A 576,716-nucleotide genomic window follows, 5' to 3' on the forward strand; every position below is an offset into this window, starting at 1 on the left:
GTGGTCATTTATTTATTTGCTGTCTTTTTTTTCTATATTTCGGGAGTCTGGTTTGATATTTAGGGCCCAGGATTTCTGACTTCCCACTATTCCAGCTGGAATCAATGGAAGCCCTTGGTAAGAATCAGGATCCCTTTCAGATGTCTCAAGTGGAATACCCAAAATCAGTAGTCATCTTTGGAAATTTGGGCTCTTGATCAAAGAACCCAGCATGTGCCTCGGCTTACTTCTTTGGGGCTGTTAGGATGGATTTAATGAATCTTAGCAGCAAAGATATGAACCTCATGCCTGGTCTTTTTGAAAACAAGATTGTTCTGGTGAGATGGATAATATGCGTAAGTCCCAACCCCGAGACAATGGGTTTGACAAAATAGCAAAAATACTGTCAATCGCCAGGCTGTTTTCCTAAAATTAGCCAATAAGAACATAATTAAAAACATGTGGTTGGATGGGAGCCGGGACCTTTTTGCTATTAATAATTTATAAGGCAGTGATCCAAATACAGATGTAGTAGGCAGAAGATGTAAGAAGGCTGGCCAAGTACGTCAATACGTTTTTCTGATTTTTCCAAAAGCAAGGAATCATGGGAGTCCAAGGCCTGAGAGGTTAGTCCATGACATGGAAAAAAAAGTTTAGGAGTAGATCCTTGATGATCTCAGCCAAAGGGAGTAAGACCAAGAGGGGTCGGGTGAAAACTCCATTGCTGCCTGGGTATCATAAAAAGGCTGGGTTTAGTGTGCGGAAGAAACAACACAGTTCCTAAGAAGGGTCTACATCTGGCATTGGGTGGACACCAGCCACCAGAGCAGGAGAGAAGATTCCAGGATGATGTGTTGGGATTTTGAATGTCAGTTAACCTTTTGTTATCTCCAAAGGGGTCTGAACTAGACTCTTCTGAGCCAGGGGGCTGGAGTGCATTCATAGACTACCTGCAGGGGAGCTCCTGGGAAGAACTCCTATAACTCCACTCTAGCAAGACGGTGAGCTCTGGTGACGAGTGACCCCCACAATACACCCTCATGGTTGGCTTTTGATTGTTCATTATGGTGGGTTGAGGGCCGGATCCAGGAATGCGTGTAGGCATGCGCTTTCCTGAATTGGGGCCTTATTCATCCCCATTTCAAAGCGAAGGGATTTTGAATGAATGACAACTTGAGGAGCTGCAGAAGAAAGGCAGAAGGAACTAACTGGGCTGAGGCTGGCCAAACAAGCGCATGGGAAATAATCCTCCCAGCAGAACCCCAATCTCCTATTCCAGCCCAGGGCCAGAATCACAAGACCAGCCTTAGTCTCAGTGGGCCCAATTCTGATAGCTTAAGCCCCATGGCATGCCTTGCTGCAGGAGTAGCATTAGTGAAACAGATAGGCTTATATGTGGAGTAAGCTGCTACGAGCATGAGTAATGAGACAGGAATCTGTCCCAATATGTACAGGCAGTCCCCGGGTTACATGGATCCGACTTACATCGGTTCCCTACTTACAAACGGGGTGAGGCAACCCCGCACTAGCTGCTTCCCCCCAGCAGACCAGGGAGACGCGAAGCTAATGCCTCTCCAGCAGACCAGGGAGACGCAAAGCTAATGCCTCCCCAGCAGACCAGGGAGACGCAAAGCTAACGCCTCTCCAGCAGACCAGGGAGACGCAAAGCTAACGCCTCCCCAGCAGACCAGGGAGACGCAAAGCTAACGCCTCCCCAGCAGACCAGGGAGACGCAAAGCTAACGCCTCCCCAGCAGACCAGGGAGACGCAAAGCTAACGCCTCCCCAGCAGACCAGGGAGACGCAAAGCTAACGCCTCCCCAGCAGACCAGGGAGACGCAAAGCTAACGCCTCTCCAGCAGACCAGGGAGACGCAAAGCTAACGCCTCTCCAGCAGACCAGGGAGACGCAGACCAGGGAGACGCAAAGCGGCTTTTCTCAGCAGACCACCTCAGCTTGAGAATAAAGGACTGAGGGAAGTGAGGTGTGGGAGAATAAAACTGAGCTCTGGAGAAATGTTTGGCTAGAGTTTCCCCTACAATATGTACCTGTTCCGACTTGCATACAAATTCAACTTAAGAACAAACCTACAGTCCCTATCTTGTACGTAACCCGGGGACTGCCTGTATTATGCCAAATTGTCTTTGGAAGTTCTATGAACCATAAGGGGAGGAGGGAATTGTTTGTGTTGCTCTGTGCATAGCTAGGATCCAGGACTATGAAACACTACTGGTCTGTGTCTAGACTGGCCAGTTTTTCTGGAAAATCAGCCAGTTTTCCGGAAAAACTTGCCAGCTGTCTACACTGGCCGCTTGAATTTCCGCAAAAGCACTGACGATCTCATGTAAGATTGTCAGTGTTCTTGCGGAAATACTATGCTGCTCCCGTTCGGGCAAAAGTCCCTTTGTGCAAAACTTTTGAGTGAAAGGGCCAGTGTAGACAGCTCAGATTTGGTTTCTGCAAAAAAGCCCCGATCGCGAAAATGGCGATCGGGGCTTTTTGGCGGAAAAGTGCGTCTAGATTGGCATGGGCACTTTTCCGCAAAAAGTGCTTTTGCGGAAAAGCGTCCGTGCCAATCTAGACGTTCTGTTCCGAAAATGTTTTTAATGGAAAACTTTTCCGTTAAAAGCATTTCCGGAAAATCATGCCAGTCTAGACGTAGCCCTGGTGACAGACTTGCATCTGTGGTAGAACAGCCTCCTGAGGGAATGGAGGAAAATCCATTGCTGGGGCCATTTAAAAGTAGGTTTAATTAAATACTAAGGAGAACTTTCCTACCGTGAAAAGGCATGTTCAGCTCAACTAGCTGGTCTTCCCATCTCTCATTTCCGCACTGGGGATCTGGGTTAGACTGTGTCTCTGTGAGCTGATGCCTGCCGGATGAAACAGGAGCAATCTCTTTAAAACAGTCATCCAGACGGGAGTTCTGTGGGAGCAGTTAAGTGACAGCTTTGCGAATGACACTGTCAATGGAGTTTGGATAGGCAATTAGTATTTCTGACATATTACCCACTTTTCTCTTTCCTCTGCAACTCAAGTTCTTGGGCCAGATCCTCAACTGGTATAAATCAGTGTCGCTGCATTGCCTCCAATAGAGCTAAGCTAATACACACCAGTGCAGGATCTGGCCCTCAGTGTCTAGTGTAATCTCTTTAACTTAGTATAACACCAAAGGATCCACTTGTAGGCTCTTCTCTGGGTGTGGGATTAGCTCTTTTTGCCACCGTACTGCACTGGGACCTCACGTTCGGTTGATTGTTGACCAGAGCCCGTCAATCCCTTGGAATCCCTTATTTCCAGGATACAGTATCCCATGCTGCAGTTATGGCCTGTGTTTCTTATTCCTGGATCTATAACTTAGCTTTTGGCTTATTAAAATGTATTTTGTGTGAATAGGCACAGCTAACCAAGCTTGCTCTGTAGGAGGAATACTGGCCTAACAATTGCAAAGCAACGTACACTACTGCCTTTTTGTGTTGGAGAGGTAACCATATAGCCACAGCTGTATCCTGGGTGGCTGCCTGGGAGTTCACAGATTTTAAGGCCAGAAGGAACCATTTAATCAGTTAGTCTGACCCTCTGCACAACACAGGCCATGGGACCGACCCCAGGGATTCTTTCATCATACTCAAATCTTCATATTGAGACAGAGTGTAACTTTTTGAAGGATCTCTAGCCTTGATTTAAAGACTTCAGATGATGGAGAATACACCACACCCTAGGTAAATTGCTGTAACTAAGTATAATTGTTATCCTGTGTGTGTGTGTATGTGCGCGCAACAAAATACCACCAAAAATGTTCCCTCTAAATGTTTTCATGTGTGTAATAATTTTTTATGTGCACCAAGGCACGTGCAGGTGTGCCCCACCAATAGAAACACATGTTGCCTGCTGTGGGTGCTCTGCCAATCAGCTGGGCAGCACCTGAATTTCTCCCAGATGGCTGCCCAAGTGCTCAGCTTACAGAGAATACTGCCCGCAGCATCTTGTATCTTGTCTGAATTTGGCTAGCCTTGGCTCCAGCCACTGGCTTTTGTAATGCATGTCTCTTATAAAGCAAACAGAACAAACTCTGTTTTTATCTGCATTTCATAAAACCATAGAAATGTAGAGCTGGAAGGGACCCCAAGAAATCACCAATGCCATTCCCCTGCATTGAGGCTGGACCAAATAAACCAAAACTATCACTGATACGTTTGCCCAGCCTTTTTTAAAAAATGTTCTGGGGAACTCCACACACTCCCTCATTCTGTTCCAAAACTTGATCACCATCACGAAGTTTTCACACTGGTTCTTTATGTACCTGTGGTGAATGTCATCAGGCCCTGCCAAACTGACTATATTTAACATATCTAAATATTCTCTAACCTGCTTTTTTCCCTATTTTGGCTGGTCTTCCTGCCCCATTGCTGTTAATATGAATTGTAGTGAGTATCTGGCCACAATTAACCTTTTTAGTGAAGACTCCCAATATACATTAAACCTTTGCATTTTTGAGGTCATCAGTTATTAGCTGCCCTTCCCTGCTAATTGGAGGGCTTCCTCTTGCTTTCATTTCTCTCTGTGGTTTCTAAGGTATTTAGAGAACCTTTTTTGTCCTGTGTCAGATGTAACTTATATTGTGCCTTAGCCTTTCTGATTTTATTCCTACGGACTTGTGCTGTTCTTTTGTGCTCCTCCTTAGCAGTGTGGCCATGTTTTGCACGTTTGTAGCATTCCTTTTTTATTTCAAGGTCATTGACGAGCTCCTGATAGAGCTTTATTGGCCTCTTGCTATTTTTATTTTTTCCTTTGCATCAGAATAGTTTGCATTTGTACCTTCAGTACTGTCTCCTTGAAAAACTTTATGCTCTCCTGAATTCCTTTAGATTTTTTTTCCCCCATAGGACCTTACTTAGCAGTTCTCTGAGTTTGTTAACATCTGCTTTTTTTAAAGTCAATTGTCCTTAGTCTGCTGCCCTGACTTCTTTCTTTCCACCCACCTTCAGATTCATTTAATTCCTCCTGATTAGTCAGAATCAAGTCTAAACTGGCTTTCCCCCCAGTTACTTCCTCTACATTCAGGAAAAAGTTGTCTCCCAGACATTCCAAGAACTTAATGAAAATTGTGTATTGCTGTATTTAAGTTCCCCATTATTATGATATCTTGTGCATCTGATATTTCTGTTCCATACATGCCACCTCTTCCTTTTTTGTGATCTATAATAGACCCCTATCATGATGAAATTACTATTTTTATCCTTTTTATATTTATCCAGACACAGTCAACTGGTTTGCCTCCCACCTCCTTCTGGAGCTCAGAACAAGTGCATATATTTTTGCCATAGAATGTGACACCACCTCCCTTTTTGCTCTGCCTGTCCCTCCTGAACAACTATACCCCTTTGTACCAATATCCCAGCCAGGTGATTCATGCCCCAACCCAAGTCTCTGTGATGCCAGTTCAGTCCTAACATAGCAGATATACTAAAACTTCCACTTCTTTCTGTTTACTCCCTATATGTCAGTGTATAGCTGCCTAAGATATTGAGCAAATTCTACTGTTGATTTCCCTCTTGTTACTCTTATGACCCAATTGTAATTTTCCATGTTCCCCTCCAACCTGTTGTTAAGGTTCCCTGTTTTAACCACTTGCCTATGAGCTTTTCACTTGCTCCCTTTGAACCTACTTTAAGGTCCTCCTCACTAAGTTGGCAACAGGAGGGAGATGAAGCTTCCTGCTATATTGTCTTGAGCTTCTCCACTAGCCAGGAGAGAGAGCAATGCAGGCAGCTTTCTTTGCTCATTCCCCTCCACCTGCCCTTCAGGCACACCTGAGTGAAAGGAATACCAGCTCATCAGGCACAACAAACCACCCCATCAATTGGCTTCTGGATGCAATCAGGTGTGGCTGGGTTAGAGCCAGAGCTCCTGAGATCCTGGTTCCATGTTGGCGAGAACAGAACTGCAGCAGCAAATGCAGAACACAAAGGGGAGCAGTCAATTCCCTTGGCTCCCTCTTCTCCCCTCTCCAGCCAGCCCAAATGCAGAACTCCTCCTCTCCCCAAGTACACTGAAACAAGCAGGCTCTGGGACGGGTGGGTGGGGAAGGAAGCTCAGAAGATGATTGCTGCAGATTTCATCCTGATCTGCCTCATTCTCTCAGGGTATGTCTACACTACCCTCCTAGTTCGAACTAGGAGGGTAATGTAGGCATACCGCACTTGCAAATGAAGCCCGGGATTTGAATTTCCCGGGCTTCATTTGCATAAGCGGGGAGCTGCCATTTTTAAATCCCCGCTGGTTCGAACCCCGTGCAGCGCGGCTACACGGGGCTCGAACTAGGTAGTTCGGACTAGGTTCCTATTCCGAACTACCGTTACTCCTCGTGAAACGAGGTGTACCGGTAGTTCGGAATAGGCACCCTATTCCGAACTACCTAGTTCGAGCCCCGTGTAGTCGCGTGGCACGGGGTTCGAACCAGCGGGGATTTAATAATGGCGGCTCCCCGCTTATGCAAATGAAGCCCGGGAAATTCAAATCCCGGGCTTCATATGCAAGTGCGGTATGCCTACATTACCCCGCTAGTTGGAACTAGCGGGGTAGTGTAGACATACCCTCAGGGTGCTACCTTACAAGCCCCGCCTGACTTCAGTAGCCACAGGCCTGCTCAGGTAGGGGAGGGGGCTGCAGCTCCAGACACATTCAAGTTAGCCCAGCTTTGGATGCTTCACTGCAAGAACAACTTACCTAAAGAATGACCAGCTGGGAGGTCATTGCTCCCCTGCTGGCTGCCCTCTCTGGGGCTCCCTGCCCTGCCACTGGCCCTGTTAATGCTGGCCTGGAAGGGGCGCCCGATGGGGTTCCCAGCTGGGACCTTCCGGCCACTGAGTCCCCGCTGCTTCAGGGTGTTTCCCAGGATTCTCTGTCAGGGACTGCCCAACCACCCCACCCCACTGTTAGGATTGGCCCCGCTGCTGCTGGTGATTCCCAGGGGTTCTCCAACCAGGGCTGCCCACCTCTGCCAGCCCCACTTCAGCTGGGCAGTTCCCAGTCGGTGCCGTGCAGACGTCTGGGCCCTGATGCCACCGGGGGTGTCTGGCCGGGGTGGCCTGGCCGCCACTGGCCCTGCTGCTGCCAGAGGTTCCCTAGCCAGGCCTCCCATCGCCAACAGCCCTGCTGCAGCTGGGGTTCCCCGGTCACTTGGCCTAGCTGATGCAAGAGTTCCCCAGCCAGGTCAGGTCGCCATGTTCTCTCAGCTGTCTCCCACTCCCATCTCCAGTGCTCTTTGGTCAAGCAACATCCACCAGACCAGAAAATCCCAGATTTGGGAGGTTCAAGCTATATAAAAATTAGGACCATTGTTCCTGTCAGTTAATTTCCAAGTTATCACCTGCAAAAACTCCAGGGCTATGTCTAGACTGGCCCCTTCTCCGGAAAAGTCATGCAAAGCAGGTAAGTCAGAATAGGGAAATCCGCGGGGAATTTAAATATCCCCCGTGGGATTTAAATAAACATGTCCGCCGCTTTTTTTCCGGCTTGGGGAAAAGCCGGAAAAAAGCATCCAGACTGGTGCGATCCTCCAGAATAAAGCCCTTTTCCGGAGGATCTCTTATTCCTACTTTCAGGTAAGTAGGAATAAGAGATCCTCTGGAAAAGGGCTTTATTCCGGAGGATCGCGCCAGTCTGGATGCTTTTTTCTGGCTTTTCCCCAAGCCGGAAAAAAAGCGGCGGACATGTTTGTTTAAATCCCGCGGAGGATATTTAAATTCCCCGCGGATTTCCCTATTCTGACTTACCTGCTTTGCATGACTTTTCCGGAGAAGGGGCCAGTCTAGACGTAGCCCAGAAGTTTTCAGGTGCCTAAGTAGCCTCTGGAATGGAGTCATGGTTGAAGCTGCCCTAGACCCTCCACCCCCCCAAAAAAATCTGAAACAGTGTCCCTGGTTGGCAAGTCAGTGTATAATAATGCTCTTCTCTTTCTTTGCATGGTAGCTCACTGGCAGATTTTCTTCTTCTGTATAAAAAGATGCAGCTACCTGCTCTAATTAATGTTTTTGTCTGAGACCTAGTATTTCATCTCTTCCCCAAATCGAATGAGATTTACCCTTATCTACAGCAAGCTGGCTAGAAATCCTCTAATCAGCCTCTGCCTATCTTCTTTAAAGCCTTTAAATCTGTCAGCTATGAGCTGCCTTCCACATCCTTAATCTCCTTTAATAATTTTTAAGTCTACATATGCAAGACTGTTACCAATTAGGGATCTCACGCAGTTATATATTTAATAGTATCTTTTGCAGTGTTTAAATAAAGCTTCCCCATTCACCTTTCATGTAAAAGATACGTGTGATTCCTGTAGCTTACAGCATCGCAGGGAAATGAGATCTCTGTCCGGGAGGAATTGCTGCTGCCAATTGTGAGTGATGTATGACATTCAAAATGCCAAGCCCTCTGCTTAGGGAATGCAGACAGTGCTGCTGTGTAATCATTGCTCTGCTCAGCTGTGTACATCTCTGCACAGACAATGCTTAGGCAGAAATGGCTGAGAAGCCCAGCTATCAATGGAAAATCAAAATAATGTAACACGTCCATTGTCACCTTAGACATCACAGTAGTCCTCGTTCTGCACCGCACGGCCATTTAGAACTCTGTGATGACAAAAGAGATAAAATTCAGATCCTTTCCCACAGCACAGCTGCCTGCTTCTTGAACTACAAGAGAATCTCCATCACTTGTCAACTTGATAGGGCTCATGATACACAGTTGAACATTCCGGATTTCAGTGGAGGACAGTTGTTCACAAACTGCCAGAGGAAAAAAATTCCTATACATGTATTTGGGAAATAAGGAATTATTGAAAAGATGGGATCTTTGCAGGCTATGACTAAAAGAGATTGGCATCTTAACTAGGAAAAAGCAGCTCCCAGCTCCTGGGGAGAAATCCTGTAATATGCAAATGAGTTTTACTCTGACCAAGGTTTATGCTAAGAAAGCTTATAAATGATTGCCTGACACTATGCAAGATCAAATGCACTTTGGTAATGCTGGAGAGTGACTGGGAAAATAACTACACTCTAGTGAAGGGGGCTTTCATAAAATATGGTACCCAGTAGCTATGGTAATGGAGAGATTGCTTTAGCTCCCTGAATATTGCACCTAAGCAAATATCATGTGAATATAAGTTGTTTCCTCACGGCAGAGGGAGCCTTTGAATTTAAAAGATCTCTAAGCTTAAGAAGCCAATCTCCTCAAGCCTTCCTACCAAATCCACTTCAAACATTTAGGCCAAGTCTACGCTACAGCCAACAGTTGGCTTAAGGAATGCAATTCCAGCTACATAAAAAACATAGCTGGAGTTGATGTATTTTAAACCTAGCTTTGGCCCAGTCCTCACAGTGGGAGGTCGATGAGAGACCTCTTATGTTCTTATGACTTCCCTTACTCCTCACTAGGAGTAGGAGTTCTGGCGTTGACTGGGGTACCTTCAGCATTTGATTTAGTAGGTCTTTACTAGACCCGCTAAATCGAATACCAGAAGATCAACTGCCGCATCACTGATTTTCTCCATAGCCTAAATGTGGCCTTAGAGAATTAGTAGTACCTGGAATTGTTGATCGTTTTTAGTTATTTTATATGCATATTGCATTAACACGCACAGGAAATCACACCCAGGCACAAAACAAGATGGAGGCTCCATTGTGTGTGGCACCGTAGAAACACTTGTGGATGTGACCCAGGCCCAGAAGAACCCCACTGATACAAAAGGGCATTCTTCACACTTGTCGACTGATGTGGCTGCTAGTACAGATGGGCTCCAGTAGATGTCACTCTTCGCTCTGAGTCAGAATTCCAAGTCTTCAGTGAGTTCTCCAGTCCCGGGTGGCGTGGATTGCTCTGGTGGAGGGGGCTGTCTTTTGGGAGAGACTTAAAACTGAGGTTCCTGTCTACCTTTGTATTTATAACATGGTATCTGGGGACTGAGTTCTCCAGATTATTAAAGAGCTTGTCATATTTGCTGGGCAAATTTCAATGAACAGTTATGTTCTGTCTCCCTAAATGATCCATGTAGATTCAACTGGGCACAACGGCATTCTTCAATTCCTGTCCTATTCTGCCATGCCAGTTCAATAGGTGTCATATTCTCCTATTGAGAACTGCATTTCAGAGGTACAGAAAATGATTTTTAGGATCATAGAATACTAGAACTGAAAGGGACCTTGAAAGGTCATCGAGTCCAGTCCCCTGCCCTCATAGCAGGACCAAACACCATCTAGATCATCCCTAGCCAGCCTTTAAGTATCTCCAGAGATGGAGATTCCACACATCCGTAGGCAATTTATTCCAGTGTTTAACCACCCTGACAGTTAGGAACTTTTTCCTAATGTCCAACTGAAACCTCACTTGCTGCAGTGTAAACCCATTGCTTCTTGTCTTATCATCAGAGGCCAAGGAGAACAATTTTTCTCCCTCCTCCTTGTAACACCCTTGTAGGTATTTGTGTTGGGTATTTGTCTTCTGTGTTTTGGGCTGAATTCTAATCTGTTATTCTGGTAAGTATTTGGAAAGATTCCTTTAATAGTTTCTGGCTTTCTTGGCCACTGGATCCCATTTTCCTCTCTAACTAATGTTCAATGTGGAGCTGAAGGAAATAAATCCAGAGTAACTCATAGTTACGTTGGTAAATCTGAGAAGAGAATTTGGCAAACAGCTTGCTCTCAAGTTTCTAGCCTCTATCTAGCTGAAAGGCACTATATGTATGTAAGGGTATGTCTACACTACCCTCCTAGTTCGAACTAGGAGGGTAATGTAGGCATACCGCACTTGCAAATGAAGCCCGGGATTTGAATTTCCCGGGCTTCATTTGCATAAACTGGGCGCCGCCATTTTTAAATCCCTGCTCGTTTGAACCTCTTGCCGCGCGGCTACACGTGGCATGAACTAGGTAGTTCGGACTAGGCTTCCTAGTCCGAACTACTGTTACTCCTCATTCCACGAGGAGTAACGGTAGTTCGGACTAGGAAGCCTAGTCCGAACTACCTAGTTCGTGCCGCGTGTAGCCGCACGGCACGGGGTTCGAACAAGCAGGGATTTAAAAATGGCGGCGCCCAGTTTATGCAAATGAAGCCCGGAAAATTCAAATCCCGGGCTTCATTTGCAAGTGCGGTATGCCTACATTACCCCGCTAGTTCGAACTAGCGGGGTAGTGTAGACATACCCTAAGTTACTATCATAATTTATAGTAACTTTCACAGGCCTTAGGAGGCAGGCCAGTCCTTACCCACAGACAACCCACCAACCTGAAGCATATTCTCACCAGCAACTACACACCGCACCATAATAACTCTAACTCAGGAACCAATCCATGCAACAAACCTCGGTGCCAACTCTGCCCACATATATACACCAGCAACACCATCACAGGACCTAACCAGATCAGCCATACTGTCACTGGTTCATTCTCCTGCACATCTACCAACGTAATATATGCCATCATGTGCCAACAATGCCCCACTGCTATATACATCGGCCAAACTGGACAGTCCCTACGTAAAAGAATCAGTGGACACAAATCAGATATTAGGACTGGCAATATACAAAAACCTGTAGGGGAACACTTCTATCTCCCTGGACACACAATTGCAGATCTAAAGGTAGCCATCCTGCAGCAAAAAAACTTCAGGACCAGACTTCAAAGAGAAACTGCTACAGTTCATCTTCAAGTTTGATGAGCTACAGTTCATCTTCAAGTTTGACACAATCAATTCAGGATTAAACAAAGACTGTGAATGGCTTGCTAACTACAAAAGCAGCTTCTCCTCTCTTGGAATTCACACCTCCAGATCAGCTACTAGAAGTGGACCTCATCCTCCCTGATTGGATCCACCTCGTCATCTCCAGCCTGATTCTGGCCTGCATATTTATACCTGCCTTGGGAAATTTCCACTACATGTATCTGACGAAGTGGGTCTTTGCCCACGAAAGCTTATGCTCCTACACTTCAGTTAGTCTATAAGGTGCCACAGGACTCCTCGCCGCTTTTGCAGATTCGGTCTAACACGGCTACCCCTCTGATACTTATCATAATTGAAAGTACTATAAAGAACTCCCATCACCAAGGGAGGGAAGGGTAAACCTTTAATAAAAAGTTAACCAGCTTGTAACAAGGGCAGTTCAGGAAGATGGGTAATTCAAAGTATTTTTGTAGGCAGTGGTGATTTGGTACATGGTGCAAATACTGAGTCTCAAATAAAAGCATTAACTGGAGCAGAAAGGAGCATTTTGTTATACACAGAAAGAAAAATTGCCAATGAGCTCACTTAAAAAAGGGGACGATGCATTTGTGGCTTCATTTTATAGTAGGAAGGGGCAGACTGTTTTTGAAAGTGCTGAATTTTAAAGCAAATAGAAAGCTAAGGTCTAATGTGCTTGAAGTCCCTTAAAGACTTCATTTTCTTTTCATAAAAAGTGGGTGTTCACTTGGGGCATGTCTACACAGCAGCATTATTTCAAAATAACAAAGTGCATGTCTAGACAACAAGCCATTATTTCAAAATAATGTTGAGATGTAGAACTTCTTACTTTAATTCCTGTAACCTCATTTGACGAGGAGTAAGGGAAGTCGGAGGAAAAGTGTTCTTCCTTCAACTTCCTGCTGTGCAGACAGCGCCAAAAGCCAAATTAAGCTATTTCGACTTCAGCTACGCAATTGACGTAGCTGAAATTGTGTATCTTAATTCAACTTTTTCCCTGCTGTGTAGATGTACCCTTGGTATCCTAGACAAAATCTAGCTTTACTTATTACGTTAGCCCTCTTTCAATTCCACTGCAGCTTCAGTTGGACATGAGATGTTCACTTCCTGTCTTATTTCGTCTCAGAGGGGAATGCTGATTTAGTGGAGAAGACACCGGCCTGGGACTCAAGGGATTTTTGATTAGGGCTGGCTAGAAAATGATCTTTCCATGCCATGGGAATTTTTAAATTTATGTTTCCTATCCCAAACTGGGATGAAAAGTCAACTTTAATTTTTTTGTCAACAGAACATCTGAAAACTATTTCAATAAGTGTCAGTTGGAACGTTTTCTTTCACTGCAGACCTTTTTAGTCCATGTGCAGGTGCACAAATTTACTATAATTTTACAACAAAGATGTTTAGACTTAAACACAAGATTTCCCAGTTTGACAATGTCAAAATGTTTTTGTTTACCAAAAATGTTTTGATCTGAATGTTTCACTCCAGTGTCTGACTGCGCGCAAACCGTTTTGGTTTCAATGAATTGGCATTCTGGGGCAAAAATAAGTTAAGTTCAAAAAATCCCACTCAGCCCCAGGCTAAGGTGTAAGATGGGGGGAGAATATTTGTTGGTGGGGGCCACTCCAAGATTTTGGAAAGTGGTCAAGGGCTGCACTTTTCTGTGAAGGAGGTGTGGGGTCTAGGATGGAGTCTGGGTACAGAAGGGTGCACGGGGTAAGGGACTGAGGTGCACAAGAGGGTGTGAGATTTGAGAGGGAGTTTGGGTGAAGGAGGAGGTTGTGACCGGGTGCCAAGGAGTGGGGGTGCAGAGTCTGGGAGGGTGTTTTGGTGCAGGAGAGGATTCTGGCCTGGGGGAAGGACGTAGGAGGGGGATCAGCAGGAGTTGTGACCTGGGGCAGGGGAGTGCAAAGGATTTGGACAGTGACCTGGTGGAGGGAATTGGGGTGTGGGAGGGGCAGGGGTTCCAGAGGCAGGCTTTGGCTGGGAGGTGCTTATTTAAATGTCTCCTGGACAGCAGCCCTGCAGCACCCCCAAGGCAGGCTGGGCTCTCTGCCTGCTGCAACACCAGACTGCTTGAAACCGCCGGCTTGTACCCTATATGTGGCTCTCTAGGAGGGGGAAGAGGCTTGTGCTGCCCCCATTCCCCAGGCCAATCTCTCAACTCCAATTGGCTGGTTGTTTCCAGCCTATAGGAGCTGAGAGATTGACTGGGGTCAATTCCTATTGGCTGGTTGTTTCCAGCCTTTAGGAGCTGAGGCTTGGGCTGGGGCAGGAAGATCACATGAAGCCTCCCCCTCCCTCCAGAACAGAGAGCTGCCGGACTGAGCTTTAAACCTGCAGCTGCTGAGTGCCTGCGGGTCCAGCGAGATGGTCCGTGGACCAGATCTGGTGGCTTGAAGCGCTGGATCTGGCCCCTGGGCTGTATTTTGCCTAGCCCTGGTGTAAGCTCTGTGTGACCTGGGGTACATTGCTCAAGGCCAAATTATGATTCTGACTCTTTCTGATGCTATGACTACACTATCAGGTTATCATATATATGGTACCCAGTGTCTGTGAGTCTGTAATGCTGAGGTACACGGCCACGCCCCCTGGCCATGTGCATCACCACCCCGCCCCCCTTCCCCTCCCTCCGTGGCGGCTCAGCTGGGCCCCTGTGGGGAAGCAAGCAACTCAAATGTCTAATTCTCCAGTGGCCGCTGTGTCCTGTTCAACAGCTTCTGTGTTTTGCTCCAGAGGTAGAAGCATTTCAGTGGTGGGGCATGTGAACCCTCTGTTTTTCAGTTTGTGCAGTGCTTTACAATCCTTTGAGATGAAAGGTACTACAAACAAATAAGGTAATTAGTAGTAGTAAAGTCTCACTTTGGCCATTCTAATGGAGTTCCTGTCCTACTTGAAATGTGAATTGGGAGTGGGCCAATATGGAATCCAAAGCACCATGTGTCACTTCCTGGCTGTTAAGGATTAACCATTCCACTTTTTTGTGGAGCTGAGAGAACCTTCTGTAAAATAAATAAAATAAACTTTAAATAAACCCTTTATGACAATTTGTGAAGCTCTTTCAAAACTAGAGATCCCTAGAGCAAGAATGTACGGTATGTATCCTGTCACTGAGGATGCGTTGGTTCTCCATCTTGCCCACCTATGCTCCTTTAAAGCCTTTTGTTATTGTACTAATGGAAAAGCAATGTAGGGGGAAATTTGATAGAATAATGCGCATTGTTGCTAATAAACAAACTCAAGATGAGTAAAGGGAACATTTAGAGTTCAGAAAAACGGGAACAAGAATCTATTTTCATGTTCATTACCAAAACCCGGGTAATGTTGCAATGTTATTGCCTGTTTGGGTCCTTGAAATATTAAGCAGTGGAATATATCCGTAAGAATTATCATGCAGATTCGGACACACACACAAGCCCTCCACCCCGAGCTCTCTGACACAGCCTTAGTGAAATGTGTATTACTGCAAACAAAACCTGCTAGAAAAGGCATCAGTCAATGGTCTACTTCCTTAACCCACAGGAAAGCAACATATATTTTTTCACGAATTATTTCCTGCTGTATGTTTGCTGGTGTGAGAATAAACATCCAAATAACAGGTTGGAAATTGATTCTTTATGCAGTGATTGCGAAAATAGTTTATTTTTGTCACAAGGGCAGTCCACAGCTAGTGGAAGTGTTTTGGAAATATTGCTAAATTCATCCTGAGAACAAATATTTCATGAGACTGTAGATTGACTTCATATTTGAAGTGACAGTCCACTGAAATCCACTGTCTCGGGGATAACGAGAAGTCCTGTTGCACCTTATAGATTAACAGATTTATTGGAGCATAAGTTTTGGTGGGCAAAGACCCACTTCGTCAGATGCATCAGACAAAGTGGGTCTTTGCCCACCAAAGCTTATACTCCAATAAATCTGTTAGGGTATGTCTACACTACCCCGCTAGTTCGAACTAGCGGGGGTAATGTAGTCATCCGCAGTTGCAAATGAAGCCCGGGATTTGAATTTCCCGGGCTACATTTGCATGAAGCCGGCCGGCGCCATTTTTAAATGCCGGCTAGTTTGAACCCCGTGCCGCGCGGCTACATGCGGCACGGAGTAGCTAGTTTGGATTAGGCTTCCTAATCCGAACTAGCTGTACTCCTCATTCCGAACTAGCGGGGTAGTGTAGACATACCCTTAGTCTATAAGGTGCCGCAGGACTTCTAGTTTTTACAGATCCAGACTAACATGGCTACTCCTCTGATATGTGTCTCAGGGATGAATTTGTCCCAATATATTTAATGTACTGAAATATGGCTTTTGAAATATATATTTATATTACAACACACAAAGCCTACTGGCTGTATTTGACTTAGCTCACACACAAATCGAGTGTTGCTGCTCTAAAGAGGCAAGAAACACAATGGTGGGGGAAAGGAAGTATTATTTTTATTCCCGTGGTAAAGGTGGGGAACTGAGCACAAAGAGAGGTTAGTTACCACCAGACGGGATGTTTCTGACACAGCTGGTAATTGAGGCAAAATATCCTGAGTTTCAACCCAGGGGTTTAACCATAAAATCCTGCTTTCATCATTTCAGTATAACTTAATCACTGCTTCCTTTATGTTCCCATGCTGACTGCAGCCCATGCTTCAGGACCCCGATCACTTGCATGTAAAACAATACAACTTCCACCCTTTATTTGGATTATGGTTAAGGTGTAGGTATTTTGGATTAATTGAACCAGTAGCCATAGAAAATTGCCGTATATGAAAAGAATGAACACTCAAATTGTAACTGAAATGGAAGAAGATAGGGTCCATGGTAGATCCAGGGAAACATTAGGACACAGCTACAGCAAGGAATGAAGGGAACAACCCTCAAAAAGAGAGGAAGAGCATCTTTGTGGCTTAAACGATGGACAGGGAGAAGTGGGAGAATATGTTTATCACACCAGGGTGTCGTCCTGATCTCTAATAATCAAAGGCTGCCCCAGGGCAGAAACCAAAAGGTTTCAGTTTTTGCTGTCATGATCCAGACAATTCTGGATCCCCTTGATATCTAGATATCTACTCACTTAATGAATCTTAAATTCTTGGCCTCAATGAATTTCTGGGGCAACAATTTCCACAGTTAATTACACATTGTGTGAAAAAGAATTAATTCCCCACATTTTATTCATAGAGTTTAAGTCTGGTAGGGACCATCAGATCACCTAGCCTGATTTCTTTTATATCCATTACCCCTGCACTCAGTTCAATAACTTGGTGTGGTGCATAAGGTCTTATGTTTCAACCCTGCTGACTGTCCAGTTAGCAAATGCTATACAAGGCTGTCAGTTGAGATAGAATTATAGAACACTAGATCTGGAAGGGACCTCGAGATGTCATGAAGTCCAGGCCTCTGCCCTCACGGCAGGACCAAGCACTGTCTAGACCATCCCTGATAGATGTCTATCCAACCTGCTCTTAAATATCTCCAGTGATGCAGATTCCACAACCTCCCTAGGCAATTTATTCCAGTGTTTAACCACCTTGACCATTAGGAACCAATATTCCAATCGTGTGTATTATCCCACCAAGTCTCTGTGATACCAACGGTGCCATAGTTGTGTTTATTTATTAGCACTTCAGGTTCTTCCTGCTTATTCCCCATACTACTTATATTTGTATACAGGCATCTCAGATACTGATTTGATTTTGCCCTCCCAGTTCTGCCTTGTCCTTCCTTTATCTCTGCTATTTTAGCCCATGATCCCTCCCATTTCTGAGCCATCTTCTAGGTCTCCATGTTTTTCACTTACTGGTGGACTTTGGTCACCTGCACATAGCATGAGGAAGAGGAAGCATGTGTCTCTACAGAAGAGAAGAATAGGGGACTAAGGTAGTGAAGGTCTCTTAGGAGTCCATTCTCCAGACGAGAGATGATTGACTAGTGCCAAAGAAAAAATATAGGAGGAAAACTGGCACAGATACATCAACTCATATATGAGTACGTTTATGAATAGAGCTGTGCTCTTCTTACAAAAATGCCCTTCATGCGCCAGACAATCCATCTGTGTCCAGGAAATCAAGGAGCGGACAGTGATCCAGAGTGATAACAGTATCTCATAAATCAAGAGGGATCAGACTGGAAGTGAAACCTTTTGATTCAGCTACAAGCCGGTCATTAATAACTCCAGAGCTGAGAGCCACGATGGAATGTAATGAGGCTTCCAGACGCTGCTAAGGAAGAGCCTGTCCGAAAGGAGAAAGAAATACTATGCCATTCAAGGCTGGAAATCAAATAGATCAAAGTTTTGCCCCCAGTCAGTGGTTCTTCAGCCTCTTATTCATGCTATAATCAAGTACAAACAATCTGGTTTAAGGCTCAGACTATAAGGACACCCCAACTCTGCCTCCGCAATGCAGTAAATATAGAGTGCATGCCACTTTGGTCTTTCTGCACTCTTGGAACAGGTGCCAACATTATGGGCTAGAACTCTTTTAAGGAACTCAGTCTGGTGTGGGTTGACCAGAAGTCTGGGATTATCGACCTCTCTCCCCCTTCTCCCACATCTGCCTTTGTCAGACAGAATAAATTCCTCATAGAGAAGCCTTCCATTCACCAAAGAAATGCTTGTGACAGCTCATGATGGTGGGTTGCTTTCTGAGTGGACAGGGGGCTGCGATGGGGTGTGCATACCCTGCTCTGAGACATGAGGGATTAAAACACTGTGGGCAAAGGAAGTCCCGCCCCTCCACCCAGACTGGGCATGCTCCAAACACGGGAGCAGTATAAAAGGAAGTAACGCAGCTCAGTCTGGGCTGGATACCAGAGGAGAAGGACCTTCTACAGGAGCTCCAGAGACACTCCAGCTAGAGGGCTGGCTGACGGGATCCCTAGACCAGGGAGAACAACCTGGGCTCTCAACACTGGAAGAGCCCAAGGGAGAGGCTGTTGCGGGGGAACCAGAGGACTTAGAGACGATGTGGATGTCCCCACACCAACTATGGTAAGAAGTGACCCAGGGAGGATGCGGAAGTGATCTCTCTCACCCAGGTGAGCTCGGTGTGTTGCTTTTGGATTCCCCACTAAGCGAGTGGTGGAGCCCTCTGCCACCCACAGTGCCCTGGGTCGGAGCCCAGCGGAGCATTCTAAGAGGAGTAACAGCTAATTCAAGTTAGGGGTTTACTTCGAACTCTCGTTTCACTGCCGCATGTAGACATGGGCAGTTATTCCGGGCTAGTCAGTTTCCAAAATGGCAACCGGCCGGGAACATGCTAAGGAAGCGCAGGATATTTAAATCCTGCACTCCATTTGCAATTTTGGTCACCTTCATTAGCCTCCCTAGTTCGAACTAGGGGGCTAGTGTAGACGTACCCTATCACTGAGGATGTTTAAGAACAGGTTAGACAAACACTTTTGAGGGATGGTCTGTAACAGTGTTTCTCAACCTGTGGTACGTGTACCCTTAGGGGTACACAAGAGATGTCTGGGGGGTACCTCAACACACATGCCTGTAAAATTGAAAGTTCAAGCCCGGACATTAACACTGGCTCTGCACGAGTGCCCCAGTGCCTGGAGGGAGAAGCACGTGGCTGCAGCAGTAACAGCTCTGGTGAGACCCAGGTATTGCGGGTGTCCTGGGGGAGCCTGGCTCTGTGGCAGTGGCGTAGCGAGGAGGGTTGGGGGGGCAGTTGCCCCCAGGTGCCATGCTGGGGGGGCGCCGGGCTGTGGTGGGAGTGCACAGCCCCATGCAGGGGGCCCAGCGTTGGCGGCCGCCTGCTCCTTAGAGCCAGGCAGCAGGAGTGGGCTCTTCAAAGGCCTGCCAGAAGCCCAGCACCCCTGGCTTGGGAGCTGCTGCTGCCCCCGCTGTGCAGTTCGGTGCCTGGACTGGACAGGACTGGGCCCAAGAGTTGGCAAAGCAGAGGCCGGATTGTGCCTCCCCCACGGCCTGGGTCCCAAGGGGTGGGGGGCAGGGTGAGGGCTGGCTGGCTGCTGCCCCATGTGGCACCAGCAGTGCCCCCAGTGGGATCCCCATGCTCCTCTATCACTCATGCGCTTTGGGACACTACGCCCAGCTGCTGCCCTCGCCGCTCACTGGAGCGGGGCTGAGCAGCTCCGTGGAACAGCAGGCCGCAGGCTTGAACCAGGGACCCCAGCTCCAGCCAGCATGGTGGGAAACAGCCCGCGAAGCACTGACCACCACCTGGGACTAGTTCCTCCGGCACCCAGAGCCCCCACCAGTCTGCAGAGCTCCTCCGTGCACCCCACTGCTCCGCTCCTTCCCCGCAGGTGGCTCTGGGGTTACTTATAATTTTTTTTTTTACAAAGGGGTACATCATTTTAAAAAAAAAAGGTTGAGAAACACTGTCCTATACTCTGTCTCCACTAGCACTTCCTAGAGGTATAACTTATGTCTACTGGGCTTGTAGAAAAGACACCCCCCAAGTGACATAAGTTACACTGACCAAATTTCCAGTGTGGGCAGCCTAACCTTGGGGGCAGAGCTTCTCCTGCCGACATAGCTAACACCGCTCACAGGGCTGAAGTAGCTAAATAGCGCTCGCTCTCTCTCTCTCTCTCTCGTGTCAGCTTAGAGCAGTCGCATTAGAGAGCTTATAGTGACACAGCTTCATGGCTGCAACTTTACGGCTGTAAACTTTCTAGTCTTGCCCTCCCTCTACAAGGGATCATATCCTAACAGAGATTGTCCTGTGGAACACTTATGCCTGACTACACAGGCAACCAGCTATTAAAGTAAGAGAAAGGGAGAAAAAAAGGAGAGAGAGGTGTGGGAGGAGGCATTGCTGTCGGTCAAAGACTTATTTTAAAATAATAACAAAATTGAACTGGATTGTTGAGAGGTGCAGGATCTTACCAGAATATGATAGCAGCTCCCTTCTTTAACAATAACAACAAAAAAATCATCACCTCATTTTAAGTGCTGCAGACAACACATAACATCCCTTTAGGGACAGGCTCATTGTTGACTAGGGAAATTACTATTAGTGAATTATTTGTGTATTTTTAGCTTGTGATTAGTCAATTTAGCAGGTGGAAACAATGAAGAATAAGCAGACAGTTCTCTCCAGGCCTTGAGCAAATGCTCCAGGGTTCATATTTGAAAGTCAGTGATTTACTCATTGTGCTTTGTTGTAATTGACATTGGTTTGTCTGATTCTTTCTAGAGATTACTTGTTTTTCCATTTCTCCCAGCCCCAGAAAGAAAAAAAAAACCCCGTAATTTTAAATGAAAAATCTTGAGGAAAATCTTCGTCTGAAATTCTGTTTTGAGGAAAACCAAAAAAAGACTCCATTGTTTCTGTAAAACCACAAATGATTTAATGAAAAACTTTAGACTTCTTTTGGGTTTAGTAAAAATTAGTAGAAAATTTGTCTTGAAAAACTATATTTTTGCCTTCCATTTTTTTTCTTGGAAATTAGGGTGCATCTATAGAGCATCATAACCTCAAAATAAGCTATGCAATTTGAGCTTCGCAAATTGTGTAGGTTATTTTGAAATAAGCTATTTTGACAAATACCTTAACCTTCGTGGAACAGCGTTACGGGGATGCTGGAATAACATACCCATTATTTCAAAATATATTTAGTCATACTTAGCACTTCCCAAACAATTCTAATGGCCCAGATTATCAAACTACATAGACACTAAAGATTCAGATAAGAACCCAGTGGAACTTTCAAACATATCTAGGCATGTAACCCCTATTGAAATCAGTGGGAGTTAGGCACCAATATTTATCTTTAGGTGCCTAAATATCCCTGAAAAACTGGCCCTATATATTTTTGCTTGTCTTTCTAAGTAATTGGAGGTAATATTGTGATTAAATGATCTTCTATTACAATGGACATCTAATTTTCACAGCAGTATATACATATAGAACTGGACCCTACTCTCATAAACTCTTAAGCATGCAACTATCTTTTTTCTGTGGATATAAGTGAAAGGATTATTGTAGCAAATAAAGCCGGTGGCTGCGTCTAGACTGGCAAATTTTTCAGCTGCTTTTGCGGAAAAACTTGCCAGCTGTCTACACTGGCCGCTTGAAATTCCGCAAGAACACTGACGATCTCATGTAAGAAATCAGTGCTTCTAGCAGAAATACTATGCTGCTCCTGTTCAGGCAAAAGTCCTTTTGTGCAAAAACTTTTGCACAAAAGGGCCAGTGTAGACAGCTCAGATTTGTTTTGCGCAAAAAAGCCCCGATTGCGAAAATGGCGATCGGGGCTTTTTTGTGCAAAAGCACATCTAGATTGGCACGGACGCTTTTGTGCAAAAGTGCTTTTGTGGAAAAGCGTCCGTGCCAATCTAGACGTTCTTTTCCACGAATGCTTTTAACGGAAAACTTTTCCGTTAAAAGCAGTTGTGGAAAATCATGCCAGTCTAGACGTAGCCCATGTGTAAGTGACCAAAGGTGTGAGACCCAGCTTAATGCCTGTAGCAGACATTGGGGTCCATGGCTTGTTTCTGTTGCCAAATAAAGCTTGTTGTGACATAGTCTAGCAGCTGCTGTATTTATGTCCTTATCTTCATACTGCATAGAGCCAATGAAGCAGAATCTGTCCCTTCCTTAAACCCATCTCTATTTTTTATTCCTTTGTTCCTTTTGGAGGTGTCACTTCCAAAGTGTTGTCATTGTAACCACATATTTCAGATGACACTTTAGTTCTGGTCCTTGAAGCCAAGATGGCTAGCAGCGTTTGCTTCTTCAGGAAAAAAAATCAAAAGTAGCTGAGGGGGTGGTGGCATAAAAACGGACAAATACTTCCTTGAATGTTCAATATATTTGCTTTGTATGTCGGCATTTTACATTGCCCAAAAATTCACATTTGCAAGTAATCATAGAAGGTGATTTTTAAATCCACAAGCAGGAATGTTTGTTCTTATACTATGTTGTTTCTTTTCCATGATTGGAAAGTTTCTATGACCACGTGCAACCAAAGCCAAATTGCATTTTGAATATCAACTAAAAGTTCTGTTTGAAATGAAACCACCAATTTAAAAAAATATTATTTGGGATGGAAAATCAGTTGAATAAATTCAATTGAAACCAGAGGAGAGATACTCCAGAGCTAAATAAAACGGATCCATTATTTTTGCAACATATTTGCATATATGTTACAAATTGAGAACCTTACGTAATGCTCATTAATTGAAGATCCTTTTATCTTTGGTAATAATGTCTTCAATCTACATACAACTTTTTACCCCAAAGCACTGCACAAATGACAGCACCAGTGGGCATGAATACAACCAATTGTTATACAACACTGAACACAATGGCTGAGAGAAAAGAAACCTAAACAAAGGAAAGTGGACTCCACACTTGCAAAATGTGTTGTGATCTTTGATAGTCATATAGAACCTGAGAGTAGAAGATTTCATCCAAACCATAAGAACATAAGAGCTTCCCTACTGGGTCAGAGCATGGTTCATTGTGCCCAGACCTCCAGCTTTAGCACAGTCTCCAACGGGAACCCTGAAGTATGTCAGACCACCAAGATGTCACACTCTTCATGCACAGAGTAGGTCCCACAGCCTCACCACCTCCTTAGACTGAATCTCTGGGGCTGTAGCACTCCTGTGCTACATCATTAGTTCTCCTCAGTGAGTCCAACTGAGACTCCTGGTAGAAACTGGATAACCCTTCAGGGATGAATGCACCTCACCAAGCATTTACAGGGCAGATCAAACAGCATTGTCCAAACAATAGGATTTATTGGTCAGCTCCACTGGAACACAGCATAGGAAGTCCTTAGGTTAGCATAGTGAAATGCAAATTAAAGCATACACCATCCTGGTTAGCTCAGACCAGCCAAGCTGTAATGAACTTCACTGCTGAAGCTCTGTCTGGCTCTTCGTGGCTGTGGTTAAATCTCTCTTCAGGTGTAGCAACCGTGACACATTTTCCAGGGGAAGGGTCTCAAACTCTATTGCACCATCCTCTCCTTAAAAACATGAAAACGACCATGGGGAGAGTGGGGAAGAGGGGTTGAAAGGTCAACCTATCACACTAGCCTGTCTTCCAACGTGGCTATTTCAGGCGGAATGAACAGAACAGGGAATCATCAAGTGATCCCATTCCCTGTCACCCATCCCCACCTTCTGGCAAACAGGGGTTAGGGACCCAGTCCATCTTGGCTAATAACCATCGATGAACCCATCTTCCATGAACTCAGCCACTTATTTTTGAGCCCTGGAATAGTCTTGGCCTTCACAACATCCTCTGGCAAGGAGTTCCACAGGTTCACTGTGAGTTGTGTGAAAAAATACTTCTTTTCATTTGTTTTAAATCTGCTACCTATTGATTTCATTTAGTAACCCTTCATTCTTGTCTAACGAGCAGGAGTCAAATAATATTTCCTTATTTACTTTCTACACACCAGCCATGATTTTGCAGACCTCTATCAGAATCTCTCCTTAGTCCTCTCTTTTCCAATCTGAAAAGTCTTAGCTTTATTAATCTCTCTCTCTTCATATGGCAGCCATTCCATATTCCTCATCATTTTTGTTGCCCTCTTCTGAATCTTTTCCAGTTAGGGTGATCCTATCTGCATGCAATATCCAAGATGTTGGCATAACACAGATTTTGAATACTGCATGCAGATGTGGTTGTCTCATCTCAGAAAAAGATATATTGAAACTGGAAAAGATTCCCAAGAGGGCAACAAAAATTATTAGGGGTATGGAACTGCTTCCGTATGAGGAAACATTAGTAACAGTGGGACTTTTTAGTTGGGAAAAGAGACACTGGGGGGGGGGGGAGAAATATGATAGAAGTCTAAAATGACTAGCGTGGAGAAAGTAAATAAGGAAATATTACTTATTTTTCTTATAGCACAAGACTATCTGACAAAATAAAATATTACACAGCCTGGTATGGGAGGGGGGAGGGGGAAAAAATGGAAGCTGGAGGTGAATGGAAGCCAAAGCTGAGGCTTTGACTTCAGCCCTAGGCCCCAACAAATCTAATACCAGCCCCGGCATCTCCATGAAAAATGGGGAGCCAACCCACTTTGGGGTCCAAACTACAGTTTGGGAAATGCTATGCTAACACACAAACCAGGCTGCGTCTGATATTTTGCATTCCCCAAATTAGTTGACAGCCAATATATGCACAGCTCTTGTAAAAACATGCGTTTCCCTTTGTTTTGAATTCTCTAGTGGGAATGGGCTGTTTCATAAACCATGTTTCTCTGAGATATAAAGTATGCATCAAACATAGCCAGATCCTTTATTAAATCATCTTCGTAATTGTCTTCAGTAAATTCAAAGGGTTTAAATATATGCTCTGCTTGCTTCCCCACAGCATACATTAAAGATAGATACCCATATATTATCAGCTTCCTTGTGGAGTTCAGTAGCCATGAGAAATCTTGCAAAATATTGTTTTCAATCAGTCCATCGTAAAGATTCGTGAACGTTGAAGTGCTCTTGAGGTAAAACAACCACACCTTTTCTTAGGAATAAATGCAAGGCCTAAAAGTGAATGTAGCTGATTTATATCAGAAGGGCAATGGGCTGGGCCTTCTCTCCTGAGACTCACATTTGTGTTTCTGGAAGATCTTTCAAAAGTGGGGTGAAATCCTTGACCTCAGTGACTTCACTTTTGCCACAAATCTGAGGCCAGGATTTTCTGCCTGATATTTATCCCCTTCAGAGATTGAAGGAATGAATGTCACCATCTACGTGTCATCTGAACCCTACCTTGTTTTATCAGTGGTCTTCAAAGGCTTAAGCCGAATCCTGCTTCCTTTGAAACCAGTGGGGATATTGCCATTAGCATCAATGGGATTAGTTCACAAGACTGAGGAGCTGACTACCTTTTTCATTGACCCTTCTCATTGCTTCCTATAGGCAGGGGAGTCCTCAGGTTGCTGGGCCTGTAGGCAATGTGTGTGGGGGGAGCCCAGCTCTATGCTTCCAGGTGGGGTGGGGCCTCAGGTGGAAGGGGCAGAGCTGGGTCAGCCAGGTCCCTGTGGCCCCGCTCCCTCCCAGCCTTCAGAGGTGGCCAGAGCACGTAGTATGGGGCTCTGCAGCGCACTGCGCAATGTTCCCATAGGCTGTGTCCAGACTCACGTTTTTTTTCGAAAAAAGTAGCCTTTTTTCGAAAAAACTCCACCTGCGTCTAGACTGCAGCTGCGGTCTTTCGAAATTAAATCGAAAGAACGCGGCTTTTCTTTCGACGGCGGTTAACCTCATTTCACGAGGAAGAACGACTTTTTTCGAAAGTGCTCTTTCGAAAAAAGGCGTTCTTGAATGCAAACAGAGGTTTTTCAAAAGAGAGCATCCAGACTGCATGTGTGGGCCCTGCCTTCTGGTATAACCTTCTGATCAAATCACTTCTTTAACCAAAAGATTCAAAGTCTGTTTAGAGAGAAGCAAAAAATAGACAAGGCAGATATTTGCAGCATCTTTTTACTGGGCCCACATAATCTGTGCAGCCTGTTGATTTTTCTCTCCCTGCAGAGCTATGTGCTTGTCAACATAATTGAGTAAGGGTATATGTAGAAAGGCGCTGACAATCTAATAGTCTTTTATTCCAATCCACATAGTTCAATAAAGAAATCAAAGCATTATGCTTTTTTCCCCTCTTTTCATTATCCTCATTGTTGGGACAGACTGTGTAAGTAGCACCTTTCATTTTCAGTTTTTATTTTATTTTTTTCCTGGGACTTTATTGTGTTTATTACTACAATAACAAAATCAGCTGAAAATTGGTGCAAAAACTATTAATAATTGTTATGAGTATATATATCAGAGTTTATTTCAGTGAATGGAAAGACAGATTTTTATTTTCCTTCCCATTTTACTGTGTCAAATCCTTAAACCATTATCTGCCAGCTGCTTGAAATATTTACGTGGTAGGTGTGAGATTCATCAGTATGTTCAGATGGGCACCCACTTCAGAGCTTGCATGCATGCCTGTTTATTCTGTGAATCCGTTAGGCTAATGCATGGTCTTAATTCAACAGGCAGCTTCGCAAATACATGCAGATTAATGTATTGTTGTAAAACATATCTCCTGTATTGTATTGCATTTTCTTACTAAAACAAGTTATTTTTATATATTTGAATGAGGGTGACAATTGAAATTAAAATGAATATATTTTTGTAAAACCCAGATTTTTTGTCAAAATTGGTTTAAACTGGAAACAAAGGGGCTTTTGTGAAAGATACATACTCTCCCATAAGGCCTTCCCTAGAGAGTTGTTCATTATTATTACTAGCACTTGTTACTATTTATTTTATCATTACTATTCTTAGAGCTAGTTGTAAGAAGGGGAACATTTTCTTTGGCAAAACACTTGCATAATCTTAACATTTTTAAACACTTCAACCAACTGTAATAATCCTGATTATTTTAATATTTATGGTGCCCTAGGTGGGCGTCTAGGCATTTTTAGAAAGTAGGAAGGGTAGGTCCTGCCCCTAAAATACCTACAATCTAAAGTTTGCAAACAATTATTTAACCCACTGATCAGTGTCCCCTTCTGCATCTGATACATCCAGGAAGAGAGATTGCTACAGCCCCCCGTTTGCAGAGCCTGGTTCTTTAGCTGAAGGAGTTCATGCTTTTAGTTCTGGAAGCCCCTCTTCAATTTCTAGTATATGCCAAAATGAGAGCTTTTGCATGTGCTTAATTTCTGTATGTGAGAAGATCCATGCACAGGTAATCCCATATATGACAGGGGATGGCTCACTTGGCCCTGGTCTACACTGGGGAGTTATTTTGAAATAACAAGGCAAGCATCCATACTACCCAACCCATTGTTATGCCCATGAAAGCTTATGATATCACCAACATTTTTGTTAGTCTCTCAGGTACTGCAGGACCATTTGTTGTTTTTATTCAAGTTTTTTCAGTTACAGACTAACACTGATACCACTCTGAGACTAATATTTTATTATTATTTTAAAATAATATCTCCTGCTTTCCTTGGGGAATAAGCTTATTTTGAAATAGTTATTTCAGGAGTTATTATTTTGAAATAAGTTATTTCAAAATAATTTCCTAGTGTAGAGAAGCCCTTGATGATTACTGGTTCTGTTCATTACCTCTGAAGCACCTGGCAGCGGTCACTGTCAGAAGACAGGATACTAGATGAGAGGGACCTGTGATGTGACCCAGTATGGCCATTCGTATGGTCATGTGCATAAATTTAAGCACATGATGTGTAATTATTTGCATAATTTGGTCCTAACCATTTTTTTTTTAAGAAAAATGTCTTCTCTGAGGACATTTGGCTTCTAAGTCTGACCTGCAGCCTATTACGTTAAGAAAACTCTACAGTGATATTTAACCAAGATAAGCTATGAAGCCCAGAGGTCTGTATATCCTAGATCTGTATATCCAGAGGCCAGATTTTCCCAGTGAAAGTCATTCTGCTCTGGAATTCCCTCTCCCTTGATCCATCAGGGCATGAGTCTCTTGGTTTCCTGGACTCACTAAGGGTATGTCTACTCTAGCACCCTAGTTCGAACTAGGGAGGCTAATGAGAGCGACCAAAATTACAAATGAAGTGCGGGATTTAAATATCCCACGCTTCATTAGCACGTTCCCATGCGGTTGCCATTTTGGAAAATGACTAGCCCGGTAAAACTGCCCGTGTCTACACACGGCAGTGAATCGGGAGTTCAAAGTAAAGCCCTTAATTGGAATTAGCTGTTAAACCTCATTCCAGGAGGAATAACAGCTAATTCAAGTTAGGGCTTTACTTCGAACTCCTGTTTCACTGCCGCGGGCAGTTATTCCAGGCTACTCAATTTCCAAAATGGTGACTGCCCGGGAACATGCTAATGAAGCAAAGGATATTTAAATCCCGTGCTTCATTTGCAATTTTGGTCACCCTCATTAGCCTCCCTAGTTCGAACTAGCGGGCTAGTGTAGACGTACCCTAAAATGGTTAAGCCTATCTGATTTACAGAATACCTTTTCTGATTAAGTGGAAGAGGTGAAGTAGAATGCCAGGGGCTGGTAAAACTTGTGAATACAGGTCTGATTCTCTGCTCTATTACCTGGGAGTAAAATGCGTGTATCTCCATTAATGAAGCTTTTTTTCTGACGAGCTATAACAACATACCAGTAAATGGACATGTGGGATGAATGTGATACTTGGTTACAGGTTTTGTACCTGGTTTGGCTTATATATTTGTCCAGTTAGAAGCACTAAGTGGAGTGCCAGGAGTGGGTTTGTTGAGATGAATAGGGCAAGGGTTGGGGGTGAACACTGGGCAATGGGAGCGAGGCTAAGGGTATGTCTACACAGCAAAGTTATTTCGAAATAACAGCCGTTATTTCAAAATAACTTTCCTAGCATCTACACAAGCCAACTGCTATTTTGAAATTAATTTGAAATAGTGGAAGGCTTATTTTGAAATTGGTAAACCTCATTCCACGAGGAATAGAGCAAATTTTGAAATTGCTATTTTGAAATAAGCGCTGTGTAGACGCTTATTTCAAAATAGGGGGCCTCCAGCCCTTCCCAGGGTGCCCTGCTGGCCACCCTGGCCACAAGGTAACTTCTGACCTGATGCCCTGCCGGAACCAGTTCCAGCTGGCCTTAAATGCGATTCAGAGTCCAATCAGTGTGGATGCGCTATTTCAAAATGCATTTTGTGTGTAGACATTAAGATATTTCAAAATAATGCTGTAGTGTAGACATACCCTGAGTGTAAAGGAGAGAACTGGGCAAACAAGGCAGGCTAAAAACATATGAAATTCTGATTAGGGAGGGAGAGTCTAATGCCAGCACTGGTGTCCAAGGGACTGCGAAGTTCTGGGGTGATAGAATAGGCACCCCAGCTGCAGGGCTGGACTTACCATGAGGCGAACTGAGGCAGCCACCTCAGGTGCCAGACTGGGAAGGGAGGGGGGCGGCCACTAGGTCCCAGAGAAGTTTTGGCCCAAGCGAGAGTGCATGGGGGCATCATTTGAGCTCCCCACCTCAGATGCCAAAATGTTGTGGGCGGCCCTGCCCAGCTGGACCTCCCCACTCCTCTTGTGTTCATGCTGTGGAAGCTCCTGGCTTGTGAGGGGCCAAGTCGCTGTCCCCTGGAGATCCCTCCTGTATTGAGTGTGAGGGGTCCACACGGGGGTATTTCTTGGCTCTCCCCAGTTCCTAAGGGGTGCACTTCCATCCCTCCTGAAGGGGAGCTGCTTCTTTATGGGAGCCAGCATAGGAATTGTGGCAAGAGCTTGGAGGGCCCTCTCCCCAGGCTGCCGGCCAGCTGCTCTGGCAGTGGGAAAGGCTTTCTCCCCTGAACCCAGGGGGGCGAGAGGAGCAGCCTGGTGCAAAGTCCCGGCTGTAGCTGAGCAAGCCCCCCCGGGAACAGCACCAGAGGCTCCCGCTGCTTCCCCGGCCCCGCCCAGCCCCCAGAAGAAGCTGCAGTCACCTCCGAGAGAGATTCCCGCCAGGGGACCAGAGGCTCCGGGAGCCCGGCAGCCTTTGGGGAAGGGCCTTGGCCAGGCTCTGCTCCCCAGATGAAACCCCCAGCAGAGCCCTGAGCAAGGCAACCCCCACCCCCCTTTGCTCCTCTGCCCGCCCCATTCCCAGTCACGCCAGCGCCTTGCTCCTGGAGCATCCGCGGGGCAGCAGAGAGAGGCCCGGGGAGACTCGAGAAGGGAGTTTGATTTAAGGATCCGAATTTAGATAAGCCCCGCCCACCCCGCTTCCTCATTCGCCCCCTCCTGTCTCCATGTTAATGAGGCTTAGCCAAAGGGAGGGGATTGGCTCCTGGCCCCCCTCCCCTTCTCGGGCACTTGTGTGGCGCGGGGAGGGGGAGAGGGAAGCGTGTTTGCATTTCTCCGCAGGACCGGCTCTCTGTGCAGCGCATTGTCTGGCCAGGAGACTCGCCCGCCCACCTACCCCGGGGAGCGCGCGCTGGCTTGGACTCGGGGGTCGGGCATCCGAGCCCGCCTCCTCCCCCCCCCCCCACCCCAGCTCTTCCAACGTTAATTACTAGGGTGTTTTTTTAAAAATAAAGTTTGCAACCCCCTCCCCCCCAGGCGAGCGAGCAATGGGACATTCCTTCACGGCACGGACCTCGCCAATGCCTTGTGCAAGGGCAGCCCACAGGCTGGAGGCGGCGAGGGAGGGAAGGGGGCTTTGATTCCTTTGCAGCGCTCAGCCCGTGGGTGGCTGCAGGGGCAGTCGTGCTGCCTCGGGGCCATCGCCTCTCCCGGATTCCTCAGCGCCTCCTGGACTCTAGCAGATCGCGGCTGCAGGTGCGCCCTCCTCCTCCCCTCCCAGTGGCAGGTGGCCTGGCTCACCTGGGCAGGTGAAGAATGCATTTCCACGCCTCGCTGCAATGGTAAGCCCGGCTCCCTCTCCCTCCGGCGCGTAACGGGCTGGGCTTGCGGTGCATGGCACTCGCTCCGAGGCTCCTTGCTCAGCTGGAAGGTGGCTGGGATGGAGCGGGGCTTTATTTGACAAAGTGCCTTGATTGTAGCGCGGGGAAGGAAGCAGGAACTGCCCCGGGGTGTTGTAGTAAAAGTAACAGGGGTTGCCGCTTTCCCAGTCGGTGCCTGGGAGTCACCCCCAGCCTCTCTCTGCAGGCAGCAGTGTGTGTGTGTGTGTATGTGTTTTCTTTCCAAACCAAACAAGTCGGGGCCAGGCCAGCGTGTTGGTATGTGGCTCACGTCTGGTTTTTAATACAATATGGCTGGTAAATCAAACCTGATTGCTAACAGATCCAGGGCTGCGATGGGCATTTTCCGGCTCAACACTTCCCCGCGCGGTTCTGCCTCTTCGATCACCTGCCGCAGGAACTCGGATTCGCCCTTCGCTCAATGCACCAAAAGGGTGAGCGAGACTTCTGGGGTTTCACTGTGAAGTAGGAGCTAAAATCTCGGGTCCTCTAGCATAGCCTGTATGTGTGTGTGTGTGCGGGCTTTCCCTTCTCAGCCTTCCCACAGCTTGTTTCACTATTTCCATCCCTATGCAGAGGGCATTAAGGTGAGAGCTAACAACCAGGACTTTTTCTCCTCTTGCTGCTGTGCATTGAATCGGCATGTGCAGGGTTGCGGGCTGAGATTGCATTGGCCTCTTATCTTTTCCTATTCACAGCAGAACACACTTGATACTGTCTAGCTACAGGAGTGGGAGAGATGTGTCATTTTCTTGTTTAGGTCCATGTTGATATAAGGGGCCAAATTCTTATCTCAGTGGGGTGGACTTGCGGAGGAACTCCTGGGAAAACAGTGGATTTCCTATGGGTGGAAGCTGGGGTGAAAACAAAATCTGGCGCTTCACTTGCAAAACGTGGGGGTACCACTGCAGATATAATCACTGGACAAAAAAATCAAACTAGAGTCAAAAGGCAAATACCTTTAGAATATGTTAATAACTGTGGTTATTTAGACAAGGCATAGGTTGTACAGTTATCACCTTGATTGAAGCACGTTATTTAAAATCTAACAGAGTACACATAAATGGCTTGTGTGTGTGTGTGTTACTCAGTTTAGATGTCTCTGTCCCTCTTCTGTATTGTTATACCTCACAGGGTGGACAAAATTGGGGAAATGATGGGGACATGCTTTTAAAAAAAATTAAGTAAAGGTTGACTACAGATTGTTACACTCAGCTAGATCAGGAGGGTGAACTCCTTAGCCTGGTATAGCTATAAATACATAGACTATTTTTGACCGACTTTGGAGTTCATACAATGTGAAATGTCACCCTCTGGAATCTCTGTTTTCAAAGAAGCTTCCCAGTGGATGAGTGTAACAAACCAGTTACATTCTGATGAAGAATGGAAGAATGTCATTTGGTGTGATGATTCCAAGCCCATAAGGGACTGTTGTGATCATCTAATCTGACCGCTTGTATAACACAGGCTGTGGAACTTCCCCAAAATATTCCAAGAGCAGCTCTTCTAGAAAATCACCCCATCTGGATTTGAAATTGACCAGTGATGGAGAGACTTGTTAAATTATTGGTAAATTATTTTCACCATTATAACTTATTTCAGATTGAATTTGTCTAGCTTCATCTTCCCGCCGCTGGACAGTGTTCTACTCTTGTGTGCTAGTCGGAAGAGCCCATTATTAAATATTTGTTCCCTGTGTACGGTCTTACAGGTTATCTTCAAATCATCCCTTCAATTTCTCTTTGTTAAGCTAAATAGATTGAGCAATTCGGAGTTTATCATTATAAGGGCATTTTTTTCTGATCATATAATCATTCTCATGGCTCTTCTCTGAACCCTATCTGATTGATCAGCATCCTTCTTGAATTGGGGGAACAATGGCAAGACAGGGATTGAAGTTATTCTGTCTGTATCTTAGCTACGGTTCTGTGTTTTATCTTTGGCTGATGGCTGCACTTGTTGTATTGAAACTGAAGCTTAAATAGAATTGATCTGTTTGCACTGGCAATCATTTGTGAGGATGTGGCCTGAGTTGCTTTTTGTTTTATTAATGTGAAAATGTGCGTGCTTTATGTGTGTGCAGCAAGTGGCAGGATGGCCGCTTGAACTGAAGGCATGGTTAGATCACTGGTCAGTTCTCTCTTGGCTAAGCAGAAGGAAAGCCTGCTGGTTCAACTGATTTCTTTTTGAAGAGGGCTGCACTGTGAATAATGGAGTACACAATGGCTAATCAGGCTCTGATAGTCCATCCTTAATTGGTGGCAACACAACACCTAGACTGCACCTCCTCGCCCCCCCATGCATTTAGTGCACATCAATTCCCAGTCTCTCACAGCTCTGTAGAAGTACTCTATTCTGCAGAAAGCTGCAAGGTGTAAACAGCAAGGCAGGAGAGGAATTGTTTAGGATGTGACCACAAGGGAGGAGGGTATTTACATTGGGAAAAATTACTTGAAAAATGAGGGGAACATTCCAAAGGGCAAGATCTCTTAGGTTGCGGAATACTCCACTCGCCACTTTCAACCTATTCAGGCTTTTCTAGTCCCAGCTCATCAGCCAGCATTCTGAGGACAGTTTTTCTTTTCTTTTTCTTTTTATTTTGGGGGGCGGGGGTGGAGGGAGGGTTGTGTGACTCTGCCTTTGACCCATTTGTTCCAGCGGGGGACCTGATACCGCCTCATCTGAATAGAGAGGATTGTTGTTTTTTAATTCCCTCTGGGCACTTAGCACAAGGTAAATCTTAACGCCAACATTATCTTTTAATAAAACCTGGTTCTTCAAGTTAAGGAACAGAGAAAAGTCAAAATGAATCCAAAGTAGGAAGTACATTGTAATTCTTCCCCAATCTAAGGTTTAGAGGAATAGGTCAGATCTTACGCTTACTACTGATTGTAGCCAAAATGCATCCAGAGGGCTAGATCCTCAGGCGGTGTAAATCAGTGTAGCTCCATGGATGTCAGCTGGTAGAAATCCAAGTGAAGCTTTGGTCCTTGGAGTTCATATGTGATCAGTCATTTCTGTTAGCATATTAGCCTGACCTTGAAGTCCGCAAGGAGTATTCTCTTAGTGGTTTATGCCCTCTTGTTTGTCCTGCCTATGTCCCTTATGATGTTTACATCTGAACATCCTGTGCTACCATTTTAGGCATGAAGGGTTTGATTCTCCTCTCAGTTAGGGCCTGATCCAATGCCCATTGAGGTCTCACTAGGAGTGGAGTGACCTTTACTCTAGGATAGATCTGGGGCAACACCATTGAAGTCAATGACATCATTCCAATGTCGGTCTGTTTCTCCTCGTCCTTACCCTACTTTTAAAGTCATCATCCAGGCATTCGTGCTGGCACTAGGGATGTTGGGGGTGCTGTGACTTGAAATTATAATAATAAATCACATATATGGTTTCCAACGCCAACACCCCCCACTATAATAATTGCTCCAGAAGCCTTTCATACAGGCAAGAACAGTCACCACACCACTAAGTAAGTTTATGACTCTGAGTTGCTTAATTCCACCTGACCTTTATTCCTGATATTTAACGAAGCAACGCATCCTCAGAGAAAGCTTTCCAAGTCCCTCTTAGATTAGCATGCAGCACTTCAAACGAATTCTTTGAACCTGAGTGTGTTTGGTAGCCGTACGCAATGCATACTAGACATGGGAATTCACTCATCTGCCATGGCTGGCTGCAGAGGTGTGTGTCTGTTTGGATGCCAGTTATTAGAACTGATTGGAAAACTGAGGGGGGTGAGACATTCATACATTTTTGGCAGATTTTCTTCCTTCTTTATTTTCCTGATTGTGTTTTGTTTGGTCATTATCTGATTAGCTCTAATAAATTATGCTGTCTCGCTTTAAGAGCTGTTCCAGCTGTCCTTGCTGGAATATTTACATAATGACACAATTTAAACCCTCAAGAAACACTTCTAAAGTTATTAGTTACAAGCCCTTATTCATGTGCTGCAATACTCTAAACATGTACATGGCTAGGGCTACTTTTAGAGAGAAGTGATCTGAATCAGTACCATATGTTTTTCATAATTCCAATGTATATTTCACAATCAGGGGTTGGATTGCATCTCCCAAAGGAGGGTGTTGGAAGTCTTTTGTTCAAGACAGTCAAAACTAGAATGGATAATGTGCTGGAGAATATAACATAAGAAACAATCATGCAGTGATACAGGGATGGAGCTAATCGCTCTCTTCCAGTGTTTTGCCGAGATAATAGTACCATCCATCTGAGTTATTCTAATACAGTTGCCTTATCAGGGTGAGCTATTTTGCCTTTAGCATCTTAGTTTCTTCACTCAGAAGTCATATCATTGCTTTGTAAATCAATGTGACAACCATCTTGCCACCTAATTTCGGTGATACCATTTGCACCATGGTGCAAATGGTAAGTGTGTGCCAATTTTTCCATTATTATTATTCTTTTTAGGGCACATAGTGAAACTCAGTTGAAACTAGTCAGTCGTGATATTACTTTACAATACATTTTTTAAAATGTTGTACGTGATATTACTTGAGGGAGCATTTGAAAAAAAACAGTCACTTTACAAAGTATAAAAAACATCTATTTGAAATGGGTGATTTTATGTTTGCTTTAAAAAAATCCTAACATATCTTAGATTGTTTGTGTAACTCTTAATTTTTTTTCTACACAGCAGAAATGACATGAAATGGGATTAATGCATAACATTGCTTAATTATTTTTGATACGTATATAAATTAATCACTTTGGAAATGTTAAGGTTTAAAAGTTTTCCTGTGCATGATGTTACTTGTGAGACGCTGTCTGTTTTTGTTGACAATATCAGGCTCTTCTATGGGGCTTTTGATCATTAGATCTGTAAGGACTTAGCAAAAGAGGTCAATAATATTATCCATGTGTTACAAATGGGGAAACTGAGGCCAAACGAGGTGAAGTGACTTACCCAAGGTTACACAGTTGGTCAGTGACAGAGCTGGGACTAAAACAGAGGTCTCCTGAGCCCCAGTCCCGTGCTCTTATTGTTATAAAATGACAATCACAGTAGGGTTTTGGTACCATTTTGAGATTTTTGGATGAAAGGTGCTCAGTCACTAGAAATTCACTGATCATTATAACTTGCTGAGTGTTTGTTATTTATAGGCCCTAGTGAATGTTGAATGGGACTGATGGATAGTGGGGAAAGTCCTCCTGAGTTATATACATACTGTCCAGTGACTGAAAAATAAAATACCTAATGGATTTTTATTTTCCAGTCCTCTGATACAAGGCCCTCTTCTGCCACCCATTCTCCTTCGCAGAAGCATCAAACTCTGCAAGCTGCATTGATGATATCAATAGGAATTCTCATGGAAGAAGCTATCGCTCAGTCTGAGTAAGACTGCTGGAATAGGGTCCCATTCAGCCATTCGGAGCTATGTTATGTTAATCACAGCCATGAGCAAGAGGAGGTGCTTATGTTGACCCAGTCCAGAGGTGAAATCTTGGCTACATTGACTTCAGTGGGGTCTTGATTTCAGCACAAGTCACAGCGGAGGTATTGTGCCTTGGAGACACCCCTTTGGTATGCAGTTCTTCCATTGCTTTCCTTTTGCCCCAGAGTGGGGGTAGCAATTTGCACATCACAAGCCATCCTTAGCCCAGCTGAGTTGAGTTTAGCCACTGCAGTGGTTGAGGGAGATCTCTGCCCCTCCCCATACTTCACCTTAGACTATCCAATCAGAAGCAGAATAAATCCCCATTTTTTGCAGAAGGTCTAGTGTCCTTTCTGTTAAACTTAAGTATTTTTAATTGTTGCTTGCATTGGTTTATAAGAGTTGGGATTTTGGCATTGATGGTGCTGGACTTTGGTCAATAGCATTCATGGAGCCTCAAGGCCTTTCTGATCAGGTGTCCACTTCCGGTCCAGAAACGTGTCTAGCCAGAATGATAGATTTGCTAGCTGGAATTTGTGTGTATTCTGCGACTGGATGAGCATGTGTTACTATTTTTAGCATGGGAGCACATTTGTGTCCTCTTTTAGGACTGACACACTGGAGTGGCCACAGCCCCTGAATCTGGTGTAGTTGGTCCATCCTCTTCCCTTGCCAGGTTGTTGTCCACTCTGTTAGAAATCTAAAATTCTTTCCTATCCCTAGCTGGTGGTAACTATGACATTGCTTCTGTAGTATTCCTTGTGTTTTATCTTTTCTGGCATTCATTTTGTAAGCAAATGCTTCAGGTTTAGTTTCAGAGCTTGTTAAATATTGGACAAGTATTTATCAATTCATAGCAACGGTCATAAAAATTGGTTGGCCTATCTGCTCCTAACCCAAATGCAAAATGATTATTACTTATATTGCTGTAGTACCCAGGAACCTTAGTCACAGGCTAAGTGCTGTACAAACACAGAACAAAAAGACAGCCTCTACCCCAAACAGCTTTGAATCCAATTGCCAATTTTTGTAACCTGAAGGTGGCACAGTGTGAGTATAAAGCATGATTGCTAGCCAAACATTTTTATTTCTGGTGTGGTCCCTCAGGCACAGTGATGTTCAGTGATTTGGTTGGCAGGTAAGTTTTTCCTACTGTTCTAGACAAAGGTTACAGAACCATATGACTGAAATTCTAGTCTTGAGCCTGATTTTTAATTTGCACATTAATATGACTTCTTGCCATGTTTCTGTCAGTGTTTGGACTGGAGGTAGGCTGTGTTATGCAGGCATGGGTATCATGATGGCGTAGGGAACATGCAGGTTGTGTTAGGTATGCATTGAATGAGAGAGAGCTCCACAGGAGCCATTATTAGCTTTTTATAAATAATTGGAGACTTAACAGCATTTATTTAAGATTTTAGCACTTTTCCTACATAAAAGGGAAGAAAAATTAACAAAACCTGGGAAATTCCAAAACCAAAAAATCTTCATGTAGTAAAATATAAGGTTGGGAGGTGACGACAATGTAAATATCTTATCTACTGACAAATAGGGTTTTTTATGGGTTGGATTTGGTAATTTCAAAATTCAACCAGAACACACAATTGTCATATTTTGTCGTTATTCGTTGTCATATTTTTCAGTATATGCACCTTGGACAGCTTCTAGTGCAAACCTGTGCCTATACGATTAATATCCTGAGGTTAAATCAATAGTTGTACACATTCTTATAAAATGCATTCAGCATCTAGAGTACTATGCAAATACAATGTTGTTGTCAGTGGATAGATTTAACTAATAATATTTCCAATTTAACACATTATCCCTTGAAAAAATATTTCCCAAAATCAAAATAATAAAAATACATAAAGCCTCCTCGACAATTTATATGTAAGACTTGAAGTTATTGTGTTGTGATGGGAAAATGCATTTCTTTATACTAGATCAGAATGATGGATGTTTGTTTTTACTTGGGCAGTGTCAGACTTGCAATGTCTTTAACAGTTAGCTTGCTTTCTTTAAACATTTGTGTTTTGCAAATGTGATAAATAACAACTGTTGTCACTCAGCAACCTTAATTGTTTGACTTTTTTATTTTTAGACAAAGTTTCAAATTTAGGAACACATAAAATGAGGCATTCAAGTTTGTAGTTAAATGCATATCTTATTTTTTATTGTCCTTTACTAAACCAAAACTAAGAGAATACTTACAGAATGTATTGTGTTAAGTGTTTACAGCTTCTGCGAAATGAACCAGATGAAGATCTAGCTATAGTAGTTGCTGTGTTTTTTCTCTTGCACACCAGAAAACTGACCTCTCTCTACTTTGGCCTAGAGAAGACGTTTATAATGAATCTAAAACTAGAACATTATGTAAAGGCCTGGGTTAAAGTAAGTGGAAATTACTCATTTCCTGTGTGGGGAGAATTGGACCATTGGAATCTTACCAGGAGTTTTGTGGTTAGCTAAAGATGGAGACAAGAGGAGATGAGAGAGTATCAGAAATATCTCAGAGACTTAAGAGCCTAATGACTAATGAATATGCCAAAGATTCACGGGAGCCTGAACGTCCACTGTTTGGATTCATTTACTTAGGTGCATTAAGTTTGGCATGCGGGGAGTACTTTATTCTAGTGGAGATGCTTTTATACCAAGGGTGAGCAGCTGGAGGAAAACTCATTGGAGGGAACCACACGGATTAACTGCAGAGGTGAGAGCAGGATGGAAGGTCATCATTAACTGTGCGGAAGATGCTGCTGTACGCCATTGGCCCTGTATAGCTCTGGCCCACCTATAGCTGCCTTCCCCCTCTTATTTCTAGTTTTGCTCCACACTTTTCCTTAGCTTATCCCTGTCCACTCACTTTGTACTCTTCTACCCAGTTGCACAGAAGGCTGTATATCACAGGTGCCGATTCCAAGGGTGTTCTAGGGCTCACCAAAAAAGTAGGGGGTGCTCAGCACATGTAGGGCTGGATTCATCTTTTTGTGGGCCCCAGCGACTGGCCTGTGGTCCTGCCCACCTCTCCACCAACACCTCCAGTCTGAGGCTCTCTCGGCCTTTCCCCACCACAGCTCCTCCCTCCCTCAGCCTGTTCCCACCAGGTCCCGCCTACACTCTTCCCTGATGCTCTGACCCCTGCTTGGACTTTTCCTCCCTCCCCCTCACCCCAATCTCCTAGACCCCCACCTGCTGCTCATACAGAGGAGGGAGGAGGCAGAGAGGAGAAAAAAACAAAAGTCAGTGCCTGTGCCATGAACTATTTTCCTTCTATCAATACCATCACTGTGAAAAATGGCAGTTTCAAAAGGGGGTGGCTTTAGCAAAACAAAAGTATGATCATCATTTTTATTGTGGTAGTACCTAGCCAGCCCCCAGTGAGATCTTGTGCTAAGCAGTGTACATACACACATGTGAAGAAACAGCTTCTGCTCCAAAGTCTTGATGTTCTAAATGGACAAAGCAAACGAATGGGCAGGAAAAAAAAAAAAGGAATGTGAGACAGGGCATCTGCCCTGCACTGGCCCTTTAAGGGCAAAAACCCAGCTGAGGCAATTATTGCTAATTAGGTCCCAGATGGGGGCTATATAAAGATGAGCTTGGGGAGGGAGAGAAGAGGACTTACTCTTGCTCTGGCTGGAGAGCAGGGGGGGACCTGGCTGCCTGGGGGGCAGGAGGCTTCCTGGAGGTAGAGCATTTCTGGGGAGCTCTGGCCTCACCCCGAGGATACAGGGCCTAAGGCAAGGCCTGAGAGCACTAGGGCTGCAGGGGGGCAGCTGGGATAGGAAAAGGCAGCAGGTCCACACCCCCTCGCCAATGCTGAGTGGCCATTCCAGACTGCAGTTTGCCCCTGAGGCAGGGGCTAGATGAAGACTGGCAGTGGGTCACTGAGGCAAGGAGGCTTCAAGGGAACTGGATGTAGAGACCGATCAACACCCCACCGCGGAAGAGAGACACTGACGTGGGCACTGCCGCAGGGCAGTGTCCTGAAGAGAACACTATGGTCCAAGCGTAACGCGGGTCCGGACTGAAGGGAAGTGAGGACCTGTGGAGACACCAGCCAGAGGGAGGCATCCAGCGAGCAGACAAGCTAATTCCCAGTGCTACTGTCAGGGGGCACCGTGGCGTGAAGTCGTCTCTGGGACAGAATGAGCACTATGTCCATTTTACGTATGAGGAACTGATGCTGAGAGAATGTACTCAGCTCGTCCCAGGTTGTATAGGGAATCTGTGGGTGTGCAAGGCTCTCTTCAGGCCCAGTTCCATGCATTGCTCACAAGACTGTCCTTCCGCTCACTCTTATTTCTTCCCCCGTGTTTGTTGTGTGCTATCTGTGTTTTTGAATGGATTTGGGCCTGACTTCTGGCACATAAGTGGCCGCTAACTTTTGCAGGCCTCATTTGTGGGCCTCAGCTTTCTAGGACATAGAGTCGATGTTCAACTAATAGCAAACTGATCTGCCATTATCCTCCAGCTATCTTTTAAGTGAGGATTGCTCTGCGTTTGAGGCATGAGCTCAGAAATCATCCATGCCTCTTCTCTTCGGACCGTTTTATTCTGTAACGTAATGGTTTATCTGACCGTGCATGGACCCAGCCCAAGCACACGATCCACTGGAAATTTCCTTCTGATCAATATCTATTACTTACCCACATAGAGATAAATAGTATGAGAATATAGGCAGCCATAAAATTTCAAGTCTGTCCATTTGATAATACATGGATATTCCATTTAGAGGCAAAAAGGGAGCTCTTGTGAGCTATCTTGACAATTTCTAAGGCATCTATTGTTTTGCTGTCTAAGCAGGAAGGCTTTCAGATACCATCCATTTGATCCACTGATGTGCTCAGCTAAATCTTGTCCATAGTCCATACACAACAAGGAAAACAAGGGCACCGTTTTTGTAACAGAAGAGTCTAATTCCAGATTTTTCAGGTGATTCTAATACTGCATATGAATGTTTATATACCTCTGCACCTTTTTGTCCAATAATTTTGCTTTGCAATATAACTGATCCTATGTTTGGGTTCTCTTTTCTAGACTGAATACATCCACAGAATACCAAGACGGGTGTCTGTTTTCAGTGCCTATGCTGCCCTCGTTATCATAGTGTCCGAGCACCTTACAAGCTTTAATGTGTTTGTTCTCTCAGCACCCCATGGTGATTATTCTCATCTTACCTGTAGGGAATTGGCACACAGATACAGTGACTTATCCCAGTCTATCTGGGGCAGAACAGGGGCTTAAAGTATATCTTTGGAGTCACAAGCTAGCACCTTCATCAGTGGCTGGGAAGGGGGAGGGAGTAATTATTTTTCATATGAAGAATGTATAAAGCTTACATTTAAAAAAAAAAAAAACCTATACCTGTCTAGTGACATCATTTGGGAATGCAACACTTTGTAAAATGGTTTCGTTTTTTGAAAGCACCCCAGAACCACTCCAAAAGACCAAGCCCTGTTATCCTGCTATACGTTGAGTATCATAAATCACTAAACCATTCAGGACTATGTAGCACTTTAAAGACTAACAAGATGGTTTATTAGATGATGAGCTTTCGTGGGACAGACCCACTTCCTCAGATCAAATAATGGAAGAAAATAGTCACAACCATATATACCAAAGGATATATGGTATATATGGTTGTGACTATTTTCTTCCATTATTTGATCTGAGGAAGTGGGTCTGTCCCACGAAAGCTCATCATCTAATAAACCATCTTGTTAGTCTTTAAAGTGCTACATAGTCCTGTATTTTGTTTCAGCTACACCAGACTAACACGGCTACATCTCTATCACTAAACCATTCAGGAGACTTAGATGAGAGCCTATCCCACAGATTTGTAATGGATGAGCAGAATGCCACTTGCATTGGAATGGACAAGGATGAAGCAGCAAGGTTCATACAGGGCCACACTAGTGTTGGTATGAATGTTCTCTGTGACAGTATAAAGTATCAGAGGGGGAGCCGTGTTAGTCTGGACCTGCAAAAGCGACGAGGAGTCCTGTGGCACCTTATAGACTAACTGAAGTGTTGGAGCATAAGCTTTCGTGGGCAAAGACCCACTTCATCCGATACATGTAGTGGAAATATCCAGAGGCAGGTATAAATATGCAGGCCAGAATCAGGCTAGAGATAATTAGGTTAATTCAGTCAGGGAGGATGAGGCCTACTTCTAGCAGCTGATCTGGAGGTGTGAATACCAAGAGAGGAGAAGCTGCTTTTGTAGTTAGCTAGTCATTCACAGTCTTTGTTTAATCCTGAGCTGATGGTGTCAAACTTGCAGATGAACTGTAGCTCAGCAGTTTCTCTTTGAAGTCTGGTCTTGAAGTTTTTTTGCTGCAGAATGGCTACCTTTAGATCTGCTATTGTGTGTCCAGGGAGACTGAAGTGTTCTCCTACATGTTTTTGTATGTTGCCATTCCTAATATTTGATTTGTGTTCCTTTATTCTTTTACGTAGGGACTGTCCAGTTTGGCCGATGTATATAGCAGAGGGGCATTGTTGGCCCATGATGGCGTATATTACATTGGTAGATGTGCAGGTGAATGAACTAGTGACGGTGTGGCTGATCTGGTTAGTCCTGTGATGGTGTTGCTGGTGTAGATATGTGGGCAGAGTTGTTACTGAGGTCTGTTGCATGGATTGGTTCCTGAGTTAGAGTTATTATGGTGCGGTGTGTAGTTGCTGGTGAGAATATGCTTCAGGTTGGCGGGTTGTCTGTAGGCGAGGATTGGCCTGCCTCCCAAGACCCGTGAAAGTGAGGGATCATTGTCCAGGATAGGTTGTAGATCACTGATGATACGTTGGAGAGGTTTTAGCTGAGGACTGTAGGTGATGGCCAGTGGTGTTCTGTTGGTTTCCATAATAACTCTAACTCAGGAACCAATCCATGCAACAGACCTCGGTGCCAACTCTGCCCACATATCTACACCAGCAACACCATCACAGGACCTAACCAGATGAGCCACACCATCACTAGTTCATTCACCTGCACATCTACCAATGTAATATACGCCATCATGGGCCAACAATGCCCCTCTGCTATATACATGGGCCAAACTGGACAGTCCCTATGTAAAAGAATAAAGGAACACAAATCAGATATTAGGAGTGGCAATACAGGCAGTCCCCGACTTACGCGGATCCAACTTATGTCGGATCCGCACTTACGAATGGGGCTTTTCTCGCCCCGGAGCTCACGGGCGGCGGGTTGCCGCCTGTGTCCTCCGGGGCAAGAAAAGCTTCTCCCGGTCTCCCTGGTCTGCTGGGGGGGGGGGGTCCAGCAAAGCCGCTGGACCCCCCCAGCAGACCAGGGACACCTGAGCAAAGCCGCCGCCTGGCAGCGCCCCATTGATGGAGCCATGTAGTCTAGACACAGCCTAAGGTGCTACAGGACTCCTTGTCGCTGTGACAGTGTAGTTCTTATCTGACTTGGTATGCCTCTCTCCTCTCAGTAGATGCCTTTGAGGCTTTGTCTCCACTGTGATTTGTGGCTATAAAATGGAAGTGATGCTGCTGAGCAGGAAGAATGACCGTCACCCCCTTTATATCTTCATTTGACCTTCCCCATTTGTAACCATGATCTTGTTCTGACCTCAGACTCTCCCTCTCTGAGATCAAGAAGTTGGAGGCAAATGAATTAACAGAGGCCAAAACATGAAATTGTCTGAACTGATCAAAATCCGATTAGTATTAGCAACGTCCTCTGAAGCTGTATGGTTCTGCCCCCTGACTTGTGTGTTAACGTATACAGCAGTTCCCCCCTCAGACATAGTAACTTCCTCTGCTGGTTCTCTGTTACTCTTTCATTCTTTTCACCTATCAGTATTCATTGTTGGATGTGAAGGGGAGGGGAGGAAGAGGAGCCTGGCTTTCTCTCTTCACAGCGGGAATGAGAAACTAGGATCATAAAAATGTTTCCTTTCTGAAATGTCACCTGCTTTTGTGCAATTTTCAGATTTGCCAGCGATCAGTGAGCATTGCAAATCGTTTTCAGCTTTGCTTCTGAAAACTCCCTACCAGAGCCACCCTACCACTACTCAGCAAAGTATGTTTCTGTCCTATTTTCATTTCAGGAACCAAGCTTGCTGCACTTGATTCGGCACTGTCCCCAAATAACCTTCCAGCATTTCTTGTTCGCATGCATTTTTCTGTAGCTTTTTTAATTTGTATTCTCTTCGCTCAGTGAAATTCAGCACATTTATTTTTTCCAGCAGCGTGGTGTTGGCCAACCTTGAGATGAACAGCTGCATGGTTGACTGGTATCTGTGTTCATCCCTCGGTTTACAAAAGGCTCATTAAGGTTCCACAACCATTTCTTCATCTTTTAAGCCATTTAATGTGGGTAAGGGTGAAATGATCGTCGATGAGCTCCACTAATTAGTGTAGCTCATGCTTGCTAAATACTATTGCTTCAATTCGAGCTGGGCTTTTGTTCTTGCGTTCTATCCAAGGCCTTAGATTTTTTATGCAATATTTTTGATAGACCTGTCCATATAACTCATGATTTTTATTCACAGTAGCACTTAGAGGCTCCAGTTGACATGTGGTGGGTACCGTCCACACGTGGTTAGACAGGTAGAAAGCTTACAGGCTAACTCAATGGTTCCCCCACTGCCCACACACACTTTTTACATTGCACCCTCCCTTACTCTTGTCTGCTCCCTACATTTCCGGCACCAGGGCTGGGAGCAGGGATGTGGCTCGGGGAGGGGAAACATGGACAGGGGTGAGGGCACAAGGCTGGGGCCACAGCTGGAGTTGGGGACAGACCTGGGAGTGAAGTCTTGTCCAGGAGCCAAGACCAGCAGCCGGAGTCCTGGATGTACAGCCAGCAGCCGGGACCAGGAGAAGAGCGGATAGTGCTTTCTTTCTGCCTCCATTGGGGCTATCATGGGCCCAAGCCCCACTTCCCCAAATGATACTTTCTGTTCCCCCAGGGAGTGCACCCCATAGTATGGAGACATCTGGTCTAAACAGACAAGGCTGACTGTCTGTGTGGGCAGGGGTGCAGGGAATGAAGGATAAGCATCTCCATTTTACAGAGGGGTAAGTGAGACACTGAGGCTACATCTACACGGCCTCTTTTTTGCGGAAGAGGCAATGCAAATGAAGCACTCATTAGCAACTTCTCATGCTCATTTGCATAATCTCTTCCGATGCTTTTTGCACTAGAGGTTTTTGAACCAAAACTAGCCGTGTAGACGGGTCTGTTTTGCGCAAAAACCCACTTTTGCACAAGATCCTTACACCTCAGAAAAGGAGATATACGGGATCTTGCGCAAAAGGGTTTTTTTGTGCAAAATGGACCCGTCTAGATGGCTTGTTTTTGCGCAAAAACCTCTTGCGCAAAAAGCATCAAAAGAGATTATGCAAATGAAGCGTGAGAAGTTGCTAATGAGCTTAATTTGCATTGCCTCTTCCACAAAACAGAGGCGGTGTAGATGTAGCCAGAGCGATTAAAAGGCGTGTCCAAGGATACTCCTCTGACCTGAGAATTAAGCACAGGTCCAGTCCAGAGTCTCTCAGAAAGTCCACCCTCACATGTAGATCCTTATCAAAAATATATTCTTAACCTCCCGGGTAGGTGTTACATCTTAGGAAAACTAAACAGATATTTTGACTTTTTTTTATTGAAATTTATGAAGCAATTAGCGAATACTGAAGGTTCTCCTACCCCAAGAGGCATTGTCATTGCCATCTTGATGAAATGAATATAAAGTTTAGCAGCTGAACCCTCTCTCACACTCAGAGCTCTTGGGTGCAGTGCAGAACAGGGTTTCACTTGGAGTGCATCTACACAGCAGGGCTTAACTTGAAATAAGCTACACAAATTGAGCTACATCAATTGCAGAGCTTATTTCAAAATAGGGAGCGTCTACACAGCACTTATCTCGAAACTAGCCAATTAGCTCGTCATAAGACGGGATTTTCAGGTCTCTCCTCCACGTCATTCTCCTCCCCTGAGCCTCCGGTCTCTCGTTCTGTCTCTCTCTCTCTTCTCCTCCTACTGCCTCCCCCTCTCTCTCTTTTAGCTCTCCTAAGCCTCCTGCCTCTCTCTTTCTCTTCTCCTCCCCCTCCTGCCTCTCACTCAGGGAACCACGGAGCCCAAACGGCCGTTTGGGCTCCGCACTCCCTGTGCAGCATGGGGAACGCGGAGCCCAAATCGTCGCTTGTGCTACTTGCTCCCACACGGCAGCCCAGCTGAGCGGCGCAGAAGTCAGCCGAGCACCACGGCGGGAGGCGAAGAGGGGCGGGGCGGTGCTCGGCTGACTTCTCCGCCACTCAGCCAGGCCACCACAAGGGAGCCCAAACAGCCGCTTGCTCCCTCGTGGTGGGGGATGTACATCACCGCTCCACCACTTTTCCCCTCCCGCCATGATGCTCCGCTGACTTCTGCGCTGCTCAGCCGGGCTGCCGCGAGGGAGTAAGCGACGCAAGTGGCCATTTGGGCCCTGTGCTCCTAGTGCAGCACAGGCCGCCCAGAGGGAACAGTCAGCATTTCAGGCAACAGCACCGTCCAGAGGGAACAGCCAGCATTTCAGCGTTACAGACTCTCAGACACAGGGCTACTATATTTCGAAATAGAGTGCTCTTCCTCCGACTTCCCTTATTTCTCGTACAATGAGGGTTACAGGAGTTGTTGGAGTAAGAAGTCCTCCAGCTGGACAGTATTTTGACAAGTATTTTGACAGTATTTTGACAATTATTTCAAAATAATTTCCCATTGTGTAGACGCAGACTAAGGGTACATCTAGACTACAGGCTTTTGTTGACAGAGGCTTTGTTGACAGATACTGTCGACAAAGCTTCTGTTGACAAAGAGCATCTAGACTACATCCAGTTCTGTCGACAAAGCAAGCCACGTCGTTGACATGAGAGTGTAGATGCAAAGGACAGTGTAGATGCAATAACGCCTTCTGTTGACAGAACTCTGTCGACAAAAGGCGTTATTCCTCGTAGAATGAGGTTTATAGCTGTCGACAAAACTGCCGAGTCCTGTCGACGTTATGTTGACAGAACTTGGCAGTAGTGTAGATGCAGGTATAGTTTTGTTGACAAAAGTCCTCTTTTGTTGACAAAGCCCTGTAGTCTAGGCACACCCTACGTTATTTCGGAATAGTGCTAATTATTTTGCAGTGTATACGTACCCTTGGAAACCTTTGTCCTTTGCTCATGTTTGTGTAACGCCAACAGGCAAAACCAAACCTGGAGTTTAATGCATGAGTCTCTACAGCTCGAGCTAAAATGCAGCTGGCTCACAGTTAAGGCTGTAGAGCAAACTCACTCTTTCTCTCTGTAAGTGGTCTAAGTACCACTACATGGGACAGAGCACCACAACCAGTAGGCATGGGTTACATATGCAATGTGCTTGTCTGTTGTTCCTCACTGCATATGCTGTAATTAAAAAAAAAAAAAAAACAATTATGCTGGTTCCAAACCCAGTGGCAACAGCATTTCAGCAGTGGCTCAAAGTATTTGCCCGTGACTGTGGTAAGTCCTGTCTTGGCCCCTGCCTTGCCTCAGTGCATGTAACACCATTCTAACGCTTGACTCTGATTCCTTGACCTCTGACCCTGGATCCTAGCATCTGACCTCAGACTCTGTTGTAACTCTGGGCTCCAACTCCTGGCTCCTAACTTGGGTTGCAGCACTTGGCTTTGGTACCTGGCCACTGTCTTCTGCTCTGACCACTAGACCTAACTGCCCACATGACACTTCCTATCTGGGTTGGCTTCAAGATGGCTACAGAGAGAGGAAAATTGAGTTCTACATATGATTCTACTTTACATAAACGGTTGGCCCCGAGCATACTGCCACTAGAGTCAAGGAGCATTGTAGCTTTAATTAGAATGAAAATAGGATTGTGACCCAAACAAGCATGCAAATGGGCCATTTGAAAGATGCATTTTAGGAAGTCCTGAGAATATGAGGAAGGATGAAATGGGCATATAAGACATGTAAGGAAGAATGGATAAGAAGTGAAACCATGGAGAGAGATTGAGGCTCAACATGAGATTCACAGGAGATCTTGCCTGTCTCCTATAATGAAAAACAATGAGTTTCAGTCTGTCTCTCCATGGGCCAATGGGTTACTTCTCAGTTCTCTCTGCAATATCTGCCCTGTGACTGCACTGTTGCTACAGATTTGCTGCCAATAAAAACTGGGAGTTGCCTGTGAGCTCTGCACATCCCTGTATTGGCCATTAACAGCACTTATGCTGATAAAATTAATCTCTGTGCTGTTCAATCCTGAGAACTGACATTGCCAGCCCTATGGTACAGAAGTTAAAATCATGAGTAGCTTTCCAGCAGGCCAGGTCCTAATTCAGTTTCTATTGAAATCATTATATGTTATTTGACAAGCCAATACGGAAAGTTATTTACTTCACAAATTAAGTGAGGAAAAATCCTAAGGTTTGCTGATTAAACCATTCAAAATGTATAACTTATCTCATTGTAGTCATTGAGACTTGGTTGGAGTGAGAGACACCAGACCTGATTCAAAAGGGCGGGGATACGCCTCAAAATACAGCCTGCTTGCTATGTGAATCTTTGATCTCTGGCTAACAAGGCAACCATATTTGGTCTCATATCTTATAAACTGAAATCATATCATTGTACTGCTTCTGTTGAAATATAAACCATAGAACTGGAAGGGCCCTCAAGGGGTCTTCTAGTCCAGTCCTGCACTCAAGGCAGGACTAAATATTATCTAGACCATTCCTGGCAAGTGTTTGTCTAACCTGCTCTTAAATATCTCCAATGATGAAAATTCCACAATCTTCCTAAGCAATTTATTCCAGAGCTTAACCACCCTGACAGAGTTTTTCCTAATGTCCAACCTAAACCTCCCTTGCTGCAATTTAAGCCCATTGCTTCTTGTCCTTTCTTCAGAGGTTAGCTAAGAATAATTCTTCTCTTGCCTCCTTGTAACAGTCTTTTAGGGTATGTCTACACTACAGCGCTAGTTCGAACTAACTTAGTTCGAATTAGTTAATTCGAACTAAGCTAGTTCGAACTAACGCGTCTAGAACTAAAAACTAGTTCGAACTAGCGTTTTGCTAGTTCGAACTAGCAAGCCCACATTGAGTGGACTCTGAACAGGGCTTAAGGATGGCCGGAAGCAGTGCCGGCAGGGCATAAAAGGAGGACTTAGAGCATGGAGATGCTGTCTCAGGCTAGCCGAGGGCTGCGCTTAAAGGGTCCCGACCCCCACCCCGGACACACAGTTCTAAGGGGTGCCCCGCTTGCAAAGAAGTTCTGGCTTGGAGTGCCCTGAGTGCCCACACTGGGCACATCACACCACTCGGCCATCAGCCCAGCTGCACTTGCCGCAGGCTGCCATCTGGGGAGAGGGAGTAATTGGGGGGCTGCAGGAGAGCTTCCACCCCCAGAAGCCCGCAGAGCCAGCCCAGTCCTCCCCATCGGGGGCTCGTACCCCATTCCTCCCTCACCTCCTTCCACTTACCCTTCCCTAGCCCCCCTTCTTATTGATGTACAAAATAAAGATAACGTTTCTTCCAACATTGACTCTGTCTTTATTGAACAAAAACTGGGGGAGACTGGGAAAAGGAGGTGGGAGAGGGGAAGAGAAAGGCTGGGAGAGGGGAGGGCAACTAACATGATCAGGGGTTGGGAACAGGTCCCAGATGAAGAGAGGCTACAGAGACTGGGACTGTTCAGCTTAGAAAAGAGGAGACGGAGGGGGGACAGGATAGAGGTCTCTAAAAGCAGGGGTTGGGTGGAGAGGGTGCATTCATAAAAGTTCTTCCTGAGTTCCCATAAAGAAGGACTAGAGGACACCAAAGGAAAGGAATGGGTAGCAGGCTTGAAACTAGTAAGAGAAAGTTGTTGTTCTTCAGAAAGCAAATAGTTAACCTGTGGAACTCCTTGCTGCAGGAGGCTGTGAAGGCTACAACTAGAACAGAGTTGAAAGGGAAGTGAGATCAAGTCATGGAGGTTGGGTCCATGGAGTCCTATTAGCCAGAGGGTAGGAGTGGTGTCCCTGCCCAAAGTTTGTGGAAGGCTGGAGAGGGATGGCACGAGACAAATGGCTTGGTCATTGTCTTCGGTCCATCCCCTCCAGGGTCCCTAGGGTTGGCCGCTGTTGGCAGACAGGCTACTGGGCTAGATGGACCTTTGGTCTGACCCAGGACGGCCATTGTAAGCTCAGGGCTCAGTGTCGGGGGTCTCAGTGGACCCCCTTGATTTTCATGCACACCTGCTCCTGGGTGGCCAGGCTGGCAGCTCTCCTGCCCTAGACGGCCACTTTCCTGTGCCTAGTGCGGAGACCGTGGACGAGGTCCACGATGTCCGCACTAGCCCAGGAAGGTGCCCGCCTCTTGCGGTCCAGGGCAAACTCCCGGGAGCCGCCAGCCTGGTCCCGGCAAGAGGGGGTGGACTGGGGGGCATCGGGTGGGTGGCTCTGTGCCGTGCCAGGTGCAGGGTCTGCTAGCTGGGTGCTGGCAGGCTTGCACCTGGCACGGGCACCGTAGCCAGCCCGTGCCCCTTTAAGGGGTCCGGGGCTGGGAGGGGGGCATAGAGTTTCCCTGGTGTTGGCCAGAGTGGCCACCAGGGAAACCTGGGGAGGGCTAGCCTCCCACTAGTTCGAACTAAAGGGCTACACAGCCCTTAGTTCGAACTAGCTAGTTCGAACTAGGCGTTAGTCCTCGTAAAATGAGGTTTACCTAGTTCGAACTAAGCGCTCCGCTAGTTCGATTCAAATTCGAACTAGCGGAGCGCTAGTGTAGCACCTATTAAAGTTAGTTCGAACTAACGTCCGTTAGTTCGAACTAACTTTGTAGTGTAGACATACCCTTAGGTACTTGAAAATGGTTATCCTGTCTCCTCTGTCTTCTCTTTTCCAGACTAAACATATGTGGTTTTTTTTTCAATCTTCCCACATAAGTCATGCTCTCTAGATCTTTATTTTTGTTGCTCCTCTCGGCACTTTCTACAGTTTGTCCATCTTTTCTGAAATGTGGCATCAGAAATTGGTCACATTTATTTCTATTCAGACCCTATCAGTGCGGAATAGAATGGAAGAATTACTTTTCATGTCTGTCTTACAATGCACCTGCTAATACCTCCCAGAATGCTTACTTTTTTTTACAACAGTGTTACTCTTTGACTCTTATTAACGTATAACTCTCAGATCCCTTTCCACAGTACTCCTTCCTAGGCAGTCATTTTCCATTTGTATGTGTGCCATCAACTGTTCCTTCCTAAATGGAGAACTTAGTAAATTTCATCCTATTTACTTCAGACCATTTCTCCAATTTGTTCAGATCATTTTGAATTTTAATCATATCCTCCAACACACTTGTAACCTCTGTAATCCACACATTTTTATATGTCAAGTATCAGAGGGGTAGCCATGTTAATCTGAATCTGCAAAAGCGATGAGGAGTCCTGTGGCACCTTATAGACAAATTTATTGGAGCATAAGCTTTTGTGGGCAAAGACTCATTTCTTCAGATGTATGATACCTGCCTCTGGAATTTCCACTACATGCATCTGATGAAGTGGGTCTTTGCCCACCAAAGCTTATGCTCCAATAAATCTGTTAGTCTATAAGGTTCCATAGAACTCCTCATCACAGTTTTATGTAGGCTCTATGCCATTTTTCTAAATCATTGATGAAGATTTTGAACAGAACCAGAACCAGAACTGATTCCTGAGTGACCCCATTCATTCTGTTCTTCCAACATGATTGTGAATCTTCTATAACTACTTTCCTGGAATCTTTTTCCAACCAGTTCTGCACCCACCTTATAGCAGCTCCATCAAGATTGCATTTCAGTTCGTTTATGAGAAGGTAATCTGAAACAGTTGTAAAAGATTTGCAGAAATCAGGTGTATTATACCTCCTCTACCACATCCCTGCTATCCATAAGGCTAGTTACCCTGTCAAAGAAAGTTCTCAGATTGGTTTGACATGATTTGTTCTTGACAAATCCATGCTGACTGTTACTTATTGTTGCATTATCTTGTAGATGTTTGCAAATGGATTCCTTAATTATTTGTAGCATTATCTTTCCAGTTACAGATGTTAAGATGACTGATCTGTAATTTCCTGGTCTTTGAAAATGTCAGAACAACAGTTTAAGAGAGGGTTATTCACCTTGGGCAGTTACTGAGGTTCTTCAAGATGTGTGTACCTCTGGATGCTCCACCACCCTCCTTCTTCCCGTCTATTTTGCAATTTCTTAATCAGTTGGGCTGTGTCTACACTGGCCACTTATTCCGGAAAATCAGCCGCTTTTCCGGAATAACTTGCCAGCTGTCTACACTGGCCCCTTGAATTTCTGGAAAAGCACAGACGATCTAATGTAAAATTGTCAGTGTTTTTCCAGAAAAACTATGCTGCTCCCGTTCGGGCAAAAGTCCTTTTCCAGAAAACTGTTCCGGAAAAGGGCCAGTGTAGACAGCACAGTAGTGTTTTCCGCAAAAAGCCCCGATCGTGAAAATGACGATTGGGGCTTTTTTGCGGAAAAGCGCGTCTACATTTGCACGGACACTTTTTCTGGAAAACTGCTTTTCCGGAAAAGCATCCTGCCAATGTAGACACGCTTTTTCCGGAAATACTTATAACGGAAAACTGTTCCGTTTTAAGCATTTTCGGAAAAGGGTGCCAGTGTAGAAGTTGCCTTGCAGTAGAGAAGGAATGGGGGTAGGAGTGGGGAATCGGCCGCACAGTGTCAGTTAACCGTCTGGAACATCACAAGGCAGGGACCACGCGTGTGTGACCCCAATGGGCACTGCTACCAAAAGTCTCCGACTACGAGCACAAAGGGGCACTAGAAGAAGGACCAGATCCAGAATTCGGTCACACTGGTGAGCAGTTACTCCTGTAAATTGGATTATTCCTGTTACTCATACATGTGAGCAGTGATTAAGTGGCTCCCAGTCTGGCACATCATCTTTATCCTCACATCAGAAAGCCGGTCCAGAGAAGATCAGTTAAACCCTGAGATCAATGGATGATAAAACTCAGGGTCACAGACCATGCAGATCATGTAGCTTACATTTAAACTATTACACAATGTACATGAAAATGATATTTTTTTCTTAGCTTCAGCCTTTCAAATTCATCATGGATGAATGTATCAGCGCTGAATATAAGATTAGGAATTAAATGCTTTACCAGATTATAGAAGAGAAATCCTCCATGGGATGTCAAATGATATGTTGATTATGTATGGAAGAGAAGTAGAAAAGTCTGTTTTATTTTAGAGTGGAATGAACTGTCAATAAACATGATAAAATATCTAGAAGAACTCATAATTGAAACAGAAAGAGGATGTATTGCATGTTCCGTTACCTGAAAATTTGGGTTCCCAGTATAAATATTGTGTGTTCTAGCCACTAACAACTGAATTATCGTGCGCTTGCCATCCATGGTAGAATAATCCAGCAGTTGATGGCTAGAACAATAAGCAGCTATAACAAGGAATATTTTTAACAAAAAAGTAGCATGTCCTATTGAGATTTCTTGCAAGTCTGCTCAAAGCTACAGTAAACGTAAACAATGCCAGTCTTTTCCTTAAGGTCATTAGTTGCCAGCTATATTAATACAGAATATTAATGATGGTGGCAATTGTTGGAATGTTAGAACATAAGAACGGCCGTACTGGGTCAGACCAAAGGTCCTTCTAGCCCAGTATCCTGTCTACCGACAGTGGCCAGCACCAGTGCCCCAAAGAGGCTGGACCGAAGACAATGATCAAGCGATTTGTCTCTTGCCATCTCTCTCCAGCCTCTGAAAAACAGAGGCCAAGGACACCATTTTATCCCTTGGCTAATAGCCTTTTATGGACCTAACCTCCATGAAATTATCTAGCTTCTATTTAAACTCTATTATAGTCCTAGCCTTCACAGCCTCCTCTGGCAAGGAGTTCCACAGGTTGACTACACGCTGTGTGAAGAAGAACTTTCTTTTATTCGTTTTAAACCTGCTACCCATTAATTTCATTTGGTGTCCTCTAGTTCTTCTATTCAGGGAACTAATAAATAACTTTTCTTTATCGGCCCTCTCCACACCACTCATGATTTTATATACCTCTATCATATACCCCCTCAGTCTCCTCTTTTCTAAACTGAAAAGTCCCAGTCGCTTTAACCTCTCCTCATATGGGACCCATTCCAAACCCCTAATAATTTTAGTTGCCCTTTTCTGAACCCTTTTCAAGGCCAAAATATCTTTTTTGAGGTGAGGAGACCACATCTGTACACAGTATTCAAGATGTGGGCGTACCATAGTTTTATACAGGGGCAGTAAGATATTCTGTGTCTTATTTTCTATCCCTTTCCTAATATTTCCTAGCATCCTATTTGCTTTTTTGACCGCCGCTGCACACTGCGTGGAAGTTTTCAGAGAACTGTCCACGATAACTCCAAGATCCCTTTCCTGAATTGTCGTAGCCAAATTAGCCCCCATCATACTGTACATATAGTTGGGGTTATTTTTCCCAGTGTGCATTACTTTACACTTATCCACATTAAATTTCATTTGCCATTTTGCTGCCCAATCACTGAGTTTGGTGAGATCTTCTTGGAGTCCCTCACAGTCTGCTTCTGTCTTGACTACCCTAAACAGTTTGGTATCATCCGCAAACTTTACTACCTCACTGCTTACCCCTTTCTCCAGATCATTTATGAATAAGTTGAAAAGGATTGGTCCCAGGACTGACCCTTAGGGTACCCCACTAGTTACCCCTCTCCAATCTGAAAATTTACCATTTATTCCTACCCTTTGTTTCCTGTCTTTTAACCAGTTCTCAATCCAAGAAAGGACCTTCCCGCTTATCCCATGGCCATGTAATTTACACAAGAGCCTTTGGTGAGGGACCTTGTCAAAGGCTTTCTGAAAATCCAAGTATACTATATCTACTGGATCCCCCTTATCTGCATGCTTGTTAACCCCTTCAAAGAACTCTAATAGATTAGTAAGACAGGATTTCCCTTTACAGAAACCATGTTGACTTTTGTCCAAGAAATTATGTTCTTCTACATGCTTCACAATTTTATTCTTTACTATTGTTTCGACTAATTTGCCCGGTACTGAAGTTTGACTTACCGGTCTGTAATTGCCAGGATCGCCTCTAGAGCCCTTTTTAAATATTGGTGTTCCGATGGAATGTTGGGCATATAATTTGTAGAGCAGGTTGTGGGGGGGACATGCAACACTTACTTTTTAATGCAACAAAATCTCATTGATTTGTTCAAAATTCAAAAACAAAATGTTGGTTAGCCCTATATGAGAAACAAACAAAAATATCCCTGTAGGTTTTTTTTAAATAGTGACAAAAATGTTGCTGACATTAAAGGAATTTTATTCTCGTCCATACATTGGAAACTTGACGGAACAAATGTTATTCAATGGGCAGCGGGGACATCTGGCCAAATTAAACTCCTGACACTGGACATGTTCAACTCCTTTGACTTCAAAAGGGTTATACCCACAGGTGTTAGTGCTAAATTAGACTGAGTAATACTAAAGTAAATCACATGCAGGATTAATTATCAGAAAGGCCAAGTGTTCTCAACTCTCAAAGCTCTACACATTGACCTGCCAAAAGTGAGCAGAATCCCAAGGGAAAAAGTGGATGGCCTCATGAGTGTTATGAACATAAAAACATAAGAATGGCCATACTGGATCAGACCAAAGGTCCATCCATCTCAGTACCCTGTCTGCCAACAGTGGCCAATGCCAGGTGCCCCAGAGGTAATGATAAAGCATTCTTTCTCCTGTCATCCATCTCTACCCTCTGACAAACAGGCTGGGGACACCATTCCTTACCCATCCTGGCTAATAGCCATTAATGGACTTAACCTCCATGAATTTATCTAGTTCTCTTTGAAACCCTCTTTTAAATCCTGTTCTAGTCCTAGCCTTCACAACCTCGTCAGGGAAGGAGTTCCATAGGTTGACTATTTTTATGTCTTCATACAAGGCAGTCCTTAGGATTTATGGGACTCCACCCAGTACTGTTAAACTGTTCATGCCGCTATGCCCAACAGCAACCCGGGATGAGGGGGATGATGATTTTGTAGAGATGTGATTTTATAATCTTCAGCAACACACTAATGAAAACATTTAAATCAAATTTTGAACTAAGGTCTGGTCAACTAACACACTAGATTCAGAAACTGTCAGCTTCATTGCCACTTGAATAGCACTTTCCCAGAGTTGATGTTATGCTAATAGGTGTGGCCGGCTTTTTCACTTGTAAATTAACTAGATCCTCTCCAGAAGAAATGGAGCAAAAGAACAGAGATAGAGATAGGTGGGTGGACATTAAGACCCAGTTGTGCCCCAAATTTTCAGGTGCCTAGAATTCTGCATATACATAAGGAATGCTCTGGCTTTACACTTGAAAAAATTCACTGACATATTCGGTGTGTGTGTTTACTTGTAAACTTAGCGGCTACGTCTACACTGGCCCCTTTTCCAGAAGGGGCATGTAAATTTCATGAGTCGTCGTAGGGAAATCCGCGGGGGATTTAAATATCCCCCGCGGCATTTAAATAAAAATGTCCGCCGCTTTTTTCCGGCTTTTAAAAAAGCCGGAAAAGAGCATCTAGACTGGCCCCGATCCTCCGGAAAAAGCGCTTTTGAAGTAGGAATAAGAGCCTCCGGAAAAGGGCGCTTTTTCCGGAGGATCGGGGCCAGTCTAGACGCTCTTTTCCGGCTTTTTTAAAAGCCGGAAAAAAGCGGCGGACATTTTTATTTAAATGCCGCGGGGGATATTTAAATCCCCCGCGGATTTCCCTACGACGACTCATGAAATTTACATGCCCCTTCCGGAAAAGGGGCCAGTGTAGACGAGCCCAGCTTGTTTTGAAGAACCGTTACAAAAATGCTTTCCAATTTTGGAGAAATGCAAGGCTATTTCAACTACATTTGAATAAAAGGCTGATTAAAGCTGAATGGTTTGAGTTAGATGATAGGCTGTTGTATAACAGATTAGTGGGTTGGGGATTCAGAAACAATAATTTTGTGACTAATCACAACCAACCCACCCTAGAGGGGAAAAGTAATTAAAATGTGTCACAAAATTCTAGCTTTGCATTAATATCGTATGTGGTGGAGGGAAGTATGAAAAATGTTCTCAGAAAACTTTTTTTCTAATTGCCTGGCTTTTTGGTCCATGGCTGTTCCCTGAACAGGCAATCTCTGATAAATCTTTTGTGATGGGTCACAAAATTATTGTTTCTGGATCCTTGATCAGCTGCGATCAGGGAATTTGTTAGAAGTGATTGGCTCATTTTCCTCTAAGGAAGCAAGCCAGTCAGAAAAAAAATAGAGTAGTACAATAAAATAACAATAACTTAATTATTTGGGCAGATCTAATTACATCCAACCTATATGCAAGGCAGAATCCTGTTGTTCCTTCTACAATGTACGTTCACTATCATATCAAATATTTACCACACCGATTACTCCATGTGCCTCAGAGAGCAGCATGGCATTTCTCCGTGGGGCCACTAGATGTTCATTTTCATCTACTGAAACAAAGGGTTTATTTTCCCCCATGAGTGACAACATTGCAAGATGGTCTCATGCCTCATTTACTCCAGCTGGCTATAGACACTTGGGACAGAGGTGAACCCTAGACTCTGTGTAAAAGAGACTGTAAATATGCACCCGCGACTCATAGTATGTTTTTTGTTTGCTGGCTGGCCACAAAAAGCTGCTGATTAACTTGTGGCGATGAACACTGCCAACTGTGCATTCTGTGCTAGCTGCTCATCAGACCCCCTGCCGAGCCGGGGGACTGCAGGCAAAGAGCTTGTCACAGGCTTTCTGTGTAGCAGTGTGTTTCATGAAGTGCCGTTGGCTCTTGGAATTGCAATCGGATATGCCTCAAAGGTGCTTTGGTGCTGACATATAAACAGGTCCGCCTTTGGAACCTGTTTTGGCAGCTAAGTATTCACAGTGAATCAGTGATTTCCTCCTCCTTGGAGATGGGTGAAGTCCCAGATTCCCATCCCTGGTGTTACCCGGGTGATGGGGGACTCTTAGCTGAGCTTTTTGCTATCTGCAGGCTATGAGAGCCATTAATAATGGAGAAAGTGGAAATGAGGGCTTTGGGACTTGTATATTTCTCATCTTAATAAATTGCATCCTTTGGAGAGGGCTGAAATAGATTGCCTAATGCTGGCGATCGATAATGTTTTGCTTTGCATTCAGGTTTTTTTTTTCCTCTGCCTTTCGTGCACTGAATAGGGCTGGTTGTTCCTCTGTCCTGTGAGAACAGTCACTGCCCCATGGAAACCTGCACGGTGACATTTCCCCTAGTAAATGCGTTCTGAGGACACTGAAAGAAATCTCGTTTTGGAGAAGATAGATAGCAAGGGGGCGGAAAGGAGTTGTTGCTGTACAACTAATAACGAGGCTATCTCTACGCTACAGTTTCCCTAGCAGAGCTATGACGCTGTAGCTGGGCGACTGTAGTGCCACAGCGTAGGCGCTTCCTGTGTTGGAAGGAAGTGCTTTTTCCTTCAAGGTGGTTAATCCAGCTCTGAGAGACAGTAGCTAGGTGGATGGAAGAACGTTTCTGTCAGCCTAGCTGCATCTACGCTGGGGGTCATGTTGACCTACCTGCAGCCCTCAGGGTGTAAATTTTTTCACGGCCCTGTGTGATGTAGCAATGTCAATCTAATTCCTAAGGGTAGACCAGGCTTCCTCCAGATGAGATCCTGGCCCCCTGACGGTCACTGGGAGTTTTGCCATTGATTTCAATGGCACCAGGATTTTATCCCAAGTGTATTTCACAGATGCAGAGCAAGGCACCACCTGTTCATGCTAATTTTTCTTCAGCTATTCAAAACCCGGAAGAACCAGGTGGTCTCTGCATAGTAACAAAAATATATAGGAATTGCCAGACTGGATCAGATGCAGTGTATGTCTGGTCCAGTATCTTGACTCCAAAGCCATGTCTACATTAGGAAACTGTTTTGAAATTACTAACTTCAACTTAACTCCCGATTTAACAAATTTGAAATAGTGTCTCCACTACAGGGAAGCCTCAAAATGAGTCCGAGGCAGGCTCTGTTAATGTGGATACGCAACCTTGGCTTAGAGCCCCAAGAAGCACTGGGGAGTAATTAGTTCGAATTACTCTGGGGAGTAGTTACTTCCAAATAGCAGTACCTGAGCGTCCACACTACCTGCTATTTCAAAATAACTATTTCAGAATTAGCGTTATTGCTTATGAGAAACAGCAGTTCAGATTTCAAATTAAGCATCCCATTATTTTGAAGTAACAGGCGTGGCACTGTGGATGCTCTACTTATAAATTTGACCAATGGGGGATTATTTTGAAATAAAGTCCTAGTGTAGACCAGGACCAACAGTAGCCAGTGCCAGATGCTTCAGAGGAAAGTGCAAGAAACTCTGCTGCATGCAGATGTGGGATAATCCAGCCCCCTTCCTCCCCCCGCCAATGTCCCTAGTAATGAGAGATTACTTTAAACCTTTGTTTTATATCCCTGTTTTAAGGTCTGCCCAATGCCTTATTCCAGCTCTTCTCCAGCTGTGGTCCACAGAGGCATTTCTAGCTGATCATAGAATCATAGGACTGGAAGGGACCTCGAGAGGTCATCGAGTCCAGCCCCCCGCCCTCAAGGCAGGACCAAGCTCCATCTACACCATCCCTGACAGATGTCTATCTAACCTGTTCTTAAATATCTCCAGAGAGGGAGATTCCACCACCTCCCTTGGCAATTTATTCCAATATTTGACCACCCTGACAGTTAGGATTTTTTTCCTAATGTCCAATCTAAACCTCCCTTGCTGCACTTTAAGCCCATTACTCCTTGTCCTGTCCTCAGAAACCAAGAGGAACAAATTTTCTCCTTCCTCCTTGTGACACCCTTTTAGATATTTGAAAACCGCTATCATGTCCCCCCTTAATCTTCTTTTTTCCAAACTAAACAAGCCCAGTTCATGAAGCCTGGCTTCATAGGTCATGTTCTCTAAACCTTTAATCATTCTTGTCGCTCTTCTCTGTACCCTTTCCAATTTCTCCACATCTTTCTTGAAATGTGGCGCCCAGAACTGGACACAGTACTCCAGCTGAGGCCTAACTAGTGCAGAGTAGAGCGGCAGAATGACTTCCCGAGTTTTGCTTACAACACACCTGTTGATACAACCTAGAATCATATTTGCTTTTTTTGCAACAGCATCACACTGTTGACTCATGATGCAGAAGCATTTATCCATCTGCACGCAGCAGTGCTACCCGGCCAAAAGCTGGGAATCGACGATGAAAAATATCCCTGTTCTGTTCAATCCTTCTGGCTCTAGCCACTGTCTGAAGACAGGATACTGGGCTAGATGGCCTATTGATCCATCCTGGTCTGACCGTTCTTGTATTCTTCTGCTGTGGCCAACCTGCAAGATCGATCCATGCCACGACTCTTGGGTTTATATGGGCTCTTTTGACCAACTAAACTAAATAATCTCTCTGCACCTGGCATAGATGCTGCATACCCTCCTCTGTCGGATGACAGGTGGTGAGGAGGCCTTTGTTGCCCGTGGAAGTGAAAACACACACACTGTTCTGGCTTCCTCTAGATTTGGTTTCATTTCTCACTGTGTCAGTCTGCAGAAGGAAGCTCGTCCTGTAGTTCATGAAGCTGGGGGTTCAGTCCTGTGAGAGATTGAATGCCTCCTCTCTGTCTAACCCTCCAAGTTATTATATTGTATTCATCATCGAGGTGATGGGCAGCTGCGGCTCCCATTGAAGTCATGCATGGCTCTGGGGAAGGTACCTAACAGGGAAGAGAAGGAATTGTTGTTCCAACAAGCACTTGATGCCACAAGTTAATGGTGCCTTCCCTACCCGCAGTGAGGTCAAAGACCTGATCAGAGGGATCTGCACTTCAAAGATTTGCGGTCCTGGCTTTCAGAAACCAGGGACTTCCTTTGCGGTCTTCTCATACTGCCTCACTTTCACAGCTGTAGGGAGGTGGAGGAGGCTGAGTTGCCACTCTCCCTGAGGCCTAGCATCCAGTGTTCTCTGTAAACTGTGCACTGGTGCAGTCACTCGAGAGAATCAAATGATTAACAGCCTGTCCATTCGTAGGGGTATTTGTTTCTACTAGTGGTGCACATTCACACATGCTTTGGTGCACATAGAAACCTTTATTCCGCACATGGGTAGGAAAAAACATTTGCCTGTGGATGGAAAAGATTAATGGGAACATTGCTTCCGTCTGGATCTGAAGCAGCTGGATTTGTCTCCTGGAATGCAGGAGGCTGCGTTTGAACAAGAATTGATCTTCCAAACTGTATTCCAGGTATCACAGCTCTGTCGGTTGATGGCCCCGTGGACTAGGCCAAGTGGTAGTGAACGCTAACAGCTCTTAGGGTAAAGCTAAATTACACCCCTCTGTCGGCAGAGGGATGTAAATTAGATGTATTGAAAGCGCAAATGAAGCGGGGATTTAAATATCCCGGGCTTTATTTGCATAATGGCTGCTGCTGCTTTTTTCCAAAACGGGGCTTTTCGAAAAAAACCTGGCAGTTTAGACAGGGCATTTTCGACAGAAATGCCCCATTTTGAAAGATCCTGTACTCCTCAGGCTCTTGTACTCCTCAGGAGGAGTACAGGATCTTTTGAAACGGGGCATTTGTCGAAAATGCCCCATCTAAACTGCTGGGTTTTTTTCGAAAAGCCCTGTTTCGAAAAAGGCGGTGGTGGCCATTATGCAAATGAAGCCTGGGATATTTAAATCCCCGCTTCATTTGCACTTTCGATACATCTAATTTACATCCCTCTGCCGACAGAGGGGTGTAGTTTAGACACACTGTAAGAGTGCCGGGGACTCCGCATGCTACTGCAGGTAGCACAGCCATTCCTGCTGACTTGAATATTTCAGCAAGCCCGGGTCCCTTCCTTTGCTACGTATCTATGGGCTTGATTAACCCCCACGGGTGCAAAGAGTGCAGCTTGTACCCCATGGGGAATTTCACGCCTAGAGAAGAGAAGGGGGCAAAACCACTATTGTCCTACACTAGAAGTCATGCCAAGACAGCACTAAGTTCTGCCCATGGGTTCCTAGGAACCAATCATAGGGATAAGTAATGAGACTGAATATCTCCTGAATAGCCCCTCTCTCTACCCTTCTCTGGCCAGTCTGGTGCCCTTTCTGAGCTTCCCTAACTAGTTGCAATCCTCTACTGGGGTAGAGGTTGCACGGAGCATGTGCTGCTATGTCCCCTTATCTCCATCAAATGTGGGCAATTTCTGTTGCTGATGAAAAGTGGTTGTAATCAGGGGTTCTCCCAGTGAAAGTGATACAAACTGCATGAATCTATGGACTTCTGGGCTGGATTCTCTGGCCCTGCACATGTCAATGGTGTTACACCTGAAGAAGAGAAGACTGTGTTGTGTGTGTGTGTGTGTGTGTGTGTGTGTGTGTGGGAGGGGAGGGGAGGGGAGGGGCGGGACACATGAATGCAGTGTTCAGGTATATAAAAGGCTGTTGCAAAGAGAGGGAGGTAGATTGTTCTTGTTAACCTCTGAGGATGGGACAAGAAGCAATGGGCTTAAATTGCAGCAAGGAAGGTTGAGGTTGGACATTAGGAAAAAATTCCTACCAGTCAGAATGAGTAAGCACTGGAATAAATTGCCCAGGATTGTTGTGGAATCTCCATCACCAGAGATTTTTAAGAACAGATTAGACAAGTACCTGTCAGGGATGGCCTAGATAAAAATTTGTCCCACCTTGAATGCAGAGGACTGGGCTAGATGACCTCTCGAGGTGCCTTCCAGTCTTAAAACTCTCACATTCTGTATAATTAATCCTGATTTACACCTGGGCAGGCAAAAGAAGAACCAGGCCCACGTGCGTCTCCTTCCTAGTGAGACATGAGGGAACTAGTATTTAAGACTAGAGATGTGGAAGGTGCAAGTTGGTTTTGTGGAATTCTGTAGGAAACAGTTTGCTTACCATTTTTTGCTCTCTTCTTTGTTTCACTGGCTGTCTGTTTATATCATTTGTGTAACAGTGACATGTGGGGATCCCATTGAAATCTGGCTGTTGTTCTAGGCCCTACATAGCCTAAGCAATGGGCCTTCCCCCACAGAACTAGTAATCTGGATGCAGATGAGAGGAAGGGAATGTTATTATACCCATTTTCCAGATGGGGAAGTGAGGCAAAAATATTGTGACTTACCCAAGGACATACATGTAGTCAGTGTCAAAGCTGGGAATTGAACCTATAAACGATAGTTAAAAACTGAGGTAATATTAATCCTGGTGTGGTAGTGCTAATGGGGGGCTCCATTGTGTAAGGTGCTGCACAAAGAACAAAAAAGTGACCCTGCCCCCAAAGCTGACAATCTGAGCCTCTTTTCTCACCAATGTGTTTTGTGACTGGAGTCTTACTGGTTTTCCAAGCATCTTTGGTGTGTGGCTTGTCTCCTCCTCTCCCCATGCTCTCCCTCTTTAAAAGAACTGAGCACATCTCAGAAAAATGGAAGCAGCTGAGTTGCAGCACCAGATCCGTTCTGAGATGCATCTCCCTGATGAGACAGGCCTCACAGACGATAGTGATTTTCTTTTACCAAGCAAGGTAACAGAAAAGGGAATATTTTCCAAAGTCTGGCAAGTTTCAACCCATGCCAGCTTCTTTTTTGTGCCACAGATTTACTGAAGAGACTCACGTATCCTCATCGGAGACATCACAGTAGACTTGCTGAGTCAGTATTCCCTGAAAAAACAGGCAATTAGATTCCAAAAGGCAGTGGAGCTTGCACAGGAAAATAACAAGCAATCCAAACAAATGCTTAGCAAAATCACTTGGCTCATTCAGTCTGCATCTCTCTGCACTTTTGCTGGAGTTCTGACCCCCTCTCCTGCTGGGGCCAGAGTTACATGACACTGTTTTTCCTTCATATTGAATTCGTGTCTTTCCCCCTTTTGCTTCAGGCAAGTATCGATTGATTTTCCACCTTCAAAGACCATAAATAACTCTCTTCCTTTGTTCATTCACCTTGATTTTATTGAGAGGGGGAGCCCTGCGAAATACACGGTCATTTGTTTCTACCAGGCGGTGGTGGAAGCTTGCTGCCTGAGGTCCCGCCTCTTCTGCCTGAGGCCCCGCCTCTTCTGCCTGAGGCCCCGCCTCTTCTGGAAGCATAGACTTGGGTCCCCACATACATTGTCCAGGGGCCTAGCAATCCGGTCAGCTCTCCTGACCAAAATTGCCTGTAGATTCATATATCTCTGCCCCACGCCTAGCATAGGTCAGTGTGAGATTTGAAACAAAAGGGATCTCCGCTCTGGAGCAAGCTTATGCACTGGTCAGAAATAACTTTGCTCTGTTGATCTTCAGGTTACACATCTATTTGCATGGGCTGCTGAGGAGAGCAGGATGTGGTAGGGTTTAGACCTGTGGAAGGCTGTGTGTCTTGTAGAGGGCTCTGCTTTGTTGGGTATGGGATATAACTGGCTGGAAAACGTATATATCTTTTCATCAACATTTTGAATTTTCACAATGTTTATGAAGAATTTGATCTTTTTCCAGCATTTCTACTGTCTGAGGGCATGAACATGGGCTTTCTAGAATCTTGCTCCTTCTTATAGATACAAAAAATAGGCGCACTGCAGCCCTAAGGAGAAATCCAGACAAGGAAAAGAAATTCAGTCAAATAGCAGTCGCCAACTATGCATGTATCAACTGTAGAACACACTCTACTGGTTGGAAAAGAGTCCTTTACAATTTCCTTTTGTACATGCTCCTACCACAGTACAGCAACGGAGTGTATTCTTACCTTTGTGATCTCATCAGGCATATTAGTTAGAAAACGACAACATACATCAGAGACTGTAAAAGGGTAATTAATCCATCTGCGAGAACAAAAGGAAAAGCCTCATTCTATTTTTACTTGGCCTACTAATGTGCCTTAAATACAGTTTATAAATATTTCCTTGCAATTGACTATTCATGTGCATTAGTTAAGAAAGTCGTGTCATTTCAACTGACTGAAGTTCTTTGAGAGTTGACAAAATAAAGGCATAAAAGAGAATGGATAGATTATGTATTGGAATAATTTCTGGGATGGCAGGAGTTACTGAGTATATTCTTTGGCCTATGTTATGCAGGAAATCAGATTAGACTACTGTTTTCCCAGGTGTAGAGTGCATCCCCTGAGGGCAGGGCATACAGATTTAATTCTTCTCCTGAGTCTTAGCTTTCATAAATTGCTAGATATTCTGGTGGTGAAGAAACACATGAAAACCCGACTTGTGTGTAACCAATGCATCTATAAGTTTGCAGAGTACCTGAAGCAATGGCTCTGAGAATTGTGCACTGCCCCATTGAATATAATGGGTCCTATCTCAGATGTCAGTGATGATACTCTGGAAGTCAACATTTAGATATTTTACTGCTCATCTAAGCAGGTAAGAAGGCAGAGGAAGTATATTCTAAGGATCTATAGCCTCCACTCATCTTAGGTAGACTTTTAACAAGAGATGAGTGGGGATGATGGAATTGGTTATATCTATTTTTTAAGGGGAATACACTTTTTAAAAAATTGGGAAATGCTCATCATGGTCTCTGCAGGCCTTAAAGGGCTATTAGGATTCAGATTTCATAAAAGCTTTGGATAAAATGCTTCTTGAGTCTTCTAAGGAATTTTGGCATGAGATGAGATTTTTTTTTTATCAGTTGGAAGTTATTTTTCAAACAAAGTGTCAGGAATAAATGGGGAATGCTGAGCCTGACAGCAGGTTAATTAAGAAGCCAAGCTACGACTGCTATTGTTTATCCTGAAGATTTGAACGAGTGGGTGGATGATCAGAAATTGAGCCATTTCAGCTGATGGAAATCTGTGTAACTTCCTTGAAGTCAGCAGTGCTGGGCTGATTAACATCATTTCAACATCTGGCGCATTTAGAATAGTCATGTTTAGAAAGGATTTCTTGGACTAAGAGGCACAAGTGCCTTTGTACAGAGGTGCTAGATAATGCACATTTTCAAGGTACACTTTGGACTACCTCTGCACTTGATGGGTTCCTTAATAAGAGTAACTGCTCAGGAAAAAGATCGACAATAAGCATAATTGCAAACAGTTGAGTAAAAATGCATGATAATGACCTTGTATAAAATTGAATGCACCATTCAGTTTTTTGTCACTCTATCTCATGAAAAGATGTAGCACAGAACCTTCCATTTGTCTGCACAAAATACCTCCCAACGGTCATCCTAAAGCACCTATAGGAGTGCAAGTCCTAGTGAAAGTCAATTGCATTTGTGCTCCTAACTCACTAGGAAGCTGTTGAAAACCTCACCTTTTATCTGCATTTCCATATCATAGCCATTACAAGCACAAATTAGGCTTGCAATTGGGCATGCATTTTTGCATGTACAACTGCACAATAGGTTGTGGGGCTTTTTAAAACAAGGCTTCTAGTAAGATTCATAAATATTTATTACATGCAATATACTTGGATCAAAAATGTTCAACTAACAGTAACACCGAGGTGCTAAAATCATACAAATTAGGAGCACTGAAGAACATTCCTGCCACTTCCTTTTTACCATAGAAATGCCTAAGCCAGAAAACTCAACAGATGGCTGTATGTGCAGACTGGTTTCAATTATTCTCAGATCAAATGACTTTCAACATTGCATGAACTTCTGGCCTCAATTGCATCTACTTGGAATGGAAAGTAGCCAGGATCCCAAATTCCAAAAGCAACAGATGTAATCTGTCCTTCCGGCATAGCTGTATTCATCAATTATGGATGCTTGGACTATTTCACCAAAACATGTCAATCAGAATCTTAGAAGTAAACCCAAAAGTTAGTTCCACAGGCTGCCATATTGCCTGGGCCTTTTCAGTAGCCATGTTTCCATGTTACAGTCTAATTCATCCTATTCCTTTCTGAGGCTATGTCTACACTACACGCTTATTTTGAAATAACTCGTGATTTTGAAATAACAGAGTGTGTGTCTCCACAGCAAGCTTGCTATTTTGAAATAATTTCAAAATAACAGGCTTCTTACTCAGACTTCCTTTACTCCTCATGAAATGAGAGTTACAGAAGTTGAGGGAAGAACACTCTCCCTTCAACTTCCTGATGTATAGACAGCACCAAAAGTCAAGTTAAGCTACTTCAAGTTTAGTTACGCAACTTCAACGACGTTAATTGCATATCTTAAGTTGACTTTGTCCCTGAGATTCCCATAAAAGTCATAAATGGCCTTTGACACTAGTAGCATGTCAACCCCCTTCAAGAAAAAAAATACCTGCTGATCCTGAACCTGTTTGACTAAAACTCCCATGCAGGAACCCTTCCATTCGTGTGCTTTTGTAGTAAACAGAGGTCGCAATCAGAAAATTGCACTCAAGGGCTTTGCCATTGAGGTGTAGAATAAACAAAGGTGAATAAACAAACTATATTTGTTTCATAAAAAGGCTCAGGTATAAATCCTTCACTAGTGTAAATCAGTTTTATTGATTTTAATGGATCCCAGCTGAGACTATGGTCTCAAACTTCCAAGCCTCAAGTAACAATTATAAAGAAAAACTTAAACGACGAATAGTCTTGCAGCACCTTAAAACATGTAGATGGTATCATGCACTTTCACGGGCACAACCCATGAATCAGATGAATGATAAAGAAGATAGGGATGGAAAAGCCTATTTTGTTGTCCTCTGCTGCCCTTCAGGATTGTTTCTTAATGTATATTTTCTAGAGTCCCATGTAGTTTACTAAGCAATTCGGCATCTACCACTTTCCTACTGGAAGGGCATTTTATAGTCCATCTGATCTTGCTGTCAGGAAGGTTTATTTAATGTTCATACACCAACCATTGGTGGAATAAGGTTCTTGCATAGCCATCTAGTGGTGGGAATGGAGGTAAACAACCGAAACAGTTTTAATGGCGCTTAATACATTGTTTAATGGGATTATGTGAGAGAGTTGCCCGAAAGAGCAACAGGAGGACCCTTCACACTAGGGAGTTATTTTGAAATAACCCCCCTTATTTCAAAATAATAAGTAGGGTGTCCATATTACCAAGCCCGTTATTTCGAAATAACAGGCTGGTTATTTCAAAATCTGTACTCCTGCCTTTCTCAGGGAATAACGCAGATTTTGAAATAGTTATTTTCAAATAGCAGCAGTGTGGATGCTCCAGTGATGCTATTTCGATGCTGCTATTCTGCTTGTTCACAGTAATGACTAAGTTCTGCATGTTCACAATAATGGAGCCTGCCTTGGCCTAATTTCAAGGCTTCTCCATAGTGGAGACACATGATTTTGTTATTTTGGGAGTTATTATTCTGATTTTAGTTATTTAGAAATAATTTCCTAGTGTAGACATACCCTTTCTGTCCTATATTCCTAAATACTCTTGTACTGCATTATAGTCACTCTAACCAATAGTCTTTCTTTCATAGACTTGTAGGTGGTTTCTGTAGATATTTTTAGTTGGTGCTTAGCCAAGCTGTACATATTTGGATGCTTTTTCTTCTCACCACAAAAGAGTTCCTGCAGCCCTCACCTGACTAAAGCACTGAGTGTTGCACTGAAGGTGTGAGAGAGAATCTGAGTGAAATTTTAGATCCTCCATCCATCCTGGGCATTCCTGAAGCTGCAGGTGACATTAATTTGTGCTATGAATTAGGAACCCCATCTGCTAGTGCTTGTGATGGAATTGATGTGGTTATATCCAGTGGCTGTGTCTAGACTGGCAAGTTTTTCCACAAAATCATGATTTTGTGGAAAAACTTGCCAGCTGTCTACACTGTCCGCTTGAATTTCCGGAAAAGCACTGATGATCTCCTGTAAAATCATCAGTGCTTTTCCGGAAACACTATGCTGCTCCCGTTCGGGCAAAAGTCTTTTCCCGAAAGACTTTTGCGCAAAAAGGCCAGTATAGATAGCATAGTACTGTTTTCCGCAAAAAAGCCCCAATTGCGAAAATGGCGATCGGGGCTTTTTTGCGGAAAACCGCGTCTAGATTGGCCACGGACGCTTTTCTGCAAGAAGTGCTTTTGCGGAAAAGCATCCTGCCAATCTAGATGCGATTTTTCCGAAAATGCTTTTAACAGAAAGCTTTTCTGTTAAAAGCATTTTCGGAAAATCATGCCAGTGTAGACATAGCCAGTGTGTTTTCCTGAGGAACTACTAAACCCCATTGGCTCTCCCATGTATATGGATAATGTGTGTGTTGAAATTGAAACACAGTCTATAACACATGCAGTCTTGACTACCTCTTATAGTACAAGCCATAACAAAGGAGACTGAAATACTTAAATAATTAGGAACCATGGGTTTACATCTCAGCAACTTTCAAAGTAAATAAACTGAGAGCCAGGAAGTTGAATGCATTTGCTTTTGTTACCTGGATGAGTCCTCGATAAGAATTTGTCTGCTATACACACACATGGGAAAAAATCCCATTAACACATACTTGTGACAGAGTAGGCTTGTTCCAGGAAGTATATTTGAATCCTTCCCCCCCTATTGTTTTTGTCCAGTGCAGTTTTGACTGGTTTAAGCAGTAGTCATTTCACAGGTTATCTCGGAGGAAATTGTTTTAATCTCAACAGACTTCACTTGGAATTTTTTTCCTCGTATGCAAACTCATTTTTCTTTTAGCATCTTCATCACATTCTTTTAGCTAAACAATTTCTCTGTGGGCTTAGTTTTTACACCCAGTGCATACTTGTGGACTCTCTCCCCCATAGGAACCCCTCTCATCATCATTTGGCCAAACTAAGCTTTCATTAGTAGCTCTTCAATAATTAGTCACGCCACCCTCTGAATCATCTTTTGTTGTTGCTCTTTCATGAATTTCTTCTACTTCATCAATATCTTTCTGAGACTGAGATGCCTAGACATTCATATAGTCACCTGTCCTCTCAGCTTCCTTGAAAAGTAATGTTCTCTTTCTGTCTCCTATTTCTAATGTAACACTATTTGCTGCTCTGCTATTTTAGTTCTTATCTGTTTGTGTTATAGTAGAAACTAGATCCTCCAACTGAGGTCAGAGACTAGTTGTGCCTGGTACCATGCATGAACACAGCAAGGTTATGTCTACTCTTTGTAGCTGCTAGCAACTCAGTTGTGTCACTACAGGCGAGTTGCTAAAAGGCATGCAGTGTAGCTGCCGTTGTGTTGGCTATCCTGCTGACAAAAAACTTCCATCTGCAATGAGCAGTGTTAGCTTTGTCTGAAGAAGAGTGGTCCGGCTGACTAAGTTCTGCTTGTTGTTGGCAAAAGCTTTGTCTTTTGAGGAGTGGTTTTTAAACATCTTTGAAAGACAAAAGTTTTCTCATTCAGTTGCCAGTGTAGATTCCCTGTCTTGAAGAGTTTACAAGAGCAGGCAAGAAAGACAAATGGCGGGAGAAAGATGGGGCACCGAAGCAGAGAGAGTTTAAGTGACACAGGAAATTTGCAGCAAAACTGAGAATTGAATTCATATGGCCTGATGCTGTTTTGTGTCTTAACCACAAGACCATCCTCCTCTCTCTGATCTTGTTTGCCCCAATCCTACCAAGAAAAGCAAATTATTGCTTTGGTATTCATGCAAAAGTCTGTCCACCCTAAAAAATGACATTCCCAACACTGATATCCCTTCTACTTCTCATAAAATCCTTTAAATAAAACAACCTCCCAAATCCTACTCCACGTAGAGTTCTGACCTGTAAAGGGAGAAGTTCCGGGGGTTCATAATCTCTACCAAGGCCTTCACTATTTCTAGGGTTTTTACGTGAAGCATGCTTCGGTGCTATGGTAATAGTGTCATTAGTAAACCCTAAAGTAAACAGATGGATCTCTATATGTGTATGATGTTGCCCATCGGTGTAATATCTGAGCACCAGTCTAAGTGCTGATCCTGGTCACCATTGGTAGGGTGTTGTTGTCACTCCTATATTTTTCTGCATAATGGTTTTAAAGAGAAGCTAGATAATTTCATGGAGGTTAGGTCCATAAAAGGCTATTAGCCAGGGGATAAAATGGTGTCCTTGGCCTCTGTTTGTCAGAGGCTGGAGAGGGATGGCAGGAGACAAATCGCTTGAGCATTTTCTTCGGTCCACCCTCTCTGGGGCACCTGGTGCTGGCCACTGTCGGTAGACAGGATACTGGGCTAGATGGACCTTTGGTCTGACCCAGTACGGCCGTTCTTATGTTCTTATATGTTCTTCCTTCCATCATATAAGTTTCTTGTTTTTTAAATAGAGATGTTTGGAAAATATTACAAGGAAAGGGAATGAAAATATCCATCTACTAGATGGTTGAGAGTTTGTGCACCTGTCTGTCTGCCTCTCTGTCTGCGTGTGTGTGGCCGTCTGTCGGGTCCATTTGTTCAGGAGCTTCTCCTAAATAGTAAGAGACACGACCACCACATTTGGTAGGCAGCTTCCTCTTATCATGAATTAAAGCAAGCTAAGGACAGTGGGATGTGCATGGAATGGGATTTGTTTCTCATCAACTGGAAAGGCAGGGTTGCGATAGCAGGAACAGGTCTACTCCCAAATTACCCCAGCAGGGCAGCAAGCATTGGGGGATAGTTTATACTCCTGAATGACCGCAGGGGGGAATCAAGCACCCCAGCCGGGGGGAGCTGCAGGTGGGCTGCATTGCTTTGCTTCCTACTCCCTGCACCCCCATTCCCTGCCCTGAGCCTCTCCTCCCCCCAACACTGACTCCCCAGACGCCTGCTCTGGGTCCTCCACATCTCCAGCCCCCTGCCCTGACTCCTGTACTCCGCACACCTCTAGCCCCCTGCTCTGAAGGAACCAAGCAACACCAAGTGCATCTTCTAGCTTCTCTTATAAATGGAGTGTACATTAGGGAAATGTTTGAGCTGAGATGAATTTCAGCTTGTGCTGCTTTGTTGTTTTTTCTTCCTACTGTGGGTTCCCTATGGGGAAAAAAAAGTTAGCAGAGGTCCATACTAGCTGTTAACCAGGGTTGCACCCAGGAGGCCTGTACATAGAGAGACTGCTGTGTAGTTTTTCTGCTTGTCTTGTTGTAGACTCCTGCCACATGTTAAACAATAAATAAGTCAAAAGCAGGAAAAATAGAGTAAATAAACTGAAAGATGGTTATGTGTAGAGATGTGCAAATAATAGGGTTTTTTGTTTTGGCTGACTGGCTGAATTAAAAAAAAAAACAGAATACATATTTTCAAGTCATTGACCAAAACACTCCATTTATTGTTTCATTTAGCTTTAGAGCTTTAAAAATAAATAAATAAAACCAAAGAAAATTTGGGGGAGGAGGAGAAATCATTTCAAATAAAAGAAAAGTTTTATACTGAAAAAGTCAAAAGGAAGCATGTCAGTTCTGGAATTTTTTAATGGCTCTTTGGATCAAAAGAATGCAATGAATTTTACACCAAATTTCAAAGAATTTCAATCAATGCAAATTTGCATTTTCAGTGGAAATAAAGAGTTTAATGAGAGTGAGAGAGAGCAAGAGAGAGAGAGAGAGAGAAGATCAGCTTCAAAATCTGGTTGAAGAAATTCTGACAAATCACGTATTTATTTTAAAAGCAGGCTTGATATGGAAAGGTAACGGGGATGTCCTTGGTTCACTAAGGGCCATTCTGTTTTTTTTTAAGTGCTGTACAAACGTGGATTGCTTCAGAACACTGGAGAACAGTGTGAATGGATGGCTAGGGTTGTACTGGGGAAGACGCAGCCCTTAACTCTAGGTTGTTCTTAGCTTTCCATTATCCCATGGTGGAGGCTGGCAATCACCTAAAGCCTTGTTGCATTGAACATATGCAAGTAGCCACCCCTGTGGTTTCCATTGCAGAATAGGACCTCTAGGTCATGGGAAACTAAACGTTGTCCTTTTCTAATGCCCGGGTGCTAAGATTTGGAAGCCTCGGTCCAGTTTGCAGTGAACAAGTTTCCCTGTTTTGATTGCACGGAAACCAAGCTACTTTGTTGGCCTTCTCCATGGAGAAGGCCAAGGAATACAGGAGAATGGGGACAGAGAGCTAACACTCCTCTCATCTCTAGAAGAGAGCTGAAGGGAAATCTTCCAGTGTCTGTAAGAAACCTGTCATGGAGCTACACAGAGGTCTCCAGCCTCTAACAGTGGTTCAGCATATCTTTAAAATAAATACAATACGAGAACCCTGATGGCCACTGTTTTAACACAGAGCATCCGTCCATCCATCCATCACAGAACTAGTCTACTTCTAATACATGGATTACCAGGCTCGCTAAATGCCCATGCAGAATAGTAAGTCAGCAGCAGCTCTTCAGTCTTCTCCCCAACCTTCTTCCCAGTATCCCTAATGCTTGCAGTGAGAGGGTAGAGATCAGTCTCCATACTTCTCTCTGGGTTTCTCTGCCAAGGCTGCCTACAGGAAAGCCAATTACCAGCTAACAATTTGAAATCCAATCTGAGCTGTTGCCTGTGCCTGGCTCCCATGTACACCGGCTCGTTGAATGGAGTGACTCTTATGTTCCGCCTCCTCACCGCTAAATGTCAGGATGGACTTTTTCTGTCCTCCTCGACTAAGGTCTTCTCTCTCTCTCTCGTTATTTGATAAAATATCAGGAAGACAGTGGAGAAGTAATTAAATTCAGTACCTGAGCAGAGAGTGAGGGAAGGCAGGAGAGAAGAGAAGGAGGAGGGTGAGTATGGAGAGGTTTTTGTGAATCACTTTCCTCCTCCATTTAGTTGAGGCCTGGTCTCAGATGACTAATGTAGAAGGAGAGGGCTATTTCTTTTAAATGAAAGACACTCTACTTCCTGAATGTTGATATCTTGCCAGCAAGCTGCAGTCAAGGCTGACATTGTAAGGAATATTGAACAGCTCTCGATTGGAGAGTTATTTCGTATTCATCTTTGTCATTTATTTATTTATTGTGTTGCCTGCAACCTGTTTCCTTCCCCCCTCTTCTTTTTATTTCTCCTTTTACTAGACTTAGCCCACACTTTTTCTGCATTTTTTTCTTTTGTAAGAATAACAGTTTGTTCCACAACATGAACAAATCTAGTATTCATTTTTGTATCAGAGGGGTAGCCGTTTAGTCTGAATCTGCAAAAGCGACGAGGAGTCCTGTGGCACCTTATAGACAACTGAAGTGTAGGAGCATAAGCTTTCATGGGCAAAGACCCACTTGCATCTGACGAAGTGGGTCTTTGCCCACGAAAGCTTATGCTCCTACACTTCAGTTAGTATATAAGGTGCCACAGGACTCCTCGTCGCTTATTCATTTTTGAGTTCTCTACTTTTTTCCCTCCCTGTATATACATTGTTTTTGTGATACCTTTGATCTTTCTCTTATATTTTCCCCTTTTCTCTCTCTTTTTGTCATGTTGGTGACCACTATGCCAAACTGAGGGCCCAGGGAAATTGTGTCTTCTATATATCTCTAGAGCAGGGGTCTCCAAACTACGGCCCGCGGGCCGGATGCGGCCCGCGAGGCCCTCTCATCCGGCCTGTGGAGACCTTTTTGTCTGGCCCCGCCTTCTTCCGCGTGCACCAACCGGAGCCAATCAGGCGGAGGGTGGCTGCGGCGGTGGAAGGAGAGAGCTTGAGTCCGAGCATTGGTGTCAGCGGGAGAAACGGATTCGCAGGCGGCTGCGCGAGGCCCCAGCGCGCGCATGGGACAGCAGGTAGCCCAGGTCAGGGACAGCTCCGCGTGCCGCTTGGCCGGGCGGGCGAAAAAGGGGGGTCTCGAAGGCGGGCTCCGGATCAGACCCGGCGGCAGAGGATCGCGGGAGGCTGGACGGAGGGGAGGAAACCCGACAGTGGTTTCTCAGGGGCTAGGAGCGAGGGGCTACTTCTCCGGGGGCGGGGCTGAGGAGCTGGTGCCCATTGCAGGAGGCGGTCTGGTTGCTGTGGCACAGCCTCTGGGTGACGCTGTGCCGTGCCTAGTGCGCTGCCCTGGTCCCTGCAGTGCGCCCTGAAGAAACATCCCTCTCCCTTCCACGTCTGGTCTCTCTCATCCACAGCCCAGAGCAGCACCGCCCTGCCGGGTATCAGTCTGTGGGAGCGTTGGGCACTGCTTTCCAACTTCCTTTACCAAGTGATAACGTGTCTGCTTTCAAACCAGCTTTTCCCATTAAAATGCATGCCCCTTGTTCCATGGGGCTATGTTACAAATTGTCACCTCATTCCCTGCATGATAGGAGAGCGATCACATCTCTTCAAGTGTGAGTGTCTTAGGCTGAACATATTGCCAGGATTATGTTGCTTACAATTTTCATCACATTGCGCAGGTGGAAATGAGTTCTCAGCAGTTTCCCCGTTCTGGAGCCCCTCCTGCAGGACTAGGACAAGCACCACCCCCAATTTCAAACAGTGATTTCTAAAGCCAGAAATGTCTGCTATTTTGGCATCCCGGAAACAATTTCACCATTCACACTAATACAGGTGTTCATGTGTAGTGTATCAATGTGTTATTAAATAATAACTGAATAAAATAATATTAAATAAATAATTAAAAACAACATCCATGTTTTGATTGTTTTTTATTTGGACCTCAAGTGTGTAGTCGGCCCCCGAACTGCTGTTTGATAGTTAATGCGGCCCTCGGGCAGAAAAGTTTGGAGACCCCTGCTCTAGAGAACTAGGGCCAGATTCTCAGCTGCTCTCAATTGACATAGCTCCAAGAAAGAAGTCTCCACCAGAAGCCTTAGCCTCTTGATTCGGCCCAGGATATCAAAGTGAAAATTCCCAGTGGTCAGTTCACTCCTTGAGTACTTCAGTGTCCATAGAATTATGGAATCAAAGAATACTAGAATTAGAAGGGACTTTGAGAGGTCATCAGGTCCAGTCCCCTGCTGCCCTCATGGCAGGACAAAGCACCATCTAGATAATCCCTGAGAGATGTTTGTCCAACCTGCTCTTAGTATCTCCAGTGATGGAGATTCCACAATTTCCCTAGACAATTTATTCCACTGTTTAACAACCCTGACAGTTAGGAAGTTTTTCCTAATATCCAACCTAAACCTCCCCTGCTGCAATTTAAGCCCATTGCTTCTTGTCCTATCGTCAGAGGCCAAGGAGAACAATTTTCCCTCTCCTCCCCATGGTGCCCTTTTAGATACCTGAAAAACGCTATCAAGTCCTCTCTGTCTTCTCCTTTCCAAATTAAACATGCCCAATTCCCCCAGCCTTCCCTCATAGCTCATATTTTCTAGACCTTTAATCATTTTTGTTGCTCTGCTCTGGACCTTCTCCAATTTCTCCACATCTTTCTTGAAATGTGGCGCCCAGAATTGGACACAATACTCCAACTGAGGCCTAATCAGCACAGAGTAGAGCAGAAAAATGACTTATCATGTCTTACATTACAAGGAGTGTTGTGAGCATCCCAGAATCATGTTTTCTTTTTTTTGTAACAGTGTCACACTGTTGACTCTTAGTTAGCTTGTGGTCCACTAGACCCCTAGATCCCTTTCTGCAGTACTCCTTCCTAGACAGTCACTTCCCATTCTGTATGTGTGAATGAATTGTTCCTTCCTGAGTACTTTGCATTTGTCCTTATGCCCCTTCATTCCTTCGTCTTACCCGATGAGCCTAGATGACATATTTTGAATATGGGGACTTCTGGAGGTGGATCTCTTTATCCCAGCCACAAAGAGGAATTGTTTTGTTGCTCCATGAAGGGCCAAGTCTTAAGTCTTTAGGAGATGACTTTCTTCTTCCTTGAACAAAGGGTCTGTGTTACATATTTCCCCAACACCTCATTCTAAGAGCAATGAAAAAGATCAGACAAGCCTAATGATTCTCCAGCTCAGGGCATAGTTCCTCAGTGGTACATGGGCGTAGAGTAGAGGTACAGCAGGAAGGAACCTATCCATGATACTTCAAACGCGGAATGGATTTAGCTGTTGATGTGAATTGCATTTGAATCTTCTTTAACGTTCACTTATCCTGGATTGCTTCCTACAACTGAAGAAAGAAAACTAGTTTAACAAGTAATTCAGTTAAGATTCATCTATGTGCAATATTGGTCTTCCTTTCTCTAGTGGAAGGGTTGACCATTATATGGTCTTCAATACATACATTCTCCAAACACTATACCATGCCTCTATATCTTGTTACATTCAGTCGCTTTACTTTTCTTTTGATAGGTTTAGTTTTTGTCATGCATGTTGTTTGAGTAGTGTCCTTGTTCCAAATTACTGTTAGCACAACAGTGTCTGTGGGCCCCCCAGTCAAGAATAAGGATCCAGTTGTACTAGGAGCTATATGCGCAAGTAACAAGCCTTTGGGCTGCACAGCTCATAATTTCAGTATTGTGACCTCTGGTCCAGGCCTTTTCATCTTACCTGCACCTTTCCTTATTTCCAGCAAGAAGTCCTGTGGCACCATATAGACTAACAGAAGTATAGGAGCATAAACTTTCGTGGGCAAAGACCCACTTCGTCAGATGCATGTAGTGGGTCTTTGCCCACGAAAGCTTATGCTCCTACACTTCAGTTAGTCTATAAGGTGCCACAGGACTCCTCACCGCTTTTCCAGATTCAGACTAACACAGCTATCCCTCTGATACTTTCCTTATTTCCATTACTATAATTCTCATATTGTTTTGTTTCAGAGGCCTGAGCTGAGTCTTGAAGACAGTGACACAGGGATCAGCAGAAGCTGTGTGTTTGAGCCACAACAACTGTTCTAAGTTGATACAGATTGGCTACATATCCATTGGGAGAAGATGGCCCTCGCCTTGAAGATCTGCTGCTTCACTCTTACGCTGCTTCCTCTGGTATGGAATCCCAGGGACAATGCATGCATCTCTTTACAGTGGCATTCTGTGGGTGCATGGTTTTTAAATGCGTGGTATGGGCCGTTGCAGACAGTGGGTGAGGGCTTTTCGGATTCCAGCTTAGCTACTAGTAAACCACTTTCAGTGTGTAGGACAGAGGGGGTAGAACAATGCTCACCACCATTTTTGTAAATGTGAAGGAGGCAGGATCATAAAGGAGCACTGTCAGGGTTCATTCAGCAGCCAAGATTGCCAAGAAGGACTTGTAATTTTGGAGGGGCTGCATTTTGGGGTGTCCAACGTAAAAAGGGGCCTGCTTGGTAGGCTTCACGGTGTGTCATGCTGGGTATCTCAACATGGTGGCCCTCAAAGGCACCAGTAGCTTTATTGAGACTCTGGAGCTAAATTCAAGAATTGAAGGTATCCCGAGATCCAGGGGTTTGGTAAGGATGTAGTGGTAGCAAGTTACTTTACAGCTATTGCTAACTGCTGCTTCCTGGGTTTCACTTCAGCTCTTTACTGCAGCCCAGGCCAAAGTAGGGACATCTAAGTATTTCTTAGAAAACATAACATAGACTGAGTCTCTGAAGGTATGTCTACACTGAGGTGCTATTTGGAGATACTTCCGGTGTCCCAAAATAGCTATTCCACATCTTTTGAACAAGCCCGTTATTTTGAAATATCTTTCGAAATAATGGGCGTGCTATTCTGATGTCCCTCTAAACTTCGTTCCATGAAGATGAAAGGACATTTCGGAATAGCGCTCTATTTCTAAATTTGGCTCTGTGTAGATAGCACCAAATTTCTAAATAAGCTATTTCAAAATACACTCAAAATAAGCTACGCAATTTGTATAGCTCAAATTATGTAGCTTATTTTGGGCTATGGGTTCGGTGTAGACTCACTATGACACACATTGGCTGTGTCTAGACTGGCAAGTTTTTCCACAAAATCATCTGATTTTGCGAAAAAACTTGCCAGCTGTCTACACCGGCCGCTTGAATTTCCGCAAGAACACTGACGATCTCATGTAAGATCGTTAGTGTTCTTGCGGAAATACTATGATGCTCCAGTTCGGACAAGTCTTTTTCCGAAAGACTTTTACGCAAAAGGGCCAGTGTAGACAGTGTAGTACTGTTTTCCACAAAAAAGCCCCGATCGCGAAAATGGCGATCGGTGCTTTTTTGCAGAAAACCGCGTCTAGATTGGCCACGGACGCTTTTCCGCAAAAAGTGCTTTTGTGGAAAAGCATCCTGCCAATCTAGATGTGCTTTTCTGAAAATGCTTTTAACGGAAAACTTTTCCGTTAAAAGCATTTCCGGAAAATCATGCCAGTGTAGACGTAGCCTTTGTGTTTAAATGCTGAAATCCAGTCTTATTAGCAGCTCCCAGTATATTTCAACAATTGCTTTGATATTTATATTTTCATGTACCCAGGCAATCTGAGCATTTAAAAAAGATACTTAAAATAATATATTAAACTATTATTAGATCCAAGTGTTTGACTGCTTTTCCTATAGACATTCACACAGATTTTTGCTGCTATGCGATGGATTTATAACATCTGTGTCACAAGGTAAAGCACTGAGGGTAGCATTTATACTCCTTTATTTAAACGCATGTAGATGTACATTCTTTCTCCTCAAGTCTTCTTCAGAGATTGTTTTTACTGCTCTGGCTAAAATGTAGCATTTATTAGCTGGATTCTTCAGGTCAGAATTAGAACTGTAGCATACTTCAAAAATTGGCATAGTCAGCAAACACAAAAGTTTAACCTGTGAATTCTAGCTATGAGCCCTTCACTGTTGGTTAGTTTGTCTGGTCAGCTAAGAAGTCTTCCTTGTAGACCAAATGCTACAGTTTTGAAATCCAGATATGACAACCGTCATGTTCTCTTGGTTGATAGAATCATAGAATCATAGAATAATAGGACTGGAAGGGACCTCGAGAGGTCATCGAGTCCAGCCCCCCGCCCTCAAGGCAGGACCAAGCTCCGTCTACACCATCCCTGACAGATGTCTATCTAACCTGTTCTTAAATATCTCCAGAGAGGGAGATTCCACCACCTCCCTTGGCAATTTATTCCAATATTTGACCACCCTGACAGTTAGGAATTTTTTCCTAATGTCCAATCTAAACCTCCCCTGCTGCACTTTAAGCCCATTACTCCTTGTCCTGTCCTCAGAAACCAAGAGGAACAAATTTTCTCCTTCCTCCTTGTGACACCCTTTTAGATATTTGAAAACCGCTATCATTTCCCCCTTAATCTTCTTTTTTCCAAACTAAACAAGCCCAGTTCATGAAGCCTGGCTTCATAGGTCATGTTCTCTAAACCTTTAATCATTCTTGTCGCTCTTCTCTGTACCCTTTCCAATTTCTCCACATCTTTCTTGAAATGTGGCGCCCAGAACTGGACACAGTACTCCAGCTGAGGCCTAACTAGTGCAGAGTAGAGCGGCAGAATGACTTCACGAGTTTTGCTTACAACACACCTGTTGATACAACCTAGAATCATATTTGCTTTTTTTGCAACAGCATCACACTGTTGACTCATATTCAACTTGTGGTCCACTATGACCCCTAGATCCCTTTCCGCCATGCTCCTTCCTAGACAGTCGCTTCCCATGTTGTATGTATGGAACTGATTGTTCCTTCCTAAGTGGAGCACTTTGCATTTCTCTTTATTAAACCTCATCCTGTTTACCTCTGACCATTTCTCTAACTTGCTAAGGTCATTTTGAATTATGTCCCTATCCTCCAAAGAAGTTGCAACCTCACCCAGTTTGGTATCATCTGCAAACTTAATAAGCGTACTCTCTATCCCAATATCTACATCATTGATGAAGATATTGAACACTACGGGTCCCAAAACAGACCCTTGAGGAACTCCACTTGTTATCCCTTTCCAGCAGGATTTAGAACCGTTAACAACAACTCTCTGACTACGGTTATCCAGCCAATTATGCACCCACCTTATCGTGGCCCTATCTAAGTTATATTTGCCTAGTTTATCAATAAGAATATCATGCGAGACCGTATCAAATGCCTTAGTAAAGTCTAGGTATATGACATCCACCGCTTCTCCCTTATCCACAAGGCTCGTTATCCTATCAAAGAAAGCTATCAGATTAGTTTGGCATGACTTGTTCTTCACAAACCCATGCTGGCTATTCCCTATCACTTTATAAAGTGATATATTGATAAATTGACCTTTACCAGCAGAGCTTGCTGGGACTGCTCAGTGTTTCCCCTTCTCACTCTAATTTTCTGCTCTCTGAGCTCTCATTAACTCAGCTCTGAGGTTAATGTTGTGCGAGATATGTAGAGCTGCCTGCCTTTAATGCAGGTTTATATGCTGGCTTCCAGTAGAATCCGAGCCTGTTCTGTTCTATGATTCTATGATTATCTATCAGCTCTTTTTTTTCTGGATCCTCCTGTTCACTTGTCGCTTTGCTATTTTGCTTCTTCACGGATTGCGATAGGGCTCTTCCTCTTTCCCACTGCTGCTCTCTGGACTTAAAGCCAAAATGATCTGTTTGAAAATCAAGTGGATTATATGTGCAACATATATTTGTATTATAGCCCATGTAGCATTGTAACTGGGGAGAGAGAAGGCATTCCTTCACTGAATTCCTAAGATCAGCTTGGACACTGCGCTTAGACAACAGGAGTTGTTGGTAGTACAAGTTGTTTTCTCACATGAGCAGTAAGGTAAAGGTGACTAGTAAATATAAGATGTTAACACAACTAGATATGGGTCATGGTCCTTCAGGGATCTAGTATTCAGCTTCTTCTTATCCCCTTGGTTCAGCGGCAGGCAATAACCGGCCTGCAGGTTGGACGTGTTTCACCAGAGTTTGCCCCGGCAAGGCTGCCAGACACTTTATTTACTTGTGTCAGCAGGTATGGCTGCTCACAGCTCCTGTTGGCCACAGCTCATGTTCCCAGCTAATGGGAGCTGCGAGAAACAGTGAGCTGGCCAGTGCCACTCCCCACAGTTCCCATTGGCCGGGAATGACAAAGGGTGGCCAATGGAAGCTGTGAACAACGGTACTTGTGGACACTCAGAAGACTCAGGTAAATAAAGCTTCTGGTGGCCCACTAGGGTATAACCCTGGTGAATACGTCTAGCCCACGGACCACCTATTGCCTAACCCTGCCTTAGTGTCCATGGGAATTCATATCTGGGTTTAAATTGAAACTGTCGGAGACAGGCATCATGTGGTCAATCCTGGTTTCTGATCAAGGAAACTCCTGCCAGGGGCATCCATCAAATATTGGAACAACGTGTCTCACTTTCTGTTCCAATATAAATTAACTTGGATGCTACAAAGTCCAGCAGACCGTATATGAGCTAATATGTGGTGAAGGCTAGGACTTCAACAGAGTTCAAAAAAGAGCTAGATAGATTCATGGAGATTAGGTCCATCAGTGGCTGTTAGCCAGGATGGGTAGGAATGGTGTCCCTAGCCTCTGTTTGTCTGGAAATGGATATCAGGAGAGGGATCATGTGTGGATTGCCTATTGTGTTCCTTCCTTCTGGGGTATCTGGTATTGGCCACTGTTGGCAGATAGGATACTGGGCTAGATGGACCTTTGGTCTGACCCAGTATGGCCGTTCTTATGTTCCTAGAATCATAGAGCTGGAAGAGACCTCAGGAGGTCATCAAGTCCAGCTCCCTGCCCAAGGCAGGGCCAATCCCAACTAAATCAACCCAGGCAGGGCTTTGTCAAGCCGAGACTTAGCAACCTCTAGGGATGGAGATTCCACCACCTCCCTAGGGAACCCATTCCGGTGCTTCACCACCCTCCTAGTGAAATAGTTTTTCCTAATATCCAACCTAGACCTCCCCCACTGTAACTTGAGATCATTGCTCCTTGTTCTGCCATCTGTCACTACTGTTAACAGCCTTTCTCCATCAATCTCTTCCCTTCAGGATGTTGAAGGCTTCTATCAAATTTCCCCTCACTCTTCTCTTATTCAGACTAAACAAATCTAAATCCCTCAGCCTCTCCTCAGAGGTCATGTTCTCCAGCCCCCTAATCATTTTGGTCACCCTATACTGGACTCTCTCCATTGCATTCACATCCTATCTCTAGTGGGGGGGCCAGAACTGGACACAATACTCCAGATGTGGCCTCACCAATGCCGAATAAAGGGAATAATCACTTCTCTAGATCTGCTGGCAATGCTCCTCCTAATGCAACCTAATGTGCCATTAGCCTTCTTGGCTACAAGGGCACACTGTTGATTCGTATCCAGCTTCTCATCCACTATAATCCCCAGGTCCTTTTCTGTAGAACGGCTACTTAGCCAGTTGGTCCCCAGCCTGTAACAATGCTTGGGATTCTTCCATCCAAAGTGCAGGATTCTGCACTTGTCCTTGTTGAATCTCATCAGATTTCTTTTGGCCCAATCCTCTAATCTGTCTAGGTCACTCTGGACCCTATCCCTGCCCTCCAGGGTATCTACCTCTCTCCCAGCTTAGTGTCATCTGCAAACTTGCTGAGGGTGCAATCCATCCCCTTGTCCAGGTCATTAAGAAAGATGTTGACCAAAACCAGTCCTAGAACCGATCCTTGGGGCACTCCACTAGAAACTGACTGCCAACCTGACATCAAGCCATTGATCACTACCCATTGGGCCCAACAGTCTAGCCATCTTTCTATCCATCTTACCGTCCATTTATCCAGTCCATATTCCCTTAACTTGCTGGCAAGAATATTGTGGGAGACCATATCAAAAGCTTTGCTAAAGTCAGGGTATATATCACCCACTGACTTTCCCATATGCACAGAGCCAGTTACCTCATCATAGATGCTAATCAGATTGGTCAGGCATGACTTGCCCTTTGTGAATCCATGTTGACTATTCCTGATCACTTTCCCCTCTTCCAAGTGCTTCAAAATGGATTCCTTGAGGATCCCCTCCATGATTTTTCTGAGGACTGAGTTAAGTCTTCTATGTGAAGACAGTCTGGTAGCAGAACATCTGATTACGTGGTTTGGAAAGGATATTGTTAATGTCGAATGAGACTATCGAAAGAGCAGAAGACAGTGAAAAAGAAAGCTACACTGATATAGAAACCCACCTCTCTCTCCTCCCAGCCTGCATCCTGGGCATGGATGTGATATAAATCACCGTTCTAAAGATGAAAGGTTCTATAGGCCATGGGAAGCCCTCTAAGCAAAGCAAATTTCACATTGGTTCCTTGTTAGTAGTTAAAACCTGAAGGTACAGGAATCAAGGCCCTGAAGGTTTGAAATAGGAATCAAATGCTGAGCTTGTTCTTATCTCTTAATGTTCTTTTACTCCTTCTCTAGCTTTCTAAAGGAAACCAGGGTCAATTCCCATTGACTTCAGTGGAAGTCAGGATTTATCCCCATGGGTGTTCAAAACCTGTGCAGTAATAACTTTTTGAACTCTGTCCCAGGAATGGTGGCATTTTTTAAATGAAAAACATTGAAGGGCTTGTCTGCCCCTGTGTGCAACCTTTTGTCATTTGCAGTCCCCGAAACGATTTCAAATGGTGGCATAGTCTCCTTAGGAAATCTCAGACGTAGTTTGAGGATCCCAGTGGTTTGCAGACCACAGGTGGAAACCCGCAGTTCTATGGTCATGATGACCTTTCACGGACCTCTTAGACATAGACCTCTGAAGACCCCCAGGGATCCAAGGACTACAGGTTGCAAATCACTTGTCTCCCCAGTATTTTAGTGTTTACTAGTTAGGATGTGAATTCAGGAACACACCAATAAGTCATGCACTTAAGGGTCCATGTGGACCCTACTGGCATGGGCTAACATTTTCCTACTGCAGGGTTGCAGGGGCAGGCCAAATGCATCCTACCAAGTCTTTGGATCTGGCCCACGGCCCGCTGGGACCCTAGGCAGGCTCCCTGCCTGCCCTAGCACCAGGCTACTCGATGCAGCTAGCAGGGGCCATGAGCCTGTAGGTGCTTAGAGAACACTTTGGGTATATCTACACTGGTGCGATCTTGCGCCAGAGCTATGCAAATGAGGCTAAGCATGGAATATCGGTGAGCCTCACTTGCATATATAATGAGCCGCCATTTTGTGGAAGAGGCTCTTGTACAAGAAGGAGCTGTCTACACTGCCCCTTCTTGCACAAGAAAAAACCTCTTGTGCAATGCCACTATGCTGATTATTTTCAGGAATAACGGCATTGCGGAAGAGGGTTTTTCTTGCATAAGAAGGGGCAGTGTAGACAGCTCCTTCTTGCGCAAGAGCCTCTTCCGCAAAAATGGTGGCTCATTATGTATGCAAATGAGGCTCGGCGATATTCTACGCTTAGCTTCATTTGCATAGCTCTGGCGCAAGATCGTGCTTGTGTAGACATAGCCTTTGTGTGGTTTTTTGGCAAGCTGTGGTGATTGTGCTTTGCCTATATGATGTGTTGGGTGCTGATGTGAGGTTCTCTTTTGCCAAAGGCATTTTGGGTGAAATCTTGGTTCCAAGGAAGTTAATGGGAGTTCTGCCATTCATGTAGTACCCGCAATGAGGCCAAGATTTCACACCAGTCCGACACAACCCTGAAACTGCTCTCCTGGCTAGGCACTCACCAATCTGCTCTGTTTGCTTCCCAGTGCATTTGACCTATGTGCTCTTAAGCATTCCTTTTACTCAGCAGGCAGCAGCCTTGTATTTCCCCTTGGCCTGTGTGGTGTGGAAGGGGCTCTGCAGCTCAGCTGTGCCATGCCTCTCAGACCAGTGCCAAAGCCCCAAGATACGCCAGTCATTTTCCCAGAGTTTCAATCTTGTGGGAACTCTGGGTTTGACGTTCCTCTTTTAGGACGCATAATGGTGAAAAAGCACAAACGAACCGGTTTTGTCAGGGTTTCCAAACACAAATACTTTTCATGTAGATGGCCTGAGAAATGCACATTCTAGGCCAGGGCTACTCAACTTTGGAAGCTCTGGGGGCCACAATGATACTCGCAGCACATGCCGAGGGCCCCCTCTTAGGTGTGGTTGCATATACATGCAAATATATATGCAAATAGCTTGTTTCACACTGACGGGAATGATTACAAAGATTACGGCAAGGCTACAGAGCACCCAGGCCCCATTTAAGTCAATTCTGCAGATACTAATAAAATGCAATATTTACCCAATTTCCACTCGTATGACAGCACTTCTAATGAGCAATGACAGTCCAGGAATTTAACTACTAAAATGCATATCAACAGAAGAGCATTATATTGACTACTTTTTTGTTTTGTCTCCCACCTGCGGGCTGCATGTTGAACCCCGAGTAAACCCAAACTGCACCACAGGCCACAAACAAACAGGCTGTGGGCTGCATGTGGCCCGTGGGCCATGTGTTGAGTAGCCCTGTTCTAGGCAAAACAACCAGTCACGTTTCCCAGCATTCCTTAGTGCTTTAGCTCAGAGTCCTTTGGAGTGTCTTTTGGTGTATCCTGGGTCCTTCTTCTCTTCTTTCACATTGCTTCCTCTTCGGTCATGGAGTCTTTCTGATCCCTTCTCTCAAATATTCACTGCAAGACTATCTCTTTGTCTGTTGATCCCCACTCAGCCTTATCTGGTCACCAGAGCCCCTCACCTAGTGATCCAGTGCTTACATATTTCCTCACTTGAATTCAGGCTTGGTGGTTTGACCTATATATGTATTTATTTATTTAAATATTTTACCCCACCTTTCTATTTAAAATATTCAAGGCGGCTTACAAACAAAAAAAATACAAATATATATAACAGTTTAATAAAATATATATGTGGCAGCTCTCTCTTTGTCCTGGGATGCTCCCTTTAAAAAGGACAATCATCAATATTTAGTGGCCCTCAGTTAGCCCTGTGCCACCACTTGAGATGTTAGTCCCAGGCACGGATAAGAAAAAAATGTATCAGGAAAGCAAAGGGCAGCCTTACAATCAAAGTGGAATCTCACAGGCTGAGACTGATAGAGTCCTTATGGTGAAACAGAATCCAAAAGCATAGTGCTCTAACCCATCCCTTCACACTGGAGGAATTCAAGAGATAGAGGGGATGTTCAAGGTGTCAGGAAAAGCCTCTTGCAATTGTGCTCATGAGGCAGTGAGTGGAGGCTGATGCTAGATAAAATGAGGAACTGGACAGGGACTGACGAGCTGAATATGACTAATAGACTCATACGTTTATAAGGCAATAAGGGACCACTATGATCATCTAATCCAAGGGTGGCCAACCTGCGACCCGAGGTCCTCATGTGGTCCATTGGGGTTCTGTGTGGCCCACGAGACATTTTGTTCATTTTTGCCCATGTGCAGGGTTGCCGGATTCTGCTGGTTTTCATCAGTGTCTTTTTTTTCCTACCTATTACAAAAGTGACACAAGTACTACTGACACACACTGAAAGCAAAGGCTCGTGAAGTGAGGTGCATGCTGATTGCACGCATTGTGAGAGTCATGTGTTCCCTTTGTATCCAATCAAAGGCTGCTATGATTCAGTTGCCGCACCCTGAAAATTCTAGGTTTGCAAGTGCAGTGAGCCAAACTACCCTATCCTTCGAGACCATGGTTCTAACAATCTTGCAGCCCACTGAGATGAAGGGGGGCCACTCATGTGGGCCACTCATTAGCCTTGGTTGCCCTTCACTGATTTAATCCGACCTCCGCAACATCGATTATATCACAGCAGTTCCCAAACATTTTGTCCACATGCCCCCATTTTAATGAATTATTTCTTTCTGGCACCCCAGATAGCATGGGGGGGGGGGATGTCATTTTGTAGAACAACAAGGTGGTCCTCCACACAGCGTGACATTGGACTCACAGTATATGAGGTCACTCTGCACAGAAGACACCATTTTGCTCTACAAAATGGCGTCCTTTGCCCAGAATGAACCCCTGTGTGGTGCAGGGGTGGTTACGCTGTGCAGAAGATGCCATTTTGTAGAGCAACAAGGCATCCCCCGTGTAACCTTTCCCACACTGTGCATGCAGCTCATGCATTGCAGAGCAAAATGGTGTCCTTAGCACACTAGGGATTGGTGCAACCCCATCTACTGATGCCACGATCCCATTCAGAGTTGCAACCCACAGTTTGGGAACTGCTGCCATCGCATTTCACCCAGCAATGCCTGCAGCCAGCAAAATAACTTGTGTTTGAATTAGACCTTATCTTCATTAAAACATTCAATTTTCATGTAAAACTTCCAGTGCTTAGAGGAATTCTCCACAGACTTTGCTACAGACGCGGGTCTGGAGGAATTTCATAAAAGGTTTTAGGAAGGAGCCATCCGAGGGCCTCCAAAGTAGGAATTTGCTGCCAAGATTTCCAAAAAATTGGCTTATCATTTTGAACGTCCAGTAAAGCACGCAATTAAAGCGGCCTGATTTCCAGATGACTGCTCAAAAATTGAGGCCCGTTTTCAGGTGTCTCAGATCAGGTGCCTGCAGGTTAAAACACCTCAAATCACTAGTCAGTTTAAAACAAAAATCTTGTCCTTCGTTTCTCAAGGTAAATGTTGTTGCTATTGTAAATAGAACACATCTCTTGAGCTTCCAGATGCATGGACTTCCTGGAAAGTGTCAAAAGACAGCAGCTGCTGTTTACTCTCTGCTGCATTTCCGTAAGTCGCTATGATCGCTATTATGGATAATTAATGATTGGCTATGGCTTCTGTAACGAGCGGCACTCATTTGGGCCTAATGAATGGCCAGAAGGCAAACCAGGGTTAATACGGTGGAATACTTGCCTTTTATTCATATCATTTTTCAGTGGCTTTGTGCTTGCAGACAGTGCAAGATTTTGCTATAGTTTCTTGCAGGGTTCCAGAGAGTAACAGCACTGATTTTTCTCTCCCTCTCATTATTGAAAAGATTTATGCCCACGGTGGAGTTTTTATTATTATTTCTTTGCGTGGCAATTATTCATTCATTTTTCCTCCTGCGACTTTCCTTTCTTAAGCTGGTGCTTGTGCATCTCTCTCTCATGTTATTTACACCATGTGCCTTGTTGTAGCTGCAGATTGCTTTGCAATATCTGTGCAAGAGGGGGTGCTCTCTGCTTTTATCCACTGATGAAACATGACATAGGCTCCCTCCACAGCAGGATGTCTCTCCTCTGTACAAGTCTCGGGACCAGCAGTATTCTCTGGCTGAATTGTACCAGGCTCCTTTCTTAGGTCAGTTGCAAATACCAAGGCAAAGTTTTAGGCCAAACTAATTTCCTTCTTAAATGCTTCAGACTAATTTGTGCAGCTCAAATTGCGTAGCTTATTTCAAGCTACGGGTGCAGTGCAGATGCAACCTTAGTGTCCTCAACAAACTGGACTCTTGTTCTGGGACTGAGCTGATGAGGTATCATGATTGCTGTCACTTCATCAGGTTTCTGTTCGACCTCTCATTCTTTTCTCTGTCCTGCCGGCATGTTCCTTGTCTTCATTTGTCCAGCTGTTCTCTCCACCCTTCGCTCCTTTTCTCTCTGCTGTCACTTTGCCTGTCATTGTATTGGATTTATTTCAAAACACATCTGCAACAGTAATAAGGGTGTTTTTACTGGAAATGTTAACAAAAGTCATCATAAAATTATTGAGAAAATGGGGGCTTAACGCACGGTTCCTTTGTCTGGTACAAAAAAGCACTTGAGAAACAATGAAATTCATGAGTCACAAAGTTGGCTTTGGATTGGAACTGAATTTTAAATGTGACTGCAATGCAGGTGTTTTAACTGTCTGTAATAATTCAATCAGGTGTATATCTGGAGCGAATACTTGGAGTTTTGCGTGGATATACTTTGAATGCTGCACAGCTTGATACTCCAGGTGGTGAAATATTCCATCCAGTGGTTGATTAGTTGGCTAACCAAGATGTGCCTTGGTGTCCCTGCACGAAGGTGTAACTGATGATCTTGTGTCTTGCATGCCTCATTCTTCGTATACAAGGTAAATATAAGCTGTGGGAGGCAGGGAACCTCTATGAGATCAGAGGTCTGTAGCTGTATCTAGTTGCTTCAAGCCTCAGTGCACTGAGATGAGGAAAGGATCTAGACGTGTTTTCTCCAATCCTATTTGCTGAGTGGAGATAGATTTCTTTATCTTTTTAAGGGCATATTGTCCCATAATGTTCCTGCTGCTCTCTGTAACCCACTCACCCTTTTGCTACATCTTTTTATAACACTGGGATAAGTTCAAGTAGGATCATGTAAACTCAGGCTTCTTGTGTTTGAGGATGAGAGAGTTCTTTCTAGAGGCATTCCTGGTTGCTCCATTTCTGTAGTCCCTCTTCTTCCCCGCTGATGCCTCTTTGAGTATATTCTGTTTTCTCATCTTCCCTGCCGTGATGGGCACAAATAAAAGCACTTGTCCTCTTTCCCTCCTCTCTGACCACCTTCATTTCCTTGCTTGGGCTATTACCAACTAGCCTCAAACCAGTCCTTCTAGCTTTACTCCATCTAAGTGCTTTTGGCCTTAAGATATTTGTATCCCCATTGGAAGGGATGTAGACTCCAAGTGAGGTGGGATGTTTTCTGACATAGGAATCCCTACCACACATGTTCCTAGGATCCAACCATTTCCTGTAAATATACTTAGATACCTTCAATTTCCCTCTGCTCACATCAGAACCGGGATCGTTCCAGAAATGTAGGTATTGCACAGGGATCCAAGTATTATAACTGCTGCTACTTACTGTTATTAGCACTGTCATTTTATTTAACACTTATAGATAGTGCCCTAGGAGTACTGAGGCAATCAACCACAGACACAGGCTGAGCCCAGAGACAGGCACATAACGCAGAAAAGGTGGGTCACAGGAAGAATTCTGAGCAATTTCTGATGAGACCTGTTCTGATCTGAGAATCCGGCTCAAGAGTCTAGAATAACAGGAGCTGAGCTATGTCCATGCTCACTGAAGGCTTGTGACTAATTACAGAGAAAAAGCAGGTTGCCTAGAAGAGGCCAGTGTGTAAATAAAGGTTAAACAAAACCATGCTAGAAATCACATGGGATTACTTTGCAGAGGTTGCATAGAGCAGGTTAGATTCTTACCAACCACCACAGGACATACCACACTAATACCAACCCTGGTACCTTCCCTTGCAACAAACCCCGTTGCCAGCTTTGTCCACATATTCATTCTGCTGATACCATTATTGGACCTAACCAAGTGAGTTATAAGATCAAGAACACATATTCCTGCGCATCCAGAAATATAATCTATGCTATCATGTGCCGAAAGTGTCCGTCTGCTATGTACATTGGACAAACATCTCAGACACTTCGCCAAAGGATTAATGCCCACAAAACAGATATCAGACAAGATCACAAAGAGAAAACAGTTTCTTGCCACTTTAACCAGAAAGGACACTCTCTCAATGACTTAGCCACCTGCATTCTGCTACATAGACCTTTTACATCTGCACTTGAAAGGGAATCCTCTGAACTGTCATTTATGTTAAAATTCGACACTTGCCAACAAGGACTTAACAAGACTTTGAACTTTCTCACCCATTACCAAGACAGTTTCCCCAATTATCACCTGTAATTCCATTAACTCACAAACATCCCACTCTCCCTACCTTTAATATCAGCAATTCACAGACACTTACCTTCCTTCCTCCCCCTTCCCACCTCCCCGCATCCCCCTTCTGTTCTGCAATGTGATTTGTCCTTTTCATATTTGTTCATTTTTTTAATTGTATCCTTTGGTATATATGGTTGTGACTACTTTCTTCCACTATTTGATCTGAGGAAGTGGGTCTGGCCCACGAAAGCTCATCATCTAATAAAACCATCTTGTTAGTCTTTAAAGTGCTACATTGTCCTGCATTTTGCTTCAACTACCCCAGACTAACACGGCTACATTTCTATCACTATTCTGGATTTATACAGCAACTAGCATGTTGGGGACTGCAGGTGACGGAGATACCAGCCAATGGAACCAATAGCAACACAAACAAAGATAGAATATTTCACATTATTAAGATATCATATCCATACAATAGATTAATTGCAAATCATCTAGCTACGAACACATTTGGAGATTACAAAGCACAAGATGGTTGCCGTACATTAAAACCGTCTCTCTCTTTCTTTCTCTCTCAACCTTATTACTTTATAGTAGCTATAATAATATCCGTAGCAAGCAAACAGTGTGGAGACCATAGAGATTTTGGGTCTTTTAATATGATTTTCTCCCTCTTGATGTTGTATTTGTTAATTTGGAGAAGTATTGGACAAACAGTTTCAAATAGCTAGAAAGAAAATATTTGATCCTACTGGACAAAAGCATGTCAAATAAAATGTCAGATTCAATGATTTCCCCACCCTCTCATGTTGCTCCACTATTAATATCCAGCACCTGAAGGGAAATTATTCAAGTCTGTAATAAAGTGTTGCCGGACATTTCTTCCTTTCTATTGCTGAGCAAGCAGTCTGTGCAGATTTACTGTGGAGTCAGCTCTTGGTGAAACAGTCTCAGTGCAGACCTCAAACTGTGTTAATAAGGAGATAGGAATGAAAGTCAAAGCATAGGAAAAGAGGGTAAGAGCAAAAAAAAAAAAAAAAAAAAAAAAGCTGACACATGAAATAGTATTAACTTCTCAGTTATCTGCTGCAAGACTATTACAGCAAAACATAGTGGCTGCATCTAGACTGGCAAGTCTTGCCAGCTGTCTACACTGGTCGCTTGAATTTGCACAAGAGCACTGACTTTCTAATGTACAAAATCAGTGCTTCTTGCGCAAATATTTTCACGCTCCCGCTTGGGAAAAAGCCCTCTTGCGCAAGAATACTGTAGACAGGGAAGAACTGTTTTGCACAAAAAAGCCCTGATGGCTAAAATGGCAATCGGGGCTTTCTTGCGCAAAATCGCATCTAGACTGGCCACGGATGCTTTTGCTCAAAAGCACTTTTTGCGCAAAAGCATCCGTGCCAATCTAGACGCGCTTTTGCGGAAATACTTTTAATGGAAAAACTTTTCCGTTAAATGTATTTCCGCAAAATCATGCCAGTCTAGACGCAGCCAGTATGTCCTGCAAGTTCTTAACACGAGTAGGAGACAATATTTCAAGTTAGCATGTTGAGGAAACAATTTGTGGGGAGAGTCATTGATTTTGGGATCTGATTTTGACAAGAGGGATGAATTAGTTGTGAACATGACGAGGTGGGGAATTTGGAAGATGGTGATCATTATCTGATAGAATTCAAGATCCTGTGGCAAGAAGGACTTGAACTGAAAAAAAAAACAAGGCCTCTTCAGAAATGCAGGTTTTAAATCAACTCTGAAATAGGCAAAGAACCATGAAAACCAATTGGGAAGAAAAGAAGTTGAAGGGGGCTGGTTGTTCCAACCCCCCACCCCCCAGTGTAATACTAAAGTCTCAATATCAAGCTATTCTGATGCTGACGAAAGATAAGGAGAGCCACAAGAGCCCAGTGTGGCTGCAGAAGAAGCTTTTTAGCTATCTAAAAACCAAAAGAGATACACAGAATGAGAGGTGCATGTTTACGGAGAAAGTAAAGAGGGTGAGCATTTAGGGACAACCTTAGGAAAGTCAAGGAAAAGAATGATTTGCACCTGGCAGAAAATGTTACAGGCAACAGGAAGGGCACTTCAAATAAGTACAGGCAGTCCCCGACTTACGTGGATCCGACTTACGTCAGATCCCTAGATACGAACGGGGTGAGGCACATGCGCAGCAGCATTCCCGGGGCTCGCTCACCTGGGTCCTAGGATCCTCCTCCTCCTCGGGCCGGCTCCGACTGGGGTCCCGCAGAGCTGCCGGGCAGAGGAAAAGTGCCTCCCCACGCCCGCTGCCCCCCCCCCCCCCGCGGCCTCGCATCCTGCACGCCTCCCCCCTCCCCCCCTGCCAGCAACAGGCTGCCCCCTCCCCTGAGCAACAGGCTGCCGAACAACAGACAAAAGCAGCCTCTCCGCCCCTCCTCCCCCTATACATGCTGGGCTCCCTGGGCAAACAAAGACTCCACCAAAACAAACAAAGTGCTGGCCTCATTGTGTTAGCAAAAAAAGGACCCTCCTCCTAGAACCCTGGGTGGCGTGTGGAAATAAAGCTATTAGCTCAAAGCATGGTGCAGAGCTGTTTGGTATTTGATGAGTTACTCCTTTAGTCCTGAGTTTGTCACAGGGACAGAAATAGATGTGAAATCTTCTGAACAGGGGAACAGACAGCAAAACAAACATTAGAGGGGAGTTAACCTTTCCCTATGCTATCCAAAACTAAAAAAAATGTTTGGCTAGAGTTTCCCCTACAATATGTACCAGTTCCGACTTACATACAAATTTAACTTAAGAACAAACCTACAGTCCCTATCTTGTACGTAACCCGGGGACTGCCTGTACAGCCATAGTGGGTCAGACCAGAAGTCCATCTAGCCCAATATCCCATCTGCCGATAGTAGCCAATACCAGATGCCCCAGAGGGAAGGGAACACAACAGATAATCCTCACATGATGCCTCTCCTGTCACCCAGACAAACAGAGGCTAGGGACACCATTCCTACCCATCCTGGCTAATAGCCATTGATGGACCTAACATCCATGAATCTGTCTCACTCTTTTTGGAACGCTGTTAAAGTCCTAGTCTTCACAATATCCTCTGGCAAGGAGTTCCACAGGTTGACTTATGCACTGAATGAAGAAAAACTTCCTTTTGCTTGTTTTAAACCTGCTGCCTATTAATTTCATTTGGTGACCACTAGTTCTTATATTGTGGGAACAAGTAAGTAACTTTTTCTTATTCACTTTTTCCACACCAGTCATAATTTTATAGACCTCTGACATATCCTTAGTTTCCTCTTTCCTAAATTGAAAAGCCCAAGTCTTTTTAATCTTCCTTCACATGGCACCCATTCCAAACCCCTAATCATTTTTGTTGCCCTTTTCTGATCCTTTTCCAGTGCTGATATGGAAATATGTTAAACAAAAAAGAAACATGGAGGACGAGGGGGTCCCCCTCTCTGTGGAGAAGGTGAGCTGGTAATGGGAGACGATAGTGCCTGCTTTGCTTCAGTCGTCTCACAAAAGTTAGCATGTGACCAGACAACTAGCAAAGGACAATAAAGGGGAAGGGATGCAGATCAGAGTACAAGTCAGAGATTTTTCTGGCCAAGTTGAATGAATTCAAGTCAGAGGGTTCGAATAGGGCTAGATAGCCCATTGGTCTGAGGTAGTGTGGCTGTTCTGAGGCTAATACCATCAAAGCTATGGTAGCACACCATGAAGGAACAACTGCCTCAGAATTTTCCTAACGTCATGATGTAGGCCAAAATATCTGCCCCTCATCGTCATGGTTACCTACCCTTTCCCTTCTCCGTGCAGTTCAGCTCACTTGTTCTGTGCACCCAGTTTCTTTTGCAACTACCCTGGCACCCGTGGCGTAAGGGGAGGCTCAGCATGTAGGGAGGTTGGGGGGCTCCTCCAGTGCCACAGTGGATAAGGTACATGCCTCCGGAGCCAGACATTGAGGGCTCGATCTCCACCCACACTGTGGACAGCCACCACCAGCTTCCCGAGGGACGGAGCTGGCACCCGTGGTACAAAGGAAGGATAAGGGGGGCCCTGAAGGTAGGGAGGAGATTTCTGTGGGATGTTTTGGGGAATAAAATGTCTAGATGGAGACCCATCTCTCCTGGGAGTATCCATGTTGCTCCTGACAAGTCTACACTACCCCTTAAGTTGATCTAACTTGCGTTGCAACAGCGGGTGGAAAAAGACACGCACTTGAGTGACGCAAGTTACAGCGACCTATGCGCTCTCCACACTGGTGTTATGTTGGAGGATCCGAAAGATCCCCGTCTAGACTGGCGCTTTTTTCCGGCAAAGTGCCGAGCCGGAAAAAAGCGGCAGCCATGTTTATGCAAATGAAGCGGGGGAGAATTAAAATCCCCGCTTCATTTGCAATTGCGATGTGTCTAATTTGCATCCCTTTTACGGAAAAGGGTTGCAGTCTAGACACAGCCCAGGAGTACTACAGCAGCACAACTGTGCTGTTGTTATAGTGCTTTTAGTATAGACTTACCCTATTAGCTCGTGTTGTTTTTGCTGTAGCCTACTACCTGCTCCTTCAATCCCCTTATGCTGACGCTTTCAATATGCAGATAAAAACAATACATGAAGACCAATTCCCACTGATATATTTAACCAGAAGGAGCAAGGACTGATCCTGGCCCAGAGTCCATGAATGCTCCTCATACCCTGGCTAGAACTAGGGACAATCTGGATCTGTTTATTTGATACCGTGGTGATGAGCTATAAGGATAGCTATAAATAACGATTAATGTAATGAAATCTCTATCTTCAGTGTTATTGCTTCATTTCTTATTTTTGTACAATGGTTACTTTTATATACCGGCTTGTTTTGATGTTCTGGTTTTATTATACATAGAAATTGCACTGGTAAAGGCATGCTGTGCATCATGTAAATATAATCACCTTGCAAATTGGATAGAAAGCAGTCAAAAATATATTAAAATCTCCCAGACCAACCAGGAGGGTTAATGTAAACTGTTCTGCACCCAGCTGAGGCTTTCAGTTCTTTCTTTTTCTGCAATATTATCCCTCCCAGAACAGAGGGATCCATCTCCTTTATCTCCAGAACTTATTTGGCATTCAGGCGGCTGCCTGTGCATTGTTGTTAATTTATTATCGTGGCACCTGGGAGCCTCAAGTGTGCAGCAGGACCTTTGTGGGCGAGGAACGGCCCAAAAAGAGAAGGAAAAGACAGTCCCTGCTCCAAGGTTCTTGCAATCTAAGTAGAAGAGACGAGACAACAGATGGTGATAGGCAGGCAGGGGAGTACAAGCAAAGGGTGTTGAGGATGAGAGCACAGCAGATAACCCATTAGCAAGTGTGTAGGCTTCAGAGCAGAGGAAATTTAAAAGGAGGGAGGGAGAGATGGTCACTGAGATGACTTCAGGGGAATTGGAACAATTTGTGCCGTGGAGACGCTGAGAGCTGTTGAATCACACTGCATATGGTGAAAACCACTTCAAGATAGTGGGTGCTGCAGCACCCCCAGTTTCAGTACCTGGGCATGGCTTTATAAATGTTTACAGGCATGAAGTGCAGCATGGAAGAAAGCACTTAAATGGAACATATAGCAAGTGGATGATGGAAGCTGGCCCTCTGGGCTGTTTGGAGGGGCGAGTCGGCATCTCAACAGGGAATGAGAGATGACAGGTAAGATCGGGACATCTTGCACAGCTGGAGTAAGGAATGAGTGAACCAAGCATATTAAAATACATGCTCCTTTCTGTCCCTTCCCATGGTGCATCTCCCTGCTGTAGGACTAAGCTGCAACTTGGAGAGGGCTGAATGGAAGATAGTGACTGTTGCTCTAATCTTGTAAGTTGTGTAGTCACACAACAGTTGCAGGAGAAGATAAAGGTCTTGGGTCTGCCCCTAGAAGCGTTGTTATTATCTGGAGGAAGGAAAAAGATCTTAGGCTGCTCCACCCGGAGTGAGGAGAACGTTTTATACCTCTTCATCCCCTTTCTACCGCAAAGCTGAGGGAGGGGCAGAAAAGTGTGGTAGCAGGCAACTGGCCACACATCCAAGCAGACAAAATAAGCGGAAGTGAACCGGGTCATCTGGAAGGAAGGGATATGAATAAAGAGCTGAAGAGGGATATGGCATCTCAGATGTTTGGGATAATTCAGGTTCTTGGCAAGCACCTGAGGTTCTTTCATTCCTAACTGACACCTCCAAGAGGAAAGGCTATGCATTAATTCCCGCAAAGAAAGATTGGCCTGGCTGAGCATATTCCATGATGCCAATGCAGCGACTGCCAAGTTTAAATATAGAGACAACACTTGGCTTGCCCTGCTGAGATTTGTAATGCAGCAGGACTGCGGAGATCTTGGACTGCAGCAGATGTCAGAAGCTGAGCCTCTGTGAAGATACAATGTCACCAGTGACATTTATAGGAAGCCAGAGCAAACTTTTCAGATCTAGGGACCTAAAGTTAGGCTCTTGGATCTATATTTATCCACTGCAATAAAATGTGGCCTGCTTTTTTTTTCAATCTTGCTAAGCCACTGCAGTTTCAGGAGCCCAAACTTAAGAAGTGAAGTTGACAATTTTGGCCTAAGTCTGCTACCTTTAGGGTAGCTCAATGGTTTTGCGTATTTGGGCTGGTGGTGATTCCCCCCCACCCATCCCTGACACAGAGACTTTGTATATTGTGCAGACAATCATCACAAATGTCTGGGTGACAGCAATGTGCAGACATCTGCTTGGCAAACGGTACCAGCTGCAGTGTCTGCTCCCTTTGGAGAGATCCTCCCGCTGCGATAGTCTGTCGTGAGTGCTTCCAGTTTTCATGGCAGGCTTAACACTTAGATGGATGTTGCATTTGGTTTTCATGAACACTTAACACAGCAGAGGAGCCTAACACAGGAAAAAATGGATTTATTGTGAAACTCTTCCGTCTGGGTCAGACCTTCACTCCTCCAACGGAGCAGATGCCCTTGTGCAAGAGAGTGCCTGACTGTGTGCATTGCGGGCTCCATAAAATGAAATCCGGGACTTGGTCCTCAGGAACTCACGGCGTAACCAAAACAATTGCACGTCACTACATTGTAGGAAGTCTTCAGGTTGTGTAAGACCCAGCGCTACCATGGAAGCACAGTCAGGGATCTGAACTTTGGAGATCGAGCTGTTGTAAGAACTTGTTATAACGTGAGTGTAATCTTCTATTGATCTACAGAATGAGAGAGGCTGGAGAAGAAGGGAGGGATATCGAGGCTAAAATTTTCAGCCATGAATGCCTGATGGTAGATGCTTACCTCCATATTCCAGCAACTTTCTAAGTTTGGGCTGGATTATTGAGATGCCATGAGGGCCCACATCTCTCGTGACTGCAATAAGAGCTGTGTCTGAAAATCAAGACATACAGCAGGTGCCTAAATATGGAGATAGATGCTCCTATGGAAAGGGGGTGGGGTGGCGTATAAGCATATTTAATAGAAAATGTTCATCCCAAATCAGGAGAAAATGTCAAAAATTTTCACAAATTGAAACAGTCCCTAAAATTTCAGCTCTGAAATGGCGAAATCTTGACTAGCAGGATTATTGATCCAAATAAAGCAAATATTCCCCACTTAACATGAATCATTTTGGTTTGTTTGAATTCACCCAAAACACTGTTTTGAGTCAGTACAGTACTTCCTTTTGTGTACTTCATGGGATCCAAGTACTTTCCCCTCGCTCCCTGATAGGGGAACGGGAAGAAAAGCAAGCTGCATCCTGGTACGCATGGCGGCTTCCACACGCTGCCCTCCCGAAATGGTGCCATTGGTACATGTTCAAGTGCTCAGAGGTCTTCCAAAGGCTACATCAGCTCATCTAGATCAGTGGTCTCCAACCTTTTTACACCCAAGATCACTTTTTAAATCTCAGAACAGGTGAAGATCTACCGCCCCTCCCCTTCCTTGAAGCCCCTCCCCTTCCTTGAAGCCCCGCCCTCTCTATTCTCCTCCTGTCCATCACTTGCTATCCCCAGCCCTTACTTACACACTCTGATAAACAGTTTATTTTTAAATTATGCGATACATACAATTAAAATCATGTGTTTATAGTTATGAAATAAATGGTCTGTTTTTTATTCATGCTATTTAAATCTAAAATGAAGCATTTATAATTATACGTTTTGTGGGGACAGAGTACTGTGGCTGGGGGCAGGGGAGAGGGAACAGGGTGCTGGGGGGCAGAGGACAGGATTCTGCAGCAGGGGACAGAGTGCCAATGGGGACAGAGTTCGGGGAGTGGGGACGCAAATGGGGACAGAGTTCTGTAGTTGAGGACAGGGGAGTGGGGACAGGGGAGTGGAATGCCAGTGGAGGAAGAGAGTCCCCTGCATCTCCCTCCTCCCAGCATTCCCCCCGGAAACCAGCATGTGCCTGTCCCGGGGCCAAACCCCCCTGCGCAGGGAAGCCCTGGGGCCAACTCCCCCCCTCCACACAGGGAAGCCCCACGCGCACTCACCTGCCCCAGGGCCAACCCTCCCCGTACAGGAAAGCCTCACGCGCGCGCCTGGCCAGGGGGCCGAGCCCCCCTCCCGCGCAGGGAAGCCCCGCGCGCACGCACCTGCCCCGGGGCCAACTCCCCCCTCCACGCAAGGAAGCCCCGTGCGCACTTGTCCCGGCGCCAACCCCCTCCCCGTGCCGGGAAGCCCCGGGGCCAAACCCCCGCGCGCCGGAAGCCGACACTACCTCCGTCTTCTCTCGAGGTAAGTAGTGGCGCTTCTAGGGGGTGGGAGGGAAATGGGGGCGGGGCTGACAGGACGCCTTGCGAGCGACTGGTCGAGGCCTCGAGATCGACCAGTCGCTCGCGAGCGACTGGTTGGTGACCACGGATCTAGATAGTTGCCTAGTTTTACAACAGGCTACATTAAAACACTAGCAAAGTCAGTACCAGCAAAAATTTCACACAAGTTGTTTACACTGTTCCATAAGGACAATATTTATATTCCAGTTGATTTATTTCATAATGATGTGGTAAAAGTGTGAGAGAGCTGTTTTTCAGTAATTGTGGGCTGTGATGCTTTTGCATTTTTTCTGTCTGATTTTGCAAGCACGTCAGGTTAAACTTGGGGATATATGTGACAAATCAGACTCCTAAAACAGGAACAATAATGTAGAAAATTTGACAGCTCCTGACCTCATTAAATGGTGAGTTTTTGCTGAGATTCTAAGCAAAGGACATTTCCTGCCTGAAATATTTCCACTGGGGTTTTATTTAAGTTTAATTAAGTGTAAATGGTTGAATGCATGATGGGTAAGAATAGTACTTTGCTTTGCAAACAAATGAACAATCCAGCAAAGCCCCAAACACAAAGTCTCAGGAGTCACGTTATTTCCAAATTTCCCTCTGGAGAATTCAGTTTTGCACGAGCATGGATTTGCTCAGCTTTAGAATGCTAAAATCCTTCAAGCTTGTTTTGGCATGGTACCTGCATTCAGCTGCCCCTGTGGCCCTGATCGTGTACTGGCTCAGGGGTTACACAGCCAGAAAAACTGATCACTTGGAAATCTGAAACAGGATCTTGGGCAATGTTCCCTCTTATCTTTCCATACATGAGTGAAGGGGGAGGGATTTGAGCTCCACCATGCCCTCCATCTTAGGCCACCCCAGAACCCACCAGAACCCACCCCACCTCCAGAGGGTCCCTTGTGCTGCGTTTGTAAGGCTGGAGCCAGCTCTATCCCTGGGGCAGCCTGTGTTGGCTATCCAGATGCTCCGAGGGCAGGCAGGCAGGGGAGGAGAATAGGACTTGAACCTATCACCCTGCGCGCTCCCCAGGAAAATGCCTGCTCCCCTAGTCCACTCCAGAACCCATGACCCCACCTCTCTACCTTCAGGACATCCTTTATCCAGCCTTCCTAATGCTGGAGCCAGCTCCAGCAGGCCTAGGGGATAGGGCATCAACATCCAGGAGCAACAGGGGGTGATGATGTGGTTGGTGTCTGCTATAGACCATCAGATCAGGTGAACGAGACTTTCTTCAGACAAGTGAGAGACACTTCCAGATCACCTGGTGCGTTGCACCACCAGGTGAAACACAAACATAGCAGTGAGAGCTCTGCTAATCAGCTGGGCAGCATTGGAATCTGTCCCAACGGGCCACACAAGCGCACAGCCCACAGGGAATGCTGATCTCCAGTCGTGCTGCACAGCTTCATTGCTCTAGTACCTGAGCTCTCTCTCTGGACACGTGAGTTGTAATCACATCTGTGATTGCAGTATAGACATACCCCCAGCAGCACTCACTCAGAACTTGCAGACCATGGGGAGGAAGACCTAGAGGGGCTTTAAACCACCTTTCTGTCTCCTCCCTGACCCCAGGCTGCCGCATCCTCCTTGTCTTCAGCTTATTCCAGCTCCAGTCCTGGGGAAACTGTTGGTGGCGGTCTGGCTGTTCTCGGTGCGATGGTGGGACTCGAACTCACAATCCCAGGCTCTGGGGAAGCAGCTACTGGGCTAATTTAAACAGCCCTTGTGGCCTAACTGCATTACAATAGCTTCCCTGGGCTTCCCTACTAGTGGAAGCACCTCCCAGATTTTCCATAGCTCTGTGGCCCAACCTTTCCCCCATTTCCCAGTGTAACCCCCTACAATAAGGCTTGCAAGGGCTTTTTGGAAGGCAGCCTGCAGCTGTCTGTATAATTCAGTGAGGGGCAACCTAGGCTAGTGAGTAAGCTGCATGAGTGTCTCCCCCCTCCTATCAATGGGCCGCAAGATTGTCGAAACCAAGACAGTCTCCTGGAATAGGGTGGTTCTGCTAACTGCGCTCGCGTACTTAACATTTGCAGGGTGTGCCAGTTGAACTGTAGCAGTGCCTTGATCAGATGCAGAGGGTGCGCACGGCTCTCCCAATACTGGGTGCAGTCAACATGCTTCTCACTTCCCGTGCCCTGGCTTTAAGTGCATGTCACTTTAGCAATACTGGCAGGGGAAAAATGATACGGACGAAAACCAGCAGAATATGTCAACCCTGCGCGTGGTCAACAATAAACAAAATGTCTCGTGGGCCACACATAGAATCCCGATATAATGTGTGTGGTCCACGGGCCACACACTGCCCACCACTGCTATAGTGCCTCTGCTGGAAGAATCTTCCCCCCAGCCCACTGTGATGGACACCTCACTCCCCATGCTTTCTGATATGGCCGTATGGACACAGATATCCTTAACTCGAAGATGCTTGGGTCAAATTGCCTCATGTATCCTATCAATCTTCATGTCATAATCCGCTGCATCTATGTATCTTATTTTGGTGGATGTATCATTCTTGTGTGTAAAATTCGACATAGGGAGTATGGAATGCTCTGTGGTTTTAAATGTGCGAAGGAAAGCCATCAAGGGTGTTTCCAATATGGGGATACCCCCGTGTCTGGGCAATCCCATGTAAATTGCCTTTTTGTCTTTAAGTCTTAGCAATGGTTGGTCTTAGGAAGTCACATGACCTCCCTAACTGGCTAGGTAATGTCTCATGCAAAAGTGGGAATCTTTAAAACAGGGAACTTGCAGGTCTTTGGCTGGTTGGCATGGCACACGCCAGGGAATGAACCAAAGACCCCAGGGAGAGGGAGACCCGGGTCTGAAGGCTTAACTGGAAAAGGAAGAGTTTTAGGGTAAGTTTGTAATGAGTGTGTAAAAAGATTGTACTGAGATTTTAGTGTTAGAATTAGCTAAGCATTTTCTGTTATTTTAAGTTTGTACTCTACTTTGCTCTGCCTGTTCGCAGTTACTACCACCTAAATCCTACTGCTTGTACTTCATAAAGTCACTTTTATTTACTATGAAGCCCAGTGTAAATAATTGTTACCTTGGGGAGCAATCTGTCTGCACATCCCCCCTTTCATTGCTAAAGGGGGCTTGCCTATATAATTCATGTGGGGTTCTGATCCCATTTGAGGAGTGGTATCCCGGGAAGCTGGGCTCAAAACTGCATTTTCCTTGGACCTGAAGAGTTTCAGTGTCTGTACTGTTTGCGGGGAGAGGGGCGGTGATCTCAGCATGGTGCCTTGGCTGGGGGAGAGCAGGGAGCTGGCCCAGCAGGACAGAGCGGCGAGAAGCCCCTTGTCAGCACTCCAGGAGGCACCGCCAAGGGGTCGTCTGTGACTGCCCCGTCACACCCACGTCGAGGGTCTTAGCAATCGTTTACCTGGTACAAAACACCAGAGCAAGAGGTGAGGGTCACACCAGAATGGGCATAGCTGGATTTAGGAAGGGCTACAGATTGAAATGGATAATGAAGTCCATTGTTATACTGAGTGAGATTAAAAATGAGAGAGTTGAGTAGATGGCCTCAAGTTTCCGGACATTCATCACAACCTCGAAGAGCCAAGGTTCGTAAAACACATCATAGAATAACAGAGCACTAGAACTGGAAGGGACCTTGAGAGGTCATGTCCAGTCCCCTGCCCTCATGGCAGGGCCCATCACCATCTAGATCATTCCTGATAGATGCCTATCTAACCTGCTCTTAAATATCTCCAGTGATTTAAATTAAAAATTAATGGAGATTGCCTATCTCCTAGAAATGGAAGGGACCTTGAAAGGTCATTGAGTCTAGTCCCCTGCCTTCTCAGCTGGACCAAGTACCATCCCTGACAAATTTTTGCCCCAAATGGCCTCTGCAAGGATTGAACTCATAACCCTGGGTTCAGCAGGCCAATGCTCAAACCACTAAACTATCCCTCTCCTGATAGCAGGTCATTGCACAGCTATTGAAGACAAAGATTCAAGAAGCTTCTTCTCAAGCAGCTGGTATTGCTGCTACTGGAGTCAGGGTACCGCCAAAGATGTAACACGGGTCTCATTTGGAATGGTGATTCCTGGGTACTCTAGAGATTGCATTGGAAATACCTGCCTTGTGTTGCTTGCGTTCACAGACAGATTTGATAGTCTTCTCCAGAAAACGAAAGGCCACCTCTGCCAAACTCAAGAAATAGAAGGTACCACTGGATACATAATATGTCTTTTTATCCAGAGCTACCACTTCAGAAGGCATCCATTAAGTGAATGATGCGTGATTATACTGCGGCTGTTTTCTAGAGTGCAGGGAGACATGCATCTCCCAGGGAGTCATTCAGCTCAAGAAGGTAACTGCCTCTTACCTACACATAAACCCATTGAAAGGGATCAACAATCTGTCTTGCTGGCTGGTTCTGTCAGTTTAGGTGCAATTTGTTTAAAACAGAGTGTCAAAAAATATCACATTGATTGTGTTCTTGTGACTGGCTTTGAATCGCTTTCTAACGACTTTCCTCTTTAACTTGGTCTGAAGTGTTTGGAAATTACAGTCGTTTGGTCTCCATTTAGGCTAGCAGACAAAAGCACAATCAAGTGACGAAGTGAGGCCTTTATGGAACAAACAGTGTGTTCGATTGATGGCCAATGTTGTAGGGAGCAGAAATGGCATAAATCAGCACCAAGAAAATCCATCTCATCAGAGATCATTCCTGAGCTTTTAATGCAGCCAAGCTGAGAAATTATTAACAATTCCAGGTCCTGATCTGACCCATTGCTGCTGGTTAGAAATGGAGATGAAAGCTAATACAAATGTTTCCATTGCAAACATGCTTCCTTTCTGTATTTTGTGTTGTGGCGAGATAGCTTTTTTAAAAATGAGAATCACAATAGAGTTAGTAAAATAGGTAATTAGTGTGAAGTCAATGATAAAATAAACCCAATGGATTAAGCTCGTTCCTAGTGTAACATCAGTGAAGACAATGGACTTGCCCCCAGAGTGAATCAGACTCCATTTCATCTCTATAGTTTGTTGATGTAGATAACTTTGTTTCAGGACAGCTCACTTATATTCAGATATACAGTCTCTCTCTCTCTCTTTTCTCTCTCTCTCCCACCACCCCTCCACTGCTTGATCTAAGGAGGTACCAAGAATATTGTACCAATTCTTGTTACATTAGGATTTTGTTTTCACTCATGTAAGGCCTGATCCTGCAAACTCTTAAGCACATGACTAACTTTTAATTGCTTAAGTGGTCACATTCAGTTTACTCAGGTGAATAACCTTCTTAAGCGTTTGCAGGATTGACCCATAGATAGGCCATTGAAAGGAACAGTTTACCAGTGCTTTCATGCCAGCATTTTAACCAAAAATTCTAAATTCTGAGAGAAAATCCTCATTGTTTTTGTCTCTAAACCAGTTCTTCAGTGGTGATACTCTGAGACTTCTGAAATCCATTCATTCACTGAGAAGAGCTTTTCTGATTCCACAACCACTCTAGGCAATTTATTCCAGTGTTTAACCACCCTCACAGTTAGGAAGTTTTTCCTGATGTCCAACCTAAACCTCCCTTGCCTGCAGTTTAAGCCCATTGCTTCTTGTTCTATCCTCAGAGGCCAAGGAAGAACAATTTTTCTCCCTTCCTCCTTGTGACACCCTTTTAGATACTTGAACACCGCTATTATGTCCCATCTCAATCTTCTCTTTTCTAAACTAAACAAGCTCAGTTCTTTCAGTCTTGCCTCATAGCTCATGTTTTCTAGACCTTTCATAATTTTTGTTGCTTTTCTCTGGACCTTCTCCAATTTCTCCACATCTTTCTTGAAATTTGGTGCCCTGAACTGGAGACAATACTCCAGGTGAGGCTGAATCATCACAGAGTAGAGCAGAAGAATGACTTCTCGTGTCTTGCTCACAACACTCCTATTAATGCAGTTGATGATGGAATTCGTAATGGCAAGAGCTCTATGAGGCAGAGGGCCTCATTGTGTGACGCATTATACAAATGTAGAGGAGTAGGCAGAATACCGTATTTTCTGGTGTATAAGACTACTTTTTATACTAAAAAACATCCCCCAAAAATCAGGGGTCGTCTTATACGCAGGGTATAAACATACAGGCAGTCCCAGACTTGCAGGTACGAATGGGGCTTTTCTCGCTCTGGAGGACACGGACTGCAGGACCTCGCGGTCCCGCCGCCCGTGTACTCCGGGGTGAGAAAAGCTGCTCCGCGTCTCCCTGGTCTGCAGGGAGGCGGAGCAAAGCCGCGGAGGGCTGCCCCGCTGCCTGGGCTGCCCCGCTGCCCGAGCCCCTCCACGGCTTTGCAAAGCCTCGGGGGAAGCCGGCAGCGGGACAGCCCAGACGCGCCGCGGCTGTCCCGCTGCCGGTGTTCTCAGAGGCTTTGCTCCCGGTGTCCCTGGTCTGCTGGAGACGGTCCCCAGCAGACCAGGGACACCGGGAGCAAAGCCGGGGAGGCGGAGGGGTCCCGCGCCTCTGAGGCTTTGCCAGAGCAAAGCCTCAGAGGCGCGGCACCCTGCTGCCGCTGCGGCTTTGCTCCCCTGTCCCTGGTCTGCTGGGGGGGGGGGGCGCAGCTAGTGCGCCCTCCCCCCCCAGCAGACCAGGCTTTTGTTGTGGACCCTGGGGCAGAGCAGTTGAGGTGCTGCTGGTTGGCCTCTTAAGGGGGGGAAGTCTTATACGGCGAGTATAGGCGAAAACCTATGTTTTAACTAGAAAATTAGGGGGTCGTCTTATACGCCCAGTCACCTTATACGCCGGAAAATACGGTATATAAATTATCGTTACAGTTGCAGGCTCGAAAGTAACACGAATTTGTTCCTTGTCTCAAAGGTGCTTTATTGATAATTCCTGTACCTCACTGTTCTTTAAGAAGGGAAGGTAATTTGGCCATCTTTCAGGTGTGGAAACTGAGGCAGAGATACAAAGTGGCTTATGATAGGTTACCCAGTATGCTACCAGAAGAGCTGGGACTAGAACCCAGGTCACTAGAATCACCCTTTAATCAGCTACCCACTAGGTCACTGTAGCAGCATTTGTCTTTTATTAATTGCTAGAAGATGTACCTGGTGTTGCTCAGCTCCTTAACTCAAGTAAGTTTTTATTTTCTTCATTTAAATCATTACTCTTGGGTGGGGCTAGGATGAGGGGATCAGTATACAGGCTGCTCAGGTAAGAGAGGACAGCCCTCTCTTACTGCAGCAGCTTGGAGCCAGGGCTCCATGTCCCCTGGCTGGGGGACAGATCGACAAACAGACACACAAGCAGACAAACTCTCTGAAATATGTAGTCCCTTTCTTCACCCCTGTTCCTTTCTCTACCTCTGCCCTCTGTAGGCCCAATGAGATTATACCTGTCCCGGTCCCCATCTCTGGCCCTTTGCTGCCCTCTCTGGTCATTCTATGGTATAACTTCCCTCCTACCAGACCTTTCACACATTTCCATTTTAGGAGAAACAATCAAATTCCAGGCATCTTGCTTTAAATTATGATAAGAGGAAGCTGCATATCAAATTTACTGGTCCCAACTCTTACCGTTTAAGAGGAGTTCTTGGACAAAGAGACTCACAGACAGATGAACAGACACACGGACAGATGAACAAACTCTCCAAAATATAGAGTAGATGATTTATTATTATTTTATTATATTATTCCTTCAGCATTTGTTTTTAAAGCCATCTGTTTAAATTTGTTTTTTCTTCAGCATCTTAAGTTCAGGTCTCAGCCTCTTTTTGCTTGCTTGATTTTTAGTTCATTGCCTATTAAATAGAAAGATGCCTGCCTTCTGAGAAGTTCTAGGAGTCCTGTACCTTGGTTCCCTGAGATTTTTGAGTTTTGGCTCTACAAAATGCATTTGTTTTTCTCATGCTCCTCACCTGACTTCTTTGTTTTGTGATATCTGTCAGCAGGTGCTGAAACTGTAGGTATCACTAGTGTTTTGGAGGGAAATGCAACCAGTCTGTCTAGGAGCAGCAAATATCCTCAAGGCAAAAGAAACAAGATTGGAATGCTGTAACCTTTATGTCCTGGCTTGCGCTCGGCTTTCTGCGGGCCTTGTTCAGAACTCTGACCCCCGCAGCCTGCCGACAACACAGAACCTCACCCTGGTCTCCACCAACCTCGGTTACTACCCTGATACACTCTCCACCCTGAGTTTTTCCCAAGCGATCTGCTCTGACATGCCCAGCCCTCTCCTAGAATGCTCAGAAAATTAAATCGGTTTGTTGCAGCTTTATAGAGACAAAAGTCACACCTGGGGAATTCATGCTGAGCTGATCACTTGCATTTTCTGCTGCAGTTTGGTCATAGAAGGGAGGCGAGGGATGCAGCATTACTAGGCACGAGTGGGAGGCAGTGAACTGAGAAGTGGGCTTCATCTGTGATTTCCAGAGTCCTTCTGGGAAATTCTGAGCCTGGAAAGAGCTTGAGGAGACAGCTCACCTCAGTGTAATTCTCATTTAAACATGGAAACCTCTTTTGCAGTGCACCGAAATGTTGTTTTATTTTCTTAAGGGGAAGGCAGTGCTCCTTAGAAAGGTTGTGTGTCCTAGTGGCTACTGCACTGCACGCAGACTCAACAGGCCTGGGTTCTCTACTCAGCTCGGTCCTGGGCACACCGTGTGACTTTGGCTAGTCACCTCTTGGTAACGTAGCACTATGGGTACATCTAAACTACATCCCTTGTTTGATAAAGGGATGTAAATTAGACATGTCGAAATTGTAAATGAAGCCGGGATTTGAATTTCCCGCACTTCATTTGCATAATAGCAGCTGTGGCTTTTTTTCGAAAAGATGCTTTTTGAAAAAAATAACTGTGGTCAAGACGGGGATCTTTCGACAGAAATGCCCCGTTTCAAAAGATCCTGTAACCCTCATTTTTTGAAAATGTGAAAATCCAGTAGGAGACTTTTACTTGACACCAGTGGGGTCTACATGGACCAATGAATACTCTACACATGAATGTGCATTAGAAATCACTCCTTTGTGGGCTGCACACTGCCATGCATATACAAGCCCCTGGTGAGTCCCTTTTCTCGCCTCCTTTGCAGCGTCTCCTACCCTGGACTTCCATAGAGATATACAGACTAGTGCCAGGAGACACTTTGATCCACCCAGCTCAAGGACTGTGTTTCATTTTGTCCGTAAAACCATCTCATAGTCAGGGGAGATGAGAGGAAAGGAGGAAATCGGGCTGCACAGCCACAGATGTATTTGCCTGGCCGAAGACTCAACGAAAGAGTTTTCAATTTAGTATTGAGACACCAGACAGATTCAGTGACATGCCCAAGGCTAAACAAGAGTAAATGGCAGGGCTAGGATGTCCCAGGGCTTCTCAGTCCCCATTCAGTGATTTAAACCACTAGAGGATCCTTCCCCTATGGCTTCAGACTCCATAAAAGCAACGTATTCGAAGTGGGTATCAGGAAAAATAAAATAGAAGACATTTCTGTCAATAATCTCCATTGTAATCCATTGTAAAGCTTCGTTTAGCTTTAAGTCAGTTGGCCTGGGCAGTGAGTTAAGTGTCTTTATTTCACCTTCCAGAGTTGTTTTTTCCTCCAGAAGAGGCTCACGAGATGTATTGGTTTCCTCATGAGCGCGGAATAGCTTAGTGTCTTTGTAATTGTTCTGCTTCTGCCTTTCAGGTTGTAGCAACGCACTCAGACTGCATCATCCGAAAGGAGCAGGAAGCCTGTCTGGAGAAAATCAGGAGAGCAAATGCCCTCAGCCCGCTGAATGAGTCCTCCCCAGGTGAGTTCCAAGATGGAGACATACGGTGAACTCTCACTTTCAGAGTTTTCCTCTCGTTTACGTATGTGACACACAGGATATTGACGCCAATGGCTTACTAGAATACAATTCAGTAATTAATTATCCTTGGGTAAACTAGCAAAGATAAACGGTATAAGAGCAATTAATTGTCATGCTTCAGGGCAAATGCTGATGATCAGCCGAGGTCAGGAATATATTTCCTTCCATAGAACAATATGACACAATTGGCTACATCTACACTGGCATGATTTTCTGGAAATGCTTGTAACGGAAAAGTTTTCTGTTAAAAGAATTTTCGGAAAAGCACGTCTAGATTGGCAGGACGCTTTTCCGAAAAAGCACTTTTTGTGGAAAAGTGTCCATGGCCAATGTAGACGCGCTTTTCCACAAAAAAGCCCCGATCGTCATTTTCGCGATCGGGACTTTTTTGCGGAAAACATTATTGTGCTATCTACACTGGCCCTTTTCCGGAACAGTTTTCCAGAAAAAGACTTTTGCCCGAATGGGAGGAGCGTAGTATTTCCGGAAAAGCACTGATGATTTTACATTAGATCGTCAGTGCTTTCCAGAAATTCAAGCGGCCAGTGTAGACAGCTGGCAAGTTTTTCCAGAAAAGCGGCTGATTTTACGGAATAACTTGCCAGTGTAGACACAGCCAATGCTACTCTTGTAGTTGGTCTGGAGTCACCCTGTGGTGCCCTGTGATGAGTGCCAGATTGCTAGATTCCACCCACTACTTCAGAGCCACAGACAGGAAAACTGAGGCAAGAGATGCAGACCCTGCTATGCAGAGGCTCCATCTCCCTCTCATTGACTTCATTAGGAACTGTGGATGCTCAGCACCCTTCAGAGTCAGGCCCCAAATGACTCCTCTGAAGCTGCAGAGCAAGTCACTGGCAAAGCCAGTTCCTTGAAGCCCGGCGGCAATTCTAGGGCTCCAGCCAAACTTTCCATGGTGCAGTTTGCGGTGAAGGGGTGCAAAGGGGGCCCAGAAGTGGCCGACATGGGGACATCCTGACTATGTTCCCTTTTCCTGGTCATGTTTCCTACCTTGGATGCAGCGGGGGAACATTCAGGAACCTCTAAGCAAACTCTGCTCTACCAGAGCATGCCTGGATGTGGGGTGCTCCTCTGTCCAGATGGCTTTGTGGGCAGAGATCGGCAGGGGCACAATGCAAAGTGTCCACACGAGATGTTTGCAGCAGCAGCCGGACCCTGGTGCCACAAACAAATCAAACGGTTTGCTGGAACCCGGGAGAGTGCACGGGCCAGGCCTTCCACGTTAGCCACAGGCCTCTCCAGGTGCATCCAGAGCCCCAAGTCGTAAACGTGGGCAAGGTGAGAACCCTCCTCTGCCCTGCAGAGCTATGTCGGCCGCTGACTGCGACTCCTGTTACGTGTTAGTAACGATAGGCCAAGTGGCTGGGGTTTGGAGTCCGAGCCTTCCGGGGTCGTTGGATCAGCTGGTTCCACACGCTGCACAGGCTGGAAAAATTTCACCCAGTTGCTCCTGGTTCCTGACCCTGGGGGGAACACTCGGAGCCATGAATGCACGGATCAGCGTATCCAGCCATGCCCCTACGCAGAGTTACAGAGGAACCACTGTCATGAATGCTGCTGCTCCTGGGCCTCTGCGTGTGGTGAATCCACTGGAGGTCCTTCTGCCCTACCAGCAGTGCCTCTACAATGGGGCCTGGTTCCCCCCTTTTTCCTTCCTTAAGCGACCTGCACAGAAATCACCACAGGCGCAATGCTCCCAGCTCTTCTGCGGCAGCACCGGGGAGATGAGGTTCCTTGTAGCTCCCTGGTTGGTCTTGCTGGGTTAGTGACTCTGATTAGGGGCCACGAGGAGAGCTTGGGTGACTCACCCGAACTCCCTGAGAGCAGGCGGGAGAAGGAAGGCAGTGAAAGGGAGGGGCGGCTAGGCAGCCGGTGTGGAGTAAGCTGCTCCATTAACTGTCTGGCAAGGGGACATAGCTTTCTCTGTCACCTTTCATTTTCCCCACTTAGGGAAAGGGTCTGTGGGTGTGACTCCCAACCCATGTAGAGATGCTCATGCGGACACTCTACGGACAGCAATACAGCTGGGGTAGCCACCTGGGTACACCCATATGGCCCCAGCTCCGCTACTGTTTTGAGACTTGCTCAAGGAGTGCTACCGTGGGCACGTCTACACAAGCCTGGCATCACATCCCCAATTACAAATGTAGATGTAAATTGTGGGTCTGTCTACTCCTCAGATGCCGCTATGATTGCTTCGTGGGTTGGCATAATTGTGCTTGCTCCCGTCTAGCTGAGGCAGGTGACATTAGCAGAGAAGGCGAGGTGGCGTGGACCCTGGGGGTGGCTGGCAACCTGCATAATCTGATGACATGGATCTGGGGGTGGCTAGCAACCAGAATCCGTGGTGGACTTGTACTTGGGTGGTTAGCCCACCACTGTTACCTGCACCGGCTCAATTACTGCTTGAGTGGGTCTGCTTAAGAACATAAGAATGGCCATACTAGGGTCAGACCAAAGGCCTGTCTAGCCCATTATCCCGTCTTCCAAAAGTGGCCAATGCCAGATACCCCAGAAGGAGTGATCAGAACAGGTAACCAACAAGTGATCCCTCTCCTGTCACCCATGTCCAGCCTCTGAAAAATAGAGGCTAGGGACACCATTTCTTCCCATCCTGGCTAATATCTATTAATAGATCTATCCTCCATGAATTTATCTAGCTCTTTTTTGAACCCTGTTAAAGTCCTGGTCTTCACAACATCCTCTGGCAAGGAGTTCCACAGGTTGACTGTGGACTGCATGCAGTGTAGATGTGCCCTACACAGGTTTGTTCCCTACTTAGCTCCTGAGCCATGCAGCTGCCTGGTAGCCCTCACTCAGGGCAGATTGTAAAGCTGTAATCCAGGCCTATATGCTCTATCCAGCCATATATCGGATATATTTCAGACTAGGCTCTGCCATCCTTACTCATACTGTGTAGTTAGTCCACAGTGACTCCTATTACAATCAGAGGGGCCCTGGGCAGAGTCAGGTTATATTCAGCATCGCCGAACCTGGCCTTTCATTAAGAGTGATCGAGAGCACCATCTAAAAGATGGGCCCATTTCAGTTCTTACTGCTCTGAACGCCTCCCCCCCCCCCCCCACGGGGTTACCTGCCTGCAGTTGAAAGCAGCCAGAGGCATTTGCAGTACGTTTTCTTCTTTGGTTGGTTCCTCTCCCTTCCCCCTCCCTCAGCCAGGCTGTCCTTCAGCTGGGAGAATGCGCCGGGCTCTCATTAGTGGGTTAAAAAAATAAGGCTTATTAAAAGCGACAGCTAGTGGAGAAATGAACTGTTAGCTTGTTTCCTTTGGAAAACCGAGCAGCATAGAAAACACCTATGTCTGAGCTTGTCAGAAGCAGATGGGGGAAGGAAGAAATGCATTCCAACTGGGTAATAAACAGACAGGGAGGCGAGGGGTAGAAACCTTGGTAGATCCTTTGTGTTTCCATCCAAACAAAGCCGGGGAACAAAATCTATTTCATGAGTAATCGTCCATTGAAGGGAAGGTGCCAAGAGTAGAAGAGCAAGGACTGAGGGGGGGACAGGGCAGTTTATTTAATGGCTGTTTTGTTCAGTGTTTGTACAGCACCAAGCACAATAGGGTCCTGTTCTACGACAGGGGCTGCTAGGCGCTACCATGACTCAAATAAATAATGAGAGGTACTTTATCTTCATTCTCCCCAAGCTTTAAATCCTTACCCCAAGGGAAGTCAATGGGAGCTCTTTCTGCATGCTCCAGCCCTCTCAGATTAGCTCAGCCCTCTGTCATTTTGCCTCCTGCTGTGTTTGGCTCCTGCTTCCAGATTTGCAGAAGGGATGGCTCCCCAGCCGATGCTTCCAGCTCCCCACGACGAGCTGCAGTATGTGCAAAGCGCTCGTGCTGCAGCTGTAGCCATGGAGCCTTCAGATGAATGCGAGCAATATTCTGCAGAAGCAGCCAGCCTCCAGACACGTTCCTGCCTCGGCAGAGTAGATTTCCGCAGATGTCCTTCTGCACTGTGCTTGCTGTTGTTTTATCCTCTGCCGTGGTGCGGTTTTCCTCCCTCTGCTGCTTTGTGGGGTCTATACGTGCTTGAGAAACAATGGTTTATTTTACAGCCCCTCCCTGATCACTGCTTCCTCTGAAGCGTGTTCAGTCTCTCTGGGGCTTTCATAAGGAAGGAAATAAGGGTGAAATACCGACCCCAAGCCCCACCCCCGCCATCCCAGCCACCCACATGCCAAGCCTGAATAAAAGGAGATGTGTACACAGAGTTTGAGCAAGGGCCAGGATCCTTCTGTTGTGGGCTAGGAAGGGAGAGAACATGTTGCAGAGAAAGACAAAGTAGGAGAATGAAGAGGATGAGGCAGGAGGGAAAGAAGGGTGAGTTGTTCAAGGCAATTCAATCCAATTCTCTCCTACATTGACATCTCCCCAATTTTCTGGCTTGTTCCAGCCTCAGTTCTAGAATAGATCAGAGCAGCTCCTGGGCTGATCTAACTTATGATAGCTGGGAACGGTCCCCAAAGGACTGCCCGCTAGTTGAGAATTGGCAATGCACATCGATACTCTGGCTATGCCCTCTGCTGCTCCCATCATTCTCTGTCCTATCCCCGACACCCAGGGATTAGTGGGGATGGTGCAGGAGTTGCTTAGATCAACTGTTCAGCAATTGACATGTTCCCCTTGCTGAGGAAATGCTCATCGGGCCAGGTGCAGTAAGCATCTGGCCCCTGTGCACTGCCAGCATTGGAACAAGTGAGCTGGAGCACATGAGAGAGGCTGGCCCATGACTCTGGGACAGGACATTTTATAATCTAAGGTAGTGGTGCGCAACCTTTTCCCCGGTGGGACCCCTAGGAAAATTTTGGTTGAGAGAAAAAAAAAAGCGTGGCCCCTTTAAATGGCACTTTGCTCATTTGCCACTCCCTCCACCCCCACCACGTGTATGCCGAGCTGGGAAAAAAAAGGCAACCCCCCCGAAGACAGTTGCGACCCCCAAGGGGGTCACGACCCACAGGTTGTGCACTACCGATCTAAGGGCCAGACCCTGCTTTTTTTACTCACATCATTGGTCAATTAACTGCAATGGAAACACTCATGTGAGCATGGGTTTTGTGACTTAGGAGGTGATTTCAACAGGAGATGCTGCTGCTCAGCGTATTACTGGTCTGGTCCCTTGGTTTAATCATCACAGTTTCTGAAATACAGTTCCATGGTCTATCATGTCAATAATGCAGGTGTGTGCTGGCCGCACAATGCATTGGATTGCATCTTTGCAGGGCTCTGCCCTGTCTCCATGGACCTGCCATTCCAGGCAGGGAGCTCCGTAGTATAATCATCATGCTACTTGTGCCTCTGTAATGTCCTTCGTGCCACGATCTCAAGGGTTTTGTGACCATGAGACTTACAGCCAATAGCAAGTTTTTCCATCAGTCACTCTCACAGCTCTTTACAAAGAAGCCCAGTATTGATATCCCCATTTCACGTCTGGGACAACTGAGGCACTGCATGGGGAAGTAACTTGACCAAGGTCATGCAACAGGCCCATGGAAGAGCTGAGAATAGAATCCAGGCCTGTAATCCAGTGCTTCATCCTGCAGGGCATAGTGCCTCCCCACAAACTCAGAACTCCCCTCTGAGAGGTGTACATTGAGGAACGGCAGGATCACCCCCCTACTGCCTGTCACAAACAACCCTGAGCACAGCAGGTGTGCAACAGTGCACAGCAACACTCCAGAACCATTTAGGACAGGAAGTGACCAGGAATATTCTAGCCAATTGAAAGTGCATAGTGGATTTTGGTCACCGTATCATTTAGGGGACATACCAGGACTTCTATTTCTTCCCTTACCTCAAGTGCCATGGGGTGACCACAAAAAAGCGGCACATGAGACAGATGTTGAATGCACCTCTGGAATGCATCCAAACACCATGGTGACGGGTACGGTATTCGAAGCTGAATGGAACAGGAAGTGAGCAGGGCTCTGGGTTTTCATCTCCTTGTAAAATCACTCTTTAATTTTGGCTGCCCCAATGAACTGGATTAGCTTGTGGCATGCTTTCCAGCTCCCCATCGCAGTGCCCAGGGCAAAGGTACAGCCGCACATTTCCAGCCCCTTTCGGTTTCAAAAACGGCTCTTTATGGAGCGAAACGAGCAGCACTCATCCCCGGCGAGCCAGAGCCCTTTGTCCTTAGAACAGGATTGAGAAGAATGAAAGTTTGGAGGAGGAGAGAGAGTTGATTCGGTTTCGCTTTCCCAAATGCAGAGGGGCAGAGAGTTTCGCAGATGTGTGTTTTGAAAAGGAGCCCATCTGGATGGGAAGATGGAGCCAGATTGCTGTGTTGTGCCAGAGAGTTTGCTGTAGTTTTTTTTTCTCCTTGAATTGCCTCATCAATCTGCCTTTCCTGTTGCCCTCGCCAGCACTGGGGAGAAATTATTTCAGTGTGCATGCGCTTCCCTCCTGGTCGCAGCTGTGTATGGGAGTAATGTGGCTGTGGCTGTCCTCTGGGCAATTAGCTCCTAAAAGGTGCTTTGTTGTCATTGGATTTCTCTCCATAGCAGGGCAGAGGATCCACTAATAGTCTAACAGCAGATTCAGAAGCATGAGGCAGGAGATTTGGGGTCAGAATATGCGCTACACGACGCCAGAAGTGGCACATTCAGCTGTACGATTCATACTGGAAGGGGTATCCACTTGTGTGCTTCAGGCATAAGGCAAGGGCTAGGCAGTGGGGCTAGGAAGAAATTTCCATACAGACAGGTGTGATGACACAGTCGGGGTTCCCCCGATCCTGCGCCCCTGTAGCAGCAAGAACAGACTCCGCCAGTCAATAGAATAGAGGGGGGGTGTTGCTTCTCCAGGATACAGCACAGCATAGACGTGATGTGTTACAGGAGTCTGGGCCAGGATACCTCAGACCCCTTGAGATGGGGTCCCTAGGCCCCTGGATTCCAGCCCTCTCCTTAGACTGGTTTCTCCATGATTCCAGCCCAAGCCTGCCCCTTCCCCCAACACACACTTCCTTTGTCCCCTCTCTTCCCTTAACGAGTAGAACCGGTTTGGCCACTGTCCTGAGGCCCCTCTTGTTGGGCCGTGCTTACAGACAACCGCCAGCGTCCACAGCCCACCGCCCACCGCCCAAGCACAGCAACCAGCAAGGTACTGACACTACACCACAACATGTGGGCAAGTCAGTGGGAATCACACATCACAACACAGGGGGACCCCGGGATACAGAGCAGACAGCCCCCCCACTACGCCACAACAGGTTAGCCCATAATTGCCTGCTGGGGCTTTGCTGCACCTTCCTCTGATGCGGGCCTCTGCTGGAGAGAGGACGCTGGGCTAGATGCGTCTGAATGGATGTGGCAAATCCTAAATTCTGACCTATTGCATTAACACCTACTGGCCCCACCTGCTGTCAGAGCCCCATTTTGAAATGGATTGTAAGCTCACGCTTGTGCCAAATCGCCTACAGTCCCAAATAGACAAGATGTGCAATATTATTCTCCCCATTTCACAGCTGGAGGACTGAGGCGTAGAATGATTACGTGACTGGCCCAATGTGTCTGGCAGTGAATGGAACTAAACTCAGGTCTCCTGAGTCCCAGGCCTTCACCACAGGATGGTCATTCCTCTCGATTTCACTAACGCCTTTGCTGATCGTCTTCCACAGGCTGCAGAGCCACTGTAGTCTTAGCAAGATGCCATTACAAAGCAGTGGAATGTACTGACATGTGAGTACATACCGGACACAAGAGGAACATTCCACCTGTAAATATTTAGCATGATCAGTAGCCAAGCAGATGTACTCCACATGGATGCACTAGGCATGTTCCACTGTTCCATAGAGGTCAAAGCTCTTCCCCACTTGCGCATGTTGAGTGCGGGGGAGGGGAGAACACAAGATACTTGAAAAATACCGTGTCACTAAAGGCTCATGTTAAAACTCCCCACTGTCACAGATGCCTTGGATTTGTATCGGTGCCACTACCTAATTTCAAAACCCTTTTGGCTACGTCTACACTGGCAGCTTCTTGCACAAGAACTCTTTTGCGGAAGAGTTCTTGTGCAAACACTCTTCCAGAAGAGAGCGTCTACACTGGCATGTGCTTTTGTGCAAGAGCATCCATGGCAGTGCAGACGCTCTCTTGCGCAAGAAAGCTCTGATGGCCATTTTAACCATAGGGAATCTTGTGCAAGAAATTCATGTTGCCTGGATATTCAGTGTCTCCATCACTGGCAATTTTCTCACACTCCTGAAGCTTTTGGAGACCATGTGATTGCTGTCCATGTGATCACCAGCCCTGAAGTACGTCCCTTGGTAAAGATGCTTTATAATTCATTGTTTCTTGAGAATACAAGCCCAGACAAACCCTGGATTTTACTTGTAACTGGAACCCTTTGGATGAAGAGTCCGGAAACAGTAAGCTCTTCAGAAGGGAGACTTGTCTTTTTGGTTGGGGTTCATACTGCACCTACGACAACGTGGTGCCCTTCAGTGCTACAGGTTGGACCTCTATGGTCCAACACCCTCAATACCTGACTGGTTCCGGATGAGGGGTTTTAATGTTAAGGGGAGGTCATTTCTCACCCCCCTGCGGCCGGCCCCTACCCGGCCATCCCATCAGGCTTCCCGACTCCTCCGGGCAGCCCAGCTGAGCCATGTGCTGGTCTTCCCTTCCCCCCTCCCAGCAGCCCAGCTGGGCCATGTGCCGGGCTTCTTGCCCCTTCTGCCCCGGCAGCCCAGCTGTAGCATGTCTGCTCCTGCCCCACTCCCTGCTGTGTGCTGGGACTCTCTGATCCTGAACCATCCATGGTCCTGGCCTTGTTGATAGAAGTGCAACCTTTACTGCAATGCAAGTGATTAATGATAATGTAATTAAGTGATTAGTGATAAAGTAATTAAGGTGCCACTGGTCTCCTCGTGGTTTTTGTAAAATAACATTGGGGCCTGGTGGGAAGGCCCCAATGTTATTTTACAAAAACCATGAGGAGTCCAATGGCACCTTAAAGACTAAGGGTATGTCTACACAGCCACCCTAGTTCGAACTAAGGTGGCTAATGTAGGCATTCAAACGTGCAAATGAAGCCCGGGATTTAAATATTTAAACCTCCTAATTCGAACTACCTAGTCCGTGTCGCATGTAGCCGCGGGAAGGTAGTTTGAATTACGGGCATTTAAAAATGGCGGCACCTGGGAACATGCAAATGAAGCCCGGGATATTTAAATCCTGGGCTTCATTTGGAAGTTCGAAAGCCTACATTAGCAACCCTAGTTTGAACTAGGGTGGCAGTGTAGACATACCCTAACAGATTTATTTCGGCATAAGCTTTTGTGGGCAAAAATCCACTTCCCCCGATGCAGGTAATAACAATGTTATTTCACTGTCTCCTTTGAGATGCTTTCAGAGGCACTGGCAATGAATAACGGTGGCTTGGGGCGGCTTTTAGCAAGGAAGGTCCACGGTTACTCCAAGCCAAAATATAGTATTAGCTATTTTTTTTATCTCACGAAGGATGCACAAGGGCAAGGAGGGGACTGTACATTATTTCAAACGTTATTTATTATCTTTGAGCACGCAACAGCCTAAGGGCTAAGGAAACAGAAGGCACCAATGTATATGCTAATAATTCATGAGGGTGGTGACCTTTTCAGCAATATCTTGGGCTTTTTCTTTTGTTCGGTTTGCACAGGGTGGTGGTACTGAGTGCAATGGAATTGCATAGATACAAGCGAAAGATACGGAGAGTCCTAGCAGACAGTGAGGAGCTGTGTCATAATGGCTTTGGATTCTTGGAAGGTTCTTAGATAGGGCCGGATTCCTTATTGTATTATGGCCCTTTGTGCCGCGCTGGGGGCATGAAGTTGCTGCTCTCTGGCTGCAGATTTCCAGCTGAAAATTCCCGGTGTAAAAAAGTTCCCTGCTGATTGTTAGAGCCCTGCATTTCCACAGATAGTGGAGCGGATACCTGCACAGGGTGTTACTCCTCACTAGGGGGCACCAGTGCAGGTCTCTGCAGTGCCGGCTCGGAAAGGATGCAAGAAGCTGTGTCCTAAATCCCCTTGCAGGAGGGGCTGAGTACAGGCCCTACCCGCCCCCCCCCCCCCCCTTCGCCCCCCGCCTCTCTGGTGAGCGCTGATCTGCACAGCCTTAGCATGCTGCCTGCCTCTGCTCTGCCTGACCCTGCCCTCTCCTTGTTCATCTGTGCTTAGGGTTGCCAGGTGTTCGGTTTTTGCTGGGACTGTCCGTTATTTGGGTCCCCGGTAAAAAACAAACAAACAGAAAATACAGAAAACTCCTGTTTCCCGCAGATGGAAGCCTGGTGGGGACAATTTCCCCCCGTCTTGTCTGGCGGGGGCAGGAGAGTAAGGAGTGCAGGGCCATTGATTTTTTGCTCAACAACTTTGGTTCTCACCCTTTTTTTTTTCCTCAACAGAGTTTTTCCCAGTGTTTTTTTTTGGGGGGGGGGGGGTTGGGTTCGGGGGGGTTCGGTATTTTTTTGTTAAAGCGTCTGGCAACCCTATCTGTGCTCCCCCCATTCCAGATTTGTTGTGCCGATACAAGTGAAATCTGGATCGCAGATTGCAAGAGGAGTTGAGCCCAACAGATGTAGATCCATATTTTTGTATCCCTGCAGGGCTCTATGGATTGGGACTGTGCTGTATATCTGTCCCTTTCCCCCACAACATAGGGACTGCGTTGGGGGTAGGCATGGCTGTGGAGGAGGAATGCCTGTGCTCCTACATCAAGAAATGTAGATCCATCACTAGATAGTTCGAAGTAGGCTCGGGGCTAGCCTGAGCCCTGAGGATGAAGGAAGTGCAGTCCGCTGCCTGTGCTGGCTTTCTGGATCAGGAGAGGAGTCAATTAATCAAGTTCAGAGTGAATAGAAAATGGTGTAAATTAGCAAACTGAGCTCAAGACTGGAACCTGGAATAGAAGAAATGGGTTTTACCATCTTAAATCTGGGGTGGATGGCCAAGTGAATTATGGCATGTGGGTTCTCCTAACATTATTGGCTGGATCACACTGCACCATGAGACCCTGGCCTCAGGTGGTGTAAATGGGCATAGCTCTGAAGTCAATAAATCAGCTCTGATTTATACTATCTGAGGGTCTGCCGTGTGTATCCTACATATGCCACGTGCTACAGAAAAAGAAATTGGGTAGGACTGGTTTTGTGAAATTCCTCTACTGTCAAAGCAAGGAAAGGTAGTGTGTGTGTTTCTTTGTGTGTGTGTGTTGTGTTAAAAACATTTCTAAAGCTGTATTTCTGTAACATTACTAGCACCTACAGCAGGGGTGGGCAATAATTTTCACTGGGGGGCTACTTAATGAATTTTAGTATGTGGTCATGGGCCAGGTCCACCCCCTGGAAGGGGTGGGGCTAGGGGAAGGGGGCAGGCCTGGGGACTAGCCTCCCTCCAGAGTTGCTTGGGGCTGGAGGCTTTGAATTAAAAATATAGCAAAGGGCTAGTGGCTCCCTGCCCTACCACTAACACATTGTCCAGCAACCGCCCAGGGTTGCTGCAGCTATTTAAATGACTTGCAGCATTAGCCCTGCCAGGGTAGTGCCGTAACCAGGAGCCATGAGACATTTAAATAGGATCCTGCTATCTGAGCCATCACCTGGCGATTCGGTGGTACGGGCAGCCAGATAAAAATAGAATGCAGCCAGATGCCATCTGTGGACCGGATCCAACTCCTGGGCTGAAACTTGCCCAGCCCTGATCCACAAAGACTATTTTATAAACATCTCTTCCAAGACTAATATCATCAAGCCTTGAAAGTCAGACCGGTGGAATTGTAAACCCCTGTTCTTCACTGATCCAACGTTGGGAAGAAATAAGAAAACATTTATGCGATCTCAGCTTTTCAGTGTCAGACTGGCAGCTGTGAATTGCTTCTGTTTGAACTACTAGAAGTCATTTTTGTGAAGGTAGATTTGTGGCCGAGTGTGTGATTGCAGGATCAATCTGGAATCCGTTCAGTGAGCAAGAGTTTCTCTTGCCTGCACTGGGGACTCAGAACAGGAAGGATCAAGTCCTAAAACTGCGCGCAAAAAAAAAAAAGCAATTTGTTGCTTGCTGAAAACATTCTAGTTCATCATTCTGAAACATTCCACATTTGCATAAATAAAGCCACTTATCCATTGGTGTTATCAGTGGATTAATGGCGCATGTTCATGGGGCTGTGCATATAACCTGTAAGTTCTTGATAAAGAAGCTGACTTACTATGCACTATCTTGTCCATTTAAAAAGACACATGGGTTTGCATTCATTCTGCTCCTTTATTTCAATACCAGGTGACAAACCCTCATCTTAATTGGCAGAGATATAAGGCCCCAGCTCAGCAACATAGTTAATCATGTGGTTCGTTTAACGCAGGTGTGTAAGCTTCACCAATTTCCATGCCATTTAAGCGTGTTTAAACCTCCAGTGAAGCCAGGGAGACTTAAGCACATTCTGGAGTTGAACTGTGGGATTAGAGGCTTTCCTGAAACCAGACAAAAGCACCTGCCTCCCTGTATATCAAGAGAAGTGACTTACTCCTGCCACTTTGTAGGGGGGCATTCCTTGTGATTCAATAAGGCTACGTCTAGACTGCAAGCCTCTTTCGAAAGAGGCTTTTTCGAAAGATACTTTTGAAAAGCCTGTTTAGAAAAAGAGCATCTAGACTACAACGAGCACTTTTGAAAAAGCAAGACGCTTTTTTGAAAGAGAGCACCCAGGCAGTCTGGATGCTCTCTTTCGAAAGAGCACTTTCGAAAAAAAGGCGTTATTCCTCATAAAATGAGGTTTTTCATGGTCGAAAAACTGCTGCGTTCTTTCAATTTACTTTTGAAAGAACATGGCAGCAGTCTAGATGCAGGTGAAATTTTTTCGAAAAAAGGCTACTTTTTTCGAAAAAACCCTGAATTCTACACAAACCCAGCTGTTTAAATTTGACCTTTGAAGAAATGTTTCAGTGAGTGGACAGCACTTCGCTTGTCTGTCCTTCTTTTGGAGAGCCTGGGGATAAAACCTCATTATTAAACTCTCTCTCTCTCACTGTGTGAGGGTATGTCTACACTACAGCGCTAATTCAAACTAACTTAATTGGAATTAGTTAATTCGAACTAAGCTAATTCGAATTAGTGCATCTAGACCTAAAAACTAGTTCGAATTAGCATTTTGCTAATTTGAACTAGCATGTTCACATTGAGTGGACCCTGAACCGGGGTTAAGGATGGCTGGAAGCAGTGCCGGCAGGGCATCAGATTAGGACTTAGCGCGTGGAGCTGCTGTCTCAGGCTAGCCGAGGGCTGTGCTTACAGGGTCCCGACCCCCACCCCGGACAGACAGTTCTCAGGCACATCACAGCACTCGGCCATCAGCCCGGCTGCACTTGCCGCAGCTGCCATCTGGAGGGGGGGTCAATCGAGGGGCTTCAGGAGAGCTTCCACCCCAAGGAGCCCACAGAGCCACCCCAGTCCTCCCCATCGGGGGCTCGTACCCCATTCCTCCCTCACCTCCTTCCATTTACTCCTCCCTAGCCCCCCTTCCTGATGTACAAAATAAAGGACACGTGTGTTCAAAAATAGAAACTCTCTTTATTGAACAAAACTGGGGGAGACTGAGAAAAGGAAGTGGGAAAGGGGAAGAGAGAGGGTGGGAGAGGGGAAGGCAACTAAAATGATCAGGGGTTTGGAACAGGTCCCATATGAAGAGAGGCTAAAGAGACTGGGACTTTTCAGCTTAGAAAAGAGACGGAGGGGGGATATGATAGAGGTCTATAAAAGCACGAGTGGTGTGGAGAGAGTGCATAAAGAAAAGGTCTTCATTAGTTCCCATAATAGAAGGACTAAAGGACACCAAATGAAATGAATGGGTAGCAGGCTTCAAACTAACAACAGAAAGTTCTTCTTCACAAAGCAAATAGTCAACCTGTGGAACTCCTTGCTGCAGGAGGCTGTGAAGGCTAGAATTATAACAGTGTTTAAAGAGAAGTGAGATAAATTCATGGAGGTTGGGTCCATGGAGTGGTATTAGCTAGGGGGAAGAAATGGTGTCCCTGGTCTCTGTTTGTGGAAGGCTGGAGATGGATGGCACGAGACAAATGGCTTGGTCATTGTTTCGGTCCATCCCCTCCACCCTAGTTTTGGCCACTGTCGGCAGACAGGCTACTGGGCTAGATGGACCTTTGGTCTGACCCAGTACGGCCATTTTAAGCTCAGGTCTCAGGGTCGGGGTCTCACTGGACCACCCTGATTTTCATGCAGACCTGCTCCTGGGTGGCCAGGCTGGCAGCTAGCCTGCCCTAGACGGCCACTTTCCTGTGCCTAGTGCGGAGGTCGTGGATGAGGTCCACGATGTCCGCACTAAACCAGGTGGGCGCCCGCCTCTTGCAGTCCTGGGCAAGGTCCCGGGAGCCGCCAGCCTTGTCCTGGGAAGAGGCGGAGGGCTGGGGGGCAGCGGGTGACTGGCTCGAGCCGTGCCAGGTGCAGGGTCTTTAAGGGCTCCGGGGCCGGGTGGGGGGGCAGACGAGTTTCCCTGGTGGTGCCCAGAGTGGCCACCAGGGAAAGCTGGGGAGGACTAGCCTCCCACTAGTTCGAATTAAGTGGGTACACAGCCCTTAATTCGAACTAGTTAATTTGAACTAGGCATTAGTCCTCGTGGAATGAGGTTTACCTAGTTCGAATTAAGCGCACCACTAGTTCGAATTAAGTTCGAACTAGCGGTTTGCATGTGTAGCGCCTATCAAAGTTAATTCTAACTAACGTCTGTTAGTTCGAATTAACTTTGTAGTGTAGACATACCCTGAGTGTGTGTGTGAGAGAGAGAGAGAGAGAGAAAGAGAGAGAACTATAACCCAGGACAATACAAGCAAAGCTGGTATGGCCCTATTTTGGAAGTTGAAGTTGGACTTAGAAGATCTTGTCCTGGCTCTCTGTACAGGGCTGCATTTCCCCCGGGGTAAACACAGATAATGAAAGAGCAAACTCACTGCATCACCAAATGCATGGTGTGAATCTATTTAGATCATTTCAGTTAACTTTTAATTCTGTCTGCTGATTGCAGCATGGTAGTAGACATTCAGTAGCATTATCACTGTGTAATTCCAAAAAAAAAAAAAGGACTTTGATAAATTGAAAATTGGGTTGATAATTTCACTCGTCAACTTCATTATATCTCTTGTTTTGATGGGCTCTGATTAAAACTGACTTATTTTATAGTTTTGTTGTTCGTAGCTGCAGCCACTGCTTCTTAATGTAACTCTCATAAAATGTTGAGCCAATATCTTCACTATATTCAGTTTCATAATTGGTAATAGTATATGTAATTGACTACATGTAATAATTTGGACTCATGGCAGACTTTGCATATTGATTTTTCTTCAGCCAAATTGACTTATCCAAGCAAGAGCTATGTTAAAGATTTTTTTTTTTTTTAACATTCTGCCTTCTTGTTTTGATCTCTCTCCTTCATTGGAGTGTTAAGCCATCATTTTTTCCTGCTCAAAATAAATAAGGGCATGTCTACACAGCAGGGCTAAATTCAAAATAAGCTAGGCAAATTGAGCTACACTAATGGTGTAGCTTACATTGAAATAGCTTATTTTGACTTTTGGTGTTGTCTACACAGCACTTCAAAATAGAGCACTCTTCCCCCGACGTCCCTTACTCCTCATACAAGGAGGTTTACAGAAGACAGAGTCAGAAGCCCGTTATTTCGACTTATATTTTGAAATAACGGGCTTGTTGTGTAGCTGACGTCATTCCGTAATAATGCTGATGTGTAGACTTATCTTATGGGTCAAATTGTGGGTGTGTCTCTTTGGTTGTACAGGCACCTGAAAAGAGAGCATCTCCGTGCCTCTGTGGAGGATGGGATGGACAGGGGAGCAGAGATTGCATGCCTATTACTCATGCTCCTTCTCCCCACCTCAACTCCAGCAGGAAGGCAGAGGAGGCTGGGGAGCTGCGGCATCCTTGGCTCTGCCCACAGATTGCTAGCTAGCACAGCTGAGCCAACACAGTGGGGGAAATGGGCTTCTTTTTAACCCTGTAGAATGTGCCTAGATGCCATGATTGATACTTAACTTGATGGCTTGATAAATAGATTGGTGCCTTCGATATTTAATGGTAGAGCAAGGCAATTACCTGCATCTTGTATTGTAATTAAGATATGTGGCTGAAGGGCAAATCAAAAGCACAGACACTTTGCTTCCAAGGCAAGTATGTGGGAGGCTCAGGCAATATATAAGAATTCAAACAGACTCTCCATCTTTTAGTTCATTCCAGCTGATAACACACTCAAAGTTATAGCTCACTTGGTTCCCCCCAGAGCTTTGTAATAAATTATCTCTTTTAAATGGATTAAAACATTTAAACATACAGAGAACATTTATGAAAAACATTTCAGGAAAAGAGAAACACATTCTGGGAGGGCTTCCCCGTCAGTACCATGAACAGCACCAGACATATTTCATGCTTGATTTCACCGCTTACACACACCAAAGACTCATTGATTCAGCAGGCAGCATGTGTGTGTAAGGATCGGTGGATCTGGTTCTGTTGGTAAGACAGGAATGGATTCTTCTGGGTCAGATTGTTTAACCCTGGAAGGTTGTCAGAATGAAGTGTTTGGCCAGTTCCACTCTGTCTGGAGATGGTCTCCCGCTTTGTGGGTGACAGGCCTGATGTGGCTTTTCAGAAGTGCTAAATGTCTCCAGTGCCAATTTAATGAAGAACACTAGTCAGCTCCTTTGAAAATCAAGCTCAGCATCTGTTCTTACATGGTCCTTAGACTTGCAGGAATGGATTGTTCAGCTTCTTTCTCTGAAGAGCAGAGCAAAGCGAACACAGACCACCAGCCAATCAAATTGCAAGGAAAGAACAAGTCTCAGTTTGGAAAATGGGGTGGGGAAACCTGGAATGCTTATAATGACTTTCCCCGTCGAATCAACCACTCAAGTGTTAACAAGAGCAGTAGGCCAAGGTCCGTACTGACTTGAGGGATGTGTAATAAGTGACCAATAATACAAGTGCCCAAAGCATATGCCAACAGTACAGCTATTATAGGAATAACAGCAAACAAATAATTAAAAAGACAATGGGGAATTATTTGCATATATTTGGAGAATAAGCACCATCTTTGGGCCTTAGTCTTTAATGTTCTTGAACTAGCTCCCTCTTTCTGGTTCTATAGCCACAAGACTAACATAATTCAACTCTTTCTCTGTTAACCTGCAAATTACTTTAAAAAAAACAAGTTATCATATATATAGTAGCCCAATGTCTGTGCGTCTATAACGCTGACATACACGGCCACGCCCCCTGGCCATGAACATCAGTGCCCCGGCGGGGGAGCAAGCGGTGGCGAACAGCTTACATGGGGAGCATGGACCCCAAATGGCCGCTTGCTGCCACTTGCTCCCCAGCCGAGGCCCAACTGAGCGGCGCTCGCGCTGCGCCACTCAGCTGGGCCCCGGCAGGAGGGGAAGGGGGGCAGGGTGGTGACGTACACGGCCAGGGGGGCATGACCGTGTACGTCACTGCCCTTCCTTCCCCTCCCGCTGTGGTGCTAAGTGCTGTGCCCCTCAGCCGGGCCGCCGCGGGAGAGGGAAAGGTGTGGGCGATGACATACACAGCCCCGCCCCTGGCTGTGCATGTCACCGCCTTGCCCCTCCTCCCCCGCAGCGATCCGGCTGAGCGCGCAACAGTCAGCCGAGCTGCCACGGAGGGAGAGGAAGGGGGCGGGGTGGTGACTTACATGGCCAGGGGGCAGGGCCATGTACGTCACCGCCCCCCCTTCCCCTTCCGCTGTGGTGCTCAGCTGAGTGCTGCGCCCCTCAGCCGGGCCGCCGGGGGAGCCAGCAGCCCAAGGGGCCATTTGGGCTCCCCCTCGGCGGGAGGGGAAGGGGGGCGGGATGGTGACGTTCATGGCCCCGCCCCCTGGCCGTGTACATCACCGCCTCTCCCCCCTCCCTCGCGGCAGCCTGGGTGAGCAGGCAGCACTCAGCCAAGTGGCACAGAGGGAGCGGAAGCGGAAGGGGAAGGGGAGCAGGGAGAGTCAGAGGAGAGAGAGAGGCAGGAGGAGGAGGAGAAGAGAAAGAAAGAGACGGAGAAAGAGGCAGGAGGCGGAGGAGAGCAAGGGGGAGGCAGTAGGAGGAGAAAGAGAAAGAGAGAGAGAGAGAGCTCAGGAGAGAAGACCTGAAAATCCCATCTATCAGGGATGGTCTATATGGTGCTTAGTCCTGCCATGAAGGCAGGAGACAGGACTCGATGATCTCTCGAGGTTGCTTCCTGTTCTAGTGTTCTATGATTCTATGGTATTTGGCACAACTTGAATTTGACTATGAGGAGTGCGAGGATGAGCAGGCCAAGATGTTGCAAGTCAGAATGTCAGCAAATGAACACCGAAGTTACCAGTGGATAAGAAATACTCAGCCATTTGCTCCATCCAATGCCAATGGAAGATTGTTCCCAATTTTTCTAGCACCTTGTCTGATACATTTTTACATGTTTCAGTTAATGAGGCTTTCATCATTTCTTATCTGTAGTCTCATAGGGTGTGTCTAGACTACAGGGTTTTGTCGACAAAAGTGGACTTTTGTCGACAAAACTATACCTGCGTCCACACTGCCTTTGAGTTATGTCGACATAACGTCGACAAAACTCAGCAGTTTTGTCGACGTATGTAAACCTCATTCTACGAGGAATAACGCCTTTTGTCGACAGAGTTCTGTCGATAGAAGGCATTATTGCATCTACACTGTCCTTTGCGTCCACACTGTTATGTCGACAAAGTGGCTTGCTTTGTCGACAGACCTGGATGTAGTCTAGACGCTCTTTGTCGACAGAAGCTTTGTTGATAGTATGGGTGTGTCTAGACTACATGCCTCCGTCGACGGAGGCATGTAGATTAGCCAGATCGGCAGAGGGAAATGAAGCCGCGATTAAAATAATCGCGGCTTCATTTATATTTAAATGGCTGCCCCGCTCTGCCGATCAGCTGTTTGTTGGCAGATCGGGGCAGTCTGGACGCGACGCGCCGACAAAGAAGCCTTTCCTGATCGGCACAGGTATGCCTCGTGAAACCAGGTTTACCTGTGCCGATCAAGAAAGGCTTCTTTGTCGGTGCGTCGCATCCAGACTGCCCCGATCTGCCGACAAACAGCTGATCGGCAGAGTGGGGCAGCCATTTAAATTTAAATGAAGCCGCGATTATTTTAATCGCGGCTTCATTTCCCTCTGCCGATCTGGCTAATCTACATGCCTCCGTCGACGGAGGCATGTAGTTTAGACGTACCCTATCTGTTGACAAAACTTCTGTCAACAAAACTCTGTAGTCTAGACATACCCATAGATCTCACCAGTTGGAGGTATTGATAGTATTCAGCCTAAATGTCATACCCCTATTCTTAGTTATACCCACTTTTGCCAGCACCAAGCAATTTCTCTCCCTTCTGGATGTCTACGTCCTTCAAATGAGTGTGGTCCCATAGCATGTTGAGCCATCCTGATCTCCTTTCAGTTTTCCATGTCAGTCTGCCTCTGCAGCATTGTCACTGGGTTTTTTTCTTACTCTTCTCTAAATTCTCTGAGCTTGAATCTGCTCTCTTTTACACTAGCTCGAAATGCCCTGGCTTCAGTGGAGCGACTCCTGAATTAGTAGGGGTAGATATCAGACCCTCTGAATTTGTCTCTGGCAGAGTGTAAAATATACCCCCCACACACCATTCCAGAAAAGAGAACAATTCTCTCGGCAGCTTTATGCATACCTGGGTGCTTGGAAACCACAAATACTATTTCCTGAGCACTGCACTTTCTCCCCTATGTGTTCCACGCATGAGGCCAGCATGGGTGACCCTTGACAGGGGAAAAAGGTGTTCACTTTTCCCACCTTCCATGCTAATACCATGCAACCACCAAACTTGTTCACCAAAGACCTGATCCATACCCATTGCCTCCAGTGGCTCTGGCTCTAAGTCTCACCTCATTCAACTGCCTTCTAAAAGACGCCTTCTCCCTTGTTGCCTATGAAACATGAAATTAAAATGGAAACCAAACCCAGTGTCCCCCCACATTAGTGATGCCATTAAGATGCATGCATACTTATTGCATTGACGTGTGACTTTATTACACGTGTGACCGTTCTTGTCTTTCACCCCCACCTCAGTTTATTAGGAAAACTAGAGTTTTTACTAATCAAATTCCCCTGGGCAGGTACATATCCATGTAGATCTGGATTGTTTGTTTGTTCCCTGAATAGCCCAATGTGGGCTGAGTCAGGGAAGTTCAATTCAAAACAGAATGCACAGGCTCTGTAATTTTAACTGAATCAACCCTTTGTCCTCAGGTTTCTTACTCCATCACTGGCAGCTTTTTCAATGGTTAGAACGTAACAATGCTTCTGCCTTCCTGTTCAGGTATATGAGATGGATAGTGTTAAAAAGCCTATTATCAGACAGTACGAACTGGGTTTTTAAATGTGATGATATCTTTTGTCTTCCTGGACTGGAACATTCTGTCCCGAGGGTTCTGATAAGAAATTGCTTGACTCACTGGTAAATCAATTATGAAGTTTACTCAGAGAAAAAAAAATCACTCATTTCTCAGTCTTGGAATATCTGGAGGAGTAAACACAATGGTGTTACATGCATCCTTAGTGTCACTGTTTTTATATCAGTGAAGGTCACATCAAGGAGAAACTTGATCAAGATCTACTAATAATTCTCTTCAGCTCATACATGCCTGTTTTTACAGTATGGATAATTGTATTTTAAAACAAAAGAGTAGAAGAACAGAGGAAGAGATGGCCTTATGCTTGGTGGAATCATGGTGGAACTTAGGAGTCCAGCTATTATTAAAACATCTCTTTTAGAAATATAACACTGACCTGCCATCTCCACACCCAGGGTTAGTCTTGATGTCCTTCCGTGAGGGCCACCCTTTTAATATGGTTTCCCAGCAGACTGACCTGTTTGGCTAACAGAGGGCCCAATCTTATAGTCCTTAGTCACGTTTATGGTAAATATTTGCTTCAGATAAAGTTAAGTGGTAGAAGTTCTGCCTGCATTAGGTCTGCCAAAAAATGAGCCAATATTTTATGAGGAAGGAAATGATGATGCGCAGATGAATGTCTTTCTGTATCTCTCTCTGCTTTGTCTGGCTCTCTTTCTGTTACCTCTGGGCTGTGTCTAGACTGGCAAGTTTTTCTGCAAAAGCAGTTGCTTTTGCGGAAAAACTTGCCAGCTGTCTACACTGGCCGCTTGAATTTCCGCAAGAGCACTGACGATCTCATGTAAGAGCTTCAGTGTTCTTGCGGAAATACTGTGCTGCTCCCATTCGGGCAAAAGCCCTCTTGCGCAAATCATTTGCGCAAGAGGGCCAGTATAGATAGCACAGTGCTGTTTTGCACAAAAAAGCCCCGATAGCTAAAATGGCGATCGGGGCTTTTTTGCGCAAAAGCGTGTCTAGATTGGCACGGACGCTTTTCGCAAAAAGTGCTTTTGCGGAAAAGCGTCCGTGCCAATACAGATGCTCTTTTCCAAAAATGCTTTTAATGGAAAACTTTTCCGTTAAAAGCATTTCCGGAGAATCATGCCAGTGTAGACGTAGCCCTGCTGTCTGTATGATTGCCTCCAGTTAATTTTTAACCAGGCTGTTTACTATAGATTCTGAGGTAGACTAAGCCCTAAAGGGTGCATCTACACTGCACTGTTATTTTGAGATAACTAGCATTATTTCGAAATAACAATGCGAGCCTCTGCACAGCCCTTCTGTTATTTTGAAATAATATCGAAATAACAGGCAGCTTATTCTGAAATCTGTAAACCTCATTCTACTAGGAATAACGCCTATTCCGAAATAGCTATTTCAAAATAAGGCGTGTGTAGATGCTCCACTGCTGCTATTTAGAAATAGCCCCTCACCAGGGCCATTCTAAGTTATTCCTCACCAGTGCCTCCTGTGGCTCTAAATTGAGATAGCACGTCTACATTAGGGAAGCCTGCCTCAGACTAATTTTGAGGCTTCCCTGCAGTGTAGATGTACTATTTCAAAATAAGTATCAGAGGGGTAGCCGTGTTAGTCTGAATCTGAAAAAGCGGCAAGGAGTCCTGTGGCACCTTATAGACTAACCAAAGTGTTGGAGCATAAGCTTTCATGGGCAAAGACCCACTTCGTCAGATGCATGCCTCATGCATCTGGCAAAGTGGGCCTTTTCCCATGAAAGCTTATGCTCCAACACTTTGGTTAGTCTATAAGGTGCCACAGGACTCCTCGCCGCTATTTCAAAATAAGCTATTTCAGAATAACTATTCTTATTCTTATAGCTTATTTCAAAATAACTTATAGCTTATTTCAAAATAAGTGTGCAGTGTAGACATACCCAAAATGAATACTCCTTCTGCTACTCATATTACTTCTAGAATACTCAAGGAACTGGCCAAGATCTCTGAAATGTCATGGAAGCTGGGAGAAATTGCAGAGGACTGGACAATGGCAAATATGGTGCCCATCTATAAAAAGGGAAATAACAGCCCTATGAATTGCAGACCGGTTAGATTAACTTCAGTACCCAGAATGATAATGGACCCAATAGTTAAGCAATCAGTTTGAAAACGACTAGAAGATAAGGTGATAAGTAACAGTCAATATGGATTTGTCAAGTACAAATCGTGTCAAACCAACCTGAGAGATTTCCTTGGCAGGATAATAAGCCTTGTGGATGAGGGGAAGTGGTTGATGTGGAGTAGCTTAACTTTAGAAAGGTTTTTGATGCTGTCTTGCATGACCTCTTAATGAACAAACTAGGGAAATGCAATCTAGATGGAGCTCCTATAAAGTAAGTGTTGGTTGGAAAACCATTCCCAGAGAGTAGTTATCAGTAGTTCAGTCAAGCTGAGAGGGCTTATCCAGTGGGGTATTTCAGGGTGAATTGGAGTGGTTTTACCCATGAAAGCTCATGATCCTATGTATTTTTACTAGTTTCTAAGGGCTTGTCTACACTACAGAGAAGATCGAAGCTGCCACATTCGAACTTCCAGAGTTTGAATTAGCAGGTCTAGTGAAGACACACTAATTTGAACTGAGAGGGCGCTCATATTGGTGCTGGTAGTCCTGCTCCTACCAGGAGTAAGGCAAGTTGACAAGACCTCCCAACAGGTGGATGGCACCAAAATGCAATTTCAGATACTTCGACTCCAACTGCATAATTAATGTAGCTGGAGTTGCTTATCTTAAGTCGACTTTCTCCTTTAGTGTAAATCAGGCCTAAGGGCTTGTGTACACTACAGAGAAAATTGAAGCTACCGTAGTTGATCTTCCGGGGTTCAAATTAGCGGGTCTAGTGAAGACACACTCATTTGAACTGAGAGGGTGCTTGTATCAGTGCTGGTAGTCCTGCTTCTACAAGGAGTAAGGGAAGTTGATGGGAGCATGTGCTTCGATTGACCTTCTGCTGTGGGGACAGCGCCAAAATGCGTTTAAGATATTTCTACTTCAACTACCTAATTAACATAGCTGGAGTTGTGTACCTTAAGTCAACTTTCTTCTTTAGTGCAGAGCATGCCTAAGATGTCATGGGACTATTCATTGTTTTGAAAGGGCTACCCCTCTGAGACTTTTGCCTAGGGAGGTTGTAGAACCTCCATCAAGTGAGATTTCTGAGAACAGGTCAGACAAACACTAGTCAGGAATAATTTAGTCATTACATGGTTTTGCCTTGAGTGCAGGGGACTGGACTAGATGACCTACTGAGATCCCTTCCCAACCTACACATCTATGATTCTAAGAAGAGGAGCAGCAAATGTGAGAGAAAGCTCTCAGGAACCAGCTCTGTGTCACCAAACTGGCAATAGCTGACCTTCTCTGACACGAATAATTATTCAACTTTTATTATATTTAAAAACGGCGCTACCAAGATTTATTAGCGTCTTATGCTTCTGTGTAATTAGATGAAGACACGGTTCCAGAATCTTTGTCCAAATTGCACTTTCCCTTTTAAGCTCTCCAAAGTTCACCGAGTGCCAATTGGTTGGCAGCACTGATGGGATTCCAGAGCTGTTCTTGGACAAGGTTTTCTTGGCAGGTAAAAATGGGACTGCAGCGCTGAGCGTGAACTCAGAATACAAACCAGCATTTGTAAAGAATTTAAATAATGTTAAAAGAATATAAGGTTTGTGCCAATCCCCTTACCAATAACAGTCCCCATTCCTTACATGCATTACCCATGTGCAAAATAGTGTGACCAAAAAAAAAAAGTTACCTCTCTTTTGTTTGGTGGTTTTGGTTATCATTTCTAGGAGATTAACATGATAAACAAGCAAGAGATGAAACCCAAGCCTTTCAGCCTGTTGAGGAAGGGTGCTGCTATGGTGAATGGTAGATAAAAGACCTGCAAATGAAAGGTCTAATATTAAGGGAGAAGGTTGCTGATTTATTAATAATTAGGTATTAAATGTTGTGTGCTGAGAATTTTTGACCCTTTGTATGCATGGGTTTAGATATTTTTTGCTTTAGTTTCCCCATATTTCAAATGGGAATAATGACACATTCCTACTTCACAGAGAGATGTTGTGAAGTGAAATCTCTAACTAGTAGCTGGGTACTATGATGGTGGGGAGCCATATAAGAATTTGGAGAACTTAATTCCCTTGGAGGTATGGTTTAGTGGTCTGTGCCTTTTTTGATATCCTTATATTGCCGGGACATAGAGGTTCAAATCCTACCTCAGCCATCTTTAAATCAATTGGAAGATGAGGGATTATCTTGTGAATGAAGTATTGAATTGTGACGCAGGATACCTGCATTCAGTCCCCAGCCCTGCCCAACTTCCTTTGTGACCCTATGTTAGGTAGGCTGAGGAATCTCCATCATAGGAGATATTTAAGAGCAGACACCTGTCAGGGATGGTCTAGATGGTGCTCTGTCCTGCCATGAGTTCAGGGGACTAGACTAGATGACCTCTTGAGGTCCCTTCCATTCCTGATTCTATGAAATATTCCATGAACAGGACCCTGCTCTGAAATAGATGTTGTTCAGATCTGAAAAAAAAAAAAAACCCAAACCTCCCACCTCCAGATCTTTTCCAAAGGATACACTTTTTTATTTCATGTCTCTTAAAATAGGCTTCCACAAAATAGTGAGTCAAACTCCGGTTTGTCCTTTTCTCTCCACCTCAAACTTCTTCAGATAGTCAAGTGTTAATGATCCCACATATTTCAGATAACAAATGAATACCTAGAGCCATATTTTCTCAGGTTCTATTTTCTACTCAAACAACATTGTTTATTATAATTGTTTTGTTAAAAAAAACAACCCTCTGTGCTTAGCTTAGTAAAAATGTCCTTTGCATTTTAACCCACTCCCTCATAAAAAAAGATTGACTTAAAACTACTTCACTTAACTATAATTGCAAAAATGATATATTTAATATCATTATAATGTGATCACCACCACCAGGCAGATTTGAACCTGGGACCTTTAGTAGCCAAGTATAGGAGCCTCCACCTTCTGAGCTAAAAGCCAACTGCCTCCCAGCCTGTGCTGTAGAGGTCTCTTGAACTTAACTATTGCTGTGGACTAGGTATCACTTGCATTGCTCAGTAACCACACTAGGGCTATGTCTACACAGGCGGATTCTTGCACCAGAAATATGCAAATGAGGCTAAGCGTGGAATATTGCTGAGCCTCATTTGCATATCTAATGAGCTGCCATTTTTGCGGAAGGGGCTCTTGCACCAGAAGGAGCGTCTACACTGCCCCTTCTTGCGCAAGAAAAACCCTCTTGAGCAATGCCGCTACGCTGATTATTGTCAGGAATAACCGCATTGTGCAAGGTGGTTTTTCTTGCGCAAGAAGGGACAGTGTAGACCCTCCTTCTGGCACAAGACCCTCTTCCACAAAAATGGCAGTTCATTAGCTATGCAAATGAGGCTCAGCGATATTCCACACTTAGCCTCATTTGCATATTTCTGGCGCAAGAACCTGCCAGTGTAGACATAGCCTAGGTGTGTGGGTTGCAATAATATATGTTAGATGGCCTGTTTCCATAGCAGTAGAAAGCAAGAGTATGAAGACATGCAGTGGAAAGTGATAGTGAGGATTACATTCGGATCCCTTTGCTCATGTTTTATATGAGCTAACTTCACCAAGGGTACATTTACACTGCAGTTAAATGCCTGTGGCTGGCTCAGGCTTACGAGGCTGTTTAGTTGTGTTGTGGACATTCAGGCTGGGGCTGGAAACCCCCATGATGGGGGAGAATCCCAGAGCCTGGGCGTTAGCTCCAGTCTGAATGTCCACACTGCAATTTTCTGCCCCACAGTCCAGGTCTGGAAGGGTGATCTGGGATCTGCCATGACTGTGCTGTATGCCTCTTAGTCTCGGGTAGATGTATCCATAAGAGTATAACGCAAATCAGGGGAAATAAGGATGGCAGAATCTAGACATAAGGGGTCAGATCACTGGCTGGTACATTCTATGTAACTCCTCATTTCTACATTGATTTCTGGTGTGGAGAAATTGAATACGGAAATGTTATTTACGTATTCCCTTAGCTTAAGAACTAGGGGTCACCAAATGAAATTAATAGGTAACAGGTTTAAAACAAACAAAAATAAGTTTTTCTTCATGCAGTGGACATTCAACCAGTGGAACTCCTTGCCAGAGGATGTTGTAAAGACCAGGACCTTAACAGTGTTCAAAAGAAAACCAGATACATTCAAGGAGGATAGGTCCATCAATACTTATTAGCCAGAATGGGTAGGAAATTGATGTAGCTGAAGCTGCATAGCTTAATTTGCCTTTTGCCACTCTGTGTAGATGTGCCCTGAGAGAAGAGTTTGGAAGTAAACTGCCTAAAACTCAGCCCAGATGAGACTGAACTAGTAGAATGAGGCGGCGTCATTTCAGGTCCTTCAGCTCAGGCTCACATTTAGGAGATGGGTGTGTGTAGTTGGATTAGTGGTGCTACTGGCTACCTAGGTAGCATCAGTGCTAACCACTATTTTTTTCCCACCTGCCCATGGCAAGACGTTACCTTACCATTTTTCTGCTGCATGTGACCTCTCAATTCTTATCCACACGTTTGTCACATTCCATGTTAGATTATTGCAATGCATTTGAAAAGGACAATCTAGAGGCCTTGTAGAAACTCAGCTAGTGCAGAAGATGCGTTAGGTATGGATTGTCTGCTGGAGGTGGCCCTTAGTACAGGGTTATTATATTAATGATAAACTGATGCAACCTGGTGAACATCCTAGATTGTTCATGTTTTCTTCTTTAGCTTTCTGTTTCTAAAGGACATTGGCACGATGGAGATATGCATGCATTTGCACTTCCTGATCTAACGGCTCAACAGGTCAGCTGATACTGGTTTTTTGTCCCTCAATTCATAATCTCCCTTCTTCTCAAAACTTATTTCCATCTCTTTTCACTAGGATGTCCCTCAAAGAGGACTGGTTTGGGAATAAAGTAATTCCTAATAAATAGTGATACCCTTTCTTTTCATTTGCTCATGAAGATATGTGGAATGATCTAAACTTTCTGGCCCACCAACCTGTCATCATTCAAATCCAGCCAAAAGATTCACATTTTCCTGAGTGCCCCCATGATGTAAATAAAAAAAAATATGATAAATTCAAGAACAATGTCCCAGTCATTCTCCTCCGGTCTTCCCATTGTGCCCTGCTGCCTATTGCTATCTTGCACATGCCATAAGCCATTTGAAGAGCAGCTTTCTGTATTTTGCTTCTTGCAAAAGATCAAACAATTTTTTGTGTACATTTAAAATACATAATGATTAACAAATCAGCAGTCATCTCCCTTACTAGACAGTCTACCACTAGCAAGCTGTTCTTCTACAATGTATTCTGGAATTTATTTGATGATAAATTCCTTTTCTTTTTCTTTTTACTATTCTCCAGTTTTCAAAATTGACAAGTGATTTTTTTTGGATGCTTAGAATTGTGGGTTCCCAACTCGGAAGACTGTAAAGGGGCCTCATTTTCAGAAAGTGTGGATCTCTGTGAATCAAATCCTTTTAAGGTGTCTCAGTTTGACCCTCCAAACTCACTAAGCGCTTTTAAAAATGTAGCCTCCCTGCCCACACACCTGTGTATGTCTTTGAATCCTGAAATAAATAATAATGCGATTGATAATTCAGTGGGAAGCCCTTGGATCACATTCACTTTACCTCTAAAAAAGCTTTATTCTAAGGATGCCCTTTAAAAATTATTGTGCATGCCTGAATTTAGTTTAAATGTGCAGGCTTTCAGCATTCCATTTCCTTGGATATTACTCTTCTGAAGCAACTTGACCTTGAAGGTGATATTTTAAAGCAATGAAAGAGGAGATTAGTAAAATCACAGTATTGGAGAACAAACTAGATGGGTTTTATCTCTGGTCCGTAATGTAAGTGTATTTTTCATTTAATGAAATAGTACGGTTATTGTTACTGGCGAAAAATGATAGGCCAGATCCTTCTTGTAGCTCTGGGGAAGTTGGTGGAGTTATGCTGATTTTCACCAGTTGACAATCTGGGTCTATCTTTGCTAAGTATCAGCATGTAGAATTGTGGGGCAGCCACTGGAAAAACGACATGGTTGTTTCCCTGGCCTGCGCTTGCATGGACGGCAGGGTTAACAGTTTGTCGCTGCTGTTCACCCTGAGTTCTGATCCCTTTTCTCTTGAGGACTGGTTCTGATATGGAGTCTTTTGGCTGCCAGGAATGACAGTCAAAAGAAAGCAAATCATTCGGAGAGAGGCTGCATTCAGAGCTAAACACAGGAACAAAGCTTGTGTGAACCTGGAAGGCGGGGAAGGGGGGACTAGAAGGCTTTTGGTGCTGTCTCCTTGGCTTGAATTTCTTCTTCTGACAGAAGACATTAAAAAAGATAAATGTCCATCACTTTCAGTTCATAGTGAAGTCTTGCATCTCCAGACACGTTGGCTCTTTGTTCAGCACTTTACAAGCCAATTTCATCGTTGGTGTAACCCACCCCCCACCTTGACTTTACTGGAGTTGAATTCAGCTCTCATTGTTTTTGGGGTCAGGACTCCATTATTCTAGGCACTGTACACAGACACACATACACTGAAGAGCTTGTAAGCAAGGAAAGGATGGAAAACGGGGAGTGTTATTCTCTCAGTTTTACAAGATGGGAAGAGAGGAAGAGAGAAATTCTTGGTAGGTCTACACTGCTGTCCCAGAGTGTTATTCGTTGCAGCTTGTGCAGATGTACCAAAGATAGCTTTAATCCAGCTCACTCACACCTGGTCTATATTAAACCAGGAAGGTCAGCTTAAGGTATGCAAAATGCAGAGCTGGAGTCAGTTTACCTTAAGATGAGCTGAGGTGGTGTCCACACAGCAGGAGGCCAACAGCAGCAATAACAAACGATCCCATTGGCTTCCTTTATTCCTCACAGAAGGAGTATCAGACACTGACCGGAGCTGTCCTCAGGCTTTGATTTACGAGTCTATACTAAATAGAACATTAGAAAATCTATCGATGGAGCGTTGATCTTCTCACAAGTATAGACATGCCCTCCCGTACTAGAGCAGTGAGACAATTAGAGCATGCGTTGTACAAACTGCCCCAAACTCTGGGTTATTATTCAGGCAGCTAGCCCATGCTGCCATGTCTTCACTGCTCTGCTGTTCAAGCTAGCTAGATTAAAGCTAGCCTAGGTATGTCTACAGGAGCTGCAAATCACAGCCTGTAATAGCAGTGTGGACATAACCTAAGTGCACTGCTTGAAGTCATTCTAGAAGTCTTCAGCAGAGCTGGGAAAAGAGCCCAGATTTCCCAAGACCATGCAGTGCCTTTAACCGCAAGAACATTCTTCTGAACATAGCATATTCTCTTCTTTGACCTTGGCCATGCCTCTGTTGTTGTTAACACTTTCTTTTTGATTCATGGACAGATCTTGCAGCACTGACAATAGCCAGTGTCAAACAAATAATAATAATCGGAATTTCAAGTGTAGGACCTTTCTGTAAAACACACAAGCTGTGGTTAAATAATACACATCCTAGCTGCTCATAATCAGGAAGTAGAGGTTCTTGGATGCAGCACTTGTCAAGAATGTTTCATCCCATGATTTCCAGAAACATAAACACTTTTTTGTTTAACATTTCCTTTGTACGATGCACATCTGGCCTTCTTTCGGTTTTTCAGAAATGCTGGATTTAAAACTTGCCCAGTTGCCTCTGGGATCCCCAAGGAAGTTGTTTTGTTTGACTTGTCACATGGAGGAGCCATATGGAGTCCCAAAAATCTGCCACAATGTGCAGCACAAAGGCATGTGGGTCTAGGATCCTGACAGTGGTGGGCCATTTAAAGAGGTAGATTTGAGAAGAGACCCTGCGTTTGTCATTGGAATGCGAAAAGGCTGTTGTAGGCCCTCTGCTGACGGAAGTACTGGAAGGTGCTCACACAAAGACTACCACGCTGAACCTGACTGTACACAATTCAGCTCCAGCTGTGTAGCATTCTATGTGACAGTTCTTGGGTTCAGTTCCCAAATGAGTTGCCACTTCTGTGACAGCTGCCATTTTGGCCAATAGAGCAGGAATTGAATTAGAGACTTCCAGGACTCAAAGGATGAGCTAAAGCTAAAACCCCAAGCTTCCCCATCTGGGACTTTGACATACCCTCAACCCACAGGCTGAAGAGGCCTTTCACTGTACACCCTGAACTGCTCAGCTCTTTGAAGGTAAGCACACATATAAATATTTGCTGGATCGGGGCCTTCAGTAGTAAGTACTTCAGGACAAGGACAGTATCTTTCTCCGTGCTTAGATAGCACCTAGCACAGAGGATCCCCAGACTCGATTGGACCCTTTCAATGATACTGTAATACAATCCTTCACTGGCAGAGAACGCCTGGATGAGGGTAACTGAGAATCCAGGGTTATTTTTGAGAGGCTGTTGTAGCTGTTACTGAGTTTATTTGCCTCCAGCCCAATGACTCACTTAGGAACTAAAGTGGTAAAAGAATCCGAACTAAACACCCGTGTTGCCAAAACCACAGGTTGGGACAAGAGAAGCTAATCGGCTTGTAGGAGATGACAGAGTGGTGGGGAGATAAATCAAATACAGCTACTTTTACAAGGCTATGTTGGGCATTCCCTTGAGGAAGGCCTGACCTCTACCCTATCAATGATAGGACGAGACTTCATTTGGCAAGAATCAGCATCGGTTCATTGACTTCAGTGGAGCAGTGCCAAAGTGTACCTGCTGTGGATCTAGCCCTAAATCTTCTACCCAAGAGCTTTTTTGCTCATCAGATGAGACTGCCAATAGCAAGTGGGGAGTGGCATTTTGCTCCTTTTATATCCTATAGGCCTCTGGTCTACATGTCAGTAGTAATCTGATTATTTTAGTGTAGTGGACCTAGGTAACTCCAGCTGGCCACATGCATCTTTCCCAACACCAGGGGTGGGCAGATCCTTCCCATGGCTTGCCCCACTGAGACCCTGAGGCAGTTCAAAATGGCTGGCGGTTCCCCTCTGCCAAGGGCACACAGCACCTAGAGGGAGCCGCCAGCCATTTTGAACCTGGCAGGCGGGCCAGGGGGAGAGAGACTTCACGCACTCCCCTGCAGCTAGGGCTTGACTGGCTTGGGGCGGGGAAGTGTGCAAAGTCTTCTTCCCCACTCCACCAGTGGGGTGTGGCGTGTAGAGGGAGCTGCCAGCAAGAGAGGAGTTTCACGAGGGTAAGAGGGCAGCAGCCGTGTGCTCTGGGATGCAGCTTGCTTTTCATCCCGTTCCCCAGGGAGGGAGGGGAAAGTACATGCATGCGATGATTTATTCCTCTGCCCTCCCTTTACCAGCCAGGTGTGAGAGGCATCCAAGTTCTTACTCCTCCCTCCCTGACATTCCGGGGAACGGGATGAAAAACAAGCCGCGTCCCGGTACACATGGCTGCTGCCCCTCCCTGCCCTCGCAAAACTCCGCCCTTGGCTGCCAGCTATTCAAAATGGCTGGTGGTTCCTTTATGCCCTCTCTGGCTTATGCCATGGTTCAGGAAAGTGATCCCAACCCATCAGGGTTTTGACTTGGATCACAGAGTCTGAACCTATTGCAGAGAGCATCGGTGAACAACGCTTTTCTGCCTCTCAGCCTACAGGGCATCTGAGAGTGTCAGCCCGTGCCTTGTCTTAGAGCCAGATTGTGAACCCCTTACTTGCCCTGATGAGCAGTTGTTCACCCAGAGTTAAATGGGCAGCTCTGGCTGAAGTTGATGGAATTACTGGGGTGAGTGACAGCTCGTTAATGAGAGTCAAAGGGTCGCATCATCTGACCCTTAGTGATGTGCGGGTCTTCGCTCTGCCGCTTCCTTTTTCTTCTTCTTTTACCCCACATCCTGCATCAGGAGGCAGTGAGGTTTAGGGGTACATTGGAGAAGATGCAGGAGACCCGTTAGCCATTGGTAGCTCTCACTCATCTGCTGTGTCAGCTTAAGCCAATCACTTTACCTCTGGCTCTGTTTTCCCTTTCTCTGTCTTTGTCCCTGCCTGGAAGCTATATAGACATTTCCTGCTGTGTGTTTGTGCACACAATTGTGCACAATTTGGTCGGGGGGGGGGTCTGTTGTGCTAAGTGCTTTCATAGTATAAATAATAACGGTGGACCTTCGTTAGCATTAAATTTCAAACAGTATTACAGGGCATTTCTCCCCCTTTTTCCCCTTAAACATGGGTTTCTCACATCTATTATTGTTCCAGTATTTGCAAGAATACTAATTAAAAGAGGAACAAAAAGTTTACCCTACATCCACCAAAGGAATTTATTTCATTTAGAGGCAAAAACCCAGCAGGTGGTGCGCATAAAATCTCATTAGTATCTTTGATTATTTCAGACACATCTTGGAAGAAAATGTCTCATTACTGGGCATATCTACATAAGCCCTGCTTTGGAACAGTCATATAGCACAGCAAGACACAGCACATTATTTACTGCCTTAAGAGTTACATGGCAGGTATTCCTAGTAAGTGAGAGGACAGTGGGCCTCAGAGTCTACCTAAAATATCCATCTGTAATTTGATTTGGATTTCCATCCTCGCCATCCTGTTTATATATTTAACCTTTGTGAGTCAAAGTCTTTCAGCCTTCTGGGGAGTCAGGTTTGTGTTTCTCCAGAGCAGACATCTAGACTCTGTGGCAAAGCTCTGGCTGTTTCCATGGGTTCTATGCTACTGGCCAGGGCCGGCCCACAACATTTTGGCACCTGAGGCGGGGAGCACAAACGACACCCCCAGACCTGCTTTTCTCCTGCCTGTTATGTCTCTTGTGCCTTCCTTCCTCCAGCACAGCTCTCCCCTATCTCTGTGCATCTAGAGAAGAGAGAATATGCACCAGCAGCAGACACAATTTTCTACACTCCAGGGGTGTGTCTAGACTACAGGGTTTTGTTGACAAAAATGGACTTTTGTCGACAAAACTATACCTGCGTCTACACTGCCACTGAGTTCTGTTGACATAACGTCGACAGAACTCAGCAGTTTTGTTGACAGCTGTAAACCTCATTCTACGAGGAATAACGCCATTTGTCGACAGAGTTCTGTCGACAGAAGGCGTTATTGCATCTACACTCTCCTTTGCGGCTTGCTTTGTCGACAAAAGTGGATGTAGTCTAGACACTTTTTGTCGACAGAAGCTTTGTCAACATTATCTGCGACAAAACTTCCGTCGACAAAAGCCTATAGTCTAGATGTACCCTGGGTCTTAGTGGTGCCTCCTCCTCCCCCGCCCACGGTCTGGCATCTTAGGTGGCTGCCTCAGTTCGCCTCATGGTAAGGCTGGCCCTGCTACTGGCGGATAGTGTTCAGCCCCAGAGGCTCGCTGTGACCCTCCGCACAGTTTTTTCCTAATATCCAACCTATACTTCTTCCACTGCAACTTGAGACCATTGCTTCTCTTTCTGTCATCTGCCACCACTGACAACAACCTCTCTCCATCCTCCTTGGAAACCCCCTTCAGGTAGCTGAAGGCTGCTCTCACATCCCCCCCCTCTCTTCTCTTCTGTGACTAAAAAAGCCCAGTTCCCTCAGGCTCTCCTCCTAAGTCATGTGCCTCAGCCCCCTCATCATTTTCATTGCCCTTTGCTGAATGGTCTCCAATTTGTCCACTTTCTTTCTGTAGTGGGGAGCCCAAAACTGAATGCTGTACTCCAGATATGACCTCACCAGTGTACTTTGATCTATATTAATACTCAAGTGAATTGTCCTGGTTTTGGCATGAGATGGCACTCGGTCTGCCAGTGTCAATCATACATCCTAGGAACAACGTGTGCAGGCTATGCTGATAGAATGAGGGACTCTACCCTGTGAGGACTCAGAAAATGATTTGGGGACTAGGATGGGTACTCAGCTGAACATGAGCTTGTTGTTGTGGCCAAAAGAGCTAATCTGACCCATAGATATATAAACAGGAATCCTAAGCAGGAGTAAGTGGTGATATAATCTCTATTGCTACCAGTGTCTAGTTCTAATGTCCAGAAGCCAAGAAGGATATTGGTAAATTGGAGAGGGTTCAGAGAAGGGCCACAAAAATGGTTTAAAGAATTGGATAACACGTAATATAGCGATGGACTCAAGCAGTTTGATCTCTGCATCTTAACAAAGGAATTAGTAAGGGGTGACAATTGCAGTTTAGAAGTATTTTTAATGGACTCGTAAGAACATAAGAATGGCCGTACTGGGTCAGACCAAAGGTCCATCTAGCCCAGTAGCCTGTCTGCTGACAGTGGCCAGCTCCAAGTGCCCCGGATGGGGTGGACTGAAGACAATGATCAAGCGATTTGTCTCATGCCATCCCTTTCCAGCCTCTGACAAACAGAGGCCCAGGACAGAATTCCTACCCCCTGGCTAATAGCCTTTTATGGACCTAACCTCCATGAATTTATCTAGCTTCTCTTTAAACTCTGTTATAGTTCTAGCCTTCACAGCCTCCTCTGGCAAGGAGTTCCACAGGTTGACTATGTGCTGTGTGAAGAAGAACTTTCGCTTATTAGTTTTAAACCTGCTGCCCATTAATTTAATTTGGTGTCCTCTAGTTCTTCTATTATGGGAACTAATAAATAACTTTTCTTTATCCGCCCTCTCCACACCACTCATGATTTTATATACCTCTATCATATCCCCCCTCAGTCTCCTCTTTTCTAAACTGAAAAGTCCCAGTCGCTTTAACCTCTCTTCATATGGAATTTCATTTGGTGTCCTCTAGTCCTTATATTATGGGAACTAATGAATAACTTTTCTTTATTCACCTTCTCCACTTCTTTATTCACCCTCTCCACTCTTTGATCTAGCAAACAAAGGCCTAATGCAATCCAGTGGCTGGAAGTTGAAACTTGACTATTTCAGAGTAGAAATAACCACACACAATTCCTCTCAATTAATAAACGGATGGAATAACATGCCAATATTCTGCATCACTGGCAATTTTAAAATCAAAACTGGATTTTTTTTTCTAAAAGATGAGCTCTAGTTCCAACAGCAATTAATTCGGGGAGAGTCTGATGGGGGGTGCTATGCAGGAGGTTGCAGAGCAACTCCAGTCCGATGGACATATTTTTTCAGCTGTTGCGAATTGGCATAGGGTTACTTAAGACAATTTGTTTATTTACTCCAACCAATCACCTGCCCCGTATTGTATCCCTACCCAAACAGCCACAATGGCATGCTAAAGAATTATCTCCTTTCACTGAAGGACTTTCTTTCACTCTCAGTGAGAGAGGGAATTTAGCAGCAGAGCCATTCAGACAAGAATAGTGCTCTCTTTAAAATTTGATAAGATTATGTACTCAGTCTCAACATCAAATGCAAAGAACCAGGAAGCAATCTGGTGGTAACAGAGAGGATAAGATTTTCTGTCAATCTCTTTCAAAGCAGAGACAGAACATGGTTCCAATTTGAGGTCCTTTTGCAAAATTATTTGGTGGATGTTAATGGGGGACTTGCAGGATTTCTCTGAACCCTTCCGCAAACTGGCAAGCCTTCTAGGTTTTTGACCCTGAATGTTGAGGACTTTAGATATAAAGAATTACATTACAGGTCATCCTAAAGAATTTCCTTGACTGTGCGATGCTTCTTGAAAGACGTTCAGAGCTTGTCATGTTTCCGACAGCTGTGCTCTGAAAGAAACAGGATCTGAGCTGTTTTATTTCCAGCAGCAGATAAGAATGAGCTTTTTTTCTGTTTTCTTACGGGTTTATGTTGGTGTCCATCATCCTAAGCAAACAAGCAAACAAAGTTTTGGGTTAGGTGAATAAGAAGAAAAAGATTCTTGCTTAGATGGTCCTCTGCATGTGATGGGGCAGATTGATTGAAATCAATGGCATTACAATGCATTACACAAGTTGGGGATCTAACCTTGTAGGTGCTAAGCAGAGTTGAAGATGGTGGGCAGAAATAATTGGCTCTGGCATTCCAGTTCGGTAGCTAATTTTCTGCTTGCCCAATCCCCTTCATAGTTTAGAGTGACCTCTAAGTTGCTCTAAATTACAGGGACTGGTTCTGGCTCTGAGACACTAGCTAAGGACAGCCCAAACAGGTGGGTTATGGCTGGAGCACCTGCCAATTTAAAATCAGGGGAATGTTTCAGAGTAGAAGTGGGGTGGTTTATACAGCATTAGGGAGACCACTGCCAGACTCCCATGTCTAGGTCTGATGTTAACACTTAAAAAGGATTTTGACAAACTGAAAATGCATTCAGAAAAAGTCCAAGTTTGAATTGAAATCTGGGGCGTATGCATTGCAGTGATTGATTTCTGAAGCTCAGTCAGTATAGATTATCATAGAATCATCATAGAATACTAGGACTGGAAGGGACCTCGAGAGGTCATCAAGTCCAGTCCCCTGCCCTCATGGCAGGACCCAGTACTGTCTAGACAATCCCCAATAGACATTTATCTAACCTGCTCTTAAATATCTCCAGAGATGGAGATTCCACAACCTCCCTAGGTAATTTATTCCAGGGTTTAACCACCCTGACAGTTAGGAACTTTATCCTAACGTCCAGCCTAAACCTCCCTTGCTGCAGTTTAAGCCCATTGCTTCTTGTTCTATCCTCAGAGGCCAGGAAGAACAAGTTTTCTCCCTCCTCCTTGTGACACCCTTTTAGATACCTGAAAACCGCTATCATGTCCCGTCTCAGTCTTCTCTTTTCCAAACTAAACAAGCCCAATTCTTTCAGTCTTCCTTCTTAGGTTATGTTCTCTAGACCTTTAATCATTCTTATTGCTCTTCTCAGGACCTTCTCCTATTTCTCCACATCTTTCTTCAAATGCGGTGCCCAGAACTGGACACAATACTCCAACTGAGGCCTAATCAGTGCAGAGTAGAGTGGAAGAATGACTTTTCGTGTCTTGCTCACAACACACCTGTTAATACATCCTAGAATCATGTTTGCTTTTTTTGCAACAACGTCACACTGTTGACTCATATTTTGCTTGTGGTCCACTATAACCCCTAGATCCCTTTCTGCCGTACTCCTTCCTAATCTATCTGAGAGAAGATTAAATGGTGACTTGATCAACATCTAGAAGGCCTCCATTTTGAAGATATTCAGGCATTGTGGCATTCAGTGTAGCCAGACCTACATGATTAGATGGTGAGTCCCATTTTCATAAGTGACTTAGGTGCTTTTTCTTATTGAAAGTCAATGGGATTTAGTCTTCTAAATACCTTTGAGCATTTGAGTGTGAGGAATCAATCTCGTATTGAAATCCATTGGCGTGAAGCAGCTAAATGCCTTTAAAGATCTGTCCCCATATCACTTTTGAAATTAGGATTTAGCCATCTAAATCTATGTCTTACAGTGCTGAGCAGAGCGATGGCTAAATGCCTTAAAAAAGCTAAATATCTACACTGGGAGATTGCTGATTGGTCACGTCTTCACTATGCGGAAGATCAGCACTGTCATGGTTGATCTTCTGGGGTTCAATTAGCAGGTCCAGTGAAGACCCACTAAGTTGAACTCAGAGGGTGCCCCCATCAGCACCAGTACTCTTGCTCCTCACGTAAAATAAGGGAAGCCGATGGGAGCGTTTGGTCCCGTCAACCTCCCTCCGTGTGGACAGCGCACAAACTCAATTTAAGATATGTCGTCTCCTGCTACGTAATGTCATAGTTGGAGTTGCATATCTTAATTTGACCTTCTGCTGTAGCGTAGACTAGGTCCTTGGGAGTAATCTTTTTGTCTAGCAAATGAAGGTATAATAAGATCCATTGAGTGGTTGGAAGTTGAAACTAGACAAACTCAGTTTGGGAATAAGGTTTCTGTTTCTAACAGTGCAACACTTTACCCGGGAAGGGGGTAGATTCTCCATCACTAAAAGCTATCTACCTATACCAGAATGTGCTTCATGCAGGAATTATCAGGGGGAGGTTCTTTGGTTTATGCTATGCAGGAGATTGGATTAGATGAATGTAATGGTCCCTTCTGGCCTTAGTATTTATGAATCATTATGGACTATTCTCAGGTTTACCACCTCGCCAATATTTGACTGGCCTATTTCATTTTTTTTTTTATGGATTTGTCAGTTGCCAGAAAAGCTATTTAATCTGCCGAGGGATTTTTAACATGGGCCTAAGGATTTGCATTATTGCCACGACACATTGGGATATTAAACACTAAATGTTTCTGTGCCCAGCTAAAGGTGCTGCATTGTTCCCACTTCTGCAGTTTAAGTGATAACAGAGTCACGGGAGAATGGGGAGAAGTGCGGTGTTACCAATCTTATCTATGTGTGTTATCTCTTGAGATTCTGTAAATGGCTGTTCACGGTGGGGAGAAGTTGCAGAGTTCTCTTGTGACTCTGGGTTGTGGTTGTGGTGGGCTTGTCTTGTGCAGGGAAGGGGCTGGAATTTTTTTTCGTTTCAAAGGCGGTAACCCTGTTTCAGCCGGGGACTGTTCCACACATGATCGGTGCCTTGCCCTTACGTCCAGAGAGGAAAATATCTTCGGCCTAGACCAGGGGTCTCCAAACTACGGCCCGGGGGCCGGATGCGGCCCGCGAGGCCCTCTCATCCGGCCCGTGGAGACCTTTTTGGATTCAAAGGCAGAAGAAGTGAGATTGTTTCAAAACCCATTTGAAGCAGATGTGGCCAGTTGCCCAGATGAACTGCAGCTGGAAGTCATTGAGTTGCAAGCAAATGACCTCCTTAGGGACAAGTTCAAAATAGGACTGATGGGTTTTTACCAGTTTTTGCCCAAGGAAGACTTTCCTAATGTCAAAACTTTTGCATCAAGGTACCTTTCAATCTTTGGAACAACATACCTGTGTGAACAAACATTTTCAAGAATGAAATACGTGAAGAACAATTTGAGAACAAACTTGTCCGATGATAATCTCAGGTCACTGTTGATGTTAGGGACAACAAATCTAAAGCCAGAAATGTCTGCTATTTTGGCATCCAGGAAACAATTTCACCATTCACACTAATACAGGTGTTCATGTGTAGTGTATGAATGTGTTATTAAATAATAACTGAATAAAATAATATTAAATAAATAATTAAAAACAACATCCATGTTTTGATTGTTTTTTATTTGGACCTCAAGTGTGTAGTCGGCCCCCGAACTGCTGTTTGATAGTTAATGCGGCCCTCGGGCTGAAAAGTTTGGAGACCCCTGGCCTAGACCATCAAAACAGTATTGAGGCTTCTACATCCCTTGTAATCAGTGGGAGCTAGGATAGGGTTGCCAGCTTTCTACTTGCACAAAACCGAACAGCCCTTCTCTGAGGCCTGCCCCATTCAGAGGCCCTTTTCCCACTCAGTCCATCCCCCCTTACCTCCGTTGCTCATTCTCTCCACCCTCACTCACTTGCTTATGTTCACGGGGCTCGGTCAGAGGACTAGGGTGCCAGGAATGTGAAGGTTCTGGCTGGGGGTACAGATTCTGGGCTGGCTCTAGGGATGAAGAATTCGGGGTGTAGGAGGCTGCTCCGGGCTGGGATCAAGGATTTGGAGGGTGAGAGGGGGATTAGAACATAAGAACATAAGAACGGCCATACTGGATCAGACCAAAGGTCCATCTAGCCCAGTAGCCTGTCTGCCGACAGTGGCCAGCACCAGGTACCCCAGAAAGGGTAGACCAAAGACAACGATCAAGCGATTTGTCTCCTGCCATCCCTCTCCAGCCTCTGACAAACAGAGGCCAAGGAAACCATTTTATCCCCTAGCTAATAGCCTTGTATGGACCTAACCTCCATGAATTTATCCAGCTTCTCTTTAAACTCTATTATAGTCCTAGCCTTCACAGCCTCCTCTGGCAAGGAGTTCCACAGGTTGACTACACGCTGTGTGAAGAAGAACTTTCTTTTCTTAGTTTTAAACCTGCTACCCATTAATTTCATTTGGTGTCCTCTAGTTCTTCTATTTAGGGAACTAATAAATAACTTCTCTTTATTGGCCCTCTCCACACCACTCATGATTTTATATACCTCTATCATATCCTCCCTTAGTCTCCTCTTTTCTAAACTGAAAAGTCCCAGTTGCTTTAACCTCTCCTCATATGGGACCCGTTCCAAACCCCTAATCATTTTAGTTTCCCTTTTTTGAACCCTTTCCAAGGCCAAATATCTTTTTTGAGGTGAGGAGACCACATCTGTACACAGTATTCAAGATGTGGGCGTACCAGAGTTTTATACAGGGGCAGTAAAATATTCTGGGTCTTATTTTCTATCCCTTTCCTAATAATTCCTAGCATCCTATTTGCCTTTTTGACCGCCGCTGCACACTGTGTGGAAGTTTTCAGAGAACTGTTCACGATAACTCCAAGATCTCTTTCCTGATTTGTCATAGCCAAATTAGCCCCCATCATACTGTATGTATAGTTGGGGTTATTTTTCCTGATATCCATTACTTAACACTTATCCACATTAAATTTCATTTGCCATTTTGTTACCCAATCACTCAGTTTGGTGAGATCTTCTTGGAGTCCCTCACAGTCTGCTTCTGTCTTGACTATCCTAAACAGTTTGGTATCATCTGCAAACTTTTCTACCTCACTGCTTACCCCTTTCTCCAGATCATTTATGAATTAGTTGAAAAGGATTGGTCCCAGGACTGACCCTTGGGGGACACCACTATTTACCCCTCTCCAATCTGAAAATTTACCGTTTATTCCTACCCTTTGTTTCCTGTCTTTTAACCAGTTCTCAGTCCAAGAAAGGACCTTCCCTCTTATCCCATGGCCATGTAATTTACACAAGAGCCTTTGGTGAGGGACCTTGTCAAAGGCTTTCTGAAAATCCAAGTATACTATATCTACTGGATCCCCCTTGTCCTCATGTTTGTTAACCCCTTCAAAGAACTCTAAGGGTATGTCTACACTACCACCCTAGTTCGAACTAGGGTGGTTAATGTAGGCAATCGGAGTTTCAAATGAAGCCCGTGCTTTGAATTTCCCGGGCTTCATTTGTATGTTGCCGGGCGCCGCCATTTTTAAATGTCCGCAAGTTCAGACTCCGTGCCCGCGGCTACACGCGGCGCGAACTAGGTAGTTCGGATTAGGCTTCCTATTCCGAACTACCGTTACTCCTCGTGAGCTACAGAGCAGGCGGTTAGGGTGGGGACAGTATGTGGAGTCCCCAGGCTGCCCTTATGCATAGGAGCCAGAAGGGGGGACGTGCTTCTGCTTCTGGGAGCTGCACAGAGCCAAAGCCGAGAGCCTGCCAGCCGTGTTGCGCCACTGACTGAATTTTTGATGGGCTGATCAGTGGTGCTGACTGGACCACCAGGGTCCCTTTTCAACTGGGCATTCCAGTCAAACACCAGGCACCAGGCAACCCTAACTAGGTGCCTAAATACATCTAGGGATCTGGGCTTTAGTGCTCTCCTATCCCCTGCACACTCCAATGGCAAGGGCCTACCCTCGCTTTCCACATAGTCCATAAACAAACTCCCACTGAGGTGACTGGACCGAATCCTGAGAGTTTGCTCACCTCCTCGGGGAGGTGTTGATAGTTTCATGACCTCTCAGCTCTTACCCCAGAGACTTGCTTGTCTGAGGGAAAAACTGACGAAAGCCCTCAGGACTTGGCCCATTGTGTGCCCAGATAACTATGTTAGAGCAGAAGGCCAGGTTCTCAGTTGGAGTAAATTGATGCAGCTCCATTGACACTGCTTAATTGCGTTCAGTTTCTGCCCTCAGAAAATCTGGCTCCATTATCCCCGTTCCTGTATCATAGTGATGCCTCTGGTACAAAACTATTGCAGTCAGTACCAAATAATTCCACCTGATCTGGCCGACATGAAAGTGCAACACTCCTTTAGAATAATGGACGGTATGTTTATGACTGGGAGAGGGAGGTGACTATAAAGCACTACAGCAAAAAGCAAGGGAATTGGATTTGATTTCAAACTCTTTCTCTAATTTCTCTCTTTCTCTTCTACAGGATGCCCTGGGATGTGGGATAATATTACATGCTGGAAGTCGGCGAACGTGGGTGAAATCGTCTTTGTCAAGTGTCCCGCTTTGTTCAGAATTATTAGCTCTGAGGACGGTAAAGTACCCTTCTCCTGTCTTCTTTTGTCCCATGTGGTTGCTAGATTCAGCAGCCTCTTGCTGCTTGCATTCATGCTCATCATACGGCCAGGCAGTTGGTGCTATTAAAGGGGGTCAGAAGCTCCGGGGTGAATTGGGACTGCTTGAGACATAGTGTGTAAACAGTACGTCAGGCTGGGTTCGGGGTGGGTGGGAGTGGCTATGTGTAGGAAAACATCACAGGATCACTACCCTATGGCGAATCGAAAAATAAAAAGCGGTGCCTTAGATACCCACTGAAGTGAACGGGAATTGTGGTGGCTGTCTGAGTGCTTTGGATTTTTAATACAACTTCAAAGAGAAAGAGAGCCAGGTCCTGACATCAAAACTCAGGGTCAGATTCTGGTTGGCCTCATGGTGGGGAGGGGACGCAGGATGAAAGGCACCTGTGAGATCTTGTGTGGCCCATGTAAAGGTCAGGACAAATTCTGGGCCCTTTATTCACCTGAGGGCAGGGTGCCTCTATTTATGTTCCCTATAAGGGGTGGAAATGGGTCGGACCATCGACCTACCACACCATACATCTGTAGCCTGATGTAAGGCTGGCAAATGTTATTAATTTGGATAGTTTGGGTTGTGGGCTGTCCAACTGAACTAATCAGAAGATAGCAAGTTTCTTGTCCCAGAATCAGGCTTCACAGATTATACCAAGGACCTTTGGGGGAGGGGGGTCTGACAAGATGTTCACACTGAGACAAAATAATTTTAAAACTTATTAAAATATATGGAATCAAAATCAAATAGCAATTAAAGCAGTAAAATAAGTCAGAGTTACAAGTACAGTGTTATTAGTCTAAGGTATGTATGGGATTATTTCTGTAAATGGGAGTTAATATACTCACACCTGTTCTTGATAACTTGGTGACAAGAGACAAAGGAGGAGCCTTGCCTTTGGTATGCAATGACACCTTAGGTCCAGATTTCTCTGTCCTTCAATACTAAGTGCTTATTGAAGCTAACTTAATTTATTTAACTAACTGACCTAAATCTAGAATAAACAAGGAGGCTGTGTCTACACTGGCATGAATTTCCGGAAATGCTTAAAACGGAATACTATTCCGTTTTCAGTTTTTCCGGAAAAGGAGCGTCTATATTGGCAGGCTGCTTTTCCGGAAAAGCCCTTTTTCCGGAAAAGCATCTGTGGCCAATGTAGACGCGCTTTTCTGGAAAAGACTACTGGGCTGTCTACACTGGCCCTTTTCCGGAACAGTGTTCCGGAATAAGGACTTATGCCCGAGCGGGAGCAGAATAGTTTTTCCGGAATAGCGGCTGATTTTGTACAGTAGAGCATCGTTGCTTTTCCGGAAATTCAAGGGCCAGTGTAGACAGCTCGCAGCTTATTCCGGAAAAGCGGCTGATTTTCCGGAATAAGTGGCCCAGTGTAGACACAGCCCTCGAGTATTAGAAAAACCAAGTTTAAATAACATTTAACATTCCTGTGGTGGGAAGAACACCTCAGCAGTCCAGCACTCTGGCATTTAATTTCAAAAAGGGGAATTACACAAAAAGGAGGAGGTTAGTTAAACAGAAATTGAAAGGCACAATGACTAGAGCCAAATCCCTGAAAGCTGCATGGAAACTTTTTAAAGACACCATAATAGAGGCCCAACTTAAATGTATATCCCAAATTAAAAAAAATAGCAAGAGACCTAAAAAAGAGTCACTTTGGCTTAACCACCATGTAAAATAAGCAGTGAGGGACAAAAAGGCATCTTTTAAGAAGTAGAAGTCCAATCCTAATGAGATAAATAGAAAGGAACATTTTTTAATTAATGGAGATTGCCTATCTCCTACAGCTAGGAGGGATGTTGAAAGATCATCAAGTCCAATCCCCTGCCTTCACAGCAGGCTCAAGTACCATCCCTGGCAAATTTTTGCTCCAAATGGCCTCCATAAAGATTGAACTCACAACCCTGGGTTTAGTGGGCTAATGCTCAAACCACTTATCTATCCCTCTCCCCTAACATAAATGCTGTCAAATCAAGTGTAAAAATGTAATAAGAAAAGAAAAAAAAGATTTGAGGAACAGCTAACCAAAAACTCAAAAAGAAATAACAAAATGTTTTTAAAGTACATTAGAAGCAGAAAGCCTGCTAAAAAACCTGTGGGTCCCCTAGATGATCGAGATATAAAAGGAGCAATCAAGGACGATAAAGCCATTGTGGAGAAACTAAATGGTTTCTTTGCTTCAGTCTTCACGGCTGAGGACGTTAGGAAGATTCCCAAATCTGCACCATCCTTTGTGGGTGATGAATCTGAGGAACTGTCCCAGATTGAAGTGTCATTAGAGGAGGTTTTGGAACAAATAGAAAAACTTAATGTTGACAAATCTCAGGGACCTGATGGCATTAATCCAAGGGTTCTAAAAGAACTCAAATGGGAAATGGCTGAACTATTATCTGTGGTTTGTAACCTATCCTTTAAATCGGCTTCCGTACCTAATGACTAGAAGGTAACCAACGTGACACCAATATTTAAAAAGGGCTCTAGAGGAGATCCTGGCAACTACAAGGCCAGTAAATCTAACTTCAGTACTAGGCAAATTAGTCGAAACAATAGTAAAGAATAAAATTGTGAGGCGTGTAGAAGAACATAATTTGTTGGACAAAAGTCAACATGGTTTCTGTAAAAGGAAGTCATGTCTTACTAATCTATTAGAGTTCTTTGAAGGGGTTAACAAACATGCAGACAAGGGGGATCCAGTAGATATAGTATACTTAGATTTTCAGAAAGCCTTTGACAAGGTCCCTTACCAAAGGCTCTTGTGTAAATTCCATGGCCATGGGATAAAAGGGAAGGTCCTTTCTTGGACTGAGAACTGGTTAAAAGACAGGAAACAAAGGGTAGGAATAAATGGTAAATTTTCAGATTGGAGAGGGGTATCTAGTGGACTCCCCCAAGGGTCAGTCCTGGGACCAATCCTTTTCAATTTATTCATAAATGATCTGGAGAAAGGGGTAAGCAGTGAGGTGGTAAAGTTTGTGGGTGATATCAAACTGTTTACGATAGTCAAGACAGAAGCTGACTGTGAGGGACTCAAAGAAGATCTCACCAAAGTGAGTGATTGGGTAACAAAATGGCAAATGAAATTTAATGTGGATATGTGTAAAGTAATGCACATCGGGAAAAATAACCCCAACTATACGTACAGTATGATGGGGCTAATATAGCTATGACAAATCAGGAAAGAGATCTTGGAGTTATTATGGATAGCTCTCTGAAAACATCCACACAGTGTGCAGCAGTGGTCAAAAAGGCAAATAGGATGCTGGGAATTATTAAGAAAGGGATAGAAAATAGGACACAGAATATTTTACTGCACCTGTATAAAACTACGGTATGCCCACATCTTGAATACTGTGTATAGATGTGGTCTCCCCACCTCAAAAAAAGATATTTTGGCCTTGGAAAGGGTTCAAAAAAGGGCAACTAAAATGATTGGGGGTTTGGAATGGGTCCCATACGAAGAGAGGTTAAAGCGACTGGGACTTTCAGTTTAGAAAGGAGGAGACTGAGGGGGGATATGATAGAGGTATATAAAGTCATGAGTGGTGTGAAGAGGGCGGATAAAGAAAAGTTATTTATTTATTTATATTTATTAGTTCCCATAATAGAAGAACTAGAGGATTCCAAATGAAGTTAATGGGTAGCAGGTTTAAAACTAATAAAAGAGAGTTCTTCTTCACACAGCGTGTAGTCAACCTGTGGAACTCCTTGCTAGAGGAGGCTGTGAAGGCTAGGACTATAACAGAGTTTAAAGAGAAGCTAATTTCATGGAGGCTATTAGCCAGGGGATAGAAATGGTGTCCCTGTCCTCTGTTTGTCAGAGGCTGGAAAGGGATGGCAAGAGACAAATCGCTTGATCATTTTCTTCAGTCCACCCTCTCTGGGGCACCTGGTGCTGGCCACTGTCAGCAGACAGGCTACTGGGCTAGTTGGACCTTTGGTCTGACCCAGTACGGCCGTTCTTATGTTCTTATGTTCTTATGTTCTAAAGACAAAGTTTAGGGACTAATTCTTACTCCTTCTGCTCTTCTTTCTTTCTTTCTTTCTTTCTTTCTTTCTTTCTTTCTTTCTTTCTTTCTTTCTTTCTTTCTTTCTTTCTTTCTTTATCTTCTCCTGTGGCAGCTTATCTTCCTCTTATCTTATTCTCTCTTATTGCAGAAAGCTTCGGGTATCCTGTTTTTGAAGCATACGGGCTTGGATCCACCTTCTATGTCCTAATTTTAACTTTTGAGCCCACAAATTATTAGGGTACACTTACTCCATAAAATGAACACATGTAACATGTTTGTACATATTGATGACTGGTATATACATATTCATGATATTACATCATTCTCACCTACGTTATTTCTGTGATATTTTTTGGTCTTATTGTGCCATGCTTGTTAAATTTGTGGGTATTCTTGGAAGTCCCCATGAAAAGTCCCTCTATATTATCACCAGCTATTCAGGTGAAAGGTCTTGAACATATGCAAGTCATCTTTGCTCTCTGAGTGAAAGGTCCCAGACAAAAACACTAACTTTGCCTTCAGAATACAGCCTATAGGTCTCTTGTGTTACAGCCACATTACTTTAATATAAACCTATAAACCTTCTAAAACAAAACAATTAATTAAGTCATAAGAAAATATATAGCTAGCTATAGAGGCAAACAAGCAGGTTAGGCCTATAGGCTACACATCTGTCATGTAGCTGGCGGGCTGGGTAGTGGACGAATGTAGGGTAGCAGTAGTAGTGAGTATGCAGCCTGAGATATTTAGGAGGCTAATTGCTCTGGGCGTTCCCTCTGGGACAGTACAGCTGTACGTGATTTTCAATGCAGGATTGTGCCTAATTATCCCAGTAAAGTCTTCACTGCATCCGCATGCAAAACTCCCCATGAAATCAATGGGCATTTTGCCTGAGTAAAATCTTCAGTACTTGAGCAAGTTAAAATTAATTCTTAAACTACTGATTCTGATTTGGGACATTAAGACATGGGAAGTGAGCTTCCTGGAGAAATACATGTAAGAGAGAAAACAACAAATGGTCTGGTAGCACTTTATAGACTAACAAAACATGTAGATGGCATAAAGGGCTACCAGACCATTTGTTGTTTTTTCTGTAACAGACTAACTCGGCTACGCCCTGAAGCTCATGTAAGAGAGAGACTTTCAAATTTGTTTGGCAAATTTTGTTTTTTAATACTAACCCATTAGCCACCCTTTTGCAGCTGTTAAATTTTGTGCAATTCCTCCCAGTGCCAATCCCAGCCCAACAACACATCAGTTAAATGGCAGCTCCCATCGAGAGGGATACTAACAAAATTCAATCCTGATCTCTAAACTTACCATGCAAAGTCCACATTTGTTCTGGCAAAGACTGTACAGAAGAATCTTTGTACATTCGAGCAAATAAGGAATTTATGCACTAATACATGTGTGTGTTCAAAAAATCCCCATTACACTGTTCACCGGGACATTGAAGGAAGCACATTTATTCTTGTGAAAATGCTATGTAGGATATGATATGACTAAATGTCATCACAAAGACCTTGTTAATGTCCCATAACATATAAGACCGGCTGGCTGCAGCAGCCTTAATATGCTGAGGCATTGCTTCTGTAGTGACTCAGATAGGGACTTAGTAAATCATCAGAAACTAGTGATGATAGCAAAACAACATGCCGGTATTTTCTGGAGTTCAAAGATAGCACAGGCAAGCAAATTCTTGCCCTCTCCATGGATTTCTGACCAGTGTGAGACACAGATACCCATCTGCATCAGTCACACACACAGAGCCACTCACTAAATCCAATAGCTAAACTAATTCAGGTCATCGCCAGAGCAGCAGGTACATTCAATCAAAAGTTTTCCCAGTTTAATCAGCATGGGTGCTCATACACTCAAGGCAGAATGCTTTTATAAGGCTTATTGTGCACCAACTGGCAGCTGATTTATCATTTCCTTCTGATATAATTATAGCAGCCTGGCTTTCAATACAGGGCTTGTTGGATGATGTTCCATTAGAAGTCCCTACCTTGGAGAAGTTGGTAATCACATTCTTTAAGTAGCCTTGAGTTGAAGCTTGGCAACATAGAAGATCTTTTCTTTTTCTTCTTCTTTTGTTTATTCCACTGCAATGCTCGTGGATGTTGCTGGTTTGGCAATGCAGAGAGTATCGTCCCACAGCAGACGTGAGATTTCTGTATACTCAACATGCCTTAACACCAAACCTACCAACTGTCCCACACCACAAGGGATGTCAGGACTACATTTATTGACATTCCACCGACATTTTGTGTTCTCTCTTCGGCAGAAATAAACACCTTCTGAACCACACTTACAGATGGAACTATGTACCCCAGCAATATTTTACATGTTCTGCATGAACACGTTTGTCGCCCGCATTTCCAATTTTTGTCACATGTTGCATTCCACAGATGGCGCTTTCTCTGGTTGAGCTCTCAACCTTCACCAGAAGGGTTGAGAAGCAGCATCATGTAAATCCCCATTTAGTTCCCTTGGCCTCCAATGCCAAGACTGAGCCAGCAGCATGGGGTGGCAGCCGGCTCCCTGGGAGCCAAGTGGGAGCCTGTGTGTAACCGTTCATGGTAGCCTATAACACCAGACTTTTTGACCGTGTAATTTAACTGTGTAAACGGTTATCGTGTTCCATCCCTAGTTTGTTTTTCCATGCAGTGAAAATGCTCTTTGAAAAGAAGTATATTTAAGTCCAGGGTGATTAATTATACTAGGGTGATTAATTCCATCAGTCCAGATTAGCAGATCAGAGCATGAGTAAATACTAATACAGATGACAGAATGCAGCGTTCAGGGATTGCCGTCTGCTTGACATCGTGAAATGACCTTCATTGACAACCCAAAAGGTAGATATGGCTGGTTCTTGCTGGTTCCTCTCTAGACAGAATGAATTCTCCCCTGCAAGGGCTCATCTTAGGAAGCTATTCATTGAATTAAAAAGAGCATGATTATGATACGTATTTATTTATTTTACGTTAAAACAGAAAATGGTTTATATATAGTGTGTGTAACCACCCACATGAAACTTTCTAACTAGAAGTCAGAGTTCTATAACAATTATTCTAAAATACTATGGAATTTAATGGCAAATGAGGTCTCTTTCATTGATGTTTTGAACCATCATACAGGGTTCCATGGCTGGGATAAAACTAATTATATTATATGGCTAAAATACTATTTGGGAACAATTTCATTCACTATTAAATTCTTTAAGGCTTTTCATCAGGGAAGGCCAATTCCACCCTATGAATTGGTTGAGGAAAGAAGTATGGGTAATCTACTTGAGGCTCTCTTCTTCCACCATCCCATGTAACCCCAAGTTTATCTTCTCGGTGTCCTACCCAAGGTTTACTATCTTGGCGAGTAATTAACCATTGAGACTCTGCCCTCCCACTGCTGTGTGTGAATAATTCACTATTAAAAACAATGGAAATATTCCTGTTAATATTCGTGGAATATTCTTCCATAAGAAAACCAGGCAACATATTGTTCCCGTGTTTGCTGCATTGCCATGACAACAGGCATTGCTGCTTCTCAGGCACTGGGATTAACTGTGGCAACTAAATCTGTTGGCTTCAGGAAACCTTCTGTGGTCTTCTTCATGTTGAAATATTTCATTCCTTTGACAAAACCAAAGATGGAGAGAGAAAGACTGTAAACAGAAGGTGTGTGTGAGAGAGATGGGCCTGTCTATATCTTGTATGTCTGTATCTTTCCTCAGGACAACTCGTGTATGGAAAAGGGCCCAATAAAACCACTAGCTTTTTCAGATATTGCTGACAGATACCTGTGGTGAACAGATAGATCTTAATATTCTTTGTCTTGCCCAAGATGAAAGTTGCTCAGATTATTTGCCCACCACAGAATCTCTTACTTTGGCTGCTTTATTATTGCACTACTAGATGATGAACGTCCGTCATGTCACAAGGCCATGGCAGCTGGATCACGTAATCCGCCACATGTGCATTCTCCTGCATGCAACCAATTAAACTACTGCATGTAAATTAGTTGTAGAAGTAAAGTGATGGGCTCAATTACCTCTGAGGCAACATCTATAATATTGCAGAAGGTCGAGCTTCTGAGGGTGAGTTACCACTGGGTCTAAACCATGGGGGTGGATGGGAGAAACTCTCTGATTGACTTCTCTTACTCTTCTCTGTGGGGTAAAAGTAACAGGATTGAGTGGAGAACAATCTGTGGTTGATTTAGCAGGTCTTCACTAGACCCATTAAATTGACTGCTAGTGGATCAATTTCAGAGTATCAATCCCTGCGGTAGTGTAGATGTGTCATTAGATTCCAGTGTTCTAGGACCTTGGCATTATATATTCCTTGGTGGTTCACAGTGTAATGTATACAGTCAAAATGGCAGAAAATGTAACACTTGCATGGTAACAAACAAACCACACATCTCAGTGGTGAACCTGGTGATATTCTGAACAAAATATTTGTAGCTGAATTCCACTGAATCGAGAGACATTCTAGGATTCCAGGTGATGTGGACTGTTGACAATCCTGGTATCTCATTGTATGGATATTGATAGAGACAGTAAAGATGGCTATTTACTGCAAGCAATAAAATGTAGCTAGAGAATATATGCTTTTCTTCTAAGCCTGGAGAAGCAAGCTTTCTCTATTTCTAGCCTAAATGAATGTCAGCATTGCAGCAGTCATGCACTGCTGGCAAATAAGTGTGGCTAAAGAATCAGGCAGTTGGGGATCTACCTTTTCAGTCCAACTTTCTTTCTTGGTGAATTTTTCAGACACCTGTGTGGGAAACTGACAAGGGAAGCAAACTCCAGAAAAAAAGTACTGTCCAGTGAAGGAAAAGAGGGGCCCAGTCCGCTAGATTTCAAATATACAGACCACTTGTAAATACTCCAGCTGAACAAAACTAGCATCAGTTAAAATAGGGAAAGAGGCAGCTTCTTTAGCTATTCAGAATGTAGGTTACATAGGACTTCATACTGAGTTGACATCAGTATCTTGCATGACACTTAGAAGCAGAGTCCAGAGTAAAAATAAGTTGTTCCCTGTTACTGAAACTTTTGGATGTCTTTAAAGGTAATCCCAGGGGGAATGCCCTTTAGTAATCCTGTCTAGCATTGATCAGATGCTGAAAAGCCATGTGGGATGGGCTGTACTAGGCCCTTTGATGCCCCCTTCTGGAGGCCTCGCAGTCCTACCACACTCTTCCCCTAGAAAAGGAGCAGCGAATTGGGTCCTCCAGGCCTCCCTAGAGGAGCTTCATGGAAGCAGCCTATCAGAACTCAGCAAGCTCAATTAAAAGGAGCTGCAGGAGTTGAGAAGTTCAGTTGCTGACTGAGACCAGAAGGTTGAAAATGGAAGGACTAGGAAGCTGTGAAATTTTCCAGGTGAAGAGGCCTGGAAGAGACCTTGCCCAAGCAGAGAACAGACCAAGCATGCTGAGGGGAGGATGAAGAGGAAGGGAATATGTGGGAAGTGGCCTAGGAAATAGCAGCAGTGATGGAGTTAACAGAAGCGCTATTTGGATGGTCCCTGGGTTGGGTTCCAGAATATAGGGAGAATACGGTCTACTCTCTTGCTGCTGCCAGGGAATCTAAGCCCCAAAAAGTGAAAGAAAGCTTGTTTAGAAGCCCAAGTTTAGAGGGACAGGAGTCTCTGGGAGAAAACCCTGGCAATAATGCACTGTACCAGGCAGATGTGGACGTAAAGCTACCCAGAGGGGGTAGAGGACTGAGCCCAGAGACAGGACTGCAGATACCAACCAGGGCACAGTGATAGATCCCGTTGGACTTTTGTTACTCCAGAAGGGGCTTGTTTTCTCATACATGGAGACTATCATCCTGAGGGTTGGCCACTTAAGATGTTAACAGACCACAGGAGGGCCCAGTGGGGGATGGAAGAGAGAGAGAGAACAACAGAGAAAGAATGAGTGCAGGTTTGCACATGACCAACAGGAGAGGTCACGTTCCCAGTCACACTAGCCTTACCTGAGAAAGAAGCTTACAAATTCCTGGCCATGTGGAAGTATTAAAATATATATTTGGTCAATGCAAACTGTGGGTAGGTCCACATAGCAGTGTTATTTTGGAATAACTGACATTACTCTGAAATAACACAGTCTGCATCTACACTACAAGCAGTTATTTTGACATAATGTCAAAATAATGTCAAGCTGGAGGACTTCTTACTCCGACTCCTGTATCCCTCATTTTACGAGGAGTAAGGGAAGTTGGAGGAAGAGTGCTCTAACTCAGACTTCCTGCTGTGTAGACAGCACCGAAAGCTATTTCCACTTGAACTACGCAATTGACGTAGCTCAAGTTGGGTAGCTTATTTTGGCGCTAGCCCTGCTGCGTAGACGTACCCTGTGAGATTCCAGAGTTTCCATGTAAACGCAAAAGCTGGTTTCTTCCACCAACAGAAGTTGGTCCAAAAAGTCAGATTATCTCACTCGCCTTATCCCTCTGAGATTCCTGAAGCCAGGCTCCTGCATTTTTGCAGAGGACATCAACAATTGTTATTAAGTGGGGAACACCTCTCTCTGGTGGGCTTTCATTACCAGTCAGTTCCTAGATGGAGGCCATAACTCTCCCAGCTCATCTAAACAAGCAAGAGGGATTGAAATTCAGCATGACCCCGATCTCGCTGCGCCAGGCAGTCCAGTCTGCAAGGCTGGAAAGGGAAAATGCACAGCAAAGAAAGGTCATCTCTGTATCTAAGTAAAGACTATCCCAACATCTGCACAATGCCCTTGGTCCAGTCTTGGCAGATGCTGTTAGATAACAAGAATATTTTGCTGATCTTCCCCATAGCCCCGGCAAGGGAGTGTGTGAGGTCCCTGCTTCCGCCGATCAAACAGAAAGTGTGATGTACTCCTGGCTCTTCTCACGGCTTCGTTAGTAAGCCAGCATGTGAAAGGTGATCTCATCTCACACAGTACCCTGAGGACAAAAGACAATTGTCATGTGCTGCCAGGTTCTCAAGAAAATTGTCCCCACCACTGAATGGTGTCTGGCCTTGGAAAACTCCAGGCAGAAAGAGCTCTGCTTTAAACCAATGCCCCCTGTAACCTTGCTAAGCTGCTGCTTTGTATAGAAACTGTAAATGACATAACAAGGGATCGGATTCTGGAGTAGGGGGATGGACTAGTGGCAATAGGCACAGCAAGGAGAGGGGTTTGGGCAGTGCACAAGTAGGTGACTTTAGCAGTAGGAAAAGTTCAAGAATAGGAGCTCAGAAAAGCTCCTGTCTAACTGGACTGCTGTTCCCTGATGCAGCTTCCCAGGCTGGCTGAACAGCTTGCGTAGTACATGAGATCATGCAACATTAGATGGGGGAGGAAAACAGCATCTCGTAGCAGAAGCTGCAGAGCCAATCAAGACAGCTAGTGCTGTTATTCATTAGCTATATATTAAGTGTTAACAATGCGATCTGTGCTGTGCAAGATGCAGAAGACATGGTCCCTCTCCAAGGAACTCACAGCCTAACTTGGTGGAGAACACAATAGAGACCATCTAGATGTTATTCTTCTGCCCCTTTCTCTCTCTCTTTCAATCTTCTTTATCCTGCACCCATTAAGGGCACATCTACACTACAGCGTTATTTCAATATTAAGATGAGTGCCACACTGCAAGCCCATTATTTTGAAATTATTTCAAAATAACAGGCTTCTTATTTTGGAATAATAAATCCTCATTTCACAAGGAAGAACGCCTATTTCAAAATAGTTATTTCGGGAGTTATTATTCCGAAATAGCTTATTTTGAAATAAGCATGTAGTGTAGACATACCCTATGGGATCAGGATACTATCCATTCAAGGGTTTACCTTTTGTGGGTTGACCCTGCAACAGGCACTCAATGACGGAGAATGAGAAAAAGAAAAATGGATATTAAGGTCCTTTGGAATAACATGAGCCCCAAATTCCTCCGTTCTCTCCAGCTGTACCACTGAACTTTGGGTTAAATAGAAGTTATCCCAAGATAATTATATACCTGAGGTAAGTCAATCCACACACCAGCCAACACTGAGACAGGGACAGAGGGAGATAGCAGATTGGTAGAAGACAATGTAAAAGAATGTACTAAGTCTTAACTGCTTATTATATACTATTTCTTGGCCTTATCTTTAACGCTTCCATTCCATTCAACTAGAGGGGCAATTAGAAGTTGCTTGAGAATAAATATTCACATACATCAGTGGGGTAGTTATGATTGTCTAACTTCATTAGGTAAATGACATTTTTCTTTTGTGAAAACTCTATTATATTAATAACCAACATAGAGGAAAGATGGTCCTGGGATTGATACTAAGGGTGCATCTACATTGCAGGGCTTAAGTCAAAATAAGCTACGCAAATTGAGCTATGTCAACTGTGTATCTTATTTCAAAATAACTTATTTCAAAATAGGGAGTGTCTACAGAACACTTATTTTGAAATAGAGCACTCTTCCTCCAACTTCCCTTACTCCTTGTACAATGAGAGTTTGACAGTATTTCAACACTCTTTCAAAATAACTGGCTGTTGTGTAGACACGGACTAAGTTATTTTGGGATAGTGCTAGTGATTTCGAAATAGTATTGCAGTGTAGACATATCCTAAGTCTTAAGAGGTCTGAGTGCATTTCCCATCTCTGCTGTACACTGCCAGGTACCTTGAGCGAGTCAATAAAATGATGACAAGCAATGCTTCCTTTTCTGTCTTGTCCATTTAGACTATAAGTCTTTGCCTTGAAGTGTTATCTCTTACCAAGTGTTTGTACAGCTCTTGCACAATCAGAATCTGGAGTGGGTGTAGGGCCTCTAGGTGGTAATTATCTATATATGGCCCATTCGTCTCGAGAGACGGTGGTAAGCAGCGGCAGTGACAATCTATGAGTTGTGCCTAGATCTGCAACTTCTTTCATGGCTTGTGTCCAATATTGGATTTGCACAGTCGATTAAAATAGCTACATGCCAGTCTACTTCCATTTTCATGAGTCTGAGAATTTTTCCTTCTGAGGTGGAGTTCTTTTGCATGACTTGCACAGGTCCTATCGAAAAATGACATGCCCTGTTGTAATAATTGTCCCCAGGTGTTGCGATCTGATGACGTAGATTCCCAAGAGCATGGATTGATGATAAACCTTTTCATAGTGTTTTTACATATATCCTTGAATCTTAACTTTGGCCTTCCTCTTGCCCTTGCTCCACTTGTTAGTTCACCAAAGAGGATTTCTTTGGGAAGGTGTTTATCATTCATTCTCCTCACATGGCCAAGCCACCAGAGTCTTCTGTTGTTAAGGATTGCTGTGAGACTGGGTATGCCAGCTCGATAGGACATCTACATTTGAAACTTTATTTTGCCACTTAATATTCATGATTCTGCAGAGGCAGCGAAGATGGAAACTGCTCAATTTTTTCTTTTGGCACAAGTAGGTAGTCCAGGTCTCAGAGCCATAAAGGAAGACACTTAATACGCACGCTTGGTATATCAGTATCTTTGTTTTCAATGTCAGTTTGGGATTGTTCCATGCTCGTTTTGTAAGTCTGCCAAATGTTGTGGCTGCCTTCCCAATTCTGATGTTCAGTTCTTTGCCCATGGAGAGATTTGTGGTGACAGTAGACCCAAGGTAACAGAATTGTTGAACCACCTCTAATGGACTGTCATTCAGAATGACCTTGGGTGGCTGAGATACACCTTGAGCAAACACAACAGTTTTCTTCACGCTTATATCGAGAGAGAACAGTTTACTAACTCGAGACAGAAAATCCATGAGTGCCTGTAGCGTGTCTTCATTATGTGCAACAAGCACTGAATCATTTGTGAATAGGAGTTCTCTAATGAGGACTTTCTTGACCTTAGTTTTAGCCTTGAGTTGTGTTAGGTTGTAAAGAGAACCATCTAACCTTGTGTGGAGAAATACATCACTGTGTAGGTTTAGAAATGCACAATTTAATAGGACTGAGAAGAATATACCAAAGAGGGTAGGAGCAAGGACACATCCCTGTTTGATTCCACTCTTCACCACAAAGGGTTCAGATGTAGATCCATCATAGTATACTGTTGCTTTCATATTTCCATGAAAAGATATTATGAGCTTGAGTAGGGATGGTGGACAGCCAATCTTAGTTAACACTTTGTACAGTCCTGATCTACTGACTGTATCAAACACCTTTGCTAAGTCCACAAATACTATAAACAGCAGCTTTCCTTGCTCTCTATATTTTTCTTGTAGCTGTCGAAGAGAAAAAATTATGTCCATTGTTGACCTGAGAGCCCTGAAGTCACACTGTGTTTCTGGATAGATTCAATCTGCGAGTTTTTGCAGGCGATTAACATAACACGGGCAAATGCTTTATCAGTAATGCTTAGCAAAGAGATGCCTCTGTAGTTGCTACAGTCCCCCTTATCACCTTTGTTTTTATAGATAGTAATGATGTTTGCGTCCCTCATATCATGAGAGACCTCTCCCACTCGCCAACATTTTATAAGCCATGGAGGAAGGGGATGAGAACAGCCTGGTTAGCCTTCAGGACTTCAGCTGGAATCCCATCGTTACCTGGTGCTTTTCCACTGGAGAGAGCATCAAGTATTTGGGAAAGCTCTTCCACCATAGGCTCTACATCTAGCTCTAACATTTCTGGAAGAGTTGGAATGAGGTTATCAATTTAAGGATGTATTGTATGCTCATGGGAGTAAAGACTTGAGTAGTGTTCCACCCATTGGGACATCTGTTGGTTTTTATCTGTGATCACCTGTCCATTCATATGTTCCAGTGGAGCAACTTTGGTAACATTTGGTCCAAGTGCTTTCTTCAGTCCATCATACATGGTTTTCAGGTTGCCCATATTGAATGCTTTTTGAATTCCAGAACATAGATCGGCCCAATATTTGTTTGCACACTGCCTGGATTCTCTTTGAAGAACAGATCTTGTATGGTGAAGCTGATCTCTTTAACTTTATAGTCGATTCTTTATGTTGTTCAGAAAAGTCTTGCTTTTTTCTTCAAGAAGAGGCCTAAAAATGTCAACGTTTTCATCAATCCAGTCTTTGTTGGAAAATCTCTGTGTTCCAAAGGCAGATGTGGCATATTCATATATTGCAGCACTCGTCATGGACCATGTCTTGTCAACAGACTGCTGGACAGGTTTGTCTTCCATTTTGCGAGTGAATTCTTCGGCAAAGAGAGAGCATTTCAATGCATCTCTAGTACTGAGGGTGTTAACCTTTGGTTTTCTGCAATCCTTTGATGTATGGAGTTTCTTTGGAGCAATTTTCACTTCACTGATAATCAATGAGTGGTCAGTGTCACAATCTGCACTGTGATATGCGCGTGTAAATTTAACGAAGTTGAGATGTTTTCTGTGGACCAGTACAAGGTCGAGTTGATACCAGTGACCAGATCTGGGGTGGCACCATGAGACCTTGTGGCAGTCTTTTAAGTTGAAAAAAGTATTAGTTATGGAGAGATGATTCTGAGAACTGAATTCAAGAAGCCTTTGACAACTTTCATTCATTTCCCCAATGCCGTGATGACCTAGGCAAGTGGGCCAGGACAGGTGATCACGTCCTACTCTTGCATTAAAATCACCAAGGATGTACAGTTGTTCACCGGATGAACAGGAATCGATAACTTTCTGAAGATTACCATAAAAGCAGTCCTTGTCTTCAGTGCATGATGTTAGTGTTGGTGCATAAGTACTTATGATGTTAACATATCCTGACTTGGTGCTGAGCTTTAGGGATATAACACATCCTGATTCAGCTATGGGTATATTGATAAAATTAATCAGATTGTTTCAAACAGCAAAGCCAACTCCGTAAAGATGGTGTTTCTCCGATTTCAAACCCTTCCAGAAGAAGGTGTAGTTGGTTTCTTTTACTAATCCAGCATCTGCCAGTCTGGTCTCCTCGAGAGCAGCAATGTTAACATTCAATTTATGTAACTGTTGGTCTATGGCTGCTGTTTCATGTATTGAATCCGTGTTTGAAAGATCATGATCAGGTTCAAGTCCAGGACACATTGTCCACACATTCCAGCTACCAAGCCGGAGGCAAGTTGGTTTATTGTATCGACTGTAGTAGCTGTGTATACCTGTGTGTGAGTAAGTGTCTCCTCCTGTGCACTGCATTGCCTGGGCTAGTGTTTGAGGAAACTGCATTGCGCAAGCGGCACTATCCTCCTCTCAGTCTCCCCTGTTAGATCCAAAGGAAAGACAAAAGCCAGTACGTTAGGAACTGAGGTGACTGCAGGAGATGCCAGAAAAGCAGATTGGATGAAACCTCACTGTTAACCGCCTTAGGGTCTCCACTCCGAGTTAACTGTCTGGGTTTCTTCCTATGGCCTTTGGCTCTCCCGAACCTACCCACAAGGCAGTGGGGAATTTTCTGTCAGGGTTCTCTTCCCTGGGGTGACGTAAGGAGTCACTATCTCTTGGATGCTGGTGACCAATCATGGTTCATATGCCAATCGGATTATCCAAAGTAATCCAGGGACCCAAGTATCCCAGACCCTTAACCAGCACAGTGAGGGGGTAGAGCAGCCTTATTTGATGGTGGGCTGCACTCACCATGTCACAAGATCATCAGGCACTTGTGACTTTTAGTTAGAGCATCGGATACCATCCAATGTCCCATCACACCCTGGTAATGTTGCCATTGCTGGTCCGCGGCTGCATATTCGCACGACAAAGCGCACCTATTCTGCCACCTGGAGACGTGCCGGGTAGCATGCAGCTCTGCGGGGTACTGATCTATCTATCTAGATATCTATCAGGGTATGTCTACACTACCCTGCTAGTTCGAAGGAGTAACGGTAGTTCGGAATAGGACCCTAGTCCAAACTACCTAGTTCGAGCCCCGTGTAGCCGCGCTACACGGGGTTCGAAGCAGCGGGGATTTAAAAATGGTGGCTCCCCGCTTTTGCTAATGAAGCCCGGGAAATTCAAATCCCGGGCTTCATTAGCAAGTGCGGTATGCATACATTACCCTCCTAGTTCGAACTAGCAGGGTAGTGTAGACATACCCTCAGGGATGATGTAGATGGTGCTTGGTCCTGCTGTGAGGGCAGGGGACTGGACTTGATGATCTCTTGAGGTCCCTTCCAGTTCTATGATTCTATGATACCATGATACTAGTAAGTAACAATAGTTATAGAGCTGATGAAAGATTTTTCTCTGATTTTGAAAAAGTGACACTTCATAAGGATCAGAGATGGCCATAGATTATTAGGCCAATGCTACTGATGTGTTGTCTTCCACTCTGATCAATATTGACTCAGTGGTTCCTCGTACTCCCCCAATGATCTGCCAGTATTCACCTGTGGTTGTTTGTCTTATGCTTGGTTTGTAAACCCCATGGAACAGGGACTGTCTTTTTTGTTGTTTGTACAGTACCTAACACAACGGTCTGTGACTGGGATTCTGGTGAGCTACAGTACTAGAAGTAATAGTAATAATAACAGAGGGACCAAATGGTCATTTAGTCTGAGTAGATGCACATAGCAGGCAACGAAGCCCAACCCAGTTATCCCTGCATGGATTAGACTTGAATATCACAGCCCTCTGCAGATTATAAATTATTGTGTCAAACGCTGGACAAAATTGTCCATCCAATAATATGTTGGACAAATAACACTTTGCTGAATGTCTGATTAGAGGGAGATTATTAGACCCACTATTGCACTCATTGGCATGTAGAAGCAATTACTGATTGAATAGTTAATGTTCAAATACATTGTTTGATGGATACTATTCATCTAGCCTGTGCTCTGACTTACTACACATATAGTGCAGACTTCAATATAAACCGTGAATGCCAGACTTTAATTGAAATCCCTAATGAAGAGGAAGTGCTATTTATTCACTGATTTCTTTTTTGAAAATGTGTTTTCTCTGTAGCGCCTTTGATGAATCTAGCCCATTTTAATCATCTCTGTGTGCTTCCTTTGATTTATTTGAAAAGCCTAGTGCACCAGAGCCCTCATTCTCCATGTGCTGAGAATAATGTAACAGGAGGACTCGGGGTGGGAGGCAGGAGAGCAAAATGTTCTACAGAAAGGCACCACATCCGCCGCAGAATGGTCATTGCCAGGGTCTTCAATGCAGTTCTTCTTTTTTTAGCCAGTTTCAATGCCAAGCAGTGCTTCATTGGAACATGGCATGGATGCTTTGGGACTAATTCTGCCCTACCTTACACCATTAAACCCCGGTCTCAATCCATTGATTTCCCTGGCGTTCCCAAGGCCTACAGCTGTAGCATAGCCATGGTGAATGGCTCCCTGTGAATGCTTCCTGGGACATGGAGTACTACACCCATTCTTTGTGTCCTCTGCAGCCAGGAGGAGCAGAAAGCCAAAGAATGTTCTGGCTGGGCTGTAACTCTGGGTTTCTTGTTGCAAAGGGAAGTCCGTTCTTCTTTTAACAGGGCTTTGAGAATTTGAGTCAGATTGCAAGTGCTCTACCGACAAAGCGATGAGAATTCATACAAGTACATACCATTGCAAGCATCCATATTCGGAGCAAACCTCTGCCCTGTTTGAAAGCTCAGAAGATCACACAGCATCCACTCATCCATTCCAGACCTCATCTCCAAATTCAGATTTAGGCTCCAACCCTGCTTAACTGTAAGAATGGAAGTCACCCAACTAAACTAATGTAAATAAGATCAGGGATTGTCTTCACGTACAGTACAAATAAGGAACATTTTCGCTAAAGTGCTAATGAGAGAATGTCTCCCTGCGATGTCGTTAATCCAACTTCACGAGAGGGAGGTTAGGTTGATATAACTACATCTCTCCCCTAAGTGACATAGTTTTACTGAAATAGGTATGTAGCATAGACCTGGCCTTAGCTTTTGTAGGATTAAAGCCATAGGATCATATTCTGGGTTTGCATATGTATCCCACACACCTAGTAGGTGTACTTCACTGTCCCATGTAGTGGCTCTTAGACCACTTACAGCAAGAGATAAGAACAAGTGAGCTCTACAGACTAAGTTGAGCATCAGCTGGTTTTGTAGCTCACGTTGTAGAGGCTCCTAAACTAAGCTCCTGAGGTCTCAGGTTCTGTTCTGCCTGCAGGTGGTGACACATACATGCATACTTGGGCCTGGTCTACACTAGAAGGTTGACTTAAGATATGTAACTCCGGGTATGTTAATTATGTAACTAGGGTTGATGTATCTTAAATTGAGGTACACACAACAGGAGGTCGATGGGAGCAAATGCTCCCATTGGCTTCTCTTGTGCCTCATGAAGAACAGGAATATCCATACTGATGGGGGCGCCCTCTGAGTTCATTTTAGCAGGTCTTCACTAGATCCGCTAAATCAAACCCCGGAAGATAACCGCATAGTGTAGACATGGCCCTGGATGCCATAGACTTCCATGAGGGTGGCACCCAGGGATGGAAAGCCATACTGTGGACCCTAGCTTCCCTGCAACAATTTTAACAGCATGTTTTTTATCTTCATGCTCATGTGATTGGCTTTGACTTCTTGTGGTAATGCAGAGCATAAAGTAAAATGTAAATCTAATTGACTTTCCAGAGGCTTAACATATTAGTGAAAATTAGGTTGATGGATAAAGTCTAAAAGCTCCTGTTAGTAAAAGCTTCTCCTGGAACTTTTTCAACTGCATTAGCAAAATCTGGGCTGCAGAAAAATATGTTAATGAAATAGAAATTTGCTATTAGGACAGTAAGAAAATTATCATAATAGAAAATATGAATCCATTACCTATGTCCAGCACGGGTAAAAATGCAATAATAATTTGGCTAGATGGGGATTTTTTTCAATATAAAAAGGCTATTCATTGCACAAAGTTACATTAGTGTAATGCTGTGGCTGGGACTGCAAATGTCATGAAGTTCAAAATGAAACAAAATCCTGTTTTCTGTCACCACCATATCCGAGCGCCATACTCAGAAACAGTCAGAAATAAACACAACTAATAGCAATCTACCTCTTTTTCTTCCCTGTTAGCTTCTGGCTTTTTTCTTCTTCTTGTCTATGTGTGTGTATGTGTGAGAGAGAGACAGATAGACAGACATTACTCCCAGTCATTAATACAAGGAGAAAAATACCATTAGACTAAAAAACCTGATGCTTTAGAATGTAAACCAATCTTTAATACAGATTAAGATGAGACATTCACGTGGGCCAGGTTATCTCAGATCTGCCTACTGTGGGGATTCTCACAACTCCTGAAAGATGTGTTGCAGTAGACAGAATACTGGACTAGATGGATCATGAATCTACTTCTGTCCGGCAATTCCAGTGTATGCTTTATCATTGATTTCTGTCAGACTAGATTTGAGACCTTATTGAGGGACAGCAGTCAAAGAACCCCTAACGTTGCATACAATCCTGCTTTAGCAGTCAGTGGCAAAATTCCCATTGACACTGATGCAATATGGATTGTGCATTTGACTTTCTAAGATACATCTGGGCTACGTCTAGACTGGCATGATTTTCCGCAAATGCTTTTAACGGAAAAGTTTGTCCGTTAAAAGCATTTGTGGAAAAGAGCGTCTAGATTGGCACAGACGCTTTTCCGCAAAAAAAGCGTCCGTGCCAATCTAGACATGGTTTTGCGCAAGAAAGCCCCGATCGCCATTTTCGCCATTGGGGCTTTTTTGCGCAAAACGGTTCTCAGCTGTCTACACTGGCCCTCTTGCGCAAAAGCATTTGCTCAAGAGGGCTTTTTCCCAAACAGGAGAGTCATTGTATTTGCGGAAGAACACTGACAATGTTATATTAGATCGTCAGTGTTCTTGTACAAATTCAAAGTGGCCAATGTTTTGCGGAAAAACTTGCCAGTCTATATGCAGCCCTAGTCTTTGTGCTCATGGAGCTGGTCTGACACCATTTGACAAGTACACTGCTCAGTAAATTTTGATAATGCAAAATGTTGACCAGTTAGCCCAAATTTCTTCAGATCTAACCAATGTGTGACAATGGCTGTGTCTAAACTACACCTCTCAGTCGACTGAAAGATATAGATTAGGCACGTCAAAATTGCTAATGAAGTGGGGATTTAAATAGCTCACGCTTCATTAGCATAAACATGGCCACTGCTTTTTTTTCAAAACGTAGCTTTTTCGAAAAAAAAAAGGCAGTCTAGATGCAGATCTTTCGAAAATCCTTTTTCGAAATATCCTGTAACCTCATTTTATGAGGGATAAGGGATCTTTTGAAAAAGGGCTGTATTTTTGAAAGATCTGCATCTACAATGCTGGTTTTTTTTTTGAAAAAGCTCTGTTTAGAACAAAGAGGTGGCCATGTTTATGCTAATGAAGTGCCAGATATTTAAATCCCCGCTTCATTAGCAATTTCAATGTGCCTAATCTACATCTCTCTGTCGACAGAAAGGTGTAGTCTAGACGTACCCAATATGACCAATGACGGAATAGGGGTTGATGGATTTTTTTGCAATGGTATTGGCATTCTGTTCACAAGCTTTGAGAGTAGTCATTGAAAATGACTAGTGAGTTGAATACACACAGTTGATGTTGAATACATGTATTAAAGCAAACTTGGCAGCCCAGTTCACCTCAGAGGGATCTGAATAGAAGGATGTTGATGCTGATGTAAGAGACTTGGATGTATAAGCTTGTTCATTTGTTTTGCTGCCCTACCGCCACTCAGACCATTATCCCTGTGGGTACGTCTACACTACGGAGAAGATCGAAGCTGCTGCTTTCGATCTTCCAGGGTCCAAATTAGCGGGTCTAGTTAAGACAGCTAATTCAGTGGCAAAGTGAGGAGGTACAGGGGGAGGGGCAGTTGCCCCCGGGCACCACGCTAAGGGGGCCACAATTTAGTCCCCTTCTGTTCCCCCATCATCCCTCGGCTTGCCTGCTCCTCCTCCTCCTGCTGCCATTGGCCGAAGCCTCTTCCCCACCTCTCGACCCACAGCCCAACCCTCTTTCATCTCCGCCAGCGGGTTAGTGCGTGCAGGTGCCCGGCCCAAACTCAAGGAGGTGAGGGAAGACGCGGTACAAACTCCCCCCTCCTCCTCTCATGGTTGGGCTCAGCCATGTGCCAGGTTCGGGGGCCTGCCATGTGGTGGTGGGGGAAGAGGCACAAATTTTGCCTTTGCCCCCGGGCACATAACACCCTTGCTATTCCTCTGAGCTAATTCGAACTGAAAGGGGCATTCCAGTCAGTGCTGGTGGTCTTACTTCCACGAAGAGTAAGGGAAGTCGAAGGAAGAGTGTTCTTTCTTTGACTTCCTGCCCTGAGGTTAGCTCCAGAAGTCAACTTAAAGAACTTCAACTTCAGCTACGCAGTTAACGTAGCGCAAGTTGCATATTTTAATTCGATCTTAGCCCGTAGTATAGACATATCCTGTAATATTCACAGTGAAGTCTTTCATTTTCCATTTTATCACTCCAAAGTGACATTTCAGTTTATTTTAAGAGCAAACGCATGTGAAATAAAAATTATTTCATGAGGCTTTTGAAAAAAAGCATAAAATACAAGTTCCTCATACATTGTGGTGACAAGAGTCCATTCATTATTCCTGCTCTGTACTCTGTCCCTTTTCAGCAGGACCTAGACAAGTCTCTCTGCATTTTATGCAATTTCTTTTTATAAAAGACCTCCATATTGGACAAATGCATGGCTATTCCAATCCCCAGTTAATAGCTGCATGCCACATTCGGAGTTAGTGTCGGATAATTTGGGGCATAGGAGTACTTCAAGTTAATCTAAATATTTTGCTTGCAAAAGGCAGATAAAATATTGTCAAAGTCGTTTCACTAACTGTGTTTGTTCAGTGGAGCGTTGACAGAACTAGTCTGGACCTCATGAAGATCAGTTCGTTTTCCACCATGGCTCGTCTTCTCTGCGGAAACACTGCCATCTGGTGGCTGTACTCTTTTATCTGGCTGGGCTGCTCAGTTCACTGACACAGCCTAATTCAAAACCCATCACTGACTACAGCAGACTTTGGGTCAGGCCTTTTAGCTTCAAAAAGGCAGCAAGTAAGGTTGAAGGGAGGCAGACAAAAGTAATTCCAACCTGATGGCAGAAAATCAGCATGTTTGAGCTCTACCCACACACTCCTCTGATCTGTGTATCTTTGCAACATCATCATAGATTCCAGGCACCAAAACTGTGCAGTATCTTGGAACTTTTTTTCCCCCCACTATGGTGTAGTCACATAATAAATGAAGTCATGCAGCTGGGAAACTTTTCTAACCATTCCTGAACCCTCCCCCATCTCCCACAAACACTCCACACACACGCACACAGTATGTTGAATTCTATTAAGCAATAGATGAAATCCCTAGCCCTTGGCTCAGTAGGTTGATCTGTCTGGTGGAATATGAACTAACCTGACTGGATGTTCAGATTGCTGGAAAATATGCCAGATCTTCAGATGGCATAAATCCCTGTAGCTCTAGTGACTACAATGGAGTGACATTGATTTACATAAGGTGACTGCTGGGCCCAATGCGCATGTCATAGCAGATGTGTCCAGCACTGCACAGGAATGTATAATTCCAGCTTCCAGGGAGTGTGGACGTGTTGTTTTAGACCAGCCTCAATTGGCAGTACGGCTCTATTGGCCATCCACTCTTCTCTGCTGTTTGTAGATGTCCAGATGAATAACACCTAGGGAGATTGAGTGGGGAAGTAGAGTTTAAAGAGACTTCCCTTCCATCCTTACTCCAAAGGCTGAAGGGTGTGAACCGTGGTTTATTGCCTAGTATCTTGAAGTGGGGTTTGCCAATCTGCAAACAGCAGAAGCTCTTCTGTGTATAAATTAAATTAGAGAATTTAGTTCCAGAGACAGGCTTCTCTGCCAGCTTAACCCAAATACCCCCAACCAGAGGTATATGTGAGGGCAGAATGTGGTCCTCAATCTGAAAGGTAGCTTCATTCTTAATTCAAGAAAAGTGAGTAACAGACTGGATAAGTACCCAAGGTGGCACAGCAACTCAATGTAGGAGACCTGCATAAAATTAGATGTTCTTGTCATGATATAGAGAATCTATGACTTTCTTAAACAAGGAACTGCTTATTATGAAAATCAACTACAGATAATCAGTCTCCCAGGTTTCCACACAACTTGAGTACTTGCTTTGTCTCTAGTTTTCTTGGAGCTTCACTCTGCCTGGAACACGGCATAGCACATAGAGATATTTAGTGACTGAGAAAAGAAGGCTGATGAGGTGCTGATAACAGACACTAAATATGTTAAAGGTTCTTATTAAGAAAATGGTAAGGTTAATGTGAACAGATAATCAACAAAATTAATAGTAATGACAAGTGGGAAGGATCACAAATCAAAATTGGGAAAGAACAGATTAAAGAATATTTAGATAAGTTAGTAGGGTCTAATGAAATTTGTTCTAGCATACTCAGAGAACTAGCTGAAGCAATCTTAGACCCATTCTCAGTTATCTTTGAGAACTCATATACAATAGGTGACAAAAGAAGGGCAATAGATATTATGTCTATTTAAAAAGAGAAACAAAAGGAGCCAGGGAATTATGAATCAGTCAGGCTAATGGTGATACCTGGAAAGATACTGGAACATATTATTGAACTCAGTTTGTAAGACCATAGAATTATAAGGAATAGCCAGTATAGTTTTGTCGAGAGCAAATCATGCCAAAATAATTTAATTTTCTTCTTTGTCGAGGTTAATGGCCTAGGGGATGGGGGAGAAACACAAGACATGATATATCTTGGTTTTTGTAAGGTTTTCGACACAGCTCCAGATTACATCTGCATAAGCAAATGACAGAAAATGTGGTCTAGATAAAATTACTGCCAAATACACACGCAACTGGTTGAACGATTGCTTAAAGAACAGTTATCAGTGGTTTGCAATCAAACTGGGTAGGCATATCTAGAGGGATCAGTCCTGAAGCTAGTTCTAGGCAATATTTTCATTAATAAGTTGGATAACAGACTTTAGAGTGCACTTATACATTTTACAGGTGACCCCAAGATGGAAGGAATTGCAGGCACGTTGTAGGACTAGAATCAAAACAACCTTGACAAATTGAAGAATTGGCCTGAAACGAGTTAGGTTAACTTCAAAAAAGACAAATTAAAAGTACTTCGCTTTGGAAAGAAAATTCAAGTACATACATAGAAAATGGGGCATAAGTGAATATGATCCAAGAATATGCTGCTACTGTAAAAATGGCTACTTTTCTGGGGTATATTAACAGGAATATTGTATGTAAAACATGGGAGATAATTGCTGTGATCTAATTGATGCTGGTGAGGCCTCAGCTGGAGTACCGTGTCCAGTTCAGCATGTTGCTCTTTAGGAAATATGTGGAAAAATTGGAGAGGACAGAGGAGAGCAACAAAAACTGATAAAAGCTTTTGAAAACTTGACCATGAGGGAAGCTTAAAAGAACTGGGCTGTTTAATCTCGAGAAAAGAAGGCTAAGAGGGATTTGATAACAGTCTTTAAGTATAATAAGAGGTGTTATAAAAGGTCAGTGATCAATGGTTCTCCAGTTACCAAGGTAGGACAAGAAGCAGTTACCTTAATCTGCAGCAAGGGAGATTTACCTGAAATATTAGGAAATCTTTCTAACTATAAAGAGGTTGTGAAACCCCCATCATTTGAGGTCTTTAAGAGCAGGTTAGACCTGTCAGAGATAATCTAGGTATATGTGGTTCTGCTTCAGAGCAGCGGGCTAGACTAGATGACGTCTCAAGGTCTCTTGCAGCCTCCTCTAGGATTCTGTATCTTGTATCCTATTCATTTTTTTCATTTTTAATAGATTTTTCCCATTCTTTTCATAACTTGTATGGCAAAGGGGCTAATTGTGACCACTGACATTTCCTAAACTTTGCAATAACATTTGGTTATTGTCGCAAACCACTAAAGAAAATAAATTAATCATCTGTGTTAACCTGATATAATTTCCTTCCAGGTTGGGAAGTGGATAACATGGGGCAAACTCATCCAGGTAGGAAGCAGTTCTGTTGACTTCCTAATTTGTATATATCTTCCCCCGGAACTCATCTTTCTAAATCATTCTGGGTTATGATGTGTCTCCGGTGAAAAATGTAGATAGACACCGGCTATTTTTGCACTTAGTAAATATTGTTATCACAGCAGCTCTCCTGAAGGGAAATTAAAAAAATGTGATGTCTTTTAAAATCATTTTAATCTAAATGTTAAAATGGCTTACTCAAACTCATACGGCTGTTTTATAATATAGGGAAGAACCATACCTTAAGATGCTTTGATTTCCTTTAAATTGTATCTTACTTTTTAATGTCTTTGATTTATAGCACATGATTTTGGGATATATTTCAGGGATGTAGTGGGTTTTTATCCTAAATTACTGATATGTACTCTCAATCTTAACTCTAATTTACTGTAGATTTAAAAATATTTATGCTTATGCATGTGTGTAAACTTTAGCATAAGTACATCCAGCATTCAAACGAGAGGGTGAACCCATATTTTGCCTTTTCATCTTTCCCATAGTCAAAACAAAAACAGGCTGTTTATTTAGGACCTGATCCAAAGATGCTGGAAATCAGTAGGAGTCTTTCCATTGACTTTCCCGGACATTGGATCAAACCCATATTGTAGCAGCTATAAACAAACTGTCCTCACTGTATTTCTGGTTTTGTAGGTGATTTTGACCTATTGGATAGCACAGGCCAAACTCCCTTAGGTAAGGAAAAGAAACAAGGATGTTTTATTTATTTAATTTTGCTCTGTTCTCAAGGAATAACCAAGCTTTCTCTCCTGCCAGCTAGAAATTATATTTCAGACCAATTCTAATTATAGTGCCACACTAATAGTGTGTTACTTTTAGTGGCATTAAGAAGAGTTATTCATCAACTGAATGCTACAATCTAGCAATTTATATAATTATAAATTATATTTACTACTGTACCAATAATTATTGAATGGTGTTGAAGAAACCCAGCCCTGTGATTTATTAGATATTGCTGCAGAGAAATGGGAACTGGTGTGTTCCCATTACTGACAATAACCAAGTCACTTACTGACAGTCACCGAGTACTGGAATACTCACAAATAATGCACTGACTGAATAGGTGTGTTCTGTTCTGTTTATGGATGAACAATATGACACAAAAAAGGCCAATGCCATTGACATGAGATGCTGCCTCACAGAATTGCTCTAAAAATTAAAAGGAATGTGCAGCAGAAAATCTTACTGCAAAAGCTGAAATTGTCATCCATTCTGATTAAGGCTCAATCCAAACAGAAGAAACTGCCATCACTCAATATATAGAAAACATTTTACAGTTCGAGCTCACAAGGCATTCAGAAAAGAATTTGGCACACCCACAAGCAATGGTATAATGTGTCAGGGTGCTTGCGAGAGCTACGGTTTTGCAACAGTCAAGTTTTGGTGGAGTGTTCTGGGTAACTGGGGACGTGAATGAGCATGTTAACCACGTTGGGCTTTAGAATCCTCCTCTTAAACACTTCCACAACTGCAGCCTTCGGACTGTAGCTAAGGTTTATGTTACAAAGGTGTCAAGCCACAAATTGTGTGATAATGCACCAGTTGGTAAAGAAAAATGTATCCGGTGGTTAGATTTGGCAATGGCATTTCCCCAGCAACCTATTGCACATGTATCCTTTCCAGATGTTGGGGACATCAGCAGAAACTGCACAGAGGATGGCTGGTCTGAACCTTTCCCTCATTATTATGATGCCTGTGGATTTGATGAAAATGAAACAGAGAGTGGAAACCAGGTAGGAGCCACTTTGAAAGTAGGTACAAGTTAAGAGCAATGCACATGTGTTAACTGTGTGGTTCAGGGTTCATCAAGGTGAAATTAATGGTTGTTCATGTCCAAAAATATGAGTTTAAAAGAAGCTGGGCTTTTCTTCTATTCTAGTGTTATGCTGCATATTTCCATAATATTGATATGTACAATTTATGTGATGCTAATTAATTAATAATTTTGAACAGGGTTAAAAAAAGAACTACTGTATATATTTGATCATAAGCCCGTTGGTTCATAAGCCAACTCCCCCCCCCCCCCATTTAAAATAAATGTAAAAAACACAATGACCTGTTCATAAGTGGACTCTCATATCAGCGGTTTGCAAACTTCTGGTACCAGCTTGTTAGCATAAGCTGCTGGCATGTTGGGATGTTTTGTTTACTTGGACCATCTGCAGGAATGGACTCCTGCATTTTCCAGTGTCTGTGATTCACAGTTTCTGGCCAACAATGGTGGCAGGAAGTGACAGCCAGCACATCCCTCAGCCTGCAGCACTTTCCACAGCTCCCATTGGCTGGGAACATTGAACAGCAGCCAATAGGAGCTGAGGAGCTCTGGGAGCAAGCAAACAAACTTCCTTACACACCAGTGGCTTACCCTAAAAGGCGAGGAACCAAAGTTTGCCGAACCATATTGTAGATGCATTTCAGGACTCGCTTCTTTAAAAAAAAAAGTACTAACATTTTATTATTATTTAAATTGTATCTGCATGGAATTTGACCCTTCCACTTCACAAAACTCTAGACCTTACAGGACAATCAGAAAAATACAATGAATAATAGTACTATGTCACTGGGGTCAGTCTGCTACTGTGCAATTTGATCTCTTCATGAATGTTGACCACTGGACCTCCTAAATCTCTAGGGAACCTGAAAATATAATATGCAGAATCAATGACATCTTTAATAAAATATCCTGTTATCACCCCAGACATGCCAATCTGCAGGGCTTCTTTGAAAGAAACAAAGAACAATTATAATTTAACAGCGATAAAGCAGGTGACATTCCTCTATAAAGTTCTACAAAATCTATAAATTATTTCTAAGATTTTCATACTAGCATTTCAACTGAACAACGGTGAAATCAAAAGAAAATGGTCTGCTTAAGATGCAGCATTTAAAACTTGAGTTGTTGAATATGCAGAAGCAAACAGTAATTATGCTGCTGCTTGGGAAATTCTGTATCAATGAGAAGCAGGTAAGAGAATGATGGGGGGAAAAGCAACACTAAAAGACATGCCAAGAAGCAAGAAAAAACGTCCACCAAGGTGTGCTTCATTTCCTGGGCCAGAGAAAGTGGGTGGTTGAATGTCGATAAAACGAGTACCTTGTCACTAGAATTGGAATTTGCGTGCTCTGCAAATATTAAAAGATGGCAAATACAAGTCAGAAAAGTCATCAGTGTTTGTCGCATCAGCTGGTTGGTGTACTCGCTTCTTGAACTGTCCTGGTCACTATCTTCAGCAGCGAACAAGGATAGCGCAAAAGCTGGTGAGAGGCCTGGAATAAAAAATGAAATCTTTCCTAAGGTTTATTACAAAAAATCAAAAGGAAAATGTGCATTTCAGCTGTCACAAATAGGTAATCTGGATGAAACACCAATGACATATGATCTCCCAAGCAACAGAACAGTAACTGGTGTTGGTTGAAAAATTGAAACCACTGGCCATGAAAAAAATCCATTTTACAGTGGGTATATCATGTTTGGCCAATGGATCAAAGCTCTATCCTGTTCTTATTTTTGAAAGAAAAACCTTGCCTAAAACCATGAAATTTCCTGTGAATGTCAACCGACATGCACATGAAAAGGGATGCATGGATGAAAGTGGGACTATTGAATGGCTGGAAAAAGTGTGGAATAAGAGACCAGGAGAACTTCTCAAGAAACCTTCTATGCTTGTTTGGAACATGTTCAGGGCACACAGGAGGGATGTGGTGAAACATGTGGCCAAAAAATTGAAAACTGCTTTGGCTGTGATACCTGGAGGCTTAACTTCTATTCTACAGCCACTTGATGTCAACCGAACAAACCTTTTAAAGATAGGCTATGCACAATGTGGTCTGACTGGGAATCTTCTGAAGCCCAAAGTCTATCTAGTTGCCCAGGGGGTCAAGGATGTGTGGGAGTCCATCTCTTTGGAAGTGAATGCGCTTGATGGGTCAGAAGACGACATCATATTTGCTGATGACACAACGGAGGCTGATGATAAGGAATCCGAGTCCGAATATGACATTGCAGACATCTATGATGTCAATGCAGGAGCAGCTGTGACTGAAGCTCACTTTAATGACCTGTGGTGAATTGGAGACTGATTCAGAGTTTGAAGGGTTTTAAGACTTTAAATAAGTGCATTAGAATGATATGCGATGTTCAAACAGGCACTGTAGTTTTGAAAGTATATGAATACATAGTTGTTCAGTTAAAAGGTGTCTTTCCTAGAGTGCATTAAAATTAATCTACTAAAATGTGTGTGTTTCTTCTGACGCCAACTTTTAAAATACAGCAGAGTCCACAGCATGGTCAGTTCCCACCCAAGCAGTGCAAATTGCTGGTGTGCCTGGATGTTTGTGTCTTGGAGTGTCCGCAGGCACAGAGCTTCTCAGCTCCCATTGGCTACTCTTCACTGTTTCCAGCCAATGGGAGCTGTGGGAAGCAGCGTGGGCCAAGGGGCATGCTGGCTACCACTTCCCACCACTCCCGTTGATCCGGAATGGGGCTCCAGGTACATAAAACATCCTGGTGCACCAGCAGTTTGCCCTGCTGGGCTGGGAACTGAAGTTTGCCCCCCCCCCCCTCCGCAAGATTTAAAAAAAAAGGGTAAAATGCAATGACCAGTTCATAAGCTGACCCCCCACTCTTTACAGTGTCATTTTTTACCAAAAAAAATTGGCTTATGATTGAGTATATATGGTAGATAAATTCATGGATGATAGATCCATCCATTTTTATTAGCCAGCATGGGTAGGAATGGTGTCTTTAGCCTCTGTGTGTCAGAGACTTGGAATAGATTACAGGAGAGGAAGCAACTGTTCATTCCTTCCGGAGCACCTGGCATTTCCTCCTGTCAGAAGACCAAATAGTGGGCAAGATTGACCTTTGGTCTGACCCACTATGGCCATTCTTATGTTCTTATATTTGAGAATAGAGTACAGTCTACCCTAAAGTAAGCTGCTGTGCTTTTGAACAATGCAGGAAGTACCCATTGTACTTGCAAACATTTAGGTTTTTCCCCTCACGCTGTCAGTCACTTCTGTAATGCAGTATGTCACAGGCAGTTGAATCTATGCTAACCCCGGTCATTGTATATGGTCATGGTACATGTTCATGAAGTCACCATGTATGAACCCAGTCACATTCGTGTTTCTCACGCAAGCTATTCCATTAAGGCGTGAGGTAACTGGAATTACTCTCATGAGTGAAGTGAGCGAGATCTGGCCCCTATGTGACAGTTCTATTGGTGACCACGTGCTCTTTGTTTCTCAAGGATTACTACTACCTCTCTGTGAAGGCTCTGTACACAGTGGGATACAGCACTTCCCTGGTATCGCTCACCACCGCAATGGTTATCCTGTGTCGTTTCAGGTGAGTCCCCAATGAGTTGTTGCTTATCTCTGTTTAGGAAGGACAGAAGATCAGGTCCCATGGGACCAAAAAACCTCCCAGAAAACAAATCAAATGCTTGGCCTCAGCAGTTACAAAAATAAGATGCCAGCAATCTCTTAAAAATCAGGGGTCAATTGAATCTTTGTTTTGTTCATAGTTTACTGCACATGGGATTGGAATTTCCAAAGCACTCAGTATTAGGTGCTTATCTGGCCCCCATTACCACAGAAACCAAACATTTCATGATCTTTTAACATATTTATCTTCAGAATAACCTTGGGAAATAGGATAGTGCTATCATACCCCCTTTGCAGATGGGAAAACGAGGCACAGAGAAACTTAATGACTTATCTAAGGTCACCATCTTTTCTCCCTAAGGGTATGTCTACACTAGCCCCCTAGTTCGAACTAGGGAGGCTAATGTAGGCATTCAAACTTGCAAATGAAGCCTGGGATTTAAATATCCCAGGCTTTATTTGCACGTTCCCATCCGGGCGCCATTTTTAAATCCCCTTAGTCCAAACTAACTGCCCGTGGCTACGCGCGGCAGTCAAACGTTAACTCGAACTAAGTCCTTAGTTCGAGTTAACTGTTACACCTCGTGGTTGTAACAGTTGGAATGAGGTCTACCTAGTTCGAATTAAGCACTCCGCTAGTTCGATTTAAATTCGAACTAGTGGTTTGTATATAAAGCCACTTTTAAAGTTAATTTGAACTTACGGCTGTTAGTTCAAATTAAATTTGTAGTGTAGACATACCCTAAGAGATTAATGAAATCTTTAGGTCATCGGTGAAATGACCCATTTCCAGTCCTACTCAGGTAAATGGGACTATTGCCATCGACTTCAATGTGAGCAGAGTTATGATGGGCACTTCTGAAGGTACCGTCCATGATGTCTTCATGGAAAGTTCTACAGGAACTCTCATACCTGTGTGCTCACTGGCCAGGAAAATTAACCACAGACATTGTCTAATGGATATCACCTCTTATGCCAGGAAAGCAAAGTTCCCCTCCATCTCAAAACCTAAACCTCCCATGCAAAGACACAAACTGAATCAAACATTTTGGCTGTAATTCATTAAGCGATGCTAACATATAAGCAAATGCATTTAAAATCTTCCATAGAAAATATTTTTTCATGCAATGCAGTTGGCCAGTAGAATCATAATATCCTCAAGGCTACAAGGTCAGTTAGTTAAAAAAAATGCTCAGGTGTCCCAGGCCTTGAGCAGTGCCGTGGAAAGCACAGAATACTCTTTCCTGAGTTTCTGGATTAGCTGGGGTCACAAATGTTCCAACTCCATGGATTCAGGCATGAAACAAACAGTCTTCATTTATTCTTGAGAGAGAAATCAGTCATGGCCCCTTCCCACCCCTTTTCTTCTCTCCTTTTCCTTTTCCTAGGAAGCTTCACTGCACTCGGAACTTTATTCACATGAACCTCTTTGTTTCGTTTATTCTACGAGCAATATCGGTCTTCATCAAGGACGGGATTCTGTACGCTGAACAGGACAGCAACCATTGTTTCATATCCACCGTGAGTAGAAGTAAAGCTGGAGCCACCTGCTTTTCTAGAGGAAGAGGATGGTGATGAACTATTTGTATTGCAGTTGCTTCTGGAGGCCTTCACTGGAGATCTGTCCTCCATTGTGTTTGACTCATACAAATGCATAGTAAGAGAGAATCCAAACCTGCATCATGATCAGCTTGCAACAGGCCAACCAACAGCAATTCTGGGCTCCAGGGCAGAAATCAATGGGCCCTCGCCCCCCCCCCCCTTAGCCGGAGCTATAAGCCTCTCCCTCCCCCCACAGTTTGGAGATGTCCTCCCACCAGAGGAGCCCGCCAAGCCCAGCACCGGCCCCAACTTGCTTAGATGGGTCCCAGGGCAGCTTCACCACACCTCCCCCCCCTTCCCCAGCCTCAGCCTGCCTGCTCTGGGGAAAGCTATCGCAGCATCTCTTGACTCAAAGATGATTTTGATATGCCCCATTCAGGTTCCAGAGCGGGGTTACTGGGCCCTGGAAGCTGCATGGGAACTATCGAAAGCAGCTTTGAATCAAGAGACTCTTTCCCTGGAGCAGGCAGAGGTACAGCAGCAGCAACCCTGTCCCCAGGCCCTGTTAAATCACCCAGGCCCCAGGTCAATTGCCCCGTTTGCCCTTCCACCATGCCCCCACTGGCAGGCCTGGCTGGTGGTGTAATTTTCAGCTCGAAAAGTCATTCCTGCACTGGCTCAGTTCAAATTCAACAAATGCTTTTGGCTGAATTGTTTTTAGAGCGACTAAATATTCTGTAGTGACCATTTTTATTTTGGAAAATGTTGCTTTAAATTGTTGACTCAGAATGGGATTTCAAATTAACTTTTGGCCAGCTGTTTAAAAAAAAAAGAAGCAAAAACAAAGGGAGAAAACCACCATAGATCACTAATTAAAAATGAAGCAACTGATTTTTAAAGAAACCACACATAGGTTTCAAGCCACCAAAACCATTCTAAGAGTAGCTCCATTCAAGTTGTACCAATTTACACTGGCTGAGGATGTGTGCAGGGGGATGGAGTGCAAAGGGAGACAACCAGATGGCTCCTTCTCCTCATACTTCACGGATGATCGTCCCGTTTTCAGGGCTATTCTGTGGCATCATTTTGAGTGGCTGATGTTCAGGCCCACTGACGGGTGGCAAAGGGGGTAATTGTCCTGGGCCTGGTGATTCAAAGGGGCCCAGAGCCATGTTCCCACTAAAGTGCACATCTGCGCGGCCATGCACAAAAATTTCTTCCCCCGCCCACCTCCTCTGGAGAGCCATGCAGCAGCACTTGCGCGGCAGGTGGCTGCACTGGTGGGCGGGGCCGGCTTAGATGGCATGGTGAGGGAGCCACTGGGACAGGAGGGCTGTGGGAGGGAGGTTGGGGAAGGAGGTCTGCTCTGGTGGCCGGAGCTGCTACGTGGAGGTGGGGGCCAGGGCCAGTTCTAGCAACTGGGGCTGGGAGGGACCTGCCACATGGTGGAGGGGGGAGTGTTTGCTCCAGCGACTGGGAATGCATGTGTGCTAATAAATTGGGTGCCACAGAGGCGCACATCCAAACCAGCGCACATGACCTCAATGCTGGTGCACAAGCCAAAACTCACTCTGCTCATGGTTGGAAAACCTTAGAGAGAACACTGCCACCACTACTACTACCCTTTGAATTGCTGCTTTGAGGACGGGGGCATGGGAGAGGAGAGGAGTTCGCCGTAATCTGGGTGGTACTAAAAGCTGGTCCTGGCTCTGCCTCTTCCTCCCGAGGCCCCGCCCCCTCCACGGGAGCGGAACCAGGCCCCCAACAGCTTACCCCAATGCCCACAGTGGCCGTTGTCCCTGCTGATGATGCCGCAGAGTCAGTGTCATCCTGCTGATTTGCAACATTGCAAAGACAAGTCTCCCCACACAAACTCTGTATAGGGCTCAGCAGACTCCACCAGAGCTTGGTAGATTTGTAGCTTTGTTTAAAACTTTTTCCCATTTGCTTTTCATGTAAATCACTCGGCTTTCTTCACACTTATGCCCACTCTTCATTTTCCGGCGCTGAGTGACCGCCCTCCCCCTAATTACAGTGAAGAACATTTCGGAACTTTGCACACAGTAGGGTGCATCCTTTATGGACCATTCCACAATCTCAGGCCTTTATTTCTACTTAAAACCCTTTTTTAGATTTATTTACAACACTGGATTCTTTTCTTACTTGTATTTAAGGGAAGGAGGACTCTAATCTAGCAATTAGCTGCTATTGTTGACATGCACCTTAAGTAGTTCTTAAGCTGCCTGAAAGCAATTACAAAATACCATCTAAGGGCTAAAATTGATTTTCTGCCCTTTAGAGCTGCACTTTCTAAATGGCTTTGAATAGTTTCCATAAACTCTTTAGATGTTCGTATAATAAAATAAAAGGCCAGATGGTTTTACTTGTTGTTTGAGGATTTGGGGATTTGTGTCTAGTTGTCATATCCCTGTCAAATTTTGGGGGGAACAGAAAAATAACTTTATTTGTGCTTGGTTTTGTAGGTGGAATGCAAAGCAGTGATGGTCTTTTTCCATTATTGTGTCATGTCCAATTATTTCTGGCTGTTCATCGAGGGACTGTACCTTTTCACTTTACTGGTTGAGACCTTTTTCCCAGAAAGGAGATATTTTTATTGGTACACCATCATTGGCTGGGGTAGGTGGCATATCTTACATGGGCTTTGTAGCCTTAGTGCATGCAAAATGCTTTACTTCTTCACACAATACATAGTCAATCTGTGGAACTCCTTGCCAGGGGATGTTGTGATGTCCAAGATTATAATAGGGTTCAGAAAAGAGCTAGATAGATTCATGGAGAATATGTCCACTAATGGCTATTAGCCAGGATGGGCAGGAATGGTGTCCCTAGCTTCTGTTTGTCAGAAGCTGGGAAAGGGATGGATCACTTGATGATTCTCTGTTCTGTTCATTCCCTCTGACCACTTGGCATTGATCACTGTTGGAAGACAGGATACTGCCCTATATGGATCTTTGATCTGACCTAGTATGTACTCACCCTACTTTTTTCTTGAAATGAGGAGTTAATGGAGAACAAGAGAATGAGCGTAATCAAAGTAGAAATCACTTGGTGTTTTCAGTCACCAACTCCGGGGACTTGCATTTCCTTGCTCCTCATGTGTTTGTATGTACAAGTGCGTGTGGCATGAAACGTACCAGGAGGGCATCCTTATTTGCCACCTGTGACAAAGCTCCTCCTTAATTTTAGTGGGTCCTGCCCTTTCAGACACATGACTTGCCTCAGAGGCTCACAACAGCCTTGATTTAGACACCAGCTTGCTGTTTGTTGAGCTACTGTCATCATTGGCCAGCATGGGGAAAAGAGGGGAACCAAACTTCACGGTCTCTCCCAGCGGGACAGAGTAGGACAGACCCTTGTACCAAAGCCAGTCTCTGTCTAAAACTGTAATGGGGAATTGGTGGAGGAACCCGGGCCTGCCCTCTACTCTGGGTTCCAGCCCAGAGACCCTGTGACAACAGCTGTCTGTAATGTCTCTGGTAACAGCTGCATGATAGCTACAAATTCCTGGGCCACTTCTCCATGGCCTTCCTGAGCCCCTTCCTTACTGGAGGCGTCAATCATGTCTGGTAGCTGATGAATGAGTGGAAGGCATGTCCAAGCATCACCTGCTTAGGAACCCAGGGATGGATAGGTAAGAGCTAGCTGTCTTGGAAAGAAACACATCGTGCTGTAAAGAGCTGACTCCTGTGATGACATGTAATGTGATTATTTGCAATGTGAAACTTCTGGGACCAATCCTTCCCTCAGGCGTGTTAATCGGATAGTCTGTCGTTGAAATGTTGGCTAAGACTCCAAGATACCAGACACAAGAGAAACTGTTGATTGTAACTGCTGGTCTCAGGTTTCAAGGGTAGGCCCAGTGTTACATTTTGCATGACAACCGTTACCTTCAAAACTGATCCTGAATAGAAATAACCTCTGAGAGTAATTTAAAAAACCCAAAGAAACTTGACAACGTGTGCAGCTCTTCTTCTTCTGCTTGTTGTCTTCTTTTAGTGCCCACAGGCCCCAAGAGGGTTGAGGACCCCACTGTGCTAAGTGCCATACACACGCATGCGAGGCAGCTCCTGACATGACAATCATACACTCTACACAGTGGAAGGGGAAACAGAGGCACAGAAAGATGAACTGAGAAAGCCAGGCATAGAGCTTTGGTCTTTGAGTCCCAAGCCAGAGTCTAAGCTTACTCAGTGACGCTGCCTCTCATCTGATCTAAGAGTATGCCTACACTACAGTTTTTTTGGAAAAACAGCCTTTTTCCCGAAAAAACGTCACTTATGTCCACACTGCAATCGCATTCTTTCTAAAAAAAAATCGAAAGACAAGAGGGGTTTTTTCAACATTGGTAAACCTCTTTCTAGAAGTGTTGCAACTTGGTTCGGAGATGTGGTGGGGGCCCCAAAGAGTAAAGCTGATTACCCAGTGAAAACTACTGGATGATGGTAAAACAAATGATTTTTATTAAATGCAATGATTCTTTTATCAAAACCAAATAACTTTCAAATGATTTTGAAAACAAGCAATTACCTAATGCTTATACAGGATGGAAAAACCTAAACTTATCTATACTTAATTAATTACAAACTTCTTTGATTACAATTCAACTATACCAAATCACTGTCTCTAATTCGCGTAAGGCAGCGCAACAGACAAACAAAAAGTACAAAAAACAAAGCCAAAATAATAATAATAAAAACTCCGCCCACAGTCAATCCTTCTAGTGTTATTTTTGGACAGCTGGTGGAGTTAGTCATTGATCTACTGTTATAACTTGACAACTCCTGGGTTTTTACTTCTATCACTTGCACCTGGCCTAAAAATATAACACTACTACACAACACAGAATTACACAATCTATACAGTGCGATTAATATGATTCATTTACACTCTACAAAATTACACTGTGTAATTAACACAATTCAACTATTAACTAAACTAATGATTAATATGTTTTAAGCAATACTTACAAATCCAGCAATGATAACAGCTTAAAGACACACAAGAACTCGGAGCATGCTCAGAACTCGCGCGCCCCTATCTTTGACTCAAAGGGCGGGGAGGCAGCCTCAGGGTGATCAATCCTTCAGCCAGGCAAAAAGACACGTGCCCTCAATACACGGAACTTCCTCGAACAAAGGGGTAGAGGGTCTTTATACCATAACCAGATATCTGATACCATATTAGGATTTGAACTAACCTGATAGGCTAAATTGCTCTTACAATGGGACAGTATGACGTAGTTGCTTTGTATGATTTGTGCAGCACCTGGCCAAATGTCTATGTTTTATTTTTCTGTTTTGGTGCCAGTAAGATAAGTTATTTTTTACTGGACTGATGTGTGAGACAGTTCAGTTTTTCTGTTCCCAGGGACAGCTAAATGAGGCTATTCTGGTCAAAGTGATATATATGTTAACAGTTTGCCTCCTATTCCTTGGGCCAGCTAAATTAAGTTTCTGCAGCTGCGTCTTATCTCTTTATGCTCACTCCCTGCTTCTGCCTGTTCTTTGATGCCTGCAAGGCCAAATTCCATTTACTGAAACTGCATCTTGCGCTTACAAGTTATGCTTTGAATCAGAATGCCTTAGCGGCCTACCTTCGCTGTGAGTGGTTTTATTATGGCAGCTTTGGACAATATGCACGAGGCCAAGATCAAAAGGACCTGCTCTGTGACACAAGGAAGAAGCCTTTTTCCAAAAGAGCTCTTTCGGAAAAAGGCATGTGTGGACGGGGAAGAGAGAGTTCTTTCACAAGAAGAGGAAAAAGGAAAAAGCACAGGTGTCTGGTGGCCACTCCGGCCACTTGTAATCACAGCTTAAATACAAGATAGTGTCCATTCAGTGTGGATGCTATCTTTGGAAAAAGCGGATCACTTTTTCGATGTGCTTTTGCTGTGTAGACACTCTCTTTTAGAAGAAGTTTTTTCGGAAGATATCTTCCGGAAAAGCTTCATCCAAAAGAAGCCCACAGTCTAGACAAGCTGCACCCCCAAAGATCTGATGGAAGGAGCTTGGCCTGTGTCTGTTAGTGCATCTGAATAGAGGATTAAATAATAAGACAATGTATAGACATGCCGACCAAGGGACTGTCAATCTAGCTAGTTAAAGAACCAGTCCATAGTGCAACCCCATCTCAGCTGAATATCAGTACAGGTAAATGTTAATAAATATGATCCCATCAAACACCAGTATTTGTCATTAATATTTAGTGAACATCCAAAAAAAAAAAGCATATCCTGAGACAGACTCAGGACTACTTAATGCTTTTCCAAAACAATCCTATTGTAGAGTTTGGGGTCATTCCTGGCACCGTTTTGTTTGTTTCTCCATCACTAAAACATAAAATCACAGGGGAAGATGACTGTGTGTCAACTGGAACTGGTGTGTTATGTGCAAAGAGGAGCTATAAATAACAATAAGCAATTAATGATTTCTCCATCTTATCTTTTGTAGGCACCCCGACAATTTGTGTCACTGTCTGGGCTGTGCTGAGACTTCACTTTGATGACACTGGGTAGGTACCATTGGGTGAGAAACTCTCCAATGACCTTATTTTCACATTTCAACTCACTGTTAAGTGAAGTACAGAAGAGAAGAGGTCTGGAGACTAGAACAGGGAAATGGGCTTCAGGAGCCTGGCTTCTATTCCCAGCTCTGCCACTAACTTATTGTGTGACTTTGGGAAATTTGCTTAGACTAAACCACTCTGCGCCTCAGAATGGACCCTAAATACCCTTATAGGCACAGCAGTAGACATGATAAAATATTCCAAGTTACTGCCCTTTGGAATCAATGAGAATTGGGGGTGAATCCCTGAATATTAGATCCCAGTTCACCAGAGACTGGAGATGTTTTGATGTGATGTTCTGGGTCAAGCCCACCTCTCTCAAATCCTCTTCTTAGGCTTTGTCTAAGCTGACAATTGAGCGGCAAAACTTTTGTTGTTCACAGGTGCTTACATCCACCCTCCCCTGAACAACAAAAGCTTTGCCTCGGCAAGTACTAGTGTAAACAGCGCTTTGTTGGCAGGAGCAGTCTTCCAACAAAGCAGATGCTGCTTATAGGGGGTAGAATTTTTTGGTCAGTAAAAGTGCCGGCAAACTGTGTTTACACTACCCGACTTTCAGCAGCACGGCTGTGTCGGCAGCCACGTTGCTAACAGCTGTGTAGTGTAGACAAAGCCTCTGGCTACGTCTACACTGGCCCCAAATTCCGGAAAAGCGATGCAAATCAGGTAAGTCAGCATAGGGAAATCCGCGGGGGATTTAAATATCCCCCGCGGATTTAAATAAACATGTCCGCCGCTTTTTTTCCGGCTTGGGGAAAAGCCGGAATAAAAGCGTCTAGACTGGCGCGATCCTCCGGAATAAAGCCCTTTTCACCTGAGGTAGGAATAAGAGATCCTCCGGAAAAGGGCTTTATTCCGGAGGATCGCGCCAGTCTAGACGCTTTTTTTCCGGCTTTTCCCCAAGCCGGAAAAAAAGCGGCGGACATGTTTATTTAAATCCGCGGGGGATATTTAAATCCCCTGCGGATTTCCCTATGCTGACTTTCCTGATTTGCATCGCTTTTCCGGAATTTGGGGCCAGTGTAGACGTAGCCTTAGTGTTTCAGTGACCCGCTACACATAAAAACCTCTCTCCATGGACCATTTATGTTCTGTTTTGAGGTGAAGACCAATGAAATCACCTATTTCCAGGCCAAACAAGCCACAGACCCCTGTTGTGTCATTATGATAATTAAAGAACTGGTCCTAAATGCATTAATTTCTTTTAGCAGCCCAGATGGCCCTTGCTTTGAGGGAGTAAATATCTCCGGGGAACGTCTTTGCTGCCTTCTGTCTTAAAAGTTGATTAAGAGGAAGCACATTTAGATGGAGTCTTGCTGAGTCTGTCAGAGGCTATTTTCTTTTATGAAAGATCAACGAGGTTTCTTCGGGGAGGGAGGAAGAGCCAGTGTGAGTCTGAAAACACTTAAGAAACTACAAGCTGGGGAATCCGCAGACAGATAGGGAAAGAGCTGAACTATAAAGACTTCAACTCCTGATTCACCCCAGGATGAGTGAGAAGGGAATTGGGCCTCTAGGATTAGATGGTCTGTCAATCCTGCATAATACACTGATGGGAACGGTGTCACACCAGAGATTAGAATTTGGCATCTTAAAATGGGAAGGGGCCTTCCCCCCCTGCAGAAGTCATGTGGTTCTGGTCTCCACAGCAGTAAGCCACTTAGACCTGGAACACAACCCGTCTGGGGAGTGCAGTCTCTCAGTCGATATTTACATGCCTTCCTGTTTCCTCCTTGTTTTTCATATTCCAATGTGACTCATACAAAAGGGGAAAATGGCTGCTGATTCCACTCCTTCTATCCAGTGGAAGGCTCATGGGTTGGTTTTGGGAAACCCGCAGTTGGCCGTTGTAATTGCTTTGTTAGAAACCAGGCCATGGGCAGTCCGGTTCATCGGACAGTGCAGGAGTCATGCCCAGTGACCTAATGGCCGGGTCTCTCTACCAGGACTGATGGAGAAATTGCAGATCTGTGCATCACTGTATTGGGCCTGTGTTTTGCAACAAGCACCCAGAAGATGGGATTTGGCTTATAAACATTTCCTCTATCCCCACACACCTTCACCCAACAAAAAGACCACAGGTTTTAATTGATAGGTTTCTACTTTTCCTTGCAGAGTTTGTAGGCAGGCATTTGAAATGTGTAAAAAGTAAAAAATAAACTTTTATAATAATAATATTTCCTTTTTACTGTTGGTTAGCATCTGACAATACATCACTCGCACCAGTTTTTGCAGTTGTTATTCCAATGGTTACGGCAGAGGTGGGCAATAAGACGGTGGCAGTTCACCAGAGTTAGCCTCTGTTGGCCCGCCACTGCCATATTTACCTGCACCTCCACAAATACTGGCAATTGCAGCTCCTATTGGCTGCAGATTGCCGTTCCCAGCCAATGGGAGCTACAGGAAACAGCGCGGACTGGGACAGCACTTCCCCCAGCTCCCATTGGCCCAGAAAAGTGATCCGCAGCAAATGGGAGCTGCATTCACCCATATCTGCAGAGGCTCAGGTAAATATAGTGGTGGTGGTCTTCCAGGAGCTAACCCTGGTGGACTGTATTTGGCCTGCAGGCAAGAATTTGCCCATTGCTGCATTGGGTTTAGCTCACAACTTTAAGTGCAAAGCATTTTGTGATGTCTGATGGTGTTAGGAAAATAAACCTCAATGAGTAACCATGTTTGGTTTGTTATAAATTAGAAATGTAGACCGAAAGCTGTGCAGGGTGAGGATGGGAATGGGAGGGAAGGTCCCGTACAAAAGATATGTAGGCATGTACAAAAGAAAAACATTTGCACTATTTTCCCAATTCTGGAAACCCGTCCAAGGCCCAAAATCCCAAACAATTGGATGACCTAGTTAGCCTTCACATGAGTATTTGCATGGAGTGCTCATGCCGTTTCATAGGAGTCATTTGTGCATATGAAGGCAGAATGCAGAACAATGGGCAGAAAGGCCTTTTACTGTAATGATAGACTGCTACAGAGGATGTTAAGGAGTGAGTAAAAAGGGACCTAACCCTTTGCCCAAAACTCAGTCTGAACCTTTTAAAATGAAACTTTGCTCTTCTGTACAGTCAACTTCAAAACACCCTTTTAAGCTAGTTATGTGCTGAGATCCCCATTTGCACATAGGCACTTAGGGCTAGATTTTCAAAGGTGCCTAAAGAGGGAGCTAGGTGGCTAGCAGGACTTTTGGCAGTGCCTAGCAGGGGAGGGCACCTCACAGACTTCAAGGTCAGAAGGGACCACCATGATCATCCAGTCTGACCCCCTGCACAGTGCAGGCCACAGAATCTCACCCACCCCCTCCCAGAATAATCCTCTCACCTATATCTCAGATATTGAAGCCTTCAAATACTTTGAAGACCCCAAGATGCAGAGAATCCTCCAGCTGTGATCTGTACCCCATGCTACAGAAGAAGGCAAAAAACCTCCAGAGCCTCTGCCAATCTACCCCAGAGGAAAATTCCTTCCTGACTCCAAATATGGCGATCAGCTAAACCCTGAGCATGTGGGCAAGACTCACCAGCCAGACACCCAGAAAGTTCTCACCTAACTTGGATTGATTTCAATAGGAGTTAGGGAAGTCAGTCTCAGAGACAGGAGTGGGCACCCTTCTTTCTTGAGTCCAAGTCTTGTGCTGTAGTCACTAGCCCTTCCCTTTCCCTCTTGTGGCAAAGTTCCAGGAGAAGAAAAGATCAGTTTACTGCAGTGCCCCGTGGTGTCTTTATCTTTCCCTCTTTCTTCCCCTGAATGCCCCTTTCTTATTTAATTATTTTAGTTGCTGGGACATGAATGATAACACCGCCCTGTGGTGGGTCATCAAGGGGCCCGTGGTTGGATCAATAATGGTAAGTCCCATACGGGAGAGAGAGCTCTTCGGGCTGTCCATGTGAGCTAAAACTGAGGTAAAACCAATTGCTCTGCAGGTGGCCAGGTTGGAAAATATCCAGGTATTACTGCTCCCATTGGAGCTGACGGGATTTCCGGGTCCCTGGGCAAAGTGGAGGGGCCCCAGCTCCCTGCTCATGGAAAGGGCGGGGCCTCAGTTAGCCTGACCTCTGGACTTTTAGAATTGCCAGGTTCCAGGGCAACAGCCCGCTTTGCCCTCCCTGTTGGTGGGCCTGACTGCTCCCAGATTCCTGGACTCCACTAGCATGCAGAGCCGCTCTCTGGCTCTTAATAGCAAGTCATGCAAATCTCTTCTTCAAGTGATTAATGAATGGAACAAACTACGGAGGGAAGTGGTGGATTCTCTGTCTGCTGGATGAATTTTTGGAAGACATGCTTTACTCAAACACAAGTTCTATTGGGTTGAGTACAGGAGAGCTACATGGAGGGAATAGCCAGCCATTCTGAGCAGCCAGGGGCTGTGGCAGTCAGAGAACCTGCCTCAGTTCCCTGCAGGGCTGCTGACTGGGAACTGCCTAGCTAAGTGCCACGTGGCCAGAATTTGCTTCTGGCACACCCACTCCGACCCTTCCCTGAATTCCCTGCCCTAGGGCACTACCCCTTCCTGCCCCAGGGCACCACCCAAACTCTCTGCATCCCTTTCCCCCTCTCTGCCAGGTCACAACTCCCTCCCAGACCCTGCACTCTCTCTTACATTCCTTCCACAGGCCAGAATCCTCTCCTGCATCCATATCCCTGCCCGGACCCTGTATTCTACTCCCCAGCACGAGATCACAATCCACTCCTTTACCTAAACTCTCTCTCTCAGACCCCACACCCTCTTCTGCACTCCCATCCCCTACTCTGAGCTCCCTTCTGCACCCATCCTCCATCCCAGACCCTATACTCCCTCCAAAGAAAAGTGTGAACCTCCTTGGCCACTTACCAAAATGTTGAAGTGACCCTCCCCTTCAAAAATATTTCCCACCCCTGCCCTAGAGGATACGCAGGTGACAGAACTTCCACCCCTCTCCCTTGGGGTTTTCAGTGAAGGGAAATTGCAAAATGATGTCTGGGGCTGCGTTAGTGGATGCTGCTAAGGCGTTGTACTGAAGCTGGTTGCAATTTTTTTACTATATTTTTAATAAGAAATCATTAGCATGAACATAAAAATGTATCTGTAGGAACAAAATATTTGATTTTTTTCTGAAAAAAAAAAAGAATTTTAGAGCCTGGTGGCCATGTTTGAGTTTACTTGTGAGGCTTTTTTAATCAAAAAATTCAATTTTTTTCACAGACACAGAAATGGGATTTTTTTCTCCCATTCTAGTGTTCATTTGGGGCATCTCCCAGCTGCCACAGCTAGCCCCTCACTAGCCAGTACTGCTTGCAAACCCTCTTTCTGTCTGTCCTTCTGAAGAAGAGGTTGCAACTGTTTTATACCACCACACCTGCTCCATTTGATGGACAGTCTACCAAGAGGTCCCCCCCCCCCCCACTCACACACTTCCACTTGCTTGGATCTGAGAGCTGAATCTGACCTCATGGCTCCAAGAGCAATAGAGAAAAACCACATGCATTACCCTAGCTCAGTAAAGCCTGGTCTACACTAGGAAACTATTTCAAAGTAACAAAAGTCAATTTAATAACTCCTGAAATAACAAGTGGGTTGTGCCCATGAAAGCTCATGATACCATCTACATGTTTTGTTAGTCTATAAGGCTATGTCTAGACTGCAGGCTTCTTTCGAAAGAGGCTCTTTCGAAAGCATCTTTCGAAAGAGCCTCTTTCGAAAGAGAGCGTCTAGACTGCACGGAGAAATTTCGAAAAAGCGGCTTGCTTTTTCGAAAGAAAGCATCCAGTGAGTCTAGATGCTCTCTTTCGAAGAAGCCCTATTTACATTGAAGAACTCCTTCTTTCGAAAGAGGAACTTTCGAAAGAAGGCGTTCTTCCTCGTAAATTGAGGTTTACCGCCATCGAAAGAAAAGCCGCGTTCTTTCGAATTAATTTCGAAAGAACGCGGCTTGAGTCTGGACGCAGGGGAAGTTTTTTCGAAAAAAGGCTACTTTTTTCGAAAAAAACCCTGAGTCTGGACATAGCCTAAGGTGCTACTAGACCATTTGTTGTTTTTCAAATTTAACATTAAAATAGTGTGTCCTCACTACGGGGAAACTTTGTAATTAGTCTGAGGCAGACTCTGTTAATGTGAATGAGCTACCTATACTTAAAGCCCTAGGAAGCACTGGGGAGTAATTAGTTCGAATTACTCCGGGGAGTAGTTATTTCAAAATAGCGGCACCGGAACGTCCACGCTACCACTATTTTGAAATAACTATTACAAAATTAGCGCTCTTCCTTGAGGAATAAAATAATGCTACTCAGCGGCCCCCGATTTTGAAATAACGGGCTTGGTCGTATGGACGTTCTGCTTGTAAATTCGACCTAAGCGGGGTTATTTTGAAATAAAGCCCTCGGCTGTGTCTAGACTAGCCAGTTTTTCTGGAAAATCATCCGCTTTTCCAGAAAAACTTGCCAGCTGTGTACACTGGCCTCTTGAATTTCCGCAAAAGCACTGACTTCCTACTGTAAGAAATCAGTGTTTTTTGCAGAAATACTGTTCTGCTCCCGTTCGGGCAAAAGTCCGTTTTGCGCAAAACTTTTGCGTAAAAGGGCCAGTGTAGACAGCTGAGATTTGTTTTGCGCAAAAAAGCCCCGATCGCGAAAAGGGCGGTCGGGGCTTTTTTGCGGAAAAGCGCGTCTAGAATGGCCACGGACGCTTTTCCGCAAAAAGTGCTTTTGCGGAAAAGTGTCCGTGCCAATCTAGACACTCTGTTCCAAAAATGCTTTTAACGGAAAACTTTTCCATTAAAAGCATTTGTGGAAAATCATGCCAGTCTAGACATAGTCCTCGTGTAGACCATGGCCAAGAGAACCAATCAGCTCTTCCTTCATGCACAGCCTGATTCTGACGGTTGCTGAGTGCATTGTCAATGGGATTGGAAGGTGCTCAGGACGGAGTTTTGGCCAGCCAAGCACAGGCATTCAAGGTCTGTTTCCATTGCAGTGTTTGAGAATGACAAATGCTGATAAAGTTGACTTAAGCCTCCCATCGATGGTTGCTGGTAAAAGCATGCTCAGGCATGCTAGGGAGTCTGTGCCCACAACACCTTACGGCAGTTGTGAAAGTGGGAAGACTGCCTTCCCGGCATACTACCCCACTACCACTCATGAGCCTGCAAGGTGCCCTCTCCACAGAAGTTCTGCAGTTTCAGCTCCGCAGGTTTTGGAGGAGAGAGGCAATGGGGCCAGCGAAGCAGACTGCCCCTGTCATATTAGCAGAAATATGACAGTGCTAGTAGCATTCTCCCCCTATGCCCGGATTGCTTTTCAGGTCTGTTTCCTCCTTCTCTTCCCAGATCAATTTTGTTCTTTTCATTGGCATCATCGTTATCCTTGTGCAGAAACTCCAGTCACCTGATATTGGGGGCAACGAATCCAGCATTTACTTGTAAGTACAACAGCTGTCAAAGGAGCAGTAATTAATTCCAATCTCTAATATACACATAGGAAAAACACCCTCAATAGAACTCAATTGATTTGTTTGGCTTTGTCATAGAATCTATTGATTTTTTTGTCTTAATGCAAAGGCCACTAAAATACTGTTTTAGTGCCACCATTGAGCTTTTTTGAAAGCTCTTAGAAAAGAATTCTAAATATATTTCAAAACTGGATTATGCACAGACCAGTTGTTTGGACATACAGTTCAGGCTTTGAGTAGAGCTGTATCCATGGGACAGTTGCTGTGCTTCATATGTTCCAAGGACCTGATTCAGAGTGCCCTGAATTCAGTAAGAGTCATTCTGTTAACTTTAGTGGATTTTATCCGATTCTAAGTCATAGAATTCCTGGGAAGTGACATTTGCTCCCATTTCCAGAAAGCAATTTTTGAATCCATTCCACTCAACATTCATTTTTGCTCTCTAAATTGCTTCAAAGCTCCCAATGAATCTTAGAAGTTTCCATGTGAGATTTCAAATCGAGGCTTGCTTTCATTTTGCCCTTTTATATTTTTGTCCAAATTATAAACCTATCCATTAGCTCCCACTTCCTCCTCCTCCTAGAGTCATCATCAACATTGATTTGGTCATAAATCCGCATGTCCAGTTTGTGTCTCCCATTAGAATAATTGTTGTTTTTCTTTTAGATATTCATGGAATGTTGAAAGAAAAAAAAATAAGCAGCATATTTGATACTTCTCTGGGTTTCCTACTTAAGGATTAAGCAGGTTTCCCCTGCACCTTCCAAAAGACACAGCATTTTGTGCAAACTAAAACCATCATTATTATTAGTCTGGTTTTCCTGCTTAGCATGGAAAAATCCATTGCAAAAATGCAATGTTCACCAGAGAATAAAATGTAACAGGTTGCAGGAGATTTCTTAGCATGTAGGATTATGTTTAAAATTTCTCTCTAATGCCCTCTATTGCCCCTTTTGATAGCTACAACTGCAACACATTTGCACAGTCCAACCAAAAAGCCCTTATTTATGCAAAAATCTCATCAAGATCTATAGTGTAGTAAGCAGCTCATTTTGTTGCTCTTAAATCCCGGACAGAGCAAAGACAGAGCCTGTATAGTGGTTGTATTTAAACTAATTTAGAAGATAGACAACACTTCAGGTTCTTTGGCTCTGTCCCATACCCTGAATAAATTCTGTTTGTATTCTTTGATATGGAGACTTATGTCTCATGAGAAAACACTGCAAAATCAAGATTTGTCTGAGAAAGCATTTCAGGTCTGGTCACTACAAAAACCCATAGTTCATTGTGTGAATTGCATTGATTTCTTGATGAAGAACAATATTTTTCACCTATCCTTTCCTCTAGTATTTGTTTTTCTGGGGCGGGGAGGGAGGAGTTGCATGAAATGGTGGCATTTCTAGAGATGACTTTCTCCTTTAGGCCTTCCCTAAATAGAGCATCCATTTAATTAAGGTTTTTCACTCAAGTTGTAAGCTTTATACCCACAGACCTAAAGAATGCTTTAAATAATTGATACAGATTTACACTGCTCACACTTACAACTCAGAAGAGATAGTAGTGGCTAGGTTAGCCATCATCCCCACATGGTTTGCCCATCCCAGTGCATGAAGACTTTCCATGTAATCCCTTGCAGGAAATCCCCACGACATCTTAAATGTCAATCTAGATGTGCAGAGCCATTTCTTCCTGTGAATAGCTAAGTACATGTTTGCTGCACATCTATTACATATGAGGCAAAGCATGCCATAAATTCAAATGATTAGAATAGGCTTATGAAGCACCCTTGACATCTTTAGTCAACATGGTGACTGGGTTTCACTTCTATTTTTCCTATGTGTATAGTTGGCAACCAAAAAAAGTAAACATCATATTTTCTGTTTCATTCGCTGCCATTATTTTTTTCATATTTGTTTGCAACTTTATAAATGGACATGTATATATATATATACTTCATGTATGCATGTTATGAAGTGGAGTGTTGTTTATCCAAACAGAAAATCTGTGAAGTATAGAAGTGTAGAAGAATATATGCATAGATACACACAGGAAGATGTAGTATATATGCACACATAGGCTGTGTCAAGACTGGCCAGTTTTTCTGAAAAATCAGATGCTTTTCCGGAAAAACTTTCCAGCTGTCTACACTGGCCTCTTGAATTTCTGCAAAAGCACTTACTTCCTACTGTAAGAAATCAGTGCTTTTTGCAGAAATACTATGCTGCTCCCGTTTGGGCAAAAGTCCCTTTTTGGGCAAAACGGCTAGTGTAGACAGCTGAGATTTGTTTTCCTCAAAAAAGCCCCAATCGCGAAAATGGCAATCGGGGCTTTCTTTCAGAAAAGGATCCATGCCAATCTAGATGCTCTGTTCCGAAAATGCATTTAACGGAAAACTTTTCCGTTAAAAGTATTTCCGGAAAATCATACCAGTCTAGACATAGCCACAATGTGTAAAAATCTGTTTCATCAGAGGAATGCATGATTATGCCACCATATTGAAACTTCCATGGAGTTTAACCTAGAGTCCGTAATGAGTATCCACTTGCCCCATTCTCTTTTCTCAGACTAACACATCCTTAGTATGCTTATTCCTTTCACTAGACGAAAAATGAAACACTTCCAGCCAAGTCTGCAGTAGCTTTGAACACGCCTCCTATCAATAAACACGCTTAAAGCAATTTGTTTGGGTTTTATCTTTTTGTTCTAATGTAACTTTTTAAAAAGTGCATGGTGGACTTCAGTTCCGCCTGGCTAAATGAGAATGAAAGACACACGGATGCTTGTTCTGTATCCCAGCTGTGAATGCACAGATACGAGTCTCGTGGAAGAAAAAAAGAAATGTTCAGATTTTGGAATACTAGTTGAGAGAACCATTTTGGGTGAAATCCTGCCCCATTGATCTCAATAGGAGTTTTGGTGTAGACTGTAGTGGGGCCAGAATTTCATCCTGTATTATAAAAATGAGACAAGCCATCAAAATTCCCACTCAGACAGCTCAGTTTGGATCAGCTCAGTTCTCAAGACCAAGTTCAGCAAAACACTTAAGTACAGGTTAATGTGATCAGCAAAGGAGTTAAACATGTGGCTGAGTCCCATTGACTTCAATGGGATATAAGCACATGCTTAAAGTTAAGCACCTGATCAAGTGTTTTCTTAAATCATGCATTAATAAACTGGAGTTTTACAAGCATATCTACGGACAGAATTTGCCTCATTAACTTCCGTGGAACTACTTATGTTACTGCTCTTGCTCATGTGAATAAAGCAAATATGATTTAGCTTCTGCATTACCTTAAAAAGACTACTGTGAATATGTTCTCACACACACGGGCAGAGAAAAAGAGAAAGAAAGAAATGTCATAAGTACTTACGTTTACATTTATTCACACACTCCCATATTAAAGAGCATGCATATCTTTTTTTGAAAAGGCAAATACTCTTTTCACCCATATGGGACAAAAAAATGTAGCTTTATATCCATATGTTAGAATAATTGTATATGTTGGACTTACTTGATGTTACAGTATATGACCGTATGTAAACTAATATGTACATGGTTCCTTATGTATTAAAGTCCACACCATGAAATATGATATGCTATCTGCATATATGGAACACATACACCCTTTCCGCATAGGTAAACTTGTCTGTAACTCAAGGGCTGTGTCTAGACTGGCCACTTTTTCTGGAAAAGCAGCTGTCTACACTGGCCGCTTGAATTTCCGCAAAAGCACTGACGATCTCATGTAAGATTGTCAGTGCTTTTGCGGAAATACTATGCTGCTCCCGTTTGGGCAAAAGTCTTTTTCTGAAAAACTTTTGTGCAAAAGGGCCAGTGTAGACAGCAGAGATTTGTTTTCCGCAAAAAAGCCCCAATCGCGAAAATGGCGATCGGGGCTTTTTTGCGGAAAAGCGCGTCTAGATTGGCCACGGACGCTTTTCCGCAAAACGTGCTTTTGCGGAAAAGCGTCCTGCCAATCTAGACGCGCTTTTCCGAAAATGCTTTTAACGGAAAACATTTCTGTTAAAAGCATTTCCGGAAAATCATGCCAGTGTAAACGTAGCCAAGAATTCTAAAAAGCTGATTACTGGCTTAGGGTGCATCTACCCAGCAAAGTTATTTCAGAATAATGGCTGTTATTCCGAAATAACTATGTGAGCATCTACACAGCAATAGCATTATTTCGAAATAATTTTGAAATAACGGGAGACTTATTCCGACTTCTGTAAACCTCATTCTACAAAGAATAACACCTATTCGAAATAGTTATTTTGGAATAGGGGCAATGTAGATGCTCCACTTCTGATATTTCAAAATAGCCCCTCATCAGGGCTATTCTAAGTTATTCCTTCCCAGTACCTTTTGGGGCTCTAAATCAAAATAGCATGTCTACATTAGGGAATCCTGCCTCGGACTAATTTTGAGGTTTCCCTGCAGTGTAGACGTGCTATTTTGAAATAAGCTATTTCAGAATAGCGATTCCAGGATAGCTTATTTCAAAATAAATATGCAGTATAGACATAGCCTTAGAGAGGACATTTTCTTTTCCTATTATCTATATTGTGCCATGGCACACAAAGGTAATTTTATCAACCAGCTCACAAATTTGCTTTTGAATTTGTTTGAAAATCCTGCTTCATAGACACTGTGGGATAAACTGACAAAAGGATGTAGGTGCCTCAATCCAAAATTCAGGCTCTGCTGGGGTTCTAAGCCACCCCATTCAGCTGCTGCCTGTCGATGCCTAAAATCACTCAGCACCCACATTTTTGCAATAGATATTCCTTAGGTGCCTATGTTGCTGCCTCTGAGCATGCATGTTGCAGCCTTGTGCCAGTTATCTAGATACCTAAGCCCCAGGCTGATTCATGAACTGGGAACAATAGTTCCTTTGCTTACTTTGCCTGTGGGGCCCAATTCGGTAAGGGTGCCTACAGAAGACTTCAAAATGGTGGTGATGGGGGGAGCACAAGAACCTCCCTTATAACTTTACTACCAGAGTTAGAGCACTCATTTAGGATGCTAGAGACCTACCATTCAAGTCCCCTCACTGCATTGCTTGGAGAAGGGTTTCAACTGGCATTTGCCCCCTCCCAGTTGGATGCCCTGGGGAGGTATTTTGATTCATGGCTGCCTTAGTCTCAACTGTAGAAGCTGTTGCACAGTGGAGAAGTAATCGCTGAAAGTAATTGGCACAGGATCCTGGATGTCTTTGTTCTGGATGATTCCACCAGCTACCAGGCTACAGAGTCATTCACATACTTTTGCACACTCTCTCTTTGGGCCAGTGATTCTTTCATTAGTTATCCCCAATGAAACAGCTATCAAAAGAGAGGCTGAGGGAGCTCCACCTCAGAATATCCTATAGGCCAGTGACTGGGCCACTCACCTGAGATGACAGATGCCTGTGTCCCCCTGAGGTGGAAGGGAAACTTGAAACCACGTCCCAGAAACGTGCTGGGCTAAAAGTTATAAGGGTCCGCTCTATGCTCCAGCCGGTAAGCCGTCTCCTGGGAGTGACTCTAAGGACCCACAAAATTCTACCAGGGCAAAATTCCTGGCCTTCAAGCCTGGCCCGTCCACACCAGAGATCCCTGTCTCCCTCCAAGGCTACCTGCAGTGAATCCAGCCATGACACATTTCTGAGGGAGGCTTGAACTGGGTCACTCGAAGGCACATTGCTCTCAGGGCATGAATACAGTGAATAAGGCACCTTATTTCAAAGCAATGTAACCCTTTACTGGTCACCTGGCCCCCAGAACAAGAAATTCCTTTGGTTACCATAGAGAAATGAAGATTAAAGCATAGTCCATGCTGGCTGGCCAAGCTGTAATGAACCCCAAGTTTAGGCTCTGCCTCCCTCACTCTCTCAATCTGTCTCCTATAGTCAGTTCCCAGGTGCTTTCTAGAAGCCAACCCTTTATTTCCCCTGCCACACCTCATTCCTTCTAGTCCTTTACTCACAAGCTGAGTCTTTGCCCAGCTTCCCTGCTCAGAACTGGGGAAACCCCATCTCCCTCGCAGTTCTTGGTTGCTAGGCATCGGTGACAGGATTCTGCATTGTTGTCTTGGATTTTCCACTGATGTGGGGTTGGCGTTAGCCATTTTTGAATGACCCTTCATGGTGAGGAAGCTAGGGGGCGCACTCTGCTATGCACTCTGAGAGCAAACTTACTCATTTCCCCCTCTAGTGGGTAGCCATGCAAAATGTCGGGGGGAAACTGAGGCACACAGAGGCTCCATAAAGATATTGCAGCAAATTCTTATTCTGTCACAGTGCCTTACCTCGGAGCAACACTTGCAGCTGAGAATCACAAGTAGAGAGAGGTGCCTCACTGCTGCCTGGACCTAACCCCAAAAGTGGGCCGACTTGTCACCTCCCAGTGTACACCTACCCTGCATGCTATGCTTACGCCCTGACAGAGGTTTGAACACACACACACACCTCCCCCTTCTGTCCACTTGGATCATCCACCACCCGGGATCAGGATCCTAGGACCCTGCTGGGGGGAACGATCAGAGCCCAAGTACTGCTGTGACTCAGGCCCAAGCTCTGCCGTTTTGCAGTGTGGCCGCAGCTCGCTCCACAGACCCATGGCAGAAGGTCTGCAGGGAGCATGGGGCTTGCAAGCCCCTGCCCCCCACTCCCCAGCTGGAGCATTGGAGGAGGACGAGCGCCCTTGTCCTGACTCTGTTCCCCAGCTGGAGTGCTAGGCAGGGGGAGGGGGGCAAGTCCTCATGTCCCAACCCCATTCCCCAACGGGAACACTGGGCAGGTGAGCGTGCTTGTTAGCACAGCTGTGAGACCTTTGGACAGCAACTGGACAGCACAGTGCGGATGCTCCAGCCTGCACTGGGTAACTCTGAGTCCATGAGCCTGGGTCGCACAGACCCAGCTTTACCATGCAGACTAGGCATGCATCAGGTGGCTAGCTTAGGCAAGGAGCCATCTAGCATGCTGGATTTCTGCAGCCCAGTCTGCAGCCCCATTTGTTCTATGTCTATCCCAGGGTCTGTGAATGCCCGTGACTTTTTAGGCACCTAAAAGTGACAGACAGTGGTGCTCAGTAACACCACGCCAAACTTTCTTTGTGACTCTAGACTGGGGAAAAGCCACAGGTGGCCCTGAGGTGGCCACCCACTTATCAACCAGGCCCACCCTCCCACCGACTTCCAGCTCTGCTTCTGCCCCCCACTCCACCTTCCCGGCACTCCAGCCCTGGTTGGGGATCGGGGCTTGCCTTGCTCTGTCCACCCAGCGCTCCTGCTGGCTGGGGTCAGGGTGTGGGCCTTCCAGTGCTCCTGCCTCGGTGCTGGTCAGGGACATGCCCTGCACCGCCAGCCAGTGCTCTTGCTGGGGAGCAGAATTGGAGCATGGGGCTTGCACGCCCCTGCCCCCCACTCCCCAGCTGGAGCATTGGAGGAGGACGAGCCCCCATGTCCTGACTCTGTTCCCCAGCTGGAGTGCTAGCCAGGGGGGAGGGGGGCAAGTCCTCATGCCCCAACCCCATTCCCCAACGGGAACACTGGGCAGGTGAGCATGCTTGTTTTTTAAGCCCCCCACCACCATTTTTCCAGGGCCCCTGGCCAAAGCATCCATCGCCCCCTAAGCCAGTGGTTTTTCAAACTTTTTTTCTTATGACCCAGTTGAAGAAAATTGTTAATGCTTCAACCCAGCATAATTTGACTTGAGTCTGGGCTCCAGGGTGGGGCTGAGGATGAGAGCTTTGGAGTGTAGGAAGGGGCTCTGACTTTGGGGGGGTCAGGGCTGGGGCAGGAGGGGTTTACCTTAAGCGGTTCCCAGCCAGCGGTGCAGCGGTGGTGCTAAGGCAGTTTCCTACCTCTCCTAGCACCACAGACCACGCTGCACCCCAGAAGCAGCCAGCAGTAGGTTCCTGGCCAATGGGAGTGCGGAGCTAGTGCTTGGGGCAGGAGCAGTGGGCGGAGCCCTGTGTGCTCTCCCCTGACTCCCTGGTCTCAGGAGCCAGACCTTCTGCCGGCTGCTTCCATGTCGCAGCACAGTCTGCAGTGCCAGGACTGTCAGGTAGCTGCCTTAGCATCCCACTGGTCACCTGATCCCCCTGCAGCAACGAGACACCGTGCCCGACATTCCATGACTCATTACTGGGTCACAACTCATAGATTGAAAACAACTTCCCTAAGGAGCTGGTGGGGGAAATGTGGCTGCCGTGGCTCCTACCTCCGCCCTCCAAATTGGGGCCCACCCAGGTACCACGGTCTGCTCACCATGCCCCTGCTCTAGACCTGTGGATCCAATTCTGCTAACACTTCAGCACGTGCTTAAGTGCTTTCTTGACTCAGGGATTAGGGGATCTAATTTCCCCTTTGGGACCTTGGGCTGCCTGTGCGAAGTGGGCCCAAGTCTCTGCTGTCATGATTCTTTTCCATGGTGCTCTAAACATTGTGGCTGTGTCTACACTGGCCGCCTATTACGAAATAGGCATGCTAATGTAGAACTTTGGAAGAGGCAAATGCCGCGGGGGATATTTAAATCCCCCGCGCATTTGCCTCTTCCAAAGTTCTACATTTGCATCCCTATTCCGTAATAGGGGCCAATGTAGACGTAGCCTGTGGTTTCCCAGACACCTCCTAGAAACATTTCACAGCACGTTCATTTCATTTCCTCTGCTGAGCACATCTGAATACGGGGTGGCCAATTCTTTATTCCTCGGGCACCCCCCTGAAGTAAATGGAAGCTGAGAGTGCACCCAGAATGCAGGGTCCAGTCCCTGCATATCAGTCATCAGTGAATAGGTACCAGTATGGTTCTTACATCATATTAACTAGTTTTACGAACATGCCAGAAAGTCACATGTCTGGTCACAGTCCAACCATTTCACGATAAAATGATGTCATAATGCATTCACCTATGATTGACCTATAAAATTAAAATAAATTAATGGAGATTGCCTATCTCCTAGAACTGGAAGGGACCTTGAAAGGTCATCAAGTCCAGTCCCCTACCTTCCCAGCAGGACCAAATACATCCCTGACAAATTTTTGCCCCAAATCCCTAAATGGCCTCCACAAGGATTGAACTCACAACCCTGGGTTTAGCAGACCAATACTCAACTATTTGGTTTCCAGGAGGTTGGTGGATGTTAGCCCACCCACATCTAAAGGACCTCCCCCCAGCCTGTGGGGAGGGTCCACAGAACCCGGAAAAACCAACTAATTACTGGGGACAAATAATGGAAAAACAGGAACGGGTGTGAGGGTCAAAGGGTTAAAACGAGGGAACTGGATGGGGATACTGAGCAGAGAACACCAGACAGCGCCCACTGCAGGCCAATACTCAAACCACTGAGCTATCCTTCCCCAAGGGCCTCTTTGTTAGCTGCATGGTGCATTATAGAGACATTGCAGTACTACAGGTTGGACCTCCTTTGTCCAGCACCCTCAAGACCTGACCGGTCCTGGAAGAGGGATTTCGTTGGACCAGGGAAGGTCATTTCTGGCACCCCAGCCACTGCTCCCACCAGCATTTGCCTCCGAGCCAGCTCTCCTATCGCCACCAACTGCCCTGCTGGCCCCACTAGGCTTCCCAGCCCTGCCTGAGCAACCCCGCTACCACACACCAGGCTCCCAGCCCCTTTGGCAGCTTGCTACCTGCAGCCCGCTGCTCTGCCAGCCTTCACAGCTCCTAGCTGCCAGCCCTCCCCCAGGACACTTTGGTTCTGGAACATCTGTGGTCTCCTGGACCATGAATGTTGCCAGACCTGGGAGTGCCAGTTTAGAGAGCGTTGACCTATAGTGACCCGAAAGTGAATGTAGTGTAGCCACTATGACTGTGGGACTTGATTCACGCACATTAAAATATATTCAGCACTGCAAATAAGAGTGGTGTTCATTAGCCTCAGAATTAGACATTCACTCTAAATAACCTTCCCAATGACCAGGATAAGTAATTACCTGTGTTTTCAAGTTGAAAAGAAAATTTAGAAACATTGCGCTAATTCCCAGTGTTCTTCATTTTATTTCTAACGATTAATTAAATGCTTTAGCGAGTGTGATAGCTCCAATTTTATCCATTTGTACATCCACCCGTGCATTACCAGCCTTGTGCTGTTTGTGATCTTCCATTTGGTTTGGGCTCAATGTTACCTGCATGCCGCTCATTCCATTTTAGATTGAGTTGCTCTAAATGTGACAGGCCCGTGACAGAACAATGACTCAGTCTTTATTTTAAGGATGTTTAACACCCCACATTTTCTTTCCATTTTACTTGAGTGACAGCTGGATTCATGGGAAAAAATAGCCCAATCATTGGGGGTGCGTGCTGAGGGGAGATTACAGGTTCATTGTCAATGCCCTTTAAAATTTCAGAATTCTTTTTTTTTTCTGAGTTCTCTCTTTGTTTTGCTAGTTTATTAGACCATATTTTCTCCCGGTAATTATCCTTACCTCCTACAAGCAGGCAATAGCAATCAAAGGCACATTCCATTTTCTGTTATTCTGGTGTCCATGCTCAGTAGTTCCTCAGACTTCACTAGGGTTGTTCTGAGTTGACACTGATATAAATTAAACCAGGATTTATCCTGGTGGGAGTGTTGTAATCCTCAGATAAAAAACATTCTCAAAGGGTGAAGTGTCGATTGTGTATTAACATTCATAGTATTATTGATCTTTTTTTTTTTTTTGGTATAACTGCCCATGTAGCACACAAGAACCCAGTGTGCGTTGATATTCCCTTCTAGTGGCTGAACTATGTAAAATAATTGTCTCCAATTGGCTCCAACCTAAAAAAGCTGGTCATATATTTCAGGTAATAGCCACTTAGGCCTTTATATCCAGTGCTCCCAGGTAGAGCTCCAACAGATGACTTATGCAGGCACAGTGTAACACTGTATATTGAAAGCCATGCACCAGGCCATAAATGGGCATCTAAATTCTGACCATTTCTTTTAATTCTCCTTTTATGGACTAGAGATAAATATTTACTATTTCAAACCCTGCTTTGACTGGCACGGTCCATGGCTGATCAGTTGGTGCCTTTGTCGTCCATATATTTTTTCATGAATCAGCTGTGGACCAGGAAGCCCAAAAAAAAAAATGCTTAACAAGAGGAAGTTTTTATCCATCGCATGGCAAACTAAAGTAATATGGTGAAGATAGTGGGCCAGATTCTGCACTCAGTTGCCGTGGTGTAACTGAACACAGAATTGGAGATATTTAAGAACAGGTTAGATAGACATCTGTCAGGGATGGTGTAGACGAAGCTTGGTCCTGCCTTGAGGGCGGGGGGCTGGACTCGATGACCTCTCGAGGTCCCTTCCAGTCCTATGATTCTATGATTCTGTGATTCTATGGAGTTAGCAAAAAAGCCAATAAAAGGCCCTATCGGGCAGAAATAACTACATCGAGGTGTCTAAGTAAGATTCACTTCACTGTATGCATGCCCAAAGTTACTATTGATGTGAGGTTTGTTTGTATATGAAATTAAATGTAATTATATCAGTAAAATAGGTTAAAAAACAGAAGATGCATAAATCACTCGTATGCTGGATTGTAGCCATAATACTAAAATAGCACAAGCATTTCTATGAAACTTTTGCTTTGCGCATCACAAAGGGCTAAAGCACATTTGATTGACACTTTTTATATTTTTGGCGCATGGATGAGTAGTATCATTTTTTGTTCATTTCTCCTTTTGCTTTTTTTTTAACCACCTCTTCATCCTAATTTTGTATCATGCCTGTTGAAAACTCAAAGAAAATAAAAACCCACACAACTATCTAGCTAATTCAGGTCTACGTCATTCCTCCAATCAGCATCTTGCTGGAAAGAAAGGAGAAACATGGCATATACCATAGGTAGGTATGATTTTACATACGGTCCAATCTAAAGGGCTTAAGTTAGCAGAATCAATGTCCTAAATCACATATTTTGGTAAACAACGCTCCTCTGCACTTTACCGACAAAGCCACTGGAAATTCAATTACTCATTTTGCTACTTGCTTTTTCTTGCTGCAAGCACTCACATTAGCAAGGACAGTTATTTCCAACAGAAGCTTCTAACAGGAACTTTTGACAGGAAACTGTAGCTTCTTTGCTGAGTGGTCTTTCCATTCACATAGCTCTTTAATTGCTTATCCCCAAGACAATATAAAATCGGTGGGTGGAATTCTCATTAACACCAAGAATGCAGAGGTCTCTTAAACAAATATTTATACCTCACTCACAACACTAGAACATTATGGAAACAATGAACATGACGTAATGGGGTCTTAGTTCTCATTTCTAGAAGAGTGAATAAATATGTTGAAAATGGTTTGAAAGTTTTATTTAAGACTAAATCTTATAAAATTGCCTGTGTGTGCAAGGGTAAATGGCCTCTTTCACAAACAATGTACTTTTTGTTTACATTCCCCAGGACAAATTCCCGTCTTCTAGCCTTGTTTTTAATTTGAGTCGTATCTGCTTTATATAGCATTAAACACTGTGGAAAGTTGATGTAATGAAACTTATATATACCACACAAGAATGTAATTAAGGTGAACCTTCCTTCTCAAAAACTATCTACAGAAAGACCCGTAAGGCTCCTGCCTACCGTGGAGCTATCTGTGTATGGTACTTGGATGCTTCCACTCCAGCTCATCTGATGAAGTGGGTTTTACCCATGAAAGCTCATGCTCTTTTAGTTAGTCTCTAAGGCTGTGTCTAGACTACATGCCTCTGTCGGCAGAGGCATGTAGATTAGACAGATCAGCAAAGGCAAATGAAGCCGCGATTTAAATGATCGCGGCTTCATTTACATTTACATGGCTGCCGCGCTGAGCTGACAAACAGCTGATCAGCTGTTTGTCGGCTCGCGCGCTAGTCTGGACGTTCCTCCTGTCGACATCAAAGCCCTTTGTCGGCAGCCCCGTTATTCCTCATGGAATGAGGTTTACCGGGGCTGCCGACAAAGGGCTTTGATGTCGACAGGGGGAACGTCCAGACTAGCGGCAAGCCGACAAACAGCTAATCAGCTGTTTGTCAGCTCAGCGCGGCAGTCATGTAAATGTAAATGAAGCCGCGATCATTTAAATCGCGGCTTCATTTACCTTTGCTGAACAAACAAATCTACATGCCTCTGCCGACAGAGGCATGTAGTGTAGACGTACCCTAAGGTGCCACAGGACTACTCATTGTATAAAGTTACAGACTAACATGGTTATCCCTTTGAGACCCATTACTATAGTGTCTGAAGCCTTACAATGTATAATGCATTTATCTCCACAACATTCCTTTGACCTATACCCCATTTGGCACGCAAGGAATTGCAAGATTTAAGAGTCTTGCTCAAGGTCACACAGGGAGTCTGTTATAGCAGATAATTTCAATTTCAGTTATCTGCCGTATGACCTTGGGTTGGTTTCCTCCCTAACCACTCCTCCATCCTTCTTTACATATCATGCTTGAGTGCACCTCACCCAATAAGTGTGTGGGTTACACTTACATTATTTTAATATAGGGTTGCCAGATGGTTTAACCAAAAATACTGAACAACCTCTCCCTCCCCCCCCAAAAAAAATTGGGGGGAAATTCTGTTCAGAAATAAAAAGTGGGGGAGACCAAAGTTGTTGAACAAAGAAAAAAAAAGAGCCCCAAGGCTTTGAGCAGAACCAGAGGCTTTTGGGCCCTAACAGGGTGCTGGTGACCATCTGATATCTTGTCTTCCTGCTCCAAGCCATACAGCTCCCCTGCAGAACCAGGTAAGCACTCAGGATTTTCGCCTCCTGGCTGGGAAAAAATCAGAAAATTCCAGATATGTTAGGTGTCTGGTATTTTCTGAATTTTTTTACCGGACAGGAGGCAAAAATACCAGACTGTCCAGGTCAATACCAGACACCTGGCAAACCTATTTTAATAGTGATGGGAGAAGTAGGCTTAAAGCCACATCCATCTTGGATTTGGTGTTGCCATGTTATCAGTTTCTTCCCTGTGCAGCATTCCATATGAAGCATTTATCTCATGCTTTGTAGTTGTTTGTGCAGTCAGTTTAAAGAAAATCCCATTAATTTCCAGTGAAACGCAAATGCTTTCCTGTGGCTACATACCACACTGGTATCCTCTGGGTCTGATATTATAAATCACAGCTGCACAGCCCACATGTCGGTAATGTTGTCTGCAGTGCATGACATTTTAAAATATTGTTCTGCTTGGCGTTTGTTTTTTGCATAATTAGAGGCATGTCTTTTAGAACTCACCCAGCTCCAGCGACAGCCATATCCTTTAGGCCAATAGGGCTTTGTTTTCTATTCTGAAGTAGCAATGGAAAATAAACAAATACTTTTCTTCTCTAAACATTGCTAGATGTGCACATTGCTGCAATGTGCTTGTATCAACAGTTCCAACAGGAAGAGGTATAATCACAATATCTACTGTAGGCAGGCTTTGTTTATGAATGTGTTGGCTATGTTTAATATATATATATATTCTGATACTGTATATCTTTGTTAGCCTCTAAGGTGCCACAGGACTAAGCATTTTTTTTAAAGTCACGGATAAACACAACTGCCCCTCTGTGACTTTTTGGCTATTTTTGAAATATTTACCAGCTGCAAAATTAAGAGAGCCCTGATGATTCCCCAATAGGTTCCACTTGAAGCTATTACATTCTGTTAGGTCATTTGATACTCACCTTGTTACTGACTAGCCCCGTCCTTTTTATGTGTCGCTGTTTTCTGAGTTGCTATTTTGATGTGGATTTAGTGCAGCAGTAGTGCAAGCTTCCTTATTCACTTGCTGTCCCATCTCTGCAGTGCTAGTGCTTTAAACCACGTACTGAAGGACCTAGTGGCTAGGATAAATTAGCACGGTTATTCTTGGATTTTTGGGGGTGGAGAGAGGGAGGGATTTTGAGTTTTACTTTTTTTAATTGATCCCCACTCCTTTTTTCCTTGGACTTGCTTGCTTAATGTCAAGGCATAATGAGGGCTGAATTAATTGGGTCTTCACACTGCAGTTGTTCACTGACTGCGGATCATGGGGAATAATTCTGGGCTCTCTTTGATCTACGATGTGGTTTTAATTCCTTTCAAAGCTTGCAGCACAACATGCTATGTTATCAGACTTCTGCCACCATTCCTGTTTAAGTATCTATCATATGGAAAACAAAAACAGCACTAATGGCCAACAGTAGCTCTTCTTTTTTCTTATTCTTGATGTCTGGTGGCCTCTGTTTTGCAACTGATGCTCTTTGTGTGGAGCATCTTTAGGACTGCTCTTAGGTATGCCGGACAAGCATGCATGCACTTCCCCATGATGTATGAGCGTGTTAAGTAAGATTATGCAGTGGTGGCATGGGAAGGTGTTGGTGATCCTGTCTCTTAGGAAACTAACCCATCTCACTGTGTGCATGAAAGAAACAGTGTTCTGGTTATGAACTCCGTTAAGTTCTCTAGGGCCAGATTCTTCCCTCTCATTGGAAGGGAACCTGTAAATCGCAATGCAAATAAGTAGTTCCACTTAAGTGAATGGGACAGTTCATATGAACAAGAGCCTGCATTTGCAGGCCTATAGGCACCATGCAGCAGCCCCCGTAAGGCCACATTCTCCTTGTTTCCACTCAAATAACAGTACTGGGTTGAAGAGTAGCAAAGATCATTTGCCCCATTGACTGCAGTGGCATTTCACAAAGCATAAACAAGCATAGAATTTGACCACATGCTTATGTCTCAGTCAATCTGATCATTATCAATAATGCCTATGAAGGTTGATTCTCTCATATGTACCACCATAAATCAAGAGTAACTCGGTGATGGAGTTGCACCAGGGTACAACCAGCATGAAGAAAAGGATAATTGATCCCAAAGAAGCAGCCGTGACTCTGTGTAAATTTGGCATGTCTGCAGCGAGGTCAGAGCAATTTTGCCAATTTACACCAACTCTGCATCTGGCCCTCAGTGTCAAATGCCTGCATGCACTCAGAGCTTCCTGCTCTACAATTTGTGCATTCAAAACAAGAGTCTGCGCACACCGATCAGAGAATGTAAAACCTTGCTGGCATGTGCAAATGTTTGATTTTGTAAGAATGTTAACTTTATAGTCCAAGTTTTCGGGACTCTTTAGGGCTATGTCTACACGGCAGTGTTATTTTGGAAAAACTGACGTTATTCCGAAATAACACAGTCCACGTCTACACACAAGCAATTAGTTTGACATAATGTTGAAATAATGTCAAGCTGGAGGACTGCTTACTCTGACTCCTCTAACCCTCATTGTTGGAAGAGTAAGGGAAGTTGGGGGAAGAGTGCTCTATCTCAAAATAACTGCTGTGTAGACAGCACCAAAAGTCGAAATAAGCTATTTCCACTTAAGCTACACAATTAGTGTAGCTCAAGTAGCATAGTTTATTTCGAGGTTAGCCCTGCTGTGTAGACGTGCCCTAGAAAATGTAGCCACAAAGTAGCCATAAAGTTTGTTTAGAGCCACCAGTCCTAGCTCTCAGTGTTCTGTGCTCTAATTTACTCCTAACTGTCCTCTAACAGCCCAGTCAGCAGTGGAAGTGTTGGTAATGCTGCTAGACAATATTGACCTCCCATGGTCTGGAAAATTCTCTGGGTTCAAAACTGATCAGTTCCTGAGGGTGCCACACTAGAGAGGTTCAACCTGTATTACCTGTCTCTTCCTAATAATTCTGGTCCTTGCCCCTAGATCAGTGTTTCTTAAACTACTAGTCAATTAGCCCGTCATAAGACGGGATTTTAAGGTCTCTCCTCCATGACGGTCTTCTCTCCTGAGCCTCTGGTCTCTCGCTCCATCTCTCTCTCTCTCTGTCTCTCTCTCTTCTCCTCCCCCTCTTGCTTCTCACTCAGGGGACAACGGAGTCCAAAAGGAGTCCAAACATTTTGAAGAAAATGTTCATAGATATTCTGCATAAAAAAATATTTTTGTTTGGTGTTCCGTGGTCTCAAAAAGTTTAAGAAACACTGCCCTAAATGGATCTCCCCTGTGCGAAAGAATATCATAGCATCATCTGAAAGGTGGGCTCCAACTATGGGATTGTTTCCCTTTGCTCCACTTTTATACTGTCCTTCCCTGAGAATTTCATCCTCCCTCCATACCACAGGGGTTTTCAGGAGTTGGGTCTGCTCTACTATGCCCCTAAAAAGCTCCATTATGTACTTCTGTCTCCCTTCGTTCATCCAATTCTGCTACTCTATCCTCGAGAGCCTGTAGTTGGTCTCATAGGCTATGTCTACACTATGAGTTTTTTTGGCAGGAAATATGCTAATGAGGGACTCATTAGCATAAGTTGCAATCTCATTTGCATATTTTCTGCCATTCCATTTTTTTGCTAAGGGGTTTTGCGTAAAAACAAGCAGTGCTGACATTTCATTTTTGTGCAAAAAGCCCTTTTGCGCAAGAGCCTTATGCCCAAAAAATATTGACCTTTCATGGTCTGGAAAATTTGGCAGAAAATATGCAAATAAGAGTGTGACTTATGCTAATGAGTCCCTCATTAGCATATTTTCTGCCAAAAAAAACTTGTAGTGTAGATGTAGCCTATGAGACCAACTACAGGCTCTCGAGGATAGAGTAGCAGAATTGGATGAACGAAGGGAGACAGAAGTACATAATGGAGCTTTTTAGGGGCATAGTAGAGCAGACCAACTCCTGAAAACCCCTGTGGTATGGAGGGACGTAGCCTGAGAGCTGTGAGTTGCTTGCACCACATGCCCATGAGGCAGGTAGTCATACATATTGCACTCAGTGCCATAAACTGGGGAACCCCCAACCTGCTAGTGATCTTTTTCATGTTTTTTCTCGTGTAGCCCTTTTTTATGTAGCTTAAATTTAGGGTCTGTGTGTTAGGGGCATTGCTTAATTTGGCTTTGTAGTATCTCAACTCACTATGGTGGCGCCCCCTGCTGGCTTCTCAGGGAATTAGCTTTCACAGTTCCAGGGTGCCTGCTTCTGGGTGGTGTCTCACTGCCATTACCTGCCCCTCCTATCCCTCACAGACCATGGTGCTCTTATTCCTAGGTACTGGCCTGCAGCAGTACCCATGTTCTGGGATCCTCCCTTCCCAGGGAATCTAGTTATCTCTAAATCCACCATTTGCCTCAGTGACCCACAGCCATTCTTCATCTAGCCTCTTCCCTCAGGGGCAAACTGCAGCCTGAGCTACCCATTCATCGCTGGCAAGGGGAGGGGTAGAACACCTACCTAGTCCTACCTCTGCAGCCCCAGTAACCTTTCAGGCCCCCGTAACAGCTAGGCCCTGATAGGCTATCTCAAGCTCTCTCCTGATTGGTAGCTGTCTCCAAGGTCTGTTTAACCCTATATTACTCAGGATGGGGCTGCTGCCCTATTACAGGCTCTTTTTTATTACTTTTCTTGCGGACTTGGAGCCTTTTGGATTGTTATAATCCCTGAGCCTCCTCCCACAGCAGCCAAAATCTCTTTATCTTGGTAGCTCACTTAGCCGTATTTCCCTCACACTTTGGCACAGATTATCTCTATCAAATAGCCAGCATCAGTAGCCATGGTCATCTGCGTAGGACCAGCAAGTCTAAGCCTGTAGACCAGTGGTGCTGGCTTCCCACAAGCAGCCAAAGCTCATGTGTCAGCTTCTGCTCTTGGTTACCATCAGGTAAATCTGGAGCAACTTCTGCTTTTACTTACCCTGCTGTAAACTCCTTTAACTTCAGTGGGGCTAATCAGGGTTTACACACATGTAGCTTTAAGCAGCACTGGGGCTTCACGTCATTGATACCATGCAAGCAGTGGAAACAAAAATAGCCTAACTACAGGTATCTGGTCCCATTATCTGCCTTCTAGCCAGAAAATGCTTGGCAGCTCCATGGTTCTGCATTGATTTTGACTTTCCAAGCCCATATAGACATACCTGCACCTCTCCACACACCCCAACTCTCTGTCCTGAGCCCCTCCTCACACACCCCAATCCTTACACCTGTAGCCCCATACCCTCAGACCCCTGCCCTGAGACCCCACACCCCCAAGCTCCTGCCCTGACTCCTGCAGCCCCCCAAATCTCCACCCACTGCTCTGAACTCCCCCCTCCCCTCACCACCACAACCATCTAAGCTGAGCTCCTCACACTCCACCTCCACACTTAAAAATCTTAGAGGCACTGTTGTAACACAACCCTGCAACACCTAACCTTGAGAGGATGCAATGCAACAGTGCCTGTATGAAATTTAAGTTACTTTCATCCTCTGCCAGGGATTCTTAATAGCATTATTCTTAACTTATGTAAAGTTTCCTCCCTTTACAACCAATTCTTCCTCGCTTACATCTGTGCAACTCTACTGAGCTAAGTTCTACATCTTAATTTCTATCTACACTGCCTTGATGACAATCCTAGTTCCCGTTTTAGTGAACTAATCTGATCTATCAGCATTTCTAAATCCACTATGAGTGTATTATCCAAGTGCTGATGCTATTCAAAATAAACTGTCATAAAACATTAAGAAATGATTCGACATCATGAGCTTTTTGCTCTGTTTAGAAGGGGAATAGGTCAAATTAAATCAGGTGTAAGTATGTTTTAAGAGGGGAAAAAACTGGGATTTTGAGAACTTTTATGGGGAAAACATTTTTTCTGATTTTAAGAAAACACTCCCCCCCTTTTTTTAAGTGTTTGTCTCCCTGTCTTTTCTTTCTGCTGTTTTTCAGTGACTAAAGAGGGGAAAAGGCAATGGATTCTGATATAACTATTGTTTGGCAAAGAAAATAATCAAACACTAGTGGGTATAAAAGATTCTAGCAGATTCACATTCTACATATTTTTGGTTGATCTTGTAGAATACAAGGGATGTCATTCTCTGTTAAGTTCAATAGGATAGTAGGGGGGGAAACATGGAAAGGTTTAGTTGTTTTTTATTAAGTTTTACAGACCTTTTCCATAATTATCCAAAAACAACATGTGTACTGCTCTTTCCTGGCTTTGCAGCAGCAGTAGTATCTCAAATATTGTTTCCAGGACTGTGTTTTTTTTTTCTGGTGATAATGATAGTTTAGCAAACAAGCAGAATCTTTTTCATTTCTTATCCGCTAGAATTTTATGTATATACACACACTGGAAAATTAATCTGACAACTAGAAAAGGAGTGTTGCTGTAGCCATGTCAGTCCTAGGATATGAGAGGCAGTTGGTCCAATGAAAGATGTTATCTCTAAGTAGAAAAGGAGTCGATGTGATCAGGGGAGCCATTTCTCAACCTTCAAAGAAGATGCTGCATGGAAACGTGTCAGGAATAAATAAATCTCGGATTAAGATTTTCAAAAGCAGTAAGCAGTTTGGGGTGGGTCCATTTTTGCATGCCCATTTTGAGACACTGTAAAAAGGGCCTGATTTCAGAAACTGCTGAGCACTGGCCTTCTGAAAACCAGTGAGGCACTGCAGATTGCTAGTCACTTTTAAAAATGTCAGGACTCATCAAAAGAATCTTTTAAAACATTTTCCTAAGATCTCCTTATGATTTCAGTTGCCAAACAATGCCAAAATAGCAGCAAAACTTGGGATGGGATTGACGGGAGTGTGTGTGGCTGGGTTGCCTCGTGGTCCGTCCCCCCCGGAATTTCTTCATGCACGCCCCCCCCCCCCCCAGTTTGGAAACCCATGAGCTACAGGATGCAATAAGTAAGTTATATTCTTGAGAAGTGATTTTCCAACAGTAAGACCAGGCAATCCTATATTTACTCTCAGCATCAAGCACCGTAAATTATCTCTGCTTACAAGTCAAAGCATCATTATCTTTTCCTATCTGCTAGAACTGTATGTGCCCCAAGAGACCTAAAACTCCTGCTCTGTTCTGTCTGGCTCTTACATCACTAACAGTAAACATTCTGCAATTGGAATGCAGTTGTCGAGGTTTGTGAAGGTACAGAGTGGTATCTTTAATAAGTGACTCAGTCGTTCTTACCGTAGTAATGAATATGATTTAGCTGCACCATATTTATTCTACTTTATTGTTCAATTCATAAAATGCACCTTCTGCCCCACAATCAGCTTAGCTTTGACTTGGCCACCAGGAGGCAGATGCACAAAACCATGAAATAATGTATTAACACAACTGGAGAAGGACATGGTGTCAAGTGCAAAAATGTCCCCAAATTTTTCATCAAAACTGCTTCCTGCTAATGCCACCTCTCTGGGCAACGGCCTGAGTAAAGAAATAAACTTTGAAATTAAAACAATGAACTAACATCTGTGAGATAAGGTTGGGAAGCAAACTGCAGTCGTGAGTCTCTCCAGGAAATTCTTTGCCATCTGACCCAAGAATTACAAATCTGTGAGCTGCTCGCTGGAGCCCCTCAGATGGTCTTACCCACCAGAGGGGAAGAGAACAGATGGAAGGACTGGAAGAGCATAAGGGAGTGCCAAAAGTCTTGGATCCAGCAAGGGCAGAACTCCCCTGATTCAGGAAATGAGAAAGCCAGCTTCTGCTGTTGTCTGAGGACTTCCTCTTAAATTTAGGAGGCATGCTGGGGGAGGGAGGAGCCTGTTTGGGGAGGGAGTTGCAGCGCTGCAGCACAGCAAAGATTTTGGACAAGGAGGCTACCATAGTTTAGCCTTCTAGATTTGGGTAATTCATACTGTGAGTTGCTCTGGACCCCCCAGTACGCAGAAAGTACCAGAGTGGCTTACAGCCACCTCCTTAGCCCTTCACCTCTTGGTTTACAATTTCTGTGCTGCATCTCTTAGACATGCAGCATGGGCCGCACAGGATGGAATATTAGGGGTCAGCCTTTCCACTTCAGGGGACCTATATTTACCTACACCAGTGGAGAATGTGGTCTGTAGACCAACCATACCCAAAATAATATATTGTTTATACATTAAAACTGAGCCTTTGATTTTGTACTCAGAAGCAGAGAGCAGGATCCATGGGGGAAGCTATCTCATTGGACTTCTGAGGGTCTCATTCCTACCAGATTTGTGCCACCAGTGTAATCTAGGGCAAAGTGAAAAGTCCACCTGTGGGTGGGTTGCTGCAATACAAAGCATCCATAAGCTCTGCTCCTGCCACACGCTTGTTCCCCAGATTGGGCCAGGCTTGCAGGGACAAGGCATTTGATGCCAGGGCTACCCCAGGGTGACCTTTCACTGATGAGGTTCCCAAAGAGTCTCAGACCCATGTGAACACTGTCTCCCTTGCTAGAATTCCAAGGCTACGTCGACACAACGAGTTTTCTCGGCAAACGTATGCTAATGAGGGACTCATTTGCATGAGTTATGATCTGCTGATCCGTTTTGCGCAAAAACAAGCAGCGTGGATGTTTTCTTTTTGCGCAAAGCACCCTTTTTCTGCAAGATCCTTATGCCCCCCAAAAAGGAGGTATACCGATCTTGCGGAAAAAGAAAACGTCCACCCTGCTTGTTTTTGAGCAAAAACGGATCAGCAGAAAATATATAAATGAGATTGAGACTCATTCAAATGAGTCCCTCATTAGCATATTTTTGGCCGAGAAAACTCATCGTGTAGACATAGTCCCGGGGGGAAACAGTGAGGCAGAAGCCACATGCATGTGCTATATAAAGGTTGTTGGCCACAAGGTTCCCCCAACTTGTCCCAATGCTACCTTTCTTGCTAGCACCAAGGATATCTTCCTGACATGCAGAGAGTGCATGGAGGCCTCCCCTACCCCCCGGCTTAGCAGGAGTCTCAAGGAAAAGGTGTGGTACTGCTGATTGAATAAAGTTGTTCTTACTTGTATAAAGTTGGTATACTTGTACACTCTTCTGAGCATAAGCACACTGACAAAGCATTCTAATGAACAGAGCCAGCCACACACACAGGAATGTCCATGGTTTAGGGGAAGCTAAAGTAAAAAGAAAGAAAAAAACACATTGGTGTCCATGGCCACTTTCCACTGATGAACCAATCACACAAGTTGCAGAGTTACACATGCCTTTCATTTGGGGCTGGTCAGATAACAGCACAGACTTACAGCAATTTCTGTTTTATAAATTGGTGTTACTATTTAATTGTTTTCCATATTACCCATGAGCTGTTTCAGTTAAGCATATTGTTCTTTTACTCTCTGTGCAGTATCCGACAGCAGCAAAGTCACATGTATTTTTTTAATGCTGAATGTTCTAATCACCAGCAGCCAGGTGGTTCCTTCTTTAACTTGTCTGTGAAGCAAAACCCTGCAATTGCCAGCAGCTGCTCATGCCTCTGATTTATGTTTTCGCTTTGATTGAAGAGCTGGTTTGCGCTGCATTCTCGTTGAGTTGCATCCATTTTCCATCTTTGTGCCATGTCTCGTGAAATGTGTTGAAACTGACCGACTTTGGCCTTTTCGTGGTATTCTGAAAAAAATGCTAATCTTGTCATATTTAGCAGCTGCGTTCAGAAATGCTACTGTAAGCCCAAGAGGGCTAACCAGCACTCTTGCAAGATGTCAGAACTATCCACCATTACCCTGTAAGTGTACACAATCCCGTGACATTATTGTGTTTTTGTGAGGCATGTTGCAAATAAAGGGTTTCTATTAGCCTCAGAGCAGAAGGGGAAGTGTTCATTATTTCTTGTTGCATGCGGATGTTTTCTTTATCTTTTTTTTTTTTTTTGGTTGTTGTTGTGTGCTTCTGCTGATACATCGCAATCAAGGACGTTAAGCTTGTTTCTTTGAAATGTGTCAGTATATTGGCCAATGCTATTTATGATTATGAACAGCAGAAATAGTGCCTAATCCAAAACCTAATGAAGTCAGTGGGAGTGTTTCTATTGAGTTCAGTTGAGTTTTAAATCATATACCTACAAAGCCTCCATGAAAAGTTTGAACAAAGCTGCCCATTTTTAAAAACAAATTATTATTCGTGATGGAGCAAGGAAGTGCTATGCATGTTGGAAACAAAGTGCTTTGCCTGAAACTTTGCTAGGAAAATATAAATATAAAAACATGGACCAGATTCAGAGCTGGTATTGGTAAACTTCGACTGACGTCAATAGAGCTACAGCAGTTTATGCCCGCTGAGGATCTGGCCTAAAATGTATTTATGTATATTTGCTATATTGTATGATATGCAGCCCTGCTTTCACTGGAATTTCATGGTAAAGTCTTGTGATTTGAACCCAACTCGCTCAAAGATGGCTTGCAAAACTAATCTCAACCTTTTGTCCAGATCAAGGAAATGTCCCTTCTTAATGGTTGCAGCATTTTTTCACTTTGCTTTCTAATCTACCCCATTGTAAGCCTAATATATATATATATTTTTAGTTTAGAGACTGGATCTTTTCTCAGGATACTTGCAGAAAGATAGTAGAGGAGCTCCCCCAAAAAGATTCAGCTCAGGATTTGCTTTCCAAATAAGAACAAACAAAGGAAATACAAAGTAGGAAAATTTTTTAAAAAAATAAAGTCAGCTAAAGGTATTTGCTCAGTCCAGAGAAAGACGTGATCTGAGAACACCGTTGACACTGGCATCCACATTTCTGAGCTCAAATAATTTTTAAGGATGAAATTCACTATTTAATTTACACTGAAACAGTGGTCAGGCCTCATACAGACCCTCTTAATAGGGCTGAATTTCACTCTTGAATTCAGGGCTGTTTAAAGGTGGCAAAATGATAGATGAAGCCTTCTAGCTTCCACAATATAAACCCAGCACCAGCAGTGAGCAATGTTAGCTCTCCATAAGCATCCTAGCAACATATCTCCAGCTTGTTTATGAGGGTTGTTATCCTGATATAACTGGGCTAGTTAAGTATCCCTGCCCAGTTATCTATTAGGCTGAAGTCATTAAATGCTAGCATTCTTATTGGTGTACCAACCAAGAGAGCTGTAAGCAATTGCCCTGCTCAGTTTCTACACAAGCTTTTCAGAAGAGGCCCTGCAGGTCTAAACTTGTGGGTTTCCAGTCACGGAGAGAGATGCTGGCCACTGACTAAATCCTCTACCTTCCAAAGCTGCAGAGATAACAGAAAATGTTTCCTTCCAGGAGACTGCCATGTTCTCAAGCAACTACACCCTCTCCATGTCCACCCATCCCAGATTTTGACCTCATCGCTTGTTTTTATTATAACTTGCCAACATCTCCAATAAGTAGCTGCTGACCCCCCCTGCCTGCCTCATCCCTCCTCTCTTTCACCCTCTCCCCTGTGACACACACTCCCTCCCCACCTGTTGCTCATCACTTCCCTCCTCTGCTCCAGCCTTGCTCCTTTGAGGTCCTCCTCAGTGAGCCATTTTCCACATTCCTCCTCCCCCCTGCTCCATGATACACCCACCACTCACTGTGTTCCCATCACCCTCAAGGCCCCCCACACCCACTGCATTCCTCCTCACCCTCAACCCTGTGAGACAGCCCCCACCCCCTGCTTACGGCGTCCCTCCTTGCACTTGCTGTGTCCTGTCGGTGTAGCTGAGGGGATGAGGAGGGATGCGGCACATAGCAGGGATCTTAGGAGAGGCTGGTGGAGTGGAGGAGAGGAGGGACTCATTCAAGAGGCAGTGGCAAGCGGTGGGTGAGGGTCTCAGGAAAGGGGCAGAGCAAGGAGGAAAAGATGTGAAGGGCAGGGCCCAGGATTGCAACAGCATGTTGGCGTGCTAGGGGAAACTCAGCATCCTCTGACTTATTGTAGCCACTGCCCATAACTATCCACAATGACTCCAAGATGTCTCTCTCGAGTCCTAACAGCTATTTTAGACCCATCATTTTATACGTACAGTTGGGATTACGTTTTCCAAATGTGCATGTGCACTGCTCTGCATGGATCAACGTTGAATGACAGCCGCCCTTTAGTGGCCCAGCCGCCCACTTCTTTGAGCTGCCATTGTAACTCCTGGCAATCAGCTATGAGACTGAGCTATTTTGAGGAGTAACATTAGTTCGGACTAAGGGCTTTAGTCCGAACTAACGCGTCCCGGCACGCACTTCCTGGTTCGAATCAGCTGTGATTCGAACTAGCGCGCCGGCGAGATCATGTTAATGGAGCGCGGGATATTGAAATCCCCGCTTCATTAACTACTTCGATTGTCTCCATTTGCATCCCTAGTTCGAACTAGGGATGCAGTGTAGACATACCCATAATTTCTGATTATGCTGAACGGCCCTAGCCTCAGTACAGGTCTTGGGGGGACCCCGTAAGTTTTATGTGAAAGGCATCAAGGGAAGAGAACCATGGACTCAACAGTAGGCCTCCCTCAGACTGTTCGTAAATTGGAAGAGTTGTCAATGTTTACTAGGCATAGAGCAGCATTGCCTTAATCATGCATGGCAAGGCAGTAGTTCTGATCGGTGGCCTCATGACCAAAGAGCATAAGCAGGGACAGTCCTGGGAACAGTAACACAGACATGACCTCAGTAAGCAAGAGAGAGACGCAGCTCTAAGGCTGTTTTTCATGTTTCCTGTGTCCCAGAAGCCGGGAGAACAGATAAACCTCTGAGCATCCTCTCAGAATCCCTACCTGAGTCACGGGCCACCACCCATTAAAAGCTGTCCATGTGCCTGGCAAGGAACACTCACCTCACCAAACCTTCACCCTCTCTCTCACTGTTCTATCTGCCAGGATTTCTGAGTCACAAGATGTGTCTGTGTAGCATCCTTTCAATTAAAGAGGGAAGAAATCTTTTGGGACATCTAGTTCTTCCCCACTGGCAGTGTGATTCACTGGAGCTTTACCTATAATGGGTTTTTATTAAATCACAAATTTGGCTACGTCTAGACTGGCATGATTTTCCACAAATGCTTTTAACGGAAAAGTTTTTGCGTTAAAAGCATTTGCGGAAAAGAGCGTCTAGATTGACACGGATGCTTTTCCGCAAAGCACTTTTTGCAGAAAAGCATCCGTGCCAATCTAGACGCGGTTTTGTGCAAGAAAGCCCCGATCACCATTTTCGCCATCAGGGCTTTTTTGCGCAAAACAGTTTTTAGCTATCTACACTGGCCCTCTTGTGCAAAAACATTTCCGGAAAAGGGCTTTTGCCTGAACGGGAACGTCAAAGCATTTGCGTACTGATTTTGGACAGTAGAATGTCAGTGCTTTTGCACAAAATCAAGTGGCCAGTGTAGACAGCTGGCAAGTTTTTGCGCAAAAGCAATTGCTTTTGCGGAAAAACTTGCCAGTCTAGCCGCAGCCAAAGACTGGGATTTTCAACAGTGTCTAAGGGGATGGGAATTGGCAGCCTATCTGCCTTAAGTGCTTTTGAAATATTCCAATATCATTTCATTGGTGATGATTGTTCTGTGGGTCTATTTTGTACCTAACCAAGTATTTCAGTCAGGGGGGAACAACTCTTAGAAAGCTTCTCAAGACAAACTTTTCTGGAGTTATGCTCTGTTTCCTAGAAGAATTGCCCCACTACCATGAAGCATTTCTCCAAGTTCTACCTACCTATACATTCAATTATGACTATCTGTAATAGTGCCAACTTGTGACTTCCAAGAATGTAATTGTCCAACCCAGTTTTTAATGCCCTACGCAATGGTGAGACTATTCTGTGTTGTGTTAATACTCAATATGGTCAATTATGTTTTTCTTATTTATATCCTGCCTTCATTATCATATTACTAATTTCAGTTTTTTACTCTTAGTTCTTACCATCTTGTACACTCTGCATAATTCCTCTATGTCCATGTTTTTTCATACTTCATATATTTGTAGACATTCTCCATTCATCCAATACTCCTTAGTCATTGGCATACATTGTTATTCATATATGGTTATTTTGAATGGAATTTTCAAAGCCACATACGGCATTTCCTTTAGAAATTAATGGGGAGTAGTCATCTAAATATTTTGGTAGTGTTGGAGACACTTATCTTTATTATTTTATTAGAAATCAGCCTCAGAATTCCAGATTAGAGCACACAACACAAAAAACCTCTGGTTTTCTCAACTTAAGGTGTTTATTTTTCCAACAATACATATTTAGTTTTGATTAAAATGAAGACCAATCTGGTATTTTAAAATCTTGTTTAAAATGTAAAATATTAATAGGGTAGAATATTTAATACAAATCAGTGGACTAATGAATAAGTATCTAACACATCTGACCTTTGCCATCTTGGATTCATGCAGACTTACACCCACCCCCCTGCATGAGAAATAGATTTCAGCAACCTCTCTCCAAACAAGCCCATTAATGAAAATGAAAAGTTCTTTATGGAGGACAAGCAAAGTTATGAGACTTTTCTCTCTGTTATTTCTTCCCTTCTACTGTAAACTTTTCTTGCTTAGGCCATTAAAATTCAGGTTGGCCGAGCCAACCGCATCAATCAGGCGATGAAGAAAAAGAAAAGGAAAATCTGAATCCATGTCTTTTTACCATAAAACTTGACTGCTACTTTAACTTCTGGTCATGCTATAAAAGAAAGAGGGGAACCCACCCCTCAAAGTATGATAACAAAAGATGTTCTATCAGAGGTATGTCTACACTAGCTCGTTAATTCGAGCTAGGTAGGCAAATGAGGTGACCAGAGTTGCAAATGAAGCCTGGGATTTAAATATCCCGGGCTTTATTTGCATGTTCCCGTCCGGTCACCATTTTGAAATTTCACTAGCCCAAACTCACTGCTGCGTGGCTACACGTGGCAGTGAAACGTTAATTCGAATTAAGTCCTCGTGGAATGAGGAGTAACTGTTAATTCGAACTAAGGAGTTAGTTTGAATTAACATTTCACTGCCGCGTGTAGCTGCGCGGCAGTGAGTTCGGACTAGTGAAATTTCAAAATGGCGACCGGACAGGAACATGCAAATAAAGCCCGGGATATTTAAATCCCAGGCTTCATTTGCAACTCTGGTCACCTCATTTGCCTACCTAGCTTGAATTAACGAGCCAGAGTAGACACACCCTTCGTGTCTTTGCGGGGAACTGATCTACCCTGCCCTTTTAGCTAGCTATGGTGTTTTTAGAAGTGTTGGACTGTAGCCAGGAGTTTAGTTGCATTTCTTAGAGGCGGTGTCCCTTCAAAACAGCCAAGTAATGTTTAGTTGGCAAGCTAGTGTTTCTGCAACTTCAGCAGGATGTCTATTAAGTTCTGTAGCCAAGAACGGAAATGGAGGCAGCTTTCTGTAACCGTCTTGCTTCTATGCTTCTGCTTTCATTTTTCTGTCTTGTTGATGCTCCTGTTAAAATAGCAGGAACCACCACTTTATCGTCAACAAATTGCTGCTGCCCAGTTCAGAGTGACTACCTATCCTGGTGCCACCAAACATTCTCATTCAGAAAGACCTAGAAAGAGCTGCAAAAATTTCATCTGGATACAAATGTCTCCTTGATCCAGGGGATGATCAGAACTGCTTTTGGTTTAGCTTATTTTAGCTATAGGGCCAGCTGTGAAGTGGATATGCTTCCCCAGATTCAAGGGTCCTGAGATCCTAGTTTTGGCTGTGACCCATCGGCAGATGTGCTAATTAGCTGGATAACATCTACAGATAGGTTTTGTTTGATCAGTTGTTGTAACTTTGAGTTTTTTGGCTTTTGGTTTCCTTAGCAGGAGCTTTGTTGCATAGCTGCCTTGTGTTCAAGTTTGAGGGATCTCCGTTAATTAAAGAGAGATGTTGTTAATGCCCTTGTCCGATGTCCTTTTGTGACATAGCTAGACTAGCTACAGCAAATATTTCAAAGCATCTTTCAACTTAAGGCTTGCTCTTTCATCCATTTCTGTTTGTTTTCTTTGCCTGCATGTGATACGAAGCATCAGATTGCAAAGTTCATTTGTTAGTCCATGTGTTTTCTCCATATCGGTAGTGCAAGCACTGGGATGAGAGCACATGGCCTTTCTTTTATACGAGAAAAGAAACATGTTCTGTTTAAAGCATGATATTCAGTATTTCAAAGAGTCTCGCCAACCAGCTTAGTTTCTTTTTTTCGACATCTTGGGTCAGGAAGAGCAGGCCTCAGTGAGAAGAGTAGATTCTTTAATATCTAACTCTTGTATTATACCTATTACAAACTCTGTTTCCTCCTTATTGTGAGTCAGTTTTTGATCATCTGTGAATTTTTGTGTGTATAAAATACTTCTTGCTGAGTGTTCATTTTGCATGTATCTCACCATTTTCACAGGGTTAATTAAAGCAGTATCCGCTAATCCTGAGATACCACTACAGTTATAATGTCCAAGATTTTAAATCCCATAGGGACCATTTTGATCAGCTAAACAAATTTCCTGCTTATGTAATAGCCAGTAGGCAGATTTGAACCTGGGACCTTTGTATAGGAGCATCTACAGCTTGAGTTATAAAGCCCACTGACTCTCAGCTCAGGCTTGCTATTGCTTGTTATTGCTTGCTGTGAGTGGTCCAAGTGCCACAACATGGGACATTGAACCACACTAGGGCTACGTCTACACTGCACCATTGTTGTGCAAAAGCTATGCAAATGAAGCGTGGATTAGCATATTTCCACACTTCATTTGCATAATTAATTAGGGGCCGTTTTTGCGAAAAAGGCTTTTGTACAAAAAGGATCTGTGTAGGCATCTCCACTGCTCCACTGCTGCTATTTTGAAATATCTACTCCCTAGGCTATGTCTACACTACAGAGTTTTTATGGGATACCTGCAGTATCCCAGAAAAACTCTGCCGTGTCCAGGGAACACATCTGCTTTTTTGGATCAGTTTCCGAAAAAGTGGGCGTATTCTTCCTCTTTTTATGAGGAATAAGGGCTCTTCCAAAAGAGGAGGTTTTTCCAAAATTTGTGAAGACGGGCCAAATGTCATAAAGGCCTCTTCTGAAAAAAGAATCAGAAAAAGGTATGCAAATTGCATTTCCCTCCCTCCCCCACAGCGTAGACATAGTCTCTGTTATTCAAAGTAATTACTCACCAACGCTTCCTGGGGCTCTAAGTCGAGGTAGCGGGTCAACATTAAGGGAAGCTGCCTTACACTAATTTCAAAGCTTCCCTGTAGTGTGGACATGCTATTTTGAAATAGTTATTTTGGGAGTTATTTCGAAATAAGTTATTTTGAATTCATTTCCTAGTGTAGACATGCCACAGGTCATAGAAATTCTAGGCATTCCTGCCTTAAATCCCATAAATTGTGGCTGATTTAGAGCATGCCATTTCAATACACTGTGAAACAATGTACTTCCCATTCAAGCTGGGTTTTCAAAAAAAAGATATTGTCTCTAAAAATGATGGATTTTGGAGAGAGGGTTTCTCCTCAATCCATGCCTGCCTTGATCTCTTTTCATTCCATGGCTAGCATAAATAGTGTAGTGTCAAATGGGTTTTAATATTCTTTTAGCCTCCTGTCTCTTCTTCCATGGCTTCTGACACTCGTCCTATCTACTATGATATTTTCATAGGCCATAAAAACTGTGCACTGTGGATTATGATGTTCAGCAGCCTCATTAACTTGATCCATTGCAGTGAATTGACCGAGGAATCCTGCAGGCTCTTGCAAGTTGTACATGCTTTGGCCCCCTCCAGCTGTGTCAGAGAAAGGGGGAAACTGCAGAAGAGGGGGAGGGGCCTCTCTCTTAGCAGTCATTCGATATTGAGTAGGACATCTTCCGGGCACCCTCTTAATTGAAATAATGACGGCAAGTTCTTCCAAAGCTTGAGGGCCTCTCTCTTTCTCTAGTCCCACTCCCACCCCCGCTCACGGGAAGGGAAATGGCCGTGTCTGCCCATCAGGTGTGTCTCAGCCACTCATCTTTCTACTGGAAGCAATTCATCTTTGCAGTCCAGAAGTGAGTCTTTGTGACCACTCCTCCCGCTTGGTTTGCAGGTTCAGTTGGTTTGTGCCTGTTGAACGCTTGCCCATAAAAAGCCAGCACCTAGTGTAGGAGACACCCAGAGGAGGTTTCTCATGGTGGCAAGATACCTCACCTACCATAGGTTTGTTTCATTAGGGCATGTGTGATGCATAGACATTGTGACCGATCCTTACGTAGCGTGAATTTCATCCATCTAAAATTAATTGCTTACTAGTGCTTGTTAGTACAAACATTTAACTCCCAGTAATCTTGATTTTCCTCTAACATTGTTTTACATTGATTCACCCCGGTTAACATTAATAGCACTAGATATGATTGCCACCAATGGAGATTTGCCCCAGTGTAAACGAAAGCAGAATCTGGCCTCGGCAGGAGTATCATGATTGCGTAATACCATGGAGACCTTTTCTTTTCGAGAAGAGGTGAACTCACAGATAGGAGATTCTGGGAGCTGCATATAAAGAAGTCAACTAGGTGGTGCTGCTGTTTATTTAATTTGTATTATGGTAGCACTCAGAGAAAACTGCTCAGATCAGAGCCCTTCTGCACTTGGTACTTACATACCCCTAGGAAGAGACACTCCCTGCCCAGAAGAACATGCTATCAAAATAAGAGTTTATGACAATCAACCGTGCTAAACTATTAATACCTATTCACACTCAGATTGTGCCTAGTGTCAGAAAATGGAGGTAGAACACAATGTGGGTGAAATCAGGGGGTGAGAGAAAATGGGAACGATAGCTAGCTAGCTAGATAGATAGATAGATAATTTTTATTATGACTTTAATAATACTATGTCTATACTACAGAGTTTGTAGTATTATTATACAATGTTAATCCAAGTTTCCGCTGTCTGCAGCAATGATATAGTAACATTCTTTCAATTTGTCATAACAGGAGGCTGGCCCGTTCCACTCTGCTGCTTATCCCCTTATTTGGAATTCACTACACTGTGTTTGCCTTTTCTCCTGAAAATGTCAGTAAACGGGAGAGACTAGTGTTTGAATTGGGACTGGGATCATTCCAGGTGATTATACCTTGAATTCTGCTTTGGGAAAAAAAAATCGGTATTTGGTAGGACTGTAGTGCATAGTGTGTCCTACTGTCAAGTTTCAGTCAAAAAGGCACCCGGCTGGCTCTGGTGAGTACCGCCGACTGGGTCAATAAAAATCCAGTTGGCAGTGCTACGGAGCCAAGACAGGCCAGTCCCCGCCTGTCCTGGGGCACCTTGCTGTACCTCAAGGGCAGGCAGCACCAGTGTTCCCACTAATTTTCCCCATGCCTGAGCAGCATGAATTTTGTTGTGTGGCCCAATACAGACGTGGTGTGCGACACATCATATTGGTGCACATAACAAAATGTGTGTGGCGAGGTGCGGCCAAAGGGTTCTGAGGATGGGAGGGGGCTCACACAGCCAGGAAAGGGGTGCCTGTCCCCCAGCCAGGGCAGGCCCAGGCTAGTCCGAGTGGGGTTCACAAAGGGCACTTGTCACCCAGCAGTGGCAACTGTGGGGCACCTCTGAGTTGGGAGCTATGGCCTGTGAGGAGGCACCCCTCCTCATGCACCACCACAGAGCAGCTGCAGCTGAAGGGAGGAACCCCATCCCCAGAACAGAGCTGTCATGGCTTCAGGGACAGTCACCTCCACCATCTCCCCAGCACAGAATTACCGCAGCCAGGAGGCCCTTCCCTCAGTCCCTGGCAGGGGGAGACACCCCTTCCCCACCAACCCAACATAGAGTCCATGTATCTCCCCAGAGCCCGTGTGAGGGGTCTGTTAGGCAGCTGTGTGGCCTCTCAGCCACGCTGCTTAGAGGGAACTTAGGGCAGCAGATCTGGCTCCTAGACAGGGAAGGGGAAGCAAAGGGTTCCATGCGCTTCCCCCTCCCTGAGCTGGGGGGGCAGTCTTACAGGACAGAGCCTTCTCCCGTACCCCAAACTCCTCATCCCTGGACACCCCACAGCCCACACACCCCCAGCTTACATGCCAACCCCTAGCCCAGAGTTTGTAAACCCTACTGACCCTCCTGTCCAGCCTCTCCAGGCCTGAGTGCCTCCTCAAACCTAAACCCCCATCATGCATCCCAAGCCCTTCCTAACCTAGACCCAGCCCAAAGCCTGCACTCCACCCCATCTCCCTTGGAGCCCTCAACCACTGCTACATCCCAACCCCTGCCTCAATCTGCAGCCCCCCCTTGTATTCTGGAGCCCCCTCCTGCAACCCAAACTCCTCACTTCCAACCCCATTCCAGAGCCCTCACCCCCTCCTAGACCTCAGCTACCTGCCTCCCCTCAGACCTCCTCTGCACCCAGAGCCCTCATCCCAACTCCTCACCCCAGCCCAGCGCAAATGAGGGTGGGAGAGCGTGAGCCACTAAGGGAGGAGGAATATCGTGAGTGATGGGCTGGGTCTCAGGGGAGTGGCAGGGCTTGGGAGCTCGGTTTTGTGCCAATAAAATGTTGGCAGCCCTAGCTGTGCATAGCTCCCTCTGGGTATGTCTACACTACCCCGCTAGTTCGAACTAGCGGGGTAATGTATGCATACCGCACTTGCTAATGAAGCCCGGGATTTGAATTTCCCGGGCTTCATTAGCATAAGCGGGGAGCCGCCATTTTTAAATCCCCGCTGCTTCGAACCCCGTGTAGCGCGGCTACACGGGGCTCGAACTAGGTAGTTCGGACTAGGGTCCTATTCCGAACTACCGTTACTCCTCGTGAAACGAGGTGTACCGGTAGTTCGGAATAGGCACCCTAGTCCGAACTACCTAGTTCGAGCCCCGTGTAGCCGCGCTACACGGGGTTCGAAGCAGCGGGGATTTAAAAATGGCGGCTCCCCGCTTATGCTAATGAAGCCCGGGAAATTCAAATCCCGGGCTTCATTAGCAAGTGCGGTATGCATACATTACCCTCCTAGTTCGAACTAGAAGGGTAGTGTAGACATACCCTCTTTTACTTCATATTCATTCACTTATCCCAGGTGCTTTGTAGACTACCCCCTTCAGATATTATGTGTCATTTCCTAGTAGATTTAAATTGACAGCCTTTTATCTCCTGTTTATCCAGGGCTTTGTGGTTGCTGTTCTCTATTGTTTCTTGAATGGGGAGGTAAGATCTTTCTTTTTACTTGTTTTCCCTCCGCCACCCTCTGTTTAGCACAATATTTGCTTGTGCCCACACCTTCTATCCCATCTCTCAGCTGTAATTCATTAGCACCCTATTCCCTGACTGCATCCAAATTTCAGAATGCCTTCAGCAAAGCAAGAAGGAAATCCCATCTTTTAATCCAAACAGCAGGTTCGCAGTCAGATAATTCTGTGTTATATTCCGGCCTTTGCCACTGATTTACCATGTAAATGCTCAGAATATCACTTCAGATTCCTCCTCTCAATGAAGGATTAGGTTCTTAATATTTTTAATTTACAATGTAGTTGTGTAATGGAAATAATAATACTTCCATACTTCACAAGGTGATCTAGGGCTATTGTTATGACTGCTTGTAAAAACCTTTGAGATCCTTGGATGGAAGGTGTCAGTAGAGAGCAAAATATTACTAAATATGGGATCATGCTATTTTGGGGACTTATTCCTTCATATTTGTAAGGGATTTTACCTCTAAAGATGCAGTACAATGTTTAATATTATTTCGAACATTTTGCTGTGGGCAGTTGTTGCTGGTTCTTTACATTTTGTTAAGTAATTTAGTCCTGTTGTAAAGAGCACTTTCTTAGTTTTGGCCTTTGGCACAGTGAGTGGAGAAGTATGAATTATATTCATGGCCATGGCATTGATAAGTCTAACCTTTCAGATACAGTAGATTTTATCCTATTTTTGATAGTAATTGTGTTCATTATTAATATACATTACTCTCTGGGATTCATAGTCATTGTGGATTTTCCATAAGAGTGACATTTACTATGAAGGGGAGGGATCTTCAGACATTGTAAATCAGCCTTTCTTAGTGGAAAGCTGCAGATTTACATGATCTGATCTGTCTCTATGATGAGGGCAGCTTGGGGGATATATATAATGTATACCTGGGTGTATCCTATAGCATACATGTCACATATACGCCTGCAAGTTCAGTAGGGGTCAAGTGGTTAACAAAGAGGAGTTACACCTAACCTAGTTCATCCTCCAACTGGCATAGCATGTCCCGTTATTGTGACTTTTAGGTGACATATCAGGTCAATGGTAGAAAGGTTAGCATGTACCCCTATATCTGACTGCTGTTACCCCTTGGAGGGGAATAGAGGTGAATGCAGAGTTTTCACTAGCCATACATCCACAAAAGGCACCTAGAAGTCCTGGGGACAAGATGGGGATGGGACATATATCTTCCATCTTGCATGGCTCTCTTGCATGGCTCTCCACAGGCTCAGGGAGAGCCAAAAGAGAAGCTCTTTCCACTGATTTCACTGGGTGTGGTAGTCCATGCCCAAGAATGATTAACTACCTGCCACAGAGAGCCGAAAATGCAAGCACTGTAGGGAAGTTTATTTCCACTCATCCAGGAAAGACTCAGATCTGATTTGAGGACAGTGTACCCACAAAGTTGCAGCCCATTGTTTCAGAACTGAAAAAAAAATCATTAGCCGTATCAACCCTCTGCTCTTGATATGAAGGGCACATTTACACTGCAGAGGAAGATTGAAGCTGCTGCTGTTGATCATCCAGGATTCAAATCAGCCGTCTAGTAAAGACAGCTAATTCAAAGTGAGGAGGTGTGCTGGTCAATATGATAGCCCTGTTTTCACGAGGAGTAAGGGGAGTCAAAGGAAGAGTGTTCTTCCCTCTGCTTCTTGCAGTGTAGCCAGGGCCAAAAACCAATTTAAGCTACTTCGACTTCAGCTACGCAATTAATGTAGCTGAAGTTGAGGTGCTTAATTCGACTTTGTCCCGAAGTGTAGACATACCCAAAGGATGAAATCCTCACCACACTGAAATCAATGTCAAAGCTCTCATTGACTTCAACAAGGCCAGAATTTCACCTGGAGTATCCAGGGTAACCACTAACTGCTGCAGATAGGAAGAAACTACCCCTAAGGGCAGATGAGTCCATAAATGTCCATTACAGGACTTCATGGCTATGTTTCTAAAGCAGTGTTTCCCAATTGGTGCTCTGCGGAACCCTGGGGTTCCGCAGAGCACAAGAGGGTTTCCGCGAGGAGCTGGCGCTCCCCCGCCCCCTCTGAAAAAGAGAGAGAGAGAGCCGGCTAGCCAGCATGGAGCTGGTCCCGACCCCGCGTGCGCGTCCTCCCAGCCGGACCCCAGAGTGTCTCTCCCCCGGACCCGTCCCTGCCGTGCGCGACCTTCCCTGAAGGTGAGCGCCGGCCCCGGGAGCGCCGCAGATTGGCTGCCCATGCTCTGGGGGGGGGCGCCGGCCCCGGGCTCGCGGCACTGGGAGGGGGCGCCGGCCTCGGGATCGCAGCACTTGGGGGGGGGGGACAGGGGGGGACCAGGAGCCCTGAAATGACCTCCCCTCATCCAAAAATTCCTCACCTGGGACCAGTCAGGTCTAGAGGGTGCCAGATCAGGGAGGTCCAACTCCTACCCATGTCCCCTCTTCGCACCCTCCCTCGTAGCCAGACACCATACATCCAGCCTGCTTCTGCACCCTACCTATCTGGTCTGCACCCTACCCAGACCTTGTCCCCTTCCGCCCCCTAGCTCCCTCCCAGATCCTGCACCCCATCCCTATCCCGCTCCTTGGCAGCCCTGCCATCCACCCTAGCACTGCCCTGGCCCCAGTACCTTGCCTCACACCCCAGGACTCAGTACCACCCTGGCCTTGGCCCTGGCCCCAGCCCCAGCACCCTGCCATCCACGCTAGCACCCAGCAGCACCCTGTTCCTTGTCCCAGCACCCTGCCAGTCACCCTAGTGCCCAGCAGGACCATGTCCCTGACCCCAGCACCCTGCCACCTGCCTGTCCCAGCACCTTGCCCCAGCACCCTGCCACCTGGGCCAGCATCCTTCCACCCAGCAGCACCTTCTCCCCAGCACCCACTAGCACTCTGTCCCCTACCCCCGCCAGCACATTTGGGACCACATTAGTGAGGCTTGGGGGTTTTTGGAGGAGCTTTTTTTGGTTTTTTGCATCTCACTTGTGTGGCCCCAACTGACTTTTCTGTGGGTCAGTGACCTTTGACTCAAAACAGGTTCCTCACCCCTCTCACATATAAAGACAATGCTAAACCTTTTGAGTTTGACATAATATTTTATTTAAAAATGAAGCCAGGCTAACAAGCCCCCAATTGGGACCAAACCCCCATTTCACTGCAACATCATAACACTCCTGCACCAACTGACCCCAAATCTGAGCCTATCATACACTGGAACCCCCGTCCTGAGCCTCTTACATCCCCACACTCCTGCATCCCCACATCCTCAGCCTTCTGCCACAACATTCCTCCACCATCCACACATCACAAATCTGTGTCCTGAGCCCATCATACTCACAACCTCATTGCCCTGAGTCCCTCACATATCCAGCCCAAACTCCAGCACCCTCACATCCACAAGCCCTGGCTTGCTCAGCACCCCAACCTTCCTCCTGAACCCAACACTCCCCAGCCTAGAGCCCCCTCCCTGAGTCAACAGCCCTTTCTCCTGCATCCAAATTCCCTCCCAGAGCTTGTACTTCTCACCCCTTCCCACACCCAAATCCCTCATTCCCACCCCACATCTCACTCACTAGGTTGAGACAAGTATAAGGGCTGGGTATAGCAAGTGATGGAGAGGAGGGGAACAGAGCGGATGAGGCCTCACAGAAAGGAGATGGGGGGGTCTTGGGTCATGAATTGGTGGGTCCCTCTCTCCTCCCCCACCCCCCCTCTTTTTTTTTGCTTGACAAACCTTGAAATTTTGAAAAGCTGAAAAGGGTTCCTCAGCCAAATAAAATTGGGAAACACTGTTCTAAAGTATCCACTATTAGCCGCTATTGTAGACAGGATACTGAACAAAGGCCTGGATTCAAAGACTAAATCAGTGGGTTTAGGAATTATTATTATTATTATTATTTACATGATCATAATGCCAAGGAGTCCTAGCCATGCACCGGAACCCCATTGTGCTAGGCGCTGTACAAAAACAGAAAAATAAGATCATCCCTTCCCCAAAGAACATACAGTCTAAGGCTACATCTACACTGAGGGTTTTTTGAGGAAGAGGATATGCAAATGACATGCTCATTTGCATATTGTGCATGCTCATTTGCATATCTTCTTCCAATCCTCTTTGAGGAAGAGGTTTTGCCGTTAAAAATCCCCGTGTAGACGGGGCCATTTGTCGGAAAAAAACCCTTTTGTGCAAGAGCCCTTATGCCTCAAAAATTGAGGTTTACAGGATCTTGTGCAAAAGGGTTTTTTTCCAGCAAATAACCCCATCTACCTGGAGCTTATTAATGGCAAAACCTCTTCCGCAAAAATAATTGGAATATATGCAAAGGCGCATGCACGATATGCAAATGAGTGCACCATTTCCATAGCCTCTTCCGCAAAAAAAACGCAGTGTAGACATATTCTAAGTGTAAGACAAGAGACAACAGATGGGTAAACACAGATGGGGAAGTACAAGAAATCAGTCAGACAGAATTCAGCATGATAGGCAGTGGCATAAATGTGCGTGGATTCCCCACTGATCTACTTAATGGTAGCAGCTCATGTTCCCTGATGTCGGTGAGCGTTCTTTGGCATATCTACTGAGTGTACAGTGGGTCTGCATTCCATTTCCCTGCTGTCTCCACCCCTGCCCATGTAGCATTCTCCCTAGAGTTCCCTGAGGTGAGAAGTTCAAGACTGGTCTTAAACGTTTATGTTTGAAACTTGATTGTCTGTCAGCATGTAGCCGAACGGCTCAGTACATAAAAAAATGACCTTTTAAAGTTTCTCCCTAAAGGTGCAATCAGAAATAAAGAGAAAATGGAGGAGCTGGAAAGTCAACCGGTACTTTGCTGTGGATTTCAAACATCGCCATCCCTCTCTGGCGAGCAGCGGAGTGAACGGGGGGACACAACTCTCCATTCTGAGCAAGAGCAGCTCTCAGATTCGGATGTCCAGCATAAATGCGGAGAATCTAGCGACATGAGCAACTAAATAGCCAGCCTCCCCCACTAAAACCCAAACACCCCTATAAAAAGAAAAAAAATCATAATTTTGGTGGAGTGGGGTTTCTTTTTTAATGATGATGATTATGATTTTTTTTAAATGTGAAATGTGTCCAAAAGCATGAAACAAAACATCCCTGGCATTTTGCAGAGAAGAAAAAAAAAAGGATATTTTTTTAACGATCATTGTAAATATAGCACTGAGATCCATTCCATTGACAAAAAAATTAATAAAACACTAGGTCCACCCCAAACACACGGTTTGAGCACCTGCGAGTCATCCATCGTCAGCCAAGTGTCTCCAGTGATTGCTGTGCAGTTGTGAACATTGGTTGCCGAACTGATATTAATCTGTCTGTGCATGGACTTCATTGTTGTTGGGTTTTGGGTCTGGATTTCCCCCACTCCCCATTCCCGAATCCAACGCATCCTCTCCATTCCTCATTCCCATCTTTGGTGTCTCAATATTCTTAGTCTCTTTTGAGTCTTAGGATATAGTTGTAACATTTGGGTTAATCAGGCTGGCCGGCTCCTGGAGGACTCCGGAATTGGATTTTATGGCTGGATTTGGTCAGAAGAACCCAGTGGACTTAGAACATCTGCTGTGATTGTGTGAGACAGCCTACCTGTTACCGTTCAGGAGAAAGGAATCCTTTCAATGGAGATGGGGTCAGCTATTTTATATTCTAGCTAAGCTGTGAATTTTCTAAGAGGGCCATCCATGTGAGAGAGATGTATATTTTTGGGGCTAAAAGGTTGGTGTTTTGAATACTGTGAATGAAGATTTCTTTTTCCCACGATGTTAAGAAGCAAAGATCAGTTCCGGGATTCTTGTTTCCTCTGGATCACACTGAAACTCCTGCATTGATGTCTGGTCATTGCACTGTGATTGATAGTGTCATGACACACGTGTGGCCTTTGTGACCAGGCTGGCACAAGTTTGTTCTCAGTGTCTGTGGAGTACCTAAGATGAACAGTAAGACACTACAGAAGGGAATGATAAAGACTTTGGGTGATTGACTATACCTGGCAGTTTCTACTGTCCCTGAATATTTAGTTTGTTCAGCCACAGATGTCATTAATGGTAATGTCTGAGAGACAAAAAAAAAGTCCTTTCCAACTTTGCCTTGTTAGAGCCACGCCTGGTACATATCTACTTCAGTCAAATGTCAATGATGTCAATTATTTCTTGAGAGGTTTTATGTTGTGCATAAAGGCTTTAAGGACTGTATTTGCTCTTATTTCTTTGTGGATTTATGTATGTGTGTGTGTGTGTGTATTAAAAACAAAATGACATTTTAAATATAATGGTCTGGATTCAAACTAACAGCAAACAGGAAATTCAAAATTATGGCTAGCTCTTTGTTCTTAATTGAAAAGAAAAAGGAAGTGGCAGGAAGAGGGGAAGAAACAGACACAAAATTTTGCTGTTGTCAGAGATTTTGATTTCACTGGATTTTGTTAGTTTAGGCCAAAACTTAGAATGTCATTTTAAGTATAGATTTTTTTAAAAAAAATAGTTTCCTTGTTTTTAAAAGGAAAAAAATTATGAAAAGTCATGAAAGAAGTATTAATTATAATACTTAACACTTAGTGCTTTATGGGACGTGTTCTGCTCTCAATTACAAGGGGGTAACTCCAAAATAATCCCTGTAGAGTTAGGAGTAAATCCTGCAATGCACTGAAATGGATGGATCACTTGAAGATTATCTGTTCTGTTCGTTCCCTCTGGGGCACCTGGCATTGGCCTCTGTTGAAAGACATGCTACTTGGCTAGATAGACCCAGTATGGACATTTTTTGTTATTTTGAAGAAAACGGGAGTGCTGCCTTCATTCAGTGTGTGCAGGAGAAGATATTTATTCCAGATTAACACCACTATAAGGGTGAATTTGATTCCTGTACACAGAGACCAGAAAAAGGGCTATGTACCACTTAAATATACTTTCAGGTCCTAAATAGAACTGATGTGATGCATAGGCTTTTAGCCAGTCCTCTGCCCAGGTTTGATGCTAACCGAGACTAGAATTTGTCCCCCTGTATTCCAGACATTGTGCAAAAATTACATAAGTACTTTTTAACTGATAGATTGGAAACTTTGCTCTCATCAGAAGCTGTAAATAGCTATTTTAGCAAATTTCCCAATGAATTGTGTTCTTAGTGGACCAGAAAGGCATTGAAGAGGGAGAAGGGTAAAGTCAGATCTATCCGGTAAATATATACTTATAATTTTTTAAACAAAACTAATATTAAATGAACAGATGAAATTTAGTTTTGTATTTGCTGCAGTATGGACTTTTATGAGGCTAATACTGACAATACTGTATGTGTATTTTAAAAAGAAATTATGGACAAAGCATATTTTGCATGAATGCTCACTAGCTAATTTTCAGTCATTTTAAAATTTGTCTCTGATTGGAGAATCTTTTTGTGCCATATTCAATCCAGAGCAAGAGGGGTTTTTTGCTCTAACACTTCTAAAATCCTCTCCGAATTGAGTTGGTGGATCTCAGCCCAGTCCCTTGTGGTCAAGTGTCCACCACACAAAACCACACTCACAATTGGCACACAAGGGAGGCCAGCTCATAGACTGATGTAAATTAGTGCAACACCACTGGCATCCATGTCACTATGCCATTTTACCTCAGCTAAGGATCTGGCAATGGTATATTATTAATTTTGGCAATCTTAACAAGTGAGACCAAGGACTGAATGGTCCAGAAGACTAAATTCACCTCTTGATTCCTTGAGCCCATTGTGTTAGAAGCTTCCACACTATATGCTGAACATGTTCAGCAAGCCAGCGGAATGTGACCCATGTAACATGCAGAGAGCTGCATACATGGCACACAATGATAAACATGTTGAAAACCACTGTGACAGATCAATAAAGGACTTCAGTCTTTGAGAAGGTCCATCCAGTACTGTGCACCAACAATGAATTTACTGGAAGTTGTATCTCTCTATATACTTAAATAGTCTCTAAAGTGCATACAAATCTCTTCTATTGGGATTTTTTGCTGGAAGTGCTGACCATGCTTACAGCCGTGGCATTCCCATGGCCACACTAACGCTCAGTGTAACTTGAAAGATCATACTTCAGGTGTATATAGAGAAACCAGTAGTTACATCAACAAAGATTCTAATGCCATTGCACAAAGTATGCTCTTGGGTATCTTTATGTTGAATGTAAATTGAAGACCCTAGATGTGCATGTTCCCACTTCTGGTGACCATCATTACTAAGCATCAAGATAGAAGGAACCAAAAGAAAGCATTGCTTCAAAGCGGGTGTAAATATCGATTCATGTGTAACAGTGTTTGTTTTATTTCTCACTGTGAAATATGTTTTGGAGTTAGAAAGTACATGTTATTAAAAATGTAGTTTAAAAAAATGTGTGCTTATGCTCCTTGAGCCATTTTTATAATGTGCCAATTATACATTTCTTGTCTAATATTCCTCTTTTGTTTTTGTACATGTACAACGTCTTCTGTACTGCAGCTTTTGTGGGTTTGTAGCCCATAGAGCTACTGTTTGATTGTCGACTGTGGAATGGGAAGTTCTGCTAAGAGATGTATTTTAATATTCTGAAGCAAATACTAAGTCAGAGCTGTGTGATATTTCAGTGGTGTTGCGCACTCTGATCTCTCTGGGGCATTTTTTGGATTTGGGGGTGTTCAGCACTTCTGAAAATCAGACCTTGGGTGTCAAAATGTATGCAGCTCAATAAAAGCAGTCTGAATTCCAAAGGCACTAAGGGTGAAAAATCCAGCTGCTTTGTCTAACTTATATACCCATGTTTGAAAAAAACTGGTTTTAAGATTTTAAAGGCACGATCTCAGTGGTGTTGAAGACAGACTTTCCCTTTTCTTTTTAAACTGTGCCAGACATTTCCCATGGATATACAGGTCTAATGCAAGTTACCTAGTTACAGTAGTAGGCTTAGAGAAGAACAACCCACACAGAATAATCCAGAAGTTGTTTCTATGATATAGTGAGTGAGAAATAGTGTGTTACAGGATTGGTGCAAAGAACTAAACGTGTGGAACACTGTTACTATAATGTTATGAGCCATTATTTTCTAAGGCACCAGTCTTCAGATATGCGGCATGGTATTCAGCAGCTTGCAGGATCCTAATATTTATTGTTTTCTACAAGGGCTTTTCCAGAATCCTAAAACCAATGGGCAACATGAAATAGGCCAGGGTTTGCTTAGAAGATCCATGCCATGAGTCTCACTGCACATGGACTTCTTCTAGGCGAAAAACTCATAATTTAAACTGTCTGTATTCCCAAGGTGACAAGTTATGCCTAGATTGCTTACATTGCTATCCGTTACACTAACAGGGCTAGAAAAATTATATTTTTGTGGGAGTTATCAGAGGTAGTGGTTCCTGAAGTGCCTTTTAGGACTAGAGAGCTGTTGGAGAGGTGAAATCAATTTCAGATTATTGGTTTTAACTTCAGCAAGCAGGTAGCATTTTTTAATATATAAATTAGTGATCAGTATAATCATATGCTACAATATGGTAAATGGTAATGGGCTGAAATTAGAAGCACAACCGTACCTGGACTGGCATGATATGCTTGTGCCTGACATCTGTGAGAGTTTTGCCATTGAAATGGAAGGAAATTAGGCTCTTCAATTGTGAAAATAGATCCAAAGTTCATTGACATCAGTTGGGAATTTTGACACCAACTCCAAAGAACTGTCGACAAGCCCGTAATATAGGCTCAAATCTGGCTTCTGGTCTCAGCACCACTAGTGTAAATCAGACATAACTCCATGAACTTTACTTCAACTGATGTAAATGAGATCAGAGCTGGAACATGGCTGCCTTGAAACCATGTCACAGGATAGTGGGAACGCATTAGTTCAGCAGGGCTCATGAAACTTCCACCTTTTGTGTCAGAAGAAATATTACACGATTAATTGGAAAGATTTCCACAGTGGTGCATCTAAAGTTGCCGCTCAGCCACGATTTAGATTCCAAAGGGAACTTCAAAATCTGGCCCGTGACTGGTATGCTTCTATATCTTAACATTATCTCCCTAGCCCATATGTAATGGCGAGAGGGTAGGGATTCCAGGAAAGAGAAGCCACCCACAATGATTTAATGTCTCGGTAATAGCAAAGATAACGAAGAAAACTAGAGAGAGTCACATCTACACAGAGTCTAATCTCAGAATGGATAAAAACAGTTCCTTGTTTAACTCGCATCAAAACAATGCACGCTTTACTGTCTCTTGTTTCTCTGGGAAAAATTTAATATTCAAAATGTTCACCCTTTGGGAAGCTTTGAACTGCCATTTCTGCTGAGAATCTCTCACATATTCAGCTTTTTTTTCTTCGCTGCTTAAAAAACTAATTTCTAAGGGTATGACTACACTGCAGAGGGTTTTTTTTGGAAAAATGACCGTTTTTCTGAAAAAACTTCACTTACGTCCACACTGCAACTGTGTTCTTTCGAAAGAAAATTGAAAGAGCAGAGGGGTTTTTCTGACATTGGTAAACATCTTTCTGCGAGGAAGAAGCCTTTTTCCAAAAGAGCTCTTTCGGAAAAAGGCGTGGGTGAATGGGGAAGAGGGAGTTCTTTCGAAAGAAGAGGAAAGAGGAAAAAGCACAGGTGCCCTGGTGGCTACTCTGTCCGTAGTAATCACAGTTTAAATGCGAGATAGCGTCCATTCAGTGTGGACTATCTTTCAAAAAAACAGATGGCTTTTTCGATGCGCTTTTGCTGTGTAGATGCTTTATTTTGGAAGAAGTTTTTTCGGAAGATCTCTTCCAAAATATCTTCTTTCGAAAGAAGCCTGCAGTCTAGATGGTAGCCTAAGAGATCTGAGATAATGTCTCAAAGCTGACAAAGTCAGATTGGAACTGCAGTCCTGGTTAATGCCGTCACCATGAAGTCCTTGAAACAGCAAAACTGTCTCCTTATGGAACTTCTGGTGAAGTTTTCCTTGGTTTTAGATTACCTTTACTGAACACAACAGAACATTCTGAAAGGGCCGAATGTGCATTATGGTGGCAACCTCTGAGGATAGGGAAGATCTATCTAACTAGATTCTTCATCAGGATCAGGACAAAGTACATTTTGTGTGTTTGAAATGTCAAGCATTTGTGCACATATGGCTCCGAAGCTTGTTTAACACTGTTTATACATCATACAGAAGAGTCTTATCAGGAGACCCAACACATGTCATAAAGCTCCATACTTTGCTTACTACATTAATAAGAGAGGAACCTTTCCCTCAGTAATATTTTTGGAAGCCTTAAAAATCTTGTCCACACTAATTAAATGTGGTCCAGGGCTTTAGAAACATTTGGAAGTTGCAATGTTCCCTGATTGTAATTCCAGGGCTTTTTTTTTCTCTGTCTAGTTGAATACACACTTCCTTACATTGCTAAATATGAACTCTGGCCTGTCACACAGCTGCTGTTACCAGCAGTTCTCTGTTCTTATCATCTCTTTGGAGGATGGTCTTCTCATTGCCAATGCCTACAGTGAAAAAGTCTCATTTAGCAATGCCAGACCTCCACCTGGGGACCATGTTCTTGGTTTCCAAACCTTGTGACTCTCCAGTTCTGAGGCCTAGAAGCCCTGTTGGTAGTAACGTAGGCAGACCGTGTGATCTGACTCTTCCTGTGTAGGGTATTGCTCAATAGTGGTCCACATTTTCCAAAATTTGATTTGTCCATGAAAATTTTGACCACCAGAAGAAATGTAGATGCTTTTATAAAACATTCAAATGCCTCACCTAATAGCCATCACTTCCTGTACTCTAAAACCCCACGTCCTTTGAAATGTTGCTTTTCTAGTCATAGGACTATTTACTCTGCTCACAGTAGATTTTCACCACAGCAGAGGTTTCTGGATGCAGTGCTAAAATTAGTCAACCATTCTGAAGGTATGCAGCTCACTTACACATCATGCTTTTTTTCTGTAGGTAGTTCATGCTGTTGTTCCCATTTATTATTATTTTAGTTGTATTAATAATAATGATCAGAGGCCATTAATGAGATCACAGCTCCATTGGGCTGTTTTAGGTAGACTAGATTCCTTCACAAAGAAAACACGAGAAGTTACAATTCCTCGATTTCTCCAGTTGCTCAATCAGAAATGACAGCATTTGTCTTTTGTTAGGTAAGTCTTTCAAGCCAACAATTATACTGTGGCTGCTTTGTCTTCCTTCAGATCACTCTGTGACTAGAAGCGGGTTATTGCATGCAGACAACATTTGAAATGAGAAAGTTCGCAAGGTGATTAATCCAAAGGTATGAGAAGAATGATATTCTGAATGAGAGGGTGTCAGAAAGGAGGGCTTTGCAGTTGTTGTTGGACTGCCATATAGCAACGACAAGTGTTGCTATTAGGGCTATTGACATTGTTTCTGGAAAACACCTGACCCTCTGTGATCTTTTGCTCATTTCTAGAACCAAACCCAATTGCACTTTCTTCAGGACCTGGATTTGAAACATTTAATTAGCTGGGGTGGGGAGGGTTCCTGCCCATCTTCCTTTTAATTTTGCTGGCCTTACCTTGCCTGCTCCCAACAAAAAGCACATGATGCCAAAACACCCCAGGAAATGATGTTCTTATGGTATTTCTAGCCATGGCTGGGAGTATCGGAAATGTGTTGACATAGTGTTTTCCTGTGAGATTCACAGCTCTGCTTGTAGACTGCAGAAGCTGGGACAGTTCAGAGACACTTCTGGACATTTGAGTGTTTGCTGGGCTCCAACGGCCAATTATTTTTAAAGGTACCCATCCCTAGTTAGGCCAGGTCTACACTGTTGGGCGGGTATAGGGGGAAGTTGGTTTAAGGTACACAGCTCCAGCTACATTAACTCCAACTATGTAAATAAAGTAGCTGGAGTTGACGTCACTTACACCGAGCTTGGCGCCATCTCCACAGCAGGAGGTCAATGGGAGAAATGCTGATCCTCTTGTAAATGGAGACATGGCCTTGTTGTGAGCAAAATCCTGCCTTGTCTTGCATGGGTGCTTGGAGGAGGGGAAGTAACACAAGAGCCTGTAACTCACCAAGGGTATTGGTAAAACAGCTCAAGAGAATCCCAGCCACTTGCTCTCTTGAGGAGCTTCTGATCCACTGGTGAACTGTTCCAAGAGACAGAGTTATATCCCCCAGTCCTTTCTGAGTGGAGGATATTTTCATCTGTAGACACTATGGGTGTGTCTAGACTACAGAGTTTTGTCGACAAAAGTCCACTTTTGTTGACAAAACTATACCTGCATCTACACTGCCGCTGAATTTTGTCGACATAACATCGACAGAAATCAGCAATTTTTTCGACAGCTGTAAACCTCATTCTATGAAGAATAATGCCTTTTGTCGACAGAGTTCTGTCGACAGAAGGTGTTATTGCATCTACACTGTCCTTTGCATCTACACTGTCATGTCGACAAAGCGGCTTGCTTTGTCGACAGAACTGGATGTAGTCTAAACGCGCTTTGTCGACAGTATCTGTCAACAAAACTTCAGTCAACAAAAGCCTGTAGTCTAGATGTATCCTAAGGCTCACAGTGACTCCCCTAGTAGCAGAATCATATAGCACATTAAACATGGAATTCATCCATGTTTACTGTGGCATAGGAACCTCACAGTGTCTCTGTCAGTAGCTGAAATAACTTAGGCCTCTGCATACCCTGCTTCGGTGAACATTATCACTGTACAGGATCCTCCAAAGGTATCAATGTGCCTGCATAATCCGTAAAAACACGTTAGTATCTCCACTTTCTCTCCCAACTTCTACCATTGTAGTAGCAATGCCACATGCGATAGCTCCCGAGAAGAGATGTGCCAAATTAATGTACATAAAGCCATATTTCGGCTTTTGAAGGTATCAAGGAATGAACTTACTGGCCCTCTGGCTCAAATGCTGACTTTCTTTTATCGTCAGAAACAGGATTTGGGGTTATTATTTTTTGTTCAGGGGAACCACACAGATGTTAACTGCTGCTTACTAGACGAAATCTTTTTGTGTGTTCTGAGAAACCGTACTAGATTTTAACATGTGTACCACTGTAGATGACAATAAATGTATTATCCTTTTTGAATGTCTGTTCTTCTCTGAAACTGAACTCCCGGGCTGATCCAGTCTCATCAGAGGTTGGTGCAAGGTTACCCTTCTGGGAGCTAGCAGGATGTGCTCAGTAACGAAGATGGTTTGTTTGCGAGGAATCACAGTGTTTAAGGCTGGAGGGGACTACTGGATCTTCTAATCTGACTTCCTATATATTACAGGCCACTGAAGCCATCCAGTTACCTCTGGGCTGAGCCAAATTACCTGGACTAAAAGATTACAGCTTTCAGGCACCTAAACCAGTGTGTGCCACCCTAGGTGACGATTAGGAATCATTGAGATGCATCAGTGTTTGAGGACCTGCAATGGCAGAAAATGACTTGGGGAGATATCCAAGCTGGGATCCATGTTCCATGCTGCAGGGGGAAACAAAAAACCCACCACAACCCCTCAGTCCCTGCCAAACAGATCAGAGGGAAAATTCCTTCCCAGTCCTGAAAATGATGACAAGTACAACCGTGGGCAAGCCCCACCTTCCAAAATGCTGAGAAAGGAATTCTCTGTACTGCCTCTGAGTGATGCTTCCCAGGAGATTGTGAGGTACCTGGCTATTGCCTGCCCTTGGCAAGAGGTCCTGGTCTTTGCCTGGTGGGGGTCAGCTTCCCTACCCCATTGACAATACAAATATTCCCCTCTAGGTTTCTCTTCCCTTCTGTCTCTCCACGGTTAACCATAAGCCAGGGGTGGGCAAATACCAGTCTGCAGGCTGAATCCGGTCTGCCAGTTAGCCTCCAGCAGGTACGAGACAACACAGTTCCCATTAGCTATGGATTGCCATTCCCAGTCAATGGGAGCTGTGATTGCCTGTACCTGCAGAGGTTCAGATAAATACGTTGGCAGTGGCATACCAGGGGCTAACTGGTGAACTGCTGTAAGCTCACTCCAATCTGAAGTCTTCCCAGCATTCCCTTGGAGTGTCAAGCCCCTAGGACTCTGGCCATACCTAGGATTCACAGAGTCACTGCTTCCAGAGGACTGTGAACCCCAGTGTACCAATTCCTCCTCAGATCACCTCCCGGCTTAATACATAGAACTCAGACGTGTTTATAGTGAAATCAAGTGTTAGTTTCTCTAACAAAGCACAGAGGTTCAAGTGAGAGCCAGTAGACCTGTTGTCTAAAAACACAAAATCATAGCATGCATTCTACAGCCAAAGGGTGTATCTAGACTACATAGCTCCGTCGACAGAACCATGTAGATGAGTTTACTAGGCAAAGGGAAATGAAGCAGCGATTTAAATAATTGCTGCTTCATTTACATCAAAATGGCCGTCGCGCTGTGCTGATCAGCTGTTTGTCGGCACAGCGCGGCAGTCTAGATGGGGATCTGCCCTCCCCAGAACCCTTTGTCAGAAGATCCTTTATGCCTCGTGAAAGGATCAGCAGCTCCCCGTCTAGACTGCCACGCTGTGCTGACAAACTTGCCAGCTGTCTACACTGGCCGCTTGAATTTCTGCAAAAGCACTGACTTCCTACTGTAAGAAATCAGTGCTTCTTGCGGAAATACTATGCTGCTCCCGTTTGGGCAAAAGTCCCTTTTGCACAAAGCTTTTGTGCAAAAGGGCCAGTGTAAACAGCTCAGATTTGTTTTGCGCAAAAAAGCCCCGATCGCGAAAATGGCGATCGGGGCTTTTTTGCAGAAAAGCGCGCCTAGATTGGCACGGACGCTTTTCCGCAAAAAGTGCTTTTGCGGAAAAGCGTCCTTGCCAATCTAGATGCTCTGTTCCAAAAATGCTTTTAACAGAAAACTGTTAAAAGCATTTCTGGAAAATCATGCCAATCTAGATGCAGCCTTAATGTAAAGCGCTTGCTATTCTCGTGTCTTGCAGAGAAAGATCTGCCCAAATTCTTGCAGCCTTTTGCAGCCCAATTCTAGGGTGATCCTCCTTTCATGAGACAGACACGCTCTCAGCTTGTCACCTAGGTGAAGGGCCTAGGGTATTTCTTTGACCCTCTCAAGCTAGCCCAGGCTGTAAATTAAATCAAAGCAGCTAGGTGAAGGTGCAGAGGTGCAGACTGCAAAACAGGATAGTGGCCCAGGCATAGCGGGTGACGCGGAGCAATGTGATTGACAGATGTGGCTTTGGGCAAGCCATCTTGCCAAGCTCGAAATCTGCTTCCCAGTGGGATTTAGGTGCTAGCGGGGCCCGAGTACAGGGTGAATGTCTCCTGACTCAACAGCTAGACAAGAGCATGACTAGCAGCAAGCTTTGCCGATGCTCTGAGCACCACAGAGAAATCCCATGATGGGCCAGGCACCTATTTATCCGTCGCCCTGTGGGAGACCTGAAGAGTGCAGCTCCATGGAATCAGATCTGCCTGAGGCCAGGCTGAACTACTGTATCATTTCAGGAAATTAATGCCCAGTGACCCTTTAATGTTCTCTTGACATTTAGGAGGCTTCTGTATTTCTGCACACCAGATGTGGCTGCTACCTGGCTTAGTGTATTGTTCTCTGGGATTGACAATTATGTCAGAAATACTCACAAATATACACCACTAGATGGTAGCATGTCCCCACTTACAGGAACCTTTCAGTGTTTGCTTCTGTTAAAACAAACAAAACAAAAACCCCAGAACAACCAAAACAAAAAACCCTTCACCTGTTTGGATTGTTCCGGTGCCGATTTGAAGCTGTTTCTCCCTGCACCTCCAAAATATATATATTCATGTCTGTAGCGAAGAAGGGACCAGCAGCCATTCAAATCATGGCCTAGTCTCTGCCCCAGATATGTTTTGTGCTGATCCAGGTGTGATATTTGATGCAAATTATAAATTTCCAAAAAAAATGTATATAACCCTAAGCTTATGGTCAATGAAACCTAACCTGAAGTGGTAGCAGGGGTAGGATCTACAGGTGCACAAAACTTGACAGCTTGGATGAGGCTGGAGGGGTGTTGGAAAGTGCCTGGAAGAACTAGGTGGAAGTACTAGGTGAAGAGGAAGTGCACTGCTGGATGTTTCTAGGGTGTCTGGAGGGTGTTTTGAGGGGCTGGCTGGGGAAGTGTGTTGGGGTGGCTGGCTGGGTGTCTGGGGCAGTGCCTTGGAGGAAGCAGGATGGGAGACTGGGGAACTGGTGGGAAGGGTGGGCAGTCTCCTGAAGGCAGCTGGGTGAGGGATGTTGGTGTGAATGGCTGTGGGGGGTGGGAGGGAGGTAGGGCTCCAGCAGTGTATAGAGGTTGCCAAAGGCACTGTAGGAAGTGTTTGACAACAGCAGTGCTGGAAAAGTACCTCTTCATCTTCTCCCAATGGCCACCACCGCAGTTTGTCACCTTTGCCCCTTCTATATTTGGCTCCAACAGGAAAGCCTTCTGTTCTGTGGACACGACGTGATTTGTGGGAAGCTGTGCATGTCTCACAAGATGGCTGACACTTGGCAGCCCTGTGCCATAGGGCATGGATGGCTGGGTGGGACAAGAGGGGAAAGACCAGGAAACAAGGGAGAATACTGCTCTTGGGAGAATATTACCCCCAAAATCTCACTTATTACTGTAGCGCCCATTCCCGGTCCACATGAAATGTGGGCCACAGCTTGACTTGCATGGCCATTAGGCTCCAATCTGGCAAATACTTGGGCACACAGGTAATTTGACTCATCTTATCAACCCTATAAGAATGAATGCAACAATTTACTTGAGTTACCTTTTCTGTATTGGGCTACAGACTGAGTCTCACTTTGGGTCTACCTGGACCTCTGTTCAGCTCTCAGAGGAACACTTTAGAACAAATGGGGATAAACCAGCCATACATTTAGCATGAAACTTGAAGGTTTCTACCCATCAGAAGAGCAAGGTTCTGGAGTGTCCTCCTAATAACAGTAGTGAGGGCAAGAAATCGAGGTAGTTTTAAACAGACACTTAATCAAGTCTATGACTGAGATTATATGAGGGTGTTGCTTGTAGTAGCACTAGTAGAGGATTAGTCTAGACCCAAGAGGTCCCTTTGAGTCCTATGTAGTGTGTAGGCTCTGCCCTATGGTCCCAGTCCTAGAGCTGTTTACATGTGGGTGCACCTTGGAGTTTGCAGATGATACCAAATAAGTTTGCAGATGATACCAAACTGGGTGGGGTTGCAACTTCTTTGGAGGATAGGGACATAATTCAAAATGACCTTAGCAAGTTAGAGAAATGGTCAGAGGTAAACAGGATGAGGTTTAATAAAGAGAAATGCAAAGTGCTCCACTTAGGAAGGAACAATCAGTTCCATACATACAAGATGGGAAGCGACTGTCTAGGAAGGAGCATGGCGGAAAGGGATCTAGGGGTCATAGTGGACCACAAGTTGAATATGAGTCAACAGTGTGATGCTGTTGCAAAAAAAGCAAATATGATTCTAGGTTGTATCAACAGGTGTGTTGTAAGCAAAACTCGTGAAGTCATTCTGCCGCTCTACTCTGCACTAGTTAGGCCTCAGCTGGAATACTGTGTCCAGTTCTGGGCGCCACATTTCAAGAAAGATGTGGAGAAATTGGAAAGGGTACAGAGAAGAGCGACAAGAATGATTAAAGGTTTAGAGAACATGACCTTTGAAGCCAGGCTTCATGAACTGGGTTTGTTTAGTTTGGAAAAAAGAAGATTAAGGGGGGACATGATAGCGGTTTTCAAATATCTAAAAGGGTGTCACAAGGAGGAAGGAGAAAATTTGTTCCTCTTGGTTTCTGAGGACAGGACAAGGAGTAATGGGCTTAAAGTGCAGCAGGGGAGGTTTAGATTGGACATTAGGAAAAAATTCCTAACTGTCAGGGTGGTCAAATATTGGAATAAATTGCCAAGGGAGGTGGTGGAATCTCCCTCTCTGGAGATATTTAAGAACAAGTTAGATAGACATCTGTCAGGGATGGTGTAGATGGAGCTTGGTCCTGCCTTGAGGGCGGGGGGCTGGACTCGATGACCTCTCGAGGTCCCTTCCAGTCCTATGATTCTATGATTCTATGATGGCACATCATTGCATTCACTTCAGCTGCAGGAAGGGGCCTTTTGTCAGAAAATCTTGTCTAGAGTGAGGCTGTCATCGCTGTAAATCTTTATTTCCCTGACTTCAAATGACCCACAGTAGAAAATATACTTCTGTCATATTTAATTTTCCACCTGCTGTGTAATGCCATGAAGATGTAAATATTACTATATCACACCAGCCATTCTTATTTTTATTGCATGTGTTTAACATCAGCCAGCTAAAGAAACCACAAATCTGTCTGCTCACATTAAGCAAGGAGAATTTTAAACAAAGGATAAAAATGATGCTTCTTTTACAAGAAGCGCTGACATGGAGCCCGGAACAGACGTAATGTAAGGCGATGACTCTTTACAGAAGACACTAGGGTTGCAGGAGCTGAAAGGTAAGATCCTAAGTAACAACTGGATGATGTGAAGTGTTTGGTTTAGCGTCTAGCTAGGTACTGCCTAGTTTTCAGTGAGAGAACTAGAGATACAAGGCTTGAAGTCAATAGAAAGGCTCTGGCTGATTCCAATGGGCTATGGGGCAGAGTTGTAATAATGGTATCTTCCAACAGAGTTAAAAATGTTTTGCAGCTCTAGATCATTGGACTCAAGGCAAAGCACGACAAAGGCCCAAACCCTGAGACACGCACTTTGCTCTAGTGCACTCCCAGGCATTGCAATAGGAAGTCAACTGAATACAATCTGAGTGTTGACTTGTGCCCAAAGACTTAGAGGGGAACCTATGGCCAAGGAGTCCCCAACTACTTGGAAACAGGAGACAGCGCCCTCCCATGCTGCCACCATGGATTCTGAACAAGGCCTCTCTGTGAGTCAGCATCTGTGGGGAGGAGGAGAGGGGATGGGGACAGGACTGGTTGGGGTTAGGCACTGGGAGGCCCTGCAGGTGGGGAGGGGTTGTTCATGGTCAACCTTGCCTAGTCTGGGAAGCTGATTTGGGCCTGTGTGACCTTACTTACACAGCCGACTCCATGGTGTGGTCCTTTCTAAGGGGGTCAAAGTGGAACTACCAGGAATGGGGGGAGGAAGGGATGCCAGAGGGACATTATTGCATCTGAGATATGTTTGGGCTCCCCCATTATCCTGGTCTGTGAAAGCCTCACGCCCTGTAATGCATTGGTCTTCACCACCCCCTGGGGGGGGGGGCAAGGCAGTACTATTGGCTCTGCTTTACAGATGGGGAACTGAGACATTGAGGGGTGCAAATGTCACCCGCACTCTGTCCTGTATAGTGGCACTTAGACCACTCACAGTGAGAGATAAGAACAAGAGAGTGCTACCGCTTAAGCTGAGCACCAGCTGGCTTTATAGCTCCAGCTGTAGCGGCTCCTACACCAAACTCCAGAGATCCTGGGTTCAAGTGCACCTGGTGGTAGTTATATAAAGTAATAAATAAAGTGGGGTTTTCAGGGTTTACCTGACAAAGGCAGTTTCACTCTGAGTGAAGCACCTCTGAGGTGCTTCTGAAATCCCTATCTGGCACCTCAATCACCTTCAAAAGCTCAGGCAAACTCCTTAAGGCCAGCTCACACAGGAAGGTTATGGTGACCAAAGCTTGATCCACTAGAGTCCTAATTAGGCAACCATCCTTCACTCCATGGTCCTGGCTTCCTGCAGCTAGGTTTGGGGGCAGGTCTTGTGTCCTATTATTCCTGAAAATAAAACCCTTCCCTCAACTGGACAATGGGAGGGAGCTTTCCAGGGCAAATCCTGACACAGGCTGCCTTCCCCTTAGCTTAATCCCAGGAGTTTCTCCTTGGAAGGGGCCAACCCAGCCTTGAATAAAGGCCTCAAGCTTTGGCGCACAGCTCCACCCTCCTGTTCGCAGAGAGGACTATTGAAGCAAAGAAGTTGTGAGTGCTCCATTGCCACCCAGCAAAGCTGTCCCCACGCCGTGGTTTGCTGGCTCCCAGTCCTCTGCTCTACCCATTAGCTCATAGCGCTTTGTTGCCAACGCCGACAACATGAGGGACACTGACCCCGGAAGCCATCTTTAGCTGAAATCCAGCAAAGCGAGAGAACACCAGCCTTGAACATCAGAATTGCCAGGAGAGATCAAACTAATGATCCATCCTCTATGCCCACTCTCCCCGAATCAGAACCGCCTAGGGCCAAGATTTGTAAATGGTACTAAAAATCATGAGACATGTTAAAGGGGACTGGTATTCAGAAGACAGATGCTCTGTACGTTCTGAAATGTAGTCCTCTTTCAAGTTCTCTCAAGTTGGGCAACCAAAATCACGGATTTGGTAGGGCCAGCTCCCCTTCTGGTGTAAATTGGTGCAGTTTCACTGACTTCCAAGGCCCTGCGTGGAACTACAGTAATTTAGCATTGGGGTCAGTGTACCCAAGGGAGTGAATTCTCCAGGAACGAAGGTTCAGGCCCCTAATTCTCTCTGCACCAGCAGTGAAGAGTGGAAGATGTTTGGGACAAGAAGGTCCGCCATGAGGAGCTTCATAGAATCCATATTGTCAATCTTTCCATTCATTTTGCAGGCGACAAAACCGCAACATCTCATAGGCTCACACGAAGGAGGTGCCATTCTGGGAGATGGATCTTTTCCTCTTAGGACTAATTTTTTCAAGCAGTGATAACTGAGTGACATAGTTGATGGGGCTGTTTTCTCTGGACATGGCCCGATGTTTGCGTGTGAAGTTCAGGTACTCTTGATATTGCCACTTGCGCAGTCGCTTCTTTAATTCAGCCTGAACCTAAGGAAAAGGGGGTGGGGAGAAGGCAGAGAGTGGGGGAGGGGGAGAGAAGACGAGCCAAAGGATTTGACACAGAATGAATGTGGCTACACCAACTTCATAGGCAGTTAGGCTACGGTTTTGAGAAATACTTGCACATTGTTACGTTTCTAAATCCAAATCAAGGAGCCTAAACAAATGGCCTGATTTTCGGAAGCCTTGAGGACTGAGCAACTCTCATGGATTTTTAGTTTCTACCACCCACCCACCTCCACCCATTGTCCTTCTGTATGTCAGGTCCCAGCACAATGTTGTTTGTGCTTTTGTCTGTATGGCCTCCAGTTTGAATCGCTGGCCCTGAGGTAAGCAACTGCCCTCTTTGCCCCACCCCCATCGGCAGGCCTGCTTCTGGCCTAACAGAGGAGAGCTCATTGGCTGTGGGTGGCATCAAGACCATGGCAGCTTCTCATGTGCCCACTGTTGGGAATTTAAGACACTTGAAGGCTTAGGTGGTAACTGAATGGTGGTTTTGAGAATGTGAAAGAAGCAGCCAGATAGTGCGAACCTTTGTAAAGCTGACCCCTTGTGACCTAGGAACACCAACCACACTGAAAGACCATGAGCCTGTGCACCCATGTGATTGTGGTGCTTTTGAAAATCCCACCTGAAACTTCCAAACTTGCGTACAGCCCAACTTGGCTTTTTAATGATTTTTTTATTGGGCAAATTCAGGTAAGTTCTGGCAAATCACAAGGCAAACCCCATATAGCACATGTGGAATATAAAAAAGCCTGCACCTTCCCTTGGCAAATACGCTCTTTTTAAAACCGGTGGCACTTCGTGACACGCCTTGGAAAATCTATCCAAGAGTCTTAACAATAATCAGAGAACACGGAGCATAAGCCTGAACAAGTGTCTCTGAAACCACTCGGGGTGCCCTGGAGAAGAAAAAAGCTTGCTAGAGGAAATAAAATCTAAACAGAGATTCAATATGTATCTAGAGGGCATGTCTAGACTATGCTTTAATTTCAAAAGAGGATATGCAAATTCCATGGGAATTTACATATCTTCTTCCGATCACTTATTCAAAAGCAGGTCTTTCAAAAGTGAAAGTAGTCTGGACGTAGTTTTTTTGGAAAAAACCCAACCTTTTTTGAAAAAAACGCTCTTCCTGAAAAAAGGAAGTTTACGCGGTTTTTTGAAAACGGGTTTTTTTTCTGAAAAAAATGCATCCTGAGTACTCTCACTTTCGAAAGACCTCTCACTTTCGAAAGCGATCGGAAGAAGATATGCAAATTCCCATGGAATTTGCATATCCTCTTTCGAAATTAAAACGTAGTCTAGATGTGCCTAGAGACACTAAGGGTACATCTACACTGCGGGACAAAGTCGAGTTAAGATATGCAATTTCAGCTACATTAATTGCGTAGCTTGAGTCAAAGTAGCAGAACTCAACTTTTGGAGATGTCAACACAGCAGGAAGTCGAAAGAGGAACACTCTTCCTTCGACTTCCCTTACTCCTCGTGCAATGAGGAACACCGAAGTCAGAGTAAGAAGCCTGTTATTTCTAAATTATTCCAAAATAACTGGCTTGCTGTGTAGACTATTTTGAAATAACCTAACAAAACAAACTCTCTCATGAAAGGAGAACCCCTAACCAAGGAATTGTCAAGGGGTTGCTACTTCAAAACTGATGTTGTAACTCTTCTGTAGTAGACCAGAATGGTAGGAATTTAGATAAAGCAAAGCAACACAGGCAGGAAGACAGAAAATGGCTATTTCATGCTTTCAGGAGGAGATCAAAGGAAAACATGATAGCCTAGCCTGGAAATTGGCACTCAAGCAAAACAATGGAAGCCTATCAGTTTGAAAGGTGCTTTTCAATCTCACGTCTTGCTACTTACCTCTCCATTTAAGAAGCAATATAGAAGGGCAACCACAAAACCCTAGGAAAATAAGAAAAAAAATGGTCATTTCTGGGGGAAAAAAAGATGAATTTCAGCACCACAGGCCTTGGAGCACAGGTACAGCCGTTCCCCGAGTTATGACTACCTCCACTTATGACCATCCGCACTTATGACCAAAGCGGTCGTAAATGCAGATCCGAGTTACGAACGGCGATCCACGTTTATGAACAACGCGGTCGCCATGTAACTCTATGGGATCCGAGTTATGAACATTTCGATTTATGGACCAAACGTTGGTCCATAACTTATTCATAACTTGGGATGCAGCTGTAATTGTAGAATGACATCAGCCTATTTAATAGCTGGATTAGGACACACAATAATATAATTTTTCCTGTCAGTATTTTGGTCGTGTGGCACAACTTATATGGCTTTCCTATTGAAACTAAACACTGTAATGGACTTGATATTGTATATGTGCAATGCTGCCTGTAATGGATATAATCAAAACACCTCCCATGTGTGCAAGGGGCCCTACACTGCTCGCAGTTACCCCCAGTTCTCCTTTCGCACAAGTAGAAGAGGCCTGTGGGTTTTGGAGCTGGGCTCTTGTGCTGCTGTTAGCAGTGCAGTCCTGCCTGTGGGGCACACGGTCCTAAACAGCCAATGGTTTTGTTAAAATATGTAACAGCGAAGTAGAAGGCTGAGGTTCTACTTCAGGGTTTTGACAGCTTCTTTATAAATATCAAGGCAAAAGCTGCCCTCAGTGAGATCATCAGAGACCAGACAAGTACTCACACCGAAGTTACAAAACTATGTGTTTTAAATATATGGGTGTGCTATTTTCCAAAATAGAGCAGACTGTTGTTTCTACACCCCTACATATCATATGCCCCAAATATTCTCCTCAAAGCCTGAAAATATCTTTCTGTAACCAACAGGCCATCCCCTGACCTCTGGTTCCTCCCTCGGATTAGTCTTTCCCGGGGCCTGTCACTGAGAGCATTGAAGTAGACAGCCAAGGGATAAGGGCAGCTACAGTCTGGGCTCAAAATTTCCACCCCAGGCTTTCTCCTAAGCACTGCAGCTTTGCCAGAAAGTCCTTGTGCCCAGCATATGTCTTTAATTTGATTGTAAAGAGGTCAATGGTGCTGGAACAGTTTTCAGAGTGGTGGGGGAGATGGAGATTTTACTCCTGCTCATGCTAAGGCCAGCAGCCGGGCCCCCCAATATGGGGACAGTAGCCAGGACCCCAGGAGTAGCAGACAGGTTGCACCCTGCATGTGGGGTCCCGCAGCATGCCCACAGCAAGACCCATGGCCAGCAGAGAACACCCAAGTGGCAGTGGGCCCAGCAAGTAGGACCTCAGGCAGTAAGACATGAGGCCGGTGGCACATCTGGAGTATTGTGTCCAGTTTTGGGCCCCCCACTACAGAAAGGATGTGGACGCACTAGAGAGGGTCCAGCGGAGGGAAACCAAAATGATTAGGGGGCTAGAGCGCATGACCTATAGGGAGAAGCTGAGGGATTTGGGTTTGTTTAGTCTGCAGAAGAGAAGAGTGAGGGGGGATTTGATAGAAGCCTTCAACTTCCTGAAGGGGGGTTCCAAAGAGGATGGAGAGAGGCTGTTCTCAGTGGTGATGGATGGCAGAACAAGGAACAATGGTCTCAAGTTGCAGAGGGGGAGGTCTAGGTTGGAAATGTGGAAAAACTATTTCACTAGCAGGGGGGTGAAGCACTTGAATGGGTTACCTAGGGAGGTGGTGGAATCTCCATCCCTAGAGGCTGGGTTGATGTAGTTGGGATTGGTCCTGCCTTGGACAGGGGACTAGACTTGATGACCTCCTGAGGTCTCTTCCAGCTCTATGATTCTCTGACCCCTGGCAGCAGGGGCGAAGGGCTGGGACCCTGATCCTGGCCAGCTGCAGTTGTTGGTTTAACCAGACCCACCAATTAAGAACTCAAGTAGTGAATGATGGATGGACCCGCAATGCAAGGAGAGGGGCTGATGTTATTTCTCCTCCCCAGCACCCAGCACCTCTCTTTTATCCGGTTCGAACTTCCGCCAGCTCCCTCTGACCCACATCCCAGCCTGCACTAGACCCAGGCAAAGTGCTCCAGTTCCCCTCAGTGGATTGGTCAAGCTTGGGACAGTTATTAAATTCTGTCTTTGTTCGTCCTACCTGAAAGGAGCCCAAGCCCAGCTCAATAAAAAGTCTAGCTTCCAACCCCGTGCTTTCTGGACAAAACGCAAATACGATGTAGTGCACTCCAAAGAGGGGGATCAGGAGCAACGTGGATTTAGCTAGTCTCCTGGGAAATGGAAAAGAAAATACCATGAACATGGAAGATTTTTCAACATTTCAATTAATTTAATGGGAGGCATGAAGCTAACAGACGGAAGACGAAGGGCACCTGTGCATGGGGTGGCAATGCACACCATGGGGGTGTGATTTCTAAAGCACGCTAGCATGTTGCACATTGATTGATCTGGGTGGACCCCGTGGGTGTGGAATGGTGAACATGCACATGGGAATGTTTAGCGTGCACCATCAGGATTTACAAGGACCAGTGCAACACACTAATGCACTTTTAGCAATCACACCGCTGAAGGGCAACTAACAGCGCCAGGTAGACAAGACCTAAGTCCTCACTTTATCTCCAGGTGAGCTGAAGGGCAAAGCTGATGTGTGTGAACAGAGGCACCACGGCTAATGGTGGCAGGGTCACTCATTCTCTGTGCCAGGGCAATCTTTTTCCTCTCTCCTGGGTCAGTGGGCCTGGATGCTGGTCAATGGTACTCCTGATGGTGGTTCTTCTGATGGGGCCATCTGTCCATTATGAAATGGATGCCGGCCACCAATTCATTGCCCATAGATCATCCAACATCATTTGGGGGCTGGATTGGACTGGCAACCCAGTACTGAAATTCTCCAGCCTTACCAACCCCATGAGCTGGCTAGTCCCCAGAAAGGTTCTAAGAGACCATTACAGAAGTTGCCAGAAGGGCCTGATTTCCTGGGGGTATGGAGCCAGAAAGAAGGGTTAAATAGCTGGGAACCAGATGCCTCTGAAGCTCATTAAACTACAGGGCATAGGTGATGTGCATAAAAAAAAAAAGAATGGTGGGGGGAGAGGAACCAAGTGTGGGGCAAAGCATGGACCCAGCCTATGCAGAGCGTGTTAACTTCATTACAGCTTGTTAGATGTAGGCTTTCCAGCTGCACCTTTTGGATGGTCTTGCACAGAGAGTTTTTTATCTGGGGCCTCTAGAAAGATGACGGATTTTTACCTTAGAAGGCAACTCTATTTTATATCTTTGCTTTGGGAGCTACTCTCCCTAGTAGTGACCAAGATGCCCCAGTGGGACACCCCCCCATAAGCAATAACTTACCACAGATCCCATGGGAGATAGTGGAAAACAGGTATCGTCACTTACACAAAATGGCTCGAATGGCTGCCGCCGACCTCTGGAGATTTCAATTTCTGCACCAGAATTCTGATGACATTGAGAAATATAATGAAGTTAATCTGCAAAGAGAAGACAGGGTTTCTAAACTCCCTCAGACACAGAGCCAGATCGTTAGTCGGTACAAAACAATAGCGATCCGCTCAAGTCAAAGCAGCTTTATACCCACTGAGAATCTGGCTCTCAATCTTTACACAATCCAATAAATAAGAAGCACAAAACTTTCTCTCTAGCTGCCTACGGTGACACCCCCAAATCCTTATTTAGGTACCTAAGGAAACAGCCTGGGTTTCAATTATAATGTGCTTCCATAATGATACTGAACAATAGGGTTCCCTGCTCAGAGATGGAAAATGAGGCCACTTTTTGTGAGATGCCTCAGTATGGATGTTGATGCTAATCTTTAGGCATTTCTACAATGTTCCACAAAACAGATGTTGCAATACAACTTAAGCCAGTAAGCATCTTCCCTGCATATACAGTGACCCAATTTTGTCCTAAAAGCTCGATTGCAAAATCCACTGGCATAAAGTTGGAGCAAAGACTGATGAGCGTCTGGGTAGAGCACAATAGTGTTCATGGTTTGAAGAGAAAACCGAAAAATGAAACCAAGGGAAAGATAAATGACTAGGTACAGGCACATCCCAAGCTCTTTATTATTAGCATTCATTTGTATTGTGGTAGCTCTGAGGAGCCTCAGTTATGTGGTACTAGGTGCTGTACAAACACAGCGCAAATAGCTACCTCATGCTCCATGGAGTTTGCAATCTAAGTACCTCCACACATTTAGGGGATGGATTCTGAGGCCAGATACATGAGTGCATGATAGATGACTTTACAGGTTACTGTACACACTGACTATGTCTAGACTGGCATGATTTTCCGGAAATGCTTTTAACGGAAAAGTTTTCCGTTAAAAGCATTTTCGGAACAGAGCGTCTAGATTGGCACGGACGCTTTTCCGCAAACGCACTTTTCGCAATCGGGGCTTTTTTGCGCAAAACAAATCTGAGCTGTCTACACTGGCCCTTTTGCACAAAAGTTTTGCGCAAAAGAGACTTTTGCCCAAACGGGAGCAGCATAGTATTTCTGCAGAAAGCACTGATTTCTTACAGTAGGAAGTCACTGCTTTTGCTGAAATTCAAGCGGCCAGTGTAGACAGATGGCAAGTTTTTCCGGAAAAGCAGCTGATTTTCCAGAAAAACTGGCCAGTCTAGACACAGCCACTGAGTTTAATCTGAATGAGCCTTTGAGGCTAAATTTTCCTTGTGGGTAATTAGCCTTGTGGGTGCTCTTGCACTGTGGCCAGCTTCAGCTGCCTTTGCACACACATAGCTTACATCGGCTTAAATGGAGCTTTATAAAAACATACCAGGGCGGCATTTCGCCCTTCCTTTGTAATTTTCATGCATTTCACTGCTGCTTGTCTCCGTCTTCCACTCACGCTATAGCAAGCGTTACGCAACAATTCCCAGCTTCCTAAATTCAACACAAATTAACTGCGACATGCAGCACTGTCTCCCTGGCTTACTGAACAGAGAGACGTGCTTAGCTTTCAGTTCTTCAAAGGATGCCGCAGATCAAAGGCAAAACTCACTAATACAGATAGCAGTATGGGTCCCTTGATGATCCATAACACCGCTGCATTCTCATCATCATCATCCCAGCATCTGAAAGAGGAAACTAATTAATTACCTGAGCTGATTTGTGCTGAATATTAAATGACTCAAGTCTTCGTACAGAAAAGTGGCTGTCATTAACTCTTGTTGGAAGCAGGTTAAAAGCATCTCCCCAAAGTTCTTGCAGCTTTTCGCTTGGCAGAAGTTTTCTCTATAGCAGGGGTGGGCAATCATTTTTGAGGGAGGAGAGTACGCCAAGAACTTGGAAAGCAGTTAAAGGTCACACTCTTCCATGATATTAATGGAGGAAGTGTGAGGTCTGGGATGGAGATATAGGACAGTTACAATACACGGCATAATCATTCAAATGCAGGAGTTCATATATACACTATTGCTAACCCCGAATGTTCCAAAATGGAGCAGAATGCCCCAAAATCATGTGATTGGCTTAAAACCCATGCCTTGTAGAAATACAATGATCATTTGCTTCTTTTTATTTGTCTTCTGGCTTCAGAGTGCACGTGCTTCATATTGTCAAGTTTTCCTCGCAACTGCAAAGGCTAGAAATATATTTTAAAATGAAAGGCAAGAGTCTCCTAAAATCTCATGAATGCAGCAGCTGGGGAGATAAGAAAACTATTTCAACATTGTGAGATTTGTGATCCAATCATGAGCGACCAGTGCTGATGTAATTTGGGAGATCGTTCTCAAAATTCCTTCCTCATTTGCCTATTTCTGAATTTGAAGAAGCTCAGAAATGCTAATTCTTGTGATTCAAACCTTTTGTTACTTTTTAAACCCCCCTTGTTGATGAATCTTTTTAAACCCCCCTTGTTGATGAATCACATTTATAGTGCACAATGTAAGGCTTAACCCCACTGTGATTTCGATTTACCCTGTATTCTGTCTGTAGATTCTGGTAAGGATCCAAGCAGACATCACAACAACAGGCGTTCCTGGAAAAGTCAATGTGGAATACAACATGGTATTATTTGGAACAGCAAAACCCATGCAAACTTTATCCTCAATTTCACAGATTCCAAGGTCAGAAGGGGCTAATGGGACCATCTAACCTGACCTAACCTCCCTAAAATAATTCCTAGAACAAATATTTTGCAAAAACATCCAATAGTGAGCTAAAAGTTGTTGGTGATGGGAAATCCACCACAACCCTTCATAAATTGTTCCAATGATTAATTATTCTCACCATGAAACATTTACATCTTATTTCCAGGCTGAATATTTTATAGGGTTACAAAACTTCAGATAGGTTACAGTATAAATGCCAAACAATTGGTATGAAGCAATCTTGCAAGGAAAGCATTTAGGGTACGTCTACACAGCAGTGTTATTTCAGAATAACTGATGTTATTGAAAATAACATATAGCATGTCTAGACTACAATCCTTTATTTCAAAATAACGTTGAGATGGCGGACTTCTTACTCCAACTCCTGGTAACCCTCATTTCATGAGGGCTACGTCTAGCCTGGCATGAATTTCCGAAAATGCTTTTAACGGAAAAGTTTTCCGTTAAAAGCATTTTCGGAAAAGTTCGTCGAGATTGGCAAGATGCTTTTCCACAAAAGCACTTTTTGCGGAAAAGCATTCTTGGCCAATCGAGACGCGGTTTTCCGCAAAAAACCCTGATCGCCATTTTCGCCGTCAGGGCTTTTTTGCGGAAAACAATACTATGCTGTCTACATTGGCCCTTTCACGCAAAAGTCTTTCGGAAAAAGACTTTTGCCCGAACGGGAGCAGCATAGTATTTCCGGAAAAGCACTGATCATTTTACAGGAGATCGTCAGTGCTTTTCCGGAAATTCAAGCAGCCAGTGTAGACAGCTGGCAAGTTTTTCCGCAAAATCAGATGATTTTGCGGAAGAACTTGCCAGTCTAGACACAGCCGAGGAGTAAGGAAAGTCAAAGGAAGAATGCTCTTCCTTCAACTTCTTGTGGTGTAGATACTGCCAAAAGTTGAATGAAGCTATTTTAACTTAAGCTATACAATTGATGTAGCTGAAGTTGCGTTTCTTTAGCCCTGCTGTGTGCATGTGCCCTTAGACTCCAGTTCAAGACCAGTGAAGACAAGATACACAAGCAAGAGAAAGAAAATATATTTTAAGAGGGGATTAGAAAAGGCTGGTGACTCACTGAGGCAGAGCGCAAGCCAAAGGCCTGAGTATGAATTCTAAGCTTTTTTATGTTAGGAAAATTCACCTATAGTTACTCCAATTCTGAACTACTCTGGGCAGAGGAGTCTAGTCCACCACCAATGTAACTCTCTGAATGCAAGGGAAATTGTATATTTCCATCATGACCAGTATAAGAATCACCACACCAGACTAGTTAATGTCATTCTAATAGTCTCCTGACAGGTATCTAGGAATCTGTGAGGTCTATTCCGGCTTTTGCTCTTTCCTGGCCTTAATTAGTGTTTGCAATTAGATGACTGTTTAGAAGTCTTATTCATCTGAGCATCACAACACCCATTTGAGACAGGTAACTAAGCTTGCTCTCATTTTCTAGATCAGGAAATTGAAGCTCACAAAGACCGAGGGCCACCTTTTCAAAAGTGGTCTTTAATTTTCAGTGCTTCAAACTTTGAGTGCCCAGCATTAAATACCTAATGGCTGTGTCTAGACTGCATCCCTTTTCTGTAAAAGGGATGCAAATTAGACACATCGCAATTGCAAATGAAGCGGGGATTTAAATCCCCCCCGCTTCATGAGCATAAAAATGGCTGCCGCTTTTTCCGGCTCGGAGCTTTTCTGGAAAAAAGCAACAGTCTAGACGCAGATCTTTCGGAAAATAAAGCCTTTAAAATAAGGAATAAGGGATCTTTCGGAAAAGGCTTTATTTTCTGAAAGATCCACGTCTAGATAGGCGCTTTTTTCCGGCAAAGGTCCGAGCCGGAAAAAAGCGGCAGCCATTTTTATGCTAATGAAGCGGGGGGGATTTAAATCCCCGCTTCATTTGCAATTGCGATGTGTCTAATTTGCATCCCTTTTACGAAAAAGGGATGCAGTCTAGACATAGCCAATGAGAAATGCTCTCTTCAGTCAAGTCTGTGGCAAAACTCCTCATTTCGATGGGGCCAAGATTTCAACTTTCGGACAGATGTTTCAAAAGTGTCCACTAATTTTGGGTGCCTCCATTTTTGGAACACCCAGTCTGACATGTGGCATCCCAGTCACTGCAAGTGTGCAATATATAGAATTACATTTATCTACCCCACGGGGACATTATGTGGCCTGATGAAAATAATTCTGGTAAAGTTGTGTCTTAGTCCAGTGCATTATGAAGGCAAAAATCAGACTAGAAGTCATTAGTTCTGGTTCCCAGACCCACCTACGGGGGGGTGCAAAGGGAACGGTTGTCCCAGGGCTGGGTGATTCTAATGGGCTATTGCTACGGCGGCAGGAGCATCAGCTGGAGCCACAGACCCTTTAGAATCGCCACTGAAGCATTGGGCGGTGTGCTCCAGAGCACCCTACCGCATTCTCCAGCTGGCTCTGATGGGGCACTAGCCCCACCCCTTCTGCCTGAGGCTCCGCCTCTTCCATTCTGTCAGGCACCTTGCCAGCTCCTCAGATCCATATAGCCACACTACCGAGTGCATTACTCTCTCACCACTGGACACTCCACAATGCATCCAGAAATTGACTGCCCTCTCCAAAATTTCCAGGTGGGATTTTTTGTAGCAAAAATAAACAAACTGCTGTAGTTTCATTAAACATATCTGTCTCACAAATAGACGATGATCACTGAAAACACATCTCCTGGCACACGATTTTCAGCACCCTGGACATAGCTGCAAGAAGGCAAATATGCAGAAGGAGAAAACAAGACAGTATACTAACCCCAGCCAATCAAAATGAACCACCACACATACTGTTTGCCAGAAACAAAGGTCAACAGCAGCAGTGTTTGCAAGTACATCCCTTCTACCAGGAGCCAGAAGAAGTTGGCTAGAATGCTGAACTGAAAAAACACCATTGCAACCTTACATCCAACCTGGAGACACATAGGAAAAGGAGAATATTAGCTGCAGTCTCTGAAATCAGTCACCTTGCAGGCCCTGGGGAAAAGCTGGAAAACTTTGAACCAAGAGCAGTATGCCTTTACACAAGGTCTGATCCAAAACCTACTGAAGTCAGTAGAGCATTTATCATTGATACCCATGGGGTTTGGATTATACCCATAGATTAAATCATGAAAGTGAAAATTTGCGCTCTATTGTGGCCCAAACTCACTGCTGATGTAAGCGGATGCAATTCCACTAAAGTGAACAGAGTTGCGCTCTTGTACACCAGAGCTGAGTTTGGTCCTTGGCATTTCTTTCTGTGTCTGTGATGTGATTTGCGACTTTGGTAGACTGAGGGTTGTGTAAGAATTGCAAGCTATCGCTTTAAAAGTTTGAAGGTTTTCCTGATTCTGCTTACAGACTAGGGGGTCTTTGAAGGAAAACATGCAATCTGGGCCTATCGGGGTCAGTCTGAGGCGAGACAGCCTTCAGCAGTGGCTCCTAACCTTTTCGAGCATACGGACCCCTTTTCAATCTATTAACATTTTATGGACACCACCCTCCCCCCCCAAAAAGAATATAGCTGTTTTCAAACAATCCATTACTCGATAATCATTTGATGTATTCACGTCACGTGATGCACTCTTGTACACCAGAGCTGAGTTTGGTCCTTGGCATTTCTTTCTGTGTCTACCCTACGGGGACATTGTGTGGCCTGATGAAAATAATTCTGGTAAAGTTGTGTCTTAGTCCAGTGCATTATTCAGGCAAAAAATCAGACTAGAACTCATTAGTTCTGGTTCCCAGACTCATTAGTTCCAGTTCCCAGACTATAACAGAGTTTAAAGAGAAGCTAGATAATTTAATGGAGGTTAGGTCCATAAAAGGCTATTAGCCAGGGGATAGAAATGGTGTCCCTGGCCTCTGTTTGTTAGAGGCTGGAGAAGGATGGCAGAAGACAAATCACTTGATCATTGTCTTTGGTCCACCCCCTCTGGGGCACTTGGTGCTGGCCGCTGTCGGCAGACAGGCTACTGGGCTACATGGACCTTTGGTCTGACTCAGTATGGCCGTTCTTATGTTCTTATGTATGTTCTTATGTGATCATGGAACTAAATATTTATTTATAATTACACAATATACAAATATTTATGAATTAAAATGCATAATTGTTTTAAACACTGTACATTCATTTTAATTTCTACATTAAACTTTCCACGGACCCCCTAGACTACTGTCATGGACCACCAGGGTCCTGCAGACCACAGGTTGGGAGCCGCTGGCCTACAGTAAAGTAGTGTGAGATGTGCCTCTCTGTTTTAGGGAGCGTTCCATTTGGTCTCTGGGTTTTTTTTGGTGTGTCAATTATTTAAATTCTATTCAGTAAACTAGTGCCACCTTGCAACCCTCCAGAAAGACAAAAACATAAATACTCTAACTTCTCTGTGCAATACCATGAGCATAACAGTATCTGGAAGGATGATGATTTCGGATCTATTTTTTCCCATAAAACAAACAAACAAAAACCCAGACAGAACCAGGAAATCTCAGTGTCACCTCTGTAACAAGGATTAGCCAGCTACACCAAATACTGCGGGTGCGGGGGAAGGATATTGATACCGTTGACATTAAGCAGTGGTCCATATTTTCATCAGCAAACAAAACAGCATCTTTAATGAAAACAGCCACGGCTCTGAGGATGAAAGAGACAAACAGGTGCATGTGGATGTAATTCCGTGTACAGTGGAATTTTCTGAAATGAGAAAATAGAAAGGAAAAGCCTTCTTCAAAGAGCAGTCCTCCCCATTTAAACAGCCCAAACAGGAAGACCTTCTGTCTTTAGACATCACGCAGCGAGTCAAAACTAGCACAGTCGTTCCCTGTCAGCCTGGAACCTAAGACGCCATCTTTAGAAGCAAAGCAATAGATTGGCTCATTCTCTCTGTTGTTGGGCCCTTACCCCTATCACTATGGAGACTGACAGTTGTGGTGACAGTTTTATGCCTATCCACTGGGAAACCGGCTGAGGCAATTATGGCTTGATTCAGTGCTTATTGTAGATGCCTCCTTTTGATTCCAATGGCTATTGGATTGGCTTCTCATTGCATAGGACACTGTGTTGATGTTAAATAACAATAACTTCCGTTCATGAATACCCAGAGATGGATTGGTACTAGTGGCCTAAAGCAAAAGGTTCTGTTTCCTATCATTCCAAATCAGCACATATAAGACCACAACAATGTCCATACTAGATAAGACCAATGGCCCATCTAATCCAGTTTCCTATCTTCCAACAATGTCAAATGCCATCAGTGAAAATGAGCAGAACAGAGCAATTATCAAGTGATCCATCCCCAGTTTTCCAGTTCCAGCACTTGGCAGTCAGAAGTTTAGGGACAGCCAGAGCATGGGTTTGCACCCTTGACCATGTTGGCAAAGAGCCAGTGCTTGACCTATTAACGTATCTAATTCTTTTTTGGATGTGCAGTTTCTTTTCCCCCAATCTCTATGTATAGCTCCCGTAATCGGCAGTGGATGGTACGGGCACAGCTGAGGGGAATTTATGGAAATAATGTCTTTGCCAAACATGGGAAAAGTAGTATCAGAAGGGTAGCCATGTTAATCTGTAATTTTAAAAACAACTAGTGGGCTGTGCCCCGTGACCGCTACACTCACCTACCCCCCTCTCTCTGGCCACTTTTTCAGCCAGAGAGCATGAGAACATGATAACATCATTCTGTTGCACGACAGGAAAAACTTTTATATATAGAGAGAGATAAGACGAGCAGTCCTGTGTTGCCTTAGGGTATGTCTTCACTTGCACCCTCTTTTGAAAGAGGGATGCAAACGAAGACATTCGAAATTGCAAATAAAGACAGGATTTAAATATCCCATGCTTCATTTGCATATTCACGTTATGGTGCTATTTTGAAATAGCGCTATTTCACAATATCAGACACTGTTAAGACGTGGTTATTTCAAGAGAAAACCCTTCTCTCGAAATAACCCTTATTCCTCATACAATGAGGTTTACCAGTTATTTCAAGAGAAAGGGTTTCTCTCGAAATAACCACGTGTTAACAGCGTCTGTTATTTCGAAATAGCGCTATTTCGACATAGTGCCATCATGAGAATATGCAAATAAAGCACGGGATATTTAAATCCCGGCTTCATTTGCAAGTTTGAATGTCTTAAGTTGCATCCCTCTCTCGAAAGAGGGTGCAAGTGTAGACGTACTCTTAGGGTATGTCTACACTACCCCGCTAGTTCGAACTAGCGGGGTAATGTAGGCATACCGCAATTGCAAATGAAGCCCGGGATTTGAATTTCCCGGGCTTCATTTGCATAAGCGGGGCGCCGCCATTTTTAAATCCCCGCTCGTTCGAACCCCGTGCCGCGTGTAGCGGGGTAGTGTAGACATACACTTAGAGACTAACAAATGTATTATAACATGAGCTTTTGTGGGTAAAACCCGCTTCATCAGATGAGTTGGAATAGAACCGTATGAGAACTGTGAGACCATTGTGAGGTGATTATGACACAAGCCATTGTCTCATTAAAAAAAAGAACAATTCTAGGAGGAAGAACGAGTGGGGACACATTCAGATCTTATGTTTTAAAGTCTTCTGGGAAATACCACATAATAAGTAAAGGAGAATAAGTTGCCATGTCTGTGATAAAATGCAAAAACTGGAAAAAAAAGAATCATGGGGGTGACAAATAAAAAATGAGAGAATTAGGATGAAGATGAACATTGTTTCTAAATACCTCAAAGGCCACGGTGAGCGTTTACCTGAAGATGGCAAAGATAACAAGAGCTGTAATGAGCGAAGTCAAAGATGTCGCATAGCCAGCGGTGTAGACATGCCAAAATGCTGAATAATATGATTTCTACGAGAAGAAAAGACACAGAAATATCGATCAACGTGCAGCATTCATCCCAGTGTGCTTGTTTTACTAAGATACAATTTCTTTTGGCAGATAGTTAGAAAAGAAGCAGTATTGTCTTTTGTTGCTTACCCCACTTCTCTTCACAGCCATCTCAGCCATATAATATACATTACGATGGATAGCTCCAAAGTTCTTTACAGTGGATTGGGCTTTACACAAGGATATGGGGAGACATAAGTTCTAGCGTTGGCTCTGCAAGTGATCTTCTGGGTGACCTTGGGCAAAGCAGTGCCCCCTCCTCTGTGCCTCAGTTTCCTCACCAGGAAAGTGCAGATAATTATTCGGGCTGGCTAGAAACTTTCCCTTGAAACTAGTTTCAGCAACAAAGTGGGGGAGGGGGCTTGATACTTTCTTATGAAGTGTCTATACTCCAGGGATTTTTTCTTTCCAGTTCAAAAACCAAACAACTTTCCAACCAAAATGAGAAAAAAAATCAGGCTGAAAAATATCAGTATTTTGACAAACATTCAAATTTGCCCCACTTATTTCCCGACGAGACTTACCTTCTGCCTCCCCCGTGGTGTAAAGTGCTTTGATGTGCATCCATGTGCTACATGGGCCCAATACAAAGCCCTTTGACGCTACCGGAAGGACTCTGGGTTTTGAAACAGTCACTCAAAGAGCTAAGTATGGTTAAGGAAGGTCTTGGTTCCAGGGTTTATAGTTGCAACACAAACCAAGGGATGTCTGGCAGTTGCACTTCATTGATTTGAAGCACCAGTGTTTGGAAGCATGTGGATAAAAGCACCTCACTCTGGCCTGTTCCAAGTCCTCAGTGAAAATCTAATGGTTCAAGGGTCTGAACTTTTCCAGCTCCCATTGAAGCAGATGGGAGGTGCAGTTATCAGCATGTCACAAGGGTTCAGTGCCTTGCAAATAGGGTTGCCAGATGGTTTAACCAAAAATACCAAACATTCCTTTCCCCCCCCCCCAAAAAAACCTCACTGGGGAAAAAATTCTGGTGTGAAAAAAATATATTTTTTCTTAAAAAAAGCCATTAAGAAATGCTTTTGAGGCTTTTTGGCCCTAACAGGCTGCCAGTAGCTGTCTGCCATCTTGTCTCCCTTCTCTGGGCCAGACAGCACCCCTGCGGAACCTGGTAAGCACACGGGATTTTTTCCTTCTGGCCGGGAAAAAATCAAAAAATTCCGGACATTTTAGGTGTTCGGTATTTTCAATTTTTTTTACTGGAGAGGAGGCAAAAATACGAGACTGTCTGGGTCGATACTGGACACCTGGCAACCCTACTTGCAAATTCCATCACTGATAATCATCTCCATAGCTAGGACCAGATGAAGGGTCCATCTGACCTAATGGGAGTCTAATGAACTGGAAAGGGCTTTGGATAAAGCCTCTAGAGAGTAGGTAGAAGCAAAAAGTAAAGCGCCCATTTTACAGATGAGGGAACTGAGACATAAGTGACTGATCCAACACCACACAATGAGTTGCTTTTCTGAGCGCTGACACAGATTCCTTAATTCCTAGTTTCAAACTCAACCTACGAAGGGTATTTCTGTATTGCAATCAGAGCCTTGACGGCAACATCCCTATGTATACCTCAGCTAGCCTGGATTATCAATAGCAGTGAAACCATGGCTGCACAGACTAGCTGCTCAAGAATGTAACCAAGGTCCTGGGTGGACTGGTTGAGCCTGTAGCTTCACTGCTGTTGTTCAAACTAGCAAGATCACAGCTAGCCCTCTGTTGGTCTAGATGTGCTGAGGTCGCACCTCGGACGGCTGTGCAGAGGACCGCACGTGATAGTGCAATACTACTACGTTCAGTTCGACGTGTTGATTACTGAGGTTTCCTACATTCTAAGGATGCATCATTGAGCTTGGCCTGTGCAAATGGTTTTGAGTGTCACTACAAGACCAGCTGATTATTCCAAATACCAAGTAACCAAAATCCATGCAAGTGCCAATTCACTCTAACCTTGTATATCAAGAGAGTATGGAGCTGCCAGCAACTCAAGGCTGAGATTTAGTGGGTCTAGTAAACTGACCAATGATGGTGCCCCATCAACCAACCCTGGTTCTCCACGGAGTCACAAGGAGAGGAGGAGTTGATGGGAGAGATTGACTTCCTGCAAAGGGAACACTGCAGCAATTCGACTTAAGGTACGTCGACTCCAGCTACGCTATTCTTGTCGCTGGAGTTCCGAATCTTAAGTCAACTTTCTCCCCCAGTGTAAATCTGGCCTGAGTAACTTGCTCCAAGCCACACAAGAAGTCCATGGCAGAGTAATGACCTGCTGCCAGGTTTCCTACAGACCCAAATCTCAGGACCTTCCTTTCTATCTTCAGAGTCTCTGGATCTGTAATTTAAAAGGAAGCCATATAAGCTTCCCCTGTAGAAGCAAAGGGTTAGAAGATCTTCTCCAGCCAGATGGATACAGAACACGGCAAGCCAGACCTCCCTCTGTGAAGATCCTTTCAGCACAGGATGAGGGCCCCATAACTGAGTCCTCAAATTGCCACCCTGCATGGTATCACCCCCAGCCCCCATATGGCTTAGACAAAGGGACCATATGACAAAGGAGTGCAAAACCCCTGCTAACCCTAGTACCCTCCTTATTCCTGACACCCCCATCTATGCTGAGGCTGGGTTGCGGTACTGTAGGGGTCACCTCAACTGGCTTCCTCTCCAGCACTCAGGGAAGTCTCGGCTAGACAGTACAGTCAATATCCAGCCCTTTGCAGCACCTTTGTAGCGTCAGATTGAGGGAGAGAGTCTGGCTTATGTATACCCAGCATTCCTCAAGTTCTTTTCATGGGGGTAGTTCTGGGTTTGCTTTTACTCATGCATCGGCAATCCGAAACTGACCTGATCTTCGGGGCCTTTACTGGAACCTTCATCAAATCCGCAGGCAACAGAATACGGTGGGTACGGTTCTGACCAATGTGCCTCTTGTGTACAGTTTCTTTGCAGGAACCCTGAAACAGTGACACACCTCAGCAAGCAACCCATGTAGTTTAGCACTGACAAGAAACAGCCTATTTTTATTCCTAAAATCCTCAGATTGATTTTGTTGATTCTTGTGGATGTGCTCATGACTCTTGGCAAGATTAGGGACAGAATTAAAGCTATCTTGTGCAAGGGTGAGATAAGTAACCAAATGAACAGGAAATTAACAAAGTCGCTTCCTAGGCTATAGGAAATGCATACTGTGAGCTCAATTTTTATACAACGGCACCATAGTCATGCATCCAAATGGTGCATGTAAGACTCAGCTTAAATATTTAGACATAGGGTCCTACCAAATTCCTGGCCATGAAAAATGTGTCGTACTGTGAAATATGGTTTTGCTCCATGAAATCTGGTCTTTTGTGTGCTTTTATCCTATTCTATACAGATTGCGTGGGGAGACTGGTATTTGTCCAACTGGGGGTCCAGACCCAAAAGGGAGTTGCCTGTGGGTCACAAGGTTATTTTAGAGGGGTTGCGGTATTGCCATCCTTACTTTTACACTACTGCCTGCAGAGCTGGGCAGCTGGAGAGTGGAGCTGTTGGCTGAGTACTCAGCTTTGCAGGCAGCAGCACAGAAGTAAGGGTGACAATACAATTCCATCCTTACTTCTCCATTGCTGCTGCTGGTGACTTTGTCTTGAGAACTGGGACACCAGCCGCTGCTCTCTAAGGGTACGTCTAGACTACCGCGTTTTGTCGACGGAAGTTTTGTCAACAGATACTGTCGACAAAACTTCCGTCGACAATTTGCGTCCAGACACATGGAGTTCTGTCGACAAAGCAAGCCGCTTTGTCGACAGAACTCCGTAGTCTGGACGCAGTGTTACAGGCAATAACACCTTCTGTCGACAGAGTTCTGTCGACAGAAAGTGTTATGCCTCATAAAATGAGGTATACCAGCGTCGACAAAACCGCGGAGTTCTGTCGACGTTATGTCGACAGAACTCCGCGGTAGTGTAGACGCTGGTATTGTTTTGTCGACAAAAGTCCACTTTTGTCGACAAAACTAGGTAGTCTAGACACACCCTAAGGCTACAGCTACACTGCCGTTTTTTTGCCAGAAGAAGATATGCAAATTGTGTTTACATTTGCATATTTTCTCCTGATTCTTTTTGCGGAAGAGGTTTTGCTGCTATTTGGCCCCATGTTGACAGGGCCAAATGTCGGGGGAAAAGCCCTCTTTCTCAAGACCCCTGATTCCTCGTAAATTGAGGTTTACAGGGTCTTGCAAAAGAGGGGAGGTTTCCGATATTTGGCCCTGTCTTCCAACCTCTTCCACAAAAAGAATCAGAAGACGATATGCAAATGTGAGCGCAATTTACAAATCTTCTTCTGAAAAAAATGGCACTGTAGTCGTAGCCTAACTGCACAGCTCTGAAGGCAGTACTGTCGCCTGCAACAGTGCAGAATTAAAGGTAGCAGCACTGCAACCTCCCCTGCAATAGCCATGCAATGTCTCCGCAACTCCTTTGTGGGTCAGGACCCCTAAAATTACAACACTGTGAAATTTCAGATTTAAATAGCCGAAATCATGAAATGTATGATTATTAAAATCCTAGGACTGTGAATTGACCAAAATGGACCATGAATTTGGTAGGGCTCTAGATGTAGAACGAACCAGTTTATTAGACACAGACAGTGGGACCAACATGACTATAACAACACTTCATACCCACTATGTGGCAATAATAATGTAACTCCCTTTTTCCTCCCTGGGTTACTGGGGAGCAGATCACATTCACATGTATGCCTAGGTGCCTGATGTTTTTAACAAAAAAGGAGATCCTGAGTACCCCAGTGGTGATGTTGTTTAGTTGGGGATTTCCTATCCAACCCCTTGCTGCAGTCCCTTGCTCCTAAAGGAATATTCATTGGCAGTGCCTCCACCTGGCCGGCCCTGTACACACTTAGGGTATGTCTAGACTGCAGGCTTCTTTCGAAAGAGACTCTTTCGAAAGCATCTTTCGAAAGAGCCTCTTTCGAAAAATCGCGTCTAGACTGCAGGCGGATCTTTCGAAAGAGAAATCCGCTTTTTCGAAAGAGAGCACCCAGCGAGTCTGGATGCTCTCTTTCGAAGACGGCCTCTTTACATTGAAGAACGCCTTCCTTCGAAAGAGGAACTTTCGAAGGAAGGCGTTCTTCCTCGTGAAACGAGGTTTACCGCCATCGAAAGAAAAGCCGCGTTCTTTCGAAATAATTTCGAAAGAACGCGGCTTGAGTCTGGACGCAGGGGAAGTTTTTTCGGGAAAAGGCTACTTTTCCCGAAAAAACCCCTGAGTCTGGACACGGCCTTAATGGTGAGCCTTGAGAGCCTCCAGGAATAAACTTATTCCAGTAATAATCTGGATCTAACTTCAAAACAATAATGATAAATAATACATACATGTAATTGATTAAATTAGAATTAACACACCTTTACATAACATAAAGGAATAGGGTACAACAGATTAAAAGTGAATAAAATCAATTAAAGTTCACAGAAAGAAAGGAAACTTATCTATCTACACTGCCACCATTTATCCCACCCCAGAGTGTGTACTCCTCAGGATTCGGAGTCCCAGACACTTGTTTGCATGGGCAGCTGGAGTGGAGACAGCACTGTGCAGGTTCTGCGTGTGTCAGTCCAAGCTAAGCAGTAAGCTACAAAATTCCTCTGCCACTGGAGCAGGCTCCACCAAATACCAGCAGCTCTGGTTCTCTGAGCTGGTCACTCTGCCTCTCTTTGGACCCACAGTCTTCTGTGTTCCTCCCACGCAGCACTTTTCCAAACAGCCACAATTACTCACAGTATCTTCTATGCAGAGTGATGTAGGCCCTTCTCAGCCACAAGCACAGTAAGGATCTATCCCGTCTAGGGACAATCAACAGTCCCTGAAGCAGCCTGCTGGATCCAGGCGGCAGCAGGCTCTCAGAAACAGGCTCTAGCTGCAACACAACAGCTCCTGGCCTGGAAAAGTCTCTCCACCAGCAGCCTGACTCCTGGCTGCAAAATGGAGCTCACCTATCTGTCTGCATAGCCTGGAAAAACCACCATTCCCTCCTTTTTTCCCAAGGACTCTTGGGAGTTGTAGTCTCTAGGCTAGATTGCAGCACAAAGGATCCTCCCAGTAAAAGTCAGAGGCTTCTTTAGTAAAGGGACTACATTAACAATATTTTTGAATTTCTATAGTTTGTTTTAATCAGTATCTCAAAGCTCCTATAATTTTTGATCACTTCCAAGACTGAAAAACTTAGCTCCTCTTAGCACCTCGAGAAGTTAGGGTAGTATTAATCTCTCCATTTTACAGAGGGAGACACTGGGGCTGTGTCTACACTGGGCCACTTATTCCGGAAAAGCAGCTGCTTTTCCGGAATAAGCTGCGAGCTGTCTACACTGGCCCCTTGAATTTCCGGAAAAGCACTGATGACCTACTGTAAGAAATCAGCTGCTTTTCCGGAAAAACTATGCTGCTCCCACTCGGGCAAAAGTCCTTATTCCGGAAAACTCTTCCAGAAAAGGGCCAGTGTTGACAGCACAGTAGTCTTTTCCGGAAAAAAGCCCCGATCGCGAAAATGACGATCGGGACTTTTTTCCGGAAAAGCGTGTCTACATTGGCCACGGACGCTTTTCCGGAAAAAGGGCTTTTCCGGAAAAGCATCCTGCCAATGTAGACGCTCTTTTTCCGGAAATACTTATAACAGAAAAGTGTTCCATTTTAAGCATTTCCGGAAAATCATGCCAGTGTAGACGTAGCCTAAGGCTATGCCTGCACTGCCCCACAGTTTGGACTACTGGGGTAAGAATAGCCGGGTGCTCCAAAGTGCAACACTGTAACTCCCCCATGTGGATGCTGCAGACTAACAGGTTCCTAGTTTACAATAATGTAATTCAGTTTGAAGAGGACTAGGCTAAAGAAGTCGTTAGTGGCTTGCTCAAGGTCACAGAGGACCTGCAGCAAAGTTAGGACAAGAAACCAGGAATCCTGACTTAAAGAATCCAACCATAAGACCATCCTTCCTCTCTTTTACACCAGGGCTGTGTCTACACTGGCATGAATTTCCGGAAATGCTTAAAACGGAATACTATTCCATTTTCAGTTTTTCCGGAAAAGGAGCGTCTACATTGGCAGGCTGCTTTTCCGGAAGAGCCCTTTTTCCAGAAAAGCGTCAGTGGCCAATGTAGATGCGCTTTTCCGGAAAAGAGCCCCGATCGCCATTTTCGCAATCGGGGCTTTTGTCCGGAAAAGACTACTGGGCTGTCTACACTGGCCCTTTTCTGGAACAGTGTTCCGGAATAAGGACTTATGCCCAAGCGGGAGCAGAATAGTTTTTCCAGAATAGCGGCTGATTTTGTACAGTACAGCATCGTTGCTTTTCCGGAATTTCAAGGGCCAGTTTAGATAGCTCGCAGCTTATTCCGGAAAAGCTGCTGATTTTCTGGAATAAGTGGCCCAGTGTAGACACAGCCCAAGATAGAAAAATGTGTGTGGTCACTGATATTTTGTCTCCCACCCTTTCAGTGACACAAATGATGTCACTAGTTTAGCATGCTACACCCCACTGATTGTCACAGCATTTGTCTTTTATTTTTAAATGGTGAGAGCTGCCCACATTTTTTTTCCAGTGGAATGTTTCACTTTTGGAAAATGCCATTTCATCTCTATGGAAACAGTGCAGGAATCTGTTGATTTGGATGAAATTTCTTTTAAGAAAAAAAACCATTAAAAAGAAACATTTAAATCTTGTTAGAATGGAACATTTCAATTTTTCGATTCAAAATGACAATCAATTTTCAAATATGTATTTAAAATATGAATTATAATAGAAAATTTAAAGAGTCCAGATGTGAGTGAAACATTTCAAGTTCCTCAAAGTGGAACATTTCCCATGACCCACAAGTACTTTTTGACTCAAAACTTATTTTCATGAGAAATTTCAATCTCTCTTTTTTTTTTCCAACTTGAAACAAAAATAACATTCAAACGACCAGAATTTTCCATGGAACACAAATTATTACTTTCCACCAGTTCTAATTATAACTTGATCTGCTTTCAGATTTGGTTCATTAAGTATGGAATTCTTTTAAAAGGGACTATTCCTTTGAGTATGCTTGGGGCCTTTTATTTTTCACATAAATTCAAACAAAACCTTTTCAGATGCAGTTATAATCTACAGCATGTTCATGCTGGAAATGGTTTCGGTATTCCAAATTTTGAATACTACTAAAATGGGCAAAATTATGCCCATAGTTTTCTTTTTGTTTAGCTACTGTGCATAAGGGCCAAATATGTTATGTGTATTTGTGAATGTAGTGCCTGTTACTTTTAATACCATTACAAGAACCAGAGCATGGACAAAATAATGGCAAAAATCACTCTTTCCTGACTTTTCCTCATCACCTCACACATGACTGTGATCGGAGCAGAGCAGAATGGGTGAAGGAATTGTGAAGGTATCGCTATCCAGGTGGAGGTATTCATGTACTGAAGGAGAGCAAGGCTCATTTACTCCACTATCTGGCCATGGACATTGGTGCATGTGGGATGCATGAAAAACGCCCATCCTCCCCTTCATCCCCGCAAAAAAATGTGCCTAATGAAGGTATGTAACCATAAAAAAAAAATTCTTCCTGACACTGATAGTCTTATGATGCATCAGTGTGGATTGCCTTAGTATCTTAGCCATTATATATATTTTAAACAGTGAGGAATATTAATAATAGGAAAAACAATTCTTGCCATGTATGTTGGTGATTTCTTCAAAAAAAACCGGACATGCAACTTTTACCACTTCTTCAAAAGCGGCTTTGGGCCAGCAGCTCAGTCCGTCCCAAAATACTGGGCATCCTAGAAAGACAAAAAATCTGAAGTCAAGGAGATGCCTTCAGAATGAGACATTTCAAACATCTTGCAATTGCATATAAAAAGATTTCCCGGGTCTTTATCAGCAGATCATGTACAACACTCAGCTACAATTTTTACTTAGCCCAGATTCACAATGGCCAGGTCTGAGGTTGGCAGACCAGGTGCCAGCACTTGCTAAGGCTTTACATGTGTGCAGGGATGGGTATTGGGGTTATAATAATGTCTTTAGTGTTTAAACTTTATGAAATGCTTGCACGTTGCTGCATGCATTCATGATAGAGGTCTATAAAATCATGAGTGGTGTGGAGAAAGTGAATAAAGAAAAGTAATCTACTTGTTCCCAAAATATAAGAACTAGGGGCCACCAAATGAAACTAATGGGCAGCAGGTTTAAAACAAATAAAAGGAAGTTCTTCTTCACACAGCGCATAGTCAACCTGTGGAACTCCTTGCCTGAGGAGGTTGTGAAGGCTAGGACTATAATAGGGTTTAAAAGAGAACTAGATAAATTCATGGAGGTTAAGTGCATTAATGACTAGTAGCCAGTAGGGGTAAGGAATGGTGTCCCTGGCCTCTGTTTGTCAGAACGTGGAGATGGATGGCAGAAGAGAGATTGCTTATGTTCCTATCTCTCTTTTAATTTCTTTATTACCATCTGTAAGGAAATATTTAAGTTTTTGCATTATCTCTATATATGAAAACGTTTCTTCTGCGGGACAACAGAGTGACATCATCACGTCACTCTGCGTCCTGCCTGCCTCCTCCCTCCCTTCTCTTTCTCCAATGTTTAGCTGCCATGAGAGGTCTGGGGAGGCCCCAGAGTGGCCCCTCCTCCCCCCCCAGGTGCTCCGGGAGGCAGGGAGGCTGAAGCCACGAGTCGCATAGCCCGGGACCCACCCAGTCTTTCCTCTCCCCGTCTTCCCTAGTACTCAGAGGGCAGGGGGGAGGCAAAGCTGCAAGGAACCTTGAGAGGTCAAGTTCAGTCCCCTGCCCACACGGCAGGACCAAGTACCATTTAGAATGATCATCCCTGATAGATGTCTGTCTAACCTGCTCTTAAATATGCTCTCAAATATTTGCATCCACTGATGCATTTCCCACAACCTCCACGGGCAATTCATTTCAGTGTTTAACCACCCTGACAGCTAAGAAGTTTTTCTAAATGTCCAACCTCAACCTTCCTTGCTGGAATTTAAGCCCATTGCTTCTTGTCCTCTCCTCAGAGGTGAAAGAGAACAATTTTTCTCCCTCCTCTTAGTTACTCCCTTTTCGGTACTGTCATGTCCCCCTTCCGTCTTCTCTTTTCTAAACTAAACAAGCCCAGTTCTTTCAGTCTTCCCTCATAGCTCATGTTCTCTAGACCTTGAATCATTTTTGTTGCTCTTCTCTGGACCCTCTCCAATTTCTCCTCAATTTAAAACCTCGGTTGTGTATATACACTTGCCTGCTTTAACATTGTAATGACTCGCTGATTTCTTAGTTAATAAATCCTTACGTAGTTTACTACAGAATGGGCTACAACTATTGTCTTTGGTGTGAGATCAAAGGGACACATGTATCTAGGGTGAGGGACTGGTCCTTTGGGACTGAGAGGCATTGGATATTTTGTGATCTTTGGTACATAGAAACTGTCTAGTGGGAAGCCCAGCTTGCCCGGGTGCAGAGTAGAGTGGATTGCTTGAGAGGCCTGCCTGTGCCTCCAAGGTAACTAGGCCAGAGTGCTTTGGGAAACTCCACTCCCTGCTGCTGCGATCCAGTTATGGAACATAGAACAAGTTTGGGGGTCTCTGCCCTGCGTCTTCACAGTCATGAGCTGGCCCGCCAACAGCAATTGAGGGCTCCAGGGCAGCACAATGGAGCCCTCACAAGCTGTGCCCATGTGGACGTGGTCTGCCTGACATTTGGGTGATGCTGCATCAGCACTGGCTGGTGCCCAGCGAAATGATGGCTACACTGTTGGGCGCTCTCTTCCGCCATGGCCCGACTTCCACAGTCCCGCCCAGCAAGGTTGCCAACTGTCTAACTGTGCAAAGCCGAAGACCCCACTTCCTGCCCCACTTTTTCCCTGAAACCATGCCCCACCGCCTCTCTGAGGCCCCGACTTCTGCTCACTTCATCCCTCCTCCCTCCGTTGCTCTCTCCCCCCCATCTTCACTCACTTTCACCAGGCTGGGGCAGTGGATTGGGGTTTAGGAGGAGGTGCAAGGTGCAAGCTCTTGGAGGAAGTTTGGATGTGGGGTGCAGGCTCTGGGCTGGGGTAGGGGGTTGGGTACAGGAGGGGCTAGAGTGGGTGGTGCTTACCTCATGTAGTTCACAAAAGCGACCGGCACACCACTCTGGCAGTGGCTTCCGGGGTGGGGGGCAGGGGTCTCTTTGTACCACTGTCTGCAGTCACTGCCCCCACAACTCCCATTGGCCGAGAACTATGGTCAATGGGAGCTGCAGAGTTGGCACCTTGGGCGGGGGCAACAAATGGAGACACGTTCCTAGCAGCTGCAGGGACATGCCAGCCACTTCCAGGAGTGGTGAAGAGCAAGGGCAAGCAGAAAGCCTGCCTTAGACCTGCTGCCCTGGATCCTTGTAAGTGACCCAGGCTCCTGGGCAATTGCCTCTTTTGCTCCCTTGGCAACAGTCCTGGTCATGAGCTGCCCCAGACAGCATGAGACATGGTGGTGCTAAATTCCATGCAGTTCTACAAATGTCGGGAGATGATTTTTTTTCTGCTTTACAGTTATGGACACAGTGTCTCATAGATATATTTCTCATTGCATCTGCATCTGTATCTTGGGCATAAGAAACAAGCAAATACACTCCTGCACCTGTTAACTCATCTTGAAAAAGGGGGCTGTTAGTCAGTAAAACAAAAGTGGCCAATAAGAAAAAATCACTAATAGGTTTAGCCTCACATTACATCTGTAAGGTCAGGAACTACTATTATTCCCATTTTACAGATGGGAAGCTGAAGCATAGAATGACTAAATGACTTTCCTATGGTATTACAAGGACCTGAACCCAGGTCTCTTATGTCTCAGGATAGTTCCCTGGATTCAGTTCATATCCAAGCTCCATCTCAGATTTCCTGTAGACTTTCTGTGCCTCAGTTTCCTTTTCACAGAATTGGAATAACAGTAATGATCTACCTTACATGGGTGATGTGAGCATAGCACAACTAGCATAAATTCTCATAGCTCCACTGAAGCTAATACGCATGTGACAAATCATTAGAGCCCTACATAAGATCTCAAGAACAGCCATATTGGCTCAGACCAAAGGTTCATCTAGCCTAGTATCCTGTCTTCCAATGCCAATGCCAGATGTCTCAGAAGGAGTGAACAGACCAGGTGATCATCGAGTGATCCCTCTCCCATCATCCATTTCCAGCCTCTGACAAACAGAGGCTAAGGACACCATTCCTGCCCATTCAGGTTAATAGCCATTCATGGACCTATCCCTCATGAATTTATCTAGCTCTTTTTTGTACCCTGTTAAAGTCCTGGTCTTCACAACATCCTCTGGCAAGGAGTTCCACAAGTTGACTGTGCGCTGCATGAAGAAAAAACTTCCTTTTGTTTATTTTAAACTTGCTACCTATTAATTTCATTTGGTGACCTCTAGTTCTTATGTTATCCTTCAAATATGTGGATATCCACTTTATATCTGGATGTGGATGCAGATATACACAGCTCATTTTTGCAGATACAGTTGCAGATACAAATTTTGTATCTAGAATCCTGCAAATTTGTGCCTATCTGCTTTATATCCCTCTGGCTCATTTTTGTGGCTACTGATGCAGATGTGGATACCGACACAGGTGCAGGTACAAAATTTTGTATCCACACAGGGATCTAGAAATCATCCCCTCTGAGAATGTGCCCCACCTAAGGTTACAATACTGACTATGAGCATAAGCAATGCTTCAATAAAGTGTATTAGCAACTTAAAACACTGCCATGAAGCAAAAAGAAACATTGATGGTGCAAGACACAAATTCTTTGCAGAGCACAAGTGATGAGAAAAATCAAGCCAAACCTTCCTAATCTTTACTCAAGAGAGCAGTCCTTGCTTATGTAGCTAGGCTCACTGAAGTCCAATAAAGGTTAATTAAGTCAGGGTTCACCACATGAAGCCTACATCTCTTACCTTTGGAGCTGGATAAAGTAGCTTTGTTTTTTTCTAAGCACAGAGCCTCATCTTTCACCACCTGTTGGAATATTTTGCATTCTGGATGGATAGAAGCAACCTGGGCAAGACACAGATAGAAGGAGTGGATGCAATTTAACAGGGACCATTGTGAAGAAGGCTTGACCACATTCCTAACTACACATGGGTGGCTTTAAAATCATTAATGCAAATATTGGAGGAATATTTCTGGAGCATGATGTTAGCTTTTAAATTAGACTGGGAATCTTTGGGGCACTGAGTGTCCTGCTCTGCGTTTGGGTCCCCATCCCACCTGGGCCCAGGGGGCCCCAAATGATCGACAATAGCCATTCTATCTGGGGGAAGCCAGGGTGTGAAGTTGTGGAGTCCGAATGTATGTGTTCGTATTCATGTCCACACTGCGACTTACACAGAAGATGGGCAATGGTAAGTAAAGTAGCAGAAGAGTTTTCATTATGGTGTGAATTCTAATATACATTTTACATTAATATAATAGAGCATAAACAGGTGTGGCCCTGCGTTTCTTGGGAACCTGCACATTCCTACAGCCCCCTGGTATCCAGAGTAGGTGGAGGGGTCAGGGCTCCCCTGGGCAGCTCTGATGCAGGACTCTCTGGGCATCTATTATTACTCCCAGCTGTGATTTCTAGCCTGGTTAGGGAGTGGGGCTTCAAGAGAGAGGAAGAGCAGGGATGGTGCCCCATAGCAAGGTATGGTACTAATGTTCACCTTAGCTCCCCAACTGGGGAGAGGCAGGCACTGCCCCCAGAAGGCACAGAATGGTGCTGCAGGGACTCTGGGACAAATTCAGCCCGGGTCCTGGGCTTGAACTCTGCATTTTGGGACTGTTCTGTCCAATTCAGTACCTATCTGAGGTACTCCTCCCATTTCACAGACAGGGACTAAGCCATAACGTACACTGGTTTGCCCCAGGTCACACAGAAAAGCTATTGGAAAACCAGGCTCTGAGCTAAGAACTTTTGAGTCCCATTCTACTACCCTACCCATTAAACCAGATTCCTTGCCAGCACCCACGTGATGTACACCACTGCACAAGGAGGTTGGGAACTCAGTGGAGTTACACAGCGTAAAACCAGTATAAGTAAGAGGCTTATGTACTGGAGATGGAGTATCTAGTTCTCAGTGTTGACAGCAACAAAATTTCATTCAGCTGAAGCTCCTGAGACCATATGAATAAGGCAGGAGGATATGGCCTTTAGCCAGCTGGCCTAGCTGGCCGATTTAAAACGCACCCAGAGGCACTGAAAATACTGATTTAACCTAAGCGATAGGTTGCAAAGTTACAGAGACATTTCTAAAGAACACTGAAAGCCACCTTAAGCCCCCAAAGACATTGAGAGAACAGTACGGTCTTGTCTTTTATTATACCAATCCTGACATTACCATGACACCATTGCTCTCTCTCTCTTTTTTTCTTTCAGTTACAGGAAGTTGATTTATAGACTTATGGAATGCTCTCAACAAACAATGCAGTTTAATGGGAAACCGGGGCTCTGTTTTTACCCTGAATGGAAACTTTATTGCCCACATGAACTGTTCAGACTGCACAATAATATCCACCTAGAAAAAAGGACAAGACTTCATCTTTAGATTTGGAGACGTAAAGTACTATGTGCCTTTTAAATGTGCAGCATCTGAGAATTGACTCACACGTCCTAATATTAGAAGGGAAAGAGGATTAGAGAGGAAACGTGAAAAGAAAATGAAGACAAGCTGTAAGCCATGGTTATTTTTCACCCCCTGCCCTTTGACAATGGGTAACCTTAAATATTTTTTTAGAAACCAGCATAATCATCTCCTAAAATAGCATTTTTATTATTATACATTAGGAACACGCCTCTGAATTGCTATAATTCAGAATTCTACACAATGCTTCTTTATATTGTTACATTTTCAGCTAAATCACATTTTGCACCACATTGGCATAACAAACAAATTTAGAAGCGGTAATAATGTCATTACTATGAAAATTGACAGCAATTTACGTTAAAAAAAATACATTCATTTGTTTGGCTGGAAACAAGCTACTGTTTCAGCCACTAAGGTGTTTATAACTGGTTGTTGATAATGGAAAACTGCTTATAGTTAGGATTTTTTTTAAGCTGGGTGTTCAAAATCCATAGGCAAGCAATTTGGTGCAATGCAATTCAATTTGTGTAGAAATCCTTTCACTGTCATATCACAAAATGAAACCAGTAGGCAGCCAATGTCTTCAGTACATAGGGCTAGCTTCCCTTGCATAGAGTAGAACCTAATTCTGAAATGGTCCCACTGACATGAATGGGACTACTTGCAGAATACGGAGCTGTACAACATGAGAGTGAATCAGGTTCTTAGCATGTCATGTTTATATGAAACCATAAGCTTGTATGGAGGTAAAAGACACAGTCACAGTACAGATGTGCAGAACATGAGCACTATACGACCAAATTGCATTGTTCCATCTGCATATGAGTTGTGTGCATCTCATATGAAGGCACTGCCAGTATCTCCTTCACCCCACATTCCTATCACTCTCAGACCTTGTCTACACTAAACAGAAGGTCGCCACTGCTGCGATTGATCTTCCGGAGTTTGATTTAGTGAGTCTAGTTAAGACTCACTAAATCAAACTCAGAGGATGCCCCTACCAGCTGTCAGTATTCCTGCTTGTGTGAGGAGTAAGAGAAAATGATGGGAGTATTTGCTCCTGTCAGTCTCCTGCTGTTGGGACAGTGGGGAAACGTGAACCAAGGTATGTCAACTCCAGTTTCATAATTAACAGAGCTGGAGTTGCATATCTTGCCTCGACATTCCCTATGAGTGTAGACCTGGCCTGAGCATTAATCTGAGGTCAAGTGGGCTTGCTGGGCATTTTAACACTTGATCCCTTTCCTGAAAGAGAGACTTCCTTTCCTGTGGATGCCGCATGTCCCTGCATTACCATATTAATCGGGTTGGACCTGTTGGAATTCTAAACTCAGTGGTCCAATGACTTCCCCCATGGAGGAACGTAAAAGGTCTCTCTCAGCATTGTTATTGTGCAAGTCTAACCTCAGGTCTATTTGTGTCTCTTGGAGCTTTGAGAATTAAGATGCTGTATATTCCATTACCTATCCAATTCATCCATGGTATTCTAAGGCAGCTGTCACTAAGCAATCCCTAACTTGATTATGCTTCAGGCTTCTGTTGCTTCCCCTTTCCATCACCCCATTCCACTGCTACTAAGACCAGGTGCATTATGGGAGATGTACTTAGGCTGTTAAGTGCAGCCTATAGACTGGAAAAATGGAGGCATGATGCATTAGAACTGCAATTCTCAGAAGGTGCCAGGGCAGTTGCTCAGCAGCAGAGCTATCCTTACCCATCTGCAGAATTTACAGCTGCATAGGGCACCTGAAAATTTGGGGCACCACTGGGTCTTAATGTACATCCACCACCCCTTCCTGCCTGTCTTCCAATCCCTTCTCTGTGGCTCTGCTTCCTCCAGAGAGGAGCTAGTTAATTTAAAACTGATAAAGCCTGCCAGACTTATGAGCAGACCACTGAGCCCGCAAAAGAGCCATTCAAGTAATAATGAAGCCATTTAACAAGCATTTGCCAATCCTAGTTATGTCCTGTCCATTTCTGAATTGACTGTGTTACTCGACAGGATCGTAGTTTAAAATGTGCTTTAAGACTTGAGGCATCTGACGAAGTGGGTCTTTGCCCACGAAAGCTTATGCTCCAATACATCTGTTAGTCTATGACCGTGGTCACCAACCAGTAGATCACGATCTACTGGTAGATCTCAGGGGCTCTAAGAGTAGCTCTTGAGCCCTCTGAACTGCGCGCCTGTGCAGTACATTTACATTAGATTTCCTCATTTGAGGAGCAGCTACTCACCGAGCAATAACACAGGTGTAGCTGCGAGGAATGGTGGGAGCTGGGAGGTCAGGAGGGCTGAAACACCCCAGCCAGCTGACTGTGGCTTTCAGCTGAAAGAGGCTGCCCCGCGCTCCAGCTGATTGGCGGCTTCTCCTCTGTGCCTGCCCACGTGGAGCTTGGTGCACCCTGTCTGAGCACCATGGCCAGCTGGCCGGGCAGCCACTTCTCTTTCCTTCAGCCTGGCTGCCCTGCGCTCAGCTCAGAGAGGCTGCGTTTAGCTCCAGCTGTGCTTCCCAGGCTGAGCGCAGGATCACAGATGCCCATCTGATGGACTATATACAACTAGCAATCTCAGACTACAACCCAGATTTCAAGACACTGGCAGATACTGTTCAGTCACAGGTGTCACACTGAGACTTTGTTATTGGAAGAAAAAATATATAATTCTCAATACTGGATTTTAGATTTACAAAATAGCACAGAACAGAATTTATAATTGTAAATGCTTCATTTGACATTTAAATAGCATGAATTAAAAACAGACCATTTATTTCATAACTATAAACGTGATTTTAATTTTATATATTGCATAATTAAAAATAAACTGTTTAACAGAGTGTATAAGAGCAGGGGATAGCAAGTGATGGACAGGAGAATAGAGAGGGCGGGGCTTCAAGGAAGGGGCGTGGCTTCAAGGAAGGGGCGGGGCGGTAGATCTTTGCCTGTTCTGAGACTTAAAAAGTGATCTTGGGTGTAAAAAGGTTGGCGACCACTGGTCTATGAGGTGCCACAGGACTCCTCGTTGTTTATGCTTTAAAACTATTTCATTAGTGTGTTGCTGAAAATTATAAAATCGCATCGGGCTGTCGTTGGGCGTAGTGGCACCAGTTTAATAGTACTGCCGAGGGCCCCATAAATCCTAAGGATGGCCCTGTTCAGCAGGATGTGCTTTAATGCCAAACTGAGCCCAAAATGAACCATTTCAATTCAGGAACACCAAAACATTCAATTTTGATAGAAAAAATGAAAACAAAGTTTTGACATGTATGAATTTAAATGTTGGGGTTTTGGTGAAACATGTTGGGCTGATGGAGTTTGGTTGAAAACTTTTCAGTTTTCAGGTGCTTGGTATTTTTTCAGTAACAAGCCAAAGATTTCCTTGGAAAGCAGACACTTTTTACAATAAATAAAAGAAATAAAGGGGTCTTGAAAGTGCCATTTTCCACTGAAAACTTTTTTCAGCAGGAAATAGTCAACCTGCTCTCATGTTAATTTCCCTTCTCTTACCAAAAGAGAATTCTTTAATAGCTACACATTTCCTTTCAAAGAAACACCCTCAAAACAATATTGCCCTTGCACCATGCTGAGATGGCTCACACGGTCTTTCGAGGAAGTATGTCACCTTGTGCTTCTTCATCCCAAATTCTTTCTGTGTCTACAATTTCTCTTAGGAGCCACCTATCCAACCATTTGACTAAGATTAACCAGGCTATGATTATGAGCAATTAGAACATCAACATTTTAACAAGGGGTCTCTTGCCATATAATATCATTTTGGAAATAAACTGGTAAACGTCTTTTTTTTTGTTAAGATGCCCAGAGGCCTTTGGCATGGACCATCCCATATGTTAATGATCATCACTGACTCTCATCAGTGCTGGCAAATCATCATAAGTCCAAAAGCAGTCTTGTGTAAGGCCTGCCTAGCAAGAAACAAAAACAGTGCTGGTGCTGGGTGCGAATGAGCGTGTAGCCTCACTGAAAACAAACACAGTTATAAAAGAAGAGATGGAAACTTCCCTTAGAAATACAGCACCCCAGGCTATGTCTACTCTGCAGGTATTTGTAGGCAGAGAGTATGCTAATGAAGTGCTCATTAGCATTTGTCACACTGTCATTTGCATATCTCTGCCAATGCTTTTTGCTCAAGAGGTTTTTGCACAAAAACAAGCCATGTAGACGAGTCCGTTTTGCACAAAAAACCTTTTTGTGCAAGATCCTGTATATCTCCTTTTTTGAGGCATAAGGGATCTTGTGCAAAAGGTTTTTTTCACAAAATGCACCCGTCTACACGACAAAACCTCTTGCACAAAAAGCATGGGCAGAGAATATGCAAATGACAGCATGACAAATGCTAATGAGCACTTAATTAGCATACTCTCTGCCGACAAATACCTGCAGTGTAGACATAGCCCCAGTGAGAAATTAATGATCAGAGATGATGTTAAACTAGTTGGCCTTCCTCAAGCGAAAAGAAAAGAAAAGAAAAGAAAAGAAAAGAAAAGAAAAGAAAAGAAAAGAAAAGAAAAGAAAAGAAAAGAAAAGAAAAAGAAAAGAAAAAGTTATTTTGCACTCCGTGAAAACCCTTCTGGCCAGAACATCATCTGCTGTTGCTGACTGTCTCTCACTTGTTCTTTACACAATCCTTGGTTATTCATCTTAAATGATGAACAGGAACAATTCAGGGCTGAGGGCAGCAAGCTGCTGCATGTCCTCAATTCACATTGGTCTCAATCCATCTAAGGTACTTACATGGCCCCTGCAATCATTGAATCTGAAACCTCAGAAGCTTTTCAGCATTTATCCTCACAATACCCCTGTGTCCTACTTTACAGCTGGGGAACCAAGGCACAAATTTGCAGAGGCACCTAGCTTCTGAAACCCAAGAGGAGTGAAGCACCTAAGTACCATGTGAACCTTTGACTATCTAGTCCCTAAGGTCATGTTTACACTATGTGAAAGATTGACGCAGAAAATCGATCATGTCTACACTATGTTGAAGATTGATCTTCCGAGGTTCGATTTAGCGTGTCTAGTATAGACCTGCTAAATCAAACTCAGAGGGTACCCCAATTTAAGTATGACAATTCAAGAGGACCATTTGTTCCTGTCAACCTCCTGCTGTGTGGACAGCACAGAAATGTAATTTAAGACACATTAATTCCAGCTATCTAATCAACATAGCAGGAGTTGTGTATCTTAAGTCAACCTTCTGCTGTATTGTAGACCAGGCTTAAGTGACTTGCCTGTGTTACACAAGAAGCTTATGTCAGTGCAGGGACTTGAACTCCTACTGGCCTAACTACTGGATCATTCTTCCATCTTCCTTTAGAAAGCTCAGCATTGAACAAAGGATGTCTTTCTATGCTAGGGAGGAGTTTGATAGAAAACCTTCCGCCAGAGCCTTGCAGAACTAGGGTCCAACCTTGTGTCATATTCCTAACATCAAAAAGTTTAGAGCACTGCAAACTGCAGCATTATGCAAATAGGGTTGGACATGATACTCTATTTTGTTTGCTTTGTGACATGCCAGCTTGTCTGTAAAAAAAGAGCAAAATCACAAGCTGTATCTCCTTGGGCTGTGATCCTCTCAGGTCTCATCAACTGAACAACGTCAAGTCTGGCCAGAGTTTGGGTGGGAGACTTCCAAGAAACACCTGCCTGCTCCAGGAGGCTTTCTGAACCTTTTCTCTCAGCCCAGCCCAGCCCAACATAATTATGCATTATAATGCATTGACAGGTGTGTTCTGAGCGAGGTACGAGAAGTCATTCTTCTGCTCTACTCTGCACTGGTTAGGCCTCAGTTGGAGTATTGTGTCCAGTTCTGGGCACCACATTTCAAGAAAGATGTGAAGAGGGTCCAGAGAAGAGCAACAAGAATGATTAAAGGTCTAGAGAACATGACCTATGAAGGAAGGTTGAAAGAATTGGGTTTTAGTTTGGAAAAGAGAAGACTGAGGGTATGTCTACACTACCACCCTAGTTTGAACTAGGGTGGTAATGTAGGCAACCGAAGTTGCAAATGAAGCCCGGAATTTGAATTTCCTGGGCTTCATTTGCATAAAGCCGGGCGCCGCCATTTTTAAATGTCCGCTAGTGCGGACTCCGTGCCGCGTGTAACATGATTCTGCCCCAGGTAACCAGCCAGGTTCATTGTCCATTCATTCCCGGAGCTTAGAAATGGAAGGGAGGTGTTCTATTAGCTTGCTGTCCATCTTCTAGTCTCTGTCCTACCATGTGGAGGTCAGTCTGACTGGGTTTGAAGTTTAGTTCTTTCACCAGATCATCACCACCCTTGCTCACCCACCTGGCAGGGCACTGCAGTTTCCTCACTAGAGTTTCCAGCCATCTGCAGTGGCTTGTGACTCAGCCTTGTGGCCAGGTCCTTGTGAAAGTTCAACACCCCCTCTCCCTGCTCCGGGTAGAAGAGTCCACAGTGCATCCCAATATGGAACTGCTGGGCTTAGTTCTCTGCCCCTCTGGTGTTATTCAGCCAGCTGCTCAGCTCTCAGACTTCGCCTCAAGTGGGGCATTCCCTGCCTGGGTTTTTCTTTACCACCATCAGCATGTCCCTGTGAAATCCAAAGAATGCCTTGTAGGGCCTTCCTTCACTCTAAGGAGCAGTGTTGTCTTCAAATCGTCATTGTCAAGTCCAAGTCGAGTCTCAAGTCACTACAGTTCAAGTCTCAAGTCAAGTCTCGAGTCCCTAAAGTCACTTTCGAGTCAAGTCCCAAGTCTTAATTTAAAAACTGTCAAGTCATTTTTGTACAAGCCATTAATATCGGCATTTTCGGACCATTTTTTCACCAAGTCGATTTAACAAAATTAGCAAGTCTTAAGTTGAGTCTCAAGTCACAAACAATGAACCCGAGTTGAGTCTCAAGTGGAGTCACCTCGGCGACTTAAGTCGGACTCGAGTTCAAGTCGTGGGACTTGAGTCAACAACTCTGTTAAGGAGGTTCTGATCAGTTACAGTCCTCCTGAGATTCCAAGCCAAGCCAGCTTCTCTCCCCAAGCACAAGCATCTGATCTGCTCTCCTTTTGAACCAGCTGCAGCTGAGTCCATCTTGCCCCCTTTTCATAGGCCCTAGAGTCATTACAAGTGTGGCAGGCCAGGCTGAAAATGGACTGTGGTGAACTTAAACCCTTTGCAGCCAAGGGGGGTTTGTTTACCCCATCACAGAACCTGGCAGGGCCTGTTTAAAGAATCTAATATAAACACAGACTTGACTTTGGGCAAAACAGAAATGTACACTTGTAAGTGACGCTGATGGTGTTTGCTTAGTGCGCTATTTGCTGCATGAGTCAGGAATCTGCGCTTTTTCCAGAATTGCTGTAAGGAGCTATTTCCAAACCTGCAGCTGCTTTGCTTTCTGAGCTACAAGACCTTTTTCCCAGCTTAGCCTAGTAACTATAAAAGGCAGCACATCCCAGTGGTTAAAGCCCTAGAATGTTAAAACTATGCACATTGGCCAAACATTTCTAAAGCAGCAGCAGGGGTACATCCCAGGAGATGTGGTTCTAAAAATGGGTAAAGGTCCATTGTGGTTCTCTCTTATTCAACCCGTTCTGCCTCTGGGTTCTGAGTAGCATTAAACATCATGATCTCAGCCTCCCTTTTTAAAGTAACTTTTACTGACTCCCCTTTGGGTTACGATCCAAAGACCTTCCTGTCTGTTGCTTGCTAGGTCTTGATCCACAATGCTCACTATGTAACCACATGTGTCCGGTCATTCTCTCCAGTCTGTTAATTAGATTATTTCAAGAGTCATTTGCAAGTGAACACGACAGGCTAGGGGGCATTTTCCATGTATCTTTCCTCTTTCTGGAGTTGATTACCTATGGAGGAAGACAAGCTGATCCACTGTCTGCCTTATAGGCTCCATTTAAGCAATAACTTTTTGAGATTGTTTTTAAAAGGTTGGCACAAAGCTTGAATGTGTCAATTGTATCAGATTATATCTAGTTATCTGCCTATATCTAAACTGCATAGATCTATGCATATAGATACAAGTGTACATAGGTTTGCAGCTATATATGTGCAGAAACATTGTAGATATCGATATATGGCTGTAGTTTGTATGTAAATATATATAACACCGTTGTCCCTGTAAGCCATGTGCGTGTGGGGCTGCTCAAGAGAGATTCAAATGTTGCCCAGCTGATTAACAGAGATCCCACGGGTAGGTGTTTTGTTTCTAGTGGTGGTGCACAATTTGCACATGCCTTAGTGCACATAAACATTTATTCTTCACATGGATGGAAAAAATTATACATGGCTGGAAGAGATTAGAGGGAACATTGCAACACACCTTTTTTAACTATAACCTGGAGGAAGGAAGGAAAATGAAGTGCAATAACTTGAATGTATACCAAAGTAGGTCACATTTAATAACCATTGGTGCTTTAAAAAAGAAATCATTAGCATTCCAAGATCCATATTACCTGTCACTGCCCCGTTTCCCCTCTCGGCATGCGTATGTGTAACACCTAGTGCCATTACAGGCCCAATCTGATATTCACTGCATACCCACAGTTCTTTGGAGAGGGGATGCACAAGGAAGGGAGGAGAAGACCCTAGAGAGAGTTAAGCATGTCCTACCAGCAGGGATTGCGTTAGTCAGTAGAAGCTCTGTTTCTATTTTTCCACTGAATGCTTGATTAAGATATCTCTGTGCCTCAGGAGCAACCCCTCCTTGTTTACAATAATTATCTTCATTCAGCTGATTCAAAGGGAGAGCTGTTTATTCTGTAAATTTGCTTTTTGACTGAAGAGGCCTGTGTAGTCCTGCAGATGGGGCATTCAACTGGTCTGTGACCTTGTGCAAGTCAAATCCCTTTTTTGTAACTGTTTCCCCTACTGCTCCTTATGGCAGACAGTGCCACTTGCTAGCCATCTGTACAGTGCCTATACACTGGGGACCTTATCTCACTTGAGTGTCTGGGTGATACTCTCATATGCAGGGCTCGCCGAGCCACGGCGAGCCCTGCTTGCCAGCCGCACTGTCTGGCGATCTGCACGTGCGCAGATCGTTCTGTGCATGTGAAGATTGCCCGAACCCGGCTCTTCCGGGTTGTAATCTACTCGCCCCGGGCAAGTAGATTACATAGTTTGTCGAGCCCTGCTCATATGCATAAAGAACAGTGTTAGCATTGATATTGGCCTGACTGCAAGCTGGTGAGCATCTTCTGTGAAGCACTCAACACTTACCCCTGGTTTACACTAGGGAATTATTTTGAAATAGCAAGTGAAGCATCCACATGACTAATCCCATTATTTCGAATTAACAGGTTGGTTATTTTGAAATAATAACTCCTGCTTTCCTCGGGGAATAACATTTATTTTGAAATAGTCATTTCAAAATAATGGTAGCATGGATGCTCCGGTGCCGATATTTCAAAATAACTACTCCCCAGAGTCATTCAAACTAATTACTCCCCAGTACTTCCTGAGGCTCTAAGTCAAGGTAGCGCGTCCACATGAATGGAGCCTGCCTCCGACTAATTTCAGAGCTTCCCTGTAGTGTGGACTCGCTATTTTGAAATAGTTATTCTGGGAGTTATTATTTCCAAATCAGTTATTTTGAAATAATTTCCTAGTGGAGACATGCAATTATTGATGTGGATGGGAATTGAGGGTGATCAGTGTCACAAAGGAAGTTTTCATCATCTTGCATGATTGGGCCTCTGGTTTATTTTCATGCCTGGACAAATCTTTGTTCCAAGGATCCTTGTTGAAATTATTCTTCCATTCTAACTTGATCTTCTGGCACAGGAAGGAAACATTAACTTTCTGTAAACACCTTCTAGATTTGGGGTTTTTGTGCACTTCCTATTTAGAAGCTAAAATTTCTCCTAAAAAATGGCTGATTCTTAGCGCAATGATTCCCCTCACAGATGTGTCAGAGGCCCAGATGTGAGTGACAAAATTATTCTAACGGCGACGCTGTACCTACAAGCTGTCAAGCAGGAATTTCTACCGTTTAATCCCAGGTGACAGGTGTGTTTACGGCTCACACTGTCTGTTACAATACTTTGGAAAGATAACAACCAGCACTGCACAGATGTGTAAAGCACATTCATCCCAGCCATGACGGACCCCAAACAGAAAAGTCGTAATACCAATAGTGGGGAACCAAGACTTGTCACAGCGTTTATGAACACAGATTCAAATCCAGAAGTCACTCTGCACAGGCGTTATTGCTCGCTGTGCGGGCACATGGAGAGTGATGCCAACACCTCTCTGAATTTAACAGTTACACAACCTGGTGCTTAATATCGCTATAGGTATTCAGCAGAACAGGGTCAGAGCTCAGTGGAACTGCATGTGTTCTGCGCCTCTGGAGGGGTGAAGGAAATACACCCCTCTAGAAGGGAAAGTAAGCCGGTGTGCCCTGGTGTGCAGCTCTGGCAAGAGATGACTAAGCTCCAGCTAAAGCCAGCAGGGAGCTATTTAAAGAGCTAGCAGGGACCCAGGTTGCAATAGGACAGTAGTCCTGTGGCACCTTATAGACTAACTGAAGTGTAGGAGCATAAGCTTTCGTGGGCAAAGACGTCAGATGCGAAGTGGGTCTTTGCCCACGAAAGCTTATGCTCCTACACTTCAGTAAGTCTATAAGGTGCCACAGGACTCCTCGCCGCTTTTGCAGATTTAGACTAACAGGGCTACCTCTCTGATAATAGGATAGTACCTGCAAGAAATGTTCAGTTACTTTCACCACTGCACACCTTCTGCATCCGCAGCAAAGTTCTCCTCCCCCTGCTCACCACTGGGGTCTCCACTTGAATTTGGGAATTGGATGCCCTGCCTATTTCTAGGGGGTCTCTTTAAAATACTTATTGGACAATCTACGGCTAATCAAAGGCTCTGCCGGCCCTAAATTGCACGCAAAGCTTCCACCCGCGGAAGAGGAGTCCTGACTCGCTCTAACTTGTGCAAATTCTTTAGCATTTGACGGATGATGTTCATCAGCCCTTTTTGGCTGTTCCCCAGCAGCATGGCAAGGTGTGTGCGTGTGGGGGGAGAGGGGGAGAGGTTCTCAGCCCCACAGGCGGGTGTGAGATCCGGAGCAGCAGGGAAGAGGGAAAGCTACAGGGCAGGTGCCCCCGGTCCGGATGGGAGCGCAAGTGCGGGAGAGACAGAGGCGGGGGGCGCGGAGCGACTGTCCCGTCCCGATGTGAGATGCACCCGCCGCGGCAGCCCCCTGCGCCCTCCCTGCCCCGCGGAGCGCAGCGCAGCGCGCCCGGACTCACCAGCGGGAGCAACACCCAGCAGAAACTCCGCATCCTCGGCCGCTGCCGGCGCCTCCTCCGAGCTCTGCCTGCCGGAGCCGGGGCTCAGCCCGTCCCCACCTCCCGAGTCCCGCCCCTGCCTCCTCCGGATCGCGCTGCAGCTCCCTCCCCAAGGGTGCAGGCGCGCCCCCTCCAAACCCCCTCTCGCCTTCCCCCGGGGGGGCGGGGAGCGCTGGGTCGCCTCCCGCCGAGGAGCGACCCCCGATCTCCCCAAAACACGGAGCTCTTCCCCTGCCCCCCCCAAACCGCCTGCCCCCCAGAGCAGCGGCGCTGCCTGGCCCCAGACCCAGCCTCTCACAGCCCCGCTGGCTCCCTGGTCTGGTGGCCTCTTGGCGGGGTGTGTTTGAGGCCCAAGCGTGGCAGGAGCCATACTTATTCCGAAATAGCTTATAGCACGTCTACAGGGCAGAGAAGCCTCAAAATTAATCCAAGGCAGGCTTCTCTAATGTAGACGTGCTATCTCGATTTAGAGCCCCAGGAGAAATAACAGAACAGCCCTGGCGAGGGGCTATTTTGAAAGAGCAGATGTGGAGCATCTACACATGCCTTATTTCAAAATAGCTATTTCAGAATGGCTACGTCTACACTGGCTCCTTTTCTGAAAGGGGCATGTTAATTTCACAGGTCGTAATAGGGAAATCTGCGGGGGATTTAAATATCCCCCGCGGCATTTAAATAAAAATGTCCGCCGCTTTTTTCCGGCTTTTAGAAAAGCCGGAAAAGAGCATCTACACTGGCCCCGATCCTCCGGAAAAAAAGCCCTTTTGAAGTAGGAATAAGATCCTCCGGAAAAGGGCTTTTTTTCCGGAGGATCGGGGCCAGTGTAGATGCTCTTTTCCGGCTTTTCTAAAAGCCGGAAAAAAGCGGCGGACATTTTTATTTAAATGCCGGGGGGGATATTTAAATCCCCGCGGATTTCCCTATTACGACCTGTGAAATTAACATGCCCCTTTCGGAAAAGGAGCCAGTGTAGACGAGCCCACCAGGGGTGTGTCTAGACTACATGCCTCCTTCGACGGAGGCATGTAGATTAGCCAGATCGGAAGAGGGAAATGAAGCCGCGATTAAAATAATCGCGGCTTCATTTAAATTTAAATAGCTGCCCCGATCTGCCGATCAGCTGTTTGTCGGCAGATCGGGGCAGTCTGGACGCGATGCGCCGACAAAGAAGCCTTTCTTCATCGGCACAGGTAAACCTGGTTTCACGAGGCTTACCTGTGCCGATGAAGAAAGGCTTCTTTGTCGGCGCGTCGCGTCCAGACTGCCCCGATCTGCCGACAAACAGCTGATCGGCAGATCGGGGCAGCCATTTAAATTTAAATGAAGCCGCGATTATTTTAATCGCGGCTTCATTTCCCTCTTCTGATCTGGCTAATCTACATGCCTCCGTCGAAGGAGGCATGTAGTCTAGACACACCCCAGGTGTTATTCTTTGTAGAATGAGGCTTACAGGAGTCGGAATAAGCCATCCATTATTTTGAAATTATTTCTAAATAACAGAATTGCTGTGTAGACACTCTCATAGTTATTTCTGGATAACAGCCATTATCCTGAGATAACTTTGCTGTGCAGACACACCCTCACAGAGCTAGAGAGTCGTCTTTGATAAGACAATGTGGGCACCTGGGTACAAAATATGGCAGGATTCCCACAGGCCTCATCCTTCCTCGTCCAACTCCCCCAAAATTCTCCCTATCCCTCGGATCTCCTCGAGCCCACACGTTTTTGCCTTCTGTTCATTTTCCTGGGGCCTACATCCTACCCCTCTCAATATCTCCCTAAGCCCCAAAATCTCCCAGGGAAACTCATCCAGCTGCCTCTCTTCCCCCTACCCCCCACCCCCCATAGCATCCCAAGTTCCGGAATCATCCTTCCTCTGCAGACTGCCCAGGATCCTTCTACCCTCTTGCTTCATAAGATCCCCCATATGCCTTCAGGATAATTGTGGTGGGACTCAGCACATGAGCACACTAAGCCACACTCTGCTGCACTGCATGGGGCCCTTTAAGATCAAATGGATGGAAGTGTTAATTTGCATGTCATTAATCATCCATCCTCATCCTCATTGTTCTGGGCTAGTGCAGAATTCGCCATCTGAGTGAATAAACTGATGCTGAAATGCTGCCCCCCCCCCACTCAAAGGAGGAGGGGGGCTTGCCTCCATGATGTATGTATCAGAGGGTCATTATGTAAGAGTGCTCGGGGACGGAGTCTGTCTCTCGATGCCAAAAAAAAAAGATGGGGGGGGGGAGAGCTACCTGAAAAGAGAAGACCCAGACTGTACCCTGTCCTCCGTTCCAAATGAGGGGAATTTGCAGTCAGCTCAGACCGCACAGGTGAGGTCAGGGGCGGGGTGTTTTCTGCTAGTCCATCTTCATGCACTGACTCTGGGAGTAGGAGTCCCAGGAAGAGGGCAAGAGTAGGCAAGACAGGAAGAAAAGAAAAAGTGGAAAGAAGAAATCAAGGCAGGGGGCTTGCAGGATAGTAGAGCAACCCCTGGGATCCAGCATTAGTCAGCCATCTTCTCCAGCCCACCTGCCAGTCCGGAGTGATTACTGCTCACCAGCTCATGGGGTTCCACCATCTGGCCAACACTACTCATTCAGAGGGCTGAATCAGATACTCCCTTTCCTCCCCCCAGAGCTCAGCTGAAAAAAGCAAAAGACTCAAGCCTTTAAGTCTGATTTCAGAACTCCCCTTCCTCATCCCCCAGTGGGTGTGTCCATTATTCCACTGCCCACTCTCAGAAATGTACAGCCAACCAGGCGGCCTTGGTCCATGCTGCAGGAGCAATTGCTAACAGGTCCAATCGCCATTTGGTTTCCCTTCTGCTGGACACTACAAACATGGAGTAAGAGACGGTCTTGCCCCAGAGAGTGAACTCATCTCAGTACTTCCACTCCAAGACATCTGATGAAGTGGGTTTTACCCACAAAATCTCCTGATCCTGTGTATTTTGGTTAGTCTCTGCGGTGCCACAGGAGTGCTTGTAGTTTTTAAAGGTACAGACTAACATGGTTTCCCCTCTGAGACTTTTCATTTCAGTGGGGACCACCAAATATCCATTAGATGGGAATGTCTAATCCCTTTTAAGGTGGTAGGATTGAAGTAATGACCTATACATGGAAGATTCTCTGGCTAATTAGCAATGCCTCCCTGCATCAAACTTCCTCCTCAGCATGTTGTTGCACCTTTAAGAATGAGGCTGCTTTATGGACATATAAATGTATCAGAGCAAATTCTGATTCTTTCTCAGCCTGTGTAGGCCAGATGTTCCACTTTCTGGCCACACAGGCTACGTCTAGACTGGCATGATTTTCCGGAAATGCTTTTAACTGAAAAGTTTTTCGTTAAAAGCATTTTCGGAAAAGAGCGTCTAGATTGGCACGGACGCTTTTCCGCAAAAGCACTTTTTGCGGAAAAGCATCTGTGCCAATCTAGACGCGCTTTTGCGCAAAAAAGCCCTGATCGCCATTTTCGTGATCGGGGCTTTTTTGCGGAAAACAAATCTGAGCTGTCTACACTGGCCCTTTTGCGCAAAAGTTTTGTGCAAAAGGACTTTTGCCCGAACGGGAGCAGCATAGTATTTCCGCAAGAAGCACTGATTTCTTACAATAGGAAGTCAGTGCTTTTGCGGAAATTCAAGCAGCCAGTGTAGACAGCTGGCAAGTTTTTCCGGAAAAGCGGCTGATTTTCCGGAAAAACTGGCCAGTCTAGACACAGACACAGAAGCATAGTCCCCCACATGGACTCAGTCTCAAACCAGAAGATACAGTAAAGTGTCCCACTCACTGATCAACCCATCAATGAAAATATTAACACTAAAATGTAACGGCTAATATCAACACCAAATTCTCTTCCAAACACAGGGTTCTGCCACAGAAATTCATGCCAGTAGCTCCAATTATTCCAGGGTCTTCTGTTCAATCCAATGAGCTTTTATTGGCACAAATGATTCAAACTTTTGCCATGCAGATACCGTTGCTCCTCTGCCCAACATTAACAGATTTTGAGGGCCTTGCAGGTCATTTTTTTACCATTTGGAGAGGAAAGGGGGGAGGCAGTCAGGAATTGCTTAGTGCACAGTTACAAAATGTACGCAAGTCCTTCTTCCTGTCACAGCGCTGGCAGCAAACAGCACTCAGATAACTCACTCCCTCGTGAAGAAAGCCCCGTTAAGTCATCACGGCCCTTTTCCTAGTAACAGCTCTCTTGCTTCTGTCTTTCTCCACCATCTCGCATGTGACTCACTCCCAAACTAGTTGCTTAACACCAGCGGGACTGACAGCCACTGTGGGCCCTGAGGGGCTGTCTCCTGACTTGGGTGACAGGGGTATGGCAGCCAGTCCCTCCCCTGCATGGCTCCGGCTGCTTCTGCAGTAGCAGCAGCACAATTGTTGGGCCTCAGGGCAACTGTTCCTTTTGCCCCCCACCCCACGTCAGTGGGCCTGCTTAAAACCCAGGCCTTCTCCCATCTGGGAAGCCCTTCTAGCTGCTCAGAAAAACCCAGCAGCCCACCTCAGTGGCTCTCTGGGTGTTGTTACTGCATCTCATCCGTAACACTTCCCATGGGGAGTTTCGTCATGGGTTAAGTCAGGGTTCTTGGTTTCTCTTTCTGGCTCTGGGAGCAGAGTGTGCTGTAGTAGTTACAGACAAAACATAGCCCAGTGTAATCCCACTTTTGTTTTGGTCATTTGTAGCTTTTAAGTGTAAACACATGACGTTCAACCCTTTCAGCTAGAAAACCGGCTGTTAATAGAGAAACACTCTTGGAGCCCTAGAAAACGTCTACCTAAGAGCTAGCCCGCAAAAAAAATGACAAAGTCACGCTGTTTTAATGTGGGTTCCAGAAATCTATAACTTCGCACAGCTTTCCTGAAAAGGTAGCCTAGCGCAATGTCTGAGTCACTACTCTGTTCTGTTTCCGGTGATTGTTGTGCCTGTAAAATTGGTGAGTGAGAGCTACGTCCTACGCAGACCTTGGTTTTGAAGTGCTGTGAAGTGCCCCAAACTACACATAGCACCTTAAGCCAGCTGTATGGCAGCCTTGTATCAGCACAGTATAGCAGTGAATTGGACCCTATAAGCACAGAGGCACTGCCGTGAACCATGTGGAGCCATTTACACAAGAGCAGAGTGAACCTAAAACACTGCCACACATGGGCACTGACAGCCTCTGCAGGACCTTGCGCAGGGTGAGGGGGGAGCCTGATCTATGCTCCTGGAAGGGGCAGAGCCTCAGGGGAAGGAGAGGGGCCAGAGTAGCCAGTCCTCAGTAGTGTATGGAGTGCACCACGCCACTCACCCTAGCCTCACAGCAGCCTGGAGTGCAACACACTGCTTCACCAGTCCTCCACGCTGCATAAGGTGTGTCATGCCACTCCCTCCAGTCATCCATACTGCCTAGAGCGCATCACGCCGCTCCCCCCAGTCCTCCACGCTGCCTGGAGTGTGCCACGCTGCTCCCCCCAGTCCTCCACACTGCCTGGAGTGCGCCACGCCACTCCCCCCAGTCCTCCACGCCGCCTGGAGTGCATCACGCCACTCCCCCCAGTCCTCCACACCGCCTGGAGTGCATCACGCCACTCTCCCCAGTCCTCCACACCGCCTGGAGTGCATCACGCCGCTCCCCCCAGGCCTCCACACCGCCTGGAGTGCATCACGCCACTCCCCCCAGTCCTCCACGCTGCCTGGAGTGCATCACGCCACTCTCCCCAGTCCTCCACACCGCCTGGAGTGCATCACGCCGCTCCCCCCAGGCCTCCACGCTGCCTGGAGTGCATCACGCCACTCCCCCCAGTCCTCCACGCCGCCTGGAGTGCATCACGCCACTCTCCCCAGTCCTCCACACCGCCTGGAGTGCATCACGCCGCTCCCCCCAGGCCTCCACGCTGCCTGGAGTGCATCACGCCGCTCCTCCCAGTCCTCCACACCACCTGGAGTGTGCCACGCCACTCCCCCCAGTCCTCCACACTGCCTGGAGTGTGCCACGCCACTCCCCCCGGTCCTCCACACTGCCTGGAGTGCGCCACACCACTCCCCCCAGTCCTCCACACCGCCTGGAGTGCACCACGCCACTCCCGCCAGGCCTCCACTCTGCCTGGAGTGCACCACATCACTCCTCCCAGTCCTCCACTCTGCCTGGAGTGCACCACATCACTCCTCTCAGTCCTCCACGCTGCCTGGAGTGCACAACGCCACTCCCCCCAGTCCTCCACTCTGCCTGGAGTGCACCACATCACTCCTCCCAGTCCTCCACTCTGCCTGGAGTGCACCACATCACTCCTCTCAGTCCTCCACGCTGCCTGGAGTGCACCACGCCACTCCCCCCAGTCCTCCACTCTGCCTGGAGTGCACCACATCACTCCTCTCAGTCCTCCACGCCACCTGGAGTGCACCACGCCACTCCCCCCAGTCCTCCACGCCGCCTGGAGTGCACCATGCCACTCCCCCCAGTCCTCCACGCCACCTGGAGTGCACCACGCCACTCCCCCCAGTCCTCCACTCTGCCTGGAGTGCACCACATCACTCCTCTCAGTCCTCCACGCCGCCTGGAGTGCACCACATCACTCCTCCCAGTCCTCCACTCTGCCTGGAGTGCACTACATCACTCCTCTCAGTCCTCCACGCCACCTGGAGTGCACCACGCCACTCCCCCCAGTCCTCCACTCTGCCTGGAGTGTGCCACGCCGCTCCCCCCAGTCCTCCACGCTGTCCAGCGCATGCAGCACAGCTCAATTTAAAGGGCCTGGGGCTCCAGCTGCCACCGCTGCTGTAGTAGCAGCAGCAGGGAGCCCCAGATCCCCTTTAATCTCCAGGCCCCAGGAGAACTGCCACTTTGCCTTCCCCATCAGCAGGTCTGCTGCCAGAGCGGTGTGGCCCATTCATGCCGAGGGCCCAGCCAAGATCAGGATCCCTTTGCGCATAAGTCATGATCTCATTAGCATATTGTCTGCCGTTTCTTTTTGCGCAAGAGGTTTTTGCGCAAGAAGAAACAGTATGGACTTTTTTTTGGCGCAAAAACCCTGTTTTGCGCAAAATCGTTATTCCTTTCCGGAACAAAAAGGTGGGTTTTACGCAAAACAAAAACATCCACACTGCTTCTTTTTCCACAAAAACCTCCTGCGTGAAAAGAAATGGCAGAACATATGCTAATGAGACAGTGTTTTATGCTAATGAGTTGCTTATTAGCATATTTTCTGCCAAACGAACTTGCAGGGAAGACATAGTCCTAGCGTGCTTCACTGCCCCATGAAGTGGGGCATAGATTACTTACAGCAAGTGCTAAGAGCAAAAGCCAGAGCTACTGGTTTTATAGCTCAAGGTGTAGAATAGGCTTCTCCATAGGTCCCAGGTTCAAAGATTACACTTCCAGTCCTTCCTATTTTTCTCTGGGCACCCAAAATACATCCACTAATCAAGTATATTGTTAATAATATAATAGCCTCCCTGAGTGATTGTGCTAGCTCTTGTCAAAAACACATAATTCTGCCTTTGATACATCCTGTAACCAAGCAATCCTTGCTACAGCCATTACAGAGCAATACATCTGAGAGAGAGACTGACTCAACTTTCCTACCGCTTTATAGTCCTCCCGCCCCCCTGCCGCTTCCACAGAAGTGGGTAGAAATGTCTTATTAGTGCAAGTAAGTGACCCATCTGAATGTGTGAATCTCAGCCAATGCCAATATCTCGGGACTGTTGCTAATACACATCCCAGAAGTTCTGAGTGTATCGCAGCTGATTTAATTAAAATGTCTTGACATTTACACAGCTCCCCTGAATGTTAATAAGCGCTGGGCTCTTTTCTTTGAAATTGCTTGGAACTCATTCTATTTTTATTTGACTTTTCCATAACAAAAATCCTCAGAACTATGATTACGTTTCCCTTCAAGCACGTTTACAGCACATCAAAAGGCGTAGTATGAAACTCCAGAAGGGTACTGCAATGCGCCCAAGAAGCTAGCAAATCCATGAAGGTGAATCAGTTGTATACAAGTGATTTTGCTAACCGGTGCTGGGATGAGTTTTAAATAAAATAAATAAATAAATAAAGGATTGAAGAAAGACTGCAATTACTGGGAGAGTGTAATGTAATGCTTACACAGAAGGTGAAATTTACCGACCAGCATAGTGCATCTATAATTAAAGACAGTGTTTCATGGTGTTTTAAAAATAAGTCACTGAAGAGTGTATAAAAAGAATTAAAACTTTATATTTGTCTGTGCTCCCGCTAGAGTAGGGAGGGGAGGAAGGAAGAAATAAAGGCAGCTGGAGAAATGTGCTGCTGTAGATTTGTTCAAAGTAGTTATGGAATTAAACACACAAGGAGGAACATTCAGAGTTGGGCAAGGATAAAGTTCAGTGAGTTTTGTTGTGTGGAAGTGGACCTGCTTTGTGATCATTATGAATGCTGTGTGTTGTCTTGGCCACCGGGATGGCCAGTTAGACCCAGAGCATGTGGGCAAGACCCACCAGCCAGATACCCGGAAAAAAATTGGCTGTAATAATTCAGAGTCTCCCACCTTGTATCCCACCATTGGCATTTGGAAAAATGTGTTGCTAGCAGTCAAAGATCGGCTACGCACCATTGTAGGCAGTCTCCTCATGCCATCTCCTCCATAAACGTACTAACCTCAGCCTGGAAATGTTAGGTTTTTCACCCTTCCTGCACTTGAAATCTCTAAATCAAGATATGGGGACTTTAGTACCTCCGCCAGAAGTTAGGAGTCTATTACAGGAGTGGTGGGTGGGGTTCCAAGGCCTGCACTTTGCAGACCAGATGTTCATGATGGTTCCTTCTGGATGGAATCTATACACCTATGTATACAGTAGGCATACGGTGTTTTAATTTACTGGGTACTGGAAGGAAAAAGTTGGAAGGCAAAGAAGGGCTAAGCTAAGCTTCCCCCTCAGCAGTAACGTGGAGGCTGTAAGCTTTTTTTGGTCTCTGTGTTGGTGCTGGATTATCTCTCAAAAGGAGGACAATGTCTCCCAGGGAAAAATTATTGATGAGACTTAAAATGGCTGAGGAGACCAATTTGTGCTCCACGGATTTTTGCATAGATGTGACAAGTGGTTCCTTGGAGAGAGCATGATGGCTGACCAGGATGCTCTACCCTTTCCTTCCTCCTCTAGGTTTCTCATCAGCCTCAGCAAGGTGGCTCTCAAAACAGGCAAATGCTCAGTGTATGAGGTCATGCCATTACTGTCTTTTGCCAGCCAGCTTTTCCCAGTTTGTGGGGTCATGCCTCTCTTCTTATGATATAATTTCAGGGTGTCCTTGTAGCATTTCCACTTACTATGATGAAGTTGGGAAACAAGAGCTTCCTTCGGAACAATACCAGCCATCTGCACACAATGGCCAACCCAATGAAGCTGGCATTTCATAATCTTTGCTGCCATATGGGTGATGTTAGCTGCAGAGAGAGCAGTGGTATTGATGCAACAATCTTCCCATAGAATAGGGAGAATCATTCTAAGGCAGTGCTGATGGTATCAGTCCAGATCCTTACTGTGGATTCAGAATGTCAGCCACATCTTGCACCCACAATAATAGGTAACATATTTAAAGGTAGCAGGCTTACAACAACTAAAAGCAAGTTTTTCTTCATGCAACTCACAGTTGACCTGTGGAACTCCTTGCCAGAGGATGTTGTGAAGGCCAGGACTTTAACAGGGTTCAAAAAAGAGCTAGATAAATTCATGGAGGATAGGTCCATCAATGGCTATTAGCAGGGCTTGACAAATTATACAATCTACTCGCCCATGGTGAGTAGATTGTAACCCGGAAGAGCTGGGTTCGAGCGATCTGCGCATGCGCAGATCGCCGGACAGCATGGCTGTCCCTAGCTTCTGTTTGTCCGAGGTTGGGAATGGGTAACAAGGGTGGGATCGCTTGAGGATTCCCTGTTCTGTTCATTCCCTCTGGGGCACCTGGCATTGGCCACTGTGGGAAGACAGGATACTGGGCTAGATGGACATTTGGTCTGATCCAGTTTGGCCGTTCTTAAGTTCATATGCTATTTCATAAGCTGGAGTAGCAGTCTCAGACCCTTTGCTCCAGTGTAGTGGGGCCACTAAATATAGACAGGCTGCCCCATAACCCCTTTCCATGGCCTGTTCCCAAACTCACCTTCGACACCAACTTCACATGAGTGTAGATGCAGTCCAATTCCATCGTGTTCCAGTGTACCAGTGGCTGCTGGTATGCTGAGACCATCGTCGATCATGCTGTCCAGTATTGCCTCATTGTTTCCTTGTGTTCCTCCATCTGCCTGTATCTGTCTTCTGTTGCCTATCGTATACTTTGATTGGAAGCTCTTTGGGATGGAAACTCTTTTTGTCCCGCGTAGGTACAGGACCTAGCACAATGAGGCCTTGGTCCACGATGAGGGTTCTTAAGAGCAAGAGTAATGCAAAAATAAACAGTAATAAATATAACTGGAACTACTTTTGGAGTGAGGGTGCTAAGCAGCACCTCCCCTTTAGACCTGTTGAGGTTGGGCTGCCAAGTCTCTCAGACTGGATGGACGGGGCTTCATTGCTGCAAATGGCAGCCGGTCCATCCAGTCCAGGATAGTTGGCAAACCTCACCACCCCAGGCTGGGGCCACCGTTGGGGGCAGCTATAGAGCCTTGGGCCAGCATCGGGACCCCAGGACTGGTGGGGCCAGCAGCCTGTGGACTCCATGGCAGGGCCAGCGGGCAGTGGGACCTGAGGGCTGGCAGAGTACATGGGGCTAGTGGGTGATGGGACTCCAAAGGCTGATGGGGCCGTTAGGACCCCAGGGACAGGCAAAACCTGTGGCAGCAGGACCTTGAAGGGCCAACAAAGCATGTGGAGTGGCAGGACCCCACAGGGGCTGTCCAGAGGCCGGTACCCAGGGCTGGAGGACCTGGCAGTGGGGCAGGCCTACAGGCACAGGAATGCTGGGTATAAACCTGGGATGCTACAGCATCCCTCGCACACACCTACTTCCCACACCTATGCACATTAGGCAGGATTCTGAAGGTGATCAGAAGGAGAAAGGATAAGAGATGGGGCTGGATCTATTCAGAGCAGCTGGCAAGACACATGAGCTTTGCTGCTGCAGTCTAGATGGATTAAAAGGCGAAATGTTGGGATACCCAGCCTGTAGTGCCAATTTCTCTCTAACCTTCCTGCTGAGGGAGTCTGTAATAGCACCTGTTGCCACATCTTTGTCCTTGGGATACCACAAACCTTTTTTGTTTGTCTGAGGCTGTAGTTCTACCAGCACAAAAAGAAACAGGCAAAAAAAAAATAAAGTTAGGAGAAGAGGACAGAAAAGAGCTAGATGCTAAGGAGAGAATCTGGCGCAAAGCCTTCAAGGCTGTGATTTGCTAAGGAGACTAGAAGACCTTAGTGCCCACATGTCTTGTTGAATTACAAGGAGAGCTAAGCCTTTACCTCACTGAGGCTTTCTTGAAAAATCCCACAACGATCCGATCAAGCTGCCTCTCTCTAACACGCTAAGCATCAATCACAGGCAGTGACAGCTGCGTGGAGGAACCGAAATTGCCTGTCATAAGCAACTATACCTTTCCCAACAATCAAAGCCAACCTTTTGTTGAAGGCATCGCTCTGGTAGGCATATGTTCCTGATTCTACAGAAGACTAGCTTCATTATTTTCACAATATTTTTTAAAATGATCTTTGGACTGAAGAAGAGGATACACTCAATGAGTTCCGTAACTAGAAGCGCAGGGACTCACGCATATATAGATTCACACTGTTCAGTTTCCTCTACCTTAAATAACCAGGGGAAAGCCCATTTTATTGGGAAGCATCTAACGCCAGGCAAAAATATCTACGAGTGATTAAACCAAGTCTCTGATCTTTTCAAAGCTATAAAAGCACTCCTATTCGTAGTCACCTCTGAAGTAAGATTTCTAACATCATTCAACGTGCTATTTACTTCTCTCAGATGGGAGGTATTACTGCATATGCGTAATGGTGCAAATGTTAACATAACACATTACATCTGCTTGAAAGAGGGCTTCTGAGGCTTGAGTAGCGAGGTGTCTGTTCCATGTTCCATAGCAGCAGGGGATTTGGTACAGTATTAGCAGTGCTGTGTTTTTTGAGCCTTACCTGGCACTGTGACCCAGCACTGTGTCCTTGGCAGAGGAGGACAGCTCTGGGCCCAAGAAGGGGCGGGGCCTTGGGCAGAAGGGGCGGGGCTGGGCAGACTCCCCCAACCGTCCTTCATGGTCACCACAGAGGCATCTGGGAGACCCGGGACTCTGGGGTGATTCAAAGGACCCAGGCTCCTGGCTTTTGCCATGGCAGCCTGAAGCCCCCAGGTCCTTTTAAGTTCCCAGGCCCCTAGACCAGGTGTTAGTGCAGTGGTTCCCAAACTTTTTGGCATCATGCCCCCCTTTTGATTTTTGAGAAACCCTCACGCCCCCCCTCCCAAAAAATAGCAGCAAAATTTGGGGTGGGATTGATGGGGATGTGTGTGGCTGAGTCGCCTTGCGCCCCTCCCTGGAATTTCTTCATGCCCCCCCGGGAGGGAAGCATGCCCCCCAGTTTGGGAACCCATGTGTTAGTGCTTTAGAAGCCTAAGTCTAATGACTTTCCTTACTCATACAGGCACAATGGGAAATTTTACTCTTAAACTTTTCATCGCCCTGGGCAAAAGGGGGAGTGAAGTTCTACCATGGCAGCACTGCCAGACCCCACCGACAGGACCATGGACCAGGGTGAGCAAAAGGGGCAGCCCTTTAAAGTTGGCTGTGTTCTTCTCAGTACGCTGTACCGGCAGGCACGAGCCATTGTCACCTCTGGAGAATGCTTTCTCATCAATGTCTGTAATCCACCTCAAAAAGAGGTGGGATCTATGTCACCAGGAGAGTGTCTCCCATCAACCTAGTGATAGAAATGTAGCCGTGTTAGTCTGGTGTAGCTGAAACAAAATACAGGACTATGTAGCACTTTAAAGATTAACAAGATGGTTTATTAGGTGATGAGCTTTCGTGGGCCAGACCCACTTCCTCAGATCAAATAGTGGAAGAAAATAGTCACAACCATATATACCAAAGGATACAATTTAAAAAATGAACACATATGAAAAGGACAAATCACATTTCAGAACAGAAGGGGGATGCGGGGGAGGGGAAGGTAAATGTCTGTGAGCTAATGGTATTAGAGGTGATAATTGGGGAAGCTATCTTTGTAATGGGTAAGATAGCTAGAGTCTTTGTTGAGACCATCTTGTTAGTCTTTAAAGTGCTACATAGACCTGTATTTTGTCCCATCGACATAGTCTAGTGTAGACCCTGCTGTTTATTAAGGTACGTCGACTTAAGTTACTTACGTATCTTAACTAGCATAACATGATCAACTTCCAGCATTAGTGTAGACCAGACATTAGTGCTTTAGAAGTCCAATGACATTCTTTAATCATGCAATCATTGGGAAATTTTGCCTTTAATCTCTGCATCACTCAGTTCCCCATCTGTAAAATGGGGATAAATAAGACTCCCTTTTCCCTAACCTTTGTCTTGTAGATTTAGCTTTTCAGGACATGGACTATCCCTCACTATGTTTCCTTAGCCTCTGTTTGTCTGGAAATGGTGACGGGGAGGGATCATGTGAGGATTACCTGTTGTGTTCCCTCCCTCTGGGGCATCTGGTATTGGCCACTGTTGGCAGACAGGATACTGGGCTAGATGGACCATTGGTCTGACCCAGTATGGCCGTTCTTATGTTATGTGTTTGCACAGTGGAGCTTAGATATCATTTGAGGCCTCTCACTGCAACCACAGTATTGCTAAATAAGAATAAGGCATTAGCACTTTCAGCAAGCTGCAGAATTTCATGGCAGCTCTGCAGTATAACAGAGCCTCAAGAATAAAACCAGAATAAAACCTGTCTGTGGTCATGAAAAGGAGGAAGGCAGAGAGACTCTTTCTGGAGTGGGGGGAAGGGATGATGTGAGCATCAGTGAATTTCGTTCCCAGCAGAGATTAAATACAAAAGAAAATTGTATAGCTGACTAACAGCTTCTGAGAGTGTCCTTTTTAGTCACACTGAATGAAAAGAGCAGGACATGTATTATTCAAAAAACACTTCCAGCTAAAGTCTCCGCCTAAGCAGATGAGCCACAAATAGGTCCTTTGCTAATTACTGAACGACTCATTATGGAAAAGCTAGCCTTTGTGTAATATGGAGTTTGCTCTCTCACTCAGTATGTTGACACAGCTGTGGTGATGACACATGGGTATCCCCTCGGCCTCTGAGCCATGCCCCTGAATCCCATGTTCATCATGCACCAGGGGAACCAGAGACCTAGAGACTGTTGCAGGAACTGTGACCATCTAGTGCTCTGACCCTGCACTTACAACACATAAGTAGGTGAATAATCCCATGAACTAGAATGATATGACTCCCATGCTTAAAGGCAAGCATCTAAGACCATGTCTACGTTGTAAAAGTAGATTGACTGAACTTATGTCTGCATACAGCCACCACAGCTATTGAATCACTTGTGCATCTCTATGCTTTGCTTGCATCAGCATTGTCTCAATTGCATTGTCACTGTGGGGCATTAAGGGATAGCACCAAAAAGCCACTAACCGTGGACGTAAACAATGCAGTGTCTCCACTGACACTGCATCTACTTCATGACCTTGATCAGGACCGTACACCACTCGGGGAGGTGGTGTTACTAAATCGGCTTCCATCCGCAGGAGCCAAATTTAAGTGAAGACACTTCCAGAGATAGGTCAACCCAAGGTAGCATACGCCAGACTAAATGTGTTGTGCAGCCTAGGCCTAAATGTTTGCAGGATTGAGGCCTAAACCCATAAACTGTCTCAGCTAGTGGCCAGCATTAGAAAGTGCTAATTGTTCAGTATGCTAGAATGGGGAAGGCAAGATTTGTTTCTGAATTCTCCTGGTGACCATTTTATGTCTTGAAGAAGTTACGGCTGGATGCAAATTCTGGGGAAGTTGATAGGAGCCTTTCGTTTGACTTCCGTGAACTTTGGATTAGCGCCGAGATATTAAATTCTTCACGGGAGGGACTGTATTCTCCTATGTTTGTACAGCTGCCTGGCAGCCCTGGGAGCTGAGACCAAACAGAAACTTCTGCAGATTGGAGCTGGGAAAAAAATCAGGCTCCGGTTGCTGTAAAACTCTACTCGTAGTGGACAGGAATGTGCAGTACTTTCCCTGGTGCCCTGTTTTCCTTACTCATGCACAAGTAGGGCCTAATAGTTCAAGTCATTAGGCATTTTCCCTTTTCCTATTTTAACTTCTGAACTTACCTCCTTTTCTCCAATATTCACTTTTGTAGGCATCCAATCACCACCCACCTTCTGGGTAAAAACCGAAAAAAATAAGTTGTTAAGTATCTCTGCCATTTCCACATTTTCTGATATTGCTTTTTCCTCTTCATTGAGCAACGGGCTTAATCTGTCCTTGGTCTTCCTCTTGCTTCTAATGTATTTGTAGAATGTTTTCTTGCTCTAACTCAGTGGTCCCCAACCATTAGAGGTTGCCGGGTGCCAGGGGGCGTGGCCGTTTGCCCGCCGGGCGCCGGGGGGGGACACTTGCGCACCCGGGGGCAGCCCTCCCATAGCCGCATGCCCGGGGGCGGGGCCCCCCATAGCCACGCACCCGGGGCCGGGGCCCCCCCATAGCCACGTGCCCGGGGCCAGTGCCCCCTCCAAGCACCACATGCCCAGAGCGCGGGCGTCCAATCCGCAGCGCTCCCGGGGCCGGCGCTCACTGTGCGCCATGTGCCCGGGGCCGGCTCCAGCACCGCGCATGCGCCACGTGCCCGGGGCCAGGCCAGCCCCGAGCACTTGGCGGGCGCACACAAATGCCCATGTTGGGGACCACGGCTCTAACTAAATGAGCTGATTTTGAGCCTTCACCCTTTTAATTTTGCCCCTACATACTTGTGTTATTTGCTCCATTACTGGACCCTGATAAGCCAAAGTTTTGGATGTCCACCAACAGCTTAATTTGTTTCTATTTAAGCTTCCAAAAATGAACCAAAAATGTGTGGTATTGATACCCTGGGACAAACTGCCCAGACTAGCCCATGGTAATCCCATTATCTTATTTTGGTACATTTCATGAGATCAGATCGTGTATTTTATTGTTCAGTTCTCTATACATTTTTGTTATTAAAAATATTTTCAGAAACATTCAGTACAACATATGGAGCATAAAATGGTGCCATTCTGAGAGCTAAATATACCTACACAATATGTTTTATTTAAAAAGGCACAGTGTAAGCACAGTTCCATATGCTTCAATTATATAACTCTATATTACTAGATACAATTCTATATAACAAAACAACAGTGGAGGAAAATATTCCTAAATCACTTTTCCTTTTTTCTTGTTAGGAAGTATGTACAATCCAGCCTTAAGTTTATTACAATTAACTGCAAAAAAGTGTTAATGCAATATTAAATTCTGAATATTAAAGTTTCTCACACAACATTAACTTGATGAGATGCAAATGTCTTTGTTACATAAAAAGAAAGCACTATTGTTTGCCCATAACAAGGACAACAGGAATATGAAGGATTGTATATGCAGAATTTGCTATTGTAGCTGAGAAGCCTTACATTTTGGAATTACATGACTTGTGAGCTCCTAGTTTTAACATAAACAAGAGTTTGAAAACTTATTTACATTAATTTTTCCTTTTTTAATAATAAAACAGACAATCAAAACCAGAAAAAGAGTGCAGCACAACAGGATTTGGTTTAGGGAGCTTAAAATTGTCAGATTGCCCACCAGTATCATTAAGTTGTTTAACTGGAGTTACTTTGTATCTCCAATGGACATTTTAAAGACTAGAGCACGGGGAACAATATCTGATTTATTCAATGAATTTCACTTCTTTTCTTGTTTGTGAATAGCTACTGTGATTTTCTTGAACCTGATTAAAAGATTCAAACTTTCTGGCCAAAAGAAACCTGTGGACAGGCTCCTAATTCATCTTCTGCATACTCAGGCTAATAAACCTTCCTGATGAATTATACTGCATTCACCACCCCCCTAGGGTACATTCACCAAGTGTCATTATTATTGTTTCTTCCTTAAGCTCCAGGTACAACACAGTATAGGAGCAGCACATCCTCAGCCATGAAGTCCGACGCAAGGAATTCATATAGTTTCTCTGCAATGGCCTTGTCGTCCTTTACTGTTCCCTTATCATCTCTACTGCCAGTGATCCCAGTGGTTGTTTAGCAATCTTCCTGCTTCTGATGTACTTAGTTTTGCTATTACTTTTGGAGGTTTTCACTAACAGTTCTTCACATTCTCTTTTGGGCATCCTAAATATATTTTTATAATTCACTTGCCAGAATTCATGCTCCTTTCTATTTTCCTCGCTAGGATTTAATTTCTACTTTTTAAAAAATGCCTTTTTGCCTCACACTGCTTCTTTCACTTTGTTGTTTAGCCACGGTGGCATTTGGTTCTCTAACTATGGTTTATTTGGTTTTTTAAAATGGGGTTTACATTTAAGTTGAGCTTCCATGATGAGGTCTTTCAAAGTTTGAATTAAGCTTCCAGGGAATTCACTTTTGACACTATACCTTGTAATTTTTATTTAACTACCTTCCTCATTTTTGTCTAGTTCCATTTTCTGAAATTAAATATTACCATGTGGGGCTACTGATTTTACGGTCAAAAAAGCATCACTAAGTTTATCTAGTTTAACATTCTGCGTAACACAAGTCATAGAAGTTAACCACTGAGCCTATAACTTGTGACTGATACTAGGAACACCCATGTCAAAAAGTTCTGAAAAAGGCAACAAAAATAATCAGGGATTTGGAACAGGTGCCACATGAAGAGAGGTTAAAAAGACTGGGACTTCTCAGTTTAGAAAAGAGGAGACTAAAGGGGTATATGATAGAGGTCTATGAAATCATGACTGGTGTGGAGAAAGTGAATAAAGAAAAGTTATTTACTTGTTCTGATAACATAAGAACTAGGGGTCACCAAATGAAATGAAAAGGAAACAGGTTTAATACAAACAAAAGGAAGTATTTCTTCATGTAATGCACAGTCAACCTGTGGAACTCCTTGCCAGAGGATGTTGTAAAGGCCAGGACTTTAACAGGATTCAAAAACAGATACATTCATGGAGGATAGGCCCATCAATGGCTATTAACCAGGATGTGCAGGAATGGTGTCCCTAGCCTCTGTCTCTTATAGGCTGGGGATGGATTACTTAATGATTACCTGTTCTGTTCATTTCCTCTTGGAGCACCTAGTATTGACCACTGTCAGAAGACGGGATACTGGGCTATATGGACCTGTGGTCTGACCCAGTATGACTGTTCTTACATTCTATTTCAGAAAAAGCATCTATTCTTGATATAAAGACCTCATTGGATTCAGAATTGACCACCCTATTTAGACTACAAACTTCTTTTTTGGTGGGGGGTTGGGGGAAGGGCAGGTACTGTTACTTGTTAAACTGTTTGTACACTACCTCCTAATATGGGGCCCTCTCCTTTGGTTTCTCTCAGCACTGTTATAATACAGGTCACACAACAATAAATATTCCCTTGGTTTATTACCCTCACCGTTAAAAATGTCCTTTGCTCTTTGATACAGAGAGTAATCTGTAAACTAAATGAAATGTAAATGGACTATGGTGGTTAAATGCAAACCAAGTCTTTTCACGCTCCGTTATACAGTGTTATTAGTTTAGTCTTAGTGCAACATCATGCACACACACAAAGGATAAATTATCATGGCTCTGGCGATAGGTCTGGTTTGAGATCACGCCCTCCAAGGTTTTCTTGGAAACATCACTGCTTTAATACAAGGCTGAGATGATCAGGTGATTAGTAGGTTATTACTGCAGATTGGTATTAAAGTGGATGTAACTATCAATTGTGACAGTAATTCTAATCCTAGACCAGTGAAAGCAGTTATCCTGATGTCCATTAATTAATAGATGGCAGGGAGAATTGTATCAGGGACTGAAGTATTTCTTCCCAATTTGTGGCTTGTTTTGTTCCATCGATGGGCAGTGGAGGGTTTATTATAGTGGCAGAGCGGCAGGGATAGAACCAGTATAATTAAAAAGACATTTAATAAGATTTAAAGCTGCAACAGGAAGAATTTCTTTCTTTTGTGTGGGTTACATAATGAACTATTCAGTGGTCTAAAGAGTCAGAGGGGACTACGGAAGTAGCCCAATTATTGTTTGCATGATGAACTCTAGCTGGGCTATGAATAAAACAAGATGTATTTTACACACCAGGGATTCAAGGATCTATTAAAAAAAAAGCAGGATGAAAATAGCCAGCAGCCTTTGAAATAATTGGCTGTGCAGGCAATGCATATAGACTTGACGTGAATGTGTGCAGGATCTTTCACACCCGTTGTCTCACTTGGCGTCTAGAGAGATGCTGGACATGCAGTAGGTCTAATGCCACCTCTTATTAACAGTCGGCCCTGCCTCGGAGTCATTTCTTCAAAGGGCTTCAGACACCTGGTTGACACATGCATGTCACACCTGCGGTGACAAAGCAATATTGGCCAGGGACGAGGAGCGAAAGGGTAGCCTTGTTCAAGTCACTGGGCTGGGAATCTGTTCCTTTCTCTGTTGGTGACAACACAGAATCATGTAAAAAAGAAGGTTTGCAAGGAGCCAGGGCCAGATTAAGACCCTATGCATTGAAAAGATCATGGTGCCCCCCCATATATAATTCAAAATAAAAACAATACTATAACGTAAAATCTCTTTCTTTTTTTTTTTGGTGCCCCTGCTTTGCTGGTTCCCTAAGCATGTGTTTAGTCTGCTTATTGGGTCATCCAGCCCTGCAAGGAGCCAAGATTAAATACAAGCGTCAGTGACAAGGGGTGCTATACGCAACCCGTTGAAGGATGAATCACAACACCCCAGACTGGAAAGAAGCTACTTCCCCTCTTACTTGAATGGAATGATTGGCTTGCTGGAGATGTCCGTACTTCAGAGCAACTGGAGAGTAACCGTGGACCAGACTGTGATGTTCAGGTTGTACCTCCCTCATCCGCACCCTTGGGACCTGACTGGTGTTCAATACTTGAACAAGGGGACTTGCCGAATGAGGGAAGGTCCCTCTTAACCTGGCCCGTTCTGTCCCTGGCTAGGACTCCAGCTGTGGCTGCCAGGGCTCTGGGGCTGCAGCAGCAACTGGGCAGGGCTCCCGCTAAGATTTTTCAACCACGAGTGGAGCGTGTTTTAGCTTGTGCAAAAATATTGAGGTCATGTGCGCTGGTTTGGATGTGAGCCACTGTGGCACCCTGTGACAGGGTGTTTGCCCTGCACTGGCCCTTTAAGGGGCTGAGCCTGAGAGAAAGGGAAGAACCCCAGCTGAGGCAGCTAATGAGGGCCCAGCCGGGGGCTATAAAGAGGGACTCCTGGAGGGAGGAGGAAGAGAACTGATTGCTGCTCTGGCTGGAGAGCAGTAGGGACCTGACTGCCAGGGAAGCGAGAAGCTTCCTGCAGAGACATGGTAGGCTGGGGAGGCTCTGGCCAAGTAAGCCCCAGGCTGAAAGGCCTGAAGCCTCGGGGGGCTGCGAGAGGCAACCTGACAGGCAGAGGCAGCAGGTCCACACATCATAAGAACAGGTCCCATATGAAGAGAGGTTAAAGCGACTGGGACTTTTCAGTTTAGAAAAGAGGAGACATTTGCGCAAGAGGGCTTTTTCCCAAATGGGAGCATCATAGTATTTGTGGAAGAACACTGACAATCTTACATCAGATCGTCAGTGTTCTTGCGCAAATTCAAGCAACCAGTGTAGACAGCTGGCAAGTTTTTCCGCAAAAGCAGGCGCTTTTGCGGAAAAACTTGCCAGTCTAGACGCAGCCAACAGCTTAAGTTGAGATCCAACTGGCTCTATAGCTCAAGCAATAGAGACTCATACATTGAGTTCCCAGGTTCAAATCTGCCCATTGGTAGTTTCAATTGTACCAGTTTATTAAACACACAAAGAGAATCTTATCAGAGATCACTTGTGGCAACTGCAAGCCAGTAAGAACACTGTTATTATAAAGTCTGTCAGTCATGCCAACAAGGACAAGCAGGAAAAAACCGTGGCAGATACTTAAGACTTTTGCTAAAAGAAAATTCCACAGACATTACTATCCGAATGGTGAGTACAGCAAAAATACACCAAGTCATTAACAATCTTCCAGCAGGAGGAAAGAGGCAAAAACCAAAAATCAGAGCTGAAATCAAAGCAGAGCTATGGAAGTTGAAGTACCGACTGCTTTGGAACAGCAAGAGGTAATGGGTAGTCTGATGACAAATCTGATACACCAGTTTTTATTATGGGCTGCATTGTGACTTGCACAAAGTACCTTATACGCTTGTGCGGGCGGCTTGGACCTGTTGTGCACAGGATTACGCTGGTCGGAGCATAGAATCATAGAATCCTAGGGTTGGAAGGGACCTCAGGAGGTCGAGTCCAGACCCCTGCTAAAAGCAGGACCAATCTCAACTAAATCATCCCAGCCAGGGCTCTGTCAAGCTGGGACTTAAAAACCTCTAGGGATGGAGATTCCACCACCTCCCTAGGGAACCCATCCCAGTGCTGCACCACCCTCCTCGTGAAATAGTTTTTCCTAATATCCAACTTAGACCTCCCCCACTGCAACTTAAGACCATTGCTCCTTGTTCTGTCATTCGTCACTACTGAGAACAGCCTCTCTCCATCCTCTTTGCCCTCCCCCCTCCCTCAGGTAGTTGAAGGCTGTGATGAAATCCCCTATTACTCTTCCCTTCTGCAGACTAAAGAAGTCCAAATCCCTCAGCGTCTCCTCGTAGGTCATGTGCTCCAGCCCCCTAATCATTTTCATTGCTCTCTACTGGATTCTCTCCAGTGTGTCCACATCCTTTCTGTTATGGGGCCCAGAACTGGATGCAATACTCCAGATGTGGCCTCACCAGCAGGGCTGGCCCAAGCCATTCTTGCGCCCTGGGCAGCGGGTGCGTGGCACATACACAGCTCCGCCTTGGGTGTACGGCACCGGATTGATGTGTCCAGGGCGCCCGCCCTCGGGCAGACGGCTCATGCGCGGCCCCATCCCTGGGTGGCAACCTATGGGGGGCGCCTAATGTGGCGCCCATTACCACTTCAATCAGGCGCCCCCCATAGGTTGGTGCCCTGGGCATCTGCCCAGCTAGCCCCCCCCCCTCCCCTTAATCCGGCCCTGCAGGTCACCAGTGCCGAATAAAAGGGAATAATCACTTCTCTAGATCTGCTGGTAATACTCCTCCTGATATGCCATTAGCCTTCTTGGTTAGAAGGGCACTCTGTTGGCTCATATCCATCTTCTCATCCACTGTAATCCCCAGGTACTTTTCTGCAGAACTGCTACTTAGCCAGTCGGTCCCCAGCCTGCAACATGCTTGGGATTCTTCCGGCCCAAGTGCAGGACTCTGCACTTGTCCTTCTTGAACCTCATCAAATTTCTTTTGGCCCAATCCTCCAATTTGTCTAAGGCACCCTGGATCCTGTCCCTACCCTTCAATGTATCTACCTCTCTCCATAGCTTAGTGTCATCTGCAACTTTGATGAGGTTGCAATCCATCTCCTCATCCTGGTTATTAGTAAAGATGTTGAACAAAACCAGCCGCAGAACCGATCCTTAGGGCGCTCCGCTTGAAACCAGCTGTCAGCCAGACATCGAGCCGTTGATCACTTCCTGTTAAGCCCGACAATCTAGCCAGATTTCTATCCACCTTACAGTCCATTTATCCAATCTATAATTCCTTAACTTGCTGGCAAGAATATTGTGGGAGTCCATTTAAAAAACTTTGCTAAAGTCAAGGTCCTGTCCACTGCCTTTCCCATATCCATAGAGCTTATTACCTTGTCATAGAAGGCAATCAGGTTGGTCAGGCATGACTTGCCCATGGTGAATCCATGTTGACTATTCTTGATCACTTTCCTCTCCTCCAAGTGCTTCAAAACGGATTCCTTGAGGAGCCCCTCCATGATTTTTCTGGGGACCGAGGTGAGGCCGACTGGTCTGTAGCTCTCTGGATTGTCCTTCTTCCTGTTTTTTTTTTTTTTTTTAAAGATGGGCACTGCATTTGCCTTTTTCCAATCATCTGGGGCCTCCTCCAAGCATCATGAGTTTTCAAAGATAATGGCCAATGGCTCTACAACTCCCTTAGCACCTCGGATGCATTAGTTCCAGCCCCATGGATCCGTGTATGCCCATCTTTTCTAAGTAGTTCTTAACCTGATCTTTCCCCACTGAGGGCTGCCCATCTCCACTGAGTTGCCTAGTGCATTAGTCTGGGAGCTGACCTTGTCAGAGAAGACACAAAATAAGCATTGAGTACTTCAGCTTTTTCCACATCATCTGTCACTAGGTTACCTCCCTCATCCACTAAGGGCCCTACGCCCTCCCCGATCACCCTCTTATTGTTAACATGCCTGAAGAAACCTTTCTTGTTACCATTCACATCCCTTGCCAGCTGCAATTCCAATGGCGCTTTGGCCTTCCTGATTCCACCCCTGCATACTCGAGCAATATATTTATACTCCTCCCTGGTCACCTGGCCAAGTTTCCACTTCCTGTGAGCTTCCTTTCTGTGTGTAAGTTTGCCAAAGATTTCCCTGTTCAGCCAAGCCAGTCGCCTACTACAGCAGTTCCCACTGGGTCTTATTTTTTGCACACAAGTGCAAGCCCTGCTAGCACAAATCTGTATTATCCAGACAGTGTTTCCTGCTAGCTCTGCCTTTGTGCAGCCACTCTGGAGAGATTCAAATGTCTCCCAGCTGATTACATGAGCGCTCATAGCTAGATTTTGTATTTCTCTTGCTGGTGCACATTCGCACATGCCTCAGTGCACATAAAATTTTATTCCACACATGGATGGAAAAGCTTAGAGAGAATATTGGACCCATATTAGAGAATCAGAATATTAGTGAGAGGTTTTGCTCCCAGATGCTGTGTAGACATTCCTTTGGTGATTTGCAGTGCTTTTAATTAAACAGAGATTAGAATAGCTTTTGTTCCATACTATCTTTGCTTCCATTTGTTAAGAGGACAATTCAAGCCATGTTCCAGTCTACAGACTCATGGACTCTAATTGTATAAAGTAGTTAACTGGCATCTTTTTCAAAACAAAGTACTTGTATAAAACAGTCCTATTTCCTTTTATCATAATATGAAATAAGAATGAGGCAAAATCCAAACTCAATTTTAAACGGATAGTTGATATTACAGAATAACAGGAAATTACTTTCATTGTATGTGCATCCTGCAACTATTCTCTTATAGATTTCTAAATGGTCTAATGTACCATTCAAACAGCAGGAAAATTTGCTTATCATCTATTGAAGTAGAGGACTCTGCATTCTTCCCTTTTTTCTCCTCCTGATGGTCTAACAAAAATACATTTAGAGTGATTCATAATGAACGTAGAAATTGAGTATCACTAGAATCATTTGTACCAACCATGATTAGGTGGATCTAGGGGGTTCATCAAGAATATAACATTGGCTGTTTACTCTTTGAGAGATTTATTTATTTACTTTATCACTCAAGAACTCATACAGTACTAAAACTATTTTAACAGCACTCAGAAAAAAATGTAAAATCAGTAATTGTTCACCTCCCTCTCTTTTTATGTAGAAGAAAAATACAGAAAACGGATTCCTCTCACATTTGGAATCAGGAATAGTTTCAATTGGCCTGTTCCCGAAGGCCTGTGAGAGTGAGGGATCGTTTTCCAGCTGTGTGAGAGGTGTAGTTTCAGTAAGGGTCTTACACATCTCTCTGATCTCTGAGAAGAGAATTGGCCCACAGGATAGAATATCTGACTTTCAGAAAAAAAAATGGAGTGGACTTTCATCTCACTATGAAGTGAGAAGAAGGGAAGAGGAAACAGTATTTGGACTTCACAGTCCATGGGACTGAATCACCACTGTGTTACTAATTTTCTACTACGAAAACAATGAGTAGCAACCTAGAGCTTTTGTGGGCAAAACCTCCTTCTTCAGATGAGATGATCTTGAGTGGAGAGAAAAAGGGGGATCTTCAGAATAAGAAGGGAGAGGGAGAATAAATCCAATTGCAGGCCCGGTGCTAATGAGGCTAATTAAGTGGGCTGGAAGTTTCCCATACTTAGCTTTTGATATCAATGGGGTGTTGAATGTAAGGAAAGCTTGTTTTATAATGTTAACCAATTCAAGTCTTTGTTCAGGCCAAGGGAGACAGTGTCAAATTTGCATAGGAAGGTCAATTCTGCACTCTCTCTCTATAGTTGGCTTGTGAAATTCCTTTGCAGAAGAATGGCTACTTTTAAATCCATTAATGGGTGCCCAGATAGGTTAAAATGTTCCCCTACAGGTTTCTATTTCTAATATCTGTTGTGTCGATTAATTCTTTGTTGTTGAGACTGTCAAATTTGGCCACTATACATGGCAGAGGGGCATTGCTGGCACTTGATGGCATAGATCATATTATATGATGTGCAGTTGTATGAGCCCCGATGGCTTATGTGGTTAGGTCCTGTGATGGTATCACTTGTATAGATGTGTGGGCAGAGTTGGCAATGGGGTTTGTTGCAAGGGTAGGTTCCTGGGTGAGTGTGTCTGATGTGTGGCTGCTGAAAAGAATTTGCTTCAGGTTAGGGGGTTGTCTGTAGACGAGGACTATCCTGTCCCGCAAGGCCTGTGAGTGAGGGATCATTTTCCAGGATAGGTTGTAGCTCGTCGATGACGTGCTTTCTTCAACCCACCATAATCACCTATTTTTTAACAATAAGCATATGATAATTTATTTAATAATAATGGTGGCAGTTACCCATCGCCTTCAACAGTTGTTTGCATCCAGTTAAGATAGTAAGACCATGCCATGTGCTGTCAAGGATGCAAACAGGAGCAGTTATATTGCAAAGCAAAATTATTGAAGAAAAGGTGCAGCGGTAGGGAGGGATAACTCAGTGGTTTGAGCATGAGCCTGCTAAATCCAGGGTTATGAATTCAACCCTTGAGGGGGTCATTTGGGGGTAAAAATCTGTCTGGGATGGTACTTGGCCTTGCTGTGAAGGTAGGGGACTGGACTCAATGACCTTTCAAGGTCCCTTCTAGTTCTAGGAGATAGGCAATCTCCTTTCATTTCAATCCTCTTTGCTTTATACGACAAAGGGTGATGGATGAGAGTGTGCAAGTGACCAAGTAAAGTAGTGGCAAAAATCCTCAGTCAATCTCAATATTTGATACTCTGTCCAATTGCATTCTGAGAGGTGCTTGGATTGCTCAGTGATAAATGCATGAATGGAGTCATGGTTTCAGAATAGTATGCGGCACCACCAGATTCTCTTACATCTCTACCACTTCCAAATGCAGAAAGAGTAAGGGAAGAACACCAAACATAATGAGGGACTTTTTTTTTATCTACAGCAGGTTTTTAAGGCCCTAGGAAGATGTGTAGGCAACCTTGCATGAAAATATAAGTTGCCCATTCAAGTGTGTTGTAAATGGCTGTTTATTTCATGAGGAAACTTAGAAGAAACAACAAGGGGTCTGATAGCACCTTAAAGTTGCTGAAACAGACTCACATGGCTGCTTTTCTGAAACTAGAGGAAACATTTATTGAAATAAAGTCTTTCCTGTTCCCAATATGATCAGGCTGGGTGTGAAATGAGGACGCAAATTTGTACTGTGCTTAATTCAATATCTTCTCTGCTGCTCTCACTGCTAAAGGTGGTAATGTCTGCAGCCAAGAAGCTGCATTCACCTTGGAGGAGACTGACTTTTCAGTCGGTCATACCCAAAAAGCAAAAACTTACCAAAAACTTGGACTGTGTCCAATAATAGCTGCAGGTCTTTTCATCTATTCTGTTTCTATGAAGTTGCTGATTGCATTTGATGACTAACTTCAGGCTGCTGTAAAGGGTAAAACAATAGCTGTGTTTTATTATTTATTGCCTTTTCCACTGTTTATTTTCTAGCTCCTTGTCAGCTGAGAACCATTCTTTGATATTATTTTATTTAATATTCAGCTGAATGAAACCTGTTAGTTCTTATTTTGCTGACAAACAAGTGTGGGGAGAGAGAGTACTGTGAAGGTCTTCATGGAGAAACCAGCTGTCCCTTAACATCTCACTTGGTTTTCTGGAAACCACACAGTAAGCCTGCTCCTCCACCCAACCATGTCCCCCTTTCCTGATCTTTGCAGGGCAGGCCACATACCCATTGCCACTTTTGGGGGCTAGAGAACATAGAATTGCTTTACTGTCCCTGTCCTTTTATACCCGCACAGTATCCTATGCAGTTCAATGAGAAATTCTTGGCCAACACATTAAGCTGCTGCTTGCATTTTATGTAGCTATAGCTCTTACTTACCAAGCATCCCTTTTTCACCCCTTACTCTTGTTTAAGATGATGGTAATGAATGTACAGCTCAGAAAGGGGGAAGCTATGGGTCAAATTTGAAGATGAAACTGGAGAGCTAAACCCCTTTGCTCTATATCACCATACCCTTACTCTGGGTATTAAACCTGGACCTAAATTCACACTCCTTACATTATCACCTCTAAACCCACTGAGTCTAATGGTACGTCTACACTGCAAAGCTATTTCGGGATACTGAAAGTATCCCAAAATAGCTATTCCATGTCTATTGAAGCAGTCCATTATTTTGAAATAAATTTCGAAATAACGGGCAGCTTATTCTGACATACCGGTTACCCTTGTGGAAGGAGGGTTACCGGTATAAGGGGGATTTGGAATAGCACGTTATTTTGAAATTTGGCACCTGTAGATAGCACCAAATTATGTAATAAGCTATTTCAAAATACAATCAAAATAAGATATGCAATTTGCATAGTGCAAATTGCATACCTTATTTTGAGCTAAGGGTGCTGTAGATGCACCCTAAGTTGGAGCCATTCCTGTGCACAGAGTCTGGAGGAAAGGACGGTAGCATGGTTGGCTGAAGTAACCGCATCCTGCTTTAAATTACACCCCTTTCTGGTCCTTCTGCCTGTACCTAACTCCAGGTGAGTTTTGTAGACCTGTAAGTTAAGTGTCTAGAAATTAACAGAAAGGAGCTTAATTTGTATTGCCTCCAAAGTAGGCCTGGTCTTCTTAACCAACCCCAGTCCCGACTAGGGCTCCATGGAGTTACAAAGAAAAAGAAGCAAGCACATAAATAAAAATTGAGCATCTGTGACTCTTTTTTTTCTGCCTTCTTTTTCAAGGATCAGTCATTTTTTCCACTCTGGCCTGCCCCACTCTGAAACTCCACTCTAGCTTTCCCGGTTCACTTCTCTATACCCACTCTCCCAGCTTCCATTACTCCATTCTTTACGCAGCAGCAATGTTCCTTTACACTTCCCGCACGAGACAGGTCTGCTGTGTATAGGCCTGTAACGGGGTCAACTCACCGCTGTGGTGCCTCCTACTGGTCACACTGGGAATTAACTCCATCCTTCTGGCTGGTGTCTTGCACATCATCACTCTGCTGCACTCTCTCCACTGTCTGTACCTGGATCCACATCACTCCCCGACCGTCATCCTCTTCAGCCATGCCCCCCACTCCATTTTTGCCCCTTTCCAGGGGTATCTGCAGTCCTCAGATTCACACCAGCCACCATGGTCAGCTGCACCCTGAAAGTCCAGCCCATTGCCTCGGGGGCAAGCTGCTGTCTGTGAAGGCCACAGGCTCTGATGGCAAGGTGTGGTGCAAGGGGGAAGAGTGGAGACCCCGGCCCCCACACACTCCTCTGGGTCCTGACCCCGGAACCCTATGGCGGCAACCTAGTCCTGCCCTCCTCTCCCCTCTACTGCCTTTCGATAGCTGGGCTATTCCCCCTGACCCTTGCCTACACCTCGGCCCTGGTATCAACACCTGGCAGGGATCAAGTGAGAGCTTCTCTCTAGCTTCCCTGAGCCTGCCCAACACTGCCCTACCTAAGGTGTTTCTCTCTTCTTCTCCTTTACTGGGTAGGACTAATACCCCTCTGCTCTACTGAGCAGCTCCTTATAAACAGGGCTGCCCCAACAAGCCTTTGATTGGCTCCCTAGAAATCTCTCTGATTGGAGGCTCCCTCTGGCTGGGTTTAATCCCTCCCTTGCCACCATGGGGAAGCCGCCCCCCTACAAGGCTGCAGTTCTTTCCCATTCCCTACAGCCTCTGTGAGTGATGGTGGTTAGTTAGAGACAACTGGGTCACCTAGGGTATGTCTAGACTACCGCGTTTTGTCAACGGAAGTTTTGTCGACAGATACTGTCGACAAAACTTCTGTCGACAAAGAGTGTCCAGACACATTGAGTTCTGTCGACAAAGCAAGCTGCTTTGTCGACAGAACTCCGTAGTCTGGACGCAACGTTACAGGCAATAACACCTTCTGTCGACAGAGTTCTGTCGACAGAAGGTGTTATGCCTCGTAAAATGAGGTATATCAGCGTCGACAAAACTGCTGAGTTCTGTCGACGTTATGTCGACAGAACTCAGCGGTAGTGTAGACACTGGTATAATTTTGTCGACAAAAGTCCACTTTTGTCGACAAAACTAGGTAGTCTAGACACACCCCTAGAGCTGCCTGGATTTTGTTGGTTTATGTTGCCATTGCTGCTTTCTCCATGGGACAGTTGACTCTGTCACCGTTTCTCTTGTTTTCAGTCATTTTTTTGCTTTGACCTCCCCATTTGCATGGTTGCCACTAGATGGAACTGTACTACTGCTAAATAGGTGAGTTGTTCTATATGGTTCTACCAGCAGAGGGTGGCCTGTGTCTTTGTAAATACATAAACACCCACAACTGGTGAGGGAAAAAAAAGCGCAGGTGACATTAACCTTTTGGAACAATAGTGACATGAATTGCTGTTCCCCGGCAAAGTCCAAGAAGAATCCTGGGATCTATCTGTAGACTACGAGAAGCATGTCATAAACTGAGTGCAAAGTCCTCCACATCGCCCTGCTAATTACGCTCACCACTGTGCTGAGGGGCAGAAGGTACAAGGGAAACAATAGCTAGCTTTGATCCAGTGCTTTCCATCACAGAGCTCTCAAAGCAGTGTCCAAAATCGATCCGGATCTTTATGCCCATGATAGAGAGAGGAAAACAGCAACAATCAGTTTGAATTTGTGCCAGGCAGGTCAGCAATGGATTTTATCTTTGTCTTAAGATTGTGTTTGCAAAACCCCCAGAGAGAAGGGAGAAACACTGTGTGGGATTCACCAATTTTGAGAGGATTAATGGCCATCATCCAAGATAAGCCATCAGGTGGTAAATGAAAATAAAACCGAGACCTGGACACTATTTCAGATTGGGGCCGGACATAAAGTGAGCATGTTGTTGCCACAGTTAGAAGGCCGTGTGGACAAACTGAGCTGTGTCTCGAAGGAGTTGGAGCTCGTCTACACTGCCTCTTTTTTGCGGAAGAAACAATGCAAGTGAAGTGCTCATTAGCAACTTCTCGTGCTTCATTTGCATATTCTCTTCCAATGCTTTTTGCAGAAGAGGTTTTTGCACAAAAAAAGCTATGTAGATGGGTCCGTTTTGTGCAAAAGCCCCCTTTTGCACAAGCACCTGTAAACCTCATTTTTTGAGGAATAAGGGATCTTGTGCAAAAGGGATTTTTGCACAAAATGGACCCATTGACACTGCTTGTTTTTGTGCAAAAACCTCTTCCACAAAAAGCATTGGAAGAGAATATGCAAATGAAGCATGAGAAGTTGCTAATGAGTGCTTCATTTGCATTGCCTCTTCCAAAAAAAGAAGCAGTGTAGACAAGGCGCCCGAGTGTATCGAGGATTGGCCCTAAGCCCCTTTTTGTTCACATTGGTGCTCGATGCCTGGAAAGAAAACATCCCGAGAGTAGCACTCTGGTGCATGCACCATGCAGATGATAAGTGCTCAAGGGGAAGATCAAAGCAGAAGTGGAAGATTGATAGTGATGGAAGATGTAGTGGCATGAATATCAGCAGAATCAAAATATGATCTATAGATTCAATGACACCTTGCAGGAAGACAATGGAATGGTGAGTCTGGGAGGGAGAAAGGCAGCCATAATGAAAAGTACAAAAGTTCAAAGTAACTAGAATTTATCACGCAAGATAAAGATAAGATTGATAATGAACTGAACAACTTAATTGCCTTCTGTGATGAGAATTGGCTCTGTGGATACGGGAAAGCAATGGATGTGATACAGCTTGTGATCAAACCTGCTGATATGATCTCCCACAGTATACCTGTCGGCAAGTTAAAGAAGTATGGAATGGATAAATGAACTGTAAGGTGGACAGAAAGCTGGCTAGATCATCAGGCTCCATGGGTAGCGATCAACAGCTTGGTGTCTAGTTGGAGGCCAATAACAAGTGGAGAACCTCAGAAGTGGAGTGTGGGGCCAGTTTTGTTGAATATCTTCATTAATTATGTGGCTGAGGGGATGGATTGCACCCTCAGCAAATTTAAGGATGGCACTAAGCTGGAGGGAGAGGTAGATATGCAGGAGGGTAGGGATAGAGCCAAGTGTGCCCTAGACAAATTGGAGGATTGAGGCAAAAGAAATCTGATGAGGTTCAATGAGTGCAGAGTGCTGCCCTTGGGATGGAAGAATCCTAAACACTGCTACAGGCTGGGGACCAACTGGTTAAGGGGCAGTTCTGCAGAAAAGGACCTGGGGATTACAGTGGATGAGAAGCTGGATTTGAGTCCACAAAGTGCCCTTGTAGCCAAGAAGCCTAACAGCATGTTCGGGTACATTAGTAGGAGTATTGCCAACAAATCTAGAGAAGCAATTATTCCCCTTTATTCAGGATTGGTCAGGCCACATCTCGAGTATTGCGTCCAGTTTTGGACACCCACCCCTGCCACTATAGAAAGGATGTGGACAAATTGGAGAGAGTCTACTGGAGGGCAACAAAAATCATTGGGGACTGAAACATATGATTTAAGAGGAGAGACTGAAGGAACTGGTCTTATTTAATCTGAGGAAGAGAAGAAGTGAGGGGGGGATTTGGTAACAGCTTTCAACTACCTGAAGGAAGGTTCCAAGGAGGATGGTGCCAGGCTGTTCTCAGTGGTGGCAGTGACAAAACAAGGAGCAATGGTCTCAAATTGCAGCGGGGGAGGTCTAGGTTGGAGATGAGGAACAAACTATTTCACTAGCGGAGGTGGAGAAGCACTACACAGTTGGTTGCCTAGGGAGATAGTGGAATCTCCATCCTTAGAGATTTTTTAAGGCCAGGCCTGACAAAGTCCTGGCGGGGTGATTTAATTGGTGCTGGTCCTGTTCTGAGCAAGAGGTTGGACTAGATGATCTCCTGAGGTCTCCTCCAGTCCTAATCTTCTGTGATTCTATGATTCCAATTTATGAGCAGAACAGAAAGGGCATTGGCTAAAGGGAGAGAAGCAAATGGAGTGCTCTTCGAGCATATCTATCAAACAGAAAAGTAAGATCTTCAAGATGGTAATTAGGCCCACATTTGTGTATGGCTCTGAATGCTGGGCACTGAGAGATAGGAGCAGATCTTGAACACAGTGAAAATGCAAATGTTAAGATGCATCCTTGGAGCACCAACGATGAGTAGTGTTCAGCAGGAACTCATTGGGGAGGCATGAAGGTGGTACTAATTATAGAGAAGTGGAGGGAATCCAAGATAAGATGCCTGTGCATGTTAAGAGAAGATTGGAAGATGGTAGAGAAATACATGGGAATATATGAGAAGTGAGTGGCAAGAGAAGTGTTGGAAGACCCACAACGAGATGGATAGATGTCCTACAAAAGGATTTAATTAGCTGTGGAGTTTCCAAGGAACTGCTTCAAGACAAAAGACAGACTTGACAAGCCAATCCCATGTAGATGGGAATCAAAACTAGATAATACAGAGAAGGAAACTGAGGCACAGAGAAACACAAGCTCAGCTCTTCAAAGTGATTTCAATGGAAGCTAGATAGCTATGCCTTTGAGTATCTGTGCTTAGTAAGCCAGTTGTAGAGGCAGGACTAGAATCCACATCCTCTGAGTTCTAGGTGCATGCACTACCCACTAGATAACACTGCCTCCTCGGCTCACAGTCCTTGCCCATTCCATCCTCTGCTTCCAAATTGATTCTGTCAACAGCAGACACAAATGGAGCTAACTATATTGCCAGTTTTTGTGATGTAGACAAATATCAGAGGCCATCCAATGATGACATATTTGGGAAGCTTGACTTCGTTCAGACTTGAAGAAGTAATCATTTGCCTACACCACAGAGATAACTTTCCCTCCTAGAAACACCAAGGAGTAAATGTTTGAAAGGGAATGAAACTTCACCAGGAAATAAACTCCAGGGTAGGCAAGTGTCCAAAAAAATTGTGTCCAGGTTCTCTTTAATAGGCAGTGATTTATATTATTAATTATTATTATTATTATTATTATTATTATTATTATTACACCCAGGAGCTCTAGTGAGGAACCAGGATCCCATTGTGCTAGGAGCTGTACAAACACAAACCAAAAAGAGTCCCTGTTCCAAATAAAAAGCTTACAATCCCAGGGTATGTCTACACTACCCCGCTAGTTCGAACTAGCGGGGTAATGTAGGCATACCGCAATTGCAAATGAAGCCCGGGATTTGAATATCCCGGGCTTCATTTGCAATTGCGGTAAGCCTACATTACCCCGCTAGTTCAAACTAGCGGGGTAGTGTAGACATACCCCAAGTGATTATCATGCATTATTTCTATTATGACAGAATTTAGAAGCTCCTCTTATGCCGGCAAACCAGCTCAGATTAAAAGCAATAGAGGCATTTCATTTGTCTGTGAACCTGTTAGTTGCTAATATTATTGTGTCCACTCATTAGAATAGAATAAAGGAAGATGTCACACTGCATTTATATGGCATATGTCCTAGTAATTATATTTACACTAAGTTTGACTGTTATTGCTGTCTGTGTTCTTAATTAACCCTGACACCATGATGTGTGTGAGTATTTAGCTGTGAATTAATTTGAGATGTAGAACGGCATGCAAGCTAATGTTCTTGGCTATCATCTTGTTCTCGTTTATCTATACCCATTTGTCCGAAGTTGCTCAGCAAGGAGGAACATTGACTTTGGAGCATGTAGCATTGTGTGTTCAACAAAAGGAAATCAAAGAAGACATGCTGAGCTAAAATCACTTGGCCAGTTGTTTTCAGCTATAAATATTGGAGCTTGGGAACGATCTTGACATCTCTGATCTTTTGGGATGCTGACAGAGTTCCCCACATACACTTTGGGAAAACACTGAGGAACTTATGAAAAGACTCTAAGGAAGGGGTGGGTGATAATTTTTTATGGGGGGCCCACTCCAAGAATTGGTAAGTGGTCGAGGGCTGCATTCTTCTATGATATTAATGGAGAAGGTGTGGGGTCTGGCATGGAAGTTGGGTGAAGGAGGGAGCTTGGGGTAAGGGACTGGGGTGCAGGAGGGGGCATGGAGTCTGGGACTTTGCCCAGCCCTGCTCTAAGAGTTTGTCTCCACCATTCTGGGGATCGATGCTGCAGTGCTTGATCCACCAGCTGTTCATTTATCACATCAGCTTAGTCATGATAAATCAATCTCTGAGTGTTCTCCCATTGATACCAGCACTCCACCAAGATAAGAAGAGTAACTGGCGTTGACGGAAGAGCATTGCCCCCACCCCCAGACACACACACCTTCCTTCATACAAGACGCCACGGTAAGTGTGTCAACTTCAGCTATGCTATTTGCATAGGTACAGTGATGTAGATTAGATTGATGGTGGGGGCTAGTGTAGACAAGGCCCAAGAAATGGACAGATTGCTGCATCTTTCCCAACATTTGGACTACATACTCTGGGCCAACTGTCATGTATTTTACATGCTTTAAACCTGCAATAACTCTCATTTCTTTTTCTTAGTTAAGAAATCCTTTGCTAGTTACTAATGAATTGGTGACAACTTTGCTGAGCTCTGAAGTGTACTGTGACCTGGGGTTAGTGGTTGGTCTTTTGGGAGGGGAAGACCCTACTATGTGATGAATTTTGGCTTTAATGGCCTGTCATCAGAAGTCCAGTTTGTCTTATGGTAAAACTAATATAGTGATCATGGAGAATCCATTTGTTATGGGTGTGGTGAAATCTAATGTGAGAACTTACTACCAGCCCTGATTTATGACAATCAGACTGAGTTTGCGGGTGACTCCAAGCGGCATGACGACCCCAGTGAGGGATCAAGGTGCAGGGAGCTGTACAGACACAATAAAAAGACAGCCCTGCTCTGAAGAATTTGCAATCTGGGTTAAGAGAAAGATGCAAGAGCTGGATGATGCAAACGGACAGGGGGGACGAAGTGGCAGCAATACAATCATGATTACATATGGATTGGCTGGGCCCACAATGTAGCTTCCTGCTTGCTTAGACGTGGTCAGCTGGCAGTAGAGCGTAGGTCTCATAGGAGAAGTGTCTTGTAAGATGAGTGGCTATACGGAATTCATAAAAACATGTCCTCACACTGATAATGGGTAGTGTGGGGTGAGTTAAGGGCATAGGAAACCATAAAAGGCAAAGGCTAGATTCTGTGCTGCCTGTCCTGAGAAGCACACACCATACAGAGGAGTGGGAACAAAAAGTGACTTGATGTTACCTCTGTGCTCCATGGGTTGCTCAGGGGTAAATTGGAACAGCCCCTAAACTGTCAAAGTGATAAGTATTGTGGCCACTTTCCATCCTGCTTATGGTCCATGCTCTCCTGCCCCTCCCTGGCAGGGACAAAGAGAGGATGCAGTGTAGGACCTATGCAGCTCCTGCACAGGGGAGATTTCCCTGAAAGTCAATGCAGCCCTTTATGGCCCCACATGTGGCATAGCAGGCCTCTTTGGAGCCCCACTCTTTGGCCCTAAGGCTGTGTCTAGACTACATGGCTCCATCGATGGAGCCATGTAGATTAGACAGATAGGCAAAGGCAAATGAAGCCGCGATTTAAATGATCACGGCTTCATTTAAATTTACATGGCTGTCACGCTGAGCTGACAAACAGCTGATCAGCTGTTTGTCCGCTCAGCGCACTAGTCTGGACGCTCTCCTGCCGACATCAAAGCCCTTTGTCGGCAGCCCCGTTATTCCTCGTGGGATGAGGTTTACCGGGGCTGCTGACAAAGGGCTTTGATGTCGGCAGGGGAGCGTTCAGACTAGCGCGCTGAGCCGACAAACAGCTGATCAGCTGTTTGTCGGCTCAGCGCGGCAGCCATGTAAATGTAAATGAAGCCGCGATCATTTAAATCACGGCTTCATTTGCCTTTGCCAAAAAAACAAATCTACATGGCTCCGTCGATGGAGCCATGTAGTTTAGACATACCCCAAGTGTTCAGCTCAGCTCTGAAAAGAGAGGAATTACAATCCCATTGTGAGTTGCCGTCCACAATGTTTGCCACAAGCCGGGTGCGGCATCTAGGTGCCACTTTCGTACAACTGATCAATAATGATGTTGCTATGGAAATTGCCAGTGAGGTGCCAGAATGAATTTTACTTGTTTGGGGGATGATTTTACAACTGTTGTTGAGAGAGAGACAAATGGAGATGCTCCCTGCCCACTCAGAGGGGAGTTAGCAGCAAAGGGCCACAATGACTCATACCCTTAATATTGCTGTCGCTTCCGTTGATTATTTCTGTGTGTATCGCTTACGCAGGCTGGTGACAGCACTCACCAATCAGAGGGGGGCATTTGTGGAAGAGCGTTAATGTATCTTAACTGCCCTGTATATCACAGTAATAGAGCGAGACAAATAACTTTGCTTATGGCTCTGATTTGTTTTTACAATTATGTCTTGAAATCCTACTCCTGCTGAAGTCAGGGTGAGTTTTGCCATTCCTTTGTGGCCCCTATCTTTAATGGTACTCAGGCGCTGAAATCCCATTGGTTTTAATGGGAGTGTGGCACCTAAATACCATTTGACAAACTGCTCCTTCATTCACATTAGGTCCTAGGAGGCTAGGCTAAAGGAGACAAAGAGCTTCCCTTTGAAAAGTGTGTGTAACAATAACTCAAATCTCAACTGGGCATGTGATTTATGATGGTCCTTTCTTCAAATAGTTTATATTCTTAAGTCTGATTCTATTCCCAGAAAGTCAATAAGAAAACTGCCATCAACTTTAATGGGAACGGGAGAGAGCCCTAAAGTAAGCAGACAAGTAAGCATGATTCTGGATATTAATCTGTAGCTAATTATTGACTCATATGTACTAAGGAACTGAATCCCAAACAAAGATTTGTCCTTAAGTGATTTTTGCATTGTACTTTAAAAACATAACCTTTTGCCTATGTTCAGTTGAACCCAAATTATGTGTTCTCAGGAACTGCTGTGCCAGAAACACTTATTAGGACTAATTGAATTTATGTTTGGCTTTGTTTTGAAAAGGTCCCCAGATAAAAAATGTGTCCTGTTTTGACCAACATTTTCTTGATATAAACAAACCACTAATTTTCTCTGTGTCTTTGTCCCCATTAGCAGATCTAGCAAGAGAGATGATTAGATCTCAGAAGTTAAAAATAACTAAATAAATCCTGGATGTGTTTTAAAATTTTTTTAATTGGAAACTTTTCTATCCTGTTCGCTTCAGAGCCTTTTATGGATTAATGTGTGCAATTGATTTGTTCTTCTTCAAATTGTTTTTACATAGATGTCAACATGAAACTGTTGTAGTTGATTTGGTATAAAACAATGAAGTCAATGTTCTGCAAATGCAGGAACAAACATGAATGCAATAAATGTCTTATAAATCAAGGAAATGATTAAATACGTGGCAGGCCCATGCAGATTGTTCATCAAAATCATGAATGTTCTCAAGAGTTTAGAAAAACAATTCCATCAAAGATATGGAAGATTAGCTCACATCTTAGGATTTTAATGAGTGTCCTGTTACTTTAAATATTCATGTGAAATGGCTTGCTCTTTACAACCTTGCATTTTATTGCTTTAAATATCTGAAGGTCTTTGCTTTTACACACCTGTTGTAACTTATCTTGTTGGTGCTTATGCCGGAAAGATTAGGATTAAAAAAAAGAAAGTGTCCCATTCTAAAAGAGCTGTCAGGAATTATAAAATCATTTGGATCCTGGTCTAAGGTCCAGTGTATACTTAAATGTTTGGTCAACATAGCTGTGTTTGGCAGGGTTGTAAAAAAATCCACATGCCTCACTGATGTAGCTATTCTGACTTCACACTCATTTGAGATGTAGTTTCTATTGATATAGCTAAGATCATTTCAGGAGGTGATATTTTTTCCATTGATGGTAAATTGCCTTCTATCATCATGGGCTACATTAGCTCTGCAGGGTTTTGACAACATAGCTACATTCTCCATAGTGTAGACATACCCCTAGCCTTGTCTACACTAACCCCTGCCTTCTATCTAATCTACGAGACTCCGGCTACTGCTACACTAATAGCGTAGCTGAAGTCAACATACTTACCAAGGCATCATCTGTGTGGTAAGGCCAGTAAACCAACTCTAGCTACTCTTCTTGTCCTGGTGGAGTAGTGGAGTCTATGGGAGTGTGCTCGGAGATCAATTGATTGCATCTAAACAGACATAATAAATAGACCACTGGTGGATCGATCATTGCAGCATCAATCCACCGCATAGTGGAGACAATCCCCAAGACTCACATCAATTTCAATGGGCTTAGGGTCAGGCCCTTAAAGAGAAGAAACTCCTGTTGTCTCTGAGGGGATAATCTTCTGACTTAATATGTGATGTTTTCATCTCAGTATTGTAAAGATTTGTAAAAGGATTAATTGGCAGAAGGGAGCAGACAAAGATCAAGTCTATAAGAGTATGTCTACACTACCACCCTAGTTCGAACTAGGGTGGTTAATGTAGTCATTCGAAGTTGCAAATGAAGCCCGGGATTTAAATATCCCGGGCTTCATTTGCATCTTGTCGGGCGCCTCCATTTTTAAATCCCCGTTAGTGCGGACTCTGTGCCCATGGCTACATGCGGCACGGAGTAGGTAGTTCGAATTAGAAAGTCTAATTCGAACTCCCTACTCCGTGCTGCGTGTAGCCACGGGCACGGAGTCCGCACTAACGGGGATTTAAAAATGGCGGCGCCCGGCAAGATGAAAATGAAGCCCGGGATATTTAAATCCCGGGCTTCATTTGCAACTTCGAATGACTACATTAACCACCCTAGTTTGAACTAGGGTGGTAGTGTAGACATACCCTAAGGTAGTCAGATGTAATTAAGGAGGAGTATTAAAACTCAGACCTTTGTGAACTTGGTCTCATGTAGAAATTGTTAGAAAATGGGGGGGGGGGGGAGCACAAAAATGCAGTGGAAAAAAAAACCTTTTGCTTTGAGCTAACTTTTCCCCCACAATTTTTCCAGCTCTTTATTGAAAAAAAAACCCACCACAACCTTTTTTTCAGTTTTCTGCCAAAGCTTCCACCTCCCCGCCGCTCCTGGTTTATCAGTGAAACTCCTAAAAAAGGCATCAATATAGGATGTTTTTCACAGAAATCTCCATGTTAACAAAAAAAGCCATTTTAGTCCAAAAAATAATATTTGAAACAAAAAAATTCAGTCCACTTCTACTCCTTCATTGTATAGAGAAATGAGGAACAGATGAAGATGCATTTCAGTGTCCCGTTATATATACAGATGATCAAAGTCTGAATAGAAACAGGTCTCATTGGCTTTAAGGTGCCTGAGTCATTTGGGAGCAGTAAGCATGGTTCTAAGAATCAATTTTTGACCTGTTCATTCCCCTGGCTTTTCCTTTATATAAAAACAGTGGTCTCCAAGTGCCATCTGGGGTGTGTCTAGACTACATGCCTCCGTCGATGGAGGCATGTAGATTAGACAGATCGGCAGAGGGAAATGAAGCCGCGATTAAAATAATTGCGGCTTCATTTAAATTTAAATGGCTGCCCCGCTCTGCCGATCAGCTGTTTGTCGGCAGATCGGGGCAGTCTGGACGCGCCGCGTCAACAAAGAAGCCTTTCTTGATCGGCACAGGTAAACCTGGTTTCACGAGGCATACCTGTGCCGATCAAGAAAGGCTTCTTTGTCGGCGCGTCGCGTCCAGACTGCCCCGATCTGCCGACAAACAGCTGATCGGCAGAGCGGGGCAGCCATTTAAATTTAAATGAAGCCGCGATTATTTTAATCGCGGCTTCATTTCCCTCTGCCGATCTGTCTAATCTACATGCCTCCGTCGACGGAAGCATGTAGTCTAGACACACCCCTGGTGATCTGGGTAAGATGGTTTTCACTTCTGTTTCACTAGCTTGGCCTTCTCCAGCCACCCCCAACTCTGAAGTTGTCCCTATTACCAGCACACACATGTCCTATAACCAGGGGTCGACAAATTATGGAAAACCCTACTCGCCAGACAAAAAAGGGACTCGCCACCCTTCCCCACAAAAAATGTTTTTTAATGGCATAAATTCCTAATAAGAATAAGAACAGTAATTACTAATAAGTTATTAATAAATATCACCCAGGTTATTAATAAATATCTTATAAACCTCTACCTTTTCTCTCTGCTGCCATGTCTCCTCCCCTTGCTCCATCAGCTCCCCTGGTGCCTGCTGATCCCCCAACCCTTCACCCTCTGATGTCCTGACTCCTGCCCTTCTCACTGCCCTCAGCCTTCCTGAGACCTGCCCCCCTCTGCCAGCCCTTCTCTCCGCCCTGTGCCCACTCCTCCAATAGTCCCACTCTGATCGTGTGAGCTACCCCTCCTCATCCCCTCTCCTAAAACTTCCCTCTACACACCTGCCCTGTCTCTCTCCTCTGGTGCTGGTCTCTCCCCTGCAGGTGTCTGCCCTTCTGCTTCACCCCCAGAATCCCTTGGCACCTGCACCCTCCTGGTGCCTCCCCCTTCCCTCACTGCACCTTCCCCCTTTGCTCTCCTTTTCCCTGATACCCACCCCCTCACCACCCTCTGCCCCCATTCCCCTCATGCCCCTGTGCCCTCACAAATGCCTTGCTCCATCCCTGCCTTCCTTATGCCCACCCCTTCTTTCAAGCCTTCTCCCAGCACCTCCCCCTTCTCCTCTAGTCCCCAATGCCCTTACCCGCTCCTCTCCCAGCATCACCCTGTCCCCCCTCCCACTGACACCTCCCCTCCTGCCCTTTTCCTCATTGTCTGCACTTGGCCCCCTGGCATTTGTCTCTCCTGCACCCTGTCCCTTGGTGCCTTCCCCTTTCTTCTTCTTCTTCTCCTGACCTCCTCCCCTCAGCACAAGCCCCTTCCCCATATTTTTGCCCTCCCCTCCCCACAGCCCAGCCCCTTCCCCTCCCCAGGGGCCAGCTCTAGGTTTTTGCTGCCCCAAGCAAAACATTTTTTGCCTCCCCTTTATTGCTGTCTCTTACACATGTTTGCATTTTGCAATGGTTTTTTGTTTTTGTTTTCTTTTTTGTCCCGGAATAGCCCTATAAATAACAAATAGCATTTTCATTTTTTTTCCATAAAGGCAAAGGCGCATCAAGTGAACTCCCCCTTTCACTCGCTGCTGGGTCACAGCAGCCTTTTCCCTGCCCTGTCCAGCCCCTCCCTATGGGCAAGCACCCTTCACTCCCGACCCACAGGGGGAGTAGGGTGCAGGGACAGCACAGAGCCAGAGGGGTGCAGGGAACAGTGGGGGAGGCATGGGGGTGGCGTGGGGAATGGGAGACACAGAGCCAGAGGGATGCAGAGATTGGGGGTAGCAGGGTTTGGTGGCGGCATGGAGAATGGGATGCGGGGAACAGGAGGGACAGAGGGATCGGGGTCTAGGGGCAGTGCAGGGAACAGGCAGCACAGAGCTGGGTGTCAGGAATCGGGGGGAGCAGGGTGTGGGGTGTAAGGGTCGCAGGGAAGAGGGAGAGCAGGGGGTCCGGAGAGCAGGGGCAGCGTGGGGAACGGGCGGCGCGGAGACAAAGGGAGGCTGGAGTCGTGGCAGGACTGGAGCCGGTGGGGCAAGCCCTGGCTGTGCCGCGCGCCGCAGCCAGCTCCCAGGGACACGCGGCCAGAGCTGAGCTCCTGCGGCCCTTTAAAATAAGCAGGACCAGGTCACGCCAGAGTCCTGGCGTCCCACCCCGCCTCCTCGCACAGGAGCTGCATGCAGGCAGCCCAGTGGGAAGAATCTTCGCACTTCCCCCTTCCCAGCGGCGTTGTGCTCCTCCGCCGGCCAGCGGATCGGACGGGCCCGCGCCACCCATAGTGCGGGCTTTGGCCAGCCCTTCACAACAGCCCACCGGGCCAGTCCGCCCCTGCACTCACCAGCTAGAAAAATCTACTCGCCACGGGTGAGCTGACGAGTGCATTTGTCGAGCCCTGCCTAGAACCAACGTACCGCCAACACCCCACTCCTCACACAGCTCTCTGCCCGCCATACTGCCCTGCCTCACTACTCTGCATATCACAGCCCTGACCACTGACCCCTACAGCCACACCCTTTGGGCCAGAGTGCACTGGCAGACTGTGTTGAACAGGGGGTACGTCTAGACTACGCCTCTCTGTCGACAGAGAGATGTAGATTAGGCACATTGAAATTGCTAATGAAGCCGGGATTTAAATATCCCACACCTCGTTAGCATCAACATGGCTGCCGCTTTTTTCGAAATGGAGTTTTTTCGGAAAAAAAGGCAGACTAGATGCGGATCTGTCAAAAATAAAGCCTGTTTTGACAGATCCTGTATTCCTCAAAAAATGAGTATTACAGGTTCTGTCAAAAAAGGCTTTATTTTCGACCGATCCGCGTCTAGACTACCGTTTTTTTTTCGAAAAAACTCCCTTTTGAAAAAAAGTGGCAGCCATGTTTATGCTAGTGAGGCACGGGATATTTAAATCCCAGCTGCATTAGCAATTTTGACATGCTTGATTTCCATCCCTCTGTCGACCGAGGGATGCAATCTAGACATAGTCCCTCTTTTCCAGAGTCCAGAGTGCAGTCTTGGGATGGGCCGGAGCAGAAAAGAGGGGACCCTATGCAGGATGGAGATGGTGTGGCCAGCTCGTACTTGTATCTTCACCTTAGCAGCCCTCTTGCTTGGCTTAGCCTGCACCAGCCCCTAGAAGCCTTGCCCAAACTGCCACCTTTATCTACCTGCACCAGTTCAGAGATCATTCTAATTCTCATAACACCTCACTCAACCACCATATTCCCTTACAAAAAATCACTCACACACACTAGTGTGAGTGCTTTCCTTTACCCCTCCCTTGGGTCTTGTCACACAGACAGAGAGCAGAAGGCCAAAGTGCAGGCAATGCCATGTTTATTGGGGTTAGATCCAAGCAAGCACTTCCGTAGCTCGACTTCCCGGCAGAGACTGTTTTCCAATTTTCTCATCCCAGATCTCACGCTACAGAGCCTTTAACCTCCCTTCCTCTGTCCTCCTTCCCTGCTTTGATGCCACTGAACTTTGTCAGCATCCCTGTTTCCCATTCTCCATTCTTATATCCTCCTTCTTAGCAGGCCCAAATAGCCCTGCCATGCATGTCCCTAGGCACACTCCTTACAACTTATGCTCATGTTCTGTTTCAGGGGGTCATGAGTCTGGGGTCGTCATGCATCCTCTTTTGAATCCCATGGGATGGGTAAGGTGTGAGCTTGTTGGCCAAGACCAGGGTTTTCTTTGGCTTTTAGTGTTTCTCATGCCTCTGGGCTTGTTCCTCCTCATGGTTTTCTCAAGCTTGGCTTGAGAAAGGAGCCGGGCAGCCTTCCAATGTACGCTCATATATTACACTCCCCTACCCTGCCCTTTAGCAATTCTTATCTACTCCCATTACACTAACAAACCCATCTGTCCAGGCAGAGGCAACCCATGTCTTTGTCCTTTATTCATACATATTGGCATAAGATAGAAGAGCACCAAAAAGTCAAACCCCAAGTTCTCAATCAAGGCGACAAACAAGCATATAAATGAACATCTGGTGACTTGATGGTAACCCCATCGACATGAATAGCTACAGCCCAGATCTCCACTGCAGTAAGCGAGAGCAAGTGTTTTGCAGCATTCATTATTTTTGTCTATTTTAGATGCTATACTCACCTGTCTATTTGCCATTGTCTAATGTTTCCAACATGTCCCTCTCTACTGCCCTACCTGTAATCTCATACCTTAGTTCTATTATAGTTTTCTTGCCTTATGCTGACATGCTTGGCGGTTCTGAAATCATGTGTAATCTATTTGATAGCCATCTGTTTCATTCCCCAGGCAAAATAAAGTGTGATGTTACTTGATAATGTGCCAACCCATCCACATAAACCTTGGGTCCTTTTTCTAGAAGACTGCCTTATCCACTGACAAGAGCCATAGTTTCTCCTTTACATGTTTATTTCCTTCTTCTACAAAAGGTCAGAGGGACATTTATTGTCCACCTTAGCAAAACATATTAGGCTCATTTTAAAATGTGACATTAGATTTTAAAGCAATTGCCCAGGTATGCTGAGGGCAGGTACGGCGGGTCGTGGGCACATGTGACCTTCTGAATCTTCCTCATGATTGATGAAGAAGGAAAGAAAGAACTCATTCAACCCCCAAATTCCAAGCTTAATTTGCAGGGCTAGCCATTAGAGCGGAGTTAATAATTGCCTCTTCATTTTAGAAACCGAAGTGAAAACGTGAAAAAAAATTGTTTGGGGTTTAATTTGTTTCTATTTCCTTTAGTTGTGGGGGAGGGGGGAGAGGTTAGCCATTTTTAAAATAGATCAGTTAAATTTAGAAATGAAATGTCATTTAGAAATGAAAAGTCAAAACATTTTGTTTTGAACATGTCAAGGCCAATCAACTTTTTTAGGAAAGAAAAATAGCTCTTTTGTTGAAGCCAAAGGGTAAGTGTACAAAGCAACATTATTTTGAAATAACTGATGTTATTTTGAAATAATATCAAAATGGTGGACTTCTTACTCTGACAACTGTAACCCTCATTTCACAAGAAGTAAGGGTATGTCTACACTACCCCGCTAGTTCGAACTAGCGGGGTAATGTATGCATACCGCACTTGCTAATGAAGCCCGGGATTTGAATTTCCTGGGCTTCATTAGCATAAGCGGGGAGCCGCCATTTTTAAATCCCCGCTGCTTCGAACCCCGTGCAGCGCGGCTACACGGGGCTCGAACTAGGTAGTTCGGACTAGGGTGCCTATTCCGAACTACCGGTACACCTCATTTCACGAGGAGTAACGGTAGTTCGGAATAGGCACCCTAGTCCGAACTACCTAGTTCGAGCCCCGTGTAGCCACGCTGCACGGGGTTCGAAGCAGCGGGGATTTAAAAATGGCAGCTCCCCGCTTATGCTAATGAAGCCCGGGAAATTCAAATCCCGGGCTTCATTAGCAAGTGCGGTATGCATACATTACCCTCCTAGTTCGAACTAGGAGGGTAGTGTAGACATACCCTCAGGGAAGTTGAAGGAAGAATGTTCTTCCTTTTACTTCCTGCTGGGTAGAGAGAGCCAAAAGCTAAATTAAGCTATATCTACTTCAGTTACACAGCTGACGTAGTTGAAGTTGCATATCTGAATTTGACTATTGCCCTGCTGTGTAGACGTGTCCTAATCATTCAAATTACATTCGGCAGATACTTTTAGTTGAACTAAAACTGTATTTTTCAGTGAATGGAGAGCCACAATAAGGCTGTCTCTAGACTGGATCCCTTTTCCGTAAAAGGGATGCAAATTAGACACATCGCAACTGCAAATGAAGTGGGGATTTAAATCCCCCCCGCTTCATTTGCATAAACATGGCTGCCGCTTTTTTCCGGCTCGGAGCTTGGCCGGAAAAAAGCGCCAGTCTAGATGGGGATCTTTCAGAAAATAAAGCCTTTTCCAAAAGATCCCTTACTCCTTATTTTAAGAGGAATAAGGGATCTTTCAGAAAAGGCTTTATTTTCTGAAAGATCCGCGTCTAGACTGGCGCTTTTTTCCAGCAAAGCTCCGAGCTGGAAAAAAGCGGCAGCCATGTTTATGCAAATGAAGCGGGGGGGGATTTAAATCCCCGCTTCATTTGCAATTGCGATGTGTCTAATTTGCATCCCTTTTACGGAAAAGGGATCCAGTCTAGACACAGCCCTGGGGTATATTTTGGATATCCCTGCTTTTATCACACAGATTTTTTTTATGCTGTTTTGAAACAAAGATAGCTCTTCAGACCGCAAAGCACAGTCCCTGATGCAAAATCCTGGTGTCTATCTCAACGCAAACACAAACCCTATCGTTTGGCAGTCACACCGGAGACGGCACCTGCTGCGCACTCCCATTAATATTTTATTAACTTTCTTCTTTCCCCCCAGGCCTCCTTTGGGACATCTACTCACCACAGTGACTGGAAAGTCTCTGCAGGTGGTGTAATTTAACAAACCAACAGAGTATAGTTAGAAAAAGCACACTGACAAAGGGAGCTGCCCTTTTTCTCAAGTTATCTGCAGCCTCGAAGAAGTGGTGGCCATCTCAGACTGAGCTGCTTAAAAGTTTGGGAAGAGGAGCGAAGACACTGAGTGAGAAAATAGCTGCTCTGACCATTATCAGAATATAAGATTAACAGAGGCATGATGATTTCCCAGGATTCAGTGGGAAAGCTGGAATTACTTCTTAACATATGTGACGGACCGGGCCGTGTCTGGGCACAGCTGAGTGCGTCCGCTCAGGGCGAATTGCTCAAATCCGGGGCTCCTTACAGCCCCCGACTGGCGACCTCTCCAAACAGGCCAAAAACCACTCTCACAGAGCGCTTCAGCAACCTGCCTGAAGCCTCCCGAGCAAAACCCCTCCGGCACCCCAGCAATATCCGTGCCCCAGATGGCCCCGGGCCTCATACACAGGTGTGGGGTCCTAGCACCCAATCCCACCTACCCCGAACAAGTCCTGTCCGGTTCCAAGAAACCAGCCACAGATCCCTGGTCAATTTACCCTCTGGACCTTACCCACAAATCACGCTGGGACAATCCTTTAGAATCTATATCTAAAGGTTTATTATTACAAGAAAGAAAAGCATGAGAGTAAGGTTATTAAAGTACAGTACGTTACATGCACCGAATCTCCCAGTTCTCGATGCAGGCTCCAGCAGAGATGTTGCAGCTGCTGGTTTAAAAGTTCTTATTGCACATCCTGCGATCAGGATGGGTTCACAGGTCTTCCGGGCGCTTCAATCCCTGCAGTGCTGCCTCTGGGATGAAGTGCTGAGCTGAGAACAAAATGGCATCGACCACATGGCCTCTTTATACTCCTTCCTGGCCTCTTCTTGTATGTAGCAGGTCACCTGGTCCTCAGCCTCTCTGCTGGCAGCTCTTGGGTCTCCGCCCTCCTGCTTTAGGTGTGTCTTTGGGCCATCAAGGGCCATTGTTCCACAGGGCTTCACTACTCAGTCTGTCCATAGCAATGCTCAACCACATTCACAGAAATATTCAGCTTCCACACAGATTACAGATTCCTACCTACACACACAGACATTATACACTCACATAAATAGCGTACATAAGATCAACAAACAATAATCTCCCATTCAATACCCCACATGGCTCCCCCCACACCAATTTCTGGGGCCAACACCCCCACCTAGGGGTGCAGCAGCGATCTGGCTGCTTCCCTCCAACTCAGTAATGTGACAACATAATCTTGATTTCAATAGCTAGCTCACTTATCCCATTAGGATGGCTCTGCTGTCCCGGGTAACCCTCTAACTCACTCTTAATGGTGACTGTTTTACTCCTTATTTGACTTGCTCAGCTCAGCAAAATTCTTAAAATTTTCCCTGCCTGAATTACAAACTACATTTGCTTCCTTGACCAATGAATATTCCATTTGCAGCTTTGCTTTCAATGACCAGAACTTCCTATATAGCTAGGGTAGAATTATTGTTTTCACCCCATACCATACCTCATTAAGACTTATGTCCCAGATGAGATTTAACTTAATAATTTTTCTTTTAATTCTTCAAGCACAGCATTGAGATATACATAGCATGTCTACATGGAGAAATTGACCTCAATAGCTATTCCAGAATAGCTCTGTGTGCATATTCTATACCATAATAAAAGTTCAGAATAATGACTTTACTTCTAAAATATATTAATTATTCTGGAAGCGAAGGCTCCCTGTCTGTGAGATGGGGATGAAATGAGATTCTTTGAAAAGAGCTTTGAGAGCTATACATGAAAATAATTATACAAGAGGTAGGTGGTTATTAATAAAAACTACTATATCTACTACTAGTAGTTTGTTCCAGAACAGAGGCTATATCTAGACTGCAGGCTTCTTTTGGAAGAAGCTTTTCTAGAAGAGATCTTGTGAAAAAATGTCTTCCAAAAGAGAGTGTCTACACAACAAAAGCACAATCTGCTTTTTTGAAAGATAGCGTCCACACTGAATGGATGCTGTCTTGCATTTAAGCTGTGATTTCTATGGGCGGAGTGGCCAAAAGGGCATTTGTGCTTTTTCCTCTTCTTCTTTCAAAATAATTCCCTCTTCTCCATCCACACATGCCTTTTTCCTCGTAGAAAGAGGTTTACCAATGTCGGAAAAACCTCTCTGTTCTTTTGCTTTTTTTTTTTTTCAAAAGAATGCGATTGCAGAGTGGAAGTAAGTGAAGTTTTTTTGGAAAAATAGCAGTTTTCCAAAAAAAACTCTGCTGTGTAGACATACCCAGAGTGTCCAGACAGGATGCTTTACCAGAATAATTATTCTGGTCAGTTTCCCATCATGGACAAGCCTCCACACACCGCACTGCCATTCTTTAAGGGAGATTTATTGTCTCTTTTGATGCCTCTGCAGTGAGAAACCAGCTGGAATTTGTCTTTCACTTTCCCTAAGATAAGGACAACTCATTAGGTATGTACCACTGACATTTTGCTATGTGTTTTTTCACTTTTCTATTGAAATAGTAAGCTCATTGGAGCAAGCATCATGCCTCCGTGTGTGTCCGCACAGCAACTTATAGAGTGGGACCCTGGCCCCACATGGGGCCTTTGTGGGATACCACAATAAACACATTCAATAATAACTCATACTTTATTCATATCATTCTAGAATTGGTATTCTAGAGCTCTTGGCTCTACTAAGTAGGTGTCCCAATGTGCTCCTTTCTATCACAGTTCCAGTGAAATCGAGAGGCAATGCAGGTTAAGTTCACTGAGTTTAACAGCCTTAACTCTGACCTACTGTTCCTCCATAGCAGCACAACGGATGGTGAGACGAATGAAGGAGTGCAATGGTAAGGTCAGAATACATAGTGCTGGATAATCTGTAATGTGCTTGGAGCACATTGCTTTGAGAAATGCACAGCAATTATTTCCCCTATTTCATTGCTGGGGAAATTAAGGCACCATAACTTCTTATGACCCAAGTTGTCAAGTTTAGGGTGGGTATGTAAATGCCTGGATTAGACACAAAAAGCCTGGCCCACGCACCAGTGCCTAAACACACTTTTAAATGCTTAATTCAGCTGCCTGCATTTGAAAACTTGGCCTTCAGGGACTTGTCTTCAAACCACATTGTTAATGAGCACCAAAGATGGAAGCAGAATTTAGAAGTTGTGGCTCCCAGTCTATTGCTCTAACCCAGCCATGGCTAACCCACGGCTCACGAGCCACATGAGCTACATGTGGCTCTTCCCTGCCAGGGTGCGGCCGCGAAGCCCCCCTGTGGCTCGTAAAGCCACCCCCATGCCTCCGAAAATGGCCCTCTACTGCTGGCTCCCTGTGCTCACCAGGGCAGGGGAGTCGTCCGGTGTGGCCATTAAAGATGTTGTCAGCCAGCGGGAGCCTGATGTGGCCAAAAAGCCGCTAAACATGTTTTCTTAAAGGGGCAGACCCTTTTTTTTTGTTTTGGCTCGACAACTTTGCCTTGGCTCTTTGTGCTGGATCCACTGATATCTTGGCTCTTTGTCCAGAATGGATTGGCCACCCCTGCTTTAACCACTTGAATACACTCCTGCCTAAGCCCTAATGTAATGCCCACAGGTGGAACTGAACCTGGGACTTCTGGAGCTTGGTGCATGAGCCTCTACATCTGGCGCTAAAAGCCAGCTGGTGCTCAGCTAAGACTGTGGAGCACACTCATCCTCCTTCTCTGTAAATGGTCTCAGTGCCACCACATGGGACAGTGCACCACACCAGCAGGGGTGTGTGTGATAGTAACAGTGCTTATCATTTTATAAGAAGCGACACAGTGCCTTCATGGAATGAATAGAGGAGGGCATGTCACGATTGTGCACAAACCCTACCAGAGGCATTCTGAATCAATGGCAATCAATGAAAAAACCTTAGTAGACAGAGTCAGAGCAAAGCTGGCAGTGACTCAGGTCAGCAGTCAGCCAATGAGCCTCCCCCCCGTGCAGGGGACAAATCACAATCATTTACATGATCACAAGACCCATCATCCCCACCCCAACAGATCCCAGGGGGAGTCTGTTAGGGAGATCAAGCACAGAGAGGCTACGGAAGGAGTTTGTGCCCTTCCCCTCCATCTGTCAGCAGCCCTCCTGCAGTTCTGGCTGCATTCACTGAGGAATCATTACACCAGCTGGTACGTGCTTTTCTCGCACGTGCAGTAGGTTTCATTTCTGTACAGAGCTCTCAATCCTCACTCAGGAGAGCGTAGGTAACTCAGCACTTCCCTGGGTCTCACCTACAATTAATCTTAAGGCCATAAAAACTCAAGGGGATTATTAGTGAGACACAAAAACTCCCTCGATGCTCTATTACTGGCTCAGAAAGCGAACAGCATCTGAAGGCTGTTTCTTGGCAATCAAATTGACTGTGAGATGGCAGAGGATAAGGCATGTTCTCGACTCCGGTGTAAAGAAACCACTGTTCTTCCAAGAGATTAGCCTGTCAGTCAAACCCAGTATGACTGTCGCTCACAGAGGAGACGCTGCAAAGAAATGTGAGTGGGTAGGAGGCACTAAATCACAACAGGAGGCTTATGAGGACACCTGCAAAAAGCACACACACAACGGGTCTCATTAGCTCCTGCTTTCCGGGCTGTGGAGCAAGGACAGGGGTGAGGAGAGAGGGAAGGGAAATGGCTTTGAGCTTCTTGTCTGCTCTGTGTTATGGGGCAGCTAAGAGCTTGTCCGGTAGCCAGCATAATCTGGAGCAGTATCAGGAGTCTGGGAGCAGAGAACAATTGTAGCAGAGTGAAATCCATCTGCATCCCTCCCTTGGATAAGCCACCTATGCTTGAGACTAGGATAGGGGTGGGCAATAATTTTAGCTGGGGGGGCCACCTCCGAAATTTTTGAAGTGCCCCCAGGCCACCCTGGAAGGGGTGGGGCCTTGGGCAGAAGGGGCGGAGCCAGTACACTTGTGTGCTACCCTGCCCACAGACCATGATTGACATGGGGGCGGGGGGAGTGTGCAAAGTCTCTCTCTCCCTGCCCAGCAAACGGCACACGGCACTGGTGGGGGAGGAGATTTGGCGCACTCCCCCGTCCCCAGACCCTGATTGACCTGGGGCAGGTGCTGGATAAACCTGCTTGGCAGATCGGATACAGCCAATGGAGACCCCTTTGCCCACCCCTGGACTAGAAGCAGACCTTATGCCAGCTCTACTCTGTCCAAAAGGACCTAACACAAGGGACATTAACAGGGGATTATTTTTGCTTCCTTTACGCCATCTGAGTGGTGTGTCAGGCTCTTAGTGTTACTGCGAAATGGGCTCACATTGGTCATAATGGCAACAAAACTAAAAATGTAGACATGGGCCTGTGGCGTAGTGGGGGTGCTGCCTGCTCTGTGACCCCTGCGCGGTGATGGGAGTTTCTCACTGACTCTCCCAAATGTGGATTAACCCAGACACCCAGGCTCAGCCTCCCAGGGAGGGAGACAAAGGAAGGAGGGTGAAGACCAACACCTGGCTGGGGGGCAGGGCGGGAAGAGAGTTTTAGTTTCTGTCTGGAATCATGGAGGAAGCAGCCTCAGCAAGGGGCTGGAATTTAGAGGCCCAGTTTCCCCCATCTCAAGAGGGGCTGAGGCACCCTAGGCCTGGCCCTGTAATCGGAGTACATCTGTGCTGTGCTGTATCCTGGAGAAGCAATAAACTCCCTCTATTCTACTGGCTGGTGGAGTCTGTTCGTGCAATTTGGGGGTACAGGAGGCGGGGGAACCCTGGCGCACCGCCACAGGGCCCAAAGTAGAATTTACCTGAGATTCTTGCAGACCCACATTTTGTGAGGACTAAAATGGAGGGTCAGAGTTTTGCAGCTTGGGAAGCAATACAGCAATATGAGTTTAGGGCCTGTTTTCTTATGATATGCTACTACCAACCGGTCCAGTTTTAGGCTCTCAGTCTGGGCCTCAAAAGTGGAGGAATCCCCACCCCCAAATCACTAAGGCTATATCTACATTACAAGGTTTTTCCATAAAAGTGGTTGTTTTTGTGCAAAAACCCACAGAGCGTCCACACCTCAAGTGCGCTTTTGCACAAGTAAATCAACAGTAAAATGGCAGAACAGAGGGCTTTTTGCGGTGTAGGTAAACCTCCTTCTACGAGGCATAACTCCTTTTCGCGCTACAGCTGTTGCGCAAAAAGGCACATGTGGATGCTCCGCAGGGGTCTCTTGAACATATAGAGCCTATCTGAAAAAGCACAGCAGCTCTGATGGCCATTCTGTGAATGGCCATCAGAGCTTTCTTGCGCAAGAGTGTCCATGCAGTGTGGACACTCTTGTGCAAAAGCGCATCGCAAAAGTGATGCACTTTGCGGTGTGGATGCTCTTTTGCACAAGACGTTTTTGTACAAGAACTCTTACGCAAAAGACTTCTAGCGCAAAAACCCTGAAGTGTGGATGTAGCCTCAGACATGGCTTAGGTGGGAGCAAACCTCCGTTCGGCATTAATAATTCCTGAGTGACTTGTTCTGTTCATTTGCAAAGTAAAATTCCAAGTATCCTTTGTTATATATATCCCTGATTTCACTGGCAACTGTATGTCAGCCTCACAGGTTCCTGGCAGTTCAGTTGTCTCGAGTCTCCAGTGTGCCTCATCTTCCTAGCTTAGTGGAGGAGAAAATGCTGAGGCTGCTCTTTCAGGCCAGAGTCAGTCCTGCTGCCAACGGAGAGAACGGTAGGCATGTGGCTGCTCGTATTTTGTGCTGATGAGAGAACACAAAGGCTTCATTTCTGCCAGGACACATTCATTTTACAGCCTGCGTGTTAAGTGCTAAGGAAATAAGCCCCTGTATTGTATCATATTAATGTTTAGCAAAGGAGAAGAAAGGAGTCTGAAAGAGTTTGTTGAAAAGAAGACTCCAATTCATTTTCTCTCCTCGCCCACACGGAGCCCAGCTCAAAGAAGAGCAGTTAGAGATGGCTTAAACTACTTAGCTCCAGCTGCCGCTTGTTTAGAATGAAGAATGTGCAGGTTCCCTGCAGCCCTTCCTTGGGGACTTATGTGACGGGGCGGCGGGGATCGCGAGCCCCAACCCCGTGCCCCGCACTTGGGCGCCGCGGGGATCTGCCGCCGAAGAGCCAGAGTGACTCTGCTGAGCCTGCTCAGCGGCGGCCGCGGGTGCAGGTGCAGGCGCTTCCCCAGCGACCGGGCCCCGGGAGCTGCCGGCGTCCCAGGGCGCGTGCGCTGGCGTCCCAGGCCAGGGGCGCCGCATTCTAAAGCTGGGCAGCCAGGAGCCCGAGGAGAGAGATGGCGGCCCGCCTGGTTGGCGAGGGGGCCGGTGCGGAGAGCGGAGGATGCGGCGGTACCGGACGGTGCTCCAGGACCCACAACAGAAGAACGGCGCAGCCGGCAAGGGTGAGTCCCACCCGGCGCCCCGCCGGACCAAGCGCAGCAGGACAGGAACGAAGGGGTCGGAGGAAGTAGCCCAGGACGGGGTCGGAAACCCCCGGGGACCGGTGAGTTGCGGCCGTAGCCCCCCCGGTCGGGCGGTGCATTTAAGACGCCCACCCTTAGGGTCCTGGGCTGGGACCTGGAGAGGGGGTGCACCCAGGTCTCCCTTCACCCCGATCGGTAACCTAGAGACTAAGTGTGACAGCTGAACGTGACTAATTGCCCCGATCTTGTGGGGTGGGACGTTACAACTTAGTAAGGAATTCATCCTTATGACTAACATTTGGCAAAGTGATTTGGGGTGCCCAGCTTCAGATGTTTTTAAAGGGCCAGGATTTTTATAGGGTGAGGGTTCTGAGCTCACGTGAAATCAAGCTCCTTTCAGCTATCTGAAGCTGAATAGAGAAAAATGGAGCCCCTCCATCTCCCGGAGGAAACTACTGAATAAGAATTCTTAATACCATGAACTAGATGCTCTTGGATATCTAGCTTAAACACTTGTATGGCCCCCATTACTGTGAATTTCAGCACCTCAGAGTCTTTCAAGTATTTATTATCCTCACAACATCCCTATGAGATAGGATAGTGCCATTGGTCCCATTTTACAGACCAAGAACCATGGCACAGAGAAATTAGAGCGTTTGACCAAGTTTACACATGAAGCCAATAGTAGAGCAAAGAATTGAAATGGGGTCTCTATGGCTATGTCTAGACTGCAGGCGGATCTTTCGAAAGAGCAATCCGCTTTTTCGAAAGAGAGCACCCAGCGAGTCTGGATGCTCTCTTTTGAAGAAACCCTATTTACATTGAAGACCGCCTTCTTTCGAAAGAGGAACTTTCGAAAGAAGGCGTTCTTCCTCGTGAAACGAGGTTTACCGCCATCGCAAGAAAAGCCGCGTTCTTTCGAAATAATTTCGAAAGAACGCGGCTTGAGTCTGGACGCAGGGGAAGTTTTTTCAGGAAAAGGCTACTTTTCCCGAAAAAACCCCTGAGTCTGGACACAGCCTATGGTTCTAGGCTAGCAATCACTGAGCCAGCCTTCATCTTGGTCGTGCTGTGATCAATAAAAGCCAGGGCGGGGGGAGAGGAGAACAAAGGTGGCTTTTAGTCATCTGAATGCTCCCTGGATCCCAGGACTGACTGAAATACAGGTCCCAGATTCTGCCGGTGCCCCCGCAACAATGTCATTGCATGCGTATGGCAAGGGTAGCTCTGAATTGGCGTGGGTCAAAACGCTGGAACGACTCAGTTTTGCTTCTGTTTCATCAGACGCCTTGCGGCTTATTCTGATCTCACCTATTCAAGTCTTACACTGCTGTAATTGCACTGACTTCAATGGAGTTCAGAGTCTAGCCCAAGGGTTTTCAGGTTTCACAGCGCAAGGCCATTTGACATTTCTCGGTGGTAACGAAATGATTGGCTTTATTACAGCACCAAACTGGGAATGGAGCTTCCATTGGAGTTAAACTAAGGTTAAAAAAAAATCAGTCCTGAATTATTATGGGATATATCTCTATTCTCCAGTGAGTTGTGTTGTTCCTTTGAAAAGATACACCCACTTGGCAATGACATTGTGCATCTGAATTGAAAAAAAAAACATGAAAGAAAGATCCAGTTTGTCTTTTTTTAACTCTAAACCTGTAATTTTCCGCTACCTTCTTAGCATCAAAAGACTTCCCAAGTGCTCTTCTGTGTAACAAAAAAACCTGTTTACTAAATATCAGGCATGAAAATGTAAATCTTGGCAATCTTATTTATAATTCACTGGACTATGACAAAGTCATTAACAGTACATCTGGTCGTCTTTCAGAGCACACTGTGGGTGTGTCTAGACTACATGCCTCCTTCGACGGAGGTATGTAGATTAGCCAGATCGGAAGAGGGAAATGAAGCCGCGATTAAAATAATCGCGGCTTCATTTAAATTTAAATGGCTGCCCCGATCTGCCGATCAGCTGTTTGTCGGCAGATCGGGGCAGTCTGGACGCGATGCGCCGACAAAGAAGCCTTTCTTCATCGGCACAGGTAAGCCTCGTGAAACCAGGTTTACCTGTGCCGATGAAGAAAGGCTTCTTTGTCGGCGCGTCGCGTCCAGACTGCCCCGATCTGCCGACAAACAGCTGATCGGCAGATCGGGGCAGCCATTTAAATTTAAATGAAGCCGCGATTATTTTAATCGCGGCTTCATTTCCCTCTTCCGATCTGGCTAATCTACATGCCTCCGTCGAAGGAGGCATGTAGTCTAGACACACACTGTGTGTTCACTGTAAAGCAATGATGGGCAACCTGCAGACCTCAGGTCCTGACCGGGGCCGAACCAGAGAATTTGCCAAACCAGGGGAGGTCAATGTTGTCTAGAAGCATTACCAGCACTTCCATTGCTTACCGGGCTCTTAGAAGACATTTGGAGAAAATCAGAGCTAAATAACAGCATAGAACATTGAGACCCCCATCAAATCCCATCTCCCCAATCTTCCCCACAGCCACAGCAATAAATTGTTCAACCTATTCCAACTTAACCACCTCCATTGACCCATTTACAGTACCAAAGCTCTCGGCGACCACCCCAGAACTGCTGGGTGGCTTCTCGCACCAAAAACCACATCTTTTGGCCAAAGTGTAGGTACTGGAAATTATAGATTCATAGACTAGAATCACAGAGCCGGAAGAGACACTAGGAGGTCACCACTCCAGCCCCCTGCCCAAAGCAGGACCAATCCCAACTAAATCAACCCAGCCAGGGCTTTGTCAAGCCGACACTTAAAAATCTCTACGGATGGAGATTCTACCACCTCCCTAGGGAACCCATTCCAGTACTTTGCCCCGCTCCTAGTGAAATAGTTTTTCCTACAATCCAACCTAGACCTCCCCCACTGTAACTTGAGACCATCGTTCCTTGTTCTGCCATCTGTCACTACTGAGAACAGCCTCTCTCCATCCTCTTTGGAACTTCCCTTCAGGAAGTTGAAGGCTGCTACCAAATCCCCCCTCACTCTTCCCTTCTGCAGACTAAAGAAACCCAAATCACTCAGTCTCTCCTCATAGGTCATGTGCTCCAGCCCCCTAAACTCAGCTGGTGTTACCCAGCCTAACTCTGTCCCAAGCAGTGAATCCCATCCCATTCTTAGAAAACTGAAAGCTGCTCATCCCTATAACCTGAAAGATTTTGAATGAAATCTTGAAAATGGAAATGGGTTCATAATAAAGAGCTGTTCTGAGAATGTTGCTCATCGTTCCATTAAATATTCTATTTGGTAGAGCACAGAACATGGCTTCAGGACTGGTGGCTGTAAACAAACTTTATTGGACCATAGGAAACGTGGCCACACTCATGATAAGTGGACATCTGGCTAATTAAAATCATGCCAGACCACGAATGTTGTCAGACCAGAGAGTGCCGGACTAGAGAGGTTCAACCTGTATCTAAATGTAGTATCATTCTGGCCCCTGCAACTGGGACCTTTGATCATGTCATAATTTTGTCCTCGTCAGTCAGAGAAGTGCTAATGCTCTCATATTACAAAAGGCCCAAAATGTAGAACTGCTTCAAGCAGTACCATGTTGACACACATTAGAAGACTCCTAGTCATATCCATAGGAGCCCTCTGGGCCAGTTATCACAAACTGAAGCATCAGGAAGCCAAGCCTTAAATGACAGGGAGTTGGTATCAGAGCAAGGAGTTGAACCTTAAGCATTGGACCATCCTTCCTCGCTTTACTGAGCATCAGCAAATACTCCCTTGCTCAGTTCTTCATACCTCACCATGGGTATGTCTACACTACAAAGTTAATTCGAACTAACGGACGTTAGTTCGAATTAACTTTGATAGGCGCTACACTAGCGCTCCGCTAGTTCGAACTTACTTCGAACTAGCGGAGTGCTTAGTTGGAACTAGGAAAACCTCATTTTACGAGGATTAAGCCTAGTTCGAACTAGCTAGTTCGAATTAAGGGGTGTGTAGCCCCTTAATTCGAACTAGTGGGAGGCTAGCCCTCCCCAGCTTTCCCTGGTGGCCACTCTGGCCAACACCAGGGAAACTCGTCTGCCCCCCTCCCGGCCCCGGACCCCTTAAAGGGGCACGGGCTGGCTACGGTGCCCGTGCCAGGTGCAAGCCTGCCAGCACCCAGCCAGCAGACCCTGCACCTAGCACGGACTGAGCCACCCACCCAATGCCCCCCAGCCCTCCCCCTCTTCCCGGGACCAGGCTGGCGGCTCCCGGGAGCTTGCCCGGGACCGCAAGAGGCGGGCACCCGCCTGGGCTAGTGTGGACATCGTGGACCTCGTCCATGATCTCCGCACTAGGCACAGGAAAGTGGCCGGCTAGGGCAGGAGAGCTGCCAGCTTGGCCACCCAGGAGCAGGTGTGCATGAAAATCAAGGGGGTCCACTGGGACCCCCGACCCAAAGCCCTGAGCTTAGAATGGCCATACTGGGTCAGACCAAAGGTCCATCTAGCCCAGTAGCCTGTCTGCTGACAGCGGCCAACCCTAGGGACCCTGGAGGGGATGGACCGAAGACAGTGACCAAGCCATTTGTCTCGTGCCATCCCTCTCCAGCCTTCCACAAACCTTGGGCAGGGACACCACTCCTACCCCCTGGCTAATACCACTCCATGGACCAAACCTCCATGACTTGATCTCACTTCCCTCTAAACTCTGTTCCAGTTCTAGCCTTCACAGCCTCCTGCAGCAAGGAGTTCCACAGGTTGACTCTTTGCTTTGTGCAGAACAACTTTCTGTTACTAGTTTGAAGCCTGCTACCCATTCCTTTCCTTTGGTGTCCTCTAGTCCTTCTTTATGGGAACTAATGAAGAACTTTTCTGTGTGCACCCTCTCCACCCAACTCCTGCTTTTAGAGACCTCTAACCTGTCCCCCCTCAGTCTCCTCTTTTCTAAGCTGAAAAGTTCCAGTCTCTTTAGCTTCTCTTCATATGGGACCTGTTCCCAACCCCTGATCATTGTAGTTGCCCTCCCCTCTCCCAGCCTCTCTCTTCCCCTCTCCCACCTCCTTTCCCAGTCTCCCCCAGTTTTGTTCAATAAAGACAGATTCCATTTTGGAAGACACGTTATCTTTATTTTGTACATCAAGAAGAGGGGCTAGGGAAGGGTAAGTGGAAGGAGGTGAGGGAGGAATGGGGTACGAGCCCCCGATGGGGAGGACTGGGCTGGCTCTGCGGGCTTCTGGGGGTGGAAGCTCTCCTGCAGCCCCCCAATTGCCCCCTCTCCCCAGATGGCAGCCTGCGGCAAGTGCAGCGGGGCTGATGGTCGAGTGGTGTGATGTGCCCAGTGTGGGTAGTCCGGGCAATCCAAGCCAGGACTGCTTTGCAAGCGGGGCACCCCTGAGAACTGTCTGTCCGGGGTGGGGGCTGGGACCCTTTAAGCACAGCCCTCTGCTAGCCTGAGACAGCATCTCCACGCTCTAAGTCCTCCTCTGATGCCCTGCCGGCACTGCTTCCGGCCATCCTTAAGCCCGGTTAGTCTGGATCCGTTAGTTCGAATTAGCTTAGTTCGAATTAACGTTGTAGTGTAGACATACCCCATGAGTGTTTCCACCCCCATAGTTAGAATGAGTACCAGGTCCTCCTTGGACCTCATTCTCAGTTGCTGACCCTCCAATTCCTTTTGTTCCAGCTTGTGAATACTCCTACCCTCATGTGCTTCAGGTTTTGTTTCTTTCTTACTCCTGTAAAAGGGACACGGGCTGGGAAAAGGTCCTTTTCTGGCAACTCCTAGTTTTGGCCCCCATAGAAGGATGTGGTGGGAGGTTCTTTGGGTCCCCACTACCTTCTCGGCTCCAGTCCTTCAACTTCCATGAACATGAAACCCCCAATGACTCCCATGGGAGTTCTGTGAATGCAATAGCCTACATTTTGCACTGCCATGTATTATATGCTTGTAAAAGACGTTCTGATGAAAAGAGTTGTTCTCTTGCAGTCACTGCTGCAATTTTAATTTTGCTTCCATAAAACTTGTTGCCAAATGAGACCATTGGGGTCAGGCACTGAAATAAAAGTCATGGACACTCTTTCTTCAACAAACAACCTTTCCAAAACTGTAGCACGTCATCCAATGTTTGCTGCTAAGCAGTGTTTGGGGAAGGCACAGATGGCGAGGAATATGATAAAAATATCTCATTAAAGAGCAAATATTTTCCCTGATCAGTTGCAAACAGTGATTCCCAATTGAATGGAGTATGTATAAAACCATACACATGCACACAAGGCCTACCAGATATAGGTTTGCACTTGGGGGCCAGATTTTCAAAGAGAATTTGGCAGGTAGGCATGCAGGGGGACTATCAACATTATTTAAGAGCTTCAGGGGGTAGCTGAGTTAGTCTGTTACAGAAAAAAACAACAAATGGTCTGGTAGCACTTTATAGACTAACAAAACATGCAGATAGTATCATGAGCTTTCGTGGACACAGCCCACTTCTTCAGATGACCAGAGTTATGAGTAGGGGATATGAAAACTGGAATAAATAGGAGAGGGGAAGAGAAAGGAAAGAGGAAGGGGAATGGGAGGGGGGACAGGGCATCATTAAGTATCCGGAGAATGGGTACTTAAACCTAAGCTGATAAATATCAGAGTCAATAGGTAGATTGCTGAGACAGGAAGGATACCGCTCAGAAAGCTGTTAGCACCTTCAGTGGTAGAGTCCCCACCAGCCTATATCTCCGTTGAATCCATTAGCATGTGAATTGAATTTGTGGATGTACTGTAATTCCAAGCTTTCCCTATGGATTTGGCTCTGGGTGATAGAATTCTTGCCCTTCTCTACTGCTTAAAAAAACCCAACTGCCATAGAAAAGCACCTGGAGAACCAAAATTCAGTCACGGATGATTTTCAGCAAAGGTTGCACACGGTCAATCTTCTCACCATCAAGTTCAAAAGAACAAAAGGAATGAACTTAATTCTTAAGTATCCACTTTAGAATATCTTATGATAAAACATAATAAATAATAGCATAGCTACTCTATATGCCAGATGCCTTATCTTCATAGTTATACATAGACATAAAAAACCCAAATCTTAAAAGGTTAAATCCCCACAGAAAAACAGGGAGAAGAAACTCAGTGTACCCAAAAACTTAGGCTGCGTCTTTGATCACCAAATCTACACAGTCTGCTGAATCAAAAGCAACTTTTTCCCTTTATTTGCTTGCAGAAAATTTCATCTGGAATGCAGACTCATCCACCTCCTTTGCTGAAATCACCCACTTGGCTAGGCAGAAACCAATTAACCAGCCACTCAGTTAAGTACATAGCTTTAAAAATAGCCTGTTACAAGAAATATACAAAACCAGAATAGCAAAATGAATGACTCTTTCCCTGTCATCACACTTCAATAAAAGAAAAGTTGGTAAATCATCATCTCCAGTTGAAAAAAACTGGCCCAAGGCAGTCTGGCTAAAATAAAACACCATTTAAAGTATAGAATTAATATAAAGGACATTATTTTCCTTCCAAATGTCCCCTTTCTAAGAGTTTCCCTGTAAAAGGAGCTAATAATAACACCACCAACCTACTGCCCAGTACTTCAAATTTAGGGAAAACAGCCTGTTTTTCTGCTTCTGAACCCGTCTTCTCCCAACCCACACAGAGTACATGGCCTTTCACAAAGCAGCTACCCTGACTGCTTGCCCTCATGGTGCTTGTGTCCAGCAACACAGCATGGCCAACTCCTCATAACAGGAAGTCACCAGAGAAACCCTGTAAAATTGCTAGATGTTGCTATGTAACCTACATGAGGGAACATTTTAGACAGAGGCAATAAGAAGAGTCCAGCTTATATGACAGGAATATCTATGACTTTAGTGAGTGTGTGTATGTGGGGGGTAAGTTGCCACCTTTCTAATGGCTGGTAATGGGACCTCCAAAGCATCTCCCCTGCCTCACCTCTTCCCCTAAGAACACCCCCCTCCCAAACTCAGAGTGGGGAGAGGGAGCTCAGTGGTTTGAGCATTAGCCTGCTAAACCCACAGTTGTGAGCTCAATCCTTGAAGGAGCCATTTAGGGATCTGGGGCAAATCTGTCAGGGATGGTCCTTGTTCCTGCTGTGAAGGCAGGGGGCTGGACTCAATGACCTTTCAAGGTTCCTTCTAGCTCTATGAGTTAGGTATATCTCCATATTATAACATGATGACTTCTTTTCCCCAATATCATTGTAATCAGCTGTGACAGTCACTAGCTTGGTCATGGGTCACTTTGAAAGGCCAAGGCACAAAACATGTTCAGATTGGCAAGCGTCATACAGGATAACAAAGCATTCTACAAAAATACTAGAAGCAAGAGGAAGACCAAGGATGGGGTAGGACTGTTACTCAATGCAGGGGGAAAAACAAGAACAGAGAATGTGGAAATGGCAGAGGTGCTGTGTGTTGGTTTTCACATAGAAAGTTGGATGCTTAGCCTAGCAAATGCCAATGAAAATGGGGTAGGTTCAGAAGTGAAAATAGGAAAAGTTAAAAGTTACTTAGAAAAGTTAGATGTCTTCAAGACACAAGGGCCTGAAGAAATGTATCCTAGAATATTCAAAGAGTTGACAGAGGAGGTGTCTGAGGGTGTGTCTATACACCAGGGCTTAATTCGAAATAAACTACACAAATTGAGCTACTTCAATTGCGTAGCTTATTTCAAAATAGCTTATTTCGAAATGGGGAGCATCTACACAGCACTTATTTAGAAATAGAGCACTCTTCCTCTGACCTCCCTTACTCGTACAATGAGGGTTGCAGGAGTTGGAGTAAGAAGTCCTCCAGCTTGAGAATTTTTTGACATTATTTCGAAATAACTGCCTGCCGTGTAGACGCGGACTAAGTTATTTCGGAATAGCACAAGTTATTTTGAAATAGTGTTGAAGTGTAGACATACCCTGAGTCCTTAGCGTATTATTTTTGAAAAGTCATGGAAGAGAGGAGAGATTCCTGAAGACTATAAAAACACAAATATAGCACCCATCTAAATAGGCCCTCTCAGAGGTCCAGAGAGGCCTGGGTCACTTCTAGCTTTTGAGACCCCTTGCTATAATTAAAATAAAACAAGGCACCAAAAAAAGAGTGAGACATAATTTGACATAATTTTATTTCAACATATGCTTTTTCTAACCGTTTTCTGTGCAAATGATCTAATTACTGAGGGAAAGTTCGGCTTTCGTGCAATGTCACAGTTGATAATAAGAATGGCAAGCCCATTCAAATGCGCTTGTCCCATAGCTGAACAGTGACAATTCTTTACCTGTCCTGCTTCCACACGTTATCAAAAAAATTAACGACTAAATTTGAGGCCCCCTTTGAGCTTGAGAGGCCCAGGCCAAATGGCCCTTCTAGCCCTCCCTCCGATTGGCCCTGCCCATCTACAACAAGGGAACTAAAAGAGAAAAGAAACCTAGCAGCCAGGTTGTTGTCCAGATTCTATTTGTTCCACAAGCTGTCCTCAAGCTCAACACAATGAAGTCTCTACCAGTTCCTTACACCTCCTTGTTCAACTGTACGAGACTATAGTCAGCCTTGTTCAACGTCAGAGAAAGCTCCGCAGCCTTTGCTCCTGCCACAGTTATTTTTAGACCTTCCGATAAAGTGTTCTCTCTTTTCTCACATCCTGCTGTGTGTGACTGTGCCCTGTAAAAGCCCAGTGACTGATGCTCCCAATTTCTATCTGGTCTTCCGGAAACATCTTTTTCTTTTGTGTTTCTAGCAAATTGGAAATTGCTTTTTCTATTTTAAAACAATGATTTCGGTATTCGCAAAAGCAAAGTTCCCTGATTTCAGCAGCACGTTGGAATAGGGTTTTTTTTTTTTTTTTTTTTTTAGAAACATGGGGCAGATTCAGACATGGGGGAAGTAGCAGCAATCCCAATGACTAACAATAATTTCCTGTCTGTCAAGAGGCTGAGTTCCCTTGGTCACTGTGTTCTCTGGGCTTGCTTCCGCTCCCCTTCCCCACATTTTTCCTGCCCTCAAGAGCCAAGACTCACCATGGGTTTGTACAGCACCAACTCAAGTCCCAGGAATGGTGCCAATCAGTAGAGACTCTATCCTGTAGAAACCATTTTCTGTTTAGCTAGAAGCCATCTTGTATAACAGAAACCATTTCAGCTTTTTGCCTTTGCACGTAGACCAGAGTGAACTTTCTATCACCCCATGTGCCAGGCCAAGACAGATGTGCTATTGGAATGTGTTAATTGGGTTGGTTTAGACAGGAGAGGTACTCCCTCGTACCTGTCCACCATCTTGTTGAAAAGGCTTTATTTTCCTAGCTTAATTGATGATTTCTGTAATTGGATGCCCTGATGTCAGGCTGTTTGGTCAAGGGTATAAAGATACTAGGATTGATTGTATTAGGCAGCCTTACTGGGCCCGACTTTGCTGGGACCACGTTTGGCTCACTTTGCTTTTATTGGCCAATAAAACTGTCTGTTTAGCCGCATAAACTGAGTGAGGCTTTTTGCTTCAACAATCCCTCTTGTTTGTTTCAGGTTTGGAACTTTCTTTCAGAGTCACACATCATTCTGTGCTGTGCAGAAATTGAAGCCAACCCTCTGATTTGGGGGAAAATTGCATCCCCGCAGGTGCCTCGGCTGACATGTTGCGTGATGAATGCACCTGCACTGAGGTTATGGCTGTCATGTTGTTACAGAACATGCTGCCTTTTCCTTTTCTGATCTGTCACTGGGGATTGTGCCACGTGCAATGAGGGATAAAGTGGCGAAGTTCAAAGCAGCACTTCAGTGGAATCCATCTAGCCCTGAAAATAATGGCGCTTGATAAAAGGTTTCCACCAGTGTCGATTCTTTATTGAGCAATTCAGAGGATGATTCGAACACACTTAAACAATCTCTAACCTCTCTTTTGTGAACTGTGTGTGCTGAATACAGGTTTCAAAGCCTCCCATTAGCCTTGATTGCTCATGTTTCCTGTTTCCACTTGAACCTTGTTAGAACAATGTGCCCTTTTCTGATCAGGCCAGGATCGCTTAACCGCAATTACCCATTTTTTTGTTATTCCCATACTGGATTAAACTCGATATAGCTAGCTGACTCAATCCCTTTGCTCTTACAAAGCCTAGTGAAATTCAATGCAAAGGTTTCCATTGACTTTACTGGGCTTAGGATAAGGCTGATAGCATGGGCCTTAAGAAAACTTTGCTTAGGTCTTGTCGATACTGCCCCACAGTTCGGACTACAGAGGTCTGCAGAGCAACACAAACCAGAATGATCTCTTGTAATCCTTCCCTGTGGATGCTGCAAGGGTGAACTAAAAATTCTAGTGCAGTCCTCTTCAAACGGGACTGCATTCATGTGCAGTAGGAACCTTTTAATCTATGTCTGCAGCATCTAAATGGGGGAGTCACCACAGCATTGTGGTGCTCACGGCTAGTCCCACCCCCATAGTCTTAACTGTAGGGCAGTGTAGACATAATCTTAGTCCAGAATACAATAACCTTGCTTCTCTGTAGCATCTGCTGCTGAGAGCATATTCCCCTACCACTTTGCTCACTACACGGGATGCCTGTAGAATACCAGGTTCAGTTCAAAGTTTGCAGATGACACAACAACGGGGGGAATGGTGAATAATGAAGAAGAAAACAGACGATTGATTCAGAGTGACTGGGACTGTTTTGTCTGCTGGGCACAAGCAAACAATATGTGTTTTAATACAGGTAAATGCAAACATATACATCTGGGAATAAAGAAAAAGGGGCCATGCTTTCCAGATGGGGGACCCAATCCCGGGAAGAATCAAGATTCTGAGAAAGATTTGGAGGTCATGATGTATAATCAGTAGATGACGGGGAACAGATTGGGACTTACTAACTGCTAAGAGTCCTGTGGACCAGGGTTCAAGATGTGCAGTCCCTCACACCTCCAAAGGAGCAGTTGGTACAATAGCCGCTCCCCTTGTTACTTTACCCACTAGGTAGACTTAATATCTACCCATGAATAGGTAGAGCCATGAATTTTGGCCTGTTAATTTCTGGACCCATAGGTTATATTAGGAGACCTTTTTGCTTGGACTAATTCCATCTGTCTCCCTTTTGTAGCTTTTCCACATTTATTATTAGGTTATTCTGACATCTTATCAACTTCCTCATACTTTTACAGCTGAACTCACAAATAAGGCAAATCTGTGGGCCCAATTATCACACATAATGAGACACATAATGGCTGGGTGGCTTGCCCAAAATCATGCCACCGCTAGGGGTACAGCTATAGTGCAGCTGGAAGGGCAGTCTCCGTCTTGGCTAGATGTACACGCATTAATAGTTATTGAGCAGGAATACTAGATAGAGCAGTTGTACCTACAGCCCTATGGGCAGCAGCCTGTACTAGCCATCTGAGTACAGACGGAGGCTTTCGGAAGAGATTGTACTCAGGCAACTAGACCATTGCATGTAGCTTGCTTCTGTGGCTACACTGCCATTCTCAGCACATTAGTTCAGTTATAGTGATTGTGTGTATATCCACCATTCTGGAAACGACACTTGCAGATGCAGTGTAGACATGCCCCCAGTGGCACAGCCAAAAACCAGAACAAGAGACCATATTTAGCTGCTCCATTTCCTCCTCATCTTCCCTGGGTGAATCTCCTCGGTGTTGGGAAATGTAGGCATGAGAGGTTTGATGTTTTGTGATGGTGAGCAATGGACCATGAGGAAGCTGCAGCCCTGAAGAAGACAAGCCTGCTATGTTGCAATAGGATCCCTGGCCCCGATTAACCAAGATATGTAAGCACAGGCCTGTCCTTAAGCAGCTTGGCTTCACTGGGACTATTCACACTGTTAAAGTTAGGCACAAGGTCAGGGGAGCCGACAGCTTCCTCAGGCCCTGTGCAAGGTGTGTGTGTGAGGGGGAGGGAGCCCTGCTTTGTGCTCTTGGGGGCCTTGGGTGGAAGGGGCAGAGCTGGGATATTCCCAGTCCTCAGAGCCATTCGGAACATGTGACGTGACACTCCAGCGGTGATTTAAGGGGTCCGGGGCTCCAGCTGCCACTGCCACAGTATCAATGATGTCAGTGGGGAGCTCCTTTGAATCACCAGGCCCCAGGACAACTGCCTCCTTTGCCCCCGGCCCCCACCTGGCGGGCCTGCACAGGCTTAAATACCTGGCTGATTTAGGGCCTCTGTAACTACGATGTTTAAGTAAGCAATGCACATACACTCACACTCTGCAAACCACGGAGCACGCGGCGCACAGAGACAAGAAGCTCCCCATACTCTCAGGAAGAGCCAGGAAGCGACTGCTGCAGAATACGTGGCTGCAGCCTGCAGCTGAGTACTGCAGCAATTAGGACCATCCCCCATGTAGTAAGATACCGCTACTCATCTCACTGCTGCTCCCTGGTTCCATTTCCACCCCCTCGTCAGTTTTGCTTAGTTTGCTGCATTCTAGCTTCATGCTGAGGACCAACATATTGCACCCATAAAACAAGGACACAGCCCTTCCCTGGTGACTATTCATGGTGGGTAAGCACTCTAAAACTTGCCATTATATTTTTCAATACTTCTTTCACACGTTCTGCTTCTTCCCTTCTCTGTATTTGCTACTGCTATGCTTAAACAAAGCAAGCAAGATCTTTTATAGGGGAAAAGGCAGTACGCCGCATTTATTGAGAATACAACAGTAGCATATGCTTTTCAGTCACTCACACACACACACCCCCTACACACAGTCCCACTAGACAATGTTATAGTTACCAGTCAAGAGTCTGGATTGATCTAGTGGCCAACCAGATCGATCACAGAGGGGGAGCCAGGCTTTGTCAGTCACGATCCGATGCTCTCCTGGAGTTGGTGGCAAGATGAACCCAAAGTTTCATAGCAAAGCACCCTGCTTTTATAATCCTTTTCTCTGTTGAAGTCTATGGATTTCGCTGTGCCAGTCTGTGTCCGGTGTGTTATCTTTTTTATGTTAATCATTTCCAAAACATCTCCGAAAAGCTCATCCTGTAATCAATTGTCCTTTAGGGATGCTAGCTTCACTTTAGAGCCATCAATCTGCCAATCTGTCAATCCTTGACCATGGGTACGCACTGATGGGTTTTCTGACGCCGGTCAGTCTGTCTTCACCCGCATCACCCTTCCTTCCTTGGCTATCTGGCTCTGAGGATGACCTTCGCACCTTATCTTGACACATACAGAGCACTTTCACACATAAACAATCATTACAAAGACCTTCAAAAAAAAGCATAAACAACAGCATTTTATATTGAGCAAAGCCAAAAGACATTGTAAATTAAGCCTTAACCAAAACAATTCACATTGCAACTCGGGCCTTCAACACTCCTCTAAACTCATTGACATAGTCACAATATGAGATCCTGTCTCTTTACTTATTAGTCTTACTAAATTTTAATATATATATATATATATATATATATATATATATATACACACTTACTAAAGTGCTTAATTGTTAAATGTATTATATTACCTTACTACATTATTAAACCTAAAATACAAATATAAAAAGTTATATCTCTTACTCCAACACTACCGTGCACTCACCAAGCCCGTTGCTTAGAACACAGGCAGAGTAGGCGAGTTGGTGGTTTTTCTTAGCAATAATCTGGTTCCAGCCTCTGAACTGACTTTGCGTTTGCCCTTCTCATTTATCCGCCCTGGAACTGGGTTATAGCTTTGTAAAGTGCCGTGCCCCCGTTGCTACTCAATTAACATTATGGATGGGATGGTACAGCAAGGCCCAGCCTCGCAGATATTACAGGCATGAAAATGCCTACTGCAGTTCATACCGTGAAATGTTCAGGTCCACATCTCATTTAGATTAAGGGAGAGAGTGCTTGCAGCTTAAACAAATCGCACATTTTTGAAAAAGCACATCGGGTCTCTTTTCCACGGCAGGAAAGCTTTTCGAGAGCTCCAATCCAGCCCTGTCCAAAAGCCCTGCATTCAATTCAGAACTTTTACATTTGAGAGGGGATGTAGTAGGCTATATTCTCTGCAGGGACTGGATTCTAATCCCATTTCCACCTGTTTCATACCAGGGTATCCCAATGTGTCTTGCCTTGTTGTTACAGCTGCTGCAGGTAGGAGAGCAGAGGCAGATTTTAATGCACATATGGGCCTGGTTCATCGTCTCTCTGCAGCCCCTCTAGGGAATTCTCCCAGCACCTCCTGCTCCATGCTGCTTTAGGCATGAAATGGGCTCTGTGCCAGAATGGCCGCTGTTGTTCCATAGCAGCTCCAGGCAGCAACATGTAGGCAGGTGTCTAGCAATGGAGTGCTCCCAGCAAATCCAATAGCAGCCATGGCTTTGCAGTGGCATAGCCCATACCGGGGGCTGCACTAGCTCCCCCAGCCTGCACCAGCTGCTGCGGGAGGTCTGATGTACACCCTTCTATTACCGGGAAGCAACAGAGCTTCTCCATCTACCCAGTCACTGGAGCTGTTTTGTGGATGTGACAAATAAAAATGGGTGGCCCAACTCAGCTGATGGGAAGGTGTGCTGCAGGACTATACAATTACACTGTAGCAGGTCAGGCTCAGAGGTCTCAGGGCCTGGGGACCAACTTAAGCACCATCATTGCAATGTTATAATTAATGAGGGATTCATTTGCATGAGGCACTATCTCATTTGCATATTTTCTGCTGATCCATTTTTGCGCTGGGGTTTTTGCGCAAAATCAAGCAGTGTGGACGTTTTCTTTTTGCGCAAAAACCTCTTTTTCTGCAAGATCGGTAAATCTCCTTTTTGGGGGCATAAGGATCTTGCAGAAAATGGGGGGTTTGCACAAAAAGAAAACGTCCAGATTCCTTGTTTTTGTGCAAAACCCCCAGCGCAAAAACGGATTGGAAGAAAACATGCAAATAAATCCCTCAGTAGCATATTTTTTGCCGCGCAAACTCGTAGTGTAGACATAACCATAGTGTTTTGAGTAGGAGGCAGATGCCTGGTATTCGAGCCTAGACAGAGGCAGGGGCTAGTTGGCAGAGCTGAAAGTCAGGAACTGGCACAAAAGGTCAGATCTCAGTTACCTGGAGTGAGGGAAGGCGGGAGTAGGGCTGGGACAGGGCTGGAGAAAGCAGACATATGAGCTAAGACAGCCATGGCAAATGTGCTTGGCAACTCCCAAATGTCACTGCTGGCCATAAGAGCTGATCTACTGGCTCTTCCAGCCAATCAGGTGACAGCCATCAGGTGACAGCCAGTCAGGCAGCCTGCTCCAGACCAGCTGTGCTCATTAGGTTGTCTGAGCAGGAGCCCGTTTTATGACAGATGCTTTCGTCAGCTACATGATTTAGTCACGCAGGTCACACACTGCATGACTTTATCAGATCTCCAGGACCTCAGCCCTGTGTCAGGGTAGGGAGGGCTCTAGGCTGGGGCTGTCAGCCCTGCGTTCGGGGGCAGCCCTAGGTTTTTCTGTGATATTGTTTGTTACCTGTGTCCTGTCTGTGACTTTTACTAAAAATACCTGTGACAAAATCCTAACCTTAAATGTAAGTTATTGAGCTCAGTGCAGGAGTAACTGGGTGAAATTTCAGCTTACGTTATGTAAGTAAAAACTTAAAAAAACAAGAAAAAGTCTTGTAGCAGCTTAAAGACTAACAAAACATGTAGGTGCTACTAGACTGCGGGTTTTTTTAAGTTTTTCCTGTTACAGACTAACAAGGCTACCCCTTAAAAGATTATGTAAGCAGTGATACTAAAAGCAGAGTAGAATTATTCCATCTGGCCTTAAAATCTGTGACTCTATTAATTCCTTTGTTCCTTCAAGAGCATAAGAATAGCTGTTAAAAATGTGCCCATGCTTATAAGTACTATCGACTACTAAAACAGCTCTCAGTGTGGAATATTAAAGTAGTTTAATAATGTTATAAAGTGTTGTCTGGGGATAATATGCAAGGAATGTGATCAAGTTATCTAATTTAATATAACCGAAGAGTAGGGCAGATTCACCGCTGGGATTAACATATTTTACTTTTCAAGCTTTCGTGAATAAAGTTTTTTCAGTCATTAATGATCAAAAGTGGATCAATAAAGATAGTTCAGTTGATAGTTACTACATCTAGGCTACATCTAGACAACATCCCTTTTTCGGAAAAGAGATGTAAATTAGACGTATCGAAATTGCTAATGAAGCGGGGATTTAAATCTCCTGCGCTTCATTAGCATAAAAATGGCTGCCGCTTTTTTCGGCACAGAGCTTTGTCGAAGAAAAGCGGCAGTCTAGATGCTGATCTTTCATGAGGGATAAGGGATCTTTTGAAAAAGGCTTTATTTTTCGACAGATCAGCGTCTAGACTGCCACTTTTCTCCGACAAAGCTCCGAGCCGAAAAAAAGCGGCAGCCATTTTTATGCTAATGAATCCCCACTTCATTAGCAATTGTGATACGTCTAATTTACATCCCTTTTCCGAAAAAGGGATGTAGTCTAGACGTAGCCCTACTGTATACTTGAGAGAGTCTGTCTGTCTGGTCAAGAACTCCTCCTAAACAGTAAGAGCTAGGAGCACCAAATTCAGTATAGAGTTTCCTCTTATCATAACTGAAAGCAAGGTCAGGGTTTGGTTGTGCCAGGAAAGGGGGATGTGCCTGGAATGGGATTGCTTCTCATGAAACCAAACAGGCATGTGAAAGAGGCTGGAGCAAAGCCAGTCAGAGGGAGGTGCAGTGTCCCTAGAGGCCAATGGCCGTGGACTTCCCCTGTTCCAGCAAATTCCTTCATTCAAGACCAGAGTGGTCCCTAGGGGGCTGGACCAGGGAGATCCAACCTGTGCGTGACATTGGCTGAGCACTGGAACTGCTTTGCTCAAGTGAGAAAGGTTGGACTGGGAGAGACCCATCTAGTCTCTTCCTCCCTCCCCCACGCAGTGAGGCCACAGATTGCAGGGGATGGGCAGGAGTGCAAGGGGAGGGATGGTGCTTCTAAGTCACCCCTCGAAGGCTGCAACTCTGCACTGTTTCTGCCAAGGATGAAAGGTCCACCCGTCACAGCTTGTCCTTGAGTGCCAGTAATGTCCAATGCCACCGCCCATCCTGGTGCAGGGAATCCCAACCTGCCGACAGATTAACTCAAGTCCTGCTGGACAGTTATTCAGTTCATTCTCCTTCCAACAAAAGTGGGTAAAAAATGTAATAGCCCGGGTGGCCAGGTCCTTCCCTTGCTTGTGCATTTTCCAGTGAGCTGTTCCACTCCCCACTGGCGGGAGGAAATCCACTACACATGGATTTCTCACAGCCCATCTCAGGTCAGAAACAAGCTCAATTACAGGAGGAAATTGCCTGTCTTTGGCTGCCACAGTCAGGGGAGAGATAGCACCATTCAGGAATGATGTAGTCCCTTAGCTTGCAGGACACCGAGCACGGCTCTGTAATTGCTTGAAGGCTGTAGGATTTGCACTAGATTAAAGCTGACACTTCCTGTCCCCTCCCTGTTGATGGAGTCTGCCCCTATTATGAACCTTTCCCTGTTGCTGGAGAGGCTTCCTGGCCGCTCGAGTTACAACTGCAGAACTCCTACTGACTTCAGTGAGACCAGGGGGAAGCCTGTGGTATTTCAAGATTCCTGTTACATTTTCAGTAACAGCCTCTGCTGTTGACAAAGGAGCCCACAGCTACGCTGGGCCCATGAGCAAGGTGGGGGCTGGGGCTATTCTCCTGGAAGGGGTGTAAACTGAGGCAGAAGGGGTGGAGCCATGTCAGCCAGCCTTCAGCACAGCCCGGAACATGCCACATCAGCCTCCCACCAACCCTTGAAGCTACCCGTAGTGCGCCATGTGGGGCTCCAGTGGTGATTTAAAGGGCAGGCCCCAGTGCAGTTGCTCCCTTTACCTGCCCCCTCCCATCGGCCGGTCTAGATGTTGGTGCACAGAGCTTTTTTTTTTCTTCTTCTTTCCGGGGTTAGCAGAATACACCAGTAAACCTCACCCTCTGGAGCACAGCTCCAATTACAGGCCACAGTAGTGTTCCACTCCTGGCAGCAGACACAAGATTCTCCCCTATTTCTTGTTTGGAAAACTGCCGTTTGGCCCCACTTCCCGGATTTCTGCTTCCAGTGAGGAGACTAGAGAGTTAACAGTGGAGGAGGCCAGGAGGTGGAAAATATCTCTGCAAAAGGCTTTATTGATGTAGATAGGCATGGTGAGGTGGTCTTACTCGTGAGTGGCTAGGAGCTGGGTGGTGTCTTCCATCGCTAAACTGGAATAAGGTCCCAAATTAGTTAACCAGGGCCAGTGGTTAAGATTGAACACAGACTAGAGCTGAGTGAATACCGGATTGTTTAGTTCAGGGGCAGCTTTGATTCCCATCCTTCCCCAGTTTTTGGTGACACCAAATCTTGATATGCTGCCGAATCAAAGAAAAAAGAGTTGGTGGGTTTCTTCCAGGGTGGAAATTTAAACTCAGATATTCTACACCCCCGAGGACTGCCCCAACCACTCAGATCAGGAGCCAGAAAAACACCACCACTGCCTCAGACTATTTTGTGAATGGCTTAAAGCTCTCTCAAATTCACAAATAGATTCAGATCAAACAGGCTGTATTTTTAATTAAATAAAAAAGCCTGAACATTGTCACCCAACTCTACTACCGAGTATTTGTTTCCTCACCTTCTTGAAGCTTATTCTCTGCCACATTTTGGGTGCAACCTGGACCAGCGAGTTGTGTCGCCAATTCTCCTGTAACCCTGAGTGCTTTGAAACGCTCTGTTACTCCAGTTCCCTGTCTGGACACTCCTACCCAACACACAACTTTCACTCACTCTCTGGTGGTGTCTAGACTGCATCCCTTTTCCGTAAAAGGGATGCAAATTAGACACATCGCAATTGCAAATGAAGCGTGGATTTAAATCCCCCCCACTTCATTTGCATAAAAATGGCTGCCGCTTTTTTCCGACTCGGAGCTTTGCCAGAAAAATGCACCAGTCTAGATGCGGATCTTTTGGAAAATAAAGCCTTTTTCAAAAGATCCCTTATTCCTTATTTTAAGAGGAATAAGGGATCTTTCCGAAAAGGCTTTATTTTCCGAAAGATCCGCGTCTAGACTGGCGCTTTTTTCCGGCAAATCTCTGAGCCGGAAAAAAGTGGAAGCCATTTTTATGCAAACAAAGTGGGGGGGGGGGATTTAAATCCCCGCTTCATTTGCAATTGTGATATGTCTAATTTGCATCCCTTTTACGGAAATGGATGCAGTCTAGACACAACCTCTGTGTATTTGGTCACACTAGTTATATCACGGCAACTTTCTGGCTACCACCAACCTAGTTATCCCAGCACACCCTCCCTCCTTCATATCCCCATGTAACGGGGTCAGTTTTCACCCCCCCCACAAGCGCCCCCTTTGGCCAAGTGTGGGTTTCTGCACTGCCTCAGTTTTAAAAGCTTTGCAGCTCCTCTGCCCTCCGGCTGAGTCACACTCTTTGTGCAGTCACAATCCCCTTCCGAGGTACACATCTAACAGGGGCCCATCCCAGTGCCTGCTGTAGGGTGTGTCTCAGATCAATGCCGTTCTCCCCATTTGCGGCCTTGCTCTGAACGAGAGTGGTGCCTCCAGGGTTTCCTCTCCTGGAGAAAACTCCTTTGCCCTGAGCTCAGGGCTTTACCTTCAAGTCCATCAGGCTCTCAATGGCTCTCTGTTTAGAACTGTCCCTAGTTCTCTTAGCCAGCTACCCATGACCTTTTCCCTTCCAGGTCTGGGTTGCAACTGAGCTGCCTCTATTCCTGCAGCTCCTTTTGTAGTACCTCCTGGCTCCTGACTGGCTGGTTCCACCATAGCCACTCTAGCCAGCCAGGAGGATTTCTCTATGGCCCTTCTTTTCCTGTGGCTCCTCTTAGCTGGAAATGGCGAACCCAGAGCCAATAGGAGCAGCCAGGCTCCATGGCTACAGAACTGTTAGATAAACCGGAGCAAGCCCAGTAGCAAATTTCTCAAAGTGGGCCTGCAGTCCACTTTGAGAAACACTGATCTACACTGACATGTCCAGCCCTCTCCTGGAACACAAAGAATTAACGAGGTTTGGTGTGCCTTTAAAGAGAAAAGAGCCAATTATCATTTTAATTGGAGTTCGTTTCGGTTCAAGTGGCACTGAGATTAATTGTAATTACAAAGGGCTCCACACAAAAGTAAGCGCACACTTTCTAATGGCCAAGTCCTCACTTCAGCATTTTACAACCTTTGGGCAGGTAGTTTCCTCACTGGTCTTCTGTTCCTGGAAACTCCAGCCCCCTGGGTTGAAGAACCCATCTTTTTCAGCTTGCAGGAATTCTGTGCCTTGTGTCTGTCCAGCAATAGATGCCGAGATGGCTTCTTTCCTTTGATTGTTCCAAAAATCACTGTTTTGGTCTCAGTCTTAGGATGACATCATGCTGTTCCTCCCTCCCTATGGGCTTCCTACGCCCTGCTGATTTGAAATAAATAGGACTTCCATTGTTTCTACTCACACCAAGCTGAAATGTCTTTGAGGACAGGTAAACAGCTGCCTTCTCTCCTGTCTGGAAGGGAAACTGTTTAAATGCCTTTTAGTCACAGATTTCAAAGAATATTAGTGAGCAGTCACAATTTTTCTTAAAGGGTTCATCCATACCTTTCATGACACAAGTTTAAGTAGTTGTCATACGTGATACACTTTTATAAAACAATAATATTGCATACAAGCAGTTGTTTCAATGAGTTATCATTTGGGGCTCAGACTCCTTGTTTATAGCCCAGGTAAACGTTTCTCTCCCTTGCTAAGGTGTAGATGCCATGCTCTCTTCTCCTCATATGTTAGCTGGATAGCTTGGATTACCTTAGATGTAACAGGATCTTTGGTGTCTCTGCTTGACAATCAGGCTTGGACAGACAAATAAATACACTTTGTCTAAGACAACCTGTACTTAGGCACTGCTTGCCAAAGACATTAAGAACATCATTCTAGCACATCCCCCTATTTTGTACACATCCTGTACGCACATCATGCAAAAATATGATAATCTGTGAGTTATTAGCAGTCCAATGATATGTTACATGCTGTGGCGGGGCCGCCCCGCCACTCTCGGAGCCGGCCGCGGCACGGGCTCCCCCCGACCGCCGGGAGACGCGGTTCGGGGCAGCCAGCGGACGCTGCCCAGGGGAGCGGCGTCCGTGCAACTCGGCGCGGGGTGTGACGTCACCCCCGCGACGGGCACAGGCGGCGCACGAGATGGACGTCGGGGGGGGCGTCATCCACCGGCGCCGGGCGGGCAATTTAAACGCCGGGACGCCCATCCAGAGGGGAGCCCGGGAGACGGGGAGCACACCGGGGGAACCGGAAGGTAGCGGCTACTGGCGCCCCTGGGTGAGGCATAACCCCGGGGGCCGGTGAGCCGCAGCAAGGGGGGACTCGGGGGAAGAGGGAGAAGTGACCCAGGGCTGGGCCGCGGAACCCGAGTACGGGGGAGTTTAGGGTTGCAAACACCCCCCCCCGTCATTGGCTGGGACTAGCGTCCTGGCTTTAGGGCCCTGGGTCGGGGTCCGGAGTGAGGGCGGGCCCGGACCCCCTCCCTCTCACCCTTCTCCGAGAGGGTGGTCATTGGCACCACGGGCGTGCTGTTCGGAATCGGCAACGCGGTGTGTGTGTTAGAAATTAAAGGTTAGCACTTGAGAAAACGGATTTAGGGTCCGGTGTCTCTCTAGATAGTAAAAGGGGGGGGGCCCCCCCCCTTCCTTTTCCCCTGCCTCCAAGGTAGAAGCGTAACACATGCCATCTTGTCAGTATGCATCATAACATTCTGAGGTATGAGACAGTAATGAACCACCAATAGGACACCATGTCACATTCTCATTCACATGAAGGCCACTTTGTTCCTCTCTTGCAGGGTAAGAGCTTACTGACCAGCTCCGTAAGGTGAGTATAAATTACAGTTAGGGTATGTCTACACTACCCTCCTAGTTCGAACTAGGAGGGTAATGTATGCATACCGCACTTGCTAATGAAGCCCGGGATTTGAATTTCCCGGGCTTCATTAGCATAAGCGGGGAGCCGCCATTTTTAAATCCCCGCTGCTTCGAACCCCGTGCAGCGTGGCTACACGGGGCTCGAACTAGGTAGTTCGGACTAGGGTGCCTATTCCGAACTACCGGTACACCTCGTTTCACGAGGAGTAACGGTAGTTCGGAATAGGAACCTAGTCCGAACTACCTAGTTCGAGCCCCATGTAGCCGCGCTGCACGGGGTTCGAAGCAGCGGGGATTTAAAAAAATGGCGGCTCCCCGCTTATGCTAATGAAGCCCGGGAAATTCAAATCCCGGGCTTCATTAGCAAGTGCGGTATGCATACATTACCCCGCTAGTTCGAACTAGTGGGGTAGTGTAGACATACCCTTACACCAGCCAAAACACCCCTTTGCCCTGGCAGAGTGGTGTACACGACCACAGCATAAAAGGGAACCTATCCTTATGTGTTCACGCATATGGAATTAGCGGGAGATTTGCAATACTACTCCATCATTTGGGTTTAACAATGAAACCCCTTTCCTTAGGATTTAACTTCTCATCTATTAAAGTTCCGCTTGCCAGCTCCCATTTTATATGGGTCCTTTCACAAAGATACAGCACAAAGTGACTTCCCCTGAATTCTCCATGGGTTGGGTACGGAGCCATCCTTACCCATACACAGAATACACAGCTGCGTAGGACACCCGGAAATTTGGGGCACCACTGGGTCTTAACATCCTCCCACCTCCCTTTTTCTAGTTCTGTGGCTCTGCTTCCTCTGGGGAGAATCTAGTGAATATAAAAGTAAAAAAGCTTTGCCAGGCCTATTAGCAACACACTGAACCTGTGGAAAGAGTCATTCAGGCGGTAATGAAGCCATTTGACAGGCATTTGCCAACCACAGGTCTATACTGTCAATTTTGGAATTTACTGGGTTAGTCGAACGGACCTTGGTTTAAAATGTGTTTCAAAACTATTTCATTGGTGTGTGGCTGAAGATTATAAAATCACATCTCAAAAAAATTGCCCTTTCCCCCCACATTAGGGCACCAGTTTAATAGCACTGTGTAGGGCCCCATAAACCATAAGGACAGCCCTGGTTGGGTAATCAAATTTAAAACATGCATCTATTCTGACTCAGTGGAGCTCTATCTTCTTGTGAAGCTTTTCAGAATTCCACCTTTTCTCATTCAGGAATATTTTTCAAACCTCCATATACTCGAGTAAGCTCAACACAGATGAAAAGCGCTGGATTGAAACAGAGCCAGAAGCCTTCTGCGTATAAAACACCAAGTGACAGCTCTTACAGGTTCCTTTCCATTGCAGTGCCATTCTCGAAGACTCATTGGGTCTCCCTGACCTATTTACAGCTTCTTCTTTCCCCTAAAATGCTAATATAGGGGCTGGTCAGCTCCATTTATGACTGTGATTTTTATGATCTGGGATACTTGCCCACTAACAATTGGACAGACCATCAGAAGTCTCTTCCCGTATGTAGTGCATCCAATAGCCATCTGTAGCAAATTTGTTCCACAAGCTTAAATCTTTCTAATAGTCCATAGTGACAAAGTACAAATACACATGTTAGCAGTGTAAGTACCACCAAACATCCAGGGATGGAAAGGACCTATGGCAGCAAGTCACCTATTTGCTTACAGTACTATGAAGTCCCCCACGTGGGAATCAGAGCTGCACAAGTATCCAGGTAGAAAGAAGGCAACATCTACATGTATAATGTTATCGTATTGTTGTCTAGACTACATGGCTCCATAGATAGAGCCATGTAGATTAGGTTTGTAGACACAGGAAAATGAAGCGGCGATTTAAATAATTGCCGCTTCATTTAAATTAAAATGGCTGCCGCGCTGTGCCGATCAGCTGTTTGTCGGCACAGTGAGGGAGTCTGGACACTCCGCGGTTGACATCAAAAGCCTTTGTCGACCGCCCCGTTATGCCTCGTGGGGTGAGGTTTACCAGGGCAGTTGACAAAGGCTTTTGATGTCCCCAGCACCTTCTCTGCCCCTGTATTAGGTCCTTAGTCTGGCAGTGAGTCCGTCAGGCTGAAGATCCTGCCTGCTCCTCTGACCCTGCCCTGCACTGCTAATTTTGCAGTGCTCCCCAGGCAGCCAGTCCTCCACTCTTGCCCTCCAGAGAGAGGCTGACTCGGCTCAGCAGGCCTTTATATCTGGGCTGCTCCAGCAAGCCCTCTGCTGATTGGTTCTCTAAGAGCTCTCTTCTCATTGGGCAGGGTTCTGCACAGTTTCTCCCAGGCTGTCTTAACCCTTCTTCTCCTGGTGCGAGGCAGGCGCCCTGCCACTGAAGAGTTGGCAGCATTTTTTTCATTTTCATGGCACCCACTGTAAAGTGAAGTAAATGCTGATTGTTGATAACCTTGCCACACCGTTTTGTTTCAAAGGCTTGCATAGGTGAGATGGATGGAGTTTGGCCCTTCATCTACACTGTGAAGTTGGTCTTGTTCCAAGTGAAAGGAATAGTTCTTGGCTGGTAAAGAAAAAGCAGGATAGCTCCGCTGACTTACACCAGCTGAGTATCCTTGATTTTTCCCCTCCAAAGTTTTAAACTTGTCTTCTCTCTTGTGCCAGCTATAAACCAGTGCAACTCCATCCATGTTCGAGTTACTACTGACTTACATTACTGGAACATCAAAATCAAGCCCAAGGGGCATCAGTTTTAATTAATCATTTAACATGCAGTAATCAGTGTAACCTACTTTTACACCAGTTTTCCCCTTGAAGAGAGAGAGAATGAATTAAAAGGAAATGTTTTTTTTCTTATGGAATGATAAAAATGACCTTAAGCAATCACCTACAGCACCGCAGGATTCTCAGAGAGATTTTAGGCTTATCTATTATAATTGCTTATACTCCGTTACATTGATTGTGCCTAAAACCTTGCTGAGATTTGAAACTGGTTATTCAAAATGTAATTGCCGAGCCATGAACAGCGCAAGCGGCACGAGTGAGATTGCTTGGGGAGAGCCTTTTGGCTCTGATGCTAACGCTCACCGTTTGGGAATTTTGTGTGTGAGGCAGAAGGGAAGCTTCCTGGAGTGACAGAGTGTCGGGGTGCATAATAAATCATGGATCAAACAGTACAACTTCAGAAGGCATGTTACAACATTCTGCAGAAGAACATGCTCATTCTAGAGCTGTCATCCACATAGGCATTGCTACACGGGCTTTGAAATGTCAGCAAGAATGATCACCAGCGCAAACTTTCGACCCGTTGGCCCAGAATGGAGAATGGTTGTGTTTACTTCTTAACTCCCAAGACATAGCCAGAATCTGTTCTGAGTCTTTGTCACCAAAGGGCTGGATTGGGACATGAAGGTACAGATCAGGGATAGAGTCCACAGCCCTAGAGAAATTGGAGGACTGGACCAAAAGGAATCTGATGAAGTTCAACGTGGACAAGTGCAAAGTCCTGCACTTAGGACGGAAGAATCCCAAGCACTGCTACAGCCTAAGGTCTGACTGGCTAAGCGGCAGTTCTACAGAAAATGACCAGGGGATTACAGTGGATAAGAAGCTGGATATGAGTCAACAGTGTGCCCTTGTTGCCAAGACTAACAACACATTGTGCTGGATTAATAGGAGCACTGTCAGCAGATCATGGGAAGTGAATATTCCCTTCTATTTACCACTAGTGAGGCCTTATCTAGAGTATTGTGTCCTGTTTCTCCCCCCTCCTACCACTACAGAAAAGAATTGCACAAATTGGAGAGCGTCCAGAAGAGGGCAACGAGATTCAATAGGTGGTTAGGGCACATGACTTAGGAGGAGAGGCTGAGGGAATTGGGCTTATTTAGTCTGCAGAAGAGAAGAGTGAGGGGGGATTTAAGAGCAGCCTTATACTACCTGAAGGTGGGTTCCAAAGAGGATGGAAAGAGACTGTTCTCAGTGGTGACAGATGGCAGCCCAAGGAGCAATGGTTGGATATTAGGAAAAACTATTTCCCTAGGAGGGTGGGGAAGCACTGGGATGGGTTCCCTAGGGAGGTGGTGGAATCTCCATCCCTAGAGGTTTCTAAGTCCCAGCTTGACAAAGCCCTGGCTGGGATGATTTTGTTGGGATTGGTTCTTCTTTGAGCAAAAGGTTGGACTAGATGGCCTCCTGAGGTCTCTTCCAGCCCTAATCTTCTATAATTCTATAATCAGCATCGAGAACCTACCTGATCTCATGGGCTGGTGGCACAATCTTTCTTGGAGCTCTGACAGATGGACTGGATGTGCATTAGGAAATCCCACTCTAAGTCCCCTGCCCAAGGTCCCGCAGAGAGACCGTGGCAAAGCAGAGAACAGAATCCACTAACCACTGGACCATCCTGGCTACCCATAGAGCCATTGTGAGGCAGAGCTCAAGTCCCCAGCCTTTCTGTTAAAAGCCAAATGCACCAATCAGTTTCATCACAGGGGCTACCGGATCCATATTGTCCTTCAAAATAGCTCTTCCATTAATATGTTGTATTAAGATAGGGAATTTTCCTGTCTCACGTAACAATTTGTATTTACACCTAAAGTCCAATCTTCCCCATGGATACTCCATCAAAATAGTGAGTGAGGACTAGGACTTGACAGAAGCTAGGGACAAAAAAAAACAAGCATGTAGAGCAGTTGTGGGAAACCTACAGCCCATTGGGGTTCAACCTGAGGGCCGCACACCCCCTCCCTGTCCTCTCCTCCAAGGTTCTCCTGCACTGGAGGCCTCCACTTACCGACTTCCCAGCACTTTTGCTGGTTCGTGCTCCGTTCCCACTCCTCCCCTAGATCACCCCGAATCACTGAGACGAAGGAGAACCACTGCTGTGGTCCACTCGTTAGCCTTGGTTGCCCGTTGCTGATGTAGGGAAAGGGGAAGTCCCGTGGTTAGACGTTTCGCTCTCACTTTATGAATGGAGAGTGGTGCACTGTTCCAGTGAATGTGACCCTGCATCACAAACTCTTGGGAGAAGGGTCTGAAAGATGCAGGAGGCAAACGCGTCTTCTCTGTGAGTCACGATTGCCATTTTCTAGTGCTCCCCAGCTCTCATGATCAAAGGAGGAAAAGCTTTCATGGCTCCCAATTGCTGCTGGTAAAGCGGCAGCTGCACTTTTGTTCCATCAATTTAACTCTGCAATTCCCTGTTGTAATTTTTCAGATTGCTGCAATTTGTTCACTAGCAGACAACATACTTTCTTATTCTCCCATTGTGGGATAGGGGCATGTGAGGCATACAGATAGTTTGGGCTTGTAACACTGTGCCTAAATGAAATCAATTATCTTCCTGCCTATACTTACAAGAGCAGCAGGGAGCAACCATAGTAGAAAAGACTCTTGGACACAATGTATTTATGACAGTGATGGGTACACTGAGTCTCTTATCCCATGGTTGCTTTCAGATGCTCCCATAAACATATGGTAGAAAGACAGTCTGATTAATTTTTGTACAGTGTAACAGCTGGGGGAAAGTGCCAACTCTAAACTATTTGTAGTCTTGTTCATATGTCCATACAAGGCTGGGAGAATGAGAAAGTTCATTGTCTGGTGGTGAAGAGATCCAACTGGGCTTGTTTTGCATGGATTTAAAGGGGTGGCTATGCTGTGGGTTCGCTTTTTTGTACTGGAAGCAGGAAACGGATGTGCTGACACTGATGAAAAAAACATTGCAATAGCTGAAGACCCCTGAGGGTCCCAGAGCTCTTTAAAAATTTAGCTAAATATTAGAATCTCTTCCTCGATATTATGGTACTGTAAAGCTGACAGAGAGAACCAAACCTAGGGTTGCCAGGTGTCTGATATTGACCCAGACAGTCCAGTATTTTTGCCTCCTGTCCAGTAAACAAAATTCAGAAAATACCAGATACTTGAAATGTCCGGTATTTTCTGTTTTTTTCCCTGCCAGGGGGTGAAAATACTGGAAACCTGGCAACCCTATGACACACTCAGCAACTGGGCCCAACCCCCAGTCTCCTCGTTACCCCCGCTGCTCCCAGACCTCCTGCTTACTTGGTTCCGCAGGGAAGCTGCATTCTGGCTTGATCAAGAAAACAAAATGGCCACCGGCAAAAAGCCTAAAGACCAAGGGGAAACAATGCCTTCCCTGGGTCTTAGTGCTCAACCTCTCCCTGTTTCTATCCCTATTCTGACTCTGCATGCACTGAAAGGGCCATGCTGTTTTATTTAATTAATTAATTTATTGCCTAATAACTCTGAGTCCTTGTCCTTTTTTTTCCTTAACAACTTTGGTCTCACTCTTCCATCCCCCCCCCCCAACAGAATTTTTTCCCCAGTGTTTTTTTTTTGTGGGGGCGGGGGTTCAGTATTTTTGATTAAACCATCTCACAACCCTAACCAAACCTGGGATCTCTGGAGCTTAGTGCATGAGCCTCTATTGCTTGAGCTAAAAAGCCAGCTGGCACTCAGCTAAGGCTGTAGAGTAAACTCAGTGGCTGTGTCTAGACTGCATCCCTTTTCCGTAAAAGGGATGCAAATTAGACATATCGCAATTGCAAATGAAGCGGGGATTTAAATCCCCCCCGCTTCATTTGCATAAACATGGCTGCCGCTTTTTTCCGGCTCGGGGCTTTGCTGGAAAAAAGCGCCAGTCTAGAGGGGGATCTTTCGGAAAAAAAAGTGGCAGCCATGTTTATGCAAATGAAGCGGGGGGGATTTAAATCCCCACTTCATTTGCAATTGCGATGTGTCTAATTTGCATCCCTTTTACGGAAAAAGGATGCAGTCTAGTCACAGACAGTCTGTTTTTCTATAAGTGGTCTAGAAGGGACAGTGAACCACATCCAGTGGGGGTGTGGGTTACATTACCAGGATATTACTGTTTCATTTTCACAAATATCTGTCTTTCTGTTTCAAAGTTCTGCATCTGTTTCTCTTATAGTCTGATGGATACAATATCCAGATGATCAGGTGAGAGGATTAAATTGTAATGATCCTTTTTAACACGGCAGGCTTAGTAAGTTTGCAGCCTGTTTTGTGTGTTAACTGGCTTTCTACTTTTAATTAGTTCTCTACAGCTGTGTGGTAGCATCTCCCTCCCTTGCAAAGCAATAATTGTGGGGCTGTTTTCAGTACAACTGACTGGCTGAGGACTTCTTTCTCCCTCGGCCTAATGAATATATCAGAAGCCCTAGAGGAAGAGGAAGAGCAGGAAAGAGTCGGGGTACAGACACAATTGCAAGCAGGTGAGAAGAAATGACTGCATTCATAATAACTCCGATCTGTGTTGCACTTTTCATCTTCAAAGCATTTGATGAAGTTGAGAATTAAATTTATTTCCCAGCACCCCTGTGAGGCCAGCAAAGAATTGTAGTTATGCTCATGTGGCATGCAGGGAAATGAAGGCAGAAAGATGAAGTGGGATGTGCGTGATCAGACAGGCAGAATCACTGTAGGAGCTGAGACACGAAGGTAGACAGGGCCCACTCCCTGTTCTGTGCTCAGGGCACTAGCCCCTGCCTTGTTCGTCCTCAGAAGACCATTGAGAACAAGCCTCAGCAAGCGATTGCAGTGTTCTCTGCAAAAGAACCTAATTAAACTAAAGTAATTAGTTCCTCTCGTTAGAGCAGAGCTGTGGAAGGAACTGAAACAGCGCAGATGAGGGGGATGAAATGAATCCCTCTAGGACAGGAAAGCTGAACCAGGCAAACCTTCAGAACCCATGGGTGGCTCATGAATAGAAGCCTTAGCGCGCAATTCATACCCCTGGGCAGAAGGCTAGCCCAGAGCCCAGGGCCAAAATAAACCCACCTGGGGTTTGGCCTTAGAAAAGACCAATGATCGAGAACCCCAGCATTTGCCTAAGGAGTTTAGAGACAAAAAGCATTTTTCCTCATCCTAATGTTGGAGGAATGAAAACAAGAGTGAAAACCCTGGAAGAAATCTTATGGGAGAAGATGATCTCTTTAGCTTGTGCTCTAAACAGACAGGTGACTGTACCATAAGTAAAGAGCTAACAGATCCCTCTTCCAAAGATCATTTATGTTGACTACCTTTTGACCCCCACTAGGAACTGAACCAGGCTATATCTTGACTGCAGGCTTCTTTCGGAAAAAGCTTTTCCGGGAGAGATCTTCCAGAAAAACTTCTTTTGAAAGAGAGCATCTACACAGCAAAAGTGCAACGAAAAAGCAATGTGCTTTTTCAAAAGATAGTGTCCATATTCATTGGACGCTATCTCGCATTTTAGATGTGATTACTGTGGACGGAGTGGCCACCAGGGCACCTGTGCTTTTTCCTGGAGGCCTCTTCTTTTCAAAAAACACTTTATTCCACGTGCATACGTGGCTTTTTCTGAAAAAGCTTCTTCCTTGTAGACTGAGGTTTACTGCTGTTGGAAAAATTCCTCCATTCTTTCAACTTTCTGTCAAAAGAATGTAATAGCAATGTGGACACAAGTATTGTTTTTCCAGAAAATGGCCGTTTTTCAGGGAAAACTCTGCAGTGTAGACATACCCCCAGGTGTTATGCTTAAACAAAGCAGGCGAGATCTTTTATAGGGGAAAAGGTAGTACGCCGCATTTATTGAGAATACAACAGTAGCATATGCTTTTCAGTCATTCACACATACAAACACCATACACACAGTCCCGCCAGACAATGTTATAGTTACCAGTCCAGAGTCTGGATCAATCTAGTGGCCAGCCAGATCGATCACAGAGGGGGAGCCGGGCTTTGTCTGTCACGATCGGATGGTCTCCTGGAGTTGATGGCAAGACGAACCCAAAGTTCCATAGCAAAGCACCCTGCTTTTATAATCCTTTTCTCTGTTGAAGTCTATGGATTTTGTTGTGCCAGTCTGTGTCCGGTGTTATCTTTTGATCTTACCATTCCAAACATCTCTGAGAAAGTCATCCTGTCTTAGATTTAATCAGTTGTTTTCAGGGGTGCCCACCCTTCACCTTTAGAGCCATCATTTCTGCCAATCTCTGATCATGGATACACACTGATGGTTTTTCTGACGCCAATGTGTCTGTCTTCACCCATGCCTCGCCCCTCCTTTCTTGGACATCTGGCTCTGGGGATAACCTTCGCACCTTTATCTCATAACATACATAACACTTTCACAAATAAACAATCTTTACAAGGACCTTCAAAGAAAAGCATAAACAACAATGTCTCATATTGGACAAAGCAAAAGACATTGTAAATCAAACAGTTAAGACTCCAGCCTTCAGCATCCCTCTAATCTCATTAACATAGACACAATACCAAAACTCTGTCTCTTTACTTACTAAACTCACTAAACTTTAATACAAAGATACGTATATTTAACTAAAGATCTTAATTAATAAGTTAGATGTGTTACCTTACATTGCTACATTATTAAACCTAAAATGCAAATATAAAAAGATATAAAACTCTTACTCCCACATAGGGTCCATTAGAACTGGAAAAAGCATCAATTTCTATAGCATGAGCTGGATGGAGAAACTCAGGGAGGCCAGGTCCATCAATGGCTATTAGCCAGGGGAGGCAGGAATGACGTGTCTAGCCTCTGTTTGTCACAGCTGGGAATGGGTGACAGGGCACGGATCACGTGATGATTCCCTATTCTGTTTATTCCCTCTGGGCGGACCTGGCATCGGCCACTGTGGAAGACAGGATACTGGGCTAGATGGACTTTTGGTCTGACTCAGTCTGGCTGTTCTTATGTTCCAACATCTATATTTGCAAGCTAGAAGCTGTAACAGACCCAGAGGCTGTATGGATCAGGCACAGGACATATAAGCAATGAGGTATGTAGATTGTGCCTCCCTAAACCGGGACTCTCTGGTCTGGCAATATCTGTGGTCAAACAGGGCTGGGAGCAGAAGTGAGGCACTGGTTGATGGGTGAGGAGCCAGGGTTTGTCAGTGGGACTGGCGCTGTGGCAGCCTGGCAGAGGCAGTGAGTCCAGGGCCACAACAGCCTGGCAGAGACTGGGCAGCCTGGCAATCTGACCAGGGCTGCATGCCACCAACAGGAGCTGACGTGGGGCTGCGGCAACCCAGCAGGAGCCAGAGTGGGGCCAGGGCAGGAGCAATGCCAGGGCTTGGGACAGCCAGCAGGCAGCCCCTCTGGGGTAGAATGAGACTGTGACAGCGAGGGCAGCGGGCTGAGGGTCCATGGCAGGGGACCTACTCTGATCCGGCAAATTCCTGAAGGTGCCAGACCAAGGAGGTCCAACCTACACATGGATTTGAAAGCCTCCGTCTTGCCAAAAGCTGTTCCATGTGGACGGAGTGTCCTTGACTTAAAGGAGGCTCCACACAGGAGCTGCAGATTAGCCAGGGAGAGCAGCTTGCAGGAGTGGATGCAGAATAAAACCGGAAAGTGTATATGGGGGGGTCATTACCCCGCAGCCGGAATGTTATCTCAGAGGATCTGCAAATTATAGTCTGTTGTCCCCAATGACCCCAATTATAGCTCTTGGCTGTAAACTCTATCCAGATCCAAGAGAAGTGACAAACACTGATGTTCCTTCCATCAGGCAAGCCCAGCGCTCAGACTGGTATGTAATGAAATAAAGGGAATTTTAAAGCAATCCCCATTAGGAAAATGGCCTCTGAGATGAGTCACTGCAATGTCTTTGGCAAAAGTATTTTAAATGGCTAAAAACCTCTTTCTTATTTGTTTAAGAAGCGTAACTGGTTTAACTGGTGCATTTGCACATATTTGCACATTTTTCTATCCCCGTCGCCAGAGCAGGCCCTGAAAGAGCGTTAACTACAACAACAAACAAGCTGCTTTTTAAAGCCACAGTTCAATGTATGTGGGTCTAATGACCTGGTTGTCATGAGCCGCTTGGTAAGGGAGATGGAATTCTGTCCACCACTGGCATGGGGTGTTGAATCTGGAACCTTCAGGGGCAACACACAGAGCTGGGCTGCGGGAAAAAGGAGCAGCTGCCTTGGCTGGTAGGCGCCTACTTCTGTGATCACTGGATGAAATAAAGACACTGGCTGTGAAACTGCTTTCTCCCTTGTTATCTGTGCAGCTGTAGCGCCCGGGGCCCACCAGTGATCAGAGCCTGGCTGTGCTAAGCAATGTCTGCACACAGTGGTGCTGGAACTATTTTTAAAGTGGGGGTGCTGAGCTGTACCCTCCCCCCTCCAACCTGTTCACACCCCTCCTCCCCCCAGGCTGGGTTCACACCTAAGGCTGCCAGCTCTCCTGAACCAGACTGGACGCCATTGCTGCAAATGGCATCTGGTCCTTCCAAACCAGGAGGGTTGGCGATTTAAGCCACAGCTGGAGGCAGCTGCAAAGCTCTGGGCTGGTGGCAGCCCCGGAGAAACAGCGCAGCCTCCGGGGCCAGTGACTTGGACTTGGACTTGGACCAGCGGGGCTGCGGAGCCTGCAGGCACAGCAGAACTCAAGGAGATGCCGATGCTGACAGGGCCAGTGGGACCCTGGAGGGGCCACCAAGGATGCGTCTTCACAGCAGGGCTTAACTCGAAAGAAGCAACGCAACTTTAGCTATGTCAATTGCGTAGCTTATTTCGAAAGAGCTTGTTACGAAATTGGGAGCATCTACGCAGCACTTATTTCGAAATCGAGCGCTCTTCCTCCGACTTCTCTTACTCTTCGTACAACGAGGGTTACAGGAGTCGGCGTGAGAAACTCTCCCGCGTGACAGTATTTCAACATTCTTTGCCTGCAGTGTAGATGCGGACTAAAGTTATTTCGAAATAACACTCGTTTTTTTGAAAGACTGTTGTTGTGTAGATGTACCCCAAGAGGCTAGGGCATGGGCTGCTGGAGCCAGAAGAGTTGGCCCCTGGGCCCAGGGAAGATGAGTGGGAAACCTGGTGGTCCTGAAGCACCTCCCCAAAATCCTTACTTCCTGGGTCTATCTATGCACAGGGAAATAGTCATCCCCTACCAGAGGCTATGGCTAGACTGCATCCCTTTTTTGAAAAAGGGATGCAGATCAGGCCCATCGAAATTGCTAATGAAGCTGGGATTTAAATATCCCATGCCTCATTAGCATAAACATGGCCGCCACCTTTTTTCGAAATGGAGCTTTTTGGGGAAAAAAAGGCAGTCTAGACACAAATTTTTCCAAAATACAACCCTTTTCGAAAGATCCCTTATTCCTCATCAAATGAGTCCAATACAGTCTGTGTATGGGACAAAAATCACCCGAAGCGTGAGGCTCAATGGTGGGGAAGCTTCTATTGCTACTGCCTTATTGCAGCACTTGATCAAAGAGGGGATGTCAATCTCCAGAGCTTTCCCAAGCATGGGATTCCCACACGCAGTGACAAAGAAATGGCTCCGTCCGTGGCTATTCCCTTGGAGCTGCTCTTATGCCAACATCCCTGGGGCTGTGCCAGTTTACACTACACTGAGTCTGGCTCTTAGTGCTTTTCCTGAGCCTGGTGGGCCTGATTCTCTTCTTAGCTTCAGGGGTGTAAGTGAGAGGGAAGTCTGCTGTAGTGCTCCTGACTTTCTGTTGCCCTGCATCTCGTTTACCTCTCGGATTTGGAAGCATTTTACGCCCACTGCAGTGCAAAGGAGGCTGGCAATAGAGAATCAGGCCCAAAGGAATTACCCCAGTTGAAACTTAAAATAGCGAGCACGACTCTTCTTTCACTATAATTACAATGCATGAGTCTGACCTCCGCTTAGCCTCGAGTTCGGAAGTCCTCTCCTAGTGCTCTAAGAAGCCAGTTAATAAATTCATCTGTGCTTATCTCACCTTCCCTTCATTAGACACGGCGCTTTCGTTTTCCATCAGCTGAAGGAAGATGTACATTTGCTTTGCTGAGGTTGTTAGCATTGATCCTGCTGCAATGACCTTCGATTGACTACTCCTCCAAAATTGCGACCCACTGTGCCGGCACTGATGTAGGAGCAATGAGTGTAATTGGCTCCTCGTGTCATTACCATCCAAAAATGTAGTTCTGCAAAAGAATCAATACCCCTTAAAAAATCCTGAGGCCATGAGAATTTATGTCAGTTGACAATAAATACGGCAACAGGGCATCTAAAGAAATACAAGTGGGAGACATTCTAGTGCTGTTATGGGCATTGTACCAAGGGGCAAAGTTGTGTTTCATTCTCATTTTAATTAAGAAATAATAATACAAATATATTATCTCCTGTACAGAGACATCCCAAAATGCCTCACAGTTCAGTTCAAGGTTGGGTTATTTACTCTGTTTAATAATTGCCTAGAATGTGGTGATTGGAGTGGGGGTGTCGAATTCTGAAGTAGCTAACTTTGTAGACGGCAAAGTTGCTTAGATGAGTAAAGTCCAGACAGAATGGTGGGGAGCGTCAAAGATACGTAAGCGAGGCAAATGGGCAGCAAGATGTCGAATGCAGTTCAGTGCTGATAGCCACAGAATAGCAACCAGTGGAAAGAAGAAACAGTTCATGCCCCTGACAGGGTTCTAAATGAATGTGATCAACATCATGCACATTGTTAGCGACACCTCAGTAAAGACCACAGTTCAATATGCAGCCACAGTCAAAAGACTAAACTTGGGAGTACGCATAAGGAATGGAATGGAGAATAATACAGAAACTACAGGTTGAACCTCTCTAGTCCAGCACCCTCAGAATCTGACTGGTGACCAACCACACGAGGTCAATTTTTCTAGCTGCATTACCAACACTTCCACTGCTTAGTGGGCTCTGAGAAGACATTGAGGCTATGTCTAGACTGTAAGCCTCTTCTGAAAGAGGCTTTTTCGAAAGATACTTTAGAAAAAGCCTCTTTCGAAAAAGAGTCTCTAGATTCTTTTGAAAAAGCAAGCTGCCCAGGGCTGTGTCTAGACTACAGGGTTTTTTCGAAAAAAGTGGCCCTTTTTTTGAAAAAACTTCCCCAGCGTCTAGACTACTGCGGCGTCCTTTCAAAAGTAAAGTGAAAGAATGTGGCAGTTTTTTCGACCACGGAAAACTTTGTTTTACGAGGGATAAAGTCTTTTTTCAAAAGTGCTCTTTCAAAAAAAGGCACTGTGTAATGCAAACTGTGCTTTTTCAAAAGAGAGCGTCCAGACTGCTCTTTCGAAAAAGCAGCTTGCTTTTTCGAAAGTACTGATTGTAGTCTAGATGCTCTTTTTCAAAAGAGGCTTGCAGTCTAGACGTAGCCCAGGCAGTCTGGATGCTCTCTTTTGAAAAAGCACAGTTTGCATTAGATAGCGACATTTTTCAAAAGAGCATGTTCGAAAAAAGGCATTACTCCTCGTAAAACAAGGTTTTCTGCGGTCAAAAAAACTGCCGCGATCTTTCGATTTACTTTCAAAAGAACATGGCAGCAGTCTAGATGCAGGGGAAGTTTTTTTTTGAAAAAAGGCCACTTTTTTTGAAAAAACCTTCTAGTCTAGACACACCCTGTGGGATAAAATTAGAGCTAAATAACAGCACAGAACACAGAGCCAGGGCTGGTGGCTGTAAATAAACTTTATAGGTCCATGGGAAACTTGGCCACCCCCATGATAAGTGGACATCCGGCTAACTAATCATGCCGGATCACAGATGTTTCAAGACCAGAATGTACCATACTAGAGAGGTTGGACCTGTTTTATAACATTACTATATAAATCAATGTGGGTAACACTATTTTAGGTTTCAACTGTCTTAATTTATTGGGCCTGATTCTCTATTGTCATCTCCCTTTGCACTTGTGTGCAGTGGGTATAAAATGCTACTAAATCCAAGAGGTAAACCAGCTGCAAGGCAATGAAAAGTCAGGTGCTCTGTAGTGGACCCACTTTAACTTACACCATGGGAACTAAGAGAAACAGGCGAGAGGTGGTCACAGCATCTAAAAAAGGATGTTGTAGAATTAGAAGGGAGTTCAGATCAGGTAACAAAAATCAGTAGGAATGTGGAAAATATGCTCATGTAGGCTACGGCTATACTGCAACACTATTTTGGGATACCGGAGTATCCTGAAATAGCTATACCGCATCTTCACAGCAAGCCCGTTATTTTGGGCTTTTCCGATGTCACTGCAAACCTCATTCTACAAGGAGTAAGGGATGTTTCAGAATAGTGCTTTATTTCAAAATTTGGCACTGTGTAGATGAAATAAGCTTTTTCAAAATAGCATTGAAATTAGATGCACAATTTGCATAGCTCAGATTGTGTATCTTATTTCAACTTACGGTGCAGTGTAGATGCACCCATAAAGGGAGACTGAAAAACTGGAATTGTTTATCGTATGAAGGAGAAGAATAAAAGGGGACAGGATAAACATATAGAAAATGATGATCTAGAGAAGACAGATTGGGAATCTCCCTGTTTCATAATTCAAGAGAAAAGGAACATTTAATGCAATTAAAAATGTGGCAAATTCAAAAAGAAGAAAAGCACACTTTTTCATTCAACAGATCTACGGAACTCATTTCCACAGGATATCCTTGAGGCCAAAAATTTTGCAAGATTAGGAATTTTTTACGAAGATCCAGAGATACAAAAGGTAACATTACCACGTTTTGGGAGAGATTTAAAATTCAAGATTTAGGTTCATATCAGTCTCTATGAACGATTAAGAGGAGATATAGTATCTGTCTTCTCCATAATATCTACTGTTTCCTCAGACGCAAGAGGTCTTGTAGCCCTCACAGTCAGGATACTGTGTAGAGCTGGTGAGAGAAATGTTAATGCAGTGGTCCCCAACCTTTACAGCCTGCCGGGCGCCAAGGGGCGTGGCCGTTCGCCTGCGGGGAGCCAGGGGGTGGGTGGCCCCCCCCATAGCCGCGTGATCGGGGGCGGCCCCCGCAAGCGCCACGCTCCCGGGGCCAGCCCCCTCCCTGCAAGTGCCGCGCTCTGGTGCCCTTTCCTCCCCTAAGTGCTGCGTGCCCGGGCCGGCGTTCTCCCGTCGCGCGCCGCGCGCCTGGGGCTGGCGCCCCCCCCGCAGGCACCGCGCGCCTGGGGCTGGCGGTCCTTCCCCCCCGCAGGTGCCATGCGCCCGGGGCCGGCGCTCCTCCTAAGCGCCGCGCGCCCGGGGCTGGCGCCCCCCCCCTCCAAGCGCCACGCGCCCGGGGCACGAGCAACCAATTCACGGCGCTCCCGGGCCGGCGCTTACTATGCGCCCGGGCCGGCTCCAGCACAGCGCATGCTCCACGTGCCCAGGGCCAGGCCAGCCCCGAGCACTTGGCGGGTGCACAAAAATGGCCCCGCGGGCGCCATGGCGCCCGCGGGCACCGTGTTGGGGACCACTGTGTTAATGGAACCATTCTCCAGTTTAAAAATGCAATCATTTTGAAATCCAAATGCTTTGTGTTATAATGTCAGTTTCACCTAATTTTTGTTTTGGATAAAAACTATGGAGAGTTCTGAATTGTGGTGTTCAGCCACCGCATAGCCTCGCAATGACATTTGTAGGATCTAGAGAAGTGAAACAGAGGAAATTGTAGTCAGGTGGATTTACTGCCAAGGCGTCCTCACAGGTCTCTGGCTCCGTCAATGATGACAACCAGAAGGCTGCTTGCGTGTTAGCTCAATGATGTGGGCCCAATGACCACAGAGGACTCCAAGAGGGCACCCAAAGACCACAAACCAGATAAAGTTCGAAGGTGCCAGGCCAGGTTTATTGTTAAGCGAAGTACAGTAATAGTTGTCTCTACTGAACCACTACGCATATGTACTTGCCACAATGGAATGACTCAATCAGTCATTTATAGCGTTGAACGAACTAGGAGGATGAATGACTAGTCTATGACATTAGTTGTCAGTCGGATAGTGCTGGTAGCACAGATCCAAGAAACATGTAACAGTCGCACCACGGGAAGGCTGCAGGTGTGGTTATCTACTGCAGAAGTGGAATTTGTTGCCATCTCCACTTTGTGATTGTGGTATTTCAGACCCTTTCCTGAACCTGGGTCTGTATCTGTGAGGAGTGAGTACCAAGGTCTTTTTTTAATGAGCTGGTGGTTCTATGTGATTTAAACTTATGACCAGTACCAATTATTGTTCTGCACCTGAGCCTATTACCTATTAGTGTTTTGCACTCTCAGCCCTGACTGTGCCAAGTTCTGTGAGCAAGGGCCTGCCCCTTGCTCAAAGCTTAGCTTTGCTTTATGTTAGCCATGTTTTGTCCATTGTTAGCTAGGCTTCAGGCCTCAAACCAGGCCTATGCTGCATGGGCTTATGTTTTAGGCCTTCATCTTACTACAGAAATGTTTCCCAGTACAGAGGCTATGGCATACATTTCTTCCAGGCATGTTACTACTATGTTGTTTAGTTATATTTTATTTAAAAAAAAAAAGAGTTCCATTATGGTATGCTTTTAGTATTCCCTTATTCGGCATATTTTGATGTTAGAACCATAGTCCTTTCACTTGACAAAAGGGGTAAAAAAATAAGTCCCTATACTGTTACAACTTAATGTAACTGACTTCCTTCTAAATTCATTACCGAGTAAAAGTAGTAAGATAGCAATGAGGAATTTTATTGTGCCAAGGACGCAATAAAGTTATTATACAATGCAATGTTCTAATCTACTAAAATATGGTCAACACCATGACCAAACACTCCAAGCGCTCTCATCTGTACAACAATACTTGGTGCTGATGTGATTTTCCCATTTGCTCATCAACCATCGAGGTGCAAACTATTCCAAACCACCTTAAAAGACACAGGTAATACTACATAGTATGGTGGAGGCCAACACCCACTAGAGACAGGTAATATTCTGAAGCTGATGGAAACAGTACCATAGAGTCTGATCCACCAATGAGGACCAAATTCTGTTCTCCTTTATATTAGTGGAGTCAATGGCACAGATGTATCTGATCTCGAAACAGCTACCTGAGGAAATAATTCACTGTTCTCTTGCCTGACCAGCTCCCCAGCCATGATGAGCAGACAGACCCTCCAGGATCTACAGGCCTTGTCTCCTTCTGCAACCCATATGCCCGCGTAAGGGTATGTCTACACTACAAAGTTAATTCGAACTAACAGACATTAGTTCAAATTAACTTTGATCGGCGCTACACACGCGAACCGCTAGTTTGAACTTAATTTGAACAAGCGGAGCGCTTAATTCGAACTAGGTAAACCTCATTCCACGAGGACTAGCGCCTAGTTCAAATTCACTACTTCGAATTAAGGGCTGTGTAGCCACTTAATTCGAACTAGTGGGAGGCTAGCCCTCCCCAGCTTTCCCTGGTGGCCACTCTAGGCACCACCAGGGAAACTCTTCTGCCCCTCTCCCGGCCCCAGAGCCCTTAAAGGGGCATGGGCTGGCTACGGTGCCCGTGCCAGGTGCAAGCCTGCCAGCACCCAGCCAGCAGACCCTGCACCTGGCACGGCTCGAGCCAGCCACCCGCTGCCCCCCAGCCCCCCCCCTCTTCCCGGGACCAGGCTGGCAGCTCCCGGGAGCCTGCCCAGGTACGCAAGAGGCACAGGATAGTGCCCATCTACGGCAGGATAGCTGCCAGCCTGGCCACCCAGGAGCAGGTTTGCATGAAAATCAAGGTGGTCCACTGAGACCCCCGACCCTGAGCCCTGAGCTTAGAATGGCCGTACTGGGTCAGACCAAAGATCCATCTAGCCCAGTAGCCTGTCTGCTGACAGCAGCCAACACTAGGTACCCTGGAGGGGATGGACCGAAGACAATGACCAAGCCATTTGTCTCGTGCCATCCATCTCCAGCCTTCCACAAACAGAGGCCAGGGTACACCATTTCTACCCCCTAGCTAATACCACTCCATGGACCCAGCCTCCATGAATTTCATCTCACTTCTCTTTAAAATCTGTTCTAGTTGTAGCCTTCACAGCCTCCTGCAGCAAGGAGTTCCACAGGTTGACTATTTGCTTTGTGAAGAAGAACTTTCTGTTAGTTTGAAGCCTGCTACCCATTCATTTCATTTGGTGCCCTTTAGTCCTTCTATTATGGGAACTAATGAAGAACTTTTCTTTATGCACCCTCTCCACACCACTCATGCTTTTATAGACCTCTATCATATCCCCCCTCAGTCTCCTCTTTTCTAAGCTGAAAAGTCCCCAGTCTCTTTAGCCTCTCTTCATATGGGACCTGTTCCAACCCCCTGATCATTTTAGTTGTCTTCCCCTCTCCTACCCTCTCTTCCCCTCTCCCACCTCCTTTTCCCAGTCTCCCCGAGTTTTGTTCAATAAAGAGAGTTTCTATTTTTGAACACACGTGTCCTTTATTTTATACATGAGGAAGGGGGGCTAGGGAGGGGTAAGTGGAAGGAGGTGATGGAGGAATGGGGTACGAGCCCCCGATGGGGAGGACTGGGGTAGCTCTGCGGGCTTCTTGGGGTGGAAGTTCTCCTGAAACCCCCCGATTAACCCCCCCTGGATGGCAGCCTGCAGCAAGTGCAGCCGGGCTGATGGCCGAGTGCTGTGATGTGCCAAGTGTGGGACCTCACGGCACTTCAAGCCAGGACTGCTTTGCTGTCCTCCATCGAGTTAGACAAGCGAGCGGGGAACCCCTGAGAACTGTCTGTCCGGGGTGGGGGTCAGGACCCTTTAAGCACAGCCCTCGGCTAGCCTGAGACAGCAGCTCCACGCTCTAAGTCCTAATCTGATGCCCTGCTGGCACTTCTTCTGGCCATCCTTAACCCCGGTTCTGGGTCCACTCAATGTGGACATGCTAGTTCGAATTAGCAAAATGCTAATTCGAACTAGTTTTTAGGTCTAGATGCACTAGTTCGAATTAGCTTAGTTCGAATTAAGTTAGTTCGAATTAGTGCTGTACTGTAGACATACCCTAAGTGTGTGAGTGCCTGAGGGCAGGAATGAATATGTGTGAAAGAGTGAATGAATGGAGGGTGTGTGTGCTTGTTTGTGTGTGCGTGAGAGATAGCTGGTTCCTTCTTTAGTTTAAACCTTCGGTGGCAGCTCTATTTTTGTAGTGCATATAGTGGAGTGCTACTTCCTCAAACAATAAACCCCTGCTAGTATAACCCTGGGTGGTCTCCAGTGGGATTTTTTGGGGTAACAATCTTGACCCCATTTGGTGGCCTCTGTTCTGGCTATGGATCTAGAAGATCTGTGAGGTTGGGTAGATACACCCTGGCTGGATCTGCGTGAGGTCAACTAGACTGCACCCCATCTATTTCTGCCCTTAGCAATTTGTGTCCTCTGCACTCTGGAGCTGACTGATTCCGGGGGCTTTAAATCAGTGCACTGATTTATGAACAGTTAAGAACTTCAGCTCCAAGTAGCCTGTTAAGAGTTCCAGTTATTTTTTCAAGGAGAAGCCCATGCAAGCCCTAAATATGTTGGGGGGGGGGGAGGAGAGTTTCTCTTCCCTTCTCTTGCTTAATTATTTTACTGGCCTACTCATAGCCAGTCTATGCTACACTTGAGACTGTGCAATGAGCCCCCCAGGAACAAAGGACCAACATGGACCACAGCACCTTCTGCTCCAAATGCAAAGTGCCTTTCTCTGACCTGCCTTCATGAGCATGACTACATTGAAACTTGTACATCAAGAAAAAAATTAAGTGAACCAAAGCTAAAATCCTACCAGAATAAAACATTCCAGGACACACTTGTAGTGGAGGATGAGAGAACAAGCAAACACATGACACATGTTGAGTCAAGTTGTTTAATGCGGTACTGTGATACTATAGTGATAAGCACGGTAAAAATTAGAATGTGGACTAAGCGGGTGTATCCTGGTGCACAGTTCCAGCAAGAGCTGGCTAAGCTGCAGCAAAAGCCAGCAGGAAGCTATTTAAAGAGCTGGTAGGGACCCGGGCAGCGGTAGAACAGTACCTGTGAGAAATTGTAAGTTACTTTCACCCCTGAATACAAGATCTGTTTGCCCATCTGTAACACGGTGGAGATAATATTTATCTACCTCTCAGTGGCTTAACTTTTGTGCAACACTTTGGAAATGTGAAGTGCAAATGATGTGCTGATTATTGTCATTAACGCTATTACTAACGTGTTTTGGGACATTGCCGTGAGCTAAGAGGGTATTCAAAATAAGCTAAACATGAAAGCAAAATATTTTGAAAAAATTGCAGTTTGGAAGATGGAGTTTTTTTAGAAAAAGCGGCGAGGAGTCCTATGGCACCTTATAGACTAACTGAAGTGTAGGAGCATAAGCTTTCGTGGGCAAAGACCCAATTCGTCAGATTCAGACTAACACGGCTACCCCTCTGATACTTGACACTATGCAAGGAGTTTTTTAGGTAGTACACCCACCATCGTTCTCCTCTTTGTATCCATCTGTTGGCTCTTTTGTACGTAGATTGTAAGCTCTTTGCGTCAGGGACTTCTTTATTTGGGATGGAAGAAGTCCAAGCACTGTTATAGGCTGGGGACTGAATGGCTAAGTAGCAGTGCTGCAGAAAAGGACCTGGGGATTACAGTGGAGGAGAAGCTGAATATGAGTCAACAGTGTGCCCTTGTAGCCAGGAAGGCTAATGGCATATTATGGTGCATTAGGAGGAGCATTGCAAGCAGATCCAGAGAAGTGATTATTCCCAGATGGCAGAAAGAGGAGCAATACTCTCAAGTTACAGTAGGAGAGGTTTAGGTTGGATATTAGGAAAAACTATTTCACTAGGAGGGTGGGGAAGCACTGGGATGGGTTCCCTAGGGAGGGGGTGGAATCTCCATCCCTAGAGGTTTTTAAGTCTCGGCTTGACAAAGCCCTGACTGAGATGATTTAGTTGGGATTGGTCCTGCTTTGGGCAAGGGGCTGGACTGGATGACCTTCTGAGGTCTCCTCCAGCTCTGATTCTATGAAGACCTAATCCTTTTTGCAGCAGAAACACAGGGCTGTCCTGAGGATTTATGGGGCTGTAACGGGGTGGACCAGCCCCGTCCTGAGGAAGCAGGGTTTAACAAGGCTCACTGGGCTGAAGACGCCCCACCCCCACAGCCCTACTGGGCATGCTCGGACTGCAACCCAGGTATAAAGGCCTGGAGAGAGGCTCAGTTTGTCAGGGTGCTGAGGTGGAAGGAGGTATTGCCAGAGCTCCTGGAGGCAAACTGCCAGTGGGACCAGACCTGGACACCAGCCAGCAAGGCACCAGAGACACTGACGGTGATCAAGAGGAAGGATCCTGGAAGGACTCTGGCGGAGGGCAGGTAGGAAGTGGTTACAATTAAACTGGTGCTCCTATGCCTGATGGCAGCTGATGAGAGGAAGATGATTTTTTAGAGATGTGACACCTTGTAACACCTTTTTAGGTACTTGGAAACTGTTGTCATGTCTCCTCTCAGCCTTCTCTTTTCCAGGCTAAACAAACCCAGTTTGCTTTTATCAGGGAGTTGGACTCCTGAGGTCTCTTCCAACCCTAGGATTCTATTTTCTTAAACTGTTTTTTTCCCTTTGCATGCAAGTTGCCATTTTTCTGCTTTTCCTTTCAATCTCTCATTGTTATCCCACTCCGCAGCCATCTTGTATCATCTCAGCCCACATTGTTACTTTTGCAGTGAGGGGAGGTGTCCCTCTTTCCCGCTTGCCTTTTGCCATTCTCCACTGCCAATTCATTTTTGTTCCTTCTGCCTGCTCTTTTTAATGCAATTCCATTCATAGGCACACATCTCTAGTCATACTGAGTATGAATGAGCCAAGCCAAATGCTTCGTTACATTTCAGGTTAACAGGTCTCCAGAGGAAGACAAATTACTGCCTGCATTAGCTGAACGTGGGCATAAAGCTCGTAAAAGATGTACCAAGTACTAAATACAGTATAACCCCGATCTACTGAACTCTGTTGAAACAACCCTTCCAGTTGACCGAAGGCAAATTACGACCTCCCGATGCACAGCACTGGCACCTTCTAATCTCTGTGGAAGCAGGGTTTCAGGCTTGCAAAGCTCCCATGCCAAAGTGAAGCTTCGAACATAGCCAAATGCACGGTGCCAAAAGTTGAACTGTGTCTGCGGAGCATTTTCTGCATAATGGTGAAAATATCCTTGAATGATCCTTGAAGAATTTGCATGCTCTCTTCTGTATCTTTATAGGCGCTGTTACATGCACTAATGATTAAATCAGGGCTACTCAACTTTGGATGCCCTGGGAGCCACAATGATACACACAGCACATGCCAAGGGCTGCAAATATGTATGCAACTAGCTTCTTTCACACTGATGGTCATGAATACAAAGATTAAGCCTTGAGCCATGTCACTGGACCCAAACATGGCGGCTGTGTCTACACTGGGCCACTTATTCCGGAAAATCAGCCACTTTTCCGGAATAAGCTGCGAGCTGTCTACACTGGCCCTTGACTTTCCGGAAAAGCAACGACGCTCTACTGTACAAAATCAGCCACTATTCCGGAAAAACTATTCTGCTCCCGCTTGGGCATAAGTCCTTATTCCAGAACACTGTTCCGGAAAAGGGCCAGTGTAGACAGCCCAGTCGTCTTTTCCGGAAAAAAAGCCACGATCGCGAAAATGGCGATCGGGGCTCTTTTCCGGAAAAGCGCGTCTACATTGGCCACAGACGCTTTTCCGGAAAAAGGGCTTTTCCGGAAAAGCAGCCTGCCAATGTAGACGCTCCTTTTCCGGAAAAACTGAAAACGGAATAGTATTCCGTTTTAAGCAGTTCTGGAAATTCATGCCAGTGTAGACACAGCCGGCCAGTGTGAGCCAGTCAGGCTCTACCCACAAGGCTAAGCAGCCAGCACTTCCCACAATGCCCTGGTGCTCCCGGAACCTCCTCCCTGGGGGCTAGAAATGCCGACACCCTGTACCCGTCTGTTCCAGCCAGCCCGTCCACTTGCGTCTTTCAGTGCTCACCCCACCGGGGAGACGCCTCACCATTGTGGAGCATGTGCCCTGTGGAGGCCATGTGCAAAGGATCCCACCCGTGGGCCATGTGCTGAGAACTGTGTGTGATGGGGAGCAGTCACAGCAACCCCTCGGGGGTGCCTCCTGGGGTGCTGACACGGCCACTGCCACTCGCCTTCTCGCTCTCTGGGGCTCCTCACCTCCCCGTCCTGCTGGGCCAGCTCGCTGGTCTCCCCCAAGGCCCTGAGTTGAGATCCCTGCCCCCACCGAGAAGCAGTACTGACACTGAACCACTTCAGCTCCAAGGAGAGTGCAGTTTAGGGCCCAACCTCTTGAGGTAGCACTTCCCAGATGGGATCAAACCCCAAAGAATTAGGTAAGCCCCCTTTAGCAATGGAAGGAGGAATGTGCACATTGGTTGTCCCCCTAGGTAACAATTATTTACACTGGGTTTGATAGAAAATAAAAATGATTTTATTAAGGGGAAGCAGTAGGATTTAGATAGTAATAAGTGAGAACAGGCAGAGCAAAGTAGGTTACAAATCAAAAGAAACAAAAACGCTTGGCTCATTCTACACTGAAATCTCAGTACAAACTCTTCACACTCACCCTAAAATCTCTTTTTCAGGTGCTGCCCCTCCAAACCAGGGCTGTCTCCCCCACCCTGGGGGGCCGTGTAAACCCAAAGTACACTACGGGCTGCAAACAAATGGGCCGCGGGCCGTGTGTTGAGTAGTTCTGGATTAAATATTGACTCGGAGTCAGAACGTTTGGATTCTAATCTTCCAACTTGCTGTATGGCCTTAAAGGAAGTTGCTTTGGCCAAAACCGCTATGCCTGAAGTTAGTCACCTACATTTAAATTGGATTTTTAGAGAGGCAGGGTCAATTCTATGTGAGGAGTCCCATGTATTGGGTATCATTGTGCAAAAGCAGGGAAGACGACTTTAAAGAAAGCTTTGTAAATTACAGGTTAGTGTTGTCTGCTGCACACAAGTTTCATATTTCACAAACTCCTCTGCATCTTCTACATTGCTCAGTCAATGACTTCTTTATTACCTGTCAACAAACCATATTGTCTCTGCTTAATAATCTAGATATGTGTTTTTGGGGAGGAAAAAAAAATGTTAGACCTACCGATAACCTGTCATTTTTGGAGAGACACATGAAATTCACCTCTCATTGCTTTGTAGTCTCATATGCAGACTGCCTTGCTCAGTCAATCGCTAGCCTGTTGAGCTATAGGAAAACCTTCTTTAGACCCACACCAGTAATTATTGAAATTATAGAAATTTTATTTCTTTGATGATTAGTCCACAAATCTGAAAGGTCAATGATACAGCATATCTATAACGTCTTCCCAATAATACTTCCACATATAGACTTCCTGGTGTCAGCAAATACACAATAGCTCAATAAGAAAGGTCAGATGAAAGTAAGTCCCAGTGCAAGCTGTGCAAAAAATTAACAATGTCTTGGATTTTTTTGGGGAGGATGAACAGTTGGCTAGGGGAGCAGAAGAGACAGTTACAGTTTCACTGAATTCACCAAACTAAAAAGGTTTGCATGGGTAATACAGAGATTGGGAAATAACTAAAAGCCAAAGGATGGGGAGTGATGGAAAAGACAGGAGACAGATTCCCTACACCTTCTGGACTGCCATACTGCCAACACACATAGGATAGGGCAGGTGTAATATGGCTGGCAGGTTGCAAACTCTCCAGGTGAGGAACAATGTCTATTAAGTCTAATATACATCATAGTTAAAATAGATCCTAAATACTATTTGGTATTTACAAAGGTGTTGATTTTTGGACTGGGCAGTTGGTGTCTTTTGGTCACACATCACCTGTCCCCAGGTAAACCCAAATTCTGATGGTGCAAGTAGTCTGTAGTCCTCCAGGTGCATGAGAGTATTACACAACTGAGCTCAAGATTCAACAATATACAACTGTCGTGAAATCATTTCAGACTCGCTCCTGCTGAGCAAGCCCCTTCAGTCACTTGAAAGAGGTTTTTTGAAAGCTCATCTGGTATTGCAGAAGTATTTTTGAACTGGCAGGCTTTCAAATGCTGTCCATCAAACACAAAAGAATTGGTTATAATGAGAAAGTTTCTGGGGCCTACAGGAGAACAATATTTATCCAATTTTGTTATCTGTTTTATTTAATTAACCATGGCAGATTTGCCTTAATAGACAAGTGACTCAATGTGATATACTTAAAGCAGTGGATTCTGTCACTCGTATGCTCATTGACTACTACCTTAGGGTATGTCTACACTACAAAGTTAGTTCGAACTAACGGACGTTAGTTCAAACTAACTTTCCTAGGCGCTACACTAGCGCTCCGTTAGTTCGAACTTAATTTGAACTAACGGAGCGCTTAGTTCGAACTAGGTAAACCTCATTTTACAAGGATTAAGCCTAGTTCGAACTAGCTAGTTCAAATTAAGGGCTGTGTAGACCCTTAATTCGAACTAGTGGGAGGCTAAGGCTTCCCAGGTTTCCCTGGTGGCCACTCTGGCCAACACCAGGGAAACTCTATTGCCCCCCTCCCGGCCCCGGAGCCCTTAAAGGGCCACGGGCTGGCTACACAGTTTGTGCCAGTTGCAAGGCTGCCAGCACCCTGCCAGCAGACCCTGCACCTGCCACAACATAAGCCAGCCATCCGAGGGCTCCCAGCCCTCCACTGCTCCCCAGGACCAGCCTGGCGGCTCCCAGGAGCCTGCCCGGGGGCGCAAAAGGCAGGCGCCAACCTGGTCAAGTGCGGAGATCGTGGACCTCATCGAGGTTTGGGGGGAAGCCTCCAATGTCCACGATCTCCGCACTAGCCACAGGAACGCGGCCGTCTACGGCCGCATGGCTGCCAGCCTGGCTGCCAGGGGCCACCAGCGCAGCCGGGAGCAGGTCCGCTGCAAAATTAAGGACTTGCGGCAGTCCTACCCCCGGGCCTGCCTGCCAGGGGCCAACCCAGAGGCCTGCCCCCACTTCCACACCCTGGACCGCCTCCTGGGGGCTCATGCCGTCCCTGCCCCCCGGGACGTGATTGACCCCGGGGCAGAAGGACCGCTCCTGGGGTACGTCTAAACTACATGCCTCCGTCGACGGAGGCATGTAGATTAGCCAGATCGGCAGAGGGAAATGAAGCCGCGATTAAAATAATCGCGGCTTAATTTAAATTTAAATGGCTGCCCCGCTCTGCCGATCAGCTGTTTGTCGGCAGATCGGGGCAGTCTGGACGCGACGCGCCGACAAAGAAGCCTTTCTTGATCGGCACAGGTAAACCTGGTTTCACGAGGCATACCTGTGCCGATCAAGAAAGGCTTCTTTGTCGGCGCGTCGCGTCCAGACTGCCCCGATCTGCCGACAAACAGCTGATCGGCAGAGCGGGGCAGCCATTTAAATTTAAATGAAGCCGCGATTATTTTAATCGCGGCTTCATTTCCCTCTGCCAATCTGGCTAATCTACATGCCTCCGTCGACGGAGGCATGTAGTCTAGACACACGCCTGGAGACGGAGGAGGAGGAAGAGGGCTCTGAGAGCCAGGAGCCTGCCGCCAGCCTGCCCAGGACCCGGGATGCCCGAGGCACACCACAGAGCCGCTCGCCTGCGTCGTCTGAGGCCGGGGAGGCGTCCACCTGTGAGTACCCTCGTGTTCCCCTTATGTGTACGGCGGGCTGGGGCGAGAGGGAGCCCCGGGACCGTGCGCCTGGGCCTTGCCCACCAAGGAGCAGCAGCTGGGGATCCTGCAGGGGCCCTGGCCTTGCAGAGGGGAGCTGGGTTTCACACACCTGGGCCCCTGGGGTAATTGACCGCTGGTCTTCTTGCACCACAGCCGCAGCACCTGGGACTGCAGGGCACACCACCCCGCCTGCAGCAGCCGCCCGCGCCTGGGCAAGCAGGACAGCCAGGAACCAGGAGGACTACCAGAGGCGGCACCTCTGGTTCCTGGATCGAAAGCTCCGTCTCCAGGACCACTGGGACCAGGAGGACCTGAGGCTGCGCCGGAGGAGTCTGGAGGCCCTGGAGGAGCAGGGCCGTGCCCTGCGAGGCCACCTCCAGAGCCTGCTGGACCGCTTCCCATTTCCTCCTCCCCCTGCTCCCCCTCTTGCTCCCCCTGCTCCCGCTCCTGCTTCCGCTCCTGCTTCCTCCACACCCCCTGTCCCTTCTGCCCCCCCCCCCAACCATTTCCCACCGATGCCTCCGGACTCGCAGTGTGGCGAGACGGGAGAGGCAGCCGGACTCCCACCCCTGAGCTTTCCTTTCCCTTCCTCCCTTCCCTCCCTTTCCCTTCCAGCTCCCTCGTCCCAGGTTTCCCCTTCCCCTCTCCAACTCTCATTCCTCCCTTCCCGCACCCAGTTATGTTAAATAAACAGACGTTTTTGTTTCAAAAACAGGTGTCTTTATTTTACAGTAGATAGGGAGGGGAAAGGGGAAGGGGGGTAGGGGGGAAGAAGGCCCCAGTGGGGCATGCAGGGAGAGGTCAGTCCTCCTCCTCCTCCACCAGGAAGCTCTCCCACAGGGCTTCCCGGATCCGGACGGCCCCCCGCTGGGCTTCCCGGATGGTGGCGGTGCGGGGCTGACCGTAGTGTCCAGCCATGCGGTCAGCCTCAGCCATCCAGGCTGGCAGGAAAGCCTCCCTCTTTCGCTCACACAAATTGTGGAGCACACAACATGCCGCCACCACGGGAGGGATGTTGTGCTCGGCCAGGTCCAGACGGGTGAGGAGGCATCGAAAGCGGGCTTTCAGTCGCCCGAAGGCCCCCTCCACCACGATGCGGGCCCTGGTCAGCCTGGCATTGAAGGCCTGGCGGGAGGGATTGAGGTGCCCCGTGTAGGGCTTCATGAGCCAGGGCTGCAGTGGGTAGGCGGCATCCCCCACCAGGCACATGGGCATGTCCACGTCCCCAACCCTGATGTGGCGGTCGGGGAAGAAGGTCCCGGCCTGCAGCCGCTGGCACACAGAAGAGTTGTGGTACACCCGGGCGTCGTGTGCTTTGCCGGACCAGCCCACATTAATGTCCGTGAACTGTCCCCGGTGGTCTCACACGGCCTGCAGGATCACGGAGAAGTACCCCTTGCGGTTCACATACCGGGACGCCTGGTGTTCCGGGGCACGGATGGGGATGTGCATCCCGTCGATGGCCCCCCCGCAGTTGGGGAAGCCGAGGGCGCCGAATCCCCGGATGACGGCGTCCGGGTCGACAAGGCGGACCACCCTGCGGAGCAGCACCCGGTTGATGGCCTTGACCACCTGCGGAGAGAGACACAGCAAAGCGCCAATCAGTGGGGCGCCCGGGTGGCTGGGAGCGTGCGTGCCCTGGCAGTGCCCTGCGCCCCACTCCTGGAAGCAACCCCCCTGGCAGCGTGTAGTACGGCCGGGACAGCCCGACCCCTCCGGTGCGGGGCGCTTTCACCTCCTCCCGCCCCTCCTTTGTCCCTGGGGCGGCCCATCCCCTCCTCGCAGCCCCCCTCCCCCCCGGCTCGGTGGCCGACGAGTGCCGTACCTGCATGAGCACCGCTCCGACGGTGGATCTCCCCACGCCGAACTGGTTCCCGACAGATCGGTAGCTGTCCGGCGTGGAGAGCTTCCAGAGGGCGATGGCCACCCACTTCTGGAGGGGGATGGCGGGTCTCATGCGGGTGTCCCTTCTGCGCAGGGCAGGGCGAGCCACTCGCAGAGCTCCAGGAAGGTGTCCCTCCTCATCCTGAAGTTCTGGGTCCACCGTCGGTCCTCCCAGCGCTCCAGGACGATGCGGTCCCACCAGTCGCTGCTGGTGTCCAGACGCCAGACGCGGCGGGGCACGCCAGTGCCGGGGCGCTGCCGCGGCTCCTCCATGGCCCCCAGGGCGGCCAGGCGGAGAGGCAGGGGGCTGACGTTCACCAGGTGGTGCCAGGCAGCCTCGAGCCATTGCTGGCAGGCTTGCAACAGCAAGTCCAGAAAGTGCACCAGAAGGTGCAGGGCGAGCTGTGGCTCCATGTTGCCACCTGCGGCGGCCCCCGCGAAGGGAAGCACCGACACAGACGGGCACAGAGACCAACGCTTTGCTGTCCCTCGGCGAGGTTGGCAAGCAAGCAGGAAAAGCTGAGAACCGGCTGTCCAGGGGGGTCCCTTTAAGCACGAGCCTCAGATAGCCTCAGACAGCAGCCACACAAAGCAACTGCTGACCTGATGCCCTGCCAGAACCGGTTTCAGCTGCCCTTAAATGCCCCCCTGCGTCCAATCAGTGTGGACGCGCTAGTTCAAATTAGCAAAACGCTAATTCGAACTAGTTTTTAGTTCTAGATGCGCTAGTTCGAATTAGCTTAGTTCGAATTAACTAATTCGAACTAAGTTAGTTCGAATTAGCGCTGTAGTGTAGACATACCCTTACTCAGAGTAATATACTAAGTTAGAATAAGGATGGCATAATCTGACCCCTTACATATTAGTCACTGCCTCATACTACATTAAACTTTCATGATCAGCTGCTGTCTTAAACCTGCTGTGGTATTGTCCTGCTCCATAAACTGATGATTGGAGTACACTGCTTAATAATTGTTCAGTGTGACATAAGAATGGCCATACTAGGTCAAACCAAAAGCCCATTTAGCTCAGTATTCAGTCTTCCAACAGCGGCCAGTGCCAGGTGCTTCAGAGGGAGTGAATAGAACAAGTAACCATCAAGTGATTCATCCCGTTGCCCATTCCCAGCTTCTGACAAACAGAGGGTAGGGACACAATTCCTGCCCATCCTGGCTAATAGCCATTGATGGGCCTGCCCTCCATGAATTTATCTAGCTCTTTTTTGAACCTAAAGTCCTGCCCTTCACAACATCCTCTGGCAAGGAGTTCCACAGGTTGACTGTGAGTGGTGTGAAGAAGATACATTAAAAAAACAAGCCAATGTGGGGATGGACACACACACATACACACCTGAAAAGTGTCGGGTTTGCATATCCATTTGTAAAGCATTTACTGAATGAAGGGCCTTATAAATGTAAGAAATTGTTACTAATAAAACTGTTCCGGGAATGAAGCTAGAACTCTATCACTTTTAGGATGCTTGCTCCAAATTACAAGTCCAATTTATCATTTTCAAAATCAGGCACAATCAGTGATGCAAATACTACAGAAAATAAGTATAATAATAATAGCCATTACTACAGAAAGTAAGGTTTACAACATGCTGTAATAAGTGTGAATTCTTTGAGTTCCTGGCTCAGACAATCTTATTTCCTTGGTCTGAAGTCATAGTACCCCCTCAATCCCTGAAGTCTGGCGAAGTTACTCTGGCTTACTCGTGCACACTCACCCCAGATGTAGATGTATGCTAGAGGTGTTACTTAGGTGTGTGTTACAGTGATTCAGATACATGTACAAATGTGCTTAGCACACATATGGGAGCCAGGTTTTCAATAGTCCTTAGCTCCCATTGGGGTACCTAAATGAAGTGGTTCAAAGCACGCAATATCCAATATGTCCCTTCAAGACCAATGGCAATTTCTCCTTTTTTTTTCTTCCTTCCCACCCCCCATGGAGCAAGTAGGTATTGCACCTGACTTAAAACTGGGCCCTTGAATATACTGCTTGTGAAGCATGGGGGGGGTAATGTATAGTATGGCTATGTCTACACTGCAAGCTTTCTACATTGCTTTCTACACTGCACAGCTGTTCTTGCGCAAAAACTTGCAGAGCATCTACACTGCACGTGCGTTCTTGTGCAAGTAAATTTACAGTAAAGTGTCGGAAAACAGGGCTTCTTGCACAAGAGTTATTCCTCTTCCCACGAGGAATAAGCCCTCTTGCGCAAGAGCTCTTCCACAAGAAGACAGTGTAGACAGGCAACAGGGGTTTCTTGTGCAAGAAAGCCCTATGGCTAAAATGGCCATCAGAGCTTTCTTGCGCAAGAGAACGTTCACACTGCCATGGATGCTCTTACGCAAAAGTACATCTCTTGCGCAAAAGCACATGGCAGTGTGGACACACTCTTGTGGAAGACCTTTTGCACAAGAACTCTTGCGTAACAGTTCTTGTGCAAGAAGCCTGCAGTGTAGACCTAGCCTACACGTATAGTGTAGCTCTCTATGATTTGGTGAACTATGCATCCTATACTGATACTCTGTTGTATTAATACATAGGGCTTCTGATTTTCAGTTTTAACTGATTAAACATGGATAAAATACCTCTGTTTAAAAACATAGCTGACACATATGTTTACTGATATAGGGGAAAAATAGATATGATCATTTTTATCTAGGAATTATCTACGAGAGCCATAATGCAGATCATGGGGATGTGATTTCTAAAGCACACTAGCATGTCCGGTCTTAATTGGTCCATGCAGACCTTGCTGGTGTGCACTAAAAGTTCCCTAGTACCATTTAATGTAGTGATGTTTGAAATAATATAACATTGAAGCACACAAGGGGACATAAACGAGAGATTACAATATCTACAGATTTTTGTACATCTGTAGAAAATTCACAAATTTTTAAAAAGAAACCCTGAAAAGTAAATTAATAAAGCCCCAGCCAGAGGCCCTTGCCTGCATTATCTATATCATCCAAAACAGTATGCTTAAAATTAAAAACAAGTTTTAAAACATCTGATAAGGGAGAGTATAATGAATTTGTGACAAATTAAAGGAGCTTAAACTGCATAATGTTTGAACCTCCCATAATTCAGAAGAATGGAAAATGGCCAATTTCTCCAATCATTTCTGCTAGTAAAATGTTTAAGGACACATTGTTCTGTTGTAGGGCAAAGTACTAGAAGCTATAATAAGAGCTTAAATGGAAGGACATTTTGGTAATAAGTGTGATTAAAGAGATACAAGCTGGTTTCAAGGTAGGAAGGTTACATGTGCATGTAGCAATTCACAAAGCATTGAATAAAGTCTAGTAAACACACTTTCAAAATAAGCATCAGAATTATAACAAAACTAACACTCAGGTGCCCAGGGGAGCCAAATGGCTTCCAGCTATGTATTTGTCAGTGTCTCATTGAGGCAGAAGTCTGCCTTTGACCTATGAAATAAAGGGGTGTTTTAGTCAGCATAAGGTGTGAGGAGTCCGAATTCCCAGTGCTGTCCTTATTTCTGGCAGTGACTGACCTATTTTGTGACCATGGGTAAGGTGTCTTGAAATGATATGTTGGCAAAGTGTGCTTCAGCTTGTTTTTTTAAGACAGTGGTTTGTTGAAAAAAAAAACCCCAAACCTAATTTTCCGTTATGATGGGGGGAGCAGTCGGGGGAGTGGCACAGCAGGTGTGTACAAGAATTCCTGCCTAGTGGTCATGGTTTGGTTGGCAGTGGCTCTGGTCGAGGGCAATCATTCAGTTGGTAGCAAAGCCACCTAATGGCTATAGCCTCAATTCATCTAAGAGCCCTTAGTGGTCACCGCCCAGATGGCGGGAGTTCCTCCTAGTGGTCAATGTTCAAGTGGGGGTAGGAGAATGTGGCCCTGTCCTACTACACCAGGTTGTGATACAGCACTGTGGGAAGTTGACTGGGCTGCTCACCTATTTTCTGTAGGGTGTCCAGCCTTCTATCAGTTTCCCTGCATCACTTCCTACTCCAGCTAGCTTCCTATCTGGCCACCCGACTCTGAGGAACATCACCTTCAGGCCCCCAGCCCTCATCCTGCTGGCTACTGAGTCTCTCCTGTTGACTGGATCAATGCTGACTCCACTCTAGTCCTCCTAGAAGCTCCTAGGGCATGTCTTCATCCTTGACTGGGCAGACCCCAACTAAGCAGCCTGGTTGGCTATTAACCCTGCCTCCAGTTGGAGCATGCTCAGTGAAGTCAAAGGGGTAGGGTCTCCTTAGTCCTCCCCTATTCTTTAACCCCTTCCTGGTCACTGAGGGGTCTACATAGCCCACCACATGCATCAATATGCCATGCAGGGAAATTTTTGACGAACCTTACTATGGAATCTGAGCTCACAATGCTGTGCTCTAAACCCCAGCTGGTAGATCCTCTGGTGTAAATTATCAGACACAGATCTGCCCCCCTGGCTATGCATCCTCCCTAATGGAAATGAAGTGCTATGACAGGAAGTAAGGTCCCACCAAAGAGCTCAAAGACAAACCAGCGCACTGATTTATAGAGATGAGTTCTGAGTCTGCAGCTTTTTGTTGTTTCTGTATAATAACTAAGACGACAATATTGAGAGCAGCACATTTCAAATTTATGGATGAGGGCTGCGGTAATCAGGAGCTGCCAGATGCAGCAGGACAGAGATCATTTAAATACCTGAGTACTGTAGGTGGAAGCTGGATATCATTCAGATAAAGGTAAAACAGTCAGCCTGGAAGCAAATGAATCTGCTGCAGGAAAAGGTGCTGTAATGAAGAGAGTTGGAAAGTGTGTAGCAATGGGAGAGGAGAAATGCAGGAATAGAGGTAAGGAAAAAAGTCCTCAAGGAGAGAACTGGGATGGAACAGCAGAAGGTATATTGGGTCTAAATGCTGCTTCCATTGAAGTCAAGGGCACAAGCATTATAGGGTACATCTACACAAAAGTGTTATTCAGAATAACTTTATTTTGAAATAATGTCAAGCTGGGGATTTTGTACTCTGACTCCTCGTAACCCTCATTTCACGAGGAGTAAGGGAAGTGTTCTTCCTTCCACGTCCTGCTGTGTAGGCAGCACCACAAGCTGAATTAACCTATTTCAGTTTAAGCTATGCAATTGATGTTGCTGAACTTGTGTAGCTTAATCTGACTTTAGCCCTACTACGTAGATGTACCCACAGATTTCAACGGAAGGAGGTGTGGGCAAAGATTCAGAGATAACCCACTTCCCCAATACCAAGGTGGTATTTACCAATAAATACTAAGAATTTATCTCCGTGTGTAATTAACATGTGGCACTTGCAAAAGTAGTTGTGATGGGCATGGAAGGATTTTTCTAGGAGGCATATTTTTTAATTAAATGCAGTAATGATCTTAATATATCTACCACTCTTTCAAGGCAACATTGAAATGTCACTTCCCAAGATCCATAAACCTGGGCACCCCGGACGTCCCATCATCTCTGGTATTGGCACGCTCACTACTGGTCTATCCAGCTATGTAGACACTCTTCTCAAACCCTTCGTAACCAATACCCCCAGCTATCTCCGTGACACTACTGACTTCCTAAGGAAACTACAAAACATCGATAACCTCCCCAATAATACCATCCTTGCCACCATGGATGTAGAAGCTCTATATACCAACATCCCACATGAAGACGGATTACAAGCAATTAGAAACACTATCCCAGAGGACACTACTGCCAACCTGATAGCAGACCTATGTAACTTTGTTCTCACCCACAATTTCCGGTTTGAGAACAACTTATACCTCCAGATCAGCGGCACAGCCATGGGTACACGCATGGCCCCACAGTATGCTAACATCTTTATGGCTGACCTAGAACAACGTTTCCTCAACTCCCGTCCCCTTTCACCCCTCCTCTACCTACGGTACATCGATGACATCTTTATGATCTGGACACATGGCCAAGAAACACTGGAGATATTCCACAGAGATTTCAACAACCTACACCCCACCATCAACCTCAGCCTGGACCATTCTACACGAGAGATCCACTTCCTGGACACCACCGTACAAATCAACAATGGAAAATTAGACACCACTCTCTACAGAAAACCCACTGACTCATACAGTTACCTACATGCATCCAGCTCCCATCCAGAACACACCACACGATCCATCGTCTATAGCCAAGCCCTTCGATACAACCGCATCTGCTCTAACCCCACTGACAGAGACCAGAAGCTTCAGGATCTCTACCAAGCATTTATAAATCTCAACTACCCACCCAGAGAAACAAAAAAGCAAATTGAAAGAGCCAGACGAATACCTAGAAACCATCTACTTCAAGACAGACCCAAGAAAACCAACAATAGAACACCACTTGTCATCACCTACAACCCCCAACTTAAACCTGTCCAACACATTATCAATAAACTACAGCCTATATTGGAACAGGATACCATACTCAAAGAGGCTCTGGGAGACAGACCCATAGTCTCCTATAGACAACCACCTAACCTCAAGATGATTCTTACCAACCACCACAGGACATACCACACTAATACCAACCCTGGTACCTTCCCTTGCAACAAACCCCGTTGCCAGCTTTGTCCACATATTCATTCTGCTGATACCATTATTGGACCTAACCAAGTGAGCTATAAGATCAAGAACACATATTCCTGCGCATCCAGAAATATAATCTATGCTATCATGTGCCGAAAGTGTCCGTCTGCTATGTACATTGGACAAACATCTCAGACACTTCGCCAAAGGATTAATGCCCACAAAACAGATATCAGACAAGATCACAAAGAGAAAACAGTTTCTTGCCACTTTAACCAGAAAGGACACTCTCTAAATGACTTAGCCACCTGCATTCTGCTACAAAGACCTTTTACATCTGCACTTGAAAGGGAATCCTCTGAACTGTCATTCATGTTAAAATTCGACACTTACCAACAGGGACTTAACAAGTCTTTGAACTTTCTCACCCATTACCAAGACAGTTTCCCCAATTATCACCTGTAATACCATTAACTCACAAACATCCCACTCTCCCTACCTTTAATATCAGCAATTCACAGACACTTACCTTCCTTCCTCCCCCTTCCCACCCCCCCGCATCCCCCTTCTGTTCTGCAATGTGATTTGTCCTTTTCATATTTGTTCATTTTTTTAAATTCTATCCTTTGGTATATATGGTTGTGACTACTTTCTTCCACTATTTGATCTGAGGAAGTGGGTCTGGCCCACGAAAGCTCATCATCTAATAAACCATCTTGTTAGTCTTTAAAGTGCTATATTGTCCTGCATTTTGCTTCAACTACCCCAGACTAACACGGCTACATTTCTATCACTAGCTCTGACTGTTAATTATTTAAATTTTGACACTAAAAATGTAGCTGTAAAACAATATTATGATCATTAGCTATATCTGACACGTATGGAGCTTGAAGCTGACACTCGTTTTCTGTGTGCTACTTCTTTAAATTAAAAAAAAGTCTACAGAAACTACAGCCATTTTGTTTTGAGAGTGTATGCAAGCAGTTAAAAGAAGACACATACTGTGTTCTTTCATTTTTGCTTTTGCACAAAATCTTGCCAATGTAGACACAGCCTTTGTGTGGGGTTTCCAGAACTCTTTAGCATTGGCCTAACTGCTCTGATGGTGAACTTCCCATTGATTTCAAAGAGAACTGAGCAAGACCAACATCGAGTTTGAAAATCCAACCAAACTGACCAATATTCAGATGATGCAAATCCAATGACAAGAACTGAGGATCAGCCTTGAATTTTTGGAAGAGAAAAAGAGGGGGGGAAAACCCCTCCTTGTTGATCAGCAAGTATTACAAGGAATATGTGAAGTAAATTATATTTCATTGTGAAAAATATGTTCTGAGGAGGCATTCAAACCTTGTGGGTGATCGTAAGTTCTGAACCCAAAAAGCTAAAGTAGGGAATGTGTTGAATGACTCCCTGTGAGTTTATTCCTGACAGAACAGCTGTGATTGCTGGCAGATAAATAGATATTTTTCAGGCTCAAAGAGAGTTTCTTGTTGAAGAAATGAGCTAGGACTCTGTAAAGGTGTATGTGTTTTGTAATGGCAGGAAATGGTGTGGGAATTTCAAGGAATAATCGGCTGAAGAGCCATTAAAGTTCTTAGCAGCTCAAGGTCAGTGAGGAAACTGTTCTTCATCTTTGTGTTTTCCAGGAAAAAGAGAAGCACCATATTTCATTTGTAGAAATTGGTTTTCATGGTTTGGCAGAGGATCAAAAACACTAATTCATTCAATTTCAACAGCTTTCAATGCACCTGCCAAGCATAGGGAATATCTAGGAAATATTAGAATAGATCACTGAAGTAACATTTAGTTATCCAAGAGAAACTTGGCAAATTTTGCAATATAGTCACTGCACTTCACATTCCCACTGGCTTCATATCAACTCGATTTTTAATTGTTCTTACTTACAAAAATCAATCTTATTCTAGAATGTGAAACCTCATAAATCCACTATGCAAAAAAATTCTCACCAGAGCCGGCCCAATCTACTGGCTGACCGGGTGATAGCCCGGGGCTGCCCGATTGTAAGGGGTGCCGCACGGTGCTGCCAGGCCAGGCGGGGGCGGGGCCGTGCATGCGTCATGTGCCCGAGGTGCTAGAATGAGCTGCACGCCTGGAGCCTGGGGCGCAAGAATGTCTCGGGCTGGCTCTGCCTTTCACCCTCTTAAAAAACAAACAAACCCTAACATTGTCAAATTGTGATTTAGTGTTTAAGAACAAGACTTTAACCACAAGTGGTAAAATTTTTGAAAGAGTCTAAGGGTACATCTACACTGCATTGCTCAGGTACCCCAATATAGCTACCCCTCATCTACACAAGCCACCTGTTACTTTGAAATATTTTTTGAAATAACGGGTGCGCTGTTTTGCCATACTGGTAAACCTCAGTCTCCGGGGTGTTGTCAAAATCAGGCCTAACTAAAAGTTGCTCAGATAAAGGCTGGAATATGAAAAGACAGCTGTACACCGGTAACGTCTGGTCTAGGTGTTGTTTTCTTGTGGTGCAGTGGGCAAAATTCTTAGTTGGTGGCACTAGAAATTTGAGTTCGAGGCCCCTACCTACATCCCCCCTAACTGAAATTGTTCTGTTTGACTCTTGCAATAGAAGGAAGTGTGACAGGGAAAGTCAAAAGGCCTGTTAAAAGGGAAAAGGGGAAGCTGAGTCAGGGGAGCTGCAAATTAATTAAGAGCCAGGTGAGCTGAATCAGGCTGCCACTGGGCCTCTTTAAAAGCCTTCCTTAGAACACCGGGGGAGGGAGGAGGAGACGGACGGAGACGGAGTGTGGAGAGGAGTAAACAACCCAGTGATAAGGAGACTCAGAGCAGAAGAGCAAGAGGAACCAACAGCCTGCTAAAGGCTACAGGAGGAGGTGAGGGGTTAAGCAGAGAGTGTTGGAGGGCTCTCTACCCCAATGGGGCTAGAAAAGGGCTTCCTGGTCAGCCATGTCTGGCCTAGGGCTTCAGCCCAATACACCTTCCTTTATGGTGGGGGCCAAGAAGGCCCAGGAATAAAAGATTTGCAGGCGAGGGCCCTGCTGCAGCCCTCAAAGGGTGGGACAGTGGACGGAACAGGGGTCAGGGTCTCAGGAGGGAGACTGACCCTGCCACGGAAGTTAGACATTTAACTGCTTGCTCTCCCTTGAAAGTGATGCTCCAACTAGTGTTGCATTTGTCTGTGGCCAAACAAAAAAAGAATTAAAATATCTTTTTGGGGTTGTCCTGAAATGAAATAGACTCGAGTACCAAAAAGGTCAACTAAGTTTTGAGTCAGGTCATAAGAATGGCCCTACTGGGTCAGACCAAAGGTCCATCTAGCCCAGTCTGCTGACAGTGGCCAGCACCAGGTGACCCAAAAAGAGTGGACTGAAGACGAAGATAAAGCGATTTGTTTCCTGCCATCCTTCTCCAGCCTCTGACAGAGGCCAGGGACACTTTTTCTATCCCCTAGCTAATAGCCTTTTATGGACCTAACCTCCATGAAATTATCTAGCTTCTCTTTAAACTCTGTTATAGTCCTAGCCTTCACAGCCTCCTTTGGCAAGGAGTTCCATAGGTTGACTACACACTGAGTGAAGAACTTTTTTATTAGATTTAAACCTGCTACCCATTAACTTCATTTGGTGTCCTCTAGTTCTTCTATGAGAACTAATAAATAACTTTATTCGCCCTCTCCACACCACTCATGATTTTATATACTTCTATCATATTCCCCCTAAGTCTCCTTTTCTAAGCTGAAAAGTCCCTGTCGTTTTAACCTCTCTTCATATGGGACGCGTTTCAGACCGCTAATCATTTTAGTTGCCCTTTTCTGAACCCATTCCAAGGCCAAAATATCTTAGGGTATGTCTACACTACAAAGTTAGTTCGAACTAAAGGACGTTAGTTCGAACTAACTTTCATAGGCGCTACACTAGCGCTCTGTTAATAAGAATTTAATTCGAAATAACGGAGCGCTTAGTTCGAACTAGGTAATCCTCATTCCACGAGGATTAAGCCTTGTTCGAACTAAGGGGTGTGTAGACCCTTAATTCGAACTAGTGGGAGGCTAGCCCTCCCCACATTTCCCTGGTGGCCACTCTGGCCAACACCAGGGAAACTCTTCTGCCCCCCTCCTGGCCCTGGACCCCTTAAAGGGGCACGGGCTGGCTACGGTGCCCGTGCCAGGTGCAAGCCTGTCAGCACCCAGCCAGCAGACCCTGCACCTGGCACGGATCGAGCCACCCACCCAATGCCCCCCAGCCCTCCCCCTCTTCCCGGGACCAGGCTGGCGGCTCCTGGGAGCTTGCCCGGGACCGCAAGAGGCAGGCACCCGCCTAGGCCAGTGCGAACATCGTGGACCTTGTCCATGACCTCCGCACTAGGAACAGGAAAGTGGCCAGCTAGAGCAGGAGAGCTGCCAGCCTGGCCACCCAGGAGCAGGTGTGCATGAAAATCAAGCCATTTGTCTCGTGCCATCCCTCTCCAGCCTTACACAAACCTTGGGCAGGGACACCACTCCTACCCCCTGGCTGATACCACTCCATGGACCCAACCTCCATGACTTGATCTCACTTCTCTTTAAACTCTGTTCTAGTTCTAGCCTTCACAGCCTCCTGCAGCAAGGAGTTCCACAGGTTGACTCGTTGCTTTGTGAAGAAGAACTTTCTGTTATTAGTTTGAAGCCTGCTACCCATTCCTTTCCTTTGGTGTCCTCTAGTCCTTCTATTATGGGAACTAATGAAGAACTTTTCTGTATGCACCCTCTCCACCCCACTCCTGCTTTTAGAGACCTCTATCATATGCCCCCTCCATCTCCTCTTTTCTAAGCTGAAAAGTCCCAGTCTCTTTAGCCTCTCTTCATATGGGACCTGTTCCAAACCCCTGATTATTGTAGTTGCCCTCCCCTCTCCCACCCTCTCTCTTCCCCTCTCCCACCTCCTTTTCCCAGTCTCCCCCAGTTTTGTTCAATAAAGACAGATTCAATTTTTGAACACAATTGTCCTTTATTTTGTACATCAAGAAGAGGGGCTAGGGAAGGGTAAGTGGAAGGAGGTGAGGGAGGAATGGGGTATGCATGCTTGATGGGGAGGACTGGGCTTGCTCTGCGGGCTTTTGGGTTGGAAGCTCTCCTGCAGCCCCCCAATTGCCCCCTCTCCCCAGATGGCAACCTGCGGCAAGTGCAGCTGGTCTGATGGCCGAGTGCTGTGATGTGCCCAGTGTGGGTACTCCGGGCAATCCAAGCCAGGACTGTTTTGCAAGTGGGGCACCCCTGAGAACTGTCTGTCCGGGGTGGGGGTCGGGACCCTTTAAGCACAGCCCTCGGCTAGCCTGACACAGCATCTCCACGCTCTAAGTCCTCCTCTGATGCCGGCACTGCTTCCGGCCATCCTTAAGCCTGGTTCAGGGTCCACTTAATGTGAACATGCTAGTTCGAATTAGCAAAACGCTAATTCGAACTAGTTTTTTAGTCTGGATCCGTTAGTTTAGTTCGAATTAACTAATTCGAACTAAGTTAGTTCGAATTAATGTTGTAGTGTAGATGTACCCTTAGAGATGAGGAGACCACATCTGTAAGCAGTATTCAAGATGTGGGCGTACCATAGTTTTATACAGGGACAGTAAGGGTATGTCTACACTACAGCGCTAATTCGAACTAACTTAGTTAGTAGTAGTAGTGAATTCGAACTAGGCTTAGGCCTCGTGGAATGAGGTTTACCTAGTTTGAACTAAGCGCTCCGCTAGTTCGAATTAAGTTCGAACTAGCGGATTGCTAGTGTAGTGCCTATCAAAGTTAATTCGAACTAACGTTTGTTAGTTCGAATTAACTTTGTAGTGTAGACATACCCTAAGATATTCTGTGTCTTATTTTCTATCCCTTAATTCCTAGCATCCTATTTGCCTTTTTGATCACCACAGCACAGTGTTTGGAAGTTTTCAGAGAACTATCCACGATAACTCCAAGATCTTTCCTGATTTGTCATAGCCAAATTAGCCCCCATCATACTGTACGTATAGTTGGGGTTATTTTTCCCGATGTGCATTACTTTACACTTATCCACATTAAATTTCTTTTATCAAACCAAACATTCCCTTTGATCTGAAATGAGATATGTCATTTGACCTGAAACAAAAAGGGGGGAGGGGGCGGTGTTTTTTTTTAAAGTTATCTAATGTTTTTTCTTTTTGGGTTTCCTAATTCTTTAAAAAAATATAAAGTTGAGTTAAACTTCTAAACAAAGAGTCATTCCAAATCAAAGAAATCAAAGCATTTTGTACAGAAAATGTTGAAACAAAATGATTAAATATCCAGGGTTTAAAAAAAAACCGAACTAGATACATTCATGCAGGACAGATCCATCAATGGCTATTAGTTAGGATGGGCAGAGAAGGTTTAATTAGCCAGGCCCACTAATGGTGGAACAAAGGGGTCTGTTTCCCTGTGGCTCAGCAATTCAAAAGGGCCCAGGGCTCACGGTGTCACCGCTGCTAATGCAGGAATGGTGGGGTCTGAAGTCCTAAGCCCTTTAAATCACAGCTGGAACACTGCATGGTGCACACTGGCACCTCTGAGCAGCAAATCTCCACCTCTTCTTCCCAAGGTATTGCCCCTTTTGGGAGTATGGAGACAGGATCCCCCCAGGGGCCCAGCAAGGCTGTTGGTCCCCCTGTACCTAGCCTTTGTTTCCCATAAACTGTGACAGGCTGGCAGGGGATGAATCACTTGCTGATTACCCATTCTGTTAATTCCCTTTGAAGCCCCTGGTGCTAACCACTGTAAGATGACAGGATGCTGGTCTAGCTGGACCTTTGGTCTGGCTGTTCTGATGTTTCTGGATTTTATTCTCTGAACTGTTTCCAGTTGTCCCAAAATGTGTTTAAAAAAATGTCACTGAGCTCTCTCCTGTGTCAGGTTCGCCTGTGTAATTGGAGAAAGTTTGCATTGCAGGGGAAATTCTAACCTCGGTGAAGTTAATGTCAAACCTCCTATTGACCTCACAACCCCTGCCTACACTGTTCTGAGAGCAAGTCAGTGATTCAAAGTATTCAGGTTGTTCATCTGCCACGGTTAAATCAAGTTGTATTAAAAAAAATAAACACTGATGTAACTTTGCTGCCGCTTTACAGAGCAATTTACTATGCACCAAATAAGGGAATATTAACGTGACCGTGGGTGCTGAGCTCATGACCTTTGCTTTCCCTTTTTATGAACAATATGAAAAATTTTTAATATCTAGCAGCTTCATAAGAAATGTGAACAAGCATCTTACTGCTCTAAGTTCCCCTTTGGTGTCTTTTGTGATATCATCTTTCCTAAAAGAAGTTTGCATTGATTCTGGGAATCAATAGAAAGGCAGGATAAGCCATGAGACAATTACAGCTCTACACTGTATTCCTGGTATGTACATTATAGTACTTTTACACATCCTATGGGGGAAAAATTATCCTTTTGGTTATAAACCAAATTGTTTCCAACCAATGTGAACAGAAGAAATACAACAAACTGACCTGAGTGCTGAATTTGTGGGGGAAGAATAGCCCTGTTAAGAGTGCTGAGTTAGACACCTCGGGTACGTCTAGACTACAGGCTTTTGTCGACAGAAGTTTTGTCGACAGATACTGTCGACAAAACTTCTGTCGACAAAGAGTGTCTACACTACATTAGGTTCTGTTGACAAAGCAAGCTGTTTTGTCGACATGGTAGTGTAGACGCAAAGGACAGTTTACATGCAATAACACCTTCTGTCGACAGAAACTCTGTCGACAGAAGGCGTTATGCCTCGTAAAATGAGGTTTACCAGCGTCAACAAAACTGCTGAGTTCTGTTGACGTTATGTCGACAGAACTCAGCGGTAGTGTAGATGCAGGTATAGTTTTGTCAACAAAAGTCCACTTTTGTCGACAAAACTCTGTAGTCTAGACACACCCTTAGGGTTCAATTCCTTGCTCCACCACAAACCTCCTGGGTGACCCTAAACAAGTTCCTTAATCTCCCTTTTACTCTCTGCCTCAGGCTATGTTTAGACTGTGAGCTTTTCCGGGATACCAGAGGGTTTCCCGGAAAAGCTCTGCTGCATCCAGGGAATGCATTCGCTTTTCCAAAAAAAAAAAAAAAAAAGTCGGAAAAGTGGATGCATTTTGTCAGCATCCCTGTAAACCTTGTTTTATGAGGAAGAAGGGATGTTCCAAAAGAGGTTGGTTTTTTTTCCTGAAATTTGGAAACTCTTTCAGAAGTAAATCGGAAAAAGATGCAATTTTCTGATTTATCTTTGTAGTGTAGGAACAACAACATGTCCCCTTTTCTGTGGGTGATCAGATAGGGTGCGTCTACACTGCACCGTTATTTCGCGATACCTAGCATTATTTCAAAATAACAATGTGAGTGTCTACACAGGAGCGGCCCTAGACGAGCTTCCAGCAACTGGCGCCCTAGGCAAAATGCGTGATCGGCACGCGATCAACGCCCCCTCCTCCAAAGCCCTCAATAGCCATTTATCTTGGCACCTTAGGCGACCGCCTAGTTTGCCTGTATTGATGGGCTGTCACTGTGTCTACACAGCCATTCCGTTATTTCAAAATAATTTTGAAATAATGGGCAGCTTATTCCGAAATCTGTAAACCTCAATCTATGAGGAACAACGCCTATTCCGAAATAGCTATTTCAAAGTAAGGTGTGTGTAGATGCTCCACTGCTGCTATTTCGAAAAAGCCCCTCACCAGGCCCATTCTAAGTTATTCCTCCCCAGTGCTTTTTGGGGCTCTAAATCGAGATAGGCTTCCCCAATATAGATGTACTGCCTCAGACTAATTGAGGCTTCCCTGCAGTGTAGACGTGCTATTTCGAAATAAGAGTGCAGTGTTCATACTGTGAAGAGTAGACATGTTCATACTGTGGAACTAGAGACCACAAGATAACTATAAAGAGCAGGCCTGGGCAAAATACTCTCTGCAGGCCGGATCCTGCCCACCAAGCCACCAGATCTGGCCCATGGATGCAGTAGGGAGTTTTAGGCAGACTCCCCTGCTTGTCCCACCCTTGTGTGCTGCTCAGAAAAGTGGCTGCGGGGCTGTTTGTGTTCCACAAACTGTGAGCCCAAAGTGAAGGAGGGGACTGGTACTTCATGGCTGCTCCTACCCCCAACACAATCCCAGAAACTGGCCAATGGAAGCTGCCTGTTTGAAATACAGGCAGCACAGGAAGCACCATCCCCGATGCCCTCAGGTTCTTATTCACCAAGGCACAGGGCCCCTGCAGCCTGTGCAGGAGTGGGAGGGGCAGGGAGGCTGCATGAGAAATATGCTGGGCTGCTGACTGGGAGTCTCACAGGTAAGTCTCCTGGCCTGAGCCTGTCTCTGGCACCCCAGCCCCTTCCTCCCCCCAGCTCTCTGCCCCCTCCCCACACTTCTGCCCCCACCCCACCTAAGCCAAACCCTCTGTCTCCCTCCTGAGCCCATACCACCTCCCAGACTCTGCACCCCAATCCCATGCTCCAGGTCACAACTGCCTCCTTCACCCAAACTCCCTCCCAGACTTTACAGGCCCTCCTTCACCCAAATCCCTTACTCCAGGGATGGGCAAGACAGCCTCTGTGGGCCAGATCCAGCCCAGCAAGCCTGTTAATCTGGCCCACAGCCACTCTGCCACTTTCCCGCCCCAAGGCCAAATAGGACCTGGGCATGATGGGAGCTGGCAGTTCTCTCTAGGTGCTGGGGGGTGAAGGCAAAGACTTCATGGACTCCCACCGCCCCTAGGCCAATCTGGGTGTGTGATTGGGGGAGCATAGGAAGCCTTCTGGCCCCACCCCTCTGGCCAAAGCCCCGCCCCTTCCAAGGTGGCCTGTCACCATTTCAGAAATGTGTGAAGTAGCCGCTCTTCAAAAATGATTGCCCACCCCTCATAGGGCCATGGTTTCTTTTTTTCCCCGGCCATGGCTTCTTACCTCTGTCTCCTGATGTGGAGGATTAGTAAGACACTGGGATCACAGCAGCAACTGTGAATGGTGTAGGGTGTTAAGAGTGATGACAGAGGGTCTGTTGACAAGCAGTTATGAGGGTTGTGGATCTGGTGGGTGCTGACCGTGGCTTGGATGGCTGCTGAGGATGTGTGAAGGATAGGGGAGAGGCAGCAGTGGCTCAGACAGAATACTAGGTGGGGTTTACTAGAATGAAGTTGAGAGGGCAACAGGGAGGGGGAAAAAGGGCAGTTGGAGGAAGGAGAGAGATGGAGAGTAGGGCTGAGGGAAATGAGAAGGCAAATTTGGAAGAGAAGTAGCCAATGGGAGAAAAGTTGCCAGGCTAGTTGAGGACAGATAGATCTGGTAGAAGCTCTGAGGGAGCAGTCAGTGGAAAATTAGGTGAAAGGTTGGCATATAGTGAAGTAAACATTTGGGATTTATGGAGGCTCAGCGGGTTATACATATGCCAGCTAACAGCTTCCTAAGTGCTAGGAATGACTGATGGTCACTCAATAGGGTCTGGATTTGATTGAATCTAGAGATGAAAGGTTATTAATCATATTTGGAAGTCTAAGGCACTTCCTTGGTTGTGAATTACATGTATTAATATAATTTTAAAGCCTAAATATTTCTGCCTATATGGGGAATCTCCAGACCCAGGTCCCACCCAGTTTGTCAGCATAGCTCTTTTGACCTCACTGTAGCTACCCTGATGTGCTCCAGGTAAGAACCTGTTACTACCACCTTCCATCACTAGCAATATTTTAGATGCTAGCCAATTTACCTTGTGCTCTGTTGGCGCTCTGATGCTATTATGTAAAGAAGCAGGTGATGGAAGAATGTGTTGAGTTCTGTCTGTATTTTCTACTTTTCATTTCTGATTCATATTCCTGCTCAAAAGCATGTTGGCTTTGCCATGTTACAATATGACTAAGCTGAAAAGACTAGGTAGCCGCAGGTATCTTTGTTGAAACCCTCTGTTGAGAAAACCTGTGACGGGAAGCTAATCTGCTTATGATCACAGACACTTCCATTCTATTATACAAAATCATGACCCAGTTACAGAAGAAACAATGAAATCCACATTTCCTCAGCCCCCACAGCTAACTGTTCAATGCCTTTAGGCAGCTAAAGAAATTGGAGCATTTGGTTCATTTTATGCTGGACAGTACTCAAAATTCTCTGATAAATTGATCATTACTGCTTATACAGGCTGAATCCTTAACACTTAGGAAATGGAACCATTTCCAGCTATGTATATTGTGGAGACAAGTAAAACTCTTGACTCCACTATGGAGTGATTCTTGCCCTACCTTTCTCTTGCCAGGAAGTATCCAAACTGCTAAGAAGACTATGATCTTTGTGTTGAAGTCAATGACCATTTCTCTTTCCTTGTGGCAACTAGCAGCATTAACACTTTAAAAAGAGTTTGTCTTTTAAGGACAAGGATTATTAGCTGGAAGTCTTCTCCTGGACATTACGGGTGCGTCTACACTGCACCGTAACTCAAAATAAGATGCGCAATTTGAGCTATGAAAATTGCATATCTTATTTCGATGGTGTTTCGAAATAGCACCAAACGATTAAATAAGCTGTCTTCACAGTGCTAAATTTTAAAATAAAGTGCTATTCTGAAATGTCCCTTACTCCTCGTAGAATGAGGTTTAGAGGGATGTCGGAATAGCAAGCCTGAAATAATAAATAGAGCTACAGCCACTTTATCAAGCTTCCCAATTCCAGCCCAATGCTGGGTTAGGGAATTTTGGGATAGTTATTTTGGGATACTCCGGTATCCCGAAATAACACTGCAGCGTAGATGTAGTCTATAATGACATTTAATTTAAAGAGGGAGAGCACAAAATAAGAACATAAGAATGGCCATACTTGGCCAGACCAAAGGTCCATCTAGCCCAGAATCCTCTCTGCCAATAGTGGGTAATGCCAGGTGACCCAGGGTGAATGAATAGAACAGGTAAAAGAACTAGATAAATTAATGGAATATAGGTCCATCAATGATTACTAGCCGGGGTAGGCAAGGATGGTGTTCTGAGCCTCTGTTTGCGAGGACCTCAGAATGAATGACAGGGAATGGATCACTTGATTACCTATTTCGTTCATTCCCCCTGGGTACCTGGCATTAGCCACTGTTGGAAGACAGGATACTGATCAAGATTGACCTTGCATTTGACTCAGCATTGCCGTTCTTATGTAAAGGCTATAAAAGCCAAATGGTAGCATATTGCCACTCATTTACATAGGTGGGTGAGAACCAGTTCTGTTTCTAATCCTGGTTGCAACCTGGAGTTTCAGAGATGCCAGAAATTAAGAAATAAGATTTTAAAAAAAAAGTTTAAGTATTTAAGCATTTACATCAAGACTGGGATGATTTTGTCCAAGCTGAGTCACACCATTATTCAGTCTTATTGCTTATTGTAAAGTTCTTTATTTCGGTATCTTCAACAATTGAAGTTCCATTATGCAGCTCACTGTTTATGCAATGGCATTTAGAACTGCAGTTTGGAAATGCAGACACATTCAAATGCTCTATTTAGTGACTGAGATCAGTCCTTAGGCACAGAAATACCCATTCTATTTCCCTTTGTGGTGATCAAGGACCCAGATGCTGAAGCCAGATGTCTAACAGAGGTGCCAATGTTTGAAAATGAAATCCACCGCATGTATTTAATCTTCCATGGTTTGGCCAATGGCCTGTCCGTCGGGCATAGAATTAACCTTGTGTTTGTTACTCTAATGCCAAGAACTCTTCAGATTTCTTTTGAACAAATCCCCATTTATTGAATGATCTAGTCTATTTCACTTCAGATCCAGGGGTATGTAATAAGAAATATCTACTTAACTGCATAGAGAGCAAGGACATGTTGTTCTGCAAAAGGAAAAACAGGAGTAAATCTAAATTACCATATGAAATTGTAACCTTGAAGAAGATGGAATTAGCATTAGTATTTTCTTAATGTCCTATCTTTAGCTTGATGTGAATTTGTCATGCTGGGTTGATATTGATCTAAATAATGAAGTAAAAATGAAAATTGATTATTTATGTAGGAGCCCCAGAGAAGTTGCATCTTTGAAGGGAAGGTTACAATTAATAGTGACAACTTGCTTAACTTAGTTGAATATGTTGCTATAATTATAATCATTCATCAAGGTCTGGAGGAAAAAAAAAGGCTGATGCTCTTTAGAAGACATTGGTTTGGATCTGAGGTGACAATATTCATCACTTCTCCCATACAAAGCACTTAACTGGTTCCACTTGCCAGAGCAAAAATACTATCATTCTTTTTTCACTCAGAACAAATTATTAGGAATGCTCCAAAGCCAACATAATTATATATTTGATCTTTGAGACAGCCTATATCTATATACCCATATTGCTTATGAGGCTTCTTTGAAATTGTGTAGGGAGAGGGGAGAATACACAATTTCTCTGCTTTCATTTGCATAGACATCCCATAGCATAATCTACTTGCCAACTATTCAAAGTGAAATATGGCTAGAAAACAAATGCCTTCTCTCCGACTGGATTCTTTTCCCCATTGTGCATGTAATAAAATCATGTACAATATATTACTGAAAAAATATAAATTTCTTCCTCCCACTTGCTCCCCACAGGAGGTGTTGGGAAGGAGATTTTCCCACAAAACAAATGCATTTCCTTTCAAACATCCAGTCCCAGATTCTCAAAGCTGTTTAAGCACACAAGAGGTATTGCTTTCAATGGGAGTTCTGTCCTAGTGCCTAAATTGACATTTTAATTTCAGCTTCAATTTTTGCATTCTCAAAAGTCTGAAGAGTAGATAAACTGAAGTGTTTGTTGACTACTGTGGTGCATTGGATGAGAGGCAGTAGTAGCTAATGGTCAACACAAAGGGCTTCGATGCTGGACTTCCCGCTAACTCTGGATGTAGCTTTGAGAGTCATTTAATTCCTGTGGATCTCTATTTACCTATCTGTTAAATGGATTAAAGCTTGTCAAAAATACCTTTTATTTTTCAAGGGCATTTAAAAAGCATCTTCATTTTCATTAAAATAGGCTAGGATTTTTAATTTTTAAAGAGACTGAAAGTGAAAGCCAAAATATTTCTATTAATCCAAGAGATTTCAGTTTGTTTGCTTCTATGCAATTTTTCATTGATTGGTTAGTTGGGTTGTGTTTCTGCATGTGTGCGCATGCACAAGCACACTTTCTGGAAAATTGATACTTTTCAGTGAAAAGATCTTTTCTAACAATTAAATTTTGAAGGAAAAAATTTCAACCAGCTCTAACACAAGTTGCTGGATTCAGTGTCAGGGTATCTGGAGGAAACTTAGTGGCTTGTATAATATAGTAGGTCAGGTTAGATGGTCCCTTCTGACATTGAACTCAGAAACACTGTACAGAAGCACTGGAAAAAGTTCAGGAAAGGGCAACAAAAAAGTTCAGGGGTTTCTAACGGCTGTCATATGAAGAGAGATTAAAAAGACTGGAACTTTCAAGTTTAGAAAAAAGGAGACTAAGGCTAGGGGGAGTATGAGAGAGGTCTATAAAAGTGTGACATGTGTGGGGACAGTGAATAAGTTATTTATTGCTCCCATAACATAAGAACTAGTGGTCACCAAATGAAATTAATAGGTAGCAGATTTAAAACAAACAAAAGGAAGTATTTCTTCATGCAGCGCACAGTCTGTGCAGCGCACAGTCAACCTGTGGAACTCCTTGCCAGAGGATATTGTGGAGACCAGGACTTTTACGGTGTTCAAAAAAGAACTAGATAAATTCATGGAGGATAAGTCCATCAATGCTTATTAACCAGGATGGGTAGGAATGGTGTCCCTAATCTGTTTCTCAGAGGCTGGGAATGGGTGACAGGGGAGGGATCACTTGTACTGATCACTCCCTTTGGAGGACCTCATGCTGGCCACTGTCAGTAGACAGGATACTGGGCTAGATAGACCTTTGGTCTGACCCACTATGGCCAGTCTCATGTCCTTATGTTAATCAGTGTCTTCTACATGTCTGAAATAATGTATGGATGCAAAGCATTAAGGATGAAAGCTATCCCATTGCTACCATTTACATATGTGGGTAGAACATTTAGTAGAGGGTTGAACCTTCAGTCCTGTTTAATAGAAGCCATCTGTACACAACTTATTTCATGACGGAGGAAAGGGAACAGAGTAAATATTTCAATTTAGCATCATCATTACACATTTGTCTTCATTATCAGCCTGACCGTCCCCACAGAGCCATAAAGATGTAATGTATCTAACTGGCATTTGACATTTTGCCATTTAACTGAACTCATTCTGTACACAAATAAAACCACTTTAGGGAGGGATAAAAGTCAGATGTTTGAATGAGGTAAAGAACACATCCCTAAACACAGGGCTAATTGTCTCCTGCCACTGCTTAGATATCTGTTCTTCTTTCTAATCCCTCAACAGAAGAGAAGATTCTATAAGATATTCCTGGTATTCTTTCCAAAATATGTTCAAACTAAAGGGGAAAAAACACCTATTCTTACGGGATTATTCATTGAATATGTATGCTGGATGTGGAGGGTATGCTGGATGTGGAGGGAACACTTCTAGGGTATGTCTATGCTACCCCGCTAGTTCGAACTAGGAGGGTAATGTAGGCATACTGCACTTGCAAATGAAGCCCGGGATTTGAATTTCCCGGGCTTCATTTGCATAAGCGGGGCGCCGCCATTTTTAAAACCCCGCTCATTCGAACCCCATGCAGCGCGGCTACACGGGGCACGAACTACGTAGTTTGAACTAGGCTTCCTAGTTCGAACTACCGTTACTCCTCATTCCACGAGGAGTAATGGTAGTTCGAACTAGGAAGCCTAGTTCGAACTACCTAGTTCATGCCCCGTGTAGCCGCGCTGCATGGGGTTCGAACGAGCGGGGTTTTAAAAATGGCGGCGCCCGCTTATGCAAATGAAGCCTGGGAAATTCAAATCCCGGGCTTCATTTGCAAGTGCGGTATGCCTACATTACCCCGCTAGTTCGAACTAGCGGGGTAGTGTAGACATACCCTTAGGGATTAAAACTCATGGATCACAGTCAGGACTACAGCTGATTGAGAATTTTTCAACAAAACCAAGAATTTGTGGACTTAATAGATAGACAATTGTTAGACTATATCATGGTTCATCGTGACGCATGTTCAAGAGACCAAACGACTTAATTTAGCCAAGATTGTCTGAAACAATGAAGTAATACAAAAGGGAGGCATAAATACCCTTCCTTTATGAGAGCAATTCTTATCTCACAGCATGTTGAGTTCACCTTACACAGAAGGTGGGCTTCAGAGATAAACATTTCGGCTAGTAGCATTTGTAACATGACTTTTGAAGTTACCAATGTCTTACGCACAAGGCTGTCAGCCGGGAGGGCAAAGAGGGCAGCTGTGCCAGGGCCTGGTGTTCCTGGCTGCTGCTGCTACCATAGCAATGGCCACAATCAGAGCCCCGGGCCCTTTAAAACATTGCTGGAGCCCTGCGTGGCCTGGTCCGGCCGGCACAGAATGGCCGGCTGGGGGAGGCTAGCACCCAATCCCTCCCAGAGGCACAGTGCCTGGAAAGTCTGTCAGCAACTCTGATTACACATCAGCCACAGCTAGCCACCAGTTTGTTCTGTACCTTTGTCTGTGTTCTGGATTCCAAACCATTGCTTGCAAAGGTAGCTGTGCTAGGACATATAGACGGAACATATCTTTAATTTGACAGCTTTCAGATTTACTTCACTTCAGCTTTGCAAAGTATTATAGGGCACTCAACATAAATGAACAAGAGGTATGCATAATACCATTCAAATATAAAGCTTTTTGCTAACACACACATCCCCATATATATGGATTACAATCTAAAATACATTTGTGCCAGAACGTACCCCTGTGTTTACACCGTACACGCTACTGTAATTACCAGGAATACATTTATTCAGGGTAAGTATAGTTTACAAACTCATAACTTGCTGATCAGTAATATTATAGCAAAATGTAGATGGCAACATTATATATAAAGTTATGAACATAAGCTAAAGTCTGAACTGCAGTGTATTTCTCATAGGTCTGAGAAGTGGCTAAACCACTTAACCAGAGATGACTCAACCAGGAATCAACAAGGCTGATGGACTATTACCTGCTAAGTGGCCATTCCTTGGCAGGAAACAGGGTAAGGACAAAAACATTTAGATCTTAGCAAAGACAGAATGAAGTTTCCTTTCCTCACCAGGCTGCCTGACACTGCGCTCCAAATTGGAAATGCTTTCCAAAGGGGGGAAACTATAAAAAAGGGCACACACCCCCAGACATTTCTCTTCCTGCCTACCTAATTTTCCACATTTGAGAAGACCAAATTAAAAAAGCAACAACAGCTATTTGACCTCCAGGGAATGAGTTCTGACCAGAAATGTTGGTCAGTAATCTGCTGGTGCCTGTGGTGAAGAAGTTCACTTTGCAACTAAGGGTACGTCTAGACTACATGCCTCTGTCGCCAGAGGCATGTAGATTAGGCTACCAGACATAGGAAAATGAAGCGGCGATTTAAATAATCGCCACTTCATTTAAATTTACATGGCTGCCGCGCTGAGCCAACAAACAGCTGATCAGAGGCATGTAGTCTAGATGTACCCTAAGAGAATAAGTGGATAGGAGTAAGCATGTTAGCTTCATTTTTCTTGTAACCATTTGAGTGTTAGGCCTTGTTACTTTTATTCCCTTAAAATCTAGCTCTTTGTAGTTAATATGCTTATTTTATTGTTCAGTGTTTATTCTCTAACACTACAAATATATTAAGTCTATTTTATTATTCAGATCAGGGTTGGGCATTATAGAAGGGCAAAACTTTTGCGCAAAAGGGCCAGTGTAGGGCCAGCTCAGATATGTTTTCCGCAAAAGAGCCCCGATCACGAAAATGGCGATCGGGGCTTTTTTCCAGGAAAGCGCGTCTAGATTGGCACAGACGCTTTTCCGTGACGGCAGCCAGGCATAGCCCCTCACTCATCAGGACTGTGCCATGGCATGTCACATGGCCATACCAGCTAACAGCAGAAATACACCAGATATGCACCAGATATGGCAGAACTGTCACTGACAAACTTCTTTCACGTTGAGGGAGGATTTGTTGTCAAAGCAGAAAATGAGCCCCCCCAAACAGCCACTTGGTTAGGATTCTGCCAGACTGGAGGAGACCCAGATTCAAGTCCCTGCCCAGTTCAGAACAAGGACTTGAACTCAGGCAACTTCTATCAACAATGGGCTATAGAGTTAGTTTCTCTCCAGCACCATCAGTATTCGATTATTTATTGTGCAACAATACCACAGCAGAGATGCTTTACTAACTGGGCCTATTATACTGGATAGCTTAGGAAGTATGAAAAGTAGGTCAAGTTGTTTTCAATAATGACTGAAAAAAATACAGGCAGAAGGGAACCAGAAAATGACAAACAGTCCAAAAAAGAAAAAAAAACAAGACCTACCGATAAGGTGCAAAGTATGTGTTGAGGGTGGATTTAATACATTAAAAAAAGGGGGAATAAAGTGACCTATGCCAGGTTTGGCCTCCTGGGAAAGAATTTAAATGGTGAATGAAATGATGAAGGGATGAACTATGCCACCCACTTCTCACCCCTGTTTTGGTGGTCTTTAAAAGGGATCTCAGAAAGATTCCCAGAAGTGTCCCTAAGATAGAAGGAGCAGACCAGACCAAAATATTTTCTTTCAGAAAGGGAGCCCTTCTGTCATGTTGAAGTAACTTTGGTCTTCACCTCTGAGTCCTAGAATCATAGGAAATAAGGGTTGGAAGAGACCTCAGGAAATCATCTAATCCAGCCTTCAGCTCAAAGTAGGATTAACCCCACCTCAATGCTAAACTATCATCATGACATGGAGTCCTCAGCCCATCAACAAGGATACCCGATCGGCAGCATTGATGAGATTACAGTCAGAGGCATGCAAGATCCTGTTTGTCTCTGTCACAGGCGACTTCTCTTTTTCCCCTCCCGGGTCTGTCCTCTCTGCACACTCTGCTCTGGGCTGTAGCCTGCCCTGACTCTAGGGCCTGATGGGCTGCACAGCCAGAACTGGTCATATAAAAAGGCCCACTGGCCCTTTAAACCTGGGTCCACTGGCCCACTGCCCAGAGTCAATACACCACATCAGGAGTGGGCCCTTTAAGGAAGGGCTCGCCAGCTATTGGCCAAAGTCAATACACAGTCACAGGCAGGGGCTACACCCCTGATAGGGGGACCCAGGTCCACCCTACTCCACCAGGTCCCAGCCCAGGGCCCTGTGAGTGGCAGGAGGACTCACCATACGCTTGGCAGGGAATCCATCCAAAATGCACTGCAGAGTCCAGGGCAGAAGAGGCAGCTCCTGTCCCCTCCCTGGGCCACTTCCTACCTGCTCCAGTGGGATGGAGTCCCAGGTGCTCACTGGCTCCACTACATCCCTGGGGGCTGCTTCTCCCTCATTGATAGCTGAGGAGATGTCCCAATGGGCCCCTGCCGCCTTCCCTTTGATCATCTGGCTGGTGCTGGTCCGGTGTTCCCCTCTGAGGTCCTTCCTCTCCAGCCATCAGCCCAGACTGAACCTCCCTCCAGGCTTTTATACCTGGGCTGCGATCTGAGCATGCCCAGCAGAGTTGTGGGGGCAGGGCTTCTTCGGCCAGGTGAGCCTGATTAGGCTAAGCCTTCACAGTGTGGGGCTGGTACACCCTGTAACAGTCTCCCTTCACTTTTCATCTTTCTTTCTTACATAGTGTTATTCTCCTACCTCTCCTTCGTTCAGTTTCTCATCAGATCCTGAAATCAATTGTCTGGCACTCACCAGCACAGGAAAATGAGATGGCCCATTCAGATTTTCCCTGACTTAGGAGCTATATCTACTCCCCTCATCTTATTTGCACATCATCTGCACATTACAGACACTGTACATCTTGGCTCTAGCCTGCATTTCCTTTGTTTCATGCCATGTTGTTGCAGCCATGTCAGTCTCAAATCAGTTCCCCCCACCCACACATTGCTGCTCTTCAGTCGGTAGAAGTGCTCCTGGTGAGAATGGCATAGCAGAAAGAGAACCCTGTGGATATCAACCACCGTGATAATTATTCCCTTCCACTCTAATTACTTTTCAGTTACACTTGTTCCTACTTACTTGTGAAGAAAAAATAGTTCCATCCACTGCAGCAATTAAAGGATGAAATGTTATGCCCTGTGTGTGCAGGAGGTTAGATCAGGGGATCATAGGGTATGTCTACACTACAAAGTTAATTCGAACTAATGGACGTTTGTTCAAATTAACTTTGATAGGCGCTACACTAGTGCTCCGCTAGTTCGAACTTAATTCGAACTAGCGGAGCACTTAGTTCGAATTAGGTAAACCTCATTTTATGAGGACTAAGCCTACTTCGAATTTACTAGTTCGAATTAAGGGGTGTGTAGCCCCTTAATTCGAACTAGTGGGAGGCTAGCCCTCCCCAGCTTTCCCTGGTGGCCACTCTGGCCAACACCAGGGAAACTCTATTGCCCACCTCCCGGCGCTGGACCCCTTAAAGGGGGCACGGGCTGGCTACGGTGCCCGTGCCAGGTGCAAGCCTGCCAGCACCCAGCCAGCGGACCCTGCACCTGGCACGGCTCGAGCCAGCCACCCGATGCCGCCCAGCCCTCCCCCTCTTCCCAGGACCAGGCTGGCGGCTCCCGGGAGCTTGCCCAGGACCGCAAGAGGCGGGCGCCTGCCTGGTCCAGTGCAGACATCGTGGACCTTGTCCATGGCCTCCGCACTAGGCACAGGAAAGCGGCTGTCTAGGGCAGGAGAGCTGCCAGCCTGGCCACCCAGGAGCAGGTTTGCATGAAAATCAAGGTGGTCCACTGAGCTTAGAATGGCCGTACTGGGTCAGACCAAAGGTCCAGCTAGCCCAGTAGCCTGTCTGCCAACAGCAGACAATCCTAGGGACCCTGGAGGGGATGGACCAAAGACAGTGACCAAGCCATTTGTTTCGTGCCATCCCTCTCCAGCCTTCCACAAACTTTGGGCAGGGACACCACTCCTATCCCCTGGCTAATACCACTCCATGGACCCAACCTCCATGACTTGATCTCACTTCTCTTTAAACTCTGTTCTAGTTCTAGCCTTCACAGCCTCCTGCAGCAAGGAGTTCCACAGGTTGACTCTTTGCTTTGTGAAGAAGAACTTTCTGTTATTAGTTTGAAGCCTGCTACCCATTCCTTTCCTTTGGTGTCCTCTTGTCCTTCTATTATGGGAACTAATGAAGAACTTTTCTGTATGCACCCTCTCCACCCCACTCGTGCTTTTATAGACCTCTATCATATGCCCCCTCCATCTCCTCTTTTCTAAGCTGAAAAGTCCCAGTCTCTTTAGCCTCTCTTCATATGGGACCTGTTCCAAACCCCTGATTATTGTAGTTGCCCTCCCCTCTCCCACCCTCTCTCTTCCCCTCTCCCACCTCCTTTTCCCAGTCTCCCCCAGTTTTGTTCAATAAAGACAGATTCTATTTTTGAACACAATTGTCCTTTATTTTGTATATCAGGAAGAGGGGCTAGGGAAGGGTAAGTGGAAGGAGGTGAGGGAGGAATGGGGTACGCGCCCCCGATGGGGAGGACTGGGCTGGCTCTGCGGGCTTCTGGGAGTGGAAGCTCTCCTGCAACCCCCAAATTGCTTCCTCTCCCCAGATGGCAGCCTGCGGCAAGTGCAGCCGGTCTGATGGCCGAGTGCTGTGATGTGCCCAGTGTGGGTACTCCGGGCACTCCAAGCCAGGACTGCTTTGCAAGCGGGGCACCCCTGAGAACTGTCTGTCTGGGGTGGGGGCCGGGTCCCTTTAAGCACAGCCCTCGGCTAGCCTGAGACAGGAGCTCCATGCTCTAAGTCCTCATCTGATGCCCTGCCGGCACTGCTTCCGGCCAGCCTTAACCCCGGTTCAGGGTCCACTCTGTGTGGACATGCTAGTTCGAATTAGCAAAATGCTAATTCGAACTAGTTTTTTAGTCTGGATGCCTTAGTTCGAATTAGCTTAGTTCGAATTAACTAATTCGAACTAAGTTAGTTCGAATTAGTGCTGTAGTGTAGACATACCCATAATGTCTCTCTTGTGTCTACCAGTCTTAGCACTTATCACGCCTTTTGCGGAGAATCTGCAGTTTTTAAAAATACTGTATGGAATTATATGATCTTGCTTCAAACCTTCCAACTTTTTTGAGGCTAGAATGTTTGTACAAATAATAATATCTGGAGACCCATGCTAAAATTATCCACAAAAAGTACCTACAAAGTACATCAAAGATTTCCTTGGCTTAGATGGCTTATTTGTTTATCTTCCAGTGGATCTCCTCTGATATATTATGGTGTATTTTAAGAAGGCTTGACAGCAGATGATCAGTATGCACAGTTATTTATCTCTCTGTTGTAATACTACTACTCATAATGAATGCAAGCATGCCACAATTTGCAGCATAATCAGAAGTGTCTTGATTTAATCAGGGTATTTTGATTATAAACAAATCTGTGATCTTCCTTGACGTGTATGGAAAAAAAAGAAAACTTGAAGCAGTACGAGCAAATGTTTCCATAGCAGTCAACTAAGTTTTCTCTTTAGTATTCATGGAGAGTTTCAAACCTCAGTAAAATTGTCTGCTTTGCTTAGCTGCTGGTTAGAAAAATGCCTACAGGTCTTACAAAGAGGTATTTAGCAAATGCAAGTAATATTTTCTTGAAAGTACTCATGACAATGTCATACATATTTCAAAGAAATTCTTTAATACAATTCTTTTATTAAGTGTCTGAAATCTATACATACCTCCTATTGGCTTCATAAATTCGAGGGGGGGGGGAGGAAGTCTTATTGCTTCCATATCCAAACAGGTTATTTTCAGATTCAGTTTTGCATAGGAATTTCTTAGCACGCATACAAATGGAGTATGAAGTTCCCTTTCACTGGCATGTTGCTGGACAGGTGCATATATTGGCGTGCATATATTTATCTGCTCCTGAAGGGACCTTGGCATATGAGTGCTGTATGTGGACAACCGATAATAACACCTATATCACATAATGGAGCGGGTCTTTCCTTAATAAAAGTCAACATCCCCAACTCGTTCCCTAATCCTTGTGAACCTGGCCATCCGTCTGTAACAGAACAAACAGAACAAACCTTTCCATGAAAATATCAATGAGTTAATGACTTTAGCATGCCCCTGCCCTCTGTTACCATTACGGTGAACCAATCAGAAATCACAAAAAACTCATGTGGTAAGCATGAGACTAACAGCATCAGTCTTAGAGCCTGTTTAGATGAACAGTTAAAGTCCACGTCATACATTAACTGTACTTGTGTACTGTGTTGCATTGAACTTAAATTCCCAGTGTATTTTGATCTAATTCACCTTGAAACAAGAGTGTGATGGGGTACATTCACCCTACATAAGGCCGGGAAGGGTTAACCGTACACTGTGGATGGAGGAGGCCACACCCCCTCAGCTTTACTGGGCATGCTCCAATTTCACTAGTATAAAAGGGAACAGCTCGGCTCAGTTGGGGCTAACCATGAGAGGGGAAGGATGCCTACTCTGATCAAGAGCAGCCAAAGCCTGAGGCCATAGGAGCTGGAGATGATGCAACCCATGCAGATGCCAGGATACCCATGGAGGCCCTGCAGAGGCTGGCGTCATTAGGGATAGCACAGACCGGGGAACCTGCACATAAAGGAAATGCTCAGACTGCAGCAGCAGGAACAATGTCAGGGAGCAGCCCAAGGGAATTAGACGTTTGCCCAGTTAGTGAACTGGAACTCTGAGCCGGCATGTTTCAGTCGGACACTGCTGCTGACTCAGTGGCATGTGCTTTTGTCACTAGCAAAGCCTGGGGCTGGGACTCAGTGAGAGATTGGAGCCCGCTTGCTTTTGTGCATGGTGACCCCTTTTTCTGCCAGCTGGGGTGAACACATTGGCTACGTCTAGACTGGCATGATTTTCCGGAACTGCTTTTAAGGGAAAAGTTTTCCGTTAAAAGCATTTTCGGAACAGAGCGTCTAGATTGGCACGGATGCTTTTCCGCAAAAGCACTTTTTGCGGAAAAGTGTCTGTGACCAATCTAGACGTGCTTTTGCGCAAAACAAATCTGAGCTGTCTACACTGGCTCTTTTGTGCAGAAGGGACTTTTGCCTGAACGGGAGCAGTATTTCCGCAAGAATCACTGATTTCTTACAGTAGGAAGTCCGTGCTTTTGCGGAAATTCAAGCAGCCAGTGTACACAGCTGGCAAGTTTTTCTGGAAAAGCGGCTGATTTTCTGGAAAAACTGGCCAGTCTAGACACAGCCATAGACTTTGGGCTATTAGGCCTTAATAATCAGTGATTGGGATGAATCTATTGACTGTGACCAGTAGGCCTTACCGTACTGCTGATTGGTGCGAATCTATTGCAACTGTTGCCATTAGGCCTTCCTACAAGGTTTACCCATCATTGCTCAGGTTCTTCATTATTTTATTTTATTTTGGTTTTTAGAAAATAAAATGTACTTTCTTCATTTAAATTGTTGCTCTGGGGTGGGGCTAGGGAGGAGGGGTTCAGGCTGCCCCAATGGGAGAGTACCACCCCAGCCCTCTCTCACTGCAGCAACTAGGGGCCGGGTGAGAAGTGCCTCTTCATGGCTACTGCAGCTCCAGTGGGCACAGCTGGGGGAGGGGTGCATGTCCCCCAGCTGGGGCAGGTTCAGACTCCTCTTCCCCCTGCCCTCCCCAGCCAGAGTGAGGAATGCAGCAAACGGTGCACCTTGCCCTTGTTCCCTGATGAAGGGGAGCAGCCAACAATGTTTCCATACAATTTGGGGGGGGGAGTGTGAGCCTCTCCCCCACCCTCTCTAAAGAGTGCTTGGGGGTGGGAGGCTCAGGGCTGGGGCAGTTACAGACAGGGGAGAGCTGGCTGCCAGCCTTTTTCACCCACCTGGTGATTCTGTGTGTTTTTTCTGAGAAGCAATCCAGGTACATCCCATTGTTCTGACACAACCAAACCCTTACATTGCTTTAAGTTATGCTGAAAGGAAGTTGTATACCAAATTTGGCTCTCCTACCTCTTACTGTTTAGGAAGAAACTTAAAAAACAACAAATGGTCAGGTAGCACTTTAAAGACTAACAAAACATGTGGATGGTGTCATGAGCTTTCGTGGGCACAGCCCACATTTTCAGATTAGAAGTCCAGAACTAAAGAAGCGTTCTTGAACAAAGAGAGAGGCAGACACATGGACAGACACAAACTCTTTCAAATATATAGTAGATTACTCTAAGGGGGCAACTATATTGGCTTCGGCTACAGAGACAAAAAAAACTGGGTTCACTTGCTCTGCACTGGGTGGGGCATAGTCACCCTGTTACAGGGAGTTTAAAAATGCTCTGTTAAAATGCCAAATTGCATAGACATGGACGTGCTCCTGTAAAAACATTTTAGATAGAAAAGTAAAATTGCCTTGCCAAAAACAACCAATGATTTTTATAACAAGTATTTCTCCCAGCTGATTTGTATGTTGGATGTCACTCAAATGCTTATGTGAAAGAATGTAAATTTTTGTACATACATGCAGAGCTTTGGATGAGTGCATTTAAAATTAAATCTGTTTCAGATGAGAGAGACAAGACTGTCAGATGCTAACACTGCAGTAAATATACCTCATTACAATAGCAACATCCAGTCACTGTCTATGTGGGCTGCAATGAATTTTCAGAAATGGAAGCAAAATGCTGCATGCTGATTCTTGGGATTTCTTTGAGACACTCAATATTTATTACTTTACCTAAAGCCCCAGAGGATGGACACAAGTGTTTCCACCTTTGCATTAATTAAGGAAAAAAATAAATGTTAAGCCTTCATTGTTTCAGAGAAAAGCTAAAAAATTATAAGCCATGTGTGACCTAACAACTCAAAAACACAGGCAGATGGGATCATAACATGTATTATTGTTAATTATGTTATATAGTCTTTTATTATATCATTATTAATTATTGTTAATTATTTGAATGTTTGGGGCTGGCAATGCTGGGCACACACTCTGAGGTCTCCATGGCTGTGCTTGAAAGCACTAAAAGGGCTAATGGCCTTCCACCACCCAGAAGTAATGCTACAACTGTCTGGGTCACTGCCAGTAGTAGACCTCATTTGAGATGGCACATGTCTTTGTGCTGCCCTCCATCCATCTGGCCCTCTGGTGAACTTAGCTCTGCCTGGGGTCAAGAGAGGGAATGGTGAGGAAACTGAGTCAGGGATTTAAATGAACATAAGAATGGCCGTACTGGGTCAGATCAAAGGTCCATCTAGCCTGTCTGCTGACAGTGGTCAGTGCCAAGTACCCTGTAGGGGGTGGACCGAAGACAATGATCAAGCGATTTGTCTCCTGCCATCCATCTCCAGCCTCTGACATACAGAGGCCAGGGACACCATTCCTACCCTCTGACTAATAGCCTTTTATGGACCTAACGTCCATGAATTTATCTAGCTTCTCTTTAAACTCTGTTATAGTTCTAGTCTTCACAGCCTCCTTGGGCAAGGAGTTCCACAGGTTGACTATGCATTGTGTGAAGAAGAACTTTCGCTTACTAGTTTTAAACCTGTTACCCATTAATTTCATCTGGGCTATGTCTACACTCGTGGCTTCTTGCGTGAGTAATATGCAAATGAAGCTAAGCATGGAATATCGCCGAGCATCATTTGCATACCTAATGAGCCACCATATTTTTCAGAAGAGGCTCTTGCGCAGGAAGAAGCACCTACACTGCCCCTTTTTGCGCAAGAAAAACCCTCTTGAGCAATGCCGTTACACCTATTACTTTTCAGGAAGAACGGCATTGCGAGGGGAGGGGCAGCGTTCCAAGTGGCAGCTGCCCAACTTGCCTCTACCAGGCCGTACCACTGCATAGGCACCTTCAGGGTGGGGGAGCCTGTGACGGCGCGTTGGGGGTCCCCCGTCTCCTGCACCCCGAAATGGCACAAACAGACTGCACCAGCCGGTGGAATAGAGGAAGTTTATTGCCTCTCCAGGGTACAGCACAGCCCAGATGTAATCTGGTCACAGAGCTGGGCTAGGATGCCTCAGGCCCCCTTGAGATGGGGGAGACTGGGCCCCTAAACTCCAGCCCCTTTCCCTAGACTGTCTCCTCCATGCTCCCAGCCAGCAACTCACTCCCCTTCTTCCAGCCCTGCCCCCCAGCCAGGGCAGCATTCCACCTCCCTTTGTTTCTCCCCATGGGGGGGGGGGGGTAGGCTGGTTCAACCGGTATGGTACCTTTGCATAATAAGGTTTTCCCTGCTGGGTCTTGCTCCAGACAGCAGAGGTCACCACAGCCCAGCAAGTACCCCCACTACGTCACAGTTCTCCCCCCTCCAAGAGTGAACTGAGCAGGGTCACTCCGCTCGTGACCTAGGGAAGTTCGGGCCCCTCGCCACGGGACAGCGTGTCGGCGATGATGTTGGCGCTCCCCTTGACGTGGATCACTTCCATGTCGTAGTCCTGCAGGAGCAGGCTCCACCGCAGCAGCTTGGCGTTGGTCCCCTTCATCTGGTGCAGCCAGGTCAGGGGGCAGTGGTCGGTGTACACCGTGAAACGCCGGCCAAACAGGTACGGCTGCAGCTTTTGCAGGGCCCACACCATGGCCAGGCATTCCCTCTCTACGGTCGCGTAGCTCCGCTCCCGGGGTAGCAGTTTCCTGCTCACGTACACGATGGGGTGACGTTCCCCTTTCTCGTCCGCTTGCATCAGGCGTGATGGCGTTGAGCTTCCGGTAGTCCACGCAGAACCGGATCGACCCATCCTTCTTGGGGACCAGCACCACGGGCGAGGCCCAGGGGCTGGAGGACGGCTGGATCACCCCCAGGGCCAACATGTCCTGGACCTCTCTCTCCAGGTCTTGGGCTGTCTTCCCCGTGACTCTGAATGGGGAGCAGCGCACCGGGGGGTGAGTGCCCGTCTGCACCCGGTGGACAGCCAGGTTGGTGAGACCAGGCTTGTCGGAGAACAACTGCTGGTGGGAGCTCAGCACCTCTCGGATCTCGGCCTGCTGGGCCGGGGTGAGCTGGTCCGAGAGGGAAATTGACTCCAGCGAAGAGTCCTCTCTGGTCCCAGGGAACAGGCCTACCAGGGGATCCTCCCCCTGCTCCTCCCACGGCTTACACACGGCCAGCACCAAGTTCTCCCTGTCCCAGTACGGCTTCATCATGTTAACATGATACATCCGCTGGCCGCGCGTCTGGCCCGTCAGCTCCACCACGTAGTTCACCTCGTTCAGCTGCTTAACCACCTTGAAGGGGCCATCCCAGGCGGCTTGCAGCTTGTTCTTCCGCACGGGGATCAGGACCATCACCTGGTCCCCGGTAGCGTAGGCACGGGCCCGTGCATTGCGGTCGTACCAGACCTTCTGCTTCCTCTGGGCCCTGCTCAGGTTCTCTCTGGCCAGGCCCATGAGCTCGGCAAGTCTTTCCCGGAATGTCAGGACGTATTTCACGACCGGCTCACCCTCTGGGGAGACCTTCCCCTCCCACTCGTCTTTCAGTAAGTCCAGGGGGCCCCTCACTCGCCTTCCATATAACAGCTCGAATGGCGAGAACCCCGTGGACTCTTGGGGCACTTCCCTGTATGCAAACAGCTGGTGGGGTAGGTACTTGTTCCAGTCCTGTGGGTGTTTGTGCATAAAGGTCCGTAGCATCTGCTTCAGAGTCCCATTGAACCTCTCCACCAGCCCGTTGGTCTGGGGGTGATACGCCGAGGCCCAGGTGTGTTGCACCCCACTCTTCTCCCACAAGCACCGGAGCAGGGCCGACATGAAGTTGGATCCCTGGTCCGTGAGAACCTCCTGGGGAAACCCCACCCTGCTGAAAATGGTCAGCAGGGCATCTGCCACCGTGTCTGCCTCAATAGAGGGCAGGGCCACGGCCTCGGGGTAGCGGGTGGCAAAGTCCACCACCACCAGGATGTATTTCTTACCTGTCCGGGTCGCTCTGCTGAAGGGCCCCACAATATCCATCGCCACCTTCTGGAAAGGCTCCTCTATGATGGGCAGGGGTCTCAACGCAGCTTTCCTCCTGTCTTGGGCCTTCCCCACTCGTTGGCAGGAGTCGCAGGGCCGGCAGTACCGCTGTACAGCTGCAAACATCCCCGGCCAGTAGAAGTTTTGGAGCTGCCTCAGCCGCGTGCGCTGGATCCCCTGGTGTCCCGAGAATGGGATGTCATGGGCCAGGTGTAGCAGCTTGCGGCGATACCTTTGGGGGACCACCAGCTGCCGCTGGAGCCCCCACTTCCCTACCGTCCCGGGGGAAAGCCATTCCCGGTACAGAAATCCCCTCTCCCACCGGAACTTCTCCTGGTAATCTCCTCCTAGGGGTTGAGCTGCACCCAGGTCAGCCCGGTCCCTCAGGGCCTGCAGGAAGGGATCCGCTTGCACCTCCGCCTGGAATTCAGCGGCTGGGGCTGGGACAGGGCCATGGTTCCCCCCACTGCCTAGGTCCAACTCTAGGTCTGCTGGGACGGGGCCCTGGGCCCCCTGTTGGGGAACCTCCTCGAGTTCTGGGCCACCAGCCCCTCGCGTGCTCTGGCTACGGGTGGTGACCAGCGTCCTGCGGGGTCCGTCTGGCCATTCCTCTAGGTCACTCCCCATCAGCACATCGGTGGGCAAGTGCGGGTGCACCCCCACTTCCTTGGGGCCCTCCTTGGCCTCCCATTTCAGATGCACCCTGGCTACGGGTACCTTAAAGGGGGTGCTCCCTATGCCCCTCAGTGTCAGCTGAGTGTCGGGTAGCATACGGTCTGAGCCCACTATGTCGGGTCGGGCCAGGGTCACCTCTGCCCCCGTGTCCCAGAAACCCGTCACCTTCCTGCCGTCCACCTCCAGGGGTATGAGGCAGTCCCTTTGCAGGGGCCGCCCTGCCCCCACCCGGTGCACGGATAAATCTGTCTCCCGAGTGTCAGACCTCCCAGGGGAGGTGCACTGAGCATCCTTCCCCCCCTCCCCGAGCGGAGGTTTGCCTGCCAGCCCCTGCCTCTGGGGCAGCCTGCCCTTCCTCCCGCCCCAGCCAGTTAACCCTGGAAAGTCCCAGGTCATGGGACCTGTTCTTGTGCCTGGTGCATTGAGCCCTCTTGTGGCCTCGTTGCCCACAGCGATGGCAAGTTAGGTTCTGTGGGCCCATTCGGGTCGGCTCTGCCCGGGCCCTGGCTGGTTTTCTGGGGTATCGATGACTGGTCCTGGTCCCTGGGTGTCGCCTCGGAGGTGTCTCTCTCCGTTGCTCAGCCGAGAACCGGTCTCTGCGTGATTTTCTTTCTCTCCGGGACTCCCATTCACACCCGGACCAGCTTTCCGTGAACTCATCCGCCAGTCTCCCGGCCTCCTGGGGGTTCTCTGGTCTCCGGTCCTTGAGCCACAGCCTCAGTTTGGGTGGGCATGCTTCATAGAACTGCTCCATCATGACCAGCTGGAGTAGCTCCTCTGGGGTCTGGGCTCTGACTCCAGACACCCACTTGCGGCAGTATTGCGCAGGAGGCCAGGTCCACATAGGTCTCCCGTGGCCCTTTCTGCACCCCCCGGAACTTCTTCCTGTACATCTCGGGGGTCAGCCCGAACTTGTGCAGCAGGGCCTCCTTGATTCGGTTGTAATCCCCTGGCTGTAGGTCCTCCAGCTGACTGAGCACTCCGTCCGCCTCCTGGTTCAGTGCAGGGACGAGCTCCTGCAGCCAGTCAGCTGGGGGGACCCGTTGCAGTCCACAGGCCCTCTCAAAGGAGCTGAGGAACCCGTCTATGTCACCCATGTCCTTCAATTGGGCCACCACGAGCCTCTCCAAGCGTCTGGCAGTCCCAGGACCCTGGGGCCCATCCGCACTTGGTGCAGCCGGTGCCCCGCCGGTTCTCCGCTCTGCCATGGCCAGCTCATGCTGTCGCTGCCTCTCTAGGTCCTGGCGGTCCCTTTCTCGATCTTGGCGCTCCTTCTCTCGGTCCTGGCGGTCCCTCTCTCAGTCCTCTACTTCCAATTCCTTTATCCGCAGCTGGATCTCCAGCCGCCGCAGCTCTGCTGGGCTGGCCCCTACCCTAGATGGGCTTCGGCTTGCCGGCCTCCCGGGAGACGCTGTCTCATCTCTCCAGTGGGTTCCAGCGCTCCTCCCCCTCTCTGAGCCTGACACACTCTCAGGGGGGGTCTGGCTGCTTCCCCTGGTGACGAGATCCTGGCCCTGTGGCTGGTCATTCTCTTCCAGCTGGGCAATCAGCTGGGCCTTGGTTGCTTTCTGCACGGGCAAACCCCTCTCTCTGCACAGCCCCACCAGCTCTGCCTTCAAGAGTCGGGCGTAGGCCATCTGCCCGCTGGGCCCCTCGGTGCAGACTCACCAGTCTAGTGCTGCAGCGCCCCACAATTCCCAGGAACCGCTTCGCTCTGTCTCCAGCACGCCTGGCTCCAGGGCTCTTGCTTCTACAGCGCCTTGTCGCTCGCCGCTGGAAGCTCCATCCACGGGGTGCAGTGCATCCTACTCCTGACACCAGTGTGATGGCGTGTTGGGGGTCCCCCGTCTCCTGCACCCCGAAATGGCACAAACAGACTGCACCAGCCGGTGGAATAGAGGAAGTTTATTGCCTCTCCAAGATACAGCACAGCCCAGATGGAATCTGGTCACAGAGCTGGGCTAGGATGCCTCAGGCCCCCTTGAGATGGGGGAGACTGGGCCCCTAAACTCCAGCCCCTTTCCCTAGGCTGTCTCCTCCATGCTCCCAGCCAGCAACTCACTCCCCCTCTTCCAGCCCTGCCCTCCAGCCAGGGCAGCATTCCACCTTCCTTTGTTTCTCCCCATGGGGGGTAGGCTGGTTCAACCGGTATGGTACCTTTGCATAATAAGGTTTTCCCTGCTGGGTCTTGCTCCAGACAGCAGAGGTCACCACAGCCCAGCAAGTACCCCCACTACGTCACAGAGCCTCCTCCTCCCTCCCGTCCATGATGTCACTCAGCCTGGGCCCCGCCCCTCCAGCATTGGCTGAGGGTTGCCAGAGCAGTGGGCTGGAGCTTGCAGCAGCCGCTAGGGGGCAGTTGCAGGCCCAGCAGGGTGAGCCCAGCGGGGTGGCGGTGCTGGGAGCGCCCCGGGGTCCTGCACAGCTTCCTGGTTGCGTGGCGGGGAGCCCAGCTCACAGGAGAGGGGAGCCCCCGGTGTGGCAGGTAGCAGGGCAAAAGTTTTAGGGCGGGCGGTGGGGTCGTTGCCCCCCGCAGCACCTACATCCCTGGGCAGGAGCTGGGCTGCCCCACCCATCCTAGGTCCCATGCTCGCCTCCTCCCACCCGCCCCTGACACGAGGCACCCCTGGCAGGACCCCACCGCCCACCCCGAGTAACGCCAGGTAACTCCAGCTAGTGTGTATATATATATATAAAGGAGAATGTTTATATATATAAAGGAGAATGTTTGTATGTTTGTGCGCTAATAATTGGACACTATAAGAGCTACCGCAACCAAACTTTGTATGGGACAGCCTTTCATCCAGGAGAAGGTTTTAAAGTACTTTGGGAGGGAAGAGATGAGAGACCTCTTCCTAGGGCTGCATGGAGCTTGGCAGTGTGGGGAGAAGCGGCTTCCCGGGGGAAGCAGCGGGGACAGTCACTCGCTAAGGCGGAGAGACAAGAAAGTGGAGGGCAGGCTCGGGCGCCGGCAGCAGGCACACAGCTCCCTTTCCCCCCCTCCCTCCTCTCAGGCTCCTCACCTCAGTTATATCAACTGTCCCAGGCAACGCCGGGTAACGCCAGCCAGTATATATATATATACATATATATACGTGTGTGTGTGTGTCTGTGTGTTAATCTTTAAGGTGCCACAGGACTACTTTTTGTTTTTAAAGTTACAGGCTAACATGGCTATCCCTCTGAGATTTTTAACAGTAATATCATTCAGTAGCTATATTTCCTCATTTAGTGTTAAGCCATACATTGCATAAAAGAATGTTGAAAATGGTCATGCTACATCAGACCAAGATCCATCTAGCCCAGTATCCAATGAACAGAACAGGCAATAAAGTGATCCATTCCCTATCATTCATTCACAGTGTCTGGAAACAGAGGCTAGGGACAAGAATGCTGCTTATCCTGACAAATAGCCACTGATGGGCTGTGTCTAAACTACATGGCTACGTCTACACTGGCCCCTTCTCCGGAAGAGGCATGCTAATTTCGAACTTTGGAATAGGGAAATCTGCGGGGATTTAAATATCCCCCGCGGGATTTAAATAAACATGGCCTCCGCTTTTTTTCCGGCTTGGGGGAAAAGCCGGAAAAGAGCTTCTAGACTGGCGCGATCCTCCGGAATAAAGCCCTTTTCCGGAGGATCTCTTATTCCTACTTTTCCGGAGGATCTCTTATTCCTACTTTCAAGTAGGAATAAGAGATCCTCCGGAAAAGGGCTTTATTCCGGAGGATCGCGCCAGTCTGGAAGCTCTTTTCCGGCTTTTCCCCCAAGCCGGAAAAAAAGCGGAGGCCATGTTTATTTAAATCCTGCGGGGGATATTTAAATCCCCCGCGGATTTCCCTATTCCAAAGTTCGAAATTAGCATGCCTCTTCCGGAGAAGGGGCCAGTGTAGATGTAGCCCATGGCTCCATTGATGGAGCCATGTAGATGAGGGTTGTAGGCAAAGGGAAATGAAGCCCCAATTTAAATAATCGCGGCTTCATTTAAATTTACATGGCTGCCGCGCTGAGCCGACAAACAGCTGATTAGCTGTTTGTCGGCTCAGCGTGCTAGTCTGGACGCTTCCGCGCCGACCTGAAAGCCCTTTATCGACCTCCCCGTTATGCCTCGTAGGATGAGGTTTACCGGGGAGGTCGATAAAGGGCTTTCATGTCGGCAGGGGAGCGTCCAGACTAGCGAGCTGAGCCGACAAACAGCTGATCAGCTGTTTGTCGGCTCAGTGCGGCAGCCATGTAAATTTAAATGAAGCCGTGATTATTTAAATCGCGGCTTCATTTCCCTTTGCCAAACAAACAAATCTACATGCTCCATCGATGGAGCCATGTAGTTTAGACGTACCCTTGGATACATCCTTCATGAATGTATTTAGTTCTTTTTTTACCCTGTTATAATTTTGGCCTTCCCCACATTCTCTGCCAAGGAGTTCCACAGGTTGACGATGTGTTGTGTGAAGAAGTACTTCCTTTTGTTTTTTTAAACCTAATGCCTATGAACTTCATTTGATGAGCTCTAAGTTCTTGTGTTATGGGAAGGAATAAATTACTTCCTCCACACCTGTCATGATTTTTACAATTTACAGATTATGATTCTTTATTCTATTGAGCTGTGCAACTGTTGAGTCGAGGGAGTTATTTGCAATTTGCATTGGTGTATTAGCAGAAAATCAGGCCAATTATTTCTAGTTCAGTAGTTTCCAAGAAAATAAACCGCTGCAAAAACTTAGGATAGGTCTGCACTAGCCCCCTAGTTCGAACTAATGAGGGCAACCGAAATTGCTAATGAAGCATGGGATTTAAATATCCTGTGCTTGATTAGCATATTCCCAGCCAGTCGCCATTTTGGAAACTGATTAGCCCAAAGTAACTGCCCGCGTCTACACACGACAGTGAAGCAAGATTCCGAGATAAACCCTTAGTTCGAATTAACTGTTACTCCTCGTGGGATGAGGTTTAACAGTTAATTCGAACTAAGGGGTTTATCTCGGAATCCTGCTTCTCTGCCGTGTGTAGACCGAGCAGTTACTTCGGGCTAGTCAGTTTCCAACATGTCGACCAGCCGGGACTATGCTAATCAAGCGCGGGATATTTAAATCCTGCGCTTCATTAGCAATTTCGGTCACCCTCATTAACCTCCCTAGTTCGAACTAGGAGGCTAGTGTAGATGTACCCTTACTGTTACTTGGCTTTGGGCATATCTATCTGTGGAAGAAGGGGACAGACAAACCTTCCATGAAGGGAAAACAACACCTAAATAAAACTCTGTAGTATTTGTGAGTCTTTCTTATAGCAGAAAATGTTTCCTTCTCTTGCCTTTTATTTTCTTAAGTTCTAATATTTAGCTGCCAGATCAATCAAATTCTATTTCCTTCTTCCATGTTTAAGAAAGATGAAATCAAACTCGAAGAGAGGTAGAAAATTCTACTAGGATGATCAGTGAATTGAGAACCAGCCTTAAGAAAAGAGATTTAAGGAGCTTGAGTGGTCTAGCCTAACAAACTGAAGTCTGGGGGGAGACATGGTTATATGTATAAATATATAAGAGGGATAAACTCCAGGGAGGAAGAGGAGTTATTTAAGATAAGGGCCAGTGTTGGCACACAGCCAAATGAATATAAATTAGCCATTAGGGTCCATCTAGACTACAGGCTTTTGTCGACAGAGGCTTTGTCGACAGATACTATCAACAAAGCTTCTGTCGACAAAGGTCGCCTAGACTACATCCAGTTCTGTTGACAAAGCAAGCCGGTTTGTAGATGCAAAGTGTAGATGCAAAGGACAGTGTATATGCAATAACGCCTTCTGTCAACAGAACTCTGTCGACAAAAGGCGTTATTCCTTGTAGAATGAGGTTTACCGCCGTCGACAAAACTGCTGAGTTCTGTCGACGTTATGTCGACAGAACTCGGAAGTAGTGTAGACACAGGTATAGTTTTGTCGACAAAAGTCCACTTTTGTCGACAAAACCCTGTAGTCTAGACACACCCTTAGGAAGTTTAGGCTTGAAATTAGACAAAGGTTTTGAACCTTCATAGGAGTGAAGTTCTGGAACAGCCTTCCCAGGAGAGTAGCGAAGGCAACAAACCTAACTTGTCAGAAAGCTGAGCTTGATAAATGTATGGAGGGGTTGGTATGATATGTTTGCCTACAATGTCACAAGGCCCATCCATGACTGCTGTTAGGAAATATCTCCAATGGCCGGTGATGGACATAAGAGGGGGACGGCTATGCATTACTACAGAGAGTTCTTTCCCTCAGGGTCTGGTTGATGGATGGTTGCAAACATGCTCAACTTCTAACTGATCAACATATGTGGGCTCAGGAAGGAATTTTCACCCAAGTCTGATTGGCAGAGAGCCTGATCTTTTCGCCTTCCTTTGCAATGTGGCTAGGGGTCACAGGCCAATCTGAACTAGAGTAAATGGTGAGTTCTCTGTAACTTAATGTCTTGAAATCAAGATCTGAGGACTTCAGTAACTCCGCCAGAGGCTATGGCAGCAGGTAGGTGAGGTTCTGTAACTTGCAATGTGCAGGATGTCAGACTAGCTGGTCACGGAGGTCCCTTCTGGTCTTGAAGTCTGAGTTTATGAGAATCTCAGCCAGTGGAGTTGCATTTGCATAAAACTGAATTAAAGCAAAAGGAAATAATGCCCCATTTTTTTCACTGCATGAATATATAGACAACAGTCTCTTGAGAATTCACCCTATGTTCTATGCTGAGTTTTATTTGGTTATTTCAAAGCCCTGGCTAGAATACAGTCTGCAGTAAGTTGTATCTTTTGCTTTGTGAGTTTGGATTTAAAAGGCATAAGAGAGAGCAGCCAAGCCCCTTGATCCTACTTTAACATACATAACTAGTTGTTATTGGCCATAATACTATTTGGTGTTTGCCTGCTATTAATTTCTGTTCGTTTTTGCTTTATGGGACAGCATAACTTTGGTAGTGGAATAGCAGTAGCTGCCACCACATTTAACAGGCCTAACTCATGGGGTTTGGGTTTGGTTGTTTGGGGAATGTTTAAGGTTTGCAATACAGAGGTTTCAATACAAAATTGTCCATCAGCCCTAATTTTTAACCATCGATTCCCAGAATGTTGATACAGTGAAAATGTAACAGAACTACCTGACATTTTGCATTATTGTCCCAAGCCAGGGAATTTATACAAGTACACAATTGCTTTGTTCTGACTACGCTAATGGAAAATATGTCAAGTGTATTGATTTGCCTGTGTTCATATTAATCGGCGTAGGAAGTAGGCCAAGTGTATTGGAACTGTTTTCAGCCACACCAATAATTTGTACAGTATGTCCTATGGGCTTTAAAAAAAAAAATCTTTATATCTGTGTGTTCATTGTGCTAGCCAGCACTCTGTATCAGAGGTGAGTCCATTCCTCAGGTTGGTGTGACAAAACTGAGCTAGTACAAAGTTATTCAAAGTGCTTTACAAACAGAGCCGGCCCACAACATTTTGGCAACTGAGGCGGGGAGCTCAAATGGCACCCCCAGGCCTCCTCACTTGGGCCAAAACTTTGAAAAGTCTCAATTCTGCATTCTCCCTGTTTTACTCCTCTCTGGGCATCTAGAGCAGAGAGAATACATATGCACCAGCAGCAGACACAATTTTCTACACTCTGGGTCCTACTGGCGCCCCCCCCTCCACAGTCTAGCACCTGAGGTGGCTGCCTCAGTTTGCTTCAGGGTAAGGCCAGCCCTGTGTACAAACATGAACTGACTAGCCCACACCTCAGCCCTGAGAGAACCATAAAAGCTATAGTCAAACGCTAGAAATGGAGGGAGAGAAGTAAATGGCTGAAGAGCACAGAGTTAGGGTGAGGATTAGGCCCAGGAGTTCTTGCTGCTCTGAGTACAGGTTACTTTTTTAAGACAGCATGTTTCCACCTGCTGATCATGAGGAGGGAGCCAAACCCCACAGTTGGCAGGGCCTACAAGGAGCATGAGCAGCTCACCCTCTTCCTGCTTGGCTGGGGTTGAGGCTGCTCCTGCCCCACCTTTTCCCCACACCCCATTCCAGAGCAGGAAACCAGCTTCATCTGCTCCCCTGCCTGATGAGCACTCAGCTCTGCAGAGTCAAGGGATTGCACATCCAGCTGCTTCCCAACCCCTAGGTGCTGGAACAAGGAGTGCTGGGGATGTGGCCACGCCCCCTGATTTGAAGCAGATTCCATCATTTGCATAGTGAAAAGTTTTGTTGAATGACTTTCAGCAGCCCCCCTCCCCCCATAAGAATTGCTCCAGCACCTATGTTCACATCCCGTGAAGCAATCTTCCTTAGGTGCCAGAACTAGCTGTGTGTAGGGGATGATACTGCCAACCCCCTGCTCAGGTGTACCAGGCCCCCATCCCAGTATAGCCAGATGATGTAAGGCCAACAGCTGTTCCCTGTTCCCCACTCAAGAGCAGCAGGGCTCATCATATAAAATTGCCCCCAGAAAACTGGCTGAAAAATGATCTCAGGATCAAAATACCACAATGCTTTAAACCCATCAAGGATCTCGCTGGTGATCATCTGAAACCATCTCGGACTGTGAGTAAGCATATTTGGGATCTCCTGAACTTATTGTATAGGTGGGTATCTAATTAATATCTAACAAATAGAACCATTAGCATATAAAAGCATGATTGCTTGTATCAGTCATTTATCAAACAGAAGGTCTGTGTTCCCACTGATTTATTTTTGACTTATTACACCACTGGGAGAGAAAAAGTTAAGTTACTATGGTTTTGGATTCTAAAAACCCTGGGTAACAGCATGTCAAATTAAATTTTTAAAAAAGCCATAGAGAAGTTTTTAAACTACGGGCTGGGGGAAAGTGGAGAGGTCTGAGGGACATGCAATCTGGGCAGACACATCCCTTGGGGAAAGATTTATTAAAAGAGTTAGAGTGCCCTGAAATTTGAGCACCCACAGAAAAAAAGTGGGTGCTTAGTAGCCACTGGAAGCCCCATGGATCCAGTGCCTTCCCACCCCTTCTCCCCAGTGCATCCCACCTGCCTGTAGCCTGCTGATCAACTTTTCCCCCTCCCTCGCAATGTTTCCTGACCTCCACTATCAGTTGTCCAGTGGCATGCAGGAGGTGATGGGGAAATGGGATTGGAAGAGGTTGGGGAGCTCGGAGGAAGGGGTGTAGTAGCGGCAGGGTCACACGGGTGTCAAGCACTCCTTGAGCCTGAGTAAGTCAGTGCCTATGAAAGAGGCTGCTCTATATCCTAATAAATAGGAGAGTATAGACTTTGCCAAAGTACAGGTAGGAATGAAAGAGAAACAGTCAAATGAAAAAGAGTCCCATCCAGTTACACCACATGAAGACAGACAACTAAATGTTGCCAAACTTTGTAAGTGGTTGTATACAAACAGTGATGGCCCATCAATACAAAGTGAACTAGATGGTTGCCTAGAGCAACAATTTAAGCGGCCGTTGAAGGCTTTGGAGGTGGGGATGCCGATTGTGCGCCGATCGCACACTTTGCCTAGGGCGCCAGTTGCCGGCAGCTCGTCTAGGGCTGCTCCTGTTACAAATACGAGAAGTCTATCTATTATGATGGGTGAACTTGAGTTCCTGATATTAAATAAGGATATTGATAAAACATGGCCATCACAGAGACTTAGGACAAGGGTGAAAATCAATAAGACACAGTAATAGCAGGGTACAAAATATTCGAGTAGGTAATGATGGTGAGGGAGTGACACTATATGTGAAAGAAAGCAGTGTTAAATTTAGGAACATTCTTAAATGAATCAAATGTACCATAGAATCTCTATGGATAGAAATGCCATGCTTCAATAAGAGCCTACCAGTAGGAATACACTACTCATCACCTGATCAGGATGGTGATTTTAACTGTGAAATGTGCAGGGAGATCAGAGAGGCCACAAAAGAAAATGCAATAATAATGGAGGATTGCTACTATCCCTGTACTGATTGGGTACATGCAGCACTGGATATAAGTAAGCTACATGTTAGGGCTGCAGATTATGAGAGGCCCCTACATACAAAAAATTATTAAATTTTTGTTTTGGTAATGCTGTGGGGCATCTTAAACTTGACACAGCTCAGGGCCTTAATCCGGAACTGGGTATATGTTACCTCAGGATGGATGAAGAGATAAAATTTCTAGACTCCATTAATGAATGCTTCTTGGAACAGCTAGTCCTGGAACCCACAATGCAATTTTTGATTGAGTCCTATGTGGCGCACAGGATCTGGTTCAAAAGATGAATATAGATGAACAACTCGTTTATAATGGCCATAATGTAATTGCATTTAACATCTTTGTAGCGAGGGAAATGCCAATGAAACCTTCATTTAACTTCAAAAAGTAGAACAACACAAAAAAAATGATAGTAGTTAAGCAAAATTAAAAAGAGAATGTAGGCAAATGAGAGAAATACATGAACACTTTTTAAAAATACCATAATACTGGCTCAAACTGTGCGTATACAGCAAATAAAAATAAATAGTAAGAGGAACAAAAAAAGTCATCATAAGCAAAACAACAGAGTAAAAGAGGCTATTAGAAACAAACAGACATCCTTTGAAAACTGGTAGTAAATCCTACTAAGGAAAATTGCCAGGAGTATAAACTCTCTCAAGTCAAATGTAAGACTATAGTTAGGCAAGCCAAAAAAGAATTGACTAGCAAAAGAAACAGAAACTAACAGCAAATGCTTTAAGTATATCAGAAGCAGGAAGCCTGACAAAAAAATAGTGGGCCTACGAGACAATCAAGACCCTAAAGAAGCACTCAAAGAAGACAAGGTAGCTGTGGAGAAGTGAAATGAATTATTTGCATGGGCCTTCATTGCAGAGGATTTGACGAAGATTCCTGAGCCATTCTTTTGCAGTGACAAATCTGAGGAACGGTGCCAGACTGAGATGTTAATAGAGGCAGTTTTGCAACAAATTGATAAATTAAACTGCAATAAGTCACCAGGACCAGATGGTATTGACACGAGATTTCTGAAGGGACTGAACTATGAAATTGCAGAACTACTAACTGTGGTATGCAACCTATTGCTTAAATAAGCGTCGCTACCAAATGACTTGCAGTAACCTAATGCAATCCTGATTTTTTTTTTTGTTTTTTTGTAAAGGCTCCACAGGCAATCCTGACAATTCGAGGCTGCTAACTCTAGCTGCAGTGCCAAACACATTGGCTGAAATCACAGTAAAGAACAAAATTATCAGACACATTTGTAAACACAATATGCTGGGAAAGAGTCAACACAGCTTTGGGAAAGAGAAGTCATGCCTCGCCAATCTGCTAGGATTCTTTGAGGGTGTGAAGGGGTCTGTGGTCATCTTTCCCTGTCTCTTCACGGAGTGGGAGCGGGGGGAGGCAGAGGGTCAGGCAGTAAGCAGTCTATAGTGCTGAGGCGTTCTGGGCAGGGCAGAGCAGAGCAATAAGCAGTCTAGGGAACTTAGGACCTCAGGCAGGGCAGAGCCACAAACAGTCTAAGACAGCAGTTCTCAAATTTTAGCAACCTGAGGACCCCAAATTTGTTTAAAATTTTTTCACAGACCCCCCAAGTCAGCCCCAGGCCCTGCCTCTGCTCCACCCCGTCTCCCAAGATCCCAACCCCTCCTTCCCAATGCCTCCTGCATGCTGGGAAACAGGTGTTCCCTGGTGCGTAGAAGGCACTGAGAAGGAGGAAGATTAGTTGATCAGTGGGTCCAGTGTCCCAGACATGATTCCATCCCTGTTCCTCCCTATCCCTTCAAGTGCCTCCTACATGGTGCAGAATTGCTGTCCATTAGAAGGAGCATTGCCAGCAGATCTAGAGAAGTTATTATTCCCCTTTATTCGGCATTGGTGAGGCCACATCTGGAGTATTACGTCCAATTCTGCCCCCCCCCCCCCCCGCCCTTCACTGCAGAAAGGATGTGGACACACTGAAGAGGGGCCAACAGAGAGCAACCAAAATGATTAGGGGGCTGGAGCACATGACCTACGAGGAGAGGCTGAGGGATTTGGGCTTATTTAGTCTGCAGAAGAGAAGAGTGAGGGGGGATTTGATAGCAGCCTCCAACTTCCTGAATGGAGGTTCCAAAGAGGATGGAGAGAGGCTGTTCTCAGTAGTGACGAATGGCAGAACAAGGAGCAATGGTCTCAAGTTGCAGTGGGGGAGGTTTAGGTTGGATATTAGGAAAAACTTTCACTAGGAGAGTGGTGAAGCACTGGAATGGGTTCTGTAGGGAGAGGCTGGAACCTCCATCCCTAGAGGTTTTTAAGTCCTGGCTTGACAAAGTCCTGGCTGGGATGATTTAGTTAGGGTTGGTCCTGCTTTCGGTAGGTTGCTGGACTCGATAACTTCCTGAGGACTATTCCAGCCCTAAGATTTTATGATTCTATGAAATTGGAGAAAGTCCAGAGAAGAGCAACAAAAATGATTAAAGATCTAGAAAACATGAGCTATGAAGGAAGACTGAAAGAACTGGGCTTGTTTACTTTAGAAAAGAGAAAACTGAGAGGGGACATGATAGCGGTTTTCAAGTGTCTAAAAGGGTGTTGCAAGGAGGAAGAAAAATTGTTCTCCTTGGCCTCTGATGATAGGAAAAGCTTCTTAAACTGCAGCAAGGAAGGTTTAGGTTGAATGTTAGGAAAGGCTTCCTAACTGTCACAGTGATTAAATACTGGAATAAATTCTCTAGGGAGGTTGTGGAATTTCCATCACTGGAGATGTTTAAAAGCAGGTTGGATAGACATCTATCAGGAGTGATCTAGATGGTGGTTGGTCCTTCTGTGAACGCAGGAGACTGGACTTGATGACCTCTTGAAGTCCCTTCCAGTTCTAGTGTTCTATGTTTCTATGATTCCATGATCATGGATAGTCTTCTGAAAATATCTGTCCAGTGTGCAGCAGCTGTCAAAAAATAGCAGAATGTTAGGAACTATTAGGAATTGCATAGATAATAAGACTAAAATAATATAAAGCCACTTATAAATCCATGGTACAGCTACATCTTGAATACTGTGCACAGTTCCAGTCACCTCATCTCAAAAAAGATATATTAGAATTGGAATAAAGTACAAAAAATAATTAAGTGTGTGAAAGTGCTTCCATATGAGAAGGGATTCGAAAGACTGGATCTATTCGGTTTGCAAAAGAGATGGCTGATAGGGGAGTATGATGGAGGTCTATAAAATCATGAATGGTGTGGAGAAAGAGAATAAGGAAGAGTTATTTACCCTTTCACATGACACACAAACCAGGGGTCTCCCTAGGAAATTAAAAGGCAGCAAGTTTATAGCAAACAAAAGACTGTACTTTATACAATGCATAATCAGGGCTCTCATTGCGTGGGAAGTTGCGACGTCAAAAAGTGTAACTGGATTCACAAAAGAACTAGATAAATTAATGGGCGAAAGGTGCACCAATAGCTATTAGCCATGATGGTCAGAGATACAACTCCATTCTCTGGGTGTCCCTAAATCTCTGAATCCTAGAAGCCGAGACTAGATGGCAGGAGATGGAAGATTCAGCCATGTGCCTCTCTCTGCTTTACTCCCTCTGAGGCATCTGATTCCCGTCACTGTCAGAAGACAGGATACTGGTCTTGGTGGACTATTGGCCTTACCCAGTGTGGCTTCTTTTATGTAAAATAAATGTCAAAGGGGCTATTCCATTTTGTGCTTCAGGGATTAAGCCAGCATAAATATTAGACACTAGTATGAGATCTGCTGTGAGTGACAGACTTAGAGTGTCACTATAGAGTTTTCACATTGTTCTCTGAAGAATGTGGTATTAGATACAGTCACAGTCAGGATATAGAACTAGATGGACTTTGGATCTGACTCAGTCTGGACTCAAGAACACTGTGCACGTTCGGGCTAAAGGGTCAAAACCAGAACTAGCAGGTTGTGTTAGTGTCATACCATAGGATCAAGTCAGTGACAAAGTCGATCAACTGGACTGGGCCAAAGGGAAGTGAATCAGCCGCACTGGGCTTAGTGGGAGAGATTCCAGCAGTTTCAGAAGTGGTGCAGTGGCCATGGAGCGGGAGGGAGGTCAGGTATAATAGGTGGGCACCAAGCTGTTTGCCACAGCTAGGCAGGGTTTTGTCTAGATACACAGACAGCCTCCAGATGTTTTCCTGAGGCCTCAGATAGGGTTCCCGAGCAATCAAGAACATAAGTAGGCGTTGGCAGTCAACACCTCCATGGATTGGCCATCCACTAGTGCTTGGACCCATAGGGTTCTGAGGCTGCTGTTCCCTACTGCCTGAGAGCTATCAGGTGGCAGTGTGGACACAGCAGAACTGGGTTCCACACTCAGACCCTCAATTGTTTTTCCTGAATAAGGAGTGCAGCATTTGGGCCTTTAGTTGCCAAAAAAAAAAAAAAAAAAAAAAAAGGAGTCCCTGGTGGCTGATTTGTTTCTCTAACTCATAGCTTCCTCTTACATGAGTCACTTGTAGAAAGTTTCATTAGTGGCTAATTGATTTCAGCTCTCAAAGGGGAATGTAGATTCCTATCAGGTTCTGAAACAACGAATTAAGTGCCAGCATGTTAGCTTTCCTGGATTCCATTTCTAAACAAACATCATCCATCTTATTAAAGTTGCCTCCAAAACCCAAAAACCATTAGCCTTAATTACAAAATTAGCAAATCAATTCCAAGCCAATAAATGCCAGAGCTGACTGAGAGCTATGTTCTGACAAGAGCGGGGAAGAGGGGGGAGGTGAGAGCTTACTGTAAAAGTTAAGGCGGAAGAGATCTGGGGGTGGATTGTGTGAGTAAAACCGTTCCCTGGTGTCATTAACAACTAACCTGGTGAAAGCCTGAAAGGAATGGCCATGGACCATGGCATTAATAGACCCAGCTGAGCCTTGAGTCATCCCAACAGTCAGTAGCTGAAACTTCCATTAGAACTGCAAGAAGTAACAATAGGCACAGAATGGAATGAGGACTGTTTAGCCCCTCCCCCCCTTCCCTGAGGCATGGGAATTATTGCAGCTGAAGGGTCAGATTCTCACTAACACTAAGATCACTTATCCACATTTCAATAGGGTACATATTTCCATGCAGCACTTTATGCTGTCAGAGAGGTGTAAAGTGGTCTTAGGCCTCCTCTTCATGGCCATGGCTTTGGCAGCATGGCTACAGTACTGCAGCTGTGCCTCAGCAACATCTAACTCAACAGAAGAGATTTTCTCATCAGTGTCGTTAACCCACCTCTCTGAGGCTACATTTACACTAAGAGTTTTTGCGGCCTCAAAAATACCAATCTTGCGCAAAAAGGGGGTTTTGCGCAAAAAGGAAACGTCCACACTGTTTCTTTTTGTGCAAAAACGGATCAGCAGAAAATATGCAAATGATATTACGACTTATGCTAATGAGTCCCTCATTACCATATATTCTGCTGCAAAAACTCGTAGTCTAGACGTAGCCTGAGAGGGTACACATTTTCCTAAGGCCTGAGGCTAATCTAACTCTGAGTATGGACCAGGCTTTTGGGTAACTGAGAATCAGGCCTCCAATCTGAAGTAACTTCCTCTTCTGTGCTGTGAACCTTTGTCTCCATCCCTCAAAGGAGTTCTTGAGTCAGCAGTGATGAAAGAACCACCTAACAACATGGTTCCTTCAGGAATGGGAGAAGACCATAACTAACAGAGCGGGGTGGCCAACTGGCAGATGCCTCGACATTTGTTTTGACTTATGGAGAGGAAAGAAGAGTGAAGCTAAAACTTCTATCTCCTGTTAGGGAACAACCCATCTCAGTGAGCCTTGTTCCTTAGGAGATAAAGGTTAAGATGACAAGTTCCTGGAAAAAGAAGAGCATACGTCTGACTCATTATTGCCTTCAGTTTTACTCAGTTTTTATGCTCACTCAAATTTAAATCCAGTGGTGAATCCACTGGAGTGAGTCTGAGTTCAATAGTCTAAAAACAGAATGGCAGGGTATAACCACACCCAGGGGGATTTGAACCTGGGATCTCTGAAGTTTAGTGTAGGAGCTTCTACAGCTTGAGCTATAAGGCTAGCTGGGGCTCAGTTTAGGCTGTAGCACTCTGTTGTTCTTATCTCTGGCTGTAAATGGTCTAAGTGGCACCACTAGGGCTACATCTACACTGCAGAGTTTTTGCGCAAAAACAGCGTTTTGTGCAAGAAAAAGTACAGTAGATTGTCAGAACACAGGGCTTTTTGTGTAAGTTATTCCTCTTTCTATGAGGAATAAGCCTTTTTGCGCAAAAGCTCTTGTGCAAAAAGGCACATGTGGACGGACAACAGTGGTTTCTTGCGCAATAAACCCCTATCGGAAAAAGCACAGGTGCTCTGATGGCCATTCTGTGAATGGCCATCAGCGCTTTCTTGCACAAGAGCGTCCATGGCAATGTGGATGTGCTCTTGCGCAAAAGCACATGGCAGTGTGGACACGCTCTCGTGCAAGAACTTTTTGCGGATCTCTTCCGCAAAAAGTTCTTGTGCAAGAAGCCTGCGGTGTAGAAGTAGCCCCCATGTGGGTTACAATGGCATGACTGAAGGAAACATCTAGGATTGTGAGCCATAGCAATCATGTGCAGGAAAAAAAATCAGTGGCACTGAATTAAGATATGGTGGCATGGACAAGAAATCTGATGAAGGCTGTGAATAATATGAAAACACAATGTGAAAATGCAACTCTCAACTGTTTGTTAATTGAAATGTACTTGAAGGAACCATTAACCAGTGTTCCCTCTAATGTTTTTCCATCTATGTGTGGAATAAATGTTGTTATGTCCATCCAGGCATTTGCAGATGTGCACCACCAGTAGAAACACATGCTGCCAGCTATGGGCACTCTGTTAATCATCTGGGCAGCATTTGACTCTTTCCTCGGTGGCCACCCAAGTGCTCAGCTTACTGGGAACACTGCTGTCAACCCCAAACTCATTGGCTGTGTCTACACTGGCATGAATTTCCGGAAATGCTTAAAACGGAATAGTATTCCGTTTTCAGTTTTTCCGGAAAAGGAGCGTCTACATTGGCAGGCTGCTTTTCTGGAAAAGCCCTTTTTCCGGAAAAGCATTTGTGGCCAATGTAGACGCGCTTTTCCGGAAAAGAGCCCCGATAGCCATTTTCGCGATCGGGGCTTTTTTCCGGAAAAGACTACTGGGCTGTCTACACTGGCCCTTTTCCGGAACAGTGTTCCGGAATAAGGACTTATGCCTGAGCGGGAGCAGAAAAGTTTTTCCGGAATAGCGGCTGATTTTGTACAGTAGAGCATCCTTGCTTTTCCGGAAATTCAAGGGCCAGTGTAGACAGCTCGCAGCTTATTCCGGAAAAGCGGCTGATTTTCCGGAATAAGTGGCCCAGTGTAGACACAGCCATTGAATAAAATATGGAACAACTGCTGTTGACCTGTTAGACTTTGTATCATTGCCCCAGCTATATTTGTCAGATCAAGCGTAAATTTATATTGATGCAAAGGGACAAGCACACAGCCTAGGCACTAATTCAGTCCTCACATCAGGATGGGATTAAAAGTGTGAATGAGCCTTAAGATGACCTTAAGGGGGGATATGATAGAGGTCTATAAAATCATGAGTGGTGTGGAGAGAGTGAATAAAGAAAAGTTATTTATTAGTTCCCATAACAGAAGAACTAGAGGACACCAAATGGAGTTAATGGGTAGCAGGTTTAAAACTAATAAAAGAAAGTTCTTCTTTACACAGCACATAGTCAACCTGTGGAACTCCTTGCCAGAGGAGGCTGTGAAGGCTAGGACTATAACAGAGTTTAAAGAGAAGCTAGATAATGTCATGGAGGTTAGGTCCATAAAAGGCAGATAGCAGGAGACAAATCGCTTGATCATTGTCTTCAATCCACTCCCTCTGGGGCACCTGGTGCTGGCCACTGTCAGCAGACAGGATACTGGGCTAGATGGACCTTTGGTCTGACCCAGTACGGCCATTCTTATGTTGACCTAACAAGGAGCTGAATTTCACCTTCGGGCCTTGAGGCTGCAGTAGACACTTGTGCATGGGATTCCCCACATGGAAGGGTTTGCAGGATTGATGCTCCTGTGAATGAGAGCTATAAACTGTAGGTAGGGCTCTAATTGTTCAACGATGCGATCTAGAATAGAAAGATAAATGACTGCGTGATTGCTATGGCTGGAAGCACTCAGATGGCAAGGTTTGTGCTCTATAAATGCCCAGTTAGCTAGATGGGGGACAGAGAATGAATTACATTCTCATGCCTGGGAGGAAATGAAGGCCCCGCTGAAGTCCATGGGATTTTAGCAATGACTACAATGGGGTTTGTACTTCACCTCTGGTTCCTCTAGCTCTGCTGTGACTCGGTTTTTATGTCACTATACCAAGGCTTGGGTTCTGGCCTTACGACCTTTAGCCCAGCCCCTTTCTTGAGCATTACAGTCACTTTTTTTAATTACATTATTCCCATTAAAATGACACACTGGCTACGACTAGACTGGCATGATTTTCCGCAAATGCTTTTAACGGAAAAGTTTTCCGTTAAAAGCATTTTCGGAAAAGAGCATCTAGATTGGCACGGACGCTTTTCTGCAAAAGCACTTTTTGCAGAAAAGCGTCCGTGCTAGTCTAGACATGCTTTCTCGCAAAAAAGCCCCAATCGCCATTTTCGCGATCGGGACTTTTTTGCGGAAAACAAATCTGAGCTGTCTACACTGTCCCTTTTGCACAAAAGCTTTTCACAAAAGGGACTTTTGCCTGAACAGGAGCAGAATAGTATTTCCGCAAGAAGCATTGATTTCTTACAGTAGGAAGTCAGTGCTTTTGCGGAAATTCAAGCAGCCAATGTAGACAGCTGGCAAGTTTTTCCGGAAAAGCTGCTGATTTTCCGGAAAAACTGGCCAGTCTAGACACAGCCACTGTGTTTTGCTTCTTTTGATAGATTGGTTATCATTTACATGTCAGGAGCACTTAAGGCTCCTTGGATCAATCAAGGATCACTGTGCTAGGGGCTGTAAAAATCTATTAAAAAAACTCTAGAAGTGCACAGATTCTAGAATCATGACAACATGTGGAAGCAACATGTATAGAACCTATATGAATGTAACCCTTCTGCCAGGTGAAGCCAGCAGCAGCCATGGCTAGATTCAGTATCTGGATTCCTCTCCATCCATCCAACACAGAACCAGCTCAAGCCCCCACCCAGAAACCTGGGAAATGTACACACCCCCCCTGGGTGCTTTTGAGAGGCCAGGCTTCCCCACTCGCAAGCACAGAGACTGAGTATAGAAAGGAAACTCTCAATAAACATGAGGGAAGTACTTGGCATTTATATGGGGAAGCACTGCACACAAGGTTAATAAACATACACCAGGAGTGACAGTCCCAGCCCAAGTAGGTTGGGCAACATGTCCTTTCTCCCTCCGATTCTGCAACCCAAAATGTCCCCTTTCCATGCCCAGCCTTTCTCTGCACCCCGCTTGCAGTGGCTGCCCTTGGTCAGAGCAGACCCAGAGGTCAGAGGTGCATCAACAGATTTCACCTCCCACCCTGGGTGGACGCAGGCATCTTACTCCACCGACCGCTCACCATCCTCTCACTCACTTCCTTCTGTCACTGCACTCTTAGCTACTCATCACACCTCTCCACCACCACCCGACTGGTCGTCAGTCACCATCTGCTGCCGTCCACCTCGTGGGTGTGACCACTCTACATCAGCCTCTCAGTAATTTCCAGCTCTTCTGCAGGCTGGACAGGAACACGGCTGCATCTCAAGTGTTTTAAGCTCCCCATGAAGGATCCACAGCTGAAACTCAGCTCTACCACCACTAAAATAAGAAAGAGGCTCCTAATAAAGTCTCTTTAGCTTTGTTCATTGAACAGTGTAGAGAACAGCTCCACCCAGTGCAGGCAGTATCCCGGGGAGGATGAGTAGTATGGTGACCAGAATCCCAACCCCCTCTCCTCTTACTCTCATAAGGCTCTGACCGTTGAGCCCCGGCTTAGTAAGGTCCTTTCTGCTAACCATGAGCCCTTTCCTGTGGAACACATTAAGAACTGCCCTGCTTTTCTATAATTCCGATCATTACAAACACGGACAACGATATTTCACTATCGGTGCACTTAATACAAACATAGATGGTGCTGGGTCACACATCAAGTTGATTGCAATGAGCAAAACACGACTCCATATGCTGAACATCTAGCAAATGTAAGCAAAGCAGGAACAAAGTGTATTGACATAGACACACCCAGGTCTCTCCCCCCTTCCAGCTAGCTGTCAGAGCAGCATTCATTTAGACCGTGCTTACATCAGTTTTGCTTAATATCCTGCATATTGCAATTCAGCTAGACAGATTGGGGCATGGCCGGCCCACTACATTTTGGCGCCTGAGGTGGGGAGCTCAAACGATGCCCCCATACTCCCTCGCTTGGGCCAAAACTTTGAAAGGTCTCCATTCTGTCTTCTTCCTGTTCTTCTCCTCTCATGGTACTGCTCTGCTACCTACCCCAATTAAGTTAAAATGCCTTATTCAAACAGAATGAACTAGTGGCACCCCCCCCACTGTCTGGCATCTGAGGCGGCTGCCTCAGTTTGCCTCATGATAAGGCTAGCCCTAGATTGGGGCTTGGATACAATAAGGACAAGAGAGCCATCCCTGTGCAAGCATTTGTGCTACTGAATACAGGCACTGAACCTATTAAATTAGTGACAAGCGGAAGCTGATGTTGTTAAGCTAATTGAATTAACAGGGGGCCTCGTGCATGAAGTTAAGTGGCGCCAGCACCTGAACAATTGTAGCTTTGATATGTAAGGACAAATTCATCTGCCTCCAAAAGGAGTAGCCTTCTGTTAGTAAATCAATCCATTCAGCTGCTGCAAATGTAGGATTGTTTTATTCATTATTCGACTGGTAAGATTCTGCTTGAGATTTCCTGCTTGTATCCAGGAAGGGACCTTTCAGCCCAGGTACCATGACCCCACGGCATTAACTTACAGTAATGAGATCAGAACTGTTTCAAAGGTCACTGAAGTCAATGGAAAGACTCTGTGCTGGATCCCCCACAAGGCAAGAGGCATGGCCGTGCAGTTATGAGGATAGCGAGGCAGCAGCAGCTGCTCTTTGCCATTATTGAACTCACGTTTGTTTATGTGTTCTGCTTTCTGTATGTAAGTCTGCAGACAGGGTGAACCAAACTAGATGCAGTGGTATGCTTTATAGCCTAGTGCGGGGCTGGGGGAACCTACGGCCTGTGGGTTGGATCTGCCCCCTAGCTCAGTGGATTTGGCTTGAGCTTTGGCACCCCATAGGGATGGAGCGCCAAGCCTGTTGGGAGCCAGGTCAATGAGTTTTTATTTGGAGGGGATTTTTTGGGGTGGGAGAGGTTGCTTTTCACTTGTGTGGCCCCTGACTGATTTTTCCTATGGGTCATTGGCCTCCAACCCCACACAAGGTTCTCCAACCCTAGCTTAGTGGTTTGTTCTCCCCACCAGGCTGCAGAAAATCCCAGTTCAAATCTCTACTCTATCCAATTCAGCAATGAGTGATGATGCTAGGTTCTCCCATCTTCTCTAGAACATTCTGACTTGGGAGCCTCTGTATAACTAGTGAAATATGCATTGGGTCTGAGGTTGACTCTGTACCCTAGTGGCTAGAGAGCTCCTCTGGGAGGAAGAGGCCTTGTGGAAGCCTGTGCTCCAAGGAAGATTTATGGACTCTTATATAAAGTGGAACAGCCTCTCCAGGAGGAACGAGAACCCCATGCCAGAATACTTTACAACCCAGTGCTTCGGGCACGCCCCCAGGAGGTGTGGTACCAAGCTGCCCCTACATCAGGCAGAGTGGGGACTTGAGTGTGGGCATGCATACTCTGACTGAGTCATCTAGCCCGTGGACTGTCGGATGTAAAATGGGGGTGTAGCAGGGCAGCTGCCCTGTACTGGCCCTTTAAGAGCCAAACCCCGGCCTGGAGCAGGCCCGGGGAGTTCAGCCCAGCTGGGTGGTGTTGGCCAATTAAGGCCCAGCTGGGAGCTATAAAAGGGAAGGGCTGCTTCAGCCAAGGCAGTGTGAGCCTGGCTGCTGAGGGAGTAGGACGCTCTCTGGAGCTAGGGCAGGGCTAGAGCGTCAGGCTGGGCAAGGGCGCTCGGACAGCCAACCGGCCAGCCTGCTAGGCCTGCGGCAAGGCCTGCTGGAGAGACACTGACCCCCGGAAGGGGGGGGGGGGGGGGCTCAGAGCGAGTGACTTGGGCACTGCCGGAGGGCAGTGTGGCGAAGAGACATACGTGACCAGAAGGGTTCCGGAGAGGGGAACGGCCCGTGAGCGGAGGCCTGGGCAGACGGAATGGACTGATTCCGGGGACAGACGATAGACCCCCGCTACGGTGGTGAGTGACCCCCTCGTGCCCCCTCACAGGGGGGCACCACCACCATTTTTGTGAGAAGCAGTTGACCGGGCCTACTGGCATAGGCACTGACCCCCAAAAATGAGGATGCTCAGCACCTGCACAGACAGATTAATTTGCTCTGACTTTTCCCCCTCAAGGCCTCGCCTGCCACTGTGCACTAAGGCTCTGGCCCTGCTTGGCTTCTTCTCCTGAAGCCCCGCTTACAATCCACCCCTGCTCAGCCTCTTCCCCTAAAGCTCCACCCACCGCTCACACCGGGGGCAGCACCTGTGTCTCCAGCCTCACTCCAGGAAAGGATTCACAGCCCAGACTATGGCTTCTAGCTCCCTTTGAGGGGTAGGTCTTAAGCTCCACCCTTCACCTTGGCAATTCCTACTACCTCCCTGCTCAGCATGATTGTGTCTGGGAATCCCATTCTTAGGCACCAGGCCCTTCTCGTGCCTTCAGATTGGGTGCCTAAAATGAGATTATGAATTGCACTTGGAGGCAGGGTGGCTGATGTTCTTCATTGCAATGTTGAGTCTAAAGCCCCTTTGTGTATTTAGCCCAGAGAGAGCTTTTCTTAGAGCCAAGGCACTTACCTCCCCTTGACTTTAAGCTTTGGATAATCCCCCTAGACAGTTACCTGCATTTTTAGGCTAGTGAATGCCTTCACAAATCTGACCCATAGATCTTCTTATGGTCCTATACCTAAGGGTGCTGTGCACCCGTATTCCTGGACAGAAATAAAAATAAGTCTTGCATTTGTAAGACAGGAAATAGACCATAATGTCTAGTATCAAGTAAAGAGGTTCAGTTTTCAATATACAAGGGCCCATAAAATTGGAATGCAATTTAATGATATAATAAAGGTGCGATTATGTCTTCATGGTTTATGTTTTTTGAGGTGAATTATGCCACAATTAAGATATAATCAGCGTAATAACTAAATGATGGTAATATGTTTAAGCAGTAATGTTAGTATTCCATAGCTGAATGGTGAGCAAGTCAACTAAGAACAATGGACTAATAAAAGTCACTGGAAAGCAACTATGCTCTGGATAAGCAAGGGAAGCCAGAATGTGGGTAGCTGGGTTAAAGCAAAATGAGGAAGGAAATTCAGACTAAAACACCGTCCCTCAAATCTACCCTCAGGATGAAATTGATCCTTTTGCACAGAGCCAGTGAGTAATTAGCACTGAAGCAATTTGCTTAAGGTTGTGGTCGAGTCTTCATCACTAGAAACTTTTAAATCAAGTCCGGATGTCTTTCTGAAAGCTATGCTCTAGTTCAAACAGGACTTGATTTAGGGAAGTCCTATGGTTTGTGTTATACAGAAGGTCAGACTAGGTCTCCTCTCCTGTACTTTTACAATCTCTGAATACATGAAATGCTACACACACCTTAAGAACATTAGTGGTATTTGAAGTGTTTTGTCATTATATTTATCTGCACTGTATGGTTCAGCCACTAGAGGGTGCTATGTGCTATTTAGAGACTGACCGGGGTGGTGTCTGTTAAACAAAGAAGCCAAAGTTGGAACTCAAGCTGCATGGAGGTCTAAGGGGTTATGGATCTATGGTTAATAGCTGTTTCTTTCAAATTACTTTCTGTTTCAGACTGACTCTGATTCATTTGTTATGACATGACAGTTAGGCATTGGGCTGGCGCTATGCACAATGGTAAGTTTCCTCTTCTTAATGCACAAAGTATAATTAAGTATTCCACATTGGTTGGGGGTCAACAACTCAACTGTTCTTAGCTCCCACTCTGAAATCTAGTTTCTGTGATATCATCAGCAATGGTGTCCCTAGCCTCTGTTTGCTGGAAGCTGGGGATGGGTGACAGGGGATAGATCACTTCGTGGTTACCCATTCTGTTAGAATCATAGAACAGTAAAACTGGAAGGGATCTCAAAAGGTCATCAAGTCCAGGCCCTTGCGCTCATGGCAGAACCAAGCACCATCTAAATCATCCCTGATAGATGTCTAGCCAACCCGCTCTTAAATATCTCCAGTGATGGAGATTCCACAACCTCCTTAGGCAATTTATTCCAGTGTTTAACCACCCTGACAGGAAGTTTTTCCTAATGTCCAACCTAAACCTCCCTTGCTGAAGTTTAAGCCCATTGCTTCTTGTCCTATCATCAGAGGCCAAGGAGAACAATTTTTCTCCCTCCTCTTTGTGACACCCTTTTAGATACTTGAAAACCACCATCATGTCCCCTCTCAGTCTTCTCTTTTCTAAACTAAACAAGCCCAGTTCTTTCATCCTTCCCTCATAGGACATATTTGCTAGACCTTTAATCATTTTTGTTGCTCTTCTGTGGACCTTCTTCAGATTCTTCACATCCTTCTTTAAATGTAGTGCCCAGAACTGGACACAATACTCCAACTGAGGCCTAATCAGCGCAGAGTAGCGCAGCAGAATGACTTCTCGTGTCTTGTTCACAACACTCCTGTTAATGCATCCCTGAATCATGTTTGTTTTTTTTTTTTTTTTTTTTTTTTTTTTTTGCAACAGTGTCACACTGATTCATGTTTATCTTGTGGTCCACTTCTGTCACTGGTTCAACGTTGCAGGAGACAATGCTAAGCAATAACACCTCTTTGTTTAGTGTTGAGATACGTGCTACCACCAGGTCTGCCCCATACCAAGGCTGCAGGTAGAAAGGCACCTCCATTTGAAAATATCCTCCCTTAATATGCAGAAGAGGGAAATCTACCACTATCGTGGACACTCGTGAACTCTGCCCTGGACTCTATTAAGAGCTCTCTGTGGTGTCTGGGATATGTGTGTGGGGAAAGAGGATGTGCGGTCTTGTCGAAGCCATGTTGTCCTTGTTTTAGAGAGACAGGGTGAGTGAAATAATTAGGGATGTCAATTGACTTTAATTAATGCCTGCGATTAATTTTTTAACATGTTACTTGCAGGTGTTAATGCTGCACTGCCCCTTAAGTGCTGCTCCTGCAAGAGAAGCAGGGGATCAGCTGAAGTCCCCAGGTGATCCCCGGCTCCGCTGTTTCAAAGCCCCTTTGAAGCACTGAAGCGGCACTTCAAAGGGGCTTTGCAACAGTGGAGCCAGGGATCAGCTGGAATCCCCAGCTGATACCCCAGGCTTCTAATGCACTGCCCCTTGGAAACACTGGCACAGCGCTTTAAAAGGGCAGTGCTGCACGGAGCCTGGAGTCAGCTGGGGACTCCAGCTGATCCCAAGCTCCATGAAGCACAGCTCCATTGAAATACTGCCGCAGCGTTTCAGAGGGGAGGTGCACACAATTAATCGCGCGATTAATTGTGATTAAATGTTTTAATTGCTTGACAGCCCTAAAAATATATTTTATGGGTCCAACTTCTGTTGGTGAGCAAGACTAGCTTTTGAGACAAGTGTAGTAGCACGAATTATTCCATCAAAATTCCTCTCGCTGACATTTCATTCCACCCTCCATAGCCCACAGGCATTTCCACAACTAGGAGCAACCAATCCCATCATACTGTCAACTGCAATAGTGCTTTCCCACGATGTTGCCAAAACTCATAACTTTACCAAGCGTCTTGCAATATCGGGTGGTCAACTTAAAGCTCCAGCTCCTGCAGTCCTCTGATTATTTGCAAATCTCAGTTTTCTTTTTAAAAAAGCTTGTCTCTAGTCCCCATGTTTTCAAAGAAAAGTTCAAACACCAGAAGGCAAATTAAAATAAACTCAACATTTTTTTTTTTTTACCATCTCATAATTTTTAAGCCAGTCTTATGATTTGGAGAGGCTGACTCATTTTGAGCACTCAGCAATACCAAATTTACATCTGAGTATTTTTTTGCTGCTTTCCAAATAGTAATTAAACTTATAATTAACCAGATGCATTAAGCTTAATATCATCCCTATTAGGTAGCTGATTGTTTCGCCAGAGTATTATCAGTGCCCAAACTGATATATATTTTCAATTAGACTTTAAAATGATTACATGGGTGAAACCTAACAATGCCCACATTCTCTTTGAACAACTCTGAAAATGGATATTTTATGACAGAACTTGTCAGAGACTGAAAAATGCTTAGAAGGGCATTTGAATGCTGCATAATTATGCAGTCAAGCAAGCATTCATTTTGCAAGCACTTTTTTTAACTTTTGGTGTTAGCCAGTCTACTTTTTCATGTGGAGCAATTCGTCCCCAGCTATCTGCACAAGAGCTATTTATGTTTTCATTTGTAAAAGGTACCATGTTAAGTAACAGTTACCTGCCTATCTGCAAACCTGAAGTTAAGCTGTCATTAATTTATCTGAGGTGTTATAAGGGCTCTCTTGAGGTTTCATCGTAATTACGTCTTGTTTTCCTAAAAGCTCCCTGTTGACTTCCTTCTTCCTTGTGCTTTCTTTCCTTAATTGTTCCCATGGCTTTTGCAAACTTTATATGGCAAAGTGGGTGTCACATCCCATCTAAGGACTGATCTACTAGAAAAACAAATAGTCCTGTGGTATCTTAGGGCATGTCGACACTAGGAAATTATTTCGAAATAAATTTAAAATAATAACTCCTGAAATAACAAAATCAAAATAGCATGTCCTCACTATGGGTAGCCTTGAAATTAGTTCGAGGTAGGCTCCATTATTGTGGATGCACTACCTCAATGTACAGCCCCAGGAAGCACCGGGGAGTAATTACTTTGAATTACTCTGAGGAGTTGTTATTTCAAAATAGCAGCAGGTGAGCAGCCACACTACCACTATTTTGAAATAACTATTTCAAAACAAGCATTATTCCCTGAGGGAAGCAGTTCAGGTTTCGAAATAACTAGCCAATTTTTTTAAAAAAATAATGGGCTTGGTAGTGTGGATGCTCTGCTTATTTCGAAATAACTCCCCCATGTAGACCTTAGAGACTAACAAATATCCACACATACGAGGAGAGAGAGCATCATGAGTTTTTGTGGGCAAAACCCACTTCTTCAGGTGAGGTGAGTTTGAGTCTACTAGAAGAGACGACTTCACTGCTGCTGCCAAGGAATTGTGGTATTCTATTGGCTCAGGTGGTGGTTGTGATGACTGGATGGAGAGTGTGGTTTTAAGAATTATTTTGGACTAAATAAAATATAGCAATGAGTTACTTAGTTAGTTGCATTGCAGTACATTGAATAAAACCACTAGATATGATTTTATAGTTTCAATGAAAGTGTGTGTGTGGGGGGGGTTGTTTTGGGGGTTTTTTACATTTGCATAGATTGAAAACTGGTAATCTTCTGCAAACACTGCTGCTGAAAAGGCAGAGAGGTCTTCAGAAGGGCTTAGACATTGCTTAGCGGTGTGGGACATGCGGAGAGCAGGCACTATGAGCAGCATCACTCCTTCCCCCGAATGCCTACAGCAGTATTCTTGGGGCAGTGTGTGGGTGATGCTAGGTTGGCTGTTTGAGAAGGCAACGCCTTCCTTTGCCTACCATACCAGCTGCCCATGGGAGCAAGGCTCAGATCCTCAAAGGTGTTTAGGTTCCTAACTCTCACTGAAATCAAACACATACTACAAGTTGAACCTCTCTGGTCCAGCAGCCTGAGAACCTGACTAGTACCAAACCACAGAATTTTCCAGACCACTGGAGGTCAGTATTGTCTAGCAGCATTACCAACACTTCCACTGCTTACTGGGTTGCTAGAGGACATTTAGGGGTAAATTGGAGTTAAGTAACAGCACAGAACACTGAGAGCCAGGGCTGGGGGCTATAAACAAACTTTATGGGACTGTAGGAAATTTGGTCTCATTCACGCTAGGTGGACACCCGGCTAACTAAAAGCATGCTGGACCACGGATGTTGCCAGGCTAGAGAGGTTCAACTTTAAATACCTTTGAGGAGTCTCTGCCAAGTTACTTTACCCCTTTCCATGAAGTGGTTTATTCCCGATGTGCCCAGTTACACCAATGATTGTAGGTCCGAGGGGGTAGGGAGGTGGGTGAAGCCAGGTCTCCTCCCATTCCCCACCAGGACTCCAACCCCTTTTTCATATGAGGGAATATTGGGGTGAACAGATTTTTCCATTCCTCCCTCCCATGGCTGGAGCCACAATCTGAACAGGAGTCTCTCATGCCAGCACTCCAACTCTGTATGAGTGCATGGCACTCAAGAAGTCCACTCAAAGGAAAAGAGGATGACCAAGGGGAGGGAAATAAATGGAAAGAAATGACTAACACAGCGGCATGAATTCAGATGATGTACTTTATTGACTATTACTGACTAATTTGCCATCCAAGTCCTTTCCCTCTCTTAGCTGCCTCCTGGATGATCATTCAACGTAGGAGATAAATACAGTTAAAGCTAGAACAGATGCCTGAGTGCAGAGTTACTTATCTTATTTTGTCCTTCAGCCTGAGCATAAATAATTCTAACAAGCCAATCAAGGAAAGGCAGTGCAGCTATGTGAAAGCACGTTTGCTTTAGAGAGATTTAATTTCTGTGCTTCATTGCTAAGACTGAGCAAGATGGGAATTTGGAGAGAGGGGAGAATAGTTCTTCAGGGGTTAGAGCAGGCACCTGTCAGGATAGCTGAGTTCTCATCCTATCCCACCCATAGTTGGGTGACCTTAACGATGTCACTGAGGCTTCCTGGGATCACAATAACAAATATGGCAACAGCTGATTAGTTTAGAGGCTTCCAACCCTATGATTCTATGGCATACAGGCTCACCATCTCTTAGTGCTACCCTCTTAAGCACTGCTGCTCTTTCTTCCATGCTACCCCTTCTGTGTGGAGCCGTACTATGTCTGCAGGACATGAGCCTTGACTTATAAACTCTACAAGTTGGGGACTCTCTTGCCATGGGTTTGTACAGTTCTAGCACAATGGAAGCCTGCTCCTGTATGGAGTGTTAATTATTGTGTTGCCAAGAGGCAATGGTTCTTCCCTTAAGGGTTTCGGAGGCAATAAGCATACAAATTGGGTGAAGGCTTAAAGATTTTACTAAGCAAATATTAAGGTAAAGTACAATGCTTAATATTAGAGTAAAGTACAATGAAGCAAATCTTAGAATAAAATACAGTACTTATTAAGCCTAAGCAAATCTTATAATAAAATGCAATGCCTACATCCCTTCTGCTGCTGGGAACCCCCCCAAAGAAGGACAGTGGACGGACCCCCGTGGGCAGTGAATAGCACCTTCTGTGGCTTTGGTCCACGCCGAGGTTCCAATGTTAGGAATATCCCCAGACTTATATACTGTTGGATCTACAGTAATCACCCCTGTTGTTTTGAGAACCTAATAAGACTGTTGATACATTGAATATTTTCCCACATCCAATAATTAGCTTGTTGATACTTTGCATATTTTCCCAGGACAAATAATTAGCATTATCAGGTGGGAAACATTCAGCAAAGATAGCTATATGATCTTTCCAAGCCCTCCTGCACTGCCATACCAGGTGCATGGCCTTGGGACCTGTCCCAGAACTTGTTGAAAGTCAACAGTGCATTCCTACACTGTACCATCTTGAGCAAATAGCTAACTCTGAGAATAACAAAAGAATAATAAGAAGCAACAAGCACACATGGCTGCCTAGAGCATCCAGGCCTGTAAGAAAATGCAGGCGCAAAAGGAACGATTGTGATACATCACCTACTTCCTTGACCTCACAATCGTCTTCTGCATTTCCACTACAGTTATCCTGTAGGCACCTTGGTTGAGTGGAGGTGAATGGATCTTAAAAATGCAATTTGCAACTGTGGGTAGCACGGATCATTCGTCTGTGTTAACACACTCATTGCTTCCTCCTCCTCTGAACACACATGTAGCTGCTATAAAGCCACAAGCCACTCTTCCTCATGATTAACCTCTCCAAAACTGAGCCTTGTAATTCTGTGATCTTAGGGTGTGTCTGGACTACACCTCTCTGTCAACAGACAGATGTAGATGAGGCATATTGACATTGCTAATGAAGCCGGGATTTAAATATCCCAAGCCTCATTAGCATAAATATGGCCGCCGCTTTTTTTCGAAACTGAGTTTTTTTTGAAAAAAATGGCAGTCTAGACGCGGAGCTGTCAAAAATAAAGCCCTTTTCGACAGATTCTGTAAACCTCATTTTTTGAGGAATACAGGATCTATTGAAAGGCTTTATTTTCGACAGATCCGTGTCTAGATTGCCGGTTTGTTTGGTTTTTTTTAAAAAACTCTGTTTCGAAAAAGCAGAGACCATGTTTATGCAAATGAGGCATGGGATATTTAAATCCCGGCTTCATTAGCAATTTTGAAGTGCTTGATTTGCATCCCTCTGTTGACAGAGGGATGCAGTCTAGACGTAACCTTTGACAGTTTCTTCTCTCCCCTCCCCCCCCACCCCCCCCACCGACCCCAGCCCCTCCAGCCCTACTCAGGTCTTTACCTCAGTTCATCATAGTCTCACAACAGCTCTCCACTGGCAGCTGTTCCTGGTTCTGCCACCTGTGACCTTCTCCTTTCCAGGTCTGAGCTGCAACTGAGCTGCCTGTAGTCCTGAAGCTTCTTATATAGTCCCTCCTGGCTCCTGATCCACTCTAGCCTGCTGGGAGGACTTCTCGATGGCCCTCTTGGTCTTAGGGCCTAGCCCTATTACTCATTGACATGCATGCATAACTTTCCACAGATGTGTAATTCAAGTAAAGTCAGTGGGCTAGATTTTCAACTAGTGGGCATGATTGTAACTCGATTAACTTCAATTCAGCTATGTTAATTTAAGCCAGGAGGAGCTGTACTACACACGTGTATGTTTGCAGGACCGGAGCCTTGGTTTGTCAACTCCTCAAGTCAGAGACTCTCTTGCCATGTGTTTGTACAATGGGGCTCCTCTCCTGTATGGAGGCTCTAGATGCTACTAAAATGCAAATAATAAATAATAACCCATATTGGTAAAATGCTTTGGCTCTTTGGGTTACTACTGCTACGTATGAGCAAAATATTTAGTAGTAGTAGTAGTAGTATATACCTACCTGAAACAAGGTGCCTGTGTGATAATTTACACCATTAGCTGCATGGATATGAATGGATCTTAAAAAAGCAATTTGCAGCTGTGGGTAGCACAGATCATTTTTATGTGTTAACACACTCCTTGCTTCCTCCTCCTGTGGTCAGACTTGCAGCTGCCATAAATCTGTAAAATGTGCAGATTACAAATTTCCATCTTCCCCTTCATGCTCTTTGTTGTGATTTTTTACTGGCTCTTGCTACATTTCAAAGGTGGAAGCGCCGCAGGGAGCATTCAAATAGTCCCCCACTGGCTCCCTCTCACCCTGATTTTGAAATTTACAAGAGCCCCTGACCCCCACCCCCATGGAGAGGGTGCTTTTAAGCCAGCTTCCCCTAGCACCGGCTCCTGCTCCTCCACTTGCTGCCTCTCTCAGAGAGGCATCAGAGGAGAGGAGGAAGTGAGGGGGAGGGAGTTGCTATGCTTATCGGATAGTTGACTAGTCACTTACATCCCTAACCTGTGAATCTGCTCCAGTGATGGCATTTTTTACATGATTTCACCATCAAGGCAACCACAGATCTCGTGCTTATAATTCTGTCAGGAGTTCAAGCTGCTGTCACATGACATTCTGACTAAATAATTAGCAGTGTACAATATCAACAGAGGACAAGTTACATGGCTTTAAATCACCGTCCAATCAGGGTGTTTCTTTCTGGGCTGCACAGGGATCTGTTCTTGACCCAGTTCCATCTCAGTACAAATGATCTGGAAGAAAATATAAAATCATTGCTTGTAAAGTTTGCAAGTGACAATAAAATTGGTGGAATGGTGAAGGATAAGGACAGGTCAGTTATACACACTTGGGCTACGTCTAGACTGGCATGATTTTCCGCAAATGCTTTTAACGGAACAGTTTTCTGTTAAAAGCATTTGCCGAAAAGAGCGTCTAGATTGGCACGGATGCTTTTCCGTAAAAAGTGCTTTTGCGGAAAAGCATCCGTGCCAATCTAGACGCGCTTTTGAGAAAAAAAGCCCCAATCGCCATTTTAGCCATCGAGGCTTTTTTGCGCAAAACAATACTGTGCTGTCTACACTGGCCCTCTTGCGCAAATGATTTGCACAAGAGGGCTTTTGCCCGAACAGGAGCAGCATAGTATTTCCACAAGAAGCACTGATTTCTTACAATAGGAAGTCAGTGTTCTTGCGGAAATTCAAGTGGCCAGTGTAGACAGCTGGCAAGTTTTTCTGCAAAAGCAGCTGATTTTGCGGAAAAACTTACCAGTCTAGACACAGCCTAGTTGTAGTAATTGTACTAGGTAAAGTGGGTTTTTCCAAACAAGACACATTTTGAATACTAGGTCATATTATCTAGGAACAAGGAGTGTTGGTCATGTTTATTACAGGGGGGAGGGTTGTATCCTATAATGTAGTAACTCTGAAAAAGATGTAAGAGATCAGAGAGGATGCCTAGAGCATACCCAGCTAAACAAGAACCAATGTGATGCTGTCACTAACATGGCTCGTTTGATCCTCAGATACATAAACAGGGAAGTACCAAGTGGACAAAGGGAGCTGGTATAGCATGAATGGGATCGTTACCAGAAAACTGTCTTGTGCTGGTGCCCATTCTTGGAAAGGGTTCAGAAAAGAGCTTCACAAATGAGTTGGTGGCTGGAAAACTTGCCTTGCTGTAAGCTGTTTAAGAAGCTCAATCTATTTTAGTTTATCAGTGGCAAGGTCAAGTGACTTTATCATGGTCTAGAAAGTACCTACACACGGAGACATTTTTTCAGTAGTAGAGATCTCTTTACTTTAATATTACCCGATCCAGGGACTGGACATTGAAGTTACACAGATTCACACTGGAAGTACAGCACAGATTTTTGACCATGTTGTAATTAATCAATGGAATAATTTACCAAGGGATGTGGTAGATTCTTGGGTCTTTCTAAAATATATGCTCTGTCTCAGGCCAAAGTTAAGGACTTGATACAGGAATTGGTGTGTGAAATTCAATGCCTTATATTATGCAGAAGATCAAACTAGCTCATAATGTTTCTCTCTGGCCTTCAGATCTATGAATCACTGATTTTGTCAAATCCTTCCCTTTGAACTAAATATTCTATGAGGTTTTCCCCCCCTCCTAGCTTCTGTCTTCTTCTGATTTAGCTACTTCAGCTTACTTTCTAAGGGTATGTCTACACTACAATGTTAATTCGAACTAACTTAGTTCGAATTAGTTAATTGGAACTAAGCTAATTCGAACTAACGGATCCAGACTAAAAAACTAGTTCGAATTAGCGTTTTGCTAATTCGAACTAGCATGTCCACATTAAGTAGACCCTGAACAGGGCTTAAGGATGGCCGGAAGCAGTGCCGGCAGGGCATCAGAGGAGGACTTAAAGCATGGAGATGCTGTCTCATGCTAGCCGAGGGCTGTGCTTAAAGGGTCCCGACCCCCACCCCGGACAGACAGTTCTCAGGGGTGCCCCGCTTGAAAACCAGTCCTGGCTTGGAGTGCCTGGAGTGCCCACACTGGGCACATCACACCACTCGGCCATCAGACCGGCTGCACTTGCCGCAGGCTGCCATCTGGGGAGAGGGGGGAAAATTGGGGGGCTGCAGGAGAGCTTCCACCCCCAGAAGCCCACAGAGCCAGCCCAGTCCTCCCCATCGGGGGCTCATGCCCCATTCCTCCCTCACCTCCTCCACTTACCCTTCCCTATCCCCTCTTCTTGATGTACAAAATAAAGATAACGTGTCTTCCAAAATGGAATCTGTCTTTATTGAACAAAACTGGGGGAGACTGGGAAAGGAGGTGGGAGAGGGGAAGAGAGAGGCTGGGAGAGGGGAGGGCAACTAAAATGATCAGTGGTTGGGAACAGGTCCCATATGAAGAGAGGCTAAAGAGACTGGGACTTTTCAGCTTAGAAAAGAGGAGATGGAGGGGGGACAGGATAGAGGTCTCTAAAAGCATGAGTGGGGTGGAGAGGGTGCATACAGAAAAGTTCTTCATTAGTTCCCATAAAGAAGGACTAGAGGACACCAAAGGAAAGGAATGGGTAGCAGGCTTCAAACTAGTAACAGAAAGTTGTTCTTCACAAAGCAAAGAGTCAACCTGTGGAACTCCTTGCTGCAGGAGGCTGTGAAGGCTACAACTAGAACAGAGTTTAAAGGGAAGTGAGATCAAGTCATGGAGGTTGGGTCCATGGAGTGGTATTAGCCAGGGGGTAGGAGTGGTGTCCCTGCCCGAAGTTTGTGGAAGGCTGGAGAGGGATGGCACGAGACAAATGGCTTGGTCACTGTCTTCGTTCCATCCCCTCCAGGGTCCCTAGGGTTGGCCGCTGTCAGCAGACAGGCTACTGGGCTAGATGGACCTTTGGTCTGACCCAGGACGGCCATTGTAAGCTCAGGGCTCAGGGTTGGGGGTCCACTGAGACCCCCCTTGATTCTCTTGCACACCTGCTCCTGGGTGGCCAGGCTGGCAGCTCTCCTACCCTAGATGGCCACTTTCCTGTGCCTAGTGCGGAGATCGTGGACGAGGTCCACGAAGTCTGCACTAGCCCAGGCGGGTGCCCGCCTCTTGCGGTTCCGGGCAAGCTCCCGGGAGCCGCCAGCCTGGTCCCGGGAAGAGGGGGAGGACTGGGGGGCATCGGGTGGGTGGCTCAATCCGTGCCAGGTGCAGGGTCTGCTGGCTGGGTGCTGGCAGGCTTGCACCTGGTACGGGCACCGTAGCCAGCCAGTGCCCCTTTAAGGGGTCCAGGGCCGGGAGGGGGACAGAAGAGTTTCCCTGGTGTTGGCCAGAGTGGCCACCAGGGAAAGCTGGGGAGGGCTAGCCTCCCACTAGTTCGAATTATGGGGCTACACACCCTTTAATTTGAACTAGCTAGTTCGAACTAGGCTTAATCCTCGTGGAATGAGGATTACCTAGCTCGAACTAAGCGCTCCGTTAGTTCGAATTAAATTCAAACTAACGGAGCGCTAGTGTAGCGCCATAGAAAGTTAGTTCGAACTAACATTGTAGTGTAGACATACCCTCTGTCGATAAAGTCACAGCTCTAGTATCTCTTGGTTGGCCTCCTATAGAACCACTACTCTGTGGCTCTATTGTGATTCTCATATTAAGTCATGGCATGAATCTTTTATAACACTTTTCATGTTGTTGGCATCTCCAAGTAGTGTAGTTCCCTGTACTCTCAGTCAATATGTTGATGACTTGTTCTAAGATGCAGGAAGCAAGATTCTTTCTCCACCTCCTTTTTCTACTCGTTTTTAAGTGGTCCTTTAAAAAAAAATTGTTTCCAGAGTCCATAATTGCTCTCTCTCATGCATATTTTAACATCATCAAAATCAGATTTGAGATCCAGGTGGAAGCATTGTGGAGCTACGTCTACCCTGGTGTTATTCCCCTTCAGATAGAAAGGTTTAATTACTTTATACACGTGATAAGAGCAAATGAGACAAATACATTCTAAGCACAGGAAGATAGGATCATAGCTTCTAAGTGATTTATTTCTGCAAGGTAAAGCACACTATCTACATGGCAAACAGAAAGAAGCAAATATTTTTCATGAAAGGAAAATGATACACTGTGCCAGATTTCCGAAATGTGTTGAGTACATTGCACTTCACGACGGAAGGTTTCTGAAAGGTTGCTTAGCTCTAATAAACAGGCTTTCTCTATCTCTATGCCAGAATAAAATAAAAATTGGAGAACAAATTCATTTGCGCCTGCCTTGCCAGTGAACCATGAGTACGCTTGATTAATATGTGGACCGACAACCATTAAGGGAAAACCAAGGTGCTGCAAGAAGAGGTCTTTGGGGATTCATTGGTGGCATTCCTTCTCCACTGCAAAGTTAACTCAGGTGTCTCCACTAGAGCTACTGTAGACTGAGTGAGAACGTCCACTCTGAAAGGGTAACTGGAGTCATACTGTTATTACTGTGTCCACACTGACACTGAATTTTTTGAGACATTAAGCCTTTTGGAGACACTCCTCTTACTTCTTCATATTGCACTAGGGTGAGGCTGTTGTTTGGTAGAGGTTTTGAGGTATTGGGGAAAATATGCATCCATTCTGGCTACATGGGTGGGAGAGGCAGATACAAGAAGTGGCTGAAAGTCTTTGGAAATGTTTTCAAGAAGGTGATATTATTGGGACATGCAGTCCTCTGGACAACACAAGGATAAGGGAGAATACTTTAGGCAAGATTGGGGTGATGACTGCACTGCTTTATAGGCCCAATATAGACCAGTCGAGTGGATCCCTTCCTCAGCGAGCTTCAGGGAAATAGCATCATAACACTTGTGATTTCTGGCCCTAGATATGAAATCTTAGGTTTTGCTGGCTGCACACCACACATCTACCCAAGCTTTGGTGTTAGTTGTCATCAGCCAACTGCACACGGGTCACGTGGCTGTCCCACATACCAGGTGGCCTGAATAAGTCTGATAGGAGCCTACAGAACGTAGCATGCTAACGCAAGGTTCAAATGTCGTAATGGGCTACTTATATTGGCCTGAGGTAATTTCTTCTCCAGAATCAGGGAACTGGTAAGTAGATACAACAAGCACCCATGAGGAAATTTTGGGAAAAGACAGTTTGGAGGGCTATCAACACTGGAGTGGACTTTAGTTCCAGCCACACTGTCTGTGGTAGTTTATGCATCAGCATCAGTTCAGCTTTCAGTAATACCTCCAGACAGGCCAACTAGCACCACCACCAGGCTCATGTGTGGACGGGATTCAGGTTTGTGGTAACCCTGGAGTTATCTGTGCAGTGAGGACAAGGCCAGAATCAATTCCTCTGTCTTGCGACAGGGTGCATGGTGCTGCTGAAGATGAATAAGACTGAAAACTAAGGTGCTGAGTGTTTCTGGTCGTTAGATTCTCTGGTGACTTGCTGAAGATTAGGGGCATCTGCCCAAGTCTCCTAGGGTACGTCTAGACTACAAGCTTTTGTCAACAGAGGCTTTGTTGACAGATACTGTTGACAAAGCTTCTGTCGACAAAGAGCGTCTAGACTACATCCAGTTCTGCCGACAAAGCAAGTTGCTTTGTCAACATGAGAATGTAGACGCAAAGGACAGTGTAGATGCAATGACGCCTTCTGTCAATAGAACTCTGTCAACAAAAGGCACTATTCCTCATAGAATGAGGTTTACCGCCATCAACAAAACTGCCAAGTTCTGTTGACGTTATGTCCACTTTTGTCGACAAAACCCTGTAGTCTAGACACACCCCTGGGGAATTACACTGTGCCACTGGTAAGTGTTGAGGAAAGTGAAAATAAATGAAAAATCTAAAGGTTTAGTCTGCTCCAGAGAAAGGCCTGAGTCAGGTTCTGTTTGAGCGATGGGACAAAAATTCATCTTTATTCTGTGTAATCACTTTGGTGGAGGACTTGCCATCTCAGATCAATCAAAGCGTTCATGCTGCAAGGGCTTGATCCTTCAGTCTTTGTGTAAAGGGACTCCAGGAGATCTTCCCACCTAAGAGGATAAGCATTTGCTACAACTGTCAGCTCAGGGAGGTAATCTTCAATGAGAACTTCATGCTCTTAAACCCCAGTTGAGCAAGGCTTTTACAGGCATGTTTATCTTTAAGGACATCCTGAATTCCATGCCTGTTCCTCACAGCGCTTTACCAAATATTCAGGTCTATTGACATCTTTGGATCTTAGATTCAGGTCTATTGACATCTTTGGATTTAAATGTTTTGCTGAGTAGGGGCCCTCATGAGGAAGGTCTTCAGTTCAAATCTCACTGATAGCCCAGGCAGGGAGCATGATACTTGTCCAATCAGTTTTTTAAATCAGTGATAGCTTCAGTAATACAATGTATAAAGGACCAGCCATCAAAACTTGCTTCTGACAGCATGCACTACTAGATGCCATGAGGACGGCATGCCACGACTTTTCAGCATTTAGCACTCGAGGGAAATTAAAATTCAAAGACAATAGCTGTGGCCTGAAAGCAGGATTCGATCTGTATTATAAAAGCTTTTTCAAGTTACTTTTATATAATCCAGAGTTGCCTGGAGCCAAATGAGTTGTCAGCAACTGCCCAACATGTATCCTGGGGATTAAATGCATTAATCTTCCGAAGACATTGGGGTCTGCTGAAAGAAAAGGTTTTCTCCAAGCTGCCCATGGATGCAATAGCACCACACTTCCTTGCATGGCTGATTTTATTATTGAAGGACCTTGATCAGTACTGGAATACCGAGCCTTTTGATCTCAGTTGCTCAAGGGAGAGGTAATGGGATTTCAGAGGGATAATCTTCCCCCACTCCAAACGATTGGATAAAAATCTGCAGAATTCATGGTTTAGTATTTTAAAACGAGCTGGATTCACATCCTGCATACAGTGGTCTAGTTGCAATGACCAAAAAGAAAGCTTGATGAATAAGGAGAGCCCTGATCTCTCCTCCCTCTTGCTTCCGGGGGGATTTAGCAAGGCTGAGACGCATCGGAGGGGCAGATTGGGGCAAGGTTGCACTGCTTCAGCCTGCGGAGTATGTGTTGGATAGTGGTATAAAAACAGCCCTGGAGAATGAAATTCTATCCAGCACAAAAATTAACTAAGCCTTTGTAAAATATGCTTTGCATGTTCAAAGTGGTTTTTCAGACTCGTATTACTGGGGGGCTACGTCTAGACTGGCATGATTTTCCGGAAATGCTTTTAACGGAAAAATTTTCCGTTAAAAGCATTTTCGGAAAAGAGCATCTAGATTGGCATGGACGCTTTTCCGCAAGAGCACTTTTTGCGGAAAAGCGTCCGTGTCAATCTAGACGCACTTTTGCGCAAAAAAGCCCCGATCTCCATTTTAGCCACCGGGGCTTTTTTGCACAAAACAGTACTGTGCTGTCTACACTGGCCCTCTTGCGCAAATGATTTGCACAAGAGGGCTTTTGCCTGAACGGGAGCAGCATAGTATTTCCGCAAGAACACTGACAATCTTATATGAGATCGTCAGTGTTTTTGCAGAAATTCAAGCAGCTAATGTAGACAGCTGGCAAGTTTTTCCGCAAAAGCAGCTGATTTTGCTAAAAAAATGGCCAGTCTAGACACAGCCGGGGTGTGTCTAGACTAAAGGGTTTTGTCACAAAAGTGGACTTTGTTGACAAAACTATACCTGCGTCTACACTACCACCGAGTTCTGTCGACATAACATCGACAGAACTCAACAGTTTTGTCAATGGCGGTAAACCTCATTCTACGAGGAATAATGCCTTTTGTCGACAGAGTTCTGTCAACAGAAGGCGTTATTCCATCTACACTGTCCTTTGCGTCTACACTCTCATGTCGACAAAGCGGCTTGCTTTGTCTACAGAACTGGATGTAGTCTAGACGTTCTTTGTCGACAGAAGCTTTGTCGACAGTATCTGTCGACAAAAGCCTGTAGTCTAGACATACCCTATATGTCGTACAATAGCACCTAGCAGACCCATCTGAGATCAGGGCTTTATTGTGCTACAAACTGTGCAAACACACGTAGTTTCTTCCATTATGAGCTCACAATTAAAGTTAGGGATGTAATAGTGTAGTTGATTAACTGACAAGCAAAAGCTTATAAACTTAAAGCTACAGACTACATACATTTCTCTCCCCCTTGCCAGTCCCTTTTTTTAGCAGGCTGGTCAGCTGCTCAGCTCAGTCGTGGCTTGCAACGGGTCTGGGACCTACCCTCACTGTGGCTCTGCATTTAAACTGTATTAGGAGCTGGGCAGGCAGACCCCCCTAGATGTGGCACTAGGCAGCAGCACAGGATGCCAGGAAGCTGATACAGAGGCAGCAGCATGGAGTGGTAGGATCCTCCACAGGAGTGAGGCCAGAGCACACTAGCTGCTGGCCCCACCCACAGGGACTATAGAATACCGTTCTCGATTAACCGATAAGAATTTATGAGGTTACTCGACCATTCAATTAACTGATATTTACCATCCCTAAGCCAAGTACAGCTACTTCCCGAGTTGCAAACAGTTGAGTTATGACCATTTGCACTTACGACCAAAGCTCCCATGGAGCAGTCGTAAAGGCGGTCCCTGAGTTACGAATGCAACCCATGCTTATGAACAGCACATTCGTGTGTAACTCAATGGGGTCCGAGTTACAAATGGATCGAGTTACGGCCAAGTGTTTGGTCCGTAACTTGTTCGTAACTCAGGGAGAGGCTATAAACAATTATTCACATGCTTAGTGTTACACTTGTGAGCAATGCAGGGAGGTCTAGGTTGGATATTAGGAAAAACTATTTCACTAGGAGGGAGGTGAAGCACTGGAACGGGTTACCTAGGGAGCTGGTGGAATCTCCATCCCTAGAAGTTTTTAAGCCCTGTCTAGGCAAAGCCCGGGCTGGGATGATTTAGTTGGGGTTGGTCCTGCCTTGGGCAGGAGGCTGGACTCAATGACCCCCAGAGGTCTCCCCCAACCCTAGGATTCTATGAACCCAATGGGACTATTTACATCTGTAAAACTTTCTGAAGCTGAGATATACAGTGGGGACTTCCACAGGCATAGCTATGTTGGTGAGGAGTATAAAGTAGGACATACCTGGGCCACTAGAAATCCCTACAGCAGGCAAGGATATAACATGTGGCAAATGGCTGGCATTACTCTATTGGGTCTTGCACTTCCCTTTGATGAGGTGGATCAGGGTTTCACTTCTTACCCCCATTCCTGGGTGCAGTGTATTCTGCTCGTACCCTGGTGGAAGAGAGAGAGGAGTGGGGAAGGGATCTGGGTCTGAGCTCCAGCTCCTCTCACCCCGATGGGTATTTAACTTCTTCCCCCTCAGGTAGAGTTACCCTCAGTCCTTGGTGCTGGGGGAAGCAATCTCCCTACTCTGCTGGGGCAGGATCTCCCTTCCTCCAATTCTTAGGTCTTTCAAACCTCAGCAACACATCTCCCAGCTCCAGTCCTCTCTCCTTCCTCACTCCACCCCGTCTGTCTGAAGCAGGGTTGTGATGTTCTCGACAGGACCTATGTCGGCTACAGGTGCTTCAATTAACCTGTAGTAACCTTCCCTAGTCTGCAGGGAACCACGTCTTAAGTAGCCTAGGATTTGACTATCCCCCCATCTCCCATTCTCCTGCTGCTCTCTGGCCCTGCTGTATCACACTCCGTAAAGCTGCACTTTTACCGATATCGCTTTTTTTGCTCACAGGGGAGAGGGGTTAATTAGTTAAATTGGAATCAAAGTGCCGTTTTGCTAATGAATTTGCTTCCATGCTGGGAGTGCTTTACGGTGTAGTACACTGGTGTTCCCATGCCAATAAAGCTCTCCTAGTGTAGACGTGGCCTTGAGGTATGTAAAGTAGAGCACATGCATAAATAAAGGATTGTGGCTTAAATAAACAAGGCAGACAAAGGGTGGGAGAAAAGTGGTATTATGATGCCCATTTTTTTAGATGGAGCAAAGAGGCACAGTAAGATTTAGGGCCTGATCCAGTGCACTGTAGTCAATGGGAAATCAGAGGGTGTTAGAAACATTTTTGTAGCCCAAAGTGTTGATGTTGGACATCATGGAAACCATGGACTTGATGTTTGTTATTACTGCTCAAGGCAGGGGGTGCAGCAACTTCCCCCAGCACTCCTAGTTCTAGCACCACGGTGGAAGATGACTGGTTTCAATAAGCATTGGGTAGGCCAACCCAAGGTAACACCGGAAATCTCGGCCAGACTTTGTGATATACCCTGAAATTTTTCAGAAAAAATATTGCAGTAAGAGCAAGTCAGCTATTCTCCTGAACACAACATGAATACATGATGCAGCTCTTCTCTGTTTTACATTTTCTTAATTAGTATTTCTAAGCTCATTTTCTATTTTAAATGTACTCTTCTGCCTTCATGAAGTAATCATTCCCGATTGCTACATATTTAACTCACTGAAACAAAGGTTTTTCAAATAATTAGTCGCGGAGGTTTAATGTGTTCATAACAATGTTCATTGCTTTTTGAAAAAGGGAACGCTAATTTACATTGTGTAATCTCTATAACAATAGACATGTGTATGAAATTTCACCAACTTTGAAAAATATGTTTCCAAGTATTTTAGGCTGAGCAAAGAACTTTATATCTTATTAATAGGACTGTCAAGCTATTAAAAAAATAATTGCACGGTTAAAAAAATTAATCACAATTAATTGCACTGTTAAACAATAATAAGAGTCCAGCTGACCCCAGGCTCTGTGCGGGGCTGCCCCTTTGAAATGCTGCTGTGGTATTTCAAAGGGGCAGCACAGAGCAGAGCTCGGGATCAGGTGGGGTCTCCAACTGACCCCGGGCTCCACATTGTTGCCCCTTTGAAACACCATGGCAGCGTTTCAAAGGGGCAGCCCCATACAACTGATCCTGGGCTCCGCTTGGCGCTGTCCCTTTGAAACACTGCAGTAGTGTTTCAAAGGGGCAGCACCTGCACAGCTGATCCTGGGCTCTGCCCCCGCTGCCCCTTTGAAATGCTGTGGCGTCATTTAAAAGGAGCAGCATCGTGGTGGCATTTCAAAGGGGCAGTGCCAGGGAAATGCCTGAGATTAATGCACATTAAAAAAATTAATGCGCTAATTGTGCCCAGGGTTAATTGCAGGCGTTAATGCATGTTAATTGATAGATCTACTTATTAAGGTACTGATTTTGTTGAAGGGTTCATTTAAAACTAAACAGTCAGAAGTACATAAATGGAAACTCTCTGGAAGAAAGGGGGTGGTATCCTTTTACAGGTTCTCTTAAATGGGGATTGAGGAGTAAGGGTGAAGGAAGCAAGAAAATACTTTGGAGGCAAGCTTTTGTACTATAGTAATTACAAGTAAAATGTGTATTTTAGATAAGGGTGGTCTTTTGAAGGATTTAAAAAACTATATGTCTGAAGATCCAAACATTTAAGGCTAAAAATGAATACTTAAGATTGTGCATTACATATCTGTGCAATGATTTTTTTAGAGATGTGTTTTTTATAAGCTTCAACGTGACACTAATGAAATATTTTAAAACTAAATGTTAAACTAAGGTCCTGGAGAATAACATGTTCAGAGTGCATATTACAGCAATGCACAACTGTTTATTAGCACATTCAGCAGCTGACATGTGAGGGTTGGCAAATGCCTGTTAAATGGCTTCATTGCCACTTGAATGTTTCCTTAACAAAATAAATGCTCAGCAAATAGGTCTGGAAAGTTGGAAGGGTTTTTCACTTTTAAGTGAAGATTCACTGGGCAGCAGCCAGCTGTGGGAACCTGCAAGAAGGATCAGAACAGGGATAGGACGAGGCAAAAGGGTGGGCACTAAGACCCAGGGAAGGCAGTGCTTTCTCTTCTCTCCCATGCCTGCCAACTATAGGAGGCCTGCTGACTATGGGAGGGGCCCCTTCCCTTGGAGCTGTATGCCGCCAGTGGAACAAAGTGGCTTTGTAACGTTACATCATTAAGGCTTCTTCTACACTGCGGCTTTTGCGGCAAGAATTTATGCAAATGAAGTGCAGATTAGCATATCACCACATTTCATTTGCATAATTTATTCATGCCATTTTTGTGCAAAGAAAAGCAGTGTGGATGGGGGTGGGTGCAAAACAGAGGTTTTGCGCAAAAAACCCTCCCCTCCACACTGCTTGTTTTTGCGCAAAAACAGCTTGAATAAATTATACAAATGAAGCATGACAATCGGCTAATCCGCGCTTCATTTGCATAGGCTTTTGTGGCAAAAGCCATAGCATAGACATAGTTTAAGGAATAGTTACCAATGTGTTAATTTAGTAGTTCATGTAGCTCTCTCATATTGAAGGCGCTTTGCCAATGTGGCCCCCACTACCCAAAACAGAGAAGAGCACTTGCTCTAAGAGCTACTTGGAACACACGTATGGAACTGCCCTGACACAAGGAGAACTGGGAGGGATTATTGAGTATGAACTGGGCCTTCAAAGAGAAAAGCTAGGAGGTGTGCTCTGCACAAGAGCAAGAGGATAACCTTGCAGAGCCTAGGAAGGGGTGAGGAATATGCAGAGGAATGAGCCTGGGTGGAAAAGAAAAGCTAACTTGACTTTCTTGGACTCTTCCCAGCCTCTGAGGACAGGACAAGAAGCGATGGGCTTAAACTGCAGACAGGGAGGTTTAGGTTGGACATCAGGAAAAACTTCCTAACTGTCAGGGTGGTTAAACAGTGTAATAAGTTGCCTAGGAAGGTTGTGGAATCTCCATCTCTGGAGATATTTAAGAGCAGGATAGACAGACACCTGTCAGGGATGGTCTAGATTGTACTGGGTCCTGCCATGAGGGCAGGGGACTGGACTCGATGACCTCTCGAGATCCCTTCCCGTTTTAGTGTTCTATGATTCGTACCCTAGAAGGAGTGGGGCTCTCCATTCCTTGGCCAGAGGGCTCAGTCACAAGATGAGGGCTGGGGCTGCTATTGACAGCAGGTGCTAGATGAGGTGAGCTTGCTTTGTTATGCCAAGGCTCAAGGGTCTCGTCTACACTGGAGCGGAAGGTCGACCTAAGATATGCAACTCCAGCTACGTTAATTGTGTGGCTGGAGCCGATGTATCTTAAAATGCCATCCACACGACAGGAGGCTGATGGCTTCCCTTACTCCTCACAGAAAGAGGAGTACCAGATGCTGGCAGAGGCTGCCTCAGCATTCAGTTTAGGGGTCTACATTAGACCCATAAAATCGTACACTAGAAGATCAACCTCCGAAGGATCGATCTTCTCCTAAGACATGCCCAAGGTGTGCATCAGGAGTGAGTCAACTCGTCTACATGGCCAGTAGCACTATTTTGGGGGAAGGTTAGGAAATGGATTTTGTCTGGCTATGCTTTCCGCACCTCTCGTATTTGGGTGAACTTGGGTCTTAGTGAAATCTTGCCAGATGGTGCCTACACATAATACAGGCATTTCATATGAGCAAAATTATTTTCCCAACATTTTATTCAGTAAATAAATTCTGCAGCAAATCTTTCAATCAACCAAGCAACATTTTGTAAATTGCACTCTGTTTACAAGACATTTCTTCTGGCTCAGTGTTGTTGTTGTTGTTGTTTTTCTAAAAAAAACCACCTTGAATTTCTGTAATACAAATTCATTTTCATGCACTGTTGTCATGATGATGATTTGTGGTTTAAATGTGCTTTAACAACTTGTTCATCAAATACTGTTCATTAGATGATACAGGCAGTCATTTTTAATAGGATGCATTATTTCTTACTTTCCTATGAAAGTTAGCTTGAGCATTTCAGATATGGAGATTTAATCATGTTGAATAATTGATAACAATTTTTAATAATGAAATACTAATTCCATTTACAGAGTAGTTCTATTTATGGGAATCATCTTACAGTCTATGGCTTTTGTGCAAAGTACTTAAATGTACTATGTAGCTTTAAATGTTTTTTACAATTAATTTCAAAACTGCTAAAGGAACACCATCAACTTAACAATCATATGTTGTAAATAACTTTCTACTTTCTATGTGTGTATCATACAAGAAATGTTAAAGGGAGAAGATTCTAGGGTCTGAAATTTCAAAAGCCACCTTGATTTCACTAGGAATCCTAATGATAGTAAAGTTTATCATCTTTCCAGGAGCTGGGCTTTAGTTTCTTAATGCAGGGAACGTATTTGTTTACTATATGGATGCAATGATCCATGGGTGAGGCAGGCTTAGGGGCAGTCTGGAGCATAGTCAATGTACCCAAATGGTCAGGTAGCTGGCAGGTCAATCTGTGTTGGAAGCAGCCAAGGGCAATGATTGGAGTCCTCAGACAGCTTGACAACAGAAGGAACCAACCAAAAGGGCTGGAGCAGCATGCTGGGAAGGTGAGGTCAGGCAAGCTGGCAAAGCTGGGAAGTCTGTGCATGCAATGGCCTGTTGCTCAGACAACTTCCTCTTCCTGTTGAGGCCTTTGTACACTCCAGGAACCCAGGGGAAGTGTTGCCTGGCCATCCTATCTGGAGTCAGGGATATGGCTGTTGGGGGCCTGTCGGACTTTAACACTGAGGCTATTGATCAGAAGCAGTCGCTACAGATGCCATGTGTGGAGCTGGATTCAATGCTTCTGACAGGACAGTGGGGAGACATTTTACTATCGGATTTAAAACTTAAAATATTGATTGATTGATTGATTGAATGTGTATTACCTGAGCAACTAGCAGCCACTGGAGTCAAATTAGTCTCTTTAACAAAACCCAAACCAGTTACTAAAGACAGATTCCTGAATTCTCCTCCTTTCCTTGTGTTTGGCAAATTGCAAAATCAGTTGGATTCACCACAGATGATAATTACCACTCATGTAAGTGAAATGGAGCCAAATCAGGCCCTAAGTTATACTTCATCATTGATCTGGCCCTCTAGAAATCAAACAAAGGACAACTCCTGGGCTGCAGAGAATTGACCAGGTTTGGCATGCCATGGGGTCAGCTCAGGAAATATATTGGAGTTCCCATGGAGTAAGTGGGCATTGCTGCATTCCTGTAATTCCAGAGGTGCAGAATGAACCTATTTTGGTTCTAAAATATAAGCCAGTGAGCAGAATTACCACAGGGATCCTGAGTACAAATGTGGAAAACAGCTCTCTTCTCTACACATGTAATGGCTGAGGGGCGGAACCAAACAGGGGACCTCTGGAGATTAGGGCACGAACCTGTCTATAGTTTGAGCTATAACACCAGCTGGCACTGAGCTAAGGCTATAGAGTGCATTCGTTCTCCGGTCTAAATGCCACTCTATGGGACAGTGAATCACACCTAGTAGGTGTGTGGTTTACGCCCCACCCCTCTTCAGCTAGATGACCACAGCCGATACGTTTGAGAGAGAAAAATCTCGGAAATAAAATAATGAACTTCTCTGGATCCCCCAGAGTCTTATTTATATGCTAGCAACAATATTTTCTCCAAGCCCCCTCTTTTTAAACTAGTTCAAGAGATATGTGAGATAGAGACTAACCTGGATTTATGCACATCCTAGGCTATGTCTAGACAGCGGCACTATTTTGGGATACTGGAAGTATCCCGAAATACCTATTCCACGTCTTTCAAAATATATTTCGAAATAATGGACACACTATTCTGGCATCCCTGTAATTCTCATTGCACGAGGGTTAAGGGACATTTTGGAATAGCGCTTTATTTCGAAATTAGATTGAAATAAGATACGCAATTTGCGTAGCTCAAATTACATATCTTATTTCGACCAATGGGTGCAATGTAGATGTGCCCCTAGAGAAACTGCTTTGCATTAAACTTGCCAAATGTAGCCTGCAACATTTCTGAAGAAAGATCAATTTGTATTTTATGTTATGCAGACTGCCATGCAAAATACATTATGGAATATGACCAAAGGTGCCTAAATAACTGACAAAAAAGATTCTGCTGTTCTGAAAGTACAGTTTTCTTCTGCATGTTTTTTATGACAAGGTAATGTAGTATTGTAGTCATTGGCTATTGGAGATTAATAAAAAGTGGATAATAGAATGGTAGAGCATCTAATATCTCAGGATAAAGCAATCTCTCCTAAAAAATTACATATGTTCCTGACTATACATGTTTCTATTTGCATTTTGGTTATTCCAATTATTCTGTCAGGATTACATTACCAGAAGAATGGGATTTATTGGATAATAATGGACCCAATGGGTAGTCTGACAGGTACAAATATTTCAACAAATAAAAAATAATCTTAGATAAAGATTCAAGGAAGGGTTTCCAACATGCATCTTTTAGTGATTCATCATCTTGTTCTTCCTGAGCAAGATGCTAATTTCATTTACTGCAGGGGAACTTTAAGATGGACTGCACAGTTGCTCTTGTTCTACGCTGGTGTCACTAACATCAGAATACAAGCCGATGCTTCAGCACTGCAGTGCCAGGTTAATTTTAGAAAGGAGTTTAAAACCTGTGTAATGCGGCACTGTTTGATGTCATTGGACTCTTTAGTTCAAATTCATGTATTTTTACATCTGTTGGATGTTAGGTTTCAATGAAAGTACAAATTCATGCAAAACTTACCCAGAATCACTAATTTTTATATTAGCTTCGTAGTTTCATTAGGTTTTGATACTGGATCAAAACATAACAGCCTGTACTAACAAGACTCATAAGGAGAGCTGGCAAGGAAAGTACTTTTAACACATGAAAAATGTCAATCTTTCACTTTAGATGTCATACCCCTTTAGTGAGGTCATAGGTGCTGTTTTTTTAATTTGCCTGAGAATGCTCAACCCCTGCTGTACCCCACGACTCACCTGCACTTCCCCACTTCTTCCAAGCCCCCACTCCCAATCTGCCTCTTCCTCTCCTCTTCCCATCGCTCTCCTGTGCATGACACATCCCCATTCCTTCCCTTCCCTCCCAGCACCTCCTGCATATCGTGGATCAGCTGATTGCAACAGGTGGGAGGTGCTGGTGGGGAAGGAGGAGCTGGCTGCCTGTGGGTTCTAAGCGCACACTAATTTTTGGATCGGGATCTACCGGTAGATCTCGGAGCCTCTGGCAGGTGATCCTGACTGGTTTGGCCAAGAGGCTATCAAGCGCAGCACTTCAGCTGCCCTTTCCCACACTGCTGTGCAGCTCCTGCCCTTTGGCTTGGAGCTGCCTCCCCCCGGGAGCCTCCTGCTTGCGGTACAGAGCAGGGAAGGGTGAGGAGGGGTCCTTATGTCAGGGTGCCCCCCTCTCCTCCTATATTCTATCCCCACAGAGCAGAGAGGGGGCACAACAGGGCTCGGGATGGAGGGAGTTTGCTGGATGCTTTTGGGAGTGGGACAGGGCCAGGGCAGAGGTGATCCTGCCTTAGCCCCACTGCACCGCCACCCAGCAGCCACTTAAGGTAAGCAATATCCAGCTGGAGCCAGTGCTGATCCCCTGCCCCAGTCATGAACCCCCTCCTGCACCTCAAGCCCCTGCCCCAGGCTCAGTTCAGAGCCCCTCTCACACTCCATATCACTTACCCCAAGACCAGAGTCTGTGCCCCAACCCTCTGCCCCACCTGGTGATAGAGAGGGAGAATAGGAGTGGGAGGGAAGGAGGGAGGGAGGGAGCGGGGTAGGGCCTCGTAGAAGGGGTATGAAGGAGGCAGGGCAGGGGGATTTGGGTGTGTGTTAGATCTTGGATTGCACTTAAATTCAAAAAGTGATCTTGTGCTTAAAAAGATTGGAGACCACTGATGTAGACCAACCCTAAGTAATACCCCTAACATCGCACAGGAAGTCTGGGGCAGAGTTGGGCCATGATCCTAGCTTTCTCAATGCCTAAGCTGGTGCCATCACCTCTGCAGAGTTCTGCCTCACTTTCAAACTAATTGCATAATAATGAAATACCTTATAATAATGCATGAGCGATGGAGCAGCCTGAATTTTCACTTGGAGGTCACTGTCCAAGTAGTGATCAAATATTTAAAATGCTATGCTTTATTTTCTAAGGATTATGGAGGAAAGTAGAATTTATTCTCTTTTCAGTCTATGGTATTTATCTTCCCATGGCCTTGTTTTTATTGACACTATCAAAATTACAAATGGACCCAAAGGACACTCCCCCTCACCTGAATGCAAATGCATCCAAACTATGAAGGGAGTAAAGATATGGAGCCAAACTCTTCAGCTTGTCTCTTCTCTAGGTACAAGGCAGCACTTCCATCAAAACATTTAAAATATGAATTGCTGGTAAACCTCTTCCCTCTCTATCCTTGCCCTACTCCGGGACATCATACATAATTATTTCCCCAATGTGCATAGGTTGGCAAGCAAGGATACTGAGAGAGACCATGCTTCAGTAGTTTTTGCTGTTGTCTCTAGCAATGTTTGGATGTGTAACTGGCTCCTTGCCTAATTAGCTGGCAGATTATTACGGGAGGAACTACCACTACCTGCTTTTCATTCTGGATAATAGAGATGTGTCCTCTGGACTATTCCTGGGTCAGGCCAGGTTCTGTTTTCTTCAAAATTTGGTGTGCAATTATCAGTTGGGAACGTAATAATGCATTTTCTGAAGGTGTCTTTCTGAGATTTATTCTTTCTCCCTTGGTGTGAGACATCAGTGTGACTTCTCCATTGGAATCTTACATTAGCTTTGAGGACAATCCATGTTTCTTTGCTACCTGCACTGCACTTCTTTGTCCTATTGTGAACCTCCCTCTTTCTGGCTAGGAATATCTGCATCTGAGTATCTTTGCAGCCCATAAATGTTTGCTCCCTGGTCAGAGGGTAAAATTGATAAAAAGTTAAACAAGACACAAATCTCTCTCACAATTTTCAGAGTTTATGTTTCTTATTCCAGCCTAGGGAGTCAGAGACCAGGAATAATTATTAAATATTGGGTTCCTATATCAGTTTATAGTGTCTGATCTCAACTAATATGAATTTAGTTTGAATCTACTCCAGGTTAATTATTTTCTAGTTGTTTACCATCACAAGCAACTTGTGTGACCTTATCTCACCTATTATGATCACCAGAGTGTCTTGCAAGACTTTTCAGGACTTGTGCTTCCAAATGTAGAATAAAAACTAGCCACTAGAAAAGAGTTAGATTTCAAAGTGTTCAAAATGTGGCCCACGCCTCCTAAAGGAGATGAAGCCCAGCAACCATAAGAAATATTAAAAGATAAATAAGACCAACAAGAGAAGTAAAATATTAACTTTGTGTGTTATCGCTACAATCAGAAATGGATACACGGTGACAAAGGCAGCGGGTGGACAGTAAACACACTCTTCAGGATGGAAAGATTTTCCAGGACTGAGCAGCAAACACAGCTGATATCAAAAGATTAGTTACAGTATGTGGTTTCCGGCTGAACTAATGAGCTTTGAATCTTGTCTCCCCGCCTGCTTCCTCAGATAATTACAATACTTTGCACACTTAACATTTCACTCAAGGGTCTCAAAATGCTTTTGAACAGTGAGGGGCAACCTAGGCTAGTGAGTGAGTTGCATGAGTGGCTCCCCTTCATCTCAGTGGGCCACAAAATTGTTGTAACCAAGATTTCCCGGGATAGGGACATTTTGCTAACTGTGCTTGCATACCTAGAATTTAAGGGGTGTGCTTGTTGAACCATAGCAGCATTTTGTTTGCTGCAGAGGGAGCGCGCGGCTCGCATTGTTGTGTGCAGTCTGCACACACCTCACCTCACGTGGCCTTGCTTTATGTGTGTGTCACTTTAGTAATACTGGTAGGGAAAAAAACCATGTGGACAAAAACCAATGGAATCTGGAAACCCTGTGCACAGGCAATGGTAAACAAAATACCTCATGAGCCACACATAGACCCTCCATGGGCCATAAGAGGCCCACAGGCCTCAGGCTGCTCACCACTGCTTTAGAAAACTTGGGATTGGGATCTGCAAATGCCTTAAGAGTATTAAGTACAGGCAGTCCCCGGGTTACATGGATCCGACTTACATCGGATCCCTACTTACAAATGGGGTGAGGCAACCCTGCACTAGCTGCTTCCCCCCAGCAGACCAGGGAGACGCGAAGCTAGCGCCCTCCCACCCCCAGCAGACCAGGGAGATGCAGAGCGGCTTTTCTCATCAGACACCTCATCTTGAGAATAAAGGACTGAGTGAGGTGTGGGAGAATAAAACTGAGCTCTGGAGAAATGTTTGGCTAGAGTTTCCCCTACAATATGTACCAGTTCCGACTTACATACAAATTCAACTTAAGAACAAACCTACAGTCCCTATCTTGTACGTAACCCGGGGACTTCCTGTATTCAGATTCCATTGCCTTCCAGAGCAAGTTGGGCACTTACCTCCATTTAGCCTTTTCCGACCATCCCAGCCTACATCATTAAGGGAACGTCAAGACCGTGCATGGTATCCCAAAATAGCTATTCCATGTCTTTTAAGCAAGTCCGTTATTTCAAATGATAATGGGCTCACTATTCTGATGTCCATGTACACCTTGTTCCACGAGGATTAAGAGTTGTTTTGGAATAGCGCTTTATTTCGAAATTTGGCACTGTGTAGAAATAAGCTATTTCAAAATTAACTCAAAATAAGCCACGCAATTTGCGTTGCTCAATCTGCGTAGCTTATGTTGAGCGAAGGGTGCAGTATAGACATTCCCTCTGCCACACAACATCCCTTTGACACAGGTAAATGTTTGTCCCCATTTAGATTGCTGAGTAAGCAAAGAAACTTGCCTGGATCATCAGGGTCTGATCTAAAGATCACTGAAACTACAGGCAGTCCCCGGGTTACGTACAAGATAGGGAATGTAGGTTAAGTTGAATTTGTATGTAAGTCGGAACTGGTACATATTGTAGGGGAAACTCTAGCCAAACATTTCTCCAGAGCTCAGTTTTATTCTCCCACACCTCACTTCCTTCAGTCCTTTATTCTCAAGCTGAGGTGTCTGCTGAGAAAAGCCGCTCCACGTCTCCCTGGTCTGCTGGGGGGAAGCAGCTAGTGCGGGGTTGCCTCACCCCGTTTGTAAGTAGGGATCCAATGTAAGTCGAATCCATGTAACCCGGGGACTGCCTGTAATGGGAATATTTCTATTGACCTGTGAATAGAAACCAGGAATCCAGGGACCAAGCCCCATCATTTGGGTTTTTTCCATGGTAATTACAGAAGGGATACAAGGAAAGAGGAGGAACTGATGCATTACAAATTATTATTAGCAGGTGGATGGAAACCAAAACTAATTATCTGCTATGGTGAAAACACGAAAGTTGGCAATTCACAATTCTAAAACCAGTGAACCTAATCTGTTTTCATTCAGGTCAAGGACAAAGCTCCCACTAACAACAATGGGAGCAAGGTCAGACCAAGTATTGTGTATTTTTGGTACTTAAAATAGTCTCAGCTGTTGATTTATTCATGCATAGATAATTTGTCTGCTAAATGTGGATATTTTTATTCCTAGGCATATCAGAGTGTGGAACCTGCCCACCCCTCTTGTGCTGTCCAAGATAGACTGTAAGCTCTTTGGGTCAGAGACTAATTGTGACAATGATACAAACAAGAACAGAATCAGACACCCAAAATGAGGAATATGAAAAGTATTGTATGTGACATGCTCAGCCAGCAGGTATAAACTTTTTTTTAAGTCCATGCAATGCCATTGTACACAAATAGAAAACCAATGTCATTATGAAGAAGTAGTCTTTTAACCTACCCCTGTTGGTCTTGTGTATCCCCAGGTCTTACAGTAGACTTCTGATAATCCGGAACCTATGGGACCTAGGTGGTGCCGGATTATCAAATATGCCGGACTATCAGGAGATACTATAAACTGGTTATATATATACTGTATACATTATATACTGTATATAAAGTGTTCTTAACCCTTTTTATTGTACATACTGTATACAGTATACTGTAACATTTTAGGTTTTTTAAGCCTTTTTTACCCTTTTTGCTCAGTTCAGCTGCTGCCGCTGTTTCCTTGTGACTCATTTTTTGCCTAAGCTCACTCACTAGGCTCTTGCCATTTTGATGCCGGACTATCAGGAGTGCCGGACTATTGGATGCTGGACTATTGGAGTTTTACTGTATTAAGTTTGATGGAAATTTTGGTTTATCAAAGATTGCAGAGTATGAGCTTTTCTTTATTTAAGACAACGGTTCCCCGGGTTTATTGGTTCAACTGTACCCTTCTTTAAAGATAGTTCTTTGGGGTATCACGTGAACTATTTTTCTTTTTTGTGCCCACTTATTTTAGAATTTATTAGGTTGAGCTTAAATACTTCCACATGCTGTAGTAAAACAGGTGCATAAGGAAACCCAAAGTGTTAGGTGACAGCAACCTTTTTATACATCTCAAGTTTTTTAACAGTACACTGAAAAGACTTACAACAAAACAGCCTTTATTATTATGGTTTTTATTGTTACTCGGGTTATCCAACACAAATAAGTTAGAAACGACATCCTGGTATATTTTGGTAAGCTACTGAACTGCACCAGTGTCTTGTTATTTAACTTGTCCAATTTAAGTTTGAAGTTCCTGATAATTCTTCTCTGGATTATTGACCATTAGCCAAAGTTCACCTTCTTTACAATTCCACAGAATTTAAACAGAGGAAAAAAATATGAACTCACCGTGTAGCTCTCAAAGGGTACATCTAGACAGCAGCACTATTTTGGGATACTTCCGGTATCCTGAAATAGCTATTCTGCATCTTCTAAGCAAGCCCGTTATTTTGAAATGTAACAGGCTCGCTATTCTGGCGTCCCTGTGAGCTTTGTTCCATGAGGATTAAGGGACATTTCAGAATAGCGATTTATTTTGAAATGATGAAAAAAGCTATTTTGAAATTAACTTGAAATAAACTACGCAATTTGTGTAGCTCTGATTGCATAGCTTATTTCGAGCTAAGGGTGCAGTGTAGATGCCCCAAAATAGAACAACATTTCCATTAAGAAGGGTGTGCTTTGTTGAATTCAAGCTTGAGTCTATCATCATGTGACAATTCAGTCCACACTTCCTTTCCTTTGCCAAGAAGCCAGCTGGCAGGATGTCTTCCTTTGAAAATGGGTCTGTGATTCAAATCTTATCTGGAACTGTTGGGAAAGGGTTTGTTTAACATGGTGAAATATTCCAAAGTTGGGAGTGATAGGAAATTCCATTTTCTCCTTCCTATTCTATAAACTTCAGTTTCTTTATGATATCCCTTGTCTTATCCCAAAGATCAAACGACACAGTTCCAGTCCCTGTAAACTGGCATTCAACTTGCTGAGACAGCTTGATCCAGAAAAACTTTCAAATTGGCAGGCATATTTTGGCAACTAGCACCTCACGACAAATGCAGCAGGAGAAAACTTATGTGCTGCCACTTTCATGTTTCCCATAATGTCACCACATTTCCCAGTCATTGCTTACACTTAATCAGAGCACACACCCATGCAGCTTTGCCATGCCCTACTATGTGCTATGATCCACTCGCTGATCTTGCTAAACATTTCTTCGGCCTTAGTCCATCTTCCTAGATCTTCACAACAAAAGAGCTCAGCTTTGGCTGTCATTTCCTGTTCAAACCGCAAAGAAGAAACTGAGCCAAATTATTGATTGTCTAATGGTAATGAAAACAATGCTTCCTGTTTCCACACATTTTATCTTCTTTGCTTGAGAAGCCATCTCATCTTGCTGCAGTGTTGCTAGATAAAGAAACACCAACAAGCTGTTTTGTAGCCTGGTCTCCCACAGGCGATGGATAGATGATACAATGCCTTTTGCTGCAGATAACATTAGAGTCTCACCAACTGCATGAGGTTTTCCACTCTAAGTAATCCTCAGGGTGACATGCTATGAGGCTTTGAGGGTCACAGGAATGCCGTGGAGGGATGTTATTATTTGATGGCTTTCTTTCCATTCGCTTAGATTTCTTCTTTAAAAAAAATAAAGAGATTTGTCACTTGAAGAGCTATGTTTTGTACTGAGGGGATGTTAAAGGAAGGAAAGTTTCATTGAATGGTTGGAAAATAGTCCCCAGAAACTTTCAAGGTAAGGCATGGATTCACGCTCTTCAGCACTCTGGCTACGTCTACACTGTGGGTGTTTTGCGGAGGAGGAAATGCAAATGGAGCATTCATTTGCATATCTCACGCTCTCATTTGCATATTTTCTTCCACAAAACACCTGCAGTGTAGACGTAGCCAGAGTGCTGAAGAGTGTGAATCCATGCCTTACCTTGTCAGTTTTTGCGAAAAAATGAAGTTTATAGGCTCTTGCGCAAAAGGGTTTTTTCCGACAAATGGCCCTGTCTACACAGGGCTTTTTATCACAAAAACCTCTTCTGCAAAAAGAATTGGAAGAAGATATGCAAATGAAAGTGTGATATATGTAAATGAGCGCTCTATTTGCATTTCCTCTTCTGCCAAATGCCTGCAATGTAGACGTAGCCTCAGAGTAAATACAGATTGTTAGTTGAGATCATGTCTTCTAACTATCCCGTGCTGTTTGTTACTGGTAACAGGAATCTTACCAGGAATTCCTGATGTCTCATTAGCTATTTTAGTCCCCTTTGCTTCCTACCTGTTTCACTGAAAGGCCTGTGCTATGTTTTTGCACGTGCTACCGCTATTTAGCCACTCATCCAGACTTAAGGATCACAGTTATATTCATAGACATAAAATGACTTCCATGGCCACGTGAAAGAAGTGATACCAGAATGTTCAGGTAAGCGGGTCGAAAAATAGATGAGGCTTTCCAGCCACACACAAACTCTTATTTTAATTATGGAGATTGCCTATCTCCTAGAAGTGGAAGGGACCTTGAAAGGTCATTGAGTCCAGTCCCCTGCCTTCTCAGCAGGACCAAGTACCACCCCTGACAAATTTTTGCCCCAAATCCCTAAATGGCCTCTGTGAGGATTGAACTCACAACCCTGAGTTTAGCAGACCAATGCTCAAACCACTGAGCTATCCCTCCCCTTTTTTTATTGAGCAAAGGCCCAAGGGGTGTCCCTGGAATGCTTGCATGAAGGCCTGGTGGAAGCTGGGCTGCCTGATTTGAGCTCTGTCTAGGCGAAGCTGGAAGAGAAAGGAGCTTAGCAGGGGGACTCTGGGTGGGAAGTGTCATGGTCCCTCCATAAGCTGCCCTTTCTGAAACCTTTTTCCTGTCCCCATGAGGGCCTGCCTCTCAACCAACAGACCCAGCCCTTCCCTTCTCTGGAGGGTGGAATCCCTTAAGCCTAGGTCTCCAGGATATACCCTCGGGTACCATTTGTAATACCTAGCAGGCCCAATACACTTGTTATCGGCAAGAGCGTTTTTTGGCAGGGGCCTGTGCCTGTATTATATGCAGGGACACAGATGTGGCCTCTTGCACTCAAAGTGTGATTTATTTGCCAGAAGGTTCATAGCACTCTGAGAAATGGATAGAAAACAACAAAGACACCTAGATGAATCCCATCTCATCTACGCTTGGCATTCACCTCAGAACATACCTTTGGGGCTGCTCTTTCTCCCGAGCATCAAGTTACAGCCCGTTTTCTGCAGACTGGCGCTACAAACTTCGGAGTCAGCCTGCAGCAGATGATGATCCAGTCTCCCCCTCTCTCTGCAGGCTAGCACCCTCAGACGTTTTAGTTTCCCCTTTGAGCTGAGCTTTGCCCTGGGAAGCGGGCACTTTGCCAGCCATGTGGAAGCCAAGCCGAGAGATTCTGAAATCATAGCTCCCCTTGGGAGCTTTGGTTTTCTGTATGATCGTAGCTGATGGTTGCTACTGTCTTTGCCTTTCCTGCATGGTGCTGTTCTGCTCTCTCCCCCGCCCCCAGCAAGGAATACATCACACACAGGTATGCATCAATTTCACGGGAAGTAACACAGCTAGTTCCCAGTGTGTCACAAGAGGGCTTGGGGGTGTGAGTTAAGAGGTTCATGGTTCTGGTTGAAGGGCGGGGTGCTCTGTGTGTGTAGGCAGGCAGCTCTAGAAATAAGGTATAGAAGTGTGTGTGTTGGGGGGGAGGTCTTGGCTGGAAGTAGGAGGCTTTACCTGGGCATCAGGCAGTTGCATCTTCAGGTAGCTCTTGTACCGCATAAGCTCTGGCTCCTTCCTAGTCAGGCCTCCTGTCTGCTTGCAAAAACGGCCAAACTGACAGAGGCTCCCATTTGCTGGGAGGAGGTTCTTATTGTAGCGAGGTTTTTATCTGCCAGACCAGTTGACCACCCGCAACTTCCCTACAGAGAGAGGAGGGCCTCCTCCTCGTACCCCAGCCTCCCAGCTCTATCGGGGTCAGGGGCCACCTCAGGGCAGGGAGTACAAAGGGTGCTTCCACCCGTGTGCGAGGCCCTCTCAGCCCTAGGCTTCCTGTGATGACAGGTCTTGCAGCCCCTCTGACCAGGCCTGGTTTGAGTGTCTTTGCAGACAGGAAGCCATCTGGTGGCATGGTGCGACGCTCCAGGAGTTCACCTCAGTAGCTCGAACTAAGTAAGCTGAAGGCCAGGCCTAGCAGAAAGCCTGTCAGCTCTGTGCCAGGAGACAGTACAGTGTCTGGGCCTCTGAATGTCCACAGCGCATCACATGCCACAAAAGAAAAATACTCCCTGGCACCATCAACGAGTGTTATTTGCCAGTGTGGCCAACCGTGGGCAGCCATGTGAGTGCATTTTCAGTGGGGCTTTTTCTTTTTTGCAAGGTACTTGCTGTTTTCACGATTTCCCTTTGATTGGAGACACTGAAGTCACGTATCTTAATTTGACTTTTGTCCTGCAGTGTTGACATGCCTTGGGATTCCTCTGCATGAGGAACTGTCTGCATTAACTTTGGTTTTGATTTTTCTGATGATAGGACAAGAAGCAAAGGGCTTAAATTGCAACAAGGGGGGTATAAGTTGGACATTACGAAAAACTTCCTTACAGTCCAAATGATTAAACACTGGAATAAATTGCCTAGAGATTGTGAAATCTCCATCACGGGAGATATTCAAGAGGAGGTTAGACATACATCTATCAGAGATGATATAGACAGTGGTTAATCCTGCTGTGAGGGCAGGGGACTGGACTTGATGACCTCTCGAGGTCCCTTCCAGTTCTATGATACTATGATTCTCTTGCTAGGGCTGAACCCCTTTTTAGCTCCCACATTGCAAAATCAATGGCATATTTCAGTGAGCAAGAGCCTTCTGCACAGCGGCAGACACTCATGAGAGCGACAGAGCAGGCAGAATGCATATTCCTAGTATTGACACAGGAATCTGTTCTTGTATAAATTTACTCCCCACAGACTGACACTAAATCTGACGTGCCATGACACAGAGAGCTCATCTCAGGAGTTACTACATTCCTACGGGGATGAGTAACCTCTTGGTATTTGACACAGGCCATCAGTCACTTTGAGTAGCATGATATGTTTTCATGCAGGGCTCAGCAAGGCTGATCCTTGTTATTTCTCAGCAGAAAGTTGGGTTGGGAGATCTTGTGTATGTTGCCCCCAATATTAATATGGAAAAATAGCTAAGTGTTGTTCTGCCTGGGGATGAGGTTTACCAGGGTGGTTGACAAATGCCTTTGATGTCGACCACGGAGTGTCCAGACTAGTGCGCTGAGCCGACAAACAGCCATTTTAATTTAAATGAAGTAGCCATTATTTAAATCGCCGCTTCATTTGGGTATGTCTAGTAAACTAATCTACATGGCTCTCGCAACAGAGCCATGTAGTCTAGACATAAGGTTTTGTCTACACTGCCGTTTTTTTCTGGCAGAAGATATGCAAATCATGCTCTCATTTGCATATCTTCAGCCAATCCTTTTTACAGAAAAGGTTTTGCCAATAAAAAGCCCCGTGTAGAGAGGACCATTTGTCACAAAAAAACCCCATTTTCTCAAGATCCCTTATTCCTCAGAAAATGAGGTTTACAGGATCTTGTGAAAAAGGGTTTTTTTTTTTACGACAAATAGCCCCGTTGGAAAGGATCGGCAGAAGATATGCAAATGAGAGTGCAATTTGCATATCATCTGCCCCCCTCCCCCCAAAAAACCCCAGCAGTGTAGACATAGCCTAAGATGTCATAGAACTCATAGCTGTTTAAGCTGCTCTGAGTTCAACATATAGGCACAGAGACGGCTCTTCTTGGAAGCAAGCTTAAAGGGAGAACTTGCCACTGGAAGGGGTGGGAATTTGGAGGAAAACTACTGTGTCTGAAGGTGTGTCTATACTGCCTCCTAAACAAAATAAGATGTGCAATTTGCACTACGCAAATTGCGTATCTTATTTCAATTTCATTTCGAAATAGGCTATTTTGAAATTTGGCGCATCTACACGGCGCCAAATTTCAAAATAAAGAGCTATTTCGAGCCATCCCTTAAGCCTCATAAAATGAGGTTTACAGGGATGGCAAAATAGCGCATCCATTATTTTGAAAAATATTTTGAAATATTGGGAGCGTTCCTTGGATGCGGAGTAGGTATTTCAGGATACCTCAAGTATCCCAAAATAGCCATGCAGTATAGACATAACCTGAGAGTTAGCTGACTCTCACAACAGGGTTGCTAGGAGGAATACAGCCTGAAAAGATCTACTGCTCACAAGGCCTCTCCAGACCCGGCACAAGCTGACCACAGGGAAGTACCAAAGATAAAATCTAACTGAGGTGTTCAGTCATTTCTAACTTCAATACAAAAGTAAGACCACATAGAGTCACTTAAAGGAAAATTCCCCCCTTACAGCCCCCTTAACTGGAAGATCCCCGTACCTGAGAATCAAGAAAGACTGAAACAAGGTTCCCAAAGAGGGAGAAAGAGTTTGAAAGGGGAAGATACTCTCAGAAGGTCCACAGAAGACCCAGCAACGGCTTACCTTGTTACAATCACTTTTATACTTCCATTCTTAATTTTTCTGACACTGCTACTACCATATGCTGACATCAGGGGTATCCAAGCAAGCACGGGTAACTTATTGACTAAAAACTCAACCAACTTTATAATGTCGCTAGAATTCTAATCTCCCCTAGAGCTGGCGGCAGGCCGGGTTCTAGGCCATAGCAGAGCGCTGTTTCAATCATGTTCCCCAAGCCTTTCTCTCTCAATCCACAGCCCCCTCATGGAAGCCATGGGAGTCCATGCAAACACACAGGGGTATGGTAGATGGAGTGGGTCAATTGGACATTCCTAACCACCAGCTCCTGTGTCCCACTTCTCCACTAAAGCAAGCCACGCGAGTAGAATATGGTGAAGGGTCCTAAACCATTGTCTCTAACTAATAGCTGGGGGTATGTCTACACTACAAAGTTAGTTCGAACTAACGGACGTTAGTTCGAACTAACTTTAATAGGTGCTACACTAGCGCTCCGCTAGTTCGAATTTGAATCGAACTAGCGGAGCGCTTAGTTCGAACTAGGTAAACCTCATTTTAAGAGGACTAACGCCTAGTTCGAACTAGCTAGTTCGAACTAAGGGCTGTGTAGCCCTTTAGTTCGAACTAGTGGGAGGCTAGCCCTCCCCAGGTTTTCCTGGTGGCCACTCTGGCCAACACCAGGGAAACTCTATGCCCCCCTCCCGGCCCCGGACCCCTTAAAGGGGCACGGGCTGGCTATGGTGCCCGTGCCACGTGCAAGCCTGCCAGCACCCAGCTAGCAGACCCTGCACCTGGCACGGCACAGAGCCACCCACCCGATGCCCCCCAGCCCCCCCCCTCTTGCCGGGACCAGGCTGGCAGCTCCCGGGAGCTTGCCCAGGACCGCAAGAGGCGGGCACCTTCCTGGGCTAGTGCGGACATCGTGGACCTTGTCCACGATCTCCGCACTAGGCACAGGAAAGTGGCCGTCTAGGGCAGGAGAGCTGCCAGCCTGGCCACCCAGGACCAGGTGTGCATGAAAATCAAGGGGGTCCACTGAGACCCCCGACCCTGAGCCCTGAGCTTACAATGGCCGTACTGGGTCAGACCAAAAGTCCATCTAGCCCAGTAGCCTGTCTGCCAACAGCGGCCAACCCTAGGGACCCTGGAGGGGATGGACCGAAGACAATGACAAAGCCATTTGTCTCGTGCCATCCCTCTCCAGCCTTCCACAAACTTTGGGCAGGGACACCACTCCTACCCTCTGGCTAATAGGACTCCATGGACCCAACCTCCATCACTTTATCTCACTTCCCTTTAAACTCTGTTCTAGTTCTAGCCTTCACAGCCTCCTGCAGCAAGGAGTTCCACAGGTTAACTATTTGCTTTGTCAAGAACAACAACAACTTTCTCTTACTAGTTTCAAGCCTGCTACCCATTCCTTTCCTTTGGTGTCCTCTAGTCCTTCTTGATGGGAACTCAGGAAGAACTTTTCTGAATGCACCCTCTCCACCCAACCCCTGCTTTTAGAGACCTCTATCCTGTCCCCCCTCCGTCTCCTCTTTTCTAAGCTGAACAGTCCCAGTCTCTGTAGCCTTTCTTCATCTGGGACCTGTTCCCAACCCCTGATCATGTTAGTTGCCCTCCCCTCTCCCAGCCTTTCTCTTCCCCTCTCCCACCTCCTTTTCCCAGTCTCCCCCAGTTTTTTTTCAATAAAGACAGAGTCAATGTTGGAAGAAACGTTATCTTTATTTTGTACATCAATAAGAAGGGGGGCTAAGGAAGGGTAAGTGGAAGGAGGTGAGGGAGGAATGGGGTACGAGCCCCCGATGGGGAGGACTGGGCTGGCTCTGCGGGCTTCTGGGGGTGGAAGCTCTCCTGCAGCCCCCCAATTACTCCCTCTCCCCAGATGGCAGCCTGCGGCAAGTGCAGCCGGGCTGATGGCCGAGTGGTGTGATGTGCCCAGTGTGGGCACTCAGGGCACTCCAAGCCAGAACTTCTTTGCAAGCGGGGCACCCCTTAGAACTGTGTGTCCGGGGTGGGGGTCGGGACCCTTTAAGCGCAGCCCTCGGCTAGCCTGAGACAGCATCTCCATGCTCTAAGTCCTCCTTTTATGCCGTGCCGGCACTGCTTCCGGCCATCCTTAAGCCCTGTTCAGAGTCCACTCAATGTGGACTTGCTAGTTCGAACTAGCAAAACGCTAGTTCGAACTAGTTTTTAGTTCTAGATGCGTTAGTTCGAACTAGCTTAGTTCGAATTAACTAAATCGAACTAAGTTAGTTCGAACTAGCGCTGTAGTGTAGACGTACCCTAAGTGATCCTAGTGTGAGAAAAGGGCTGGGCCTGGTTGAAGCTTTGAGTGAGTGTGCAGGTCTGTTCTCATTTTATCCCGACTTACAGAGAAGTTGTTCCAGGAAGGGGCTTATTGTCAGCACCTTATGAAAACTGAGCAAATGTGAATTTCAGATGGAGGGGGAATCCCTTTCACTTGTCAGTGGTGGCTGGGTGATGGCATACTCTGTTCCTTGATGTAATGAGAGGTAAAATCACTGAGTCAGAGGTTGTTTGCATACGGAGGGGGCTAAATCCTGCTCCATTGAAGTCAAGGCAAACTTTGCTCTTGGAGAATATTTTTTTGTTATTCTATAAAATTAAATTCTCTTTGTCTCATGACTACTAAAACCTGTAGGGTTTGTTCTGCTGCTCTCTCGTCTCTGGTCTTATTTTTGGCCATGTAACAAACTGTCTTTATATAATGGGATATAATCCTTGAAGTAAAAGAAAACACTGTCTGTGAAATATGTTGACTTTCCAACAGCCATGCAGTCAATGCATGCATTCTATTATTTAATTGACTGCAGATAACCTTTGGAAACTTGGAACAGAATACCAGCTAGCAGCCTATTTCAGCTGAAACCCAAAACATTTTCAATGACTGAAGTAATCTAAAAAAAAAAAAAAAACCAACAGACTTTTAATTAATATTCTGACAGACATGGCTGTTGTTCAAACTGGAAACCACAGGGGTTAATCCAAACAGTTGAGCAGTTATTGTCAACAGAGGCTTGGCAGAATAAATACCATTGTAATATGGTTTTCGTGTTTGCAGAAAGGGGCGTTTATGTGTTTGTATAAGAGAGATTTTTCTCTCCTCTTCAGAAATTACCGCACTATCCTTTCCAGATTTACAAACAATTTAAAGGAACTAATCTATTTTAAATTAAATATCTTGAAAAGAGAGAGGAAAAAAAAGGAGAGTGTTAATAGTCAGTGGTGTGGTTTCATTATAATCACATTTGGAAGGGCCATTTATTATTAAGGTAGCGTGACACTTCCAATTGTAAGACCCTGTTTTCAGTTTACAACTCTGCCAAACTTTAACCATTTCTACTGAAATTTTCAAGGCCAAATGTCCACCTCGTGCTTTATTATTAGTATTATTATTAGTATTATTTATTATTATTATTTATTATTATTATTATTTCAGGCAAACCAGTTCAGCCTTTTCCAAAAATGAGGCTAGGGGAAGATATATTCTGCCCATAAAAAATTCTGGTGATCATTTATTGGATATTTCATACTGCATAGGGGTAAATTAGAAAAGGGAGTCTCGAGGGAACCTGGGACTAGTGCAATGGTTCTCAACCTGTGGCCCGTGGGCACCTTGCATATATGACGCATTTCTAGAACAACTAGCAGAAATACCCAAAACACAAGACCTGGTAGTAATGGGGAACTAACTACCCAGACATCTGTTGGAAAAGTAATAGAGCAAAACACAATTTGGGATGTGCTGGGCACAACTTTTTGTTCCAGAAATTGGAGGAAGTCACCAGGAAACAGTCATTTTAGACTTGACTTTGACTGACGGGGAGGAATTGGTTGCAAATCTGCAGGTGGAAGGTAATTGGGGGAAAGTAATAATGAAATGATAGCTTTCCTGAGTCTAAGGGAAGGAAGGAGTGAGAGTAGCAGAATAAGGAAAATGGACTTCAAAGAAGTAGGCTTTAATAAACTCAGAGAAGCAGTAAGTAAGGTTTCCTGCTAAAAAAAATAGAAGGGATAAACTAGTTCAAGAGCTGGCAGTTTCTCAAGGCCAGAATATTAAAGGCACAACTGAAAATGATCCCGATGCAAAGGAAAGATAGAAGAATAGTAAGAGGCCAAGATAATTCTATCAGGAACTCTTTAATGACTGGAATAGAGAAAAGAAATTCTACAAAGAGAGGAAACTGGGACACGTGGTAACTGAAGGCACATCTACACTGCGAGACAAAATTGAGTTCAGATACGCAACTTCAGCTATGTTCATTGCATAGCTGAAGTCTAAATAGCTTAAATCGACTTTTGGCACTGCCTGCTCAGCAGGAAATCGAATGAAGAACACTCTTCCTTCGAATTCCCTTACTTTTCATGAAAAGAGGGTTACATAAGTCGGAGTAAGAATCCTGTTATTTCAAAATTATTTCAAAACAATGGGCTTGCTGCGTAGACTCGCACTCTGTTATTTCAAAATAAAATGGGGGGGGGGGGTTAAATAAACGTGCAGTGTAGATATAGCCTACCAGCATAAAAGAAATAGCACAACATGGAAGGATAAAATCAGAAGGGCTAATTCACAGAATAAGCTACATCCAGTAAAGGACATAAAAGACAATAAGAATGGTTTCTTTAAGTATATCAGGAGCAAGAGAGAGCTGTAGGAAAATGTAGGTCCTCTGCTTAGAGGGGAAGAAGAACTAATGAATGATGACATCAAGAAGGCAGAGTTGCTTAATGCTTATTTTGCTTCAGTCTTCACTAAAATGGTTAATGGTGACCAGTGTTCAGTGTTCTCTGGGGTATGTCTAGACTACATGGCTCCGTCGAAGGAGCCATGTAGATTTGTTTTTTTGGCAAAGGCAAATGAAGCCGCGATTTAAATGATCGTGGCTTCATTTGAATTTACATGGCTGCCGCGCTGAGCCGACAAACAGCTGATCAGCTGTTTGTCCGCTCAGCGTGCTAGTCTGGACGCTCCCCTGCCGACATCAAAGCCCTTTGTCAGCAGCCCCGGTAAACCTCATCCCATGAGAAATAACGGGGTGGCCGACAAAGGGCTTTGATGTCAGCAGGGGAGCGTCCAGACTAGCACGCTGAGCCGACAAACAGTTGATCAGCTGTTTGTCGGCTCAGCGCGACAGCCATGTAAATTTAAATGAAGCCGCGATCATTTAAATCACGGCTTCATTTGTCTTTGCCTACAACCCTAATCTACATGGCTCCATCGATGGAGCCATGTAGTCTAGACACAGCCTGGAAGTTGAGCTCTTGGCAGCTATCCGGGAGAGATACAGGTGCTGCCCCGCTGACTGGCAGAGTGTCCATACGTACTCATAGACTCATAGACTCATAGACTTTAAGGTCAGAAGGGACCATTATGATCATCTAGTCTGACCCCCTGCACAGTGCAGGCCACAGAATCTCACCCACCCCTCTTAGAATAATCCTCTCACCTATGTCTCAGATATTGAAGCCTTCCAATACTTTGAAGGCCCCAACATGCAGAGAGTCCTTCAGCTGTGATCTGTGCCCAATGCTACAGAGGAAGGCGAAAACCTCCAGGGCCTCTGCCAATCTACCCTGGAGGAAAATTCCTTCCTGACCCCAAATATGGCGATCAGCTAAACCCTGAGCATGTGGGCAAGACTCACCAGCCAGACACCCAGAAAGTTCCCTATAGCAACTCCTATCATCCCTCCATTGACCTATTTCCAACTGGAAATGAATGGTCAATTAGTTACCAAGATCATGTTATTTCATCCAACCATCCCCTTATCATAGAATCAGAACTGGAAGAGACCTCAGAAGGTCGTCAAGTCCAGCCCTCCGCTCTAGGCAGGACCAATCCCATCTAAATCAACCCGGCCAGGGCTTTGTCAAGCCGAGACTTAAACACCTCTAGGGATGGAGACTCCACTACTTCCCTAGGTAACCCATTCCAATGCTTCACTACCCTCCTAGTAAAATAGTTTTTCCTAATATCCAATCTGGACCTCTCCCACCACAACTTGAGACCATTGCTCCTTGTTCTGCCATCTGTCACTACTGAGAACAGCCTCTCTCCATCCTCTTTGGAACCTCCCTTCAGGAAGTTGTTTGTACTGTTTGTGTTGACTGATGGTACACATTTGAATATGCCTTGGTGCAAATAGAAAAAAATATTCTACACACCTGTGGAAAAAATTTGCATGTGGATGGAAAAAATTAGAGGGAACACTGATGATGAGCAGATGCGCAGCAGAATTAAAAGTAACAAGGGGGAAAGGAATGCAAGCCAAATAAGGCAAGAACAGGTTAAAGAACATTTAGATACATTACATGCATTCAGCTCAGCAGGGTGGAGTAAAAATCATCCTAGAGTAGTTAAGGAGCTAGATGAAGCAATCTCAGAACTGTGAGCAATGACCTCTCTAAACTCATAGAGAATGAGTGAAGTCCAAGAGGAAGGGCAAAGAACAAACGTAAAGTCGATGAACCCAGGTCATCAGTGGGTGGAAATGAACCTTGGAACCTTAGGGGCTAAAGTCATGAGCATCTTTTGCATGAGCTCAAAGCCAACTGGCTCTTAGCTAAGACTGTAGAGCAGAATTCACTCTCCCTTTCTCAGGGGACCCTGTGCTTCAGGGTTACATATTTTTCAGAGAGGAGGAACAAAGAGGACTTGGGAAATTATAGATGTCAGCTTAACTTCAATAACTGGAAAGATACTGGAACAAATTATTAAACAGCTAGCAGATCACTACATTTTATCATACAAATATTAAAGTGTGTCTAATTTCATGATAGTTCATTGCCAAAATATACACACACTAAAGCAGTGAAGGACAACCAAGACTAGTGAGTGGGCTGCATGAATGACCCTCCTCCATCTCAGTGGGCCACAAGTTTGAAATCCAGTGGTGGGCAACCTGCAGCCTGCAGGCCACTCATGGCCCAGTGGGGTTCTACCTGTGGGCATCCCATGTACCCCATCTCTGCCCTTTCCTCCCCATGCCTCTCGCATTCTGGGAGCCCTGCACTTACCTACTCCACCTCCTTTCCTCCCAGCACTTTCAGGCTATGTCTTGACTGCAGGCTTCTTTCGGAAGAAACTTTTCCAGAATAGATCTTCTGAAAAAGTTTCTTCCGAAAGAGAGCGTCCACACTGCGAAAGCGTATCGAAAAAGCAATCTGCTTTTTCAACAGATAGCATCCACACTGCACGGATGCTCTTTCACATGTAAGCTGTGATTACTACGGGTGGAATGGCCACCAGGCACTTGTGCTTTTTCCTCTTTCCTCTTCTTTCGAAAGAACTCCCTCTTCCCCGTCCACACACAGCTTTTTCCAAAAGAGCTCTTTCGGAAAAGGCATTCTTCCTCATAGAATGAGGTTTATCAATGTTGGGGAAAGCCCTCTGTTCTTTCGATTGTCTTTCGAAAGAACGTGATTGCAGTGTGGACATAATTGGCCATTTTTCTGAAAAAAACTCTGTAAAGTAGATGTACCCTCAGAGTGTCATGAACATGCTCCGTCCCTGCTCCTTCCCGAGCCTGAAAGCCACAAAACAGCCAATTCACAGCCCTCTGAAAGCGCTGAGAGGGAAGGGGAGTAGTGGCAATGGAGCATGAGAGAGCTGATTCATGGTACTCCAAAAGTGCTGGGAGGAAGCAGGAGGAGCAGGTAAGCGTGGCGCTCCAGTGCCCCACTGTGCAAAAGGCTTGGGGGAAGGGACAGAGAGGGGGTACTCAGGCTGCAAGTGGAACCCCAGTGGGATTCATACAGCTCACTTGACATGGGTTGCCCACCACTGCGCTAAAAATGTACTGATTTCACGTGTACTCTTATAACAATATTTCTGTGCTTTGCACCAGACACCTTATTGCTCAAGGCTTCTTTTAAATGTGAGGATTAAGCACTTTCAGTTGAGCATGAGGACTTGCCAGCCAGACCTCCAGGCAGATTCATGAGCTGTGGTAGATTGCAAAAGGACTACTTGATATTTTCAGGTATCTAAAAGAGTGTCACAAGGAAGAGGGAGAAAAAATGTTCTTCTTGGCCTCTGAGGATAGAACAAGAAGCAATGGGCTTAAACTGCAGCAAGGGAGGTTTAGGTTGGACATTAAGAAAAAGTTCCTAACTGTCAGAGTGGTTAAACACTGGAATAAATTGCCCAGGGAGGTTCTGGAATCTCCATCTCTGGAGATATTTAAGAGTAGGTTAGATAGATGTCTGTCAGGGATGGTCTAGACAGTACTGGGTCCTGCCATGAGGGCAGGGGACTGGATTCTATGACCTCTCAAGGTCCCTTCCAGTTCTAATATTCTATGATTCTATGATTAGTCGGCCTACCTGCATTAGCAGGTCACTGACTACTCAGTGTTTTGATCCACAGCTGTGACTGCTCTTCTTTCTCCCTTGCTCAGGTCCTGCATCAGCTCTGGTCCTGCTCCTGCCTTGTTCAGGCCCCGCTCTTGCATTGTTCTGGTCCTGCCCTGGCCCTGGTCCTACCTTCCTCTAAGTCCTTACGTTGATTCTGACCCTTGGCTCTAGTTCCTGACTCCAGCTCTGACCATGGGCTCTGGTTCCTAGCCCACTCAGCCTGGTTCTACTTCTAACCAAGGAGCTGGCCTGGTGGGTCCCAGACCTAACATTGAATAATACCACACTTATATTATCACTCTTCTTAGAACAACCTTCATAAGAAACCATTGGCCAAAGAAATGGGACAAGAAATACAAAGCAAGATCGTTAAGGCTTAAACAGTCTCCCCTCTATTCTGTGTCTGCCCAAGTATGGCTTTGCTGCTTGTAGAAACAAGTCAAAAATCCATATACTAGAAGAACCGAGACATGCATTTGCCTAAAGAGTATTACCACATAGTCATCTTTCTCTACCCCAAGTATCTCTTTGATCTGGCCCTTCTTGGTATATATTATACCCTCCCTTTGCCAGTCAAGCCTACCGTTTATGTTGCAGGCTCCTCAAGGATCTTTCTTTTATAAAGCTCTTCCAAAGGGCCCGAGAGATTCATGAGGACTAGGCAAGTTGATGGAGGCATTACATTAGACACAGGACGAGAGGGGCAGTTGACGAAGGAGAGGGTAGCGGTTCTACAGACTATTTTTCAGAGGGCGTTCCATGTCTATGAGGCAGCATAGAAGAAAGCACAAAGGTTTTTATGGGAGAAGCAGGTAAGTGAGTATTACCGATGGGTTTGAGAGGCACAGGAACAATTCACTAAGGGTATGGCAACACTGCATGCCTATTTTGAAATAAACTATTCCAGAATAGTTTATTTCAAAACAGCACATCTACACTGTAGGGAAGCCTCAAAATTAGTCTGAGGCAGGCTTCCCTAATGTAGACGTGCTATCTCGATTTAGAGCCTCAGGAGGCACTGGGGAGGAATAACTTAGAATGGCCCCGGTGAGGGGCTATTTCGAAATAGAAGCAGTGGAGCATCTACACACACCTTATTTCGAAATACTGTTTTGGAATAGACGTTATTCCTCAGGGTATGTCTACACTAGCCCCCAGATCAATCTAGGAAGTCTAATGAGGGCAACTGGAATTGCAAATCAAGCCTGGGATTTAAATATCCCGCGCTTGATTTGCATGTTCCCGGCTTTTGCTCAAGAGAGCGTCCACACTGCATGGACACTCTTGTGCAAGAAAGCTCTGATGGCCATTCACAGAATGGCCATCAGAGCACCTGTGCTTTTTCCCATAGGGGTTTCTTGCACAAAAAAACCCTCTGGGGCATGCCTGCCTGGCTTTTTGTGCAAGAACTCTTGCGCAAAAGGGAGTTATGCCTCGTAAAAGGAGGTTTATTTATGGCAGAAAAAGCCCTCTGTTCTGCCGTTTTACTTTTGATTTCCTTGCACAAAAGCGCATTTGAGGTGTGGATGCTCCACTGGTTTTTGTGCAAAAACCTTTCAGTGTCAACATAGCCTACGGGGCTGATCTTGCTCCCATGGACCTCAATGGCTGGATCAAGATACAAGAGCAGGTAATCAGGGAGGGTCAGAGGAGTCCAGAAGGTGCAGTGTTCATAACTGGAGATTGCATACTTGCAGCCCAAACTCATTTTTTGTGATCCTAAACCAGGCAAAATGAGGAAGTTTTGTTTGCATTTTGCTTTCAGGGCTTGGGGAATCATTGAAATCCCCAGATCTAGAGAAAATGTAGAGGGGTCTTAGATGAAACAAACAGTAAACGTCCTTCGCTTACCCCTGTGAACTGAAATGACTGAATCTCATGCAGATCTAGTTATGGTTGGGTAGTGAAAGAGTCTGATTAACCAGGCAGTGTTCCGCTATCAGATGTCAATGGGATAACAGGAGCAGATGCGGCAGTGCGACCACATTTTGTAGTGCAGCGTCAAAGTGCTGTGCAGGGAGGAACAAAGGCGTAATCCAATGCATCTTTGTTTCCAATGCAAACATCCCCCAGAGGAAGAATCCAGTAGGGTGCTTTAGTTCTAAGTGAGCCTTTTTAGGCATCTGAAAGAAAATGGCTTATGCCACTGGCCTACAGAAGACAACTGATTCACTCACTGCTAAAAAGCCGAGAGGCATTTAATTTCTCGGCTTGCCATCTTTCATTCCTCTCACAGGTTGTTACAAAATCTGAGGGACTGTGTATCTCTGAGGACATTTAAAATGCAGCACACTTATTTTTAAACCAGAAGTGAGCTCTTTGGACGACAACGTGTCTGGAGAGCTGTCACCGGAGAATATTTTTGTCTTTATAGTAGCTTATAATTAGATTTCTTTTGAGTGTGAAACTTTCCAGATCCACACTCATGCCTTAGACCTGTCAAAATACGGGGGGGGGGGGGGGGGGGGGTTGATGGGAACACATCCAAGACAGTGCTGTGCAGAAGGAGGTGTCACAGCTAGAGGTTTTTTTTCTTATTTCAAAGAAAGACAGGAACAAGAAATTGCTTTTGGGTCACACCTTGCTGTCTCTCGTCAGTCAATATGCCCTTTGACGTCCAACTATGCACATTCCTATCTAATAGAGTAGGACTTTGGAGTGAGTCACTAGCTATTGTGTGGCAAGCTGCTGGTGGAAGTAGTGAAAAGTATTCTGTAATGGATGCCTTGCTGGAAATAATACTCTACTTCTGCTGACATAAGGAAGTTGGGGAAAACAGGAATTCTTTAGGTTATGGACATCAGCAGATTGCATCATACATTGTTCTGTTCATTCCCTCTGGGGGCCCTCTAAATGACAAATTCATGGATAATAGCTCCAACTGTGGTTATTCGCCACGATAGGTAGGGATAGTGTCCCTAAGCCTCTGTTTGCCAGAAGCTGGGAATGGATGACGTGGATGAATTACTTGATGTTCACCTGTTCTGTTCCTACAAAACTTTTCTGTCATACCATCTGATCCTGTTGACTTCTTACTGTTTAATGTATCAATTTGTTCCAAAACCTGTTCTAATGACAACTCAATCTTGGACAATTCCTGAGATTTGCCACCTAAAAAGAATGGCTCAGATTTGGGAATGTCTCACATCCTCAGCTCTGTAGACCAATGGAAAGAATTAATTTAGTTTCTCCACTTCATCATCCTTGAGAACTTCTTTAGCATCTCGATCATCCAATGACCTCACTGGTTGTTTAGCAGCCTTGTTGCTTCTTGTATTTTTTTTTAATTGCTATTGCTTTTTGAGTCTTTTGCTAGCTGTTCTTCAAGTTCCTTTTTGGCCTTAATTATATTTTTACAATTCACTTGCCAGAGTTTGTGCTCCTTTCTATATTCCTCCTTGGGATGTAATTGGGTGCTTTTGTAGACAAGAAGGCTAATGGCATATTAGGGTGCATTAGGAGGAGTACTGCCAGCAGATCTAGAGAAGTGATTATTCCCCTTTATTTGGCACTGGTGAGGACACATCTGGAGTATTGCTTCCAATTCTGGGTCCACCACTACAGAAAGGATGTGGACGCATTGGAGAGGCTCCACCGGAGGGCAACCAAAATGATTCAGGGGTTGGAGCACGTGACCTACAAGGAGAGGCTGAGGGATCTATGTTTGTTTAGTCTACAGAAGAGAAGAGTGAGCGAGGATTTGATAGCACCTTTAACTACCTCAAGGGAAGTTTCAAAGAGGATGGAGAGAGGCTGTTCTCAATAGTGACAGATGTCAGAACAAGAAGGAACAGTCTCAAATTACTGTGGGGGAGGTCTAGGTTGAATATTAGGAAAAACTCTTTCACTAGGAGGATGGGGAAGCACTGGGATGGGTTACCTAGCGAGGTCACGGAATCTCCATCCCTAGAGGTTTTTAAGTCTCAACTTGACAAAGCCCTGGCTCGGTTGATTTAGTTGGGGTTGGTCCTGCTTTGGGCAGGTGTCTGAACTCGATGACCTCCTGAGAGCTCTTCCAGCTCTAGGATTCTATTATTCTAATTTCCACTATGCAAAGGATGCCTTTTTTGCCTTTCTCTGCTTCTTTTACTCTATTGTTTAGCTACGGTGTCATTTTTGGTTCCCTTTCTATTTTTTTTAATGTGAGGTACACATTTAAGTTGAGCCCCTATTATGGTGTCTTAGAAAAGTTTCATTGCAGTTTGCAAGGATTTCACTTTCAGTACTGTCCCTTTTCATTTCTGTTTAACTCTCTGCCTCATTGTTGTGTAATCCCCCTTTCTGCAATTAAATGCTACTGTGTTGGTCTGCTACGGCATTCCTCTCCTGCACCACAGACTAAGGATAGTAAATTTAATTATATTGTGGCCACTATTCCCAAGTCTGGGAATAGTCCAGCTAATGGTCCAGCTATATGCACCTCTTGGACCACATCCTATGCTCCACTTGGGACTAAATCTAGAACTGCCTCGCCTTTTGTGTGTTCCAGTATTAGCTGCTCCAAGAAGCAGCCATTTAAGATATTACATTTTATCTCTGCATCCCATCCTGAGGTGACAGGCACCCAGTCAGCATGGGGAAGGAGATAATTGAAAACCCCCATTATTACTGATTTTTTTTAATTATTTTTTATAGCCATCTAATCTCCCTAGGCGTTTCACAGTCATTATCACCATCCTGGCTAGGTGGTCAGTAGTATATTCCAAATGCTTTATTCTTCTTATTAGAATCTGCAGTTACTATCCATACACATTCTATGGTTCAGTTTAGTTCATTTAAAGATTTTTACTTCATTTGATGCTGTGTTTTCTTTCCATTTAGTTCCACACACCCCACCCATAAAACCCGTTCTGTTCTTCTGATAAATTTTGTACTCTGGTATGACTGTGTCCTACTGATTACCCTTATTCCACCAAGTTTCTGCGATGACTATTATATCAATCTCCTCATTTAACACAAGGCACTCTAGTTCACCCATCTTATTATTTAGACTTCTAGAATGTATGTATAAGCACTTTAAAAACATGGCACTTTTTAGCTACTTGCCAGTGCGTTACATGATGTAATTGAATGGGAATGATTTTTTTCACTGGACTATTTCTCATCAGATCCTGCCCATATTTTATCGTCTTCCATCCTTTCCTCCTTATTAGGATAAAGAGAATCTCCATTAATAGATCCTCTACGAGGAAGACCCTCCACACTTCTCAGTTTCTCCCAGTCCTTAGTTTAAAATTGCTGAGGTAGAAAAGACCCAGTGTCTCATTCAATTTGCCTCTCTGCATGAGAAATGTATATTCCTCCAGGAAAGATGTAGTAGATATCAAATGTACTAAGTGTGAGTGTTGCTAACTGACAATCAGTGTCTGAAGAATGACACATCATGGAAGAGGAGAGGAATTAAGACAAAGAAGAGGGTATAACCGGGGAGGGCGACAGAATTGCTGGCCCCACAGGCAAGGTGGGGGGTAGCGCTGTGCCCCCAGAAAGGGCGGAGCTTTGGGAGGAAGGGGCAGGACTGAGGGATAGCCTTCCCCTGGCAGCCCTTCAGCATTGACCATGGTAACAATGGCCATGGGGCAGTTGCATCCTCCACCCTCCATATCAGCGGGCATAGGGGTATAACTAGGGAAAACAGACAAAAAGCAGCATGGCCTAGTGGATCAAACACTGGACTGGGCATCTAGAGACCCAGGTTGGATGGGAGCTCTCGTGTCTGTTTTGTCTATTTAGATTGCCAGATCTTGAGGATAAGGGTTTCCTCTCACAATGTGTCTGTGCAGCCCTGAGTACAGTGAGGCCACTGTTCCTTCTGGTCCTCTACATGAGACTAGTTTGTATAAGGCAAGAGAAAAATGTGCCCTGAATTTCAAGAAAATGTTTTCCTCATGGTGAGATTTCATTCATCATGGCATTGTCTGCCTAGCAAAGCAGCTGAAGCCCTGTGGGATGTGTAATTGTTCTGCCAGGTGATGCTGACAACAGCCCCTGCCGAGTTCTCTAACTAAAGGTTCCTTTTCAATAGGACAACACAGAATCCGCTCAACCCGCCACCCAGTGACCTGAGAAAATTACACACCATCCCTGGGCACCTCGGAAAGGCAATCCTTCCCCACTCAGAAGCACAGAGCCTGAAATAAACTTTTAAGGAAAAGAGAGACGTCACCCGACATTAATGAGGGAAATCGTTACAAGCAGGATTCATCCTCATACAACTGTGAGCAGGACGTCTCCCTCCTGAGACTGTGTGGGGCGCAGCCTTCTGCCTCAAGTCCTCCTACCAAAAATTCTTCTTCTGTGCCCCAGTCTGTTCCCTCATCATCCCCCACTCACAGGGGCTGTCCCTGGTCAGGGATGATCCAGGGTTCAGAGGTGTATCTGTGGGAGTTCACTTCCCTCCCAGGGAATGAAGGCACCTTGCTTGCTCTGCCGTTTGAGCATCTGCTCTTGCTAGCTGCCCCGCCAGCCATGATTCCTCACCACAGAGCCACCCTGCCAGCCATGGCTTCTCTCTGCTGGCCGTGCCACCCAGCCGTGGTTCCTTGTCACGTGGCCACCTGGTCAGCCATTCATTCCCCTCACCTCCTCACCAACCACTGTCCCTCACCATCTAGTTGCCCCACTAGCCATTGTTCCTCTTCCCTGGCCATCCTGCCAACAGTGGTTCCTCCATGCCTGGCCACCTTGCCAGCTACCCCTTGCCTCACCAGTCACTCCTTCCTCTCACCATTGAGCGGTTTGCCTCACCAGCCGCTTGTTCTGCTCACCAGCTCACCAGTTACTCGTTGACCAACCGACTGTCAGTCACCTCCTGCTGTCCCCTGCCTCTCTTCTGTGACCTGAAAAGTCTCATAATGACTTTTCAGCTCTTTGAGGGCTGGGCAGAAACCCAGCCCCACCACAACTGGTCTCAGCTCTTAGCATGTAACATAATAATGAGGCTAATAATGAAGCCTATTTAGCCTTGTCTTTTAACAATGGGAAGGAACAGATCAAACCAGTCCAGGGACCCACAAGGAGAGTCTACCCCTCTTGGCAGGAACACCTTTCCCCATCCTTCTTCCTCCCACAGGGCTCTGGCATTCCAGCCTCTGGCTTAATGAGTTCCTTTCCCTGGGGGTGACCCTCTCATTTGGGATAGGTTAAGTACAGCTCTGCTCCCCTTTATTCAGACAATAATCACAACAACCTTGAAGCAGCATTTCATCACCCTGCATTCAGTACTAAAGTGATTTGTAACCCAACACCAGCCAAAGTTGTTCATTGAGCAACACTGCTCTGTCTGCTGGATTCTAAGCGGAATAGGTGTGTGCAGGTAAATATAGTTTGCTCCTGAAGTTTCTCCCCGTCCCAGCGAGCTGTCTGGGAAGAATTCATTCAGACACTGTTTGGACAGGATTCATTTAAAACTCGACCAGAACAAGGACAAGAAAATGGAAAGGAAGATCGGACGTTGGCAAGGGATGGGAACTTGTGGGGCGGGGGGGGGGGGGAGAGAAACAGACAAGCTTGTCCTATGGGTTGTGGACAGCCACGATATGTTGTTAAGAGCAGATGGTTTATCAATGCCAACAAAACTAATATCCAGCAGTCCCTTTAACACAGTTGCCCAGCAACCCTGGGGACACTGACAAAGAATGCAGGTTAAATACCACATTTGAATTCAAGTCAGCAAAACAGCTGCTCATGGCATGCTTGAAGGCAGATATGCAATTAGGCAGGCTGTGGTGTACAAGACTTTGATTGACATTAGCAGCTCTTAGCTTCAAAATGAATAATATGCAGGGCATCCACCTGTGTGATTGTACTGAATTATATGTGGGAGCAGTCAAAACCCTAACCCCAATTAAAGATGAACCTACATGTTTTTCACAGCAGTAAATTGCAGCTGTGGTCCATGTAGGACATCTTTGAATTATGGCTCTTTAGTACATATGTCACAGAAGCAGCCCAATAGGTACCATGGTGGTACAAAAACATAGTAAAAGGCAGTTACTGCCCCAAAGAGCTTGCAGTCTGACAAAGTCAAAGCAAACACAAAGTGGAAAGGGAAACAGAGGTAGAAGGAGCTGAAATGACTTCCCTGGGGTTGCACAGCAGGTAGAATCAGGACTAGAACTCAGGTCTCTTGGGGTATGTCTAGACTACATGCCTCTGCCGACAGAGGCATGTAAAATAGGCTACCTGACATTGTCAATGATGCGGGGATTTAAATATCCCAGGCTTCATTAAAATAAAAATGGCCACCGCGCTGTGCCGGTTCAGCTGATCGTCAGCACAGCGCACGAGTCAAGACGCAGATCGGTCAACAAGGGAAGCCTTTGTCAACTGCTCCTGTAAACCTCGTTCCACGAGGCATAACGAAGCGGTGGACAAAGGCTTCCCTCGTCGACCGATTGATTTACAGGAGCAGTCGACAAAGGCTTCCCTTGTCAACTGATCCGCGCCTTGACTCTCATGTTGTGCCAACGATCAGCTGAGCTGGCACAGCGTGGCGGCCATTTTTATTTTAATGAAGCCGGGGATATTTAAATCCCAGCTTCATTGACTATGTCGGGTAGCCTATTTTACATGCCTCTGTCAGCAGAGGCATGTAATCTAGACACACCCTTCGGGTACATATATACTGCACGCTTATTTTGAAATAAGCTATTCCACAAGAAATACTCCGAAACAGCTTATTTCAAAATAGTGCATCTACACAACAGAGAAGCCTCATAAATAATCCAAGGCAGGCTCCTCTACTGTGAAAAGCTTAAAAAACAACAAATAGTCTATTAGCACCTTAAAGACTAACAAAACATGTAGATGGTATCATGAGCTTTTGTGGGCGCAACCCACTTCTTCATGGACATGCTACCTTGATTTAGAGCCCCAGGAGGCGGTGGGGAGTAATTACTTTGAATGGCCCTGAGGAGGAGCTATTTCAAAATAACAGCAGTGGAGCATCCACACTGCCACTATTCCGAAATAGCTGTTTCGGAAGAGGCGTTATTCCTCGTGGAATGAGGTTTACAGAAGTCAGAATACGCCGTCCGTTATTTTGAATGTATCTCAAAATAACGGAATTGCTGGGTAAACGCTCGCAGTGTTATTTCGGAATAACGGCCGTTATTCTGAAATAACGCTGCTATGTAGACTCACCCTTGACTGCATGGGGCGCCTCTGCTTCTAGCCAGATTCAAACATCACCACGGCAAGCACCTGAGAGCCAGTTCCTGAGTGTTGTCTCTCCTCACCTGCCCCGGGTAGTTTGGCTGGAAGGCGAGACCAAGAAGAAGCCACGCCCCCCTTTAAGCAGCAGCACAAGGGTCTCTCCAAACCACAGTCTCTGCACTGAGGGAGCTCCTGCTCGCCTCCTCCCCCCGCAAAAGGCAGGCCGGCGCAGCTGGAAAGAGGTAGGGCTATGTGGCCCTGCCCTTCCCCCACCCTAACCTATAGAGGAGGGCTGCTGCCAAGGGGAGCAATCCCCTTCATTCTGAGGGAAAGAGCAGGTTGTTCACTCCCTGTGGACAAGCAGCAGCTGTGGGAGAGATCAAACCTCCCTGAATTGTAGTCACCCCCGATTAAGGCTGTACAGCTCCCCTGGGAGCAGTGTTCCCTGTAAGCGGAGTGCTCGTGCGGCCACTCAGGAGAGGTTCAGATGCCGGCCGGCCGATTAGCCGAGTGCCCACCGCTAGGTATTTTGTTTCTACAAGTGAACCTCTGTGGTCTGGGACACTCTGGTTTGGCAACATCCATGATCGGGAAGGACCATGGATGTTGCGGGACTAGAGAGCTCCAGCAGCAGAGGTTACCAGCAGCTTCGAGTGACCAGCAGGGCAGCGAAGCCTATGGGGCACCAGGGCTCATAGCTGTTGGGGCAGGGAAGCCAGCAGGGGGGCCAGAGTTTGCAGGGCAGTGGAGCCCGCAGCTAGCGGGAACTCTGGTGGGGCGGTGGGGATGATGCGAGGCTGGTGGGACCACCAGCTGGGTTGCTGCAGCTCACAGGATTAGGAGCTCGGGCAGGGCTGCCGTATCTCAGGGCTTGGAGGCTGGGGAGAGGAGTCCTGATGGCTAGGGAGAGGAGCACAGGGGGAGGCTGGCGCTACCCCCTTTCATCCCTCCCATGGTCAGGAAACTCGCTTGTCTGGGACTGGTCAGGTCCCAAGGGTAACGAACAAGGGTGGTCCAACCTGTGGTGGTGGTGCACATTCCTTGCTGCACGTGAACATTTATTCTGCACATGGATGGTAAAAAATCGGCACCCAGATGGAAAAGATTAGAGGGAACATTGCAGGGGCGGGGGGGGGGGTCTAGGATTACATTTAGTCAGCATTTTTCATTTGAAATTTGAAGAAGGACCAGAAAAACGACATTCCATCCTAGTGAAAATGCAACTTCGTCCCCATTTGTTGTTGTTTGCTTCTGTCTGAAACCCAATCACAGAACATGTGTAGAGTTTCCTGGTGTTTATTCCTCCTTTTTTGGTCCTTTTATTAGTGGCAAAATGGAAAAATGATACAAGGGGGAAGGGTAAAAAAGGAAAAGGAGGGGAGAGAAAGATGGAAACATGAGAAAAAGCAAAACCTGAAACCAAAACTCAAAAAAAATATTTTTTCTCTTTCTTTCTTTCTTTCTTTCTTTCTTTCTTTCTTTCTTTCTTTCTTTCTTTCTTTCTTTCTTTCTTTCTTTCTTTCTTTCTTTCTTTCTTTCTTTCTTTCTTTCTTTCTTTCTTTCTTTCTTTCTTTTCATTAAGCAGCTTGAGAAAATGAACATTTTTCATGGATCACACTTACCTTTTTTTGACCATCTCAATTTACATATGATTCCGAGGCTTTCAACGCATTGATCTGAGTTGTTATCAGAATCTGATGCTAGGAGCATTTTGCTTGATTTGGGGATTTGATTGCAGAGCTGTTGCACAGCCCTGCTGAGTACCCGTCACCTTTGTTCCTCTGGTAACAAAGCAAATTATGACACAGGCCCATGAGCATTAAATAGCCTTTGGGAAGCTTTTGGGCTGAAAATCATATTGACTCTCTATGGGATACAGTGCCTGGAATGGTTCCCACTTACATTGGATTTTAATATGGCCCTGTGTTTTCAAAGCTGTGTTCAAGCATTTAATTTATTGCACCTAATCAACTGATAAATCAACCCCGCTGTACTAATGCCACAAATCTTCAGGGTCCTGGGCTATGGACCGTAGGCCTAAAGCATAATTCACTTCTGATTACACCAGAGCAAGGGAACAATAACTCTGAGGCTTTCTCTACACTTTACAGGCACTTTTAACTGAAAGTGTGGCCACCACACCGGTGCTTGGAGAGAGCTCTCCTAGGCTATGTCTACACTCGTGGCTTCATGCGTGAGAAATATGCAAATGAGGCTAAGCGTGGAATATTGCCAAGCCTCATTTCCATACCTAATGAGCCGCCATTTTTGAAGAAGAGGCTCTTGTGCCAGACGGAGCTGACTACACTGCCCCTTCTTGCGCAAGAAAAACCCTCTTGAGCAATGCCATTATTCCTGAAAATAATCAATGTAGCAGCATTGTGCAAGAGGGGGTTTCTTGTGCAAGAAAGGGCAGCGTAAACAGCTCCTTCTGGCGCAAAAGCCTCTTCTGCAAAAATGGCGGCTCATTACATATGCAAATAAGGCTCGGCGATATTCCACGCTTAGCCTCATTTGCATATTTCTCGCGCAAGAAGCCGCGAGTGTAGACATAGCCCCAGCGCTCTATGTAAACTATGTCCATGAGGGGAGTAGCTAACAGCACTGGGAGCACAGCTCCCAGCACTGCTAACCTGTTCACATTGGCATTTTACAGGGCTGTAACTTGCTGCATTTGGGCGGAAAGGGGGAGTGTTTTCACACCCCAAGTCAGAATGTTGCAGTGCTGTAAAGTGCCAGGGGACTTGGCCTGAGTCAATGAGTTATAATAGTGTAAAACTGGCAAAAGGTATAGGACAATCAGGCCCCTATGAGGAGGCCTCCTACGCTGGAGTTTAAATTTACACTTGTTACATTCAATCCCTTTGGACTGGGATAAGAAATTGTGATGAAATAAGAAATAAACGCACAATTGCTATTGTTCAGTCATCGGACTGCTTAAGAGTTGACTCTGTGTAAGTGTTCAATTTGTTTTTGGTTAGAACAGCTATGTCTACACTGCACAGTTATTTCAGCGCCTATTAAAATTAATTCGAACTAACGGCTGTTAGTTTGAATTAACTTTGTAGTGTAGACATGCCCTTGGATACTATTTGCAGATGTAGTCATCTCATCTCAAAAAAAGATATCTTGGCAGTGGAAAAAGTTCAGAAAAGGGCAACAAAAATGATTAGGGGTCTGGAGTGGCTGCCATATAAGGAGAGATTAATAAGACTAGGACTTTTCAGCTTGGAAAACAGATTACTAAGGGAGAGATATGATAGAACTGTAAAAAATCATGACGGGTGGAGAAAGTGAATAAAGAAGAGTCATTTACGCCTTCCTCTATCACAAGAACTATGGACCACCAAATGAAATTAATAGGCAGCTGGCTTAAAACAAGCAAAAAGAAGTATTTCTTCACACAATGCACAATCAACCTGTGGAACTCCTTGCCAGAGGATGTTGTGAAGGACAGGATTTTAACAGGGTTCAAGAAAGAACTAGATAAAATCAGGGAGAATAGGTCCATCAATAGCAATTAGCTTCTGTTTTTCAGAGGTTGAAAAAGGGCGACAAGGGATGGATCACTTGATGATTATCTGTTTTGTTCATTCCTCTGGGGCACATGGCATTGACCACTTTCAGAAGACAGAATACTGGGCTAGATGGACATTTCGTCAGATGCAGTATGACTCTTCTTATGTAAAAAATCACAGCGCATTATGGTTGGCTTTCCCTATAGAGATGCTAATGCAGGAGGACAGAATGCAGAGCAAAACGAACAGAAAGCAAACAGCAAATAAAATCCAGACCAGCCACACAAGGCAAGAGTGCAATAGACTGATCTTGTTCTTTGCAGTGTGCAATCAAATTACATACATGGAAATTTACTAAAATGTTTATACTCGGATCAAAAGGAAATTCAGCCACTGCAAGAAGCAACACTGCAACTACACGGATGTATGGAGTCCACAATCCATTTTGCTACTCAATCCAGGTCAGGATTTGGGAAAAGCATGTGTCATTACCAATAGCACCACAGGCAATATTAGTCAGCTTGGAGTAAAGAGCTAGACAAAGAGCCAAGGAGATCTCATGTTATATCCAAGAGGTTACGTTTCAAAGATATATGTCTGGACTATAATGCTATCCTTGTAACTTGTGAAAATACCACATGGAGGAGGGAAGACTGAAAAGCTGCATATATTTTACAATTAACACTGGTTTAAAAATGTCATGGTGTGTATGAAAAGAATTTTAAAATGTTTCTTTTATTTCTTCAAAAAGTCCTGGGAAAAATCAGTTTATGGGGAAATCCTAGAAACCTAAAACCTGATAAATTGCTTTTAAAATTATTTATTGGAGACTTTTTACTGGAAATGTTTCAGATTCCTGTTTCCAGCTCTTTTATTAACTTGGAAAATGTGCAGAACCCATTTTTCATGGGGGGAGGGGAATATATTCATGAAAGAATTTCAAGCGGCTCGACTGTATGATATTTCTTGAAGTATCCTGCTAGTTCACCACCTCCTCTTGCCCCAGTGGTGGTGGTAATACTTGGAATGCAGACAGAGCTGAGACAGGTGGCTAGACAAACTGATGGCAGAAATTCATCTTCCTTGTCAGTACTAATACCCCAACTTTGCTACCTCTAATGGAGTTGCACAAGGGGCAGTGAACATGCTAGAGATTCCCAAATCAGCTATCATGGGGTATGTCTACACTAAGCTAATTCGAACTAACGGATCCAGACATTAAGTGGACCCTGAACCGGGCTTAAGGATGGCCGGAAGCAGTGCCGGCAGGGCATCACATGAGGACTTAGAGCGTGGAGCTGCTGCCTCAGGCTAGCCGAGGGCTGTGCTTAAAGTGACCTGACCCCCACCCCAGACAGACAGTTCTCAGGGGTGCCCCGCTTGCAAAGCAGTCCTGGCTTGGAGTGCCCTGAGTACCCACACTCGGCACATCACAGCACTCGGCCATCAGACCAGCTGCACTTGCCGCAGGCTGCCATCTGGGGAGAGGGGGCAATTGGGGGGCTGCAGGAGAGCTTCCACCCCCAGAGGCCCGCAGAGCCAGCCCAGTCCTCCCCATTGGGGGCTCGTACCCCATTCCTCCCTCACCTCCTTCCACTTACCCTTCCCTAGCCCCCCTTCCTGATGTACAAAATAAAGGACAATTGTGTTCAAAAATAGAATCTCTCTTTATTGAACAAAACTGGGGGAGACTGGGAAAAGGAGGTGGGAGAGGGGAAGAGAGAGGCTGGGAGAGGGGAGGGCAACTACAATGATGAGGGGTTTGGAACAGGTCCCATATGAAGAGAGGCTAAAGAGACTGGGACTTTTCAGTTTAGAAAAGAGGAGACTGAGGGGGGATAGGATAGAGGTCTATAAAAGCATGAGTGGGGTGGAGAGGGTGCATACAGAAAAGTTCTTCATTAGTTCCCATAATAGAAGGACTAGAGGACACCAAAGTAAAGGAATGGGTAGCAGGCTTCAAACTAGTAACAGAAAGTTGTTCTTCACAAAGCAAAGAGTCAGCCTGTGGAACTCCTTGCTACAGGAGGCTGTGAAGGCTAGAACTAGAACAGAGTTTAAAGGGAAGTGAGATCAAGTTATGGAGGTTGGGTCCATGGAATGGTATTAGCCAGGGGGTAGGAGTGGTGTCCCTGCCCAAAGTTTGTGGAAGGCTGGAGAGGGATGGCACGAGACAAATGGCTTGGTCACTGTCTTCGGTCCATCCCCTCCAGGGTCCCTAGGGTTGGCCGCTGTCGGCAGACAGGCTACTGGGCTAGATGGACCTTTGGTCTGACCCAGTACGGCCATTGTAAGCTCAGGGCTCAGGGTCTTGGGTCTCAGTGGACCACCTTGATTTTCATGCACACCTGTTCCTGGGTGGCCAGGCTGGCAGCTCTCCTGCCCTAGACGGCCACTTTCCTGTGCCTAGTGCGGAGGTCGTGGACGAGGTCCACGCTGTCTGCACTAGACCAGGCGGGTGCCCACCTCTTGCGGTCCTGGGCAAGCTCCCGGGAGCCGCCAGCCTAGTCCCGGGAAGAGGGGGAGGGCTGGGGGGCATCGGGTTGCTGGCTCTAGCTGTGCCAGGTGCAGGGTCTGCTGGCTGGGTGCTGGCAGGCTTGCACCTGGCACGGGCACCGTAGCCAGCCCGTGCCCCTTTAAGAGGTCCGGGGCTGGGAGGGGGGCAATAGAGTTTCCCTGGTGTTGGCCAGAGTGACCACCAGGGAAAGCTGGGGAGGGCTAGCCTCCCACTAGTTCGAATTAAGGGGCTACACAGCCCTTAATTCGAACTAGTAAGTTCAAACTAGGCTTAGTCCTCGTACAATGAGGTTTACCTAGTTCGAACTAAGCGCTCCGCTAGTTCGAATTAAGTTCGAACTAGCGGAGCGCTAGTGTAGCGCCTATCAAAGTTAATTCGAACTAACGTCTGTTAGTTCGAATTAACTTTGCAGTGTAGACATACCCATGTAGACACAGCCAAAGAGCTAACCTTAGGGCATGTCTACACTGCAGGGCTAAAACCGAAATAAGCAATGCAACTTCAGCTACATCAATTGCATAGCTTAAGTCGAAATAGCTCTTTTAGGCTTTTGGCGCTGTCTACACAACAGGAAGTCTGAGGAAGAGCGCTCTTCCTCCAACTTCCCTTATTCCTCATAAAATGAGGGTGAAAGGAGTCGGAGTAAGAAATCCTACAGCTCGACATTATTTTGATTTTATGTTGAAATAACTGCTTGTAGTGTAGACGCAGACTGTTATTTTGGAATAATGTCAGTTTTTCTGAAATAACGCTGCTATGTAGCCATACTCTTAATGTAAAATTATCTGCATTAACTGCAAAATTATCTTTCATTGTTATTGCCACTTTAAACATTTAATCACCATGATCCACATTACTAGCAGCCTGAGGATTCTGGGGAGGGCTGCAAGATGCATCCCAGACTTTAACATAAGAAGTGTGTGTGCATTTGTGTTGAAAGTTTAAGTTCCCCTCCCTCCTGCCTTATGCACTGGAAATATAGTGTAGGGACATGTTCCTTTCAACCCTAGACATCATGCATACATCAGGTTTTCCTAGGCCATCTTCACAAGAAAATATGAAGTTTTTGCAAGTTACATTTTTAGTCTGAGGCTCTTAAAGCTACCTTAATTTTAATGGGAAAAAACTTAAAAAATAACAAATAGTCTGGTAGCACTTTAAAGACTAACAAAATATGTAGATGGTATCATGAGCTTTTGTGGGCACAGCCCACTTCTTCAGTGTCTCTATGGCTAGGTCTGCACTGTGGGGGGAAGATTGGCTTAAGATACACAACCCCCGTCAATGTACTTTAAGCTGAGTTTGGTGCCATCTCCACAGTGTGAAGTCAACAGGAGAAATGCCCCCATCAACCTCCCTTATTCCTCACAACAGGGGCACCCTCAGTGTTCGATTTATCGGGTCTTTACTAGACCCGCTAAATCAAACCCCAGAAGATTGATCGCCAGACTGTTGATCCTCCGGTAAACGGAGACATGGTCTAAATTCCTTAGGCAGCTTTCAGACCTCAGTCACAGTTCCCTCAAATCAGGGGATAGGGGAACGAACTTCACTAGACTCGAAAGCTGGCTCTGAGAACTGTTAAAGGTGAGAATGGATGATGCGAGTATCTTAAAACGGTTGGTGGTTGAGCACCAGATATTTTTCTAAAAATCTTTCAGCTGCTGACACATGCAGTGAGGTTCTAATACACTTTAAGCTGCTCAGGGCTGTGGTCTGATTTAAAATGCCTGAGCGAGCCATTCATCAACTGCTGTGGTTGATTAAAATCTTCCCCAACCGCAGCATCTCACTGTCTTCTATTTATGGAGATAACAGCACAGAACAATAATTCTGAAGTCTTCATTTTCAAGAAGAATTCTACTTTGGCCATTATTTATCAGTAAGGCTATTGTGCTGGAATTTCAAAGTAGATAAATAATGACTAGGAAAGCTATTTACCTCCAGGTCTTATTTCAAGGGCAGATGAGTATGATAGTAATCTAGCCCCAAGAGACCACCTCTCCCACTATATCCCTTCTTGGCAGATCAGGAAGTTGGCTAGGCTGACTTGCTGTGAAGGCAAAATTTCTGCCTGAGCTAGTCTTTTCCTTTTCAAAAACCTCCCCTCTACAATGTCGTGTTGATAGAGATGTCTGGTGGTCCCTTGTATCCATCTTCAAGGCCCAGTATAAGACCTTTATCCAAGACCTGGTTGGAACAGGTTTTTTTCTCATGAAAAATGTTGTCAAAAAGTAAATTATTTTTCTTAGAAATTCATCCAAAACATAGTAATAGAAATGTAGCTGTGTTAGTCTGGTGTAGCTGAAGCAAAATGCAGGACTATGTAGCACTTTAAAGACTAACAAGATGGTTTATTAGATGATGAGCTTTCGTGGGCCAGACCCACTTCCTCAGATCAAATAGTGGAAGAAAATAGTCACAACCATATATACCAAAGGATACAATTAAAAAAAATGAACACATATGAAAAGGACAAATCACATTTCAGAACAGAAGAGGGATGCGGGGGGGGGGGGGGGGGGAGGAAGGTTAGTGTCTGTGAGTTAATGATATTAGAGGTGGGGAAAGGTAGATGTCTGTGAGCTAATGGTATTAGAGGTGATAATTGGGGAAGCTATCTTTGTAATGGGTAAGGTAGTTGGGGTCTTTGTTCAATCCCCCCTGGAGAGTGTCGAATTTTAGCATGAATGACAGTTCAAAGGATTCCCTTTCAAGTGCAGATGTAAAAGGTCTTTGTAGCAGAATGCATGTAGTTAAGTCATTGAGACAGTGTCCTTTCTGGCTGAAATGGCAAGAAATTGTTTTTTCTTTGTGATCCTGTCTGATATCTGTTTTGTGGGCATTAATCCTTTGGAGAAGTGTTTGAGACATTTGTCCAATGTACATAGCAGATGGACACTTTCGGCACATGATAGCATAAATTATATTTCTGGATGCGCAGGAATATGTGTTCTTGATCTTATAACTCACTTGGTTGGGTCCAATAATGGTATCAGCAGAATGAATATGGGGACAAAGCTGGCAACGGGGTTTGTTGCAAGGGAAGGTACCAGGGTTGGTATTAGTGTGGTAAGTCCTGTGGTTGTTGGTAAGAATCATCTTGAGGTTAGGTGGTTGTCTATAGGAGACTATGGGTCTGTCTCCCAGAGGCTCTTGGAGTATGGTATCCTGTTCCAGTATTGGCTGTAGTTTATTGATAATGTGTTGGACAGGTTTAAGTTGGGGGTTGTAGGTGATGACAAGTGGTGTTCTATTGTTGGTTTTCTTGGGTCTGTCTTGAAGTAGATGGTTTATAGGTATTCGTCTGGCTCTTTCAATTTGCTTTTTTATTTCTCCGGGTGGGTAGTTGAGGTTTATAAATGCTTGGTAGAGATCCTGAAGTTTCTGGTCTCTGTCAGTGGGATTAGAGCAGATGCGGTTGTATCGAAGGGCTTGGCTATAGATGATGGATCGTATGGTGTGTTCTGGATGGGAGCTGGAAGCATGTAGGTAATTGTATGTGTCAGTGGGTTTTATGTAGAGAGTGATGTCTAATTTTCCATTGTTGATTTGTACTGTGGTGTCCAGGAAGTGGACCTCTCGTGTAGAATGGTCCAGGCTGAGGTTGATGGTGGGATGTACGTTGTTGAAATCTCTGTGGAATATCTCCAGTGTTTCTTGGCCATGCGTCCAGATCATAAAGATGTCATCGATGTAGCGTAAGTAGAGAAGGGGTAAAAGGGGACGGGAGTTGAGGAAACATTGTTCTAGGTCAGCCATAAAGATGTTAGCATACTGTGGGGCTTGTGTTAGCAACCTGATAGCAGACCTATGTAACTTTGTTCTCACCCACAATTATTTCCAGTTTGAGAACAACTTATACCTCCAGATCAGCGGCACAGCCATGGGTACATGCATGGCCCCTGAATGGCTGGCTCTCCATGTGATTTTAGAATAGCTCTGCATTTTTCACTGTCATTTTAACTCTTGTACAATGCCAGTGCATTATTTCTCTGGGTGTTCTGTTAAACAGGGGGTAGTTTCTACTACCCTGACTTGCCATGAATAATGCTTCCTAGTCAATAAGAAGCCCAGCTGATTTTTTTGCAGTAAGTTACTACTCAGCCTCAGTAAGGCAGAAGAATCAGATCCTAAAATAAACATTTTTTATGGCACTAGCAGCTTGTGGAGTAAAAAGCTACACAATGAAAGTGCAACAGAATCTGGGCCAAAACGAGAGTCAGATTTTGATACCCTTACTTGGGTTAATCAATACTTCATGACATGGTTTTCCTCACTGATTTCAATTGGGTTTTCAAGCAAACTACAGGTTGAACCTCTCTAATCCGGCACTCTCTGGTCCAGCAGCATCCATAGTCCAGAATGATTTTGGTTAGCTGGATATCCACTTATCATGGGTGTGGCCAAGTTTCCAACAGACCCATAACGTTTGTTTACAGCCCCTAGTCCTGGTGCTCAGTGTTCTGTGCTGTGATTTATTTCTAATTTACCCCTAAATGTCTTCTAAGAGCCCAGGAAGCAGTGGAAATGTTGGTCATGTGACTAGACACTATCGACCTCCCATGGTTCAACATATTCAGTCAAGTCCTGAGGGTGCCGGACTAGAGAGGTTCCCCGTATACTAATATTCAGCATGCATAAGGGTTGCAGAATTTGGCCCTAAGTATAGGCCTACATGGTGGAGGCCTAATTTATAGAATTACCCCCTGTTGATTTAATGAGGGTGGTGTTTGGTAGGTAGTGACTGAGTGAACCAGAGTTAATAAACTGGCCCATTAGCGGTACTTGTTCCAATAGGAAAAAATGAAAACTTTTACTCTCCCTTTGAGCAATCTGGATTTTCCTGTCTCTAATCGTGCATCTCTTTCGGGACTGATGACAAATTTGTACCTCCGTAGTCCTGTCTATATGCTATTAAAAAGAACTAGTCCTCAAAACTTATGATCACTTAAAATGTTCAGTGCTTTCCAGCTTACTGACTTGGGAGAATGTTGAAACTAATCCAAAACCTATTTTTTTTCCAGCTAAGCACATTGATTCATATGGCTGTAAACACAATACGGGTAGCCTGCTGTGAATACATCCAGGGCCTGATCCAAAGCCCGCTGAAATCAATAGGATATTTTCATTGACTTCAGTGCTTTGGACTGGGCCCTTCAGCAGCAGCAGCAGCAGCCAACGCTCATCAGTAAGTGTATGGTCAGAATCTTGTATCTGTTTTCTCTCTGAAATTTGGCTAGACGACAGCCATGCTCATTGAAATGGTACGTCTAGATTCTGGTTCCTTGGATTCCCGAAGGAAAAGGGAAAAGATAATTCATTCCTGAAAGGGAATCTCAGTGGGCAGTTGATAAGCCAAATAGAAGGACACAATGTAAAGCAATCTGTACTAAATGTCCTGCCAATATCCATAGATACTTAAAACAAGTCAGTATTGTGGAAGCTTGTATGGCTGGTGCAAGGCTTCGATCTTATAGCTCACAGCCAAAGACAAAATTGCAGGGTCATGAGGCAGGTGTCCATAATGCACGTTTTGAGGACGAGCAAGGAGACAGCTCTACAGCTGTTCACACTGAGGGTATAAACATCAAGTTTTTAGTTTCTTATGGCCGGGGGGGGGGGGGGAAGGGAGGAGTGGAGACCACCATACAATGCCTACAGATCAGGCAGGCCATTTGTCTGGTTCTAAACCAGACAGTCTGGTCTGGCTCTTGTCCAGTACTGCTGTAAAATCGGACGTGTTTATTTCCTGGAACCAGGCACGGAAAATTCCGTTTTGAAAGAGGCATAGAAAATGCTGTTCCTGCCCTCGCTAGCATGACCTCACACGGCGCATATGACATCACAGGAATGGGGACAGGCTCATGAAGATGGGGGTGCGTCTGTGCCACTCCCTGATGTACTGGAATGTCCAGTGTTGTAGAAGGCCTGAATGGCCTCCATACAGCAGAGCCATGAGCACAACTGCTGAAGCCCGATAAAACGATATGAGTCCTGCCAGACAGGAATGCTACCGTCAAGGCTGTGCATGACTTTCCAGTCTAACCCCCTCTGATGTTTTTTCCCCCTTCTCAGAGGTTTTCCAAAGCATTCATTTTTGAACTGATATTGCACTTGCTTCGTCTGTGCCTGACGGTGATTTTATTTATTCATTCATTTAATTAACTTGAGTGAAATCCCTTCCAACCACTTTGAGACTGAATGGATTAACAGACAGCTAGACGCTTTTCTCATTGTAGAACATTCAGAGCGTTTTCGTCTTTGGAGTGATAACTCACACGTGGATTCATAGATTCCAAAGCCAAGAGGGTTTGTTGGGTCATACCAAAGGTTCATCTAGCCCAGTATCTGACAGTGGCCAATGCTAGATGTCCCCTGTGGGAATGAACAGAACAGGGAAGCATCAAACAATCCTTCCCCTGTCGTCCATTTTCAGCTTCTGACAAACAGAGGCTAGGGACACCGTTCCTGTCCATCTCAGCTTATAGGCTATGTCTAGACTGCAGGCTTCTTTCGAAAGAGGCTCTTTCGAAAGGGAGTGTCTAGACTGCACGGAGAAATTTCGAAAAAGCGGCTTGCTTTTTCGAAAGAAAGCATCCAGTGAGTCTGGATGCTCTCTTTTGAAGAAGCCCTATTTACATTGAAGAACGCCTTCTTTCGAAAGAGGAACTTTTCGAAATGAGGTTTACCGCCATCGAAAGAAAAGCCGCGTTCTTTCGAATTATTTTCGAAAGAACGCAGCTTGAGTCTGGACACAGCCATAGTGTTTGATGGACCTAGCCTCCATGAATTTATCTAGTTCTTTTTTGAACACTGTTAAAGTCCAGGGCTTCACAACGACCTCTGGCAAGGAGTTCCACAGCCTGACTCTGTGCAGTGTGAAGAATTACTTCCTTTTGTTTCTTTTAAACCTTATTTGACCATCTTCCTCCCTTCCAGGAGCACTCTGGGAAAGGCAAATTCAATACGTGCCTTTTCAAAAGGCTCTAACACACTTTTTAAACTGGACATTTAATTTGTTGGGGGGGTTCACCATGGAAGTTGTTTTGTGGTTTGCTACAAAGCTCATCATCAAATCAATTCAGCGAAACAGGGCTGGATTTAAATCCCTGCTCATTGTGGACTCAGCTAGGGGTCACTCTTGGGGTGATTGCTATTTTTGTTGTATATCGTATGAATCTAAGTGCCAGTTATTTTTCTGAGCTCATGCTATCTGTGGAAGTTAGAGCTGCTCTCTGTGTTTGAAGAATACTGACATCTCTGAACAGGCTAATAAATCCGTCCAGTTTAATGGAGCCTTTAATGTTGCCCAGGTCAATGGACACAATCTGACCCCTTATTTCTTTCTCTTTGGCTTATTCATGCATGTCAGGCCCACCATGTCTTCTGCTTTCCTCGGTGGACTGTGGCTTTTAGCAGGGCCGGTCTGAGGGAAAAGGGCACCCTGAGCAAACTTTCATTTTGGTGCCCCTGATTCCTATGGTCATGGTGCTTGTCATTGCCCCTGGTCTCCCATGGGCACCCTAGACTCCCCACGCTCACCTCCCCCCAACCCCTGCACCTCCCTCCTGTACCCATAACTCCTGAACTGTGCCCTCTTAGTCCCTAATGCCTGCACCCTCCCTGCTGTGTTCCTACCCCTGCTCTCTGTCCCCTTCACTGCTACCCCTGCATCTCTGCCCCTAAAGTCTGCACTGTGCTTCCTTCACTCCTACCCTTGCATCTCTGCCTGTATAACTGCCCCATAGCTGAGGTTGAAACAACTGTAGCTTCTCGTTGTAGGCCTTGGCGTCTGCCTGGTATTTAAGTATCCAGCAATGAAGTAGCTAACAGAAAACTAATTAATTAAAAGTAACTAATTAAAATGGCACTTCGCAGCTCTATGTGTCCCACGGCAACAGCCACAAGTTACAAAAGAACAGGCGTTCCTCCCCCCTTTCAGCTTCATGCTTGTCTCTCTTTGTTTCCATAACAGCATGTAAAGACCAGCGCAGCTAGCGATTCTCTGCCATGCCCACTGCATTTCTTCCGCTTCCCAATTATTTTTAGTTTGTTTGGAGGAAGTAGTTAGAAGTTAGAGAAATGGCGGTGGGGGAGGGGGGAGCGGGGGGGGGGGAGGGAGGATGGGAAGGAGCAATTAGAAAAGTTAATTAAAGGGTATTAGGGTTTTCAAATTAAAGCCAGCATTGTCCCTTTGCCCACAATAATTAGCCATTTTTTCTGTTAAGAGAGGAAACTGATGACATATCTGGTGTAATCTTGTTTATTTACCTCACCCCCCCCCCCAAAAAAAAGTACAGACAAATTTGTTTCCCAGGGCTCAGTAGAAAGATAAAAGCAGCAAGTTTCCTTGCTGTGAAATCCCTTTGTCTGTAGGGTTGCCAGATGGTTTAATCCAAAATACCGAACATCCCTCCTCCCTTCCGCTGAAAAAAAAACCACCAGGGAAAAAATTCTGTTGAGAAAAAAAAAGGGGGGGAGACCAAAGTTGTTGAGAAAAACAATTTTAAAAAAATCAGTGTGGCCCCTTTTAAGAAACGCTTTTGAGGCTTTTTGGCCCTCTCAGGCTGCCATTTTGCCTCCCTGCGCTGAGCCGGACATCTGCCCTGCGGAACCCAGTAAGCAGCCGCGATTTTTGCTTCCTGGCTGGGAAAAAATCAGAAAGTAACAGACATTTTAGGTGTCTGGTATTTTCTGAATTTTTTTACCGGACAGGAGGCAAAACTACCGGACTGTCTGGTTCAATACCAGACACCTGGCAACCCTATTTGTCTGCCACTTTGTGCCTATGGATCTCTCTTTCTCGGTTTCCTCTCAGGGTCACGCTCACAGTTTTTCTTCTGCGGGCTTCTCTGCCTCCAATCCTTCATTCTCCTGCAAATCAATATCTTAGCTTGTGGCCTAAAATTGAAACCCCAAAGAGCTCCCAAAGATGCAGAGGCCAGGCTAAATGAGATTGGGCCTTGATTTCCTTGCGATCAGAAATATTCATAGCATCTTCCTGTTCTCCCAAGGCTGCACATCTCAATGGGCTCAAAAATCAGGAGTCAGGTGCCAAAAAGTCATGAGATTGAATTGAAAATGAAGAAAATAAAAGTGTGGGGTCCCTCTGGTTTTTGAGCTGTTAGAAGGTCACGATTTAATCTGTTCTCTGCAATCAGAGGCTATGTCTAGACTGCAAGCCTCTTTCGAAAGAGAGTGTCTAGACTGCACGTTGAACTATCGAAAAAGCGGCTTGCTTTTTCAAAAGAAAGCATCCAGTGAGTCTGGATGCTCTCTTTTGAAGAAGCCCTATTTACATTGAAGAACGCCTTCTTTCGAAAGAGGAACTTTCGAAAGAAGGCGTTCTTCCTCGTGAAATGAGGTTTACCGCCATCGAAAGAAAAGCCGCGTTCTTTCGATTTAATTTCGAAAGAACGCGGCTTGAGTCTGGACGCAGGGGAAGTTTTTTCGGAAAAAGGCTACTTTTCCCGAAAAAAACCCTGAGTCTGGACACAGCCAGAGAGTGTGTGTGTGTGTGGGGGGGGGGGGTGTTTCTTAAATGAAAACTGAGATTTTCATGTAACTTTTTGCCTCCAGAGGCTGGGACATTAGGTTAACCACGAAATGTAGTGAGATCTGCAAAAAAACTGGGAGGATAGGCAACGGTGTTGAATCTGCTCAGGATTCAAGGAACTGATACGCCTTGGTTAAAAAGGTGTGTGAATTTAAAGAGGGATGGTTGCTGCAACATTTTTGAGGTTCATTTTGCCCATTTCTGTGCCACTAAATTGTCATGTTCTCCCAAAATTTTGTGAAAATAGGAGTTTGGCTGTAAAAATACATGAAGCCACAAAATATTTGTGCCTCTCTCAATTTCATCACTGCTTCCCAGCCTGACAATTTGTAGTACCCACCGGCATCTCTTGCCTGATGATGAGATTTTAAATTGGCTGAAGCAAGGACTGCCATTTTGTTAGATGCTTATATAGCAGTTAGCAGTTTGAGGGTAGAACAACGCATGCAAATCTGCTTCCAAAACCCCCCTGAAAAAACCATAATTATACGATTCGTTATTTTGGCTCCTTCCTTCCCTGTGGTTGGCCTATGGCACGTGCCCTGTTTTGCCTGCAGTATTGAAGACAGCAGATTGGTATACCCCTAAGGGAGCTCTGAAGAGTGATGTTTAGAGAGTATCACCCTGGCTTTAATAAGGAGACTAAAAGAATAACAGGCATTTTTCACCCCATGGCATTTAAGTGGGAATAACATTAAAGGCCTAGAGATCTGTCTGTGGTTCATCAGTATTTGCATTTTTAAATTGTTTTTACACAAGCCTAGGGGACTCGCATTAATCAAGAGCCCATTATTTTTCTTTGGTGTGTTACATCAGCTTTTTAATTAGCTTATTCTCCACGTTCCGAAGCCACCAATCTGTGAACTTTAAAACTAGTTCAGGTTAGATTGGTGCCCTCAAGTACAATACTATACAAGGAGGTAAGTGCTATATATTTCTTAAGACCAATAGCAATTTTTCCTCCATCCTCTACTGCTCAGGTTCCATAAGGTGGTGAATTTAATTAAGACTAATGGAAAAGTTCAATTGGTTAATGGTCTATTAGTCTTACATGAACTCAGGCTAGTGACTTGCAGTTTTATGCTTTATGTCCTAACCTTTACATTTATTACATGATGTTTTTCCCTGGGGAAAAATGTCTATGCAGTGCACAGATGCACTGACACACACAGACAAACCAATATTTTGTTCCCCCATCTACCACAGGAGGCTACCTTTGAGGGCAGAACCAAAGGGATGACTTGCCAAGGATTATGCATGGCAGATGGTTAAGGCAACCAGTATTCTGCTTGTTATTGGCCATCACTCATAATCATAGAATCACAGAACACTAGAAATGAAAGGGACCTTAAGAGGTCATCAAGTCCAGTCCCCTACATTCGGGCAGGACCAAGCACCATCTAGATCATCCCTGACAGATGTCTGTGTAAGCCGCTCTTAAATATCTCCAGTGATGGAGATTCCACAACCTCCCTAGGCAATTTATTCCAGAGTTTAACCACCCTGACAGGAGGTTTAGCCTAATATCCAACCTAAACCTCCCTTCCTGCTATTTAAGCCCATTTCTTGTCTGATCCTCAGAGGTCAAGGAGAATACCTTTTCGCCCTCCTCCTTGTGACACCCTTTTTGGGTATGTCCACACTACAAAGTTAATTCGAACTAACAGACGTTAGTTCGAATTAACTTTGATAGGCGCTACACAGGCAAACCGCTAGTTCGAACTTAATTCGAACTAGTGGTGCGCTTAATTCTAACTAGGTAAACCTCATTCTACGAGGACTAACGCCTAGTTCGAATTAAGTAGTTCGCATTAAAGGCTGTGTAGCCCCTTAATTCGAACTAGTGGGAGGCTAGCCCTCCCCAGCTTTCCCTGGTGGCCACTCTGTCCAACACCAGGGAAACTTGTCTGCCCCCCATCTGGCCCCAGAGCCCTTAAAGGGGCACGGGCTGGCTACGGTGCCCGTACCAGGTGCAAGCCTGCCAGCACCCAGCCAGCAGACCCTGCACCTGGCACGGCTCGAGCCAGCCACCCGATGTCCCCCAGCCCTCCCCCTCTTCCCGGGACCAGGCTTGCGGCTCCCGGGAGCTTGCCCAGGACCGCAAGAGGCGGGCACCTGCCTGGTCCAGTGCAGACATCGTGGACCTCGTCCACGACCTCCGCACTAGGCACAGGAAAGCGGCCATCTAGGGCAGGAGAGCTGCCAGCCTACCAACCCAGGAGCAGGTGTGCATGAAAATCAAGGTGGTCCACTGAGACCCCCGACCCTGAGCCCTGAGCTTAGAATGGCCGTCCTGGGTCAGACCAAAGGTCCATCTAGCCCAGTAGCCTGTCTGCTGACAGCGGCCAACCCTAGGGACCCTGGAGGGGATGGACCAAAGACAGTGACCAAGCCATTTGTCTCGTTCCATCCCTCTCCAGCCTTCCACAAACTTCAGGCAGGGACACCACTCCTACCCCCTGGCTAATACCACTCCATGGACCCAACCTCCATGAATTGATCTCACTTCTCTTTAAACTCTGTTCTAGTTCTAGCCTTCACAGCCTCCTGCAGCAAGGAGTTCCACAGGTTGACTATTTGCTTTGTGAAGAACAACTTTCTGTTATTAGTTTGAAGCCTGCTAACGATTCCTTTCCTTTTGTGTCCTCTAGTCCTTCTATTATGGGAACTAATGAAGAACTTTTCTGTATGCACCCTCTCCACCCCACTCATGCTTTTATAGACCTCTATCATATCCCCCCTCCATCTCCTCTTTTCTAAGCTGAAAAGTCCCAGTCTCTTTAGCCTCTCTTCATATGGGACCTGTTCCAAGCCCCTCATCATTGTAGTTGCCCTCCTCTCTCCCACCATCTCTCTTCCCCTCTCCCACCTCCTTTTCCCAGTCTCCCCCAGTTTTGTTCAATAAAGAGAGATTCTATTTTTGAACACAATTGTCCTTTATTTTATACATCAGGAAGGGGGGCTAGGGAGGGGTAAGTGGAAGGAGGTGAGGGAGGAATGGGGTACGAGCCCCCGATGGGGAGGACTGGGCTGGCTCTGCGGGCTTCTGGGGGTGGAAGCTCTCCTGCAGCCCCCCAATTGCCTCCTCTCCCCAGATGGCAGCCTGCGGCAAGTGCAGCCGGTCTGATGGCCAAGTGCTGTGATGTGCTCAGTGTGGGTACTCCGGGCAATCCAAGCCAGGACTGCTTTGCAAGCGGGGTACCCCTGAGAGCTGTCTGTCCAGGGTGGGGGTCGGGTCCCTTTAAGCACAGCCCTCGGCTAGTCTGAGACAGCAGCTCCACGTTCTAAGTCCTCATCTGATGCCCTGCCGGCACTGCTTCCGGCCATCCTTAACCCCGGTTCAGGGTTCACTCTGTGTGGACATGCTAGTTCGAATTAGCAAAATGCTAATTCGAACTAGTTTTTTAGTCTGGATGCATTAGTTCAAATTAGCTTAGTTTGAATTAACTAATTCGAACTAAGTTAGTTCGAATTATCGCTGTAGTGTAGATATACCCTTTGATACTTGAAAACAGCTATCATGTCCCCTCTCCGTCTTCTCTTTTCAAAATTAAACAAGCGCAATTCTTTCAGTCTTCCCTAGATCTTTATACTCTTTTTTGTTGCTCTTCTCTGGACCCTCTCCAATGTCACCACATGTTTCTTGAAATGCAATGCCGAGAACTGAACACAATACTCCAATTGAGGCCTAATCAGTGCAGAGCAGAGCGTGTCTTGCTCACAACACTCCTGTTAATGCATCCCAGACTCATGTTGGCTTTTTTTACAACTGTGCCAAGCTGTTGACTCATATTGAGCTTGTGGTCCACTCTGACCCCTAGGTCTCTTTCTGCATGCTGGAGAGGCATGGCAGAAGAAGCAAGTCTGATTCTTCCCTCATTGTGGGCAATCATGCCATGGTCTTCTATGTCATGCAGAGTCATCACCTGTGCCAACTTCTACTCTGCCTGGGAGCACCTCCTATCTGCATCTGGCAGCTGCAGCTTCCAGCCCTGGCTCTGCCCAACCCATGCAAGGAAAGGGTGAGAGGGGAAAAGCAGTGAGCAATAAAGGGAGGGGAAAAGATGCATGAATGGGGGGCGGTGCTTTGGGGATAGGGCAGGAGTGGAGTCTTAAGGGTAGGGGCGGAGCCTGGGGCGGTAAGGTACAGGGAAGTGGAGGTTTCAATACTCCTGCCATGGTATCTGGTTTTTAAATATTATATACTTGGCAACCCTAACCTGTGTGAGAGGCAGAACTAAGCAGTGCTGCTAGTGCTCCTAAGTTTATTGGGAAAGGTGATTTTGGCCACCATGGCAGGGCCTGTCACTTGGTGCCTGATAATGCAGCATTTCTGGGATCTCTCTAGGCCCCCAAATTCTAACCCATTAATTCATAGAATCATAGAATACTAGGACTGGAAGCGACCTCAAGAGGTCATCGAGTCCAGTCCCCTGCCCTCATGGCAGGACCAAGCACTGTCTAGACCATCCCTGATAGACATTTATCTAACCTTCTCTTAAATATCTCCAGAGATGGAAATTCTACAACCTCCCTAGGCAATTTTTTCCAGTGTTTGACCACCCTGACAGTTAGGAACTTTTTCCTAATGTCCAACCTAAACCTCCCTTGCTTCAGTTTAAGCCCATTGCTTCTTGTGCTATCATCAGAGGCCAAGATGAATAAGTTTTCTCCCTCCTCCTTCTGACACCCTTTTAGATACCTGAAAACTGCTAACATGCCCCCTCTCAATCTTCGCTTTTCTAAACTAAACCAACCCAATTCTTTCAGCCTTCCTTCATAGGTCATGTTCTCTAGACCTTTAGTCATTCTTGTTGCTCTTCCCTGGACCCTCTCCAATTTTTCCACATCTTTCTTGAAATGTGGTGCTCAGAACTGGACACAGTACTCCAATTGAGGCCTAACCAGCGCATAACAGAGCGGAAGAATGACTTTTTGTGTCTTGTTCACAACACACCTGTTAATACATCCCAGAATCTTGTTTGCTTTCTTTGCAACAGCATCACACTGCTGACTCATATTTAACTTGTGGTCCACTATAACCCCTAGATCTCTTTCTGCCATACTCCTTCCAAGACAGTCGCTTCCCATTCTGTATGTGTGAAACTGATTGTTCCTTCCTAAGAGGAGCACTTTGCATTTGTCTTTATTAAACTTCATCCTATTTATCTCAGACCATTTCTCAATTTGTCCAGGTCATTTTGAATTATGACCCTATCCTCCAGATTAGTCGCAACCCCTCCCAGCTTGGTATCATCTGCAAACTTAATAAGCGTATTTTCTATACCAATATCTAAATCGTTGATGAAGATATTGAACAGAGCCGGTCCCAAAACAGACCCCTGCGGAACCCCACTTGTTATGCCTTTCCAGCAGGATTGTGAACCATTAATAACTACTCTCTGAGTATGGTTATCCAGCCAGTTATGCACCCACTTTATAGTATCCCCATCTAAGTAGTATTTCCCTAGTTTATTGATAAGGATATCATGCGAGACCGTATCAAACGCCTTACTAAAGTCTAGGTATACCACATCCACCGCTTCTCCCTTATCCACAAGACTCGTTATCCTATTAAAAAAAGCTATCAGATTGGTTTGACATGATTTGTTCTTTACAAATCCATGTTGGCTGTTCCCTTTCACCTTGCCACTTTCCAAGTGTTTACAGATGATTTCCTTAATTACTTGCTCCATTATCTTCCCTGGCACAGAAGTTAAACTAAGTGGTCTGTAGTTTCCTAGGTTGTTCTTATTTCCCTTTTTATAGATGGGCACTATATGTGCCCTTTTCCAGTCCTCTGGAATCTCTCCTATCTCCCATGATTTTCCCAAAGATGATAGCTAGAGGCTCAGATACCTCCTCTATCAGCTCCTTGAGTATTCTAGGATGCATTTCATCAGGCCCTGGTGACTTGCAGGCATCTAACTTTTCTAGGTGATTTTTAACTTGTTCTTTTTTTATTTTATCTTCTAAACCTACCCCCTTCCCACTATCATTCACTATGTTAGGCATTCCTACAGACTTCTCGGTAAAGACCTAAACAAAGAAGTCATTGAGCATCTCTGCCATTTCTCCCTCTTCACTGACCAGTGGGCCTACCCTCTCCTTGGTCTTTCTCTTGCTTCTAATGTATTTATAAAATGTCTTCTTGTTTCCCTTTATTCCCGTAGCTAGCTTGAGCTCATTCTGTGCCTTTGCTTTCTAACCTTGCCCCTGCATTCCTGTGCAGTTTGCCTATATTCATCCTTTGTAATTTGTCCTACTTTCCATTTTTTATATGACTCCTTTTTTATTTTTAGATCATTCAAGTTCTCGTGGTTAAGCCAAGGAAGTCTTTTGCCATATTTTCTATCTTTCCGACACATCGGAATAGCTTGCTTTTGGGCCCTTAACAATGTAAAAAGCAAATTCTTTACTGTAATATAAAGTAAGTTGCTTCTCAATTTATATTATAGTAAGTCTGGAAACCTTCTACCTCCTCTCTTTATAGACAGAAAGAGAAAATGTAGCGTAGCAGATGCCTGTTACACTTGATCTTTATATATTTTTTCAGTATAAACAATCTTCTTTCTGCAAGCCACATTTAATTTAATTTAAACCCAAAGAGGTTTCCTGCATTATTCCGTTCCATTCTGAGTACTTCATTTTAATATTTATTACTGTAAAATCATAAAAAAATCACAAATCAAACTAACAAAATGCTGCAAAAGGTTTTTCTTTTTAGATAGGGTAAACCCAATTGCAACATGGCATTTAAGCAGGTAGGGGAGAAGTCAGAAAAAAATAAATAGGAAGAAAATAAAGGAGGGGATAAATTTGTCAATTTCTGCCTAGATTGTCTCATAGGGGAACATAGCAATTTACGCTATCTGTTTGGTTGTGAGGAGGGATATTTTTGCTCTTTCTTAAAATAATTTTCATAAACATCCCATTTGTATGTAAACTTAGATGCCTTTCTCAGAATACAGCAGTGCAGAAGTGTATAATCCTGACATTCAAGGCCTGCTTAATCGAATGCAACATGGATTACATGTGCATCCACAAAAGTTGGAATCGCATCCAGTTATTCCTTCCACATTCTTCAAAGTTCAAGTACCGATTATTGCCAGCCCCCAGCATAACATCGGTGAGGTCTACAAAAATCATCAGATTGTTTTAAAACTTCATGATTTTAATCCAGTGTATTTGGGGTTCTTTTGAACGATTGTTGAATCATTTGTATGCACTCGCAAGATGCCTTCAAGCAGGCCCGCTAATGTGTGAGAGGAGATAAATGGGGCAACTTCCCTGGAGTCCAGCGATTCAAAGGAGCCTGGGGCTCTCAGCCCCTGCAACTGTTACCGTAGCTGCGGCAGTAGCTGGAGCCTCAGGCCCTTTAAATTGCTAATGGAGAGCTGTGCAGCCCACTTCAGCAGGTGCTGAAGGCTGGGGAGGGGAGTCATGCCCTGGCTTAGTTCTGGGCTGTTCAGGGGGCTGGCTGCCCCTGGCCCTGCTCCCTTCACCCAAGGCCCTGCCCCTTCTGGGAGCTCAGAATGTCCCTCCCCCCCCCACACACACACCTTGCTCACAAACATCCCACTCTCCCCACCTCTAATATCGTCAATTCACAGACACTTACCTTCCTTCCTCCCCCTCCCCTGCATCCCCCTCCTGTTCTGAAATGTGATTTGTCCTTTTCATATGTGTTCATTTTTTTTAATTGTATCCTTTGGTATATATGGTTGTGACTATTTTCTTCCACTATTTGATCTGAGGAAGTGGGTCTGGCCCACGAAAGTTCATCATCTAATAAACCATCTTGTTAGTCTTTAAAGTGCTACATTGTCCTGCATTTTGCTTCAGCTACCCCAGACTAACACGGCTACATTTCTATCACCTTGCTCAGGGGCCTGGTGTCCCTGTTGGCTCTTCTGTTTTCAAGCTTTCCTCCACAATCATGACAATTGAAAACAATGTTTTTTAAAAAAAAAATAATGCTGACCTTCTCACATATTCCTATAACTCCAGGGGTACGTCTAGACTACAGGCTTTTGTTGACAGAGGCTTCATTGATAGATACTGTCGACAAAGTTTCTGTCGACAAAGAGCGTCTAGACTACATCCAGTTCTGTCGACAAAGCAAGCTGCTTTGTCGACATGAGAGTGTAGACGCAAAGGACAGTGAAGATGCAATGACGCCTTCTGTCAACAGAACTCTGTCAACAAAAGGCATTATTCCTCGTAGAATGAGGTTTACCACCGTCAACAAATCTGCTGAGTTTTGTCGACATTATGTCAACATAACTCAAAGGCAGCGTGGACATAGGTATAGTTTTGTCGACAAAAGTCCACTTTTGTCGACAAAACCTTATAGCCTAGACACACTCCAGAAGCTGGGGCATTGAAAAAACACCAAATAATTGCAATAATATAACGAAAAATGGAGATTCATGGAGAGATTTTTGTTTCTGGTTGACTTCAGCAGAGAGGAAAAAAAAGCCATAAAAACTAAGGGCCTGGAATGAAAATGCTCTATAATAAACATTTTTTGCTCTACCAGAGACATGATGAGAGGGACCGGGTATTGTCTTTCTTGTGAGTGACTGCAAACATGTCAGTAGTCAACTAATGACCACCCAGGGCTCTCTGTTTGGCTGCTGCTCCCCGAGTTGCTCGAAGTGTAATAATTGACTCATCCTGTTATTTTCAGCAGAAGTTTAGTCGTCTGTGAAAAATGATCAGAACTTCCTACAGGCTGGCAACAGAAACAAAAAGATGTATTTTATTATTATAGTCTAGATGGTTTGCCAGTGTTGCTTGGGTTCTTAACCTTTTTTTTTTTTTTTTGAAAATACAATGAAAATATCCATGCTTCCTTGAAATCATTGCACTGATGGTACGCTAGACATGAGAAGCTGAGTATGCAGGCTGCTCTGAGGAGAAAGGAATCCCCAATTCTTTCCCTGCAGCAGCTGAGGGCCAGGTTTAAAACGTCCCTCCATAGGAGCACGTGATGTTTGAGCTCTTGATTGGCCTGGGGGCAGGAGAAGTGTCAGGGCAGCTGCAGGCTGGATCAACCAGCTTGCTGGGCTGGATCTGGCCCACAGAGGCTGTCTTGTGGTAAGGGATTCAAGTGCAGGATGGTCTGTGAGGTCTGGGTTTGGGTGAAGGAGGCAGTTGTGACCTGGGGCATAGGACTGGGGTGCAGGGGTTTGGGTTGTGACCAAGGGCAGGAGGGGACGGTGATCTGGAGCAGAGGATTGAGGTGCTGGCTCTGGGAGGAGGTATGGGCTCAGGAGGAAGCAGAGCCCATACCCCTCCCGGGTGATGGGAGGGAGCACTGCATCTTCAAAAGGCACAGCCAGGGGCGTGCTCCTGCTTCCTGTGCTCCCCAGCCAGAATGAAGAATGCAGCAAACCATGTACTTTTCCCTCACTCCCTGATCAAGGTCAACAGCGAGCAATGTCCCAGTACAAATTGGGGAGAGGAAGCTTCAAAGCCTCCCTCCGCCCCCAGCAGGAGGTTCTGGGCTGGGGCGGGCCCGATTGGGAGCCCCATCCAGGCCCTTTCACCTGCCTGGTGATTCTGTCTCTTTTCTGAATGGTTTGATGAGTAGCAATCCCATCCCAGGCACATCCCCTTTTCCTAGAACAACCCAGGTGAGACCTTGTTTGATGTTAGGATAAGAGGAAGCCACATACCACATTTGGTGGTCCTAACACTCATCGTCTAGGACAGGCCTGGACAAAACATCCTCCGCGGGCTGGATCTGGCCTGTCAAGCCGCCGGATCTGGCCCACTGACGAAATGGGGAGTCTCAGGCATACTTCACTGATTGCCCTGCCCCCGCACGCTGCTTAGAAAAGCGTCTGCAAGACCGTTTGTGTTCCTCAAACTGTGAGCCCAAAGGGGAGGGGGGAATAGTGCTTCATGGCAGCTCCCGCCCCCAACACAATCCCATTGGCTGGTTTCAGGTCAATGGAAGCTGCCTGTTTGAAAAACAGGGAGCACGGGAAACACCATCCCCTGACCCCTCAGGCTCTTATTCACCAATCTACACGGCCCCTGCAGTCTGTGTGGGGGTGGGCCAGGAAGGGAAGCTGCCTGAGAAACAAGCTGAGCTGCTGGCCGAGAGTCTCACTGGTAAGTCTCCTGGCCACAGCCTGCCTCTTGCACCTCAGCCCCTCCCTCCCCCCAGCCCTCTGTCCCCTCCACTCCTGCCCCCTACCCCACATAAGCCAAACCCTCTGCCCCCTCCTGAGCTCATACCTTCTCCCAGAGCCAGCACCCCAATCCTCTGCTCCAGATCACAATCCCCTCCTGCCCTAGGTCACAACCCAAATCCCTGCACCCGCTCCTGCACCCCAGTCTCCTGATCTAGGTTACAGCCCCCTTCTGTCCTAGGTCACAACCCAAGCACCTACACTCCAGTCCCATGCCCAAGGTCACAACTGGCTCCTTTATCCAAACACAGACCTCACAGGCCATCCTGCACCCAAATCCTTTACCCCAGGGGTGGGCAAGACAGCCTCTGCAGGCCAGATCCAGCCCATCAAGCTGGCTGATCCAGCCCACAGCCATCCTGACGCTCGCCCGCCCCCCAAGGCAATCGACAGCTGAGGACAGGGGAGCTGGCAGTTCTCTCTAGGCACTGAAGGGTGGGGGCAAAGACTTAACGTGCTCCTGCTACCCCCAGGCCAATCAGGGTGTGAGTGGGGGAGCATGGGAAGCCTCTTGGCTCTGCCCTTTCTGCCTTCAGCCCTGCCACTTCCAGGGTGGCCTGCGACCACTTCTGGGGTGGCCCACGACCACTTCAGAAATTTGTAAAGTGGCCCCCCTTCAAAAATTATTGTCCACCCTGGTTTAGGAGGAGTTCTTGATCAATCAGACAAACAGGCAGACAGACAAACTCTTTCAAGTATATAGTAGATAATCTAGATGATTTAACTTATTTGTACTGATTTGTCATGTTTTCAGGCTCCGTCTCATCGCCATTGATGGACTTCTCTCATTTTGTTTTGAATCCAGTTGTGCTTTTGGCCTTCACAACATCAGTTAGTTCTACAAGCTGACACTGCATTGTGTGAAGGAGGACTTCCTATTGTTTTAAACCTCCTGCCTATTTTATTGAGTGACCCCTTGTTCTTCGGTTATATGACGGAGTAAATAACGTGTCCTTGTTCATTTTCTCCACATCATTCAGGGTTTTATCGATCTGTGTTATATCCCCTCATCTTTTCCAAGCTGAAAAGTCCAGTTTTTTTAAATCTCTCCTTTTATGGAAGACATTCTGTGCCTTTAATCATTTTTGTTGACCTTCTCTGCACCTTTGGCAGTTCTAATATATCTTTTATGAGATGGAGTGAGCAGCCTTGCATATAATGTTCAAGGTGTGGGCCATGGATTTATATAGTAGCATGAGGCTTGCTGATGGGAGATGGACAAAGGGAGCAACTTCCCTGGGGCCTGGCAATTCAAAAGGGCCCAGTTTTTCTGACCCTTTAAATCACTGTCGGAGTGCCGCATGGCATGCTCTGGCAGTGCTGAGGCTTCCTGGGGGAAGCTAGCCCCAGACCCGCCCCATTTGCCTGAGGCTCCACCCCTTCCAGGAGCGCAGACCCACGCCCCACCTTTCCCAGGGACCCAGAGAGGCTGTCAGCTCCACTTACTGGCATTATATTTACTGTCTTATAATCTATTCCTTTGTTAATGGTTCCTAACTTTTTTTGTCTGCCACTTCACATTGAGTGGATGTTTTTAGAGACCTATCCACAAATACTCCAAGATCTCTTTCTTTTATCATCTCTGATCAAATGAAAATTTCTGTCACAATTAGGGTTGCCAGATGGTTTCAACAAAAATACTGGACACACTTGATATTACATCACAATCTACATTACATCTTATTTAGAAAATACCAGACTTTTGTATTTTCTCATTTATATTTTCTCAATTTGTTTCCCGAACAGAAAGCTCAAATACTGGACGGTCCAGTTAAAAACTGGACACCTGGCAACCCTAGTCACTATATAAAAAGGGAAAGCCATCCAGAATACTGGAAGTTGAAATTCTGCAAGGAAAATAATAACAGAATACAAGTGTGGGTCTGAGGGCCTGAGGTTTCATAAATGTTTAAGGACAGAAGAGAAAATTATGGTAACTTAAACTGTTAGACCAAAGGGCTAATAATTTCCACATCAAGCCATTCATGTCTCTTTGAACTAGAGCTTATCTTCTAGAACGCCATTTTGTCCTGACTTAAACACTGCCAGAGATAGAGAACTTGCTGCATTCTGAGGTAAGTTAATTAATAAACAGCTCAGTCCAAGGAAGATTAATTGGTTTTAAGAATAAAAATAAATCAATGTAACGACGCTGCAAGCCTTTTACTAAAAACTCTCAGGGAGAAGGGGGGTATTCAAGGCATTTGCCAGAGGCAAGAACCACATGTGACTCCCTCTGAATAATCAAATATGAAATATGCAGCCAGTCAAAGTTGATTTTTTTAAAATTTAAATTAGAGACAATGGAAAATATATTAACTTTATTTCCTTACTTGCCTGAAGTTGAATTCATTAAATCAGGTGATAAAATGCACCGAAAATTCTTCTGGATGAATCTATAAGATTCCCCACAAAGGCATAAGCCAGTTGGTCTCTTTAGACTCAGAAAGGGAATTTGGTACAAGAAAATGTCCCACAAATGGAATGATTCATTCAGTTATTTGGTAAAAGTCTGTGCTGCAGAGAATGCCATTGCAAGACAAAAATCAGGAGTATGTTGTATTTCTAAGGGATTTCTATTATCTTTACCAAACGTACCTGTCCCTGGTTATAAGCATCCATGAACATTCCTGAGCTAGTGAAAAGCTTGGTCTTTCTGTTCAAATACTTAGACCTGAATTTTCATAAACACAAAGGTCCCTTTATACCACTCTGGCAGTGTAAAGGAATCAACTTAAAAATAGGTAAAACTTAGTCTAACTGAGAATCAAACCCTTTGCTCCAAACCCAAATTTCTAGTCCTGCTCTACTGAAGACACGGAAATATCCCTATTTATTCTTATGTAAGGGCTTTATGAAATAGATTTGGAGTCCTGGCAGCCAATGCTTTCTACATATCCACAGATGTTTAACACAAATTTTCCCATGACATCCAACCGAACATATTCCCGTGGAAAGCTTTGATTTGGACAAAAGTCACTTTTTCGATGGAAAAATATTCAGTCAGAAAATGTTCAGCTGGGTCTAATCGGAGCTGGACACCTAACTCCTTTAGGCCCCTTTGAAAATTCCAAACCAAACTACCCTATTCTGACCACACAGAGAACTGCTATTTCATGACATTGGTACAGGTTGTACCTCTCTAATCTGGCACTCTGTGGTCCGGCAATATCCATGGTCCGGCGTGATTTTAGTTAACCAGATATCCACTTGTCATGGGTGTGGCCAAGTTTCCCATGGTTCCATAAAGTTTGTTTACAGCCACCAGTACTGGTGCTCAGTGTTCTGTGCTGTTAGTTAGCTCTAATTTACCCCTAAATGTCTTCTAAGAGCCTAGTAAGCAGCAGAAGTGTTGACAATGCTGCTAGATAAGAATCACCCCCATGGTTTGGCAAATTCTGTGTCTCGGCACCAGTCAGGTCACGAGGGTGCAGAATTAAAGTGGTTCAACATGTTGCACTAGACAGTACAAGGTCAACAAATCAAAAGTAGCAGTGTTATAGAATTACGGGTGGCTCTGTTGTCCCGTAGAAGTGCCAGGCCTTGGTTTGAGATGCATGATTCCAACTTGTAGAACATGTGAAAAACTGCTAATATGGGGAAATCCAAAATTTCTCCTTTGATTACCTTGGGCACATCTAGTGAAACAAAGATATTTATCAACCTACCCACTAGACTCAATCATATTGAGGGAGGTTGTGGAATCCCCATCTTTGGAGATATTTAAGAGTAGGTTAGATAAATGTCTATCAGGGATGGTCTAGATGGTATTTGGTACTGCCATGGGGGCAGGGGACGGGACTCGATGACCTCTCGAGGTCCCTTCCAGTCCTAGAAGTCTATCATTCTATGATTCTATGATATTCTTGCTTAATGGTTCATTTATTTGCTTGTTGTGAAAAATAAATGCCACCTCCAACAAGCAAAATGAATAGAGATTTTGGTGGGGCATGACATTCCCACTGGGCCTTTGCACAGAGGGAAATTTTACTCTACAAGAATATATTACCATGATGTCAGTCCAAAGTCCTGAACAGCTGGGGTACTCACAATGTTTAGGTCTCTTTTTCAAGTGTCAGAGCATTAATCCTAGTGTCCTGGACAAATTCCAGTGTGTAGGTAACTTCTTATCTAACCCCCACAGTCCAGTACTTTTAATCTGCTAGGCTGTCTTTCACTTGAGTCAAGAGGTGATGTTGTAAACATGAAATCATTAGGATTAATCTCCAAGCTTTGTCCCTTGCCAGAATAGGTGAAAACAGCAGGGCATTATGAAGGGATGATTGTATCCTTTTCAATCTTTCCTAAACTAATCCAATGCTTGTTTTTAACTCTAAACCTTGGCATTATCCATTATCTGACCTTGTATCTTGCAATGTTTGTTTCGAATACAACTATGTTTCTTCATTGTTTTTGTACATGCTAGGTGCATTGTGGGGTTACAGAAGGACACAACTGTCTGCTAAAACTCTATTAGGTCTGGATTAGGGGCTGTGTTTTGTTTTGTGTAAGTGTTCTGAAAGCACCCCGGGTAGTAGCCCCAGCAAAGCTCTTAATATGTATGTTGACAATACAGACTGGGTGGAATTCACACCTCTGCAATGGGCCAGCATGCACCACTTTAAGCAAGATTTAACGGGTAGGAGGCAAATCTCTGTGCAAGAGAGTTTCACCTACTGAGAATTTCATCAGGAATTAATGCCATATGTCACCTTTTTTGGGGATGCCAAAATTATTTGGAGGACCTGTTCACAGAGCATACTATAGCATGTACAGAACAATCTGATGCAATGGGATCAGTTACACTGCAGCTTACAAAGATGAGAAAGTATATATGGTGAAACTGACACAGAGAGGAAATGATTTGCTTGAAGACACAGACAGACCTGTGCATGAAAAAGATAATTTTGGTTCCCTGAGCATTCCAACAATTTTTAAGAAATGGCCTGGACTGCCCTGTTATGTGGAATATTTTTCTCCCAAATATCATTCAGTACAGTGAAAAATGAGGTGTGTGCTCATGCTGCTAGCTCTTTATGGTACTTATAGCATTTCTCGTCCTTTTTTTTCTCCATATGTGTTTATCCAACCTCAGTTATGTAATGGGAAACAAAGAGGACAACTAAACAAAGTTAAGTTGCTTTGTCTGCAGATAAATTTTGTATTAGTACTGCAGGGATTTAAAATCCAACCTCCACCCCACACCCCCCAAAAAAATCCCAACAACCTTTCTATTAAGTTTAAAAAATATAGACAGATAAAGGGGATTCTATAGTATATTCTATGGGGCTTATAGGACTTTTTCCATTAGGGAAAATAGAAGAAGATATCTTGAAAGAAACTTTCCTCAGCAAATACTGCTGCTTTCCGAAATGCCACCCTTTCATAATTAATTTCTGTGCTCTCGGTATTACATGACTGTATTGTAAATGAGCATTTAATTAGTTCTGTGCTGTAAAGACCAACTATCTCATGTGTCAATAACTAACACTTGGCCCTATAAATGTTTAGCAGACAATGCGCTGCAACTAGAAGAAAGCAGCTGACCTCTGGCACAATAAAACAAGTGTAATGAAGTCGCTGAGTACCTTTCCCCCACTGCAGCTGAGTCATATGGAAAGAATCTAACTTGAAGAGAGCACAACATGTTACCTGCAGAGGGCGGTATAACCTCAAGAGGACAAGAAAAGGATATGACATCCTGAAGGCAGGGAGATATCTGAGACACACTGTACCTCAAATTAGCACGGTCTAACCCCTCCGTATATTCATCATAGATTCATAGATTCATAGACTTTAAGGTCAGAAGGGACCATTATGATCATCTAGTCTGACCCCCTGCCCAGTGCAGGCCACAGAATCTCAACCACCCCTCTTAGAATAATCCTCTCACCTATATCAAAGATATTGAAGCATTCAACTACTTTGAAGGACCCAACATGCAGAGAGTCCTTCACCTGTGATCTGTGCCCAATGCTACCGAGGAAGGCGAAAAACCTCCAGGGCCTCTGCCAATCTACCCTGGAGGAAAATTCCTTCCCGACCCCAAATATGGCGATCAGCTAAACCCTGAGCATGTGGGCAAGACTCACCAGCCAGACACCCAGAAAGTTCCCTATAGCAACTCCTATCATCCCTCCATTGACCTATTTCCAACTGATAATGAATGGTCAATTAGTTACCAAGATCATGTTATTTCATCCAACCATCCCCTTATCATAGAATCATAGAACTGGAAGAGACCCCAGAAGGTCGTCAAGTCCAGCCCCCCGCTCTAGGCAGGACCAATCCCATCTAAATCAACCCGGCCAGGGCTTTGTCAAGCCGAGACTTAAATACCTCTAGGGATGGAGACTCCACTACTTCCCTAGGTAACCCATTCCAATGCTTCACTACCCTTCTAGTAAAATAGTTTTTCCTAATATCCAATCTGGACCTCTCCCACCACAACTTGAGACCATTGCTCCTTGTTTTGCCATCTGTCACTACTGAGAACAGCCTCTCTCCATCCTCTTTGGAACCTCCCTTCAGGAAGTTGAAGGCTGCTATCAAATCCCCCTTCACTCTTCGCTTCTGCTGACTAAACAGACCAAAGTCCCTCAACCTCTCCTCGTAGGTCATATGCTCCAGCCCCCTAATCATTTTGGTTGCCCTCCACTGGACCCTCTCCAATGCTTCCGCATCCTTTTTGTAGTGGGGGGCCCAGAACTGGACACAATACTCCAGATGTGGCCTCACCAAAGCCGAATAAAGGGGAATAATGACATCTCTGGATCTGCTGGCAATGCTCCTCTTAATGCATCCTAATATGCCATTAGCCTTCTTGGCTACAAGGGCACACTGTTGACTCATATCTAGCTTCTCATCCACTGTAACCCCCAGGTCCTTTTCTGCAGAACTACAACTTAACTGGTTGGTCCCCAGCCTGTAACTATGCTTGGGATTCTTCCGTCCCAAGTGCAGGACTCTACACTTGTCTTTGTTGAATCTCATGAGATTTCTAGTGGCCCAATCCTCCAATTTGTCTAAGTCACTCTGGATCCTATCTCTGCCCTTAAGCGTATCTACCTCTCCCCCCAGCTTAGTGTCATCTGCAAACTTGCTGAGGGTGCAATCTATCCCCTCATCCAGGTCATTAATAAAGATATTGAACAAAACCGGTCCTAGAACCGAACCTTGGGGCACTCCACTAGAAACCGACCGCCATCCTGACATCGAACCGTTGATCACTACCCGCTGGGCCCGGCCTTCTAGCCATCTTTCTATCCATCTTACCGTCCATTTATCCAATCCACATTCCCTTAACTTGCTGGCAAGAATATTGTGGGAGACCGTATCAAAAGCCTTGCTAAAGTCAAGTTATATAACATCCACTGACTTTCCCATGTCCACCGAGCCAGTTACCTCATCATAGAAGCTAATCAGATTGGTCAGGCACGACTTGCCCTTTGTGAATCCATGCTGACTATTCCTGATCACTTTCCTCTCATCCAAGTGTCTCAAAATGGATTCCTTTAGGATCCCTTCCATGATTTTTCCGGGAACCGAGGTAAGACTGACCGACCTATAGTTCCCTGGATCGTCCTTCTTCCCTTTTTTGAAGATGGGCACTACATTTGCCTTTTTCCAATCATCCGGGATTTCTCCCAATCTCCACGACTTTTCAAAGATAATGGCCAAAGGCTCCTCAATGACATTTGCCAACTCCCTCAGTACCCTCGGGTGCGTTAAGTCCGGACCCATGGATTCATATATGGTTGTGATATTTCAGAGAAACCATCTAAGATACCATGTGAAGGGTCATGATCCGCTGAAACTCATTGTTCTGTCAAAAGATGTATAGCATTATTGTGTATGAAGTTAAGAGACTTGGCTATATGGTTGTCGTTGAAATACGTTGTAAATTTGGGAGTTGCCCATTGCTGGTTCTCCACTGAAAACAGAGGGTGTGACCTTTACCCAGGCAGGTGTAAAATGGCCATTGACCAGAGGGGGACCTGAAAAGAAAAGATCCACAGTTCAATAGGAGACAGCTGTGTAAATGCCACACAATGAGGATTGCTCAGTTCTATGACACTGCAAGGCCTGAGCCAATATCTTTCCAGGAACATGGACTGAAACTATAAATAAAGGAAAATGGCCTTATGGCCTAGTCCGAAGCCTAGTCCGAACTACCTAGTTCGTGCCGTGTGTAGCCGCGCGGCACGGGGTTCAAATGAGCAGGGATTTAAAAATGGCGGCGCCCAGTTTATGCAAATGAAGCCCGGGAAATTCAAATCCCAGGCTTCATTTGCAAGTGCGGTATGCCTACATTACCCCGCTAGTTCGAACTAGCGGGGTAGTGTAAACATACCCCCACACATGGGACAGTTTGGGACAACTGTCCCAAGCCCCATGCTTTGGGGCCTTCACAGGGTCCAGGGTGTCTCAGGGGACAAGTGGGGGGCCTGGTGCTGGCAGCTAGGGTTGGGCCTGCCGCCCCCTCCCCCCGCGCTCACCACCAGTGGCAGGAAGTTGAGCAACCTGGTCTCCGCCCGCTCTTTCGCCCAGCTCCAGGCTGCATCACAAGGGGGCAGAGGGCTTGTGGGACGGGTGAAACTGCCCTCCACCCTCCACACTCACTGGCAGCAGGAAGTGGAGTAACATAGCTGGGAGCTGGTGGAGCAAAGCAGGCTGGGGCTTGGTCGCTCTGCTTTCTGTGCCACCAGTGGGTGGGGCAGTAGGTCCAACCCGTGGTGCTAGCACCAGGTGCTCCACTAGTCTCCCTGGCCATGTCACTCAGAGGGCAGCTTGTGGGGAGAGGTGGAGTGGGGAGTAGAGCAGGGGTGGGAAGAGCCGGAGGGGGGGTGGATCAGGGGTGGGGGCTTATGGGAAGGAGTGAATGGGGGTGCGGGGTGGGGACAGGAAGATGTGGGGCCTGGGGTGGAGCAGGGGTGGAAGGAGGCAGGAAGGGAGAGGAGTGGGAGTGGGGGCTTATAGGAAGGGGTGGAGTGGAGGTGGTGGGTGGGGGCAGGACGATGTGGGGCCTGAGGTAGAGGAGGGGTTGTCCCAGGCCCACACCCTCCTAGGGACAGCCTCCCCCCAGGCTAGGTGTGGTGCAGGGAGGAGTCAAAGGAAATTACTATGGGTTCCATGTCCACACCATCTCCTGTTAGTGGTACACCCAGAGCACTTGCACCAATGTGGGACATGGTGGGACACTCGCAACCGGAGCCCCACTGGGCTGACAACCCAGTGCCCAGTCCCCCAGACTGATACCTAGTGCTCTACCAGCAGGACTGAGAGCCCAGAGTGCCAGCAAACTGATAGTGGGAGCCTCGGAGCCCTGGTGCCACCTCCTGCTACAGAACATGGGGGAAGGAAAGACCAAGCCCGGCCACCTCCCCATGAGGGACTGAGCAGGGGGAAAGGAACCCACACGGACTGACAGCCAACAAGCAATGTAAGGAAGCCAGAGTCTATACAGCATGGGTTCCCAAACTGGGGGGCATGCCCAGGGCTGGCTCGAGCCATTCCTGTGCCCCGGGCAGCAAGTGCGCAACGCATGCATGGCTCCACTCCCGGGCGCACGGCACATGTGTGGTCCTGCCCCCCGGCATGCTGCGCACCTTACAGGTGCTCCGCATGGCCCCCGGCCCCGGGCGCACGGCACCTGATAGCAGCTCTAAGGGGCACTGCACGGCCGGGCGCACGACACTCTATACAGCTGCCATCAGGTGCCCCCCATAGGTTGGTACCCCGGGCAACTGCCCAGCTAGCCCCCCCCTTAATCCGGCCCTGGGCATGCCCTCCTGGGGTGTGTGAATAAATTCCAGGGAGGGGCAGAAAGCGACCCAGCCTCCCCCCGTCAAGTTTTACTGCCCTGTTCAGTTCCTTTTTTCCCTTTTCTTTTTTTTTGCTCAACAAGTTTTGCTGCTACGGGGGAGGGGGGGATGTTTGAGGGTTTTTTAAAAATCAAAAAGGAGTGTGTGATGCCACTGCTATCCAGACACTGCATCATCTAGCTGCACTGACCTCCACCCCCCATGCAGTGGAGTTGTGAAGTCAGTGTAGTGGGTGATATACATCAATGGGAGCCCCATTCTAGTATTGACCCTTGCAGAGGTTGGTCTACATAAGCAACTTTAAGTCAATCTAACTCTGTAGACCGGGCTGCTCATCAACAGCAGATGATCCAATAAAAAAATATTACCTCCCTCAACTTGTCTCTCTGATCTCCTGGAATGGACGTGACAAAGACACTACACATGAGGAATAGTAATAGAGATGTAGCCGTGTTAGTCTGGTCCTGCTGAAACAAAATACAGGACTATGTAGCACTTTAAAGACTAACAAGATGGTTTATTAGGTGATGAGCTTTTGTGGGCCAGACCCACTTCCTCAGATCAAATTGTGGAAGAAAATTGGCATGACCATATAAAATAATAGTCATGATACCATGTCACAGTGTACTTATAAAAAGGCTAAAGCAGCTGCAGTATTGGTGAGGTCTTAATAGTAGCTCTGTAATGTTTTAGGACGCTGGCCATTATTGCACAAAACAAAGCTGTCTTATTTTATAAGCGTGGTGCACCACCACATAAGCATTGTTGTCCAAGCAGATTGTTGTGTGTTTTGACCATAGTCTCTGTCATTGTAAGATGGTTACAATATGTGAGAGTTCTATCCAACGTGACGCCTGGTGAGACCAGGTGTGTCTGGAAAGACATGGGGTGCCAAAGCGCAAATGTTCCACGTATCAGCTTTGGCTCTCTGTTATTCATCAACCATGCTCTGGTACAGAGAGACTCATTTCATACATGCACAATCATCATACAACTTAATTCTACCATGCATATATTTCAGGCACCCTTAAATCAACTCCTCTGCTGTGGTTACCGGTTCTCTGCAATGTCACTCCACCAAGTGGTTGCAAAGAGGAAAGTGCTGCAAAGGTCATGTTGACATGGCTGGATGTGCCACATTTCCCACTAATAAAGCACTTGTTTAATCTATCACCTGGTCATCTGTCCTCAGAGTGTCCAGAGTGGATAAATTTACCAGGTGGAGAACTTATGGTAGAGGATAGATGGCGAGTTCATGATCTGCAGAAAAAGTGTCTTGGACCCAACTCAACATCAGCCCATAGGTTTACCATGCAAGCAATGGAGCCTTCTTCACTGGTTTTGTACCAGAAATGGAATTTGTGCTGCAGAAAAATTTCAGAAGCGTTTTTAGAGACAGTCCACCATGTCAATATATGCAACAACAAACCATAACCTTCAGTGAGAAGGGAGAAACAATAACAGGAAACTCGCAAATGTCAGAGGTGCTTAATGACTTCTTTGTTTCAGTCTTTACTAAGAAGTTTGTTGATGAAGGGAAGCCTAACATGAGGGCTACGTCTACACTGGCCCCTTTTCCGGAAGGGGCATGTAAATTTCACCAGTCGTCGTAGGGAAATCCGCGGGGGATTTAAATATCCCCCGCGGCATTTAAATAAAAATGTCCGCCGCTTTTTTCCGGCTTTTAAAAAAGCCGGAAAAGAGCGTCTACACTGGCCCCGATCCTCCGGAAAAAGTGCCCTTTTCTGGAGGGTCTTATTCCTACTTCGAAGTAGGGAAATTCCTACCAGTCGTCGTAGGGAAATCCGCGGGGGATTTAAATATCCCCCGCGGCATTTAAATAAAAATGTCCGCCGCTTTTTTCCGGCTTTTAAAAAAGCCGGAAAAGAGCGTCTACACTGGCCCCGATCCTCCGGAAAAAGTGCCCTTTTCTGGAGGGTCTTATTCCTACTTCGAAGTAGGAATAAGACCCTCCGGAAAAGGGCACTTTTTCCGGAGGATCGGAGCCAGTGTAGACGCTCTTTTCCGGCTTTTTTAAAAGCCGGAAAAAAGCGGCGGACATTTTTATTTAAATGCCGCGGGGGATATTTAAATCCCCCGCGGATTTCCCTACGACGACTGGTGAAATTTACATGCCCCTTCCGGAAAAGGGGCCAGTGTAGACGTAGCCAGTGAATGCTAGTGGAAATGCAGTAGGTTTAGAAGTTAAAATAAAAAATAATTAAAAAATTACTTAGAAAAATTAGATGTCTTCAAGTTATCAGGGTCTCATGAAATGCATCCTAGAATACTCAAGGAGCTGATAGAGGTGGTATCTTTGAAAAGTCATGGAAGTTGGGAGAGATTCCGGAAGACTGGAAAAGGGCAAATATAGTTCCCATCTATAAAAAGGGAAATAAGAACAACCCAGGAAACTACAGACCAGTCAGTTTAACTTCTGTGCCAGGAAAGATAATGGAGCAGGTAATTAAGGAATTCATCTGCAAACATCTGGAAGATAATAAGGTGATAGGTAACAGCCAGCATAGATTTGTAAAGAACAAATCATGCCAAACCAATCTGATAGCTTTCTTTGATAGGATAACAAGTCTTGTGGATGAGAGCAAAGCGGTGGACGTAGTATACCTAGACTTTAGTGAGGCATTTGATACGGTCTCGAATGGCCTTATAACAATAAACTAGGCAAATACAACTTAGATGGGGCTACTATAAGGCATAACTGTCTAGATAACCATTTTCAGAGAGTAGTTATTAATGGTTCACAGTCATGCTGGAAGGGCATAACAAGTGGGGTTCTGTTTTGGGGCCGGTTCTGTTCAATATCTTCATCAACGATTGAGACGCTGGCATAGAGAGTATGATTATTAAATTTGCAGATGATACCAAACTGGGAAGGGTTGCAAGTGCTTTAGAGGATAGGGTCAAAATTCAAAATGACCTGGACAAACTGGAGAAATGGTCTGAGGTAAACAGGATGAAGTTTAATAAGGACAAATGCCAAGTACTCCACTTAGGAAGGAACAATCCATTTCACACATACAGAATGGGAAGTGACTCTCTAGGAAAGAGTACTGCAGAAAGGAATCTAGGGGTCATAGTGGACCACAAGCTAAATATGAGTCAACAGTGTGACACTGTTGCAAAAAAAGCAAACATGATTCTGGGATGCAGCAAGACAGGAGAAGTCATTCTTCCGCTCTACTCTGCACTGATTAGGTCTCAAGTGAAGTATTATGTCCAGTTCTGGGCACCACATTTCAAGAAAGATGTGGAGAAACTGGAGAGAGTCCAAAGAAGAGCAACAAAAATGATTAAAGGTCTAGAAAACATGACCTATGAGGCAAGGCTGAAGGAATTGGGTTTGTTTAGTTCAAAAAGAGAAGAGTGAGAGGGGACATGATAGTGGTTTTCAGGTATTTAAAAGGGTGTCACAGGGTAGAGGGGGGAAATTGTTCTCCTTGTCCTCTGATGATAGGACAAGAAGCAATGGGCTTAAACTGCAGCAAGGGAAGTTTAGGTTGGACATTAGGAAAAACTTCCTAACTATCAGGGGCATTACACACTGGAATAAATTGCCTAGGGAGGTTGTGGAATCTCTATTACTGGAAATATTCAAGAGCAGGTTAGACAGACATCTACTATAAGGGATGATCTAGATGGAGCTTGGTCCTGCCATGAAGGCTGGGGCCTGGACTTGATGATCTCTCAAGGTCCCTTCCAGTTCTAGTATACTATGATTCTATGACATACACTGGTGAGACCTGGAAAATGACTTAACCTCCTGGAGGTTGAACATTGTTGATAAGAACCCTGTGGATTGGCTTGACCAGATTGCTTATGTTAAATAAATTAATAACCAGCCTTGTTTATCCATTTAGACTGGATGTTATCTGTTTTTTTTTCCAGAGCTACTGTCTGTTCATGATTCATTATTTGTGTCAAACTGATAAATTGATAAATTAAACACTAATAAATCATGAAGACTAGAGGGTATTCACCCAAGATTTCTGTGGGAACTCAAATATGAGGTTACAGAACTGCTAACTGTAGTATGTCACATATCACTTAAATCAGTCTCTGTACCAGATAGCTGGAGTTTAACTAATATAATGCTGAATTTTTAAAGGTCTCCAAAGATGATCCTGGAAGTTAGAGATGATTAAACCTAATTTCAGTACTAAGCAAATTGGTTTAAACTATAGTACAGAACAGAATTATCAGACACATAGATGAACACAATATACTGGAGAAGAATCAACACAGCGTTTGTAAAGAGAAATCATGCCTCATCAATATATTAGAATTCTTTGAAGAATCAAAAAGTATGTGGACAAAGTCAATACCATAAAAAACAAGTAGTCCTGTGGCACCTTAGGGTATGTCTACACTACCCCGCTAGTTCGAACTAGCGGGGTAATGTATGCATACCGCACTTGCTAATGAAGCCCGGGATTTGAATTTCCCGGGCTTCATTAGCATAAGCGGGGAGCCACCATTTTTAAATCCCCGCTGCTTCGAACCCCGTGTAGCGCGGCTACACGGGGCTCGAACTAGGTAGTTCGGACTAGGTTCCTATTCCGAACTACCGTTACTCCTCGTGAAACGAGGTGTACCGGTAGTTCGGAATAGGCACCCTAGTCTGAACTACCTAGTTCGAGCCCCGTGTAGCCGCGCTACACGGGGTTCGAAGCAGTGGGGATTTAAAAATGGCGGCTCCCCGCTTATGCTAATGAAGCCCGGGAAATTCAAATCCTGGGCTTCATTAGCAAGTGCGGTATGCATACATTACCCTCCTAGTTCGAACTAGGAGGGTAGTGTAGACATACCCTTAGAGACTAAGGGCATGTCTATACAGCAGTGTTACTTTGGAATAACATTATTCCGAAATAACAAAGTGCACGTCTACACAGCAAGTCATTATTTTGAAATAATAGTGAGCTGAAGGACTTCTTACTCTGAGTCCAGTAACCCTCATTTCATAAGGAGTAAGGGAAGTCAAAAGAAGAGTGTTCTTCCTTCGACTTTCTGCTGTGTAGACAGCGACAACAGCCGAAGTAAGCTCTTTTGACTTCAGCTACACAATTGACATAGCTGAAGTTGTGTAGCTTAATTCGACTTTTGCCCTGCTGTGTAGACATACCCTAACATGCCACAGGTTGACTCGTTGTTTCTAAAATTACAGGCTAACATGACTAACCCTCTGAGACTTGTCAATACCATGTATTTGCATTTTCAGACAGCCTTTAATTGGGTCCCTCTTCAAATTAAGCAGTCATGGGATAAGAGGGAAGGTCCTCTCATGGACCACTAACTGGTTAAAAAACAGGAAACAAAGAGTTGGAATAAATGATCAGTCTTCACCATGAAGTCCAGGGTCCCCGAAAGATCTTTACTGCAGCCAGGGCTGTTCATTATATTCATAAATTATCTGGAAAGAGGGGTAAACAATGAAGCAAAGTGTGAGGATGATACAAAATTACTCAAGATAATTAAGTCCAAACTGATGACAAAGAGTTACAAAGGGATCTTATCAAACTGGATGTCTGGGCAACAAAATGGCAGAGTGAATTTAATGTTAATAAATGCGAAGTAATGCACCTTGGAAGCCATCGTTCCAACTATGCATACAAAATGACCTGATCTAAATTAGCTGTAACACCACAAGAAAGAGATCTTGGAGTTATTGTGTATAGTTCTTACAAGCATCTGCTCAATGTGCAGCAGCAATTAAAAACCCCGTAACAGAATGCTAGGAGCCATGATGAAAGAGGTAGATAATATGGAAAAATACAATGCCACTGTACAGGTCCATCCTTCAATACTGTATGCAGTTTTAGACACCCCATCTCAAATAAGATATATTGGAATCGGCAAAAGTTAAAAAAAGAGGAACAAAAATGATTAACGTATGGAACAGCTTCCCCATGAAGAGAAATTGAAGACTTCGGGACTATTCAATTTAGAAAAGAGTCGACTAAGGGAGAATAGCATAATATCATGAATGATAGGCAGAAAGTGAATAGGGAAGATAACACAAGATCGAGGGGGATCACTCACGGTGTGTCTAGACTACAGGGATTTTTCGAAAAAAGTTGCCTTTTTTAAAAAAAATCTGTACCTGCATCTAGACTGCTGCCGCGTTCTGTAGACAGTAAATCAAAAGAACTGTCAGTTTTGTTGACAGCGGAAAACCTTGTTTTACGAGGAGTAATGCCTTTTTTCGAAAGTGCTCTTTCGAAAAAAGGCGCTATGTAATGCAAACTGCTTTTTCGAAAGACAGCATCCAGATTGCCTGGGTGCTCTCTTTCAAAAAAGCGGCTTGCTTTTTCGAAAGTACTGGTTGTAGTCTAGACGCTCCTTTTTGAAAGAGGCTTGCAGTCTAGACGTAGCCTCAATGAAATTAACAGGCGTCCAGTTTAAAACCAGACAAAAAGAAGTTTTTATTTACGCAATACACAGTCAACCTGCGGAACACATGGCCAGAGGATGTTGTGAAGGCAAAAAGTATAAGTGGATTTAAAAAATGGATGTGTGGGATGACTTCATTAATGGCCATTTAGCCACGGTGGTCAGGAGTAAAACTGCATGCTTAGGGTGACCCTAAACTTCAGAGTACAAGAAACTGGGAGGGAAAGACCAGAGTGGATCACTCCAGAATTGCCCTGTTCTGAACACTCCCCTTGAAACTCTGCTATGGACCGCCATCAGAAGACAGGATACTAGGCAAGGTGGACCACTGGTCTGACCCAGTGTGACCATTCTGATGTTCTAATATTAGTGATGTTTCTTTATCTAATGTGCCTCAGCCCATTCCTGGCCAGTAGAACATTAATCATGAGCCACAATGAAGACAACTCTGTAGATGCAAATGAGCATCTGCATAAGAAAGAGAGAATTCAACAGACCCTTGTTTTGCACAGGCATTGACTTTAAACAAGCATTTGACTCTGTTAACAAAGTGGCTCTGGGAAAGTACTCAAGTAGTGCCATTTTAGGAATAAGCAGATTCAAATACTGCCTACTCCCTGTAGCCCAGCTTGGCATGCAGGAAAAGTCAATGGTGAGCTACAGAATGGTTTGAAGCGAGAACCAGTGTCAATCAGTGATGCATACTTAGTCCAATAAGCTGTATTTAGAAAGTGTTTTGTCTAACTCCTTTATTAACCTTGGTGGAGGCTTAATGATACTATGGTAAATTATCCACCTTGACTTTGCAAATGATAACGTATAGAGGAATGCAGTCAAGAAGCAGGACTAACCTATACCCAGCAGCCAGACACTGTGGATTAAAAATGGATAAACAAAAGACTAAACTAATGGTAACATCAAAAATTCATTTTCAGGTAAACTAGCCATTAAAGGTGTAGTCATCAAACAAGTAGACAGCTTTAACTACTTGACTTCCTTCATAACACACAACAGCTGCTAGGAAGATGACATCAACAAGTAGATAGCTACTGATGAATGAATATTCATGTCAGAATAAAAATGTTTGTAGCCTTAAAATCAGTGTCTGAAACAGCTAAAAAACAGATTATATACAACACTCTTTGTACCCACATTACTTGTGAAACAAGGGTACTGGCAAAGAATCTGAAACAGAAGCTGCAAAGATTTTAAAGATGGTGCCTGGGCTGTATTCTAGGCACCACAAGGCTGGCACCATAAGGCTGGCTAGTCTGTGAACTGATGACATCCATAGAAGATTAAAATGCTAGCGAATGACTACCAGCACCAAAAGGTACCAGCTACACTCATTTGATATGATACAAAAATGTACATCTCTGTGAAAGAGTTCATGGAGAGAGAGGCCAGAGATATCCAAGGTGACACTTCATAAAATCATCTAGGCACCCCCCGACACAGTCAAATAGCAGCTCAAAGCAAATGTGCAGGGAATCTGCTCAGAATCTCAGGCCATGTCTTTATTAAATGAAAGCTCAATGACGCTGCAATCTATCTTCCAGAATTTGATTTAGCGAGTCTAGTTAAGACTGGCTAAATCAAACTCAGAGGGCACTCCTGTTGGCATTCAGTACTCCTGCTTCTGAGAGGTATAAGGGAAGCCAACGGGAGCATTTGCTCATGGCAGCCCTCCCACTGTGAGGAAACTCGAAACAAGGTACGTCGACTCCAGCAATGTCATTAATGTAGCTAGAGTTGTGTATCTTGATTCAACCTTCCCTTTTAATGTAGATTTCTCCTCACCCTTACCTAGTCTTGGTGATGGAAGAAGACTATGATTAAATGACCCTCTGTATTTGGAATGAAGAGGAAGAGTTTGGAATGTTCAGGAACATTCTAGTTCTTCATCGTTTTTCAACACTGAACACAAATCGAGATACCAATGACACTGACTAAATTAAGTGGAAAATGACAGGTCATGCTACAAGCTCAGTTTTCTTCATTGAATGAGGAGCAATGCATTGGAAGACATCATCATATTGTCACTCAAAGACCAACATAACCTCAAGAACTTGGACCCAGATCCTCAGTGGTACTTAGATACCTAGTCTCCATTGATTTCAATAGGAGTTAGGCACTGGAATGCCATTGAGGATCCAGGTTACTTGGTTACTAGTACTATTATACATACAGAGCCATAGGTGAGAATTTCATGTTAAAGGAATAGGGATAGGTTAGGTCTGTGGGTACAGTCACAAATAAGGGATTGTCATATATGGACCCATGGAGACACTGGTGCTGTGAAGATGCCTGTCTGAACTTCAGATCCCTCCCTGCTTCCCCCAAGTTCCAGGGAAGTATCAATTTCTGCTAGCCTTTAACCATTGCAAGTTATCATACCACCCACCCTGTCTCAAGCCTGCTGGTGAGCTCATTAAGGGGGAGGAGCAAAAGTTTTTTCTCGTCCACTCTTCAGGGTAGTAAGCAGATACACGGAACTTCCTCACTCTTCTGTACCCGGACACAAGACCTGGGAAACCAGCCGAGACCCCTAAGAGGAGTTCTCCCTCCCTTGGGTAAGAGCCTAGCCCAGACTGACCTATAGGCAGTAAGTTCTTTGCTCCCAAGAACTGATAAGCTAGATAATTCTTCTAGCCTCTCTTGTTGGATCACACACCTCCATGGGTTAAGACTGTTTACATTAATGGGATAAACATGAAAAGAGCCCTCTAGCTCTGTTTGTGCTAATCAGACTGTGCAAAGGAATTGTCCCTGCTACTAATTAGCCAGCTGGCATTCAAAAAAATGCTTTGCCTCATTAAGAACAGTTTTTCCTTCTCTCCACCCCCACACACACTCTGCCTCTCTCACGTCTCTGGTCTCCCTTCCGTTTAGTCCAAACATATTCAGGATTTTAGGTCATAAAAAGACAGCAGATTTTTAATTGTAAATAAGCTATAAGACACAACTAAAAACTTTTCATCTGAACAGCTGTTCTCCCACCCTCTCCCAATCCAGGATGGTTCAAATCTAAAAGTCTATGGATTTGCCTGCCTAGCGCTTCTGAAGGAGAATGTGCTTATTCAGCTTTGTCTTTCAGGCCATCCATGCAATCTGTTTGGCCATCTTGAAAATCCGCCTCACTCAAGAGCACTAAGACTTCACAGTTGTTGCCTCCCCCTCGTATTAGTGTAACCCAAAGGCACTGTGAGAGGGGGAGAGTGAATCTTCTTTGCAGCTTTGGCTGAGCACCAGCTGGCTTTTAGCTGTAGAGACACATGGCTTTAGTCTCTAAGGTCACAGGTTCAATTATTCTGGGTGCACAACAGGTTGAAATGCCTTTCTCAAAGAGTCATTACAAATGGTTTGCTCTCAGACAGAAAGTGTCTATCTAGTGGGGTCCCCCAGGGGTCAGTCTTGCATCCAGAACAAAGACTGGTTATCTGAAGAAGTGGGCTGTACCCACGAAAGCTCATGATACCATCTACATTTTTTGTTAGTCTTTAAAGTGCTACGAGACTATTTGTTGTTTTTTAAGTTTATTCTGTACAGCAGTGGTCTCCAACCTTTTTACACCCAAGATCTCTTTTTAAATGTCAGCATAAACCAAGATCTACCACCCCATCCTTCCCACAAGACCCCCACCCCTTATTTGAAGCCACGCCCTCTCTGTTCTCCTCATCTCCATCACTTGCTATTGGGGATACACTCAACACTGCTGCTTTTTTCCCCAATTCTTCTGTAGGAAGAGGCTTTCCCAACATTTGGTCTGTCTAGACTAGATCAAATGTCAGAAAAAAACCCTTCTTTTGGAAGCCCCCTTATTCCTCGTGGAACAAGGAATACAAGGGTTACTGAAAGAGAATGTTTGCTCTTCCACTAAAAAAAGGAGAAGAATAAATGCATCCCTGGATGCGGAAGAGATTTTTCCGGGGTATCTCTGGACTCCTGGAAAAACTCCTGCAGTCTAGCCATACCCTCACTGGATTGAAATAGGATGTGTGGGCTCTGGAGTGGGAATGAGGGATCTGGGTGTGAGAAGGGGTGAGAGGTGCAAGCTCTGGGAAATGTGTATGCAGGAGGAGGTGGAGAAGGGGACGCTGTCTTGGGTAGGGGCTCCAGGCTGGGGAGTGTTGGGTTCAGATGGAGAGTTGGGGTACTAAGCAAGCCAAAGGCCTGTGGATGTGAGGGTGAAGGAATTTGGGTTGGGTATGTGAGGAGCTCAGGCAGGTGGGTCCAGTGTATCATAGGCTCAGATCTAGGGTCTGGGGGAGAGGGGAGTGCAGGAGTGTTATGATGCTGCCGCCAGATGGGGGTTTGGCCTCAATTGGGGGTTTGTTGGCCAGGTTTCATTTTTAAATAAAATACTGTGTCAAACACAAAAAGTTTCTGCACTCTCTTTATTTATGAGAAAGGCAGGGAACCTGTTTTGAGTCAGGGGTCAATGACCCACAGAAAAGTCAGTTGGGGCCACACAAGTGAGATGCAAAAAAATAACTCCTCCAAAAAAAAACCAAGCCTCACTAATGTGGCCCCAACTGTGCTGGTGGGACATGGTACTGGGGAAGGGTGCTAGTGGGTGCTGGAGTGGGGGCAGGGTGCCATTGTGGGACAGTGGAGAGGGGACAGGGTGCTGGAGGGCAGAGGACAGGGTTCTACAGCAGGGGACAGGGTGCCAGTGGGGACAGGGGACAGGGTGTTGCTGAGGCCAGGGGGTGGGGAGTCCCCCGTACCCACCTCCTCCTGGGACTCCTCTCCCCTCCCCTCCACAAAGGAGGGAAGCACCAGTGTGCGTCTCCTCTGGGGACTCCCCTTCACTGCAAGTTCCTGGCACGCCACAGACCTGGGGGAGGGGGACAGCCAGCACACTTCCAGAACCCCTGGAAATGGCGTGTAGCTGCAGGACTTCTGTCCCCCCCACAGGAAGCTGGCACTACCTCCATTGTCACTGGAGGTAGGTAGTGGAGCTTCTTGGCGGTGGAGGGAAATGGGGGGCGGAGGGCCGAATGCCTCGCGATTGACTGGTTGAGCCCTCACGATCGACCAGTCAATCGCGATCGACGGGTTGGTGACCACGACTGTACAGGCTAACTCAGCAGCCCCTTGAAGCTTCAGGTAATGGAGTCAAGGGTACGCTTATAAAAAAAGGGTTTGTTAATTTTTTCCATCTAATTTTTTTTACTATTTTTTTAAAATGGGAATTCCATGAAGAGTATGTATTTTCATCCCTGCAAACTCTTATCATTCTTTATGCTGTAACAAAAAAGCTATAGTCATTGTGGAACCCAGCCCACCTCTTCCCCTGAGAGCTCCCTGTCCCCATGCCTCACCTTCCCTCCCTGAGTTTGAACGTTGTAAATCAGCCAACAGAGATTCGTCATCAGCAATATAGGACCTATGACACACAGTCCAACAGAGAGCAGTGCTGCACTGACAGCTTATTAAAGGCATGCTGACCTACCTGAACTAAATGAAACCAGTAAGACTGCTGAGGAAGGACAGGAATACTTGGGAAAGTAGACTGTATCTGAATGATGTATGTAGGTGTTTGAGAGTTTTTATGCAGTGAAGGGGGTGGTGGAATACGTTAATAAGAAATAGAAATGATGGCTCTGTGTTCAAGGCACTGGATTGGGACTTAGATCCAGGATCAGTTTCTGGATATGCCACCAGCTTCCTGGGCAATGGAGGGCAAGTCACCTCCCCTCCAGTTCCTCTCCTGTATGTTAACATTTCCTTTGTCTTGGCTATTTATCTTGTCGACTCATGGAGACAGAACCTGTCCCATACTATGTGTCTGTCCCCATATTCGTTGCAGCCTTTATCAGCTGCGAGCATAATGCAAACAATGCTCAACAGCAGCTAGAAAGAGTCTGCTCCAAAAGCACACAGTTCACTTAGCACATTTTGCTATTAACCCTCGTTTTCTGATTACATTTCTATACACAGGCTTGCATTCTCATTTGCGTTGAAGGAGAAAATCTATTACTGCTCTCTCTATAAATCTCGCTGATGATAAGGCATGGTCTTGTGTGCCGTTGTTCCATTTTATTGCTTTGATTGATAAGATGTTTGGCTTAATAGAATACTTCCCCCCCCCCCCCTCAGGGCATCAAATTTAATACCTGCCTAACAAAATGTTATTTGCTGCTGCTGTGCCAGAGAGTTAGCCCTGTCCAACTCCCATTCATGACCCAGAACAAGGACACGGCTTCACAAGGTTTGGGTGGGCTAGTTATTAGAGCAGCATTGACAAAATGTACTTGGTTATCCAGTGGTGAAAATTTTAATTTAGGGTGCATCTACACAGCACCCTAAACTCAAAATAAAATAGGCCATTTGTGCCACGTAAATTGCGTAGCTTATTTCGAGTCTGTTTCAAAATGGACTATTTCAAAATTTGGTGCTGTCTACACAGCACCAAATTTTGAAATAACGTGCTATTTCGAAACATCCCTTAACCCTCATTGAACAAGGGTTACTGGTATGCCGAAATAGCGTGCCTGTTATTTTGAAAATTATTTCAAAATAATAGGTGGCTTGTGAGGACGTGGGATAGCTATTTTGGGATACCTCTGGTATAAAAATACAAGTGTCTACACAGCCATTCCATTATTTTGAAATAATTTTGAAATAACAGATGGCATATTCCAAAGACTGTAAACTTCATTCTATGAGGAATAAGACCTATTCTGAAATAGCTATTTCGAAATAAGGTGTGTGTAGATGCGCCACTGCGGCTATTTCAAAATAGCTCCTCACCAGGGCCATTCTAAGTTATTCTTCCCCAGTGCCTCCTGGGGCTCTAAATCAAGGTAGCACATCCACATTAGGGAAGCCTGCCTCGGACTAATTTTGAAGCTTTCCTGCAGTGTAGATGTGCTATTTTGAAATAAGCTATTTCAGAATAACTATTCTGGAATAGCTTATTTCAAAATAAGTGTGCAGTGTAGATGTTCCCCAAGTGTCCCCAGGGAATGTCCAGCCACTGATCCAATGGACAAGTGTTCACATATTTAGTGCCCCCAAAGAAGCAGCATGCCCCAGTTTGTCAGGTGCACCTCAGTTCACCACTCTGCTTCACAGACAGCACTTAGACTCACTGATAGTGAAAAGAATCCAAAGTTTATTTAACTCAATGGCAGTAAGCACATGAAATAGAATCACAATGCACATTCTAGAACCTAGAGGTATTTAACGAGATACTTCCTTCACTCATAGAGCAAAGTTCACCTCAAAGTCCTTCCAGCATTCCAGCCAGGCCTGGCTGAGATCTTCCATTCATGAGACAAGTCACACTGCCAGCCTGCCTGAGTGGTGAACCTATCCACTCTCAGATATACCTCTGCAATCTACTTTCTTTCCTCTTAAATAGGGTCCCCACCTGCTGTTTATTTCTCCCTGTACATTTCCTTGTTGGACGAGTTCTCAATCTTTTGATTAGCATTTGGCTCGGTACACAAACAGGCAACCATTTGGAGACATCCAACGTCCACTACACACATGACTAGACAACGAGATAAGTGTTTGTTACCTCTTCTTTAACACTTCAGATACACATCACTTCCTGGTTACCTACCTTAAGAACATAATTTTCAGTACAAACACATAGTATTATCTCTACACACATTTTGCAGTGACTGACGGAAACCTCCCATACCACCGTTTAGTGCAGAGGTGTACAATCATTTTTGAAGGGGGGCACTTCACAAATCTCTGAAGTGGTTTCAGGCTGCCTCAGAAGGAGGCTTCCCATGTTCCACCCTCAGACACCCTGATTGGCCTGTGGTTGCGACCTAGTGCAGGGGACTGAGGTACAGGGGGTTGGGTTGTGACCTAGCACAGGAGGGGGTTGTGACCTGAGCCAGAGAATTGGAGTGCAGAGGTTTGGATTGTGACCTAGGGCAGGAGGGGATTGTGATCTGGGGCAGAAAATTGGGGTGCTGGGTCTGGGGGGGGATGGGCTCAGAAGAAGGGCTGAGGGTTTGGCTTATGTGAGGTAGAGATGCAGGAATGGGGAGCACAGAGGTTTGAGAGGAGGAGAGGGAGGAGCTGAGGTGCCAGAGGCAGGCTCTGGCCAGGAGACTTAACAGTGAGACTCCCAGCCAGCAGTCCAGCACATTTCTCAGGCAGCCTCCCTGCCTACCCCGCCCCCGCACAGGCTGCAGGGGCCCTGTGCATTGGTGAATAAGACCTTGAGGGGAGGGAAACATGGTGATTGTCATGTTGCCTGTTTTTCAAACAAGCAGCTCCCATTGGCTAGAAACCGGCCAATGGGATTGTGCTGGGGGCAGGAGCAGCCATGAAGCACCATTCCCCTCCCCTCTGGGCTCACAGTTTCTGGAACACAAATGGTCCCGGAGCTGCTTTTCTGAGTGGCGTGTGGGGGCGGGGCAAGCAGGGGAGTCTGCCTGAAACTTTTCGCTGCATCCATGGTCAGGATCCAGTGGCTTGGTGGGCCAGATTCAGCCCATGGAGGGTTTTGCCTAAGCCTGCTTTAGTGAATCAGTATCTGCATGTATCTTAACCAGGACATCTCTGTAAAATGTCATGCATCTCGGTGCCCTCTGCCACTTAGCACAAAGAGGTCCTTGAATCACAGCACTCCCAGGATGGGAAGCTTTGTTTTAAACTCTTCCCCACACCGTATGCACTGCTGGGCACATGGCAGTCCTTAATGTGTGCGAAATGCCGCAGGGAGCAAAAATAGGTCAGCAAGCGGTTATCCGCTCTCTGCCTATCCTCAGATCCCATTGCTGGCTGCTTACTCTTCTTGTCCTGGTGGGGTATCAGCATCAAAGGGAGAGTGCACAGAGGTTGATTGATCATGTCTAAACAAATGCAATAAATCGACGGCCAGTAGATCGATCGCTGCAGCAGTGATGCATCGAGTAGTGAAGACAAGCCCTTCATTGTTGACGCTCGAGAAAGAAATCTTGGCTCATTCTCTGAAAATATCTGCTCAATGTGCAAGAGCAGTTAAGAAAAACTTAACCTGAGTCAAGCAGCATTAGATGAAGTGATAGGTAATAAGCCAGAAAATATCATAATGCCACTATCTAAATTATTGGTACACCCACATCTTGAATGCGGCATGTAGTACTGGATAGCCAATCTCCAAAAAGATGTATTAGAACTGTAAAACGTACAGAATGGCAACAATCCTGAATAGGAACATGGAATAATTTTCAGCTTTCATATGAGGAGAGACTAAAAAGCATAGGACTGTTCAGATTAGAACAGAGACAACTAAGGGGGGATATTATAGAGGTCTTTAAAAATCAAGAATGGGGTGGAGAAAGTGCAGAAGGCAGCAGTATTTATCCCTTCACATAGCACAAGAACTAGGTTTCATCATCCAATCAACTTAATAGGCAGTAGCTTTAAAACAAACAAAAGGCAGTATTTAGAATCATAGAATCATAGGCTGCGTCTATACTGCCATGTGCCTTTGCGCAGAAGATTTGCTTTTGCACAAAAGCATCTGTGACCAGTGTAGACGCTCTCTTGCGCAAGAAAGCTCCGATGGCCATTTTAGCCATCGGGCTTTCTTGCACAAGAAATTAACGTGGCTGTCTACACTGGTCCTCTTGCACAAGAATACTTGTGCAAGAGGGCTTATCCCTGAGCTGGAGTGTCGGAGTATTTGTGCAAGAACCATTGATTTTGTACATTACAAAGTCAGTGTTCTTGCACAAATATTCGTGGCCAGTGTAGACAGGCAGCAAGATTTTGCACAAAATCAACTGCTTTTGCACAAAATCATGCCAGTCTAGATGCAGCCATAGGGTTAGAAGAGACCTCAGGATGTCTTAAGGTACATCTATACTGCACGGCTATTTTGGGATACCCAACCCTATGTTAGCCAACTGACCAGTGTTTAGGGAATCTCCGTAGAACACTGGAGTCCTCAGATAGAATCCTTGAGGTGGGCAGGGTTTTGAATCTGGGTCTATAAAATCCCAGGGGAGTTCCCTAACTATAGGGCTATTGGCTCTTCTAAGCTGAGGGCACCCTCTCCCGTTTTTCATGATTTTTTCCCAAACATTCTTGGTTTTTCCCCAGTGCAGAAAATAATTTTCTTTTCTTTTCCCACCCAGCTCTTTCTTTAAGGTGTCTGTTCAAGGGCACCAAAACTCACTTGTCCTTCTGAAAACTTCCGTCATTAAAGAGACAAGGCAGTCGAGGTAATATCTTTTATTGGACCAACTACATTTGGTGAGAGAGACAAGCTTTTAAGCCACACAGAGCTCTTCTCCATTCATGTCCCCCATGCAGAGCCTGGCGAGCTTCTGCCTCTCGGTACCAATTTGTAGTCATCACTGTGCCAAGCGATTCCCATTGAAGCTTTGCTCTCCACACTTCTTTTTTTTAATGAACTCTTTGAAGGCAGAACAAAAATCTAAATTGCCCTGACACTGTCTTAATGTTGCCTTTGATTGGACAGCCAGGCGAAAAGGAGCTGAAGGATTCTCTATCACACACATGTCTAACAAGCCCTAAGGTGTTGCAAGAAGTAAGCTCTGATCTCCAATGTACATTAAGCCCTTTAATGCAGTAGGAAGGAAAATAGAAATAAAGGCAACATTTCTGGCTCCTTTAACTCAGAAGACTCTGGGGAGCTGCAAAATTGTATTTTTCCCCCTCTTTTGCCACTCATAGACTGTATCATGTAATGGTCCATCATGATTCTGTAGTCTAAGCACATCCCAGGCCACAGAGCCTCACCTTTCCACTCGTGACATAGACCCATGACCTCTAGCTGCATTACTGAAGTGCACAAATCTTCATTTAGGATACGTCTACACTGCAGGGTTTTTGCACAAGAAGTCTTTTGTGGAAGAGTTCTTGTGCAAAAAATTCTCGTGCAAAAGTGCATCCACACCTCAAAGCGCATCACTTTTGCAATGCACTTTTGCGCAAGAGAGTGTCCACACTGCATGGATGCTCTTGCACAAGAAAACTCTGATGGCCATTCACAGAATGGTCATCAGAGCACTTGTGCTTTTACGGATAGGCTCTTTTTGTGCAAGAAACATCTGCGGAGCTTCCACCCATGCCTTTTTGCAGAAGAGCTGTAGCGCAAAAGGGAGTTATGCCTCGCAGAAGGAGGTTTACCTAAACCGCAAAAAGCCGTCTGTTCTGTCGATTGATTGCAGATTTTCTTGCACAAAAATGCACTTGAGGTGTGGACGCGCCGCAGGTTTTTGTGCAAAAATGTCCATGTTTGTGCAAAAACCTTGAAGTGTAGATGTAGCCTTAGAGACTTCAAGCTACAGAGAATCCACTATGTACTCTACTTCAAACCAGCAAGTGACCAGAGTCCCATGCTGCAGACGAAGGCAAACCCACCCATAGGGTCACTGTCATTCTGACCTGAGGGACAATTTCCTTCCAAATTCAACATGTGGCAATCAGTTAGACCCTGAGCATGTGGGCAAGACCATGTGGAACTCCTCAGTATGATGTATCAGTCTTTGTGCTTTGATGCTTGGAGCTGGAATGCCCTAGGATCTGTGAAATGGCTTAAAGTTTGAAAGCTTTGAGGGATTTCAAACTTAAATCTGGCTGGACACCTGGAATAAAAGTTCTGCATTTTTTGCTCAATTGCGGAGAGCAGGCATGCGACTTAAGTCACTCTATAAAAAAGAACTTGTTTGGTCACCAAAAAACTCAAGACAAGTAGTATTTGAGGAGCCGTTCTGCCAGCAAGACTGTAATTATTTTGGATATGTCTAGACTACATCTGTTTGTCAGAAAAAACAACGCAACATGCGCTCCGTATCTTGCATAGCCTTTTCCGATACTTTTGTTGGAAGAGGCTTTTCTGACATTTGGCCCGTCTAAACTGGGCCAAATGTCAGAAAAAAACCCTCTTTCAAAAGCCCCCTTCTTCCTCGTAGAATGAGGAATACAGGGGCTTCTGAAAGAGCGTGTTTGCTCTTCCGCAAAAAAAAAAAAAAAAAAAAAGCAGAAGAGTAAACATGTTCCCTGGACGCGGCAGAGATTTTTCGGGATATCTCCAGTATCCAGAAAACCCCCACAGTCTAGCAGTACCTTTTGTGATATTACTGTAGTACTTACAGCCTTCAACTAATTTCCCATTGTGCTAGGCGCTGTACAGATTGGCTCCATAAGAAAAGGCTCCTGTTTCCAAGAAATTGCAATTGAAGTAGACTAGAATGAAAGTATTTGCATTCCCAATTTTTAAATATAGCTAGCAACAAGGAAACTGAGGCTCAGAAACTGTGACTTGCCCTTGGTCACAGATGTCTATGGCAGGGATGGCACTATGACCCAGGTTTCCAATGCCTTGAACACGGAACAATCCTAAACCACAAACCCATCTACGCTTCCTTCCTTTGTATGTTGCCAGCAGAAGAGCCATCTCCTTAAACGAAGCTTAGAAATTCTTAAGAATCTTCCATTTTAAAGCAAGCTCCAGAAGAACAATCAGAATTAACAGCCTAATCCCGGGGGGCGGGGGGGAGGGCACAGATTTGCCAGGTCCCTGGGCAAGGTGGGGATGGGAAGCAGCTCCATATTCCTGGAAGGGGTGGGGTCTCCAGATGGAGGGATGGGTGGAGCTGGCAGCAGTTAGCCCTCAGCACTTCCCAGAGCATACTGTAGGGGGCTCCAGAGATTATTTAAAAGGTCCGGGGCTTTGGCCACCTCCATTCCTGCAGTAGCAGTAGTGGAGGCCAGGAGCCTTGGGCCCTTTTGAATCACTGGGCCCCATGGCAACTGCCTCCTTTGACCCCCTGTCCCTCCCCCATTGGCAGGCCTGTCTGACCCTGAAGCCATGATACACATGAATGCATTTTATGCCTAGAGATTAGTCCTACTGATTTGGTGAAACTATTCCCAAGAGTAAAGGTCATAGGATGAGGCCCAAGTGTCTATTTACATGGGGAACCAGCAACAGGAAAAAATGTTAAAGACCTTTAAGCAAATGATGCCTGAAAAAAATCAATTTAATTTGACAAATGCTCCTTGAACTACCACTAATGGCCTTTTCATACCCCAGTGGAGAACCAGTGGTATATTGTTTCAAGCAATAAAAAGAGATGTATGATGTCAAATGCTTTGCTAAACTCTTCACCTAACATATCAGCCTTCAGATCCTTGTCAATAACAGAACCAGTTCTTGTCTGTCTGCTTCACAAAGCTGAACAGAGCGACAGTTCAGTTCAATTGGCAGAACAGGATGGCATCTAGCACTCCTGCTGATCGCTTTGCTTATTCGATGAACTAATCGTCCCCTCATTTTGTTAATTCTAGGCCAAATGTATAGAGACCAGGGCACAGTGACCACCTACAGGGAATGATCCTATTTCCCTACATGCAGATCCAGTAGAGGATTTTTTAAAAAGCATTTCCAAACATTGCCTGCTAGGTCGCGCTTTTCACTAGTCATGTTTTTTTTTTATTTCTCTGCCATGGGCATCTTAAAATATCTCTCTCCTCGATTCCTGGGGCGTTGTGAGCAAGACATGAGAAGTCATTCTTCCATTCTACTCTGCACTGATTAGGTCTTTATTGAAGTATTGTGTCCAGTTCTGGGCACCACATTTCAAGAAAGATGTGGAGAAATTGGAGAAGGTCCAGAGAAGAGCAACAAAAATATGACAGGTCTAGAAAACATGATCTATGAGGCAAGGTGGAAGGAAATGGGCTTATTTAGTTTGGAAAGGAGAAGAGACACGATAGCGGTTTTCAGGTGTTTAGAAGTGTGTCACAGGGAAGAAGGGGAGAAATTGTTTTCCTTGGCCTCTGAGGATAGGACAAGAAGCAATGGGCTTAAACTGCAGCAAGGGAGATTTAGATTGGACATGAGGAAAAACTTCCTACCTATCAGGAATAAATTACCTAGGGAGGTTGTGGATTCTCCATCTCTGAAGATATTTAAGAGCAGATTGGACAGACATCGATCAGGGATGATGTAGACAGTACTTGGTCCTGCCATGCGGGCAGGGGACTGGACTTAGTGACCTCTTGAGGTCCCTTCCAGTTCTATGATTCTATGGGGTGGTGAGAGAAAATGTCTGCAGTTATTCTAATGTGGTCCAGACACCAAAATATGTCTCGTGTCCTGTAGCACGTGTTTGTTGACAGGCACTGTCTGACTTAGTACATGGAATTCTCTCCACAGGGCAATGTCTCCTCTGCAATTTCAATGCTCCATGGCTTCCCACCGAGCATTGTATTACTGTGTCTTGCTTTGTTACTATACATAATAGTGTTAAAAGATTGTAAAAGCAACCTTAACTCTGCCCCTTTGTGTTTGTGTATTAGGATGCAGTCTTTAGTTATACGATCCAGTAATCAAGGCCCTGTGTATTCCACAATTCTGTTGCCACAGAACTGTCGGAAGAATCCAGCTCATCCCACTGAATCATGCTCTTGAATCGGATGAGTGAGATTTTTAAAGGCTCTCAGCCTAACCCCTCTTCCATTGAGTTCAAAGTGTCTACCACAGTGCAGACAGTGTTTTCATCTACTGGCGTCTATCAGAGAGCACCCACCTCCAGGGTGTCCTGTGTCCTCAGAATAGTCCTGCAAATGGCTCCCTGCCTTGATTTCCCTCTTCCAGGCACTCACAGTTTCCCTCTTCCCTGGGGCTGATTGTCTGCCTGGCCCTCTTCACTATATTGTCATAAGGTGGTCTTTTCCTGGAGTCTCTCCTACAGCTGGCTGTGGCATGACTCGTGCTCCTGCCTCTGTTTCTCCTTTCTGCCAGAAACCCCAGTAACTTGAGGCAAACTTTCAGTATGCACAGAGCCCTTTGTGGTCAACTCTACAAAAACTCCCACAACCATAGTGCAGATTTCCCCAGCATAGTCCAAACCAAACATTCAGTCTGTCATGTCCCAAGAGTCCATCAAGTCATCCAATACAGCTCTGGCAATGCTCACGCACTCCAATTCTCAAAAGTGGTTCCAGCATATCGTTCCAGACCTCATGCCAGCTCCTCTAGCATTTCCTTTGCAGGTGCGGCTCCATCTCCTGCCCAGAGACATCACAAGTTTACCCCTCCATCGTTTACCCCTTTAGCTCTTGCTAGCCCTCCAACGGAAGCTCTCCAGCTCAGAGAACCAGCCAGCATCTTCCTCTGCCTCTCTCAGGCTGCTGTGGCCACAGCATTCTAGCCTGCGGAAGTTGGTAGGTAACTCTTTGGGCGCATCTACACAGCACCGGAACTCAAAATAATATACACAATTTGAGCTATGCAAATTGCATAACTTATTTCGATGTTATTTTGAAATAGCTTATTTCGTCATTTGGTGCTGTCTACATAGCACCGAATTATGAAATAAAGCGCTATTCCAGAACATCCCTTACTCCTCGTCGAACGAAGTTTACAGGGATGTCAGAATAGCAAGCCTGAAATAACAGCTTGCTGTGAAGATGCGGGATAGATTTTCGGGATACTCTGGTATCCCAAAATAGCTTTTTAGTGCAGACGTAGGGTTGTCTACTTTATTTGCCTCCTATTAGTCCCTGCTTCAGGGGCATCCCAGTCCATGAAGCTCTTCTTTTCTTCTGAGCTATCTCTCTGCTCTCTAGGGACTCAGCTCTAGATTTAGAATCTCTCCTTTCCCTTTGGCCTCTCTTTGTCATCTATAATTCCCAGGGGCAGCACTATCACACTCATTACACCACACTAGTGTGCACTTGGCTTGGAACAGAACAGCTGGGACTGATCTCATTTTAGGAGCCAGCTACTCGGTGAAGGCATCTCACTGGCCATATTTACACTTCGAACGAGTCGGTTTTTAATCCATGTATGTGGGTAAACATTGACTTCCTTATCTACATGAAAACCGACAAAAATATTTCTCAAGGGGCAACCGTGTTAATCAAAAACAATGAGGGGTCCTGCGGCACCTTAAAGACCAAAGGATGTATTTGGGCATCAACTTTCATGGGTAAAAACCACTCTGTCAAATGCATGGAATGGAAATCACAGTGGCTGGGATATTGATATATGTACTAACATATAAAAAATGGGAGTTATTTATAGGACCAGTGTCAACGAGCTTTGAGTGTGTTGGTCTCATTGACACTGGTCTTACACATGATAAGTAACATCCTTCTTTTGACACACTACATACATACACACCTACACCTACACACACAGCCCAACCTCTGTGATTTCTACTCCATGCATCTGATGAAGTTGTTTTTACCCACCAAAGCTTATGCCCAAATAAATCGGTTAGTCTTAAGGTGCCACAAGGTTCCTCATTGGTTTTTTTTAAATATTTCCATTGATAATAATCAGCTCCTAGGGTACGTCTAAACTACATGGCTCCGATGACGGAGCAATGTAGATTTGTTGTTTTGGCAAAGTCAAATGAAGCTGCGATTTAAATGATCGCGGCTTCATTAAATTTACATGGCTGCCGCGCTGAGCCGACAAACAGCTGATCAGCTGTTTGTCCGCTCAGCGCGCTAGTCTGGACGCTCCCCTGCCGACATCAAAGCCCTTTGTTGGAAGCCCCGGTAAACCTCATCCCACGAGGAATAACGGGGCTGCCGACAAAGGGCTTTGATGTCGGCAGGGGAGCATCCAGACTAGCGCGCTGAGCGGACAAACAGCTGATCAGCTGTTTGTCGGCTCAGCGCGGCAGCCATGTAAATTTAAATGAAGCCGCGATCATTTACATCGCGGCTTCATTTGACTTTGCCTATATGTCTAATCTACATGCCTCTGCCGACAGAGGCATGTAGTCTAGACACAGCCTTACAGAGAGGCAAAGTAATAAGACTGCTACTTGAGAACTTACTAGTGGTCGAACTAAGGATATTTACTCAGTGCATTTTGACATGTAACGTTGACAATGGGTGCTTTGATGGCTATAAAGCTTTAACGTGCAGACCCCAACATCTACTGTCATTTAATAATTACTGCCTGTCCCCCTCATCATTTCTTGCAACTGTGAATATTTAAAATCAGTACAAATAAAAAAATGCTGAATGCTGAACATCAATAGGATGCACCAAAATAAAGCAAAATACAAACAGAATTCTGCCAAGCCTGGTCATGTTAGCACTTTGAGGCCGCTTGAGGTTTCTACTTAGGTCGGTGACAATGACATAGTGATGGTGGCTCTCCTCTGAATTTTGTCCAGGAGAATTGCGCAAATCAAAGTAGAGATGCAGTAAAGAGAACAGAACAAAAGGAGGAGTCAGCGGTGTAGCATAAACTGATTCAAGTACTGTCCAGTGGATGATGCAACAGGTTCAAGAAGGGGTATAGAATCATAGAATCATAGAATAATAGGACTGGAAGGGACCTCGAGAGGTCATCGAGTCCAGCCCCCCGCCCTCAAGGCAGGATCAAGCTCCGTCTACACCATCCCTGACAGATGTCTATCTAACCTGTTCTTAAATATCTCCAGAGAGGGAGATTCCACCACCTCCCTTGGCAATTTATTCCAATATTTGACCACCCTGACAGTTAGGAATTTTTTCCTAATGTCCAATCTAAACCTCCCCTGCTGCACTTTAAGCCC

At 45.3% G+C, this 576,716-nt stretch overlaps 2 protein-coding genes across 7 annotated transcripts; one reads left to right on the plus strand and one right to left on the minus strand.

The window, feature by feature from the left end:
• Positions 1-30,477: 30,477 nt before the first annotated feature.
• On the plus strand, positions 30,478-248,527 carry ADCYAP1R1 (ADCYAP receptor type I). 5 transcript variants are annotated; one of them, XM_006120585.5, is made up of 17 exons: positions 30,478-31,013; positions 78,031-78,195; positions 110,091-110,196; positions 152,653-152,760; positions 178,711-178,746; positions 179,425-179,466; positions 180,415-180,524; positions 184,044-184,141; positions 185,568-185,700; positions 188,205-188,358; positions 192,192-192,252; positions 196,085-196,154; positions 199,611-199,702; positions 223,057-223,140; positions 232,284-232,413; positions 234,449-234,490; positions 239,268-248,527. In XM_006120585.5, the coding sequence occupies exons 2-17, from the start codon at positions 78,145-78,147 to the stop codon at positions 239,475-239,477; spliced, it is 1,527 nt and encodes a 508-aa protein (XP_006120647.1). In that variant the 5' UTR covers positions 30,478-31,013; positions 78,031-78,144; the 3' UTR covers positions 239,478-248,527. The 5 variants fall into 5 exon arrangements, with proteins under 5 accessions (XP_006120647.1, XP_006120649.1, XP_006120652.1 ...); XM_006120587.5 differs by having other exon boundaries at positions 239,281-248,527; XM_006120590.4 differs by lacking the exon at positions 223,057-223,140.
• A 5,027-nt stretch (positions 248,528-253,554) lies between these two features.
• Positions 253,555-297,225, minus strand: LOC102450627 (vasoactive intestinal polypeptide receptor-like). Of its 2 annotated transcripts, XM_075922881.2 has the most exons (13): positions 297,088-297,225; positions 284,167-284,266; positions 279,901-280,008; positions 274,040-274,149; positions 271,056-271,153; positions 268,883-269,015; positions 267,099-267,252; positions 264,133-264,193; positions 263,216-263,288; positions 261,589-261,680; positions 260,333-260,462; positions 258,147-258,188; positions 253,555-256,262 (listed from the first exon to the last, which is right to left on the minus strand). In XM_075922881.2, the coding sequence occupies exons 1-13, from the start codon at positions 297,118-297,120 to the stop codon at positions 256,074-256,076; spliced, it is 1,323 nt and encodes a 440-aa protein (XP_075778996.1). In that variant the 5' UTR covers positions 297,121-297,225; the 3' UTR covers positions 253,555-256,073. The 2 variants fall into 2 exon arrangements, with proteins under 2 accessions (XP_075778996.1, XP_089632931.1); XM_089776805.1 differs by lacking the exon at positions 284,167-284,266 and having other exon boundaries at positions 297,088-297,180.
• Between the last annotated feature and the right edge of the window lie 279,491 nt (positions 297,226-576,716).

Source organism: Pelodiscus sinensis, chromosome 2, assembly GCF_052426305.1.
Source record: "Pelodiscus sinensis isolate ZL-2025 chromosome 2, ASM5242630v1, whole genome shotgun sequence".
In the NCBI taxonomy this organism is placed as follows: domain Eukaryota; kingdom Metazoa; phylum Chordata; order Testudines; family Trionychidae; genus Pelodiscus; species Pelodiscus sinensis.

What these genes read in the sequence shown, in the direction of transcription:
- ADCYAP1R1 (XM_006120585.5), top strand. Translation starts at nt 78,145, where the DNA reads ATGGCCCTCGCCTTGAAGATCTGCTGCTTCACTCTTACGCTGCTTCCT. An exon ending in CACAGGCCAAACTCCCTTAG is followed by an intron (nt 179,467 to 180,414) that starts GTAAGGAAAAGA and finishes TATCCTTTCCAG; the next exon opens with ATGTTGGGGACATCAGCAGA. An exon ending in CCGTGGTTGGATCAATAATG is followed by an intron (nt 196,155 to 199,610) that starts GTAAGTCCCATA and finishes TTCTCTTCCCAG; the next exon opens with ATCAATTTTGTTCTTTTCAT.
- LOC102450627 (XM_075922881.2), bottom strand. Translation starts at nt 297,120, where the DNA reads ATGCGGAGTTTCTGCTGGGTGTTGCTCCCGCTG. An exon ending in GTAAAGGCCCCGAAGATCAG is followed by an intron (nt 271,154 to 274,039) that starts GTCAGTTTCGGA and finishes TTCTTCTCGTAG; the next exon opens with AAATCATATTATTCAGCATT. An exon ending in ATTGCTTCTTAAATGGAGAG is followed by an intron (nt 256,263 to 258,146) that starts GTAAGTAGCAAG and finishes CCTTTTCCTTAG; the next exon opens with GTTCAGGCTGAATTAAAGAA.